Source organism: Chiloscyllium punctatum, chromosome 10 (genome assembly GCF_047496795.1).
Source record: "Chiloscyllium punctatum isolate Juve2018m chromosome 10, sChiPun1.3, whole genome shotgun sequence".
Classification (NCBI taxonomy): domain Eukaryota; kingdom Metazoa; phylum Chordata; class Chondrichthyes; order Orectolobiformes; family Hemiscylliidae; genus Chiloscyllium; species Chiloscyllium punctatum.
In genome coordinates, this window is record NC_092748.1 from 56,671,071 (window position 1) to 57,225,291 (window position 554,221).

Genomic DNA, 554,221 nt, shown 5'->3' on the forward strand with positions numbered 1-554,221 from the left:
GACAAGAATAAAGTCGAATCTGTGTTTGTAAATATGGACATATGTATGGCATGATCCAATGTACAGACCATCAAATCATTTATGAATAAAGTATATTTTTGAAATAAAAAAAAAATCTTTCACAAAGTGAATGGTCGATGTTTTGAATGCACTACCTAGAAATGTGGTTCAATTGAGACCTTCAAGAGGACATTGGATGATTATTTACATATAATAAAGTACAGGTTAAGAGATAAAGGCAGAGTTTGGCACTAAGTCAGAATGAACAGAGAGTTGGTGCAGAGATGATGGGCCAAATTGCCTTCTTCTGCATAGTAATGATTCTGTGGACTAATTCTTACCAGAAATTAGGTAAGTATCATTTTAATTGAGTCATGTAGAGGGTTTCTTTCCATGAGGCCTCATGTTATTGTTCTCAAGCTCATTTCACTAGCTAGGTACCATGCCTCAATGTTGCCTTATTCACTACTGCCAGAACAATCCAGAATTCCTGGTGCCTGTGCCATCTTTAAAAGGCTGTTGCATTCACTCCCATGCTGCCTGTCCAGAGATATTCTACATGCTTTGTACTTTGCCCCAGACATGGAATATATTGGGAAATTGGAATGCCACAGGAATCTGCACTTCCTGGTAGGTAGGCTGGTGAGGAAGAGAGCTGTCCTCTTCCACCAGGACAGGCAGAGGTGGCCATGACACCAGAGCCTGCTAGCCCAGGTCAGTGTGCCACAACTAAATGGAGATATGCACAGAACGCTGCAAGAAGATCAATGGCATTCTCTGCCCTGCCAGGATATGTAATATTGCACACATCTCCCACAAGGGTCATATTCTTCCACTCTCACAGTCACACGTACCATCTTCATCACTGATCTTACTCAGCTGATTCCCCCCAGACTACTAACTCCACATGGCATTTCTCCTCCTACTCACTCACACAACATACCTCACTGCCTTTCTCTATCTTGAGCCAGCACCTATATCTATGCCATCCAATTTAATTTAATCCCTCCCTTTGCCTCCTTTCAGGAGCTAATGGCCTACAGTGGGGGGGCAGAAAGACCAAAGACGTATTCTGTACATGCGACATTGTGATAGGGCAGTGTCATTCAGCACTTGCCAACTGTGACAAATGGTTTTCCTTCCTGTCTGCAGTGAAAAGCAAAGCAAAGAGAAGTACTGTTAGTCTTCAAGATCTGGCTGAATAGCAAGGCACAAAAAGAAAAGGCCGGGATATTTTGATCATCCAGGTAGGCTCAAAGTGAGTGTGTGCTCAGAGAGTGAGTGAGTTGCCGTGAGATGTAGTCTGCTTCTCTCTGTGATCTGGGTGTCTGCCCCTGTGCTTAATCTGTCCTTGCAGCAGCCTTGCAAAGAAAAGTGCCAGTGCACTCCAAACTGCAGTATTAAAGTGCAGAAGCCTAGCAAACTTGGATCAGAGATGTACCATGATAATAGTGAAGGTGGTACCTATTATATTCCAGCATCTGCGGATATGGGAAGCATGAGACTGCTGATCATGGAATGTGCCATAGCAGGTGGTAGTTGTCCAAGTTGGAGCAGCAAATAGGAGTTGCCAGGTATCTACTCAGACTTTCACATTAGGTATTCTGTGTCTCGTTTCTAGTTGGCAATGGACGAATAGGAGCTTGCGTAAGTAACACGGCTGATAATGAGTGATAATCCCCATTAATAGGCCACTTGTCCCTCACTAGTGGGTTTTCCATTTCGATGTTTGGGACTTGGTTGAAAATGTGATATTTTGATCTCAGCACTGAAAAGAGCCTTGTTTGACACATCAGCCAATTTGGGGTGAACTTGTTGAAGATTTAATTGATTCACTTACCAGTTTTTTGATCCTGTATAGAATCACGTTTGGTCAGAGAGTCCACAGCAACCCTCTGAATAGTATTTCACCCCCTACGCTATTCCTGTAACCCTGCATTTACCATGGTCAATCCACCTAATCTGCACATGTTTAGACTGTGAGAGGAAACCACCAAACACAGAGAGAATGTGCAAACTCTAAGCAGAAAGTTACCTGAGTCAGAAATCAAACATGGGTCCCTGGCACTGTGAGGCAGCACTGCTAACCACTGAGCCATCATGCTGCCCTATATGTTATCCTCATGCTCATAGTTAAGAGTTCAGATCTGTAGCTTGAATTTTGTTAACTGGAAATGTAACAAAGATATGATAGCAGACATAGATGAAAAACATAACTTAAACTGTATTGTTCTAGTTTATTGATTAAACAGAGAAAAATACTTAACTATTTAAGAAAAGTGAATGGAAATACAGTATAGGAATTGAGGATTGATCATTTGGTATATCTGATTTTGTCTTTAAAATAATTTAAATGAAATATGATATTTAGTCATAAGTTTATGAAAAGAGGTTTCATGTTTTCTCTAAGTTTAAACAAGTTGAACAACAATACGATACAATGTTATTACAATCTGTTAAAATCTGACTCTTAAAAATGATTTTAAAGGTTTCACAGCAACCTAAAAATATTCACACAAGAATTCATATTTTGAGACTTGATGCCACAGTTTCAGCTTGTGGTTACAGTCCCAATCACCTTCCAACTTTACAATAGGCTGTCTTCATACCACACCAAATGTTTCCTTTAAAAGTCCCCAGTCACTCAATCTCTTGATCCAGCTTCTGATCTTTAAACATTCACAAGTCCCATCTGTTCAAACATTCTTAACAACATTCTGCCTGGTAGTTAACACAAAGAAGTCTTTGCATTTACTTGATTTTGGCTTTTAGTTTTCCTCTCTAACACTCTCTATCCATCTGAGTTTGAGAGGTTGTGTTCAGAAAGAACAATTGCCCTTCTTTGACATCAAATTAAGTTCAATAAGTTTAGACCTCTGACCCATGTCCAACAAATCACATGGGCTTATCACCATCCCTATTCCAGAACATTCTGTTTTACTTTAAATCAGACAGTTTAAAACATAACCACCATATAAAGTCTAACAATGATTAAAAATGACAATAGAAGTCAGATTCTGTATTTATTACATAGAATTTTGTGCACGTTAGTGGTACTTTGAAGATCAAATTCCATATGCTTTGTAATTTTATACACATATAGTGAACAATACCCTTTGTGTGAGATAAATCCCAGTGTACTACAATTCTTATTTTCACAAAATAATGTAAAGTCAGCAGTAAAGATGGTTTTTCACATCAAACTAGCTTCTCGTTCAAATCATGTTTAATCCTCTTCATCAAGGAAAAAATAATTAAAAATCTGGAAAAAGGACTAGCATTTTAGTTACTTGATTCCACACACAAAAGTATAGTACAATAATCATGTAACGGAATTTACAAGATAACAATACAGTAATAACTGTTCAATAGCATTTCCCAAACACCCAAACTCTGCTGCATAAATAGATAAGTACAGCAGAAATGTGGGAGGGCTGTCACTTCCAAGTCACAAACCAGTCTGACTTGGAAAAATAACTTTGTTCCTTCATTATCACCAAATAAATTCAGGAACATCCTATTGAACAACACTGAGACAGAAGTTTCTGCACATGGACTGTAGTGGTTCACAACATCACCTTCTCAAAGACAGTAAGGTATGGGCAGCAAATCTTGGTCTTGTCAATGAATAAATAATATAGTAGATTCACCAGATTAATGCAAGAGCTGTTTGAACACAACCTCTCAAACTCAGACAGATAGAGAGTGCCTGCGTTGTAAACAGTCAGTATTTCAACTACTGTTTGTGTGTAGATGAAACTCAGCAGGCATTGGAATGTTTGGAATACAGGTTGCAGGATAGGCCACTTCAGCTCAGAGAATTGATCCAGCTGTAGTTAGATTCAAAGATATTTAAAGCAAAGGAGGTGTATTTGCCCATCATTTCCATGCCAGTCAACAAAGATTTACTACAATAATCCCATTATCCAGCTCTTGGCCCATAGCCCTGGAGGCTACGGCAGTGCAAGTGAATATCTAAACATTGTCTAAATGTTATAAAGATTTCTGATTTAACTGCCCTTTCAGGCTGAGTTCCAGCTTTCCACTATCCTTTGGTCAAACAAACTTCTTCCCAATTCCTCTCTTATCTTTCTACTTCTTGCCTTAAGTCTAAAGCCACTGGTTATTGACCTCTCTACAAATGGTAAAAAACCCTTCCTATCCAAGCTATACTTGTCTCTCATAATCTTATATAATGAAACAGCCAGAGAGAATTAGGCCCTGTGTATCTGAATCAGCGCTGAGTGCACAGGGAAAACAGCTTCGAAAAAGGTGGGAGATAGTGTAGGCTCGGTAGCTTCTCAAACAGTGAGAGAGAGCAGGGAACAGCAGCCTCAAAAAGAAGATCTGACTTATGTGAGAAGGGTGGTGATAGAGGAAGCCAAAAACCAGCAGCACAGAGCTTCTTTAACCTGTTTCTGCCTGTCAGAGCCAAAATGTAAAATTACACAGAAAAAGGTAGTTGATCGGTTGGTATTCCTTCTGTTTTTGTTTTGATTAACTAAATGTTATTGTAGCTGAAGAATCCAGAAAGTAAGTTCACGTTTAAAATATTTTGGAAGTAAAAATAGTAGGTCAGAGTATTATTCAAATGCTGAAGGATTGCAACATGCTGTTGTGCAGAGAGACTTAGGAGTGCTTGTGCATGAATCAGTAAAAGTTGATTTGCAAGTGCAACAGGTAATCAGTAAGGCAAACAAAATATAGACTTTCATTGCTAGACGGATTGAATTTAAGAGCAGTGAGCTTTTGCTGCGATTGTACAATGTTTTGGTGAGGCACCTGGATAATTGTGTGCAGTTTTGATCTCCTTGTAGAAGGATGTACTGGTTTTTGAGGCAGTACAGAGAAGGTTCACCAGACTGATTCTGGAGGGGATCACCCTATGAGGAGAGTTTGAGCCACCTGGGACTGTACACACTGGAATTTAGAGAATGAGAGGTGATCTTATAGAAACATAAAATTATGAAAAGGATAGATAAGATAGAAGCAGGCAGTTGTTTCTGCTGCTGGGTGAGAGTAGAACTTGGGGACATGGCATCAAGGTTAGGGGGAGTAGATTTAGGACGGAAATGAGGAGGAACTGCTTTTCCCAGAGAGTAGTGAATCTATGGAATTCTTTGCCTAGGAAGCGTTAGAGGCAGCTCTATTAAATATATTCAAGACACAGTTTTTGCATGGTTGGGGAATTAAGGGTTATGGGGATAATGCAGATATAAGGAGCAGAGACAACAGATCAGCCATGATCTTAACGAATGGCGGAGCTGGCTCGATGGGCCAAATAGCCTACTCCTGCTCCTAGTACTTTGAAACTATGAAATGTAGTGGTAACAGAGTCTAACATACTTAAGGTAATAGAAACTGTGCTCTGCAGCATAGACAGAGAGAGCTGAAGATTGGGTTTCCTAAACGTACCAAGGCTAAGGATCTCTCTTTCAGACTAGAGAGAAACTTGAGAGTGGGAAGAGAAGGATCCAGTTGGTATAGTCCATGTAGGTACCAATGACAAAGGTAGGACTAGAAAAGAGGCACTTCTGAGGGACTATGAACAGTTCAGTTGTAAATTAAAAAAACAGACCTACAAAGATAATAATCTCCGATTAGTACCTGAGCCACATGAATATTGACACAGGGCAAATAACATTAAAGAGGTAAACGTGTGGATCAAAGATTACTTTGGGAAAAATGGGTTCCGATTCATGAGGAAGAGAACCAGTTTTTAGGAGAGAGAGCTGTGTCATTGGCACAGGCTCCATTTGAACCATAGTGGAACTGGAGTCCTGGCGAATCTTATAATGAGGATTGTAGGTAGGGCTTTATACCAATAAGTCAGGGGAATGTTCAATTGAAGGAAAGTTTTAACAATCAAAAAGAAATAAGTGCAAAGGATGGTGAAGATGTGAACAATAATCAAAATGTTAAAGGAAGCGGTATAAACATATGCAAAAGAGTGCAGCAGCAATTAGAACCAGTTTAAGTTATGAAGGTAAAAAGTCAAAGCTTAAGACTCTTTGTTTGAATGCACACACCATTTGTAACTTGTTGGATCGATGGTAGAAATAGAAATGGTTGACTATGACTTGAAAGCTATTACAGATAGCTGGGGTCTAATACTGGGAATTCAATATTCAAGGGTATGCAACATCCAGAAGAATAAGCAAAAATGGAAAGGAGTTTAGATCAGAGTGGTGCTGGGAAAGCATAGCAGGTCAGGCAACATCCAAGGAGCAGGAAAATCGACGTTTCGGGCAAAAGCCCTTCCGGATGAAATGTCGATTTTCCTGCTCCTTGGATGTTGCCTGACCTGCTGTGCTTTTCTAGCACCACTCTGATCTAAACTCTGGTTTCCAGCATCTGCAGTCCTCACTTTTGCCAAAAATGAAAAGGAGATAGGGTAACTTTGTTCGTAAAGAAAGTGCATCGGTGATGAGTAATGATAATAGTAGATCCAGATATTGAATTAGTTTGGGTAGAAATAAGTAATAGCAAGGTAAGGAGTGGGTGGGAGTTGTCTATAGGCTCCCAAAGAGTTGCCTCACTCTAGGACAAAGTATAAACTGGGAAATAATGGAGGTACATGAGAAAGCACGATAATTGTCTTGGCTGATTTTAATCGATTTATCAACTGGACAAATCACATAGGCAGGGTAACATGAAAGGTGAATTTCCAGCCTGCATCAAGTATTGTTTCTTAGAACAATACATTGCTATTTTAGTCTTGTAACGGAAATGAGGTCAGATTAATAAGGCATCTTTCAGTTAATGATCCTCTAGATAGTAGCGATCACAACATGGTAGAATTTTAAATTCAGCTTGAGGGACAAGCAACTCAGTCTTAAACCAGTGTTAACTTAAATAAGCACAATTGCAGAGGTATGAAGAAAGAAATTGTCTGAAGCTGGCGGGAAAAATAGGGTAAGTAGAAAGTCAGTGGATGAGCAACGACAGACATTTAAGCAGATACTTCATAACACTCAGCAAAATTAATTCTGGTCAAGAAGAAGGAACTTATTAGAAGGATGAACTACCCATTGTTAACAAAGGCGGTCAAGCAGCAAAGCAGCAAAAACTAATGGTAGACCAAGGGGATTAGGAGGTTTTTAGAAATCAACAGAAGATGAGTAAAAGGCTAATGAAAAGGTTGAAAATTGCTTATTAAATTTCAAGAAATATGAAAACAAAGAGTTTCTAGAAGTTAATAAAAGAGTAGTTAAAGTAAGTATGGACTCCTTGAAGGATGCAATTAGGGAATTAATAATTGGGAACAGGGAAATGGCAGATAATTTAAATTAAAATTTTGCATCAATCTTTAGTGTGAAGGACACCATAAACATCCTAAAGATAACAGATAGGTAAGGTAGTAATAGGAAGAAACATTGCATAACAGATACTATCACGTGGGACAGAATATTTGACAAACTATCGGGACTAAAGTTGTCTGCTGACAATGTCCTGAAACGTGTGAGCCATTGTGTTCTAAATAAAACAATATATGATACTTAATCAGCTCTTCCATATTAACTTGACTCAGTGGTAGTACTAGCTTCTGAGTTAGTACGTTATGTGTTGAAACCCCATTGAGCATACAGTGCAGGCTGACAGGTTTAGAAAGTCAGGCAAGAGAGTGCATTATGACTATACAACCAGTGTTAATGCATCATGTTCTAACTTGCTATAATACAAATACACCTACACAATGGAAATAGCTGTTCATTCTTAGCATGATCATTTGTTAACTAATTTTATTTGCCTGTGTTAGATATTTCTTTTCACAGTCATATCTGTAGACACCAAATTAAGTGAGTAATATTTACTATCATGGTTCGAAAATATATAGGAGTCCCAAGCTGACCTTTTGTATGGAATCCTGTTGCTGCAGGGATACTGAATTGTCAGAATTTCGATTTGTTAAAAGATCCATTCTGCTCTTTTAATTATGAATCTACAAAAAGGAATTCTACCAATCTGATGGTTGAATTTGCAATAGTTATACATCTTAAAGAGTTAATCAATTCTGTGGAATTCATTTTATATGCGAGTGGATTTAAAATAAGAAGCTCCACTTATGTGCACAATTACTTATTTAATGAAATTACCCTCTTTAAAGCTACGATCCTTATTGATCAATGTATAAAGATATTTCCACAAATGCAAAGTATATAGAAATTATACCACTTCTACATTTCTACATGTTGTGCCAAAAGTACTGGTGTTGAGAATTTATTCAAAAACACACACTCAGCAGTACAGGAAATGCCTAGTAATTACTGTAACTGAGACATATCCTATTCTTTGTAGGGAAGCATGGAATAGGCCAGGCCTTAATACACAATTGCCATCAATGCCAATCCATTTGAATAGTACTGGCATGATCCAAGAGATGCAAATTACATAATGTCAGATCTTCCTTTCCCTCACACAGAGATGGAACAACTTAACAAATGCAGCCCAATCAGAATTTTCAAGATTCATCTGACTAATGTTGGTAGAATCAAGTAGTTGGGTGAAAATGCAACATCTATCACTAGGTCACCTACTTACAAGATATATTAAGGAGGAAAGAAGGAAAAAAAAGTGAATTTACATAGTGCCTTCCAAAGTGCTTTGCCATAAGCGAGTTAATTTGGTTGTACAGTTAGTTTTTCTATACTGCAATAGTTGTGTTCTTGTGCAACCCCGCATTATAGAAATATCGCACTTTAGAACCAGCACTTAAAGTGTTGGTAATGCAATCGTATAACAGCCAACACGTTTTAACAGTTTGTGCTTCAGAAACAGCATTGCCAATTCGTCAATTGTGTTACAGTGAATTTGTGTCAACGAAATGTAGCAAAACGACCTGTAATTTAATTGTTACTGGGAAGGTAAATATAATAGCCAAATAAGTGAAGTCACCAGTTGGTCCTTTTAGTGCCATTGATTAAGGAGGAAATTCTGACCAGAGCATTTGAGCCTCCCTGTTCTTCCCTGTATAATGGCTTGTGACCCTATGTCCATCTGAAGAAACAATCTGGATTTCAACTTGCCTTAATAGGAGGAATAAGAGAGCAAAAATCTATAAGGAGATCAGATTGAAAGTCAAAAGTAAGATGCCGAATTTTAAGGAAAAAACAAAAGCAAAAATGTTTACAAAGTTCTTTTGAGGAGCAATTAGATCACGCATCGTTCAATTTTGTAATGCTTAAGCCAGAAGAGTCCCCTTAAAGTTGCAGTAAAAACAAACAGTAGTAGCTTGTAAATTGGCAATCACACTCCTAATACAAATTGTTTCTTGTCTTAGCAATGAGAACATAGGCTAAATGCTCTGTGATAATTTTCAGTTACATCCTTGACCTTAGTGACCTCATCTGTGTGAAGGTTGCAACAGGCCAGGTGCCTGGTTTGGTGCGAAGTACAAATTTATACATCTCAACCTCTTGGATGTCTATTGTGTAATGCACATAATTGTAAAAAAAAGGATTTAGATTCAGTAAGTTAATGCATCAAATAAAGAACCATTATTTTGGCTGAAGTATATTGCCAAAAAGACAAAAAGATCAAGGAATGAGTATGCATTGCATTTAGTATACAGTCTTCTGTTTCCATAAGATGTACCTTAGTAAATCCAGTGACCAAAAATACATTTTCAAACAGATTTACAAAATAAGATCAGAACAAACTCACAAATATATTACAAAAATACATCGAGAAGTAGGCCTTTGAGCATTTTGAGCCTGTTCCATATAGTTGATCTGCAACTTTGCTCTGCATACTTGTGTCCCATTGCACATTTAGTTAACAAAGATCAATCTCAAATTATAATTAACTAGCACCGACTGCTGTTTGCAGAACAGAATTCCAGACTTCTCCAATCCTTTGTATGAAGAAGTGATTTGGACAAGTTGTTGGAGGGAATCCTGAAGGACAGGATGTACATGTATTTGGAAAGGCAAGGACTGATTAGTGGTATTCAATATGGCTTTATGCGTGGGAAATCATGTCTCACAAACTTGATTGAGTTTTTTGAAGAAGTATCAAGGAGGATTGATGAGAGCAGAGTGCTAGATGTGATATATATGGATTTCAGTAAGGTATTCGGCAAGGTTCCCCATGGGAGACTGGTTAGCAAGGTTAGATCTCATGGAATACAGGGAGAACTAGCCACTTGGATACAGAATTGGCTCAAAGGTAGAAGACAGAGGGTGGTGGTGGAGGGTTGTTTTTCAGACTGGAGGCCTGTGACCAGTGGAGTACCACAAGGATTGGTGCTGGTTCCACTTCTTTTCATTATTAATATAAATGATTTGGATGTGAGCATAAGAAGTCTAGATAGTAAGTTTGCAGATGACACCAAAATTGGAAGTGTAGTGGACAGCGAAGAAGGTTACCTCAGATTACAACAGGATCTTGATCAGATGGGCCAATGGGCTGAGAAGTGGCAGACTGAGTTTAATTCAGATAAATGCAAGGTGTTGCATTTTGGGAAAGCAAATCTTAGCAGGACTTATACACCTAATGGTAAGGTCCTAGGGAGTGTTGCTGAACAAAGAGACCTTGGACTTCAGGTTCATAGCTCCTTGAAAGTGGCCTAACCAATGACCTGTACAGCCGCAGGTAGATAGGAGAGTGAAGAAGGTGTTTGGTATTCTTTCCTTTATTGGTCAGAGTATTGAGTACAGGAGTTGGGAGGTCATGTTGCAGCAGTACAGGTCATTGGTTAGGCCACTGTTTGAATATTGCATGCAATTCTGATCTCCTTCCTATTGGAAAGATGTTGTGAAACTTGAAAGGGTTCAGAAAAGACTTACAAGGCTGTTGTCAGGGTTGGATGATTTGAGGTATAGGGAGAGGCTGAACAGGCTGGGGTAGTTTTCCCTGGGGCGTCAGAGGCTGAGGGGTGACCTTATAAAGGTTTACAAAATCATGAGGGGCATGGATAGGATAAATAGACAAAGTCTTTTCCCTGAGGTGGGGAGTCCAGAACTAGAGAGCATAGGTTTAGGGTGAGAGGGGAAAGATATAAAAGAGACCTAAGGGGCAACATTTTCACGCAGAGAATGGTATGTGTATGGAATGAGCTGCCAGAGGAAGTGGTGGAGGCTGGTACAATTGCAACATTTAAGAGGGATTTGGATGGGTATATGAATAGGAAAGGTTTGGAGGGATATGGGCCTGGTGCTGGCAGAGGACTAGATTGGGTTGGAATATCTGTTCAGCATGGATGGGTTTGACCGAAGGGTCTGTTTCCGTGCTGTACATCTCTATGACTCTTACTCTGGTAATAATTTCTAAACTATCCCCCTCTACACCTAGACTCCTTAACCAGTGTAAATAGTATTTCTTTATCTCCCTATATATTCACCTTAATGTCAGAAAACATCAATCAAATTATCCCTTTAAATTCTAAAGTGCAGAAACACGACTGATTTATGTAATCTTTTCTCATAATTTAATTCTTGGGATCCCATTATCAGTCTAGCTGTATGTCTGTGCTGTATGTTCCCTCAATCTAAGATCTGATGTTTGGATCTGTTCACACATTTAGCCTAACTGGGTATTTGCATAGCTACAGTTTACCCTCTACAACTTTGTATTCCAACATTTTGTCAGAATTTTCATTGTTTTCTGTACATATTCATGAATCATGAACACCGATGTCTCTTCTGAGATTTACCCTTTTTGTAGTAAAAAGTACTCTGTTCTATCCTTTTTAGGAATACCTCATATTCATCTGGATTGAAATCTAGTTGTCACAATTTTGCCCACGATATCTAAATTTACTTTTGGATTTACAATGTCACAGGCCTCTGTATCATCAGCAAATTTGGATTTGTGTTTTTCTATTCTACTAGCTTGGTGTTAACAAATGCGGAAAATAATTGCGATTCCAAAACAAAGTTATGTAGGAAACACTGGGCACATATTACCAATTCTTAACAAATTTAAATCATTTGTCCTCAATTCCATGAATTTTATAAAAAAATGCCTTCAATTCTATGTTAGGATGTGTGTCTGGGTTTTTATTCACTACAGATTGCTTTAGTCCAAACTTTCAGTGGGGATGGCAAGAAAAACAGGTGATGTTGGGATATCCATATACTGTCAATGCATAGTGTGTGTTCGTGTTTATGGCAATGCCCCATATTCCTCCCCCTCTCTACACAACATTCAACTCACACACACTCACTATCTCTTACATAGCTCACTCTCTCTCTTTAATACACCAACATTAGTAAATTATCATAGAACTGCAGGTTTTATTAAAACCTGTGCCAGTATAAAGTAATGGGTGGGGATGGTGGGGTGGTATCCTATACATTAACCCTGATTCCATTTACTGAATGCTGAGTTTTGACCGAATAACCACGACAGGCTCAGTGACAGGCTTGAGTTCTTTTGAACATTTCAGATCCTTCTCAAATCTGTAACAATCTCTATTCGCAAATTATATCTATCTGCCTTAAATATTATAGAATACAGAAAGATGTTCAAATAGAAATAACAATTTAAGTTGACACAAACACAAGTCAACTTCTGAGGTTCTCTGTCAGAACAGTCGGCTACGTCCTGCTCCTCGGCCTCTACCTCTGAATACTTTAAAAGAGTCATTTTTATGAGATTTTTTGTGCCGTTCAACTTTAATCCAATCTCCTTCATTGGGTTTGCTTTGCCTCTCTTTACCTGTGTCTTTTGTACTTTTAGTACCAGTGCCTTTCATGCCTGAGACTCCATTAATATCTGTATCTAATTGTTGCTGAAATTGCTTTTGTAGGTTTCTGTCAGGGCCCCATGACCTAGCATGGTGAGAACGGGTGGATTGAGAATACCTCCTTTCTGATGATTGATATCCAGAGTAATGTCTCAGAGGTGTGCTTTTGCTTCTCTCCCTACCATATTCCTTACTTATGTGCCTATTTCCACTACCACGCATGAACACTGGGCTAACTCCTTTTTTACTAATGTGGTTAAATCCTTCAGAAGTGGTTGTTTTATTAAACAGGAAGTCATTGGACTCATTGCTCTGATAGCCACTGCTTTGTCTACTGGTAATATGGTCTCTCTCCAAAATGCTGTTTGAGGTGGTGCTTGACAGGCTGCTTCCTTCAGAGCTGAGGTGTATAGTAGAAAGACGACTGCATAACACTGGCGTTGTAGGTAGTGGGCTGGAGCTTTGTCTGGATTGAGTCAGAGGAGTAGCAATGTGGTATCTGCTGGGGCTCTGCATACGTCTTACAACTGCTGCGTAAGTATCTTGATTAGCAAATAAATTAAACAATTGAGATTGTGTAATGGAAGTGGAAGCATTTTGGTTAGGAGGTAAAATGGCAGAATATTGTGATGAGTCGCCTGTTGATGTTCTGCGCAATTTTAAAGTATCAAACCATTGTTGACGAACATCTGGAATACAAAACATGTACAAAAAGTGTTGAGCACCTGAAATTAATAATTTTGAAGATAGTGTCTTTGCAAATAAAATCATTCATGTTTATTCCTTGTTTATCAAGTCCACAAGTTCATAAAGGTGACTTCGACTTTAAAAAGTCATAGTAAAATGTTCAAGAAACAGCAGTGCATATATTTGGCTATATATTCACTTCTTATAATTCCTATAGTTGTAATTGATATCCAACTGCATTTGATCAAAAACTCCTGATCATAGCAACCTGGAACAAGTGATCAATGGATTGACTGAAGATAGACTTTTAATGTTACCTCATTAAGGTTTTATTGTTGAGGAGAATCTGTTTTGAACAATACATTTGTATAATATAAATTTAGATATTTTAAAATAAAGATTAAACTATGGTTGCTTCTGCAAGTTTCGTTTCTCATTTTTATACAGTTTAATCCACTTATATTCTAGATTTTGAACAACTATACACAGTATAATTAGCATCCTAAAATAATAATGTCCCATTGCTTGATGTAAGAATAAAAAACTGATTTGTACAAAACAGTTGTGCTATCATGAGTGGATTAACAGTCTAGCTTTAGGGAAGTTTGTATAAATTCTGCAGAGGTGACATTACATTAAAGGCATTTGTCACTTTGGTAAAGTTATTTTGATTTCTGCCATAATATGTCAACACCATAACACACTGGCAAATAATTTTCCTAACACCTTACTTAACATGATTATAAACCTGTAATATACACTGAAGATTAATCTCCAGGATTAATTTTTTATAAGAAAAACTGAAAAAAATTTAGTGTATATAAAAACCCATGTAACTTGCCTACTAGTAACTTGTAATATCTAAAATTCTGTACGTCGATTTAAAGGAGAGAAAGCAGCATTTCAATCACACAGTACTTAGGAGTTTTGATAACTCATATCTAATTAAGTCAGATACATAATTTAAAAAAAAAATTTCATTTACCACTACAATTAAGGATGATACAACATATTTAAAATTAAAAACAAAAAATACTGGAAATATTAAACTTTTCAGATGCAAAAGAAGCTTTTCATCTATGTTCCTCATAATGGTAATTTAGTGTATAAGAGGATATTTATGATATGTAGAAATCACGTACATGATTAATTTTTTCCTATTAATCTTTTCAAGCACATTGGCTATTTGCTTGTCTGTATATCCAATAAAATTCACTGCTTTCTGGTGCAGAAACTAAACCACAATTCTTTGTACGTATAATAAGACAGTGGCTCAGGGATTTTCCAATCATCCAACACAACTTTTCCTTATTTAAGGAGGATCTAGTTGCATTGGTTTAGAAAAGGTGCATGAAGATTTTAAAAGTTAATTTTCGGGATGTGAGCGTTGCCTGAAGGACAACATTTATTTCCCATCCCTAACAGCCATTGAGAAGCATGCCAACAGATAATGTGTGGCTTGGAGAGGAACATGCATCTACAATCCTTGACCTTCTAGGCAGAAGAAGCTGTAAGATTGAAAGATACTCTCACAGAAAGTTTGGCCAGATGATGTAGTACCCCTAGTCCTATTTTTTCATGTTGTTACATATTGTCAGCAGATTGGTAAAGATACCATTACAGGCATTGAGACTCATGAAGAAGATGATTCAAGACAGCTCCCAAAGAAATTCCTAGTATGACTTTGCCTCCAACATAGAGCCAAAAGAGGAAATGTTCCCTGATGTTTGCACAATGTTCAGCACTATTTGCAACTCCCTAGACATTAAAGCAGCCGATGTTCATTTGCAGCAAAACCTGGACAATGTTCAAGTTTGGCCTGGTAAGTGGCAAGCTACAATTTCACGACCAGGCAATGGGCATTTCTTAGAAGAGAGGATCCAGCTATCTCACTCACTTTGATATTTAATTGCATGACAATCACTGATTTCCTTACTATCAACACTTTGATGGTTATGATTGGCTAGAAGTGGAACTAAACCAGCTACTTAATGACTGTGGATATTATAGCTGTGGAAATTCTGAGGCAAGGAACTTCTGAAGTGTGTCCACTTCCTACAAGACATAAAGCAATAGTGTAATGGAATATTCCTCACTGGCCTGAATGAGTGAAGGTCCTAGAACACTCATGAAGTTCAACATTATGCAGGACAAATCTGCCTGCTGGATTGGCACCCCATTCACCATTTTAACATTCACTACTTCCACCACTGATGTACAGTGGCAGCAATATCTACTATCTATAACAAGCACTGCAACAATCAACCAAGGCTCCTTCAACAGTAATTCTACATTCAATTCTACATTCTGTGCCACCTAGAAGGATAAAGGCAGCAGATATATGGGATCATCATCACCAAGCCACACACCATCCTGAACTCCCTTCCTAACAGCATTGTGGGTGTACTTGCACCACATGACTGCAGTAGTTCAAGACAACAACTTGCTGTCAATTTCATGGCATTTAAGAATGGGCAATAAATGCTGGTGAGCTTGTGACACTCACAGACTATGAACAAATAAAATAAAAGGAATACTAGCATTAACATTAGAGGTACCACAACCTAATTTAACCCTAATGCATTTGCAGGAAGGCTTTCCAGCCTAGTTTTGATCTGAATAAATGTTAGTTAAAAAAAAAGTCTATAATACTGTTGGATTTTCTGTAGTTCTAGAAAGTAAAGTTTGATGGGTTTAATAGATGACTTACTTAACTGGCACTTGCTCTGAAACTTGTTTTCTGTATTTGTTGGCATGGCTTGGATGACTAGCACCACTTCCTTCATTTCAACGTTGGCAGTACTCAGTGTGATAGTGTGGTTGTGCTTAGTTGTTTTTGGAGTTTTGACATCATTCTGTTGAATAATTTACAATAGAAAATTTTAGAGACATCTTAGAGATTCCAACAATGTCTTTTAAGGTTTACTTTAACATTTTTTCTCTCATATTTAAGCCCAATGATAAACATTTCCCACACTCTGTGAGGTAAAGTCCCACCAGCGCCAGTCATTCTCTAATAACTTATGCAAGAAGATAGTTTTCATACAACAGGTGAAAATCTGGAATAGATATCTAACTTTAGTGAAGCGAGAGGGAGAGGATGCAGGAAAAAGGGAAAATCACAGTCTAGCACGATCCTGTCTTTGTCTAGTATTTGCAGATGTGCATTTGCCAATGCTAGTGTCTTGCTTGTGATGAACTATCAAAACTCAACTTAGGGGTCAAATTTGTTCCTAATTGCTCATATAATAAAGACCTACATGAATAGTGCAATCTCCCACTGTGGCATTAGGGAACATTAATTTCTTCTGCTGAGTAATTATGCATTTACTTTAAATTGAACAGGCTCAAATTCTATTTGCATATCCAGAAGACAAGTGATCTAGGCAAAGGTTATTTAAAGTAAGACGTTTGATGACTGCTGATGAAATCATGATGTAGCCAATGTTAACCCAGGATTCTGAGGCCTTTTGTTGATGTTTACAAATTCATCCGCCTGCAGGACTAGCCAAAAAGACAAAAAAATCCTAAAGATAATTCAAACTAATCCAAAAAAAGGGAAACATGAATTGAAAAAGAAAAATAATTTAGCAAACATTAGTCTAAGTGTATAAAATGCTAGACCAAAAATAACTTATATTTATATAGCGACTTTAGATGGAGTTACATTTTTAAACAGTGACATGTTCGTACAAGTAAGGACTGAACAATCGAAAGCAATGTTAAAATGTCGCACAGGTTTGGTTTTGTTCTTGGGATATGGGCATTGCTGGCTTGGCCAACAGTTAATGAATTCCCATCTGTAATTGTGCAAAGCAAAGTTAGGAATCAATGTCTTTGCTGAGGATCTGAAGTTATATGTAGGTCAGATCAGGTAAGGACAGCAGATTTCCGTCTCTAATTGGTGGAGAGTTGCTTTTTGGACTGGAGGTCTGTGACCAGCAGTGTAATGCAGGGATTGGCGCTTGGTCCACCACTTTTTGTCATTTATGTAAATGATTTGGGTGTGAATATAGGAGGTATGGTTAATAGGATGATACCAAAATTGTGCAATGGACAGCGAAGAAAATTACCTCAGAGTATAATGGGACTTTGACAAGATGGAGGAGAAAGTGAGGACAGGAGATCAGAGCTGAAAATGTGTTGCTGGAAAAGCGCAGAAGGTCAGGCAGCATCCAAGGAACAGGAGAATCGACGTTTCGGGCATAAGCCCTTCTTCAGGAATGAGGAAAGTGTGTCCAGCAGGCTTAGATAAAAGGTAGGGAGGAGGGACTTGGGGGACGGGTGTTGGAAATGCGATAGGTGGAAGGAGGTCAAGGTGAGGGTGATAGGCTGGAGTGGGGTGGGGGCGGAGAGGTCAGGAAGAAGATTGCAGGTTAGGAAGGCGGTGCTGAGTTCGAGGGATTTTCTTAGTATCATTGAAATGTACATCATGGAAACAGACCCTTTGGTCCAATTCATCCATGTTCACCAGATAGCTTAAATTGATCTCATCCCAATAGCCAGCATTTGACCCATATCTGTCTAAACCCTTTCTCTTCATATTCGCATCCAGATGCCTTTTAAATGTTGTAATTATACCAGCATAAACAACTTCCTCTGGCAGTTCATTCCTTACGCACACCTTCCTCTGCTTGAAAAGGTTGCCCCTTAAATCCCTTTTAAATCTTTCCCCTCTCACCTTAAACCTGTGCCGTCTAGCTTTGGACTCTCTCACCACAGGGAAAAGACCTTGTCTATTCACCCTATCCATGTCCCTCATGATTTTATAAATCTCCATAAGATCACCCCTCAGCCTCCGACACTCCAGGGAAAATAGCCCCAGGCTATTCAGCCTCTCCCTATAGCTCAAATCTTCCAACCCTGGCAACGTCCATGTATTTCCTTTCTGAACCCTTTCAGGTTTCACAACATCCTTCCAACAGCAAGGAGACTAGAACTGCATACAGTATTCCAACAGTGGCCTAACCAATGTCCTGTAAACATGCACGATGCACCAACCCATCTGCAACATGACCTCACAACCTCTATACTCAATGCACTGACTAATAAAGGAAAGTGTACCAAACGCTGCCTTCACTACTCTGTCTACCTGCGACTCCACTTTCAAGGAACTATGAACCATAGATTATTTTGTACAGCAACACTCCCCAGGACCTTACCAATAAGTGGATAGGCTCTACCAAAATGTAGCATGTTACATTTATCTAGTATTTGATAAGACTGGCAATTGGGCAAAGGAGTGGCAGATGGAGTTAATCTAGATAAATGTAACATGCTACATTTTGAGTATAGAGGTTGTGAGGTCATGTTGCAGATGGGTTGGTGCATCGTGCATGTTTACAGGACATTGGTTAGGCCACTGTTGGAATACTGTATGTAGTTCTAGTCTCCTTGCTGTTGGAAGGATGTTGTGAAACCTGAAAGGGTTCAGAAAGGAAATACATGGACGTTGCCATGGAAGATTTGAGCTATAGGGAGAGGCTGAATAGCCTGGGGCTATTTTCCTTGGAGTGTCGGAGGCTGAGGGGTGATCTTATGGAGATTTATAAAATCATGAGGGACATGGATAGAGTGAATAGACAAGGTCTTTTCCCTGTGGTGAGAGCGTCCAAAGCTAGACGGCACAGGTTTAAGGTGAGAGGGGAAAGATTTAAAAGGGATTTAAGGGGCAACCTTTTCAAGCAGAGGATGTTGTGCGTAAGGAATGAACTGCCAGAGGAAGTTGTTTATGCTGGTATAATTACAACATTTAAAAGGCATCTGGATGCGAATATGAAGAGAAAGGGTTTAGACAGATATGGGTCAAATGCTGGCTATTGGGATGAGATCAATTTAGGCTATCTGGTGAACATGGATGAATTGGACAAAAGGGTCTGTTTCCATGTTGTACATCTCTATGATACTAAGAATATTAGAGTAATGGGTTTTCCAACAACCTTTATTGGCTACATGGTTACCATTAGGCTAGCTTTTTCTTATTGTTAGTATCTTAGAGGAGAAGAAGGCATTGGAAGTCAGCAAACTCTAGTGTGAACTCAATTGGTGAAATCATGACTATTATGGCTAGTGTATGGGTGTTTGCTGCCTGAGGTGAACCTTCAGCTTGGTTCCTGTGGCTTCAATAGAACACAGGATTTTCAACGCTGAAAGAAAGAAAGAAATATTAAGTCATGACTGCACTCACTCTTAGTGCAGCAGTTGTCAGGATTAACAAAAACTAAATTAGTTCCTTTGAGGTTGGGATTACTTTCACTGGTGATTAGAAGGACAACAGGTGATTTGATTGAAGAATGGTCTTAACAAGGTTGATGTGAAAAAGGATGTTTTCCCTCATGGGTGATTGCAGAACGAGGGGAAATGTTTTCTCTCAGAGTTTTCGAATTTTGGAACACTCTTTCAGAGATGCTGGAGACAGGACCAATTAATATTTTTCAGGAGGTGCTAGACAGATTCTTGTTAGGCAAGGGAATAAAAGGTTATTACTGGAAGATGAGTCCACGAAAATAGGAAAGCAAGCAGATCATCTACTTTCTGATTAAATAACGGGGAGGAGGAAAGGGCCAAATGGCCTATTTCTCCTCCCAATTTGTATGTTTATGGTCATAATTGATCATTTTCCCATCAGATCGCTTGGGGGTTGAATGGCAGCCTGCATGGGGATGTGTCAAGGAACAATGAATCACCGTGTCATAAAAGGGAATGGTCCTCCAGAATGTGGAGCATTTTAGCTTGGGCAAGATATTTTTGATGAAAACATCATATTGCAGATTACAGAATATCTTATATTAAATGTGGAGGTTGATTAGGTACAAGGTGAGTACAATCATAATTGGGAAACTGGGAAGGAATGTGAACATAAGAGCAAGAAACAGGACAGATCTGTTGGAAGGAACTAATAAATATGTTATTCATAGAATCCCTGCAATATGGAAGCAAGCCAATTGGCCCACTGAGTCCACACCAATCCTCCAAAGAGCATCTAACCAGACCAAACCCCCTACCCTATCCCAGTAACCCTGCATTTCCCATAGCTAATCAACTTAGCCTGCACATCATGAGCAATTTATCATGGCCAATCAACCTAAGCTGCATAGCTTTGGACTGTGGGAGGAAATCAGAGCACCCAAAGGAAATCCACATAGACAGGGGGAGAATGTGCAAACTTCACAAATGCAGTCGCCCAATAGTGGAATCAAACCCGGGACACTGGCACTGCGAAGCAGCAATACTAACCCCTGAGCCATGGTGCCACCCCATCATGGATGTTTACCATAATGCAGGGAACCCAGAGATGAGAGGAGGAGGATGTTTTGGAAGCACTGGTGTGGAGGTACAAAGCTCAGAACTGATGTTGCATAAAAACCGAGTATTTTCTGTTTTCATGTGAGTTTGGAATACGTTTCATTGCAGAAATCCTTCATCAATACTGCAGATCGTGTGGCAACTTTTGCTGAAAAGTGGAGATCAGTTAACTCAGTTGTCTAGATGGCTATCATGTGGATCAAATTAATGCCATCAGCAAAGGATTCGATCAGTAGGGACCTTTTTATGGTGCTGTGGTAGTATCCCTACCTGTGGACTGGGAGGTGTGCAAGTCCCATCTGGTCTGGAGGTGTGTAATAACATCTCTGAACAGGTTGATTGGAAAAACAGGATTCAATCACTATTCCATTGAGATAGACTTGGCCTGCACCCTCACCCTGCTCATAGCAAAACAAAATCATGGTACTTTGCTGTAGTTCAGTGAATAATCACAAAAGACCTGTATTTGAGCTCAGAATGCAAGAGGAAGAAGAAAAGATGAAAAGTAATTTAAATTCTATCACTTTTGAATCAGATAGAAAAAGGGAATAAAACACTGTTGAAATTTGACCACACCAAATATCAAATACCTGATCTTGTACAGGATTATTGTGGGATCAGAATAAAACAAAACAGCACATTGCATGCTGTTCAGACAGAGGTAACTTCAATTTTACGATTAAATAAACTGTATATTTTAGGTTCTGTTACACTACTTTTACTCTCACATTATCCTGCTCTGTGGCTCATATTTTGTACCTACTTAATACGAACACAAGGTCTTACCTATGGGAGGGAAAGAAAATTGGAGAGCTCAACTTGAACCGGGTCTATGTCCCTCCCAGCAGTTAGTTTCAGAATTGCATGAGTAACTGTGCGAAATTGGTTTGTCAGCCACTTTGACTGCAGAAAACTAATAACATAAGATTGGTGGGAGGGCTGGAATAGCCTAAGAGTCATTTTAAAAGATGGTGGCAGGGAGAATGAAATTATTTTGAAGACTGCCCCAAGTCACAGCAGAATTAATCTCCTCAGGATTCTCAAACCATTCTCAAAGCAGTATGTCTCAATCTGAAACTTCACATGGAACATATGTGGATCTTATAAGCATTTTATAAGAAAACAAACTGCTTAATTTCAAGACTTACCTCATAATTAACAATACATTCAACAATCTGGTTCTCACTGATTCCCACAATCCACTTCTCCATTAGGTAGGGAGGCTGTGAAAACAGAACATGTTCAGGTCCAAGACTTTAAGAATGTCCATTTAAGAGTTCCATCCAGCTGCCACTGGCACGTAATCAGTGGTGGGAGAGACTGTAGCTAATTGACCAGTCAACAAGTTTTATTATACAGGCTGGGAAGGTTCCTCCTGAACTGAATGCCAGGCACATCTGATATTCCCCATCTTGCCCATCCCAAAACACATCCAATCTATCACAGCTCATCTCCTCATAACCTGACTGCAGTACCAGCAATGGCAACTACACCCACTGGTGCTACCAGTACTTTGGGGATGCTAGCCTTTTATTGACCTACAGTGCTGAGTCAGCTCTTTCTCTCCCTGAGGAGGGAAACTCCTGCCTCTGCCCTATTAATTGCTGTTCAGTGACTGCAGAGCAGCCAATCTTGCCTGCTCATCCCCACTCCATGATGTTTTAGTTTGCAGGGAGGAGAAACAGGTTGCACATGAAGTAACTCCACAGAGGCCACTATCCCATCACAAAGTCACCCTTTATTTACACACGGAGAATCCTTGACACTGATCCAGCTTCCTCAGAGCCATCTCTCAGACTGAACAGAACCTTTGACACTCCTGTTTATATCTGTCATATCCAGATTAACAGCCCCAGTCAGGGAACTCATATTCTATGAGGCCCACCTATGTGACCTCATTATAATCATTACAGAATGACACTCCATATAATCCAGCCCAGGATTTCCAGTTCTGACTACCATTTAGAGTTTACTATCTAAATGTCGGTTAGCTCAGTTGGCTGGACAGCTGGTTTGCGATGCAGAAGGATGCCAACAGTGTGGGTTTCATTCCCATACTGGCTGAAGTTACTATGAAGGTTACAACTTCTCCACATCTCCCCTTGCCTGAGGCGCGGTGACTTTCAGCTTAAAGTACCAGCAGCTGTCTCTCTCTCTCTCTCTCTAATAAGACAGCTGCCCTATGGTCCTATGGGAGTTTATCTTTAATATTTGAAACAAGCATTGTTAAGTAAATGTTTATATGTATTGACTGAGAACAACATACTGTTGACTGTGACATCTCTACCCCCAATGGACAATGGCCACTTTAATAAGTGGGTAGTGATCGGCTGCTAGTGGAGATGTCCATTCATATAGCATGTGCTTGAACATTATGGAGCCTGTTACCTAACTTTCAGCAAAATTAAATATACAAAGAATTAACTCATTCAGCACAAAAGTGATCAAAAACTGATTAGAACTGTTCTTAAAAAAAAACTTTACATCTTGACCTTATATTTAAAATTAATTTAAAAAGAACTTTATCTTGTGTTTCTTCATTTCTAGACTGGATAGAATGATCGAGAAGGAAGTGAGGTCTGCAGATTCTGGAGATCAGAATCAAAACGTGTGGTGCTGAAAAAGCACAGCCAGTTGGCCAGCATCCGAACAGCAGGAGAGTCAACGTTTTGAGCATAAGTTCTTTATTAGGAAGAGCTGATTAACAGCTTATGCTCAAAATGTCGCCTCTCCTGCTCCTCGGATGCTGCCTGACTGGCTGTGCTTTTCCAGCACCACACTTTTTGACTGAGAATGATCTAGAACACAATCATTCCTCTGGTCTTATGTGGATCAGAATATGCATGAAAATCTTGGTAAATTTTATGACAGTTACATCTAGCAAAGAGGGTTGAGTTAACACTCCCATGGGTTTAATGTGAACAGTTATCTACATGGCCTGAAGTAATCATGTGTGATTTTCTATCTTCAAGCTAAAAGAGAGATTCTCCAGTGTTATTGCAAGCTTCCTTTGGAAAGTGGATAGCTGATGATTGTATTTGCTTGATAGTCATCATTTCCATTCTGTTTTCTACCCTTGTTCTGCCTATAAACTGCAACTGTCATACCAGCTAGGTCCTCATTTTCCTTTCTAAGTTCATCATCATTGCAGCTTCCCAAACTTCCTTGCTGAAATTTATGAAATTTCAGTTTTCACAGGAGTGAAACTATCCTGGTTAGTCATAATTGATATCCCCAATGACTGATGCGTGCAATGCATTATTATTCATTGTTCTCTTCAACCTATCTAACAGTGATCAATGTAGCCAACTAGGCTCTGTAATCTTTTCCATATTGTCAGCTCATGGAATGTCCCTAATTTGGTGTTGCTCCCAGCTGTTAGAGAGTTGTCTGCCTCAAAAGGTGTTTAAAGGTACCACACGCTACTTAATGATATAACACATGGTCTTGTATTTTTGAATTGGTATGGATATAGGTTTGGTTAACTAAATGTGTTGTTTTCTTAGATTTTTTTCTTCTCGTTGCCCTTTCCTGCCTTTTTCTGATCCTCATTTCCCATATTACTATTTTCCTTTCTTACCTTGTCCCTAACTGATAGAAAACAGAGGGTTGGGATAAATAGGGTATTTTCAGGATGGCAACCTGTAATTAATGAATTTCCAGAGGGATTAGTGCTGGGGCACAATTATTTACAGCGAGTAAAGTGAATGTCAAGTTGTCAGATGACACAAAAATAGGTGGGAAGGCATATGTGGTGAAGATGACTCAAAGACTGAGTTGTGAAGGGATGTAGACAGATTAAATGAGTTGGGAAAAAATTGGCAGCTGGAATGTAATGAGGGTTTTTTTTATATAGAGGAGTATTGCAGAAAGGACTGTATTGAACAAGAAGTAGTCCATTGCAATGTCAGCAACTAGTTATAGGTTGCATTCATATGACAGACATCATGATAGAAACTATGATGCGTTAAAGAAGGCCACTCACCAACACCTTCTCAAGAGTAGGTAGGAGTGGGCAATAAATGCTAGCCTAATTAGCAATTTTTTAAAAACAGTGAATCGCTAGCATCATGTTTGAGCTTAAATTGTGCATTAAAGAGTTAGAGGGAAGTTTTGAGAAGACTTTTTCAAACAAAGGGGATTCGGACATGGAAATTCTCTACCACCAGGAGTAGTTGAATCGAAGTCCTTTCAAACACAAACACAAGTATAAGAACATGGAGTCAAATCGGAAAGTGGGATTAAAACTATGGTGGTGTACGTGAAGCTGGAGCCTTGGGAGGTCTTGAAAGAATCAAATTTTTCCATCTATAGCATAGGTCTGGATTTTGCACTGAGGAGTTATGTAACAGTTTTTGTCAGTCACCTCATTTATAGTTACCCACAGATTTCTAACAGATAAGTTCATGGAGATGTTCATTCATAAAGTGTGTTTGAAGATATGGAGCTGCTTCCTTACTTTCAGCAAAGGTATACATACAAAGAACAGTTAGCTCAGTTGGCTGGGTCAATGTTGTAATTCTATGAAATTTCCCCCACACCTCTGACTGCTGCTGAGGCACCTAGCCCTGGATTTACCTGTGCTCCTCAGCGTGGTGGAACTTCCTACAACTTTTGCTGATGCTGGTGGTACTATAGAATTGGTGACCAATTGGATTGGCAGGCAGCTCAGAAACACTAGTCTTCCTCACAAGATTGGAGTAGAGGTAATGCCTTAAAACAATTAACACTGTTCCCAATGTTAAATTGCTGAATGGCAGATGTAGGAATCATGGGTGAGACCCTCCCCCAATATCTTTTAGCTAGATATGATGATGGATGGAGGCTAGGCTCAGTGATATCCCATAAAAGTCAGTCCCATGCGGTGTGTTAAAGAAGGATTAGGGAATTGAAGAAAAGTGATGAGGGGATTGGGAAACAAAGGAGCCACATGAAATCAGGACTGCTGCTGTCATGAAGATAGTCATTGACATAAATAGGTTGGGTCAATGTTGTAATTCTATAAAATTTCCACTATGATACACAAGTGTCATTATGCTGTATTACTACTATAAGAAAGCCTTGATTTACATCTTGAGTTACTTCATCGTAAATGAATTATTCTCAGGTTGCTTTTGTTTGTAGGTAAACAAGACAATTAAATTAAATGAATTTTATCTGTTCTTTGTGATACCTTTTGAGAAATACACATCGATTAGGCCATCAGAGGAACTTTCTTGCCATTCGGGTTATCTAAAGGAATTTTTTCAGATGGACAGAGAGGGTCTCAATAATATCTGTTGGCATGGGGCTTGCACTCTCAGTCTTCAGATTCAGAGACTAGATTGCTACTACTGACATAATCAGATACACTAATCTAAAATAAAAAATTACATCTTTATAACTGTGTAGCACAATTCAATAGAGCAATCATTGTTCTGAAATACTAATAGTTGAGATCTGAAATATCAAAAAGGGATAAATACAAACCATTTATTCCTTCATTTTTATCTCCAAAAATAATTTATATTTAAACCATAAAGCTATAAATGTAGCAACATGGAGAATGTATAACCAAAAACATTGCAGGAAATTCTAATTCTTGTAAATTAGACTCCACTGTGCTGATATCATAATACCCATCTTAATTCAGAAAAATGCTTAAATACATTTACTCAAATGCTCAATATGAAATACATTTACAAAAAGGTCTGCACAAACATCTGTACCTTGGTTATTTTAATTATATCTGTGTCTTGCCGATTAGCATTGAAAGTTACATCTTTGATGTAGGTCAACGCAACACTGTCACCATCCACTTCCACATACATTTTCCATTTAGAATCCTGACAAGAACAAAAACAAGTTGTAACAGGTTTACATGAGTATGTCATCCCATCAAAGAGAAGCTTTACATCTATTTTACTGTCAGATTTTGACATATATAAATGCCAACTGTATCTTCTTTCAAAAGCATGATGACAAGCAACATTAGAAGTGAAACCAGGTAACAGATCTTGGTCAGATGGGGTTGGCCTGGCATTAAACTCAAAAACATTTCTTGTCATACTTGAATGCTCAAACACTTCAAAACTGAAACAATTATTTTTATTTACTATTAGACTAACCTTTTGAATATTTCTATATTTCAAAGTTCTTTTTGATTTAACCAAATTTATATTGTTTTATTTTACAAACAGGGATTTATTTTATTGAAGAAATATATTGTTCATGTTTTCTAGTTTATAAACATGAGAAATAATGGTTATACAGAAGAGTGTGCCTTAATTGTTACGAATCTCTTATTCAGGGGCACATTGGATTACAAATATAATTTCACAATACTTTATTTTTCTAATATGGTTAGGAATATATAAGGAATAATACTTGAAATTATTTTATTTATTTTAATTAATTTTGTACGAGTGAAAATCTACAAAACATTATTCACCATGTGAAAGGTGATTCAACAGCACAACCTAGAGGCTGATATAGACATACAATAGTGTTATGTTAAAAATACATACACCAGGGATTAGTTCTTTGCAGAGAGATGTAGAAATTGATTATATAATCAAAACAAAAACATTTACCATTAATAAACATTCCCCAAATTGTGAAAACATTCTTCATGTATTAAATTGTCAAACTTGCACTACAATTTCTTTCAATCTGTTGTGAAACTGATTGAAGGTACTTAAATCCAACAATATTAACAACATATTTATAAATACTAACTGACCAGTACAGCAATACCATAGTCAATCTTGTATTTCCTACTAGACTGAATCTTTTCCCTCAAAAGCAGCAAAAGGAAACAGTTATTCAGAAACATAAGTAAAACCTACTGTAGAAATTGATCTTTTTCTAGACGTTACAAAACAGAAATAAATGAGATTTCAGAGTAATTCAGAAAACATATATCAATATGTGGCTTTGATTAAAGTAGCTCATCTGTTTACACAAAATGTTTCTTTCCTTTGCAGGTTGTGGTGTCCAGTGCTCAGGTTTAGCTCCACTGATGCTATTAATTTCCTACAATCTCATCAAATTACCTCTTTTCACATACAAACCCAGATATTGGGTCTTGCTGGGTTATTTGGCAGTGAGTGTTGCAACCTGGTTTAATCCTGTTGCCAACAGATATAGACGATAGAAATGATCAGGAGTGGAAAGCCTGGTTAATTTTCTTACCTTCAGACATCAGGGCATACTAAGGTCATTTGTGAGACCCTGACATCACTCTGTGATCAGCAATCCACACAGACCAAGAAACCAAACTTGGATTCTCTCTGATTTCTGAGATCGAGTACCATATTAAGTAATTCAGTTACTCACAAAGAGGAGGTAACACTTTTTTGATGCACACTTTATTTTCCTTACAAATAGTTATGTAACTAGCCAGTAACATCTGTTTTTACAAACAGCTGACATAGCATCACTGGCCATGGTGTTTCATTTTGTACTGTTAAGACTGTGTGATTTGCATTTTTCATGATCATTTCTATGACTGGCATAAAACATTACAGAGACTTAATAGGTGCAACGGACTTGCATCTGAGAAATCCTTCTTTATTCCCATAATATTAGCTTAAAAAATAAGTAAATTCTTTTCTATTTTCTTGCACATCAAACATTTCTCATTTTTAATGCAAAATCAAGAATGTTTCTCCTTCCACAAAACTAAAATGACTGTTAGAAACAGAATTGATTTTTATCTGTGATTTGATATATTTGCAACTTGAGCCCACATTGAGATATTTTCCCTGTGCTTGCATGCTTAAGTTAGAAATGGAGTTACAAATGCATTTGTGGACAAAAGGGCACAAATCTTTCCCTTTCAATACTTATTCATGATGTACATAGGAATTGCATTCTCTGTAAGAGAGGCATGACAAGGTGACATGTCCTTTGTTAGCACCAGATGATTTCTGCTTGTTCGCTGTTGGCAGCACTGTGCGGATTGTGTAAGTGGACCTCTTGATTCCCTTCCCCCTCCTTTCCAGAAAAGTTGTGCAAATCTGTCTGATCACTTTCATCCTTAGTGAGAAGAAATATACAGGAGCAGGCTGGAGTACAAATTACATGGGATACATTGAAAAAAACACAAAAACTATATAACTCACAAGAGAATACTTTTGTGTATCATTTTTCTCAGTCAACTGCCAAAAGATCATTACACCAAAATGTGCACACTTCACTAATCTGTAAAATCTGATATATAAATCACATAACTATGTGAGGTGTTTTGTAATATATAATCCATGCATGCAACTTAATAGTGCAAAACAATGATTCCTGGCTAACCACTCTCCAAACCTCCATCAATTTGCTGGATTTTATGCCATGGAAGCAATGACTTATAGGAATCCTGCTTTGCAACTTTTTTTCACTTCCCAGGGCATGATATGATTTTCTGCATTAATTTCAATCAGTCCTACATGTTAAAGATTTACTTCAAGATTTGCTAGATGTCTGCAGCAATAAGATATGGCATCTTGTAGAGGTTTTGTGAAATCATCACTTTGTTGACAATGAAATGTCACCAGGGTGGCAGGGCACAGTGAAGGAGGGTCTGCCTTATGTGCATATGCTGTATTGCATCACACAGTGAATTTCTAGTGCCAACCAAATAAAAGTCATGTATTTACAGAGATTTTTTTCTCTGACCAGACATCTCAAAACAGTTTACAACTAACAATGTACTTTTCAAATGTGGTTATTGTTTTAACGAAGGAAATGCAACAGAAAATTTGTCCACAACTCCCACAACAGTAATAGGATAATAAACAGAAAATATGTTGTTTTTTTAAATAATAATTGAAAGACAAATGTTGGTGAGGACACCAGGTATAATTCCACTTTTTTTCTGTGAAATAATAGAATCTTTTGCACCCACCTGAGTAAGTAGACGGGCTTGGATTTAAAGCCTCATCTGAAAAATGGCACCTTTGATAGTCAGCATTCCCTCAGTACTACACTCAAGGGAGGAACTTGGACACAGAACCTTGTGACTCTGAGACAAAGGTGCTACCAACTGAGCCAGAACTGATGTGAATCACTGCCTCCCCTTATGGAAAAACATAAAAATAGGGACCGTTCAGGATATGATGCATTCCCATTACTGTTCAAAATCCACTATATGCAATTAAATTCTGCTCTCACCTCAGAAAGAATGTTTCAGCCAGCAATGGCTTCTTTCGTCACAATCAAATTCTTCTGTAAAAACATGCAAGTATAAGAATAGCAGCAGGCCATTCAACCCGTGGAGTTTTCCCATCATTAAATTAGGTTATGGTTGATCTATACCTCAGTCCCATTTATCCCTCATCTTTCATCCCCTTTAATAACCTCAGTCTAGAAAACTTTAATTCACCCAGCATACACTGCCTTTTGTGAAGAGTTTCAGTTTTCCAAAACTCCTCCTTCTTAATGGCGTTGCTCTGTAGCTTAAGAACATCCCTTTTGCTCTGGACATTGTCTCAGGAATCAAGTTTCTTTCAAGCCATTTCATCTAATAGCCATATCACTTTAAATACCTTGATTAAAGCACTCTTTAACTTCCTAAGCTCAGTATAATACAACTCAAGTTTATCCAAACATGGAATATAAAGAATTAGAACCTAGCTCCATTCTTGTGACTCTGTGCTGTAGCCCTTCTAAAGCCACAGTCTTTTTCTTGAGATGATCCATAGCCACTTGCATTTGCTTCATGGCAATTGACCATAAGTCAGAAACCTTGGAACAGATATCTATTTCTCACATCTTAATTAGGGAACAATTCATGAGGTAAGTAAGGGAAAGATGCATAAGCTAATCAAAAGGATTTAGCTCTCTCTAAATGATCTGCAAGATATCAACAAACTCATATCACTTTCTACGTCCAAAGGTTAATATGCAATAAAACATTATGTCTTAGAAACACATCATAAGGTAGCAAATATTTGAGCATCCATCTAAATCGAGGCATACTTGAAATGGATCACAATTAATAACCATGATTTGGAGATGCCGGTGTTGGACTGGTGAAGGACCGAACTGGAAGCCAGAGTGCTTCCAGTTAAACCTGTTGGACTATAACCTGGTGTTGTGTGATTTTTAAATTAATAATTAAGCTTTATTATTAAAGATTTTCATTTAGAATCCTAAAGGATTTCTATAAGTTCTGAAATAAAACTTTATAAACTGCTAATATTAACTGACAGTATCTGACAAACATCTAAGCCTACCAACATTTTTACTTTGCATCATTATCTTGGTCTACAGATCAGCAAATGTCATTGTGCTTGGTTTTAAGTGGAAATGAGGCCTGAGATCAGATAAGTATCTGTTAATCTGTGTTACTCCATTCTGTTTACAATGTCATTGCCTACTGTTCCAACATCCCTTGGGACAATTGTAAATATATAAAAAGAATCTACAGGAAGCTGCTCACATAGAACTACACAAGTGGACCTCACTAGCATGTCGGGGTTACTACTAGGTCTTGAACAGAGGATTTTTTTTAATCGCCTCAGGAGAAACAATGTCCCATAATGATGTACAGAACTATTACTGCACTAATGAAGAATCATACATAATTCAGCACCTTTCACTTGGCACCACTGTGATATACTCATTAGCACAGACACACAGTGGAAGTCAGATGGTGTCCATGCAATTGCAGGCATTATTTGCCGTGCAGCTGCTTTCATGACATTGCCAGTATATAAAAACATGACGCCAGTTTGTTTTATTTAGTGCTAAACCTTCTAGTTTGTAAAAACAAGCCTGACACCAACCTGACATGAGCAAGTGAAAATAATTAGCTCTCATTTTCTCAGCCTCCTATTTCCTCCTCCCTGCTGCGTTCTCTTCCCACTAAACCACCACATGTCATTGGAAATAGGAGGCAATTAGTGGGCTCATTTCAGCCCCACAACTGCAGCAAAAAGAAAGTATTTATGATGGCACAATGAACAGCTGAAAGATTAAATAACATTTGCCTTTTGAAAAGAAAATGACTTCTGACTAAATGGGGCATTTTTGATTATATTCAACCAGCCTCAGCGCAGCAGTTTTAAATGGGGCCTGCCTATGTGATATAGGATCCTTAAAGGACACAAAATGAGTCATTTACAGCTAAAAGCATGAAAATAAAATGCAACTTAAGGAAGCAATTTGGTGTTTCACTATATACTGGAGTATACAAATACACAGAAAATTGTGTTTTTAAAATTTAAACTAGCATTTACAAAGCTATTGAAAAAATATTGTAACTGCTAGGATTTCAAATCTAAAGTCAAGATTCCTCACAAGCATAGCAACAAGGACAGCATACCACCATTAACTTTTAATGCTGCTTTCTGCTGTATTAGAAACAACAATGTGAGTTTAACAGAAGGAGGCAGAAAATAGGATTATTTATTGAAAACACACCTCAGTTTTAGAATCAAACAGTGCTTATTATGTCAGAAAATCAAACATGAATAATCAACTCTGTAGAATATAAAGTATTGACCTTAAAAAGTTATGAAAGATCAGCTGTTAAGCAAGTCAACAATCTTCACAATAACTAACTGTCTTAAAATCTGTGATACGTTTTCTTTGACAATGAATGAGGATTTCAAGTTGACGAAACAAGATATATCTCAAAACATTCACAAATTAAACAATATCACTCAAATAAGCCACAAGAACTGAAGGTCTGAAAAAAAACTAAACACATTCTTGATGAATGATATGTTTTGCAGATGGGTTTGGAATACTTTTGTAAAGTGTAGAGATAGCTGTACACTGTGTTAGACTTATAATAGATTTCAATTATTGAGTACAATAATGTGCAAAAAATGTTTAATTGCCCAGTGGTAACTAGCTTCATTTGAATATGCATAATGCATACAATACCAGTAAAAGAATATTTATAAATCATTATTTATAAAATTGAGGATATATTTTAAAGTTTGAGTTATATATTGCAACCACAGCTTCTTTGAATCCTATTAAGTAGAATAAAAGGGACCTAAAGCACAAGGCAACAAATCTCCTGCATTTTATCTTTGTGAAACATGAAACACATCCTACACCATATGTGAAACATCCACCACACCTCTACCAAACCACAGACCATAAACCCTTCACCAGACCACAAAGCGCATGATAGCCTTTTCCAAAACACAAACAATTTCCTCCAAACCACAGAATTAACAATTACTGTTGAACAATAGAATTAACAACCTCCACCAAACCACGGAAATAACAGCATACTTCACCAACCATGTTTACTGAAATAAAGATCATAAATTATCCTAAAAAAAACTGTACAAGTTATCAATACCACACAACTATAGAATTTAGAACTTCTACCATACTGAACACAGAGCATGCTTCATCACACTGTAGACCAACAACTTCAAATACCAACTGTAACATTATTGAGACTGCTCCTTATCCTGACTTTTAAATATGATGTCAAATTTTCTGCTTGGAAGTGGGAATTTGGGAAGGGGCAAGTGCTGATTCAGAATGCTGGGAATACATCAATGATGCACTGCTTGGCTTTTGATAGTGATGGGGAAGCAGGAAGGTTGCATTGTTGACAAGTTGCTAATTAATTTTGTATTTGATTGATAACTTGTGTTTCTGATCTTCTTGGTTTTCATTGGGTACAATTATTTGATTAGAATTTAAATAATTAAAAATGTGCTACATAATCCGATTGGTTTATTCTGTTGTCTACTCTTCATCTGAGCCTTGTCTCACTCATCTTAATTTAAGCCAATTGGTATAAATTTTTAAAATCATTCCTCCCTTTAGCCTCAACCCAACCACATCTTGTGGTAGAGTTCCACATTCTAACATTTCTCTAAGTAAAGTGCCTTTTCCTAAATTTTTTGTGATTCACTTACATTTATGATCCCTAATTTAGATATTACCGAAAGCAAAAATATTTTCTCTGCATCCACTCTATGAATCGTCCTCATGATCTTTAAGATCTTTACCAGCTTACCCCCTTAACCTCTCTTTTCTAGCCATAAAGACTTAAATGCCCAGTTACTCAGCAACAACAGATTAGTCTACTTCCTCTCAGTCCTAGAATCATCCTAGTAACGTTTTTACATCATCTCCAATGTTTCTATATTCCTTCTATAAAGTCGAGGTAAGTAGTGTTTGCAATACTCCACGTCTGGGTTAACCAAAGTTAAATTCAAATTTAATCAAACTTCCTAGAAGTTATACCTTTACACTGTTGGAAATGAACCCTGATCCTTTGCTTCTTTTATAATCTAACTAATCTGCACCACTGCAGTGAATTAGTGAATTGTGCATCTGTACCCTGTTTTCTTTCCCTATTTATACAGTCATGTTAAAATGAATATGTGACCTCTGCATTTGTCTTACTAAAACATACTACCTTCCACTTATACTGTTTTTCATTTGCCAATTATATTTCTGCCTCCAAGCTTATTAACATCTTTCTATATTTTGTTGCACACTTCTGCATTAACACCACCCAATTTGATATCGTCCATATGTTTTGAAATTACACCTCCGATTCTTGAGCCCAAATTGCTCACTTCATTGCATCTTTTAAAGGTCTGAATACCTGTCTTTAATGCCTAAACTATGATTTCTATTTGTAACCAGGTTGCTATTAGATTCATGATTTGCCTCTAGCAGGGTATTTTACCTGATGTGGCAACACCTATAATATCCTTTGTAAATTAAGAAACTGGATGTGGATGTCAAGGTCATACAGTCATAGAGGAATACAGCACAGAAAAGAAGGCCTTTTGGCCCATTGAGTCTCTGCTAGTCAAAAAATAACCACCTAACTATTCCAAACCCATTTTTCAGCATTTGTCCCATAGCCTTGTATGCCTTGGCATCGCAGGTGTACAGCTAAATGCTTCTTAAATGTTATGTCAGTTTCTGCCTCTAACACCCTCACAGTCAGTGAGTTCCAGATTGCCATGTCTAGATGAAAAATGTTTTTACATCCCCTCTAAACCTCTTTAAATCTATGCCCCTGGTAATTGATCCTTCCACAAAGGGGAAAACTTATTTCCCCATCTACCTTATCTATGCCCTTATAATTTTATGCATCTCCATCAGGTCCCTCCTCAGTCTTCTCTGCTCCAAAAAAAACAACCCAAGTTTATCCAATCTCTGCTCATTACTAAAACTCTCCAGGCCAGGTAACATCCTGGTAAATCTTCTTTTTTCCCCGCTTTACTTTAATCACATCCCTCCTATAATGTGGATTCTAGAATTTAAAACAATATTCTAGCTGTGGCCTAACCAACATCAGGGCAGCAAGGTGGCACAGTTGTTAGCACTGCTGCCTCACAGCGCCAGAGACCCGGGTTCAATTCACGCCTCAGGTGACTGACTGTGTGGAGTTTGCACATTCTCCCCGTGTCTGCGTGGGTTTCCTCCGAGTGCTCTGGTTTCCTCCCGCAGGCCAGGTGAATTGGCCATGCTAAATTGCCCGTAGAGTTAGGTGAAGGAGTAAATGTAGGGGTATGGGTGGGTTGCGCATCGGTGTGGACTGGTTGGGCCGAAGGGCCTGTTTCCACACTGTAAGTAATCTAATCTTAAAACATTTGATACAGTTCCAGCATAACCTCCCTGCTCTTCAACTCTCTGCCTCAGCTAATAATCGCAAGTATCCCATACACCTTATTATTGCATGAGGGAGGTATTCAGGAAACCAACAGTCGTTTATTACAACTAGCTATTGTGTACACCAACCCTTTTATTAACTGGCACCAATGGGGCCAGGATTCCAGATAATCAATGGGTACACACAACCATAGTAAACTTTGACCATGCAAAGCTTCAAGATATCGACATTCCTGAAATAATCTCTGTAAAAACATCAATGCACCTCCTAAAATCAATGTAAAACCATATAAGGTTAATTCAGGGAGGTGTACACATCACTGTTATAGTGTATTCAGATATAAATTTTATTGTCACTTCTCCTCAAGAACAGAAGTATAGGACTACAGTGAAAACTTTTCAATGGTGCTATATATGGCACCATATTACGTACAAGTATAATTTACAACATAAGTACATAGATAATGTTGATTTTGCTTTTTGTGCACCTTCTTTACAGATGTAACTTTGTATTCCTCACTCTGTTCTATCACCTGCTGATCTTTGTAAGGGATGATCTACCTGCATTGCATGCACAACTACATTTTTCACTGTACCTACATACATGTGACAATAATAAATCAAATCAAAATATCGATGTAGATCATAGTATTTGAAATGTTTAACTTTTGCAGGTTTATCAAGAGCTCCTGTTAATAAGGTGCCAGTTAAAACAAAGCTTTCTATACATACTTACATTCACAGGCGCTTAAGTCTCAGGTAGGTTTAAGCTATGAGGTTATGGAGAGCAGAATGCTTCAAGTAGCATGTATTACTTCAAGTGATACAACGTAAGATGGAAACCTTTATACCTTCAGGTCACACACAGTGATGATAATACGAGCATCTCTCTTAAACACATTCTGACAGGTTGGGTGCAATACTCCCAAACCCAAGTGATGAGAGCTTTTGCAAGAAATTGGATAAACTTAGAAGAGCTGTCGAGTGAAGCCATTTACAATACTGAGACTAAAATGTTGCTTTTTTTAACCAAGTCCAGGATGTCAAAATGAAATACTTGCTAGTGAGCAGTGTGAGACCTATTAACAGGGATTAATGTGCTTCATCATCCTTACTGCCACCTTCTGTCACCTCTTTGATATGCAGGTTCCTATTCTCTCACCCTCTGGAAAGAAACTAAATGCTGAGAATTCCCAAATTAAAGTCTGAGTGGGTACTTGTTGACCTCAGCTTGCCACTTGCTTCTCCAAACTTTCATCTTGGACACAGGCACCAACATCTCAGGGCACACCCCAGGGCAGCAGATGCGTGCACCTTACATGCTCACTGTATCATCAGGGCCCATTTCCAATCTACTTCAGATGTGCTTTTGCACTTTAATGCAAAAGCAATTTAACTTAGCTTTAACTTAGTTCCACTGTAATGCTGCTGCAAGGACAGTTTGCATGTAGGGACAAGACAGCAGGTCATGCAGCATCTGAGGAACAGGAAAATCGCGTTTCGGGCAGGAGCCCTTCATCAGGAATTGTGAAACGCTCTGGCCTGAAACGTCGATTTTCCTGCTCCTCGGATACTGCCTGACCTGCTGTGCTTTTCCAGCACCAATCTAATCTTGACTCTGATCTCCAGCATCTACAGTCCTCACTTTTGCCTATACAGGGACAAGCACCTAGTTTACGGTGAGCTTCTTAGGATTGCTTGCTTGTTCCTTTAACACCCACTCACTTTGCACCTACCTAGATACTCACAGGATCCTGCCTTCCATTGATGTTTTGCCCTTTGCACACCTCCCCCACCCACCACACAAAAGTTTAAAGGCCCACAGTACTTCTCACTTGCCTTGATGTTCAGTGCAGACAAAATGCCAGGCAGATTGGCATGGATGTCAGCAAAGGGACAGACAGTTTGATGTTACACACTGTCCTAACTCAATGTCATACCTAGAGCATGCATCAGCAGCCTACACAGCAAACACACTGCTTCAACCAAATAGTCATGTCTCAGTGTCAAAGGGGAGTAGCCCTCAATCAAGTCCGGGGGATTACTGTCAGTTAGGATGTCCTGGTACAGTCATTCAAGAGCTTTGTCTAGTATCAGTCCAGGGGTATGGAAACAGTCAGTCAGCCACTCAGGCTGGTCATGATAAGGATCCTCTCCTCAATGAGGCAAAGCAAGGGATTGAGTAAGATGAAAACTGTTGGTACTTGTGCAAATAGTGGCAAGGTGGTGTCCCAAGTGACTGAGTTGGAGGCACAGAGGTCATGAAAGGTTAGTTGTCTGGGATGGGGTTAGATGGCTGAGAGTAAGTGAGGAAAGATGTTGCATGCACCAGCAAGAGTGCGAGAAAATGAGCCTTTATCGGAGGTGGGTGCAGTGACAGTGATACAGTGAGTGTGAGGTGGCTGAGATAAGACAGTGGCACTTACACAGTGGTGTGGAGCTCATTGACATTCCCGCAGCATTCCTCCAGATGGTTATGAACACACTGAAGCAGATTGTAAACCCATACTAAGTTAAGGTCTGGCATCATGGTCTCCTCTGCCAGTCCTGAGATGGTCTTCTTCTGCACTACCCCGTCCACAAGTACGTCTAGCACCCCATTGCAAAGTGGCACATCAAATTCCTTTTATCTGCCATGCCAAATTTCACAAAATGGGGAGGGCATCTCTGGGTTGCTATCACTTGACTGGATGCAAAATGACCTTTTAAAGATGGCATCATGGCCAATAATCTTGCAATGTCCCAACAGTGGCAAATACTTACGCCTACGGTGAAGAGCATCTGACTAGCACTGGATGAGATGGGCATCATTGGGATGTGTTACCTAGTTAATGAAGTGAATTTGGAACAATGGCAGATGGAGTTCAATCTGGACAAGTGTGAGGTGATGCATTTTGGAAGGTCAAGTACAGGTGGAAATTATACAGTGAATGGCAGAACCCTTCAAGTATGATATGCAGAGGGATCTAGGTGTGCAGATCCCCAGATCACAGAAGGTGGCAGCAAAGGTAGATAAGTTAGTAAAAAAGGCTTATGACATGCTTGCCCGCATTGGAAGGGGCATTGAGTATAAGGATAGACAAGTTATGATGCCGATTTATAGAACTTTAGTTAAGCCACACTTGGAATATTGCAAACAGTTCTGATGGATGCTTTGGGAGAGGGTACAGAAACGGTTTACCAGGATATTGCCTGCTATGGGGGATTTTAGCTATGAAGAAAGGTTGGATAGACTGGGTTTATTTTCACTGGAATGCAGGAGGTTGAGGGGCAACCTAATAGAAGTTTATAAGATTGTGAATGGTATGGAGAGGGTTGAAAGTTTGAGGGTTTTTCCAAGGGAAAAGTCAATCTTTTGTGTGTGTGTGTGTGGGTTCAAGGTGTGAGGGGGGAAGTTTAAAAGAGATGTGCAAGGCAAGCTTTTCACACAAAGGGTGGTGAGTGGCTAGAATGCATTGCCAGAGGAGATAGTGGGAGCAGGTACAATGGCAGCATTCAAGAAGCTGGACGAATACATGAATAGGAGGGGAATAGAGGAATACTGATCCTGTATGTGAAAACAGTTTTAGTGTGGGAGAGCAAAATGCAGTGATGCAGGCTTGGAGAGCCAAAAGGCATGTTCCTGTGCTGCATTGTTCTTTGTTCTTAATTTCTCAGGGTGTTACCATTTGTCATCCCCTATTCCTTTGCCTTGTTTGTGCTGCCCAAATGCATCACCTCATATTTATTCAGACTGAATTCCATTTGCTACTGATTAGCCTACCTACATTCTCCTATAATCTAAGGCTATACTCCCTTATTTACCACCCAATTTTTATATCATTGGCAAATTTATCGATCAACCCTCCTACATTCAAGTCTAAATCATTTATATAAATCACAAGCAGCAAGGGCTCCAATACTGATCAAATACAGTGGGACCTCACTGGGCACAGATTTTTAGTCAGTACGACACCACTCAACCATCACCCTCTGAGTTCTGTCACATAATTTTGCATCTATTTTGCCAAGTTTCATTGGATCTGGGCTCTTACCCTTGTTATGAGACTTTCATGTGGAACCTTATCAAAAGCCTTGCTGAAATCCAAAGAGCCTATATCAAAAGCATTGACCTTATCTACTCAGATTTAGCCCTCTGTGCCTCTTAAAAATATGCTGGCTGTAGAATATAACATAACACTGTCCAATTCTGCTACTTGTCCCATGACTCCAAATAATCTGACCTTAATATTAAGTCTACTCTGCTGTACTGTACTCTAATGGGAGTCATTTTGAAATCTAAATTAATTACTTACAGTGTGGAAACAGGCCCTTCGGCCCAACAAGTCCACACCGACCCGCCGAAGCGCAACCCACCCAGACCCATTTCCCTACATTTACCCCTTCACCTAACACTATTTAACTTGGCCAATTCACCTAACCTGCACATCTTTGGACTGTGGGAGGAAACCGGAGCACCCGGAGGAAACCCACGCAGACACGGGGAGAATGTGCAAACTCCACACAGAGAGTCGCCTGAGGGGGGAATTGAACCTGGGTCTCTGCTGCTGTGAGGCAGCAGTGCTAACCACTGTGCCACCGTGCCGCCCACCTAAATGTGTTAGGTCAACTGCATTCACTTAATCTACGATTTTTGTTACCTTTCAGAGAAGGATGAGCAAACTGATCTCCCTTTATTAAAATCCATTCTGACTACTATGATTTTCTTTTTGTTTCTCAATGTTAATCTATTGCATTTCTAAGTAAAAATCCCATTATACTTCCTCCCCACCAATTTTAAACGAATTGGTCTATAGTTCCTTTGTTCTATCCCCTTTTAAAGTACAAAAACGTCAGCAGTCTTCTCCAGTCAGTCTTTTCCATTACTAATTAATTTTTCTATTTATAATGGTTTTTCTGATATCCCTTCCCTGGTTTTAAGATCGACAAGTGCAATCCATCTAGACTGGTAATCTTATCCTTACTCATTTTAACTGATCAATTATTTAGCCTTAACCACTTTGCTATCTTAATATCTTTTTGATTTCTCATTCTAATGTCAGGACTGCCATGTTGGTCTCTGGTAAACACCAGTAACTATTGAATATTTCTGTCATTTCAGAGTAATTATCATGAAATCATCAACTGTAATCCTTTGCACTGTTCTGTCTACTTTGACTTTTCATTTGTTACTTATGTGTCGGCAGAATAGCTTAGTATTTCTTTTTAAGCTCCTTGCTAAGTTAGTTTATAGATTCACTTGGCCTTTCTAACTGAATGTTTGACTTATTTGTAATCATTTTGAAGTCCTTTTTGCAAACCTTTCCTCTATTATGACAAAAGCTGTACTTGTTCGGTGCCTTTTCCGTCATACATTGACAGCATATTATGATTGGTTTGTTTTTGTTTATGAGTGAAATATATTTCTCCTGCATTCTCCTGATTATTTCCAATGTTTCCCATTACTGTTCTATTTCTCTCTTCATCAGAAATCTACCAGTTCATTTTCACTTTTTTTTAAGTTTAATTTTACCTTGTCATTTTACTTCTGATCGCCACCATTCAGGGAGTTTTCATTGTGCTTTACAATAGGCTTTGCTGTTAGAATGGTTATTTCTTTTGAATTTGAACTGATACACAGTCATAAACTCATTACAATACAGAAGGGTATTTGGCCCATTTTGCTTATGCCAGCACTTTGTAGACCAATCCAGTTAATCCCATTCCCCTATTCAATCTCTGTGGCTCAGCAATTTCCCCCAAATATCCATTCAATTTCTTTTTGAAGGCATTTATTGTGTGCACTTCCACCTCTCTCATGGTAGCGAGCTCCAGTTCACTGCCACTTGCTTTGTAAAAAAAATGTTCTTCCTCACATCCCTCTTGCATCTCCAATCACCTGGAGATGGCCATAGAGTGGCAGAACAGTGTACGGGCTCCTGTCTGGAGCTCATCTACTCTGTCCGCTTTTACCTTGTTTCTTTCTTCCTCTGCTTTCTTTTCTTACTTTAACCTTATTTACCTTCTGTAGAAGCTTTGACGGCTCCAAGGTGTCCAGCACATCTGATGGAATGTTCTCCTCACTAGCAGCGGAGAGAAGCGAGTTTGTGCTCCTGGCGGGAGCAGTGGAGGAGGAGGAAGTCGAGAGAGTGTTCCTGGTGGGGGAAGCAGAGGTGCGTTTGGGCCCAGTGCAGGTGCCCCATGGCAACTGCATTGCTGTGATTGGTCCAGTAACAAGCGAAGGGACTCAAGGTTGGCCGACTGCTTCCTGTTGATGTTGGTCTCTGCACAGGGTGGAAGTGCCTGAATCTAGACCAAAGGCTAAGCACTTAAGAAGGACTGTAATGTTGAACTATCACCGTATTTCTTTATTTTTCTACCTTATACCTAAGATTTTGTATCTGGCACCTTCATATCCAAGATGGCTCCAGGAATGATGACATTTTACACTTTTCACTGTACTCCTGTACTTGAGTACACAAAAAATTAAAATCGAATTCACAAAATCTAATTCACAATCCAGTCCAAAACCTTAAATCTGTGTCTCCTATCATCTGCTAATGAGTATAATTTTTTATTGATTATCTTATCTAAACCTGTCATGAATTTTGTACACCTCTATAAAATTCCCTTGATGTCTTATGTTCCAAGCAAAACAAACCAGCTTCTCCAACTTAACTTTGAAGTTACAACCATTCCAAACAGGAACTATTCTGGTAAATTTCCTCTGCACCCTCTTAAGAATAGCCAAAAGTCAAGAAAGAATTTGAGAAGCATATTTAGTTTATGGTCTGCTTGCACTTGAGACTGATTGCGCAAACTGGTTATTACCTGCATAGACAAGTCCAAAGATAGCATCAGTACTACTTGGAAATATGTGCTTTCCCAACCCACATTTAAACAGAACGTATATTTCTCCATGTGTAACTCTGATTTTGAGATGCACCATCTTGTTAGATACACTGAAAGACAGTCTCAAACAGCTGCAAGATGAAGAAGCATGTGCACAATGTCAAATATGTGAACAATCTAGGTATCAGTATATTATTGTACATCACAAATCAAGCTTCTTATATAAATTACTTGAGGTATCCTCGATTTAAAGAAAAATATAAGTTGAGATTGTCACTAAACTAACTTCTGAAGCAGGTAGGACTTGAACCTGGGCCTTCTGATCCAGGCAGAGATACACCACCACTGCACCACAAGAACACAAAACATACTGTACCTGGCAATCTTAGGTGGTCTCCGATCCAAGTATAAAACACGCCTGAGTCTGCTAACTCTATGCATCAGTTATCAGATGCTGTAGTTAGTGTATGGAACAAAAAGCCTGTTTATCATCCTTTGCCAAGAATGGTGTACAGCGCCTGAAGTTTCAAATGGGACAAAATCACGTGTTCCAACCTCACGTGGCTGCAAGTGTACTTGGTTACCAAGGCAGTGATTGGTTGTTGCAAAAATCCAATATTTGCTTTGAGACTTTTCTTCTGCATTAGGTTTCTTTTCACATGATTTATGCCTTATGGTCCTCATCCATGTCATTCTTAACCTAAGCTGCTAAGTATTTACTGTGAATGTTGAAGGAATAAAAGCAGAGATGATATTCATCCCCCCCAAAATAGATACTTCTTTAATTTGGATCTGATGACCAAATTTTCCACTTCTCATATTAGACTGGCTTCCAAGGTCAAAGGTGTAAAACAAACTTATGGGTGGCACGGTGGCACAATGGTTAGCACAGCGCCAGTGACCCGGGTTCAATTCCCCCCTCAGGCAACTGTCTGTGTGGAGTTTGCACATTCTCCCTGTGTCTGCGTGGGTTTTCTCTGGGTCCTCTGGTTTCTTCCCACAGTCCAAAGATGTGCATGTTAGGTGAATTGGCCATGCTAAATTGCCTGTAGTGTTAGGTGAAGGGGTAAATGGAGGGGAATGGGTCTAGGTGGGTTGCTGTTCGGAGGGTCGGTGTTGGGCCGAAGGGCTTGTTTGCACACTGTAAGTAATCTAATCTAATCTATGAATAATTATTCAAATCAACTGATGGTGGGTAAGTGGGGTTTAGTCAATTTGTTGGCTTGCTGGATAGATTTGCTTTAGCAAGCAACAAAAATGCCTCACTAAGGTCAATAGTAAGATCTTTTTATTTGGGGCATCTAGCAACTACTACATCTCTGCTGGGAATAAATTCTCAGCATTTTCTCACACTAATAGTACTTCCTATCTTTCAGGAAATCTGTATTAAGGTTGAAACTCCAGCAAAAGTTCCTAGACCTGACATATTTAAGGGAATGGCCTAGCAATATTATTGGTGGACTGTTAATCAGGAGACCCAGATAATCTGTTGGGGACCTGGGCTCGAATCCTGCCATGGCAGATGGTGGAATTTGAATTCAATGAAAAGAAAAATCTGGAATTAAGAGTCAGTGATGACCATGAATCCATTGTTGGTTGTCAGAAAAAAAAACATCTGGTTCACTAATCCCCTTTAGGGAAGGAAACTGCCATCCTTTCCTGGTCTGGCCTACATTTGACTCCAGATTCGCAGCAATGTGGATGACTCTTAACTTCTCTGTTGGCAATTAGGGATGGGCCACTAATTCTGGCCTGGCCAGTAACGCCCTCATCCCACAAATGAACAAATTATACAGAACGAATAGAGAACAACATAAATTATATTCAGAAGCAATTTACCTGAGATCCTCTGCCTGGTTTTAAATGATAACCGAAAAGCAGATCCAGATTCAGTACTTTTTCTCCAAAATCATCCTCCTCAGAATCCTCATCCTTCAAAGAAATTGTTTAATAATTCATATTTGGCTTTTCAAACAAACTTTTTTAGTTATACAAGAGCAGTAGGTATTTTAGCATTCTAACATACAGCAGCATTAGCAAACAAATCTGCAAAGAATTACAATTATTGTATAAGTTAATGGTTCTGAAAGGGTTAATGCTGAAGACTGAATTAAGCTCCACCCAACCTGATGATGTCAATAAGGATTTGAGTGGGAAAGGCAGAACATTTCTGAATCTTGAAGGGGACAGAATTGCCATCTAAGGTTTCCCAATAGTATTAGTAACCATGTCTATTTCACTAAGGTAGCTTCCACCTGGTTACTATCATGGAATAAATTACACATTTTTTCAAGGAAAGAGCTCCTTTTCAATAGATTACCAAATGGCGTTCCTCTAAAACCTTTAGACCATTAAGTCCTGTAGACTCACTCAAAATATGATGATATGGCAGCTATTTACCTAAGCACATAGTGACAGTGGTTGGTATTGAATGCTCATTTGACACACCTGAAGTATTGAAACTATACAGAAACTGAGGCAGAAATTTTGTTTTTGACTTTAATACTGATGACAATGGTGAGAGATTGGGATATGTTGATGTCCAAAGGGATGTGTGTGTCCTTATGTAGAAGTCACTGAAAGCTAACACACATAGTTGGTATCCTACCTCCTACTGCAAGAAAGCTTTAATACAGTATTAAGGAAGTCATGCTGACTTGTATATACATGCTGACTTGTGATACTGCAGCTGGAATATTGTGTATAGTTGGGGGATGTGTCTTTGCAATTCCCTATCTGAGATGGTTGTGGGCGCTCAGTCATTGAGCATATTCAAGATAGAGATCAAGAGATTGCAAGATGTTAAAAAGTATCAGGGGAAATGAGGATAGTGTAGAAAATGGCATTGACGTAGAAGATCAATCAAGACCTAGAATGACGGAGTGGCGTCAAGGGCCGAATGGTTTATTCCTGCTTCTATTTCCTATGTTCCTCACTTGTGAAATGTGTAACTCAAGATGAAAACCCAATTAAACACCTTACCAGTTAATATTAATTTAAGTAAAGAAGGGTAAAGTTCTTCAAACTAAGGAACTGCACAGTGCCTGGCCTGTTTGAGCCCTGAGATGGTGTGCCTTATGAGTGAATGATCCCCTCTGAGGACCTGTCAAATTCCCTGCACTACCTCTGCTGGAATACTAAGGAAAGAGTATCTCTCCAAAGGATGTCTCCCTCTAAGCCCCTATAGTCCTTAACATCACCTCTAGGGAAGTTTTTAAAACAAAAAACAGCCTTTGAGCATATGGAATCCTTTCTGTCAATTCCTTCTGTATTTCTCCTAACTCCAAGATCCATCAAACTTAATATTTGGAGTAATCCTATAAATACTAGAATTGAGATTCACCTCTCACGGCCAGTCATCATACTAATTGGTCATAAAACCTGGAAATAATATAGCAACGCAGTTGCTGGATTCAAGAGCCACTAGCACAGGGCCAGAGAATGTCTATGAATGTCATTTCAATGAATTTCCAAAAGGCATTTGAGAAGGTTTCTTATAAATGACTGCTCGCTAATGTTGAAGCTTACAGATGTGAAAGAATTGTCTTGGTTAGAAATTGGCTGAGCAAAAGGAGGCAAGAACATAGGAATGATGTGAAGGTACTTTAATTAGGAGTGATATCCTTTAAGTATCTGTGTTTGGCCTTACTATTCACCTTATATATTAATGACACAGAAGATGGGGCAGCAATCCACATGTCCAAATTTGTCAATGCCACAAGGTAGACAGCATTGTAAATAGCACTGATGGAAATGGATTTCAATCTAGTAAAATCTGAGGTACTTCACTAATTTACTTCCTAAGTAGATAAGAGTACTTCCTTGTTGGCGAAGAGGTTGAAGTGCAGGTCCAAATATATCTTGGGATCCAAGAACACATCACTGAAAGGTCATAAACAAATTCAGAAAATAATCAAAAAGGACAATGGAATGCTGGCTTTTACACCTGGGTGGGGGTAGAATTGGAAATGGTTGAATAGATTTTGTTAGTCAAAAGTACTAAGGTATATGGAGCAAAAGTGGGTATATAGAGTGGGTTTCAGATTAACCATTACCTCAAGGCATAAACGGCAGAACAACTGAAAGGACTGAATGACTTACTCCTGTTTCTATGTTGATTTGCAACTCTCAGCTACGATGTTTTAAATTGTATCTAAAGTCTTAATATTATTTTTCTGTTTATTTTTCCATTAAATGATTCACTAATACTAATGTGTTGACTTAATTCTGTGGCACCCAAGTGGCATCCCCAACAAGAGAGAATCCAACAGTTTCCTTTTGTCATTGGCAGCATTACTGTCACTGAAGTCCCAGCATCAATATTCTGGGAGTTATCAACCGAAACTTAAGTGGACATAGAAACCAGAAGGACTCATGGACAAATTCTGAAAGAAGAAGATCAAGTGCACCTATTCACTTCATACAGTATGGACACTCTACATAAGCGTGATAACACTACATAGACAGCAAGGCAATCACTTGATGCTATAAACAGTGCCACTGCTGTCCAAAATTAAGACCTCACATGCACAGACAATGCCCAGAAATCACTCAGAAATGCAATATTTGCAAAACTTTTGGAAAATATGCAGATTAAGTACAGGGAGAACTAGCCATTTGGATACAGAACTGGCTCAAAGGTAGAAGACAGAGGGTGGTTGTGGAGGGTTGTTTTTCAGACTGGAGGTCTGTGACCAAGGATCGGTGCTGGGGCCTCTACTTTTTGTCATTTACATAAATGATTTGGATGTGGGCATAAGAGGTACAGTTAGTAAGTTTGCAGATGACACCAAAATTGGAGGTGTAGTGGACAGCGAAGAGGGTTACCTCAGATTACAACAGAATCTGGACCAGATGGGCCAATGGGCTGAGAAGTGGCAGATGGAGCTTAATTCAGATAAATGCAAGGTGCTGTATTTTGGGAAAGCAAACCTTAGCAGGACTTGTACACTTAATGGTAAGGTCCTAGGGAGCGTTGCTGAACAAAGAGACCTTGGAGTGCAGGTTCGTAGCTCCTTCAGAGTGGAATTGCAGGTAAATAGGATAGTGAAGATGGCGTTTGGTATGCTTTCCTTTATTGGTCAGAGTATTGAGTACAGGAGTTGGGAGGTCATGTTGCGGCTGTACAGGACATTGGTTAGGCCACTGTTGGAATACTGCGCGCAATTTTGGTCTGCTTCCTATCGGAAAGATGTTGTGAAACTTGAAAGGGTTCAGAAAAGATTTACAAGGATGTTGCCAGGATTGGAGGATCTGAGCTATAGGGAGAGGGTGAACAGGCTGGGGCTATTTTCCCTGGAGCATTGGAGGCTGAGAGGTGACCTTACAGAGGTTTACAAGATTATGAGGGGCGTGGATAGGATAAATAGACAAAGTCTTTTCCCTGGCGTCGGGGAGTCCAGAACTAGAGGGCATAGGTTTAGGGTGAGAGGGGAAAGTTATAAAAGAGGGTGGCATGTGTATGGAATGAGCTGCTAGAGGATGTGGTAGAGGCTGGTACAATTCCAACATTTAAGAGGCATTTGGATGGGTGTATGAATAGGAAGGGTTTGGAGGGATATGGACAGGGAGCTGGCAGGTGGGTCTAGATTGGGTTGGGATAACTGGTCGGCATGAACGTGTTGGACCGAATGGTCTGTTTCCATGCTGTACATCTCTATGATTCTATAATGAGACACAATTCAAGAGTGAACTATGCAGAAAATGGAAAAATCCTGGTAAAATTTATGGGTGTTCAGGTCCATTGTTCCCTGAAGGTGGCAATGCAGGTCAGTAGAGTGGCCAAGGCATAAGACATGCCCTCCTTCATCAGATGGGGTATTGAGTACAAGAGTTAGCATGTCATGTTACAGTTGTATAAGACTCTGGTTTGGCCATATTTGGAATACTGCATACAGTTCTGGTCGCCACATTACCAAAAGGATGTGGGTACTTTGCAGAGGGTGCAGAGGAGGTTCACCAAGATGTTGCCTGGTATGGAGGGTGCTAGCTATGAGGAGAGGTTGAGTAGATTAGGATTATTTTCATTGGAAAGGAGGTTGAGGGGGACCTGATTGAGATCTACAAAATCATGAGAGGTGTAGACAGGGTGGATAGCAAGAAACTTTTTTCCAGAGTGGAGGGGAATTACTAGGGGCCATGAGTTAAAAGTGAGAGGGGAAAAGTTTAGGAGAGATATGCATGGAAAGTGCTCCATGCAGATGGTGGTGGGTGCCTGGAACGTGTTGCCAGTGGAGGTGGTAGGGGCAGGAATGATAGCATCATTTAAGATGTATCTAGACAGATACATGAATGGGCAGGGAACAAAGGGATACAAATCCTTAGAAAATAGATGGAAGGTTTAGATAGAGGATCTGGATCAGCACAGGCTTGGAGGGCCAAAGGACCTGTTCCTGTGCTGTAATTTTCTTTGTTCTTCTTCACAATTGTAGAGCAGTCCAAGAGCAAGTGATCACACATGTAACAGGTCTACAGATTAGGACACCCACTGTTAATAGAAAAGATACCTGCATTAAACAAGGTACCTCTGTTGACAAAGGTACCTGAGGCATTCCTAGGGAAATTAGCTAATCTGGAAGAGAAAGAAGAGACAGAACTTGTTCATGTTCATTCTGTTGATTTTGTATGAGATGAAGGGACAAGTGTTTCTGTCCAATCAGTTACCATGGCTGAAGATGTAAAAGTTCAAGTCCATAAAGATATGAGGACATGGTACAGGTGGAATAACTGTCAGAAGCACAGGAATGTTGCAAGTCACATGATAATATAACTCATATTGGATAGTTACAAAAGTGTACATTTTCACTTTGAACCTGCACACATCTTGACCTGAAGTTTCATTAGAAGAGTTCGAGGAGACTGACAACCTTTTAGAGATGCAAACAACTGACCAAACATTAGACCAGGAACAAACTATTATTGACTAAGCAGTAGAAGACTTCAGTAATAAAAGCAGAAAATGCTTAAGTAGTTCATTAGATTTGGCAGCATCTGTGGAGAGGGAAACAGTCAACATTTCAAGTCCCAAATGATTCCTTTTCAGAATCTCAAGTTCTAATGAAGGGTCATATTTGACTCAAAACATTAACTCTGTTTCTCTCTCCACAGATGCTGCTAGACCTGCTGAGTTTCTTCAGAGCATTCTGTTTTTATTTCAGAGCTCCAACCTCTGCAGTATTTTGCTTTTATATCAGTAGAAGACTTTATTGGGCTTTCCAGACTCATGATGCAACCCAAATAGATGATCAAATCTAGTGAGATTACTGATGTTGGCACAAGGGAAATATTTAACATTATCAACACTGAGGAAGTCAAGCTTCACAGGATTGATGAAAATGTTCAATCCTGTTTTCTATCACAGAACATTCAATGCCAGTAAGAGAAACATTGATTTGTGAGCAGCAATCTTTCAGTAACATGACTGAGATTCTGAAAATGTTTACTTCACATACAAGTATAATAGGACACTGAAAAGTTCCAATATGAACAACAACTCGAGGCATGTAGGCCACATTTGACTTCATTGGAAACAGAAAAATGTGTACAGATAGGAGGCATGTCATGGAGAATAAACTGGCTTGACTACTGCAAACAGATAATACCTCTGTCAATTAGAAAGTGATTGCTTGATCCAGAAATCTAGGATACTACAAGGAAGAAAGTACCAGTTTCAAGAGAGCTGATGTCCTCCAGGATGGACACAAACATGATTCAAGTTTCATTAGATAATGATATAGGAAACTAAGTTAGCAGAAAAACGTATAACTAACAGATATAAGACCCTATCGCGGTGAAAGGATTTACAGAACAGAGCTAAGATCAAAAGTCCTGAAATAAAAAAAACCCACTATTTGTTCCAAGACTGAAAATAACTACGAAGACATGAGGGAGGAACTGGCCAGAGTTGATTGGAAGGGGATCCAAGCAGGAAACATGGCTGAGCAGCAATGGCAGGGGTTTCTGGGGGTAATTTGGGAGGCACAGCAGAAATTCATCCCAAGGAAGAAGAAACATACTTATGAGAGGCAATCATGGCTGATAAAGGAAAGTCAGGGACATGATAAAAGCAAAAGATAATGTAGTGAAGATTAGTGGGAAGCCTTTAAAAACTAGCAGAGGACAACTAAAAAAGCAATAAAGGGAGAGAAGATGAAATTGAAGTATAAATTACCTTGTAATAAAACAGAAGATGGCAAAAGTTCTTTAGATACATAGAAGTAAGAGAGACAAGAGTGGACATCGGACCACAAAAAATGCGGCAGGAAAAATTCTAACTGGGAACAAAGAAATTGCAGAGGATCTGACTAAGTACAGTGGAAGAAACCAGTAGCACACTAGAACCTCAAGAGAGTCAGAGAGCAGAGGTGAGTGTAATGGCCTTCACGAAGGACAAAGGTGCTGGAAGGTCTAAAGGCAGATAAATCATTCAGACCAAATGGGCTACACCCCAGTGTTCTGAAGGAGGTAGTGGAGTTTCTAGTGGTGATATTTCAGGAATCACTGGAGTCTGGGAAGATTTGATTAGATTAGATTCCCGACAGTATGGAAATAGGCCCTTTGGCCCAACAAGTTCACACTGACCCTCCGAACAGTAACCCACCCAGATCCATTCCCCTACCCTATATTTACCCCTGACTAATGCACTTAACACTATGGGCAATTTATCATAGCTAATTCACCTGACCTGCACATCTTTGGATCTTGGGAGAAAACTGGAGCACCTGAAGGAAACCCACGCAGACACGGGAAGAATGTGCAAACTTTCAAAGGACTGGAAAATGGCTAATTAAATACCCCTGTCTAAGAAGGGAGGGAAGCAGAAGACAGAAAACTATAGGCAATTTAGCCTGATCTTGGTCGATGGTAAGATTTTAGAGTCCATTATTAAGGATGAGATTGCAGAGTACATGAAAGTGCTTGGTAAGATAGCCTGAGTCAGCACTGCTTGCTCAAGAGGAGGTCACAGCTGACAATTCTGTTAGTATTCTTTGAGGAGGTAATGATGAGTGAGACAAAGGAGAGCCAAGGAACATGATCCATTTGGATTTCTAGAAAGCCTTTGACAAGATGCTGTGTAGGAGGATGCTAAGTAAGATAACAGCCCATGGTGTTAGGGGTAAGGTACAGCAAGGATAGAGGATTGGCTGACTGGCAGAAGGCAGAGAGTGGGGATAAAGAGGTCTTTTTCAGGATGGCAGCTGGTGACTAGTGTTGGCATCTGTGTTAGGATCACAATATCACATTATACATTAACAATCTGGACAAATCGGCTTTAATGCTAAACTTTCAGATTACCCAAAGATAGGTGGAAGGACAGGTAGTGTTGAGGAGATGGGGAGACTGCAGATGGTCTTAGACATGCTAGGATAGTGGGTAAAGAAGAGGGAGATGGAATACAATGTGGGAAAGTGTGAGATTATGCACTTTGGTAGGAGCAATACAGGATTAGATTATTTTCTAAATGGCGAAAAGCTTCAGAAATTTGAAGTCCTTATTCAGGATTCTCTTAAGTCTGACATGCACGTTCAGTTGGCAGTTAGGATATCAAATGCAATGTTAGCATTGATTTTGAAAGGACTAGAACGTAAAAGCAGAGATGTACTGCTGAGGCTATGTAAGACTCTGGTCAGATTGCTTGCAATATTATGAACCAGACTGCATGCATTATTATGAGCAGTTTTGGCTCCGTATCTAAGGAAGGATGTGCTAGCCTCCAAGGGAGTTCAGAGGAAGCTTACAAGATTGATCCTGGGATGAAGAACTTGTCATATGAGGAGCAGTTGAAGATTCTGGGTCTGTACTCAATTGAGTTTAGAATTTTGAGGGGAGATGTCATTGAAACTTGAAGAATTCTGAGAGGCCTGGACAGAGTAGACGTGGAGAAGGTACTGTATTTCCATTTATAAAAGTAAGTATCTTCTTCCAAATCTTCAGTTTCAATTCCATTTACATACAATCAGTTGATTATTGTACATGTTACATATAAAGATTACGTCAGGGCCAGCAGATTTAGTGAATAACTGAAACATGGCAAAAAGACATTGCACAGCTGCCAGTTACAACTTATATCAATTTTATACCACAGAGCATAATAATTAGCTTATTTCATTGCTTGCTAGTTTTGTGGTCAGGTTCACTGGGTGCTACACAAATCTTAAACCATAGACAGTGGTTTTATATTCCCTTATAGCTCTGACCAACATGATCAAGTAATCAACATTATTCTGTACAAAATATGAAAACCTTCACAGTTTGGAACTAATAATTCAAAATATATTTATAGCTTATCAGCAGGTGCTTAATAGATCCATAGCATGCATGTTGTGATAAGGCTTCTGTCAGTCTTTTGCATATGACATTTTTTCATTAATATTTTAAAAATAATACAGAGCTGCATTTTAAGTTAAAGAAAAGCAAAGGAATCACAAATGATCCAGAATGCATCATGACCAATGAAGCTCCATACACAAAATTGGTAAAGCCTGCAAAAAATACAATAGATACACTGTACTTGAAAATAACGCTACTTTTCTTTGCCTACCTTGATTAAGGGAGGAAAGTGAAATAGATTCAAGTAGTCAAGGGTCAGTTTTTCAATTTCAGTCTGAAAGAGAGCACAGATTGGTCTGTTAACAGCAGGAAATCTCTTCCATCTTTTCAACAACTTTCACCTACATGCTAACAGTCAACATGTCAATTTACCAGAAAATATTTTAGATGTAGTTCAAATAGTTTTGACTACTGCAGCTTCTTATCCTTCAGAAATGAATATTTCTTTTTTAAGCTATTTTAATCATTTTATTTTTATATAATGATACATAAGGACAGGATTAGGCTATTCAGCCTATCTTGTTATTCCGACAGAGAATACATAAATACGTGTAGCAAAACATTTTATTCATTCTGCATCTTGCTACAAAATGCATTTCCTCTGAATTCCAAATTGCAATGAATTTTCTCCTAACATATATTTGGAAACCTATTTTCCCTCTGTTGATATCAAAGATGTTTTTTTTGCAGTGAGCAGGGTAAAGCCAGAAACTGAAACACCAACATTCAGTTTTTTCAGAAAACTGTACAACTAAACATTCCACACAGCAATGTTTTTGCAGAATATATTTAGGGAATTAATAAAGAAACTTAAATGGTAAGAGAACGTTTAAAAGACAATATGATAACTGAATGTTTAGAAAAGAATGGCAAAATTAGGCAGAGTCAACATGGATTTATGAAAATGAAACTCTGTTTGACAAAGTTGTTGGAGTTTTTGTGAACATTTTATTAATTTCATAGACAAAAGAAAACCAGTGGATGTAGTGTATTTGGATTTTTGGAAGGAGTTTAAATTTCTAAACAGGATGTTAGTAAACAAATTTGGAATGCATCTGACTAGGGGTAATATGGATTGAGAATTGGTTAATAAATAGAAAGCAGAGAATAGGAATAAATAGATCATTCTCAGAATAGCAAGCTGTTATTTGTGGGGTACTGCAAGCATCGGTGCTTGGTCCATAGATGTCAAATCTATTTAAATTACATGGATGTAGGGACTGTTTATATTTTTTCTAATTTTGTTGATGACCCTAAACTGGTGAAAATCGTAAGTTATGAGGTAGGTGCAAGAAGACATCATGAAGACTTGGACAGGCTAAGTAAATGGGCTTCAACAGGCAGCTGGGATATACTGTAAATAAATGTGAAATAGTTCACTTTGGGACAACAAATTGAAAAGCAGAATATTTCGTAAATTGAGAGAGTTTGGGAACAATGGATGTCCAAAGGATTATCTACAAGTTACATCACTAAATCTAGCATGCAATTGCAGCAAACAATTAGAAAGCTAAATGGTATGCTGGCATTTATTTCAAGGGTATACAAGTACAGAAATTGTCTTGCTACTGTTATATGGAGCCTTGGTGAGATCTCACCTGAAATACTGGGTACACTTTGGTCTTCTTATCTAAGGATGGATGTTCTTGCCACAGAGGGAGTGCAATGGAAGCCCACCAGAGTAATCCCTGTGATGGCAGGGTTGTCTTATTAGGAGGCATTGAGAAAACTGGGCCTATATTCTCCAAAGTTTTGAAGAATGAGAGGAGATCTCATCAAAGTTTACAAAGTTTTTTTTACAGGGCATGTCAGAGTCGAAATAGAAGGGATGTTTTTCCTGACGGTAAGTCACAATCACAGAAGAAGGAGTAATTCAATAAAGACTGAGATGAAGAGAATTTTTTTCACTCAAGATGATGTTGAATCTCTGGAATTCTCTACTCCAGAGGACCTTGAACACTCAATAACCAAGCTAGTTCAAGACAGAAATTGTTATGTTTCTAGAGACTAATGACATTAAGGGATGTGGGGAATGGCGACAGTGAAGGAAAATGGCACTGAGGAGTTGATCACACAAATCCAGAATGGCAGGGCAAGTCGAATAACCTGAAAGGCCTATTCATATAGCTTTGTTCCTGTAATAAAGCATGAATGTTGGAAGTGTGAAATACAAATAGAAAATACTAAAGTACTCGGTTCTGGTATAGACATCAAAGAGAAAAAGACTTCTAATTCTTGGCCTCCATTACCTGGTGATTGGGGATATTTACCAATTTAATATGTCTATAGTTCAAGTTTCTGAAGCATTGCCTAGACAGTTTTTTTGCTTGAAATACTTGTCATTTCACATCTGATCTTTCTTACTTTAATACCTTTAAATGAATGATATGTCCTTTGGATTGTATTCCCATATCTTTCATATCTTGTTCTGCTAGCAAAAGTAGCCTTCTTCCAGTGATGTGATGACTTTTAAACAATTCAGCATAACCTTTCTGGCAACAATCTGTGTCACCTATGATCACAAAATAACAAAACTAAATACCAGCAGCAAAATTAGCCAAAACTCCAATAAGTAATGCAAACAGATAGCAACTTTTATTACCTTTATCTAATAGTTGTTGTATCCAAAAATACTGCACAAAAGAAATAAAATGAATGCAATTAAAATATAGGACAGGAAAAAAAAATAATTTCTAATTTTGTATACCCCTATTCTGCAACTCCAAGTACTGGTGAGCATAGATAAATATCGAATGTTAATACCAACTAAAAAAAATTGCCATAGAAGAAATATTTATTGGAAAGTTAAGAAACAGTTGCCTACCATGTGGAAAGAAGCCATTCAGCCCATTGAATCCGCACTGACCCATTGAAGAGCATCTAACCCAGCCCCAGCCCCATACTGTATCCTGACATTTACAGTGGCTAATCCACCTAGTCCACATATCCCTGGACACAACGGTCAATTTTTGCTTGGTCAATCCACCTAAGCTGCATAACTTTGGACATTACATGTTTAGTTTTACATATCTTCCTTGCTGAAAAAATATTTAAACCTTGTTATGATAAATTATATTCCTAACTAGTCTAGTTATCTGTTAATCTTAATAGTCTTTGTCCTATATTATTGAACTTAATGTTATAATACATCAAAATTTTAAATTGAAAGATTGAACCATATACTTACCACATCCTCTTCTGTCCAAGAATATATATCTAAGGATGGCAGCAACTGTATGACAAAAGCGAAGTATAGACATTACAATATGATCATGTTCAAATAGATAAAATGGTTAGAAATGAGAACTTACATGTGAAACAAAATTGGTGATGTGATTTTTTTAACAGTACTTTATGCAACAAGGCCATTTATTATCTTTATTGAAAGTGCTGAATCCCATGCATATGTATTTCTGATTATCACCTGTCATAATAGCCTTGTTTTGTGAAAAAAATCATGTTGGCAGAGATTTTGTGCCAGGATCTCAAACAGATCAGAGCGGGCTGTCAAACCTTCATGTATCTGCCACCATCATAATCTTGCTCAGCTTTTAAAGTGCAAGTCAGTTCTTGCACTCTAATTGTGAGGAAATTCGAGTTTCCTGCATCTGCTGAGTAAATTCACTGCAGTAGTTTGAAATTCTAATTTAGACATTGGGATGGAATTTCATGGTATTGATGTTCATTTTAATATCACAGTTGGTAACTGTGATAACATTCTAAAGAAGAACACTGTTTTTCATCATCATTGTAGTTCCTCCTTTTTTAGCTCTCTTCATCCCACACCTTCCTCTTATAACTGGGTAGCACTGTTTAAGTTTGAAGTCACACATTTCAACACTATTTTTTCTTCATTAATAAGAGGAATGCATTGTACATTACAAAAATTCCAACATGACTGCTGAAGCGAAATAGATTGATACAGAGAGACAATCCCAAGAACAGACCTGAGGAGTGGGCAACTGCAGATGTTAGGTAGCTAGATGTGAATGTTGGTCAGTATTAGAATTCTAATCTGCGTCCCGGATGTAGAACTTATACTACACTAAAAGAGATGCCGAACCACTTCAGACAATTACATCTTAATATTTTCCAAATAGAAAAGTTGCTCATTCTTATGAACTGGATTTTCATTTTACAGTGCTCTGGTCTCCAAAAGGTTCTGATCACATTACCTAGTAATGATTAGAAATTCAAACATCTATTGCAACTATAATGGGGTTAACCTAAACATGCAAATAGATGTTTTGTGTTGGATAGCTTCAGTAAAGTATCTGGGGGTAATAATCTCTTTCACAATAACATCAGAATTTAAAAGCTACATAATTTTATTTCTATTTAATGGCACTACTTTGTAATCATAATTCATATGCATTATTCGATGATATAGCATTCATGTACAGCATTGTCTTTAAAAATTCACCGATCTTCTTTTATCTTAGTGCCATGGTATTGATTTTCATTTATTGTACATCCAAATTTGTAACTATAATTGTGTTAAAATTAAGTAAGATACAACATTGTTTAAGTTTTAGTAACATTTAAATCCATACACCAACTCCATATGGTGGCTAAATGGATAGCATTGTTGCCTTACAGCACCAGGGACCCGGGTTCAATTTCCACCTCAGGCGACTGTCTGCATGGAGTCTGCACATTCTCCCCGTGTCTGCGTGAGTTTCCTCCGGTTTCCTCCCACAATCCAAAGATGTGTAGGTTAGGTGAATTGGCCATGCTAAATTGCCCATAGCGTTAGATATATTAGTCAGAGGTAAATGTAGGGGAGTGGGTCTGGGTGGTTTGCTCTTTGGAGGGTTGGTGTGGACTTGTCGGGCCGAAGGGCCTGTTTCCATACTGTACGGAATCTAATCTAATCAAAGAAACTTTAGTACAAAACATAATACTATCACTTTAGTTAAGGTAGTAATAAGGTGTCACTTAGTTCAGTTGGTTGGCTGCCTTATTTGTGATGCACAGTGATGCGAGCAGTATGGGTTCAATTCCTGCACTTGTCATCTTAGGTATAGTGACCCTCAGGTTAAACCCCCACCAGTCATCTCTATAGTCTGGTAAGACTATAGCAATTTTACATTTAAATAAGTAATTTAGCAATTTCTAGAACAAAACTTTTCTCAATGACAGAAAAAATACCTCTAATAATCAATCTTGATGGTGGAAACTCATGTGCAGAAAATATTATTTTCAGTGATTTTAATACTGTTAATATTTAGAAACTTGCCTGAACATTTTTCACCAACTATTAATTTGGAATTGTTTAAAAGTGCACACAAATTCAATGCTCAGAACCTTTAGTGAATAATTCCCAAATGCAAAGTCTAAAAAAAAAGTTAACATTATAATCAGTATGGCACTTTGGTAATTTAACTTAATTCTTAATTAATCAACAGTTACATCACTCACAAGAGAGAATTAGGGGAAAAAACCCTCCTTAATACACAATTGCGATTGGCCTTCTAATTCAAATGTCAAAACTGCAAGTGATTTACAAAGGTCGGCCTCAAGTTTGTGCTATTGTTAAAGCCACCCTCTCACCAAGCAGGTTTGTACAATTTAACTTATCCTGTATAAGAGTTTTAGATACAATGGTGAGATTTATTTGAAATTATGGAATATTTTGAAAGTTAAGAAATGCAAGTGTTGGTTTTCAATGTTTGTGGTTAAAATGACAACAGGTAATTATGCAGTCCTGCTGAACCAAATACAGTACTTGCAATAATCTTTTTCTTGTTTTCATTTAGAAAATTGAGTTTTTGTGATGTACATACTTTTAAAATATAAAAATGGACTTGCACACCTTGGCAGAAAAATTGATTTCTTATTCACCCTAGATGGGTTAAAGAAGCAGGGGAAAATAACAAAGGACAGAGAAAATGTATTATTCACATTGCATTCATAGGTGTCATAAAACATAAAAGTCTTGTACTGTTATGATATGGTGCATGTCTTCACTGAAGGACAAAACTCTTTCTGCCGCAATGTTTTGCATTGTAAGTTATGCTGTATTGTGAGATAACGTTAACATTTTATGTTAAATACCTAACTATCATTTATATAAATACAGATAGCATCTTCTCTTCAATCTATCACTTCTTATTTCCTCAATACTTGCCTTTAAATTTGTCTCAAGTATAATAGTAATTTATAATATGGAAATTATTATAATATGGAAACACTGAGGTAAATCAAAATCTACTAAACATGCAAACAGAGACTTGTTTTGTATTCTTTAGAAATTATAATATTGAAAGATTAGAGATACCATACACTAAATAATAAAAATGCAACACATGCCAGTATGTCTTACAATATATCTTCTGAATCCAAATTTTGGTTTTGTCTGAATAAATAAATTAATGGTTGGTGAGCAGATTTTGCAATCATTTCATTTGCTAGCTTCTGTGAAAACTCCAATGGGCAGCAGCCAGGTCATGGTAATAAATATTCTTCCACCTTCCCATAAATAAATTAGAATTGTCTTTCTTTGAAATCCATAGTTGACGTACTATGCTGCTCAAGTTGGAATTTAGTAACCCAAAATAAACTGCAGGAACATATGTGGCAAGCTGACGTTAGCTTTAACTTGCTTTCAACCATGCTCAGCAGTGTAAAAAAAAAGATAGGTTTAGTCAGTAGTGTTGAAAATCTTTGCCTGCTGTCCCTAAAATGCCACTCTGGTGATGGCTATCTAAAAAGAGTGAACGGTATTCAGAAATAAATAGGACGAGTAATAATTAGCTATACTAGGTAAATTGAATTATCAATATTTGCAAACACAGAAGCAAAACTACACAGTATAAAAAATGCACTTTATGTGTTTGATAATATGCAATGATAATTACGCATCCACACTCCAAAAATACTTCATTAACAGTGAATAAACAAGTTTGTGAAGGAAAAAAGATCAATTATTATCAGTTTCTTTTTATCCTTCACATTGTGGCATACATCCATGGGGACTCTAGTCATCCAATTAATTGCATACATATATGCATATATGTGAACTATTATGCGGACCTAGATATTTGGGATTCACCCTTTCTCTAAACCCATCGATCCCCCTCCCAATACCATGACTCCTCCAGCTCTACAACCCTTTGTGATTCTGATATCCACCACTATGGCCTCTCGTCCCAATGATGGTTATGTCATTTCCTGTCTAGGCCTTGACCGTTGGCATCCTCTCCTAAAGTTTTCCACCTCTTCCTTTAAGATGATCCTTAAAACATAGCTTTTGACTAAACTTTTAAGCACCTGTCCTAATATTTCCTTTGGCCTTGTTGTACTTTTTGCCTGGTTGCCCTTTTGTGCAACATTTTGAGATGGTCATAGCAAACAGTTAGAAGGAAACCTGGATAATATCTTCTAAGGCACAGAAAGCACTTGGACTGCTAACTGATAAAAATAAATCACAGCAAAGACCAGGAGGTGAATTGAAGATTCTGTTCTGAACAGGTCAGTGTTACATTAAGTAATGAGGGAGCTAAGCTGAAATTAAACTTAAATATGGAAAAATTGATGTTTTTTTCTCCGTTCACTTGTGATAAACATGTTATTTCCAGTAGGTGGCACTCTCATCTATGAAGTTTTCCACACTGACCACTGATACTTAATGGTCCACCTTTACTTAATTTAATTAGTACTAAGATAACAAAATGAATGCACTATTTTATTTTGTTCTTACAACACTGGGAATTGTAGTAAAAATGTTGCAACTGAAATATTTTGTCAATTTTAAATAGAGGTGCTTTGGATGTTCATTAAAGACACCATATACACAGATGTCATTTGAATCATTTTTGATGTTGCAAAGATTGGTCCAAGTCACCATTATTTCTAATGAAAAAAATGGACTACTAGAAGGGACAACACCAATTACATTCATTGAACCTAAAATATTTACTTTGATTTGAGATAGTTGTTTTGATACTGATTGTGGCTGAAAAAGTGTTGCTGGAAAAGCGCAGCAGGTCAGGCAGCATCCAAGGAGCAGAAGAAGGGCTCATGCCCGAAACGTCGATTCTCCTGCTCCTTGGATGCTGCCTGACCTGCTGCGCTTTTCCAGCAACACTTTTTCAGCTCTGATCTCCAGCATCTGCAGTCCTCACTTTAACCTCCTTGATACTGATTGTACTGATTTGCACACATCTTAAGACAAAGAATATGAGGAGGCACGTTAAAACAATTCTGTTGTTAGCATGGTTAGCTGCTGTAGAGGACAAGTTAACATGAACAATTCTGTGCAAATAATCTATAGCAGAAAAGGTACAAGAAGATTTATTTTTTCATAAGAGAAGTTAATCCCAAAATGGAGCCAGGCGAGGTGTGCAAATCATATTCAATTATCGAGAACCTAAATGATAAAACAATTGCATTAATCATTTAAGAATCTGAGAATACATATCCAAATCCATTTGTTATTGATACTTTCATTTCCATTTTGCTGGATTTAAATTGGGTAACAGCTAAGTATTATCTTTGCATTTGTAACGAAATACAATAGGAGAGATTTTTCTGAGTTTAAACTAGGATGAGGAGATTTTCTGGAATCTATATGTTCAGGCTAAAATGGCATATGGATTAGATTAGATTAGATTACTTAAAGTGTGGAAATGACTGAGTTAGGTAGGATGCAAAATTTTGATTTCAGGATGGCATGTTGAGATACATAGATAAAATTAAGTGGTGTGTTTGTGGCCTTTTAGCATTACACCAGCCTGTGGCAGGGATTCATTTTAAAAAATTTATTTGCATTGTATGAATATTCATTAATGTGAAACAACTTAAAGTCCAATCTTCAGGGCAAAGTCGGCATTGCACTAGATTTTCAAGGTGCTTGGTTCACAGTTTCGTCTGAAGTTTATGCGCATCTGCTGGATTTGTACTATTGTATGTGAACTCAGTAGTTTTCCTGGTTTAGGCACAATGTAGGGGAGCAAGAGAATGGACTGCTGCATGGAGAATCAGGACTGGAAAGGAGGAGTCAATGGTGAAGGGGGTTGTGGAGTGGGATCCAAGGCATGGAAGGTTAGGAACTGGATCTAGAGGAGGACAAAAGGTGGGGGGAAGATTGGGGGTCTGAAGGAGTGGGAAGGTCCTGGTGTCCTGGGTGAGGTGGTATGGTTAGTCAGTCAAAATTAGGATATGAAAGGTAGGGTCAGTATCACAATACACAGAAGGGAGGGCCAGCTAATCTTGCAAGTTCAGACATGTCCCACAAAATGGTGGGTACAGCACTTGGCATTAATATGCATAATCAATAAACAGGGATTGCAAAAGTATCCACGCCACCTTTGTGCTCTGAAATCTTATGTTAATGGAAACAGAATTGAGGAGAAAGTTGCAGCTGTGATACAAAACCACCAGTTTGTTCAGGAGATTCTTCAATAGGCTACATGTAGATGCAATGTCAGTTAGATTCATTGTCACATGTGCTCACATGAGTGCAGTGAAATGTTTACAAAGTCGCTACTTATGGTGCCATCTTAAGTACAAGGTACCGAGGTACAAAATCTCAGGAATAAATTAGAAAAACCAAGAAGTAAAAACAAGTCCAGAATTGCAGTGTTTCCAGCATCCATACCAGACCTCTGAGTGGGGGGGTCCCTTGCCTCCACACTGAATCCCCCACCCCAGAAGTGGGGGGTGAGCCTTGCCTCCACACCATTCCCAGAGGGCTTCGCCTCCACACTGCCCCTAAGGGGGGGGGGGGGGGGCTCACCTCCACACTGCCCCTGACGGGGGTCTCGCCTCCACATTGCCCCTGAGGGGGTGGGTCTCACCTCCATACCAACCCTGAGGGGGGTCTCATCTCCACACCGCCCCTGGGGGGGGGGGGGAATGGGAGTGTCTCACCTCCACACTTCCCCTGAGGGGGGTTCTTGTCTCCACATTGCCCCTGAGGGGGTGGGTCTCACCTCCATACCAACCCTGAGGGGGGTCTCATCTCCACACCGCCCCTGGGGGGGGGGGGAATGGGAGTGTCTCACCTCCACACTTCCCCTGAGGGGGGTTCTTGTCTCCACACTGCCCCGAGGGGTGGTCTCACTTCCACACTGCCCCTCAGGGGGGTCTCGTCTTCACACCGCCCCTGAGGGAGGGGTCTCACCTCCACACTGCCCCTGAGGGTGGTCTTGTCTCCATACTGCCCCTGAGAAGGGTCTCACTTCCACACCGCCCCTGAGGGGGGGTTTCACTTCCACACCGCCCCTGAGGGGGGGTTTCACTTCCACACCGCCCCTGAGGGGGGGGGTCTCACTTCCACACCGCCCCTGAGGGGGGGGGTTTCACTTCCACACCGCCCCTGAGGGGGGGGGGGGTTTCACTTCCACACCGCCCCTGAGGGGGGGTTTCACTTCCACACCGCCCCTGAGGGGGGGGGTCTCACTTCCACACCGCCCCTGAGGGGGGGGGTTTCACTTCCACACCGCCCCTGAGGGGGGGGGGGTTCACTTCCACACCGCCCCTGAGGGGGGGGGTCTCACTTCCACACCGCCCCTGAGGGGGGGGGTTTCACTTCCACACCGCCCCTGAGGGGGGGGGTTTCACTTCCACACCGCCCCTGAGGGGGGGGGGGTTTCACTTCCACACCGCCCCTGAGGGGGGGGTTTCACTTCCACACCACCCCTGCCAGGGGTGTCTCACCTCCACACTACCCCTGATGGGGGTCTCGTCTCCATACTGCCCCAGAGGGGTGGTCTCACCTCCACACCGCCTCTGAGAGGGGGGGTCTCACTTCCACACCACCCCTGAGGGGGGGGACGTCTCACTTCAACACCGCCCCTGACCGGGGGGGGGGGGGGGGGGGGGAGGGGGGGTGTCTCACCTCCACTTTACCCCTTAGGGGTGTCTCATCTCTACACCGCCCTTGAGGGGGGAGGTCTCACTTCCATACCGCCCCTGAGGGGGGGTCTCACCTCCACACTACCCCTGAGGGGGTGTCTCGTCTCCACACCCCCGCCCCGGAGGGAGGGTCTCACCTCCACACCGCCCCTGACGGGGGGTCTCACCTCCACACCACCCCTGAGGAGGTGTCTCGTCTCCATACTGCTCCTGAGGGGGGTCTCACCTCCATACCTCCCCTGAGGGGGACCTCACCTTCAGACTGTGGCAAACTTAATCTACTTCCTGCCTGTTCTCATTGCAGCCACAGATGCCAGGGATCTCACTCTCCACTATGTCGGACTTGCTTGCTCCACGGAAGGTGAGTAGATTCCAGAAAGGATTTTCAAACAGTGAGAGAAGAGCAAACAAATGTAAAAGCGGATGGAGCAGATGAACTCCAGGCAGGAGCCTGCACGCTGTGCTGCTACTCCACCGCCATCTTCAGACCAGGGCAGTCTAATTGCTTATGCGAGATCCCAAGGTCATCCTAGCTTAACATTCTTTTAAACAGTAAACTAGCACACACATGTCTGGTCCATCTACTTTTGTTTTCTCTCTTTCTCTGCTTTAGAAGGACTGTAGTGCTGAACTTTTAACTTTACTTCTGTATTTTTCTAACTTATACTAAAATTTGTATCTAGGCACCTTTTGTACCTAAGATGGCACCAGAAATGATGACTTTGTACACTTTTCACTGTCTAATTCGCATTCTAATGATGTCAGCTTACTCCATATTTCACCAATGAGAAGCTTTCCTGCTGCACAACTAAATATGTTTCACATGCATATTTTGAGCACTTCGAATTTTAATTACAATTGGAAGCCTAAGGGCAAAGAGAGAGAAAGTAGAAAGGTGCACAACTCCAGTTTTGACTTCAGGAATGAGATGCTGTCGACATAGTCTTGACTAGGTTACTGAACTCTTCTGAAGAATGCAAATATCAGAAATTTTGGCAGGTTGTATTAAGAATCTGGAAACTGAAACAACCCCTTTTTAAAGTTAATTTAAGTGGAAGATCTGTTAAGATACTTTAAACATCGGAGATACTAGTAGATTAAATATGGTTTTGATTATACCTTTGATTAACCATATGTAGAGAGCAATGAATGAATCATGAGTGACAAAGAAGCCAGTGTTCATATTACTCCTATTTTATCCCCCCATTAAACTCTGTAATTTCTTATTAAATGGCCAGAGTGCTCTAATTGCTAATGTGAGATTGCAAGGTCATCCTGGCTTAACTTTCTCCTAAAATCACATGCAGTAAACCAACGCGGACTTCCAGCTTCCAGATGAAACCCAGCTCCTGAGAACCCAAGTTGAAGTCCAGTGCAGACTTGTTTGCTCTGTCTGCTTTTATTTTTTCTCTCTCTTTGTCTGCTTTAGAAGGTCTGTCATGCTGAATTTTAAACCTTATTTCTTTACTTTTATAAGTTATACTTAAGATTTTGTACCTAGGCACCTATGTACCTGAGGTGTCACTGAAAATGGTGACTTTAGACATTTGTCACTACTCCTGTACTTGAGTACGTGACAATAAAACCTAACTTTAATTCCAGCAAAGAAAATTTCTTATTATGGTTTCAGAGATACTTTCATTCACTCTTAGTTCAACATCAGCAATTATTTCGAGCTCTAGGCACAAAAATAAGTTACATCAGGGAAACCAAAAGAAGTTTAATACAATGAATGGAATGAAATACTAACTCCACCTTTAAGGTCAGTTATGTTTTAATTAGATACAATTAAAATTAGGTTTGTGGATCAATTTCTCTTTATCTTGTGTCACTGATTGACCATAATCTTCATTTCTTCGTTACTTACTGCAAATATAAGGTCAGCTCTATGTTCCAAAACTAGACTAAGATAAAAACTCTCAACAAGTGTGTGTAAAAATATGATAAATTAGTAGTAATTAGATTAAGTATTTGGTATCCATTTGCCAGGACAATATTTGTAATGGTCAATGTCCCAAACAAATATATTAGCTAAACAATATATTCAACTAGTGTTCAGACATAAAATTAAATGTAAAGGAACCAAATTATCCATGTCAGAACAGCCAAAATGTTCGTTTTACATTGCAGTTCAGGTCTCAAAAATGACTGAAACACAGCCTATTAAAAATTTGGCGTCATAAATACTGGTTTACTGAGCAGCAGTAGAATGCAGGGCTCTGTTCCACTAACTAGGAAGGTGACCAGGTTCTCATGGAGAAGCGTCTAGAATATGTAAAGCAGGATAGATTAAAAAGCATGGATTTAATAGCTGAATACCAAGTAGAAGTGAAAGTAGCATACACAGTATTAGAAAACAGGCATACAAAATATTTTCTTTCAAAATTACTACTCTGAAGGAAAGAGAACCCAGACAATTGTAAATAAGCTACTAAATTAAGTTTATTGAAAAAAGGAATAGAAAATAGTTAACACAAAACACAGAAAAGACGTCCATATTAAAACAGCCTTCAAATTGTAAATAATCTCAAATGTTGTATAAATATTTTCAGGTCTTATAAAAATGAGCTCCGGTAATGAAAAGTTGATATTGAAACACTCTACTTACAATTATCTTTAACTTTTTAAACTTTAGAACATTTTGTTTCATGAATGGCTGCACTACTTTTCAGTGTTTAGATTGATATTCTAATAAAGTAACAATGCTTCCATTTCTGCCATGCATTATGCTTAATAAAGTACTGTAAGCTCACAGCATAAATAAGACACTAAGCTGGATATATTAATATTTGTATTGTTTAGAATTGCTGTGGAAAACAAACATTCACTAGGCTAATACAATTGGTTGCTTTAATAATGTTCAAAAGCTTTACGTGCTCAGTTTTAATTACTATCATATGACCAGTGATCAAAATCCATTGTCATATTGATTTTTTTCCCCTTTCTGACACAAGTTGATTTGGAAGAATTCTGCTTGGCTTGCATATCTATCTGAATCCCAGACTGCATGACAGGTCCTGCTAGGTTCATAGACAGGATATTGCCAAAACCACTCATCATTTTCTGCAGACTTTCGTTCATGCCATCTACCTTCTCGTTATTGGTAGCTGTGATCTGACATGACACCTCTGTACTGTTTGACTCCTCTGTCTTAGACTCATAGAAAGACTCTTCAGAAAACCTTGCAGTAAGAGGTAAGAAAAGCTAAGTAAAAAGAGGAGAGAGAGAGAGAAAGACCATAGATGAACACAACAGCAAACAAAAGATTAAATATCAGCACTGGAGAATATTTAGAAAAAGCACAAAATTGATTTTTTTATTAGCTTGTGACTACTCACCATATATACAGCAATTCTTAACCTTCCAGTAAAGTCCTCCTCCACATTTAATGGGTAATACTATGAGCCAGCCAACTTAATTGGGAAAGTTTTTTGTGACCACTGGCCTTGTAACAGCACATCACTTTCTCTTGCAGGTGTCCTAGACATTTTTTTCACTTATCTTCTAACAGCAGCTAATTTAAAATATTTACTACAACCAATGGAGTCCTCCTCCACTCTGTCGGATTATTTTGATGAACACTATTAATCTTAATTAACTTAACAAAATTCAGATGTAAATTAACAGATGTGGGCCATTTTGTTCCTATCATATGTATATGTGGGTAATATATTTTGTCCCAACATTTTCTGGCATAATAACTTTTAAGAGGGAATTTCATAAGTTTTGATGATTACTAAATAAGAATCCTCACATTAAACTGAATCATTTCTGGATAATGTTGAAAACCCAATAAGTACATTATGATTATTTATGACAGTCTGGGACTTACACAATTTGTGAAACTAAGACGTTGTACAGTGGAGATTTTTCAATTGCCTAAGCTTACGTAAAACTGTAAAATGTTTACTGGAATGCTGTGGCCAGTGGTTGAATAGGGAAAATTATTTTTCCCTTATTTGCCAGAAAATCACATGATGTAGTTAGAAGAAAATGTGAAGAAATTGGAGTGATGTCTCCATAAAGGACAGGGGCTTCCAGAGGGCGTATGTCAATACTTTGCCCCATACTTGCTGGTAAAATAGATTATCCATCATTTATGCAGGAGAACATTTATTACATTTTTTTTTACATGTGTAATAAGTAATTTTTGAAGCAGAGGAAAATGTGAATAGTAGTTGTAGCATTTAAAAAATCACAGTTAATGATATAGCTTTGATTACTTACAGGTGCACTGGACTGCTCCACCAACTTTTGCTCCCACATTTTCAAACGTCTTTCTCGTTCCTTCAACTCCTGTTCTTTTGTGCTCAGATCTCGTTCCAGTTTCTTTAGTCTTTCTAAAGTGGCCTCTATCTCACATCTGTAGGAAACAATTACAGCACTTGTTAACTAGAATAAATTTGTTTTAGATTCCCACTTAAATCCTAATTAAATTTCACTGACTTCCTAGATAATCAGAACAAATACTGGGTTGGTGCCACAATATTTTGAATTAGACATGTGCTAAATATTTATAAATATAAATATATAAAGTATTTGTTTAAAGGCACCTTGTTTTATATTGAAACAGACTAGTAACAGAAACTTTGCATGGAGTTTTCCCAATGTCACTGTAAAATAGTTGCCATAACTGGGACTGGTGGCATATCTTAGCCACAATCCCCCAGTCTTGTTATAGTATTACTGCATTAGCTCCATGCACAACAATCTTTGGCTATTTCTAAACGAATTTTAAAGCAGACAATGGTTAACAAGGCTAAGCAAATCAATACACATCACTTAAGAATACATAGTAATTCATCACTATGCTTATTTCCTTTATACAGAGAAGTATACCGACAAATATGTAAATTTATGGACCAAACAATGTAATAGCTTCTATAAATTTTCTGGGCAATTCCCTACTTTGCACATTACATTTCTTTATTTTGCTACATTATTTTACTCATTACCCTCTTCTTGCAAAAATGTTTTCCAGCAAAAGTTTTTTTTAACATATAGCGTTGAATAACACACCTAAGGACCCCACTCCCCAGTGCTTCCATGGTCCACAATTGCCATTCCAAGATCACATTTCTAGTAAACTCTACCATTTGTATCACTTCTTTTGTAATGTCTACTTCCAACTATTGTTTAGTGGATGAAGACTTTAGAGAGGGTATACTCAGTGCTTGCAGGCTTATTGGTGCTGAATCAAGGCTACACAAAACTGGCAAATTCTCCCAAAGCAGAGGCAGGTGAAGTTGCTGCTGGAGGCCTTTGGATCTATCCTTTTCCTCCTTTTATCTATCATTCTTGTTCTTAATTAGTCTCAAAGGTCCCTGTTGCACTTTTGATGTAGCATCTCCAGGAACCATGATCTATGGCCGATGTTTTCCACTAGCGATGGTCAATGTGTCACACAGAGAGTAACTTCAGCAGTTTCTCAAATTTTTTGCATGGAGCCCCTCTGTTCCAGTTACCAGTGGCCAGCTCTCCACACAACAGTCTTGGTCAGGCAACTGTTGTTCATCCAGACAGATACAAACCCATCACCACCACCTTCCACAGCCCTCATACCCTACCTAACATGGCTGGTCTTCCAGGAGGATAGCCTCAATACTGGTGATTTTGGCCATTTCCAGGACTTCAATGTTAGTGATATGATCCTGCCAGCAGATCATGAGGATGTTGCAGCGGTAGCATTGGTGGAAGTGCTCATAAAGGACCCATGACTTGGCGCCACTGCAGGTCTGACCGCCTGTGAGTCAAGAGAGCACAGTCATCAGCAAAAAGACATTCACATGAGTTCCTCTTGTGTGTTTGTGTGAGCCTGAAGATGTCAGAAGTTGAAAAGAAATCCATTAGTCTCGAGGCGAGACATGAACTATCACAGGAATTATTCTCTTGCCTTCTACAGCAGCATGCTGAAGGTGATGGGGAATAGGGCTCTGGCTGGTACACATCCCTGTTTCACACCATTGAAGATTTAGAAGGGATTTGAGAGGTCACTGCTGTATTTGTCTATCCTGATTTTCATGAAGCTGCTGCTTCATAACCAGGAATCTGTTTTTTAAAGATTTTCCAAAGTTTAGTTCTGCTTACAGTGTTTATTGTGTTGGTGAGATTTACAAAAGTGACATATAGGCCCTTTGTTTTACTCAGATCATACCTCATGTATTTGTCTGAACATAAGTATCTTGTTGGGGTTCCTCTGGTGCTGGTGAACCTGCAATGGCTCTCTGGGAGGTTTCTTTCTGCTGTTCAGAAGTATTCTAGCCAGGATCTTCCCAGCAAATAAAAAAAGAGGATGAATTTCATGGTAGTTACAGCAATCTGCCCTTGCTGTTTTGTGTTTGTACACAATGATAATAATGGCATCATGAAGATTCTGTGCAATGCTGCCCTGCTTCCAGCAGGCCATGAAAACCTCATGGAGTTTGGTATGTAGGGTAGTGCCACCATGCTTTAAGACTTCAGGAGGAATTCTGTTGACTCCTGGGCTTTGTTGCTCTTCATCTGATCGGTACCAGTCACATTTCTCACAGGAATGCCAGCATAATAAGTTTATTGTTAGATGCAGTTGATACTAGTTTTGTGTACTGTGTACTTGGTGCTGAAGAGCATTTCAAAATGCTCTGACAAGCAAACCAGAACTGACTTTTCGTCAATGTGTACTGTCCTGCCATCAGTGCTCCTCAGGGATTTTGGGTTTGATATGCTGGTACATAGATTTCAGTGCTTCATAGAAGCTTCATATGCTACCAGTAACAGCATGCCATTGAGATTTATCCACAAGTATGATCCACCAGTCATTTTGAAAGTTCCTCCATTTACCCTGAAGTGTGCTGTATGCTTGGTGGCTGATTGTCAATTCCTCTCAGTTCCTTTGGTTGAGCCATGTGTGAGCCTTATAAGCTGACCTTTTCATTGTCATTTTCATTAAACTGATCCCTATTCTCCCTGGCGTCGATTCTGATGACTTAATTGGAAGTATCCAATATTACAGCTTTGGTGTGTTCCCAGAGTTAGTCTGAGTGGAAACAACAGTGAGATCAGAGTGTTCCAGTCTGGCCTGTAGGTTGTTTGAGCTTTAGGGAGAGGCTGAACAGACTGGAGCGGTTTTCCCTGGAGTGTCGGAGGCTCAGGGGCGACCTTATAGAGGTTTACAAAATTATGAGGGCATGGATAGGGTAAATAGATAAAGTCTTTTCCCTGGGGTGGGGGAGTCCAGAACTAGAGGGCATAGGTTTAGGGTGTGAGGGGAAAGATATAAAAGAGACCGAAGGGGCAACCTTTTCACGCAGAAGGTGGTACGTGTATGGAATGAGCTGCCAGAGGATGTGGTGGAGGCTAGTACAATTGCAACATTTAAGTGGCATTTGGATGGGTATATGAATAAGAAGGGTTTGGAAGGATATGGGCCTGGTGCTGGCAGGTGGGATTAGATTGGGTTGGGATATCTGGTCGGCATGGACGGGTTGGACCGAAGGGTCTGTTTCCATGCAGTACATCTCTATGACTCTAAGATGACATTTGAACATTGCTGACTCAAAATTTGAGTTGTCACTAGGTCTGTTCTTGGACTTAAACTTGACGTGAAAGTTCAGATTTAAATGAACAAGCCAGTGTCTGTATCCCAATCAGCACAGGATGAGAATGCAGGACATCCTTTAGGTCTCACTGGAGCACCAAGACATAGTCTTTCAAGTGCTAGCGTTTAGTGCGGAGATGTACCCATTTTGTCTTGAAGTGGTCTTTTTATTGAAAGTTGTTGGTTTTGGCCTGTTGATTTTCTGAATAGATTTCCAAGAGTAAATATTCATTTCCACTGCAGTTTTTGATTCCATGGTTTCTGAGTGCTCCCTTCCTTGGCAAGCTGTCACAGTCAATTCTGGCATTGAATTTCCTTGGGAAGGGCATTCTAGATGAACTCACAGAGATCTGTGTTGAACTCATCTTTGCGTAACCTCCACTTCATTTCTCATAACGTCCCAGTGCCCCAGTGTACACTTCTTTCCCATTCTTTTCAGTATTTACAACTTATACTTAAATAGCTGAGTACTTGTATACTATCTGAAAATTAACATTATAAAGACAAGAATAATTAAACAATTTTTGTAATAAATATTTTGAATGTCTGTTTGGCTTTCATAAAATGTTAACACAAGTTTTTTTCCATCATTGCTCACTGCCAGAATGCAGCAGCTGACTTGTGAGACCATCTGAGAGCAGTGTGTGTGACATCCATGTTAAGAAATAGATCGTCATCTCTCATAGCAAGCAAATGTTTCTGATTCATTAGTATTGATGTAAAGATCTAAAAATATTGATGTCTTTTCATCTGCTCCATCATGACTATAATTTGAAACTATTAACAACAGAATCTTGCTAAACCAGTTTTACCTGTGTTTTTTTTAAAGTTTTACAGTTTTCAATGGTGTTTTAAAAAAAATACATCACAACATTGATTTCTAATTGCTGCATTTTCTGTTTCATGACATCTGTATACATTGAGTTTTATGTTGTAACAAACCAGAAATTCAAGTTGGCCCATTTTCAATAAAGACCATATGTACACAGTGCTGAAGCTAACTGTAGCACTTCTGTAACTGTGCCAACCGAGATCAGCTATCTTCATACAAACCAAGAACTGAAGTTAAGGAGTTTCTTGATCTTCATGGCTTAGTACCATACCAGACAGTGTATTATTTACTAAGACATTCAGAGAATAGATTCTTACACCTTTCAAAGCCGAGTGGATTGTATATTCCCCCCAAGAATTTAAAGCTGAATTATTTTTCTATATGCTGTTGGTGCAAAATTTATTACTTAGTATGGTGAAAGTCATCATAAAAAGGAAATTAATTCAAAATATATGCTACTGGCATGCTGGTGATCTCACTGGAATTAAATAATTGGTTTTCTGAACACATGCGTGGTCTGGGGTAACTGCAGTTTGTCACCTAATGGTTATGTCCTGCCGGCTGCTATACTGATAACAAAATATCACAAATTTCTTACAATTTGTTCGGTCTATTCTTTCATATTTAAAAACAGAATTGTGCATCAGATATGTACAGCCTACAATTTTCAAAGTTAAGTATCAAATTTATCTCCTATTAAACATATTTCATACATGGGGTCTACTGTAATGGTTTATCTTGCAGCCAGTACTATTTTGTGCATCTCACTCAACGTGTTAGGAATCTCACTGGAATAAATCTCTCCCAATACACAACTGAAATAGTTAATGTCTTCCCTATTTCAAGTGTCACAGTCTCTACCTCTAAAGCTCACCTATCTCTTTATTAAGCCCAATCTATGACGCCAATTGTATATTCAATCACGTAAGACCATAAGACAGAGGAGCAGCAGAGGGAGGTCATTCAGCACAACGGGTCTGATTCTATTTTCAATGAGATCATGGCTGACCTGATAATCCTCAACTCTGTCTTTCTGCCTTATCCTCAGAAACCTTGACTTCCTTACTGATTATCCCAGCCTTGAACACACTTAATAACATAGCCTCAATAGCCCTCTGTGGTAAACAGAGAACAGTACAGCAGAGTAACAGATGCTTTGGCCCAACATATCTATGCTGATTATGTCGACATTCCAAACCAATCCCATCTGACTGCACATGGTCCATATTGCTCTATTCCCTGCCTGTTCATATGTCTGTTTAATTGCTTCTTAAACTTTATTATCATATCTGCTTCTACCATGTTCCTTGGCAGCGCACTCGAGGCACCCACCACTCTATGCGTAAAAAGAAAACCTGCCTTGCACATCTTCTTTGAACTTTCTCCCTCTCACCTTAAACATTTGTCCATGATTTTGATATTTCCAACCTGGGAAAAAAGACTCTGAATATCCACCCTATCAATGCCCCTCATAATTTTATATAATTCTATCAGGTCATCCCTCAACCTCTGAAGCTCTAATGAAAACAATCCGAATTTGTCCATTCAGGTAGCATCCTGTAAACTTCTTCTGCATTGTCTCCAAAGCCTCCACAACTTTCCACAGTGTGGCAACCAGAATTGTACACAATGTACCAAATGTCGCCTAACTAAAGTTTTATACTCAATGCCCCGATCAATGAAGGCAAGTATGTTTTATGCATTTGTTACCACTTTACCCACTTGTATTGCCACTTTCAGGGAGCTACAGACACAAGATCCCTCTTATATTAATGATCCAAAGGGTCCTGCCATTTATTGTATACTTTCCTCTTGCATTTGACCTCCCAAAATGTATCACCTCACACTTGTCCAGATTGAACATCATCTACCATTTCTTCACACAAATTTGCATCTGATCTACATCCTGCTATATCCTTTGATAACCTCCCTCGCTATCCACAATTCTACCAATTTTTGTGTCACCTGCAAATTTAATAATCAGACCACCAACATTTTCATCCAAACCATTTATCTATATATCACAAACAACAGAGGCCTCAGCACTGATCCTGCAGAACACCATCAGTCACAGACCTCCAGTCAGACAATCACCCTTCCACAACTAGCCTTTGTCTTCTGTGGCCAAGCCAATTTTGCATCCAACTTAGCAACTCACTATGGATTCTAAGTGACTTAATCTTCTGGACCAGCCCATCATGACAGCCTTTGTCAAATGCTTTTTATCATGAAAAGTCCTTGCCCTAACATCATCAATCATCTTTGTCTCTTTCTCAAAAAACTCAATCAAATTTGTGACCATCTGACTATCCTGAATAAGTCCATCCATTCTTTTCCAAATGTGAGTAAATCCTGTCCCTAAGAATCTTCTCCAATAATTTCCTGATCACACAACACCAGGTTATAGTCCAACAGGTTTATTTGGAAGCACTAGCTTTCGGAGTGCTGCTCCTTCATCAGGTGGTTGTGGAGTAAAGATCGTAGGACACAGAATTTATGGCCACTGGTGTAGGGCTCACTGGCCTATAATTTCCTGAATTATTCCTGTTGCCTTTCTTAAACAAAGGAACACAACTGGCTATTCTGTAGTCTTCTGGGATTTGCCTATGGCTAAAGAGGATACAAAAATCTCTGTCAAGGCCTCAGCAATCCTCTTCTTTGCCTCCATCAGTATCCTGGGATAGATCCCATTAGACCCTGGGTACCTATTCACCTGAATGTTTTTCAAGACTCTTCCTCCTTAACATAGAAGATATTTACCCTAGAATATCAACAAACCCCTCCCTAATCTTTTCATCCATGTCCTTCTCCTTGGTGAATACTGATGTGAAGTACTCATTAAGGACTTCACCCACTTCCTCTAGCTTCACACTTAAATTCCCTTCTTTGCCCCTGAGTGGACCTAATCCTTCCCTTGGTACCGTCTTGCTCTTTATACATCTTCTGGGATTTTCCGTTATCCTACTTGTCAAGATCATTTCATGGCCACTTTTAGCACTCCTAATTCCTTAAATTCTTTCCTGCTTCCCTTTACATTCCTCAAGGGCTTTATTTGATTTGTTCCCTAAACTTTACATATGCTTCCTTTCTCTTTTGAACATCTCTTCCAACATCTCTTGTCATCCAGGGTTCCCAAATCTTGCCATCCTTACCTTTCATCCTCACAGGAGCATGCTGGCCTGGAACTCTGAACAACTAACCATTAAACACACCCACTCAGATGTGAATTTACTCTCAACTACTCCCAATCTAATATTTCCAGTTCCTGCCTAATACTGTTGTAATTACCCTTTCTCCACTTTAGCTCTTTCATCTGAGGACCAATTGTATCCTTATCCAATTATTCTTAAAACTTACAGAATTATGACCACAGTTCACAAAATGCTCCCCCACTGAAACTTTGATCATCTGGCCAGTCTCATTACACAAAGCAAGGTCTTTGTGGCCCCTTCCCAAGTTGGAGTGTCTACATACTGTTTCAAGAACCCCCTCTGGATGCACCTAACAAATTCTAGCTTATTCAAGCCCCTGGCACTAAGGGAGTCCCAGTCATATTTTGGGAAATATAAAATCCCTCACTACAATAACGCTGTTGTTTTTAAATCTTTCCATGCTTTTCTTACATAACTGCTCCTCTATCTCCTTCTGGCTATTGGGAGGCCTATAGTATAACCCCATCATAGTGACTGCACCTTTCTTATTCCTGAGTTCTACCCAAATGGCCTCATTGGATGAGCCTTCCAAGACATCCTCTTTGGTGGAGATGTGACATTCCCCTTAATCAGTAATATAACTCCCACACCCCTTATACATCCCTCTCTCTCATGTGTGAAACATCTAAACCATGCAATGTTGAGCTGGCAGTCCTATACTTCTATCAACTAAGTTCCGGAAGTGGCTAGCACACCATGGTACTAATGTCCCATGTATTAATCCAAGGTCTAAGCTCATCTGCCTTACCTGTTATAATCATTGTACTAAAATGAATACATTTGAAGACCGCCAGTCCCTTCGTATCTATTAATCTGGCCATTCCTTTTTCTTTGTAGTAGATTATTTGATTTAACCTCTACATTTTCCTCAATCATGCTCACTCTCTACATGCTGACCTTCTGCTCTGGTTTCCATCCCCTGCCACACTGGTTTAAAACTTCCAAGTAGCACTAGCAAACCTTCCTGCAAAGATATTAGTGACGCTCCAGTTTAGGTTCAATGCACACTTTTTGTACAGGTCTCATCTGCCCTGAAAGAGATCCCAATGATCCAGATATAAAAAACAAAGAACAGTATGGAATAGAAATAGGCCCTTTCGCCCACCAGGACTGCCCAACACATGATGCCTTTTCAAACTAAAAATTTTTTTGTCTCTACTCTGTCCTGCCTTTTATATCTGTCAAGTTGCCTCTTAAACACTATTATATCCACCTCCACCACCTTTTCAGCGCATTCCACGTATTTATCACCGTCTGTGTAAAACACTTGTCTCTCACATTTCCTTTAAACTTTCCCCCCTTTACCTTAAATGCATGTTCTCTAATAATAGGCATTTCTACCCTGGGAAAATGATTCATACTATCCATTTTATCTATGCCTCTCGTAATTTTGTAAACTACTATCAAGTTACCCCTCATTCTTCAACATTCAAGTGAAAACAAACCAAGTTTGTCCAATCTATCATCATAGCTAATGCCCTGGTAAAACAATATCCTGGTAAACAGTTTCTGTATCCTTCCCAAACCCTCCATATCCTTCTGGTAGTGTGGCCCCCAGAACTGTACACAATATTCCAAACGTTATCTAAATAAAGTTCAATATAGCTGCAACATGACTTGCCAATTTTTGTACTCTATGCCCCAACCAAGGAAGGCAAGGATGTCTCCTTGATCATCTTATTGTTGCTACTTTCAGGGAACTGTGGACGTGTACATCCAGATCTCTCTCTGTGTTGATGCTACTAAGGATTCTGCCGTTTACTGTATACTTCCCTCATGTATTAGATCTCCCAAAATGCATCACATCACATTTGTCTGGATTAAACTCCATCTGTTGTTTGTCCATTCAAGTATCCATCTAATCCATATCCTGCTTTATCCCTGGCAATCTTCCTCACTATCCACAGCTCCCTGAATCTTTGTGTTATCTGCAAACTTACTAATTAGGCCACTACATTCTCCTCCAAATCATTTATATATTACAAGCAATAGTAGGCCCAGCATTGATCCCTGCGGAACAACATTGATCTCCGATCTGAAAACCATCCTTCCACTGCTACATACTGTCCATGACTGAGCCAGTTCTGTAACCATCTTAGCAGCTCATCATGGATCCCATATGACTTTACCTTTTGTATCAGCATGCCATGAGGGACACTAGGTAAAAACAATGACTGCAGACGCTGGAAACCAGATTCTGGATTAGTGGTGCTGGAAAAGCACAGCAGTTCAGGCAGCATCCGAGAAGCAGGAAAATCAACGTTTCGGGCAAAAGCCCTTTATCAGGAATAGAGGCAGAGTGCCTGCAAGATGGAGAGATAAATGAGAGGAGGGTAGGGATAGGGAGAAAGTAACATAGAGTCCAATAGGTGAATGGGGGTGGGGATGGAGGTGATAGGTCAGAGAGGAGGGTGGGGGAAGGTAGCAAAGAGTACAATGGGTGAATGAGGGTGGGGATGAAGGTGATAGGTCAGAGAGGAGGGTGGGGGAAGGTAGCAAAGAGTACAATGGGTGAATGAGGGTGGGGATGAAGGTGATAGGTCAGAGAGGAGGGTGGAGTGGATAGGTGGAAAGGAAGATAGGCAGGTAGGACAAGTCATGGGGACAGTGCTGAGCTGGAAGTTTGGAACTGGGGTGGGGTGGGGGAAGGGGAAATGAGGAAACTGGTGAAGTCCACATTGATGCGTTCTTTCTCCAGGCGTCGGGTGGTGAGGGAGTGGCGGTGAAGGAGGCCCAGGACCTCCACGTCCTCGGCTGAGTGGGAGGAGGAGTTGAAATATTGTGCCACAGGGCGGCGTGGTTGATTGGTACGAGATGTTCCCTAAAGTGCTCTACTCGGAGGCGTCCAGTCTCCCCAGTGTAGAGGAAACCATATCGGGAGCAACGGATACAATAAATGATATTGGTGGATGTGCAGGTAAAACTTTGATGAATGTGGAAGGCTCCTTTGGGGCCTTGGATGGAGGTGAGGGAGGAGGTGTGGGCGCAGGTTTTGCAATTCCTGCGGTGGCAGGGGAAGGTGCCAGGATGGGAGGGTAGGTTGTTGGGGGGCGTGGACCTGACCAGGTAGTCACGGAGGGAATGGTCTTTGCGGAAGGCGGAAAGGGGTGGGGAGAGAAATATATTCCTGGTGGTGGGGTCTTTTTGGAGGTGGCGGAAATGTCATCAGATGATTTGGTTTATGCGAAGATTGGTAGGGTGGAAGGTGAGCACCGGGGGGTTCCGTCTTTGTTACGGTTGGAGGGATGGGGTCTGAGGGCAGAGGTGTGGGATGTGGACGAGATGCGTTGGAGGGCATCCTTAACCACGTGGGAAGGGAAATTGCGGTCTCTAAAGAAGAAGGCCATCTGGTGTGTTCTGTGGTGGAACTGGTCCTCCTGGGAGCAGGTACGGCGGAGGCGGAGGAATTGGATATACGGGATGGCATTTTTGCAGGAGGTAGGTTGGGAAGAGGTGTTATCCAGGTAGCTGTGGGACCCTGTCAAAGGCCTTGCTAAAGTCCATATATACAACATCTATCACCCTGCCTTCATCAATTATCTTCACTACTTCCTCAAAAACAACTGTCCCCACACAAAACCATGCTGCCTATCACTAATAAGTCAATATTTATCCAATTGTGAGTAAATCCTATACCTAAGAATCTTCTCCAATAATTTCTCAACCATTACTCAAGGCTCGTGGCTGGTAATTTCCCAGATTATACCTGTTGCTCTTCTGAAACAAAGAAACAAAATTGACTATTCTCCAGTCTTCTGGGATCTCTCCTGTCACTAACGAGGATACAAAGGTGTTGTACAAAAATCCAGCAATTTCCTCACCTGCTTCTCTCAGCATTTTGTGATAAATCCCATCAGGTCCTGGGGACTTAACTACTTTAATGCTTCTGAAAACACCCAGCACCATCTCCTTTTTTTATGGTGATATGCCCTAGAATATCAATGTACCCCTCCCAAGACTCTATTTCCACCATGTCCTTCGCTTTTATGAATACCAATGCAAAATATTCATAAGGCCACATGCACTTCCACCAATTCCAAGCATAAATTCCCACTTTGCTCTTGATTGGATCTATCCTTCCGTTTTGCTTCTTATAACTTAATAAAATGCCTTGGGATTTTCCTTTATCTTGTTTGCTAAAGACATTGCATGGTCCCTTTAAGTCTTCCTAATTCCTTGTTTGAGTTCTTTCCTGGTATCTTCGTGCTCTTCGAGGGTCTGTTTGTCTTCAGTTTCCTAATCTTTGTGTAAGCCTTCTTTTCCTTTTTGAATAAACAGACGTCCTCCCTCCTACACCAACTCTTTAGCCATGCATTCAAATGTCTGACCTTTCTATTTCTGGCTTCACTGTCAAATGGCAGTAGAGATCCTACTTTTCAATTTTCTATATAACTCCCTAAATTCCCTTTGCAGGATCTCATCTCTCAACCTTCCTATGTCGTCAGTACCAATATCAACCGCAATCTCTGGCTGCTTACCCTCCCCTTTCAGAATATCCCATGCCTGGTCACAGACATTCATAAATTCACTACCCACTGAGAGAAGGAATTCCTTCTTAACTCTGCCTTAAATGGTAACCCCTTACTTTGAATTGCTGCCTTCTGATCCTAAGCAGTTTGAATAATCTATTTGCATCTACCCTGTCAAGACCTTTAAAAATCTTGTGTTTTTTAATAGGATTTAGGAAGATATAAATCTTCTAAGCTCCACTGAGTATAAGCCCAACCTACTCAACCTCGCATCTTTAGAAAACCTCTCCATGCCCAAACTCAACCCAGTAAACCTTACCTTCTCTGAAGTGCATCCAATGTTTGTGTTTCTTTCCTTAGATAAGGAGCCTAAATCTGTTCACTGTGTTCTAAGTGTGATCTGACTAGTGCCTAGTATAATTTTAGCAAGACATTCCTTTGAATTTCCTTTTGAAATAAAGGCCAACAGTCCACTTGCCTTCCCGATCATCCACTGAACTTAGCTTTCTGTGATACATATTAATTCACTTCTGTCATGCGAGTCATTAATATATGTTAAATAACTGTGGCATTAGCAATGATCCCATTGGCACACCACTAGTTACAGCTTGCTATCCTGAAAATAACCCCTTTTTTCCCAACTTTTTGTCTATTAGTCAGTTAATCCTTTATCCATGCTAATATGCTTCACAAACACCATGGATGCTTATTGAATAGCCTTATGATTAGCATTTCACAGAATGTCTTTTGGAAATCCATATATTGCATATTACATCTGCTGATTCTCCTTTATCTATCCTGTTTATTATCTCCTCAAAAGAAGTGTGATTAATATGTCAAGCCAAATTTCTATCTTTTTCTTGAATTTTAGATTTCGATTACTTACAGTGTGGAAACAGGCCCTTTGGCCCAACAAGTCCACACCGACCCTCTGAACAGCAACCCAGCCAGACCCATTCCCCTACATTTACCCCTTCACCTAACACTACTGGCAATTTAGCATTGCCAATTCACCTAAACTGCACATCTTTGGACTGTGGGAGGAGACCGGAGCACCTGGAGGAAACCCATGCAGACACGGGGAGAATGTGCAAACTCCACACAGACAGTTGCCCAAGGCAGGAATTGAACCCGGGTCTCTGGCGCTGTGAGGCAACAGTGCTAACCACTGTGTCACCGTGCCACCTATATTTTGCAATATATCCCTTATAACAAACTCTAGAATTTTCCCAATGACAGACGTTAACCTGTAAATACCTATTTTTCTATTGCTCTCCCTCTCTGGAACTTGGTTTTCTCTAAAGAACAATCAAATGAAATACAGGGAGAAGCAGCCATTTGGATACAGAACTGGCTTGACACTAGAAGTCAGTGGGTTGCTTTTCAGACTGGAGGCCTGTGAGAGTGATGCGCCATGAGGACCAGTGCTGGGTCATCTGTATAAATGATTTTGATATGAACACAGGAGGTATAGTTAGTAAGTTTGCAAATGACACCAAAATTGGAAGTGTAGTGGACAGCAAAGAAGGTGACCTCAGAATACAACGGGACCTTGATCAGATGGGCCGATGGGCCTAGGAGTGGCAGATGGAGTTTAATTTAGATAAATGTGAGGTGCTGCATTTTGGAAAGGCAATTCAGCGGAGGACTTTTATACTTAATAGTAAGGTCCTGGGGAGTGTTGCTGAACAAAGAGACCTTGGAGTGCAGGTTTATAGTTTCTTGAACGTGGAGATAGGATAGTGAAGAAAGCGTTTGGTATTGATCAGTGCATTGAGTATAGGAGCTGCAAGGTCATGTTGCGGATGTACAGGACATTGGTTTGGCCACTTTCGGAGTATTATGTGCAATTCTGGTCTTCTTGATACAGGAAGGATGTGAAACTTGAAAGCGTTCAGAAAAGATTTACAAGCATGTTGCCAGGTTTGGAGGATTTGAGCTAGAGGAAGAGACTTAATAGGCTGGGGCTATTTTCCCTGGAACATCGGAGGCTAAGGGGTGACCTTAGGGAGATATATAAAATCATGAGAGGCAATGGATAGGGTGAATAGACAAGATCTTTTCCCTGGAGTAGGAGAGTCCAAAACCAGAGGGCATAGGTTTAAGGTGAGAGGGCAAAGATTTAAAAAGGACCTAAGGGGCAACTTTTTCATACAGAGCGTGGTGTGTGTATGAAGTGAGCTGCCAGAGGAAGTGGTGGAGGCTGGTACAATAACAACATTTAAAAGGTATCTGGAAGGATATACGAATAGGAAGGGTTTAAAGAAATGTGGGCCAAATGCTGGCAAATGGGATTAGAACAATTTAGGATATCTGGTTAGCATGGGTGAGTTGGACCGAAGGGTCTGTTTACATGCTGTATATATCTATGACTCTGTAATTGTCGTTGTAATAGTTTTTTTCATGACATTTCTATCAAAAATATCCTAAGCATCCTGAAATAGTCACCAACTTCAATTTTCAAATTCCTTCCTTTACTGGGATCATGCTGGAATTGATCAATGCTGTTAAGATCACTGCTTCACCCAATGTGACACAACAGTTACTGTGTCTACCTTACCTCTGCACCATTAAACTTAATAAGATGCAAGATATTACCTGTTACAAGTAGTGGTTCCCAATCCCAAACAAATTTTTGAGGAAAGGTCATGAGCAAAAACAAATGTAATCCTTTAACTGTAGGTAGGTCTGACCCATAGCTTCACAACATCTACCACAGGTAAGGAAAGAAGGATTGAACTGAGTGCTTTTGCCATCAAGCTGATCCACACTGGGTTCCAACTACTGAGCCAATCAGCCCTACCAAGACATCCAGGTTGCTACGGCAACATACACTTGTACATGCATGTTGGAGCCTAGAGCTATGAACATTGCTGGAAGAGGCTCTGATTCTCTCCTAGCTAATGTTCCATTCTCACCACCTGCCATTGGCATCTGTTGGGAGGATTTAGAACTTAACTCTCAACCTGGAGTCACCTTCCAGAGCCTGGAGTTCCCAGTTCAGAGGCAAAATGTTACCCCCTATGCTACAAGATTACTCTTTTTTTTATTATTCATACATGGAATGTGAATGTCAATGGCAAAGCCTGCACTTGTTTTCCATCCCTAACGGTCCGCGAAACTGAATGGTTTGCTCGGTCATTTCAGAAGGCAGTTAAGAGACAACCACGTTATTATACCTCTAAAGTCACATATAGGCCAGAATAGGGAAGGAAAACATATTTTCTTCCCTTGAGGACATTAGTGATACATCTGAGATTTTAGAAAAAGCAATGATTATTATGGCCTAGATTTTGAGAATGGTTTTATATTCCAGATATATTAATTTAAATTTCACTGGCTATCATGGTAGCATTTGAACCTATGTTCTCAGCTTTAACCCCTGTTTCTGAATTATTAATGCAGTGACATTACTACTTTGCTCCTCTTTACCTATAAACCTAGCTGTCTTTTGACAATGCTTGACTGTTCTGCACTAAAACGTATCAAGACAGAAAGGCGCCAATTTCTCAACTGGGCATGGAGAGAACAACAAATGAATCTGTTAAGGAATTATTTATGGAATGAACAGATTTAGTCTTAACAACAACATCTGATATTACCTACATAATGTTTCTAGGTTTACTCTGATGGATTAAGTCAAATCCCATTTTTATTACATGCGTTTCTGTGATCTTCATCTTTGTTTTTGGTATCATTTCCTTAATTACAAGCATTTTCTGTGAAACCTATACGCCTGCTTTACTTCCTAATGAGCTATTTACTGAAAACTTTTTTATTCAAACAGGGCAGCATTTAATAGTTATGATACCCAATTCATCCAATATCTTTGGAAATAACATTTTTGTACTTGCTCAAGAACTTTGGTTTCACATTTCAATCTTATGAAGGTATGAAATCTATAAAGCATTTTCTGCATCTCAGCACCAACATAATCTCTAAATTAAAATAACATATAATGTGTTACATCAACCACAACAACATACATTAGAAGGCATGATGCCGCTGTTACAGTATACAGCTGCAATATGCAAACCCTGTAACACTCATTAGTCTCCGCTGAGTCACTGCCTCTATGTTTTTATCTGGGAGACATGCTATTTATATGATATCATGTCACAAATAAAAATAACTCTTCAACACATGCTCAGGCTCACTTTTTCCAATCAGAGAGTAAATGTTTGTCATATTTTATTTTCTTGATGCAACAGTTTGGTTGCAAAACATTAATGGTATGTATTACAAGCCCATTTGTGTTGTTCTCCTTGCTATAAACATTTCCCTCTGCCAAGATTGTCCTTCTAATACAACCACGGTTGTTGTAAGAATATAGTTCTGAATTAATATGAAATGAGCTGCCAGAGGAAGTGGTGGAGGGTGGTACAATTGCAACATTTCAGAGGCATTTGGATGGGTATATGAACAGGAAGGGTTTGGAGGGATATGGGTCGGGTGCTGGCAGGTGGGACCAGATTGGGTTGGGTTGGGATATCTGGTCGGCATGGACAGGTTGGACCGAAGGGTCTGTTTCCATGCTGTACATCTCTATGACTGTATAGTTGCTTAATACAGAACTGAATGGGAACTATTGAACAATAAAATGTATTTATTGCAATTCAAACCAAATGCAGCTAACTTCCTGTTTCTACTTAAAGCTGCAGCTGCCATATCAACTGATCCCAACATTACAATTTTGAAATTTGGGTCAGCTCCTTGTTAATTAGTCATTCCAAATAATTGCCTTAATATCATATACAAATCTTTTAACTTGTTTTATCTTTATTAGTAATTTTCTTCCTCAATATCTTGCTATTATATTTTCTGTAGATAATGACTCTAATCCCATGAGTGATAAGTACCCTGCAATATCTCAACTATGTGACCTGTCATCAGTTGTGAGCCCAAAGTTAGTCAGCTTTCCAATTTATAGGTTATTAAAAATTAATCTTAGTTCTGAACAAAATAGAAATAATGGCAATATGTAATAATCAATTACATCAATTGCTGCCATATTTATATAATTTTTACTATTCTAATGATCAAAAACTTTCCAACAATATGCAATTCCTCAGTAATGCCCTGGTAATAACAATTAATCTCAATACTCAATCCTTTGGATTCTGGCTGAAGTAATAACATTTATAGCTGTACAGGCTAAAAATATCAAAATCCAGAAGTTCTCTCCATCATGGCAATAGTTGTCAGTTCAGGCAATCATCTTCTGTGCTTATTGATAGTCTCAGTAGCCATTAACTTTGTCAAACATGAGAGATGACTAAGAATTGTGCAATATTTAGAGTTAATTTGTGAGACGAATGAATTAAGTTAATTTTGAAGTGATAATCTCCACTTAAGCTGCCAAAAACATTTAAATACAGGATAAAGCTATCAGTACTTAACCTATTTACATACTTTGGATTGTGGAATTGCAGAATACATTTTCTGTATTGACAATGTGCTGTCAACATTAGATGTGCAGCACTCCAGCCGGTGACAGCACAGTATGTATATAACGAAGGCAAATCCAACCATTTTACACTGTATCAGAGACAGCATAAATGCAGACGCCTCAAGTATCATAAAAAGGCAGCCATATTCAAACTTGCAGTTCTGTGTGTATCACTTTTCTAATACTATACCAATGAAATAAAACCAAAACCTAGTTGTAGTATTTCCCATATATTCCAAAGTTAAAAGACTCAACAGATTAAAATGACCATCCAGTACGCTGAAAGAGGATATAAGCTTACCTCCATTGAGCCTTATTATGCAGAAAGGAATTGCACTGATCTGGAAGTTTGCTGTCATGTGACATAATCTCAAGAATCCCCAAGACCTGCTTAAAATTTGGCCTTTTCTGTAGGAACCAATAACAAGCAAACAGAAATGCAGTAATCAAATAGTTATATATACTGTACACAGTGTCTTCTATATATTTAATTTAATTGGAAAATAAAGATTTAACAGCTGGTTGAAATATACACATTGCATGAACACAGACTTGAGGTACAGTACTACAGTGAATAGTAAAAACGTGAGCCTAAAATTACAAAGAGCTATTGAGAGATTCAGTGAGTGGGCAAAAGGCTTGTAGAAGCAGTTTGGTATTGGATCACCTCTGTTAGACAAAAAATTGTTAGATCTGACCATCATTTAATAATAAAAATCCAAAGAGATTTATGGGTCCATAGTTCACTAAAGTAATAGATAAAAATAAATCATAAAGACTACAAAAGGTAAGTCTTCATAATTAGAGGGCAAGAACATAAGGGAAAGAAAGTTTTGCTACAACTATGCAAATCTCTGGCTGGACCATGTCGAGTTGAGCAAATTGCTCTGGTCATGTAGACAGGAAATACTGCTCTTGGAAGTAATACAGTACAGACTCACCTGAACATAATGAGGTTTCCAAGGGTTAGAATATTAAGAGGAACATAAATTAGACTTCATTGATAGTATGAAGCTTTATAACATTATAATGTGCTTTGAATTTAGGACAAAATGAAGTGATTATGTGCTAGTTGATATGTTAGATATTAAGAGAAGCCTGGGGTGTTTTGTTGGAAGAAAGGTGAAAGGTTTACACACACAATTACAATAACATCGTTCGGTTGTTTGACCCAGGAAGGTGTTGAGAATGTCAGGTTGTAAATGATTATGTTTTAATATTCCATTTGATTTCAGGATAGAGTGTAGTTGCAGTCACAAGGATTGTTAATCAGCATTGCTGCTTGGATACAACGTCCATGTAATTCATGTTGCTATGGAGATAGGCTTGAGAGGACAAGAGTTTTAAATTATCTCTGAAAACCCAGAAAAAGGCAGTCTGTTAGGATCTGGGAGAGGTGACAATCTCGGTTTCACCATGAAAAGATACAGCTGGAATTTTGTGCTCAGATTGAAAAGATCAAATTTGTGATAGATGAGTCAAGGCTGAAAGATTTACCAGCTGGAAGTGATTCATTAGAAAAATGCTCACTGTGAATGACTGACTGCTTGATTATTTTGGGGTTAGAAGTTGCCAGGGTGGGAAAAGAAAGGTACAATGTAAACTGGATGGAGACAAGAATCACTTTGGGCTGGGTCTTCGGGAATCGAATGATACATAAGGTATTTGTAAAGTGTAACTGCGAAATGGTTTTCTTATTTAAATTAAGCATTCATGTCACCACAGAACATTCAAGTGTCAATTGCCTACAAGAATAGTATTAATTAATCGTACCTTTAGACTGTACTATAAATGTTGTAAAACATAAAATCTTGTGTTATCCTTTCAGTTGTGAACTGGAACTTCAAATTTTACTTTAAAATTTTCAGTCTCAGTGATCATAACAGGTTGTATTCCATAGAATAAAGAAGATTAAAGGGAGGATTTCATCATTTTTTAGGAATTTGAAGAATGTTACTAGGCTACATAGAAAATTTTATTTGGCAACTTGAAGGGTTCATAACCATAGTAGCATTACTCTGAGCCAGGAGTCCTGGGTTCAAATCCCACCTACTCCAGAGGTATGTAATAACATCTCTGAACAGGTTGATTAGAAAATAAATAGAATCATAGCCAGGCATTTCAGAGGAGAAAGATTATTAAAAGATTGGACACTCTGAAGGCAGGAAGCATGTTTCCGCTGATGGATGAGTCCTGAACCAGAGGACACAGTTTAAAAATAAGGGGTAGGCCATTTAGAACAGAGTTGAGGAGAAACTTCTTCACCCAGAGAGTGGTGGGTGGATGGAATGCTCTGCCCCAGAAGGCTGTGGAGGCCAAGTCTCTGGATACTTTCAAGAAAGAGTTGGATAGAGCTCTTAAGGATAGTGGAATCAAGGGTTATGGGGATAAGGCAGGAACAGGATATTGATTAAGGATGATCAGCCACGATCATAATGAATGGTGGTGCTGGCTCGAAGGGCAGAATGGCCTACTCCTGCACCTATTGTCTATTGTCATAACTTAGGCAATACTTCTTCAAATAAGGGATAGTGGAAGCAAGGAAACCAGTCCCACAAGAAAGCAGTAGATGCCAGCTCAATAGGAAATTTAAATCTGAGACCTATAGGCTTTTGTTTGACAAGGGAGTTTAAAACCAAGGTAGATGGATGGAGTCAAGTTACAAATCAACTACGATTTCACTGAATGGTGTTAGAACTTAATGATCTGTTCTCATGCTCTTAATTAATTAAATGGTTGTTTATTTATGGGTAATCATAGCACTATAGTTGTTTATTTTATTTTCTTAACAATGTTTACACCTTTTAGTACTGAATCAGCATGTCAAAGCTAGTAATTTTCTACAGCTTCAAGAACAGTGACCAATGTTGCAGTGACATTTAATCCACTTCTGTAACAAACAAACTCATAACATGATAACTGTGATTGACAGTACAACTATTCCTTTCCAAAGAGAGGAAAGAGGATATGTAAAGCACTGACCTCTAACAAGAATACAAATTTGAAAAGGAAATGCCCACAAATACATTATTTTAAATAGCCAAATGCTAAATAAAAATGGTCCGACAGCAAAATATCAGAATCTAAAATTATTTTGGTGAAGTCCAGCAGACTCAAAAGTTCTAGAAGTAATTTTATGTTAAAAGTGAGTAGCTGATAGTAAGTGCACAGTACTCCTGTTGGCAGCTGCACTCATAAATATGACCTTCATTATTCTGACAGCAGTAGACCACTGTTGTGTCCATCTTGAAAGCTGCTGCCACATTCACTGACTCCACTTCTGGCCTATTACATGTGAGTCACGACATCAATGTCAGCAGCAAGAATACAGTCCATCCACACTAAGTGGTGAAGATCGTCAGTAATTTTCTGCAAGAATAGTACTTGATTTTTCAGATAATTGATGCTGATTGTATTTGTACAGGAGGGTAGTGTGCAGTTCTATTTAGTAATAGTAGCTTGGAGAAGGATAGTGGCGACTCTGAAATGTGGCACACTGCTGATCATGGCAAGCTGCCCAATTAGAAACTGATAGAAACTAAGAGCTAGAGTGACATCATTTTGCTGCATGCATGGACAGGAAAGCAAGGCAGTATTCTCAAGCTGACCTCCTACGGGATATGGAGAGCCACAATAGGTGAGTAACATAATTGGGAGCTAAGAGCCCTGGAGTTTGGTATAATGTAACACGATTGCAAAATAAAACCACCATAAACGACTGAATCACAGCTGTTTCTTTCTTTACACTTTTAACACAGTAAGTTGCTGTACCTCTCAATCAGTACATTTTAGGAACATTGCATTGGATGTGTGAAGGAACTATATTTATAAATGGTTACATTTGTGGAACCTATCAACATTTTTGGAGGTCTAAAAACAAAAATACAGATGGTTACGATGTGTTCATTGTCATATATCACTGGAACATTAATAAAGGGCACCATTTTATACAGTAGATGATCCCAAGGGAACTCTAAAATAGATCCATCACCACTGAGAAATGGTCTCTTCTGTTTATTTAATTTACAGAAAGTCAAATGGAGATTAATTTGGCCCATGAAAACAAGGGTCATCAAAGACTGCAAATCTTGTATTAAATAATAATGTAAAGTAACAGCAGAACCTCCTCAACTGTCTCTTTTTCCTCCCAAACCAACTGTCATCAACAGCATTCATTCAATATTAAAAAAAATCTTTTAAATCTCACTACGCACTTTGGGATCTGTTTCCCAGCACTGATGCAGGAGTTCCGCAAAACTGGCAGGACAGCCCTTCGGAATGGTCAACCTCTGTAATAAAAATAGCACATGTATTACACAAAGGTAATCCTTCAAAAAAAGCACTAATAATGGAATCAATCAAACTGGGAACCTGTTAATTTCCTTTCAGGATGTGAGCATTGTTGGCAAGGACAACATGTTGGTAGTCCCTAATTGCCCTCAAGAAGTCGATGCTGAACTATTGCAGTTCATGTCATCTAGGAAAGAGTTCCAGAATTGTGAACCAAAAACAGTGAACAAGCAACAATATAGCTCCAAGTTAGGATGCTATATGGTTTGGAGGGAAACTTTCAGGTGGCAGAGGTCATGAGTTTGGAAAGAGCTATCAATGGAGGCTTGATGAAATATTGCCATGTCGTGTGATGCATTGATAGTAATGTCACTGAATGTCAAGAAAAGATGGGTAGATTCTCTCTCTCTCTCGAAATAATGATTACCTGGTACACACGTGAAAGCAATGTTACATTCCATTCATCGGCCAAAGCATGAAGGTTGCTCATATTTCATTGTGTGTTGGCACGGTTGCTTCAGTACCTTAAGTGTCACAAATGGTACTGAATACTGAGAAAGTAGTGAAAATCTCCACTTCTGACATGATGATGGATAATCAAGGTAGTTGAGGCTAGGACAAGAAAAACCCAAGGAACTCCTACAGTGATGTCCTGTAACCCAAATTATTGGCATCGAATAACTATAAGCATCTTCGTTTGGTTGAGGTATGACTCTGACCAGTGAAGAGCTCTCCCCCATCAATTCTGATCAACTCCAGTTTCTCTTGGCCTCCTTGACACCAAACTCAGTCAAATGCTGCCTTGATATCAAGGGCATTCACTCTCACCTCACCTGCAGAATTCAGTTCTTTTGTCTACATTTGTAATAAGTTTGTAATGAGATTTAACTTTAGCAGCAATTTTTAGAGAGGGATGGTGAACTGTTGAAATGAATGAAACATTGCTGATATGTCTGCTCATTTTCTCACTAAATATATACATGGGCAATAAGAAAATAGTGAGCTGGCCAAATTTCCCCATTCTACCCAAGAGACATCCAGAATCTGAAGGCAATGCTGTGACTGGTGCGTCAATACCAATCACTGTATGCAGAACTTTGAAGCGGCTGCACATACACACTTCCTGCGAGGGAATAAAAAGAACTGTGGATACTGTAAACCAGAGACAAAAACAGAAATTGATGGAAGAGCTCAGCAGATCTGGCAGCATCTCTGGAGAGAAATGATAATTAATGTTTCAGGTCAAGTGACCCTTCCTCACTGGACTCGAAACATCAACTTTGATTTCTCTCCAGAGATACTGCCAGACCTGCTGAGCTTTTCCAGCAATTTCTGTTTTTGTCTCCTTGGAGGGAAAGCTGATTATCAGTGGTTGACATCACATGCTCATAGTTACACATCAGCAATCAGGAGAATATTTAACTAGTAGATAAACAACACAATAAGGAATTATTACATGTAAGTCTATTCCATTTGGCAGCCACTGAAATGTCCTATGCACGCTCATCTCACTGCTGATAGTACTGTTTACTGAAACAAAACTGCATATACTTTACATTTTGAAATGATGTACCTATGGTTTTCAGTTAATTAAAAATAAAGAAGCAGCTTCACTCAATCCCTGGGCACAAGATAACATGTAAGATGTTTCTGCATATGTAGTTGATCGTGCATTTATATTAAGGGCAACCTAGATTCAGCCCAGCTATGTGAAAGAGGGAGGAAGATACAGTAGGGTGGGGTTGAGGAACTCAAACATTGATTGCAATACAGTTCCAGTTGACAAAAACACCAAAGTACCACTCCAACATGTGATACACAACTTATATTTCTCAGTACATTACTTAGTATTTTGGGAGTAGTATCTAAATTAGAAAATTGACTTCATTGTAAAATTGCAAGAATATGGTACACATGTATGCAACATTGGGCAAGGAATCAATCACTGGGGGAAAAAATAACTAACCAAAAAAATTGAACACCTCAAATTTAAAAATGCTGGGATCATACAAGTCAATCATTTGAATATAGATTAGTATCTTCAATAGCAATCCTTCCTCAAAAATGAGTTTACAGGGCCTTAACCCAGATTGTATTTCTATTCTTACGCCAGATGATTAGTTTCTCCTTGCATCCACATGTAAATAGCATTAGTGAGGTTCCACTGTACATTTACACTTTTCTAATTGATCTTCTGCAATCCTGTTTAAACAGTGTAGGGGTGAACATTAAGGCAATATGCAGGCTGTGGGTAATGGGGAACCTGCAAGCAACACTGGCCAAGGAACAAATTGTGGCGAAGCTAGGCCCAATGCTGATGATAGAGCCTAACAGTACAAGTGTATATGTAGATGAGCTCTAAATGTGAATCTTCAAATTGGGATATCAATTTAGAAATTACATCTATTAATTCTAGTAATCAGTTTATTATCTTAATAATACTGAAATGCTACTAATAATTAAGACACATTTACATCTCATTTTCCACAATCTCAGGCCACCACAACATACTTTGTAACCAATAAAATATGTTTGAAGTGAAGTCAAGGTTATCGCTGTTTCTGTTTGATAGAAGCTGAGATACTGGAGACTCTTGGGGTTTGATATGTAGAAAATGCAAGGGGCGACTGCAGCTCAGCAGGAAGGGAAAAAATGTAGGGGCTGGAGTTTTGAAGAAAACAAGTAGATTGACCTGCACTCTGCAAGGTAACAGTTGCCAGGCATTAGCTCAGGAGAAAATCAGATTGGGAGGTGGTGCATGACTTATATGAGAAATAATATCATAAAGCGCATAGTTAGCACTCCATTTTACATTTATATAACAATTTGCAAAATCCAATGCATTCGATTGATAACAATTTATTTTGCTGTATTCATAATTTATTATTGCTCTGTAGTACTTTAATTTCTAAGGATTTAAACAAAATAACAGCTGTATCTTTTGAAATTATTTTTCATTTCCTGCACAGGTCCAGTACTTGCGGCAATTATTGGTGTCTATTCTTATGGACCCCAGGCATTTGAAGTGAAGGTAGCAGTCCTCTTCCTATTAATTTCTTGGTATCACGGATTTCAGGTTTTTATTTTCTGCAAAACTGGCCATGGAGACTAGCTACACTGATGAAAATTCAGATGACTTTCAAAATTAATTATCCCTCTAATATGACTGAATGACTGGAAATTAACCACGTTTAATTGTGCCATTAAAATTCCAATGCTGTTTTATCTGTTAGAGCAAGACAGACTATAGCATATTGTCCATTCAGTGGAACAGGAGTCGGCCTGTTCAACCCTGAGAGTGTGTTCCACCATTCAATGGGACCCTGACTGATTTAGATGGCATGGTGGCTGTGGTTAGCACTGCTGCCTCATAGCACTAGGGACCCCAGATTCAATTCCACCCTCAGGCAACTGTCTGTCTGGAGTATGCACGTTTTTGTGTCTGCGTTGTTTCTGCCGGATGCTTCAGTTTAGCATAGATGGACTGGCCATTCTAAATTGCCCATAGCATCCAGCGACGTGTAGACTAAGTGGATTAGCCATGTGGAATGCAGGGTTGTGGGTCAGGGTGGGATGCTTTTGAGAGGGCCAGAGTAGACTCAATGGGCTGAACAGCCAACTTCCATACAATGGGAATTCTATGATTCCAGGAACTGTAATCCCATTGTTCCTTGTCCCTCCATTTATTCAAATTTATAGCATAGAGACATTTACTGAATTATTATCTAAGGCAAAGAAACAAACCTGTTTATCCAATTTTTGCATGATGTTCACCCATTTCAAAAAGCAATCTAGCACTATAAGCTAATTACTTGTAAATAATTCAGCACAGCAGTTTGTACAAGGTAGAGGCTTTGAAATGAGGGTCTTGATTTGAGCTTGGGAGTTGCATAATGAAGCAAACAATACATTCATTAACACAACTGCTTTACATGGCATTATATGCAGTGACTTCTGAACCTCACAGAGCCATATTGTAATCAAAACATTAACCTTCTTTCTCAATTCACAGATACTGCCAGAAATATTGAGTTTCTCCAGCAGTCTCTGTGTTTGTACCATGTACACTCCTGTTCATTTAGCATTTTGCTTACATTTTACAAACACAGTTGAGGTACAGAGGGTTACATTTCATAGAAATACGGGAAATAGGAGCAGGTGTAGGTCATTTGTCCTCAAGCTTAGTCCATCATTCAGTGAGATTGTCAAATAACAAATTCTGGCTGTAACTTCATTTTTCTGCCTGGTCTTCCATAAATACAAACAGATTTTTGATCCACAAGGGAGTCTAACTTTATCTTGTATATATTCTCCAGCTTCCACTGGGCTGAAAATTCTCGTGATTAATATGTCTCACACAAGAAATTTCTAATCTCTATCTTTAATGGAGACCGCATTTATAAATTGTTTGCTTCAGTCCTAGATTTCTCTATGGGGGTGATATGCTTTCTGCACCTACTCTATCAAGTATCTTCAGAGTCTAATATGTCCCCATATGATCATGTTTCATCCTTCTCAATGCCAATGGATACAGGAACAAACTGCTCAACCTTTCCTCACTGGACAACTGCTTCACTGGAATCAACCTAATGAACCTTCCCTGATTGTTTTCAATGCAAGTTTATCCCTTACGAGGTTAGGAGATCAAAATACACATTATTCTTGGTGGAGTCTCAGCAATACCATTTAGAGTTATAGCAAGACTTTCCTACTTTCATAGCCAATCTCTTCACCAATAATTATCCTTCCTAATTACTTGTTGTACCTGCTGCTAACCTTGAAGACACCCAGACACAGTTTGCTTCTGTATTCTACAATTCCTTGATTTAAATAACAGTCTGAATTCCTGTTCTTCTTTCCAAAGTACACATCATCCTATTTCTACATTATGCTCCATTTGCCAAATTTTCCCCACTTGCTTATTCAATCAAAACTTCTTTGCAGAATTGTGACTCCTCCTCACAAGTGTTTTTCCTACCTTTTTATTGTTAGCAAATCTGGCAGCAATACACTTTGTCAAGTCATTAATATAGACAGTAAATAGTGAGGTTTCATCTCTGATCACAGTGGTACCCCTCACTAGTTACAATTTATCAATCCTAAAATGACTCATTTATCCCAATTATTTGCTCTATTTTGACTGGCCACTCCTGTACCGTAGAGGTATTATCCCCAACACCTCTTGCGCAATAACATTTTACGTGAAATCTTAATAATTGCCTTTTGAGAATTCAAATATACCATATCTCCTGGTTTTCCTTTATCCATACTACTTGTAATATTGTCAAAGAATTCTAACAAAATTGTCAAACATGACTTTATTTCAGAAAACCATGTTGAATCTGACTGTATTAGGTTTTTCTAATGTCTACTACTTCCTTAATGGATTCCAGCATTTTCCCATGACAGATGTCAGATTTATTGTTCTAGTTTCCTGCTTTCTCTCTCTATCCTCACTTGAAGCATTATATTGACATTTTCAGAACTGCTAAAATCTTCCCAGAACCTAAAAAAGGAAAGCATTTTCCTGAAGCTGGTAACAAGTTTTACACTAGCCTGCTCATTGCAATGGGTCCTCTAGTGGTCAAGGACCAAAGTAGGACTACGTTGGCTCTTCTGAAATTGATCTTAATAGTATGGCAATCTTAACAGAGTCGATGTTTCAGGCTTAACCCTTCATTAGGACTGGAGCGGGGAAGGGGCTAAGAAATAAGTGGGGGAGTGGGATGGGGCTGGGGGAAAGGTAGTTAGGATGGCAATAGGTGGGCAAAGCTAGGAGGTGATTGTGATAGGTCGGTGGGAAGTGTGGAGCCGGTATGTGGGAAGGAAGACGGATAGGAAGGTCAGGTAAGAGGGTGGAGTCGAGTTGGAGGGTTGGATCTGGGACAGGTGGGTGGAGGGGGTATTTGGAAATTGATGAATTCAATGTTGAGGCTTTGTGGTTGTAGGCTCCCGAGGCAAAAGATGAGGTGTTCCTCTCCCAGTTTGTGGGTGACGTTGTTGAGGTGGAGGAAGAGGCCAAGAATGGACATGTCATGGAGTGAGTGGGAGGGGCAGTTGAAATGGATGGCTACAAAAAGATGGAATCAATTGGTGCATACGGCCCAGAGAGGGTCCCTGGACCATTCTGCAAGTTTGTGCTCGGTCTCTCTGATGTAGAGGAGACCACATTGCGAGCAACAGATCCAACAAATGAAGTTCAAGGATATGCAAGTAAATGGATGTAGGTTTGCTTGCTGAGCTGCAAGGTTCATTTCCAGACATTCCATTACTCTACTAGGTAACATCTTCAGTAGGCCTCAGGCGAAGCAATGCTGAAAATTCCTGCTTTCCATTTATATGTTTGGGTTTCTTTGGGTTGGTGATGTCATTTCCTGTGGTGAGGTGACTTCCTGTTCCTTTTCTCAGGGGGTGGCAGATGGGGTCTAACTCAGTGTTTGTTGATAGAGTTCCAGTTGGAATGCTATGCTTCTAGGAATTCTCGTGCATGTCTTTGTTTGGCTTGTTCTAGGATGGATGTGTTGTCCCAGTTGATGTGGTGTCCTTCCTCATCCGTACGTCCAAAACCTCAACCTGAGCTACAAATCTTCTCAAAACTTGCTATGCAAGTACAGTAGCGCCTCGACTTACGAACTTAATCCGTTCCGGGACATGGTTCGCGAACCGAAAAGTTCGTGAACTGAATCAATTTTTCCCATGTTCACAGCGCACGCTCCAAAGACGAACTGCTCGTACCTTGCATTTTGTACATATGTTGAAGCAAAATTCTATGTACAATGCTGTTTGTAAACTGATTTGTTTATGAACAGGGTCGTTCTTATGTCGAGGCGCTACTGTAAATCTCTGCTAGATTTGGAATGATCCTTTTAGGCCTTGGATGGAAGTGAATCTGAAATTCAGAAGGTTTACGATCAACTCCTTCGATGTTCCCACACTAGTAGCTTTTAGTTGTAGATGGAGTTCACTGGTTGATGGAAGGCAGAGATTTGTTAAGTATTATTAAAGCTCCTGTAGCACATTTTATTAAGAGAACACTACAGGTGTAAATCCTTTCTCAGCACCTGTAGTGGTAAAGTTACCACTGGATCATTTACACACAATGTACTTTTATGCATTTTCTGGCTTAAACTGTGTGAGAGATGATTCTTTAGCTTACTACTGTGAAAATATCTAGATCCCATTTACTAGAGGCGTTTTCAGCAACTATTGCTAAGTTGTTTAATTCTCTCCTTGCCACCATCAAGGCGTTTTCAGCATTAGGAGTTTAAATTCACTTTCTGTTCTAGATCCCCGAATCACTAATCTCTTTACTTCCCCTTAGCAAGATAAAGATGGCAGCCTGACCACAACATTACACTATAGTATCCACAGTTGTTTTCAGCTTTACAAGACTTTTGATTGGTTTGTATCAGGCAGAAGCATAATTCAGTCGTAAGTGGGTTATAGTCCAAAGTGACTGTTGGTTCTTTTTCATGACTTGGGACCATGTGGTATAATATCAAGAACTAGTACATCTTAGAGATGTCTTTTATTAGTTATGCTACAGGCCACTTCCACCTCTGTAAGCTGTAGGGTCCGCCAACAACTTCAAGCTCAAGTCATTACATTGCTTTGAGGTTAGCTTGGATTCTCTGCACTTGCTTACAGTTTCCCATTGTGGGCAAAAGACAGTTTAGCTTCACAATCATTATGCCTTCCATACATGGACAGGGTAAGAGGAGTAGTGATGTGGTGAACATAGAGCCATTTTGTATCATATGAATTTGCTGCCATTCAATATTGTATTAAAATTGGAAATTTTACACTACTCGCCTCCAGATTGAAGAGAAAGCGTTTGTTGATTAGCACAACCACTCTTCTTCTCTAGGCTGAGTGGGAAGCAATCAGCCTTTCTCCAATTTCTCATTGGTATCAAAGTGAACAGCTGCTAGGTTAAGTGCTGACAAGAGTGCCTTCTTGCACAATGCAGTCTGCTCTTTCCAGCATATTGAGATTTCTCCCAGCGTCTAAGGTGGAAGGTATGGGTGTTCTGTTTACTTTTTGTTTTAAGTAATCCTGCAAAATTTTATTTTAGCTCTCTTTTGTGGAGTGAGTGATTTGGCTATCAAATGTAGCTTGAAATTTCTTTTGAGCAAAGAACTGGCTGATTTTGAAGGGGGTTGTTGGAGACTCATTAGCAACTTTTGCCATATATACATCAAATCAGGTATGGAAATATTTAATCTTTTTAATTTGACAAAATTAACTGAGCACAAGTATTTTTCCCAAGGTACTAACAATGCCCTGTGGATATTTTCTACATCACCCAATGTCTTCACATAACTCTACATAACTCCTATTACTGATCAGGTTTTAATCAGTGATTAATGCAGACTGTCTAGAAGCTAGTGAATATGCTGGACAAATTTTTAAAAACCTAATTAATAGCATATAGTCATCGCTGGTAAGGCCATTTATTTATTCCTAATTCCCTTGAGAAGACAGATGGTTAATGCTGACAGCTCTTAGGAGTCATTGGACCTAAAATGTTAATTCAGATTTCTCCCCACAGATACTGCCAGACCTGCTGATATTTTCCAGCAATCTCTGTCTTTGTGTCTCTATCTTTTTAGCCCATTAAAACACCCACTGTATCCCAAAAAAGCAACAGTGTTAAAACGCTGGCCCACCAGACTGGATACCAGGGTTTAGGCATGGATTTGGAGATGGAATAGGTCACTTAGACCTTGCAGCCCTTGATGCGAATGTAGCAATTGTACGAGGGATGTGGAAATCTGGAGAGTGATATCATTTGGGAGGAAGGAGTGTTGGTATGCAATATCCCACAAGAATTGGTGCTGGGTCTACTACTTTTAATCTTTTATATAAATGATTTGGATGTGAACACAGGAAGTATAGTTAGTAAGTTTACAGATGACACCAACATAGGTGGTGTAGTGGACAGCAAAGATGGTTACTTCAGATTACAACAGGATCTTGATCAGATGAGCCAATAGACAGACAGAGTTTAATTTAGATAAATGCGAGGTGCTGCATTTTGGAAAAGCAAATCAGAGCAGGACTTATACACTTAATGGTAAGCTCCTGGTAAGTGTTGCTGAACAGAGACCTTAAAGTGCAGGTTCACAATACCTTGAAAATAGAGTCACAGATTGATAGGATAGTGAAGGTGTTTGGTATGCTTTCCTTTATTGGTCACAGTACTGAGTATAGGAGTTGGGAGGTCATGTTGCGGCTTTACTGGACATTGGTTAGGCCACTTTTGGAATACTGCGTGCAATTCTGGTCTCCTTCCTACTGGAAGAATGTTGTGAATCTTGAAAGGGTTCAGAAATGATGTACAAGGATGTTGCCCGGGTTGGAGAATTAGAGCTGAATAGGCTGGGGATGTTTTCTGTGAAGTGGACCAGGCTGAGGGGTGACTGTATCAAGGTATATAAAATCATGAGGGACATGGATAGGATAAATAGATAAGGTCTTATCCCTGAGGTGGGGAGCCCAGAAATAGAGGGCATAGATTTAGGGTGAGAGGTGAAAGATATAAAAGGGACCTAAGGGGCAACTTTTTCACACAGAGGGTGGTACATGTATGGTATAAGCTACCAGAGGAAGTGGAGGAGGCTGGTACAATTGCAGATTTAAAACGCACCTGGACAGGTATAGGAATAGAAAGGGTTTAGAGGGGCTGCAAGAAAGTTAGGACTGCAGATACTGGAGATCAGAGCTGAAAAATGTGTTGCCGGAAATGCGCTGCCCTTGGATGCTGCCTGACCTGCTGCGCTTTTAGAGGGATTTCGGCCAAGTGTTGACAAACGGGTCTAGAGTAAGTTAGAATATCTGGTCGGCACGGACGATTAGACTGAAGCGTCCGTTTCCGTGCTCTACATCTCTATGACTCCATTACTCTATCAGGAAGGCTGAGGAAAGATGAAAATTGGGAAGATGTGCCAACCTAATAAGAACAAAGGAAGGGTCCACTGGAACTTAGTCACTGTTGGTGACTCATCAGTTGTCAGAAATATTGACAAATAGCTAGGGAGATATATCACCATTTGAGAGTTGGAAGACTCGAAACTTGACCGCAATCTACCTGAGGAGGAGTACTTCACAGTATCTTAACAGTGGGTCTGCTTTGTGACAAGCTTCCCACACCATAATTTTCCAACAACTTTACAAGGATTTCATTATGAGAATAAGATTTGGGTCATGCCTTGATTTATAGGTGTTAAAACCAGGCCCCTTGGATATTTAAGGTCCTGATGGAAATTGATTTATTAGCACGGTATTTCAATTGGTCACACTATCATTGAATTAACTACACTTTTTCTTTGGATAGCTAGAGCCTTCAGGGTGTAAGGAGTGGGGCTCCTGGATGTATGTCAATATCTATGCGAGTACTGAAGATTGCATCAATATTTACAGATGACTTGGCTGAAGATGAGAGTATCCCTGTCCTAAGTAATGACCAAAGGATTCCTCCCTGTTAGATATTTTAAAAAAACATTGCTTATGGAGTTCTGTTTTATAAACTAAAACATTGTTGTTTGTTCTTCAAATTTTATTTGTGCAATCCTAACTCGAATAGATGTGCAACAAATAATCAGTAAGTTCTAATGAGAGAGAGTTGATTCCATTTAAAGAGCCAGTGGATTCCATTTTTAGTAAATGTAGAAGTTATAAAAATTCAAAACCAGCACGCTTCTAATGTGAGTTGGCACATTTTTCTCAGTTTCAAACAGTGGGCAGAAATACAAATTATCGTTCGATATTCCTGCAGAACTGACTCAATTTCCAAGTGCCAATGAAACGCAAATAGACAAATCAGTATTGCATACAGGGTAAGTTTTATAACAGATAACAGGAAGAGGAAAAAAATTGGTACTAAAGCCATAAATATGTAAACAAAAACAAAACACAGCACATAGAAGCCTGAAAAATCATCTGGATACATTTTATATAGTTTCATTTTTAAGCAAGGTTCTCAAAATTCATGCCACGTCAGGGTTAAAATTTGATACATCCTAGTTGTTAAGAGAATAACATCTCACGACAGAGAAACAAAAACCGATATTTTATAACAGATGCAGTATAATTTCTAGGATAAATTGTGAAATGTATCAGAAAGTCCTTCCAAAAATACAGAAAATGGCATATTCAAATCAGGATGTAAGTTTGTTCGCTGAGCTGGAAGGTTCGTTTTCAGATGTCTTGTCACCATACTCGGTAACATCATCAGTGAGCCTCCAGTGAAGCGCTGGTGTTATGGCCCACTTTCTATTTATGTGTTTCCTTGGGTTGGTAATGTTATTTCCGGTGATGTCATTTCTGGTTCTTTTTCTCAGAGGGTGATAGAAAGGATCCAAATTGATCTGTTTGTTGATAAGAGTTCTGGTTGGAATGCTGTGCTTCTAGGAATTCTCGTGTGTGTGTCTATTTGGTTTGTCCTAGGATGGATGTGTTGTCTCAGACAAAGTGGCGCCCTTCATCATCTTTATGTAAGGATACAAGTGATAGTGGATCATGTCTTTTTGTTGCTACTTGATGTTCATATAGCCTGGTGGTTAGTTTTATGCCTGTTTGTCCAGTGTAGTGTTTGTTACAGTTCTTGCAAGGGATTTAGTAAATGACGTTCGTTTTGCTTGTTGTTTGTATAGGGTCTTTCAAGTTCATTGGCTGTTGTTTTAATGTGTTGGTGTGTTTGTGAGCTACCATGATGCCAGGAAATCTGAGTAGCCTGGCAGTCACTTCTGAGCTGTCTCTGATGTAGGGGAGAGTGGCTAGAATTTCTGGACAGGTTTTGTCTGCTTGTTTGGGGTCGTTGCTGAGAAATTGGCGGATTGTGTTCATTGGGTACCCGTTCTTTTTGAATACGCTGTAGAGGTAATATTCCTCTGCGCTGTTGTGTGTGGCGGTTGTTGAAATAATGCTCTAATGCAGCTTTGTTTGTGGGTATTGGGATGATTGCTTCTGTAGTTCAGTATTTCGTCTGTGTGTGTTGTTTTCTTGTAGATGCTGGTTTGAAGCTCCCCATTGACCGTTCGCTCTACTGTGACATCTAGAAGTGGCAGTTTGTTGTTGTTTTGGGACAACATATCCATCCTAGGAGAAGCCAAACAGAGACACACAAAAGAATTCCTGGAAGAATGGCATTCCAACCAGAACTCTATCAACAAACAATTCAATTTGGATCCCTTCTGTCACCCTCTGAGAAAAGAAGCAGAAATGGAATCACCACAGGGAATGCCCTCCCCACCGAAAATGACATCATCACTACAAGGAAACCTAAACACATAAATAGAAAGTGCACCATAAAACCAGTGCTTCACTGGAGGTTCACTGATGTTACCGAGTATGGTGACAGAATGTCTGAAAATGAACCTTCCAGCTCAGCGAACAAACTTACATCAATCTGAGCTACAAATCTTCTCCAAACTTGCTACTATCCAAAACATCTACAATCATTTGATTTATCATTAGCATTCAGTTATTCCTTTGAATCACAAAAGCCCTTTTTATTTCTCAAAACGTGCAGACATCTTGCTAAGCACTTTTAATACCATAATACTACTTTCGAAAGCAGATCCAGCATCTTAAAGGTGCAGTATTCTACATAAAAGTCTTTTTCACATTTTTAATAAAGATACAAAATTCTGGAAATATTCATCAATTTTACGGCATCTGTGAAGGAAACAAGTTATTGGAAATGTTGATGGTAGGATGGTACTGCCACTGAATATCAAGTAGAGACCGCATTTGTTTGACAAAATTGTTACAAGCCGCGAAATCAGCCCAAGTGTGGATATTATCCAGTTGTTGCTTCAAATGGGCGCAGGCTTAATAATCTGAGGAATTGTAAATGAGCTGAACATTACATTGGAGAGGTCATTGATGAAACAACTGAAAATAGTTGAACTGCACTGCCATCACAAGCTCTTGCAAAGATGTCCAGTCACTGAGATGATTGACCTCCAATAAAATTACCATCTTTCTTGTGCCAAGAGAGACTGGAGACTTCATCACTGTTCCCCAGTAGCTTCAGTTTTAATTGTACCCCCTAATGCTAAACACTGTTGAAAGATGCCTTAATGTCAGGGGCAATCATGCTCTGTAACCTCCACATTCAGTTTGTGCACTAATGCCTGATCAGGTCCTGGTTTTGATCCAAAAATGCATCTTGCTGAAATTCTTTAAGTAGGTGCCACTTAACAGCACCATTGCTAACACTTTCCATTACTCCGATGAGAAAAAAAAAAGGCTGATGGGACAGTAATTGTCTGGAATATCTCTGTCCTGCTGTTTGCCCTGTAGCTCTACTGAACAGCTAGACTATGAACGTGGCAACTTCTGAAGCAAAAGGCTTTAATACCACAACCTGCAACTTTCCATGGTCAGCCCACTCAGTCAATTCATGATGTAATGTGGAAGAATAGCCAGAATAGCATTTCTGATGGTACAGACCCAAAAGGATCATCTATTTGTCATTTGTGGAAGCAGATCTTTGAAAATACCTTGCACTCTCATACTGGGCTCTTCCATCTTGTTGGAGGATATAATCATGCAAGTTGCAAGTCTTGTTATTCCTTCATACTTGCCACATGTCTTAACTGATCCAGCTAGGTTGTAGATCTTTGGCCTGATACCTTTGTTCTAGCTCCAGCTAGAACATGCTGCCAGAGGAAGTGATAGAGGTTGTACAATTACAACATTTAAAAGGGGATATGAATAGGAAGGGTTTGGACGAATATGGGTCAAATGCTGGCAAATAGGATTAGATTAATTTAGAATATCTGGTCAGCATGGACAAGTTGGACTAAAGCGTCCGTTTCCATGCTGTACAACTCTCGCACTCTTATGCCATTTTTACCCTTTAGCATACATATAACCTTTCTGATGTAATATGATGATATAGTGGAGCTACTAGCTACTGTTGCTCTTCTGCACTGAATATTAGTCAAAGGTTGGTCATCCAGATTGATGAGATTATGAATACCCTGGGCATGAGATTATAAATTGTGTTAAAATACAAATCTCTTTTTCAATGGCCCTACATTCTTAACATATCCCACTTTAGACAATGAATGTGTTGCATCTTACATTGGAAGGGTGCCATCAGTTTGAAGAGAAGACTTGATCTCGACAGGGATTATTCCATTGTCACTCTTACAGATATTGCCGTACATAGGTGTATCTAGTACAATGAGATTGGCTAGGACAGGTTAAGTTGATTATTCCCTCAAATAGAGTCATAGAGATATACAGCAAGGAAACAGATTTTTCGGTCCAACTCGTCCATGCTGACCAGATATTCTAAATTAATCTAGATATCCCAACCCAATCTAGTCTCACCTGCCAGCACCCGGCCCATATCCCTCCACACCCTTCCTATTCATATACCCATCCAGATGCCTCTTAAATGTTGCAGTTGTACTAGCCTTCACCACTTCCTCTGGCAGCTCATTCCATACATGTACCACCCTCTGTGTGAAAAAGTTGCCACTCAGGTCTCTTTTATATCTTTTCCCTCTCACCCCAAACCTATGTCCTCTACTTCTGGACTCCCCCACCCTGGGGAAAAGACTTTGTCTTCTATAAACCTCTAAGGCCACCCCTCAGCCTCCGATGCTCTAGGGAAGACCGCCCCAGCCTATTCAGCCTCTCCCTATAGCTCAAATCCTCCAACCCTGGCAACATCCTTGTATATATTTTCTGAACCCTTTCAAGTTTCACAACATCCTTCTGATAGGAAGGAGACCAGAGCTGCACACAATATTCCAACAGTGGCCTAACCAATGTCCTGCACAGCTGCAACATGACTTCCCAATTCCTGTACTCAATGCTCTGACCAATAAAAGAAAGCATACCAAACATATTCTTCACTATCCTATCTACCTGCGATTCTACTTTCAAGGGGCTATGAACCTGCACTCCAAGGTCTCTTTGTTCAGCAACACTCCCTATGACCTTGTTCTCATTCTGTTTCCTACAACTACATTCTAGCAACTATTTCTTTCCCGATTCAGCAAACCCAATCTCTGATGGTACTACTGAGTCGCTCTTGGTGATATAGATGGAGAAGGCACTCACCCAGAGAGCATGTAGCTTCATAATAACTACTTATACTTCTGTCAGTTTTGTCCCATTAAAATACTTATTCATGGGGTAAAAGTGAGCAGCATGGAGGATGTGGGGAGATCTGTTGTGGTAATGTCAGTGGACTAGTAGTTACAAGACCAATGTTAGCACTCAGTGCAGATGACATCAATCCCCATCACACCATCAGGTGGAATTTAAATTAATTTTTACAAATCTGGAATTGAAAGGTAGTCTTAGTGATCATTAAATAAACACTGATGATTGGAAAAAATCTATCTGTTACATTGAGGCCCTTAGTGAAGGAAGTCTGCTGTGCTTACACAGTCTGGCCCACTTGTGACTACAGATCCACAGTATTGTGATTGATTCTGAACTGCTACTCAGTTCCAGAGCAATTAGATAGGCAACAAATTGTGGCCTTACCATCAATGCCCACATCTGACAAAAGAACAAAAACGATCTTAATCTGCAAATTACTTCCCTGTTTATACCTGATCTGAAGCTACAAGGTTTCAAGGAATTAAGCCCCTCAATATCAAGCACTCCTAAAGCCATTCCTCCTGCCAAATGACTGCATAGCACGGTGCCACCATCTCAGATGGGTCTGTCTTGTTGGTGGGGAAGAGTTAGTCATGGACAATCTAGGAATTTAGCATGGTTATGATTTGATAAATGTGATTATTATGATGAAAATTATGATATATAGTCATATTGAACTTCTGGTTGTTTTTAAAAGCAGACTCTGCGACCAAAACCAAATGACTGCAAATCTAAATTCTAAGCAACATGATTCAGAGAATGTCCAGAAGATCAGTGTAGATTATCCTCAGTCTCAAGAGAGACCCTGGAATGTCACACCCAATGGATGTCTAGAAAGCTTCATAGAGAAGGATATCAAAGGCAATAGTGCATGTAAACTAAATTGACATCTCCTGTACATTATTGCAGATGGAACACTATTAGAGTAAAAAAGAGCAATCTGCATGAGAGGCATGTTTGCACTTTCCTTTTCAAGAACACAAACAGTCTCTGAAACCCACTTTTAGTCCTGGTTCGTGTGTGCCAAAAGTGTGTGTTGTGAAGGTCACAGTTGCAAAACCCCTCTAAATGCTGCAGATAAAAAAGGAAATAGCCCTCTCTTTTCTGGATGCCAGAAAGCAAAAGGAAATTGCTGAAAGGAAAAAGGACAAAGACTTTTCAGCTGAATTGCAAAGCCAAGCATCTCAAAACCAACTGCTCATCTAGCAACATCAGTGTGACCGGTATCAGCCAACATCATATTACCTACCTTTCATAGAATTCAGAGACTAAGCTGAATAAATTTCTTTTTAAAACTTTTTTTGGATTCACCTTTCGTTTCTAATCTGTGTTGCATTATTGTTTCTTCTTGCACTTCGTAATGAGAAAGTATTCTTCCATAAGCTCAGGAAAGCCTGGTTAAAGTGGTTTCTTTTCAATCATGAATTTATTTGGTCTGGGGGAAAGGCATCCATAATGGAGGAGATAATTTAATTCAAAGTTAATTTAGAAACTAAGTGTAATCAACTGAGGGAAACATGGATATGGAAAGCGAGCGAGTTCATCCCTCCTTACCCAGGATCTGGATGAATTATTTTATCCTGTCCTGTGATAAGTGAGTAGCCTGGCTGGCGACAGGTTGTGATATTACACAAAATTATTGCTTGAACATCTATGGAATACTTTGAACAATACTGGAACCAGTCTCCAGATGTTAATGATGAAAACTTTGGAGGATTTCCTAGGCTGAACATGTGTTTGTTATGTCTCGACTCAATGTCTTGTTTGTAGCTATGTAATTGGTCTGATTCTATTCTTATGTTTTTTTGTAGCTGATTGGTGCAACCAAGTGACTTTCTAACTCAGCTGAAGTGGCATTTAATTGTATTGGTGTGTGGACCTGACGTTACACCTAAGTGACACCTATCTGTCGACCTTGTTCCCTACAAACCATCCAGGAAGCAAGAGTTGTTTGGTGGTAAAGAGCTTGAGCATTGCTGAAAAAATTACTGTCAATTTGTAAAGCTTTCCATTTTGCAAATCAGGGCATTCACAAGAATACCTATGTAAAAAGGAACAAGATTTTATACTGTACAAGAAGAGTGTGCTGACTGGATGACATGGTACAGGCATTGGCATGGAGAAGGAATCAGTTCAGCAATAACTGACAGTTAACTAGCAAGCTTGATGTAAATTCAAACAAGGAACAGATTGACACTGTTTGGTCCACAAATTATCCTGAAGAATGAACCAGAGAATGGCTGTCACTATTCCGTTAATTTGAAACCAGTATCAGCACAACAGTACAGAAATTTATATTCCACATTAATTATTTAAGAGAGGGAGAATAGCTTCATGGCTTGCTAAAATGTGTGACAGAATCCTATGACTGAGTTAGCATTTATGCAAAATTACATTGAACAGATTGGTAATTAGGTTACAAATTTATTCCTTAGCTATACCTGAAATGCATAAACTTTTATTTTTTTTGATTTGACCTGTTTATGCCATTTATATTACCTTAATTAATTATCACATGTTAAACAGTATCCATTGGAAATAGTCCTGCACCGCAAATTCACTGAAACAGAAGTTGTTTGGCTATGTTACTAAACACAATAAATCTTTCTGATCATGTATTCTCTGAAAACAAAGCATCTGTTCCTGCACATAGTTTCAATTTAAATGCTCATAAAGAGGGCCCAAGACATTTGCTCACCATGAGCTTGATACTGAAATTGTATGTAAAGTGATCCTACAAGACACTGGCTACCTGAAGGAGATAATTTCTTGCTGTTTATTATGTAAACTATGAATACCACTTTCATCGTGGAGAGTCATGCAGCATAGAAACAGATCCTTCGGCAAAACATGTCTATGCCAACACAAACTATATTAATCCTATTTATCTGCCCTTGATCCATAGCCTAATATGCCCTGGCATTTTATGTGCTTGTCCAGATGCTTCTTATAGTTACAGAGATGTACAGCACAGAAACAGACCCTTCGGTCCAACTCGTCCATGCTGATCAGACATCCTAACTTAATCTAGTCCAATTTGCCAGCACTTGGCCCATACTCCTCTAAACCCTTCCTACTTATATACCCCTCCAGATGCGTTTTAAATGCTGTAATTGTACCAGCCTCCACCACTTCCTCTGACAGCTCATTCCATACATGTACCACCCTAAAATTGCAAGAGTACCCACATTTACCACCCTCTTAGGCAGATCATTCCACATTTCCACCATCACCTGGGAGGGAAAATGTTTCTTCAGATCCCCTCTAAACCTCTTATACCTCACCTTAAACTTATGCTCTCTGTTATTAAACATGTCTGCTTTGGGGAAGAGATTCTCACAATCTATTCAGTCTTGTAAGTTTGCAAATCTTAGTCAAACTCCCCCTCAGCCTCCTCTGCTTCAAGGAAAACAAACCTAGCCTATCCAGTCCCTCCTCATAACTAATGATTTTTTATTCCTGATGAATCTCCTTTCCAGTGCAAACATGTCCTTCCGAGTGTGCAGTGTTCTGGTTGCCAAACTCAGTATTCCTTGTGTGGCCTAACCAAATGTTTTGTAAAGTTGTAAGATGACATCCTTGTTCCTACATTCTACTCCTCGGCTAATGAAAGCCAGCATTCTGTATGCCTTTTTCACACCCTGTCTATCTGTGCTAACACCTTCAGGAATTTTGGAACGTGTACACCAAGGCCCTTTTGTTCCTCAGTACTCCCTAGAGAGTCCTACCATACATTGTGTAAATCCTTCCCTTATTAGACCTCCCAAAGTGCAACACCTCACACTTATCAGGATTTAATTCCACCGACCAGTGCCCTGCCCAATTTTCCTGCTGATCAATATCAGATCATAGCCTGCAAATAATCTTCCTTACTATCAACAATATCACCAATTTTCCTGTCATTTGCAAGTTTACTAACATTCAACATTCACGTTATAGTTGTTAACATACATAACAAGCAGCAAAGGTACCATCATTGATCCATTGTGGTACACACACGGTCACAGGTTCCCAATCACAAAAACAACCCACCACATCAACTGCACTTCCTTCATCAATATACCTAGTCACTTTTTCAGAAAATATTAGAGAGGTGCTGGAAAAGGACAGCAGTTCAGGCAGCATCCAAGGAGCAGTAAAAACGACGTTTCGGGCAAAAGCCCTTTATCAGGAATTCCTGATGAAGAGCTTTTGCCAGAAACATCGATTTTACTGCTCCTTGGATGCTGCCTGAACCTCTGTGCTTTTCCAGCACCTCTCTAATCTAGACTCTGGTTTCCAGCATCTGCAGTCATTGTTTTTACCCACTTTTTCAAAAAGCTCAATTAAATTAGTCAAAAAGGATCACCCTCCAACAAATCTTTGCCATCTTTGATCAATCCTCCCCTTTCCAAGCTTTGATTAATCTTGTCTCTCCATCCTGAAGTGTGCTCAGTCTACAACCGATCTCAAAAACAAATTGAACATCAGCTATTTCACACTGCTATGATACATCAGCAATACAAATTGGGAGAAAGGACACTGGACTTGAAACACTAACTCTACTTTCTCTCCCAGATGCTGCCAGACCTACTGAGTTCCACCAGTTTCGTTTTTTGGTTGTAACATAAGGATTGTCACCATTAACAGGATTCTGCCATTAAGCCAAGAACACATTCTTCATATCTCACAAATGAAAAATGTAAATGTATTTCAGAGTCAGTGTGATGCCAGATATGTCATTATACATCTTAAAACTGGTGAATTGTATTAAACAACATGGTCGTTTTGAACAACTGAAGTGACACGATACTGATTTTGTCTAAGAGGCTTGTGCCTGCAAAACTCGTAACACGTTGTCAACACTAGATGGGATTCTATGACTGGATATCATTTGCTTAAATAATCCAGAGTGTGCTATGACGTACCCTGCTGACCAATTTAAAGCTGTCATTTGGACAACACCTTTACCAGACTTCAAGTGCCACCAATCATCACTAGTTATTCTCCTTTATATTGGCCTTAGAAATGTCCCAATCGTGACAAAAAGCTCGACCAAACTTGGCTTTTTCTTTCCATTATTTAATATGCTTTTAATATGCTAGTTGGGAGTTTCTAAAATGTTTCATATTCACTTTTATCAATAAAAGCTTTACATTTCAATTTTTTTTTAAAACTGAGTTTAAGATCTGAAATGTTAAATTTGGTGGATTACTATGCCAGAGTCTGGGGTACAAACTCAATCATTAATCACTGCACTACAGGGAAGGGGATGTGAGGATTGGCAGGAAAGAAAGGGTGTGTGTGCATGATGTATTTTCAATAGATTAAGCAGAACTTTATAAACAAGGTTTTACAAACTGTAACAATCGAAAATTGTAAAAGTACCTCATTTTTCTCCACAACTAGCCAGGCCACTTGTAAACCTTCAAGGCCGCTAAATGGGATTTCTCTTGTCAGCATTTCCCAAAGAACCTGGAAAATACAGTATACCTTTTAACATTTAGCTAAACCCACTGGTAAAAAACATAAAATGCAGATCATTTCAACAACTCTTCCAGGTAACTATTAAGGCAATGAATGACATTCAATGATAGTATATCCAAGAAAAATACTTTGGTAATGATGCAGATCTACTAATATGGACTTTGCAGATTATGTTTTCTGATTATGACTGATACAGTCACAACACATTTGAATTAATCAAACAGCCAGAATATCTAAACTCAGCAAATCTGACAGCATCTGTGGGGAGAGAAACAAAATGAACACTATTAATTCTGACTTTTCAGAATGAGGAGTCATATTGGACTTGAAACATCTACCCTGATTGACCTACCAGCCTTGATCCCTTTAACTTATTGTTTTGTGGAACTGTGTGAATAACTCCCCATTGAGGTGCTCTAATTTCCCAGCATGTTGCAACAATACCCATCTTGCTGATGCTCCTCAGCTATGGGGCTTCTGTTTGGATCAGCAGCATCAAAAACTTGCCCACCTTCCCTAATAGGGCAGCAAACCCAGAGACAATCAGTTAAGAGACTGCCCCAAGAAGAATATGCTACTGGATGTGCTGCAGGCAAATGTGGGCTGGGCAACTCCAGCTAATTCCAATATTGGGTCTCAAGAAAATTCCATCCTTTTTCTGTCTCCAATCTTCCAAGAAATAGTAATCTACAACAAGACAATTGTTATGAAAGGATTTGAGATTTTCAGTTTTATCAGTGGAAGAAGAAGTACAAAAATAGTTTATTTATGAAGTGAGTACAAGCTATAATGCTAATGTGCAGCAAGAATGATGGAACAGACCTTCAGGTGAAGCAAAAAATTGTTCCACTGGGCAAGGAAGATCAGACAAAATCAGACTGGCAGCATTACTACTTTGATGGCATTAAGCAGACTTTTGACACATGAAGTGTTGAATGGAACATGCATACAAAGAAATGAAATGTTGAATTGTTCAGCATCCTTGCAAACATATAAACAAGAATGAGAATAGCCCACTCGGTCCTTTTGAGCCTGCCCCACCCATTCACAATAAGATCATAGCTGATTTGATTTTAACCTCTATTCTTCATTCTTGCATGCCCCGATAATCATTCAGCCTCTTAGCAATCAAGAATCTATCCACCTCTGTCTTAAAAATATTTAAAGATTGTAAAAATAGAGTAACCAGAGAGTCTGGATCAAAATATATCAGGCCGCTAAAAAAAAAGTTTCATCTCTGGCATCACCCCTCAAAGCACAGAGGAATAGAAAGCTGGTCAGAGGACCACTAATTTTACCATCATGTCAAAATGGAGCAAGAGGTACACAAAGTAATTATAGACAAGGTGGTCTAATTTGGAAAAGTTTCGGACAGAATAGATCACCATTTGCAAATGGAGGATAGTCAATCTGGATTTTTAAAGGGAAGGTCATGTCTGAATAAATTAACTTTTCAAAGAGGGAACAAGAGGAGTTGATTCTGGTAAAATATTTGATTCGACTAGGTGAACTTTAGCAAGATATTTAACAAGAATTCACATGGCAGAAAGATCAGAAAATTACTAGCTCATGAATTTGCAATTGAGAGTTTGCACTAATAACTTACTTAGATTCCCTACAGTATGGAAACAGACCCTTCAGCCCAACAAGTTCACGCTGACCCTCCGAAGAGTAATCCACCCAGACCCATTTCCCTATATTTACCCCTGACTAATGCACTGAACACCCAGAGGAAACCCACGCAGATACGGGGAGACACAGACAGTCGCCCGAGGCGGGAATTGAACCCGGGTTCCCTGTCGCTGTGAGACAGCAGTGCTAACCACTGAGCCACTGTGCCGTCGAAAGGCCTTCAAGCAAGGTCTTAAAAGTTAAGCTTTTTTTTTTAAGGCAAGAGGACACTGATAGGGGTAGTCTTGAAAACTTCTGAAAATAGGTATCCTTTTAATTTACTGCGAAACTGACTGCCTACACCAACACAAACTTGTAAAGAATCCATCACAAATTTTTTGAAGTTATATTCAGTTATTAAAAATTGACTGGCATTCTAGACACTGGGTTAACAATGCTGATCCTGTGATTAAAAAATTGCATTCTATGATATAGTCAGATCATGCTGGTTCATACCACATTTATATGCAGAAAATTTGTGAACATTGTGTAATTTTGAGTAAAATGTGTGCCTGGATGGGCAATTGTGCCCAAAATGAAAACTCCAGAGTAATCTGCTTAGTGATTCATCTTTTCAATCAATAGCCAAGTTAACTCCTTTCTGAACTACTGAAATGCTATATTTGGCTTTCTTCACAAGTATCAAAACACATTTGAACATATTAAATATACACAGCAAAGCCTAGATATTATCATACCAAAGATCATTATTGTTACAGTCAATAAAAATGGATTTTTAGAAATTATCCATAAATTACACAAGATTGCTTGTGACTTGAGTAAGCATTAACCCCCAACATTTGGTCCAAAATCCTCAATTTCTCATAAATATTGTGCTAATTTGGGAGCAGTGTTGGTGGGGAAAAAAAACTATTTAATTTTTTATTCTCCCCAATTGCTCTTTTCTCACTCAAATGATAAAATCAATAGATAGCTGGGATGAACCAGTCCTTTAGTTCAGAACTGTGGTCAGGAACCAGTGGCATTATCAGCAGTTCCAAGGGCAAAGCATAGAGTTCAAGGCCTCTAACGTGTTACTTGGATAAAAGTTAATACCCTACTTTTTACCGAAAATTTGACTCAAATATTCAGTCTCAAAAATACAGCTTTTACATGAGAATATTGGTAAATACACATTAATTTTTCACTCAATTTTACATGTTTCAAGAAATATCATGAATATGGAATAATGTAACACTTTGAAATTGACACTTACACAATTAATGTTTGTGAGAGACTATTTTTCTATTGCATCATATACTTACCACACCATAGGAGAACGTGTCACATGTTTCAGCCACTGGCAGGCTCTGTATAACTTCTGGTGCCATCCATGGGAAGGTTCCCACCAGGCTCATGTGTGTTGTGTGAGAGTGAAACCGTGAGGCACCAAAATCACAAATCTGGGGTAATGCAAAACGCAATCATGTAAGACATTCTTGTTTTCAAGCACAATACTACATAAAAGCTCAGAACTCTTGGCAGGGAGATTTGCTGGAGCTGCTTGGTAGGATTTAAACTAGGCAGGTCTTTGGTTGGGGGGGGGGGGGGGGGGGGGAGTGGGAAAAGAGGCACACCCGGGGAGATTGCAAGGGAAATGAGATCAATCTGAAACTGGAACAGTTGAGACAGTTGAGAACAGAAGCGAGTCAAACATTCAGAGGAGACAGGGACAAAGCAGAGAACAAGGTAAGACTGATAAATTCAACTGCATTTATTTCAATGCAAGAGGCCTAACAGGGAAGGCAGATGAACTCAGTGCAAGGTTAGGAACATGGGTCTGAGATATCATAGCAATTACAGAAACGTGGCTAAGGGATGGACAGGACTGGCAGCTTAATATTCCATGATATAAATGCTATAGGAAGAACATAAAAGGGAGGCAAGAGAGAAGGGGGAGTGGTGTTTTTGATAAGGGACAGCATTACAGCTGTACTGAGGGAGGATAAATCCGGAAATACATCCAGGGATGTTATTTGGAGGGAACTGAGAAATAGGAAAGGGGTGATCACCTTATTGGGATTGTATTATAGACCCCCTAATAGTCAGAGGGAAATTGAGAAACAAATTTGTAAGGACATCTCAGTTATTTGTAAGAATAATAGGGTAGTTATGATAGGGAATTTTTACTTTCCAATCATAGACTGGGACTGCCATAGCGTTAGGGGTTTAGATGGAGAAGAATTTGTTAAATGTGTACAAGAACATTTTCTGATTTAGTTTGTGGATGTATCTACTAGAGAAGGTGCAAAACTTGACCTACTCTTGGGAAATAAGGCAGGGCAGATGACTGAGGTGTCAGTGGGGGAGCACTTTGGGGCCAGCGACCATAATTCTATTAGTTTTAAAATAATGATAGAAAAGGATAGACTAGATCTAAAAATTGAAGATCTAAATTGGAGGAAGGCTAATTTTGAGGGTATTAGGAAAGAACTTTCAAAAGCTAACTGGGGGCAGATGTTCGCAGGTAAAGGGACGGCTGGAAAATAGGAAGCCTTCAGAAATGAAATAATGAGAGTCCAGAGACAATATACTCCTATTCGGGTGAAAGGAATGACTGGTAGGTGTAGGGAATGCTGGATGACTAAAGAAATTGAGGGTTTGGTTAAGAAAAGAAGGAAGCATATGACAGGTATAAACAGAATAGATTGAGTGAATCCTTAGAAGAGTACAAAGGCAGTGGGAGTATACTTAAGAGGGAAGTCAGGAGGGCAAAAAAGGGACCTGAGATAGCTTGGGCAGATAGAGTTAAGGAGAATCCAAAAGAATTTTACAAATACATTAAGGACAAAACAGTAACTAGGGAGAGAATAGGGCCCCTCAAAGATCAGCAAGGCAGCCTTTAGTGTGGAGCCACAGGAGATGGGGGAGATACTAAACAAGTACTTTGCATCAGTGTTACTGCGGAAAAGTAAATGGAAAATATAGTATGTAGGGAAATAGATGCTGACATCTTGAAAGAGGAGAAAGTGCTGGATGTCTTGAAATGCATAAATGTGGATAAATCCCCAGGACCTGATCAGGTGTTCCCTTGAACTCTGTGGAAAGCTATGGAGGTGATTCCTGGACCCCTTGCTTAAGATATTTGTATCAAAGATAGCCACAGATGAAGTGCTGGAAGACTGGAGGTTGGCTAACATGGTGCCACTATTTAAGAAAGGTGGGAAGGACAAGCCAGTGAACTATAGACCAGTGAGCCTGATATTGGTAGTGGGGCAGGTTGTTGGAGGGAATCCTGACGAACAGGATGTACATGTACTTGAAAAGGCAAGGACTGATTAGGGATGGTCAACAATGGAGTGCCACAAGGATCGGTGCTGAGTACACTACTTTTTGTCATTTATACAAATGATTTGGATGTGAGCATAGTTAGTAAGTTTGCAGATGACACCAAAATTAGAGGTGTAGTAGACAGCAAAGAAGGTTACCTCAGATTACAACAGGATCTTGATCAGATGGGCCAATGGGCTGAAAAGTGGTAGATGGAGTTTAACTTAGACAAACGTGAGGTGCTGCGTTTTGGGAAAGCAAATCTTAGCAGGACTCAGGCACTTGATGATAAGGTCCTGGGGAGTGTTGCTGAACAAAGACACCTTGGAGTGCAGGTTCATAGCTCCTTGAAAGTAGAGTCGCAGGAAGATAGGAAAGTGAAGAAGGCGTTTGGTATGCTTTCCTTTATTGGTCAGAGTATTGAGTACAGGAGTTGGGAGGTCATGTTGCGGCTCTACAGGATATTAGTTAGGCGACTGTTGGAATATTGCGTGCAATTCTGGTCTCCTTCCTATCGAAGCATATTGTGAAACCTTAAAGGGTTCAGAAAAGATTTACAAGGATGTTGCCAGGGGTGGAGGGTTTGAGCTATAGGGGGAGGTTGAATAGGTTGGGGCTGTTTTCCTTAGAGCGTCGGAGGCTGAGGGACGACCTTATAGAGGTTTATAAAATCATAAGGGGCACAGATAGGATAAGTAGACAAGATCTTTTCCCTGGGGTGGAGGGGTCCAGAACTAGAGGGCATAGGTTTAGGGTGAGAGGGGAAAGATATAAGAAAGACCTAAGGGGCAACATATTCACACAGAGGGTACGTGTATGGAATAAGCTGCCAGAGGAAGTGGTGGAGGCTAGTACAATTGCAACATACGATGGGTATATAAATAGGAAGGGTTTGGAGGGATATGGGCAGGGTGCTGGCAAGTGGACTAGATTAGGTTGGGATATCTGGTTGGCATGGATGAGTTGGACCGAAGGGTCTGTTTCCATGCTATGACTCTATACTCACCTTTAGCGCTCTGTCCGCAGCAATCACCACTAGATGTAACATTAGAATGAGAGAGAGAGAGAGGTCAGATGTTATTTCAGCTGAGAAGTTTATATGTAGAAAATAGAATCAAAACAGAAAAAAACAGATTTTAATTAATTAACCTTGTGGTCTTTGAGATAGTTATGCGGGATAAAACACTATTTTATCACCAAAACCACAACTTAAAAATATTCAATTTGTAGAAAATTACTGCTATTAAAGAATTTATTGTAAAACAAAAGGAACGAATTGCAGACGTTTGCTCAGTTTTGTCATCCTAATATTCAATGAACTAAAGCAGAAATATTAACTTCAACTTTTCCTCCTTAATCATACTGACTAAAGAAACTCCTGGAGGGAGCAGGATTTTGTTCTCTGAAATTCCACTGATTTTTCTCAGCTCAATAAAGAAACTGAATCCATTCTGTGCCTTCAACACTGTGGTATCCAAGACAGAAGAATGGAAGTGGAAATGGCTTTCAGTTATTAAATTAGGAGTTTTAGCATTGTCCAAAAGTGAGTAATTGATAGTGATACAGTTATGCTGCTCTCTACCTGAATGTGTTGGCTTGAGTTTACAGAGGAATATAGATTGATAAAATAACTGGGTTAAAATTTGGCAGATCTAGAATAACATGAGAAAATGGAATCTTGCCCACTTTGGCACGATGAATCGAAAACCAGAACATCATTTGAATAGAAAGAGACTGCAGAACTCTGCAGTGCAGAGCGATTGGAGTGTCCTGGAATGTGACTCACAAACAGTTGGTATGCAGGCTCAGCAAATGACTAGGATGACAAATGGAACATTGGTATATACTAGAAGGGGGATTCAGTACAAGAGTAAGGACATGCTTTTACAACTGCACAAGCCTATAATTTTTAGAATATTGTGTACAATATTGAATCCCTAACTCAAGAAAAGGATAAAACTGTATTAGAGGTAGTTCAGAGAAGATTCATATGTCTTATTCCTGGGCTGAAAGAGGTACTTTATAGACAGGTTGGGGCTGCATCCATTAGAATTTTGAAGAATGAGAGGTAATCTCATTGAAACATGTAAAATCCTCAAATGTGGGTACTGAGGATACTTATCAGGAGAGACTAGAAATAGGGGACACAGTTCAAAAATAATTTAAATTTAAAGTGGAGAAGAATTTGAGTTGATACACTCTTTCTTCAGTGGGTTGTTAATTGGAGAAATTATTTTTCCCAGATTGAAGTGGGTCAGGGAAATGAATGTTTTTAAGACTGCATTAGACAGACTATTGATTAAACAGCAAAGTAAAGTTGAGGCCACCAAGATCTTAACAAATAGGTGAGCAGGCCTAAAAAAATCTGAACATCCAATTCAAGCCCTAACTTTTGTGCATCATTGATGATAAACACAGTTTCATGGACTCAGCATACAAAACATGTTTCTGAAATTGAGATCAACCATAAATATACTGCAAACAATTTCATTGTGCGCGCAATAGGAGGGAACTTTGAAACCTCTGGGCTTCTTTCTTGATGATTCATATAATATTTTGAATTTTCTTATAACTGAGTATGTAGTTCTCCTTCAAGAATACTACAGGGCAAGAGTGTCCAATGATGTTATCCTTCAGTGCGAATTCAAAATACATCAAAATTGCTTTAAAAGATTACTTACACGTTTACAGTTTTAAAGTTACAAGTGTGGGTATGGAATTTACAAGATTGGGTGACAGGACAAAATTTTTCCATTTCCTGTACCTTTGCTGAGAAACATTAGAGTCCCAAAGACACTTCTGGATGCATGGTTACCTTAATATTGTTTTGACTGTTTAAAAATATCTCTATTTGCAAAGATTTATCTTCAAAGATATGCCTTAGTTTTTAATTTTAGTACATTAATAGCTTACCATTTCGAGACTTGAGATCCCTGTGAATTACCTTTACTGGAGCATCCATATGTAAGTAATGCATACCTTTAAGGAAAATGAGACAAACAGTCAGAATATGTCACAACAAAATGGATTTAACGAAGTCTGCAAAATCTAAAGTCAAGTTAAAATACAGAAGCACAAGGAAACAGAAACAGCAGTTGTTGAAATTTAACAATGTACCAGTGAGGGAAAGCTGATTGAGGAAGATAGGAGAGGAATAAAGCATCAAGGGATGAAAAGGCAGAAATGCCAAATATCATTCATCGGCTATGAGCCATTCTTTTTGGTTTAAAAATTAGAAATATTCTGCCACAGTCAGTCAATCTTAACAAACACAGCACAAGAACAGCTCCATGTGTTCAAATCACAGTGATTTTAATCACTCTAGTTATCTTCAAGTGACATAATATTTCTAGGTTCGACTTTGAACCCTACTAGTATAATTGGAGATAGCAACTCTTAAGTTCAGAAAATGCTTTCCAGGCATTCAAAGACCTGGCACTGTTTTAATGCAACATGATTCAAAAATGCTTTTACCGGGCAAATAATATCCATATACTTTCTACATTTCAGATTAGCCGATGAGATAAAGATGGGTGAGAGAAGATGTTTTGCTAACAGATCTAAGGAAATGACAGATGAAGTTAGTACATTGGAAATGAAGGGCCCTGATGATGGGCAGGTTGTAGGGTCTGAAGTTCAGTTTAGAGTCAAACAGACCAACTGAAGCCAGAGATCATAATTTATTAGGATCAATAAGACTGAGATGATTGACATGGCGAAAGTTAGAACTGGGAATTTGGTGGTGGGCAGGGTGGGGGTGGGGGGGGAAGGTGGTTTCAAATAGTCCATTTCTGGCTAGAAAAGCAGAGAATCATTAATGAGGGGACAGTGCCATAACAAAAAAAGACTATGGCGAGAAAGTACAATCATCAATCACATAGAAAACTGAAGGGACGACGTGTTGTTGGCATAAATGGTTTGGTAGCACCTGCATATAGTTTTCAACAGAATTTTTGGATAGCAATCAGAAGTGAACCTCCAGCATAATATGCTCTCCCTAGCTCAGGATGAAATCAATAGTGAGTTAATTAATCTCAGTGATTAGCTCAAAACTAAACTGAGCTCAGGGGCAAACCCAAGGTTTTCCTGTGTGATGCTGTATTGCACAATGCATTTATTCAAAGCTTCTAGAACAGCACGTCATGTCTCAGCTAAAGTAGATTGGGAAAGTACATGAAAAGGCAGGAAGCAAACATTTGGAAGCTTTTAAATAATCACTATATTATTTGCAGTTAACCCTTTAAGGCATGAAAATCCACTGGAAAAAGTAACCCAATTGTAATTAATATAGGAGGTCAAGATAGAATTCGATCAAGAAAAGTTTATAATGATACCTAAAATAGTAGTGGTCTGAGAATTGGGAGAATTTTAGAATTCAGCAAAGTGAGAATGGAAGAGAAAAGAAATGAGATTAGCCAAGAAAGTAACACAGGGCTGAAATTTCCCATTTGTTGACAAAGTGCTTTCTCAAGTGAGACTCACACAAACTCACCACACGAACCCTGCCAGTGCATATACACCTCACCAATACTCATATTCCACAACTATTATTATTGTATACATCATGTGCACTCAACAACTCCCACTCACCTATCCTCCCAAACTACTAATTATTCCTTCCATTTGCGCTTCCTACTCACTGACTGGGGACACCTCATCACCTCACATCGCACATCACTGCGAAATGGTATTTTATTCAGAGTCATTATATTCAGTCTCTTTATTGACTCATAGCAGGAATAATCATCTTCGCTCAGACTGATGTCTTCCCAGCATCACAACACACATACCAGTAATTCTGAGGCTTGCTGCATCTGACCAACAGTACTGATGGTAGCTAACCCCGTTTTAGAATTAGACGATCCCATTGAGTGACTACGGCAAATTGTTCCCCTTTTGACTTTCACACATAGCCATTTGATTGAAGCACTTGCAGTGTTTGTGCCATGTAAACTGCTGGCACATGCTGTAGATGTAACATTAACATAACCCTGTGAGGTACAGCAATTTGTCCATCCCTTTGATAGTTTACTGTTCTGTGGCAAGCTGCTGCCTCTCCTTTTTGAAAGTTTGCTTTATGCCACTTCCTTTTATGAATGACCTACACTAGTACCTGTTTTCGCTAACCAAAAGAAAAGGTGAAATTTTTCCCATATAAATTAATGATTCTACGCTTTACGCCATTTCAGCTTACGAAAGGTTTTATAGGAATGCTCTACTTTCCAATATTGGGAGATCCTGTACACTAAAAAGCAATGCAAACCAGAGAGGTTGGTTACCTCCACATAAACATTAAGTGAGTAAGTGTTAAGAAATGAAATTAAAAGCCATGAGATGCATCCTGTATAGATAGGGGAGATGTACATGTGCCCCAGCACTTACAGTGACCTGGCAGAAATGTGCAAGCCATAAGTGGTCACTCAACTGCAAATTGAATTCCCCCTGAAAAGCTGAGCTGGTGTGTGAGGTGGCTTGAAAAAAAAGGAATGATGTTGTGTGAGGCTGGTAGGTTGACGATGTCAACTTGCTTGGATTAATAGAACTGTATCTATGAAGCGTGCAGAAATGTTGTAGCAAAGATAGAGTTTAAAGAAGGCCTGAAGTAGCACATGGTAAGCTGTTGTCACCAGGAAACTGCCTCAGATTATGTCAGGATTCGGGACCATTCTAGGAGAACTGGTAGCTGCATAAAAATGAAGTGTGATTAGCTAAAAAGGAAATACAAGCATGAAAATAAGATACTTGCTACTAATTGGTGAGATTCTGAACAAGGCCATTGAAATCTTAAGAGAAAAATTAAATTATCATTTTTGTTTGTAAAGAATGTGATTTTTCCATTTATGTAGTGTTTCCCCAACTTTTTGCCACTGCCCTCACTACTCAAGGGAATGGAAAATTCTATTCATATAAACAATATTTTATAGATATTTAAATAGGAAGAGAAGAAGAGGGAAACAGAAACAGACAGCCAACCATCAGTGGAAGGCAAAATGCTAGAACCAAGGACTAGAAATGTGGTAATAGGGAACTTAGAAATCATAATATCATGAAGGGAATATGATTCAGGAGAGTCAACACAAAACAATGAAAGTAAAGGTGTGTTTGATAAATCTGTTACACGTCTTTTGAGGGCATAAGTAATAGGACAGATAAAAGGAAAGCAGTGATTGTGGTATATTTGGAGTTTCAGAAGTATCCAAGAATTGAGACTAATATACAGTAGGAGTTTAAAATCGTTAATAGTCAGAAAACAGAGTACGAATAAACAAGACTGGTTTTAGTTGGCACGTTGCAACTAGCAGGGGTACCCAATGACCAGTACTTGAGTCTCAGTTATTTACAATCTACATTAATGTCCTAGATGAAAGGACTGAATGCAACATATCCAAATTTGTCAACAGTACATCAAGGTGGGCAAATAATTGATGAGGATGACACAGATGTTGCAAAGGATATGGACAGGTTGGATGAATAGACAACAAGGGTAGTTGGAATACTACCGACTGAAGTGTGAAGTTAATTTAGTGGGTAACATTTTAAACAAAAACAGAATACTACTGAATGGTGAAAAACTGGGAAATGTTGGCACTCAAAGGAAGGTGTATCCTTCTACAGGAATCACATACAGCAAGGAATTTGGAATGTAAACAATATATTCATGTTTATTCCCTAGGGACTAGAACACAAAAGTGAAGATGTCTTACTACAGTTAGACAGGATAAAAAAAGTAAGGCTGCTTCAGGACTACAGTGTGCAGCTCTGAAGTTTTCTGTTAATAAATAATGGGCCATTCGGTCTGTTATTTCTGAGCCTGATTGCTCAGATCAATCAGCTGTTCTCATGCCCTTGTCCTTTCCCCGTGGTCCTGCAAATTTTCAATCTTCTTATTGAATTCCCTTCGAAATCTTTCAATGCATCTGCCTCCAAATCAAATTCAGACAAGCCATTCCAGATCTGAGCTGCTCGCCTGGGAAATTTATTCGTTATACAACCAGCAAGAATCCCAGAACACAACTGAATATAAATGGATTGTAACTTTTTCGATCATTGTAAATTTCTGTTCTAATTAACACTGCATATGAGATCATGGTCTAAAAATAAGGGGTTAGGCATTTAGGACTTACATGTTCCCTAAGGGTTCTGTTGAATCGCCAAAATTCTTAACACAGCTGTTTTTGAGTTATTGTTACGTGTATTCAATACAGAAGTTGATAGACCTATCAATCACAAGGGAATCCAGGTATATAGGGATAATGCCTTCACTAAAGACTCAGCCGGATAGGATCTCAGTTAATAAGTCAGACCCCAAAATGAAACCTGACTTGAAACATCATAAGTTTCTTTTCACTGTTAGTTACTGTGACTGTTAATTACTGAACATATTCACACGAGGCTGCCATAAACGAAAGAATGCAAGTTTAGTATGCAAAACAAAACAAACACCTACACATGCAAGATAATTTGAAAAGGTCACGACGAACAACAAAAATAATCTAATCTTTTTTCTAACAACACCCTTTTCATTCCTGGTTGCAGAGAAATATTCCACCTTCCCTTTAATTTCTCACTGGACTAAATCTATCCAATTTTCCTTTATAGACGCTGAAACCATTCAACTTTATTTCTAGTTGAGGGAATGGATTCTTTTCGGTTCTGACAACCAACAGACTTCTATAAGTTCTTACATCCAGAAGATGCCACAAACCTAACCAGTCTTATTGCTAGAATGAATCTGCTCTTCTGAACTGAAAAACTTATACATCTGCTGGTGTGAAACCAAAACATGATTGAGTTTGGTTCAGAACAATCTGCCAATGGTTCATTGGTTTTTCTGTACGTTGTAGACTCAGAAGTATAAACACTATCAATTATTACCATTAAATTCCATAATATATACAGACTACAAATAAGATAGCTATGAAATGCTAGAAATATACCAATGATTCTTTTTTTATATAAACCTGATTCTTGTATGTATAAATCATTTTATTCTACATAAATAATACTACAGTGGAGATTTTTCTAGAACTAACACAATGGCAGCACATCATAAAACAGACACAAATGTACAGAGGATCAGTTGGAACGTGAAGTATTTTGGTTCCAGTTTGTACCGACAATGCTTTTTAACATTCCTAATTCCTATCCCTCAGTGACATAGGTCTACAGCAAACAGCTGTACTACAGCTCCAGGAAACTGGAAAATACATGATGTTAAGGAAATGGATTGGCATGGAGCACGACTGCCAGGGACCATTAAGTTTTAGTGCCCCTCCTGTTGCTGTTTTCGAGCAGGACCAGCTGAATTTGTATTGTTCTCAGCTGCTGACAGTGTTACCTGGCAAGTTATGCACAGCTCAGCAAAGGCAAAACAAAAGACTTAAATTCAATAAATGAACTTGAATAAATAGGAATATACAAAAGCAAATGATTAAATGAAAAGACAGAAGACTGTGGAGGCAGATTTAAAAAGTGGGGCAAATCATATTTTAAAAAGTGCAATCTCTTCCACTCCCGAAGTATCTTGTTTCTAGCGGACAAGAATCCTACTATGATTTACGTAATTGGTAATTCTACAATTGTGACCTTAGTAATAATTTATAACTATACTTGGCATATCAGCAGATGCATTGTTATTTAAACTATAAGAGAATTACAATCACTGCTGGATAGGATTTTCAAGGAATCTCAGTGCTCTTTCTCGAAATTAGACAGTTGAGCAACTGCAAAATAAAAGTATTTTTATAACTTCTGGCATACATCGGATTTCATTTTGAGTTAGAAATTAGAATCTCTGCTGATATTGAAGCAGCAATGTCAATAGCAATCCATTGCATTTGCTACTCAATAACTCAGCAATATTAAGAATTCCCCAACAATGAAGCTTCCCCTCTCTCTAAACACCACAATATATACTCAAGAATAGTTGTTATATCTTGGCAACATAGTTATATCTTGTATGGAAATCTGGACAGACTGTCAATGAGGTAGCAATGCTGCTGAATTTGATTCAATCATCGCTTAATTTCTACATGCATGTTAACTTTCAATAGGGCACTGAGCAGTTAGATTAGGACTTTTTTTTGTGGTGATACATTTATATTTGTTCCCTCAGCCAGGGTTGAAGTCAGATATAGTGACTTAAACACTGCCTTAGCTGAGGTCAGATAGGTCACCACAAAGCAGCAACTAAAGCTTTAATTTGGTCACTGGCCCTCAGATTCATCGTTTTCAAATATAAGACTCTTGAAAAACACTTAGGAGTCAGAGTTGTACAACACGAAAACAGACCCCTTTGCTCCAACTCTTCTGTGCTGACCAAATACCCAAAAGAATCTATTCCCATTTGCCAGCATTTGGACTGTATCCCTTCCTATTCATGTACCCATCCAAATGTCTTTTAAATATTGTAGTTGTACCATCCTCCACCACCTCCTCTGGTAGCTCATTTTGTATTCACACCACCCTGTGTGTGAAAAAGTTGCCCTTCAGGTCCCTTTTCAATCTTACCCCTCTCGGCTTAAGCCTATGCACTCGATTAATGTATCTGATAGGTTTTCATGCCTGCCATTGCTGATGCAAGATTCCAGATTTATTTAATTCATTCAACTTAAATTCAGCAACTGCCAGAATAGAAGTTGAACCCATATCTCCAGATTATCAGTTCAACAGCACAGCCGCAATATCACTGTCACCTTAATTGCTGCATGAGCACATTGTGGTCAGCTACAGGGTAATTATATTCTCAATACTTAGTCAACTGCAGATTTGAAAGCCTTTGCTCAGTATGAAGTTCATTTCAAGAGGTAAATTGATTGAATAGTGTTATTCACAAAGTTTGTTTTTTGAACTGCAGTGCAACAATAAACATTAAAACACTTACTAATAAACAAGATTTAGAAAAATGGCCAAAATTATTTAAAGTTAAAATGTATGATTCAAATTCAAGACTTCCTATCATTCAATCATTTTCTGAATTCACACTGGAACACTGTAGTTGAGATGGCATTTACTAGACGTATAGATCCCATACAATTAATTTTCCAACTGAAGCCCATAGACACACAACAGCAATGCATTTATTCTGGTTGCTACAATCTAATGAAACTGGTATAACAAGGCAGTTACTAAAATAATTTCTTGTCCTTCAGTACCAAAGTTGGGGGATGGGGCCAGGCTGAGCCTACTATTTTATGACTTTAGATTTTATTTTTGATGTACAATCTGCTCTTAAATTTAATAGTTTGTGATTTGGAGGCATAGACATACAAATATACACGTATCATTTTAAAACAAAAACTCTCCAATTATGAAGGTACGTTACCTTTAGCAATATCTGTTGCCCAAGTCATAATTTGATCCATGTCCATTTCCTCACTTTTAGCACTTGACAGGTAATCATACAGTGACCCTCCATGAGCATATTCTAATGAAAGAGAAAGGAAAAAACCAGCAAATATTACTTTGAAAAGAATAGATAAAATAATTCAACTGTACTTTTAAATACAATATAGAAACTAGAATAAAAAATCCCTATTGCAGAAAAAAAGTTAACAGTTCACAGACTCTCCTGTTACAGATTATTGGTACAACCAAGGCCCAATTACTCCGATGTTCAGATAATTGTTGGAGCAGCACAAACTGGAGATGCACATTTGGATCACGCTGCACTTGCATGGGACCAGCTTGGGAAATTGAAGATTCTGATAGGTAATTCCACTGCATCTGGAACCCTCTAAATTTATTTTTTTCCAAGTTGGACAATTGGGAGGGCTCTGCTTCGGTTAAGCTAATAGTTATCCAGGGAAAGTCAGAGAGTTAAAATCTTGTATAATGCCTGCGTAGCGAGCAAGTTAACCTTCCAATCTAGCACTCACCATTCCAACTACATCTCTTTCAGACACCAAAACCACACACACAATTAAGCAACTCTTCACAAATAAACTAACTCCACACTCCCTGCTGTGCAGCCCGAATCGCTGGGACCACACTCCTCAGATGCATCATTCCATGTCCCCACCAACTTGTTGCACCCAAAACCGGCTCCCCCCACCCTTCTTCAAACCAGACCTGACAATCCTTCTACAATCATCCCTAATCACTCCATCTCTTATCTGGAACACTAACCCCTTAAACAAATGTACCCTGACCTCTCACTAACCTTACAAACTTACCCTTTCACTGCAGCTATCAAGGGTCTGGCTACGTTTCCTGACATTTAAAACAAGAATGTGGCACAATGACTGCTGCAAAAGAGGGCATGTCTGACTTCCTCTGACTATCCTGTGTTAAGTGTTCAGTTTCCATTGCATCATACTGTAAACATTTGCTATAATTCTGTCTCTTATGATCTTACACTCCACAACCACTTGATGAGGAGCAGCACTCAAAGCTAGTGCTACCAAATAAACCTGTTGGACTATTATCTGGTGTTGTGAGATTTTTAACTTGTACACCCCAGTCCAACACCACCACCTCCAAATCTGTGTTGTGTGGGAATTGTTTGATGCCAGTTTTGCTCCACATTGCTGAAGGAGCCAGGATCAGAATTCCCGACTAGAAATAGAGCTCAGTCCTCTTAGGAAAAGATAGCAGCAGAGTGGTTAAACTGTGATTGTCACTCTCAGAATATCTTTGCTTTTGTTCTACTCATGAATGACATATTTCATAAAAATAAAAAAAAGTAATAAAGTAGGTTAACGGCTGAATACTAGTATCTCAAAGAGGTCATTGTGACTTTGAATCTGAGAAATGCAGGCTATTCACAATATATCTACTGCAACTGTTCTTTTCTTTTACAGTTCAGTGATATAAGATTTCTGGGATAGGCCTTCTGCATGGATTATATAATCCACTCAGCAGCTTCTCTCACTTGCCTCAGTCTACCGGACCAACCTTCCAAGGACCTTCTCCCCTGTACTAACTTAGTCCATATACTGGAGAAAGCTTGGTTCAATCTCCCCCCATGCTATCCCCAGGTTTATCTTGTCCAACTGACCCATCTCCTGCTAACCCAACTTTACGGGCGGCACGGTGGCACAGTGGTTAGCACTGCTGCCTCACAGCGCCAGAGACCTGGGTTCAATTCCCGCCTCAGGCGACTGACTGTGTGGAGTTTGCACATTCTCCCCGTGTCTGCGTGGGTTTCCTCCGGGTGCTCCGGTTTCCTCCCACAGTCCAAAGATGAATTGGTGAATTGGCCATGCTAAATTGCCTGTAGTGTTAGGTAAGGGGTAGATGTAGGGATATGGGTGGGTTGCACTTTGGCAGGGTGGTGTGGACTTGTTGGGCCGAAGGGCCTGTTTCCACACTGTAAGTAATCTAATCTATTTCCACCAAAGCTGCTGACTTCCAAATACCCCTCTTGGTTCCCATAACAGCTGATAATGTTGATGATTTTCTCACCCCAGGTACTATCCTCCTTCAAAGCTGCTGTCATTACCCCTTTCCACAAAAGAAAAAAGTCTTCACAAATTCACCTTGAACCTTCCTTTCATCTTCGAAGCTGTTTCCTCCTACGTCATGCCCATCTTTCCAGAGTTCCATGTTTCAATCAGGATTCCATCCCTATCACTGTACTGAAAAGCATCTTGAATTGATCTTAATTTCTATTCAACTTGGTAAAGGAAAACTAATTCTATGTGTCTTTTCCCACCTACCTGCTGCCTTTGACACAGTTAGGTCACATTATTCTCTTCCGATGCCTCTCCACAGGCCCAATTCCATTATTAACTAACCATAGCTAGGAAATCATCAGCAATGACTTTTCTTCTCACTCCCATAACATTACCATTGATGTCTCTCAAATAATCTACCCTTGCCTTCTCTGTATTTCCTATCTTTGTGCTGCTCAATGAAAATCAGTCAAAAATCATGTTTCCACATATATACAGCTGAATGTTCAGCCCTATCTCATAACCAACTCTCTCATACTCCCTCATCCACCCACTTGGTTTTAAATTGTCAATACACTTGTTTGTGATCCAATATCAAAGGACCAGAAATTTCTTGCAATTAAGTGCTGGGAAGGCCAAGACCTTCAGTTTCTAGCATAAACTCTGTTTAATTCAGCCTCAAAAGAACAAACAGTTCACAACCTTGCCATTTTATTCAAACCAGAGATAAAGTTCTGACCACAATATTACAAAGACAATCTATTCCCAACTCCATAACATCACCTGCCTCAGCTCACCTGTCACTGAAAACCTCACTCATGCCTTCTGTTATTTCCAAACGTTACTGTTTCATGTTTTCCTGGCCTGTTTGCTAACTTCTACCATTAACACACTTGAGCCATCCAAAACTCTGCTGTCCATTCAAACCAATATTATCTCCTTATCCAGTCACTTATTTAAGCAATATTTCAAATTTAAAATTTACATTCTTCTACTGGTATAATCTCAAATGCCAAACTCTTTCAGAAATCAATTCTCCTCTAATTCTGTCATCTTGAACATTCCTGAGTATAACCATTCCATCACTGGTGCTGTGTCTGGTCCTCAAGGCCTTGACTTCCCTCATTAAAATCCTCAGCTTTTCTTTTTGTCTTGAAGACACTCCTTAAAACCTCTCTCTTTGATCAAGCTTTTGTTTGTTAGCGCTAATTTTTCATTGTGATTTACTGTACGGTTTCTGTTTTATAATGCTCCTGGGAACAACTTGGTTCTATTATAGGAAGGCATATTGTCAGTGCCAGTTTGCAAACTACTCCTATTAATAGGTATTTCTTGGAGATCTGAAAAGCTGGAAATGTGGAATTGTTCAAAGTGGGTTTGAGACTGAAAGGCAGGTGCCAGAATGCGGTTTCCCTAATTTTATTTAAAAAGATCTTTACTCAGAGTGTTATCAATGTTTCAGCATCATTTCAGTTATCAAAAGCAAATGAGCCTTTAGGAACCTTCAGCATTCTGATGGTTGAAAACCTGGAGGTCAAGTGTGGCCAGTGCAGGGCTTCAGGAAAGCACAAGGAAATGGCAGAGGCACAGAACGTCAGTGTAACCACATGATCAGTGTCAGGAAAGCAAAACCAAAAAGGTGATTGACAGGGCTGGAAAGGCAACAGCCTAAACCATAACCTCCCTTTCTTCTTTTTCCACAGTACCTAGTACGCACACCAAACTCTCAAAAAACAAAACAGGAAATCTCAGATTGAGCACTTCAAACTGGCTCAACATTATTACCACAATACAATCTGATAGAATCAATGCCTACATAGCTTTTTAATCTAATATCATTTAAATAAGAAACTTGCAAATATGCTATACCAATTTGGTAGCTTTATACGTGCCAGTGTTATACACCACCTTTACATCAGCACTTTTCACAGACTGACCACCACCTTTCATTGCTTGTCCTTTTTTGCAACTGCAAAACAAACTGGCAGGCAACCACAAGCAAAGGAACAGTGTTGGATGGTGGGGAGTTTGATTCTAGTGCCAAGAATCTTGACTGTTCATTAGGAAAAATCTGATGGCCTAACTTGTCACTTTGGCTACAGAGGATAAAACTCTCCATTGGTTGGAGTCATTTGAACACAAAGGAAGATGGCTATAGTTGTTCAAGATCTATCTTCTCAGTTCAGCCAACCTGTTCAGATGTATTGTGACACACCTCTGAAGCAGGTGGTTCTTGAACCCAAGCTTTACTTGACCAGACATACGGACACTACTGGTGCGCCATAGAAAGTTAGTTCTCCTGAGTAGATATTTTCTACTCAAACTGTGCAGAGATGATATTACACATCATTGGAACACAGGAGACTAGAATCCAGATCTCCTGGATAAGAGGTAGTGACACTACCGGTGTGCCACAAGATCCCTTCTGGGGAGATGGAATATTTTAGAATTAACCTGTAGAGATGTTACTACACATCTCTGGAGCAAGTGGGACTTGAACCTGCCTGCATTTCCTGCTTTATTACGCTTTATTGATATTCATGAGTACAAGGACTAGCAAGTTTTGAGAAGATTTGTAGCTCAAATTGAGGTTCTGGATGTAGGTTTGCTCGTTGAGCTGGAGAGAGCTACCCTTAAAAGGTTCTACTTACTTGTTTCTTTTCCAGATCCCCGACTTTGACTCATAGGTGCAGATTCCTCTTTCTAACTACTTAGTTGATGTCAATATGAACAATATACAGCATTTCAATTCACCTCTCCATATGTTAAAGTAACTTCAGTACAGAAGTAGTTTATTGGTTTGTTCCTTTGCTTGTACTTACCTGTCAGTTTACCTTCTCAACTCAGTGCTCTTCAGGAAGTCAATGACCTATTTGACCTTTGCATTAGACCATAAGATGTGGGAACAGAATTAAGTCATTCACCCCATCGAGTCTGCTCTATCATTCAATCCTGAATAAGGTAACACAGCATACTGGATCCACATTTGTGATTGCTGAAATACCTTTCTGCACCCAGCTACAGAATCACATCATTATTACTTTTCCCAATCTCCTTTCTGCACCAACCTCCACCCCCAGCCATGTATACCTGAGCTTATGCTACTGAATTTACTATTTAAATTCATGATCAATAAGCTGCTACTCCTGTGCTGAAGTCACTTTTACATATGAAAAGGCTAATGAAATGTTTTAATTTTCATTAAACTTTCATTATTTAAAATCCTTAGATTACAATTCATTTAAAATACAAACCTATTCAGTTTTATTATCGCTTGGTGTGTAACATCAAACTTTATCATTAAGACATGACAAATTCATTAATCACTGATTTATTTGCGATCAATGATGTAATCGGCATCAGATAATAAGTGATTTGTCATCATAAAAACTAATTTAGTTGATCAATACAATATCATAGAATCCCAATTGTGGAAGCAGGCCACTCAACCCAAAGAATACACACCATCCCTAGGAAGAACATTCCATCCAGAGCACTGCTTGCCCTATCCCTGTAACCCTGCATTTCCCATGGCCAATCCACCATGCCTGCACATCTATGAACACTATGGACAACTTAACATGGCTAATCCACCTAACCTGCAAATCTTTGGATCATGGAGGAAACTGGAGCACCGCAAGGAAACCTACACAGACAAGGGGAGAATATACAAACCGCACACAGAGACTCATGAGGAAGGAATCCAAACCAGGTTCCTAGCCGGTGAGGGAGCAATGCTAACAACTGAGCCCAATATAGTTGATTCATTTAGATTCAATTACGTTTACAAGTATATTCAACCCAGCTGCATTCCATTTCTCCACTCTGACTGTTTGTAGTGATATAACTTTGATATCACTATTTGCCTTTCCCAGTCTCTGGTCTCTTAGGCGCACTGCTCTGCTTCTTTATATCCTGTTTCTACTCTCTTGACTCCCTATGAGTCTCTGCTTTACTCCCACTCATTTATATCCAGCCAAGTAACAGCTTTTAAAGAATGACAATTTGATCAGTTCAGTTGCCATGTAGCCTGTGTAGCCTAGACCACACCTATGTTGCAAAGTGAAAGATTTTCTACGGAAGTTAGGAAGATCGAGAATTAGTCATTTTGACTCAGAGAAAATGACTGTTATCTGACCGAAAATAGAGTGGAAAATCAATCAATATTTGTACTGAAAATGTGTTGCTGGAAAAGCGCAGCAGGTCAGGCAGCAACCAAGGAGCAGGAGAATCGACGTTTCGGGCATGAGCCTTTCTTCAGGAATCCTAAAGAAGGGCTCATGCCCAAAACGTCGATTCTCCTGCTCCTTGGATGCTGCCTGACCTGATGCGCTTTTCCAGCAACACATTTTCAGCTCTGATCTCCAGTCCTCACTTTCTCCTAAATCAATATTTGTAATTGCTTTAAGATGTTTCTCCCAGCAATTTATGTAAAACCCTGTTCTTTGAAATTTGCAGAGGAGTTTGTAGCACCGTGATAATTGTAGCTCCATGATATTGGCACTACACAAAATTATAAAGTAAGCAAAACCTGTGAACTGAAGATTCTTTATGTACCTCCTCAAAAGTCAAATCTCTGCTATTCTCCTCCATCAACATGAAAGTTGGCTACAGTAATACTGTAGTTATCAGTAGTCCAGCTGCTTTTGTAGTAGTGCTCTCTGCATATCTAATAGCAGTATCTCTGTGGATGTAACTTCTTTTTTAAAATCATGTAGAGTCACTGGTTTAGTAAGCACATTACCCAATTTCCTAATTATCCCAAGCCTGCTCTCGTTTCACTCTCCTTTCTTAGCTAGTTTTCTTGCTCACTTGAATGAAACATTAGCATGTTCAATAACACATCCAGTCTTTTTCTCATACCTAATCCCTCTTTCCAACCAAATGTTGGATGCTTTATTGCTGCAAGGCCTAGACATTAAGCAAAAGGTGAAAAAATATATTTGAGTTAATTTAGTAAAGCAGCAGTGAGTATGTGAATTATACAGAAAACAAACTTTACTACAAGGAAAACTAACAAGAATTCAGATGCAGGATCACAGTAGTAATTTAGACATGTCAACATTCAAGTTAAATGACTGAAAAATGCTATGTTGTAACTAGATATCTGCTTGAAAATTCAAGACTGATACAGACTGATGTATATACTGGATTAAAAATGTAAGGCAGGTGCAAACCGTTGTAATTCTGTAAGAGTGAGTGAGTGGGACACAAGTAGAAGATGTACACAGTTGGAGGCAAACTTTTTGTAAAAAGCATGCGAGCAGCCTGACAGCTATTTAGCCAAGTATGATACATACTTCATGTCCTGCCTCTCTTACAAAAGACGATATTATACAAACAGTGCTGCTATTCACTTGTTTATTAGAAGAAACATGCCTTTTACATATTCTGAAATTAAACAGTCGAAAATGGTCTTCCAACAATGATTAGAAATGAACATTTGATTTGCATGCCACTATAACTATTAATTGTTAGAATTCAATTTTGGCAGCCAATCAAAATTGAAATACCATGTATGCATAACTAACACAAACTGTATGTGGCTTAGAGTTGCTATTTGCAAACCATTCATCAGCCTTTATCTGTATTGAATTTTCAAGCAGATTCCGAGCAACACAGCATTTCCCAGTAATTTAACATTGATAGTGCAGGAAATAAGAGCAACTTAAGCTAACAAACTATATCTCCTAGCAGAGAGAATGATTTATTTCAAATATGGTTACAAGCATTCATAACTAAATAGGAAGGAACTTGTTGAACTGAAACCATCTCCTCCTGGATACACATTTTGTTCAGCACTTGAAGCCAGGCTCTCAAGTCACGTGGCTTTATGAAGTCTAATTCACTCTAATGAAGCTGGTAACAAATAACTGGCTACTTACTCTGCTACTGCCAGTAGCACCTCTGTAAAAATAAAAGTCCCAACTGGCATATTGTTAGTTTTTTTTAAATACACAAATCTCTCGATTTCAACAGGAAGAAAATCCAAGTGGATTGCTCAGGAGATTACACTACAATTGAAGCTCCAAACACAAAGACGCACATGTTGGGTGTACATGACAGGAATTCAGGTGGCAATAGTGCACTGTGTCATACCCCTGACAGCCAGCACGTAAGGAAAGAAAAGCCAGTCGTTACTAGATTTAGCAAAAGAGTGAAACCTCACAAATTAACATCATGTAACTCTACACTACCCATATCAATGTCTTTTGGTGCTCAAGTAACCATTCAATCAATGCCCCCAAATCATACACATTTATCAACTGATACAACTAACAACACTCGGGCCTTAGTATAAAAACATTATCTTATATGTAAAGCAGACAGATGTTTGGGATACCAAAGAAGTAAATTTCTTGTAAATACACATGCATGCTAGTTTCGGGAGGAAGTCCCTCTTCGGATATATCTATCACTGTTGAATTGCACCACTGCTGAATGGAATGGATTCAAAACAGTGCGAGCAGCCCAAAACTGGGTACACCCAAATTCCTGTGTGCAGAATTGAATTGCAACACAATCAGTAACCTCAGACTCGACATCTCTTTTCAGCTTACCATGGAGACAGGCACCAACTATGGTTCAATGGGAAGTGTTGAACAGAATGCCAGGAGCAACACCAGAGATTTAAAACACGAGTGCCCAAACTAATAAAGCCATGAACAAGAATACAATTGTATGCCCTATAGGCAGAGCTAAGATAATCTATAAACAACAGGTATGGACAAACCTTTTCAGCCCTATTACGAACCATGAATGGATTTGGGCAATTAAATAACTAATGAGAGGGACTGACTCCTCAATATCCTCATCTGTAATGATATCAAAGCACAGCACACAAAAGCAAAAGACAAGACTAAAGCATTTGTTGCCATATTCAGGCAGATGTGCAAGTTGCTGACCCACCTTGACCTTCTCCTGAGAACTCCAGTACCACAGCTTCAACTTACTCCACATGATATCAACAACCACTGAATGCAATGAAACAGCAAAGACAATGAACATCAACAGCTATGACACTCTAATCTACTTGACAATGTGGCAAATTGACAATGTGGAAAGATACAGCCTGTTCCCAAAAGGTTGGGAGAATGCAGTCATTCAACTAGTGCATCAGGATCAGCAAAATACTGAGTGGTATCATAGACTGTGGTATCAAGCAGCACTTCCTCAATAATGTTCACTCTAAGTTCTGCCTGGAACTCCCTGCTCCATTCCTCAATGCAGCCTTACTCCAAATGGGATGTTGCTGAACAAAGACACCTTGGAGTGCAGGTTCATATCTCCTTGAAAGTGGAGTCACAGGTAGATAGGATAGTGAAGAAAGCATTTGGTATGCTTTCCTTTATGGGTCAGAGTATTGAGTTCAGGAGTTGGGAGGTCATGCTACAGCTGTACAGGACATTGGTTAGGTCACTTTTGGAATATTGTGTGCAATTCTGGTCTCCTTCCAATCGGAAAGATGTTGTGAAACTTGAAAGGGTTCAGAAAAGATTTACAAGGATGTTGCCAGGGTTGAAGGATTTGAGCTATAGGGTCAGGCTGAGGCTGTTTTCTCTGGAGCATCAGAGGCTGAGAGGTGACCTCATAGAGGTTTATAAAATCATGAGGGGCATGGGTAGGATAAATAGACAAAGTCTTTTCCCTGGGGTGGGGGAGACCAGAACTAGAGGGGATAGGTTTCAGGTAAGTAGGGAAAGATATGAACAAGGCCTAAGGGGCAACTTTTTCATGCAGAGGGTGGTACAAGTATGGAATGAGCTGCCAGAGGAAGTGGTGGAGGCTCATACAATTGCAACATTTAAAAGGCACCTGGATGGGTATATTGAATAGGAAGGGTTTGGAGGGATATGGGCCGGGTACTGACAGGTGGAACTAGATTGGGTTGGGATATCTGGTCGGCATGGACAAGTTGGACAAATATAAACAAGAGAGCTGAATTCTAGAGATGAGCTGAGAGTTACTTTCAGATCAAGGAAGCATTTGACTGAGTGTGCCATCAAGGAGCACTAATAAAACTGAAGCAAATGTAAATCATGGAGAAAGTTCTGTAGTGGCTAGAGTCATAAATAGCATAAAGGAAGATGTTATAACTGCTGCAGATCAATAATCTCTGGTCCAGGATCTCACTGTAGATTTCCTTAAGGTAGCGTCCCAAGTAACATTAGTTGCTTCCTTAATTACCTTCCCTCAATCAATAGGATCAGAAATCAAATGCTTTGAGATGAATGATAATATCTCTTTCCATTTTATTCCATGGCTCTCAAAAGGAATTAGATAAACATTTCCAAAAAGAAAAACAGGACTAAAGAAAAAGATCTGGGGAGTAAAACAAGCTGTTTTGCTCTTCAGAGAGAGACATAGGGACTAACAGGCTGTGTGTCGCTTTCTGTGTGGGAACCAATATATTTCCAACAGTAGAGAAACCACTACCCCCTCTTGAGGCTCAATGGTACTACAATTACTGAATCCTCCACATCAAAATCTGGAGGGTTACCATTATTCAGGTTATTCTGTCTGAACACTGTTTGCAAACTTGAGGATAATCTGCTAAGTAACAAGCTGTTCAGCTCAAGTCTCTTGTTTCTGAAGCACCTTCATGAAGAATTCAGCATGAAATCTGAATTTCCTGAGGAAGCAGTGTCTACCAAGATCCCAGTGATGATGTTAGTCACACACATCAATAAATGCCAGAACATTCTCACCTGACCATTCCAAGCCTCATCATTTCAGCCCTCAAGACCTAAGACAGATTGGCCCAAATGTTTTTTCTCTGGAAATTTATCTCCGCAAAAATAAATCTATATTTTTCCTCACCTCTACCTGGTGTGTGCATTTGTGTCATTTACAGGGATAAAAATTCCAATTCCATACTACAATCCAAGTTTGTTAACTAATTTTGCATATTTATTGAACAAGCTTTGTTTTATAATAAAATCAATAATTTGGAGATTAAAGTAAACTTGCTTGATGAATTTTTTTTTAAATTATAAGTTCAACCTCAAAAAAAGCACACAGAAACCAGGCAAAATAGGTTAAATTTATATTGTGACCCTTGTGCTAGTGGGACAAAAGAAAAACAGCGCATTGCTTCCACAACAACAGGAAATGGATTATTGGAATTAGAAGGGAAAATTTGATAAATAGTAGAAGGAAAGAAAGATATGGACTTGTATGGACAGAGCAGGGCTCTTTGGGAACAAAAAAACAAGTAGGACAGGTTGACTGGTGTCTGCCATTCCATAATTTCAATGCTGTCATGTGAAGCAGCACTTGTGTCCAAGTGCACCTGTTAGCAGAATCAAAACAGCATGTATACAAGTTTAAAAACATTCTGCTTGTCAATCACATATAAACTTTAAGAGGCTGCTTCTGTATCAGTACAATATTTTATAAGTTTGAAAAGACACGTATTGGTGTCTCTTTCAATGTGACACATAACTATTTAAATTCTATATTTAAACTTTAAAGTTAAAATTTTTTGGTGACAAACACTACACTGTAATAAACTCAATATTCCTTCAGCCAATGTAAATATGCATCAAGAATATAGAAGGCAATAGAAAGAAAACAAGACTTCACATCTTTTCTCGAAGGCCTATTTGTAAGCATCTATAATGTCAGAATCTCCCATTGCAAAACTTTCCTGGATTGTGAGGTGGAAGCCATAAGTAAATTCACATGGAAAAGGAGCAGTAGCCATTTGGCGCACTGATTGTGCTCCGACATTTAATAAAAGCATGGCTGGTCTGGTGTGCCATTATGCCGCCTCCTATATTCTTGACTCCTTTGCATTAAAAATACATATACGTCAGCGTTGTAAATAGTCAATAACCCAGCCTCAAGGGCTTCTTGGAGAGGAGAATTCCAAAGACTGATGATCCTCCGAGGAGAAATTTTTCATCGTCATCTTAAATGATGGCACCACTCCCACAATTCAATATACCGTCATAAGCCAAAACATGCATTTTCAGATTACAAATGTAAGCAGCTGCACTTGAAGTACATTTAAATAGTGTTTAAACAAGTTTTAAAAACTATTCAGACCATATGAATACTTTGTAAAGCCAGGATGGTATACTTACACTTCATGCAATGCAAAATCTAAACAGTCAGAAAATTCCCCTTGCTCTCAATGGGTAAACAAGTCTAACATGTACTTGTATACGTGCACAATTGCATGGAGAAAATATGAATATATGGAAACACGCTACATATTATGCAGGCAGCCAAGTGGATTTCCAATCAAATCCGATCAATCGCAATCATATTGAATTGTGGAGCAGCCAAATGGCCTTCTTCTGTTTATGATTACTTAATTTCAAAAACAAATTCTATTGAGATTGAGGTAAAGCAGAATAACTAGATAGTCTTATTAAATTGATTCACAAAACTGCGAATGTTGATGCTAATATTGCTGACTGCATCATTCATTCAAACTAAAATGTGCAGCAAATTTTGTACAAATGAAATTTCCTGTTGTATAGATTTAGGCCATGTTTTTAAACATAAAAGCTTGCCAAAAAAAAATCTATTTCATTCTTTATCACATTGTAAAGAGAACAGACAAACTAAAGCAAACATTAATTTACGGATTATGACATGCAAGACGACCAAGAATAGCATTTCACTGCAGCTCAATTATGTGGAAAGTTATTAAAAACTTACCAGTTACTATGCCATAGTTGGGTGACTCAAGAACAGCTCCATAGAACTGAATGATGTTCCTATGGCTGAGAACACTCAGAATTTCAGCCTAAGTTCAAAATCAGAAAATACATTATTCAAATAAAAATTAAGGTATTTAATTAATAAATGGTTATTACAATTCAACTGCAGTAATTATGGGTCTTCAGAAGTTACATATTTTAAAACATAAAATATTGGAGCTAAGTGCAAAATGATTGTTTCAAAAGCTCCATATTAATAGCTGAAATTGAGAAAATAAATTGGAGACTGGGGGGGGGGGGGTAATATGACTGAGATGTATAAAATTATGAGGGGCGTAGACAGGAATGAACTTTTCTCCTTCGTGGAGGGATCAATGACAGATTTCAGGTAAGGGGCAGGACGTTTCAAGGGGATATGAGGAATTACATTTATTCAAGAGGATGCTGGGAATCTGGAACTGACCGCCTGTAAGAGGCAGGATCCCTCATGACATTTAAGTAGTATGTAAATGTGAATTTGTGATGCCAAGGCAAACAAGGATATGGGTCAAGTGCTGGAAAATGGGATTAGAATAGTTAGGTCCTTGTTTTTGACTGGTGCAGACTCAATGTGCTGAAGAGATACACAAAACATAAAAAAGGAACTATTACTCCATAACATAAATACTTAAGAAATCCGAGATGGTCACTTGGACCTTAAATCCAGTCAGTAATACAGTAGAAGCGGGGCTTATTTCCCACCTCAAATCTATCTTGCACACCGTTTCTGTATCTCTACGTTCCCATACTATCTAAAGATCTAGTGACCTCATCTTAAATATACCAAGTGTGTTCTCTGGTGTAGAGTGAAAGTTTCTCCCCAATAAAGTGATAAAGTTTCTCCAAGTGGTTGACCTGCTATTCTGAGAGTGTGACTTTGTGTTCTAGGTTCCCCAGGCAGCTAATATAAACATTTTTTCAGCATCATCGCTATCACATCCCTTAAGAATTTTATGTTTCAAATAGATCAGCCCTCAGTTCTTCTAACGTCCAGGGCATGTAGGCATGATCTTCTCAATCAGCCTTCAGAGATAATTTGTTTATTTCAAGAATTAGCAGAACTCCTGCAAAGGAGAATAAACCTGCCTTAGGCATGGTGACTAAAACCCTACATTGCAGCCCCAGAAAGGATTTCACCAAGGCCCTATACATCTGCACAAAAGCTTGTTTATTCTTATAGTCCAAACTGTTTACAGTATAGGAAAATATACCATTTCTTTCCTAATTGCTTGATATACCTGCATGATAACTTTCTGTGACTTATGTACAAACACACCCAGATACCCCTAAATTTCCTAACAAAGTGGAAAATATTACTTTGTAACATTACATTCCACCTGGCTTGTTCTTGCCCACCCCCTTAACCTGCAGTTTCCTTTGCAACTACTTTGTGCCCTCCTAACAGTTTACTTTGCCCAGTCAACAGAGAAAAGGCTGGGGAAATGGGAGAGTTACACTTCTTTGAAAAGGCAGTTTAGACTAGGAGCTACATGTATTCACATTTAGGGCAGCAATGAACATATACCGTGCATGCAATGTATTTTTTCAACTGAGCAAAAACTTTGGGAACAGTTAGTCCCTGATGCATTCCCCATGGCAATGTTTTGACAGAGTTAACTTGCTTTGCATCCATTTATATAAACCTTTTGTGGCTAACTTTCTATAGTGCATTCTCCATGATAATGCCTCTATCAAGAAGAGTCCACTTGCCAACCAATCAGAACCCTCTTCTAATATTGTATAAAATTTTGGTTCCACTTGAAACTTGGTAGTCTTCTCATTCTATCCTGATGTATGCAAGTCAAAACCCTTTGATACAACGTCTCTTTTATGGTCATACACAAGATCAGGCTATGTGCCCCACCACGGGGTGATATAACTCTACAATCCAAGTGAAGTAATGTAAAGCAGTGTTTCGATGGTCCAGAGTATAACTGAAGCATATAGAAAGTGGACTACTCCAGCACCAAGTGATACCAATTTCATCAATGCTGAATTCTGAACAAGGTCTTGCAATGGATTTCTGTTACGACTGCTTGATTATAGTATCCATCCACAACACAAAGACTGCAGAGTTGTTGCATCATTTTCCAACATCTTTCAGACATGTCCCTTATCTTTGAGCCAGGATGCCTTTGAATAAGGTGGCAACCAGAAAACAAATTCAGAGGACCATAAGACAATGGAGCAGAAATTAGGGTTGTTCAGCACGTGGAGACTGTTCCTCCATTCAGTCATAGCTTATAAGTTTCTCAACCCTACTTTCCTGCTTACTCCCCTAAATCCTTGATCCCCTTGATACTCAAGAACCTATCTATCTCAGTCTTAAATATACTCAATGATCTGTCTTCCATAACTTTCTGTGGCAATGAATTCCATAGATTTACCACTCTCCGGCTGAAGAAATTTCTCCTTATCTCCATTCTAAAAGGTCTTCCCATTACTCTAAGGCTGTGCTCTCAGGTCCTGGTCTCTCCTCCCAATGGAAACATCTTCCCAACATCAACTCTGTCCAGGCCGTTCAGTATTCTGTAAGTTTCAATTAGATCTCCCCCTCATCCTTCTGAACTCCATGGAGTATTGACTCAGAGTTCTCAAACGTTAAGCTTTCCATTACTGGAACCATTCTAGTGAGCTGTCTCTGAACACTCTCCAAGGCCAGTATATCTTCCTGAGATATAGGGCCCAAAACTGCGCACAATACTCCAAATATGGCCTGACCAGAGCCTTATAGAGCCTCAGAAGTACATCCTGCTTTTATATTCAAGTCCTCTCAAAATAAGTACCATCACTGCATTTGCATTCCTAACTATTGACTCAACCTGCAAATTTACCTTGAGAGAATCCTGGACTAGAACTCCCAAATTTCTTAGCACTTCAGACTTCTGAATTTTCTCCCCAGTTAGAAAATAAATTCCTTCTGATTGTTGAGCCCCTAAGATCAGCATCTCTTCAGCGGAGTTAAAAGACAGGTTTCTCCTACATCGCCACTCCAAAACCACCCGATACCTGGAGGAAGAACCCTCGGGACCCTCCAACTCCATGGCATCAGAGTGAATTTCACCAGTTTCCTCATTTCCTCTCCCCCTACCTTATCCCAGTTCCAACCCTCCAACTCGGCACCGCTCTCATGACCTGTCTCACCTGTCCATCTTCTTTCCCACCTATCTGGTCCATGCTCCGATCCACCCTATCACCATTACCCCCACCTTCATCTACCTATTGCACACTCAGCTACCTTCCCCCAGCCCCAACCCCCTCCCACTTATCTCACCACCCCCTCGGCTCACAGCTTCATTCCTGAAGGGCTTTTGCCTGAAACGTCGATCCTCCTGCTCTTCGGATGCTGCCTGACCTGTTGTGTTTTTCCAACACCACATTCTTGACTTTGATCTCCAGCATCTGCAGTCCTGACTTTCTCCTACATCAAGCCATTTCCTGAGCTGCCTGTTCCTACTCAGCATGGCAAATTACCTCATGCTGGGCAGGTGCCTCTAACACATCATTTATCCCAAGTGGAGTTACTTATTTTATGCTGGTTCTAGGAATCCAAATTGCAATTACCATAAGTACTCAACTAACAGTTGATCTCATATAAAAGTTGATGCCCTATTTTTGGCCAAAAAATCTGGAATTTTCCATATATCTCGTGTAAAGGTCAACATTAATTCTTCACAGGTGAGTAAAAGTATTATCCTGTATATAAATGTTACGATGGGGGAATGCATTTCTTTTTCATGCTGTTATGTGATTAGATGTACAATTCACCCCAATTTGGTGCAAAAGAGTCAGGTGACAACCTACCTCGTGGAATACAGTCATATGCCTCATTGAGGTTTTTAAATTTCTTTATTTTGTGCAAAAATGCCCTCCAGAAAATATAAAAAATATACAGGAGCGTTTAAACTGAAAACTATTGAAGTTGCAGAGAAGACAAATAACTGTGTAGCAACAAGAGAATTGTGTGTTTCGGAGAACTTTGTGAGAGACTGGAGAATGACATTGAACCAACTTCAGACGATGCTAAAAAAAAAGAGGTCAACCTAGCAAGTGGCCACAATTGGAGAAAAAAAGTTGCTGAGTGGGTACTTAAATATTGTCACAATGGAAAACATGTTAGCCATGAAGCCAGCCAAATCCATGCACGAAATGAATCAAAGAAGGATGAAACTTTGGATTTTAAGGCAAATGCTGTATGGTGCACAAGGTTCATGAGGTGTGACTTAGTGGTTCAGCAGAGAATTAAGATTGAAAATAAGCTGCCTGCTGAACTAGAAGATATTACAATTTCATTAGTTGGTAATCAGAAATCAGCAGGAAGGTTACAAGTTATCATGCCTATTACTCTTGACATGCTGGAGAATCGGTCCTACGCAGTGTTGCTGAACAAAGAGACCTTGGAGTGCAGGTTCATAGCTCCTTGAAGGTGGCGTCACAGGTAGATAGGATAGTGAAGGCGGCATTTGGTATGCTTTCCTTTATTGGTCAGAATACTGAGTACAGGAGTTGGGAGGTCATGTTGTGGGTGTAGAGGACATTGGTTAGGCCACTGTTGGAATATTGCATATATAGGACATAGAACATTACAGTGTAGTACAGGTCCTTCGGCCCTCGATGTTGCGCTGACCTGTCATACCAATCTGAAGCCCATCTAACCTACACTATTCCATGTACATCCATATGCTTGTCCAATGATGACTTAAGTTGGCGAATCTACTACCGTTGTAGGCAAAGCATTCCATACCCTTACTACTCTGAGTAAAGAAACTACCTCTGACATCTGTCCTATATCTATCACCCCTCAAGTTAAAGCTATGCCCCCTCGTGCTCACCGTCACCATACTTGGAAAAAGGCTCTCCCTGTCCACCCTATCTAACCCTCTGATTATCTTTTATGTCTCTATTAAGTCACATCTCAAACTTCTTCTCTCTAATGAAAACAGCCTCAAGTCCCTCAGCCTTCCCTCGTAAGACCTGCCCTCCATACCAGGCAACACCCTAGTAAATCTCCTCTGCACCCTTTCCAAAGCTTCCACATCCTTCTTATAATGCGGTGACCAGAACTGTACACAATACTTCAAGTGCGGCCGCACCAGAGTTTTGTACAGCTGTAGCATAACCTCATGGTTCCGGAACTCGATCCTTCTATTAATAAAAGCTAAAACACTGTATGCCTTCTTAACAACCCTGTCAACCTGGGTGGCAACTTTCAAGGATCTGTGTGCCTGGACACCGAGATCTCTCTGCTCACCTACACTACCAAGAATCTTACCATTAGCCCAGTACTTTGCATTCCGGTTACTCCGACCAAAGTGAATCACCTCACACTTGTTCGCATTAAACTCCATTTGCCAGCTCTGCAGCTTATCTATGTCTCTCTGTACCTACAACATCCTTTGTCACTATCCACAACTCACCAACCTTAGTGTCGTCTGTAAATTTACTAATCCACCCTTCTACGCCCTCATCCAGGTCGTTTATAAAAATGACGAATAGCAGTGGACCCAACACCGACCCTTGCGGTACACCACTGGTAACTGGACTCCAGGATGAACATTTCCTATCAACTACCCTCTCTGTCTTCTTTCAGAAAGCCAATTACTGATCCAAACTGCTATATCTCCCACAATCTCATTCCTCTGCATTTTATACAATAGCCCAATAGCGGGGAACCTTATCGAACGCCTTGCTGAAATCCATATACACCACATCAACCGGTATAGTCTCATCTATCTGTTTGGTCACCTTCTCAAAGAACTCAATAAGGTTTGTGAGGCACGACCTACCCTTTACAAAACCGCGCTGACTATCCCTAATCAAATTATCCTTTTCTAGATAATTATGAATCCTATCTCTTATAACCTTTTCCAACACTTTACCAACAACTGAAGTAAGGCTCACTGGTCTATAATTACCAGGGTTGTCTCTACTCCCCTTCTTGTAATTCTGGTCTCCTTCCTATCAGAAAGATGTTGTGAAACTTGAAAGAGTTCAGAAAAGATTTACAAGGATGTTGCCAGGGTTGGAGGATTTGAGCTACAGGAAGAGGTTGAACAGGTTGGGGCTGTTTTCCCTGGAGTGTCAGAGGCTGAGGGGTGACCTTATTGAGGTTTACAAAATTATGAGGGGCATGGATTGTGTAAATAGGCAAACTCTTTTCCCTGGGGTCGGGGAGTCCAGAACTAGAGGGCATTGGTTTAGGGTGAGAGGGGAAAGATATAAAAGAGACCTACGGGGCAACTTTTTCACGCAGAGGGTGGTGCTTGTATGGAATGAGCTGCCAGAGGAAGTGGTGGCGGCTGGTACAATTGCAACATTTAAAAGTCATTTGGATGGGTATATGAATAGGAAGGGTTTGGAGGGATATGGGCCAGGTGCTGGCAGGTGGGACTAGATTGGGTTGGGATATCAGGTCGGCATGGACGAGTTGGACCGAAGGGTCTTTTCCATGCTGTACATATCTATGACTCTAGAGTCGAACTGTCAACCAGAAAGGAGGAAAAACAGTATTGGTGAGAACCACTGGCCATGAGAAAAGTAGTTCTTTCTTGAATGGCTGATGACATTAAGTTAAAACCAATGGCTTTCTAAGAGAAACACTTCGCCTAAGGAGAAATTCCCAAAAGAAATTGTCATCCATATAAATCCACAAGGCTAGATAGATGAGGTGGATGTACAAAATGGATAAAGGACATATGGAATTTTGACCTGGTGGACTACACAAGAAAAAGAGTTTACTTGTGTAGGACCAGTTTAGATCATATCAAGTGTGTAGAATGTTATTGATAACATCTGATCACATATCACTGATATAGCTGTAATTTCCAGTGGACTTACAAGCGTGTTGCAACCAATAGACATTGGTATCAATAAGCCATTTAAAGACATGATGAGAATAAAGTGGAATAACTCGATGATTGATAGAGAGAAAAGAATATCCACAAAAGGAGGCAGTTTGCAGGCTCCATCATTGTCACTGATCCGAGAATAAATTATTGATTCATGTAAAGAAATAAAAGCTGACACGATTTTCAAATCATTCAAGAAACGTGGAATTTCAAATGCATTGGATGGTACAGAGAATGATTATCTATGAGATGACACAGAAGAGCAGGATGATTTGGTATTGCTAACTATAGACAATCAAAATGAAGATGATCCAGACAATGATATCATTCATCCTGATGACTATGAAGCTTTATTTGGTGCTGAAGATGCTGAATAGTGGGATCTTGCAGGATTTTGAATGAACTTTTGTATCTGACATGTCTAATTTAAGATGTAACATGTACTGGTAATTGTGATTTAAAAGCCGTATTATATTTCTTCTTCACTTTTTTTTTTACATATAAATAAAGGCTTACTACCAGTAATTCATTTTTGTTTCCATTGTCTTTATCCAGCAATTACTGTAATTTGCTTTTCTTTATTCATTTAAGAGATCAGTTAATGATATAGTATGAATTTTGATGGGCATGAATTTCAGCCCCTCAACAGTAGTATCCAAGTAATAGTCGACCCCATAAATGTAACCTTAGAAAGTAGTCTAAAAATTTTAACTATTACTCAAGTACATATGCTATTAACAAACTGCACTGTACTGTACTTTTCAAATACTGTATAAATACATATGCATTTCAATATCTACAGGTTAAAAGCAAAATACTGCAGAAGCTGGAAATCTGAAACAAACAGAGCACCCTGTGAAAGTCAGCAATCTGGCAGCATCTGTGCACAGAAACGGAGTTAATGTTGAGTCTAGTAGCTCCACAGATGCTGCTAGGCCTGCTGAGTTTCCCAAACACTGTTTATTTAACAATATCCACAGTACATGGGTAATTGAACTGTTGTAATAGCATCCAGCATCTACAGTGTTCCAGAGTAATAGTAGTCAACCAAAAGTTTACTGTCTTACCACCATTAACTCAGCACAATCCTGACCCGATATGAAGTTGAAAAGGTAATGCAACAGCTGAGAACTAACAAGGCTTCCCACACAGATAAATAAAATGCCACCAAAATCAGCATGTTGTAACTAAATTAAACTAACTGATCGGTTTCAACACACCAGATAAGTGACTTAAAATGCAAATGAAAACACAGGTCCCAAAAAAAAAACAGAACTTCTGCAATCGGTTGGGAAGGAGGGTTGGAGAACAACTATGCTTTTAACGTTTTAACGATCAGAATAACGTCCATGGATGGCTTTCACCACACTATATTTTCTATTTTAACGCTTAGCCTGACAAAATGCTAAAGCAAAGAAGGGATGCATTTTTGATATATTGTACACACATGACCTCGTCTTGCTCATCTGGAAGGAGGAGAGCATGCCAGAAGATCTCCAAGATGCCATAACTGTGACTCTCTTAAGGAAAGGAAGCAGAAGTGACTGCAGTAACTACAGGGCAGTCTTCCTGCTGTTCACCACAGGGAAATTACAAGAATCCAACTCAAGTACTTCTTCCAGTGGCTGAGGGACTACTACTGGAGTCACAATGTGGATTCTGTTCATCAAGAGGCACAGTGGACATGAGCCTCACAGAATGAGGAGTTCAGCAGGCAGCTGTAATCTTCATACATGCCCTTTGACCTCACACAGGTCTTTGACTCTATCCCATGGGAGGGGCTATGGAGCATCCTCCTTAATTTGGCTGCCATCACGGTTCTCCACCTCCTGTGCAACATGCAAACCTTGATCCTGACCAACAGACCCACCAGACACCCGGCAGAATTGCAAACTGGGATCAAGCAGGGTTGAATCATTGCACCAATGCTTTTCTTTATCCTCTTTTTCTCAAAACTCTACCCTATCTCCATGAAGTTTCCCCGGAGTGGAGCATCTCTACAGGACATGTGGGAAACAGTTCAATTTGCATCACTTCTAGTCCTGAACCAAGACGACCTGGACCTTTGTCATCAGCTGTAGTAAGCAAAGAATACCTGCATATACACTCTCTTAGAAATAGAATTCCACAACGTGATGGGGGATTCACAAGGGAATGGGAGATTATGCTTTAGGCTAAACATCAGGGAAATCAAAGGTCCTAACCAAGTAGCTCCTACTACAAAACTTCTGCAAATCCATTGGCAGGATTGATGCTTCAATTTCAGTGTTTTCTCTCTCAGGTCAACATACCCAGTAAAGGCACTGGTTACGGTCAGTCACCTGCAGTGCGTGGAAACAAGACTTCAAAATCAGACTCCCTAGTCCCAGGTTTAATCATGGCAAGAGGTTACTGGAGGGCACAGAATACACTTCATGTCCTCAAACATGTTCTCAAAGCATCTATTAGAATAGTGGGCGGCACGGTGGCACAGTGGTTAGCACTGCTGCCTCACAGCGCCAGAGACCCGGGTTCAATTCCCGCCTCAGGCGACTAACTGTGTGGAGTTTGCACGTTCTCCCCGTGTCTGCGTGGGTTTCCTCCGGGTGCTCGGGTTTCCTCCCACAGTCACAAAGATGTGCAGGTCAGGTGAATTGGCCATGCTAAAATTGCCCGTAGTGTTAGGTAAGGGGTAGATGTAGGGGTATGGGTGGGTTGTGCTTCGGCGGGGCGGTGTGGACTTGTTGGGCCGAAGGGCCTGTTTCCACACTGTAAGTAATCTAATCTAATCTAATATACAACACCCCACTAACTTGAGAGAATCTTTTGCTTGAGACCACTCAAATTGTAGAAGCATTATCGTTTACATGCCAACTATTTTGAACATCTCCAATAGATCCAAGCAGAAGCCAAACACCAACAGTATGAAAATCTGCACATCCCACCCACCCAATGTTTCAAAAGCCCACCCCTCAACCTGTGGCAGGGTGTGTTTATCCAGACATTGGACAATTTAATCCCCTCTCAAACCACAACTCCAGAGTGGAAGAAAGTCATCCTTGATCTTGAGGGATAGTTCCGACTCATGTTAAGACTGATTGAAATGCAGTTACCTGCAGGATTCAAGCTAGTACATCCACATCTCTGGATTCGCAACTATGCTGCCTTTCTCTGTTTATTAATACAAGAAGACAAAGACAAAGACAACCAAGACCTTAATCATCATCCCAAAATGCAAACTGCAGATTGCACCACCATTTCAGCATCCAACTACTTAAGTCTCAAGTGCCCTTGCTAGAAGCTACTCACTAGATTAGCTTTTTAAAGGAACACCTCTTAATATCTGTCCTACAGTTGAGCTTTGATTACATTGAACCTAGAGCCATTTAGCATATTGATCCACATGCTGAAATAATTTACATCCTCAATCCCTCTTAGTCAAATCATTCTTTGTAATTCACTACTTTGAAGGAAAGCAGAGAGAAATAATTCCTGTGGGAGTAAAAGAAGTGAAGTCGGTTCCCCTCCTCCATCCTTCAAAACTCTAGAGTACAGACCCAGAATCTTTAACCATTCCTCACATCTCAAGGCCCAGGATCATTCTTGAAAACCTTCTGTGGACCCCCTCCAATACCAACACATTCTTCATTAGATTCAGGATCCAAACCTATTCTCAATATTCAAATGCAGTCTGACCAGAGCCTTATACAGCCTCAGCAGTGTATCTCTGCTTTTGCATTCTAGCTCTCTTGAAATGAATGCTAGCATTGCTTTTGCCTTCCTAATTGCCAACTGAACCTGTATGTAAACCTTAACAGAATCCTGGACTTGGGTGGGATGCTCTTCAGAGGGTCGATGTAGACTCAATCAACCAAATGGGCTGCTTCTACACTGGAAGGATTCTATGGACCCCTGCAGAACTCAACTAGTCACTGGTTGCCATCCTGAAAAAAAACTCTTTTATCTCTACTCTCTGCCAATCAGCCAATCCTCTTTCCATGCTGGCACCTTGCCCCCAACACCAAGGGCTCTTGTTTTATTTCACAGTCTCCTGGGCAGCACCTTGTCAAAGGCCTTCTGGAAATCAGTCTGTTCTTATTCTTGTGTCTGTAATGTCTAATAAAACATGAATATAAGTCATCAGAAGGAGAACTACACAACACATAGCACAAACCTTACCTCTTTTTCTATTTTTAACAACTTTTTCACAGCCACCTCTTTGTCTTGAGATAACCATGTTGCTCTATACACACTACCAAAACTTCCTCCGCCACAGTTTTCATGAAATTGCAAATCATCAAACTTGATTTGCAAAAACGATGGACTGAAGGACAACATCGCATACTGACAATTTCAGAATCTGAAAAATATAAAGACAATGAGTTAAATAAAATGCTACCAAAATCAGCATGCCGTAACTAAATTAAACTAACTGATCGGTTTCAACACACCAGATAAGTGACTTAAAATGCAAAGGAAAAAACAGGTCCCCCCAAAAAAACTTCTGCAATCGGTTGGGAAGGAGGGTTGGAGAACAACTATGCTTTTAACGATCAGAATAACGTCCATGGATGGCTTTCACCATACTATATTTTCCATTTTAACGCTTAGCCTTACTACGTTGCCACAAAAGTAATCCACTGGTTGCAAAACACTTTGGATCGTCCCGAGACCAATGCAGGCGCTCTATCAAGACAAGTTGTTGCTTTTACAAGAGCCCCTGCGCCCGCTGAGCTTCCAGGGACACTTATCGTGACGGGGAAGCGCTATCAACTTGGAGATTGGATCACTGCTCTGGAATGTGATATACGCAAACTCTCCGCTTCAGAGAAAATAGCAGCGAGTAACATCGATTGGGCAGGGTCCCTCTACAACGCTCTTACGTACAAATTAGACACTTTTTTTTAAATGCCACCGATGACTTCCTAAAAAGGAGCAACTTTCGCAAAACTTAATGGCCATTCCCTGAAGTAAAAACACTTCTGGGAAGTGGGAGGAGGTTTTGCCGCAATCTGTCACGTGAGAGCTCTGTGCAATGCTGCGGATCCCAGAGTAAATGTGTTTTAAAAAAACTCCAACCAGCAAAGTTCATAGGACTCCGAGACTTGCCAATGATACAAACCACACGATTACATAAGGCCATGAAAAGTACAACCGGCAGTTACTCCATAATCACAGGAAGCAATCTTCTCCACTCCTGTCTGCAGTTTTAAAAAACACTTGACCATGAACATTACAAACACAGCGTTGACGTTCTGTTCAGGATCATTTCTCACCTCCTAATGCACTTACTCCAGCTTCCAACTGGGAGTATAATAGAAACACAGCGCAGGGCAAGAATCGCTGCAAACAAGGAGACCAATACCGAAACACCGCCCCTTCCTCGTCCCTCCTTCCCACCCTGTCAGAGAGAACCAGCGCCTCCTGCTGGTGAGCGACCCTGTCAGAGAGAACCAGCGCCTCCTGCTGGTGAGCGACCCTGTCAGAGAGAACCAGCGCCTCCTGCTGTGAGCGACCCTGTCAGAGAGAACCAGCGCTTCCTGCTGGTGAGCCGGACTGTCAGAGAGAACCAGCGCCTCCTGCTGGTGAGCCGGACTGTCAGAGAGAACCAGCGCCTCCTGCTGGTGAGCTGCACTGTCAGAGAGAACCAGCGCCTCCTGCTGGTGAGCTGCACTGTCAGAGAGAACCAGCGCCTCCTGCTGGTAAGCCGGACAGTCAGAGAGAACCAGCGCCTCCTGCTGGTGAGCCGCACTGTCAGAGAGAACCAGCGCCTCCTGCTGGTGAGCTGCACTGTCAGAGAGAACCAGCGCCTCCTGCTGGTGAGCCACGCTGTCAGAGAGAACCAGCGCCTCCTGCTGGTGAGCGACCCTGTCAGAGAGAACCAGCGCCTCCTGCTGGTGAGCCGGACTGTCAGAGAGAACCAGCGCCTCCTGCTGGTGAGCCACACTGTCAGAGAGAACCAGCGCCTCCTGCTGGTGAGCTGCACTGTCAGAGAGAACCAGCGCCTCCTGCTGGTGAGCCGCACTGTCAGAGAGAACCAGCGCTTCCTGCTGGTGAGCCAGACTGTCAGAGAGAACCAGCACCTCCTGCTGGTGAGCCGGACTGTCAGAGAGAACCAGCGCCTCCTGCTGGTGAGCAACCCTGTCAGAGAGAACCAGCGCCTCCTGCTGGTGAGCCACACTGTCTGAGAGAACTAGCACCTCCTGCTGGTGAGCCGCACTGTCAGAGAGAACCAGCGCCTCCTGCTGGTGAGCCGGACTGTCAGAGAGAACCAGCGCCTCCTGCTGGTGAGCCGCACTGTCAGAGAGAACCAGCGCCTCCTGCTGGTGAGCCGGACTGTCAGAGAGAACCAGCACCTCCTGCTGGTGAGCCACCTGTCAGAGAGAACCAGCGCCTCCTGCTGGTGAGCCGGACTGTCAGAGAGAACCAGCACCTCCTGCTGGTGAGTGACCCTGTCAGAGAGAACCAGCGCCTCCTGCTGGTGAGCCGGACTGTCAGAGAGAACCAGCGCCTCCTGCTGGTGAGCCGGACTGTCAGAGAGAACCAGCGCCTCCTGCTGGTGAGCCGCACTGTCAGAGAGAACCAGCGCCTCCTGCTGGTGAGCCGCACTGTCAGAGAGAACCAGCGCCTCCTGCTGGTGAGCCACACTGTCTGAGAGAACTAGCACCTCCTGCTGGTGAGCCGCACTGTCAGAGAGAATCAGCACCTCCTGCTGGTGAGCCACCCTGTCAGAGAGAACCAGTGCCTTCTGCTGGTGAGCCACGCTGTCAGAGAGAACCAGCGCCTCCTGCTGGTGAGCCGCACTGAGAGAACCAGCACCTCTTGCTGGTGAGCCGCACTGTCTGAGAGAACCAGCACCTCCTGCTGGTGAGCCGGACTGTCAGAGAGAATCAGCATCTCCTGCTGGTGAGCCACACTGTCTGAGAGAACCAGCACCTCTTGCTGGTGAGCCGCACTGTCTGAGAGAACCAGCACCTCCTGCTGGTGAGCCGGACTGTCAGAGAGAATCAGCACCTCCTGCTGGTGAGCCGGACTGTCAGAGAGAATCAGCATCTCCTGCTGGTGAGCCATACTGTCTGAGAGAACCAGCACCTCCTGCTGGTGAGCCGGACTGTCAGAGAGAATCAGCATCTCCTGCTGGTGAGCCACGCTGTCAGCGAGAACCAACACCTCCTGCTGGTGAGCTGCACCATCAGAGATAACCAGCACCTCCTGCTGGTGAGCTACACTATCAGAGATAACCAGCACCTCCTGCTGGTGAGCTGCACCATCAGAGAGAACCAGCTCCTCCTGTTGGCGAACTGCACCATCAGAGAGAACCAGTATCTCCTGCTAGTGAGCTGCTCTGTCAGAGAAAGCCAGCACCTCCTGCTGGTGAGCCACCCTGTGTGAGAGAACCAGCACCTCCTACTGGTGAGTTGCAACGTTAGAGAGAACCAGTGCCTCCTGCTGGTGAGTTGCAGCATCAGAGAGAACCAGCACCTCTTGCTGATGAGCTGCACTGTCAGAGAGAACCAGCTCCTCCTGCTGGTGAGTTGCAGCATCTGACAGAACCAGTACCTCCTGCTGGTGAGTTGCAACATGAGAGTGCTAGCTTCGCCTGTTGATGAGTTGCACTGTCAGAGCTAACCAACACTATCATCATATTGTATGGCATTGAACATCTCATTAAACCTCACCATGTAACTGACAAAGTTAGAATTTGCTACACTTATATGCAAAAAATCAGGTTCTGTTTACAACAAAAGGCATGTAATTGGATCTTTATCCCTATTATGTGAATATGGAAACATCAAATACAGTAGCTGGTGTTTGTGAGGATATGTAGTGATGGCTTATTTCCAGATCTGTAACAAGGGAAGACATACATAATGAAATGGAAAATACTGTTGATGCTGGAAATCTGAAATAACAAGAGATGCTGGAGAAATACAGCAGGTCTGGCAGCATCAGTGGTGAAAGAAACAGAGGTAATATTTCAAATCCGATATGGCTCTTCTTCAAAACCGTTTGATGTTCAGTTGTGAATTCATGGTCTGGGGAGGTAGGAGGAAGTAAATGAGAGTAGGCGCTCGAACTTCTGCCAGGTAGAGATCACCATGCCTGATAACAACATCATAACCCTCATCAGCAGGATTGAGTTAGACCTGAGAAAACAGAGAGTAGCAAGTTCAAAGGGCGACAATTAGAGTGCATGAGGTGAGCACCAACATCGTGTCAACAGTTCTCAGTGAAGAGAACAAGTGCAGGCAAAAGGTCAGAGGGAGATGTTTAGGTGAAAGGAGAGTACAAGAGCTGGATATAAGGCTCTGTGTGGTGGTGAAATGTTAATTAGGTTTTTCTCTGCACATAATTCTGCCAGACCTGCTGAGTTTCTCGAGTATTTTCTCTTTTTATTTCAAATTTCCAGCAACTGCAGTATTTTATTATTATTTGAGAGAAGGAAATCTGTCAAAGAAGTGGGCACAGAAGTGAAGACAATGGCAAAAGACAATGGGGGTGGCAAGGTGGCGTCACAGCACCAGGGTCCCAGGTTCGATCCCATCTCAGGCAACTGTCTGTGTGGAGTTTGCACATTCTCCCTGTGTCTGTGTGGGTTTCCTCTGGGTGCTCTGGTTTCCTCCCACAATCCAAAGATGTGCAGATCAGGTGAATTGGTCATGCTAAGTTGCCCATTGTGTTAGGCTCATTAGTCAGAGGGAAATGGGTCTGGATGGGTTACACTTCGGATAGACAGTGTGGACTTACTGGGCCAAAGGGCCTACTTCTACACTGTAGGGAATCCAATCTAATCCCATGTTGTGCCTGTAATTCATTGAGGTGGGAGTATAAAAGGATGAAACTAAATGCTTTGCTGAGCACAGATCATACAGTATAAGAAGGCCAGAGTGAATACACGGAAAGCGATGAGATTAAAAGGAGAGATGGGAAGGAGGGGGCAAGAATACAGAGGGGGTGGGGGTGTTTGAATTTTTTCAAGCTTGCAAGCCTTAACACCTTAAAGGAAGAGAAAAGGTTTCTTGTGAAAGCTTCAAATAAGAATAATAATAAAGTGGAACAGGTGGAGGGGAACTGCCTTGAGTTAGTGTGAGGTACTGCTGGTGGAGAGAGAAGTTGAGAGTGTGCATGGCAACCAGCTTGGGTCTTAGGATGTGATGAGAACAGCTATCCAAGGATACCTGTAATTCCAGGTGGATTGAAAACATGAAGGATGGAATTTCAGCTGGAATTTGTATGAGTAAGGTGGAGTTGGAGACAGTCACTGAGGAAGGAGATGTGGCTATAAAAGAGAGTTTTGGTAAACATTTTATCAAAGACCAGGAGGAAAATAGAAATCAAAGAAGGTAAACAAATGAAAATATTAAAATGGAAATACCGTCAGAGATACGAGCAGAACTCCTTCAAAGTAGACACTCCTGGAAGAGAAGTGGCAGTGAATTAAACACTCAAATAATAATAAACTGCAGTTACTGGAAATTTGAAATAAAAAGAGAAAATACTCGAGAAACTCAGCAGGTCTGGCAGAATTATGTGCAGAGAAAAACCTAATTAACATTTCAAGTTCAATATGTCTCGTCTTCAGAATGTTCTGAAGAAGTTGTGTGTAATCAATAACCTTGGATTAAAACCCATGTCATTAAAGGGATAATAGTAATGTAGATATGCAATAATATAAGAGACAGGAAGAGTACTTGTGAGTGATATTCTTCAGACTGAAGGTGAGTATGTAGCGGTCCTGTATATTGCACCAGTGGTCCCTCAGGGGTCAAAGTTGACACCATGATTCTTTTTGATCTACGTTAATGACCTCAACTTGAGCGTGCACAGCATAATTTCAAAGTCTATATGCCAAACGTAACTCAGAAATGTTATAAATGTGAGAAAGATAGTGACAGACTTCAGAAGGATACAGATACACTGGAGATTTGAGTAGATATTTGGCAGATAAAATTTAAGGCACAGAAGTGTTAAGTATTCATTTTCATGGGAGGGATTGTGATAAACTGAGTGGTACCATTTTAAGAGACCGGGGATCTATTTACAATACGTAAATCTTTGAAGGTGAAAGGAAGTTTAGAAAATTGTGAAGAGTTTTTACAGTATCTTTGGCCTTATAAACAGAGACACAGAGTTCTAAAGCAAAGACATAATGGTAAACCTTTACCAAAATACTGGTTAGATCATTGTTGGAGTATTGTGGCCAATTCTGGGCATCACACTAAAAGAATGACATCCAGGCCTTAATAAAATATGAACAAAATTTACCTGAATGTTAACAGAGATGAAAGATTGCAGTTCTGTGACAGATTGAAAAAAATAGGATTGTTGTTCCTAGAGCAGGGAAAATTAAAGGGAGGTTGAACTGAGTGTTCAAAATTGTGATGTATTTTAATAGAGCAAGTAAAGAGAAACTGCTCCCACTTACAGAAAGGTTAGCAACCAGGGGACATGAAGGAAATTGGCATAGGAACCAAAGGGAACATGAGGCGAAAGAAATATGCATTAAGTTGTTATTGAAGACTTTGGAAAACTCTGCCTGAAAGGGCGGTGAAGCAGACTCTATTCTAACTTGTAAAAGAAGATTTTATACGTATTTGAATGTGGGAAATGGAGAAATGGCAGTGGTCTTGGATGAAGTGGCTAGCTGTTTCAAGGAGGCAGAATTGAGGACTGCAGATGCTGGAAACCAGAGTTTAGACTAGAGTGGTGCTGGAAAAGCACAGCAGGTCAGGCAGCATCCAAGGAGCAGGAAAATTGAAGTTTCAGGCAAAAGCCCTTCATCAGGAATGGAGACAGGGAGCCTCTGGGGTCGAAAGATAAGTAGGGGGACTGGAGAGAAGGTAGCAAAAAGTACAATAGGTGAATGGGAGTAGGGATGGAGGTGATAGGTCAGAGAGAAGGGTGGGGGAAGGTAGCAAAGAGAAGGTAGTAAGTGAATGGGGGTGGGGATGAAGGTGATAGGACAGAGAGGAAGGCGGAACGGATAGGTGGGAAAGGAGATTGGCAAGTAGGACAGGTCATGAAGACAGTGCTGAGCTGGAAGGTTGGAACTGGTGTAAGGTGGGGGGAGAGGAAATAAGGAAACTGGTAAAGTCCACATTGATGCCCTGGGGTTGAAGTGTTCCGAGGCAGAAGATGAGGCATTCTTCCTCCAGGCGTCGGGTGGTGAGGGAGCGGCAGTGGAGGAAGCCCAAGACCTGGGCTGAGTGGGAGGGGGAGTTAAAATGTTGGGCCACGGGGCGGTGTGGTTGATTGGTGTGGGTGTCCCGGAGATGTTCCCTAAAGTGCTCTGTGAGGAGGCATCCAGTCTCCCCAATGTAGAGGAGACCGCATTGGGAGCAATGGATACAATAAATGACATTGGTCGATGTGCAGGTGAAACTTTGATGGATGTGGAGGGCATCTTCAACCATGTGGGAAGGGAAATTGCGGTCTCTAAAGAAGGAGACCATACAGAACCTCATCACCTCAGGGGATCTCCCACCCTTCTTCAGAGACCGCAATTACCCTTCCCACGTGGTTAAAGATGCCCTGCAATGCATCTCACCCACATCCTGCACCTCCAACCGTAACAAGGACAGAACCCCCCTTGTTCTCACTTTCCACCCTACCAACCTTCGCATAAACCGCATCATTCTGCCACCTCCAAATGGACCCCACCACCAGAGATATATTTCCCTCCAGACCTCTTTCCGCCTTCCGCAAAGACCGTTCCCTCCATGACTAACTGGTCAGGTCCATGCCCCCCTACAACCCACCCTCCCATCCTCGCACCCTCCCCTGTCACCGCCAGAATTGCAAAACCTGTGCCTACACCTCCTCCTTCACCTCTATCCAAGGCCCCAAAGGAGCCTTCCACATCCGTCAAATGCAGGTCCTGGGCCTCCTCCACCGCCACTCCCTCACTATCCAACGCCTGGAGGAAGAATGCCTCATCTTCCGCCTTGAAACACTTCAACCCCAGGGCATCAATGTGGACTTCACCAGTTTCCTCATTTCCCCTCCCCCCACCTTACCTCAGTTCCAACCTTCCAGCTCAGCATCATCCTCATGACCTGTCCGACCTGCCTATCTTCCTTCCCACCTATCCGCTCCACCCTCCTCTCCAACCTATCACCTCTACCCCCACCCCCATTCACCTATTGTTCTCTTTGGTAGCTTCTCCCCAGCCCCCGCACCCCCCCTCCCCCCACCCCATTAATCTCTCCACCCTGGAGGCTCCCTGCCTCCATTCCTGATAAAGGGATTTTGCCCAAAATGTCGATTTTCCCGCTCCTCGGATGCTGCCTGACCTGCTGTTCGTTTCCAGCACCACTCTCAAATAAACAGCTGTTTCAAGGAGTCAGGACTGACATGACGGGCTGAATGCTTTTCTGTAGTGTATCATTCAATGATTTAGCTCAAGGGCAGTGTACTTAGGAGAAAAAAATCAGTGTTAATAGGATGTGCAATGTTTTAACACAAGTGATGATACACGGGAAAACATTTACATTATTTAAAGCGGAATTAAGAATGGATTTGAAAAGAAAAAAATGTCAAAGGATACAGTAAAAAGATAATTAACTGGGATTAGAGAATAAACCTCCAGTTAAGGATATGAATTAGCACAATGGAAGTTGACTAAAGCTTTTGTTTTGTTTTACAATTTAGGATTGTACACTCCCATATCCTGAGAAATTGCTTAGGCTTTTCATTGGTTGAGTAAAGTACAATTGTTTGCATTTGGCTGATTCAATGGCGTAATCTGTTTTCTTTGAACCAATAGTATGTGTTTTACGCAGCAATTACCAGGAGTAAATCTTGGTAATTCATTTGTGAACCATATTATTAATGCTTTAAAACACTTAATTATTTATATTACTGATACTTTAATTATTTCAGAAAATAGTTTAAAGAAAAAAATGAAAGGTTCAAATACTATTTTTAATGTTCTTTATTCCAGGTTTATTGTTCAAGCATTTTTTTCGAAATAAAAAAATCAACTATTTTCAGTCAGTAAATCATAGAGATGTACAGCCTGGAAACAGACCCTTCGGTCCAACCCGTCCATGCCGACCAGATATCCCAACCCAATCTAGTCCCACCTGCCAGCACCCGGCCCATATCCCTCCAAACCCTTCCTATTCATATACCCATCCAAATGCCTCTTAAATGTTGTAATTGTACCAGCCTCCACCACTTTCTCTGGCAGCTCATTCCATACACGTACCACCCTCTGTGTGAAAAAGTTGTCCCGTAGGTCTCTTTTATATCTTTCCCCTCTCACCCTAAACCTATGCCCTCTAGTTCTGGACTCCCCCAACCCAGGGAAAAGACTTTGTCTATTTATCCTATCCATGCCCCTCATAATTTTGTAAACCTCTATAAGGTCACCCATCAGCCTCCAATGCTCCAGCGAAAACAGCCCCAGCCTGTTCAGCCTCTCCCTATAGCTCAAATCCTCCAACCCTGGCAACATCCTTGTAAATCTTTTCTGAAACTTTTCAAGTTTCACAACATCTTTCTGATAGGAAGGAGACCAAAATCGCACGCAATATTCCAACAGTGCCTAACCAGTGTCCTGTACAGCCACAACATGATTTCCCAACTCCTGTACTCAATACTCTGATCAATAAAGGAAAGCAATAAAGGAAACCTTCTTCACTATCCGTATAAAATAGATTTAATTTTCATTTTAAAAAAACTGAACATTTCCTTTGCATCAAATTTCAGAGAATTGTAATTTGAACATCTCAAAGAGATAATTGAAATTTGACATAGACCAATGAAATTATTCAGAGTAAAACCTGAGGAAATAGTCGGACATATGCTTTCTCTTTACTGGGGAAGGGATAAACTGGAGATCTGCATCTTCATTCTAAACCACCTTTGGTTAGCTTACTGTTTTGAATACATTTCTGCTTGATCCTGTTGGATTTTATGGGGTGCCTCGGTCCCAGTTTCTCTCCACTCCCAGCCAAGAGGTTGGCAGCTGCCTGTCCAAGATCATGATAGCTGTCCTGCAGGAATTTAACTGGGACAGTGGAAGCAGTGTTAATTTCTTTAAGGCAAAGGTTTAGTCCCCATCTCGGAAGGAAGCCCATTTGTCATCAATACCAGGACCACAAGGAATCCAAGCCACCTTGAGGAACCCAGGGCATCAACTAGTTTATGTGCTTCCACTACCTTCAAAACTGCTGGCTGGGAAGTACAAAACCCAGCCTAGGTACACACAAGATGCAATGTAAATTTGATGAGGACCTCGGTGAAACAGGTGGGTCTCAACATTGAGAACAGAGATGAGAGAAAGGTGACCAAAATTATGAAAGTAACAGAACTGCGAATGTTTCTGAACAAATAGACTTCTGCAGATGTTAGCCATTTAAAGAGAATGACATGTAGTCCAGAGGTAGTCAAACTAAACAAATGGATCCAAGAGGAGCAGAATAGGCAAAATAGCTGCTTTCTGCATACTGACATACGCTGATAGATACACAAACCTGGATAGCTGCACATATGTCTTATTGAGTGTATTGGGAAGTTTAACTGTTGTGTAGTTGTGCTTAGTCAGGATGTGACATCAGTTTTGATGAAATTTTTATTCTATGACATGGTGTACTATTGCAAATATTGATTCTTCTGTAAAAATCTCTAACTGTGCAAAATTAAAACAGATTAGCTCTTCAGTTCCTGGGTTAATTGTGTTTGATGTAAGTAGTCAAGGAAATAAATTTTAGTACATTAATATTTATGGAGGACAAAATACAGAATAAAGCATTCCACTTAAAGCTGACCACTTTGTGGAGAAATCTGCCAAGCTAAATAATTAACACAGCCATTGAAAGGTAAATACTTGTGAAAATCAATAGGGCACGATTCTAAGCTTGACCATCCTGTGGTTGAAGAAGAAGAGAACCAAACAGATTTTTTTCTGAAAGATAAGTCAAATTAATGGATGAATCAATAAACCACTCAAATATTTCTTAAGTCAAGAAAAGCATTTGCAGAGACCTGGAAACATCAGAGGTTGCTTTCATCTCACTTTAGAATCAAACATGTGCAACAAAATTTAAGTGGTAAAGATAAAAACACATTTGAAGAAAAAAAAACTTTGAATGATTTTAAATTTGGACAATGTGGAGGGAAAAATTAGGAAATCACCAAACATGAAATTCGGACAGACAAAAATAAAGAGCAATATGCACTTGCAGAGGCCAACCAGTATTCTTATATTATTATTGATAGAATACTTGTGCAAAGAAGCCAACAAATTCCATGGAGTGTGTGCTGACTCATTCAAAAAGCAATAGTTAGTAACACTCCCTGCTCTTTCCCATTTAAACCTGCAGTCTGTTCTCCTAAAGGAGTATTTTCACTGGACTGTCAATCCAGAGACCCAGATAATGTTCGGGGGATCCAGATTTGAATTCTGGATGGTAGAATTGGAATTCAATAAAAATCTGGAATTAAGAGATTAATGGCGACCATGAACCCATTGTTGATTGTTGGAAAAACCCAACCTGGTTCACTAATGTCATTAAGGGACGGGAACAGCCATCCTTACCTAAACTGGTCTACATGTGACTCCAGACCAACAACTATGTGGTTGACCCTTAACTGCGCTTTGGGCAATTAGGCATGAGCAATAAATGCTAGCCTTGCTGACAATGCCCTCATCCCAAGAATGAATGAAGAATTAAATTAAGTTATCCAATTCTTTTTTTGAAAGCTACCAAAGCAGTTGTATCCAACTATCAGTTAATTCAGCATCAATCCCAAACAAACAATTTGGAAAAGATTTTCCTCATGTTACTTCAGATTCTTTAGTCACTCAAAGCTGTACTCCCTTGTTGTCAGTCATAGAGTCATAGAGATGTACAGCATGGAAACAGACCCTTTGGTCCAACTTATCCATGCCGACCAGATATCCCAACACAATCTAGTCTCACCTGACAGAACTCGGTCCATATCTCTCCAAACCCTTCCTATTCATATACCCATCCAAATGCCTTTTAAATGTTGCAATTGTACCAGCCTCCACCACATCCCCTGGCAGCTCATTCCATACATGTACCACCCTCTGTGTGAAAACGTTGCCCCTTAAGTCCCTTTTATATCTTTCCCCTCTCACCCTAAACCTGTGCCCTCTAGTTCTGGACTCCCCAACCCCAGGGAAAAGACATTGCCTATTTACCCTATCCATGCTCCTCATAATTTTGTAAACCTCTATAAGGTCACCCCTCAGCCTCCGACGCTCCAGGGAAAACAGCCCCAGCCTGTTCAGTCTCTCCCTATAGCTCAAATCCTTCAACCCTGGCAACATCTTCATAAATCTTTTCTGAACCCTTTCAAGTTTCACAACATCTTTCCGATAGCAAGGAGACCAGAATTGCACGCAATATTCCAACAGTGGCCTAACCAATGTCCCTGTACAGCCGCAACATGACCTCCCAACTCCTGTACTCAATACTCTGACCAATAAAGGAAAGCATACCAAATGCCTTCTTCACTATCCTATCTACCTGCGACTCCACTTTCAAGGAGCTATGAACCTGCACTCCAAGATCTCTTTGTTCAGCAACACTCCCTACGACCTTACCATTAAGTGTATAAGTCCTGCTAAGATTTGCTTTCCCAAAATGCAGCACCTCGCATTTATCTGAATTAAATTCCATCTGCCACTTCTCAGCCCATTGGCCCATCTGGTCCAGATCCTGTTGTAATCTGAGGTAACCCTCTTCGCTGTCCACTACACCTCCAATTTCGGTGTCACCTGAAAACTAACTGTACCTCTTATGCCCACATCCAAATCATTTATGTAAATGACAAAAAGTAGAGGGCCCAGCACCGATCCTTGTGGCACTCCACTGGTCACAGGCCTCCAGTCTGAAAAACAACCCTCCATCACCACCTTCTGTCTTCTACCTTTGAGCCAGTTCTGTATCCAAATGGCTAGTTTGCCTTGTATTCCATGAGGTCTAACCTTGCTAATCAGTCTCCCATGGGGAACCTTGTTGAATACCTTACTGAAGTCTATATAGATCACATCTACTGCTCTGCCCTTATCAATCCTCTTTGTTACTTCCTCAAAAAACTCAATCAAGTTTGTGAGACATGATTTCCCACACACAATGCCATGTTGACTATCCCTAATCAGTCCTTGCCTTTCCAAAACATGTACATCTGTCCCTCAGGATTCCGTCCAACAACTTGCCCACCACCAACGTCAGGATTCACTCGATCTATTCTGTCTATACCTGTCATATGCTTCCTTCTTTTCTTAACCAAACCCTCAACTTCTTTAGTCATCCAGCATTCCCTACACCTACCAGTCTTTCCTTTCACCCGAATAGGAGTATATTGTCTCTGAACTCTCATTATCTCATTTCTGAAGGCTTCCTATTTTCCAGCCATCCCTTTACCTGCGAACATCTGCCCCCAATCAGCTTTCGAAAGTTCTTGCCTAATACCGTCAAAATTAGCCTTTCTCCAATTTAGAACTTCAACTTTTGGATCTGGTCTATCCTTTTCCATCATTATTTTAAATCTAATAGAATTATGGTCGCTGGCCCCAAGGTGCTCCCCCACTGACACCTCAGTCATCTGCCTGCCTTATTTCCTAAGAGTAGGTCAGGTTTTGCACCTTCTCTAGTAGGTACATCCACAAACTGAATCATAAAATTGTTTTCCTTCATAGATTGGAAACAGTTCCTCTTTCTCTCGTAGCATCCATATCAAGTTTCCACTTAGAATTTTCTGCTCCAAGCAGAACAAACCAAAGTTACTTCAGACTGTCCACGTGACTTACTCCAGGGATGAGGGATTACATTCTATTAAATCCCTTATGTACCTTCTCCCAAGCCTTCCTCTTCCATATACGTGGTCTCTAGCACTGGGGACAGTACTCCAGCTGGGGGCAAACCTCCAACCTTTTATAATCTACACCTTTGTAATAAAGCTCAGGATTTCAAATGCTTTATTAACTGCTTTGCTAACCTCCTCTGCCACCTTCAGACATTTGTGCACAAATACTCAGAGATCTCTCACTTCTTGCATCACCTCTGTAACCGTATGATTTAGCCTGTATCTTTCCTCATTCCTTCTGCCAAAATTCACCACCTTACTTTTCTATATTTAATTTACTCTGCCATAAATCCCTTCACTCCACCAGCATGTCAATGTCCCCATGAAACCTATTACTATCATCTTCATGTTTACTGTATCTCCAACTTTCATGTCATTGGCATGTTTTGAACTTATACCGTATAATCTCAAGTCCTCATCACTCTTCAGTTATCCCCATAAACCTTCTGACAATCTTTTTACTGTTATAATGCATACAGAAGATTTTGACTTCCGTATTGTTTGCCACAATCTATTCTCCTATTGTATCTTTCCCTATTTTAGTTCCTTTTCCACTTGTCCTCTGTGATTTTTATTATCAGCCTGATTCTTCAACCTTGAATGATCACGCTAATGTCTTTATTGTAATTCACTTGTGAAAATTGTACCAAGAATTTAATGCCACTATTCCACAAAAACATCACAAGTGTATAACTACACAATTAAACCACTAAGGTGATCAATTTGCCCAACAGACAGCTATTTGGGACAAAAGTAATTCATATCTGGTTTTATCATTAACATTAACATTAACTCTATTTATTGGAAACAAACTTTTCTCTAACAATTATAAAACAAATGGATTACTGATTTATTACTAAGTTAGCAACTTAAGCTATGTACATTATTTAAAAGCAAAAACACACAGACTTTCTTTCACAAATAAAACAAAAATAATGTTTTGATAGAAATAGGATGGGTGGAAAAATATAGATATGGAAAATATTAATGTCCTATGTATCTAGGTACAGTGAAAAGTTTGTTTGCATGCAATATAGGCAAATCATGCAATATAAATTACATAGGGTAATAACACAGAATGAGGAATACAATGTTACAGCTGCAGAGAAGGTGCACAAAGAGCTCAGTTCTGATCAGAAGGGTGGAATGAGTTAATTCTCACAGTTCTTTAGGTTTTTAACAAAGTTGACAAAGGGTTGACTGTGGAGCAATGTTCAGTCTTTGATTCAGGTGGACCTAGATATTCCTCTGAATTGAAGTCCTTTATTCAGAGCCTCTAGATGTTTTGTTGAATTTTTTTTCCACTCACAGACAGAGATGGTGAAAGATATTTCTTATTTGCAGGCTTCTGGATGTCTCTGGGTGCCTTCAAAGTAAAATTGAAACTTGAAAAGCAAAGCTAAAAATCTGTTGATGGCATTTTTTCCTTAACTTATCCTAGTGCCACATTATCACACAAAGAATCCTGCTTGCTGCTCTGCAAAAAATATGGGGCGGAATCTTAAGGTTTCTTTTGACTAAGTGTGATTTCTACTGAGTTTTTGGAGGGCTTTTCATGGCAAGATCTGGGGATTTCTCTTGTCATACATCAAAAGTCCTACATTAATTACCAACTCCACCTCTTTGGCATCTCTCATGGTCAGTTGCAGCCCCATCTTATCATATGTTTTTCAAGTACCTCTCAATAGGTATTAGCTGAAAAAGTGATATCCATTACACTTGCACCATCAGTGAAAAGCTACTATACACTTACACAAAATTTGACAATCAGCATTGCCCCTCACTGGTAACGCCATAGCACAGCAGTCCCAAATGCTCGCTGTTATGACATTTAACTGACATTCCCATGCATGTACAAACCCATTCTCTCACTCTCGTCACACTTCAACGACCAGACTCGGCACTTTGCCCATCCTTTTATTTAAATTTACTTGTGGAATGTGAGTGTCATTAGCTGGCCAGCATTTATTGCCCATTCCATTTGCCCTTGACTAAGGGGTGGCAAGCTGACTTCCATGTGCTGTAGGGTGAACCAACTGCCCTTTGTCCCATTAACAGTGAAGGAACAGTGACATATTTCCAAGTCGGGATGGTGAATAGCTTGGAGGGCAGTTTGCAGTGTTCACGTGTATTTGCTGATTTTGCATTTTTAGAAGGAAGTGGTTGTGGGTTTGGAAGGTGCTGTTGAGGGATCTTTGGTGAACTTTTGCAGTGCATCTTGTAGACAGTGCACACTGCTGCTACTGAGTGTTGCTGGTGGAGGGAACGAATGTATATGGATGTGGTCCTGAAATGTGTCAAACTTCTTTGTTGTTGGAGCCAAAGCCACATCCTGTCTGGACACCCTCTAAGACAGCACTACCTTACCCCAATGCTTACTGTAGACTCAGAGTTATCATTGTTCAGTGGGGAATAATCACATACAGACAAGCAGTTGGACAAAGGCAAACATGAACTTTTGCTTACAGACAGCAAAAAAAAGCAAATAAAACCAGAGGTTAAAGTTCATCCCCACATTGGAGACAAGAGTTTTGGCATCATGACCAATGAATACTTTACAGTCTATGATGGTCTTCTGCATCTATCTCTCAGACATTGGAATTGGTATTAATGAAGCCCTGTCTGGCTTATAGCACCTGAAGCAATTGACCTTTCTCATGAACAACAACAGCCTCCTCCTTCCCAACATTCTCGTTCTCCTCAGAGGACTACACCCAATCCCCCATTGCCCCCCCCCGCCAATTCTTCAGGATCTAATATGCTGAACAATGTGGTGCTGGAAAAGCACAGCCAGTCAGGCAGAATCCAAGGAGCAGGAGAATTGACATTTCAGGTAATGAAGGGCTTATGCCTGAAACATCGACTCGCCTGCTCCTTGGATGCTGCCTGATCAGCTGTGCTTTTCCAGCACCACACTCTTTGACTCAGATCTCCAGCATCTGCAGTCCTTGCTTTCTCCTAGGATCCAACATGCCGACTTGTTGCCTCCTTCAATTGTACAGAGCAGAGCATGCCAGGATCATGCAGTATACCCTTACCAGATTACACTGGAGGACACACTCCAGGCTTGTACGAGACAGGTATATGCAATAGAATACCATCTTCAATAGCTGCTTTGTCTACTCCAAGTCCCTGTCAATGCATGGGCAGCATTTTGTCTATGCTCCACATCAGTAAAGGGGTTTTGCATTGAATCATGAGCCATGAATGTACAGGTAGCCCTTGACCCCCATAACCTGCCTTGGAAGGTACTTGGACCCTCAGAAGCAACAGGTACTTAGAGTATTCCAGTATGGAGGAATCGTGAAGCAGCTAGGATAACATTCAGGAAGTGATAATGGTGATCACAGATCACCTGAACATTAATGGAATGGAACTCCTTCATGATGATGAATTCTGCAGCATTTTGATATGGCCCTCCAAGTGTTATGCATGTCCAATCCAGCAGTGTGAAAACATTTGATGCAATAAGATTGAATTAGTAAACTCCACCGAAATAGTCTTGCATTTTGAGTTTTAACATCCCCTATAAAAGCTAAGAGATTATAGTTTGTGTATATTAATGTTTATTTGTAGTGGTGACAGGCAGTGACTACAAAATGTTAAAGACCCAATAATAATCACAAAGTCTTCTTTTCCAGTTTAGAGTTCTTCCTCTGATACCAGTTTTATTTCTGGGTAACCCACTGTTCTACGTGATTCCCAAACAAGACTGTACCCACTTCCAAATCAGTAGCATTTTATAATTCACATTTAGAAAGGGTTATAAAGACTTAATTTAAACAAAAACTTTAAAAACTACAGACTCAAATGAAAGAGTTGTTTTAAAGACCGTAGATTTACAAGAATGACTACATGTTTTGAAAATGAAGAATTTGATATTTATTGTAAACTCTTTTTGTTTAGCTGTGGATTCTAAAAATATGCAGACAGAGGCATTGTTTACAAGTGAAGCTGGTTGATAATTGGTCCCAGGTCCACAAACCAATAACAAAGCTTCTCTACCTGTCAACAAGGTGATTTGTTGGCAGGTAGCTGAACAGCTTGGGCTGTGAGCAAGATAGTGAGAGAGACTAGTCAGACCAGAAGATAAATCAGATCAACAGCAGCCAAAAAAAAACACTCAGTTCTCTTCAATATGAAAACCAGCTCATCTTTCCTTCCACAAATACTGCATTCACCCCATCCATGCCTCTCATGATCTTATACATTTCTATAAGGTCCCTCCCTCAGTCTCCTGCAGAAAAGTCGTCCTAGCTTGTTCAATCTCTCCCTATAACTCAGACCATTGAGTCCAGGAAGCACGTTTGTAAATTTCTTCTGTACTCTTTTCACTTGAATAACATTCTTCTTATAACAAGGTGACCAAAATTAAAGACAATACTCTAAGTGTAGCCTCACCAACATACTGTTCAACTGCAACATACATTCCCAATTTCTATACTCTATGCCATGACTGATAAAGGCCAGCGTGCCAAAAGCTTTCTTCACTGCCCGGTCTACCTGTAACTCCACTTTCAAAGAATTGTGAATCTGAACTCCAAGATTCCTCTGTTCCACTTCACTCCTTAAGCCCTACCATTCACCATGAAAACTCCGACCTTGATTTGACGTTCCATAATGTAAGACCTCACACTTCTCTATATAACTTCAATCTACTATTTCTCAGCCCACTTCCCCAGCTAATCAAGGTCCTGCTGCAATTTCTGATAACTTTCCCCATGATCCATGATACCTCCTATTTTAGTGTCATCAAACATACTAATCATGCCTTGTACATTCTCATCCAAATCATGGATATGGATAACAAACAGCAATGGGCCCAGTACCAACCCTCAAAGCACTCCACTAGTCACAGGCTTCCAGTCCAACAAGCATCCTTTCACTATTGCCCTCTACTCCCTACCTTCAAGGCAATTTTGTATCCAATTTGGCAGCTCGCCCTGGATTCCATGTGATCTAACCTTCCACAGCAGCTTACCATGTGGAACCTTATCAAAGGCCTTACTGAAATCCATATAGACTACATCTACCATCCTGGTCAGTTCAAAGAATTCCAACAAATATGTGAGGGATGATCTCCCACTCTCAAAGCTATGCTGACTATTCCTAATCAGACCCTGTCTTTCCAAATGCAGGTATATCTTATCCCTCAGAATCTTCTCAAGTCACTTCCCCACCACAGATGTTAAGCTTACTAGTCAATAGTTCCTATGCTTTTATTTTTAGCCCTTCTTGAATAATGGTACAACATTTGCTAACCTCCAGTTTTCCAGGACCTCATCGGAGGCTAACAATGATACAAAAACGTCAGGGCCCCCGCAATTTCTTCTCTAGCCTCTTGCAGTGTTCTTGGATCTATCTGGTCAGGACTAGGTGATTTATCCACCTTCATACATTCTAATACATCCAACATCACCTCGGTGATATGGACTGTCCCCAAGGTATCACCACTAACTACCCCAAGTACCCAAGTTTTCATGTCTTTCTCTATGGTAAACACAGAGGAGAAATATTCATTGAGGACCTTGCCTATCTCCTGTGGTTCTACACATACATGTCCAGTTTGGTCCTTGAGGCACTGTATTCTGTCTCCAGTTATTCTTTATCTTTCAATATATTTAAAGAGCCTCTTTGGATTCACTGTAATCTTCTCAGCCAAGGCTGTCTCATGCCTCCTTTTCACCTTCCTGATTTCCTTCTTCAGTAAAGTCTCAAATTCCCTGTAAATCTCCAGGGATTTCCTTGATGAATTAAGTATGAATTTGCTTTCATTACTCTATTTACTTCTCTATGCGAAATATACGGCAACCCATCTGGTTTAGGAACGAACACTACTGGTGAACTCTAACTGCTTTGGCTTGGATCAATCAGGTGATTTCTGATCAATCATAACTCCCAGCATGTTGATAGTGGGGGGATTCAGTGATGGTAACACCTTTGCATTTTGAGGTGTGATAGTCAGATTCTCTCTCTTTTTTGGAGATTGCCACTGGCGTAAGTTTGGAGAATCAGGCACAATATTTATTAGTTTTTAAATACAGCCAACCTGAATATGAGGACATGACAGGTGAACAGCAGTTTACTAGGACATGCAGAAAAGTCAAGTTTTGTAAAACATTTCTTGTATTCAGTTAAAAGTTTATTTTTCCATAATTGTAAATCAATACTGTAGCTGACCATTAAAATTGCACAACATGAATGCAATGTGTGTTTTGAAAAACTTTTACAAACATGGAGCTGTTTTCATTCACTAATATAAATCATGTCAAAATGCTTAAGAATTGGTACATTTTATTTTTAAGACTAATGTGCAAAGTTTTGTTTCAGTCGATTTGCATAATTATACTCAAATTCAGGTAGGAACATGGGGCACTTTACAACAGGAATAGGACATTTTTGGTTTATGTACCTTAACGCGACAAGAATAATTAAAAAGGAACTGTCAGAATATGGTGTGGAAAACTAAAGAAGAAATGTTTTGAAATGTTGTACAGTATTTTAGTGCATTGGCACAATTTGCCACAAAAATAAACTGGGATTAAGAAGATACAGACAAAAGGGGGAAAGGAGATTTCATAGGTCGCCTTGAATTTTCAGACAAGTGTTGGTCCAGTCCAGAACCAGACATTGTTTGATGGTGAATAAACTAGTGATATTACAACAAGTTGTTGAGAGAAGCTTTTGCTCTAACGCCATTTGTACAGTCCCCGTTGCATTATTTCTGCATGCCTGGATGGAAACAGAATGGTGAGGCCAGAGCTAATCAGTATTTTAACACTGACAAGGGAAAGAACAGTGAAAACAGCTGAAATAACCTTGTTGGAAATTTGAACTCACTTTTGGTTCCTATTCAAAATCTGGAAAATCAGGATGTCTGTTTACACTGGAATTGTTTGAAAGGCAAATAAATCATTAAATCATAGTGGTGCCATTATTGTATCATAATTAAACTTCTATGTATGTGTGGTATATATGAACTGCTAAAAAAAAAATGTGCAAAAGGGAAAAGACTCCACAAGCCTTTGTTCCATATTCCTTGAGCTGCTGAAATAAAGTGAATTCAAGACAGGCAAATCAGTATATTTTCTGTATTAGATAGGAGAATTTAATTGGCCTAACATTTTAAATCAGTGTTGATAAATGGCAAAGCAACGGTTTATTACCGGTTTACAAGAAAATAAGCTATTTTGTAGAAAGAGCTTAATTTTTATTTGATTCGAGGAAACATACCATTGTCACATTTGTTTTATCCGTGCGAACATTAGAGACATTTGCTGTACACGTAATAACATTATTTATAAACAATGAATACAAGGCAGTGAACATTTGAACTCTGAACAAAAATGTAACTTGATGTAATAGTTAGTTGACAAACGTATAAACATACATAAATTAAACTGAAACAATAAATTAAATATAGCGACACTTTTGGCACAGTATCAATTAAAGGACGGAAACTGATAAATGTATTAAGCTTTTTTTTTAAAAAAAAATTTTTATACTTGCTTAATAGTGCTAAACAAAAATCAGCATTCAGGGATTTCCACAGATTTCTGTAACAGAGTGGCTGTGTGTCACAATAACATGATGTTTGATACTTTTTTTCAAGTGTCTGGGGGCATGCTTCCCTGAGGGTTGAGGGATGGGGATGGACATGGACAGATATGATCAGAATTTTATAAAGTCAATTTGGTGCATTCTGGACACATTTTTCAATTTCTAAATCCAATTTTGTTTAGTTGAAAATAATTTTGATAGCAGAAGTTACAAAACATCCTAAAAAAGAATAAAACTCTGGTGTCGAGGTGTGCTTGCGGTTAACTAGTTGGGTGGTGCTTAATTAAACGAGTGTGTGTTACTAACAAGCACAGCAGGCTTCCACACCATGTTATCGAGAGTTGGTTGGGGCAACTAACACTTTGAGGTAGCACCTTCTAGGCAAACAGGACATGCCTATGTTCACTCAGCTTTAAAGGTTACACTGATTTTATATTAAAAGACTAAAACTTGATTATAATACTAACAAAAAAAGTTACAGGAAATGCTGGATTTGTTCCACAATTTTATCTTGTGCAGTTTGTGCTGTTTTCCAAGGTTTTGACCTAAAGTGGAAAGTTTAGAAATACCTTAAAAAGAAGTAACAATTAGTGAAAATATCAAATATTTTGTGCCATTATTTTGAAAAAAAACAACCTACTTATAGAATCTGAACAAACGTAACTTGTTTTAAAGATTTAAGGATCAACTCTGTGCTTAAATAGGGAAATTCTTGGCACAAATTCTTCTGCATTGTACACATAAGAATCTAGACAAAAGAAAACTGTTCTTTTAATAGAGAAGATATTTTGGTCATTATGAAACACATTATGAATTCCAAATCTTGGAAAAGGCAGGTATAATAACTGTAACATGGAATAAAGCATTCAGAATGGTCTTCCTCTGGAATGAAGGTAGCTAACTTACCATCCAATTTCAATAATTACTTTTATTACAAACCACACAGTGCCCAATTGTGCTGAAATTCAATAAATATTTTCTTTGATGGCAGTGAAAAGCGATTAGGATCGCCGTGGTTCCAACTTGTGAGACAACTGTGATAAAGTTCTCTGATTGTCAATTACATTAAGCTGTCGAACATATACACGGACATCCTGATGATTCTTGTTTGCAAGTGATGAATCTGGATCTGGTAAATAAAAATATTGTTAGCTGAACAAAATGACAAAGGACATTTAGAATCAGGCAGATATTTGTAAGAAATTAAAGAAGCAGCAGGAAAACTAAGTAAAAGGAAGTGATTGAGTGGTATAAGAGAGTACAAGTATGTTTTTTACATCATTGGGACTGGCTTGGATGGAAAATTAGATTTTTCTAATCCTGTATATTATCCTTCCAATTATCCAATATATAATACTTCTTTTATTAGAAGCACAAACAGTATATTTGCTTCTGTCAGAGTGGCTGCTGTGGACCTTCCACGTCATAATGAAGGAGATGATTACACTCTGAATTCCGCTGATTGAATAAAGAATATTTCAGTTGCTTAGCATTTCTTATCACTTTGAAAAGTGGAAGAATTGGCAGAGGATTTCTTTTTAAAATGGTCACTGCCTGCTGAGGTGACTTAGCTCAAACTTTCAAAGACCACAATTAAGTGAACAATCTCACTGAAAAAAGGTGAAAGCCTTACTGAAATATTTCCAAAGCAGTTGGTTCCCAATACAATTGTCTTCTCTACCTGCTTCAGTTGTTAAGTAGTCCTCCCTCATTTAATCCCTTACTTTGACTTGGTTCAGTGGAGTAGAGCTGGATCTCCCTGAACACTTGATCAGTAGTGAACTGCCTAGGAGTGATTGTTGAGCAAGGACAATTTGCTGAAGGGCCTCTAACTAGTACCACTGGATTACCAATGGACAGATTTCTCCTTCCATCACTTGCCTCAAGTAGACACAAAGTGAATATCACCCTTGAGTATAGTGTTATCATTTCTGACACTTAGAACTCCCTTTAGATATAAAATAGTTGAATGAGATTTGTGCCATTCTTTATAACTTCTCTCCTGAAGAAAGGCCAATAGGTAGAAATTCAAGATACTATTTTATAATCTCATTTCTTTCTACATCTTTTTCTAAATTGACAGACTGGCACGAGCTCAGAAAAGAAACAAAGTATCCGAGAAAAATTAATAGTCCATGAAGCCCATTCTCCTCCAGACCACACTTATCCCCAGAAACGCAAAGAGCTACATAAAACGTATATTACAAAAACATTTAAGCAAGCTGAAATTAATAAATTTAACTGGACCAAAGTGCATTCCGGGTACTTATAAAATTGGGAAATGCAGATATCTGAACTTGGTATGAATTACATTAGTCATTAGGCCACAATAAGAATAAAAAGTGAAGGGGATAAAATATTCATTTGCTGAATCATATGAGAAATGACAAAAGATTGTAAAATCATAAGGCACCTTTCATTAAGAAGAAAATGGTTTGCATGGACAAATTGGATTGCCAAATTAATCCCAAGATTAAAGGAGAAAAGATCTAAAAGTTTGTTGAGCTGATTCAGTGGAGTTCATTTGTTCCTGCTTCCTTACTGTGAAATTAACTTGTAAAGTCCTTCAGGAACTGAGAAGCAGCCTATTTTCTTCTCAAAAATATAGGATCCCTTCACACAGCTGGTGGAATAAGTATATTAGTCACCACCAGCTGGAGTACACAGTTTTAACAGCATTTATAAATATCATTTCAATCATGGTTATAGGTTTGGATCTCTTCACGTCTAGCTCCAGGAATCCTCAAGCAGAAAGTTAGAAGAGTAACAAATCAGAGAGCAGGAACAGGAGGCCCCGAATACCTGGCATTCGGCTCATTCAAAAATATTGACTTACTGAAGGGCTGACTTCTGCAGTGTCTGGCTGTCCTTACTGAGTTGCCAATCATATGCTGAAACAAAAATAAAAAGAAAAATTTAAGTCATGCGAACCACTAATATATATAAATCTTATTGAATATTCATTTTGTATGGATGCTCATCTTCGGAAAAAACTGGTTTTGGAATCAGTACTAATTTTAGTGGAACATGAAGCGAGAGCAAAGGAATTTCAATGTCTGATTCACCTGTGCACATTCTTTTTGATGTAGGAAGCATCTAAACTTTGTGCTGCTTGCTAATTTAAATGATAGTAGAATGCAGCAAGGGAGTGGCAGGAGAGGAGGGAAAAATCAGCAGATTTAAATACTAAATATTACTCATTTTGTAAAATACGGACAACTCCTGAAGAGGAATCACGTATTAAATTCCAGATAGGTTTGTTCCCGATTGGCACTGCATGAACATGTAGCCTGAAACTCTGGGAGCTGAATTCTCCCATGTCCCATTACACAAAATGTGATCCAACAACCTATGCGCCTAGACTTTTATGACACACAGGTATTCTGCATTGGCCTCCTCTCATCCCCCTTCATCTTTTCCAATCAGTATATCCAATTTGAAAAGCTAGAAAGGTGTTTGTGAAGTTAGCTGTAGCAGAAGGTACAAAGTAAATTGAAAAATGAATATAGAATCTTCAATATTAGATACTGAATATCCCATCTAAAGAATGAAATGCTATGCTACATCATTTAGTATAAATAATAGCATAGAACACTAAAAACCACATTTTTAAAAAACCCAAACAATTTTAAAGAGTCGAAATAGTTAATTTGCAAGAAAGTGAAAATTCCTTTCTGTGCTTTCCCCCCCAAAATATATCTTGAAGCTTACCATTTTTTCAAAATTGATAAGGCTATCCCTGAGTGTATTGTTGCCTTCATGGGTAAATGTCATGTCTGTGAAGAAAGAAGCAATCAGCAAACAATTTCTTCCAATTGTAAAAGACCTCAAGCTGGCATTACATTCTTCACACATTCCTGAACTGATTAAATTAATTAGGAAACATGACTTAACCAGCTTTAGTTAAGTATTATAATTATTGCTTATTCTTATTTAACTGTTGTGGATGAAATTATTAAAGCAATAAAAACAATCTATGCTTAACAGCTTGATAAATAACATTTGCAATGCAAAAGGAAGGAAGTATGATTGAATTACCTTTTATAAGTAAAGGCATGAAGGGAATGATTGGTGGCTCCAGTTTAGCTACTGTAAGTCTGTATGCCCTATGGTTCCTGGAAGGATCCTACAGAAATGTTTTTTAGTATTTAATAGTCATATTGATTAACTGACTGCAGCAAGTATTCTCAACAGATTTATGTTAAGTGGAATACAATTTTTTACATAAGTATAAAATAAATACCACAGCTTTAAACAAAGATGAATTTTCAAAACAATGATGATTTTCAGGAGGTAGAAAAAAACCCCAAAATATGCTATATTCCTTTTTAAAAGGCCTGTATTTATTGAGAAAATTCAAGATCTACACTGATTTTTGCAGGACAGTTTTTGCTGTGCTTGATCAAAAAAGATTGTTAGAAACAATACTTTGTGCACACTTAAAAGATGAAGAAAATTTCACGTCCCACTTCAGGACGACAGGACATAATCCAGGCTTTCAACTAGTGCAGTGCAGATGGGAAGTTATCAAATATATCATCCCTAATTAAGTTAAAAAATAAGCATCATCAGCTTTCAAATGAATGTGAAAGATCCTAATATGCTATTTCAGAAAGTCTCACCAACATTCAACCAATATCCCAACACAGATTATCTGGCCATCTGACTATTGTTTGTGGTAAATAGTTACATGATGATTTGCAGTTACATATGCCTAAAGAACACCTCAAAAATCATTCATTGATTGTGAAAGATTTTGAGGCATGAGGAGGATGTAAAAAAACAAATGAAATGCAAATAAATAGATTCTTGATTACTAAGGGGATGAAAGATAATGGGGGATAGGCAGAAATGTAGAGTGGAGGTTAAACATTAGGTCTGATCTTATTGAATGGCAGAGCAGGCTTGAAGGGATAAGTGACCTACTCCTGCTCCTTATCTATACACTCATATGTAACGTAACATAATAATCCATAAATATAATGCACACAGATCAGGATCAGATTTGCAGAAAAGTCTGCATCAATTTGGGAGTGTGTGGGCACTAAGTGGCATGGAAGCAGGGTGGATACACATTGTTCCCATTGGGCAGTGGCAAGGGAAAGGCACAATCTCAAAATAATAGCAACTGAGATGAGGGGACTTGAACTAACAGGATGGAATGATCCGAGTAGAGGATTTAAAGAAGCACTATTGCAATAAAGATACAAATTGACGACAAATTTTCGGGACCTCTGTGATACCCGAATATAATAGTCTTGGTTATCTTTATCAATACACTTAAAATAACTATAAAGGTTAAAGCTTACGCACCATTAAGCTTTCAAATTCTGAATAGATTTTCTTGAATTTACTGGGAAGTTTCTGTTAAAAAAAAATAGGAAGGAGAATTTTATTTTGTATTAAAAATTCAGTGCTTAACGAAAGATGCCTTGGGCAGCAATATATTTTTGTAAAATCAATATTACAAACTGCGAAATCTACATTACATTTCCAAATGCTTATTTCAAGAGTCATGTTATTAATTCAATGCATCATAAACTGTTACTGAGAAAACTTTAATTGAAGTATAATTTACTTTGTCTGAGTACATAGATTTCCTAAACTCCCATCCTTTACTATATGCTCACAAATCCCTTCAGGACCAGCCAGATAAGTGACTAGTTTCCTACATGTTTTCTGCACCATGAAGGAACATATAATGAAAGTCATTAGGAGGCTGCTCCACATCCACTGGAGGTAGCTGCTGGTCCTGGGTTTCCAGGTACATGTTTCAGTATAGCTGACACTGACAACAGCTTTTGAGCCTGGATCCATTGAGCTGATGTGGGCAAGATCAGAAATAAAGTAACTCCTCAGTCACATGATCAGTCATGAGCCATAGCACTTACAAACAACATTTAACCAACAACCTCAAATCCTTTTGACATGGAGGCCCAAATAAGTAGGGCAGCAGGATGTCTCTACATGGATCTTGATTCAGGTGAATGGTGCATAATCTGTGTAGCACACAGAGACCAGTGTGGTAGGAAAAGTGAGCCTATCCACGCCGCCCCCCCCCCCCCCAATTATCTTATAAACAAAGCTGGCTTTCTTGGTAATCTGAAAACTTTATCATCCTAGGGGTGAGGAAAGCAGCTCCAGGACCTTACACAGCCTGAGAGATCTCTGAATGTGTTGGTGAATTTTGGAACTGACACTTTACGGCTGACTTCACAGGCATTACAGGATTATTTTGTCAAGATTTCTGGCATGACTAAACGTAGCCTCTGACCAGGATTTTTCTTCTTCAACATAGTTGGTCATTACATGAGGTTCACATGGAGGGTTTTGAGTGTGCAGGTATTTTTATCCTAAACATGACTGCCTTATACATGCCACTGCTCCTTGAAGGACCTCACACCACTGAATGGAGCCTGCTCCCTCAGACAACAAAAATAAGTCTACTCTGGGTGTGTTGTAGCCAGTTTGAGATTATTGGTCAATGACACTGCTGTTGGTCTGACGTCATGTGTAGTTTAGTAGGATAGCAGCTTCCTTTCCTAAAGGACGTTAGTGAACAAAATGGGTTTTTCTGACAATTGATAATACTCAACATTCCAGATTTTTACTGAATTCAAATTCCATCATCTGCCATGGCAGAATTTAAACCGAAGTCCCCAGAACATTACCTAAATCTCTGGATTAACGGCCCAGTGATAATACCATGCGGCCATCACCTCCCCTTGATCTTCCAACTGTACTTAACTTTTCACCTCACTTAAAGACCAGGACCCTCAGCCTACAGCTTAGTTTTCCAAACATCATTATGCACAATTCCCCATTGAAGTGAAGGTGGTGGTAACCAATGTCTCTTAGATAGTATCCCACCCCCTCCCATACTCTTATTGTCTCCCACCTTCATATGTTAAAGTTACTCTCTATCACAATTATCTCCCATGCTACATCACAGCCTGCTGCTTCCAAACCCCAGGAATCACTTCCTCAATATCCTCTCCCCAGCAGTGCTCCACGTAACCAACCTTGAGTGTCAATGAATAGATCCCCAGGACTGACTATGCCCACCCCTGCCTGGATGACCTGAGTAACCAGACCCCTGACTGTGCAGCTCCCTGACTCATTTACCACTAATCCCTGCACTAGACCTGCCTGTGGCTCACTCCTCAGACTGCAATGATACAAATACCTAAGGCCAAACATTCCAAACAACCAAACAACAGTGTCCAGCCACCTGGACTAATGATGCCTTCACCGATTGTGGTGGCACCCTTTTACTGACAATAGTTCGCCAGAACACTCAGACTTTGAGAGATGCCTAATGTGTTGAAACAGGGACAGTGCATTTGCTGCAGTAAGCTGCTGACATATACAAAGGGTGTGACATTGATGTAGTATGACATCACACAGTAACCTTCCAGTAAGATGGTGGTAGAGTAGGGCTTCAGAAACTGGGGCTTATCTGCTCCATCCACTTTTTTTTTTGTTTCTTTTCCACCCTCTTATTTATTTTTCTTTATCATCTTATTTTACCTACCTCTTGAAGAGCGCGATCTTCAGTGACTAGGCCTCAGTGTGGACTCGCAACAGTGCTGGAGAGTGTTTAGGTTCCTGGTGGCTTCTGCATCGACCAGGTGGTCCTGTGCTGACTCATGTCTGTTACATTAGAGGAGACTTTGTATCCCAGCAGTGGAATACAAACTCTCCAGCCCAGGTTTGCGGAGGCAGTAATGGGAGGTGAGTAAGAGGGTCAACAGCATCAGCAAAGTCAGATAGTGGCAAGGGCATCGGTGAAGGCGAGACAGCGCTAGAGCAGTGCTTTTTGTTCTAAGTGGTAGTGATGCAGCAAAGGGAAATTGTACCTGCCCTTCATGGCTCATGGTGGAGCGTTTAACAAGGACTGTAAAGCTGAACACATTTCTTTATTCTTCTGCCTTTATATTCTGTGTTTTAGTTTATTTTTCTGTATTTTAAGTTGGTGCTGGAGCACAATGATACAACACTTTGCACTGTATTTCGGAACAAAATGACTAACAATAAATTAATCAAATAACCTGTCCATCTCCTTAACTGATAATTGCTAAAAAGCATAAGCCGCCTAGCTTTTTGTCTGTACGAAAATGCAAGGCAAGGAAAAGTAGAAATGGTGAGAGCGTCCAAGCAAGCACAAAATGAGCTGAGGGCCGAGAAAGCAAGCCAAGAGCCCGGGGATGCATTCTGTTCAGATGCCTGACATCGGTGTCTGTTCATGCAGGCAAAATGCCCTGGCAGCAGGATTGCAATGAAAGATATTGGTGCGAAACTGAAGTGTGTCCCACATGAGTCAGACATGCCATGATGTTTTTCATGTACACTGATGTCGAAAATACTTACATGCAGAGGTTTGTTGTTGCAAACAGCAAATGTACAGCTTTTGATCAAGGATTGTCAGATATTCAAGTACCACATTCAGCCCAAAGCACAAAGGACACCTCTCCAAACTTCACCTTCATTGCGTACAATTTGGTTTCCCTCAAATAGGAATGTTACCAAAATATTTACTCACCAGTCACATGACTCAGTAGCTCCTAACAAAGGGAATAATTCTCCTGAATGGAGTTCCCATCACCACACTGAACATTTGCCAGTGTCTGCTCATATGAATTTGAAAAACAATTTCCACATTAGTAGTTAACTTCTCTTGCAGCATCTTCTTAATATCAACTGATGTATTGTCAATTCACTGTATAACTGGACTATCAGAGTGTGGAATTTTGTCGATCTCTTCTGTGGCATTATCTCCTAAGGCTCAATTTAGGTTTCAGCATGTGCCTGAAACTTCTATGATTTCGGGACAAGTTCAGCCACCAGGCAACTAGACTCTTGAACTTCATCTGATATGTGCACACACACACACACACACACACCAACAGAGTGTCTCTTCTTGAGGTTTTATTCCCTCAAGCTCTTGAAGTACTGCAAGTCTTTGAGATGGATGTGTCATTTGTAAATGGCATCTTAACTTCATTGGTACCATCAAAATGTTTGCCAACTTCTCCCTGCAGATAAGACATTCAGCTAAGAGGTAAGCAGCATCTCCTGTTCATGTAAATCCAGAGGCCTGTCTCTGAACAGTCCTTACTTTTTTTTGCCTTTAGGTTGAGATAGTTCATCAACTGAATTAGCAAAAGAATCACCCATTTTATCAAGATGCAACTTTGAATTCCTCTTGGAAACGAAGATTTAGATAAGTGTAGAATGAAAAAAACTCCAAAAGTACTCACTCATTTTAAAACTTGTGTTAGCATGGAAATGTGCCCAGGCAGACAGGTCAGTTTGCCAGCTGTTTTAATGGCATACCTCTCTACTGTACACACACAGGACCAAAACTTTGTTATGAGAAGAAACTGTGCATGCACAAGTGACAAATCTCCACGCAGTCGATGTGTCAGATGCCTTGAAACAAAGTGGTCCTGCAAATTCTGCATCACATTACTCACCTTGTCATGGTACACTAGTTGAAAGCTGCTGCCCTTGTACAAGTAGAGTCAGGTGTACAGTACGGAAACAGTCCCTTCAGTCTAACTTGCCCACACTGACCAGATATCCTTACCTAATTAGTCCCATTTGCGAGCACTTGGCCCATAACCTTCTAAACCCTTCGTATTCATATACACATCCAGATGACTTAAATGCTGTAATTGTACCAGCCTCCACCACTTCCGCTGGCAGCTCATTCCATATATGCATCACCTTCTGCATGGAAATGTTGCCCCTTAGATCTCTTTTATATCTTTTCCCTCTCACCCTAAACCTATGCCCTCTAGTTCTGGATTCCTCCACCCCAGGGAAGAGACTTTGCCTATTTATCCTATCCATGCCCCTCGTGATTTTGTAAACCTCCGAGGTCACCCCTCAGCCTCCGACACTCCACGGAAAACAGCCCCAGCCTGTTCAGCCTCTCCCTATAGCTCAGATCCTCCAACCCTGGCAAAATTCTTGTAAATCTTTTCTAAATCCTTTCAAGTTTCACAATATCCTTCCAATAGGAAGGAGACCAGAATTGCACGCAATATTCCAAATGTGGCCTAACCAATGTCCTGTACAGCCGCAACTTGACCTTCGAACTCTTATACTCAATGGTCTGACCAATAAAGGAAAGCATACCAAATGCCTTCTTCAATATCCTATGACTCTACTTTCAAGGAACTATGAACCTGCACACTAAGATCTATTTGTTCAGCATAGCTGTTCAGAGCATATACAGAAAATTGGACTCCCCTGAGAAAATGGTGAGAATGGGAATTAGGCTTTCTATGAAAAGGGAAGAGGAGTCTAGCACCAGAGGTTTAAGGGTGAGAGGGGAAAGAAAGAGGATACCTAAAAGGGCAACTTTTTCATGCAGAGGATAGTATGTGCATGGAGTGAGCTGCCAGAGGAATTGGTGGAGGCTGGTACAATTGCAACATTTAAAAGACACCTGGATGGGTATATGAATAGGAAGGGTTTGGAGGGATATGGGGCAGGTGCTGGCAGATGGGACTAGATTAGGTTGGGATATCTGGTCAGCATGGACTAGTTGGGCCGAAAGGGTCTGTTTCTGTGTTGTACATCTCTATGACTCGAAAAGGCATCTGGAGGGGTACATGAATAGGAAGCGTTTAGACAGATGTGGGCCAAATATTGGCAAATGGGATTAGATTAATTTAGGATCTCTGGTTGGCATGGACAGAAAGGGTCTGTTTCCATGCTGACTCCAACTACCTCACTATTGTCAAAGTCATTCAAAGGCTGAATGTGCCATTCCTAAATCCAATGTAGTAACTGATGAAAGACTGTTCTGTGGGATACACCCTAGGATCCTCTGCAATTGCAGCAGGAACAAAAAGATAGTCTAAGATACATCACTTACTAATAATCAAGGAAAACAAATTCTTAATATGTCCAGAATACTCACAATGTGGGTCTAGTCAGTATTAGAGTCAAATCCATTTGATACCTCATTTTCAAACACTTTAATATCTATTCTACATGCAAAAATAAAGCGAACATTTGTGCCAAATAGTTCTCAACTGAAGATCATTTTGAACTTGTAGTTAATCTAAAAGGAATTTGTGTGATGAGCTTCGAAGAGCTGATAACTCTTGAACCATGGAAAGCTATGGACACTGAACATGAAACAATTCAGAATAGATGGTAATACGATACTTATATCCAGTGATACAATCCCAGAATTTGGAAAGGGGGGTAAGTTTGGAGAGACTGACCAACCAGGGATGTTGAGACTTTGTAAGGGCTACGAGGAGGACAATAGACAATAGGTGCAGGAGTAGGCTATTCTGCCCTTCGAACCTGCACCATTCATTATGATCATGGCTGATCATCCTTAATCAGTATCCTGTTCCTGCCTTCTCTCCATAACTCTTGATTCCACTATCCTTGAGAGCTCTATCCAACTCTTTCTTAAAGGAATCCAGAGACTGGGCCTCCACTGCCTTCTGGGGCAGACCATTCCACACACCCACCACTCTCTGGGTGAAGTTTCTCCTCTCTCTGTCCTAAATGGCCTACCCCTTATTTTTGAGCGGTGTCCTCTGGTTCGGGACTCACCCATCAGCGGTAACATGCTTCCTGCCTCCAGAGTGTCCAATCCTTTAATAATCTTATACGTCTCAGATCCCCTCAGTCTTCTAACCTCAAGGTATACAAGCCCAGTTGCTCCAATCTTTCAACATAAGATAGTCCCACCATTCCAAGAATTGACCTCATGAAATTATGCTGCACTCCCTCAATGGCCAGAAATGTCTTTCCTCAGATTTGGAGACCGGAACTGCACACAATATTCCAGGTGAGGTCTCACCAGGGCCCTGTACAGCTGCAGAAGAACCACTTTGCTTCTATACTCAATCCCTCTTGTTATGAAGGCCAGCATGCTATTAGCTTTCTTCACTACCTGCTGTACCTGCATACTTGGCTTCATTGACTGGTGTACAAGAACACTCAGATCTCTTTGTACTGCCCCTTTACCTAAATTGACTTCATTTTCAGTAATAATCTGCCTTCCTGTTCTTGCCAAAGTGGACAACCATACATTTATCCACATTAAACTACATCTGCCATGCATCTGTCCACTCACCTAACCTGTCCAGGTCACCCTGTAATCTCCTAACATCCTCATCACATTTCACCCTGCCACCAAGCTTAGTATCATCAGCAAATTTGCTAATGTTATTACTAATACCATCTTCTATATCATAACTTATATTGTAAAAAAGCTGTGGTCCCAGCACTGATCCCTGTGGTACCCCACTGGTCACCGCCTGCCATTCTGAAAGGGAGCCGTTTATCACTACTCTTTGTTTCCTGTCAGCCAACCAATTTTCAATCCAAGTTAGTACTTTGCCCCCAATACCATGCGCCCTAATTTTGCTCACTAACCTCCTATGTGGGACTTTATCAAAGGCTTTCTGAAAGTCCAGGTACACTACATCCACTGGATCTCCCTCATCCATCTTCAGAGTTACATCCTCAAAATATTCCAGAAGATTAGTCAAGCATGATTTCCCCTTCGCAAATCCATGCTGACTCTGACCTATCCTGTTACTGCTATCCAGATGTGTCGTAATTTTATCCTTTATAATTGACTCCAGCATCTTTCCCACCACTTAGGTCAGACTAACAGGTCTATAATTTCCTGCTTTCTCTCGCTCCTTTTTTAAAAGGTGGTACAACATTAGTCACCCTCCAATCTGCAGGAACTGATCCTGAATCTATTGAACTCTGGAAAATAATCATTACTGCATTCACGATTTCTAGAGCCACCTCCTTCAGTACCCTGGGATGTAGACCATCAGACCCCAGGGACTTATCAGCCTTCAGACCTAACAGTCTCTCCAATACCAATTCCTGGCAAATGTAAATTCCCTTAAGTTCAGGTCCTTCAGCCACTGTTCCCTCGTAGATTGCTTGTGTCTTCCCCAGTGAACACAGATCTGAAGTACCAATTCAACTCTTCTGCCATTTCTTTGTTCCCTGTAATATATTCCCCTGTTTCTGTCTTCAAGGGCCCAATTTTAGACTTAACAATTTTGTTTTCCCCTTTCACATACCTAAAAAAGCTTTTACTATCCTCCTTTATATTATTGGCCAGTTTACCTTCATACCTCATTTTTTCTGTGTATTTCCTTCTTAGTAATCCTCTTGATCTTTAAAAGCTTCCCAGTCCTCAGTTTTCCCACTCATCTTTGCTGCTATACTTTTTCTCTTTTAACTTTATATGTTTCTTAACTTCCCTCGTCAGCCATGGCCATCCCTGCCTCCTCCTAGGATCTTTCTTCCTTTTTGGAATGAACTGATCCTGCATCTTCTGCATTATACCCAGAAATATCTGCTATTGTTCCTCCACTGTCATCCTGCTAAGGTATTGCACCATTGAACTTTGGCCAGCTCCTCCCTCATAGCTCCATAGTTCCCTTTATTCAACTGAAATATTGTCACTACCGACTGTACCCTCCCCCTTTCAAATTGCAGATTGAAGCTTATTGTATTATGGTCACTACCTCCTAATGGCTCCTTCACTTCGAGGTCCCTGATCAATTCTGGTTCGTTGCACAATACTAGATCCAGAATTGCCTTCTCCTTGGTAGGCTCCAGCACCTACCAGGGAGAATCCATCTCGGAAGCACTCCACAAAGTCTCTTTCTTGAGGTCCAATACCTGATTCTTCCAGTATACCTGCATGTTGAAATCCCCCATAACAACTGTAGTAACATCTTTGTGACAGACCAATTTCAGTTCCTTATTCAACTTTCACCTTACATCCAGACTACTGTTTGGGGGCCTGTAGATAACTCCCAAGAGGGTCTTCCTACCCTTAGAATTTCTCAGCTCTATCCACACTGACTTTACATCCTCTGATTCTAGGTCCCCCTGTGCAAGGGACTGAATATCATCCCTTACCAACATGGCCACCCCACCCCCTCTGCCCATCAGTCTGTCCTTACGATAATTGGCACTGAGGAGAGATATCTTTGAGGTCACCTCATAAGCCAAATGCCTCCAAAGGCAGACTTGAGTCTTCAAAGAACCGATAGGGAAAAGGGAGTGGCAATGTGCTTGCCACCAATGAATAATTTCTTAACAAGCCAGTCAGAATGCACTTTCCAATTTTGTTTCCTCTGGTGAACCTAAACAGTCTGCTGTATGTCAGTTGATACTGTTGGGTTAGCTACAAGGCTCAAATAAAATATCTTAGGTAATAATCTGCAGACCAACTACCACAGCAATGAGGAACATGGAAAAAATTTGTCACATAACACTAGTTTGGCTCATTTTGCCTCCATAGCCTTTCCAGAAACGGTCTTCTCCAGTGGGCAAGACAATAGAAAACCCCAACATGGCTGCTGCCCACCTTTGCTACTGGAGAGGGGAAGGCGATTCCTGCCTCTTGGAGCCGTACATGCCTCTAATCAGGCAACAAATATTCATTTGGCAAATTAGGATATTTACATTCAATTATCAAGTTGCAGGAGAGATGCAATGTGGATGTGGGATTATGACCCAGAATTCACCTCAGTGTTGTATTTCCCTGCCACAGAGGGTTGGTGTATTGAGCTGTCAATTTCTAAAGGCTATAAATTAGGGACATCATTAGTTACATTTGTGATTGGGTAGTATTTAAAACTTCTGGAAATGTTAAATTATCAATCCACATCCCGAGTTGCACTGAGATTGGAATTGACCCCATCTTTATACTATTATTGATTGTCTCAGTGGGAATTCAAAGACTTTAGCCCAGCAATTATTGATTAATTATAGACTATTGAAGTGAAATGTAAAATACTAGACTCAGTAACAATTTCCATTTATATAGGGACTGTTAAATAGTAAATATTTTCAAATAACATCCCAGAGCCAGATTAACCCAGTGACAGATTTTCTTTACAAAATAATAAGTTAGGATAGGTGACAGAAGAGTTGAGTCTTAAAGATAAATTTCAAGAAGAACCTTAAAATGACAAGGCAAATACATTGTCTGTAGATGCGGACATATATTTCCCTTCCCACCCCTTTCAGCATTCCGCAGAGACCATTCCCTCCCCGACTCCCTCGTTAGGTCCACGCTCCCCACCAATCCACCCTCCACTCCGGCACCTTCCCTTGTCACCTCAAGAGGTGTAAAACCTGTGATCACAACCCCCAACTCCATCCAAGGCCCCAAAAGGATCCTTCCACATCCAGCAGAGATTTTCCTGCAAATAAAACACCTCATCTACTGTGTCCTTGCTCTCAAATGTTGTCTCCTCTACATTGGGGAGATGCCAACTTGTGGAATGTTTCAGAGAACATCTCTGGGACACATGCACTAAACAATCCCATCACCCTGTGGCTGACCACTTCAACTCCCCCTCCCATTCTGCCAAGGACATGCAAGTCCTGGCCCTCCTCCACTGCCAAATCCTAGCCACCTGATGACTGGAGGAAGAATGCCTCATCTGCTGGCAAAGCACAACCAGTCAGACAGCATCCAAGCAGCAGGAGAATTGACATTTTGGGCATAAGCCCACCATAAGCCTCACTCCTAATGAAGTGCTTATGCCCGAAACATCAATTCTCCTACTCCTCGGATGCTGCATCACCAGCTGTGCTTTTCCAGTACCACACTCTGGACTATCACCAACACCCCCTACCTTCATCAACCTATTGCATTCCTAGCTACTTTCCCCTCAGCCCAGTCCCCTCCTAACTATCTCTCAGTCCCCTTGGGGTCACTCATGTGCCCCATCCCCCATTCCTGAAGAAGAGTTTCTGCTCAAAACATTGTCTCCCTTGCTTCTTGAATGCTGCCTGACCTGCTGTGTTTTTCCAGCACCACACTTTTGACTCTGATCTCCAGCATCTGCATCCCTTACTTTCTCCTATATTGTGTGGAGGGTTCAATAGACAATTCAGAAATTAAGGGCATAGAAAGTGAATGCTTGCCTCGCAATGAGGAATTGAAAGGGCTGCAATTGGTGGGATTCAGAATTCTTGGCAGGTAGTAGGAGCTATCTAAAATCTTTGATCATGCTTTTGGTCATCTGACAACGAAATAAAAAAGGCAACATTAGACAATGTGTCATTTAGCTCAATTTCAGAAATAAAACCACAGAATTCCATAACTAGAATAGCTATTTAAATTAAATTGTTCACCCTGTCCTAAATTTATTCCATGTATTTACCAAGAGTATCAGTCCTTGTTTTACTGCTCAGTTGATGCACCTATTCCCACCAGTCACAGTCTAGTCTCCTAGGTTTCAGATTTACCTCTTCCACACAATCTTTCTCATAACAGTAATTCAGTTGCTTCTTTCAAAGCCTTGCTGCTACTCATTCCTCTTTCTAGATGCTCCTTATAAACCTATGTCTAGACTAAAATAGGAGAATAACAGTCTCTCCTGTCCTGCCATAGTGTTCAATATTATGTATCTTCTAAGTTTAATTATTGCAATGATCGACATGTTGAGCAACAATTCTTTCAAATTCATGTCTGCAACTGTGAAAGTGTGTCAAATTACCCTTAATCCTCCCATTTCAATTCCCATTTTCTATGATTAACAAAGTATTACAGAGGCTAAAAAAGAAATCAAGAGGGGAGAGGATAACCATACAATATAAAGAAGGGAGCAGTAACATTACAGTGATAGTGACAGTCTATTCTTGTTGACTTTCACAAACAAAAATGTACCTGCACGGGAAGACTGTCACATCCATTCAACTGAATATGAATGCAAAATGCTTTCTCTACTTGTGTTTCAAACTGAATATGATCTATAGCAAAACCAACAATCAAGTGACTACTAGTTAGCTGTACACGAATGTTGGAAGATATATTATTTACACCAATTTCATAGTCTTATCATATGGTATTCAATTTGCTTTGATTTGTTTCACATAAGCTTCACATGCACACTATTTTCTCTTGTGGACACATAAATCTTGTGTTACCTTTAGTGACTTCTGTTCAAAAGATATACTTGATCTCACTTGTTGAACAAAATAAGCATCATTATGTGGATTTAATAAAAGGATTTATTTTTTGATACAACTCCCTCCACAGAAAACAAGCTTTTATTAGGCAGAATGATAATGCCTGGGACCAAACTGACTGAATCTTCCTTAATTCCCATAGTGGCCTCTCTCCTATTAGCCATTAAAAATGTGCATAGTGATCTTGGTATCGTACAGCTTAAAACAGCTATTGAAAAGGCAAAGACCAAATCGATGTATGTCGACTTATTTGAAGGAAGATCAATTTCGGTGGGTTCAAGATTAGCAGGTAAAACTTGATTACGACCATTAAAGAGGAGTTGGTTGGGTAAAGTCAAGATTGTATATTCAGTATGGTTCTCAACTGTCCTATCAAAGTAGAGAGAGTAAGTGAGGAAGGTAATATATGGCAGCTAATGTAAAAGGAATACGTAAAAAAGTCTTCCAAAGCATATAATGATAAAAGGATTTGAGAGACCAAAAAGGCAGGAAACTACACACACAGACAGAGGACTTGAGGGAGAGACTAAATTAATGCTTTGCATTCATCTTTATCAAGGAAGCAGATTCTCTTGGTATAAACTGGAAGTAGAGACAGTTGAGATATTGAAGAACTAAAAATTGATCGAAGTACAGTTAGGAGAAGAGTTGGCAGTTCTTTAGGTTGTAAAATTACCAGGACTAAATGGGTGCATCCAAGATTAAGGAGGGAAATAAAGGTGGAACTTATAACAGCACTAGCCACAAACGTCAAAACCTTCTTGGTGGTGCTTCCTGCAAAAGGACTAGAGAATTGCGAATGGTGCACTCTTCTTTAAATAAAGGTGTAAGGATTAATCCAGTGATTGCAGATCACTTAATTTAACTCTGATAGGGAGGAAGATTTGAAAATGCGATGATACAATACAAAATTGAAAGGAACTTGGATAAGTCAAGAAGTTAAGTAAAGAAAGCCAATACCAATTTGAGGTAAACTATGTTCAATTGACTACATTTTTTCTTGGAGGCAATAGAGGGATTGATGAAGAAAATGGTATTGGGGGGTTCTATACAGACTTCTAAAATGCATTTGAAGAAGTGTGCAAAATAGGCTTGCCACTAAAGTTGAAGCCAAGGAAATTAAATGACAGTGGTAGCATGGTTATAAAAGTTGGTTGAGTGACAGGAAGCAGTAGAGGTAAGTAGAAATAATGTAGGAGAAAGTGAGGACAGCAGATGTTGGTGATCAGGGTCAGAAAGAGTCAGGGTCTGGAAAAGCACAGCCGGTCAGGCAGCATCCAAGAAGCGGGAGAATCGACAGTTCGGCATAAACCCTTCATCAGGAATGAGGCTCCTGAACAGAAAGAAAATGATAGGTTTTGACAACATTGCTTTTCTTATATTTCTTAATGACTTAGATCTAGAAGTACAGGGCACAATTTCAACATTTAGAATTATCACAAAGCTTGGATGCATTGTGAACTGTGAAATAGATGACAAATATCAAGAGAATAAAAGCTAATGAAATAAGTGGCACATAGAATATGAAATGTAATAAAAATATTTATTCTGGTAGAAATGACAAGTAGTGAGAGAAGCTTAGTGTACAATCTAAAGCAGGTGTGGGACAGAGAATCTGGGGATTTGGGATGTAGGTTTGCTCGCTGAGCTGAAAGGTTCATTTCCAGACGTTTCATTACCTTACTAGGTAACATCTTCAGTGGACCTCACGCGAAGCAATGCTGAAAATTCCTGCTTTTTATTTATATGTTTGGACTTCTTTGGGCTGGTGATGTCATTTCCTGTGGTGAAGTTACTTCCTATTCCTTTTCTCAGGGGGTGGTAGATGGGGTCTAACTTGATGTGTTTGTTGATAGAGTTCTGGTTGGAATGCCATGCTTCCAGGAATTCTCGTGCGTGCCTTTGTTTGGCTTGTCCTAGAATGGATATATTGCCCCAGTCGAAGTGGTGCCCTTCCTCATCCATATGTGAGGATACTAGTGAGAGAGGGTCATGTCTTTTTGTGGCTAGTTGGTGTTCATGTATCCTGGTGGCTAGTTTTCTGCCTGTTTGTCCAATGTAATGTTTGTTACAGTCTTTGCACGGTATTTTGTAACTGACGTTAGTTTTGCTCATTGTCTGTATAGGGTCTTTCAAGTTCATTAGCTGCTGTTTTAGTGTGTTGGTGGGTTTGTTAGACAGAGTTAGACCCCATCTACCATCCCCTGAGAAAAGGAACAGGAAGTGACTTCACCACAGGAAATAACATAACCAACCCAAAAAATCCCAAACATAAGTAGAAAGCATGAATTTTCAGCATTGCTTCGTGTGAGGTCCACTGAAGATGTTACCTAATAAGGTAACGAAACGTCTGGAAATGAACCTTGCAGCTCAGCGAGCAAACCTACACCCAAAACCACAACCTGAGCTACTAATCTTCTCAAAACTCACTACTCTGGGGATATTTGTCTTCAGATTATTGAAGGTGGCAGAGCCGATCAAGAAAGAGGGTAAGAGGTATATAGTGCTTTATAAGTGGAGTTTAGGATTATAAAAGAAACAAAAATTACTTTTTGGTTATACAGATCTTTGAGTACCACTGCTGGGGAGGGGGGGGGGGGGGGGGGGGGGGGGGGGGTGGGGGTGGGGGAAGGGGAGGCATTTGTTGACCCTTTTCCTCTTCACTCATCAGGAAGATTAAGAATACCAATGTTAAGGAGAATGACACATTTACACTAAATGCGAAGAGCCCGATGACTGGCTTGATTTGACTTAAAATTTACAGTCATTGAGTCATAGAGACATACAGCACAAAAACAGACCCTTAAGCCCAACTTGTCCATGCTGACCAGATATCCTAGATAATGGGCAGCATGGTGACTCAGTGGTTAACACTGCTGCCTCACAGCGCCAGAGACCTGGGTTACATTCCAGCTTTGGGTGACTGTGTGGAGTTTGCACATTTTCTCAGTGTCTGAATGGGTTTCCTCCAGATGCTCCAGTTTTCTCCCAGTCTAAAGATGTGCAGGTTAGCTGAATTGGCCATGCTAAATTGTCCAGTGCTGCAGGAGGGTTGTCAATGATCTCCTGCACTCCGCCACAGTAAGTGCTACAGATCTTCTCTCTTCTACTACACCCACCTCACACCAGGGCTCATGCTCTGCTATTCTAACTATTTCTAGCAACATCTTCCGTTGCTCGCTCTCGTTAGCAACCCCCCCCCCCCGCCAATCTTCCCACACCATTAATCCTCCACTAGACACCTGCACCACTTACTTAATCAGAAAACTTCGCCAGCTATTTCCCACCTGCACCAACACTAACAACCCTTTTCACCTCATTTAATTCACCCCTCTTTCTCATTCCAGGAGATGATAGCCTACTTTAGGGCTGAGAGAGCCTGGACAGGTGGAGAGGTGCCCGATATTCTATGCACTAGCCCCTACAAGGAGAGAATCTTGGCCCTTGCTTGCTCCTTCAAAGATATGAGCCAGCCATGTCCTGTTAGCTGAGTAACTACCACTCTTCATTCCATTTTAACTCTCACAGTAACTGCACAGACAGTCTCAATCATTGCACAATAGCAGGAGTTTGCATTCATTTCCTTGAGGTTTACCAACGACACTGGGTGAGGAGCTGATCTGTTAGCTCAGTTGGCTGGATGGCCAATTTGCGATGCAGAATGATGTCAACGGTGTGGGTTCAATTCAGCAGGAGTTCTTGTCAACCTCCTTTTGAGGCACAGTGATCTTCAGGTTAAACCACCATCAGTATACTCCCCTAATGAGAGTGCAGCCCTTTGGTCCAGTAGGGATTTGGGCTTTATCATTACTAACTATATTAAACTAAAGTCAAAACATCCCCTGAAGGGGTATCCTCCAAAAGCTTGTGATTTCAAATAAACCAGTTGGACAATAACCTAATGTCATGTGATTTCTGACCTTGTCCACCCCAGTCCAACATTGGTTTAATATGATATGGAGGTGCCAAAGACTGTGGTCATGGCTGGCAGTTCTATTCCTTTATATGATAACTACTCAAACAGATGCAGTATTAGAAAACATTCCAAAATGCATTCTATATACTTGCAATTTCAAAGCCTTATTATTAATCAAAATATGCAGTGTTCCTAATTAAAAACAAGGTCTTAGCTGACATGGTTGACGAAAATGACCTACCTCCCAGGTCTGAGAGAGACGGCTAACAGCTACATTGCTCAGTCCCATTACCAGCGCAAAAAAGGAGTTCAAATTTCTATACTCTTTGCAACTGGAAGGATAAAAGAAGATTCATTAGAATTATTATATAAACCAAGATTTCTCAATCTTTTGTATTTATTTGACACACTTAGACTACAAGTAAATATGTCAAAGAGTTATTAACTAAGTAGCAATTTATCTCAAGCCAGACACATTTTACTGATTCGCAGCATTTCACAACCTAATGCTATGAGAATTACTTCAATAAAAAGGTTAGCACTGGCCATCTCAATGAATGATTACCCAATGAGCATGCTTAGAACATAATTATCGATTGTATTATTTGCTCTTGAATGCTTATTTTTAATGATCTACTGCCCTATTTAAAATAGATAACATGCACAAAGTTAAACTTGGTTCAGAATGCTTTAACAATGATGACCTTGTTGATAGTTATGATCAACAAGAGCTTCCCATTTCCTAAATGCCCAGTAATAAGTATTTAGGATGAGATTACTTCCAAAAATTATGATGACTTTTTAAGTAAAAAAAACTGTAAAATGGATTAGTGTGGCTTAACAACATCTGCAAGTGCAACCAATATATTGGTGGTGTGAACGACATTCACATAAACCCACAACACAAGTGAGATTTTGAAGATGCAACAGAAATACAGGCACACACAAAACTAGGCTGCATGGAGTCAGAACAGTACAGCATGGAAGTGGACCCTTCAGTCCAACTCGCCCATGCTGACAAAGATGTCCTAAATCAATCTAGTCCCATTTGCTAGCATTTGGCCCATATTCCTCAAAACCCTTTCTATTCATGTACCCATCCAGATGACTTAAATGCTGTAATTGTACCAGTCTCCACCACTTCCTCTGGTAGCTCACTCCACAAATAAACCATCCTCTATGTGAAAAAGTTGCCCCATAGGTCCCCATTAAAATCTTTTCTCACTCACCTTAAATCTATACTCTCTAGTTTTGGACTCCCCCACCCCAGGGAAAAGGCCTTGGCTATTCACCCTATCCATGCCCCTCATGATTTTATAAAGTCATCCCTCAGCTTCCAATGCTCCAGAGGAAGTAGCTGCAGTGTATTCAGCCTCTCCCTATAGCTCAAACCCTCCAATCTTGGCAACATCTTTGTAAATCTTTTCTGAACCCTTTCAAGTTTCACAACATCTTTCCAATAGCAGAGATACCAGAACTGCACGCAGTATTCCAAAAGTGGCCGAACCAATGTTCTGTACAGCCACAGCATGACCTCCCAATTCCTATACTCAATGCACTGACCAATAAAGGAAAACATACAAAATGCCTTCTTCACTATCCTATCTACCTGAGACTCCACTTTCAAGGAACAATGAACCTGCATTCAGAGGTCTCTTTGTTCAGCAACACTCCCTTGGACCTAACCACCCATCCCTTGATCATTTTAGCCACAAGGGTTATATCTTTGATGAAAAGACAATGTTTGATCTCAACTACTTTGTGGTCGACAATCCCACAGGCTCACCACTCTGGGTGAAGAAATTTCTCATCTCAGTCCTGAAAAGGCTCACCCTTTATCCTTAAACTGTAATCCCTGGTTCTGTACTCACCCCACCATCAGGAACACCATCCTGGTTCTAACCTGTTTAGCCATGTTAAAATTTTATAGATTTCTATGAGATCCCCCTCATGCCTCTAACTCCAGTGAATACAATCCTAATTGACTCAATGCCTCCTCACATCAGTCCTGCTATCCCAGGAATCAATTTAATATACCTTCATGGTACTCCCTCCAAAGCAAGGACACCTTCATTAGATAAGGAAACTAAACTGCACACTATTCTAGGTGTAGCCTCACCAATTCCTGTACAATTGCAGCAAGACATCCTGGTTCCTGTACTTGAATGCAGGTCAACATATTAGTTTGCCTTCTTTGCTGCCTGCTGCACCTCATGGTTACTTTCAATGAGGCCACCCAGGTCTTATTGAACATCCTCCTCTCTCAATTTACAGCCATTCAAGTAATGACATGCCTTCCTATTTTAGCTAACAGAGTGGATTTGTGAGGATGGAGGTCAAGCTTAATTTTACGTACGTGTTTCGGGCAATTTGAATCGAATGGGGTCAAGGGGAACTGGAGTGAGAGGATAGATGAGCATGCTGGTGGTAAAAAAACAGTCAAGTCCACTGCAACACCGCCCCTAGCTGAATGGTCCACTAAATTCATTTTGAGTAAAATTTAATACAAAAACATGGTATTCAGACAACTCTACTTTTTAAGATAACCAGTTTTAAAGGGAATATGCACAAATTCTAACAGCTATAACATAACTGTGCGAATTACAAGGGCCATGTGTTATGCGTATTGAGGAAGGTTGCGAAATTACCTAAGTCAAATTAACCAGTGACTTGGATGTGCTTGGCCTAGTGGTATTGCCAGAGTCAGGAGATTATACATTCATGTTTCACTCCAGGACATGTGTATAATTTTTGAGAACACTCAAGTGCAGGACTGAGGGACTGTGCACTGTTTGGAAAGTGCTGTTTTTGGCTTTGATGCTGCCTCAAGAGTCAGAATTCCCTGTGAATTATGTACAAAAAGATTCCACGGCAATATTCAATGAAAGGTAACATCATTCTCTTGATTTGGTTGCCAACTCCCACAATTAGCATCACCAAAACAGTTTAATTAGCTATATATTAAGACAGATGTCAGAGGAAGGTTCTTTATTTTACTCAGAGTAGTAAGGGTATGGAATACCCCGCCTGTCAATGTGGCTAACTTAGCCACATTAGGGACATTTAAACAATACCTTGGACAAGCACATGGATGATGATGATGATGGTCATTGAATAAGTTTAAGATGGAGATGGATAGGTTCTTGATTGTCAAGGGGATCAATGATTATGGGGAGAAAGTTGGAGAATGTGGTTGGGAAACTTATCAGCCATGATTGAATGGTGGAGCAGACTCAATGAGCTATAATGGTCTAATTTCTGCTCCTATGTGTCGCTTAATGAGAATACCTGGGCAGCTCTCTCAAGAACTGGTAGAGAAATGATGGATTGAATGGCATCCTTCTGTACTATACTATTTAATGATGAAAAAGTATTGGGAAAAAGCTGGGGCATGGGATTAAGTACCTTCCAGAGAGGTAGCACAGGGAGGAGAGGCCAAATGGCCCTTCTGCACAAGAAGATCAGAGAAAAGCATGGTTTAATGAATAATCACCTTTCACCTGATTCAAAAATATAAAGTGCCACTCAGCCAGTGCCTGGCTCAGATAATTAAAAGGCTGAACGAACATATAAAAAAATGAATCTGCACACAACAAAACTATGATCAATTTAGCTTGAGGGCAATTAGATATGCAAGGATTGCTGGACGAGCCAGTGATGCCCACATTCCATGAAAGAATAAAATACAACAATTGGCATAAAGTACACAAAAAAGTGCTTCAAATTAAAATGCACCGAGATCAGTTATCCCAAATTTCTACTTATTGGACAGCCTTTCTAATTTTTCGATCAGATTCTGAACAGTTAGAAACGTCCTCAGTTTGCAACTCAGTGCATTGTGATCCACAGTTACACTTGAATGCAGATCCCCAGTTATACAATCTCTCACTCTAAAATGCGTAATTAAACTTTGAGAGAGTTCTCTTTAAGAAAGTTTTCTTAAAACAGCTGTACAGTAAAATTTAGTACTTTTTTCAGGCATTTTATGAACCTTTGATTTGTGTTCCTGTTCTTTTCTCCCCACCAATTCAATTGGTCTGACCGTTTTATTCAGAATGTTTTGTGCTGGAATTATTTTATTGATACATTGATGATATTCAGATAGTATATAAAGATAGGTGACAATTGTAACTGAAAACTGAACATTTTGAACCTTTATGTTGGACTAATAAAGCAGTAGCTGATTAAACAATAATTGCATTGCAGATAAATCTTATCCATACTTACTGAGCTGCAATCTTGATAAACTTCTTCAGAAGTTGTACTCTTTTGCTGAGCTGAGAACATAGGCAGATTTCTGTTACAACCCAGAACTGAATTTCATTGAATCTTCGAAGAAATAGATCTAGGTTGGCAGTGGTTTTCTTGAAATGATGTCTTCCAAATGTGTGATAAATCAATTCCAGCTTTTGGGGGAGGGGGAGAAGAAGATAATGATGGAAATGTATTAGCAATGTTCAAAAGTAGATGCTGTTCTTTTAATCTGAAGCATGCTTGCTGTGCCTTAGTGAATATTTTGAACATTCAATGCCACAACAATGTAACAGGGCATCAGCCAAAAGTGTATGGCACACACCAGGGTATTTCCCTTGCAGTGAACAGGCATAAAAATCAAAAGATCAGCTACTTTGCGCTGTTCTTATCAGGTCCTAATCACAGTGTGGGATTTGCAGAGGCCATAAGCCACATGGGTTATTTTGTCTGTCTTCTTAATTCAGAGAACCAAAACTACTTGGGGAAATGCATGTTAAAGCTCAGATTATTTTGGGAGGAAGTTCTCTCAATTGCTTAGCGAATTTATTCAGCAAGCTTTTGGAGGTTTTGGATAACGTTGGTCTGAATGTCTCTATGAAACCAGCAAGGTTGGTAAATTCAATGTCCAGAATGACACTGAATGAAATGGATCACAATTTGGTTTAGAAAGAGAAAGATCAGCTGTGACTGCCTTGAGTTCAAGCTCCTGATCATTATCCTGCTGGAAAAGCATGTGGATATTTGGGGAGGACAGTATTGGAAATTGACCATAGTCAAAATGTTAGATCACTAAAGTCTCATGCATTAATAATGTAATAGACACCTATAGACAGTAGTGGAGGTATACATTAGCGGAATAGAAAACTGGCGATTCAGATGCAGATGTGACAAATAGACAGTAATATAATTTGAGTCTCGAGAACATTCTTCACACCTTCAAGTACCTATGAAAAATGGTCAGTCAGTTCAAGTTTATCAAACTGCATTCTACTAAATAGAGACGCATCACTAGATACTCAAGTAGAAAAACCTCAAATTAAATACCATCCAACAGGATTGCTTTGTTCAGAAAATAATATTACAGGGAGGTAAAATTTTCCCTCTGCTCATATGTTTCCAAACAGTTAATTTAAATCAGCAAGTGAGGCACCTTGGTCAGAAAATATCTCCTGAGTAGAAATTCCTGTGCAAATCGAACCCCTTGTGCAGTGTGAAAAATATATACATTAAATGTGTAGTAGTCATGTCCACTGGAACAAACTGATATACCTTGAGTAGATTCACTGCTACGAACACTTCTTATTGTTATGCGTCATATAACAAATGGGGAAAGGTGCCCACAAAGTCATCAACAGAAACGGTTCAATCTTGTTATGCAGAATAAATTACATAGTACCCATGTTCACCGAGTTGGGAGTTTGTCTTGCAAGACAAATTCCCAGCTCGGCGAACAGAACCACAACAATGAGCACCCGAGCTACAAATCTTCTCCCAAACATTTAACACAGTACCCAACTAAATATAATTGTGTGGGTTGCTTGATAATCTCTTGAGATCTCAGGTTGGACTAAATAGAGGAATTACACATTACTATTTAGCTACAGGGGATTTAGCAGTAGAACAGCAACTGGTTCACTCCTCCGAGAAACTGCCCTTTATATCCTGACGGGCAGAACTTCTCTTGTGATTTCGTGTAATTCTTCCAGGTACTAACTGACATATATAAAGTGTATCAATATTCTTTTTCATGGTTAATAGCACAGTTTTCTTAAAGAAAGGCCCCATAATATTAGCTTTTATAAAGGCAGATTAAGAGCTGTATGCTCAAATCCATAAGAGATCAGAGATATATCTCATTCAACTTCAGTGTGGGACAAGTTATGTGGAGCTTTGTGATTCATTATAAATCCTTCATGTGGAAGGGTCACAGCAGAGGGAGAAATTAAACTTTGTAAGAAATATTGAGAATGCAAGCAAAAGAAAAAGCACTGAGGGAAGGTAATGGGGGTAAAAGCTGGTAATCCTTAAACTCAATGGGATAAATCTTAGAACACTAAATGAAATAGCTACAGAGATTGATATACTGGAAGTAATCTTTCAAGAATCCTTAGATTCAAAACTACCAATGTAACACTTATTTTAAAATGGAAGGAGACAGAAAAAGGTAACTATAGGCTGGTTATGTTAACATCTGTTATTGGGTAAACATTAGAGTCTAATATGAAGGATGTAACCACAGTATTTAGAAACAAATAATAACAAACAAAACAGAATCATCATGACTTCATGAAGGGAACATTGTGCCTGACAAATTTATTAGAATTCTTTGAAGCAGTAACAAGAAGGAGAGATGAAGCAGTGAATGTACAATATTGAGATTTTTGGAAGGCATTTAGAGTCAGATGTACAGCATGGAAACAGACCCTTCGGTCCAAACTGTCCATGCCGACCAGATATCCCAACCCAATCTAGTCCCACCGTCCCATATCCCTCCAAACCCTTCCTATTCACATACCCATCCAATTGCCTCTTAAATGTTGCAATTGTACCAGCTTCCACCACTTCCCCTGGCAGCTCATTCCATACACCTACCACCCTCTGCGTGAAAAAGTTGCCCCTTAGGTCTCTTTTATATCTTTCCCCTCTCACCCTAAACCTATGCCCTCTAGTTCTGGACTCCCTGACCCCAGGGAAAAGACTTTGTCTATTTATCCTATTCATGCTCCTCAATTTTGTAAACCTCTATAAGCTCAGCCTCCGACGCTCCAGGGAAAACAGCCCCGGCCTGTTCAGCCTCTCCCTTTAGCTCAGATCCTCCAATCCTGGCAACATCCTTGTGAATCTTTTCTGAACCCTTTCAAGTTTCACAACATCTTTCCGATAGGAAGGTGACCAGAATTGCACGCAATATTCCAACAGTGGCCTAACCAATGTCCTGTACAGCCGAAACATGACCTCCCCACTCCTGTACTCCATACTCTGACCAATAAAGGAAAGCATACCAAACGCCTTCTTCACTATCCTATCTACATGTGACTCCACTTTCAAGGAGCTATGAACCTGCACTCCAAGGTCTCTTTGTTCAGCAACACTCCCTAAGACCTTACCATTAAGTGTATAAGTCCTGCTAAGATTTGCTTTCCCAAAATGCAGCACCTCGCATTTATCTGAATTAAACTCAATCTGCCACTTCTCAGCCCACATGTTTGGCTACTTAATAAGAGCTCATGGTGTTGAAGGTTATTAGCATGAATAGAAGATTGGCTAACTAATAGAAGACCAAGAGTTGGGATAAGGATAACAGCCTGAACATAGGACTCAGCAGTGAAGTCACAATTATTTACAGTATCGTTTAATGGTTCTGATGAGGAAAGTGAATGTACCATTTCGAAGTTTGTGGATGACTCAAAAAAAAATGGGTGGAAGGCAAGTGGAGGATGACCCAACGAGTCTGCAGAGGAATATAATAGGCTAGGTGAGTGGTTAGAAACTTGGTGGATGGAATACAACATTGGAAAATATGAGAGAATTTGCACTTCGGTAGGAACAATAGAGGAGAGGAATATTATTCAAATTCAGAAACTGCAGTCCTTGTGTACAAATCACAAAGCTAGTATACGAAGTTCACTAGGTCGCATGGAAAGTAAATGGAACTTGGTCCTTATTTCAAAGGGAATGGAGTAGAAAAATAAGGAAGTCTTGCAAAAACTATACAAGGCACTATTTCACACCTGAAATACTGAAAGCAATTTTGGTTCTCTTATCTAAGAACTGGCATTTGAGGCAGGCCATAGAGGTTCATTTCGTTGGTCCCAGCAATAGAGGGATTTTCTTCTGAGTAGAAGTTGAGTAGGTTGGGCCTATACTCACTAGAGTTTTTAGAAGAATGAGAAGTGACCTTTTTGAAATACATAAGATTCTATGGGGCTTGACAAGGTAGATATGGAGAGACTGTTTCCTCTGAAAGGAGTGTTTAGGGCCAGAAGACATATGGGGTTATTCATTTGAGAGAGAGGAGGAGGAATTTCTTCTAAAAAGGATAATAAATCTGTAGAATTCTTTACCACAGAGTTCTAGAGACTGGGTTAAATATATTCAAGGCTGAGAGACAGATTTTTAATCAATATGGGAATCAAGGCATATGGGGAGAAGGCAGAAAATTAGAATTGGACATTATTTGATCAGCAATGATTGTACTGAATGGCAGGACAGACTCAAAATGTGCCAAATGGCCTTTTTTTAGATTAGATTAGATTAGATTACTTACAGTGTGGAAACAGGCCCTTCGGCCCAACAAGTCCACACCGCCCCGTCGAAGCGTAACCCACCCATACCCCTACATCTACATTTACCCCTTACCTAACACTATGGGCAATTTAGCATGGCCAATTCACCTGGCCTGCACATCTTTGGACTGTGGGAGGAAACCGGAGCACCCGGAGGAAACCCACGCAGACACGGGGAGAATGTGCAAACTCCACACAGTCAGTCGTCTGAGGCGGGAATTGAACCCAGGTCTCAGGCGCTGTGAGGCAGCAGTGCTAACCACTGTGCCACCGTGCCGCCCACTACTCTTCTCCTGCTCTTACAGCTTAGAGGTGTATAGCATGAAAACAGTCCAATCAGTTCAAGCCAATCATGTTCCCAGACTAAACTAGTCCCATTTGCCTGTGGTTGGCCCATTTCCCTCCAAAACTTTGCTAATCATGCACTTGTCCAAATGTCTTTTTAAGTGTTATAACTGCACCTGCATCCAACACTCCCTCTGGCAGTTCATTCCACATGCAAACCACACTCTTAAAAAGTTGCCCTCGTCTACCTTTTAAAAACCTTTGTCCTTTCACCTTAAAAATATGCCTCCTTGATTTGAACTCCCCCACCCTAGGGAAAAGATCCTTGCTATTCATCTTATCTCCCTCATGACTGTATAAACCTCTGGAAGTCACCCCTCAACTTCCTACGCTCCAGTGAAAACAGTCCCAGCCTATCCAGCCATTGCAATTGCAAACCCTCCATTCCTGGCAACATCTTGCTAAGTCTTTTCTGAACTCTCTCCAAGTTAATAATATCCTTCCCAAAGCAGGGTAACCAGAACTGCACACAGTACTCCAGAAGAGGCCTCACCAATAAGCAACTCCAACATGATGTCCCAACTCTTATACTCAATGGAGTATGTTTTAGAGTTAGAAAAGTCTTGTTCACTTTAATGCATCCGAAAAGGAAGTAAGAGTGTAATAAAAAAAAAGGAGTGTGTCTTTTTACACTCCCTTTCTGTTATCTATAATAAACCTAATTCAGTCTTTTATGGTCTAATCTATAACCTGGTAAAATGTTACTCTGTTATCTGAAACTTAGCAGATGAAACAGATTGCATCATAAACAGCAAGCCAGAAGATGAAGTAAAGATACCTTTGTACATTAACTAGAAAATTATTAAGACAATTCGAGTAAAACTAAAAAATCGTGACCCTGCCACTTGACCGTGTTAAATACATGACTAGGTGCACTTTAAAAGGAAGAATTCTCCATTTTAATAGGAAAGAGCGTCCAAAAATAGAAACGGAAAGCAGTTGCATTTATGTTCCTGGCAACACATCAAGAACTTCAGCTTGAAACACACACCCATTTTGACATGCAACACAACTCCTTTGTATTATATAACATTTCTTAGCTTTTTAAGGTCATGTGTTTTGCTCTGTGGCTGATTTCCTTAGCTTTGTAATGGTTTAGTTGCTCTCTGAAATATAGCCTGAATAAAGTGGCTGCATTTATTATTTCATTGCAAGTTCCAAAGAACGTTCAGTAAGTCCAGAAGGATATCATCTTACATGTGGGCCCTCATCTACAGCAGTAAATTCGAGACAAGAATAAAACATTACCAACGGCCACACTAGACAGATTCCATGTTACAGAAGCATTAGAACAGTGGCAATTCTAGCTTAATGTGTAAAGTAGTAAATCAAAATACAATTGAAGTATTAATTCAGCATCCATTCACACTGAAATCTTTGCTGGTTTCTATGCTGGGGGCAACTTACATTGACATTTCCTAAGAATCGTATTAGAACATGTAAAGCTGGCATAGAACAAGACAATTTATGTGGTATGTATGTTAAGATCTCATTTAGATGTATTTAATAAAATTCTCTGTAGGAGGTTCATTAATGCTAGTAACATACACTATGGAATAATGGCAACATGGATATGAACTAAGGGAAAGACCAAATTATGACAACTGCATATTTTATGATTCGAAAGGATGTAAACAGTTATATCAGAAATTTCATGCATCTTTCGAGATGAAGAAAGGAAAAGAAAATACATAAAGGATGGTGAAACATTGAAAGGAGCTAATGAACAAAACAACTGAAATCCAATTGCAAATCTTTCAAAGTGGCTAGTTTATGTTATTAAAACCCAGGTTTGCTGACACCAACACTGTTGATTAAAGCTGAATGTACATGCATTTAAAAAAAAAATAAGTTCTATTTTGTTTAACACTTTATTTCTCACCTAATATTTAAAGTTGTATTAATTGGTGATTGTCAATAGGTCATATATATCTGAGAGACACATGCTCCTTTGTATCAGCAAGTGTAGTCAATTAAAACTACAGAAGCAGAACATGGATCTGGCTTTTAATAATGTAGCTCAAGTACAGAAATGTCATTAGGTATAATTCTTGTCTCAGGCAGGGGATTGGGGGTCCAAGTCATGCTCCAAGGACTTGAGCTTGTAGTCTGTGTGGACACGAGTACAGTACCAGGCAAGTGCTGCACTTTCATCGGTGTCTCTTATGGATGAAGCATTAATCGGAAACCCTGCCTGCCCTTAAAAGGTGATGTAAAAGTTATATTACTTCAATAGGAGATCTTGGACAGGGGTTTTCTACCTTGCTGATCAATATATATCCTTCAAAACGACAAAAATAGATTTCACTTGTCATTATCACATTGACCTGCAACCTTGCTGTGCACCAATTGGATACATATTTCCTACATGACAACAGCAACTAAATTTCAAAAAGGACCTCACTGTTCATAAAGCTAATGAGAAGGTTCAGAGGTCACGAAAGGAAGCATACAAATGTTAGTTCCTTTGTTTAAAAGGCGACAAAATAATGTTACATCTATGCAAATAGCTACTTTGGCCTATTAGAATACTTGGGTCCAGTGGGTCTTCTACTTCCAGAAGGGGACATCAAGGTTACATAGAGAATAAATTTTATAACTTAATAATTCATTTTTAAAAAATTCGTATGAATGGTGATATTAAAGCTCTTACTGTACCTCATATACACAGTTGAACAACTCCCAGTCATAAATCGTAATCTGATAGGCTAGATCTTTAGAACTCATTAACTCAAAAGTTGCCATAGTTCCAGAGGATGGGCCCTCCTGTTCTGGCAGTGGTGTCTGGAAAAGATCATATAACAAAAGTCAAATAAAAGATCTTTTTAAGTGCAAAGGGGAACTTATTTTGGAGCCAAATCTTCCGGTTAGCTGTGGAACAATTTAAAACCACACCCTTGCCTTTTTACCCAAGAGCCTTTGGACATTCTTGTCCCACCTCCAGCTTTGATCCAGTAAAGGAGTGATTTGGCAAGTCAAGTGGCAAAGCACAATTCTGTAGAAGCACACATCCTATCTCAACACGAGCTGAAGTCATGGTCATGAGGAGCCCCAGCTTCATTGGACTCCACGGTTTTGAAATGAAGCATTTTTTTTTAAGATTTCTCCATCCTGCCCCCACTACACTGCTAATCCCTTCCTGCACTTCCCTATAATGCTCATGCCCTCAATAATAATCATTACACCCCAACAATGATCTTTGCAACACTTTCTAACAATGCTAGGTAAATGCTTCCAATTCCTGATCTTTCAACACTGCAACCACACCCCACCCTGGTCACAAAATGATAAAATCAACATTGGCTGAACTGAGGAGCCTGGGATTGTAGATTGTGGATGGTGAGGTGGAGGATCTGGTGGAAAAGGGTTGAGCATCATTTTTGGTCTTGAATGCATTGACGAGGGAGGGACTTTCTAAGTAATGCTAAAGTGTTCTGCCATTCCATCTGATTTACTTAGAGCTGAACTTCTCAGCAAGCTTTTCACCAGCTAAGAACAGTTCTAAATATATCAGTTTTTAAAAAGAAGTGTTAGTATGAGCCAAGTTATGAATTGACAGGTTCAAATGGAACCAGTGAAGACTCCCATAGGGCCCATTCTGAGTTGGACATAAATTAGCTTCCCAGAACTTCTGATGCCATTGAGAGGTATTTGCCATCATGGGGATTGGAAGAGCTAGACTGTCGCTTGATTTTTTTTCATGAGAAAGAAATATGATATATCAAAAAGCACACTTCAAAAATCAATAAACCCCATGCAGTGTAAAAGATACAAATGGAGCTTAAGTGTTATGGTCTAAAATTATGGTCAGAGAAAGAAAATACCATTGATCTAAAAAAACGTTTTCATACTATTACATAGCTTACACAAGAACACACACATTGGTAGCAGATGTAAGCCATTTGGCCCCTCGAACCTGTTTCATCACTGAATAAAGTCATGTCCACTAAGCCCTGACAACTTCTCACCCCCTTGCTTAACAAGAATTTATATTCGCTTTAAAAACACTCAAGGATTATGTTTCCACTAGCTTTTCAGGATGTGATTTCCAAAATTGTTGACCTTTGAGAAAAAAATATTGCCTCATCTGTTTTAAACAGGTGACCCCTGTAACACAGTGACCCCAAATTCTAGATTCACACACAAGAGGAGAATATCATCTACATCTAACCTGTCAAGACCTCGCAGGATCCTGCATTTCAACATTAGTTTCTTACGGTTATAAACCGCATTACACACAAGCCAACCTTTCATCACAGGATGACATGCCCATTCCAGGTAATAAACTATTCCAGGAAACCTTCTCTGAAGTGTCTCCAGCACATTTACATCACTCCTTAGAGAAGGTGATCAATACTGTACACAGTACTCCAGATGCAGTCACACCAGTGTCCTGTATAACTGAAGCATGATAATCCCATAGTGTATTCAATTCACCTCACGTTAAGTGATAATGTTGCATTAGTTTTCCTAACTATTTGCTGTACCTGCATACTAACCAGATATCATCTATACACTTGGGCTCAACCGTACAGATTTCTGGCTAAGTGTCAATTTCAAGGAGTTTAATGCAGAGGTTCCCTCCACGAGGCCTAACAAGGTCTTTTCACTGCACCTTACCAAACCCATGTCGTTTAATGTCCACTCTGCCCACATGGCACCTTCCCCCCTCCCCAATGCTAGCACCATTCGGTCACTCACCATACCTGGAGCAATTCAGTTCTACTCTTAACAGCACAGAATCGACACCATCATTGACATCAGTACTAAAGCTTCAAATATTGTGCTCCCAGACATGCAGGGAATTCTGGAGCTGCCCTGCATAGTTCCTGACATTTGCCCTAAACATTGCAGGTAAGGGTAAATTGGTGATCTGCTTTACATGAAAGTGACTCAGATTCTACTGGACCAATGGCACAGAGGTGTTACATTCTCTTCCTCCTGGACAGGTAGTGGTTGGACCAGGGTTGCTACCCAGGTTAATGCCATCTCAGCCATCTGGAGGAATGTACAACACTACGGTTCAATGTGCCAGGGAACGTGCTACTTTAGTCTCTCTAATACCTCACTTTTTCTCTGCTACTGCACCTTTACTTCCCACCAAGGCTCATGCTGCACCACGCTGACTGTTGCTTACATCTTCCTCGACTCACTGTCACCCACCCCAAGCCCTCCGTGCTGCCTACGCACTCACTCAGAATACCACCTCACCTGCAACAACAGCTGTGCCATACATTTTCACTTCCTATAATACCTGCCTTGCTTTCATTCCAACAGGAGATCAGCCCATAAAAGGGCAGAAAGAATTCAGAAGGATGGATGGCTGTCCAACATTCAGCTCCTTATCCCTAGTGAAGAAGCAATGCAGACTCTGACTGTCCCAAGCAGCTGATTGGTTCATGTCCAAGTCCCTGAACTGGGATTGAAGATTCGTTTTTGACAAACAATGATCGGACCCTCCAATTGATGTCGATCTCTCTTGACTTCACGGAGGACTGTTGACAACTTCCTTAAGCCTCTGGGCTGTGTGTGCACACTAAACAGCAAGCTAATACTAGCAGTGCTGCGAACCTGGTATCTCTGGCAGCAAAAAGGCAGGCAGGGATGCTCTGAGCGTCCAGGTAGGTTCAGAGTGAGTCCGGGCAAAGGAACAACCTGGAGATGCAGCGTGGTCCAAACCATGAGTTGGGTGTGTCTCTCTGAACACAAGTCTCCTTGTTGCAGCATTATAGTGGTGGTTACTTTTGTGCATTGTGAAGCAGTGAAACCCAGGAAAGGCCTATAAGTGGATTGGAGACATGCCATGAGCATTCTTAGAGGCTGGCACGTGCTGGATGCAATACTGGTGAATGTAGCATTCATGTGTCCAGTGCTCAAGGAGTATGCCCCAAGATGTTAACTGTAAAGACCTGTTTTGGGGCCACTGCTGTTCGTCATTTTTATAAATGACCTGGATGAGGGCGTAGAAGGATAGGTTAGTAAATTTGCAGATGGTACTAAGGGTGATGGAGTTATGGACAATGCAGAAGGACATTGCAGGTTACAGAGGAACATAGATATGCTGCAGAGCTGGGCTGAGAGGTGGCAAATGGAGTTTAATGTGGACAAGTGTGAGGTGATTCACTTTGGACAGAGTAGAAGGAATACAGAGTAGTGAGCTAATGCTAAGATTCTGGATAGTGTGGATGAGCAGAGAGATCTCAGTGTCCACGTGCATAAATCCCTGAAAGTTGCCACCCAGGTTGATAGGGTTAAGGCAGCGTATGGTGTCTTAGCTTTTATTAGTAGAGGGATCGAGTTTCAAAGCCATGAGGTCACATTGCACCTTTACAAAACTCTGGTGCGGCCGAACTTGGAGTATTGCGTGCAGTTCTGGTCGCCGCATAATAGGAAGGATGCGGAAGCATTGGAAAGCTGCAAAGGAGATTTACTTGAATGTTGCCTGGTATGGAGGGAAGGTCTTATGATGAAAGGCTGAGGGACTTGAGGCTGTTTTCGTTAGACAGAAGGTCGAGAGGTGACAATAGAGACATACAAGATGATCAGAGGATTCGATAGGGTGGACAGAGAGAGCCTTTTCTCGGATGGACATAACTAACATGAGGGAACATAGTTTTAAATTGAGGGGTGATAGATATGGGACAGATGTCAGACGTAGTTTCTTTACTCAGTAGTAGGGGCGTGGAATGCCCTGCCTGCAACAGTAGTAGACTCGCCAACGTTAAGGGCATTTAAATGGTCGTAGGATAAACATATGAATGATAATGGAATATAGTCTCTGTTACATTGGTTTCACAGATCAGTGCAACATCAAGGGCCAAAGGGCCTGTACTGCGCTGTAATATTTTTTGTTCTATGGTATCTAACATGGAGTTTTTTCAGGGCAAGCAGGGAACTGAAGTCACTAGGTACCTGCTCTGACTTCATTTTGAGAATTCCTCGCATCTAGTTTGCTTGTGGCTAGGTAGTAGGCATGTAAAGCTGCACATTGAGGGAAGGTCTGTATTTAATAAGGTTATTAAGTAGTAATAGTCCCTTTTAAAAGGGAACTTGCCCCTGCCGAGTGAGAATCTGTCTTGACACCAGAACCCAGTCTGAAAATACAGGCCATTCCCACATGATGATGGTCTTACAGGACTTTTTGTTTGATTTTGCCATTTCTTTCACCATTGCCCACATCACTCAGGGCCATAACAGATTCTGCCAGAAAGATCCCATTGTATCTGCAATCTCTCACTATTTAACTAAAGTGCTTCCATTTTATTCTTCAAGGCAAATGGTCAATTTCACAAAATAGGTCAGGCAGCATCTGAGGAGGAGAATTGACATTTGGGGCAAAAGCCCTTCATCAGGAATGAGGCTGGGAGCCTAGGGGTAGAGAGATAAATGGGGAGGGAAGTCGGTGGTGGGCAGGGGGGGGGGGGGGGGGGGGGGGGGGGCGGGGGGTGATGGTGGGAAAGGTAGCTAAGAATGCAATAGGTGGATGGAGGTGGGGGGTAATGGTGAGAGATCAGAGGGGAGGGTGAAGTCGATGGTTGGGAAGGAAGATGGACAGGTCATGAGGGCAGTGCTGAGTCGGGAGATTGGATCTGGGATAGGTGGTTGGGGGGGAAAATGAGGAAACCATTGAAATCCACGTTGATGCCATGGGATTGGGTGGTCCAGAGGCGGAATTGGAGGTGTTCTTCCTCTAGGCATTGGGTGGTTAGGGAGTGGTGACCTCTACACTGCTGAAACCAGGTGCCAAGTTGAAGACAACTCCTCCTACTGCCCCCTTGATCATGACCTCATCTCCCATCACCAAACCATCATCTCCCAGACGTTACACAACCTCATCACCTCATGGGATCTTTCATCCATAGCTTCCAACCTCAGTTCAGGAACACCATACTGCCTAGTTTAACCTCCTACCTCTTATCAAAGATTCACAGGCCTGACTACCCCAGCTGACTCATGTAAAATCACCCACGTTATTGCTGGGACAAACTTAATTGTTTTTTTCCTTAATGCTACACCCGACTATCTTAAGGGTCCTTTGTACATGCGACTTTTTGTCTTCCTAATTCATACCCAAATGGTTTTCACATGTTGGTTTCCTGAAATTAGTTCATCTCTCTGCATTGTGCTAATACCATCATTAATCAACAGAGCCACCACTCCACCTTTTCCTTCCTCTCATTCCTAAATGCCCTGTACCCTTCAAAATTCAGGTCCAAGTGCATGTCATCCTGCATCCTCCTCTCAATTTGAGGCTGAAATGTTTGAAAAGAAAAAATAAGCCATACACCTCTTTTCCTTCCTCTGCTTAAACCCCTTTAGTCATTTAGCTCCAATATTCTATTGTAAGAGGAGATGTATGGAATTCACTGCCACAGAAAGCTGTGGAGGTCAGGTCATCGAGTATATATAAGATGGAGATGGATAGGTTCTTGATTGCCAAGGGGATCAAGGGTTACGGGGAGAAAGTGGGAGAATCGAGTTGAGTAATTTATCAGATTGAATGGCAGAACAGACTCTATGGGCTGAATGGTCTAATTCCTGCTCCTATATCTTATGGTCTTTTGGCCTATTGATGTCATTGCTATACTGTTAATCCAGAGACCGAAGTAATGTTCTGGGGACCCAAGTGTGAACCTCACCATGAAAGATGGTGGAATTTGAATTCAATAAAAATTTGAAATTAAGAGTCTAACATTGACCATGTATCCATTATCAGATTTTCAGTTAAAACCTTCGGTTCACTAATATCTTTTCGGAAAGGAAACAGCCATCCATACCTGGTTTGGCCAACATGTGACCCATAACAATGTGGTTGACACTTAAATACCCTCTGGGCAATTAGGGAGGGACAATAAATGCCTGCCTAGCCAGTGATGTCCTCATCTCATTAATGCATTTTTTTTTAAAAAGATGCAGCAATCCATCATTAAACCTTCATTTTAAACCATTCATTTCCCAATTCAATCTCAGTTTCACAATACAGAAAAAAATTTTTAAAAAAGTTTCCACATGGTGAAATTTAACCAAAGATAAATGCTTCATTGTTATCCATTTCCAATTTTACTTGTTATCTTTTTACATAAATCAAAGACTTACTGAGCAATGACAGTCTTGTTATTCAGGCCATTTGGGGCTGATATGACACATTTCCTGCTATTGCACATAGACTATTCTTTTTAAAATAAATGTTCCATCACCCCAAGTTTAAACCATATTCTTCACCGTTAAGGTTATTGGTCTTACCAAGGGATTCTAAGTAACAGTTTAGCAAACGGAATCCACAAATGAGGTGTAGCCATATCCAATTCAGAACAATTAAATGATTCAGTGCTGAAATACTCATGGCCCAATCTAAGATTTCAGCAATCAACACAATGTTTTCATGCTATTTATTCTCATCATACAAACTGTTCATTTCACAAGTTACTGAAAACTCCTCGTTTTCAGGCAATTCCTTGCATAATGAGATCTTGACTCAGTAAGAACACCTATTAAACATTTCCAATGCATTTCTAGGGTTCATTCGCTTTTAGATGTCATTCTAGCTACATTTGTCTTGGTTCACAAGCCTATTCAAAGCACGACACACCTTAAGGTCTTTCTGTAACCCGCTCTTTTTCCAACAGCATTCAGTTAAGTTTCTAACAATTTTGAAAGATAGCACCATGGATCCCCTTCCTTTCATGGTGTTTCAGTTTAGAACATAAAAACAGCTAGAAACAATTGTTTTCACAAAAGATGTCTGCAGGCAGCAGTCATTTGTTCCAAAAGAGAACGTGTTCTATATAATCAAACCCTGTCAAAACCAAAAGACCATCCATATCGGAAATTTGCATACAATCTAAGAATTTTAATACAAACGTAGACTCCGGAATTTCTAGATGAAAAACAATCACTTTAATTTTTAGTATGAACTACCAAAATCCAGGATAGACTGACTATACATCTTCTTAAAATTATCAAAGGTCAACATTCTTCACAGGCTTCTAACAATAGTCTTTTTGTAAATCTTGTCCACAAAATAGTAATAGAATTGGCAATCCTTTTAACTGTCTACGTCACTTGCACCCAATTCTGAAAATATTTTCCATCTGATCTTATTATATTCTGGCAAAGACAAAGCCAAGGCCATACTTCATTTCTTCTTGGATCTATTGTTAATTCTATTATTTAGATGGTGTAAGTTCTGGAAACAAAACTGATAGGTAAGCATATAGAGTCAGAGTCATATAGATGACTATCATGGAATCAGACCTTTTGATCCAACTTGTCCATGCCGACCAGATATCCTCACCTGATCTAGTCCCATTTGACAGCACTTGGCCCATATTCCTCCAGACCCTTCCTATTCATATATTCATCCAGATGCCTTTCAAATGTTGCAATTGTACCAGCCTCCAGCATTTCCTCTGGCAGCTCATTCCATACACACACCACCCTCTGCGTGAGAAAGTTGCCCCTTTGATTTCTTTTATATCATCTTTCCCCTCTCACCCTAAACCTATTCCCTTTAGTTCTGGACTTCCCACATCAGGGAAAAGACTTGGTCTATTTGTCCTATCCATGCCCCTCATGATTTCATAAACCTTTATAAGGCTACCCCTCAGTCTCTGACACGCCAGGGAAAACAGCCCCAATCTATTCAGCCTCTCCTCATAGTTCAAACCCTCCAACCCTGGCAACATCCTTGTAAACCTTTTCTGAACCCTTTCAAAGTTCACAATGTCCTTCCTATAGCAGGGAGACCAGCATTGTACACAATATTCCAACAGTGGCCTAACCAATGCCCTGTACAGCTGCAACATGACCTCCCAACACCTGTACTAAATGCTCTGACCAATAAAGGAAAGCAGGCCAAATGAATTATGAACCTGTACCCAAGCAGGTAAGTGGAGAATATTCTACTTTACTCCTAATTTCTGGAGATCGGTGACTTGCTACAGAATTCCAAGCCTCTGGTGTGTTGGTTTAAGTGTGGCCCGCCTGAGGCAGCAGCCAGAGAGCAAGATGGAATCAAGCACACAGAAGTCAGGTAGGTGTTGTAGATGAAATTCATTCTTCTTAATGGTTAAGTGGACAAAAATGTAACTTCTAAGCTAATTATTTATATCAAGTGGGAAGAGAGCTGTAGTAGTGACATTTGTTGTGGATTCCCCTGATTTTCCTTGCCACTGAAAATGGGTAGCTGATCCAACTACTGCTCTAAAGCACTAAAATAGAAATTGCTGGAAAAGCTCAGAGGGTCTGGTAGAATCTGTGGAGAGCAATCAATCACATTTAACATTTCAGGTGGAGTGATCCTTCCTCAGAACTGCTTTCAAGGCACCTTGACCAGGACAGCAGTTAAAATCAACTTCTAAAGTGTTGGTCTGATAAACTAGCAGAACAGAGGTATTGGAGAGTTAACACCATGTCTGTACAGGTGGAGCTTGTACTGTGGACCACCTCATGTAGATAAGGAAAAAAGGGAAGGAAGGTGAATGATACATCCTTGTATGGAGTGAAAAGACGCTATTGCTGCAGATGCTCTGCCCATAATTTGATAGCGAGTTACACACTTAAGAAAAATGCTTTTTGGCTTATCAGTCGTCAACAGAAGAAAAGCATTAAACAAATGGGAGTGTGGTCAATGGACCAAAAATTGTGAAGAAGCCACAGAGAACAACAGGGATAATGCTCCACAGCCAAAGTCTCTCTCTAAAGTTACAATGTACATGATAACTTATAATACATACTCTGATGATCACAATACAAAAAGCATTGTAAAGATTCTGTCTCTTGCTTTAATATGCAAGCTATCTGCTAAAGAAACTTTATATGCCCCAGAGATTTGCTAATTGATGCAATACCACTAAGCAAGGAAAATTTTAGTATTCAAAGTATATTTAATTGCTTCGATAGGAAGGCAAACACAAAAACAGTCAACTATTGAAGTATGCAGGTAGAGATAGCTTTTGCCGATTTGAATTGTAGTTGCCATTTCCTACATATATCATATTATGTTTATGCTTCTGTTCAATGCAGTGTATAATTTTGGCTATAGTGGATTATCAGATGAATGAAATTCACTCATACATCGTCAGATAAACATGAATGGTTGACCTGTTAAATTATATACATTGAAGTCATATATTGTTCCCCCAAAACTTAGAGATTCTGTAAATCCTGCAGCTTCACCTCTTACAAACAGAATTCAATTTCCTGGTTTCTTGTTTGCAATGTTTTTGCTTCAAGTGTTCAGAAGGCAGAAGATGCTCCAAGAAATATCCCTTTAACAGGCCTCCAAACCCTCATTAAATTGCTTACAACCAACTTGATGGTGGCAACAAAAAGAAATTCTGGCTTATATCGTAGTTGGCTCTGTAGAACATTATTGACCTAAAATCCATAATAAAATGATAATAAAATGAAGATTTCCCATTAAGGGAAACCATAGAATACAGAAAGCCCATTTTAAATGTAGAATCACAGGCAAGACAATACTTAAAACAAAAGTATTGCATTTTATTTTCTCTGACTTTCAGTCTATTGCAGGAATACAAAAAAAGCCAATTCAGGGCTGCACCTCTATTTCAGCCGATCCACATCTTTTATCATGGAAAAAATCCAATATACAAATATCAAAATTTCAGATGAGGTTGCCTCTGATTGTTTTTTAAAAAATCTGATGCAAAAGTTTATGTCGTCTCACACAACATAAATGTGTTGTCGCACTGTGCTGTATATCAGGAAAGTGTCCTGGCAGCAGCACGGCAATGGAAGGTGCCACTGCTCTCTAAAGCATAATGCTGTAATAACAGAATAGAGATGTGCCATGATGAAGCATGAAGACTGGTACATGTTATGCATCAAGGCCCGTGGATGGGGTTATGGGGAGATGCATGCGACAGCTGCCTTTTGAGTTGCTAGTGCCCAATGACCAAGATGGAGTCCAAAGAGCAAGAAGAGAGGTAGAATTATCAGGTAGCAGCTCTAACTTTTCTGCCACTACCCATGTTAGTTAGGGGGTGGGAAAATTCCACTTAGAGGCAAAGTAGAATAGAAATGGAGTGATGAAAAACTACACAGAAGTAATTTCCAAAACAGGAGCACGGAAATAATCAGCGTTTCTGGAAATTGCTAACACCCACAAGAAGCCACGAAAAAGGAACAAATATAGCTGAAGTCACTAGGTAAGATAATAGTTGCAAGTTTTCCTCTCCCAGCAGTGATTAATATGAAAGGCAATACAATGCTGGCTGTTATCCTACTCATAATGGAAAAATAACATGACTGTTCAAAGTTTGAGAGAAGATTTGTAGCTCGGGTGCTCATTGTTGTGGTTCTGTTCGCTGAGCTGGGAATTTGTGTTGCAGATGTTTCGTCCCCTGTCTAGGTGACATCCTCAGTGCTTGGGAGCCTCCTGTGAAGCGCTTCTGTGATCTTTCACAGAACCACTACAAATGCTGGAGGAAAGATCACAGAAGCGCTTCACAGGAGGCTCCCAAGCACTGAGGATGTCACCTAGACAGGGGACAAAACACCTGCAACACAAATTCCCAGCTCGGCGAACAGAACCACAACAATGTGACTGACAGAATTAACAAACCAGGCAGCATCACTTTTATCACTGTCAGGGAGAGGTTATTTCAACATGCATTCTACCCTAAAATTTCTTTGAAGAACAGAAGTGACAGTCGCAGAAATTTCGAAAGTCTTGAAAGCAGGCTTTGAGCTTAAAGTGAACATAATTTATGAACAGCATATGTTCAACATTAGGGTCCAAGGTGTAAAAATATCTGTTGATCAATATGTGACTGCATTCACATAGCCTACAGAATCCTGTCGATTTGTGCAATTTAAAGATGGTCATATTAAAAACAGGATTGTATTAGCATAAGAAATTTCATAATGACAATGCATTCACAAACAGGAGAAACACTCTCAAGAAAGCAAATTGGCATGTGCGATAGAACTGATAAGTTTCAGCAACTAGATCATGTTCATGGCAGAACAGACTAAAAACTTTGCATTGTACTGACAGATATTTCAGGTTATGAGGGCAGAAAGATCATGGACAATGGGCAGAGTGTATATGCTGTGGCGGTCATCCCAGAAAACAAGGCAGGTCCGGTTTAGGAAAGTGTTATTGCTGCAAGAGCCAAATCATTTTGCAAATGTTTGGTCAGAAGGAAGCACAAAATGCGGGCATGAATGGCCGCTAGTAGATATTAGGCAAAGATACTAATGAATCAGTCTATGCCATACAATAGATTGGCTGATTCAGGTTGATAAGTGATACATAGGTTTGTCACTATTGGAATGACAGCTATAGAAAGAGAACATCAAGTCAACATAAAAAGTGTCAAATAGACATCAGCACATCATGCAATATCATGATCTTCATTGACCTTCCTCAACATCGAGGTTGGCCAATAAATGGAGCCCTTAAAAGGAAGGTTGAAGCTACAGATCAACCTATTACTTAAAAAAGAATGATAAATTACTGTGAAAGCCCAATGCACAAGATCAAAATCTGAAGTTTCAGATCATAGATAGCAATCAAAGAACACTTATCTCAGCCAGAAGTTTTTACTAATGTCTTTCAACATGCCAAAAGAGATTTGCAATCTGTTCCTGCATATTAAACCATTGATAGGAGAACAGATTCTAGAGGAATAAATAGTGTGTTTAGGATGTCTTTCTGGAGAATATCATCTTAAAAGTAGATGACTGTGACCCCAATCCAATATTGACCAAGGAAGGTGCCAGCGATCCTTGAAGCCAGCCTGAAAGACGAGGAAGTTATTAAAATGTGACAATCCTACAGAATGTATTAGTGGGATGGCAGCAGGGAAACAACTGAAATAAATGACAGCATGTGTTGTTGAATAATCTAAACGGAATATTATGAAGATGTTTTAGCATTGAAAGAAATTTTCCACAACTTGCAAGCTCTGGATGCAACAATGGTTACTGGCAAGTAAAGCTGGCTGAAAGTGGCAGCTTTCTAACAACATTATGGATGCTGTTCAGGAGATATACAGTTTGATATATATGCCATTTGGCATTTCCTTTGCTCCAGAGGAATATCAACGCAGGCTGCATGATATTGTTAGTAACCTTATCTCAGTGGAACCTATAATTGATGATATGCCAGTTAAAGGATTTAGAAATACATTGAAAGAAACTACTGCTAATGATGATCAAAACAAACTGTGATGTCTAGATAGGGCTCACTGGATGAGCAAGAAAAAAAAAAATTGGAATTAAAAATGCCCAAAATCAAGTACATTAGCAATGTATATATATAAAATGGTTTTCACTTCAATCACAATAAAAATGTTAACAACAAACACTAAAATTTTAAACAGAACTATGCTAGGATAACACCTGAAAAATACAAACTATTATTGATATAGCAGAGATACATACCAGACAATCAAATTTTTCCCTCGGACAGACAAACAAACGCCCATTCACATTTGGCATTGTAAAAACCGAAACTTCATTTGGCTTCAGCACCACTTTTTCTGGGGGAGGAATAGAAGTGAAATTCATTGAATTGATCCTGACCATAAAATGCAGTCTTGCTTTGATCAATACAAAACTAAGAGCCATGGAAATTGTTGGTCAAACTTTAGGGTGTGGAATAAGGATTGATTAGGCAAAAAAACAAGGATTGCAGATGTTGGAAACCAGAGTCTAGATTAGAGTGGTGCTGGAAAAGCACAGCAGGTCAGGCAGCATCCGAGGAGCAGGAAAATTGACATTTCGGGCAAAAGCCCTTCATCAGGAATAGAGGCAGGGTGCCTGCAGAGTGGAGAGATAAAGGAGAAGGGGTGGGGGTGGGGGGGGGGGGGGGGGGGGGGGGGGAGAAGGTAGCAATGAGTACAATGGCTGAATGGGAGTGGGGATGAAGGTGATAGGTCAGAGAGGAGGGTGGCGTGGATAGGTGGAAAGGAAGATAGGCAGGTAGGACAGGTCACGAGGGTGGTGCTGAGCTGGAAGGTTGGAGCTGGGGTGAGGTGGGGGTAAGGGAAAATGAGGAAACTGGTGAAATCCACATTGATGTCATGGGTTGAAGTGTTCAGAGGCGGAAGTGAGGGAGTGGCAGTGGAGGAGGCCCAGGATCTGCAAGTCCTCGGCAGAGTGAGAGGGGGAGTTGAAATGTTGAGCCACAGGGTGGTGGATTTGATTGGTGTGGACGTCCCAGAGATGTTCCCTAAAGCGCTCCGCTAGGAAGCGTCCAGTCTCCCCATTATAGAGGAGACCACATCGGGAGCAACGGATACAATAAATGATATTGGTGGATGTGCAGGTAAAACTTTGATGGATGTAGAAGGCTCCTTTGGGGCCTTGGATAGAGGTGAGGGGGGAGGTGTGGGCGCAGGTTTTGCAATTCCTGCGGTGGCAGGGGAGGGTGCCAGGATGAGAGGGTGGGTTGTAGGGGGGCGTGGACCTGACCAGCTAGTCATGGAGGGAATGGTCTTTGTGGAAAGCAGAAATGGGTGGGGAGGGAAATATATCTCTGGTGGTGGGGTCCGTTTGCAGATGGCAGGAATGTCTTCAGATGATTTGGTTTATGCGAAGGTTGGTAGAGTGGAAAGTGAGCACCGGAGGCGGGGGGGGGGGGGGAGGGGGGGGGGGGGGGGGGGTCTTTCCTTGTTACGTTTGGAGGGGTGGGATTTGAGGGTGGAGGGGCAGGATGTGGACAAGATGCGTTGGAGGATATCTTTAACATGTGGGAAGGGAAATTGCGGTCTCTAAAGGAGGCGGCCACCTGGTGTGTTCTGTGGTGGAACTGGTCCTCCTGGGAGCAGATACGGCAGAGGCGGAGGAATTGGGAATACAGGATGGCATTCTTGCAGGAGGTAGGGAGGGGAGAGGTGTAATCCAGGTAGCTGTGGGAGTTGGTGGGTTTGTAAAAAATGTCAGTGTCAAGTCGGTTGTCATTAATGGAGATGGAGGGGTCTAGGAAGGGGAGGGAGGTATCAGAGATGGTCCAGGTGAATTTAAGGTCGGGGTGGAATGTGTTGGTGAAGTTGATGAATTGCTCAACCTCCTTGCGGGAGCACGAGGTGGCACCAATGCTGTCATCAATATAGCGAAGGAAGAGGTCGGGTGTGGTGCCGGTTTAACTACAGAAGATGGACTGTTCATGTCACCAACAAAGACAGGCATAGCTGGGATCCATACGGGTGCCCACGGCTACCTCTTTGGTCTGGAGGAAATGGGAGGATTCGAAGGAGAAATTGTTAAGGGTGAGGACCAGTTCAGCCAAACGAATGAGTGTGTTGGTGGAAGGGGACTGTTGGGTATGTCGGGAGAGGAAGAAATGGAGGGCTTGGAGGCCCTGGTCATGGTGGATGGAGTTGTAGAGGATTGGATATCCATGGTGAAGCTGAGGCGTTGGGGGCCAGGGAAACGGAAGTCTTGGAGGTGGTGGAGGTTGTGGGTGGTTTCTCGAACGTGTGTGGGGATTTCCTGGAATAGTGGAGATAGGACAGTGTCGAGGTAGGTGGAGATGAGTTTGGTTGGGCAGGAGCATGCTGAAACAGTGGGTTGGCTGGGTGGTCAGGCTTGTGGATCTTGGGAAGGAGGTAGAACCGGGCGGTGCAGAGTTCCCTGACTACGAGGTTGGAAGCTGTGGTGGGAGATCTCCTGAGGTGATGACGTTCTGTATGGTCTGGGAGATGATGGTTTGGTGATGGGGGGTTGGGGGTCATGGTCGAGGGGGCAGTAGGAGGTGGTGTCCGAGTTGGCGTCTGTCTTCAGCAGTGTAGAGGTCAGTGTGCCAAACTACCATTGCACCCCCTTTATCCGCTGGCTTAATTGTGAGGTCGGGATTAGAGCAGAGGGATTGGAGGGCTGTGCATTGTGAGGGTGAGAGGTTGGAGTGGGGGAGGGGGGTAGACAGGTTGAGGCGGTTAATGTCTCGGCGGCAGTTGGAAATGAAGAGGTAGAGGGTAGGCAATAGGCCAGCACGGGGTGTTCAGGTAGATGGAGTGTGTTGGAGGCAGGCAAAGGGGTCCTCGGAAGGTGGGCAGGAATCCTGATTGTAAAAGTAATTTCGGAAGCTGAGGTGGCGGAAGAAACTTTCGATGTCACTGCGTGGATTAAATTAAATTGATGAGTGGACGGAGGGGGATAAAGGTGAGGCCTTTGCTGAGGACTGATCGTTCATCCTCAATGAGTGCTGAGGACTGATCATTCGGCTTCAGTGAGTCGTTCGTAACCAGTGACAGTAGGTTCTTGAACTTTGTTGATCTACAGAAGTAACAAGTAGTGGGTAGAGAAAACAACTCCTCCAAATAGGGATAATACAAAATTTATGCACTTTCTTGCAGGTGGCTTGACAGCAGAAATGACAGAGCCTTGGCAATAAGCTGTCCTCTCGGCCTATTAATGTAGCATACCCAGACATAGGCATAACCAGGAGACAAAAATGTATTTTTAAGAATAGCACCATCCGTAAATATTGAAAGATGATGATTTCAATAAAGATATTTATGGATGATACTTGAAGAGTCACAAGGAAGTGGCAGCAAATATAAACAGTGTAGCAGAAATTAGAACCAGAGCAAGTAATAATGGTTAAAACGTCTAGTCTCGATCATTAGCAAAGTAATGAAAAGGGTTGTCAACAGCATTATCAAGTGGCGTTTGCAAAGGAATAACTTAAATGACAGATGCTCCGTTTGGGTTCTGATAGGGCCAACCGGCTCCTGACCTCATCATACCTTTGGTGCTAAAATGGAGCAAAGAGCTGATCAAGAGCTGCCCCTGACATCAAGACCATATTTGACCAAGTGTGGCATCAAGGAGCTCCTGCAGAATTGGAGACAAGGGGAATTGGAAGCAAATGCTCCACCCAGCACAAAAGGAAGCTGGTTGTGATTGTTGGAGGTGAATCATCATAATCCTAGGACATCACTGTAGGAATTCCTCAGCGTAGTGTCCTAGGCCCAATAACATTCAGTTGCTTCATGAATGACTGTTTCTCCATCATAATGTCAGAAGTGGGGATGTTTGCTGATAAACTGCACAACATTCAAACCATACATGACTCCCCAGACATTGAAGTGCTCTGTGTCCAATGTCGCAAGACCTGGACTTGGTCTGATGCTGCCTGACCTGCTGTGCTTCTCCAGCACCACACACTTTGACTCTGATCCCCAGCATCTGCAGTCCTCACTTTCTTCTTTGTCTGATAAGTGTCAAACAACATGCATGACAGTGACCATCTCTCTCAAAAACTAAATTTTCACTGCAAACTAAATGTTACATTATTTGCTTTATAAAATGATCAGCATTTCTCATATTTGTTTCCATAGGTATAAAAATACTATGCAAATATTTGGTTTTACATTGCAGAGCGCGATAAGTACCTCCAGCTGAGCTCATTTGCACAAGAATTAGGTCTTCTGTTGATCCGAGCTTGTCTTTTACAGCACTGATGACTTCTGTTACGGAGGCTGCCACGAGCACACGGATTGTGGTGTACGTATGATCAATGCAGTAAATCTTAAAGAGAACTAGAGAAAAAAAGTCACAACAACTTTGAGATTGCAAAGAACATGACAAATTGACAGCTTAAAACAGAACTTTGTTTTGTCAAGAAAGGTTTTTGATGTTGACCACTCAAAAGATCAACATGACAATCATGCTAGTTTATTAAATTTGAAAAATGATAGATCACCATTTTCTTTAACCCTTTGTTTCCTTCCATTTTTGCAGATCGGCTCAGCCTGGGGCACATTTCTGCGTCACTGCTAACAGGGAGTACCAATAGGCTATTTCATTGTCCTCTATGTTATCACTAAACGTGCTCAATTTTCACATATGGAATTCTGAATTTTGATTTGGATCGGAAGATTTAGCAATATAACAGGGGAAATTGAAGATGCCATTCTAAATGCTGAGCTAGCAGAGAAATAATCAAGAAAAGACAAAGAACGAATTCAGAGACCAGCCTATCATTTAAGAATTGTGGTGTTTTTAAATATTGAGCCATTGAGAAGGATTTTAATAAATATTCATTAAAAAAAGTCTTCAAGACCATTGGAACTGGATCACATACAGACTTCTTGCTATATGATTTTAATGTCATGTAGAGATTAAATTAGCTGCTAAGGTGATCAAAGAACCATGAAGTGTGTTCTGGACCACAGCACAATAAGCAAGCAGCACGTGTTGTATTCTAATCCAAAGCGGTCCATAGAGTGTGTTCTGTAATAAATTGTTATACAAAAAGAGACTGTCAAAATTTATCTTCCTTACCAGTAGGGTGAATGTTTATCATTAATTTAATACAGATTGATTCCTTTAACTTTCACAACATGAAGATGGCCCTTTTGACATTTTTACTGCAATAATCTATAACTTAGTTTCTAAGGAACACAAACCTCTATTTCAATAAAATCTGCCTTCCTCCATTCAAAACCTTGTTGCAGACCATCTTTTTCCTTTCCAAAAGGAACATAAAATGTACGGTGTTATCAGGACCAGCCAATCTTATTCAAGTGCACAAAAAGCAGCTACCTTGAAGATGCAGCACAACAGCTGTTTTTCTATCACTAGTTCTGATAGTACTGCAGTACAGCTGTGTGAACAGCTGTAAAGTGCGCTGGTGCACAAGATGCTGTGGACCACCCACTGTACTGATCATAACTTGTGTCATCTTGACTCATCAGGCCACCAGGAACATACATGAAAAACAGAGTATGCTGGCCAAGTAAAACCCATCAATACTTAATCAGCTCCCACAGGAGGGTTTCTCGTGTACACTCTTGCAAACTCTTTCAGTAGTAGTGCCCATAGCTCTGGGCCATATCATGCAAGTTCAAGTACATAATCTGTCCGGATTGATCAAACATAATGTGCACATTCGTTACATCTGGAAATGTACTAGCTTAGCTTTATGCAAGCAATACTGTATACTGTGGGTAAATTAAAAAGAAAATGGACACTTTACTTAAGGTTTTGAAATCTACATGCCTCTACTTGATAATGACAAAGATTCAGACCCCAGTGCAGAACTGCAATGCTATATTGACATTCCCATTTTAAGTGTAACCATCCTAACAGAGAGCGCTAGTGGTCAGAGATGTCAGGAGGCCATACATTTTTCTGAATGGGCAGTCAGAGTGAAAGGCAGGTGTCCGTTATGCTCTCCAGCCTGCCTTTGCAAAACGATTGGATACGCTCCCCAGGGGCATAAATGATCACCTCATCACCTCACGTAGCCGTCATGCCTAACCTATGTCAACAAATATGCGACAAACATCAATATATACAATCCAACAGCTAGTCTTGAGGATGTCAAGGACAAACTATGAGGACGTAGACACAGCTATTGCAAACACTCCACTGGAGATCATCATTCTGACAGGTAATTTCAATAATAGGTAATGATCAGGTTTGGGATGATCTGATGGAAAATCAAGAGGCAGAATCCAGTGAAGCTCCTGTCAGCAGGATATTAGGTGAGCACAGACACAGAATTGCAAGGAAACAAACGTTCAACCTCCCAGCTATGATTGAGGAGGATTGTGGCTCATTCAAATGTAAAACACAGGAGCAGAAGTATACCATTCATCTCCTTGAACCTACTCACCCTACAGTAAGATGATGGCTGATCAGTGTGTTTCAAATTCTACATTTCCATCTAAACCCAGTAAGATTTGAATCCCCTGCCGAACATGAAGTGATGGTGTTCTGAAGGGTCGCTAGACTCAAAACATTATCTGTGTTTGCTCCACAGATGCTGCCAGACCTGTTGAGTTTATTTTTTCATTCACATTTCTAGCATTCACAATCCTTGGTCTTATTAAAGAAGCTAACTACCTAGTCATAGAGTCAGAGATGTACAGCATGGAAACAGACCCTTTGGTTCAACCAGTCTATGCCGACCAGATATCCCAACCCAATCTAGTCCCACCTGCCAGCACCCGGCCCATATCCCTCCAAACCCTTCCTATTCATATACCCATCCAAATGCCTTTTAAATGTTGCAATTGTACCAGCTTCCACCACATCCTCTGGCAGCTCATTCCATACACGTACCACCCTCTGCATGAAACATTTGCCCCTTAGTTCTCTTTCCCCTCTTAATATACGATGGCCCCACCTCCAGAATGTTCTAAAGTCACACAGCGCAGAGAAAACATTCCTCATCTGTCCTGAAAAGGTGATAGCTAATTTTAAAACACAGTTCTACACTCACTCTCAGATGGAAATATCTATGTTCAACTTGTCAAAAACATTAAAGATCTTGATTTGGAGATGCCGTTGTTGGATTGGGGTGTACAAAGTTATAAATCATAACACCAGGTTATAGTCCAACAGGTTTAACTGGAAGCACACTAGCTTTCGGAGCGACACTCCATCAGGTGATCACTATCACCTGATGAAGGAGCATCGCTCTGAAAGCTAGTGTGCTTCCAATTAAACCTGTTGGACTATAACCTGGTGTTGTGCGATTTTTAACATTAAAGGTCTTGCACACTTCACTCAACTCATCCTCACTACTTTATTTGTAACCTGTTTATTAAACTATTTGAGATATTATTACACACTGCTGGAACAGGTGGGAGTTCAACCCAAGCCTCCCAGTGTAGGGGTAGGGACACTGCCACTACCCAAGAGGGCCTCCTCCCCTCCCTCACTTTTGTAAATTTAACCTTTTTTCCTAAATAACCTGCTCAAACGTTTTTTTAAAAAAACACAGGACCCAGTTTAAGTCCGACCTGCTCCGATGGTGTATAATAACATTGCTGAACTGGTTGCTTAGAAAAATAGATTAAATAAAAGAAAAGGACACCCAGGAATGGGGCTCTTGTGCTGCAGTGTTAATGTCCCTACTTTTGAGCCAGGAGGCCCAGGTTTAAGTCCCATCTGCTCCAGGGGGGTGTAATGACATCTCTGAACAGGTTGATTAGGAAAAACAACATCTCTGGCTCTTTGGACATTTCAAACCTCTCTAAGAAATACCAGTTTTCTTTCTCTCAAAAAAATGTATAGCCTTGCACTCACTCACATTTATATTCCATCTGTCATGTTCTTGCCCATTCTGTTAGACTGAATAAATTCCCTTGAAGCCTTCTTGCATGATCCTCAACTCATTTCCATCTAGTTTTGTGTCCACGACAAATTTTGGAAGTATTACATTTGATACCCACATCAAAATCATTTTAATAGACTTTGAACATATGTAGACTAAGCATGGATTTATTTTTGCATTACCCCACTTCTACCAGCTTGTCATCTTGACAATGACCCATCTGCTCCTACTCTCTTAACCAAATCTGTAGCAGTATATTCCTCCACTTCACCTGTTCCAATTTTGGTCCCTGGTGTGGGACTTTTGAAGAAGGCTTTATAAAAATCTGAATACACCTCATCTGCTAATTTTCCTCTTATCTATCCAACAAGAAACATCCTCAATAAATTCCAACAGGTTTGTCCACCATGATTTCCCTTTCAGAAGAGATGGCATGGTGGCTCAGTGGTTAGCAATGCTGCTTCAAAAGTGACAGGGACCCGGGTTCAATTCCAGTCTCTGTGCAAGCTCCACACATTCCCAGTCTCCCCATATTGGTGTAGGTTTCTTCCGGGTACTCCGGTTTCCCCTAACACACCAAAGATGTGCAGGTTAGGTGAATTGGCCATGCTAAACTGCCTACAGTTTTAGGTGCATTAGTCAGGGGTAAATATAGGATGATAGGGTAGGGCAATGGGTCTGGGTGGATTACTCTTTGGAGGGTTGGTGTGCACTAGTTGGGCCGAAGGGCCTGTTTCCATACTGTAGAGATTCTACCTCTGGAACAAGTGGGATTTGAAACTGGGTTTCCCCGGACAGGAGTAGGGACACTACCACTGTGCCCTTATCAAAGGCCTTCTGGAAATCCAAGTATTGCAGGTCTACAGGTTCCCCTTCTTCCACAATGCATTACTCCTTCAAAGAACTCCAGTAAATTGGTTAAACATAACATCCCTTTGCTGAAACCATGCCGACTGCTTCGGATTACCTTGAAGTTTTTAAGTTTGCAGCTATAATCTTTTATGTGACCAATTCAAACATTTTGCCCATGGCAGATGTCAAGCCAACTGGTATACAGTTTCTTCTTTTCTCCCTCTCTCCCTTCTTGAACAGTTATATTTGTTACTTTCCAGTCTGTTGGAACCTTTCCTGAATCTTGGGAATTTTGGCAAATTAACACCAACTCACCAACTACTTCATTAGCTACCTCTTTTAAGATCTCAAAGAACTCCAGTTGGACCTAGAGACATGTTAGCTTGCACTCCACGAATTTACTTTTTAACCACATTCCTTGTGATTGTGATTTCACCAAGTTCCTTTCTCTCGCTTCCACCTCCTGATACAAAACTATTATTGGAGTGTTTTTTGTATCCTCTAGAGATCACAGAAGTGAAATAATTGTTCATTACATTCACTATTTCCTTATTATCTACTATTAATCTCCTCTTCTCACTCTCTAGAGGACCAACACCACCTTTACTTACTTTTTCATTTTTTAAATACACAAACTCTTGCCATCTGTGTTTACATCCCTAACTGGCATCTCCTTATACTCATTCAGACCATTCTTCATATTCTGAGTGGCTCAGTGGTTAGTACTACTGCCTCACAGCACCATGGACCGGATTTTAATTCCGGTCTTGGGAGAATGTGCAAACTCCACACAGACATTCTCAGTGTCTGCATAGGTTTCCTTCAGGTGCTCCAGCTTTCTCACAATCCAAAGATGTGCAGATTAGAGGAATTGGCCATACTAAATTGCCCAGTGTTTAGGGATGTGTAGGTTAGGTGCATTAGTCAGGGGTAAATATAGTGTAGGGGAATGGACCTGGGTGGGTTACTCTTCGGAGGGTCAGTGTGGATTGAAGGGCCTGTTTCCACACTGCAGGGATTCTCATTCTAATTCTGACCAGTCACTCATCTTTGCACACAGTTACAGTACTTTCCTTCAGTTTGAAGCTTTCCTTAACTTTAGTTGACCATGGATGGTAGGTCCCTTCTTTTTTCCTTTATGTTAATATAAATGGGAATATATTTATTGAGTAACCTGAAATAACCTCAATAATAAAGGTGGTATGCCAGTTCACTTTAATTAAGTGCCCATGCCCACTGGTCATTATTGAAAATATTAGTCTTCAACCTAATCATCTTCTTTTCAATCTGGACAGAAAATTCAATCATAAAATGGTTTCTGCTACCTTTAGTCTAAGATCATTAATTAATCTTGTCTCATTACATAGTATAAAGTCTAATAATGACCTATTCCCTAGTCAGTTCCAAAACTTGCTGTTGTAAGAAGCTCCCAAAAAACATTTGATGCACTCCTCATACAGGCTACTTCTGCTAATCTGATATTTACTTCTGCTCCTACATCTTATGGTCGTTGGTCAACCGGGTGTTTCTACATTTGATACTTTGCCTCCAACAGTTAGTGGAAAACTCTCTACTTCCCTAGTTAGGCAGTTCACAACAGTGGCTGCAGCATGATTCAGCTCTGATACAGATCCCACGTTCCCTAGTTCTGGTGCCAGAAATGCACAAACTAGAACCCACTTCTCCTACAGCAGTATGAGCGCCATGGATTAGTCACTAACTTTATGTACCATATGCCTATTTGAAAGCAGTGAGCTAATATATCAGAGATTATATCCTTTGAGGTTCTACTTTCTTAATTTAGTACCTAGATCATCTGTACGCAGAACTTTTTCCCAGTCTTACCAAGTCTTTAGTACCAATTGATCAAGAGCACTAGATCCTCCCCACTGACCCTCACCCTTTGAGAGAGACTGTGGAAGGTACAAGTTAGCAAACTTTCAAAAACATTTGCTGTGTATGACACTGTGGCATTATCAACCGCTATGTAGTGAGATCCTATAGTCAGGATAGACATGGCCTGCATACTGTCAACATATCAAGCTGTAGGATCAGTTCCACATGAGGTGCAAAATGTCATGGACATCAAATAGTTAAGGTGCCCAACATTGAGCTACTTCAAAGAGCAGCAATGTCTGGAATTAAAACATTCAGAATAAAAGCAAACCACAACAGATGCTGGAGTCTGAAACAAACAATGCTGGGAGAAACTGAGCAGGTCTGGGAGAAACAGCTAATATAGAATCTGGTGCGACACTACATTTGAACTGTTTGAATTTCACTTTGAATTTGAAATTAAAGGAATGCGGCATGTCCACTATAGACTGGTAGATAGATACACAGCAAGGAGCTACATATGGAGCAATATCAAATAATCTCAAGTGACATAGAATGCAGGCAACTAAGAACAAAAGGTAAGTGAGATTGGAGAAGATTTGCAGCTCAGGTTGAGGTTCAGGTTGCAAGTTTGCTTGCTGAGTTGGAAGGTTCATTTTCAGACATTTCATCGTCTTACTAGGTAAGATCAGTGAGCCTCTGGTGAAGCGCTGGTGTTATGTCCTGCTTTCTATTTGTGAGTTTAAGTTTCCTTGGGTTGGTGATGTCATTTCCTGTGTTGGTGATGTATTTTCCAGTTCTTTTTCTCAGAGGGTGGTAGACGGTGTCCAAATCGATGTGCTTGTTGATAGAGTGCCGGTTGGAATGCCATACTTCTAGGAATTCCCATGTATCTCTCGGTTTGGCTTGTCCTAGGATGGATGTATTGTCCCAGTCAAAGTGGTGTCCTTCCTCATCTATATGTAAGGATACTAGTGAGAGTGTGTCATGTCTTTTTGTGGCTAGTTGATGTGCATGTATCCTGTATTTCTGCCTGTTTGTCCAATGTAGTGTTTGTTACAGTTCTTGCAAGGTATTTTGTAGATGACATTAGTTTTGCTTGTTGTCTGCATAGGGTCTTTCAAGTTCATTAGCTGCTGTTTTAGTGTGTTGGTGGATTTGTGGGTTACCATGATGCTAAGAAGTCTGAGTATTCTGGCAGTCAGTTCCAGGATGTCTCGGACGTAGGGAGTGTGGCTAGGGTTTCTGGATGTGTTTTGACTGCTCGTTTGGGTTTGTTGCCAAGAAAGCAGCAGACTGTTCATTGAAGAGCAGAGAAAAATCACCAATACAGCATATTCAAAAAGAACAGGTAGCCATAGTTCCTATGTGCTGCAGTGTGTTTTGGCTTGTTGAAATAATGTTCTAATGCAGCACAGTTTGTGGGTATTGGGATGATTGCTTCTGTAGTTCAGTATCTGGTCCATGTGTGTTGCTTTCCTGTCAACACTGGCTTGAAGTTCCCCATTGGCTGTTCGCTCTACTGCGAATTCTAAGAATGGTAGTTTGTTGTTGTTTTCCTCCTCTTGTAAATTTTATGCTATTAAGTGTATTATTGATAGTCTTGAAGGTTTCCTCTAATTTGTTTTGTTTAGTGATAACAAAGGTTACATCCACATAGCAGACCCTAAGTTTGGGCTGGATGGTTGGCAGAGCTGTTTGTTAGAGTCTCTGCATTACTGCCTCTGCTCAGAACCCTGATATCAGAGATCCCATGGGTGTTCCATTGGTTTATCTCTAGGTTTTGTTATTAAAAGTGAAGTGGGTGGTAAGGCGTAGGTCCATCAGCTTGACTATGTTGTCCTTGCTGATAAAGTTGGTGGTGTTTGGTGTGCGTCTTTGGTTCTTCGAATAGTGTAGTCAGTGTTTCCTTGGCCAGGTTGATCTTGATGAATGTGAACAGAGCTGTTAAGTCAAAAAAGAGAACATTATTTCATCCTCTTCTATCTTGGTGTCTTTAATGGTGTTTAGGAATTCTTGGGTGAAGCGGATGGAATGGTGGGAGTCTTCTACCAAGTGTTTTTGAATTTGGTGTAGCTCCTTGGCTAATCTGTATGTTGGTGTTCCAGGTAGCAAGACTATGGGTCGGAGAGGGGCTCCTGGTTTGTGAATTTTGGGTAATCCATGGAAGCGTGGTGTCTTGAATCCATCTGGTTTCATTTTTTGAGCGTCTATCTTGTTTACTTCTCCAGGTTTCAGAAGTTGTTTTGTGTAGGGCTGTGATTCGGTTCTCTAGTTATGGGGTCAGGTCTATTGTCACCTGTTGGTAAGTGTCAGTATCTGCAAGCTGTGCGTTTGCTTTCTCAATGTAGTCTGGTTGGTTTAAAATGACTGTCAAGTGTTCTTTGTCTGCAGGTAGGATAATGATGTTTTTATCTTTTGGGTCCTTCTAGTGCTTTCCCTGTGTGTTTCCTTCCTTTTTCCTACTTAATGTTGGGGTGACTGTCTGATGGCTTGCTGGGTTTCTTCTGAGAGTTTGTCGCCTTTCAGTGTTGCTTCCAATGCTGCTAAGAAATCTTTGCCCGCATTCTTGAAGTTGTAATTTAATTCTCTTACTAAGATGGCTTTTTCAGTGTCTGTTGAGAGTCGGTCAGATAAGTTTTTCATTCATGCTCCTCTGCGAGTGTGTCTAGCTTTTTCTGCAGGTCTAGTTTTTTCGTTTTCTGTGTTTATCGCTGTCTAATGTCTGTGGCTCACTGTACGGTGTCTGTCCATTCAGTCTGTCACATTAGCGAGTAAAGATTCTTGCTGCAAAATTTCCCCATTGTATTTACGGACTGTCATAGGCATCGTTAATCATTTCTCTAAGCATTCTGTGGCCGTTTTGCTCTGCTTTTCTTTTGGCTAGTGGGGTTTTAAGGGGAGATTTGTATTGAAGACATTTAGGTAGTACCTGTTTCCTTAGGCATTCGTGCAGGTAGTGTTGGTTTCCTAGCTTTGGGCCCGTTTTAGTGTATTGCATCTATAGGTGTTAGCGAGTTTTGAGAAGATTTGTTGCTCAGATTGAGGTTCTGAATGTAAGTTTGCTCGCTAAGCTATAAGGTTTGTTTTCAGATGTTTCATCACTATAAGGCAGGACAGAACCCCAATGCTTCACTGGAGGCTCACTGATGATGGTGACAAAACGTCTGAAAACGAACCTTGCAGATCAGGGAGCAAAATTGCATCTAGAACAAAAGGTAAGCTTGAAAGACTGGACAGTGCAAGATCAGACAATTCATTCTTGCCCAGTGTAAAAATCCATGAACATATGCAATTGGATTCTACAACCACTTAGAATGCACAAAAATAGCTCTATATTCGCCAGAAATGGAGACCTTTAGAAACAAAAGGAGACCACTGCCAACAAAGAGAATGTCCACTGACACCCCCCAAAGTATGTGCAAAATGGGCACATGCAGTAATACTGCCAGTTACATCATTCAGTTGTACTAGTCATCTTTAGTGTGTTTATTTGGACACTTTGTTTTACTGGCAAAGTGTGCACGTGCAAAAGTTTCCATTTGCACAATGTGAATCATTTGGTGGTGTCAGGAGACAAAGTCAATGACACATGCTTTGAAAAGTAGAAATAAATATCCTTCTCTTAAGACTGAAGGACACAGTATATATGCACTCATTTTAACCACCCACAACCCATGTCTGAAGATGGTGTGTGTGTGCACCCAAGTGTGATTCCATACCTTCAGCAGTGCTTTAAAAACAGCAGCACTTTGAACTTACTTTCATCTGTACTTCGTATTGGTTGTCTCTTTTGGAGTCTATCCTCACCCATGCTGAACTGACGCAAAATAACTTTGTGCTGCAGATTAAAAGGAAAAATTGGCTTTATTTTTATTGGGTTTAAAATGTTCAAATATCTACCAATCCAATAATACATAACATTATAGAGTGATATTCCATTAATTTAGTCATAGCTGAAAATGTAAATCACATGCTAAAATGTTGATATATAAATTCAGTTATGTTTTATGACTATAGTTAAACGTTCAACAACTACTTTAATGTTCACGAATAAGCTATAATAGACCTTCAGAACATGGTAAAGTTTTTGATTAAATCCTTTTTACAAAGTAAAATAATAGTTTCAAATTTTAGACTTCATTGTTGGTACCTTTTTTTGTGATGCCTTGCCATTTCCTTCTTCGGAACTAAAATAATGAAAGCATAATGTTATTGATATCACAATGTAGACAAAGATGGGAGGTTGTTAATAATGAGTAAGAAAATGTGTCTCAAATTAGATAATGATGCCATTAAAAAGTGTGCTGATCAACAATGCTTCATGCCTCAAAAGGAGCCAGGAGTCAAAGTTAGCTCCAACATACCACCTGTTGGCTGGTTTCAACTAGAATTGTTCTAATATTTGGAACCACATCAATTAACCTCAAACACTCCAAAAAACTAAAAAAAAATATAAAATCAAGGCTGACACTCCAGTACATTGCTGAGGGACTGCTGCACTTTTGGAAATATTGTTTTTAAACTCAGGTAGATGTAAAAAGATTCGAAGCTAATACACTGTTCTCCTATAATGCAGGAGTTCCATTCTCATGCAATCCTGTGTTCTAAGAAAAATCGCATAATACTTAAACAATGGGGCTGGAATCGTGATATAACCATATATTTGATTTAAACGTTTGCGCTTTAGGAAAAAAAGTGTCCTCAATTCGTCAATCATGTTATAGTGGATTAGCATTTATGAAACACTCGCTTTAGCAGAACGGCTTATAGTTTGACCAAGAGAGGAGTTATCCTTTAAGACCTAGCCAAGTTTTTCCTTCAATCATAATAAAAACCGGTATCTGGTTATTTTTAAAATTGTCATTTGTAAGAATGTATGAAATAGGCACAGAAGTTGACCCCTTAAACTTTCATAACCATACAATAAGATCATGGCTGTTCTGTGTTTTTGAATTCCACATTCCCATCTACTCTCAATAATCCTTGATTCCTTTGCCTAAATAGAATCTATACAACTCCAACTTAAAAATATTCTATGATGCCACCACCTTCTAAGGCAGAGTTTCAAAGTTCACAATCCTTGGAGATAAAAGCATTGTCATCTCGGTCTTAAAATTAGATGTCAGCCTTTTAAAGCAGTGACCCCTAGTTCTGGACTCATCTATGGGTGGAAACATTCTCTCCATATCTACATCATGGAGAACATTCCGGATCTTCTCTATTCTAATCAAGTCACTACTCACTCTTCTATCCTTCAGTGTGAACAAGCTCAGCCTCCCAACCTCTCCTCATAACATCTGTGGGAGTTTACTACAGTCAAAGTGGTTGCTGCATATAATTTTTTTATATGTGATTCTTGAAAGTACTTTGTTGAATGGCATTCATATATAGTGCTTAAAAAAAAGATTTGCATTTATAATTTCTATTGAGTGCACTCATTAGACAGCACCTTCCAAACTTGTGACCTCTACCATGCAGAAGAAAAAAAAAGCAGCAGATACATGGGACCACCACCTGCCAGTTTGCCTCTATCATATACCATTCTGACTTGGAACTGTATCATGAATTGGATGAAGACTGGCTCACCACCTTCTCAAGAGCATTTAGGGATGAGCAACAAATTCTGGCCAAGCAAGACCTACATCCTGTGACCAAATGAATAAAGGAAAAGATGTAGTCTAGATTTTTCAGAGGGTGAGCAGGCAACCTGTAGAGACAGCCACATGACAAGAGGCCAGAGTTAGTAATGCCTCATTTAATTCCCCACCCTCTCCAAACCCTGAATTCATCGTCAATGGTGTTCTCTCGTTCTCCCATCTACATTGCAGTGCCAAGCACCTGTTGGAGGCAGCCTCCTCAAAAACCTCTATGATCCACCAATGACATTTTTCCAGACAAAGAACATTTCAAAAATCAGTCAAAAATAGATTTTGAAAAAGGTTATGTTAACCAAATTTATTGAGTGTTTGAGCTAATAAGAGCAATGTTGTGGGTTGGTATGTATGGTCTTTCAGAAGGTATTTGAGTAGGTACCATGTTAAAGAAAGTCTGTGTGTCTGGGTAACAAAGAATGAAAAGATGGACAAAAACAGAAAACAAAGAATAAATGTGTTGGGAATTTCCTTAAACCCACAGAAAGTGGCCACTGCAGGATTCAGTGGCTGTGGTTTACTGTACACTTCACCTAAAAGATTTGCATGTAGGATTGCAGGGATGCTGCTGAGAGTTCAAGCTGATCCAAACTACTAATAACATGTGATTGCTACAAAATTGTGTCAAGACATGAACACGTTTAAGAGGATAAAAGACAAGATGAAATTCCTTCTGGCACAAAAAGGTACAAAAAAAAAATCACTTGTTCCTTAGAAGGCTAGAAACTGGAGGGAAATGTGGATCTATACAGCTCCTGGATTGGCATGACAGAAGCCCAGGACCACCCTGGAGGTGCATACTGCAATGCACACCATGTTTTAAAGGGGCACTTCCTTTCAAAAACAACTTCTCCTCTAAATGCTAGAAACAGACAAATTGATGCCATCATTACTCAGACGTTACAGCCAACTTCCAAGTTCAGACCTGCTTGTTGATTAATTCACTTGTCACTCAATGTACATCAAGCTGCAGGAAAAGTCCAATTGGAATTAAGTCTTCCTGATAGAAGAGAACTGGCTTAAGACATGATTAAACTGGTTGTTTAATTTTGGAATCAATACTTTTGCTCAGTTTACAATTTCTCAAAGTGGCCATTTGAGCAAGGAGGATCAAACACTAAAATTAGGCATCACACGGCCAAAGCTGAAATGAAAGAACTATACACAGTCAAGGCTAGGCAAATGCTTTATACTTAGTTGGAAGCACCAAGTACAGGATTGGATGGAGTAGAAAGAATGGGTACAATTCAGAAAAATCGAGATCTGTACCAATTGTGGCGGTTTAAACAGTAACCAAGTCCATTTAGTTTTGTACAGATTACAAACAAAATGTAATCAAAAGTGAATTTTCCTAAACAAACAGGAGACGTGGGTGTCACTGTCTAGGCCAGCATTTATTGTCCATCAGTAATTACTGTGGAGAAGGTGGTGGTGAATTGTCGTCTTGAATTGCTGCAGTCCTTTGTGTGTAAGTGCACGCACATTGCTATTGTAGGAAGGAGGCAGCAGTTCCAGGATTTTGACAATGAAGAAAAGGTGATGTGGTTCTAATCAGGATAGTGTGGGGCTTGGAGAGGAACTTGTAACAGGTAGAGTTTCTTGGTATTCGCTGCCTTGTGTCTTTCTGGGTGGTTGAGGCAGCAAGATAGGCAGGTGCTTTTCGATTTGGAAAAGTGAAGAAAATACTGATGCACGATGGTGTTTTGATCCACTGTGATCCCAAGGAAAAAAAAAAAACTTGGTTTTAGCTTGAGATGCCTCAAGGATTAGGTATGGTGCTATTTCACATAATGGAAATAAGTGTAAGGAAGCCTGTAGCATAACATGCTTCACATTTGTTAAGTCCAAACAAAATTACTCACGAGATATTAGTGATCAGTGTTACAAAGGTTCACAAAAACCTATACTGTAAGAAATTTAATCTGTTAACTGACCACAAAGCTCTTGCGATTAAATTTGGTTCAAAGAAAGGGGCATCATCCCTAATGGTAGCATGGCTTTAAAGACTGGGAGTTAATTTTCATGACTCATCATTACAATATTAAAATATCAGAAGTCAGTGGAGGTAAGTTTGCTCGCTGAGCTGGAAGACATTTTCAGATGTTTTATCACCATACTAGGTAACACCATCAGTGAACCTCCAGTGAAACACTGGTGATGTGGCCTGCATTTTACTTATATGTTTAGGTTTCCTTGAGTTGGTGATGTTATTTCCTGTTCTTTCTCAGGGGATTGTAAATGGGATCCAAGTCAATGTGTTTGTTGATAGAAGACAACCAAGTAATTTTTGTGTGCGCTTGTAATAATATATTTAATACTTATTTGTTATTGATAATACTTAAATTTAAGACAAAATATAGATTAAGTTTCAGCCCAAAATGTCAATTCACCTGCTCCTCAGATGCTGCTTGACCTGCTGTGGTTTCCCAGAACTTTGCTTTTCCTAACCTACAAAAGTTTCAAACCTCTTTTGTTGCATTAACAAAATTAAAAAGAGTCAAATATGAAAAAAATCTTCCATAACAACTTTTTTTTTCATGAAATGGTTATGGATCTCAACCACATTGTTTCTTAACTGTGTGGATTCGTGTAAAACGTAAAAAAGTGTAAACCTGGCACACAAATGATAAACTTAATTGTTTTTGGTTTATTATCAAACAGATGCAAAGTCAGTATGAGTGAAACATTACTGCAAACATTTTCAAACATTTGCACTGCTTCTTCAGAAAAGTAGTAATAAATTAGCAGCAGAAAGGATGTTTTGTTCTGACACCCATTCAGGCTCCCAGTAGAAATAAATTCAGAGAAAGGACAGCCATCTGTTCGCCCAACTGTGAAGATCTAATGGCTAGAAGTCAGTATGTTAAGGAACAGTGCCATCTGGTGATCAAAATATGTATTGTTTAAGAAACCATTCAGTTCAGTTCAGAGCTGAAATCCACAAAGTATTCTTTTTCACCGGTGTTTTTGGCATTTTTAAACAGTTTTTTTTTCACGTGATGTGCAATTGGTGAACTTTGTGGGTTTTCACAAGAATTAATTGGTTCATGGTCACCATTACTAAGATTAGTTTTATATTCCAGACTTTACTCAAGTCAATTATCAAATGAATATAGTGATGGAAGGTGTCATCAACAGTGGTATCAACCCACACCTTCTCAGGAATAACCCATTCAGTGACACCCAGTTTGGGTTCCACCAGGGCCACTCTGCTCCAGATCTCATTTATAGCCTTGGTCCAAACATGGACAAAAGAACTGAATTCCAGAGGTGAGATGAGAGTGACAGCCTTGACATCAAGGCTGCATTCGACAAAGTGTGGCATCAACAAGCCCTAGCAAAATTGGAATCAATGGGAATCCAGGGGCAAACTCTCCTCTGGTTGGAGTCATACCGGACACGTAGGAATTTGTGGTTGGTGGAAGTCAGTCATCTCAGCTCAAAGAAATCTCTGCAGTGTCCTAGTCCAACCATCTTCAGCTGCTTCATCAATCACCTTCCCTCCATAAGGTTAGAAGTGGAAATGTTCACTGATAATTGAACAATTATCAGCACCATTCATGACTCCTCAGATACTGCAGCAGTCCACATTCAAATGCAACAAGATCTAGACATCTAGGCTTGGGCTGACAAGTAGCAAGTAACATTTATGCCACACAAATACCAGGCTATGACTATCACCAATAAGAGACAATCTCACCACCAACCCTTGACATTTAATGGTGCTACTGAATCACTGAATTCCCAACTATCAACATCCTGGAGGTGATCAAAAACCAGAAATTCAACCCAACTTACCCCACATAAACAAAGAGGCTACAAGGGCAGATCAGAAGCTAGGAATACTGAGGCAAGTAACTCACCTCCTGACTCTCCAAATCCTGTCCATCATCTACAAGTCACATGTCATATGTCATGAGTGTGAAGGAATACTCCCCATTCCAACAATACTCAAGCAGCTTGACACCATCCAGGACAAAGCAGCTCACTTGCTTGGTACCTTACCTATAGTCATTCACTCATTCCACCATTGATGTTCAGTAACAGCACAATGTACTGTTGACAAGATGCACAGTAGAAATTCATCAAACATCCTCAGTTAGCACCTTCCAAATCCATGACTTTTCCATCTAGAAGGACAAGGGCAGTTGATACCTAGGACCATGACCACCTGTAAGTTCCCTCCCACTCACCATGTTGACTTGGAAATATAATTACCATTCCTTTACTGTGGCTGGGTCAAATTCCTGGAATTCCCTCCCTAATGGCGTTGTGGATCAATCCACAGCAGGTGGACTGCAGTGGTTCAGGAAGGCAGCTCACCATCACCCTCTCAAGGGCAACTAGGGACAGGCAATAAATGCTGCCCATCCAGTGATGCCCACATTCCAGGAATGAACTTAAAAAAATTTGAACTTATATTCCACCAGCGGCTATACTGGGATTTGATCCCACGCCCCAATGTTAGGCTGCGCCTCTGAATTACTTGTCCAGTAACATTACCACGACAACACCACCTCCTCTCATTGTTGAAATACAAAATTAAAATCTCCCATTTTCCTAGTAACATTCATAAAGATGTCTGCTGCTCATGACAAGAGTTGGATGATTAGAATTAGTTTTGAGCATTCCATTTCTGTGGGACTATTTGATGCATGTGTGTTCTAGCCTCTGCTGCTAAAGGCAAAGTAGGAAAAAGGGCCCAGTGGTGGCAGAAATAACATTTATTTGAGCTTCTGCAGCATAAAACAGATACTTAGAATCACAGGTATCCTGCAGTGTGGATGCAGGTCATTTAGCCCAACGGGCCCACACCTGACCCTCCAAAGAGTATCCACCCAAACCCACCCTACCCTATCCCAGTAACCCTGCACTGGCCACGGCTAACCCATCTCACCTGCATATCCCTGAACACAATGGACAATTTAGCATGGCCAATCCACCCAACCTGCACATCTTAGTTGCTGAAAAGTGACTACAAGTCTTACAAAAATGTTGGTAATTTCTCACTCTAGCTTTTACAAGTTACAGTTCTCAACCCAAACTTTTCTGAAATCTAGGTGCAAACTAAGAGAATAGGAACTTTCAGCATAGAGTTTTGAGAGAGCCTGCACAATGCAACTGATCAAAACAAGAGAAGTTAAAAAAGGTACAAAAGTTGACTAGTAGTTGTGCATATGTACTCGACAGGGCCAAAGATTGACTGCTTTCCCCTATCTTGATACAAGAGCATAACATATATTTTAGCCTCATTTCTCTCATCAGGCCTGCACACTCTCCACCACAGAACTGTACTTTAAAAGTCATTAACAGTCTGCATGAGCTGGTTGCAAAATACCAAAACTTGATTTTAATGAATCTCATTACCATAAAATTGTATTATACTAGGAAAATCCATGAGGCTAGAAATATAGTCTCACTGTTTAGACAAAATATACTTCAATCATTTCACACAAATTGATTAACCTTTATGTTTCTGATTGACAATTTACAAGAACTACTTCAGAAAGCAGTTTTGCTTCATTTACATTAGATGATGGCGTCTAGGTCCATATTTTGCATAATTGAAGTACACAGTTTTGTATAAATGCATTTGTTACTAAGTCACTCTTAACTGGGGCTCTAAGTTCACCAGTGGCCAAGGACAATTAGGATTGAAACAATGATGCTCCCCCACAAAAGGAGAGAGAGTGTGAACACCTGAACTCTTTAAACCACTAGAGCATCGAGTGTGGCTGGCAAAGTAAGGGTTGCCAACAAGAAATATGGGTCAGTGTAGTTTCTTTTGATAGAATGCACTGTTACTGATGACAAAGTATATATGCATAAAAGTAGGCAACTTAATTTTCAGTATAACTTGTATTGCACATTAGCCCACACATTGCCAATATTAGATCAGAATTTATACATCAGATCTAAATCTGGTAACTTGACAGATAAAAGCTAGTTTTACAAAAGCCTTATTGTGACATGAGATTTAAACACGGAGAGCCCAATGAACATTAGCAGGGATTTTTATTCTATTGGCATCAGGTCATGACAAACATGAAGGGAAATTAAGATTAAACAAGGGAAACACAGTATTTACATTGAATTAAATCTGTGGTTTACATCTGGTTGAGAAAGACCTTTGTCTTATCTTTATCCTCATGAATTGTCCTTCCCCAAAGACCCACTTTTCTCCAAACAGTTGGCTGCTCCGACCGTCCTGCCCAGTGTCCTCCCTCACCAACACCACCTGCTGCTCATCACAACTTCTTGAGCTGGCACCCTCACCACATCGCATTACATATTTATATCAAACAAAAGAACGACAGATATTGGAGATCTGAAACCACAACAGAAATTGCTGGAGAAACTCAGCAGTCTGACAGCATCCATGGAGAGAAAACGGAGTTAATGTTTCAAATCTTCAGAACGTTAGCAGAACAAAAAAGTGGTACTTATGCTTAAGACAAGTTGGAGAGGGAGTGGATAGTTTGGGGGGGGGGGGGGGGGGGGGGGGGCAGTGGAAGTGGATTACTAGAGACACATAACAAGGACACTGTGGATAGCGAGCCAGGACAGAAGACATTTGTGTTTACAAAAACAAGCCCGAGTTTCCAATTGCCTGTCACTTCAACACACCTTCTTGTTGTTTGGTCAACATCTGTTTTGCAGGCTCCAGTGAAGCTTAGCACAAGCTCAAAGAACAGCATCTCATTTTCCACGTAAGAACCCTGCAGCCTCGAGGAATCGACATCAAGTTCAATAACTTTAAAGCCGGATTGCATCCTTCCATGTTTTCTTTACCCATCCATACCCAGCCTTGTTATGACATGGGTTGACTTTAGCACAGTCACCCATTCTCACCTATTCCCAGATTTATCACCACATTAAGTGGCTTGCTTTCAGTATAACACGCCTAATCTCGCCAAATGTTTGTTCTTTTCACTTATTCAGCTAGTGTCTTGGCCTGCTTTCATTACCTCCTTGTTTACCTACCCCTTTCAGCTGAGTCTCTGGGCTCCACCTATTTGCTCCCCTCCCCCATCCCTGTCTGCAGCATAAATACCACCTTTTCCTAGCAGCTAACAGTTCTGGGGACGAGTCACTGGGGAAGAAATGTTAACTGTTTTCTTCCCACAAATGCTGACAGACCTGCTGAATTTCATCAGCCATTTCTGTTTTCCTTTAGTTAAAAATGTCTCAGGCAGGGACATGCTATATGCAGCACACTGTGACTGTGTACGAAGCAGCTGCAAATGATTCACAGGTTCAATGGTGTAATATGGAGTCCTCACATACTGGGGTTGAACTAACCATGAATTATCGCACTTTGGACACCTTTTCTCAACTTGTTTAACAGCTGGTGAGAAATGAAAACCAGTTCACTGATGGGGTCTCTGTCTTATGGCAGTAATGGCTGTGGTTGGTTTGAAGAACTTCACACTTGCATCCCATCTGCCATGTTTGAGCCCATTCATGTATTTGTCCAAGTCCTGTTGAACATTCTCATTTGCTCCTCAAACTTCTATCCCCTTCGAGTTTGGAATACACAAGGAATATGGAAACCGTATAAGTTGCATTGACTAAAGGTGGGATATAGATTAGATTGGATTCCCTACAGTGTGGAAACAGGCCCTTCGGAACAACCAGTCCATACCCACCCTCCAAAGAGTAACCCACCCAGACCCATTTCCCTCTGACTAATGCACCTAACTCTACGGGCAATTTAGCATAGCCAATTCACTTGGCCTGAACATCTTTGGACTGTGGGAGGAAACTGAAGTACCTGGAGGAACCCCACGCAGACACGGGGAGAAAGTGCAAACTCCACACACAGTCACCAGAGGCTGGAATCAAACCTGGGTCCTGGTGCTGTGATGGTTGAATGGCCTACTCCTGTTACAATGCTAACGTGATCATGGGTTACTGAAGATCTTACTGATCTTCAGTATTGTGATGCTCACTCAGCAGTTTATGGCTTATGCTAATTGGTTTCATTATGACTGATGCAGTTGAGCCAGTGCCTTTAAAGTTGTTATCTTAAATAATAAACATCTCCACACATCACAAAAATTAAATTGCTTTTGCCTGACTAATGGTGTTCATTGTATTTTCATGCAAAATGAACAGTAATTTCCAGCAACAGCACATGCACAGTTCAGTGCTGAAATGCAACTTTCTCCCTTGAAATTCCTGCTTAAAAGTACAGAGTTCCTCTGCATACCCCAAATACAGACAACACCTTCCAAAATGTGCTGGCAGCAGAATCTATGAATATTTTTAAGGCAGTTTGGATAGATCCTGAGTAAACAAGGTGGTGAAAGGTTATTGGAGGTAGACAGTAATGTGGATTGCAGTTTATTTCCAGTTCAGCAAGAATAGTATTATATGCCAGGGAAGGCTCAAGGGACAGAATAGCCTACTCCTGCTACTGTTCATACAAGATATTAAAGCACCTCCTCAGGTGAATATACAAGATTCCCTGGCAAGAGCAAACTAGTTATCCCGGGTGTTCTGCTCAATATTTATTCTTCTATCAACGTCACAAAAGTCAGATTATGAGATCATTATCACATTACTGTTTGAGAGTGTTGCAGTGCCCAAATTGGCTGCTGAGTGTCCTAGACTACAATTTTTTTTAGATTTTTTAGATTTTTTTTTAGATTACTTACAGTGTGGAAACAGGCCCTTCGGCCCAACAAGTCCACACCGCCCCGCCGAAGCGTAACCCACCCATACCCCTACATCTACATTTACATTTACCCCTTACCTAACACTATGGGCAATTTAGCATGGCCAATTCACCTGACCTGCACATCTTTGGACTGTGGGAGGAAACCGGAGCACCCGGAGGAAACCCACGCAGACACGGGGAGAACGTGCAAACTCCACACAGTCAGTCGCCTGAGGCGGGAATTGAACCCGGGTCTCAGGCGCTGTGAGGCAGCAGTGCTAACCACTGTGCCACCGTGCCGCCCACACTTACAAATAAAAAAATACTACATTGGCTATGAAGTGCTTTGGAATATCTGGTGGCTATTACAGGCTCAAGTTAAATGCCAGCTGCTCTCTTTTAATCTTTAAACCCAGAAGAATAGAATACAAGTGACAGAAGCCCATGGTTCCATTATATCATATAGAACCCTGGTTAACCCACACTTGTAGAGTACGGAGAGCAGTCTAGGCACCACACCTTGGGAAGGATAAATTGGCCTTGGAGTGAATGCAACATACAGTTATTAGACTGGGATCTGAATTCCTAGAGTTAACCTTTGGAGAAGAGATAACAAACTGTTTACAAGAATTTAAAGTATTACATGGTGCTTCCAAGATATTGAGGGAGAAATGTTAGAGTTGATTCGGAGAAACTATTTCCACTTGTTGGAGAGTTGAGGACTATAGATTTAAAGATTTCGGGAGTGAAACTCAGAAACACTTCTTCATGCAAAGGATGATAGAACTTTGGAACTTATTTCCACAGTGATAATCGATGCTAGATCAAGTTCTGCGATTAACTAACTTTTCCTAGAATTGGGTCGCAAATGAGCCATAACCTAACTGAATGGCAGCACAGATTCAAGAAAAAGAGTAGATTGTTTATTCCTGTTCCTAAATTGTTTCCTATTCCTGATTTAACATTGGCCTTACTGATACTTTCTGGCTCAGGTAATGATGATAATGATCATTTAATCCAATTCTTGGATATGTTCATAAATATTCTATAGTGCAACAAGCTCAATCTGGCTGACAAGTGCTTGATTTCAGAAACCTATAGAAAATCTATGATATTGGATTGCTCTAAGTGATCACCTCAAAAATCCCACATAAATGTTGAGGAAAGAAAATGGCTCAGATGGTAGGGACAGAAAAACTATAGGAAAGGAAGCAAGGGTTTAGTAATTGTAGTTTTGAAATGAATCAGTGTTTCTCACAAATGTTTGTTAGCCTTTATCTGTCAAAATTAAAATATATATTCAAAGTTTGTGAGAAGATTTGTAGCTCAGGTGCTCGTTGTTGTGGTTCTGTTCACCAAGCTGGGAATTTGTGTTGCAGACATTTTGTCCCCTGCCTAGGTGACATCCTCAGTGCTTGGGAGTCTCCTGTGAAGCGCTTCTGTGATGTTTCCTCCGGCAATTATAGTGATTTGTATCTGCCGCTTCCGGTTGTCAGTCCCAGCTGTCCGCTGCAGTGGTCGGTATATTGGGCCCAGGTCGATGTGCTTATTGATTTGAATCTGTGGATGAGTGCCATGCCTCTGGGAATTCCCTGGCTGTTCTGTTTGGCTTGCCCTATAATAGTAGTGTTGTCCCAGTCAAACTCATGTTGCTTCTCATCTGCGTGTGTGGCTACTAAGGATAGCTGGTTGTGTCGTTTCGAAATGACATGACCAGCTATCCTTAGTAACCACACACGCAGATGAGAAGCAACATGAGTTTGACTGGGACAACACTACTATTATAGGGCAAGCCAAACAGAACAGCCAGGGAATTCCTAGAGGCATGGCACTCATCCACAGATTCAAATCAATAAGCACATCGACCTGAACCCAATATACCGACCACTGCAGCGGACAGCTGGAACTGACAACCGGAAGCGGCAGATACAAATCACTATAATTGCCGGAGGAAACATCACAGAAGCGCTTCACAGGAGGGTCCCAAGCACTGAGGACGTCACCTAGACAGGGGACAAAACGCCTGCAACACAAATTCCCAGCTTAAAATATATATGTTAAATAGTTGTATTTTTGAACAAATTTAAAGTACTGTACTAGTGTTCAAATTACTTCTCGCATACAAACCACAAACTTCATTAATAATAAATAATCAGAAAAAAATCCTTACTTCTGTTTTACCAGTTTCTCTAATTCTGGGAGCTGTTCCTTCAAAGCAGGAATCATCCGTGAGTCATCTGACACTGACACATAAAATTCCTATAAAATCAGACAATTAATGTTAAGATTATAGAGCAAATGGTGGTGTTTTTTAAAATGTTCAGTAATCATCACTGGGTAGTGAAGAGATATCTTATTCCATTCTGTGGACAGCAGATACCATTTGAATTATTGCAATGTTATTGTCCAAAATCTGGTGGCAGTGAGATGTATTAAAATGAAATAGCCAGTAACCATCATGCCCATTAACATTAATCAATCCCACCTTCCAGCATACTGAATTATACTCAAGATTATTTCGATATAATGTAGTGACTTTTACATAATTAATGGAAGGTGGTTGCATTTCTGCTAGTGTAAATTCAGTTCTCAATAATGTTAATTTTAATAATATAACAATTAACACAGGGTCAACATTAGAGCGGTGCCGGAAAAGCACACCAATCAGGCAGCAGAGGAGCAGGAAAATTGGCATTTCTGGCAAAAGCCATTTATCAGGAAGGCTTTTGCCCGAAATGTCGATTTTCCTGCTCCTTGGATGCTACCTGACCTGCTGCGTTTTTCCAGTACCACTCTAATCTTGATTCTGATCTCCAGCATCTGCAGTCCTTACTTTCACCTAATTAACAGGGCCCTGAGTAGTATTGTACAACAGAAAGACCTTGGGGTTCAGGTACATAATTCTGAGATTTGTGCCACAGATAGAAGGGGTGGTTAAGGCAGTTTTTAGTACGCTTGCCATCATTGCTCAAATCTTTGAGTACAAGAGTTAGAACGTCATGTTGAGGTTGCTTCCAGAATGCTGTGAGCAGTTCTGTTTGCACTGTTATTGGAAGATAGAAAAGGTGAATGACAAGGGTTAGGAGGGTGCAGGAGCTCAAAACTTGGGAGCATATTTTTGAGGTGAGAGAAGAAAGATTTAAAGTGAATGCAGGTACAGTTACAATGTTTAAAAGCCATTTGGATAAGTTAATGAATAAGCAAGGTTTGGAGGGATAAGGGCCAAGAGCAGGCAGGTGGGACTCTTAGTTTGGGAACATGGAATGGTTGGACTGAAGGGTCTATTTCCACGCTCTGTGACTCTGACTATGACTCTAATGTAAAAGATGTTCATTTATTTCTAATTCTTTTCCCCTTTCAAAGTAAAACATGAAAAGATTTGCTCAATCAATCAATAAGCATTGTACTCCTGTAAAGTGAGAATTAGCTATAATGCTTAAATTTTGACAAGATGGAAATATGTAAAATAATGTACCTTCAATTTTATTTATATTCAAGTTATTATATACACAGTATTACAGGAGTAAAGTAAGCCACACTTCAAATCACAAGACAGCATAAGCCCTCTTCAAATCATGTGCTTGACAAATGATAAAACCTGATCACAGAGAACATTGGGGTGTGCTCTAAAGAGACATTATTGGCTTGATTTATGCTGTAGACTTTATATTTTTCATAACAGATAATTTTTGTCTGCACACTTGCTTTAAAATAAAATGTACATGACAGCTTGGTGATGGAATAAGATTTGTTCCATATTTGACACATGTGCACCATCTAGTGTTTAACTGGTTAGTTTTTCCTTAAAATTTTAATTTCTTCAGAATATTGTCAAAATGAAATGGCTAATCAGATTCATAGCCCAATTCACTATCTTTTTAGCTCCCCTTTCACTAAAACAGTTGCACACATGATTAACATGTAAAACAAATGCAAATCAAACAAATAAGACCATAAGACCATAAGACATAGGAGTGGAAGTAAGGCCATTCGGCCCATCGAGTCCACTCCGCCATTCAATCATGGCTGATGCGCATTTCAGCTCCACTTGCCAGCGTTCTCCCCGTAGCAGATTCAACATATTTCAAGTTACTATTAGTTTATCTTGTATGTATTCTAAGGATAATCCATAAGATTGTTGGTTTCACAAGAATTCCCAATTTATATTTTAAAGATAAGGAAGAAGGGAGAAAAGATTTTGTCAACTGTTAGGAAGCATTCAAGTTTTTGATAAAGGCAAATAGTAAAAAGATTATTTTAAAATAAGTGTCTACTTTGAAGTTCTCTGGGTTTTTCTTTAACAAACAACTTTAACTGCATTCTTTCATGAATATCTCAAAGGCAATTCAAAACAAGTCTTTACTCATTTAAAACCGAGTCAAACAATATAGGCCTCCATAAAACACCAGCTGAACTAATTATTGTAGTAAAGTACAAAATGAAGACAGAGAAACTATAAACCATAGGGACTGAAGTAGAAGCATCTACCATTACCTTCTTGCTGTCATTAGTGCTTGCTAAACATATATAATAGCTTGGCAACTACTATGAATAGCTCTTCAGGCTTTGGCAGCAGGCATGAGCTATTCAAAATAAATGCTGCATTTATTATCCAACATGGGGCTGGATTTTCAGACCCGGTTGGTGCAGTGAATGGAAAGCAGCAGGGACATGACAACAAGAACCATGGGTGCCCCAGTTCCATTCTGATCCTGAGACACATCGGTGCAGGCGGCATAGAGGGGGAGTGGCACGGCTACCCGGCTAGTCACTCAGGTTGCTATGAAGAATCATTAAGAGCCTATTGAGAACTAATTATAGGTAGCTGCTAGTGCTTGTGGTGGAAACCAGTTAGGTTTCAAGGAAGTAGCCTCTCTGCACCAAAAAGACAATCCCACCCATACCCTGCTGAATCCAACATAATTACAGAACGAGGCCATTCAGTCTATTATGTGGGCACAGGCTCTCAGAGTATTCTAACTTAGTGTGAAAACTCTCCCCTTTTCCTGCACATTGAATGACTGTTTCACCAGAAACAATGCCCTCTTGAATGCCTCAAGTAAACCTACCTCCACTACAATTCAAGGCAATGCATTCCAGACCCCAATCATTCGCTGTGTGGAAAAGATTTCTCACCTTGCATTTCCTTCTTTTGTGAACCTCTGCCCTTTGGTTCTCAACCCAATTGCTCCCAATTCATCACTCACACAGCAATACCCTAGCTATAATGGTCCTATTATTTTCTTTCTGCCCAATAGAGCAGTCTGTCACTCCTTTCAAGCTGGAAGCTCTCCAATTGCCTCTCCAGCTCGAACAGCCCAGCCACCAGGCTTAACTGGACAGCGAGGCCAGTTGTTGAAGTGCTTAGAAGGCTGGGGTTGATAACAATTCTCACAAAGATAGATATGTTCTTGATTATTAGGGGGATCAAAAGGGACAAGGCTGGAGAATGGGGTTCAGAAACAGGTTAGCCATGAGCGAATCGTGTGGGGCAAACTCCATCGGCTGAATGGTCCAATTCTGCTCCTACAGTCTTATGTTATCATCCACCCTCCTCCCACCTCCCACACTCTCAACTTAGCTACCAGGAGGACGACAACAATCACCAGAGTTACTGGTCCTTTGGATTCTTCTTGCTTGTGTGCACGGAAACACCCAATTCCTCTCCTTCATACACATTTGTCTAATGATGTCATATAGCAAGACACTGGAGAAAACCATTGACATTGTAAACATGAACTCAACTCTTCTTTTGGAAAAAAATTCACATTATAAAAAAACCTTAACTTTGCTTCCTTCTTTCCCCAAGAGCTACATAATACTCATGCAGACTACTGATGTGTACTGTAAGTATAATAATTACAAATATAAAAGTTGGAATGTGGCATCGTTCAAATGGTGGGGGAAGGAATAAAAGGAAAAAAATTGCAGCTTACTCAATTTCTTAATAGCGCTAACCATTAAACAATTACAAGTTATTTGTTCATAGCTTATAATGAGGAAGATTACAGTAATGGTAACGACAATTGGGTAGTCTCTATAATAGATGCCCAGTTCACTACTCTGGTTTTACACTGTGGCACTCAGTGGAAATTTACTCAATTATATGTTCAGTCATTGCAGGACTCTTGATCAGAAATGGAGATCAGCAACATATTTACATATAGTTTGATATAGTTTCTACAACCAACAAAATACTAGAAATATTTTTATTGAAATTGTTAAATATTGTACAATTCCTTAAGTAAATTTTACATTTATTCACTTGAATCTGATTTGGTTAGATGACCATTGTGGGGGATAGTACCATCTTGGATTGCAATACTCACTTCAAGAAATGCAACAGCACTGTCTTCTTCCTGTAAGAGATCTGCATATACCTTTGCCCAGTGTAGGACAAGGCGGATGACCCGTCTCTTGTTACTGAGGGCATAGTCCAGTTTCTCTTGTTCTGTACCTTGCAATGCTTCTGCATGGTAAGTGCACATATGTCAAGGAAATTCACATCATTTTGAAGCAATGTTTGTAAACTGTCAATTTGGTCCCAGTCAAATGCTGTTTCATTTAAGATTACACGTGAATAATCACTGCCAACTTTGAATTTTTTTTATATGAGAAAAAAAAGGGACAACATAACTTTTGAATACTGAAAACACTTTACTATATAAATGCATTTTATTCATTTGACTTTCTTCCCAGGAGGCAGAGCTAAAAAAGACATTAGCTTTGTAGCAAGGAAACAAGAGCAGATGGAGAATGGATAATAACCATGTTGGCCTAGGACCATGGAATCTTAGAATCTCTACAATGCAGGAGGCAGCCATTCAGCCCATCAAGTCTGCATCAATCCTCAGAAGACCATCCCACCCAGACCCAGCCTCCCCAGCATATCTCATAACCCCAGTTACTATTGCTAATCCATCTAGCCTACACATCCATGACAACCCACATAATCTGGAGAACCCACATAACCTGCACATCTTTGGATTTAAGAAAGCAGAGCACCCGCAGGAAACTAAAGCAGATACAGGGAGAAATGAAAACACCACACAGCAATGCTGGAATCAAACCCGGGTCCCCAGCACTGTAAAGCAGCAGTGTTAACCACTGAACCACTATGCCGCCCACAATAGTTGAATTTATATGTTTTTGACTGCAGGATAAAATGTTGAACTGCAGGTGTCAAGTGACATTTACATTCTCCTGTGATGTTTCTCCAGGTTTAACCAGGTCATTCGTCAGCAGGATAAAAACATGCTGACTTCAATACAGAAAACAGATCTAGAAACCCTAGCTGCTAAATACTACTAGTATGGAATGGGTTAACACCCGCACTGAAATCTATTTTTGGAGCTGCAATTATGTTGAGAGCTTGCACATAATTGTCAGAATCAAAGGCTCATACAGATATTTTGCGCACAGCACTCACCTGTAATTCTTATTCTTTTCTGAAAATTTAATATCTCAATCAAGCATTTGAGTAATAACTATGACTGACATCGCCATTTTAAAAAATAACCTTGCAAAGTACTCCATTTTGAACAATTAGTGTTATAATCCATGGGAAGAATACCTGAAAAATTAGAATGCATTTTAAGGAACACTAGAAAAAGGATATTGAGCCATTAGGGCTGGGTAAAGCTGGCTGTGTGGCATAAAAATGCAGTGCAACAGAACAAAGTCATCAAGGCATGGATCTGTCAAAAAAGCTGAAAAAAAAAGACAAAATAAAAAAAATCAGCATCCTTTTGAGAATACAAGAAATTATGGAAACTTAATAAAAAAAACTCCACTCTTCCAGAAAATGTAATTCATTACAACAATTCAATGGCTGGTGATTTTGCAATATGTTGTGAAACCTTTTGAAATAATTTCTCATACTGTGACTTGTGAAAATTGTCCATTTTGTAGTTGTTGCACTCAGTCAAATTGATTAGTGCAGAACTGTACAATAGAACTGATTAAATTTAATTAATGCCTTAGAAGTGTGCATCAAGCTTTTGTATTTTCACAAAAATTCAACTTTGTACAGATCTCAACAGATTGGATTCAAGCCTCCTAATCTGAAGGAGCTTGGATCAAAATGGAGTTGATTCGTACAAACAATCTCATCATTTCTCAAAACAAGTTGTTGAGCAGAAAATGTCTGCCAGTGCTGGAAGGCTGTGATAAAGTACCTTGGAAAGGAACTTTGTTGGAAAATGCAACCTGAGGAACATTAACTCTCTAATTAGCAGAAAAAGAGCAGAACACTTAAAATAGAGCAACACCATTTTCTAACGGATCCCAGATTCCCCATTTCATAGCACTTGGTTCAGTGGAATACTTTTATGGGAACATGAATAGACACCCCAAATTGAACTATGACCTATATGGGAACCTTAACTTGCATTTGCAGAGCACCTTTAATATAGCTAACAATTGGATCAGGTTGTGTGGCAGCAAGCTATCTACCGGCAGTTGTAAATGTTTCATTAGCTCTTCCACATTTAACATTAATTTGTCTGGGTAGCATATTTTTATTTTCGATGGTGAGGGAGATTGGGTGCTGGGACCTGAATAAGTAGGAGAAGGAACTCTGCAAAACTAAATGTAAGGACTGAGGAGACCACGCAAATTAGAATAGCTGATTTCATTACAAATAATAGATACAGAAGTAGATATACAAAAAAGTATAAAAATATTAGATTGAAAGAAAAAAAAAATACAGAAAGGATTTCATTAGAAGAAAAAAAAATAAGGTAGGCATTAGTTAAATTTCTAACAGCAATTATAACCTGAAGTAATGAGACTTCACATTTGTAATAGTCAACTTTCAATGCCAGAGAAGGTGTTCCATAATAACAATTAGCAGATTGTAGCCCAATTGTCAACAGGCTCTGTTCACCCATTATTACTGTGACTGTAGCCTTCCAGTTCAGTAAAGTGTTGTTTCTCAAAATTTCCCATTCTCGTTTCCAGATCCAGGCAAGATATTACCCCTCCATAACTCAATAACCTCCTTCTGATCTCTAACACCAAGAGACTCCTTAACCCTACCAACTTCAGGAAGCTTTAAGAAATAGAGTTATAGAAATGTACAACACTGAAACGGACCCTTCAGTCCAACTCGTCCATGCCAACCAGATACCCTAAACAAAACTAGTCCCATTTACCAGCATTTGGCCATATCCCTCTATACCCTTCCCATTCATACAACATTCAAAAGGCATCTGGATGGGTAATTGTACCAGCTTCCACCACTTCCCCTGGCAGCTCATTCCATACACACACCACCCAGTGTGTAAAGGTTGCCCTTTAGGTCTCTTAAATCGTTCCCCTCTCACCTTAAACATATGCCTTGCAGGGAAAAAGACCTTGTCTATCTACCCTATCCGTACCCCTCATGATTTTATAAACTTCTATAACGTCACCCCTCAGCCTCCAGGGGATTTGGACTGTTATCAACGCAATGGCCACAAAGAGATAGACAAGCCAATGTTCATGCAGCCCCTGATGTCCAAGTAGATCAAGAAACAGAAGGCAGTGAAGAAATATGTAGAGCAGCTCATTTCCAAGGGCATGGTAAGTCAAGAATGTGAGGTTTGGAGCTCTTTTCAGTTTCATCACAAATGCTGATTCCCACAGGAACACAGTCACATGACATCCTGGACACCTCATCCAGCTCCCAACCCCCTGCCTGTTTATTTCCCTCCATTCCATTTTTGTTGAAGGGATTGGCTTCTCTGATATCACGGTGATATCAAGAAATGGTTGGAGACACTGGATACTGCAAAGGCTACGGGCCTTGATAACACCATCACAATGGTGCTGAAGACTTGTGCTCCAAAACTTGCCACTCCCCTAGCCAAACTATTCCAGTACAATTACTACACCAGCACCTACCTGACAATGTGGAAAATTGTCCAAGTATGTCCTACACACAAAAAGCAGGATAAATCCAAACCAGCCAATGACTGCCCCATTAGTTTATTCTCAGATCAACAGTAAAGTGATGGAAGATATAATCAACAGCACTATCAAGCAGCACCTGTTCAGTGACACCCAGTTTGGGTTCCCCAGGGTCACTCAGCTCCTGACCTCATTACAGCCTTGGTTCAAACATGGACAAAAGGAGCTAAATTTCAGAGGCGAGGTGAGAATGACAGCCTTTAATGTCAAGCTGCATTCTACTGGGTGTGGCACCAAGGAACCTGACCAAAACTGGAATCAATAGCAATTGGGGCAAACACTCCACTGGTTGGAGTCATACCCGGCAAAGATGATGATAGTTGTGGTAGTTGGACGTCAGTCATCTCAGTTCCAGGACATCCCTGTAGGAATTCCTCGGGGCAGTGTCATAGCCCAACCATCTTCATCTGTTTCATCAATGACCTTCCCTCCATTATAAAAGGTCAGAAATGGGGATGTTTGCCTATGATTGCACAGTGTTCAGCACCATTTGCAACTCCTCAGATACTGAAGCAGCCAATGTTCAAATGTAACAAGATCAAGACAACATCCAGATTTGGGATGACAAGTGGCAAGGAACATTTACGCAACATACATGCCAGGCTATAACCATCACTAATAAGAGACAATTTAATGACCGCCCCTTGATATTCAGTGGTGTTACCATCACTGAACCCCCCCACTATCAACATCTTAGCAGTTACCATTAACCAGAAACTGAACTTGACTCAGCACATAAATGCAGTGGCTACAAAGAACAGGTCAAAGACTAGAAATATGGTGGTGACTAACTCACCTTCTGACTCCCCAAAGCCTGTCTACTATCTACAAAGGCACAAGTTAGAAGTGTGATGGCAGCCTAAACAACAGGATTGACATCATCCAGGACAAAGCAGTCCACTGGCATCCACAAGCATCCACCCCTCAACCAGCAACACTCAATGGACACAGCTGCTAATCTGCAAGATGCAATGCAGAAATTCACCAAAGATCCTGAGACAGCACTTTCCAAACCAATAACCATTTCCACCTAAAAGGTCAAGGGCAGCAGAAACATTGAACACCACCACCCTCAAGGCCCCCTCCAAGCCACTCACCATCCTGACTTAGAAACATATTGCCATTCCTTCCTAGTTATTGGGCCAAAATCCTGGAATTCCCTCCCTAATGGCATTTGTGGTCAACCCACTGTAGGTGGACTGCAGTGGTTCAAGAAGGCAGCTCACTATCACCCTCTCAAGGGCAACTAGGGCTGGGTGATAAATGCTGACCAGGCAGCAATGCCAACATCCTATTAATGAATAAACAACAAAAACAACTCTCAATCTTGTATTGTGACTCAGGTTCAATTTCACCCTCAAGCGACTGTCTGTGTGGAGTTTGCTTGTTCTCCTAGTGTCCGCATAGATTTCCTTCAGCTGTTCCGGTATTCTCCCACAGTTCAAAGATGTGCAGGTTAGGTGGATTGGACATGCTAAATTCCCCCATTGTGTCCAGGGATGTGCAGGTTACATGCATTAGTCATGGGAAATGCAGAGTTACAAGACCAGGATAGGGGGATGGATCTGGGCGTGGGTGGGTGTGGAATTGATGGGCTGAATGGTCTGCTTCCACATTGTGGAGATTCTATGAAAACAGCCTGAACCTATTCAGCATGTCCCCATAGCACAAACCCTCCAACCCTGGCAACACCCTTGTAAATTTTTTCTGAACCCTTTCAAATATCACAACATCGTTTCAATAGCAGGGAGACCAGAGTTGCACACAATATTCTAAAAGCTAAAATGATCCAATGGCTCAGTTTTTTTCTGTCAAAGTTCGCTGCTAGAAAATGTCTGGGATGACACAGAGAGGGCAGAGTAAGTGTCAGTTTGATGGTGAAAGCACGGGATCAATGTTTGTTGGATGCTGGGACATTAAAGGCCCAAACGAATCAGCAATTTGTAAAGCAATGAAGGGGAGAGAATGGGGGGTGTGAGAGAGGGCATGTCAGCCATCTTATTCAGTAGTAATGTAGCTTTGTGGCTGCTGTGCCATGTTGCCACTAGGGAGGGACAATTATGGACTGCCAATGCTGTGACTGAGCTGGTATAAAATAAATAAATTATTAAAATAATAAAATAGAAATTTTTTTTACAAAAGTAAACGTAAATTGGTTTAAGGACAACAATAATGCTTTAATATGCTAGGAAGTGATGTGAAAGGATGCAGACTTACTCACAATCCTCTGTCAGAACTGCCGGCAATAGCTATGAAATTAGGAAACAGGTTTCACAGGACTGGAACTCCATATTAGAACACCAGAACACAAATGTGTCCTGCTGAGCTGCTCATGTCCCTACCAGTGGCTAGAACACTTGTGCAGTGGTAGAAAGTGGGAACAGATTTGTACTTACCCTCACCTTTCCTCTCAGTCAGGGACCATGGTGGAGGGACACCTGAAGAGAAAAAATATATAAGTACATCAAAATGTGGCAGAAAATTACAGTACATTTTTAATTTCATGTCTCAATAATAATTATATTTTGAAGTCTGTGGAACATTTTCATGTTAAAAACATAAGCTTGAAGTCAGTGTACAATTGTATTTATATCTGATTTTTAATTTTCTTGAGTTACTTCAATTTGTTAGATTAATACTGAGGTACAGTTCCCTGAACCACTCAACATGCTCCAAGATAGTTATTCTCTGATTCCAATCAAGTGTTCTTGCTTCATGTAATTCCAGACAGAAGGGATTAGAAATTAACATTCAGCACTCTTTTGCATAAACAAAAATTAGCCCTGAAGATTAAAAATGGTATGTAGGGTGTGTTTGCGCACGGCTGCTGGGAAAATATCACTTGCTGAACTGGTTAGGACACTTTAGGATCATACACTCAAAATCAGCAATAAGCTATTTCCAATGCAAATTGAATTAAACAAAATTAATACATTAGTTTTAAAAACTGAAAATAGTATAGTTTCATATAAAAAGATGCTATCCAATATTTGTAATGGACATACAATAGAAGTACACGTTTCACAATACATTAATGGAAAACAAATTTCCACTTTGCATCAATTCAAGAACAGTATGTAGCATTAGTCTTAGGAGTAGACATTATCCAGGGTCTATTTCCAGCTTGAACTTACTTTTATCAAGCCTTTCTGCCATTCAGTTATATCATTGCTAACCTGTATCTCAACTCTATTTCCTCACCTAAAGTGAGATTTAAAGCCATAACATCTTAACTCTGATAGAAAAACTAAGTGAGCCTAGGTCAACTTATGTCCAGATGAAGTCACTGAAAACTGCTATGCCAGCAACCTCCTTCACAGAGTGAGGAAAGGGATATTCATTATCAATAAAGCCAAAAACAGTGCTCTCAGTAGAGAGCCAAAATATGATAAACACATGATTTAACACCAAAGATGAATTTGTATTTAAATAGCCCCATATCATTATCTCAATGCTTCATGTGCACTGAAATCCTATAGTTAGGCCTTTCGGGAATCTGAATAAAGCATTCTGTTCACCATTTCACCCACTGTGGATCCAATGTTCACTTACCTATGATTTACAGAAAAAAGAACCATTTGCTAGCAATGTCAATAAATGAAATTATGCCCACGTCAAACTAAGAAACAAAAGCAATGATAAACAGGAAACCATATTTCCAATATTGGAAAGTAGGACTGCACGTGCAACATCTTGCACATGAGCTCACATTGTTGTAATAACTTAGAGCAGTTTGACAAATCTTATGTATATTTTTATTTTATCACAATTTCTTTCATAGAACATCTTCATATTAAAAACATTTTATTAACTGAATTTTATCTTCTACTGCGCTTAAAAGTTTAGATGGTCTAAATGCATCCAATTGACTAGCATTACAAAACATATTCATTTGTGAATTTGTCATTTGCAAGATCTTCCAGGAACATAACCCTGGGAAATGGTTTGACTACACTGTATATGAAATTACTTCCAAATGTAGTGACACTTCTAAGTAAATGCAACAGTTATTTTGTACACACTGTTCATAAGAACATCAATAAGCTAAACAGTTAACGGTCTTTGGTGTTCTTATTTTAGAAAAGGTATCCTGGTCCTGTTCTCATTCTTTAATATTCTACACATTGCACAACAGTTAAATTGGACATTGATCTAATACAGGTTGGAGTATTGTGAAATGCTGTGCAAATCTACTTTAACAATTCCTCAAGTGGCGTTTGAATTCTGAATCCTCTGTCTCAGAAGCAAGCAAGCGTGTTACTAACTAAGCCAAGCTCATTCAGATACATAGACCGTACACTTACTTAATTTAATTACATGGAACATATTAATTCAGATAAAATAATCCATTATCTAGATGGCATAACTATTATATTAAATGAAAATAATTTGAGAATTCAGATTAGAGAGAAAAAAAAATCATAAGACCATAATTTTAATGGGTTTTTTTCAAAACCCAAAACACAATTTTGATACAATTAGCTTTATTTAATCTTAAAAATGTACTCCAGAAATAATACAGTACTTAGAAATTCAAAGATCCTAACCATTTTCCCATATTAAGACGATATTGAAACGCAGTAAGTTGCAACCTATTAAATTAATGCCTTTGGTCTTTTAAAAAATCAAACCTGTCATTCCATTAGCAGGCAAATCAGGGCGTATAGTTTCCAGAAAGTGCTCTAATATTTTTTCAGGAGTTCCTGCCATCACTGTGTATCTGGAGGGATGAAAGAATGACTTGATTAATCACAGAAAATGCAGTTTAAATTGCTATGGACTTCCTAATTAACCTGCTGTTAAAAAGGACTAAACAGATTATCAAGATAATTAAAGAAAGGAATCATTAAAATCAAGATGTTGCCTTAGACAGTAATTAGCTGAATTTAATTTGTTCATACAGTATAAAACATGTTACTGCTATAAATGACTTCAAAAAGTAGGAGCTAATTTAAAATAATGATTAGAAAATTCTGGACTAGGGAAAAAGAGCAAGATGTCAAACTCTATGCAACTGTTCATATTTTAATCACTTCTGGTGGATTGAAATCCTCCAATTACATTTACTGACTAGCCCCTCCACAGGCAATTATTCTTGTTATTTTAAGTTGTGCAGTACTTTCTTTGGAGTGTCATATTAATAATCCATTTTTATTCTCCCTGTACTTCCCCCTCTTATTTCACGATGATGAAACCGAAACAGTTATGAAATGAAGTGATCACTCAGACCTCTACAGCCACACACTTAAGCAACATTCCCTATGTTAGATCCCAAGTGGCATAAAGTGCAATGCTATAGAATACCTACTTGTATTGTGTCTGTGTGCTTCCCTGATTGGAAGGTCTGCTTCCCATTGGTATTTTCTCCAAAACCAAAACGTCTCGTCCATGTTCTTTGAGTCTCACTGTATTGGCCTCAACATCCTGAAGTGCATTGTTAGGGGGATTGGAGTTGACAGCAGAAAGAAGTAAAAGTCAAAATGAATGCGGTTTTGTTCAACGGAGAAAGTATCTACTTACTTATTGATAGATTTAAAATGGAAATTTTGAGCCTTTTATTATTGATCAGTTATGAATAGGTTGTTACTCTATTACAAGGCATGTCAAACGGAGGCAAAATTCTGTATAATCTTGTAATTCAATAGCTTGAAGTTTTTTAACTGATGAGTTCAACACAATGCATTTGATTTGTGTTTAAATTTAATGAAAGATGTAATACTGTACTACAGGTAATACTACAAATTATCTGTGAAATATGTTCTAAACTGATGTAATTTTCCACTGGTTAGACGCTTTTGAGGGTTTTTTAATTTAGTTCACTCCATCCTTCTAAAGAGATTACTTTGGATTTGTAACAAATGAAGAAAATTTATGGAGCAGGCAATAATCGTGCTGCAGATAATGAACAACATGAATCACTCTTCAGAGGGCTGTGGGCTTGTCATTTACTTAATGTCAAATTAGTATGTTTAAAGCATCTCAAACTGCAACATAATATGACTAATCCATTAAATTTATTCCATGGTAGTCAGTCATCGATTATAAACACTGGTAGGAAAGACTCCTAAATCCCTCACCAGGCCTTGACACTGAAAAGTCTCAACAACTCAACTATATAGCACCCATTCTTGTCTGAGCATATTGTTCAGTTTTTTTTTAAAAAGTTCTTAAAATACAAAAAAATTAAACTCTCCTCAAATGTTGTTGGGACTCGAACAACTGCACATTGCACCTACAATCCTATTTTAAAATGGAGATAAGGCCGCAGGACAAGGGAGCAGAAAGAGACCATTTAGCCCACTGAATGAAATGATGGCTGATCTGCTAATCTTGAACCTACCTGCCTGCTTTTCCCCTATAATTCCTTTACTAATTAGAAATTCAGTCTATCTCAGCCTTGAATATAATTAATGAGCCAACCCTGACAGCCCCTTTTGGCAAAGAATTCCACAGATTTGCGGAATACAGGGGTAATGGTAGGGTTCTTAGTCAGGTGGAGGAACAGAGGGATTTTGGGGTCTATGTACATAGATCTTTGAAGGTTGCCACTCAGGTGGATAGAGTTTGTCAGAAGGCCTATGGAGTATTATCGTTCATTAGCAGAGGGATTGAATTCAAGAGTCGTGAAGTGATGTTGCAGCTGTACAGGACTTTGGTTAGGCCACAGTTGGAGTACTGTGTGCAGTTCTGGTCGCCTCACTTTAGGAAAGATGTGGAAGCTTTGGAGAGGGTGCAGAGAAGATTCACCAGGATGTTGCCTGGAATAGAGAGTAGGTCGTACGAGGATAGGTTGAGAGTTCTCGGCCTTTTCTCGTTGGAACGGCGAAGGATGAGGGGTGACTTGATAGAGGTTTATAAGATGATCAGAGGAATAGATAGAGTAGACAGTCAGAAACTTTTTCCCCGGGTACAACAGAGTGTTACAAGGGGACATAAATTTAAGGTGAAGAGTGGAAGGTATAGGAGAGATGTCAGGGGTGGGTTCTTTACCCAGAGAGTGGTGGGGGCATGGAATGCACTGCCCGTGGGAGTGGTAGAGTCAGAATCATTGGCGACCTTTAAGCGGCATTTGGATAGGTACATGGATGGGTGCTTAATCTAGGTTAGAAGTTCGGCACAACATCGTGGGCCGAAGGGCCTGTTCTGTGCTGTATTGTTCTATGTTCTATGTTCTATGTTCTAGATTACTTCCTTCAAAACAAGGTCCTCATCACTTCTGTCCTAAACAGAATACCCATTGCTCGGAGATGTACCCTCTGGTCCTACTGAACCACAAGGGGATGGAGCACTCACTATTTATGCTGCCAAAAAGTTACTGCTTATTCTTCTAAACTCCAATTAGTACTTGCCCAATCTACTCTACCCCTTCTCATAAGGCAATACCCAGGATCAACCTAATGAAACTTCTCTAGACTGTCCAATGTCAATGTATCTATCCTTGGATTGGGAGACCAAAACTATTCACATTATTCTGGGTGTGGCCTTGTATAATTTTAGCACGACTTCCCTAGTTTTATATTCCATTCCGTTGAGGCCAATATTCCATTTGCTTTCCCTATTACAAACTGAACTTGCATGTTAATCTTAGACAATAGACAATAGGTGCAGGAGTAGGCCATTCTGCCCTTCGAGCCTGCACCACCATTCAATATGATCATGGCTGATCATCCTTAAATCAGTATCCTGTTCCTGCCTTATCTCCATAACCCTTGATTCCACTATCCTTGAGAGCTCTATCCAACTCTTTCTTAAATGAAGCCAGAGACTGGGCCTCCACTGCCCTCTGGGGAAGAGCATTCCACACAGCCACCACTCTCAGGGTGAAGAAGTTTCTCCTCATCTCTGCCCTAATGGTCTACCCAATATTTTTAAGCTGTGTCCTCTGGTTCGGCACCTACCCAACAGCGGAAACGTGTTTCCTACCTGCAGAGTGTAATATATAGTAATATTAAATGTCTCAATCAGATCCCCTCTCAGTCTTCTAAACTCAATGGTATACCAGTCCAGGTCGCTCCAGTCTTTCAGCGTAAGGTAATCCTGCCATTCCAGGAATTGACCTTGTGAACCTACACTGCAATCCCTCAATAGCCAGAATGTCTTTCCTCAAATTTGGAGACCAGAACTGCACACAGTACTCCAGGTGTGGTCGCACTAGGGCCCTGTACAACTGCAGAAGAACCTCTTTGCTTCTATACTCAATCCCTCTTGTTATGAAGGCCAGCATGCTATTAGCCTTCTTCACTACCTGCTGTACCTGCATGCTTACCTTCATTGACTGGTGTACAAGAACACCCAGATCTCTCCGTACTGCCTCTTTAGCTAAATTGATTCCATTTAGGTAGTAATCTGCCTTCGTCTTCTTGCCACCAGAGTGGATAACCATACATTTATCCACATTAAACTGCATCTGCCATGCACCTGACCACTCACCTCACCTGTCCAGGTCACCCTGTAATCTCCTAACAGCCTTCTCACGTTTCACCCTGCCACTCAGCTTGGTATCATCAGCAAATTAAAAGCTGCAGTCCCAGTACTCATCCCAATAGTACCCCACTGGTCATTGCCTGCCATTCCGAAATGGAGCCATTTATCACTACTCTGTTTCCTATCAGCCAACCAACTTAGTACTTTGCCCCCAATACCATGCGCCCTAATTTTGCTCACTAACCTCCTATGTGGGACTTTATCAAAAGCTTTCTGAAAGTCCAGGTACACCACATCTACTGGATCTCCCTCATCCATCTTCAGAGTTACATCCTCAAAATATTCCAGAAGATTAGGCAAGCATGATTTCCCCTTCATAAATCCATGCTGCCTCTGACCTATCCTGTTACTGCTATCCAATTGTGTCGTAATTTCTTCCTTTATAATAGACTCCAGCATCTTTCCCACCACTTTGTCAGACTAACTGGTCTAGAATTTCCTGCTTTCTCTCCCCCACTTTTCTTAAAAAGTGGTACAACATTAGCCACCCTCCAGTCTGTAGGAACTGATCCTGAATCTATTGAACTCTGGAAAATAATCACCAATGCATCCACCATTTTAGTACCCTCGGATGTAGACCATCAGGCCTCTCCAATACCAATTCCTGGCAAATATAAATTCCCTTAAGTTCAGGTCCTTCAGCCACTGTTACCTCAGGGAGATTGCTTGTGTCTTCCCCAGTGAACACAGATCTGAAGTACTAATTCAATTCTGCCATTTCTTTGTTCCCCATAATATATTCCCCTGTTTCTGTCTTCAAGGGCCCAATTTTAGTCTTCACCATTTTTTTTGCCTTTCACATATCTAAAAAAGCTTTTACTATCCTCCTTTATATTTTTGGCCAGTTTACCTTTGTACCTCATTTTTTTCTCTGCGTATTTCCTTCTTAGTAACCCTCTGTTGTTCTCTAAAAGCTTCCCAGTCCTCCGTTTTCCCACTTATCTTTGCTATGTTATACTGTTTCTCTTTTGACTTTTATATTTCTTAACTTCCCTCATCAGCCACAGCCACCCATGGGCGATGGGTGCTCCCAAATCCCTCTGTGCTGCAGCTTTCTCCATTTGATTAATATTCAGTTCTTGTATTCTTCTTGCCAAAAGTATTTTTTGCACAAAACATGAATTCTGCAAACACTAAGAACTAGCATCACAATTAGAAACTCCATGCCAAAATTAAAACACATGGCCCCTTGAAACTATGAAGTACAATACCCGAAAACATTTTTGATGAAAGTAGTAAGGTATTTGATTCACAATGGTTTCACCCTTAAAAGTTATGTAACATGAGGTTAATAATTATCTGAACCTTTCAGAACAGGTGAATGCCTTTATCAAATGCTATGAGACACTTGAAAAAAATCTTTACAAGACATTCTTACTAAGATTCTGAATGCAAGTTATTATGAGAGAGTGAGTGTCTTACGCAAAGGATTCTGTTGAAATCTTCTTTATCTACACGTAGAAACTGGCAATTATCCTCACGAAGTACTATGGAGGCTGCTCTTGGAGCATCATTCACCAAAGCCAACTTTCCAAAATCATCTCCTTCCTGTAATGTACAGACTACTCCCTGCAATATTAGATCAAAGTCATTTATGATTATGACCTTACAAACCTTTACCACTTTGCAGTCAATGAGAAACGCATACAACTTTCCTGGATTTCTTGTAAACTTAATGAAAAGCTGTTTTTCATCCAGTAAAATATGATGCGCAAATACTAGGTTCATTTAAATTTTAACTGATGAGAATTAAAGTGATTATAAATTTGCTATGGTTAATTACGTACAAGGCGGCATGAACAAGATTGTACGCATCTCAGTTTTAATAGATAACAATATTTAAAAGATACCATCTACAAAACAATTTGCAAGACCTTCACTAGTGTTAGTACTGCTAAATTTCCTTTCAAATATTCCTAAAATCATAATTGTGTAATCCCAAGACTCCTCACACATGCTATAAAAGTTGAAAAATTGGAAGCTGTACCTTGCCATAGATAACAACATTCACTGTGCCCTTGAGGATAATATACCATGAAGTGCCCTCTTCTCCTTGATTAAACACTGTATAAATATTAAAGCAACAATCATCCTATTTCAGCTGCACAAAACTGTCAAAGCATTTAACTTTTAAGTTATTACAAAGTAAATGCAAAACATTGTGCACGAGAAGCTCTGAAGATTTGCTTTGCCGATATGTTTTGCAGAAACTCAGTATATTTGATAATAAAACAGAATTTCTCATTTTATATTTACATCATTAAAATTCTTGAAGGCAAGAAAACATAGCTTATAACAGAACAATGCTGGCCCACTATATATGAAGTGAAAATCTTCAATGCGGTTGTAATTAATAGTAAGATAGCAGGAAAATATACAATACTTAATCTTAATGCTAATTAACATCTTATGTCAATGCTTAATCATTTGTGCATTTATCACCTCTACGCAAGGAGTTAGTGTTCACTGCAGATGCTGGAAAGTCAGAGTCAGAGAGTCAAAGTGTGGAGCTGGAAAAAGCACAGCAGGTCAAGCAGCACGAGAGGAGCAGGAGAATCGACATTTCAGGCAGGAAGTTTCATCAGGATCCCAACCCGAAACATTGACTTCCTGCTCCTTGACCTGCTGTGCTTTGGCCAGCTCCACACTGCCTCAGAGCGGACTGCTGATGCTGGAAAGTCAGTCAAAAGTATGAAGTTGGTAAAAGCACAACAGGTCAAGCAGCAGAGGAGCGGGGAGCCGATGTTTCTGGTTGGGATCCTGATGAAACTTCCTGCCTGAAATGTCAACTCTCCTGTGCTTTTTCCAGCTCCAAACAAATTAAGTTAAAAATTGGATTGATGTCAATTTTTTTTCTACTATTTACAAAGGATGAAATGAAAAAAGGCTGTTGGTCTGAAACATTTACTTTTTTCCCTCACTGCATACCCTGCTGAGCACTTCCAGCACTACTTGTTTTTATTTGGGATTAGCGAACCATACATTTACATCATTTTGCAGAAGTGAGCTCCTATAAGTACTTGGCAGTCATAGGGCCACAAGACCAGGAGTCAGCCATTGAGCCCCTTCAGCCTGCTCTGCTATTCTTGATCATGGCTCATCATCTACCAAACACCATTTTCCTGTGCTATCCAAATATCTCAATGTTTTTAGCACCTAGAAATTTATTGGTCTCTATCTAGAATATGCTCAATCTACGCTGAAAATGTGTTGCTGGAAAAGCGCAGGACAGGCAGCATCCAAGGAGCAAGAGAATCGACGTGAGCCCTTCTTCAGGAATGAGGAAAGTGTGTCCAGCAGGCTAAGATAAAAGGTAGGGAGGAGGGACTTGGGGGAGGGGCGTTGGGAATGCAATAGGTGGAAGGAGGTCAAGGTGAGGGTGATAGGCCGGAGAGGTCAGGAAGAAGATTGCAGGTCAAGAAGGCGATGCTGAGTCAGAGGGTTGGGACTGAGACAAGGTGGGGGGAGGGGAAATGACGAAACTGGAGAAATCTGAGTTTATCCCTTGTGATAAGAAGGTTCCTAGGCGGAAGATGAAGTGTTCTTCCTCCAGCCGTTGTTGCTACGGTCTGGTGATGGAGTCGTCCAAGGACTTGCACGTCCTTGGTGGAGTGGGAGGGGGAGTTGAAGTGTTGAGCCAGGGGGTGGTTGGGTTGGTTGGTCTGGGTGTCCCAAAGGTGTTCGGAAACGTTCTGCAAGTAGGCGGCCTGTCTTCCCAATATAGAGGCGGCCACATCGGGTGCAGTAAATGATGTGTGTGGAGGTGCAGGTGAATTTGTGGCAGATATGGAAGGATCCCTTGGGGCCTTGGAGGAAAGTAAGGGGGGGGAGGTGTGGGCGCAAGTTTTGCATTTCTTGCGGTTGCAGGGGAAGGTGCCGGGAGTGGAGGTTGGGTTGGTGGGGGGTGTGGACCTGACGAGGGAGTCACGGAGGGAGTGGTCTTTTCAGAACACTGATAGGGGAGGGGAGGGAAATAGATCCCTGGTGGTGGGGTCCGTTTGGAGGTGGTGGAAATGACGACAGATGATATGATGTATTTGGAGGTTGGTGGGGTGGTAGGTGAGGACCAGTGGGTTTCTGTCCTGGTGGTGATTGGAGGGGTGGGGTTCAAGGGCAGAGGAGCGGGAAGTGGAGGAGATGCGGTGGAGAGCATCGTTGATCACGTCTGGGGGGGAAATTGCGGTCTTTGAAGGAGGAGGCGGCGGCCATCTGGGTTGTACGGTATTGGAACTAGTCCTCCTGGGAGCAGATGCGGCGGAGACGAAGGAATTGGAAATATGGGATGGCGTTTTTACAGGGGGCAGAGTAGGAGGTGGTGTAGTCTAGGTAGCTGTGGGAGTCGGTCGGTTTATAGTAAATGTCCGTGTTGATTCAGCCGCCCGAGATAGAAATGCTCAATCTACCCCAACCCAATGAGGTAAAAGAATTCCAAAAATTCACTATCCTCAGTGAAGAAATTCTTCTTACCTAAGTGCCTTGGTCCTTATTCTTGGTTAAAGACATTTAATTGTCAATGAGATCATCCTCATTCTTTTAAACTCTAGGGAATACAGTTCTTCAGGCTAGTTTCTAGACCCAACTATCTTCGCTGCTTTTATGTCCTTCCTTTCATAAGATCAGAAGTGGGAATGTTTGGTGACGATTGCACAATGTTCAGTGTAATCTGCAACTTCTGACAGTGAAGCAGTATGTGCCCATATGCAGCGGGACTTGGGAAACAATCAGGCTTGGGCTGATAAGTGGCAAATAATATTTGTGTTACACAAGGGCAAGGGAATGACTAACAAGAGAGAATCTAATCATTTCCCTTTGAAATTCAATATTGTTACCAATTCTGAACCCTCACGACATTGGTAAATGGGGATTGTCATTGATCAGAAACTCAACTAGACCAGCCAAATCAATATGGTGGCTACAAGTATAGCTAAAAGATTCTGGAGCAAGCAACTCATTCCATCTCCCCAAAGTGTGTCCATCATCTTCAAAGCACAAGTCAGGTTGTCAGATGGAATGCACTCAGTTCCAACCACAGAAGATTAATTCCTCATCTACAACCTTCAACATTCATTCCCTTCACTACTGATGCACCGTGGCAGCAGTATGTATCATCAATAAGATGCACTGCAGTAACACACCAAGGCTCCTTTGACAGCCCCTTCCAAACCTACCACCTCTACCTCCTGGAAGGGCAAGGCAGCAGATGATGGGAAAGGCCTATGTTCCTCTCACTGTCTGTTATCCATCATCCTGACTTAGAAATATAGACTACTGCTGGATCAAAATCCTGGAATTCCTTTCCTAATAGCTGTGGGTATTTCTACACTCCAAGAATTGCAAATGCTCAAAAAGATAGCTCATCATCATCTTTCTTCAGGGTGGTGAAGGATGAGCAATGAATACTGGCTTAGCCAGTAATGCCACCATCCCATGAACAAATAAGAGAGTCTCCTTAACCTCTCCTCCTAGGTCAGCCCTGCCATCCCAGGGATCAGTTTGGTGAACATCTGCTCCACTCCCTCTCTGTCAATCCTTCCTTAAGTAAGGAGACCAAGATTGTACATAATACTCCAGGTATAGTCTCATCCAGGCTTGACACAAGTGAAGCAAGACATGTTTTCTCATGTACTTAGCACCTCTTGCAGTAAAGGCTAACATACCATTTACTTTCCTAACTGCTGCACCTGCATGTTTATTTTCAATGACTTATGAACAAGTACACCATGGTGCTTTTGGACACCAACACTTTCCAACCTCTTCCCATTTAAAAAGAGTATTCTGCACATCTATTTCTCCTACCAAGGGGATAACTTCATACTTGTCCAATATGTTCCTTGCACATGTCCACTCACTCGACTCATCCAAAAATCCACTTTGCATTAATCTAACGACACTCATTCCCACCTAGCTTTGGGTCATCTGCAAATTGGGAATTATTACATTTAGTTCCCACACGCAAATCAGTCCTATAGATTGTAAACAGTTGGGGCTCCAAGTACTAGTCACAGCCTGCCAACCTGAGAAATAACCAGTTATTCCTACTGTTTTCTTCCTGTTAAAAAACAGCACAGTTTGAGGATTGATTAAGGCCTTTTCACGTCCTCTTTTTGTGTACTAACCTTCCATGTCAGACCTTACCGACAGCATTCTGAAAATCAAAACGCACTACATTCACTGGTTCCATCTTATCTACCCTGCTAGTAACATTCTTAAAAAGCCCTCAAATTCATCAAACGTGATTTTTCCTTTTTAATAGCTCCTTGGAAATGGAGTCGCAGGTAGATAAGATAGTGAAGGCGGCGTTTGGTATGCTTTCTTTTATCGGTCAGAGTATTAAGTACAGGAGTTGGGAGGACATGTTGCGGCTGTACAGGACATTGGTTAGGCCACTGTTGGAATATTGCGTGCAATTCTGGTCTCCTCCTTATCGGAAAGATGTTGTGAAACTTGAAAGGGTTCAGCAAAGATTTACAAGGATGTTGCCAGAGTTGGAGGATTTGAGCTATAGGGAGAGGCTGAACAGGCTGGGGCTGTTTTCCCTGGAGCATCGGAGGCTGAGGGGTGACCTTATAGAGGTTTACAAAATCCTTAGGGCATGGATAGGGTAAATAGACAAAGTCTTTTCCCTGGGGTCGGGGAGTCGAGAACTAGAGGGCATAGGTTTAGGGTGAGAGGGGAAAGATATAAAAGGGACTTAAGGGGCAACTTTTTCACGCAGAGGGTGGTACTTGTATGGAATGAGCTGCCAGAGGAAGTGGTGGAGGCTGGTGCAATTGCAACATTTAAGAGGCATTTGGATGGGTATATGAATAGGAAGGGTTTGGAGGGATATGGGCTGGGTGCTGTCAGGTGGGACTAGATTGGGTTGGGATATCTGATCGGCATGGGTGGGTTGGACCGAAGGGTGTGTTTCCATGCTGTACATCTCTATGACTAAGTCCATGTTGACTCAGCCCAATAAGATCATTATTATTGAAGATCCTGATCTTTTGATCTGTGTGGTAGGTGGGGGGAGGATGATTTCAGGGACGATTATAGACAAGAGACTGGAGACTAGAGTTGAAAGCTACAAGGGGCCTAAATAGCCTGATCTGCAAACATCATGGGATCAAGGGAGTTGAAGGCAAGAGCATGGAGTTCACCTTTATTGGACATCCACATTCCCCTGTATTTGATCCAACGGCTCCTCCCAGCCAACCTGGCAAACAGGACCCCTTGCTGGGAAGGTGGGTAATTGGGAATTGGGGAGTTGAGTCCTTAAGTGTTTGTTAATTCACCACTTAATTGGTGGCATTGAAGAAAGGTTACCCATGGATCTTCTTGCTTAACACATTGTTGCTGATAAAGCAAGAAAGGCAGTATCACTCCAGACCAATTTGCTCATTTAGTTGTCCCTTCTTACCACCTTCCTAACCTGGGAAGGGAAAATTAAGCTTCAAGTGATCAGTTCTCACATCTTTTATTGCAGATTCAAAATCATTTCTACTGCAAATGTCAAACTAACAGGTTTGCGAATCCCATGTTCTCACTCACTTTAAAAGAAAAGGTGGGGTTACATTTACAACGTTCAAAATGAATAATTTGGAAAGATGCATCCATTACCTCCAAAACCACCTCCTTTGACACTCTGGAAAGATCATTGGATCCTGAGCTTTGTCAACTTCGAATCCCATTAATTTTACCAATACTGCTTTCAACTAATACTCATTTCTTTTCAGATTTCCATTCTGTCTATTCCCTCCCTATTATTTCTAGTTTTTAAAAAAAATTTACTCATGAGAGTATCACTGGCTGGGCCAGCATTTATTGCCCATCCCAAGTTGCCCTTAAGAAGGTGATGGTGAACTGCCTTTTTCACCACAACAGTCTATGTGCTGTAGGTAGACTCATTATAGCATCAGGGAGGGAATTTCAGAATTTTGACCAAAGGAGCATCAATACATTTCCAAGGCAGGAAGATGAATGGCTTTGAGGGATACTTGCAGATGGCTGGTGCTCCCATGAATCTGCCACTTTTGCCCTTCTAGATGGAAGTAGTCATGGGTTTGGTTGTGGTGTTTAAGGAGCTTTGGTAAACTTCCTCATTGCGTCTTACAGCTGTATACACTGCTGATACTGAGCCATGTTGGAAGGAATGAATGTTTGTAGATGTCTGTACTAATCAAGCAGGCTGTTTAGCCTTTCAAGGTTCTTGTATTTTAATCCCTGATAGCAGAGACTTGCTTCGCTCCACTCTGAAGGATCACTGAACCTGAAATGTCGATTTCCCTGCTCCTTGGACGCTGCCTGACCTGCTGGGTTTTTCCAGAACCACTGTAATCTAGGACCTGAAACAGTGACTGTTCTCTCTTCACAGCTGACAAACCTGCTGAATTTCTCCAGAAATTGGTTTTTGTTTCAGATTTCCAGCATCCGCAATTCTTAGTTTTAATTTAAAAATTTCATTTTTCCGTATTTCCTATTATGAAATATTCTGTCTGTAATGGAATCTCGTTTATTAATGTCAATATTTTCCTTTTAACATACCTAGAGAAGTTTTCACACAGTCTGTTTTTATGTATCTTCCTACTCTTCATGCTGTTCCTTTATCAGTCTTGTGTTGAATTCTAAATTGCCCCCAAAATTCAAGTTTGCCAAAAAAATGTAGTAATGTTATTTTTAATTAATTCACAGGATGTGGGCATCGCTGGCAAGGCCAGTATTCATTGTCCATCCCTAATTGCCCAGAGGGCAGTTGAGAGTCACCACATTGCTGTGGGTGTGGAGTCACAGGCAGGCCTGACCCATTGAGGACGGCAGATTGCTGAAGGACATTAGGTGAACCAAATGGACTATTCCCAACAATAGTTTCATGGTCAGCAGTAGATTCTTAACTCCAGATTTTTTTATTCATTAATTTCCCCTTTTATTTTTCATTTTATTCTACCATCTGCTGCCATGGGATTTAAACTGGATCCCCAGAACAGTAGCTGAGTTTCTTCATTAATAGTATGGTAGTAGCGTCAATAGGCCATTGTCTCCCCTTTAAGCCTTATATGTCTTTCCCTTTGATCTAATGCTATATTTAACTCCCTTTGTTTGCTACAGTTTATTTATCTTTTCTGTTGGGCTTTTGTGCCTTAAAAGGAATGATTGCTTGTTGTAAACTATATTAATTCTTTATTTTAATCAAATGCCAGTCTACAGTCATGCCTTTTAATGTATTTTTCTAGTTTATCACAGCCAATGTATCCTTCAGCCTTTCCATTGCTTAACAATTAAGATTCCAGTTTTGGATTAAAATGCATTTTTAAATGGTGGGAACTTTTAATGAATATTTATTCTTTCCTAAAAGGTCCTTTTATAACACAATTATGAATTAGACTCATAATTAAATTGGTTGTTTTGCCTGGAAAACTTAGCCAAAGACTTTAAACTGATCAGATTTAATACTTATTTTGTTAAAGCTCCAATCCATTTGGATTGGTTCTATTACTTACACACTGTCCCTGCTTTGGCATGAGATTCAAATATCAAAACACCAGCAAGCTCTCGCTTTACCTAGAACAAATAACGCAACAAAAAAAAATTTTAAAAAGGTTCAAAATGCAAACAAACACTAGTACAGGTAGACAACCTTTATCCGAAATCCTCCAAAATCCAAAAAGGTTTTTTGTGTGATGTTTTTATCTCATTAACAAGGTTATTTGGCGTGCAAACAGTTAATCCAACTCCACATCCACTTGATGCAGGTCACTGGGGTGCTTGGGGGGAGGGGTTGGGGGGTAGACAGCAATTCTGTCTCAGGACCAGTTACTCAGTGAGTCTGCTCTTCAGGAAGATTTTTTTTTAATTTCACCGTTGAACTGTCATTTACTCTGAAATTCAAAAATTCTGAATTCCAAAAACCAGGCTGGTCCCAAACGTTTCGAATAAAGGATTACATACCTGTACTTGCAAGTAAACCTGTTGGACTATAACCTGGTGTTGCGATTTTTAACAACTTAACTAGCAAGAGTGCATTGATAATTGTTCCTCACTCTTCCACAAGCCATCATAAAACCTAAAAATGTATAAAACCCAATGAGACCATCAAAAAGAGCAACCTGCCTGAATGACTGCTGTTAAGGACAAATGCAATTCACACCAAGTTTTGTCAATATATAAATTCTATTTATAGTAACACAGTTATATTTAACACCAGAGAAAAAGGATTTGTAATCTGCACCACATAACTTCAACTAACCTCTTTAAAACCTCCTTTGGTGATTAAGCCAAGCAGAAGACAGTATTTAAGACATACACTATGGAGGCACAATAATAATTGAGATAGAGTAAACAACATTCAGAAATTCAAAAAAGTTGGAGACAGAGGCACAGACAGAAGCAGTGACAGCCCCGGATCTGAAGCTTTTTAAATACTCTGTAGCTCAAACAACTAGTGCTGTTCTCAGGCCTTCAACTCAAAATTAAAAAATGTTGATTTCATGATTGAATTATTCACCAAATGCAGCCCAAAATGTGCTAAGAATTTCACAAGCTGTAGGATAGAGATTATTTATCAACAATTCATTATTTCACATAATAAAACTCCAAGTCAGCGAGTGAAATACTGATATATTCTGATGAATTGTGGTCAAAAGGACATTAGCATTATTCTACCTACCTGTGGAGAAAGTGAGAACTGCAGACGCCAGAGATCAGAGTCAAAAAAATGGGGTGCTGGAAAAGCACAGCCGGTCAAGCAGCATCAGAACAGCAGGAGAGTCAATGTTTCAAACACAAGCTCTTCATCAGGAATGCTGAAGGGCTTATGCTCGAACTGTCGAATCTCCAGCTCCTCTGATGGTGCCGAACTGGCTGCGCTTTTCCAGCATCGCACGTTTTGACCCCCTATGTATCTGTATCTGCCTGTTGGGTGAGATTGACCATACACCTTTATGGCCCCAGGCTAACAGTACTGGATGAAACCTACACTTATGGCCTACGGTGAAGACACTATTTTTGAAACCTAAAACATCTCCTGCCTTATCTTTAAAAACTTCAAGAACATAAAGAATATACAATCACTGCCTTTTAAAGCATTAAGTGATATAGGCATTACTTTTGGAATTAAGTTCTGTAGGTGTTTTGAGTTGTAGTTTTTTGTGACTTTGTTCTAAAGTACGTCTTGCAATGGCACCTTGTTACTTTATATTATTTGCCTTTAATAAACTAGAGGGTTTCTATGAGCTTTGTTTCATGATAATTTTTATGACCAAATGAGGTCATCAGTTGTGTACCTGTCTCTCTTTCGCTCTGGTGAGCGAAAGGAGGATGGTACTGTCATTTCAACATGACTGACATCTTAGAGACTCAGCCAGAAGACAACAGGAAGTGACATCAGTAAGATGACCATCACTCATAGGAAACCAATCAGAATTTTGGCATACACCACCCATCTGAAGTTGAAACCTTTCACAATTTGTGTATTGTTACCACTAGTTCAGAGTTTCCATTGACCACGCGCAGAGGTGATAGCTAGCGAAGTCAATAAACAGTCATTGTTAGCAGCCGAGCACAGAGTTAGCAGAGGAGACTTAAGGATGTCAGTTTTAAAAAAAAACAAAACATGAGATAAGGCCCAGTCAGCCAGAGCTGATGTGCTGGTGTTCCAGAGCAAACTAATAGATCCACTAAATACTATTCTTCTGAATTTTGTGTAGTAAACTTAGTTGTGTGAAACTTGCAAAATTATACATGCACCCAGGGTGGATTTGTAACTAGGAGAAAGTGAGGATTGCAAATCATGCGAGATCGGAGTCAAAAAGTGTCGCGCTGGTAAAGTACAGCCAGACGGGCAGCATCTGAGGAGCAGGAGAGTCGACGTTCTGAACTCTTCATCAGGAAAGTTGGAGGGAAGAGAGGCAAGGTGTCCGAGAGATAAATGGGAGGGGGTGGGGCTGGGGGGGGGGGGGGGGGCGGTGGCGGGGAAAGCAGCTGGGAATGTGATAGGTAGAAGAAGGTGGGGGGTGATGGTGATAGGTCAAAAAGTGGAGAGTGGAATGGATTGGAGGGAAGGAAGATGGACTGGTGGAACAGTTCGAGAGGGCGGTGCTGAGTTGGAGGCTTGGATTTGGGATAAAGGTGGGGGGAGGGGAGTTGGGGAAACTGGTGAAAATCGACAGTGTGGTTGGAGGGTCCCAAGGTGGAAGATGAGGCGTTCTTCCTCCAGGCATTGTGTGGCTAGGATATGGTTCACCCCATGACTGAACACTTCAACTCTGCCTCCCACTTGGCCAAGGACATACAAGTCCTGGGCCATCTCCACCACAAAATCAGAGACACCTGACAACTGGAGGAAGAACACCTCATCTTCTGCCTTGGGACCCTCCAACCAAAAGATTTCATTTTTACTTCAGTCTCAGAAGATCATTCCCTAATCCAGAAAAGGAATGCCCTGTACTATAGATTCCCTAGATCAGGGAAACAACTTCACTGTCTACCTTCTGAAGCCGGAGTCCTGTCTATTTCAAATAGATCATCTCTCATTCTGTTAAACTTCAGAGAACATAAATCCAATTTAATTGAAGCACAATCTTGTGAGCCTTCATTGAATTAGCAACACAAAAGAACATCCTTCCTAAAATATGGAATTCAAAACTAACAATATTCCAATATCAAATTCATTAAAGCCCTGCACAATTTTTGTAAGGACTATGTTCTTGATCTTCAATCCTTGCAGTAAAGGGCAATATCCCACTTTATTTTTTTCTTGTTTATTCTATGTGCTAACATTTGGTATTCTTACACCAAATACACCAAAATCCCTCTGAATATTAACATTTGGAAGTTTGTCTTTTTAAAAAAATTCTGCTTTTCTACACCTACACCAAGGTGAATAAAATTATACACTTCCCCATATGATATTCCACCTGATATTATTGTTGCCTATTCACTTAATCTATAGATTTTACTTTTTAGCCTCATTGCATGCTTCTCAGAATATGCATTCTCACTACCTTTATATCATTGCAAACCTAGACATTAATCTTCATTTCTGTCCACATTGTAAATCGCAGATGTTCCCGCACTGATCCTTTGGGCACTCCACTATTCATCGTCTTCCAACTTGAAAATAACCCATTTATCTCTATTTGTTTCTTGTCCATCAGCCAACCTGTTAACTAAACTAATATACAATTGTAAACTCAGTGCACCCCTGTATTATTTATTAATCTTTGGTGTGGCATATTTTTAAATGCCTTTTGGAAATCCAAGAATACTGTATAGAGTCACAGAGGTACAGTAAAGAAACAGACCTTTTGGTCCAACTCATCCATGCCAACCAGATATCCAAACCTAATATAGTCCCACTTGCCAACACTCAGCCCATATCCCTCCAAACTCTTCCTATTCATATTCCCATCTAGATGCCTCTTAAAAGTTGCAATTGTACCAGCCTGCACCACATCTTCTGGCAGCCCAGTCCACACATGCACCACCCTCGGCATGAAAAGGGTGTCCCGTAGGTCCCTTTTATATCGTTCTCATCTAGTTGTGGACACCCCCCACCCCAGGGAAATGTCCTTGTCTATTTACCTTATCCATGCCCTTCATAACTTTGTAAAGCTCTGTAAGGTCACCCCCTCAGCCTCCAATGCTCCAGGGAAAACAGTCCCATCCTATTCAACCTCTCCCTATTGCTCAAATCCTCCAACCCTGACAACATCTTGTAAATCTTTTCTGAACCCTTTCAAGTTTCACAACATCCTTCCGATAGGAAGGGGACCAGAACTGCACACAATATTCTAACAGTGGCCTAACCAATGTCCTGTACAGCCGCAACATGACCTCCCAACTCCTGTACTCAATACAGTGTCCAATAAAAAGAAAACATACCAAACGCCTTCTTCATTGTCCTATCTACCTGTGACTCTACTTTCAAGGAGATATGAACCTGCACTGTTACAACACCGGGTAAACCAGTTGCTTAGTTTAAACCAGGAACACAAAAGATTTATCCCGTGCAGTAATCTGTGAAAATGCAAGAAGCCAAGATCTAATTTAAAGTAAAACTTATTAACTTTATTCTTTGTTATGTTTAAGAAATAATTAACTAAATTCTTTACAACTCCTTATTCTAACCTATCTTTTACCTTCCCCTTCTACAACACTAGTCTGATAAAACCCTCCAATAAGAATTACCATAAATTCAAGTTTTCAAAACCAGCCAGATGTCAAATCTTCTCTTCCTTGGTCTTCTTTTCTTCTTGGGGGATTTCTGTTTCACAGGTCACAGACAGCTATTCTCTAGGCAGTCTGCAAATACTGGTGGCATGGCAGTTCTCCTCCTAACTGTTCAATTTTCCCCAGTCTTATACCCCCAAAGCATAAGATTGTGTCATTGGCTTTTAACATTGTCAATATACTCAATTCAAACTTGTTTGGAATTTTTTTGGGGGGTATAATTTAAACTGATTGGCCTAATTTGAATTTGTTCTGTCGTCTCCACGCAACCAGCTAATCGAGTTGCTTGACCAAATGTTACATTATATCTTTTTCAGAACATTTAGTGCCGTGTCAGGTAGTTATGCTAACTTTTAACACTCAAAAGGTACAGTACACCCATATCTTCATAACAACTCCAAGGTCGCTTTGTTCGGCAACATTCCCTAGGACCTTACCATTAAGTGTATAAGTCCTGCTAAAATTTGCTTTCCCAAAATGCAGCACCTCACATTTATCTGAATTAAACTCCATCTGCCACTTCTCAGCCCATTGGCCCATCTAGTCAAGATCCTGTTGTAATCGGAGGTAATCCTCTTCACTGTCCACTACACCTCCAATTTTGGTATCAGCTGCAAACTTACTAACTATACCTCCTATGTTCAAATCCAAATCATTTATAGAATGACAAAAAGTATTGGTTCCAGCACTGATCCTTGTGGCACTCCACTGATCACAGGCCAGTCTGAAAAACAACCCTCCACCACCACCCTCTTGTCTTCTACCTTAGAGCCAGTTCTGTGTCCAAATGGCTAGTTCTCCCTGTATTCCATGAGATCTGACCTTGCTAACCAGTCTCCCATGGGGATCCTTGAATGCCTTACTGAAGTCCATATAGATCACATCAACCACTCTGCCCTCATTAAGCCTCTTCGTTACTTCTGCAAAAAACCTCAATCTAGTTCAGGAGACATGATTTCCCATGTACAAAGCCACGTTGACAATCCCTAATCAGTCCATGCCTTTCCAAATACGTGTAAATTCTGACCCTCAGGATTCCCTCCACAACTTGCCCACCACTGATGTCAAGCTCGCCGGTCTATAGTTCCCTGCATTGCCCTTACTACCTTTCTTAAATAGTGGTACCACATTAGCCAATTTCCAGTCTTCCGGCATCTCATCTGAGACTATCAATAATACAAATATCACTTCCCTTGCTTCCCAGAGTTCTAAGGTATACCTGATCACATCCAGATGCATTTTAAGACATCCAGCATCGCCTCCTCTATAATATGGACATTTTTCAAGATGCGAAAAATGTGTTGCTGGAAAAGTGCAGCAGGTCAGGCAGAATCCAAGGAGCAGGAGAATCTACGTTTCAGGCATAAGCCCTTCTTCAGGAATGAGAGAGGTGTGCCATGCAGGCTAAGATAAAAGGTAGGGAGGAGGGACTTGGGGGAGGGACGTTGGGAATGCGATAGGTGGAAGGAGGTCAAGGTGAGGGTGATAGGCCGGAGAGGGGGTGGGGGCGGAGAGGTCGGGAAGATGATTGCAGGTCAAGAAGGAGGTGCTGGGTCTGAGGGGTGGGACTGAGATAAGGTGGGGGGGGAGGGAGGGGAAATGAGGAAGCTGGAGAAATCTGCATTCATCCCTTGTGGTTGGTGGGTTTCTAGGAGGAAGATGAGGCGCTCTTCCTCCAGGTGTCGTGTTGCCATGATCTGGCGATGGAGGAGGCCAATGACCTGCGTGTCCTTGGCGGAGTGGGAGGGGGGAGTTAGTGTTCAGCCACAGGGTGGTTGGGTTGGTTGGTCCGGGTGTCCCAGAGGTGTTCTCTGAAATGTTCCGCAAGTAGGCGGCCTGTCTCCCCAACATAGAGGCGGCCACATCTGGTGCAGTGGATGCAGTAAATGATGTGTGTGGAGGTGCAGGTGAATTTGTGGCAGATATGGAAGGATCCCTTGGGGCCTTGGAGGGAAGTGACGGGGGAAGCGTGGGTGCAAGTTTTGCATTTCTTGCGGTTGCTTGGGAAGGTGCCAGGAATGGAGGTTGGGTTGGTGGGGGGTGTGGACCTGATGAGGGAGTCACGGAGGGAGTGGTCTTTCCGGAACTCTGATAGGGGAGGGGAGGGAAATATATCCTTGGTGGTGGGGTCTGTTTGGATGTCACCATCTATTTCCTACATTCCATATCTACCATGTCCTTCTTCACAGTAAATACTGATGCAAAATAGTTGTTAAGTGTCTCCCCCATCTCCTGCAGCTCCACACAAAGGCCGCCTTGCTGATCTTTGAGGGGCCTTATTCTTTCCTTACTTACCCTTTTGTCCTTAATGTATTCGTAAAAGCCGTTTGGATTCTCCTTAACTGTATTTTCCAAAGCTCTCTCATGTCCTTCTGATTTCCTTCTGAAGCATACGCCTTTATACTGTCTTTACACACTAAGCGTTCGCTTGATCTATCCTGCCTATACCTGACACATGCTTCCTTCTTTTTCTTAAACAAACGCAAAATTTCTCTAGTCATTCAGATTTCTCTACACCTATCAGCCTTTCTTTCACCCTAACAGGAATATACTGTCGCTGGACTCTCATTATGTCATTTTCGAATGCTTTCCATTTTCCAGCCGTCCCTTTACCTGTGAACATCTGCCCCCAATCAACTTCTGAAAGTTCTTGCTTAATATCGTTAAAATTAGGCTTCCTCCAATTTGGAACTTCAACTTTTAGATCTGGTTGATCCTTTTCCATCACTATTTTAAAACTAATGAATTATGGTTGCTGGCCCCTCTAGAACAATAGAAATTATTGTCAGTGCTGGAGATCTTATACTAGAAGTGTGCATGGGAAATGCCAGCAGATCTAGCAGCATCTGTATAGAGAAAAACAGAGTTTTGAATCCAATATGGCTGATTTTTTGAACTGCAAAGTCATATAAGTTATAGGTTTTCTGTGGTTGCAAGAGGTAGGAAGGAGCAACCAGGACTGAAGCGAAGGCTAGGGGTAGGTTGGAGGTCAAGAAAGATTAGAGATCAAAAGTGTTACAGACAAAAGGTGGGGGTAGCAGTAATGGTTGCAGAGAAGTGGCAAAACTTGGATCATAAGGTGGTGTTAAAAGCAAAATATAAAATCAGCTCCCTTGGAAGCAAAACCGTGGAAATAAAATACTGCAGGTGAAGGGAGGGAAATGGGAAAATATCAAAATCAAGGACAGAGTTCAATGTCTAAAGTTGCTGAAATCATTAAGAGCCAAAAGATTATAAATTGCCTTCAAATGGAAATGAACGTGCAATTCCTCCAGCTTGCTTTGAGCTTCATTGACACACTGCACCAGCTAGTTTGTTCCAGAGTCTTATCTTTGGAAATGAAAGATTCATATTTCTGTCACGCTGAACAGTGTCAATTTTGTCTCTCTCTCCCCATGGATACAGAGAGGCCTGCTGAGTTTCTCTAGTACTTTGTTTTCCCTCAATGCCTTTGTACGTTTGCCTCCTTGATTGGAGGAAAAGGAAATAGCTGTAAGTTTGAACTGGAACCTCCAGTAGTCTGATTCTCTTTGCAATAATTAAGGAAGAATTTTGTTGACAGTGGGGAGCTCCTTCTTACTCCCTGGTAGTTTAGACGGAACATGCTCCACTTGTACTATTTTTCTGTTCCCAATACACTGAGAATTTCTGAGGTGTTCCTACTTTTGCAATTGGTTTCCCATTTAACTTTCAGAAATTAACTGGATTATGTCCTGTCTTTTTACAATAGAAAGATATTTTTTAAATATTTTAGGTTCCAGTTCTGCTCATTTATTATTTCTGGCCTCTTTAGTTTGTTACCGAGAACAAATATCTTTTCCATCTCCAGATTTTTGATTCCTCCAATTTCCTGGTTGATTCCCACGAGACCATTCCCCCTCTTGTAACTTGGAGATATATCATATCATGGGGTTTGCTGCTTCCGAGTGCTCACTTAAACGAGTTTTCAGAGCTAACTGATTACAATTTCAAGAATTATTCCAAGTCATGATTTCACTCGTTCTGAAATCTTTTCTTTCATCAGTGAGCAAACCCACTGATCCCATAGTATCTCTTTCTCTTGCTAATTCTACAAATGTCTAATTAAGTTTGTCCTTATAGTTCAAAGTTTCAATTATTAAGCTTCAAGGGGACACTGATAAGCATCAAGTTGCTTATGTGTTAGAAGCTTCATAGTCTGCAAATTGCTTTGGTGTCCACAAACATAGGTGGCTCTGTAACATTTAAAAAAGGTCCAAAACTCTTTTGGTCACTTCACCTTTCCAACTGCCCTACAAATTACAGGAAATAGCTTTCAACTTCACCCTCTAAACTTAGGGACTATGTGCAGATTTCTCATTAAATTAGATGGGTCTTTGGAATCAGAATCATTCTCTTTCGTCCTTTGCTTCAAGCTGACTTCTCATTACCCGACTTCTCACTTTGGAAATCAAGTTTTTTTTTAAAAAGTTCCTTCTTCCTTTCCATTGCTTTTTTCTTGCTGTCTCATCTTTATGCATAAAGGTGGATAAATCCCCAGGGTCAAAAAGTGTGGTGCTGGAAAAGCACAGCTGGTCAGGCAGCATCCAAGGAGCAGGACAGTCTACGTTTCGAGCATAAACTCTTCATCAGGAATGTGGGGAGGCCCAAGGGGCCTGAGAGATAAATGGGAGGAGGGGTGTGGCTGGGGTTGCGGGGAAGGCGCTGATACAGTCATCGATGGGGCAGAGGAAAAGGTGGGGAATGAGATAGATGGAAGGTGGTGGTGATGATAGGTCAGAGTGGACGATGGAGCAAATAGGTGGGAAAAAAAAAAGATGGACAGGTACAACAGATAAAGAGGGCTGTGCCAAGTTGGAGGGTTTGATCTGGGATAAGGTGGGGGCAGGGGAGATGTGGAAATTGGTGAAATCAAGATTGATCCCATGTGGTTAGAGAGTCCCAAGGCAGAAGAGGAGATGTTCTTCCTCCAGGTGTCGGGTGGCTAGAATCTGGCAGTGAAGAGATCCAGGACTTTCCTATCCTTGGCAGAGTGGAAGGGGGAGTTGACGTGTTCGGCCACAGGGCACTGGATTTGTTCAGATGTTCTCTGAAATGTTCCAAGGACAAGTTGGTGTCCTGTCTCCCCAATGTAGAGAGACTACATCAAGAGCAACGGACACAGTAGATGATATATGTTGAGGTGCAGGAAAACCTCTACTAGATCCTTTGGGACCTGAATGGAGGTGAGGGGGAGGTGTGGGCTCAGGTTTTACACCTCTTGTGGTGGCAAGGGAAGGTGCCAGGAGTAGAGGGTAGGTTGGTGGGGTGCGTGGACCTAACAAAGGAGTCACAGAGGAAATGGTTTCTGCAGAACGCAGTTCGGGGTGGGCAGGGAAATCTCTCTGGTGGTGAAGTCTGTTTGTAGGTGGCTGAAATGGTGGAGGTAGATACTTTGTATCTGCAGGTTGGTGGAGTAGATGGTGAGTGCCAACGGGGTACTGTCCTCATTGCTGTTGGAGGGGTGGGGTTCAAGGGTAGAGGAGGTGCAGGAAGAGGTGGTGATGCATTGGAGGGCATCATTGACCACGTGAGAGAGGAAATTGCATTCCTTGAAGGAGGCCACCTGGGATGTTCTCAAGTGGAATTGGTCCTGAGAGCAGATGCGACAGAGGCAAAGGAATTGGGAATAAGGGATTGTGTTTTTACAGGAGGTAGGGTGGGCAGTGGTATGTTCCAGGTAGCTCTGGGTGTTGGTGGGTTTGAAGTAGATGTCAGTGTTGAGTCGGTCACTGGAAATGGGGAGGTAGAGGTTCATGAAGGGGAGGGAGGTGTCCGAGATGGTCCAGGTGAACTTGAGGTCAAGGAGGAAGGTGTTAGTGAAGCTGATGACCAATTCAACCTCCTCATGGGAGCACGAGATAGTGCCAATACAGTCAGTCATTGATGGGGCAGAGGAAAAGGTGGGGAAATGTAGCTGCAGAAGTTAGACTGTTCCATGTACTAAACGAAAAGGCAGGCACAGCTGGGGACCATGTGGGTGCTCATGGCTACTCCTTTGGTAGGGAGGAACTGGGAGGATTCAAAAGGAAAAATTGTTGAAGGTGAGGTCCAATTTAGCCAATCCAATGAATGTGGTCAGTGGAATAGTACTGGTTGGGTTGATGGGAGAAGATGAAATGGAGGACTTGGAGGCCTTCGTCATGGCAGGTGAATATGTGGATGTACATGGTGAAGATGAGGATTGGGGGCTGGAGAATCTAAAGTCATGGAGGAGGTGGAGAGCGTGAGTAGTGTATTGAATGTATGTGCCGAGATCCTGGACCAAGGGGAAACAGGATGGTGTCAAGGTATGCGGAGATACGTTTGGTGGGTCAGGAGCAGGCTGAGACAATGGGGTGACTGGGGCAGTCACAGTTATGGATAATAGGGAGGAAGTAGAACCAGGCAGTGCGGGGTTTGTGAATTGCCCAGACCCTAGAACTCAGTGGAAAGCTAGAGAAGTAATTGCTGGGTCCCCTGCTGAGATATTTGGATCAATACTCACTGGGGAGGTGCTGAAAGACTGGAGGTTGACTACCACTATTTAAGAAAAAATGTGGTAAGGAAAGGCTAGGGAACTATAGACCAGTGAGCTTGATGTCAGTGGCAGGCAAGTCATTGGAGGGAATTCTGAGGGACAAGATTTACATGTATTTGGAAAGGCAAGGACTGATTAGGGGTAGTCAGCATGGCTGTGTGTGTGGGAAATCATGTCTCACAAACTTGATTGAGTTTTTGAAGTAGTAAAGAAGAGGACTGATGAGGGCAGAGCAGTGGACGTGATCTACGTTGACTTCAGTAAGTTGTTCAACAAGGTTCCTCATGGTTAGCAAGATTAGATCTTATGGAATACAGGGAGAACTCTCCATTTGGATACAGAACTGGCTCAAAAGTAGAAGACAGGGGGTGGTGATGGAGGGTTGCTTTTCAGACTGGAGGCCTCTGACCAGTGGTGTGCCACAAGGATCAGTGCTGGGTCCACTACTTTTTGGCAGTTATCATAATTGATTTCCACGTGAACATAGGAAATATGGTTACTAAGTTTGCAGATTATACCAAAATTGGAGGTGTAGTGGACAGCAAAGGAGGTTACCTCAGATTACAATGGTATCTTGATCAGATGGGCCAATAGGCCAAGGTGTGGCAGTTGGGGTTTAACTTCAAATGTGAGGTGTTGCATTTTAGAAAAGCAAATCAGAGCAGGACTTATATACTTAATGGTAAGGTCCTGGGGAGTGTTGCTGAACAAAGAAACCTTGGAGTACAGGTTCACAGTTCCTTGAAAGTAAAGTCGCAGGAAGATAGGAAAGTGAAGGCGGCGTTTGGTATGCTTTCCTTTATTGGTCAGAGTATTGAGTACAGGAGTTGGGAGATCATGTTGCGGCTGTACAGGACATTGGTGAGGCCACTGGTTACAATTCTGGTCTCCTTCCTATTGAAAAGATGTTGTGAAGTTTGAAAGTGATCAGAAAAGATTTACAAAGATGTCGCCAGGGTTGGAGGGTTTGAGCTATAGGGAGAGGCTGAATTGGCTGGGGCTGTTTTCCTTGGAACATCAGAGGCTAAGGAGTGAGCTTATAGAAGTTTATAAAATCATGAGGAACATGGATGGGATAAAACAGAATGTCTTTTCCCTGGTTTGGGAGAGTCCAGAACCAGAGGGCATAGGTTTAAGGTAAGGGAAGAAAGATTGAGAAAAGGAACCTAAGGGGCAACTTTTTCCACACATAAGGTGATGCATGGGTGGAATGAGCTGCCAGTGGAAGTGGAAGAGTCTGGCACAGTAACATTTTAAAAGGCATCTGGGCGGGTATAAGAATGGGAAGGGTTTGGGCAAATGGGACCAGATTAGTTTTGCTTGGCATGGGCGAGTTGGACCGAAGGTTCAGTTTTCCCTCGGACTCTATTAGCCAGAAATGATGATGACTCTGAAGTCAAAATTTCTCCACAAAATTTTCTTTAACTTTGTCCCATGTATTAGTGTCAACAGATTTAATTTAATCTGGAATGGAAGCATTTCCATCTTTAAATCCACATTTTTAGATTCATGGAATTACCTTCTTAAAGTCACATGTCAATGGAAGGTTTACAATCAGACTTGGAGGCATGTACCTGTACTTTTATTGATTTATTGCAAATCAACGTCAGCCTTGCCTGCTCACCATCAATCCACTTGCATCTTTTTGCACAATTACTCATTTGACAAGCTATTTCAACTTATTGGTGCAAATTTACCACAATTTTCTTATTTTCTTCCCTGTCTGATTCCTCAACTAAAATCATCTAAAATTCTACAACTTTCTGGTCAAGTTCACAAAGGTATAATTATGTTCTTAATGGGTAAACTGCTGATCTACAGTTTTGGGAATATAATTGCCTTATGTTCAAAAGTTTCATTTATGCTTTTCTCATAGAAGGTTCACTTTACTATAGATATCTCACTATAGAAATTACATCAAGATAACAATAAACTATTCACTCTTGCCATATTTCATGGGATTACAAAATAACATGCGTGCATGCAACTTAAGCTTGGGGCCAAACTCCTACACCACTATTTGATCAGCTTGGGCTGATCTGGCAGAGGCCTCAAATCCACTTTCCTGTTTGTCTCAAGAACCTTTGAGTTCCTTACTAAGTGAAGAATTTATCTACCTCTGTCTTAAAAGTATTCAGTGGCCCCGTCCATACTGCACTCTGGGGAAGAGAATCCTACAGACTCATGACTCCTGAGAGAAAAAAATCATCTCCATCAAAATGGGAAACTTATTATTTTCTAACTGTCCCCTAGTTCTAATTTCTACTACAAGGTGGAACATCCACACAGCGGAACATCCACACAGCATCTACCCCATTGAGCCCCACAGGATATTAATTTTTCAATAAAGATCACTTCCAATACTTCTAAAATGACCAATGGAACCACGTTCAATCTATCCAAACTTTGTTCTTAGGACAGCCCCTTCATCCCAGGGATTCGTAAAGTGAACTTTTTTGCACTGTTTCTAATGCATTGGTATTCTTTCTCAAATAAGGTGATGGAAATGTGTACAGTATTCCAGATGGAGTCTCAATGCCTCGTACCACTGTAGCAAAAATCTCCTTTTATGTTCTGTTCCTTGCGCAATAAACAATAACATTCTATTTGGCTTCCTAATCACTTTCTGGAACTAGAAACAAACTTCATGTGATTCACATTCAAACTTCATGTGATTCATGAGAGCCCATGCTTTATCCGTACCATGGAGTTCTGTAACTGCCATTTAAATTAATTCATACTTTTCTGTCAAAGTATGTATGTACAGATTTAGGAATCCCCATCTTTTATTATGTCAGTCTGTCAGTCAGTCATCTAAACAATCTGTTCAAGTCCATGAAATATTGCATCCACTGATTGATAGATTCCAAAAAAGTCATAGTCTGGCTATGCATCATGGACAGTTAACAGACCATATTTACCAGGGATTGCATCCAAGAACACAATGTCATCACTGTATAACTGACAAGCACCCAGCTCAAAGTGTTTGTGATTTTGAATCTAGTATATTTGAACATGACAACACCATGCTCATACCTTGTTTCCTCTTTGGTCAGACTGTAATAATGGTTATTTTATTCTTCCATTGGTCATATGGTGAAGACTCCAAGAATATCAGGGATTAATCACATCCAAACAAACAATTTGCATTTGTGTTTTGCCATTTTTCACAATAGCTTCTAGAATAGTTATTTCTTTGATTATCTTAAGCTTACATCCTTCAAATGCAGACAATTATGCTCTAATTCTTTACTCCACTCTATTTCAGAAAGCCAACTGGTTGAATAACAGAACTGCAATCCGTCTTTACACTTCTTAACATTTGCAGTTACACATTACAACCATACACCTCATAACCTAATTATTCCTATTTTAATCAGTGTCTATTTATGGAGCTCAGTGAATCCATAGTTCATGCTATCCATATAAAATTCAACAGTAAATATACACAATAGTGAAAAAGAAAGAAACCTAGAATGAGAAGAAACATTAAAGTAGGACAGAGCATTGAAAGAAAGGTAAACACACACACACACAAACACATGGCTCCAAGTTGTAGCACACCAGTCCATCTAAAAATCAGTGAACCATAATAAATTTTATATTAAAGCTTAACCCATTACAAAGTCAAAATGGAATCAAAAGGCTTACTGTGGTAGAGAGTCGAGACAAGGCTTTAATGTGTAACAATTCTTCATATATGATTTCTAAATCATCAACTGTTCTCTGGCCTGGCCTACAAATTAAAAAAAGAATAATAGGAAGAGTGAATTTATTTAAGACTATATTAGTTGATAACGACACATAGACCAAGTGACAATGGAATACATGCCTCTTGTTCTGGTCTCAAGCTAAAATGAAAAGCTATTTGAAGCACAAAGCAACTTTCACAATCTGGTCGCTTAATATGGTTTACTATGTTAGCATGCATAAATTAGTTTTTAAACCACAAACACAGAGCAATATGTATTTCAGCATGTTGTTTAGTACTATTTAAAGTTGAATATGTTGTCCTTTCCAAATCATTAAAAAAATTGTGTGAATTTATGGATCCATAGGGCTAGATTGGAAAAAATCAAGACATTTAAGATGGAAAGCTGAAGAGGCAATATGTATTTATTTATTTGATATACTGTGAACCTGGTAAAAGGAACAGGCTTTGTTCCCCCTGTTTATAGGGTTCTAACAGATGATTTTGTAAAGACAACAACTCCTGCAAACTTCCAAAACAAACATATTTGATCTGCACATGATGATTAACTACTTCTGTATCAAATGCAAGAGATCTCTTATGGAGATAAATTACTAAAGAGTGAAATAGGAAATAAGAATCATAACAGTTTTCTTGATATCGATTTATCATTTACAAAATAACACTAGCGGTAGTTTTCCATTTAAAATTCTAACTTACCAGTTGAGTGTTAGCCTAATTCATTTTACTTACTGTTTGCGTAAAATCATTCTCATGTGCGCATCTGGCCCAATCTGAGAAAGGAGAAGCATGGTTTCTTGTAGCTCCTCCTCACATTCTCTTTTCTCCTCATCTGTGGGTGGAGGGACATCCTCCTGTTCATCATCCAGGAACCGATAAAACAGGTACTTGTCCTGGAAACTGTGCTCTTGGTCCACTAGAACAGAAGTGGTTTAAATAGTTAGAATTAAAATCCAGCTTTTAGTCAATTTTCTTTTTTTAAAAAAAAAATAAGATCTTAACTTTATTCAAGAATAAACATTTGTTTTAAAAACAGAGTCAGGGTTTTCCATAGCATCAGCATGATGAATAGAGAGAAGTAACAAAAATGGAAATTGCTAGAAAAACTCAGTAGTTCTAACAGCATCTGTGGAGAGAACAAGGGTTCTGAAAAAGGGTCACAGGATCCAAAACATTGACTGTTTTCTCTCCACCGATGCTGCCAGACCTGCTGAGTTTTTCCCCAATGATGTGTGTTCGCCTTTCTGATTTCCAACATCCATAGTATTTTGTCCTTTTTTTTGTTCACATGTGAGTAACATTTGTCTTCATATCCAATTCAGAGAGTCAGAGTTATACAGCACGGAAACAGACCTTTGGTCCAACTTGTCCATGCCAATCACATTTCCCAAGAATGGCATTTGCCTGCATTTGGCCCATATCCCTCTAAACCTTTGTATTTGTTGCATTCGCCACTTTCTCAGGCAGTTCATTCCACTTATACACCACCCGCTGATAAAGTTACCCCTCTGTTCTCTTTCAAATCTTGTCCCCTCACCTTAAACCTATGCCCCATAGTTTTGAATCCCCCATCCTAGGGAAAAGACCTTTGCTATTCACCTTACCTTGCATATGCTCATGATTTTATAGACCTCCATAAAGGTCACTTCTCAATCTCCTATGCTCCAGTGAAAAAAAAATCCCAACCTATCCAACCTCTCCTTATAACTCAAATCCTCCAGTCCTGGTAACATCTTTTCTGAACCCTCTCCAATTTAATATTATCCTTCCTTTAGCAGGGCTATATGAATAGTAAACCCATCATAGCACATCATGGCCAGTAACTTATACTCTCTTGAAAGATTAGAGATTATCCTGAATTGTTCCAGTTATTAAGCACTCTTCATAGCCAAGTGAATAGGCTTGCTCCCAGTTTGTACTGAATGCCTTTTGATCTGCATTCATCATTTAACCTGTATTCAACCAAAGCAAAGCAATGCTCTACTTTCACACTCTGTATTCAATTAAGTATTGTATGTTTTCTACCCTTGCTGCATAGCTCGGTTTTTTGACAACTAAGAATGTGGACTGTAAGTGAATTACACATTTGTTAACTGTATATCAATAACGCAGCATTTATTACAACAGATAAGTGTTACCGTGGTTCATGACTCCTTCCTCAAGCAGCACCTGCCACATGCCTACAGCTTGTGGGCGAGAATGAACACAAGGTGTCTGCTGAATCATCCAGTCCACTAATTCGGTGCCAACACAGCACTGCCTAAATAAAAGGAGAATCTCTAAGAAATTATCAAGATAAACTATTAATTCAAATAATAAAATATAATTTTTAAAGAGCCTTTGACATTAAAAATTCCACATCTGATAGATTTACCTGTACTTTCACACGTCATTGACTGTGTCTGTTGCTCTCAACATGGTTTCCTCAACATTGAGGAGGCAGGATGCCAACTTGCAGAACATTTCAGAGAACATCTTTGGGCCACACGCACCAATCAACTTCACCACCCTGTGGCCAAACACTGACTCCCCCTCCCACTCCACCAAGAACATGCAAGTCCTTGGCTTCCTCCACTAGCAAACTCCAACCACTCGATGCCGAGAGGAAGAACTCCTCATCTTCCACCTTGGGACCCTCCAACCACACAGGATCAGTGTTGATTTCATCAGTTTCCTCATTTGCCCTGCCACCACCTTACTTGGCACCACCCTCTTGAACTGTCCATCTCCTTTCCACTTATCTGCTCCACCCTCCTTTCTGACCTATCACCAGCCGCCATCTTCACCTACCTAACACATTCCCAGCTACCTTCCCCCTAACCCCATCCCCTATTTAATCGCTCAGCCGCCTTGACCAATCCTCCCCATTCCTGAAGAAGAGCTTATGCTAGATACGTCAACTCTCCTGCTCCTTGGATGCTGCCTGAACAGCTGTGCTTTTCCAGCGCCAGACTTTGACTCTGAAATTAAGCTGCAGACTACATCAATAATATTCCAGTGAAAAGAAAAACAATAAGCATTAACTTTATGTCCACAATTATCCCAGTGAGAACTTTCAAATTAGCAATATCAAGTTGGTTACACAGGAGGTTAGATGGTCATTAAGTCCAGCTTCAGGGTTTGCAGAATGTGGTGATTTTAATGGGCTGGATTTTCTGAAGAGTGGAAATCATAGTCAGGTTGTCACTCTGCTCCTACATGTCCCCTATTAAGAACGAGCTCTGTATTTCTGGCAGTACATTCTGATTGTAACTCCTGCAGAAATACTAAAGGTACCTTAAATATAGCAGGTCCCTCAGTGTAGGATAGTTGTGGGGAGGAAAACCACCCTTTTTTCATTGGAGTAGTTGTTGCATTCCATGATTTAAATATCCTGTAGCAGAAAGAATCACTTTGACAGCTCTTGTGGAAGGATACCTATCTATGCTAAGTGCGAGAATGGATGCTAGGATAGTCAAGGCTCAAGATGGGAATGGTGCCAGGTATGAGAGGAATGTTTAGCCTAAATCAGAGGTTGACAGAAGCAGTGGGATGAGATGGGGGCTCTGAAAGGGGAAGGCAATGTCATGTCAGTCTGGGGAAGGTGTAGTTCCAGACATACTTACTAAGTTGGGAGGATGGGGGCCAGTTTAATAGTTCCCAGAAGCTGTACTAGGTTTTTAAATCAGCTAACCCTTTCCTGGGCAAATATTAATTTTACTGAAGTGGAATCCTTTGAATTCTGTGATTTTAAATGGATACTTTCAAGAGGGTCCCCGGTGAGAGATTAGGACAAATCGCAAAAGCATTAAGAATAATCAAGATTCTTTGAAGAAATATCATCTGTGGATTGAACCCCCAGAGGTGGTGGTGGATGCAGGTACACCTTTAACTGATCAGAACCTTTAGATTTACGGGCAAGTCCCTTGGAGTCTGCAACTCTATTCAGCAGGGCCCTGACACGCAACAGTGCATGTTGTAGAAATGACTATCCAGAGATCAGAAAATCTGGGCCATATAGTCTTCATAAACAAAAGTATTTTTAAGGTGAAGACAAGAAGAGGCAACACCATGCTTCCTCCTGATGGTACCAGCCCAAATGAAGTCAGCCTGCTTGCAGGGCTATTGTGAGGGCTTTTAAAAATTATAATGTTTCAAACATTTTTAGTTGCTATTATTATATGGTTGGTTTTGCAGGGGAAGTGTCTAGTTAAATATTGACGGTAGGTTTGTTTGGAGAATGATGAGAAATAGGGATGGGAAACACTTAAAATGCAGTGTGAGTTCTATCAGACATTTTATTACTTTTTTGTGATCTAAATCAGATACAGTTCCCATTGTTAATCATTGTTAACCTAGATCCTAATGAACATGAGTAACAATAAGATGTGGCGAGATGCTCCTTTGAAAGGGATTTGATTGTTCTACTTCTCCTGGTGTAGTAAAACTGGTGCGACGGTGTCTGCTCCACGGGAAACAAAGCAAAGCAAAATGCCTTTGGATTTATTTTATTAGCATGAGTGAGTGGAGTCAGGCTAACACAGACCTAGGGTTTTAGGTTTTACTTTCACTTGAAGCTGTGGTTTTTGGAGTTAGGGTTGCTAGATACAACTCTTTGCAGATGCAAAATACTCTAGTTTGGTCTCTGCTGCTAGACTCATTTGTTCAGTTTTTCCTTACTTCTGGACTGCAGATAGCATGTGAGCAAATCTGTTCTGCCAAATTTACCCTTGCCAAGGACGTGTTCATGGGATGCTGTTATATTGGAATTATTGGTGAGTTGTTGTTAAAATATATTATTTTGTTAAGTATTTCAACAGAGTTAAAGTTATGCCAATTCTTTTCTCAATTGTATTTTAATCATGATAAGAATAAAAGTGTTTTTTTTAAAAGCCTGGTAGTTCAATCAATCCAATCACTTCTGGAACACAGCACCTTACATTGGACTTTAAGATAAAGGTTAGGATCTAGGCTATCTATCTCCTTGATGTGTTTTGAAGGGGTTTGATCTGGTCCACAACAAAGACAATTTCAGGGGCTCAGGTATAAAGCATCAAACCAGTGTTACCCAAAAGTAGGGAAAGGTTCAAGAGAGATCATGTGCAAGAAAACCATGGATTGGCTTTCAAAAGCCTGGAAGAGAGAGCAATAGAAAATTAATTTTAGAAAGAGAGACAGAAACAACTTTGCAATTAGGTACACAAACCATTGTGGTGGTGAGGGGTGGGTGGGGGGGGTGGGGGGGGAACATTGGAATTGGTTATTTCAGAATAACATCAGCAGCATGGATATAAATCCCATTTGAGCCAGATAGACTAGGGACCTTTTTAAAATTTCAAAAATGATCAACACCATACTCACTTGTAGGTCTTCAGGTGGTATTTCCGGTCTCTAATCATGTGAGGTGCTTGGGATAGTATCACATTTCGTAAAACCTTTGCAGCTCTAAGGATTTTTTCAGATGGAACCTAACGTGGCGGGGGAGAAAAGATACGATCCAGTCTCAAGGAATTCAGTCACTTAATATATTTGACTATACCACATTTAAAAGTATGTCATGGGACATGAACATCATTAGTAAGGCCAACATACACTGCCCATCCCTAATGGCCCTCGAAAAGACGGTGATGAGCAAGCTTCGTGAACTGTAGCTCATGTGGTGTACACAATACTTCTAGAGAAAAAGTTCCAAGATTTTGATCCATCAACAGTGAAGGAACAGTGATATATTTCAAAAATCAAAGTGGTGTTACGCAAAAGGGATAATTGCAAGTGGTAGTGCTCCCATTCGTCTGTTACTGTTATTCTTCTAGATGATAGAGGTCACAGGTTTGGAAGATGTTGTCAAAGGAACCATGGTTGCAGTTGTCATTTGACCACGGTCATATAATTGGGGTGGTGGTCAAGTGGGCTGCTCTGGATGGTGTTGAAGTTCTTGAGTGCTAATCGAGCTGAACTCATCTGTCACTTGTGGCTTGCAGACAAGCTTTAAGATATCAGGATTAGTAACTCACTGAATTCCCAGTCTCTCTATTTATATAATTGGAGCAAATGAGCTTTCTGGTCTGCGGTGACCCAGGATGTTGACAGAGAGGGATTCAGTGATGGTAATGCTAAATCAATGTCAGGAGAAGATCGGTAAATTCACTCTTTTTAAAAATGCTCAATGCCTGGCACTTGTGTGCTATGTTACAGGCTAACATTAGCCCAAGCCTGGACATTAGTTCTTGCTGAACTGCTTTATTATCTGAGGTGTCACAAATGGAATTGAACTCTAATCATCACTGAACATCTCCACTTCTGATTTGTGCTGGGTTTGACTCCAACCCACAGAATCTGCTTGTTGATTGAGCAAAATTGAACTAATTGGCAGAGTACAGGTCATAACGTTACACCTGATAAAATGCAGTCTTGATGTCAAATCTGACTATGGCACGACTATTAGCAAGGAGCACTTCCATTATCTTAAACATTTTTGTTTCTTAAGAGGTCATCTTAAAAAAAAAAACTTCATATATGGTTTCAGAAACATCTCAAGCAAGGATTATTTTCCAGCCATATAAGATGCTATCAGAAAGTAGTACATTTGCAAATAAAGTGTAAAAACCACAAGGTTATTCTGGTACATAAGGCACAGTGGCTCAGTGGTTAGCACTGCTGTCTCAGCACCACAGACCCGGGTTAGATTTAAACCTCGGGCAACTGTGTGTGGAGTTTGCACATTCTGGGTTTGCTCTGGTTTCCTCCCACAATCCAAAGATGTACAGGTTAGGTGAATTGGCCATGCTAATTACCTATAGTGTGAGGTGCATTAGTCAGGGGTAAATATGGGGAATGGGTCTGGGTGGGTCGGTGTGGACTTGCTGGGCTAAAGGGCCTGCTTCCATATTGTCGGGAATCTAATCTATAAAATAAAAAAGGATAAAATGATGCTGTATTCTTTCTTTCAATTAGATCGAAGGGCCTAATTCATCAACAGTGGTAGAGAATCATCCTGTAAAGTCTTAACAGGATGTAGTTTAATGATTGATGGCAATTAGACAATTTATATTAGTTTTTGAGGCCTCTTGTGGTACAGTGGTAAAGTCCCTATCTCTTAGCCAGATGTGGGTTCAAACCCCACTTGCTCCAGAGATGTGCATTGCCACCTGAAGAGGTTGGTCAGAATATTTCTGCATTGTAACTCATCATTGTTGGGAAATAGTGAGCTCAATTGGCTAGACAGCTGGAATACAATGCTGAACAACACCAATGGTGTAGGTTCAATCCATGCACTGGTGGAGGTCACCAGGAGGTCCTGCCTTCTGAACCTTGCATCTCAGAGGTTTGTAACCCTCAGTTCAAACTCCCCACCAGTTGTCTCTCTCTGTAATGAAAGGCCTGAACACTGGCACTGTGGCAAGTTTTATGCAGCATTCACACCTCATTTGGACACAACTGTTGTTCTTCACCATACATGATTTCATTGGAATCTCATGACCCTACCACTCAGCCAGAAGCTTCATGTTCCAGCCTCACCTGTCTTGGAGGAATATCCAAACAATCAATTATAAATATATACTCAGTTCATTAAACAATGAGGAGATCTGTGAACTTATAAGTAGCTCCACAGGGATTCAAGCCAAGACTCAAGGTGTGTAGTAGGGAAACAACCTCTGCGCTATCATTGGGTCTAAACATCTGACATCAAGTCCTGCCTGGTCCAGAAGTGTATGATATATCAGAACAGGTTGATTATCAAATGTAAAGTCTTTTGACTCCGTGAGATTCTAAGATATTCAGCCTTATCACCACCCAAACCAAAATGATAGAATCAGAATCATTGGAATTTAGCGCCGAATTCAACATTAACCCTTTCAGAACCAATACTTTATAAAATAACTTCATATTTGAACCTTCTAAAAAGAGAGTTATAAATTTTGGCATCAGTAGGACTTCTCCACAATTTATTCTGAACTAGGATCCCAATTTAAATTATGCTAAGCATTTGACTACTCTTAGTGACTGTTGGGATTCTGTGTTACTTTAAGAGTATGTTGTGCTTTGACATTGTAGGACCTTCAGAAAAAAAAGTGTATATTAATTTAAACAATCTTCACCACAAAGTAGTTGAAAACTCCCATTACCTGAGTAATGGTTTTAACTGGATGTAGAGGGACACGATTTTCAATAACTGCTGTCTGAAAGATAAACATGGGAAAACTAAAACAAAATGAAAATGTCAATACAATTGTGCATTAAAAAAACATTAACAGGTCTAAAATGGTAATGCAGAAAAGTAAGTATGGTATGTAATATCTCTAGAAACAGTGTTTGTTTTGTAAAATTCCGAGGAATAGGAGTTTCTTTCTTGGGGGTGAGGGGGGCAGAGCTAGAGGAGACATCTGATCATATAAAACTTAAAACCTCCTGCAAACAGCAGAAATATTCTAAACATTTGAAAGAATGCTTAGGTATCTAGAAATATTGGTGAAAGTTAAAACTCTATGAGCAAACAATTCAATGCAAGAATCTCAAAAACTAACATCTCTTCACCAAAACTAAATCGCTGGAATTAAGAACCAAACAAAGTAATTTTCAGTTGGGCTTTAGATATTTAAAAGCATTGGTATAGTCTTCTAATACAGATTTTAAGCTTTTGGACAACTTGACTTTCGGAACAGTACATTAGTACATCCACTTGAAACTAAGGGGTGATGGTTTGCAGCTTGGTAGGTCATACACTTGCATGAGCCAGAAGAAATTCAACTCCCACTTCAGACAGAAGGAGCACTCATAACATTTCAGTAGGCTGGAATGTATTAGCCTGCTAATCCCTCTAACACTTCCCACCAAGTCTGCAAAAAAAAAAGTGGGGTGTTCATCAATAACTACCTATTTAAAACATGATGTTATACTGAGCAGATTATTACAGATGACATTTTAAGAAGCCAAAAGATCAGACCTCCTACGATCACAGATTCCAATGTTGAAATTTCTTTCACATTTTCTTGCCCAAATGAATCCAGAGTGTTGCAAATACCTTAAAACTTCAAACAATTCTATCTGCTGGCTAGTCATGCATTTTTCTTTGACTAAACCTGGATTTTTGCTAGTTACAAGGCCAAGGTTAAAATAACCTTGGTTCCTGAAGAAGGGCTCATGCCAGAAACGTCGATTCTCCTGCGCTTTGGATGCTGCCTGACCTGATGCGCTTTTCCAGCAACACATTTTCAGCAAGGTTAAAATAAACCTGAACAAATTAACACATTGCACAATGCTGAATTTTCTCTCTGGACCAAAACATTCAGGGCTGAAAGCCACAGAATTTTCTCCACTGTAATATCTGTCTGAGGAACCAAGTTTAAAATCGCATCAGATACAACAAATAAACAGATATAATTCAAGACGACCCATCTCAACAATCATTTGAATAAATCTTCTCAAGTGGAAAGATAATGAAGAGGATTCTCTTCCATAGCTCTGAATTAGCATGTAATATTTTCATAAGTGACTAGAGAGTGAAATTTCAACTCAAGCTTTTACAGAATCTTACAACTCAGCTGGCAATTAGAGTAGCAACATTGTTAAATATTCTTGAGTGTTTAAAACTAAAAAAATCCTGAAAGAGATATCTCAAGAGGATGGTTTTTAAAAAAGAGCAGATGGAATTTTAATGAAAAGTTGACCACAGGTCTTATAAAGTTTACAAGATATTGTTAAGTAGTGAATAGTGGGTTCCTTGAGTAGTGCTGTTTAGAATTGGAAAAAAATTGCATACTATTTCTAAATGAATTTGTTTAGCTGGAAATTCCATTAAAGGAAAATATTCTGTCATGGATCATATTTTTAATAAAATTTAACCTATTTTTCTAAACAACCTGTTCAGAGATGTTATTATACATTTCTGGAACTGGTGGAACTGAAACCTGGACCTCCCCATTGTGGGATAGAGACATGATGCCAGCACCAGAAGAGCCACATACTTTAGTTAATGAGAAAATTCACTGCACATAAAAAAAAACTTAAAAATGGACCTGTTCCTTAGCAGTAAAACAACGTAAATAAACAGTGTGACTGATAAACATTCAGTAATTTAAAATAAGTTAGAATAGTCCTTGCATCTGTTATGGACCAGGCCAAACCCCCTCAAAATATTTTAAGAAGGTAGCCTTGACCCTAACTTTTTCTTATTTTTAAGGCTGATGAGGTGGATGTTCCAGGTGTGACGCAACTGGTCAAACCACTTAGCCTTAAGCAAAACAGAATTTAGTTTAAATACTTGAGTTAAAATATGAACTAAAGGAAGCAGAATTTAGAATACAACTGACCTGATACAGCAACTTAACTAAGTAATTGCTCCAAAATAGTAACATCCCATAAACACACCCTTTGACAAAAAGGTAAATTCAATTAGATTCTTACAGGCATGAGGGAACAACATCCAAAAAAGAGATTTCAGAAAAAGTCAGGAATTCTATATTGAAGCTTTCAACACTTCTGATACTCAAAACATCTTGTGACTGCTGCAGCTCAAAAAAAACCTAGAGTAAATCAGAACTGGGAGAACTGGCCACTCCCCTTTCATTGTTAAACTGTTACCCCCAGACACACTCATCTCGGTCTTAACAACCTCTATTCAAAAACAAAAAATGATAAAATAACATCGTCACACCTTATATAAAAGGCATAAATAGTAGGCTTGCAAATGGAAAACTCTTGAATCTTTAAATTCTGCATTAAAATATTAATTAGCTACACGCGATGATCAATGTACAGTAGTTCTGCAGTCACTTAGGCAAGTACATATTGCAGAGAAAATTAACTTCAGTATTGTAAGGATAGCAGTAGTTGTGATTTAAAACAATATCTTTAGAAGTTACATAACAATGTTTCCTACTACAGTATTACAACATTGCTTAGAATGTGCTCTCAAAAATGAATCCCAACAGTGTGGAAACAGGCCATTTAGCATGGCAAGTTCACACCGACCCTCCAAAGAGTAACCCACCTAGACCCATTCCCCTACATTTACCCCTGACTAATGCACCTAACCTACACATCCCTGAACACTATGGGCAATTTAGCATGGCCAATTCACCTGACCTGCACACCTTTGGATTGTGGGGGGAAAACTGGAGCACCCGGAGGAAACCCATGCAGACACGGGGAGAATGTGCAAACTCCACACAGACACAGTTGCCAGAGGCTGGAATTGAACTAGAGTCGCTGGTGCTGTGAGGCAGCAATGCTAACCACTGAGCCATCGTGTCACCCAAAATAACAAAATGGTTACAGCACAGGAGATGACAATTTGGCCTATGTCTGTGCTAGCTACCTGAAGGAACAATTTACCTAGTATGACTCAGTCTTTTCTCTGTAGCTCTGTACAGGGCTCCTTTTCAAATTATTATCAAAATAACATTTGAATGCTTTGACTGAATTTGTCTGTACCACACACGCAGATCTTAACTTACTTGGTGCATGAAAACATTTTTCCTTATATCACCATTGTTTATTTTATGAACTACCTCAAGTCTGTGGCCTTTGGTCTCTCTCCTTCCACAAACAAGGACAAGGACATGTTCTCCCATCTACTCTATCCAGACTGCTCAAGATTTTGAATACCATTATCAGATCTCCTTTTAAACTTAATTTCTTCAGAAGGAAATCTCTACCTTATCCACATAACTGACGTATTCATTTCGCTGTCTACTTAGATTATGAATTTAATTAGAAAAACTGTGTTTAAAAATGACTGGCTGTAACAGTAACTAAGAAATGTCAGGGTCAAAATCTAAAGCCTACAGCGCAGATCAGGTCTGCACCTGTCAAAAACCAGAATCAGAGTATTTTAATCTAATTTTCCAGCCCATAGCATTGTATGCCTTGGCATCAGAAGTCTTCATTTATATACTTCTTAAATGTTAAGAGGGTTTCTGCCTCTACTACCCTTACAGCCAGTGAGTTCCAGTTTCCCACCATCCTGAGTGAAATAGTTTTCCTCTCAACTCCTCTAAACCTTCTTCCCCATCCCTTTGATGTATGTCCCCAGACATGGATCCCTCTATCAAGGGGAAAGTCTCTTATTCTCTACCCGAATATGTCCCTCAATATTTATACATCTCAAAACGTGCCACTTCCCTCCCTCACCTCTCCTCTGCTCCACTCCAAGGAAAACAACCCAAGTCTAATTCATTACAGGCAACACAAATTACATAAATCAATTTAAAGACCCCAGTGTAAGACCGTGGAATTTGACCTCTCTAAGGAAATCATTTACAGTGATCAAAGTACTTAGTAGTTTTCCAATGCTGCCCCCAAGACAAGGAAAACCTAATGTTGCACATTTCCTAATTGTTTGACCATCTCCAACAAGTGGTGACAGAACACTTTTGGTGGCTAATATCACTGGCTTTCTCTCTGACAGAGGCAGTAAAGTGGGGAGGGGAATGGATCTTGAGAAATGTTTTTGCGGTACAGACTTACCAGATTGACAAAAACAATTCAGTCATGTTCAGTGTGCTTTCTTAATTTGGATTTTCATGGTACCTGTACTCATGCAGAAATTCTCTATTAGAAGATTTTTTTGTGACATGTTTTTAATGTGCAAAACATTATAATATTTCAATTGTGTATTACAATGTTGCATAGGCAAACAGTATCCAATTGTGAACACAGGGACAAGGTAATGGAGATGCTTCAAAGACTCACTAAATAAGATTGCACAGATAGAAAAACAGCTTGAGGCCAATGCGATAGTCATTTAATGTAGGCCACCCAAAGTGAATTTCCTACACTGCATGTGGCCTAGAAACATGCAAAAAAAATTTTTTTAAATGGCATTGGGTCCTGTTTTGATTCACAAATTATATATTCTGTCAGTTTAGATATTTTTAGTTAACCTGTTCAGATATATTATTACACACCTCTGAAGCAAGTGGGACTTGAACCCCAGGTCTTCTGGATTAGAGGCAGGGATGCTATGCTACAAGAATCTTTGTTCCGTCAGAGCTTTTGTTAATGTTTCTAACACTTACCCTGGAGTGTGAATCATGTGTTACATAGAGGGTAACTTCCACCATTCTATTTGGAGGGACTGAGATTAGAAATTGAAGTTGCAGCACTGTAATCCTGTACCTGACCCATAACCTTTATCAGCTCCCTTCTGGTATTGTGAAAGCACCTGCTTATATTTCATTAATTACCTGACAAAGCAAACAGTTCAAAAATAGAAATAAATAATCTATAATATGGATTGGTAAAGTCGCTACAATTCTATGACTCGAGAATTAGAGTTTCAATGTTTCCTTTAATTATGGGGATAGCTGAATTATTCACTAATAATACCTCTTCCAGAGAGTGACACACAGCAATGTTACAAGCTAAAATTAATGCCATTTCTGTGGTGTTATAGGATTAATTTAGATATAAAAGTGAATCATAAAACATACACCTTTCCATGGGAATGGAATGTCATTTTACACCCCACAAATGATCAGTTTTTCTGCATTTCATAATGAATGAAATCTCCATGCAGTCTGACATTTCAGAAATTGGTGCTTACTGTCCTCAGGTGGTCAGTAACCGCTCCCTACAGGGACAGCGCAATATTTGCATTTCAACTTTGTAATCATCCATACTGGAACATGAATACAGGGACTAGCTACTTAATAACAATCAAAGCCAGGCACCAAGAATAATGCAAAATTTGTTCTGGCTGCTTACTATAATTCTAGTATGGGTTCTGCTGACTGCATGCTTTTCGCTGGCTGTACGCTTAGCGTGCAAAAGGTGGGGAGAGGCATAGGCTCTAGCTGCAAACAGAAACTTTCCTGACTGAAGGGAACGAGTGGAAAAAAGATGAGAGGATACCCAGGGTTTCTGATATTACACTAATTGGATCTGGTCCGTGAGACAGGAGGTTGCACTTGGGAGAGAGAGAAAGTCATTTCGCTGCTATGAAATGACCATCTCTGCAAGGCTATATCCGTCAAAATGAGCCAACTACCCAGTTTTAGCAAAGGGGCAGCAGTACTCAGTGAAATGTAGAGGCTTCTTGAGATATACCTATTAAGGTCTGCAGCTCATCCTTTAATTCGCTTGTGTGATGTAGGCATAACTGGTTGGCCAGCATTTATTGCCGGTTCCTAGTTACCCTTGAGAAGGTGGTGGTGAGCTGCCTTCTTGAACTGCTGCAGTCCACCTGCTGAGGGTTGACTCTCAATGCCATTAGGAAGGAAATTCCTGGATTTTTGAGCCAGCGACATAGTTCCAAGTCAGGATAGAGAGTGGAGGGGAACTTGCAGGTTATGATGTTCCATGTTTTTGCTGCCCTTGAGCTTCAAGATGGGTTTAGAAGGTACTATCAAAGGATCTTTGGTAAATTTCTGCAGTTCATCTTGTAGATAGTACACTGCTGCTACTGATCATCGATGGTGGAGGGAGTGGATGATTGTGGACGTGGTGCCTATCAAGCTGGATGCTTTGTCCTGGATGGTGTCAAGATTCAGGAGTGTTGGTGGAGCTGCAGCCATCCGGGAGTATTCCATTACACTCTGAACTTGTGCCTTGTAGATAGCGAGTAAGCTTTGGGGAGTCAAGAGGTGAGTTACTTGCTGCAGTTTTCCTGGTCTCTGACCTGCTCTTGTAGCCACTGCTTAGATGGTGATTCCAGTTGAGTTTCTGATCAATGGTGACCCCCACGATGTTGACAGTGGGGGATTCAGTAATGTTAATGTCATTGATACCAAGGGGCAGTGGCTACATTGTCTCATTGGAGATAGCCAGGCATTTATGTGGTGCAAATGTTACTAGTAAGCCAAAGTTTAGATACAGATCTGGTTACATTTGAACACCGACTGTTTCAATAACGGAGTTGTCAGGAACGGTTCTGAACACTAATCAGTGAACATTTCAACTCCTGACCTTATGGAGGGAAGGTCATTGGTGAAGCAACTGAAGATGGTTGAGCCTATGACATGAGCCTGAGGAACTCATGCAGAGAATTCTTGGACCCAAGATGACTGAACTCCAACATCCATGACCATCTTCCTATATGCTAGGTATGACTCCAATCAGAAGAGAGTTTGCCCTCAAATTCCCATTGATTCCAGTTTTGGTCAGGCTCCTTGATTCCATGCTGCCTGAACTGCTGTGCTCTTCCAGCACCACTAATCCAGAATCTGGTTTCCAGCATCTGCAGTCATTGTTTTTACCTCCTTGATTCCACACTCTATTGAATGCAGCCTTGATGTCAAGGCTGTCAATCTCACCTTAGCTCTGAAATTCAGCTCTTTTGAGTGTGTTTGGATGAAGGCTATAAATTAGGTCAGGAGCTAAGTGGATTTGGTGGAACCCAAACTGAGCATCACTGAAAAAGGTTATTGCTGAGCAGGTGCTGCTTGATAGCACTGTGGAAGACATCTTCCATCACTTTACTGATGGTCGAGAGTAGGAGTAATGGGGCAGACATTGGCTGGGTTGGATTTGTCTTGTTTTTTTTAGAAAAAAAAGAGGACATACTTGTCAATTTTCTACATTGTTGGATAGATACCAGTGTTGCAACTGTACTGGAACCACTTGGCTAGGGGAATGGCAAGGTCTGGAGCACAAGTCTTCAGTACTATTGCTAGAATGTTGTCAGGGCCCATAGCCATTGCAATAACCAGCATCTCCAACCATTCCTTGATATTACATGGAGTGAATTGAATTGGCTGAAGACTGAAATCTGTAATGCTGGGGACCACTGGCAGAAGCCAAGATGGCTTATCCACTTGCCACTTCTGGATGAAGATTGCTGCGAAAACTTCAGCCTTATCCCTACACGGATATGCTGGGCTTTTCCATCATTGAGAATGGGAAGATTTGTTGAACCTTCACCTGCTCTATTGAGTTGTTTAATTGCCCACCACCATCATGATTGGGTGTGGCAGGACTGTAGAGCTTCGATCTGATCGGTTGGTTGAGAGATATTAGTTGGTGCTTATGCTGTTTGGCATGCAGGTAGTTCGGAGTCAAAAGTGTGATGCTAGAAAAGCAGGTCAGGTAGCATCCAAGAAGCAGGAAAGTCAACATTTCAAGCATAAGCTCTTCACCAATAAGTACTCCTGTTTGGTAGCTTCACCAGATTGGCCGATATCCTCAGGTCTGCCCAGTACTGCTCCTGGCCTGCCCTCCTGCACTCTCCATTGAATCAGGATTGATCCCTGGTAATGGGTGAGTGGGGAATATGCTGGGTCATGAGGTTACGGATTGTGCTGGTGCACAATTCTGCGGTTGATGGCCCATTGCACTTCATGGATACCCAGTCTAGAGTTGCTATATCTGCTCAAAATCTGTCCCATTTAGCATGGTGATAGTGCCACATAACATGTATTCGAATAAGACGACTAAAAACTTAAAGTCCACAAGTGGTCATGCTTACTGACACTGTCATGGACAGGTGTCTGTAGCAGGCAGATTGAAGTTGAGGTCAAAAAAGGAACATTGACATATTTACATGTTAGGATTGCATGACATTTTGACACAACAACTTATAAGTAGTGGCATTCCTACACATCTGCTGCCATTGTCCTTCTGGGTGACAGGTGGTGTCGAAGGAGTCTCGGTGAGGTTACTGTAGTAAATCACCCACTGCCAGTGTAAGCAGTGCTGAAGGAAATGAATGTTGACAGTGGTAGATGGAATGCCAATCAGGTGGACTGCTTTGTCCTGCATGTTTCTTCAAGAGAATGATGTTAGTGCTGCATTTATCCAGACATGTGGATCACACATTGCTCAGTGAACATCTCTAACTCTGATTGTATGGTGGAGGGAAGGTAATTGATGCATCTGTTGAGGATAGTTGGCCCTAGGACACCACCTTGAGGAGCTCCTGCAGAGATGGTATGTGGTTAAGATAACCAGCCTCCAACAAACACCATCTTCCTTTCTGAGAGGGATGTCTTCAAACAGCAGAAATCATTCCCAATTCCCAACGATTCCAGTTTTGCTTGGATCCCTTGATATGATACTCAATCAAATGCTGTCTTGGTGTCATCCAGGACCATTATCCTCACTTTCTCTTGAGTTCGGGACTCGTGCCTAGTTATGGAACAAAACTGTAATAAGATGATCAGAGATGAGTGGGCCTGACTGAGGGAGTTGTTGTTAAGAAAATGATTCCTGAAAATATTTTCAGTGACATTAAGTTGCTGATAACAGAGAAGACAAAGATCGATAATCGACTATTGGGCTGTCACATTTCGTGGATGGGACATACCTGGGCAATTTCCCACATGGCTGGATTAATGCCTGTGTTATAATAAGGCAATGAGCATGGCTAGATCTGGAGCTCAAGTCTTCAGCTATTGCCAGTACATCATCAGGGCCCATAACCTTTTCATTATCCAGTTCCTTCAGCCATTTCTTGGCATCATATAGAATGAATCAAATTCATTGAAAGCTTACATCTGTGATGCTGGCAATCTCAGGAGGAGACTGGGCTGAATCCTTTTGAATGAAGGAGCTATCAACTGCATCAGCCCAACTGTTTTACACTGATCTGCCAGCCTCTCCTATCATTTGCAAAATGGAGACACTTACCAAATATCATCCCATATTGTTCCATTCAGTGTCTTACAAGGCTGAGGTGATGCAATGAAGCAGCTACCTTTTACCCACCTCTGATCAGGTGGTCTGTTTCTGAAGGCATCAGTAACCTGTATACCACTTCAAAAAACAAAGTCAAGTTTCAGCCTTGAAAGTCCTTAGAGTTTTTAAATGGTTTAAACCAGTCTCAATTGAGGGGAGAGCAGGATTTCTGTCCATAATAGACAACAAAGAACTGCTGACACGGGAAATCAAATGAAAAAGAAAGAGTAAAAAGCTGGAGCAGCTCAGCAGGACTGACAACATCTGTTAAGACAGGAAAAACGTTAACATTTCCAGTCAGGTGACCCTTCATCAGGGCCCTTCCTGTCCACTTTCCCTCCACAAGTGAATATTGCAGGCACCAGAAACAGCATTTTGTAATAGACATTATTGTGGCCCCTAATTCCATTCTTGACTTTGGGGGATGCTGCAGTTTCAGTTCAATGACTATGTCGGTTCCAGTATTGTTCGGTGCACAAATACTGGTCTCCACCCAAATCTACTGCAAATGAGAACTCATCCCATGGTACTGTGTTTGCATTGACTGGCAATGGCAATTTGACCAGTGTAAATTGAAAATGGCATTGTGAAAATGGGCAGGGCAGAGAAGTAAGGAGTCTGAACAGTAAATTCAGAGTACAGCACGGACATGTAACAGTTGGCAGTAGAGTGGAAAAATGTCTTCCTGATCACATTTAAGAACAATTCTGCTGTCTGTATTGCTTTGAGCTGGTGGGATCCAGTCAGTAGGCAGCAGTTTAGTGAATAGATTCTAAGTACTACACCACCTCTTTGTTACTCTTTTCAAAACTCGACCTCAATCATATCCAGCACAGCAGAGAACAACAGTATTTTTTAATCAAATAGTATTCCCTATCCAAACTCATTTTTGCCCATCTTTACAGTTAGTAGATGGGCAGAAAGGCTTTGATGTTCTTAGTTGAACCTGGATTTTAATTTCCATCTGAATTGAAAGGTCATTGTATAACTGTTCAGCCCTTTAGTTTTTGCTTTAAACTGTTATGTAAATTTCATGGATTTGCATTGGCTATCTTTAACCCAGACTTTGACCCAGCATAACACAATTTCAAGGGATTTATATCCTGTTCAACATGGCCAGTTAAAGATAAATTTACCATCATATCTGAAAAGCAATTTGTTAATTGTGAAATTGTGATGTAAAAGTTGAGATGTAAATTGCAGAGATAAAATTTATGGAAAATAATTGCGAGCAAGTCTTAATTTCCCCATGCTGCTTCTGGGTGGCTGGCAAGATTTCCTTCTCAATACATAATACAGATAGATTAACTTAGCTTCTCCCAATAGTCTTAATTACCACAAAAAATTGGCATTAAGGAATTTCATCATCATCATCTCATATAGAGGACTTCATAATATTAAAATGGTCCCTCAAAGTTGAATATCCACAGCAATAGTTTAATTTATGTTTGGTTTAAATTAAAAATTATTCTATAGAACTTTGTAGATACACACAAACCACAACAAATTAGTCTTAAAACAAAACAAGACATTTGAAAAGTAAGAGCTCCAACCAGTACATCTCTGAATCAGCTGCAAATGTTATTGGGAACACCAAACATATTTTTGAAAATCATTTCTAAAAAGGAAACAATTAAGTTCAAACCTAACTTACAGATACCATGTTTAACTTTCAAGCAATCGATGTGATGACTTAAAAAAAAGAGCAGCTGTCATTGTACACAGAAAATGACACCAGTGTTAAATTATCATCACTGCACCACAGCCCTGTTCTCAGATGAAAGAGCTGGAAATCACTTTATTGATTAGTTAATTGAACTGTGGTATTTGATCCAAGATATCAAGTTGCATTTAGTGCACAGCAATCACTGAAGATAAAGATACAAACGATTCTCAGAAACATGTAGCAATTATGAACTCAGACATGCTGAAAATAATACTCAAGCCTAGAGCTCAATATTCGCAGAAACCAGCATTATCATCCAGCTCAAACGACAAAGCAAAATATTGCAGATGCTAGTAATCCTAAATGTTTTTGCAGGTACATTAAGGATAAAAGGATAATGAGGGAAAGGATAGGGTCCATTAAGGACCACAGGGGTAATTTGTGCGTGGAGCCAGAGTAAGTAGGGTTCTAAATAAATACTTTGGTTGTGTGTTCAGTGAGAGGGAAAAAAAAGACTTTTTTTTCATTCATTCATGGGATGAGGGCATCACTGGCTAGGCCAGCATTTATTGCTCATTCCTAATTACTCAAAGTGCAGTTGAGAATCAACCACTTTGAGGTGGGTCTGGAGTCACATATAGGCCAGATCAGGTAGGAAATGCACTTTCTTTCCGTAAAAGGACATGAACGAACCAGATAGGTTTTTTTCAACATTCAACAATGGTTTCATGGTCATCACAAGACTCTTAATTCCAGACTTTTTTTTAATTGAATTAAAATTTCACCAATTAATTAAAGAAATTAGCATAGACAACTCTGCACCTCCTCTCTATCTAACAGGCTTAAAAGCTAGGTACATTTCCATGGCCAGATGAAAAGTATCCCAGGTTGTTGAGTAAGGCAAGGGAAGAAATAGTAGGGGCATTTGCAAAACTTTTGAATTCCTCTATGACAACAGATGTGTCAGAGGACTGGAAGACAGCTAACATGGTATCATTAATCAAGGCCAGTCTAACCTCAGTGGTGGGAACCCTATTGGAAGTGATTCTGAGGGACAGAATTAATCTGTTTTTGGAGAGGCAGTCAGGGTGGTTTGGTTAAAGGGAGGCCATGTCTAATTAATGCGATTGAATTTTTCAAAGAGGTGACCAGGTGTATAGAAGAGAGCAATGCTTTTGATGTAATCTAATTGGATTTCAGCAAGGTGTTTGATAAGGTTGTAGCATTGAGCTTAAAAAATGACAAGATTAGATTCCCTACAGTATGGAAACAGGCCCTTCAGCCCAACAAGTCCACACCAACTCTCTGAAAAGTAACCCGCCTAGATCCATTCCCCTACATTTACCCCTGATTAATGCACCTAACACTATGGTCAATTTATCATGGTCAATTCACCTGACCTGCACATCTTTGGATGGTGGGAGGAAACTGGAGCACCTGAAGGAAACCCACGCAGAGACGGGGAGAATGTGCAAACTCTACACAGACAGTTGCCCGACGCAGGAATTGAACCAGAGTCCCTGGCACTGTTCGGCATTAGAGCTAACCACTGAGCCACTGTGCTGACCCCTGTACTATCTTCAAACTAGACCATTAATGGTTAATCAGTAAGGGTCAATTGGACATGACAACAACCCGACTGAAGGAAATGGAAAACGTACATGAAAAACGTGTATAATGCAAAAACAGGCCGATTTGATTGGGGCCTGACTTTACAGTCGCTGGTCGTCACGTTGAGTAAAAAAATTGGAAAGTTATATTGCAGCTGTGTTAGGTCACATCTGAGGTACTGCGTGCAGTTCTGGTCACCATGCTATCGGAAGCATGTGGAGATTTTGGTAAGGATGCAGAAGAGGTTTATCAGAATGCTGCCTGGATGTGAGTGTATTTGCTAGAAGAACAAGCTTGGATTGTTTTTGAGAGCAGAGGCTGAGGGAATGACTTGATAGAAGTATATAAAAATGGGACAGACTTGGACAGGGTCGATAGTTGGAGGCTTTTTTCCCCCAGGGTGAAAATGTCAAATACTAGGGGGCATAGGTTTAAAGCCAGAGAGGTAAAGTTTAAAAGGAGATGTGCGAGGTAAGTTTGGTTTTTATACACAGAGGATGGTAGGTGCCTGGAACACACTGCCAAGGGAGGAGCAAATGTTGCTATCCTATTTGAGAGGCATTAACACAAACATGTGAACTGGCAGAGAAGAGAGGATATGGACCATGTGCAGGCTGATGAGAATAATTTAGAATATCATGGTCAGCACAGAAATGGAGGACCGGAACGTCCTGTACTGTTCTATGTTCTAGGTTTGTCCTTCTAGAAGGAAGTGGTTGTGGGTTTGGAAGGTACTGACTAAGGAGCCTTGGTGGTGAACTCATGCAGTGCATTTTATAGATAGGACAACACTGCAGCTACTGAGCATCAGTGGTAAATTGAGTGGATGTTAGATGATGTGGTGCTTCATCAACAAGCAAGCCGCTTTAGCCTTCCTTGAAGAGAAGACATTAAACATGTCCCCTCCATAGTATAGGTCACATGACCAAAGCAGACTAGAAGGTGCATGATCATATTTCAGTTACAGCCTCAGATCTGGCTTGGACTTTACCATCTCAGTGCTGGCTCCTGGGACTGACAGCCCAGTAATGTCAATCATAGATTATAGAATCTCTACAGTGTGGAAACAGACTCTTCAGCCCAAGTCCACACTGACCAGTCAAACAGTAACCCACCCAGACCCATTCCCCTACCCTATTACTCTACATTTATCCCAGACTAATGCCCCTAACCCATACATCCCTGACCACTATGGGCAATTAAGCACAGCCAATTCACCCAACCTGCACAATTTTGGATTGTGGGAGGAAACCAGAGCACCCGGAGGAAACCAATGCAGCCATGGGGAGAATGTCCACACAGACAGACAGTCAGCAGAGGCTGGAATCGAAACTAGGCCCCTGGTGCTGTGAGGCAGCAGCGCTAACCATTGTGTCACCGTGCCACCTAGTGACTCAGCCCATTATTACCAAAGCCTTTCCATTATGCACATGAAAGTTTACTCTTGACCTTGTATCTCCTGAAAGGCAGTTGCTTTTACACAAGCTTGATTTTATTTATATACACTTGTTCAATTATGCCAAAATTTCTAAAACATATTTAAATCAAGAATGTAAAAATAATATTGGCTTGAAGAGGCCAGTAAAGATTCAATTCCGCCAGTAAACAAGTGATCATATACCTTGTTTTTTGACACAGAACACAGTGCATTGCTGCTCACATTCTCCTTTTCAGGGATTCCTGGAAAAACACAAGCAGTATATTTTTAATATGAAGCATTTCACTTCAATGTTATCAAAGACCTATTACCACAGTACAGTTCCTTTTATTTCATAGGTAAATATCTACATCTTCTGTTTTAGATCTTTATTTTTTATCTCCAAATGTTTTAATGCACTATTAATGCAATTGCATTGTGGATATGTGTTAAATGCAGGGAAAATTGCCAGTGAAGCATGTTGCAAGGGATTTGACAAGTAGATGCAAATTTATCAAACTTTTGTGAAGTACAATGGCCATTCTCTATCAAGCAAGAGGGCAAGTGTGAGGTCTAGTACATGTGGAGAATGAAAGGGTGAATAACGAAGGGCTAAAAAGCTAGAGATGGAAAAGCCTTGTACTCAAGAAGTACAAGTGAGAAAGTAAAAATAGGGCCTGTTTCAGCTCTGTCATAAAGGAGACTAGTTTCTTGGCATTGCAGCTAAAGACAAAATTACAGCTGTTGACAAAGTGACTTTCTGCCAGATCTAGAAAATATCACAGATATAAAAGTCTTATGCAATGATCCTACCATCTAGTATTTCAAATATTGGAAGATTGAAGGTAAAAAGACAAGGTACCATGGTAAGGGGAATAGATGTGGGCTAGATGGATATATTAAAAAAATTGATTCTGAAAAATAAAAGATGACAGGTTAATGCTGGTGTTGTGCTGGAAGTAATGGGAATGGTGAAGGGCATTGGGGCGGAAGGGGAGGACAAAAGGGACACTATTTCCTATGCTATGTCAGCATGTTTAACATTTGATTTATTTTATAAATTATTAATCTTCTATACATTTGATATTTTAAGGGTTATTGATGGGTTGGGTCAGAAAATAATATTACTATTTGTCAATCATCTGATGGTTACACATACCAAGTAGCTTATTTCTATAGCTAGAGTTAACATGTTATACTTTAAAAGCCCCTGAAGAACATAGCAAAATGAAACAAGTTCTATGCTTCCAGCCTGCGAACTTCTCATTCATTAATATGAATAGATGGGAAATTTTGGGTTGAAGTACTCAGCAGTGAAGATTATTGGCCAAGGTCATTGATGAAACAAACAAGCAATCTAGCAGTTGACCTTAGTTTGAAAAGAGTACAATTAGTATTCAAACACTTAGGAAATGAGTTTTTATAAACTATGAGTGAACATGGTGAATATACCGGCCATAATTCAACTTGAGAGAGAGTGTGAGCGCACTAATTGCTCACCTGTAGTAGAAACTGCCAAGGCTTTATTCTGTTCATGTCAAGGAAAGAAGGTAATGAGGGTTTAATGTTCCACACAATCTTAATTACCTCCTCAAAAAAGCAGCCAGCAGCCAGTGAAGGCTCCTTGTCCCACCAAATCAAACACCAGAAATAGATAAGCCAAGAGTAAAAGAGAACCCAGAGCATGATGGTGAGAAGTCCAAGTAGAGAAACACAAATGTAGCAGTCAGCAGAAGTGGGCACGTTCTTTGACCGGAGGTACACAACTGTGGGAGTGCAAAAATTATGTAAAATAAAAATTCACAGTTCTGCCTGTACATCCCCTGTTCAAATTTTACAGTATCAGAATCTTGCTGTAAATTGTTCAGTCCACAATTCCATTTCGATTTTCTGAAGGCAGAAGAATCAAGTCAATAGACAATAGGTGCAGGAGTAGGCCATTCTGCCCTTCGAGCCTGCACCATTCAATATGATCATCCTTAAATCAGTATCCTGTTCCTGCCGTATCTCCATAACCCTTGATTCCACTATCCTTGACAGCTCTATCCAACTCTTTCTTAAATGAAGCCAGAGACTGGGCCTCCACTGCCCTCTGGGGCAGAGCATTCAACAGCCACCACACTCAGGATGAAGATGTTTCTCCTCATCTCTGTCCTAAATGGTCTACCCAGTATTTTTAAGCTGTGTCCTCTGGTTCGGCACTCACCCATCAGCGGAAACATGTTTCCTGCCTCCAGGGTGTCCAATCCTTAAATAATCTTACATGTCTCAATCAGATCCCCTCTCAGTCTTCTAAACTCAAGGGTATACAAGCCCAGTCGCTCCAGTCTTCTAGTGTAAGGTAATCCTGCCATTCCAGGAATTGACCTCGTGAACCTATGCTGCACTCCCTCAATAGCCAGAATGTCTTTCCTCAAATTTGGAGACCAGACCTGCACACAGTACTCCAGATGTGGTCGCACTAGGGCCCTGTACAACTGCAGAAGAACCTCTTTGCTTCTATACTCAATCCCTCTTGTTATGAAGGCCAGCATGCTATTAGCCTTCTTCACTACTTGCTGAACCTGCATGCTTACCTTCATTGACTGGTGTACAAGAACACCCAGATCTCTCCGTACTGCCCCTTTGCCCAAATTGATTCCATTTAGGTAGTAATCTGCCTTCCGGTTCTTGCCACCGGAGTGGATAACCATACATTTATCCACATTAAACTGCATCTGCCATGTATCTGACCACTCACCTAACTTGTCCAGGTCACCCTATAATCTCCTAACATTCTCATCACATTTCACCCTGCCACCCAGCTTAGTATCATCAGCAAATTTGCTAATGTTATTGCTAATACCATCTTCTATATCATTAACATATATTGTAAAAAGCTGCAGTCCCAGCACTGATCCCTGCAGTACCCCACTGGTCACTGCCTGCCATTCCGAAATGGAGCAGTTTATCACTACTTTGTTTCCTGTCAGCCAACCAACTTTCAATCCAAGTTAGTACTTTGGCCCCAGTACCACGTGCCCCAATTTTGCTCACTAACCTATGTGGGACTTTATCAAAAACTTTCTGAAAGTCCAGGTACATACATCTACTGGATCTCCCTTGTCCATCTTCAGAGTTACATCCTCAAATAATTTCCAGAAGATTAGTCAAGCATGATTTCCCCTTCATAAATCCATGCTGCCTCTAACCTATCCTGTTACTACTATCCAGATGTGTTGTAATTTCATCCTTTATAATAGATTCCAGCATCTTGACCACCACTGAGGTCACACTAACTGGTCTATAATTTCCTGCTTTCTCTCTCCCACCTTTCTTAAAAAAAGTGGTCCAACATTAGCCACCCTCCAATCCGCAGGAACTGATCCTGAATCTATCGAACTCTGGAAAATAATCACCAACGCATTCACAATTTCTCGAGCCACCTCCTTCAGTACCCTGGGATGTAGACCATCAGGCCCCGGGGACTTATCAACCTTCAGACCTAACAGTCTCTCCAACACCAATTCCTGGCAAATATAAATTCCCTTAAGTTCAGGTCCTTCAGCCACTGTTACCTTAGGGAGATTGCTTGTGTGAACACAAATCTGAAGTACCAATTCAATTCTTCTGCCATTTCTTTGTTCCCCGTAATATATTCCTCTGTTTCTGTCTTCAAGGACCCAATTTTAGTCTTCATCATTTTTTTGCCTTTCACATACCTAAAAAAAACTTTTACTATCCCTTTTATATTTTTGGCCAGTTTACCTTCGTACCTTATTTTTTTCTGCATATTTCCTTCTTAGTAATCATCTGTTCTTTAAAAGCTTCCCAGTCCTCCGTTTTCCCACTCATCTTTGCTATGTTATACTTTTTCTCTTTTGACTTTATATGTTTCTTAACTTCCCTCGTCAGCCACGGCCACCCATGCCTCCTCCTAGGATCTATCTTCCTTTCTGGAATGAACTGATCCTGCAACTTCTGCATTATACACAGAAATATCCGCCATTGTTCCTCCACTGTCATCCCTGCTAAGGTATTGCACCATTGAACTCTGGCCAGTTCCTCCCTCATAGCTCCAGAGTTCCCTTTATTCAACAGAAATATTGTCACTTCTGATTGTACCCTCTCCCTCTCAAATTGCAGATTGAAGCTTATTATATTATGGTCACTACTACCCACTGGCACCTTCACTTAGGAGGTCCCTGACCAATTCTGGTTCATTGCACAATACCAGATCCAGAATTGCCTTCTCCCTGGTCGGCTCCAGAACCAGCTGTTCTAAGAAGCCATCTGAGGCACTCCACAAAGTCTCTTTCTTGAGGTCCAATACCATCCTGATTCTCCCAGTCTACCTGCATGTTATAATCCCCCATAACAACTGTAGTAACATCTTTGCGACAGGCCAATTTCAGCTCCTGATTCAACTTACATCCGACATCCAGACTACTGTTTGGGGGCCTGTAGATGACTCCCATGAGGGTCTTTTTACCCTTAGAATTTCTCAGCTCTATCCACACTGACTCTACATCCCCGGATTCTAGGTTCCCCCGCGCAAGGGACCGAATATCATCCCTTACCAACATGGCCACCCCATCCCCTCTGCCCGTCAGTCTGTCCTTACGATAGCACGTGTAGCCTTGAATATTCATTTCCCAGGCCCTGTCCACTTGAAGCCACGTCTCGGTTATCCCCACAATATCGTATCTGCCAATTTCCAAAAGAGCCTCAAGCTCATCCATCTTATTTCTAATGCTTCATGCATTCATATATGGTATTTTTAATTTATTACTGCCCTCACCCTTCCCATCAACTCCTATTTCACTCAATCTTACAGCATGATCCCTTTCTGATTTTACTGCCTCCTTGATACAGTTGTCTTTCTTGACTTCCCTTGTCCTAACTTTCCCTTCAATTTCCTTCTTAAACATCCAGTTTGTCTCCCCCCCACCCGCCCCCCCACTTAATTTAAATGTAGCTGCGTTGCAGAAGCAAACCTGCCTGCCAGAATGCTGGTCCCTAACCTATTAAGGTGCAAACCATCTCTCTTGTAGAATTTATGCTTACCACAAAACATACCCCAGTGATCCAAGAATTTAAATCCTTGCTTCCTGCACCAGTTCCCCAGCCACACATTCAAGTCCATTATCTCCCTGTTCCTGGCCTCTCCAGTCTGAGGAACTGGAAGCAAACCAGAGATAACCACCTTGGACGTCCTGCTTTTCAGCCTTCTTCCTAGTTTTCCGAAGTCCCGCTGTGGTATGTTCTTCCTCTTCTTCCCGACATCATTTGTGCCTACATGTACCACCACCTCTGGCTCTTCACCTTCATCCTTGGGGATTTCTTGCACTCTGTCTATGATGTCTTTAACCCTGACACCAGGAAGGCAACACACATCCTTAAGTCCTGCCTGCTGCCACAAAAACCCCGGTCAGTTCCACTCACTATGGAATCCCCGAATACCAGTCAATGTGCAATTACAGTAAATGTCACAGTTTTCATCGCAGATCATTGAAATCACTTCGGAAGAAGATTTCAGCTGTTATCATTTACTCAATAACTATTTATGTAGATTGTCCTTTAAAGCAGCAGAAGGAGAATATTCTTATCTTTCACCTCACCTCATAATGAGTTAAGTCAAAATGGGAGAGTATTTAATAGTGGCATAATTCCTGGTTTAGCATTTATTTGAATTGTTCAATGGGAAAATTTTAGTCTCATGTGTCCTGTCTATTTTAAATAGTCTGACTTCCATTGCCTTTATAGAGATTGTGCCTAAAGTGCTTTGACTCCATTAGAGTTGGTTGCATCAAGATGGATAGCTTGTTTGCTAAGAGAGTACAGAGCTGAGACCAACTGCCTGATCGATAGGAGACCACAAAAATAATGAATAGTATATGAAGAAAACAAAAAAAAAGCAGAAATAAATGAATGAAATGTGAAAATGACAAACCGAGCTTTGGAAATGGTGGGCTTCAAATGAATAATAAAAACACAACTTGCAAAATTAGGCTTTTCACAACTGTATAAAAGTGAACGAGGAAATTTGGAGACAGAGTATTGTGACAAACAGTGTTCTGTACTAAATAGAACCTCACACCACAGGAGGGCACTAGAATCACTTAATTACATCAACTGTTCGCAAAATTGGAGCGAACATTCAGATACAAAACATACAATCTATTTATTCTGTCTTGCATCAGGTAGTATGTTAAGTTTTCACATTTAATAACTCCATTCAGAATATAAATCGCTCTCGAATTATGCACACTTTAGTTACACAAGTTCAGCTGTCTGCTGTGTCGCATGAGCTTTTAGCCATAGTCATAGAGATGTACAGCATGGAAACAGACCCCTCGGTCCAACCCATCCATGCAGACCAGATATTCCAACCCAATCGAGTCCACCTGCCAGCACCTGGCCCATATCCCTCCAAACCCTTCCTATTCATATACCCATCCAAATGCCTCTTAAATGTTGTAATTGTACCAGCCTCCACCACTTCCTCTGGCAGCTCATTCCATACACGCACCACCCTCTGCGTGAAAATGTTGCTCTTTTATATCTTTCCCCTCTCACCCTAAACCTATGCCCTCTAGTTCTGGACTCCCTGGCCCCAAGGAAAAGAGTTTGTCTATTTACCCTATCCATACCCCTCAATTTTGTAAAGTCACCCCTTGGCCTCCGACACTCCAGGGAAAACAGCCCCAAGCCTGTTCAGCCTCTCCCCATACCTCATATCCTCCAACCCTAGCAACATCCTTGTAAATCTTTTCTGAACCCTTGCAAGTTTCCCAACATCTTTCCAATAGGAAGGAGACTAGAATTGCATGCAATATCCCAACAGTGGTCTAACCAATGCGGTCTAACCATGTTGCGGTACAGCCGCAACATGTCCTCCCAACTCCTGTACTCAATACTCTGACCAATAAAGGAAAGCATACCAAATGCCTTCTTCACTATCCTAATTCCTGCAATTTCACTTTCAAGGAGCTATGAACCTGCACTACAAGGTCTCTTTGTTTAGCAACGCTCCAGAGGACCTTACCATTAAGAGTATAAGTCCGGCTAAGATGTGCTTTCCCAAAATGCAGCACCTCGCATTTATTTGAAATCAACTCCATCTGCCACTTCTCAGCCCATTGGCCCATCTGGTCAAGATCCTACTGTAATCTGAGGTAGCCCTCTTCACTGTCCACAACACCTCCAATTTTGGTGTCATCTGCAAACTTACTAACAGTACATCTTATACTCACATCCAAGTCATTTATGAGGAGAAAGTGAGGACTGCAGAAGCTGGAGATCAGAGCTGAAAATATGTGTTGCTGGAAAAGCGCAGCAGGTCAGGCAGCATCCAAGAAGCAGGAGAATCGACGTTTCGGGCATAAGGCCTTCTTCATAAGCCCTGCTCCTTGGATGCTGCCTGACCTGCTGCGCTTTTCCAGCAACACAATTTTCAGCACCAAATCATTTAAGGAAATGACAAAAGGTAGAGGACCCAGCACCGATCCTTGTGGCACTCCACTGGTCACAGGCCTGCAGTCTGAAAAACAACCCTCCACCACCACCACCCTCTGTCTTCTACCTTTGAGCCAGTTCTGTATCCAAATGGCTAGTTCTCCCTGTATTCAGTGAGATCTAACCTTGTTAATCAGTGTCCCATGGGGAACCTTGTCGAACACCTTACTGAAGTCCATATAGATCACATCTACTGCTCTGCCCTCCTCAATTCTCTTTGTTACTTCCTCAAAAAAAAACTTATTCAAGTTTGAGAGACATGCACAAAACCATGTTGACAGTCCCTAATCAGTCCTTGCCTTTCCAAATACATGTACATCCTGTCCCTCAGGATTTCCCCCCAACAACTTGCCCACTGCCGACGTCAGGCTCACTGGTCTATAGTTTCCTGGCTTGTCCTTACCACCCTTCTTAAATGGTGGCACCACATTAGCCAACCTCCACTCTTCCAGCCCCTCACCTGGGACTATCGATGATACAAATATCTCTGCAAGTGGCCCAGCAATCACTTCCCTAGCTTCCCACAGAGTTCTAGGGTACACCTGATCAGGTCCTGGGGATTTATCCACTTTTATGCATTTCAAGACATCCAGCACTTCCTCCCCTGTAATATGGACATTTTGCAAGATGTCACCATCTATTTCCTACAGTTTATACCTTCCATATCCTTTTCTACAGTAAATAATGATGCAAAATACTCATTTAGTATCCCCCCCATTTTCTGCAGCTCCACACAAAGGCTGCCTTGCTGATCTTTGAGGGGCCCTATTGTCTCCCTAATTACCCTTTTGTCCTTAATGTATTTGTAAAGACCCTTTGGATTCTCCTTAGCCCTATTTGTCATAGCTATCTCATGTCCCCTTTTTGTCCTCCTGACTTCCCTCTTAAGCATACTCCTACTTTCTTTATACTCTAAGGATTTACTCGATCTATCCTGTCTATACCTTACATACGCTTCCTTCTTTTTCTTAACCAAACCCTCAATTTCTTTAGTCATCCAGCATTCTCTATACCTACCAGCCTTCTCTTTCACCCTGACAGGAATATACTTTCTCTGGATTCTTATCTCATTTCTGAAGGCTTCCCATTTTCCCGCCATCCCTTTACCTGCGAACATCTGCCTCCAATCAGCTTTTGAAAGTTCTTGCCTAATACCCTCAAAATTGGCCTTTCTCCAGTTTAGAACTTCAACTTATAGATCTGGTCTATCCTTTTCCATCATTATTTTAAATCTAATAGAATTATGGTCGCTGGCCCCAAAGTGCTCCCCCACTGACACCTCAGTCATCTGCCTGCCTTATTTCCCAAGAGTAGGTCAAGTTTTGCACCTTCTCTTGTAGGTACACCCACATACTGAATCAGAAAATTGTCTTGTACACACTTAAATTCCTCTCCATCTAAACGCTTCACACTATGGCAGTCTCAGTCGATGTTTGGAAAGTTAACATTCCCTACTATAACCACCCTATTATTCTTACAGAGAGCTGAGATCTCCTTACAAGGTTGTTTCTCAATTTCCCTCTGACTATTAGGAGGTCTACAATACAATCCCAATAAAAGGTGAACATCCCTTTCTTATTTCTCAGTTCCACCCAAATAACTTCCCTGGATGTATTTCTGGGAATATTCTCCCTTAGCACAGCTGTAATGCGATCCCTTATCAAAAAGGCCACTCCCCCTTCTGTCTTGCTTCCCTTTCTATCCTTCCTGTAGCATTTGTATCCTGGAACATTAAGCTGCCAGTTCTGTCCATCCCTGAGCCATGTTTCTGTAATTGCTATGATATCCCAGTCCCATGCTCCTAACCATGCCCTGAGTTCATCTGCCTTCCCCATTAGACCCCTTGCATCAAAATAAATGCAGTTTAATTTATTAGTCCTACCTTGCCCCTACCTGCCCTGACTGTTTGACTCGTTTCTGTTCTCAACTGAACCAGACTCAGATTGATCTCTTTCCTCATTATCTCCCTAGTCACACCGCTCCCTCCCCGCACCCCCCCCCCAACCTTACTAGTTTAAATCCTCCCAAGCAGCTCTAACAAATTTCCCACCCCGAAGATTAGTCCCCTTCCAATTTAGTGCATCCATCCTTCTTGTACAGGTCACTTCTACCCCAAAAGAGATCTCAGTGATCCAAAAATTTGAGTTCTTCCCCCATACACCAGCTACTCAGCCATGCATTCATCTGCTCTATCCTCCTATTCCTACCCTCACTGGCTCATAGCACCGGGAGTAATCCAGATATTACTACTCTCCAGGACCTCCTTTTTAAATTTCTGCCTAACTCTCCTTTTCATCGAATTTGTCAAATCGATGAATCCAGAAAGTGTCATAGACCTTACTTTTCAACTCCATCAGATTTCCATCATTACAGTGAGAAATCAAGAAATCTAGATTGAGTTTGTTCCAGATTTCGGATATGGAATCATGACTCCTATTGCCATAGCATGTTTGAATACAATTCAATTACATTTAATTCCCATCTGAGTTTTGCATTTCATAACAATTTTCTGAGATCATTAAATTCAGTCAAAACCCTAAATGTTCCATTTGCAAGAGATGTTTATGTCTAAGCCAGCAAAGTTTGAAGGTACACACACTCACAAATGGGTTAACTAAATCTATTTCTCGTCACCATGCCTATTATCCCAGTCAAATATTTTGCACTAAAGCCCATGGCAATTCTTGAAATGATCATTCACAGAAAAGGGACAATTACTTAAAAACTGCAAAGTACTTAGTAGGAGAATGCAATAAAGTGATAGACTTAATTTGTCATGGGGTACTGATAAACATAACTGATAAACATTGCTGGGGAAGCAAACCAAGTTCCAGATACAGAACAAACAGCTCCCAAATTAACTGATATCTAAAATGCTTGTTTAGGTTTCTGAAGAGTTCAAGCTGATACTTGTGTGCAGTTCATCCCTTCCTCATAGAAGCTAGTTAGTTATTTATGGACACAATTAAAGTAGGTAAATCAGTGGAATGGGTGATTTTTTTAAATTCCTAGACTCAAGAGTTACTGATGTTTAGTAATTTTTAATCTACTGAAAAAGGCTTGTACTCACGGTCATTACTAGATGTAGTTTCCATAACACCATAGGGAGGGACCAAATGCCCTGCCATGTACTGTCGATATTTCTGAAATAAAGTAACATGTGCATTAGTGCATTCACACTCCATGAACAGACAGCTTTATTCAAGCAGATTTGCAGCAGTTTGTACAGAAGGCTTATTTTTAAAAAAACAGCCTATTTTACCATAAATGATTTGCAGCACAGTATAAAATATCCCAATGAATTAAAAGAGAATTGGCTTGTGTACTAAATGAATGGATCACAAAAATTAAAGTCTAGGAAATTCTTACAATGTCACTGACATCTGTAAAGTTGAGAATGTCACAATTGCAAAAACAACTATTTATTTAATGAATACTGTTGAGCAGTGTCATACAGAAGGCAGATTTGGTTTGTGCCCAGTTTTTTTTGCATGTACTATTACAGTTACAAATCTCTGCTGCGGAACTCTACTCTATATAATTACGCAGCTGATTCTCACAGCTGTTTCTGCTTTATCACTGCATCATTTCATGACAGTAAAAGGACTAAACTACACTATTGGTAAATTGACAGAAAAACAATTTAGGATATTCTTTAAAATATTAAAACAGCATTAAAATTAAATGTGCAATATTTTAAATCTTTCTTTTCACATTCCATGATTGAACTATTTTCTAACATAGCACAGCTTTGTGTTGGTCATCATATCCCATGATCACTATGACCACAATCTCTTGCTGACTCCATTCGGAAAGTCTAGAATACCAATAACGCTGTCCCTGATCATTTCCTGGGTCACCTTTACCCACACCACTCACCTGCCCTAATCTCACTATCCTTGCCCTACCCAAGTATTCATGACTTTATTTCAAAGACTACTGATTTGTGCAACTGTCTCTGCATCTATGTTCTACACCTCTCCCCCTAAGGTTCTCCTGCAGTCCCTCCATCCACCCTCACCCTAATACTGCAATATTCTGCAGCAACTACCCATCTCTACCAGTGTCTTCTGTTCAGCCACATGCTTTCCAAGATCTGTTGCCATAATCCCTTTCCCTCAACTCATTACCAGTTTATTAATGTCACCATCTCATTCCGGTCCAACTCCCTAGTCAATTCTCTCACATCTCATCGCTTTCTCACTCAAAAACCCATCTCACTATCCTTCTCCAATTAATGTTCCATTTCTAATATCCTTTTGCTCTTTAAAGGTTTTCAAAATGCTCACAATGCCTATTGCTGTGTCCATTTCACTCAGAAGCTCAGCGCATTCAGCTGTAGTCTATTGCACAAGGCAACAAAATTCTGAAGACTGCACTAATAATGCTTGTAAAAACTTTAACTTTGATTATTTGGTTTAATCTGGAAGAATAAAAAACAGTTCCTTCCAGAGGAATGCTGATTTTGTTTTACAGTTTCTTTAAACCAGAATAAGTTGTGGCTTCACACAGCAAATCTTTGTGCTTGCACAACATTACTACAAACTTGGGAATTGGTTTAGCTCAGTTGGCTGGATTGTTGGTTTACAGAGCAGTGTGATGCCTACTTCCAGGTTCAGTAAACAATAGACAAAAAAAATTACGATATTTTTCAAAATGCAGCAAGTTCTGTGATCTGGAAGGATTTGTCTCAAACGAATGGTGGCCCTCAGGTTCAGTCACCACCAGTCACATCTCTCTCCTCCTCGCAGACCATAGGGGCTGTTCTATGACCACAGTGATACAATAAATCCTGCCTCACCAAAATTACTACAAACTGGGGTTGCCTTTCCAAAGCTTTCACTCAGTGCTGTGGGGCAATAAAAAAAAACATTTTTTAAAAAAAGACAGCTTAAATATTGGGAACAGTGTTCAATTTAACACTGGGAACAAATTTCAGATGAACCCAATCACTCACTTTCTTCTCACATTAGGTACTTTTACCTCTGTGTTAAAACAATGCTCTCCTAAACTGATTACTCAGGTTGGGGGGTGTTAAATTTAACAGCAGTGAAACAAAATTGAGGTATATGCTTTGGTAATAGACTGTTTTGCAATAACAGCATTATTGCCCCATTCATCAGGATTTCATTAAAATGTTTCTAAATCTACAGTTTCCAAAAACAGCATGAGGCAGTGGATTAACAAAGATTACAAATCGTTATCTTGATTTGCACATTACAAATCTGAAGGATTTATACTATTGATGGCAGAGGATTATTTAGTTTAAAATTGTTACAGATCTAGATTGAGCTCCCCAAATTATTTGACATTTCAAAAACAGAGATTCTATTTAGGAATGCATGAATCGACATGAGGTTTTATGGAAAACAGATCTGCTACCATTGAAAAGTCACAATTATTTGGCACATGAAAAATGGCTTTATCACTGTGGAATGTTTCCATGCACATTACTGGCATTTTCATGACATTAACTTGAGACTGCACATATTCAATGCCTTGGAACACAGAGTTACATATCTTCCAGGCAGGCTCTAATTAAATGTGAAACTTTGGTCACTGCCCTCTAATTGTACTGCATTGAAAAGAAATAACCTCCGATCTATCATCGGATGCCAAATCCCGCCAGATCACCAGAACAGAATAAAAATATATCTGTCACAGTTTCTAATATAACAACCAACCCACACAGTGTTCAAGTTAACTTTCAGAAACGAAAGAAACATACCTACAAATATTCAATAGTAAATGCAATGAACAGTGCAAAGCCAGTGACAAAAAAAGTTCTGGGATTAGTCTCTGGTCTCTTAAATGACCCCTGACAATTTACTAGTGAAACGTTAGTGTCCATTACCATCAGTTTCCACTTCTTTTGTAGTGGCACTACTGGAAAACATCAGACTTGTGTGGAGGTATCCCACACAGTCATACTTTCCTTCTTTTTCTTTAATAGTCAGATATTCTAATGACATGTTCTTCTAGATATATGGATGAGAAATATGATCTTTGCTTATGTAGCAAAATGGAGAAACTGGAATAGCTTTCCTCAGAGAAGATAAAGACATTTAAGAAAGGGTGTGAAAATCATGTATTGTTCATAAGGATAACCCACTTCCAGGTTCAGTAAAACAATAGACAGCAAGTTGTGGTGATCTGGAAGGATTTGTCTCAAAGAATGGTGGAAGCAAACTCAACCAATTTCCAAACAGAAATTGGGCAAGTACTTGAAGGTGGAGAAAATGGCAGGGCTCCAGTAATGGAGCCAAGGGCTTGGGTGATTTGATAGCTGTTTCAAAGAAACAGCGGGGGCGAGGGAGGCCTGTCCAATAGTTAAATGGACTCTTCCAGTGTTGTAACATTCTATAACTCTAAATACCTTGATTAGATTATATTCCCTACAGGGAAACAGGCCCCTCGGCCCATCAAGTCCACACCGACCCTCCGAAGAGTAACCCACCCAGGCCCATTCCCTGACCCTACATTTATCCCTGACTAATGCACCTAACACTATTGGCAATTTAGCATGGCCAATTCACCTAACCTGTGAGATGAGGATTTAATCATTAGCACAGGTAAGTTTTTTCTTTTAAATTTATCTATGCAACCAATAGTCATATATAAAAGAAATACTTTATTCCATGCAGCAAAAGGAACTGCCTGGCAAATGGGTGACCTGGTGATTAGAAATTCTCTTTTGAATGTTTAGAACAATACAAAGTTAAAAATCACAACACCAGGTTATAGTCCAACAGGTTTAATTGGAAGCATACTAGCTTTTGGAGCGACGCTCCTATAGCCTGGTGTTGTGTGATTTTTAACTTTGTACACCCCAGTCCAACACTGGCATCTCCAAATTAGAGCAATACAATACTTTATTTGGAACTGCTCTCTTCCTATGCCATTATTTGCTCATGAACAAAACTCTTTCCCTAATTTTATCTTCACTCTTTTCACAGCCCAGACAGCACAGCTCAGACTGCACACATCACAGACAGACAGGCAAAACTAACAGCTTTGTGGCATGGCATTACAGCACCAAAAGCCACTTGTACTTTGAATTAAACAGTTAAGCATTAAAATATTATGGCTTCAATCAAAAATAAATTTTAAAGAGTTTAGTTTTAAATACTCAAGGAAACTTTAATTCTCCTAGTATTATAATGAGAGCAGAGGATGGCAGGATTACATCATCTCTATACAAATACTTTAATCTACGTACAAGCTATATTATTTCAAAGACCTGAATCAATGGTGAATATAAGTACAAACATTGCACTAGAAGCACAAAACAGGATTTAAATCTGTCAAAAATCACCTCTTGGGCAAGCCTGTGAAGGGAGGTCTGGAGAGAGGAGTAGGGCAAGGTGTGAAAACTGGACAAACTCTCCTTAGTCCAGTTGGCTCCAGCATACACATTCCTGCCTCCATGGGATTCTCCACAAGGGTAATTTAGTTTAAGAAAAAGTGCCTCAAGTATTCCTGACAGTAACTGCTTTAGATGCAATGCCTGCATTTACAGTGCAAAAATTACTTCCCATATTTTTATAGACAAAGACAAAACCTTCCCAGTTCACAAACTACTTGCAGAAAATGACCCACAAAATATATCAGAATTACTTCTCAACATTTATTGATATGATCAGCAAAGAAAATGAAATTTAACAAAAAACATAAAAGCCTAATGTCTACTGTCAGCATTGGAGTCATTACAAGATAAAGTAGCCCCATTCAGTTGTGGAAGCAATTCTGCTGTTGACAGAGCTGTGAAAGGCCTTTGACAAGGCCCTGAGCAGTTTTATACAGCACTTGGAAGGTGATTAGATTATAGTGATGACATATGATTGCATAGTATTGTTGTGTCCCTTTAGGGAATCATCTGACAGACACTTGTTCTGATATCTTTCAGGACATGTTACAAGATACTTGAAATTGTTCATTGAGAACTATTTAATCTGACAATGTGTGAGCTGTGAGAGCCCATTAGAAACAGTGGAATGAAAGCTGGGAATCAAAATAAAATACATGCAAATTATAGATTTCTATTTCCACAAGGAAGAGCTGTTAGCAGCAGCGGCAATGTGCCAGAAGAGAAGTTTTTGATTAAACAGTGACAACCACAAAACCATGAGAGAAGCTAATGCTATGTTGGCCATTATCTTAAGGGCTGAAATACAAACAGAGGGGAAATAATGTTGCACAGAGACTGGATGAGATCTTATCAAGAGTACTGAACACAGTTTTAGCACCAATCCAAACCAACAATGCAATAGTGTTGGAGGGTGACACACGATATTCCTTGAGATACCTATGTACCGCTCTATGAAATTCCAAGACAGAGCCATGGAGAGACTAAAAATATAATTTATGCCCAAGTACAACCAAGCAGACTATCAAGTAGTCCAACAGGTTCCTGTACATGTAATTCCCATGCTTGGCAATAGCCTCCAGTACACTCCTGCAAGGTCTTGTGATTTTTTTATAACATCAAAAGATCCTCAAAAGAACGTGAACTTTGAAACCAGTGATGCACTAGGTCAACAGATGGAGGAGAAACAGGAGGTGGAAGCACAGGAGAACAAAGATGATGCAGAGCAGAAAGGTCTCCTAGCTACATAGGAGAGTGACCAATACCTAACAGGGTCTCACAAATATCAAATATCACTCAATTCAGGCACACTATAGCTGAGCCCTTCTAACCTGGGGAGCTGTCCTGGTTTGGAACACTAAGCTGCCTTTGAGAACGCTACCTGGAATACATCAACTCTTACTCAGAAGGATACACATCTGTCCAAAAGTTCCACGTGTCTTCACTATGTCCTTGCTCCCCTTCATCACTTCGATCTTTTCTTCTTCTACCTGTCACGTTAAGTTGTGCTGTCCATATTTAGATTATGTTGAAAAACAGCAAGTACACTCAGTCACAAGTGAAACAAACGCAGTGACCCACTCCGTGCTCTGCCCACATGGTAGTCTTTCTTCTCAGCCACAGAGGACGTGGAGACAACCTGCTTGCTATACTGCATGCTCCTCAGCTGCAAGCCATCCAGGCAATCTCATCATGGAAATACCAGTGGGAGAAACTTCTAAAGATTTCTGCACCATAACCTATCATGGAATCCTGACTTACAGGTGTTCCCTTTGTCAGAGGATACTCCAGCTTCATGGCTCTCCTGCACCAGTGAAGCAGAAATTTGTTTCATGAAAAAGCAGCCACAGGAATGACTGGGATGGTTATCTAAAAGTTAGGCCTGATCTACTGTCAGTCCTCCATTGCTATCCTTCCACTATTATGCAGTCACCCCACCTGCCTTCAGTCATGCCTATCAAAAATATCACCACTCAGACAATGTCTTACAAACTGGAATTAATGCCTACAGCCAGCCAATACTGGAGAAACTCATTGGGTCTGCCAGCACCTGTGGAGAAAGAGTTAATGCTTCAAATGTGATAAGATTCTTCTTTGGAAGATAATGCATACATCTGGTGTCACATTCTTCTTTCTGTTTCATGAAGATAACCTCCAAAATAAAAAGCGAGGATCTTCTCATATTCCTCATGCAGATCCTATCCACTGGTTGGTAACCATATGGAAACCCATATTATTTTGCTGATATTGATTGTTAGAGCCCTCAGTGAATTTTCATTATTTTTTATTATTCTAATATTAATTTTGGTTTGGAGCTGTGAAATGGAAACGGAGGGGTGAAGATTACTTTTGGACTGTGGGTAACAGCTTGTGTTAAAAGGAAAGCAGACCAAACAAGCTTTTGTTTACTTGTGAAGTCAGGTCTGGAAGTTAATTGCAGGTTGGCTCCTGATCAAAAAGTTGCGCAGGCATAGAAAATTCACTTCACAAAGCTGGGATGGACTGTATGGTCTATGATGGTCTGAGGTCGGTCCTCTACGAGATTATGGTCTGGGAAATAAAATTGATCAGGTTTTCCATTCCTAACTGCCTATGACCAGAAACCTCATTTCACTCAAAATTAAGAAAACCAATTGACATACTCTCAGTTCTTGTAGATTAGAGAAGATTGGAGTACAAGCTTTGATTTTCTTCTGTTCTTTTCACTTAATTCAACCAGGCACTTCCAAATGTTGTACTCCAAATAGGGAGATAAAACGTAGTTTTGCCACACTGAATAACACACCTCCACAATTTCATTCCTTTCTCACATTTAAGTATTATTCTTAGAAAATCCATTTTCACAGAAATCAATTTTCACAAGTTTGGTTTTTGGGCCATGAACAAAATAGAGCAGGTGTCTGTCATCAGTGTTAAAGCTTTGGCTTGAACAGTGTTGGAAACAGTGGGATTCCAGGAAAACACTGAGTAAGACTTATTCCTATTCTGTAGAAGGCAGGAGAATACGGTCAGGTAGTATTTATTGTGAGCCAGCCAAAGGGAATACTCAAGTGTTTATGAGATAGTAGTCATGATTTGGAGATGCCGGTGTTGGACTGGGGTGTACAAAGTTAAAAATCACACAACACCAGGTTATAGTCCAACAGGTTTAATTGGAAGCACACTAGCTTTCGGAGCGTCATCACCTGATGAAGGAGCGTCACTCCAAAAGCTCGTGCTTCCAATTAAACCTTGGACTATAACCTGGTGTTGTGTGATCTTTAACTTTGTGTTTATGAGAGGTACTGAACAATGACTGTTAGTCACAAAGGTGTATCCAGCCAGAAATAAGACTTCTGGAAAAGTAAAAGGAGCAGGAGAGAGCAAATTAACATTTGGATCTCCAGAAGTGAAGCATCAGCAGAAATTGTAAAGGAGGAGGCGGTGTCATCAAAATCAAGACACAAGAAAGGGAAATGGCCTATTTGTTTTTAAAAAAGGGTTGGGCAGGTGTTAAATTTGCCATGGAAAAGACAGATTTGTAAAATGCAAGGTCAGAAAACTTTTAGTGCAATTATTGAGGCAATTCTTCAAACTATGTACTGAAATCCTGCCAGGGACCCAAGGGAATAGAAACTCAGAAACTGATACTCCTTTGGATGTTGAGTTAAAGAAGAATGTTTCTTTTTAAAATCAGTTCTTACTTACAAATGACTATACATCAGGAAACAAGACATATCAGATTTCAGCAGCTATAATTTCAGCTGCAGCATACAGGTCCATTAGAAAACCTTTTCTTTTTAAAAAAAGGTCTATTGGTCTCATCTCATTCATAATGCTTTATCACAACTTCATACTTTACAATGCTGTCAGCCTCATGCCCATCTCTCAAAACTTTCACATGTAGTCAGCTAGAACACCCAAATATATTACATGACCTATTTCCTCCTCTCCTGCAGGATGAGGTTTGTACAACAGGAGGAAGTAGCAACCAGAGGGGGCTCACCTACCAGGCAGATCATAATCCACATGGAGATGATTCCAGCCATAATTAATCATGTAACATAGCATTGATTCCAGACTAGATAGCCCAGTACCTTCAAGACACTTACATGACATCACATGTGTCACTGATAACTGCCTCATCTTCAGTTACTCTGAATGACTGTTTATACATTGGCTACATTGCAATGTACAGATCAGTAAGCACAGAACCAAGATTCTGAATATTGTATCCATTTGCATAGCTAGTTTGTAAATAAAATTAAAAATATCTGACTTGACAAACCTACTCTTCATGGTATACGTTAAAAATGGAGAGAAAACCAATAAATGCATCAAATCAGAACAATGGTGAGGTTGATGGTAACTTGCACCTCATTCTTCTGATATCTATATCTGACCAACTGTACATATTTCTGGCTTACAAATTGCAGCTAAGCATCCTCAATGGCCTTATATTTCAGTTAGCTGACCCAAACTGGTGTTGTCATGTTGACACATTGCAGTTTGAAGCCAAGCCATTTAGGCCCAAAGCTGCTCAAGGTCACACTCCATAAATGTGAAGTCTCTTCCAGTAAAGTCAGTAACCTTTCATCTGTGAAGGCTGGGTAATACTGCACAGGGGCACCAGAGCAGCCAAAGGCACATGGGTGACTGGCTGCAAAGAAAAGAACAAAAAATGATTTATTTACATTGTATGTAACACCATACGATTTAATTTAAAATGTTCTAAAACACATTTATTTTGTCATACTTTGACTTGTGCCATTGTGGTCAAGTGAATGCTGCGATATTCAGTAATTGAGGAAAAGCAATAGGAGAGTATTGGTGAATGTGCAGTTGGGATCGTGGTAACTGATATTGTACTGTGAATTGTCCAGAATGACTGCCTTCTTACTCCAAGAGTGGTCTTTTCACAATGGTGAGGTGGTGCTGCATGCAGCTGAGAACTGCACAAACCTTGATATGAGCTCTCTAGTACAAGAGGGCTCCTCCAGTTGACCCATCATCATGGTGGCTTTCGTCATGTGCATGCAGCAACCTTGTCCTGCTCTGCATCATACTCCCAATCCTGCTGTCTTTAAAAGGGAAACGGCTGAACTGAACCCATCTCCAGAACAAACTGGTTTTGTGCAAAATCCTTGGAAATGCAAACAATACTTACAATATCTGCAAAGCTACTCCCTGTAGTCCTGAAGTCTCAACCAGCGATGAAAAGCATTAAACATCTGCAGAATGAAATTAACATCCAGGAGAAAATGAACCAATAACTTATGATAATGTCTGCTAGCTCTCTAAATACTGATGTTGGGTATGGGCAGGGAATGTCACATCTTCCCTGATGTTGAGCAGATAATATTCAGTTGTGGGAGGTAGAGAGAACAAATGAGCAAGAATGAGACTGCTTTAGCTGGAATGATAATCTACAGAGTGACATCACTAGTATCAAATCAACATTGTTCACTCAATAGCATAGTGTTATGCCTGCTCTGCGTACCTCCTCCTCCCCAGATGGTGCCTGACTGGCCGTGTTTTTCCAGTACCACACATTTTGACTCTGATTTCCAGTCCTCACTTTCTCCTATATCTCCAATGACCATTCACTGCAGACATATCAAAAGGTTCAACAAAATAAAGAAGAGCGCTCATCTGGCATGATTAAGCCCAAAAGATAATGTAGATGCTGTAAATGCCAATTTAGAGTTCTAACAGCATTCACAACAATCCCAAAAAGGCAAACAAATATTGCCAAGTTATCATCCATTGTGTATTGCCAATTTCTGTTTAAACTTTGTCATAGATTTCATCTCAGCAGTAGTTGTTCTTAAATATGAGAGAAAACTCAACCTTTGCATAAATTAATAATGCCTCTTTGCAGCAAACATTGAAGTTTATTGTTGTTCAATTGGAGTACTTCATTTCAAAATCCCAAAAATTACAACAACTAACATGTGCTTTAAAATCCCACAGTACAAAATCAGTTAAACCACAAATACATTTTTTCCCTGCCTTTAAAAATATAGCTGCCCCCATTGTTAACAAGAAAGTCAAAGCAGTCAGTTGCAGGTTCATGGTTTGGGTATTGTGCAAGATATTCAGTACAGATGGTCAGCAGGGACCTGCACAAGTAAATTGCATGTACCATACAATCCAAAGCACATCTTCAACTGCATAATACCTTGGCAAATACAGGATGACCATGAATTGGAAGAGAAAAACATCATAACCTGAAGTACAATTGTAACATATCATATACTACCACATTAGTCATGTAATCGCCAATAGACAATCTCAGACTAAAACCAGCAGTCAAATTAAATGAAATAAAGCAGACTAAGAAACAATATTTCGCATAAAACAAGTTGCAAGATACAAGTTTAATACTTCTACAGGAGACAGTGGAAATTAGAGGCTCACCTCTGAAATAGTAAAACACCATTAGGATTTCAAACCCTGTGATGACCATAGGCTTTTATTAGGGTTTAAATTATTGCATCACGTACCCTTTAAATCTTTTTAAGATGCAACAGAAGCCCATTCACAAAAGGAAGATAGGTTCCATAACTAAATTAGATGTTCCATCATTTGTCTATTATCTCGCAACTTGAAATAAAAAAAGTTACGAATGGAACTAAACATTTCATGCAGTCAAAAAAGCCAGAGTCTAAACTTTGTTCTTGACTACAAAGTGATGGAGTGCACAGATCTGAAAGAAAGCTGCTAAAGATCTAGCAATCTTTGTGGTTTACCCCTTTCCTGTGTCCATTTGCATCTGACATCAAGTCACAGGGGTCCCAGGGTGCCTAACAGCAATATTATCAATCAGCAAAAACGAGCCAATCATACTCAAGTACTCGCAAACAGCAAATAGTAGGTAAAATGCACAGAAGCTTTCACTTTCACTCAACAATTTACCGAAATTAAAGTAAATGATTGAGGCATATAGGCAAAATTATAAAACAGCAGAACCAAAAATATCAAATTTCAAATTCCATTTCAAATTTGAATTTCACAAATGTTCAGCAATAACTATGGACTTAATATGCTGTTAAGATCTAGTTAATGCTATAAAACAAACAAATTCTTGTCAGCGCAGTAATTTCCAAATGTTTGCAATGGGAGGGAAGCATTGTCTCACTGACAGCAATTTTTGGATTTCTACATTTAACTACCTGTGTGAACTCAAGGTTTCCATTTCAGAGAAAGAGTGATTATATGTAATGTTATTAGTTTCATACTCATTACTACTAAAACATCTCTGCTAGGACACTTCAATCTCTGCAATGGATTATTAATACCTCAAGACATTTTTTCAATAGAAAGCAACCAGATTAATACACAAATGTTGCACGTTATGACTTACACACAGACAATAACTGGTCACGTACATCAAGGATCCCAGAATTACACAGACTTCTACTTTGCTACAAATGTGTCCAGACCTTCAGGTACTGTTTACTAATAAAAGGAATTCAAATGGAGTATTCCACTGCAGTGAAAAGAACAGGCGGCATAATTTTCAAGGCATTAATATTAATTCGGTTATAAAAAGGCAGATGAGAAAAGTACTATTAAATTTGTTAATATAATAATTTGATTAAAAGATGTAAAATTCCTTTCTTCAATTACATTTTATTACCTCCTAGTACTAAACAAGCTCTGTCCAAAAATTAACAATTTAATTGAATGATAGGTTTTGGCGTTTAATATTTTTGCAAGGGTAAAACAGAAATAAAGCCTTTCATTAAGCCAACCAGATCCCATAAAATCCTGAATTCAAATTGATCAGTACATGCACAAGAAAGTCCCTTCAGCTATATACTGGATGCATGTAAAACATTAGACAAAATCAGATTTTGCAAACCCCTCACATCCCCCATCACCCAACTGAACTTACATTTCTCAGAGTACCAGACTACAATACAAACACAGGCAACCTGTCAATTCACTTGGTTCCACCTTCCAACATTATGATAGAAAAATGTGGAAAGCAATCCTCTGCAGCTTGTCCTTTGCTCAATCATAGGGAATTTGACTGGGATGAAAGTTCTACTGATTTTCATGGAGAAAAATAGAGGCGCCACAAGGTAACCACAATACACATTTCTTTTTCTATTGACCCTGCCTCTTAACAACCACAAGATAAACATTGACATAGACTGATTAAAAACAATGATCTGAAAGTCTCTCAATGAGTTCAGGTGTTTATACTATTATATTACAACATGAAACAGTCACAAGAAATATCCAATGAATAAAGTGACAAGATTTGTTGCTGCTCCTTAATTACCCAAGGACATGAACTGAAATACAAATTATGATTTAGAAGCTCAAGGCCATTCAGCCCCATGCAGCTGCTCCCCATTTGATAAATCAGGAGTGATTTCATTGGATACAATTCCATTTTTCTTTCTACCCTTCAGTCAAGAAGCTATCTAACTCAGGATTATAAATATTCAACGATCTTACCTTTACTGTGGTTTCAGGTAGATAATTCTATGGGATCATGACCAGAGGGGGGAAAAACCCTGTCTAAAATGAGAGACCTTCGTTTTAAACTATGCCCCTTTGTTGAAGTCTCTCCCACAACAGAAAACATCCTCAGCATCCATCCTGTTACATCCCTTCAGGAACTTACATATTTGTACAAGATCACCTCTCAACACTTCTAAATGCCAATGGAATACGGACTCCACTTTCCTTCTAGGATAACCTCTCATCCCAGGAATCATTCTCTTGAACCTTCTTTGTCTTGCTTGTATTAAAATTGTATCCTTTGAGGAGATTATATCCTATAAAAGGATATCAAAACTGTACAGAGTACGCCAGCTTTGGACTCATCAATACCCTGTATAAATAAAGTGAAACTTTCCTATTTTTGTACTAAATTCCACGTGTAAATTTCAAACTTCCACTTGCCTTCCTAATCACTTGCTGTGCCTGCACACTAACTATTTGATTCACATCACAGAACAACTCAGATCCCTCTGTACGAGAGCTTATCTTTCTCCATTTAAATAATATACAACTTTTCTATCATAAATTTCCACATTATATTCTACCTGCCAAAGGTTTTTCCCACTCAACTTATATTCCTTTGCAGACTTCTTACATCTACTTCACAAAATATTCTCTGACCTAAGTGCGTCAAATGTAATTATCATACATCTGTCCTATTGACAATTATTGGTGTAGATAAATAGCGAATGCCCCATCCCTGTGGCACAGCACTTGCTAACCAATCGTTTGGACATGCCAATATGTAACCTCCTACACTATTAGCTCTTTTTTAATAATCTTTTATATAGTACCTTTTTAAATACTCTTTGGAAAACCAAGTATATCACATCAGTAGGTGATCCTTTATCCAAATTGCTTATTACCTCCTTGGTACACTAAAGTTCAAACACTATTTTTCTTCTGCAAAACCATGTTATCTCTGCCTGATTACATTAACACCTTTAGTGTCTTTCAGTGCCTCCCAAATAATGGATTCCAGCATTTTTCCTATGATAGATGTTAGGCTAACTGGCCTGTAATTCCCTGTACCCTTCTCTTCTTGGATAGAGGAGCTCATCTTGCTAGTTTTCAATCTGATGCACAATACCTGACAGTACAAATTATTTATGCACTCAAGTCAAAAACCCAACAAAATTCATTCAAGGATAGTATCTCATTAATCCTCACGTCTTAAATTTAATCACTTTTCTTCACCATGTTATCACAATCTTTCAACTTGCTACATTCAACATTCATTACATACAAATGTTTGTTTAATATGGAACTGACTACATTTAGGATAAGTTCCCTTTTTCTGAGGCGACCAGAGACCAAGTTAATGTTGGAATTTTGAGGCATTCCTTCAGATTTATATGCTGCACACTCATTTTGTAACATAACAGTAACTGTACTTGAAATAACTTGCTACATGAGAAGCATTGAAAGTGAGCAACAGAAGTCTTTCCATAAAAGAAAGTTATGTTCATTTACAGCTGGCGTACTCTGTACAGTCTTGATATCCTTTTATAGGATATAATCTCCTCAAAAGGATACAATTTTATTACAAGCAGGACAAAGAAGGTTCAAGAGAATGATTCCTGGGATGAGAGGTTATCCTAGAAGGAAAGTGGAGTCCGTATTCCATTGGCATTTAGAAGTGTTGAGAGGTGATCTTTTCACACAATTTCTAAAGGAACCGTTATGCAATACAATGGTCAGACCTCATGAAACTAGACTCTTATGAGAAAGCCCAGCATCTTCCAGCATCCAGGAAGGCTCACTGCTGTGACAAGTGGGGAAAGCTGGTGATGCAGCCTGGCCCAGTCCATGAACTTGGTGTGTCCCCGCTCCCACACTGCAATGCTTACATTCTGGCTACACCAGCAGAGCTGAAGTGCAGAAACAGCCACTAAGGAGATTGGAACAGAGACACAGAGACACAGAGACACAGAGACACAGAGACACAGAGACACAGAGACACAGAGACACAGAGACACAGAGACACAGAGACACAGAGACACAGAGACACAGAGACACAGAGACACAGAGACACAGAGACACAGAGACACAGAGACACAGAGACACAGAGACACAGAGACACAGAGACACAGAGACACAGAGACACAGAGACACAGAGACACAGAGACACAGAGACACAGAGACACAGAGACACAACGTCAAATGCCAATATTTGTGGATATGGGTGTACATGGACATAGCCTATGAAGCGTGCCCAGAGATGCTGTTGCAGGATTTCCAATATGGAGATCATTTGGAGCAAGTGGTGAGTTAAAAAGGTGCTCGCTCTGGTTTCCTTGTCAAGATTTCCCATCGTTGAGCTTGGTTTGGCATGTTGGGAAATGTGGGAGTCTGAATATTAATGAGACAAGTTGCAACATTTACAACACTTAATAAGCAACAGACCATCAACTGACATCTCACCACTGCCTAGCCAGAATCTCACTGTGTCACTTGTGAAAACTTTGAAAGATGAACAGAGAGGATTATGATGATGAGATGGGCCTCACTACATTTGTTGCCAATTTTGCCATCAACCACATTAATCAGCTTGATAAGATTCAGCTCACTGCAAAAAAAAGCCTTGCCATTTGATTCCTTTCGACTAGCAATCAATACTTACGCAATTTAAACTGACTGACTGTCAGTGTAAGACTACAGTGGTTGTTGCAAAAAAAAGTGTACTGACAGCACTATAGTTCCATGTTAAAAGTTTTTAAAAATGCCATCAATTTAATCTGCTTGCCTTGTATTCACAAGATTTTGTTAATTCAAAATGTTAAGATTAAAATGATCCCAAAAATATTGTGCTTTTATTACTAGAGATTTTGAAAGTCTTTTGATGGCAAGTATTTCTATCTATAACATAGCAGCAAGAATCTTGCACAAAATAAGAGGAAATATTCAAGTTACGACGCTCAAAAATTGCAACTCAGTTGTAGCAAATCTATTTAGATATGAAATCAAAAACAAAGTACAGCTATAATTACAATTTTGTTTTGTTTTGAAATCCATGCAAATATTAATTGTATCAACTCAGCTGGATTTTAAACATAGACACACATTGGGACACTGAATTATATTACATTCTTCTTTGAACATACAAGGTAGCTTCGGAAAATAAATAAACTGTTCTTACGTAAGTAGAATAAAATCAGCCCAATTCAGTAAATAATTCCAGGTCACAAGAACCTTTAAAATCATACTCTGTTCCGTGGAATACCTTCCAGGCATGTGGTTGCTGTCTCACTGGAGTGGTGTAATGAATAATTCCTGCTTCTCTCTGGCTGAGCAAGACTCATTCTGATTAAATCAGACTATCCACAGAGGATTAGTACATACAACCTCTCTTCCTGCAGGTTTCTCTCTCCTGACCTAGTCAACAGCAAGTATAACACATTTTACAGCAATAGTCAGCTGAAAGAGTCACTGAGGGCTTACTTTAGCCATAAGCAATATAGTCATCTCTCACAGATCATTTCACATCCCTTCTACACATTAGATGGGAGGTTTGCACTAGAGGCTGTTCCCAATAGATGCGGCTACACAAAAGATTCATTTATACTTCATTCTAAAAAAGTAGTACTGCTTGCTGTACATTTTTAACTAGAAAGGTCTAAAGTGGAAGCACATAATTTAATTCGAATTACTTTTTTTTAAAAATGCGATTTTAAGACTCTGATTATAGCAAAAAATACAAATTACTAGAAATTTGCCATCTCATGAATATAGTCTTTATCATGCTTTTGCTGAATTACTGATTCAACTAATTTTTTTTTTTATTTATTTGGATGGGTCCACTCCTAGATCAAGGCAACATCTAAAAATTTACATTTTTTCCTGGTATTTTGAAAACATATGCCCCTTTAATGACAGTAGCTCAGTCCCACAAGTGTCTGCAGCTCTCTGGAATCTACTGAATGACATGTGTACTATGTTTAAACTTAAGCAAGCTATTCAACTGCAAGGAATATCACAGATGAGGCAAATTTAATCTATAGCTGGTTTGTAACAACTTCCCAGGAGGAAGCAATCAACAGTAGCGTTCCAGCTAACAGTGCTCTCAACCTAGAGTTGGGACAGGGTGGCTAACTCATTCAGATTTTATTTTCCAAAAAACAAACTTTAGAACACAGAATGAAGAGTCAACATCTTCAGTAAGGCAAGAGCTATTATCTGTGACAAATAAGCCAAACACTGGGCTATTACCATATTTAAATAAATATCTTCACTTTTTGGTTATTATTCTTTAATACATTTTATCTGATGTATCCAAGATTTCATGGAGGAAGGTGTGGACCTGACAAGAAAGTCACAGAGGGAATGGTCTTTACGGAAAGCAGATAGGGGTGGGGAGGGAAATATACCTCTGGTTGTGGGGTCTGTTTGTAGTTGGCAGAAGTGGCAGAGAATGATGCAATGTATGTGGAGGTTGGTGGGTTGGAAGAGGATGACCAGGGAGAATCTGTTCTTGCTGAGGTTGGAGGGGTGGGGTTCAAGTGTGGAGGTGCAGAAGTGGATGAGATGTGCTAGAGGGCATCATCGACCACATGAGGGGAGAAATTGCGGCCTTTGGAGGAGGAAGCTATCTGGTGTGCTCTGTGATGGAACTGGTCCTCCTGGGGAGGTGATGGCAGAATTGGAAATAAGAGATAGGTGTTCTTACAGGAGTTAAAACATGTCTGCAAGACAAGGGGATGGAGACACAAGCAGCTATGGCCATCGAGGTAAAAACAATGACTGCAGATGGTGGAATCAAAGCTACTTGGATGCTGCCTGTACTGCTGTGCTCTTCCAGCACCACTAATCCAGCTATGGCCTTCATCAAGACAAAACGTTATAAAACAGTGATATCTGGAATTGTCCACCAGAAAAGAGAAAGAAAACTCTGAAATTGTTTAGCAGCTGCTTGCTATGCTATTTATGCTGTAGGTTTCTAAACAAAAACAAAATGCAGCTTGGCAGAATTACCTCCATTGTATGTATTCACCTTTGTGAAAATGTGAAATCAGCATACTTTTGAATACTCAATCATGAAACAAAATAAACAAAAACAATTTTAGTTATTACAAAGAAATTGCTAGATTTTTCATATGTCAACATGTGAATACATAAACATTGTAATCATTGAACTTGGTTATCAGTGTAGAACTGGGTAAAGAAACAGTTCAAAGACTAAAAAGGTTGATACAATTAAAATTAGCTTTAGAAAGAAATATAGACAGCAATACATTATTAATTCATATTACAGCAGTATTTGTACGCTTCAATTTTATATAGAATATATGAATCATTTAAAAAGTTCAGATCATGTCAAATGCAGAAATGACCTCCCACATAAGAGCCCCCGAGGGATGTTTGCAGCATCAAGCCTGCAAAATAGATGGCACCACAGAGTTGGTGTTCACTTGAATGGAGACAGATCTCTTCCTGGATTTTCTCTAACATGGAGCCCATAACCCCATTACTCTCCCAAAATACATGGCCATGTCTATATCCTTGGAATCCATTCTGTGTGCTGTATTTTGCAAATTTCTTTGAATTAGACGGAAATGAAAAAATGATGCGTCAGGATCTGAATGCTAGCCATTTCCAAACAATCAACCATTATCCTTCTCTGATCGAACAAATGTGCCTAAGTAGGATGTTAACAGCAAACCTATTCAGTAAATGCACATTCAAAAATGAGAACAGGAATACTATTAAATATATTTTGGGTGAGCACACTAGTATGCTAGTTGGATGTTTTGGAAATTTTTGGAAGAGTGAAGTTTTAGTACTCTGGGTTGAGTTCATTTATTCCTTGCTTTATGTATTGTGTCACTGGCACAGTGTGAACAATCTATTCCATGACCTTTCAAATCTGAATCAGTTTGGAAAGAATCAAGATCTTATCTAAACAGAGGTGACCTGATCCAAATGCACTGCATCTGATACTGGAATGCAATGTCTGAGAGGGTAGAAATCAGAGGACTAAACACATTATACTATTTAAATAGGGTAAAAACGCTTGAGACATTGTGTGAATGAAAACTAACTGAACATATTCAGAGTTGGAGTTTTCATTGAAATGTAAAAAGTAAAATAAAAACGCCTCTACAAACTTTTACATCGGATTTTCCCCCAGTGCTTTCCTTCAGAATCCAAATTAATTGCAGTCTTCCTCTTTCTAAATCAATTTTTGTTGATCCCAGTGTATTTTTGGAGTAACTTTCTCAAGCCTTACTACTGGACATAATTAAGATCAATTGCAGAATTATGGGTTATTTTCAACGTGTTAAAGACAAATAACTGCATAAGCAACAAACTTAAAGCTAAAGTAAAATAAAGTTGAAAGTAGGATTTTATTACGACTAAAAATACAAATCCAGTCAGTGAGCAGCTCAATTGGTCTCAGAATATTTTCTTAAATTCACGAACCTGTACTTTAGAAGTTATGGATTTCACGATTATGTTACGGAAAATAAACCTCAAAAATAATTTCAGAAAAATATTGGTGCTTTTCTCCAATATCATAACAGGAGAGGCAGGGTGACAATTTGCAAATGTGTCGGCAATGATTGAGCTGATAGCAGTCTCATCCTAGTCAGAAAGTTGTGGGTTTAAGTCCCAAACCAGCACTAGAGCACAAAAATCTTGACAGACACTGCAGAGAAAATACTGCACTGTCAAATGTGCAATATTAATAACCTCACTCTTCACAGGTAGATAGTAAAAGATTCCCATAGTACAATTTCAAAAGGGAAACCACAAAGGAGCCCTGGGAATTACAAACCAGTCATCATTTAAAGAAGTGATCTGGTAATGACCATATTACTACTTTTGAGAGCTGAGTGTGCAACTTGGTGGCCAGATTTTGAACATTATAACAGTAACTCTGCTTCAAAAAGCACCTCATTAGCCATGGTTATGAGAAAGGTGCCAAATCAATGCTTCAGCTTCCACCCCTCACCCCCACTAATCTCCACTGTCTTGACTATGTTGTGAACTATAACAATTTAAAGTAAAAGCTACCACCAACTTCCTAACTACTGGTTTGGAGCAGCTTTGACAGATGGCATTGCTACAGATTTGGAAATTGTCAAATACAAATCACAGGTAGCTAAACTGGATAGTGTCCAAAAACATGCACATATTCAATGTCTGATTAACACTCCGCCTGTTAATCGCAACAGCAACTTTGTGCAGCCTGCTTATCCGAATGTTCTCTGCATTCTCTGTTAACCACATGATTAACTGGTGGAGGTCAATAGCATGAGTAGCTAACATACATAAAGCTAACCTACATCTTTTAAAAGATGCGTATCATAGTTGAAGCAGCTGGTAGGTGAATAGGCTGAAAAGGAGGAATGAGACGATAAACAGTGGATTCCAAAGGCTTTTGGTACTGTACTGGGTGGTTTTAGTAATAAAGCAAGTAAAATATCATGTATCAATGAGGGAGAGCATAAGGAGACCCTGTAGACATGATAAAAATGATAGTAGTAGGAGTAGGTAATGTCTTAGTGAATCATAACTCAAGCTGTCTAGATAGCACTTTTTCAATTTAAAGCTACATTTGGAGGGGGTGGGAGAGAGAGAGAGAGAGAGAGAGAGAGAGAGAGAGAGAGAGAGAGAGAGAGAGAGAGAGAGAGAGGAGGATTCACATCTGGAAGAACACAAGAATAGTCAGAGTAATCATATGATAACTAGAGATTGTGACAGAAGGAGAGAAAATACAGCATAACAGAACATCAGCAAATTGCACCAGACAAACTAAATGCTGTTTTTCTGAATGCATACAATATTCATAAGCAATTGGGTATACTGTTAACCAATACAAACTGTAGTTTCCAGGTGACCAAGACTGGGAATTTAACATTCAATGTAAGTGAAATTTTGGAAAGTGATGATACTGCCCCTTTAACAAGGTTATAGAGTCACAGAGTCAGTATATTAGTATATTTAGTATTGAAGAAATAATTGGACTGAACATTGACAAATCCCCAGGACAATAAGATTTTCACCTTAGAGTATTGAAAGAGATGGTAACAGAGATAATGGCAGCTTTGGTGATCATCTTTCAAAATCCTATTAATTCTATAACAATGCCTGCAGGTTGCAAGTGTAACTCAGCCACTTAAAGACAGAAAGAGAAAATAGGAAACTCTACACCTATAACACTGATATCAGTGGTAGAGGAATGTAATTACTCAATGCTTATAAAATACTTCTGACTGGGCAGTGTCAACATGGATTTATGAAGGAAATATCATCCTCGACAATGAAGAGGTTACTAGTAAAGTCAAAGGGGAAAACCAGCGGGTGTAGTCCATTGGGCGTTTCTAATGGTTTTTCATAAAGTACATGCAGGTTAGCAAATAAAGTTAAAGCAAACGTGATTGGGGTTAATATACTAGTACAGATTAAGGATTGGTTAATATGTGGGAAAAAAGGAATAGGAATAAATAGGTTACTTTCAGGTTGGTAGACTGTGAAACAATGGAATACCACATGGATTAGTGCTTGTACCCTAGGTCTTCTTAATCCATGATTAAAAGTCTGCAGGGATGAGATATACAAGAAAAATGCAAACAAATGCTTCAAAGGGATTTTTACAGACAGAAGTTCAGAGGAAGCTTACTATATTGATCCCAGGTATAGAGGGATTTTCATATGAGGAGTAAGTTAAAAATCACATGACACCAGGTTATAGTCCAACAGGTTTATTTGGAAGCACTAGCTTTCAGTGCACAGCTCCTTCACCAGGTGGATGTGGAGAATAAGACCATATTATTCTCCACAACCACCTGAAGGAGCAGCGCTTTGAAAGCTAGTGCTTCTAAATAAATCTGTTGGACAATATAAAAGCTGGTGGTGAGATTTTTAACTTTGTCCACCCCAGTGCAACACTGGCACCTCCACATCATGGCCACCTCAGAGAAGAGGTTGGGTAGTTTGGACCTGTACTTAGTGTAGATTAGAAGAGTGAGATGTGGCCTTATTGAAATGTGCAAAATTCTGAGGTGTTTGATGGGGTAAATGTGAAGTTGCTTCCCCTTGTGGGAATGTCTAGGACTAGAGAGTCTGTCTCAAAGTGAGAAGTTGCCCATTAACAAAGATGAGGAGGACCTTTCTCTCGATATGAGAGAGAAGCTCTGAAATTCTTTACCACATTGGACTGTAGTTGGCCAGGTTAAGTATATTCAAGGTTGATATGGACAGATTTGTAATCAATAAAAGGGAATTGAGGGCTATCGGGAAAGGCAGGAAAGTGGAACGAGGATTATCAGATCAGATATGATCTTCTTAAATGACAGAGCAGACTCAAATGGGCTGAATGAAACATACAAAATGCTGCCAATGAGATCACCCTACCCCTCCACCCAACCACTGCTAGTTCCTTCCCTTGCTACACAGTTACTACTTTGCTCAGGGACTGGGTCAAAGAGACAGTGGGTGAGGCACCAGGGGCTCTTTCAGCTAATACCTCTGACTCAACTATTTGCTATTTGTGCTTTTGCAGTTCATTCCTACAACTTAAAACCAATTCTGCAATAATGTAACATCCATTGATTTCAGTGTGCCAATATGTTTGTGCATTGCAGGCAAATTAATGGCTTTCTTTATAGATATTCCTGAAAATCGATCTTTTGAAACTTGTTGACACACCTCTGGAGCAGGTAGGACTTGAACCTGCACCTTCCAGCTTAAAACATTAGGGTCACTACTACTGTGACTTAAGAGTTTCCAGTCTCATTTATACATCAAAAGTTATCCATCTGTCTTTTCACCACCTTGTCAACCTCTTCAACCACCTTTGAGTAGGTATACACCAAGCTCCTTATTGCTTATCTACATTTCTTAAAATTGTACCATGTGTAGTATACCTGCTTGGCAACAGCCCAATTCACCATTCTGATGTCAACAATCCACACTACCATTTACAACATTGCTAAGTTTCACATGATCCACAAACTTTATTCTGTCCCAGCCACTCAGTGTAGGTTACTTCAGAAGCCTGGAGGAAAGATAATGGACCAACACCAAGGCAAATGGTTTCCTAGTCCATAAACTATCCAACTACCGTCATCATCTGGTTTCAAAATCAACCACTGAACAAATTCTGCAGTGATACCAATATCTTTCCCGTAATTCCACTGTTTACACCTTCTGTCTCTCTTGGATTAACCCATTACTGTTACAAAGGCACTTTGCCCATGACATTCTCACTTCTGATGTCAGATTGACTGACCTGTAGTTTCCTGGTTGGCTCCCTCCACTTTCTTCAATAATGCCTTAAAATGTTAGGGTGCAATTCAGTTGTAGAGAACTATTCTTTGCAGCCAATGAGGATTATCATACTGCAACTAATGCCGGTTTTGTTTTGCTTTCAATTCTTTCAACAAATCTGTAATACATTCCATCTAGACTCCAATGTATCAATCTTCAATAAGTATTGTCTTGCACTTAGCAGGACATGATATTAAACACTAATGGGACATTATACTACATGAGTCTAGAATACTAACGTGTCAAGTGTACTTGTACGTGAAAAACCATAGTAAAATGTTTAATAAGTTGTCCCACTAGTGTCTACAATGACCGAGGTCATGTATAATAAAAGTAAAATGAAGACAAGTTCACCACAGTTCAGTTAATAGTTCCTAGACTTGGGGAAAGCTGATTGGAGAATGATGGAATACCCTGAAGACAGTGTGGATGAGAGCACCACGCCAGGTCGCTGGACACTAGGCTGTTACCATCTAGAGCAGACAACCACCATGCCGGGCCACTGAACACTAGCACTGGGACAAGACTGCCTCACTGGGCTGAGATGGTCTTTCCCCTCCTCCAAGTGCCCCTGCCTAGCTGCAGACCTGGAATCTCTGTCTAGCCTGCAAATCAGGGCTAGGAGAGACACCTGCTCCTTGTTTGCCAGGAAACACCGGGCTGGGTTGGAGCCATATCTGGCACTGCCACCAGAGACCTGCTCCTTCACTCACTGGGCTGTAGAGCTAAGAATCATAAGAGCAACATCTTGACCAACACCCTTCTCTTAGCCACCCATTCAAACCATTTACTGTACACACGTTTTTGACATTTCCCAACATTACAACAGTTACCAAATTACAAATATTACAAAGCCAGCAGTGAACACATATCCACTTTGAATTTATTTAATACTAGTATTAGTCAACTAATTTCATAGTTGCACCATAGATCATGAGAATGCTGTCAAAATCGACAAAACAGTAAGACCTCAAAGTAGAAATGTGGCAACGAACTCACAAAACTAAACAGCATCAAAAAATAATCTCTAGATTATTACCTGGCACAGGGTCAACAAGATTGAAGAGGTAAATGCATGGCCCAAAGATTGATGTGAAAGAAAAAGGTTTGAATTGATGTGATATTGGCACCAGTACTGGAGAAGAGAACTATTCCAATGGGACAAGCTCCACCTAAACCATGCTGGGACCAGAGTCCTGGTGAATTCCATAAGCTAGGCTGTGGACAGGACTTTAAACTGCAGGAAAATTATGCAAAAAATGTTAATAGGGGATGTATCAGGAAAGGTTATTAAAATTTCCAGAACGAATAATAGAATAGAATGTGGAAAGGCTCAGGAATCTAACTTCTGGTATAGTAGATAAGGGGACAACCATGACAAGAAGAATGGTTAACATAGAAGTGAGGGTGTTGTACTGAAATGAACAGAGAAGATGAAACAAGTTAGAAGGAGCTTGTACCATAGACTGAATTTGGCAGGTACAACGTGGGTGTAAAAGAGACCTAGGGATCTGGACTGGGAACTAAATATCCAAGGACACATGTCCTATCCAAAGGATTGGCAGGCGGACAGTTGGGGAGGGACTGTCTTGTTGTAAGAAATAAGCTCAAATCAAAATCAAGTAGTGAGAGAGAGTCAGAAGGTGTAGAATCTGTGGGGATAGAGCTGAGGAACCACAGATAAAAGGTAAACCCTGATGGGAGTTGTGTACTGGCCTCCTAGCAGTAGTCAGGAGGTGGGGCAGAAAAGGAGTGCAAGAAACAATAATTGTGGAGGACTTCAACATGGAGGTGGACTGGGAAAACCAGGTTCATAGTGGATCTCCAGGAAAGGAATTTGTGGAGTGTCTACATGATTTTCTTTTGTAGCAGCTTGTGGTGGAGCCCACTAAGGAACAGGCAGTTGGCATTTGGTGATGTGTAATGAGGCAGACTTGATTAGGGAGCAGGTGAAGAAACCTCTAGGGGCAATGACCTTTATAATGATAGAATTAATCTTGCAGTTTGAGGGAGAAAGGCTGGAAATAGATCAAACAGTATTATAATTGATTAAAGGTAACTACAAAGATAAGATGGAGAAGCTGGCCAGAGCTGATTTGAAGGGGAGCATGCTCCTACTCCACTGAACTCATCTCATCCTTCAACTCCAACCTCTTCCCCCTTGGTTTAGGGGATTCCCACCTACATCCATGACACCAACCACGCCCTCTATCTTTTCAATAACCCAGTTCCCTGGCCCCCAGTGCTTTATCTTCACTATGAATGTGCAGTCCTTATACACGTCCATACCTTCAGGCCCTCAGCTTCCTCATCGCCAACAGACCCATCCAGCCCCCCTCAACCAATACCTCCTCTGCCTTGTCGAACTCACTCTCAACAACATTTCCTTTAACTCCTCCCATTTCCTCCAAATCCAGGGGGTGGCCACGGGCACCCAGATAGGCCCCAACTACGCTTGCCTCTTTGATAGCTATGTCCATCTCTTCAGTACTTACAGACATCGCATCCCAACTCTTTCACCATTACATCAACGACTGTATTAGTGCAGCATCCCGCACCCAGGCTGAACTGGAGCAGTTTTAAATCGACTTCTCCCACAATTTCCACCCCGCCCTCAAACTCACTTGGTCCATCTCAGACACGTCCCTCCCCTTTCTTGACCTCTCCATTTCCACCTCCAGTGACACTCTCCAGATGGAGATTTACTTAAAACCCAGACTCCCATAACTGTCTGGACTACACCTCCTCCCACCCAGTACCCTGTAGGAACTCCATCCCTTTCTCCCAATTCCTCTTCCTCCACTGCATCTGATCAGATGAGGAGACATTCCATTCCCAAGCATCCCAGATGTCCACCTGTTTTGATCTACATCTTTTCCTCCCTCTGTCATCCTGTTAGCCCTCCATTGCACCACCTCCATTCCCTATTCCACTGCTCTAAACCCCCCTTCCAAACGCAATAAAAACAGAATCCCCCTTATCACCTATCCGCCCCACACCAGTCTCCACATCCAACGCATCACTAAACACTTCCACCAACTCCAACGAGACCTCACCACCAAAGACATCTTCCCACCCCTCTCTGGCTTCCACAAGGACCATTCCTTTTGACAGTCCTTGTTTGTACCACTTTCCGCACCCCCCCCCCCGAATCCCTACACCTTCCCCTGCAATCAGAAAAAAAATGCAAAGTCTGCTGGTACACCACACTCCTCACCTCCATGCAGGGCCCCAAACAGTCCTTCCAGGAGAGATCGAGGCTCACCTGCCTCTCTTTCAATCTAATTTACTGCGTCAGGCACTCCAGATATGGTCTTCTCTATATTGGGGAGAGCAAACATAAACTTAAGGAACAGGTCACCAAGCATTTCAGCTGGACCCCCAAGGGCCAACCGGACCTCCCAGTCATCACCCATTTTAATTCCCCTTCCTACTCCCTTTCCGACATGACCATCCTTGGCCTCCTCCATTGCCACAATGAACCAAACCACAAATTGGAGGAACACCTCAATCTTCCACCTGAGCAGCCTAGAGCCCAGAGGACTTAACACTGAGTTCTCCTCCTCCCTTCCCAGCCCCACCACCTCCCTTCCACTTCTCCCTGCTACCAACTGGATTCATTCCTTCCATTGACCAACCAGGTCATACCCTCTACCTGTCTTCATCTATGCCCACTTCACCACCCTACCTCTACCATCACCTTTATCTGCAGCTCCCCTTACACCCACACCCAGTCGTGAAGAAGGGTTACACCTGAAACTTCAACTTATCTACTTCCTGATGCTGCCTAGCTTGCTGTGTTCTTCCAGCCTCCTGACTGTCTATTTTCGAAGGGGAGCCGAGCAGGGAAAACAGTGGAACAGCAAAGGTAGGAGTTTCTGGAGGGTAATTCAGGAAACAGCAGAAATTCATCTTAACAAAGAAGAAACATATTAGTGGAGGGTGAGGTAACCACAATAGGCAAGGGAAGTCAGGTACAGCATAAAAATCAAAAGAGAAAGCATGCAATATGGTGAAGATTCATTGCAAGACAAAATCAGAGGTGTAGTGGACAGTGACGGTTACCTCAGGTTACAATGGGATCTTGATCAGATGGACCAATGAGATAAGGAGTGGCAGATGGAGTTTAATTCCGATAAATACGAGGTGCTGTATTTTGCAATGGAAAATCATGGCAGGACTAATACACTTAATGGTAAAGTCCTAGAGAGTGCTGCTGAACAAAGACCTTGGAGTGCAGGCTCATAGCTCCTTGAAAGTGGAGTCACAGGTAGGTAGGGTAGTGAAGGCAGCATTTCCTTTCCTTTATTCAGAGTATTGAGTACAGGAGTGGGGAGGTTATGTTGTGGCTGTACAGGACATTGGTTAGGCCACTGTTGGAATATTGCGTGCAATTCTGGTTTCCTTCCTATCAGAAAGATGTTGTGAAACTTGAAAGGATTCAGAAAAGATTTACAAGGATGTTGCCAGGGTTAGAGGATTTGAGCTACAGGGAGAGGCTGAACAGGCTGGGGCTGTTTTCCCTGGAGCAGAGGCCGAGGGGTGACCTTGTAGAGGTTTACAAAATTATGAGGGGCATGGATAGGATAAGACAAACTCTTTTCCTTGGGCTTTGATTTTTATGTTACTGTTTTTGTTATTTATCAAGTATTTACAATAATTTCCCCATTGTATAGCCTCAAAAAAAAAACTCACCTAAAAAGAGGTCCAGCTACTAGCATCCTTTCATACTGTCAGTAAAATAAAAACAACCAAGACGTTCTTTAAAATAAACTAACTTCACTTCCACCAATATTATGATGCACTGTAAGAAACCTCCGAATATCCTGGAGAATATAAATTTTTTTTCTCCCTTAATTTACAACTGGGAGCCTGACGGAACTTCAAAAGGTTTCAGCCTACACTTTAAAATAAAATGCACTTGGAAGAGGAGAGGATGGACAGAGGATGAACCATATTTAACTAGTTGGCAGGGTAGTAATGGGGTATCAGTCTGCTTGGTCAAATCCAGAAGGGACCCTTCCTTTAGGATCATTACAGGCCATCCAATAGGAAAAGAAAAGCACAGCCTCTTGTATTACAAATCCCTTGAAACAACTGTCTTTCTTCAATATCTCAGCTGAACCAAATCATACTGTTTGATAATTCCCCACCTTAAACAAACCCACACAAATTAAGAATTACCTTATCAAACCAGCATGTTAAAACTTCAGTAAAAGAACAGCTCCAGACGGGACACAGCACAGGATAGCTCAATTCTTGGTGACACTGAAACCCAGAAACAGAAAATACGAGCAAGAGAAGGCTATTTGGTCTTTCGAGCCTGCTCCACCATTCGTTATGATCATTAATGATCATCCAACTCATAACAGTCCGTTCCTGTTTCTCCCCATATCATCTGATCCCTGTAGCCCAGTGCTATATCCTTCTTGAAATCAATGTTTTGGCCTCGATAGTTTTCTGAGAGAGTATATTCCACAACTCCCCACTCTCTGGGTGAATTTATCCTCATCTCAGTCCTAAATAGTCTGCTTCATTTCCTTAGACTGTGACCTCTGGTTCTGGACTGCCTTCTCTTGCCCCTTCCTGCATCTACCCAGTCTGATCCTGTTAGAATTTTTTATGTTTCTATTGCACAGTCTAAGATTAATTACCAGTTAAAAAGGTGCAACATTGCTCATAATAATAATTGCCTCACCAAGGGATTGATTTTGCATGCAGAAACCAAATGCACAAGAGGGGTTAAATTCCAGGAAAAATAAGTCCAATTTTCTCAGTCTGTTAGCATAGGACAGCCTCATTCCAAGGATCAATTTATTGAACATTTGCTATCTATCTTTCAAAGCAGGTATATCCTACCCTAGATATGGAGGCCAAAACCATGCTTAGTATTCCAAGTGTGGTGCCTGAACAATTATTCAAAAGTTTCTTTATTCTCATACTCCAACCACCTTGCAGTAAAGGGTAACATGCTACTTGCCTTCCTAACTCTTGCTGTGTCTAAGTTCTCTTTCAGAGTTCCTTAGATGAGCACAGCCAAATCTCTCAGAACATAAATGTTTATAAGTTTCACACCTTTTCAAAGGCCTTCTACTTTTCTATTCTTACATCCTCACACTTCCCTGCATTCTTCTCCATCTGCCATCTTATTGCCCACGCACTTCACCTGTCACATCTCATTGCAACACTAGAAAGAATTAATTAGTGCGGTACCAAGGCAGGTTCAGAATAAGAGGGAATGAATGCAAAAAAGACCTAAATTAGGTTTATAGAACATGTTAATAAACAAAGCGTATGAAGTAAGGTTGGTGAGCTGCAGGTACAGATAACTAGATGGAAATGTGGCCCAAGTCTTCCAAATAGCATCAGGCAGAACTATTCTGGTGCTAACCACAGAAAACACACTTTCTTGCCAGAATTTTCAGGCTAGATGTCTAATAGTGTCTATCCCCACGGCCTCCACTGTAAATAAATTGGTGGGACTTGATGCAGCACGTAAGAGGGGAAGCCTCAACCATTTTTACAGCACCAGCTACCACCTTCTGATAAATAAAGTTTGAAATGTTTTGGGACATTTATTGCGGAAGTGTGTATGAGTGAATGGATAAATGCATACTTGTGTAAATTTGTAAGGTGGGTGAGGCAAGGGGAGGGTGGCAGCTGGCTTGGGTGGTGAGGTCAGGTTGAGAGAAAATAAAGGGGTGGGGTGGGGGCAAGAGAAATAGAGATACTGACAAAGATAGTCAGTTGTATAATTAGGGTAGTTCAGTGGTTAGCACTGCTGCCTCAGTGCCAGGGATCCGGGTTGAATTCCAGCCTCAGGTGACTATCTGTGTGGAGTTTACACATTCTCCCCGTATATCTGTATGGGGTTTCCTCTGGGTGTTCCAGTTTCCTCCCACAATCCAAAAGATGTGCAGGTCAGGCGAATGGACCGTGCTAAATTGCCCGTAGCGTTAGGTGCATTGGTCAGGGGTCAATATCGGTTAGGGGAATGAGTCTAGGTGGGTTACTCTTTGGAAGGCCAGTGTGGACTTATTGAGCCAAATGGCCTGTTTCCATACTATAGGGAATCTACCCAGTTGTTAGAACTGGTTTTAATCAGTCCAACATTTCCTAGGTTATGGTAGGTAAGTAAGTCAGAACACAAGTCCCTGACTAACTCCAAGCTAGACACTTTCTCCCCCAAGAGGGTTCCAGAAGCAAATTCACTGCCTGTCAGAAGCTTAAAGTCCATGAGGGTGAAAGGAGGGCAAACAAAACCAAAGTTTGTGTATACTGCAAATGGGAGAAACAGGACTGAGCTGCAAAAAACTGTGGATATGGCAACATCCAGGTTGATAATAATGATAACTGGGCTGAACATAAGTTCAAATGTGGAGTAAAAAAGGAAGTAAGAAGGGTGAAGAAAGCGGATGATAAAAGACTTGCAGTGAACATGAAATGTAGTTCAAAGTCTCCTATTGCAGGAGAAATGGTGAAAAGCTGGTAATATGCATCAGGTGATTGAGGACCAAAAAAGGAGAACTACTCCAGGAAACAGTGTGGCTGGGATGCTAAAAGAGTGCTTTGCATTTGTCTTTTCCAAAAACAATGCCACTAAAGTCAGCGTGAAAGAAAGAAAGAGGTAGCCGAGATATTGGAAGTGCAAAATAAAAATTATAATGTGGAGGAGATTTTAAGAATGGCTGTCTGTACTTAAAGTTGATAAGTCACCAGGAGTAGATGTGAAGCATCCAAGGATACGGAGGGAGATATGGAAGGAAATTGTGAAGGTACTGGTCATAATCTTTAAATATATCTTAAATATAAGGGTGGTGTCAAAAGGACCCGAGAACTGCAACTGTTACAGCCTTGTACAAAGGGAAGACGTTAAAGTCAACAATTGCTCCTCAGTTTGATTTGGTGGTTGGAAAGCTTTCAGAAATGATAATTCATTTTAAAAAACTCAAAATATTATCTGGATGTGTAGATTAATTAAAGGAAAGCCAGTCTTGTCAAAAGGTCTATTCAACTAACTGGAGTTATTAATGAAGTAACAGGAAAGTTGATGGTAGTGTGGTTGATATGGACTTCTGCAAAAGGACAGTACAGCTCAAACCCATCAGATTAAAAGAGACAGTGGCTGTGTGGACATGAAGTTAGCTGAATGGTGGGAAATACTTTAGCTGTTAGATATCAAAAGGCAGGAATGGTTGCTGCATGTTCCAGGGTTTAGATGTTTCAAAAGGAATTGTGTGGTGGGGTAATAAAGATGGAGGACTGGCATTGCTAATCAGGAATAGCAGAAAGGGAGATAGTCGAGGAGAGCTTGTCTACTGAGTCAGTATGGGTGGAAGTCAGAAACAGGAAAGGAGCAGTCACTTATTGGGAGTTTTTTTTTTTTTTTTAACAGGTCCCCCAATAGCAACAGGCACAGAACAGCAGATTGGGAGACCAGTTTTGAAAAGATGCAGAAGTAATAGGGTTGCTGTCATGGGTGACTTTAAATTTCCTAATATTGATTGGAACCTCCTTAGTTCAAATAGTTTGGATAGAGCTGTTCTTGTCAGGTGTCCAGGAAGGTTTCCTCATGCAATATTTAGATAGGCCGACTAGAGGGGAGGCCATATTGGATTTGGTGCTTGGCAACGAACCATGCCAGGTGTTTCTCAGAGAATTTTAGCGACAGTGATCACAACTCTCTGACCTTTACTTAAACTGAGGGAGAGGAGCAGATGGTATGGGAAAGTATTTAATTGGGGGAGGGGGAATTACAATGTTATTAGGCAGGAACTGGGGCACCTAAGTTGGGAACAGATGTTCTCAAGAAAATGCAAGACAGAAATGTGGAGTTTGTTTCAGAAGAAATTGCTGGTAATGCTGGACAGGTCCACTGAAGCAAGGAAGGATGGTAGGGTGAAAGAACTTTGGATGACAAGGGATGTGGAACATCTAGTCAAGAGGAAGAAGGAAGCTTACTTAAGGTTGAGGAGGCAAGGATCAGACACTGGTCTAGAGGGTTACAAGGTAGCCAGAAAGGAACTGAAGAGTAGACTTTGGAGAGCTAGAAGGGGATGTGAAAAAGCTTTAGTGGGTAGGATTAAGGAAAACCCTATGGCTTTCTACTCTTATGCGATGAACAAGAAGATGACCAAAGAGTAGGGCAGATCAGGGATAGTGGAGGGAACTTATGCCTGGAGTCAGAGGAAGTAGGGGAGGCCCTTAATGAATACTTGGCTTCTGTATTCACTACTAAGAGAGACCTTGATGTTTGAGGACAGTATGAAACAGACTGATATGCTCGAAAAGGTTGATGTTAAGGAGGATGTGCTGAAAAGTTTGTAAAACATAAGGATAGATAAATCCCCTGAGCCAAACGGAATAGACCTAGGTTACTAAAGTAAGGGAAGAGACTGCTGTGCCTTTGGCGATGAGCCTTGCACCTTCACAGTCCGTTGTAGTGCCTGAAGATTGGAGGATGGCAAATGTTGTTCTCTTCAAGAAAGGGAATAGAGATAATCCTGGGAATTACAGACTAATTAAAATCAGTCATACATCAATGGTGGGCAATGTATTGGAGAAGATTCTGAGAGACAGGATTTGTGATTACTTGGAAAACCATAACTTAATTAGCGATAATCAGCATGGCTTCAAGGGGCATGTCATGCCTCACAAACCTTATTGAGCGTTTTGAGGATGTTACATAACACATTGCTGAAGGCAGGGCAGTGGACGGGGTGTAGTTGGCAGAGTTGTGGATAGTGTGGAGGGCTGTTGTCGGTTGCAACAGGACATTGACAAGATGCAGAGCTGGGCTAATAAAAGTGACAGATGAAGCTCAACCTGGAAAAAAAGTGTGAAGTCATTTGCCTTGGAAGGTCAAGTTTGAATGCAAAATATAGGATTAAAGGCAAGCTTCTTTGAGGAACAGGGGGATCTTGGGGTCCAAGCCCATAGATCCCTCAAAATTGCCACCCAGGTTGATAGGGTTGTTAAGGCGGTGTATGGAGTGTCAGCTTTCATAGCAGGAGAACTGAAATTAAGGGCCATGAGGTTATGCTACAGCTCGATAAAACTCTGGTTAGACCACACTTGGGATATTGTGTTCAGTTCTGGCCACCTCATTATAAGAAAGATGTGGAAGGTTTAGAAGGGAGTGCAGAGATTTACCAGGATGCTGCCTGAACTGGAGGGCATATCTTAAGTAAGGTTGAGGGAGCTAGGGCTTTTCTCATTAAAGGAGGATGAGAGGTGACTTGACAGAGGTGTACAAGATGTTAAGAAGCACAGAGTGGATAGCCAGAGACATTTGTCCATAGCAGAAATGTCTATCACGAGGGGCAATATTAAGGTAATTTGAAAAACATTTAGAGGAGATGTCAGAGGTAGGTTCTTTACACAGAGTGGTGGGTGCATGAAATGCACTACCAGCAGTGGTAGTAGAGTCAGAGACATTAGGCACATGGAAGATAGTACAATGACGGGAATGCAGGTTAGTGTGATCTTAGGAGTAGGTTAAGCAGCCAGCATATCAAAGGCCGAAGGGCATGTTCTATGTTCACAAGTTATTTATTGTCACATGTCTCGAAAGAGTGGAAAAAAAAGTGTTTTGTTGCCACACTCCATTACCATTGAGTGTTACAAAAAGATATCACACAAATACAGTTCTTCTGTAAAGGATTCCCTGCTCCACACACAGCAAGGGTAGCCCTGCCAAGACTCCACTTTTCCAGCATACCACAATCAGGATTCCTTGCTCCAGGCACACAGTCAGTGCCGCAGTCAAAGACCCACCGAGTCATCAAGACCATGCTCCTTGCCTATCACAGTGATGAGTCCTCACTCTGGGCAGTGGCACCACCAACGAACCTGACCAGTTGAAACCACTTTGGCATCTCCCCAGTGTCAGAAGATGGAGAAGGAAAAGAAAGACAAAAAAGGGGAGAGCGAGAGCGAGTAGTGACAGACTTTAAGAGAAGTAGGAGAGACAATGTAAAATCAAAAAGGCACAAATCGAAAGGGATTGCATGAACAGGCAACTGAGATGTAATGTTCACAAAAGCAATGAAGGCAACACGGCATCACAATGATGCCCAAGACCGACTGACTGGAATTTGTTTCCACTTTTTCAATGTGACTTTCAATAATGTGACATACTGATAATCTGAAGAAAAGCAACATTTTTGCAAGGCTGAAGAGTGGAGGGGGAGTGGTCGAGGTGAGATGCCAGCTTGGACACAACTGGCAAAATGGCCATTTTTTGCACTGGAACCCATTTTAATAGTGTCTCAAGCAGCAGGTACCACCAGTCAACTAGGACACAAGCAGGGGAGGTTGACCAGTTGAGCAGACCCTGTCTTTGTCATTAAGAAGCTAAGAGAGACACAGAATTTGCTCAACCAGTTGTGAACAGTAGACTTAATTCCATATAAATTCTATTTTCTCAAACTGCCAAAGTTACCCATACCATAAATTAAGTCATCACAGAGCATTCTCTAGCACATCTTATGTATTATAATAGAATCAATATTTCAATATCTCAGGGTTAAGAACATAAACATTTACTGTTGAGAGCGACATTGAAATATCTGAAATGAGACAGTGTAATTCACACGTGAGTGTGTTTCTGGAATCACATTGTGCAAAAGGTGTAGGATAAGGGATCAATTCTGACTGAAATACCAAATTAAACAGTATACATCACCCAAAGTGCTTCAATGTCACATGATTCGTGCGCACTCTTGCAGCCTTGTGGCATGATGAAACAACAGTAAGAGATTTCTTTAAGGTAGTTAATAATTTTCTTACCTTAACAGATGAAATATTCTTTAGTAGCAAAACAATTTTACGCATAGGGTGATAAATACCTGGAATGCCTTACCAAGGGAGGTGGTAGAAGCAGATAGTATAGCAATGTTCCAGAGGCATTTAGACAGTCACATGAACAGGTAGAGAATAGAAGGAGCAGATGGAGTTAGTTTAGAACAACATTGTTGGCACAGGCATGGTGGGCCAAAGTATACAGTGCTGTACTGTTGCATGTAAGACTAAAAAATTATACAAAAAAGGATATTTTCCCATCTATGTCCACTCAGTACCATTCCTCTTCCCTGCTCATATTTACTAACCATTCAAATCAGGTAGGAATTAATTGCCAATTATCTTAAATCCACCCCCCATTACCCATACATGTGCATGGTGGTGCTCCTGTTAATGCCAGTGAATTTTTTTTTAAGGTCACTGGCTAGTGTTCTTATGTGTAAGAACATTAAAAATGTGAAAAATCAATTTAAAAAAATAAAAAGGTGTTGACCTGGTAGTAGAGAGATATTGACCCAATATTATGCTTGCATACTGCATTGAATAAAAAAGGTGACAGAGATTAAGTCCAACAACAGTATCCACCAGAAACAAGAGAAGGTATGGTAACTCGAAATGGAGAGAGGTTGGGGGGTGGGTGGCAGAAGCAAGCTTTAAATAGGAAACTATTAACAAACAAGACAGAAAAAAAATCAATCTTCTGATTCAGAGAGTTGCATCCGTGAACTTTTTTTCGACGTATTCAAGTACTTTTAGAGAAAACTAAGGGACGCTCCTGCTGGAACTTCTGTTCCACCAGTTCTTTTTCCTCCTACTTTCCTTTTTCCCCCCAGCAGCAAGCCCCTGGAGCAGCACGTAGGGAAGTGAGCCCCAGAACAGTGCACAGGAAAGCAGGTCCTGGTCATTTGGAGCAGCTGAGTGCCACTACAGAGTGGACTGGGGCTCAGAGTGGAGTGGTGTCTGGTGTGGGCAGTCAGACCACGTGCAGAGGGTCTGTGCGGAGCTGTTACACTAATGTCTATTTGAAAATTTCCTACTTTACTATAACGTCAACCCTTTAGTGATGTCCTACTTTTAAATCAGTTTTTCAACTCTAAAGTAATGCAACTACATTTATTCCATTACTGTATCCAAGAATTTTACCTAAGTACTTGTACCCAAGATGTTGCCAGTAGACAGATATTGTAAAGATTTTTCCCTGCACTCCTACATTGGAGTACACGTGACAAATAAAAACACATTCAATATTCCATTCCACATTCAATATTCTAGGTTTTAATGGCTTGTTTGGGATCATGTGTGGATTTGATGACAATGTTAAAATTGGTGGATTTGCAAGAAATGTCTTCAATAGCAGCTTTAATGAGCCTGACATAAAAGGAATTAAACTCTGCTGACAAATCTTAGCAATGAAGCAAAAGGTACCTGACCCAGCATGCACTCTATCTTCTTTCAGAAACCCCTGCAGATCTAAGATAACAACAAAAACACCAGTCATTACTCTTCATAAATTCAGGAAAAACTCTCTGGTTTGATCCCCCAGCAGTAGGATTGCAACATCCTGTGGCATTGGACATCCTGTTGTTGCTTGACTTCTTGTCAGCAAATTGGTTGAAAAAATGAAATCCAGCATAAACTGAGACTGTGCTTAAGTCAATATAGCGAAAAGAGTAAAATCTGAGGCAAACTTTCTGTTGTATATGGGTGTAAAGATCTGAAAGGGTTAATATTGAGGACTACCTTAACCATTGCCCACTAATGATATTACCCAATGTCTATCATACTAAATGTAACCTATAACTAGCCGCTAACGTGGAATAACTCTTTGCTCAATACAGAAATATGTTCTCATTAATCCAGTAAGTGGTTTCCCTCAAATCACACAAAACCAAACAGATCCTATATTTAAAGGAATGGCGGTTATAAATCCATACACATGGTGAGGTGCAGACCATGTACATGGTGAAGAGCCACACTGATTGAAACAAAGTACAATTCTTTACTTTAAATATGCAATTCTGAATATGAACTGTGATCCAATTAACTTGCAAGTGAATATCCTTTGAAATATCACTTCCATACACCCCTGGACACTGATCTTGATAGGTTTTATTTGGTGGATTCACTTCTAAGCAAGACTTTATTCTTACAGCTTAAAATCAGAGTTCCAACTGCCAGACTTGCACATATTCACAAACATTACAAAGCTCTGGCAGGTGCCTAAAGGAACTGCTCAGCAGGATGATATCTGTTGTGAAGTCTCCTGATGCTAGTTTAATTGTTTTCACCCATTTCCTTTGCATGGGGCGGGGGGAGGAATATAAAAATCAGCCCTTGAGCCTTGGAATATTGTAGGGAGAAAGGCACAAGGTAGCAATGCACCAAAGAGGAAAAAAAAAGCAAAGAGCAAATGATTATAATAGCTCAGATGTCTAAAACAAGATGCATTATGAAGGGTAAAGAACTGCACAGCAACTAGGTGTGCTGACGGAGACAGGCAAACCTGAATTTTAAAAGCTCAAGAGATTCAAATTAATCTGACCAGTTTATACCATTAGGAAAAACAAGTCAATTTTAATCTTTGCACGTGTGCAGGCTGAGCATAGAGTACTACATAGAAAAATGAGGCAAACTAATATCTTAGTAAAAAAAATTCTATTGCAACTGTCAAATAACTGAACGGAGTATACTGCAATTAATTCACTCACACAGGAACTTCAAAGGTAACAAATTACTCAAATTTGATTCTTCTTTGTGACTCCATCCAAATGCCAATAAGATTACTAACTCAATTTACTTAAAGACACCAAATCTTCTATTTGGGATACATTCATCAGACAACTTTAATTTTTAGATAGTAATAAAAGGCAGTCACATTTGCCTGGCAGAAAACAAGATATTTATCAGATAGAATAAAACATGAAAGTCAGTGCTTGACTAAAATGATTTATAAATACTGCCAGTTTAGTTTTTTTTTGCAACTTAACACATCTTCAAAACAATATTTGAACATGAACCAGAGGAAATCAGTGAAAAACACATAGTAGATGAAGACATACCTACATTCATTTATAGGTTCGTATTTGATCAGTGGGGCAAGGAATAGCCCTAGCAAACAAGAAAGGATCTCTTGCAGCAATGTGAATGAAAAAATAAGATATTCAGAGAAAAAACACACTGGTGTTATTTGCAAACCAGCATGTTGCTTTGTTTTTCAGTTCATAGCTCAAATGCAATTCACTGCATGCTACTTAGAGCTTGGAATTTTTCACCCCCAATTATAGTACAATCACTATGAAATATAGGAGCATTTTCAATTCAACTAATTTTCTGTATTGACATCTTCATGCTGGGTAAATGCAGTTAATTCTTGAGATGATGAGATTACCTAGCAAGAAATTGGAGGTTCATTCTTCTATCTGGATTATACTGCCGCAGACAAGACAGATATATGCTTAATTCATCAGAAATGTAATTCACTTTTAGAATCTGTATCATTTCTTTTACTTCGAGGTTTGAGAAGTGTTTTACAGAGGCAATGGAATAAATATTTGGGGTACCAGGAACTCTTGTAATTTTATTTCCAAGAGCCAACAGTATCTTCAATCCCACTTTGTGAGGAGAGTCTCTGTACAGGGCAGTACAAAAAAAAACCTTAAATGAAATGACACTACAGAACAGAGACTTTCACATCCTTTGTCATCCACTTGTTCTTAAAATGTGCCTGCTTTATATCCCACATCCAAAGAGGGAATGTCCTGTGAATTTCCTGCTTCTTGTAAGGCCATTTCCTGCTTGCCATTCCATTGTAATTGCAATGCTGTCATACCACAATCAGAAACTGGATAATTGTACATTCACTGAAATGTCTAATGGCACAAAACTGTAATTATTCCCATTAAGTAACTTCAATTTTATTTGCAGAATCCTAAGAGCTCTACATTCCATCATAGCCATTAAATGCAAATAAAGTGAAATATTGTACAGTTGGAACAGTCATCATTTACAAATTAGAGGACAGAATCTATAGGAACTTGAACAGTGTCAGCTAGTGGGGAGAAAAGTGTGGGTGAATCATATGAGAAGTCCTATTTCTAAGACTGCATCTTTCATTTAAATTTTTGGGCACTGAGATCAGATTCTTGTGAAGCATCAGGGAGTTACCTATGAAGAAAGATTCTTGCTTGTTAACAACCTCATTAACTGCAGATCTTTTCTCATTAATATAATTTGGAGGAGCCAGTGTTGGACAATGTTAAAAAATCACAACACTAGGTTATAGTCCAATAGGTTTATTTGGAGGCAGGAAAGCTAGTGCTTCCAAATAAACCTGTTGGACTATAAACCTGGTGGTGTGTGATTTGTAATCTCATTAATATACATCTTTCTAATATACAACCTGCTGCCAGCAGAGTGAACATTACACCTTCTCAATGTGAAACTCAGTCAGAATTCCAGGCACCACTCGCTCTAAATGACAGCCACATTGGACTAACAAGATTAGTGTGGTGCTGGAAAGGTACAGCACATCAGGCAGCATCCGAGGAACAGGAAAATCAACGTTTCAGGCAAAAGCCTTCCTGATGAAAGGCTTTTGCCAGACACATCGATTTTCCTGGTCCTCGGATGCTGCCTGACCTGCTGTACTTTTCCAGCACCACTCTAATCTAAACTCTAATCTCCAGCATCTGTAATATCCACCTCCGCCACGTTGGACGAACATCTCAAGGCATGCTCCATGAGTGCCAGCCATAAGCACTACACAGACGTAGGCTGGAACAGGCTTTAAATACCAAAAGAATCCACATGGCCCATCTCAGATTGGTACTTACAGGCTGCTTCATGGTTCAATGCAGCACCTCAGGGCACAATCCTTGTAATACTGCAGCAAGGACACTGCTCAGGGTCACCCACCCACTCCTGGATTGATCTAGACTGCATTAGCAGCCTGTTGACTTGCTTTCATAAAGTTAACTCAGAGTTTACCCAGATGCTCCCAGCATCCCTGCCTTGCCCCCTCAGCCAGAGATACCAGGTTCACAGAACAGATTCACAGCTTTCTTACTGTACTGGTTATCGGAGACACAAAGCCTAGGAAGCTGGTCATGGTTGTCAGCATCCTGAGTCAAGTCAAAAAAGATAGTCTTTACTGGCCTCTCACAACCAGTGCAATAGTAGGAGATGGCTACAGTAGCAAAGCTAGTGAGTGCGAGATATTGGAGAGAAGATGGTGGTCCCATTTACTCTGGTGGAGTGGAGAAGGACAGTGACCTCCTTCCATCAGTGTTGGGCTTTCCTCCCGACAGTGGAGTACACACTGACCCTGATAGCAACCAGGTTGGCATGGTGAGCCATTGCTGGCAGAAGAGGACATCTCGCTCCTGCACCACCACATCCACCAGAACCACCAGGTCTTGGCTCACAACACAAAGTATAGGGGTAGGCCCCTTCTTGGTCATATGCAGGAAATCAGTGCAGGGCAGCTCTGGATTAAATGGTGCTTGGTCAGGTGCACATTTAAGGTGACACTATTGGCAAGGATAGAAGTCCAATCTGGGTTATCCTGGCAGTGGGGTGTCATTACAGTGAGTGGTGGAATGCAGACAGAATCAGATGAGAGAGGGTGCTATAGGGCTGTGGGAGATGGTTAATGAGAAGTGCTTGTCATGGTGCGAAGAGAAGAATTGCTAGGCCTCACAAAAGGTGACCTCTGTGAAACTCAAAAACCGACTTGGGAGGAAAACAAAAACAAAAACAAACACACAGTACAAGGTTCAGCACAGAATCTTTGTTGCATTTGAACACTTTGGTCTAGCTGGCTATCCTTTAAAATGGTTAATATACTATTTGCAAAACTCAGAAAAGGTTAGCTATATATTTGCTCAAACTAATTGCTTCTTTCACCACCACCTTCCTCCATGAGCCGGTTCCACCATTCAATAAGATCAGGGCCGATCGGTTTTCAAATTTCACATTCTCATTAATTCCCAATATCATTTGACTATTTGACTCAAGTGTTGAAATAAATGTTCAATTAAAAAAAAAGTGGTTAGTTTAAAATAAAATCTTGTTAACCACATTACATTTATTCTGTTGCAAAAACCCTACCCTAACATTGCTATGTGTATGTGTATGTAATGAGCTGCCAGAGGAAGTGGTGGAGGCTGGTACAATTACATTTAAAAGGCATCTGAATGGGTACAAGAATAGGAAGAGTTCAGAGGGAGATGGGCCAAGTGTTGGCAAATAGGTCTAGATTAATTTAGGATATCTGGTCGTCATGGACAAGCTGGACAGAGAGTCTGTTTCTGTGCTGTACATCTCTAATGACTCTACAATTCAAAGATATTCCTCCTAATCTCAGTCCTACATGGTTTGTCTTTTACATGCAGACAGTGTCACTGGTTCTAGACCTAATGGGAAAATGTTCAGGTGAAACATCCATTCTGCTAATATTCTGCTGAAATAACTCCACGAAAGCTGGCATCCCATCACCAAGTCACCCTTTATTTACCTGTGCATGGTACAAGACCAATCCAGCTAACAGAACTGGCTCCTAGAGGGAGCAGAAGCTTTGACACTCCTGGTTTTTTTTTGTTTTGAACAGACATGTATAATGCTCCTGTTTTTTTTAAAATACCCCTGCACTACCATCTAACACACTCCTATTTATTTTTTAAAATTTTATTAAACAATTCCCAGTTTTCAAAACAAATAGCATTTACAGCTGTATACAGAGAAACAGCAATTTTACAAGGGAGAGGAATGTCAAAGCCAAGTCCCAAACCCGGACATTCAACCAGTTTTCAGGGAAATGAGGACAAACCTTAAATCTCCACACTCCTGTTCATATCTGTCAGCCAGGACTCCCTGATTGGGGCTATTACTCTGGGCCAAATCAGGGAACTCATACTATAAATTCCACCTGGCTGACCTCATTATAATCATTAAAAATCATTGCAGGGCTTGGCAGGTGTAAAGTTTCAATGATTCCTGATGAAGGGCTTTTGCCCAAAACGTTGATTTCGAAGCTACTTGGATGCTACCTGAACTGCTGTGCTCTTCAAGCACGACTAATCCAGAATAAAGTTTCAATGGGGTCACCTCTCCTTCTAGTGAAGGAGATACTGGAGGAGGCTTCTCGAGGATGAGGTATTGATAGTTCATTTTTCTTACTCACTACTGGGTCAGGCATTCTTAATGCTTATTTATACATGGGTCACGTTGCTCCAAATATTTAAACCCTTGCTTAGCAATTTACAACAGGACGAAACTAAGAACTGCATATGCTGGAGATTAGAGTTGAGTGTGTGGTGCTGGAAAAGCACAGAAGATCAGTCAGCATCTGAGAAGCAGGAGAGTCGATGTTTCAGGCAAAAGCCTTTCATCAGAATTTACAACAGGAGACAACAGCTTGAGGGGTGCTGGTCACATGTTCTAAAAATCTGCACTTCCACCAGGCACAGCAGGGCCCCCAATATATCTAGTCAAAATTTTGAAAAAAAACAAATATGATTAATAGAAACAGTACAGAAAGTGATATAAAGGATCCTAATGCATCATGCTGAAACTATTACTCAACAAATCGCACTTAGATAATGTAGTAAAATGTTTCAAGGCACTTTACAGGACCATAACGAAACAAAAATTCATCATGAGCAAAACAGCCAAGGATAAAGGTAAAATGAAACTTGGTCAAATAGGTCATTTTTATGCAGCAATGGAAAGAAAGGATGGAGGAGAAAACTTTGGAGTTTAGGATCCCAAATAGCTGAAAAGCTGGCTCTCAACAGTCAAACAAATAAAATACAAAGTGCCTAAGAATAGGAGGGATGCAGTAGCCCTAGAGGATTGGAGAAGGCTAGAGATAGAGAGAGGAAGGATTTGGGTAATGGAGGAATTAGAAAAGGATATAGAACTTAAGCACTCTGTGCCAGTGTAAATCAACAAAGTGGGGTGATGAAAGGAGGAAACCTGGTGCAAGTTAGGATATGGACCGAACTTTGACGCTCACCTTCCACCCTTCATAAGCTCAATCTCATCCAGAGAGTTTGCAATGTAAAAGTCCAAAGGTAACAACGAAGGTTGAAGTAGGTGGTCTGGGTGGTGGCATACTCAGGAGGTTTAGTTCAGGGTCAAAAACACGACCAAGGTTGCAAACAGTCCGATCAGACTCTGTCAGTTGCCAGGAAGGCCCACAATGTCAAAAGCTAGACAACTAAACTTGTGACATAGATTGAAGGCTATTTGTCTCTCCACAGATGCTGTCAGGCCTGCTGTGTTTTTTCAGCATTTTCTATGTTTGAGTCAAGACAGGTGATAGTGGGATCAAGCTATATCAGCATACAGGAAAAATATGATGGGTTTTAGGTGACATCACACAGGGGCTATGTAGATGAGAAATAGATAGATTCTTGGAGGCCGCTAAAGGTGGAGAGAGTGGCACTGTGGGATAAAATATCCCACCACATTCGAACAGATTTATGGGCGATGAAGTGGTTGTTCTTTCTATCTTTTATATAAGCAGTTACATAAACAGATTACATTTGCTTGGACATAAGACCTTAAGACAGAGGAGCAGAAATTAGGCCATTCAGCCCATTGTGTCTGCTCTCCCATTCAATCATAGCTGCTAAGCTTCCCATATCCAATCTCCCACTTTCTCCCCATGACCCATGACACCCTTGTTAATCGAGAACCTAACTTGGTCTTGACCTGGCCTCCACAGCCTTCTGTAGCAATGAATTCCATAGATTCACCACTCACTGGCTAAAGAGGTTTCTCCCCATCTCTGCTCTAAAAAGGTATTTCCTTTACTCTAAGGCTGTGCCTTCAGGTCCTATTCTCTACCAATAGGAACACCTTCCCAGCATCCACTCCATTCAGAAAATTTAGTACTGCATAAGTTTTATTGGAGCCACCCTCATCCTTGTAAACTCCATCGATAGAGCCAGAGTCCTCAAACATTCCTCATATGCTAAACTTTTCATTCCTAGGACCATTCTCGTGAACTTCCTTCAACCATGTTCCAGGGCCAGTATATCCTTCCAGAGATATGGGGTCAGAAACTGTGCACAATATTCAAAATGTGGCCTGACCAGAGCCTTACAGAGCCTCAGAAGTACATCCCTGCTTTGATATTCAAGTCCTCAAAATAAATGCATTTACTTTCCTAACTACAGACTCAGCTGCAAGTTGACCTCGAGAAAATCCTGGACTAGAACTCACAAATCTCTGCACTTCAGACTCCTGAATTTTCTCCACATTTAGAAAATAGTCCAAACCTCTATTCTTCCTACCAAAGTGCACACTTACCCCACACTACTTCATCTGCCTTTTTTTTTGCCCACTCTCCTAACCTGTCCAAATCCTCCTGCAGCATAGGAGCCTGCTGAGTAAGGTAAGAGCCCATGGTGTTAAAGACAAGGTGCTAGCATGGATAGAAGCTTGGCTGTCTGGTGGAAAGCAGAGAGTGGGGATAAAAAGGCCCTTCTCAGGATGGCAGCCTTGGTGTTCTACAAGGCTTAGTGTTGGGACCAAAACTTTTCACTTTTTATAAATTAACAATCTAGATAAAGGAACTGAGGGCATTCTGGCTAAATTTGCAGATGATCCACTCGTTCTCCTTGGTCTAACCTGTTAATTACTTCCTCAAAGAATTCTAGTAGATTTGTCAGGCATGACCTCGACTTGATGAAGCCAGGCTGACTTTGCCCTAGTTTACCATGCACTTGCAAGTAATCAGAAATCTCATCCTTAAAATGGATTTCAGGATCTTATCCATGACTGAGGTTAGGCTAATCAGTCTGTAATTCCCACCTTTTGCTTCACTCTCTTATTAAGCTGGGATGTCACATTAGAGATTTTCCAGTCCTTAGTGTCAATCTTTTAAGAATTGCTGGAGTCTAACGCCTCCACCATCTCTTCAGTTATGTCCCTTAGAACTCTGGGGTATAGTCCATCTGGGCCAGGTGATTTATCCACCTTCAGGCCATTCAGGTTTTCGAACACCTTCTCCTTGGTGATGGCTACCATACTCAGCGGTGTCCCATTTTGAGATATTACTAGTATCTTCCATCTTGAAGACAGATGTGAAGTGATCATTCAGTTCCTCAGACATTTCCTTGTTCCACAGGACTCTCTCTCCAGTGTCATTTTCCATTGGCCCAATGTCCACTTTTGTCTCTTTTGCCCTTCATATATCTAAAGAAACTCTGAGCCTTCCTTTATATTACTGGCTAGCTTACCCTCATATTTAATCTCCCTCTTTTTTGTTGCTTTCTGTTGGTCTTTGTAAGCTTCCCAAATCCTCTGGTTTCCCACTGTACTTCACCACATTCAATGCTTTCTTTTGCTTTTATGCTATCCCTGACTTCCCTAGACAGCCATATTTCATCCTCCTCCCTACACCAAGCTTCTTTTTCCTAGGGATGAATCTCTGCTGTCTCCTGAATTACACCCAGAAACTCCTGTAACTTCTGTTACTGTTCAGCTCCTCTCTTGGATTCACTTGCAGTTAAAACTAGCACAGAGAGTTTGGGGTGATATCTAGATACATCATTTGTCAAGCATGCTACAATGCAAAAAGTGACTATGCTTCTGGTCATGTTATGGCATCCAGGTACATTGCTCCCCTGCATGCTAGGCTTCTCAAAGAGGACTCACTGAAAACGATAGCAGGCTGTCAGCTTATGAAAAAGCACAGATGCGGCTTGAACACTGACTTCAGCAATCCTCACCCACTCATTTTCTGCAGGACGTGGGAAGAGAATCTATTGCAGGTGATTCTCTGACCAGGATTGATCATTAAGACTGAAACCAGGTAAGTCAGCCTGCAGGGTGCGAGCACAGTGGCATCAGAGGACGTTGATAAGGTTGACCACACTCTGGGTTGCAGACAGGTCAAGGAGGGACCATTCACTGCATTCACAGTCACACAGGGAGCTGTGATATTGATAAATGCCATTGCAGTCTTGTGCTAAGGGGCAGAAATCAGATTTGTGGAATTCAAACACTGGTTAGAAGACCATAAGATACAACAGCAGAATTAGACCAGCCTATCAATTCAACTCTGCCATTCCATCATGGCTGATGTTTCTCGACTCCATTCTCCTGTCTTTTCCCTGTATCCTTGATCTTCTTCCCAAATCAAGTACCTATCCATCTGTGTCTTCAATACAGAGAATGACTTGGCCTTCACAAACATCTGTGGCAATGACTTCCACAGATTCATCACACTCTGGCTGAAGTTTCTCCTCACCTCAGCTATAAAAAGGGTTGTCTCTTCAGAGGCTGTGCCCTTGGATCCTAAACTTTCCTAGGAGTGGAAAGATCTTCTCCACATCCACTCTATTCAGCCCTCTCAATTCTGTAGGTTTCAATCAGATCTCCCCCTCATCCTTCTACACTCCGTGAAATACAGACCCAGAGTCCTCAACTGCTCCTCATACGACAAGTCCTTCAGCCCTAGGGATTAGTCTTGTAAACCTCCTTAGGCTACAATGCCAACACCAGCACATCCTCCCTTATACAAAGAGCGCAAACTGCCCACAGTATTCCAAGTGTTGCCTGGCCAGAGCCTTTTATAGCCTCAGCACTAAATCCCTTCTCTTATTCTAGTTCCCTTGAAATGAATGCTAACATTGCATTTGCCTTCCTGTCAACTTGAAGAGAATCCTAATAGAGGCCTCCCAAGTCCCTATTTGCTTCAGATTTCCAAAGCCTTTCCAGGTTTAGAAAATATTCTACTCCTGTTCTTCCTACCAACGTGCATAACCTCACATGTTCCCATTTCTTTGACCACTTGCATTGTCTGTCCAAGTCCTTCAGCAACCTCCTCACTTCCTCAACACTACTCGCCCCTCCAATTATTTGTCACCTGCAAACCAAGCACCAGTGCTTTCAGTTCCTTCATATAGATCGTTAATGTACAACGAGAATAGTTGTGGTCCCAACACAGACCCAAGGAACTCCACTAATCACCAGTTGCCATCCTGAACAAGACCCTTATATCCCCACTGTGCCTTTTGCCAGTCAGCCAATCCTCTAGCCATGCCAGTACCTTGCCCCTACCACCATGTACTCCTTATCTTATCTTATTTAGCACTTGCAGAGGTGGCATCTTGTGAAGTGCCTTGGAAATCCAAATTGATCATCTCCACTAGCTGTCCTTTGTCTAACTTGCTCATTACCTCCTCAAAGGAATTTCAAAAGATTTATCAGGCAATAACGTCCTCCGAATGAAACCATGCTAACTCTGCCCTATTTTACAATATACATCCACGTATTTATCCTTTTATAATGGACCCTTAAAAATCTTAACAACCAAGGTCAGGCTAACTGGCCTACAGCCTCCCTCCCTTCTTAAACAGGGATGTTATGTTATATTACCCATTTTCCAGTCCTCTGAACCATTTCCTGACTCCAATAGTTTCTGAAAGGTCACCATCTATGCCTCTACAATCTCTTCAGAACTTTGTGGCAGTCCATCTGGTCGAGGTGATTTATCCACCTGAGACCTTTCAGCTTCCCCAACATCTTCTACTTAGTGATAGCTCTACACACTGCTCCCTGACTCTAAGCTCTGGCATGCTGCTAGTGTCTTCCACTCTGAAAACTGATGCGTATTCAAGTCCTCCATAATTATTGTAATAATGCTTCTCTTAAATACTTTTTCTAAGTCATGATTTATTTTCTGTCCCACCTCCTGAATACTGCTCGGAGGCCTGTACACAACTGGAGTTTTGGGAAAGATCAGCATGTATTTGTGAGGTACCACCATATTTTAAGGATTGTGGAGAAGGAACACTTTTAAAATTCTTGATGAATTTTAAAAATGCTCCAGGCTCTTGTGTACTTTAAACTATTGTTGAACTTTGAACAGAAATAAAGTTCAACACTATTAGCCAAATAATACACTGAATAAGGTCAGGACATGCAATATTTCAAATAAGTTAGTTCAAAGCAATGTTGACAGAAACAGTGAATACACTGTCTACACACAGCATTAAACTAGAAGACTGGATATCCTGAATCTGAAGTTTTTACAGAGTACTATGTTTAAGAAGCCACAAATAGATTGTTGGTTTCCTGTTTTACTTGCTACTAAAATAATTGTAGCTTTAAGGATGCAGTAGGAATTTCCCTTCCAAGAAATTTCAATAGGGCTTTACATGACTGTACTTTACATCAGACTGATTTGAGGTCTGATAGTTTCTGCAAAGTGAATGTTGAAGGTTACACCACATACAGTCCTGTAGTGTACAATCAAGGAATCACCAGGATCAAAATGCAATATTAAAATAGTCAGTTTGGTCCTTCAAGCTTGTTCAATACGATCATGGCATATCCTCTATCTCATACCACTTTTGCCCACCTTTTAAAAACACACAGGAGCTTCTAGAACAAGTGTATCAGGCGGAAGATCACAACATCTCTCCCAGATATGGCCTCAAGATTCGGGAAAAAAACAAAACAGTGCAGCAATATACAAAACAATTTAAATGACATATCACCCATTTGTTTTAGTTTTCCTTTAGCGTCATACAGTATAGAAACAGACCCTTCAGTCCAACTAATTCATGCAGACCACGTTCCCAAATTTAAGTAATCCCACCGTGGCGGCTGTACAGGACATTGATGAGTCCACTATTGAAATAGTGCATGCAGTTCTAGTCTCCCTGCTATAGGAAGGACGTTGTGAAGCTTGAACGGGTTCAGAAAAGATGGAGAAGGATGTTGCCAGGGTTGGAGGGTTTGGGCTATAGGGACAAGCTGAGTAGGCTGGGGTTGTTTTCCCTGGAGCTTCAGAGGCTGATGGATAACCTTATAGTGATTTATAAAATCATGAGGGTCATGGACATGATAAATAGACAAGGTCTTTTCCCAGAGGTGTTGGGAGTCCATAACTAGAGGGTATTGATTTGAGGAGAGGGAGGGAAAAAAAAAACATTTAAAAGAGGCTGGTGTATATGGAATGAGCTGCAAGGGGAAGTAGAGGAGGCTGGTACAATTACCACATTTAAAAGGCATCTGGATGGGTATATGAATAGGAGGATTTGAGGAATATGGGCCAAATGCTGGCAAACCAGATTAGATTTATTTAGGATATCTGGTTGGCATGGACGAGTTGGACTAAAGGGTCTGTTTCTGTACTATAGATCTATCACTATGACTTGCCTGCATTTGACCCATATCCCTGAGAGCCCTTTCCTATTCATGTTCTAGATGTCAAGAATACAATTCTACTGAAACTAAGAAAACTAAATATTCACATATTTGTTAATGTCTCAATACAGCAAAGTTTCCATTTTGTGTTTTTGCAACCTGCTTCTCTGCTAGTCTTTGTATCCTCTTCCTCCATTCCCTGCATGCCAATTGTCTTCCAACTGAGTGGGGAATGCAATTTCTTTTTTCCCTTTGTCTTTTCTCTGCAAGTCTTGTGAGAAGTCTCTATCAGCAAGTTCACTCTCCTTCCTTAAGAGTGAAATAACTAAAAAGAACCATGTTGGTTCATCTGTCAACTATAGTGTTACATGTGACTGAAGTAATCCAACCTTAAGAATCAGAAACAAAAAAAGTTTGCATGTTGTTTCAAGCAGGTTACTTAACTCAGCAAGTTTACTATAAAATTAAAATTTGCCACTTAATCCTTGTTACAACCCTCTTGCTGTTTTTATCCTACAAGGACAATTGAAGGAGCTATTAAACATTTTGTAAGATTGGAATCCTTTTATTTCAAGTTCATTTAATAAAATGGCAGGTATACCTTGCAACAAAGCAGATTACAAAGAATCAGATAAGAATTAAAAGACATGAAAGAAAAACTAGGTTCAGTTTTTAATACATAGCCAGCAATGCAGAGTGGGAAATGTTAACACATACCTTTGCAAAAATTTTACCATTCCAAAGTTTCAACATGATCTTTTAAGACTTAGATGATGAAAGAGTTAGCAGAAGGTCATTGAGGAGTTAATTCAGAATTGTGGCATCCAGGCCACTAAAGCAAAAAAGGTTGCTACGATTTTTCTTTCATATGATGCAGACATATTGGCTGAGCTATCTTTCATTGTCCATTCCGAATTGTCCTGCAGATGGTGGTAGCGAGCTGAAGTTCTTGGGTGCAGAAACACCCACAGTGCTCTTATGAAGTTCCAAGACTTCCAAGACAGTGAAGGAACATTGATCAAGCCATTGAAGAAATGCGTTTTCATCATGTCCTTAATGTCAGTGACAATGATGCATTATGTGAAGAAAATGACAATTCACAAAAACACCAGAGATGATGACTGGAAATGTTCCTTTATAGGATATGGGTGTCACTGGCTAGGCCAGCCTTGGTTGCCCATCCTGACTTTGAGAAAGCAGCAGTGATCCAACTCACTGAACCACTGCAATTCATGCAGTGAATGTACAGACAGAACTATTAGGAATGGAGTTCCAGGACTTTGACACAGCAAGTGAAGGAATGGCAATATCATGCCAAGGCAGGATGGTGACAGCTTGAAGGGGAACTTGTAAATAGTGGCGTTCCCATGCATTGTTGCCTTTGTCTATGTAGCTGGTAGAATTTGTAGGTTTGTCAGAGGAGCCTTGGTGAGTTACTGCACAGCATCTTGCTGTCACCGTATGTCAGTGGTGAGCAGGGAAGCTTTTCTATATCGATTTTAAAAAATGGGCTCCTGCAATACATCAGTGATGTTAGATTCCTATTACAGAGTAATGATTTGCTACATGTAAAGGTGGAGAACAACAACAATTAACACTGGTCATTTTCTTCAGTTTTCCTACCTTCAATCTCAGATTCCCATCACAAATATACTCTGCACTTCAATTGTCACGTGAAGCACTTATCTCCAGTACAGCCAAATCACAATCAAACTAAACTATCCACATTTAAAATTGATCAAAATTAGCTTGGTGAGGATAACTGATCAGAGCTTAAGTAATCAGATGATCAGTTCAGAAGGTTAGACTGAATACAGTGCTCCTAGTTCACAAATACCCACAGGATCACAAAATACTAATTATTAAAATGAAGTATACAAAGAGCCCTTGAGCTGGAACACTGACCAAATATTCAAAAGGCAATTGTAACTGTTGATAACAGCAGGTACTCAGTAGGCCATAAGGGCACAGGGTTATGAACTCTTAATACTTAACACCAGCCATATTAAACATCTTGCAGATACCATTTGAATTTAAGAACATACAAATATCAGGATAGTGAGCGGCTTGGAGGGGAACTTGGAGGTTGTAGTATTCTCTTGTACCTGCTGTCTTTGTCTTTCTAACTGGAAATAGAGGGAGGGTTGGAAGGTTGTGTACAAGGATCTTTGTTGAATTTCAATTGTGCATTGTACTGTGTGGTGTCTAGCTTCTTGGACATGGAAAAAAGGCATAATATTGGAGTTGAGGATTATCAGATCAGCTACAATCACATTGAATGGTATAGACTCAAATGGGCCAAATGACCTAGCTGTGTGTGACATGCAGTAGCATTAATCATGATCCTATTTAATATTAAAATCAGTTCAAATCTTGAACACTTAATTCCTTTCAGCCTTTATCTAACGGTCAAAATATTAACAATTAGCAGAATGTATTTTAAAAATCTAGTTTGCTACAACTTGCAAATATATAATGGCTTTGAGAGAGTTGTATTTTGTTCTTTTTTTGGAAGGGAGGTCAATACAGAGGTGATCAGTTGTCTATTTGAATTTCAATAATGTAAACAGCTTGAGGCACCTTGGGTTTTCTTTTTAAGGTTGGAACAATAGAAGCAGCCTGAACGGGTCAAGTTGAACTCCCACAAAGCCAAGATTTTGAGTTTTAATTTTTCAGTAGCAGTTGCTGGGGTCTTGAGGTTGACTTTGGAAGTTGCAATACATCTCTACCTGCTATTTTCATTCTCTCCTTCCTCTCTCTATTAATAGTCAATATATCAGTTTATTAAGCATTTTGCTAGAGTTACAATTAAACTGATTTTTATTTTGTCTGTATTTCAATGGCACTGTAAAAATAGAGTGTGTTTTGCTTAACGTCAAGTAGTTTGTATGATCTATCCCGGTCCATCACCACCCCAAGCTGCTCCACAAAAGTATAAGTGTAAATCAAAGAAAAAAAATTGGTTGTGAAGCCACAAGTGGTCAAGATTCCAAATTGCAAAAAGATAGATTTTAGGGGGAAAATCTTCAAAAAAGGAGGAGATGGAGGTGAACATGGAAAGCTTTAGTAAGGGAATTTCTAACATAGGACCTAAATGACTGAAGACACAGATTTCATTCTCAGAGGATTGTTTTGTAACTTTTTTGGTCTTATTTTACAGCAGACATTTAATGCACCCTTCAAAAGACTTAGTTCTTGAACAAGAAAACCTAAGCATTGCCATATAATCTGTTTATTCTTAATTTAGAAACAAATAGAGGCATCAAAAGTGGAAAAAAAGAATTGCTAGAGCAATAATTCCACCATTAATTTAAATTAACAGGAACAGAGAAATATGCACCAAAACAAAAATATGATTGCAAAAAAAAAAAAAAAAGGTGGGAAAGTACCTCCTAGGGGGATGATAAACTAAAAAAAAAAGAGTTAAAAGTTTTTTGCTTGCTCAGATTAGACTTGTATCCATTTTTACCTTTAAGATTTGTTCAAGATGAGGACAACTTTTCAACAGACCTTGAAACAGACTCAATTCGCAAATACACTCAATAAAACCGTTTAATGACATGTCACTTTTATATCTATTTTATAAAAAGTCAAAAGGAGATTGACGTTCAAATTTAGCCAAGTTGTTAGTACACTATGTAATAACCTTTCCCCTGAGCTACAAAAGCAAACTGCTGCTGGTTACAATTCAAAATAAAATCAACTGCTCAGGACAGACAGACAGTCTAGTTGAAAGCAAGACTACGGAGCAGATTTTAAAATCACATTTACATCAAAGGGTGACAAGTGAGATTCAGATATATAGTACTTAGGATGTTTGCTTCAACAACTTAGCATAACAAAAAGATCACATTTATAAATTACATGCTTTATACAAGTAGAAATACAAATGCTTTGCAAATTTAAAACAAAAGCAAATACCACGTGCTTATAGTGACTATAGCTGGTCACAAATACTACTTTTGATAACAGAAAACAGTAAAAACAACTTGAATGGGTTTCTTCTGTTATTTGACTAATTCAACAATGAAATAAACCTAACCTGAGAAGAAGTGTGCGTCTTTACGCAATAGATCAGCAGTAACCCATGATCGCAGAGCTTCTTTATTCCATTGTAACAGCAAACATCAGATTTCTTCTTCCTCCCACTGAGACACCCTCTGAACCTACTTTAAAAATGTCTCCATATAGGAAGTTTATTTTGGCAACTTTTTTCAGGAAACTAGTGGCTTTTTGTAGCATGTGGATTGCTAAGACAGAGTACCCTCCTAGTAGTTTCACTACCTTCCTGCCTGGGTTTGAACAGTTTGTCATTACAATAGCATTCAAGCCTACAGCAGCACCAATTGTGTTTTCAGAAGTCGTGACCGGTGAGTCAGACTGGTCAAAATCATGACTAGATATCCAGAAGAAACTCATTAAAGTTGGCTTAGTAAGACAGAATGTTGCAATAGAGTTAAAGATAATATTCTAATTTTAAAATTTATTTATGTTTGATTGCAGTTGATCAGTGAATATATTTTCCCACCTGAAACTCTATCTCCACTGGCTTCCTTGCTAACCTCCCAGCCTCCACCCTAGATAACATACCTTAAAGTGGTTTGCACAAATCCTATCCTTACAAAGTAGGATCCTTACCAAACCTCTTGAAAGTGGCATTTGACACACTTGCCTTCACTGATCACAGCATTGAGTACAGGAGTTGGGACGTCATGTTACAGCTGTATAAGACATTGTTAAAACCATGTTTTGAGTACTGCACATAATTCTGGTCGCCCTGCTACAGGAAGGATGTTACGAAATTGGAAAAGGTTCAAACAGTTTACAAAAAGGTCGTTACCCTGACTGGAGGGTTTGTCTCATAAGGAGAGGCTGGATAAGCTGGACTTTCTGACCCTGTAGCATAGGAAGCTGAGGGGTGATCCTCCAGATGTTTCTAAAATCTGGAGGTGCACAGATATGGCAAGTAGTCATGGTCTTTTACCCAAGGTAGGGGAGTCCAAAACTAGACAGCAAAGGTTTAAAAGGTGAGAGAAGATTTTTTAAAAAAGGAACCTGAAGGGCAACTTTTTCCTGACAGAGGGTGGTGCATATTATGGAACGAGCTGCCAGAGGAATGGTAGATGCAGGTTTTATAATTACAATTACAACATTAAAAAGCAATTAGACAGACACGGAGAAGATTTAGAGAAATACAGGCCAAATGCAGGCAAATGGGACTAGTTCAGTTTAGGTAACCTGTTGGGCATGGATGAGTTGGGCAAAGCTATTACTGTGCTGTATGATTCTATGATTCAGTCCTATCTTCAAATTAAATAATCATTTTTGGCTGGATTCCTCTATCACCTCACCCCACCCCAAATGTAAACATTGTTTCTCTCCACAAAATCTGTTTGAGCTAACATGATTTGCCTATGGCAGGGTATGATGCAACAATGCATAGGTTATCCTTCATAACCTAAGAAACTTGGTATTGATATTGTGGTATTGAAGAATCAAAACAGACATTTATTACAGCTAACTCTGACACCCAAGTATCGGATCATTATGCCAACAGCTTACAACAGTAGCATATCATGCTTCAAGTTATCGAAGGTAATAGGAGTGCAAAACCTTTATACCCCCTTGGGCAAAAGCTGACTGAGTGATGATATCATAAGCATGCCTCTTAAACACACAAAGACAAAGGTCTTTTTCAAAATATATAAAAATAAAAGCTTCTCAAACAGATATATTGGTTATACATGGGTATGCATTGTCAATTCAATCATTCAAGCCAACCAGAAACTTTCAAGGCTAACATTTCAAATTTCAATGTAACACTCGACAACATGTCCTGATCTAGCAATCTCTGACTGTCTGGATGGGTACAGGTCATTCTGTTACACTTGTTTGACAGCTTGGTTATCTGCTATAGTTGGTTGTCTGTTATCTGGTTGCTTTTACTCAACATCACCATCCAAAATCCTGGTTGTTGGAATGTTGTTCCTCACTTTGTACATAATTGAAGTACCTTACATCAGTCCCAATTCTTCACAATGTCACACCAGATGATCATAAAGATATTGGAGCAGAATTAGGCCATTCAGCCCATCGGGTCTGCTCCGCCATTCAATCATGGCCAAAAATATTCCTCAACCCATTCTCCGGTCTTCTCCCTGTAACCTTTGATCCCCATACTAATCAAGAGTGTCACTCTCTCGGTCTCAATTATATTTTGCTTCCATAGCCTTCCGTGACAATGAGTTCCACCGAGCCACCATCCTTTGGCTAAAGAAATTCCTCTTCACATCAGTTCTAAAGGATCATCTCTTCATCCTGAGGCTGTGCCTTCAGGTCTTCTCTCCTATAAGTGGAAACATCTCCACATCCACTCTATCCAGGCCTCAGTGTTCTGTAGGTTTCAATCACATCCCACCTAATCGTTCTAAACTCCATCGAGTACAGACTTAAAGTGCTCAAACACAAATGATAAACCCTTCAACCCTGGATTCATGATCAGTAATGACTATTATACTAATCTAGGCAGACTGCAGAGTTTGTACACTGTGGCTTGTACCCAAATATTTGTATTTTAATTTCTAATTCAGTCTCTCCTGTGCAGGGTTTTGATAGTCCTTTATCCTTTCATTCAGTTAGTGTTTCTCTCATTTCCTGTCTTTGACTAGCACCATCTTGTGTCTCAATAGTTAGACATTTGGTTGCTGGCCCAGATTATGGATACTTGCCTTCTGAACAACTTATGTTGGGGATGGTCATCTCTTCTCTGATGTTGCACAAAAAATGCAGCAGTGCACTGAAAATCTTTGCGGCTTGAGATCGCAGAATTGTTGATTATAGCACATACCAAACATTCTACTGAAACAACTGATGAGGGTAATCCCACAGTAAAGTGATATGGATTCTCCTCACTTAGTATGTGTACACAAGTGGTTGGTCACTATATTGTTGTCCATCAGATACCATCGCAGAATTGCAGAAGTGTTACAGTGCAGGAGGTGGCAATTCACCCCTCAGGTCTGCACGAGCTCTCTAAATGAGCATTAACTCATGCCACTCTCCTGCCTTTTAAATCACACCCATGCAAATTAAATAGAAACCATTATCTAATGCTCCAATTGAATCTTCCTGCACCACACTTCCTGACACTGAATTCCACATTCTAGCACTGAAATGTGATGCAAGAAGAAAAGATTTTCAGTCGTCCACACATTACTTTAAACTGTGTCACTTATTCTCTATCCTTTTACACATGGCAACAGTTTCTTCCTATTTCCTTAATCCAGCTCTCTCAATTTTGAGAATTTCTATCAGATCCTCCATTGGCCTCTGCTCTCTAAAAAGGAGAGAGCAATCCTAACCTCTCCATATAATGTACCAGTCTCATTCCTGGACTGATTCTTATAAATCTCTTCATACATCCTTTAATGCATGATAGTGAGGTGATCAGAACTACATACAATATTTCAGTTGTGATCTAACAAGTGTCTGAGTTCAGCATCACCTTTGTGCTGTTCTTCTCCTTGCCCCTGTTAATGATGCCCAGGCTTTATACTTTATAACTGCTTTATGTTTTCCCTTCCTGCCAATGATCTGTGCACATATACTTCCTGATCTCATTTCTCCTGCAACCCCTTAAGAATTATACCCTTTATTTTGGATTGTTTGCCCATGTTATTCCACCTATACTTTTCCGCACTGAAATTGGTCTGTCATCTAACCATCCAATTCACCAACTTAGTCAATATTCTTTGGAGTTCTAAACTATCCATCTCAGAGTTTACAATACTTCCAAGATTTGTATCATCTAGAGACTTGGAAACTCTTCCCTGCTTAAGATTAGATTGCGAATATATAAAAATCAGGAAAATCAAGCATCCTACTACTGACACCTGGTAAACTACATTACAAATCTTCCTCCAGCTTGCAAAATATCCATTGACCATTATTGCCTTTTTAAAAAAAACTCAGCCAACGTGTAACCCACGTTGCTGCTGTCCCTTTTATTTTTTATTCATTCATGGGATGAGAGAGCAGTTAGCCAGGCAAGCAGTTAATGCCCCTCCCTAATTGCCCAAAGGGCAGTTAAGAGTCAACCACATTGTTGTTGGTCTGGACTTGCATATAGGCCAGACCAGGTATGGGGATGGCAGTTCCCTTCCCTGAAGAACATTAGTGAACCAGGTGGGTTTGTCTAACATTCTGGATTAGTGGTGCTGGAAGAGCACAGCAGTTCAGGCAGCATCCAAGTAACTTCAAAATCGACGTTTCAGGCAAAAGCCCTTGTCTAACAATCAGCAATGGGATTCATGGGTCATCATTAGACTCTAATTCCAGATTTGTTGAATTCAAATTCCACCATCTGCCATAGCAGGATTCAAACTCAAGTCCCCAGAACATGACCAGGTCTCTGGATTAACAGTCTAGCGATAATACCACTAGGCCATCACCTCTACCATCCCTTGTGAGAAAGCACGTAGCCTTGATGTGACATTTGCTACAGGATGCGGGAAAGAGCTTGTTCAGAAGAATTGGGGCCATCTGTTCTGAGTGTCAATGGAGCAGTGTTAGTAAGGTGTTAACCATTTATTCACTTGTGGAATGTGTGGCAGTACTTCCTTCTCACGCCAGAGGCTGGAAGCGCACATATTTCACAATAGGATGTCGGATAACTAAATTGCTGGTTTAATTTCTAAGACACTTAACAAAACCCATACTCAATAAGAAAAGAACCTGTAATTTAATAAGTGGAGTGGAATATGCACATAATAGAACAACCCGATACCTTTTTATGTATATCACACTGAGCAGACTTGAATTTATGAAGCTCTGTTCCCTCATCTTGACTGTCCGGATATGTGAATGCCTGATGACTCTTACAGGCTAGGAAAACACAAAGGCTGAAAGTTGAATAATAAGTCGTGCGAATGATCGAGAGAAAACTTTCTTCTGTAAGTTACATTCACCACCTGAAGGGTTGGACGAGGAGATGAAAAAGAAACTTAGATACCTACAAGCCAGGCTTGAGCTACATTATAATCTAATATTTATGCCATTAGTAAATAAAAAGGTAAAGTTGTCTGTTAGATCTTTATATTCCAGACTACCACACAGTACAGAGTACAATCTCTGGGACGAACCAAGAGAGGCTACAGGTCCAGTCCATCAGGGATTCCCTAAATGGTTTCAAATGGGTATTTTAACACTTGCATCCCATCTCAAATCTGTTGTATGGAACTACATTGAACATCATTGGGAGTCTTTGTTCATCACAATCAAACAGGATGGCACCAATCAACTCTTCCAAAAGAAAAATTTAAATTTCAGTTAGTTAAACACATTTTCTTATTTAGGAAAGGTCAGCATGGATTTCTAATCAACCAATCTTTTTCCACATGATTAAATGTATACAGAATGGTTATTTCTCGAAGCTTGCTGACCATTGACATTAAACTGACTAGTCTGTAATCACTGGGCTTTTCTTCACAACCTTTATGAATAAAGGTGTGTGCTGTTTGTGATTCTTCAAACACCCAAGTCTCGGTGGCACCATTTGAGTTTAGGCGAGACTGAAAGGTTATGGTCATTGCACTTGTAATCGTTGTAATTCTCACTTCCTTCTGATACATCACATTGGTTCTGGTGTCTTCCAAGTACTGACAATCTAACACTTCCTCCTTACCACTTCAAAATCCTCCTCGTGATAGAGTTTCTTCCTCTGTCGCAGAGCATGGGCAGCAACACTTTGGTAAAAACAAATGCAAACAAACAATGTAATACATCAACGCTACTCCCAGCCTCCATGTGAGAGTTTCCACTTTAGCCCCTCAGTACCCTACTCCTTTTCACAATGTAACTGTTTATATACCTGGAGAATACACTGGGACATCCATTTAAATGGCTGCCAGGCTTTTTTTCCCTCAATTTCACTTTGCTTCTCTAAATGTGTACAATGCTTCTGGTATTTGAGCTTGATACATGATAGACATCTCGACGCCCAAAATGAGAGACTCTTCCGAGGTACTGTATCATGTGTGGTCGGTTTCCCTGCCATGAGAATGTGCTTGGAATGTCTCAAATTGTGACTAAACAGAGACTTGTGCATGCTGGAATTCCTGCCACTACTGGACCACTGACAACAGCAAGGCGGAAGACTTCGGAAAGCTAAAAAGGTGAATGTGAATGAACACTGCAGTGAGATTCTGCCTGTACACAGAATCATTGATACACCGAGTTGGCCTCTTGGAGGCTTAACTTAAGTGCCATTTATTAAAGTACACTGTTCAGGATGCAAAGAAGTGAATACTAGCACTAGTACAAATGTGGTTTTGGATTGGAGTGTATGCCATCCTGCTTTCAGGATAGGACAGATTGATGCTTGTGTAAGCTTTTGATTGCTGTATGCAGTCTGAATGGTGTGCAAAATATAGAAAGCACTGCCATCTACTGAAAATTTGCCTTTTGCTTGGCTGACTCTGAACTTCATTGATGTGTTTGCATATTTTCTTAACACTTACTTTGCTGTCATTGTTGTTCTGGTGTTATACTGTTTTGTTAGTCACAAACTTTTCACCTTTTCCTAGCTACTATTAGTTCTGAAGAAGGGTCACTGACTCAAAACATTAACTCTGCTTTCTCTCCACAAATGCCACTAAACCTGCTACATTTCTCCATCAATTGCTGTTTTTGTTTCAGATTTCCAGCATCTACAGTTTTGTTTTGTTATCTCATTTTGCTCTGGGGTCTGGCTTGGCCTTTGGAACTAGCTTTCCTGCACGTGCACATCCAGTGTCCCTTAATGACACAGCTTCCCGACACAGGCATGTCAAATGTTGCAGTGCCAGATGCTTTAAAAGATCAAGAAAAACTGGACAGCTTTTGGGTAGGTGTGACAAATGTCACCTGTACAGATCTTGTCAGTTTGCTGTGCCACGTTGATCAGAGCACAGTGTTGGCTGTTCCTGAAACACGTAACTTCTAGTGGCCAGCCACTTCACACTTGTGTCCAACATTAATGGAATGGCCCTTCCCCACCCAAAAAAGTTCCTTTCGATGAACTCAACGAGCACCTGACAGTTCCTGTTCAGAAAAGTCGCACTGAGTATTTTTTGGTTTTTGTTTAAGTTTCATCCTATTTGGCAAGCTTCATATAGCAGTTAAAAATCACAACATCAGGTTATAGTCCAACAGGTTTAATTGAAAGTACACTAGCCTTTGGAGCACCGCTCCATCAGGTGATGAAGGAGCAACGCTGTGAAAGCTAGTGCTTCCAATTAAACCTGTTGGACTATAACCTGGTGTTGTGCAATTTTTAAACTTTGTACACCCCGATCCAACACCAGCGTCTCCAATTCATATAGCAGATAAGGCATTGAAGCTCTGGAGTGCAACTGTTCGAATGTCATGTTTACTCAAGGAAGGTGGCCAGTCTTTCCACAAAGACAATCTCAAACTATGATTATATGCCACTCATGGTAGGACTGGACTCCTCCAGTAGCTCTGCAAACTTGTTATTTGTCAATGGCCTCAGTGACCTCATCTCTGATGAACAGATTAGAGCTTAGAGCAGCTAAGTGCCCCTGACAGGGCTGCTCCTCTGCTGTCTGTGTCTTATTCACTTGTGATGGGACCTGAAGTCATCAATTAGAAACCAGATCAAGTTCCATGCACTCTGAACCGACCTTGCCAGCAGGTGGCAGTGAAAAAAGCAAATCTGAGTTTTGAGCCTGATATATTTTGATGAAATAAGATTCCTTGGTATCTTAAATCACCATGAGATGATGGGAAATCATAAGTGGAACTGACAATGGAACCAATGTTCAATTGACTTCGGATAAGCAAAACAAAAAAAACTTAGAATATTAAATTTGCTCAGCAAAAACACTTTCCTGAAACAGTCTTAATAAAACTTAATCCAGTGACTCCACCACAGGAGTTGCAGAGTTAGGTTCACACATACCATCCTCTGCAGAGGTTTTTTTTCTAATCTCAGCTGATTGTTTCCCACCTTCCCATGAAGGAAGAGCGGGTGGGGAGAAAAGGAAACAATGTCAAGCAAATGTGACGCATGTTTGGAAAACAAAAAAGCAGAAGAATAAAAGTGAGTCAGACTTAGCTATGGACACTTTCCAGCAGCCTAACAAAAGCAATAATGACGAAGGCCTGAGAGTTAAACAGCAGCTCTGGCCCCTCCTGTCAAGTGAGACGAGGCTTCATGGAGGCACATTGAAAGGAGATGAACAATAACAGAAGTCCCTTTCAAACTTGAAACTTCTGCCAAAAAGTGTGCATCCTGTTTTAGTGATGAGTAACAAAGGTGGCACAGCACATCCAAACCTCTGTGTATTTTGTCTTACCCATCGGGATGTGTCCAGCATTTTATGATAAATATTTTCTAGCTATGTTCTACATAGGGAACTTTGGGATAAAGTGTGTCAGAATTCCAATCACCAGGGAACACAAAATAACAATGCTCTACAGAAGCACATGAAATGCCAAATCAGCTTCTAAAGTTTCAGTAATAACAAAAACAGAAGTTGCTGGAAAAGCTCAGCATCTATGAAGAAAAACCAGAGTTAACGTTTCAGCTCCAGTGACCCTTCCTCAGTTCTGATTTCTCTGCACAGATGCTGCCAGACCTACTGAGGTTTTCCAGCAACTTCTGTTTTTGTTTCAGATTTATAGCTTCCGCAGTTCTTTGGGTTTCCAAAGTGTTTCATCCCTGGCACACAAAGCAAGTCAAGTCAACACAGTCCAAGAGGTGACCATAATATCCAGTCTACAGATCCCAGTCAGACTGAACCAACTTGACACACCACATGGACACCAGAAAACCTGAAACCTCTACCTCCGTCTAAGTGAGGTGTCCCAAAAAAAAAGCCTAATATGTCAAAAGTTGGCATTAGTGTCAATATCGTTTCACAACTAGTACATGGTATACCTGGGGAAACTGTAATTATGTGCTTTCAACTGGCCTGAAAAGACCATATGCACCCTTTAGGTGGGCACCAGAAACCTTTCACACCATTGAATGAGATGGATAACCTATTATTCATCTTCCAGTATGCTTTGATCTATTTCAATGAGATAACAAGTCAGTCAGTTATAATACCATAGATTTGAGACTGCAACATCAATTTCACACATTCTGGTCACAGGCAAGCAGATTCAGCAAACTATGTCAGATAACAGCCAATTGCATGAACAAGTTAAAATCTCAGCAGCAACTGAGTATTAATGTGGAGGTCACGATGGGAAAAGGTTTGCAAAATACAGTACTTCATTAGTGCAATGGCTGTTGACACATTGGCCATTGTATTCAATATGTTCAACGTACCTCAACAATTTGGATCAGAGTCCTGTCCACAGTATACTATGTTGGTTCCAAGACACACAGGAAATGGTGTGTTCAACATATTACCCTTCTTCTCACTCCTCAGTCTAAGTCTCTCAGAACACACTATCCATATATAAAATCCATGGTCTTTAAGTGTTATGTGACTATTAAAATTTTCAAAGTGTTGTTAAACTTTTATCCTTCTCCTCTAGGCAGTGGTTCACCCTCACCAGCAACTCTCATGCTTTTTAAAGGCCGATCTGCACAATTCTTCCCTCCCTCACACTCACTGCCCAACCATGCACATGTGGCACACTCCTGGAAAGGAGGGACAAAGTGGTACAGGAGCACAATCAATGAGGAGTATACACATGGATTTGTGGGAAGATACTACATTGTTGCATTTGCTGGGGTGATACATTTTTTGGATTAGTGGTGTTAGAAGGGCACAGCAGTTCAGGCAGCATCCGATGAGCAGCATTGTTGTAATAAGCAATGTCCAAGTTCTTTGAAGAAATAGATAACATATTCACATCAAGAACAGCAGTCACATTGAAAGAAAATTCAGAGTCTAGAGACATCATGCCAGACAACTATCAAGCATCTATGAAAACTAATGCACATCCACCTGTGGCAACAGATAATACACTGCACAGTGAAACCACACCACTAAGTAGTAATAGCCACACAAGGACTAGATTGAGTTGTATGTCCACAATGTCTCTATACATTCAAATAACAATATCTCTATGTATCATTGTACATATATACTGGAAAAAGGGTTCCAATTTTCCAAAGGAAAAAGGGGCATTTTGTACCTTTTACACAGCTGTGAGATATCATGACGTGCGACACTAACAGAAAAAAAACTCTTGCCTCACTTTCAGCTGTACTCTGCTTTATATTGCGTGCGGTCTGTCAGTTACGCACATGCAGTGTACAGTAACATTAATAAATGAAGAACCCAGACCACTTATGCAAGTCTGTAGAAGTATAAGTAGTTGGGGCTTTCAGTAAACTTCAAGATCTAGCTCAAACACAACCCAGTTTTTGTGGTATATGTTACACACCTTAACATACAGTAAACCGTAAATTACATCAATAAGAATAATCTTTTGGTATGTTGTGCAAATAAATAAATGTTGTTTATTCTCAGAAAATTGCCCATAATAATTTCAAAGCAACTGGTCTCAGTTTTTAAGAAAAAAAAGAGAAAAATCCATCATAATCATCTCAACAGAAAGAAAACTAAATAATGCACTGACATAAATTCACAATTAAATAAATACTGGTTAAATCCAGAGCTCTGTTCACTGACAGAATGTTAAAAAATACACACGACACCAGGTGTAGGTGGCAGCAGAGACCAAGGTTTCAGAGTGTCAGAGCAATAATTACTTTTAAAAGCAGATATCACATGCAAATTTTCATTTACCAACAAAATACAAATGTGTTCCATTTATTATACCTCCCACCACTACATGTCAGGTTTTGCTCCATGCAGTTCAGAGCTGACTTCATTTAACTGCTTTTTGCACAATATTTCAGTGGCTGTATTTTTATAGTTTTCACACTTCAAAACATTGTTTTGGCATTTATAATACCAACTTTTAAAACAAGCGCATTACAATTCATCCAAATAATCATTCTAAGATGGTCTCAAATTTACCAGCTATGGGAATTTTTCAACAAACAACTTCACATGACCTAGTTTTACCTCCTAGATATCAGAACCACCATCACTTCAGTGTGTTTTTGCCCCAGTACATCTTGCAATCTCAACTCTTATTTCTCCCTTTCCCCAATCTTTCTAAGCTAAATTCATCATTCTTCCATAACCTGTGCCACTTTAACTGTTTTCTGAGCCACCTGTGAAAGGCTGCTATAAATGCAATTGTTTACAAGAACAATTTTCATTTATTAAAATTATATGAAATCGGGTGCCAATATTAGCTGGCCCATAACAGGGAGGAGTTAACTGAATGCCAGTCACTTCCCCCATAACAGGGTCAGAGAGCCTGATCTGAATAAAACAGCATATGATTACAACAGAATGGCACACGACAAGAATTTTGCTAATAGCATTTAAAATTTTCTGATGCATTCTGGTAGTTAGGTCTATAAACATTCAATTCAAGTTGAGAAAGCCACGCATATACAAAAAGGACGACATCGGAAATCGAAGACTATGATTTTGTGGTGGTGCTTGTGAACAGACAAATTAGGCATTTGGAATCAGACCAAAACAAATGAGCAGAAAACATTCTTGCTAGGTCTCCATCTCTTGCAAATGATATTTAGAAACAGGAAACTCCTGCCATTATAATATTCAAATAATATTGGAGGAATATAGGAAAGCTTCTCTTGTATTTCTCTGCTTCTTACATCATTGCAACACAGCTTGTAAAACAATGAATGTCATATATATTGCATGTAAAGTGTTGCTCAGTACTGAGCTGTGTATGAAAACTAGTTTAAAAGTACCCAGTAAGACAGCCTATTCATACTACAAAATATTTTAAGGCTCTTTTGGCAGAGACTTTTTTCCTCTGTAGTTTTCTTTTCTACAGGAACTTGTGTTCTCGTGAACTCGGGGATTAGTTCTCTACTGCTGGTCCCAACAGATGCAAAAGATAAAGTCTGAATTCATCCACGAGCATTCACTGATAAATAACTAGACCTCATTGCTTTTGGAAGATTCAATATCAGTTTCTAAAAGCTTTCAGGATTTCTGTCACCTCATTATGACATTTCCCTTTAAATTTTCCATATTTTTAAAAAATGGTGCTTGTACAGGATTTAATTATTGTATAACCAGTGTAAAATTTGTGCCTCAGTGAATAATTAAGGCAACTAGCATGTAACAAGTACATTATCAGACAAGATTTAGAGTCTCTTGACTGTTCAGAACTGACTTGGACCATTAGCATTTTGTTAACAGTGCAACTCCCTACAAATAAGTGAGTATTACTTTCAAGATTAGAGACTGATACAAAACTTTAATATTTCTGCCTTCCCTGGGATTCCATTCACATCTGTTCTTGAAAATCTCAGTAACACTGCATCAGAAAGACAACTTTTACTGTGGCTTTTTAAAAGCTACCATCATTGCTGCCACAATTACAGCACATTTAAGTATGTTTCAGATATAATCATCTGACTCAAGTACAGCTAGTATACCACATTATTTTGATCATAAGTGCAATTATACACTGAAAAATGGAGAAGCTGAGAAAAGATACATGTCTGCAGATAATTAGGATTACACTAAAGTTAAGTATTTTTTATATAAGTTATAAACAAAGGCCAGCTATCAGAAGGAAAACCAATATGACTCAGCTGATGCTGGACAAAAACTTGCCTTTTTTGTATTAGGCATGCCAGTGGATTCTAAACAAATGGTTCCAGTTTTATCCATTTAGGATAGGTAGACTACCCCAATGTTAAATTACAATTAAAATACCAATTAGTAGTACTTGGTGTCAACCATCAAAATCAGGTTCATCATGATTAGATCAAATCTCCTTTTACTGCAAGCACATGCTAAACTTTTAGTTATTCATGACATAAATATACATTCTAAGTTTACAGCAGAAATAAATTTTAACTCACAAACATGTCTGGTTGAATCATTTCACCAACATATTCCATTTCAATAGAACAGACACAGCAACACTGTGCAATGACCTCGATACATTTTTAACTTTTGCTGATTTGTTATGAACCCCAGGACATTAGGAAAAATAGATTAGACTTCAAAACATTGCTGAAGGTGACATCATAGAAGGAAAGAACTGATCTATTAAACAGACTGCTTGTTTAATTAACACTTTTTCATTTAAGGAGTTATTATATTATAATATTATCCAATTACACTATTTTTAACCAATAGATGTCATGTTACTAATTACGTTCATACCCTCTTAAAGGATCGCATCTGAAAATATTGGAGACAATCTTCTCACAAAACTAAAATTCACAACAATTAGATTGTGATCTATAGCTCTTGAAAATATCAATGAATGTCAATAATTTTTTGAAACAAAAATAGAAGCATTCATTTACTTCTTACATATGATATCAAGTCCACACCACTGTCAGAATCTGCTATATAGAGCCTCTGTTTTTTCTGCTTTGATCTGATATGTTAAGCCCTTGAGGGTGTGTCATTGTAACTGATAGTTTACTTTCATCTACTAGGTGACAGGTGGAGCTCATTCACTTTACCATTTAGATGGTGGCCTTTGCTTGAACAGATTTTGCATGCACAGTTTTAAATTAGGATTTAGAATGCTGCTATGTGCAAACTATTTGTCTTGGTTATATTTTGATTTGCGGAATTTGATGATGGGGGGGGGGTTGGAGTGGATATTAAGATAACTTTCCAATTAAGTTTCCATTCCTTACAGTGAAATTAATTACAGCTAAGTTCACAAAAAAATTCTGAGCTCAACTAATGATTGGGATTATTAAATTGCCAGCCCTCAGGGCAGGTAAACCAGGAACTAAGGGACATATCTGTGTAGCTATCAGTTATTGCTGTCTGCCTATTGGGTGAGGATATGCAGCACTTACAGATTTTGTATTTGTCCATCAAACACTGCTCTGTACAATATAATACATTAATGCAGACTTCCCCCTTAAGAATTATTAAAACTCACAACAGAATTCATTTCAGTGGGAAGCAGAATGAAACTATAGATGCCATTAGTAAGACCACAGCTAGAATACTGTGAATAGGTTTGGGCCCCATATGTAAGGGAAAATATACTGGTATTGGAGGCCGGCCAGAGAAGGTTCACTAGGTTGAAACCAGGTATGGGGAGTTGGGGGGTGCATTATCTTGCAAGGATAGGTTGAGTAGTTTGGACCTGTTATTGTAATATTGAAGAATGAGAGGTAACCTGAATGAAACAACTTGGAGATAGTGAGGACTGCAGATGCTGGAAAGTCGGAGTCGATAAAACGTGGAGCTGGACAAAGCACAGCAGGTCAAACAGCATCAGAGGAGCAGGAAAGTTAACATTTCGGGCAGGACAGTCCTGATGAAGAGTCAAACCTGAAATGTCAACTCTCCTGCTTCTCTGATGTTGCTTGACCTGCTGTGCCTTTTCCAACTCAACATTTTATCAACCTGATTGAAACACACAAAACACTTAAAAGACTTTAACAGGGTAGATGTGGAGAGGTAGTTTCCCTTGTGTGAGAGTCTAGGATGAGAAAGCACAATCTCAGGCTAAAGGGTCGCACATTTAAGATAGAAATGAGGTGGAAATTCTTCTCTCAGAGGATTGTGAATTTGTGAATTCTTTACTCTAGAGACTGGGTCATCAAGTATTTTCAAGGCTGAGATGGGCATATTTTTAACCAGTCAGGGAATCAATTAACATAGTGAAAAGACAGGCAAGTGGATTTGAGGATTATCAGATTAGCCACAGAATGGTGGAGCAGAATGGATGAGCTGAATGGTCTACTTCTGTTCCTATGTCTTGTGGTCTAACTTTGTGAAATCCAGTTGTAAGGGTGACCAATAGCTTCAGATAGCATCACAGTTCCCAAACCTTCCTTTGCCATGAGAATTTGGCAGAGTGGGATGGGCAAGTGGCTAACTGGGGGTTGAGATCCTTAGGGAGATGCTTTGATGTAGACCTGCTTTTTTTTTCCTCTTAGGCTCTTGCAACCTACTCTATTTACCTGCTTCTATTTCTATCTCCACCACCACCCACTGCAGTAGCTATTTATATTTTCTCTGTGTCTCATAAATTACTTTAATTTCACTCATTACGCCTACTTTCAGATCATGTTAATAGCACTGCAGCTATTTTACAATTTCCTATTTTCCATTTAAACATTTTACAGGTCACTCAGCGGTTACCTAATTCTGTCTCTACATATTTTTCTCCTGTTTCTCTTTGTTCTGTTCCTTTTTAATACATTTTAAAAGCATATTTTAATCCCTTGTGAACTAATTGTATATTTATTGTTTTAGGTTAATCATTTTCAGTCATTTAACATGCTGGAATCACCACAGCAAATGCACTACAGTAGAGAATGAACAAAACTTCAGGCAAAGAAGCCTACTATCACCTCACTGCCTAACTTGTACGTTCACCTTCTCATTCTTGTTCAGAAAGACACTGACTCTTCCTTCCCTGCCGTCTGCAGACAGTGGAGATGACCCCGGTTCCTTCATAAGCTCATTGACATTTTTAGCAGAGAAAGAGGCTACACGGCCCATTGTGTCCATGCCAGTTAACAAAGATTGGACTACACAACCTCATTTTCTAGCTCTAGGCCCATAACCCAGGACGTTATGGCAACGCAAGTGAATAAATAAATACCACTTACATATCACAAGAGTTCCTGATTCAACTACTTTTCTCAGGCATTGAGGTCCAGGCTCCCAGCTCTCCCTGCATGAGAAAACTCTCCTCAGCGAACTTCTTAATCATAACCCCTTACATTGAAGTCCAAATTATCAATATACCCCTCAAATAGCAAGGTCCCAGCAATGACCCCACAGAACCCTACTGGGAACAGAAGTTTAGCCACAGAAACAACCCTTGACTATCATCTTCTGCTTCCTGCCTCTCAGCCAATTTTTCATCCAAAGCATAACTTTGCCTTAGATCCCTGAACTCTTACTTTTTTATCCAGTCTGTTATGTGAGACCTTATCAAAAGCTTTGTTAAAGTCCATGTTACAAGTACATTATCCTTGCCAGCACTCTTGGTTAACTTATCAACAAATTTTATCAAATTTGTCAAATATGAAGTTGCCTTAACAAATCTAAGCTACTTATCCCTGTTTAATCCTTGTCTCTCCATGTGCAGATATATTTTGACCCTCAGAATTCTTTCTAATAACTTTCTTACTGCCAAGGTGAGACTGACTAGTCTGCAATTTCCTTGTCTATCATTTCCTCCTGTTTTTAAGTACTGGGGCAATGTTAGCAGTCCCCCAGTGGTCCAGTGAATCCCCCAGTCTCATCTGCGGCTAAAGAGGATTTGAAAATTCCTGCTAGGGCCCTTGATATATCCTTCCTTCACTCCCTCACAGCAGGGAATATATCTCATCCGGGCCTTTAAGTTATCCATTTGTAAGGCTGCAAAACTCTCTGATAACTCCTCTATCTTCATGTAATTTCTTTTAATATTTCACAGTCCTTTACCCTGATGTCTGTAGCATCCTTTTCCATTTTGAAGACTGGTGGAAGTATTAATTGAGGATTTGCCCATGTCTTCTGGCTCCACACATACACTGCTGTTGCTGCAGACGGCACGGTGACTCAGTGGTTAGCACTGCTGCCTCACAGCATGAGGGTCCCAGTTCAATTCCAGCCTCAGGCAACTATCTGTGTGGAGTTTGCACATTCTCCCTGTGTCTGCGTGGGTTTCCTCTGGGTGCTCCAGTCTCCTCCCCCAGTCCAAAGATGTGCAGGTCAGGTGAATTGGTCATGTTAAATTGCCCATAGTGCTAGGTGCATTAGTCAGAGGGGGGGTGGGTTGCTCTTTGGAGGGTTGGTGTGGACATTTTGGGCTGAAGGGCCTGTTACCACACTGTAGGGAATCTAATCTAATCCCTTGAGCATCCTACTCTTTTAGTGGTTTTCTTGCTCTTTATATATTTTTTTAAAATCCTTTTGTGTGTTTCTTTATTCTACCTGCCAAAGTTTTCTCATGCATTCTTTTCACTTTCTTTTTAAAGTTCCCCTTGTACATATTTATTCTCCTATCGTGACTCTGCCATATTGAGCCAACGGTATGTTCCTTAAGTTTTTTTTTGTTTTTCTTCATCCTAACTTTCAGATTCCCTGATATCAGGATTCTCCAGTCTTGGTTCCACCCTTTGTTTTCACAGGAATATAACAGCCCTTCACACTCGTTATTTCCTACTTAAATGCCTCACATTGCACTGACACAGTTTTGTCTGTAAGTAGCTGTTCCCAGTCCTCTTGTGCCAAATCATACCTCTCTCAGCAAAATTAGTCTTCTCCTGGTTTAGAATTTTTATTTCTGGCCCATCCTTATTCTGTTCCATAACTAACCTAAATCTAATGTTCTCCAAAATGTTCCCCTTTTGATATATCTTCCACCTTCTGGGCTCATTTCTGAACACCAGGTCCAGAACTCCCCTGGACCTTTGTTGGGCATTCCATGTACTGGCGAAAAGAAAATCTCTGGATGCAATTTAAGAATATTGCCTACTAAATACTCCATGCATTAAAACATATTTCATTTACCCTTGATAAGCACACTTCTTTCTTATCTGACCAATATTTCCTCTGTTTTCCAGACTCATTTACTCATTTGTCAAATTCCAATTCCATCTCAGCTTCTCTCTCTTCTGAACTGCTTGCCAGTAGCCCAACCTCTGCCAATCTAGTTCAACTGCATTAGCAAATCTCTCCACAAAGATGTTGCTCCTGATTTTATCCAAAGTAACCTAATTGATTACAAGTGGCATTAAGTGGACACTAAATTTACCATTCACAACTATTTTCAAAAGAATCAAGAAGTACATGCTGTTTTCAGATTTACCTCCCAAAGTGCTTTGAAGTCTTTCTGTTCAATACGGAGAAGCTCGCTGTACTCCCTGGTAACAATTGTTGCATGGCGAGGAGTATTGTCCAGAATTGATTCTCCAAATGCTGTTCCAATTCCGAGAGTGCACAGTACAACAGCATCCTTTCAAAAGAATATATACCAAAAATTCAAACACTATACAATTTTAAATGGAATAATTCCTTTGGACCATTGCTGTAATATGTTTGCACTTTATAATCATTTAGTTTCTTAAACATTTTTCCTGTTACTTAGAATTTAACATCTATCGTAGTCTAATGAGGTGGTAATGCCTTGGATTTTGAGCAACATGGCAAGTACATGTGGATATTTTCATAGTTATGTGGTGAGGCCTGAGTCCTCATTACAATGAAGCCCACAGCCAGTCAGCGAAGAGTAAGTGAAGATCATGCCACGGCTAGCGAGACATACAGCGTCGGTAAGGAGGATGAGGGCAGGGATGAAGAGATGCAAGACCAAAGAGGGCAATCAGAGACTGGGAATGGGAATAAATAAGTATAGAGAGAAGGATCAGCAACATGCATGACCTAAAGGGCACTAAGAAGGAGAACTCTTGCCCCTCCTGGCTGCCAGTTCATATAAGTAATTTTGAAAACTCTCCATATTGGGAGTAGGCACCGACACATGTGAAACCCAGGCAAACCAATCTTGCAGCAAGGTACACTGAAGCCAACAGACCTTATATTTGCATATGCAAAGGAATCTAAAGCCTGTTTCAGGCTAAGGTACTGCAAGTTAAATTTTCTCCTTTCCCATGGCGATGTGGTGCACACCTGGCCAGAAACGTGGGACATTACCTTAGGGTCTGAATGAAGCATCATCTCCACCTTGAGCAGTTAGAAACAGTTAGCAGTGCCAGGATCATTCAACAGGAAGCATATGCCAAGAACTGATCTTAGAGCCTAAGGTTTGAATCAAGCCAACCCAGAGCTTCATTATAAAGTTCATCTTGTCTACCAAGGCAATGAGTAAGCATTGATCAGAAGCTGGATTGTAAGTCTTGAATTAGTGACTGAAATGAGACCATGCACATTCGACAGATAAGCTGAAATGTTTAAATGAGGCATGAACTGTTGCTCTAATGTGTTAAGCACATCTTTAGAAGGAAACAATAAAAACAAATTTGTATTGCATTTTTAACACGTTTTGTCAACCTAAGCAAAAGTAAAGCACTGAATCCAATAAAAAATTCATCCTAAAGCTTCTCATTGCAACTGTTGGCTTATTTATCAATCGCAGTAATTACTTGTATCAAAATGCAAATTGTTTCATTAAAAATCTGCAGTGATCTCATTAGTCTTTTTGTACACACTAGTTCTTGGATGATGGAACTGGGGCATAGAAACACCTTTGTACTGAGCATCTAAAACTACAGTGCACACCTTCCGATCTCAGGATAGTTGGAAATCGGCCATACCCTGAAAGGTGCTTGACAGAACTGTGTAACTGTTCCAATCTATTGCGAAACTTACCCAGGGAAGTGACGTTTCCAATGGACAAAGCCCCAGCGTTTGCAATGCTCTGAAAAACTCCCTAGCTCTCTAAGTTTGAGTTGGAGACTTTGAAGGGTTCCAACTTACTTACCTAAATGGTCACCCAGACAACATTAAAGGAGTTAAAACCTGCTGTGACTCTCGGTTAATTATGAAACTAAATCCCCTTGCCCCAAGCTTGCTTACACTGAACTCCTCCACCCAAGGCACTGGAACCCTGTCCCTCAATCTCCCAGCCCCAAACCCCTCGAGACCTAGCTCTTGACCAGACCCAACCCGGACCCTGATCTGTCACTGTGCAAACTTCAGGTGTTCTTCCCCAGATAAAGTAAAAAAAACTGCTCTTGGAAGAAACAATACTCAACTTCGCTTTTCTCCCCAGATCCTTAAGTTAAATGATACCAGAGAGCCAAGTTGCCAACAGCAGGATCAACTAGAATGTCCTTCAATATGAAGTGGGCAGAAAAGGGAGGGCACGGGCATTTTACAGCATGTTGTGTTTTCCAATCGTACTGTCAATCTGCTACTGAGGACAGAACCTGACTGGGGACATTGCACCCAAAGCAATCATTTAATTTGCTATAAGTTGAATTACCAAACCATCTACCTTATACATTATTATTCCCAAGGGTAAATTGAAAACAATTAGAGCGAGCATTAATGTTTGCTGCATTTCCTTCCCATCACTATATCTGTCAAAAAACAGAAATTGTTGGAGAAACTCAGCAGGTCTGCCAGCATTTCTGGAAAGAAATAAGAGTTAACAATTTGAGTCGAATGACCTTCAGAATTCAAGAAGAATCTCAAAGAGGTGTTCTGAAGAGGGGTCATTAGCCTCAAAACGTTAACTCTGATTACTCTCCACAGATGCTGCCAGACTTGCTCAGTTTCTCCAATAATTTCCATTTTTGTTTCAGATTTCTAACAAACGCATGTCTTTGTTGTACCATATCTATCACCTTCGGTGGCATTTTTTAAATTAAAAATGTAATATTCCGATCAGCGGTGCTGCTAATCTCACAAATTGGCCACAACTCCCTTGATATTAATTTTACCTTTACACCAATGGAGATTCCTGACATTCAGCAACAGTGATGTTATTGGTAAAACAGCTAACTGAAGGAAGCTTACAGACAGCAAACCTGGAAGCTCAAAATCTTTAACAATTTAATCAATTTATAGAGAATAAAAGAAAGATTAGATTATATACACAAGCTTAAGGTGGAAGCTGAAATATCAAAATGGCTCCCATCATGCTGAACAGCTGGGTGCAACAAAGTCAATTACTGTGGTTAGTGCATTTGAACAAAATATCCCATTTACCTGGTGGTTGGCTGTTTCTGACACCTTAACATCCAGGGATCCAGCGAGTACTGCATACCAACTTGTCCCAAGGTCTCCTTGTCGAAATACTTCAAAACAAAATACAAACAAAAACTCTAAAACATGGAATGGAATTATTCTCACTAATGCCTACAAATCAATTGGCATTTGAGAAAAATTTGTTTAATCTCTTCAAGGACCAATATCTTACTCCACAGTTCTGGTTGGCTATTCCCTGATCACATAATAGCTAATCTACCAGGTGACAATCACCTGATGAAGGAGCAGTGCTCCAAAAGCTAGTGCTTCCAAATAAACCTGTTGGACTATAACCTGGTGTTGTGTGATGTTTAACTTTGTGCACCCCAGTCCATCATTGGCACCTCTAAGTCATAGCTAATCTTTTGAAGAATAGTAATATCCAGCCTTTTCTAGGAGGAGGCTGGTCTCCGCCATCGTCGCTTGGCTACTCATTGTTAGTGCAGTCTAAAAATGATCCCACAGCTCTGCCCAATCCTACTCCCTGTATATTCCTTTCTTTCAAATATCTATTGGCCTTCCCACTTTCTTTCAAACATGTAAAACAAAAACATTTCTTACTTTGTAGTATTCCTTGCAAAATGTTCAAGAGCATTAAACAAATGAAACTTACATACATCCCACCACCAGGAGGAACCTAAAAGAAACATTTATGTCAAAAAAACAAATCAGGTACTGCACCTCTTGACTGACATGCAATCTGCTTTGAAGACTCATCTGTAGGATAGAAAAAAAGGACCATCTGTTCTTCCGTTTCAATTTGTCTCTTCATTGCTTATATTTCCAAGTGTTTGACTTGAGAGTTCAGGCCATTGTGAACATTTTTATGCATTTCACAAGCTCCAGAATCATCTCAGCAGGGAGCTGTGTTCACATTTTTGGGGGTTGATTAGCAATTGTCAGCAGTTGTTTAAGGATTATCTGCCTTTGATGTGATAAGTGAACAAACATTTGTTTGTTTTTACAACAGATAGACGACTTAAGAGGTTTTACGTTTCTCTGAATTTTTTTAAGAGTGTTTGAAAGTAGCTCTATTGAATTGTTAGGAATTTATTTCTTTTAATTTTCATTGCAAAGGTATAGCTCCCAAGGTCTATCCATAGTGTTTATTAAATGCATAGCTGTGCACGATACATGGAGCATGGAGACATTAGGAGGATGGAGGATTCATGAAGAGGGAATGGAGCATGAGAGTACACAAAAGGAAGTATGGGAAGGCATGTAGATGGTATGGGGATATAGAAAGCAATAGAGTGGACATGGAGGTATAAGGGACATGGGAACATAAGGTAGCATACTGGAGATCTGAAGATATAGGTGGACATGGACATTTTGGGTGGGAGTGGTGAGGTTTAATCAGCATTAGAAAGATATTGGGAATTGAGCTGCAGTCCATGAGAACCAAGACAGACTTTCTGTTCAGCCCACCTCCCCATGCAGATTCCTTTCACACTCCTTCCACACTTAAGGTGAAGAATATGATGGGGATATGGTTCAGAGTAAGGCTCAGGTATCAGAGGATGAGGCCTAACTCATGCTTCCCAAAGCTGAACTGACATTCTGGGCCTGCAACAATAAGCATGTGATACGATACCAAAAGAAGATACACATGCTCTACACTTTAGACTCTTAATGGTACAAAGCTGAGGCTACAATTCAAGAGAGATTGGAGGGAGATTCTTCAAACATTGGACAGAAATTTCCACTCCCTTGAGCAGCATGTGCAATGGTAAGAATGTTCAAAAATATGGAGAAAATGAAAAAAAAATCAGAATCCCAACAATAAGAAAAAGTTTTTAATGTTTCCCTTAACCTTCAAACAGTATGTTCCAAATCTCAATAATGAACAGTGACCAATTTAGTTCCAATGTATTTGCATCTGATTATTAGCCCAATTTACCAAACTTCTATGCAGCTCGCAATTCTTCTCTTCTCTGAGAAACTAGACAGACCCAATTCCCAAAATGAAGTCAGAGAGGTTTCCCGGCAGCAGCAACTCTCTGTTTGCTTCTCCAGGCCTTCAGGTAACTCAGCCTTCCTCACAATATCTCTTCATGTTATGTGGACATTGTCCTCATCCACTACAAGTGGGCATTAGCAAATCACCAGGGAGAAGGTGAGGACTACAGATGCTGGAGATCAGAGTTGAGAGTGTAGTGCTGGGAAAACACAGCAGGCCAGGCAGCATTCGAGGAGCAGAAGAATCTACGTTGAAGGGCTCTTGCCTGAAATGTTGATTCTCCTGTTCCTTGGTTGCTGCCTAACCTGCTGCGCTTTCCTAGCATCACACTCTTGACCCATTACCAAATCATCAGCCTCATCACGATATCATTCCTGCTCTCGGACTAACTCTCACATCACTTCTGCACATCAGAAACTGTTTTTGGACCCCAGAGATTCTAATGATTTGTACACTTCTACCTGATCGCTTTGAGCACTGGGACACACACACATCTCATACAGGATGCATCTTCTGGCTCTGAGCGAACTTAACACTTAGTCACCTTATCCTTACTTGGACACTGCTAGGTTGCAGGCTGTCAGACTTTTAAAACAGAGTTGTTATACCTTTCAATAGTGAGAGTTGTCATCCATGTGCCCACGCGAGACGTGAATGTCATTGCAGACTCAGTGATTGGTGGCCTTGTGAGTTTGATGCAGCAGAGGGAAGCATATACTCATACAGAGTGCAGGAGATCACTAACATTCTTCTTGACTGCTGTGCATTTTTTTTAACCTGGGTCACTGCACTGGCGCAGGGTGCTACCTCAGTCCAGGCGTGCAAGGTTGGCTGATGTGGCCTCCGTTGCTGGTCAGCAGGTAAGGGGATGGCTATCCTCTCCACTAACCCAACAATCAGAACCTCCAGGTCGCTGTCAGTGAAGCAGGGACCCAACTTGCCATTTTAGACAATATTCCTAGCGATGGCAGTTGAGCACCACAGTGTGAAGGGCAACTCGTGTTGTGTAATAGCTAACATTCTACAGAGCTGGAGTTTCAATATGACACCAACAGCATGAATGTCCCAGTGTCCCAGCTGGGAGCACTTCCACTATTCCTGCCCAATGATATGTGCTGATGAGGTGAGTTACAGAATTAAAGAATTCGAGAGAAGTGGATTTCATGAGAAAAGCCAACATGGACCATGGAGTACCAACTGCTATGATTCTCACTTGAAAAAACACTTTATCCAAAACCGCAAAAATTCAGTCCGAGGAATCAATCAACTAAAAGTGAGATCCTAGTTAATTTTTCAGCACCGTCATGGTTCAGAATTGGGAGATTTTTAACCTTAAAGAGACAGTACTTTAGATTCTGTGCATTTAAAATCAACTGAAACACTTACAAAGTATGCATTTTATAGTTTTTTTGAACAATATAGTTGAATTGAAATGTATTAATTTTTGCAGTGTTCAATGGCTGAATCTGTTTTGTCAAAGTTTTAAAAAATGTTTCAGTTCAGATTTTCAGCATCCACAGCATTTTGCTTTTACGAAAAAAATGCTTCTATTTGTGTCAGTGAGTACTTATCAAGTGGTCAGCATGGATGAGTTGGACTGAAGGGTCTGTTTCCATGTTGTCCATCTCTATGACTATGACTAAGTGAAGCAAAGCATTAGCAATATTCATATGAAACATACTTATTGTGATCTTTAAAATCTCATTTTTTTTTGACCACTTGTAGCCAATCCACCATCAAGTATCAGTCTTCAGGGTAGGATTGCATGGGACACAGTCTCACACAATCAAGTTGAACAAAGAACACTTCATCAGTAAACACACTTTTGTTCCAGAAGTTGTATGAAATTTCTTGTTTGGAATAAAACTAAAATGCCTTTCAGCACTGTATGTCTACCAGTTCAAGTTTTAATCCTACTGTGCAAGAAAACCTTATGATCTTGTCTTATGATCTGAAGCTTACCAATTCACCAAAGCACACAGGTCACGAGCGTGTTTCTGAGTTATGCTAAATTATTATTTTGTCGCAGTTTTATTGTAAAATCCAGGCAAACCTAATGGATACAAAACTAAAAGGGTTTTCTTGTACAGTAGAATTAAAACTTGAACTGGTAAAAACAGAGTGGCTGTGAAAGGCATTCTAGACCTACTCCAAGCAAGAAAATTATATGGGAATGGGAGAAATAAAAAAATGAGTAAAAGTACTTTTTGTTGGCAAAACTGCAAAATAGCAACAGCTGGAAGCACAGCTGAATTAGATAGTAGACCAGTGGAAGAGCAGAATTACTATTAAAGTGATGATTATGAGAGGCAAGAAGAGGAAGAGAGACAACATCTCATTTCTACTCATTAATGAAAGGACACAGGCTAAGCAAAGCAGATGGTACTCAGAATTATGGGTAGTGCATTGAGATGGATAGAAACCTGATGGCAGACAGGAAACAATGAATAGGAATAAATGGGTCTTTTTCTGAAAGGCAGGCAGTGAGTAGTGGGGTATCACAGGGATCAATGCTAGGACCCCATCGATTCACAATATATATAAATGAACTAGATAAGAGAACTAAGTACAATATCTCCAAATTTGCGTTTGACACAAAGGCTGAATGGGATGGTGAGCTATGAGGAGGATGCAGAGATGCCTCAGTATGATTTGGACAAGGAGAGTGAGTGGGAAAATGTGTCTGAGATGCAGTATAATGTGGCTAAATGTGAGGTTATCCATTTTGGGGGCAAAAATAGGAAGGAGATCTGAATGGCTATAAATTGAAAGGGGAATGCACAGCGAGATCCAAGTCCACTAGTCACTGAAGGTAATTATGCAGGTGCAGTCAACAAGGCAAATAGTTTATTGGTCTTCACAGCGAGAGGATTTCAGTACATGTACAGAGATGTCTTGCTGCAATTATACTGGGCCTTGGTGAGAACACACCTGGAATAATGTATGCAGTTTTGGTTTCCTTATCAGAGGTAGTTTTTTTTTGTATTGAGGGAGTTTTCCAGATTGATTCCTGGGATGGCAGGACTGACTCTTGAGGAGAGGTTGAATCAGTCATATTTGCTGGAGTTTAGAAGATTGAGTGTGCAATCTCATTGAAATCTATACAATTCTAATAGGACTGGACAGGGTAGATGCAGAAAGCCCAGAACCAAGGGCCACAGAATAAGGATATGGGGGAAAACATTTAGGACTGAGAGGAGGGGAAGTTTCTTCACCAGAGAATGGTGAGCCTGTGGAATTCACTACCACAGAAAACAGTCAAGGCCAAAACATTGTATTATTTCAAGGAGATGTTGGATCTCACATTTCGGACTGAGGGGATCAAAGGATAGGCTACTGAGTTGAATGGTCAGCCATGATCATAATAAATGATGCAGCATGCATGGCGGATTCATGCTCCTATTTTCTATATTTCTACATAGAAGAAAAAAACCTCAGCAGGGATGGCAGCGTCCCTATAGAGAGAGAAACAGCGAACATTTCAAGTCCAACATCATTTCTTCATAGAACAGAAGATGTTGTCTGATAGCAATGCAAACATATTTGATTTTAATAGGTTTGTTATGAATACAAGGGGAGAAGCATGTTTTCAGATTCAGACAGAATGACAATGTGGATACAATTCACCTCAATTTTGATGTTTTATAAAACAAGACTGCAGTCATTAAATTGCTAAACCAATACCAAGAGAAACTTATGAGTACAATAAGACTCATTACTCTGTGGTATTATTGTATCCTGAAAATTACAAAGAAAACATCATCATTACTGATTTTTAACAGTAAAACTGTGCCGTAGGATGCAATTCAACATGGAATGTTTGTACATGTTTATCCTAGCGATCGAGAAATGAAGAAGGGATGAAATTATGCCTGGAGGCTATAGTCTGAGTAGCCAAGGGTCTTCCTATCAAAATCCATCCAACTAGCCTATTACTAGTTTTGGGTACATATAACTGACATTTCAAATAGGAGCGCTGCAAAATTAAAAACCAGCCAGATGTGACTTTTCTAAAATTCATTACTCAACTCTTGTTATCACTAGCTGGGCCAGCATTTGTTGTCTATCTTTAGCTCTGGAGAATGAGATAGTGAGCCGCCTTCTCAAACTACTACAGTTCAAGTGGTCTAGGAATGACCATGGTGCTGTTAGGAAGGCAGCAGGTTAGATTCTGGGCAGTCTTACCAGCTAAATAAATCTTCCAGACATTTGAGTAAACAATCCACTTAAAGTATTCATTTGCAAAAAGTGAACATAACGGATGAAAGCTCCATGTCACAAGTTAACACCATTTTTGAATGAGGCAGTATAACATTTGGATATAGGTGGCACTGGCTACACCAGCCTTGGTTGCCTATCCCTACTACCCTTGAGAAGGCAGTAGTGAGCCACCATATTGAACCATTGCAGTCCATGTGGTGCATGCATAGACAGAGAATTGGAATGGAGTTCCAGGATTTTGATTTAGTTATGCTGAAGGAATGGCAGTGTAATTCCATGGGAACTTGTAAGTAGTAGTGTTCCAATATGTCTGCTGCCCTTGTCTTTCTAAATGTTATTGGTCACAGGTTTGGATGCTGCTCTCTAAGAAGCATTGGTGAGTTACTACAGTTCACGTTATAGATGGTATACATTGCAGCTACTGAGCATTGGTGGTGGAGAGAGTGAATGTTTGTGCATGTGGTGCCAATCAAGCAGGCTGCTTTGTCCTGGATAGTGTCAAGCTTCTTGAGCGTTGGTGGAACAGCACCTAGCCAATAAAGTAGGGAATATTCCATCACACATCTGACTTGTGCCTTGTAAATAGTGGACAGGCTTTGGGAATTCAGGAGGTGAGTTATTCTCCATAGTATTCCTAGACTCTGACCTGATCTTGTAGCCATAGTATTTACATGGCTAGTCCAGTTCAACTTTTAGTCAATGGTAACTCCCAGGATCTTGATAGCTACTTGTGCACAATCTATTTTTTGCCTAAGTGACACATTCCCACAGGCACACCTTACGCTGGCAACATTGGTAACAGGTAACATTGTTCCCAACTATCTAGTACCTGATTCAAAGGCTTAGAAGTTTAATGTCCCTGTGCCCTACTTACAGACACTAAACAGGGACCTAAGTCACCACGTGATGGACAAAAATTTAAAACATTATTGAAATTGTCAAAAACTAGGTATGGAAGCTCCACACTTAAGACAGGCTGTAAGCCCCTATTAGATAAAAATAAGGGCATAATGTCACTTTTGAGAACCCTGTACAATATTAGGATAGTCAACACAGGTAAACCATTTCTGCAGGCCATCACTAAAAGGGAAAATATTTTAAAGTATTTAGCTGAACATGGATTGAAGAGGTACAGGATGTGCATCTTGTCTGCACACTGAAATCACTGTCCACTGCAGTGCCACTCTGAAACCTTTCCTCCCACTTCTCAATCCCCTGTTACACTGGTCACTGATGCCACGAAAGCTCCACAATGCCTTGCAATCAAAGTTACTGTCACTTGACTTAACCCTGGCCACTGCCAACCTTGCACTTGTTCGCACCCCTTGCAAGGACCTATTTGACAACTAATGGAAGCAACAGCAACATAGTCTTAGAGGTTAGCAGGTGGGTGGTGAAGTGACTTGAAACCCAATATTAGTGATAGAATCATAGAATCCCAACCATGCGGAAAGAGGCTATTTGATCTGTCGAGTCAATACCAACCCTCTAAAGAGCATTCCACACAGACCCAACATCCACCACTGGCCCCGTAACCCCACATTTATCATGGTTAACCCACCTATCCTACACAATCCTGGGCACTAAGGACAATGTAGAATGCCAATCCATTTAACCTGGGAGGACACCCATGCAGACACGGGGAGAATGTGCAAACTCCACACAAGGCTGGATTCAAACCCTGGCACTGTGCCAACCACTGAGCAACTGTGCCACCTGAGGCATAGTCATAGACTTATGCCTTGTCTATTCATTCAGGCACGGAGACTGTTCCCTCTGTCCCCTGCTTTAGCAGCAAATGAAATATTAAGTCCAAATTTGTTTGATTTCTGAAAGTAAAATTAAATATTTTTCTGCCATCACATCCTGCGAACTGGACGAAATTCTTGTTCCATTCAATCCCATTCAAAGGAGATGCCACATTCATCTGTCTGATAGACGTTCATTGCTTTGAATGTGCTTCAAGCTGTGAAACTGCTGGGAATATCTTCATTCTCACAGGGCTCCTGCTTATTTTTAGTTGATTGTTACAAGTCAAAGTAATTAAACAACAGGATAAATATATAATTCATGAATTCTATTCAGAGGTGTCAAATGGAGTACAGCTTTAGACATTTCAGATAAAAACATTGGTGCATGACAAAATGAGTATTTTTTTTATGGTCGTTTCAATCAGTCTATAGAGTGGTGATCATTCATTTTAGTAAATTTAACAAAATCTCAAAATTACTTTGTGGGTATATAATATGTAACATTCACATGAAATACCTTCAGAATCATTTTAAAATGAATTTCACATCAAATGTTGAAACTATTCAAAATTATGATAAATATGAAAATGAAAGTAGAATTGCATTTCTGTTGCATTGTTTATGGGCCTGATGTCAGGTCTGTTTCTGGTTATCACTTTCTTCTTAAAAATCATTATTTTACATAACAATCACAGAATGGTCTGCTATTAATGCATATGTCTTGGGGACAAGTGTTCCTAGACAATTATGCTAAGATATCTGTCAATATTTCATGACAGAGACATAAAGAATTCATAAACTGAACCCATAGACAAAGCTCTTTTTGTGGCATAAATCAATAACAAGCACATTAAAACATTTTGCAGTGTTGTTAAAATATTATGAATATGTTAGCATTAACATATTAGCACCTGTATTGCACATCTGTGGCATAAACCACTACTCCAATGTAGATATTGTAGGAAGGATTAGTACACAAATTACCAGCAATATAATGCCAAGGTTAATGTGCATACTATTCATGAATTAGTTTGTATAAGATTCATCAATTTGTGATGAGAAAGAAACATCCCAAGAATTGTGAATTGTCACAAATTACTACATGATAAGGACTGTTCTGCAATTAGATTTGCAAAAAACTGCAACTCTCTGAACCTCTCAGGGTGAGTGGGAAACTATCGGACTGGAGGTAACTGGTGGTGTGGGACTGGGAGCTGTCAGTGTGGGAGGGCAGGCTGTCAGTGTGGGAGGGGGAGCTGTCAGTGTGGGAGGGCAGGCTGTCAGTGTGGGAGGGAGTTGTCAGTGTGGGAGGGGGAGCTGTCAATTTGGGACTGGGAGCTGTCAGTGTGGGAGAGCAGGCTGTCAGTGTGGGGGGGGGAGTTGTCAGTGTGGGAGAGGGAGCTGTCAGTGTGGGAGGGCAGGCTGTCAATGTGGGATTGGGAGCTGTCAGTGTGGGAGGGCAGGCTGTCAATGTGGGATTGGGAGCTGTGAGTGTGGGGGGGGAGTTGTCAGTGTGGGAGGAGTTGTCAGTGTGGGAGGGGGAGCTGTCGGTGTGGGACTGGGAGCTGTCAGTGTGGGGGGAGTTGTCAGTGTGGGAGGGGGAGTTATCAGTATGGGAGGGGCAAGCTTTCTGGGAGGGGGAATTGTCAGTGTGGGAGGGAAAGCTGTCAGTGTGGGAATGGGAGCTATCAGTGTGGGAAGGGGAGGGGTCTGTGAGTGTTGGGGGGGGCTGTCAGTGTGGTTGGGGCCTGCCAGTGTGTGTGGGGGAGGAGGTTGTCAGTGTGGCGGGAGCTGTCAGTGTGTGAGGGGGAGAGGGTTGTCAGTGTGGGGGGAGCTGTCAGTGTGAGGTTGGGAGGGGTCTGTCAGTGTGTGAGGGGGAGGGGGCTGTCAGTGTGGGTGGGGACTATCAGTGTGGGAGAGGACAGGAGAGGAATTTGAGGCAGAGAAAATGGAGTCAGAGCAGGTGATTAAAGTGGAGGAGGACAGGATAGTTGAGGCAGGAGGAGAGAAGGAGGTGGTTGCGTAACAGCAGGAGGCAGCCAAAGCAGTGAGGCAGCCGACATGGAGGGGGAGGTTGAGAAGCATCTGAGGCAGCACGAGGAGATAATAAAATACCAGCAGCAGTGATAAAACGAGGCTCACAATAATATAGAGACTGAGTGGTGAACTCATCTCAGTGATGTTTTGTGTGATTTTGAATCAGCATCGCACCTGTCAGATCGGCTCAGCATTTGCTGGATCACAGCTCTAGCCCAGTCTCACCCAGCGCCTTTCTCAATGACAGCTGGTCATATATAAGAGCTACTGGCTAAGACCAGGAGTTTAGCAGCACAGAAGGGCAGTACTCTAGGAAAAGGTGGATGGATTTTCAGAGACAATGGCTGCTGCCTCCAAGAAGACATTCTTGCAGCTTTCAAACAGGGTCACAATATTCTGCAATTTCAAGTTACCTGCCGCATCTTTCAATGCTCACTACAGAGCGATCCTCTGGTCAGAAAAAGGTGATAACGTTATTGGAGTTATGCAGAAGTTATTCCACGCTTTCACAAACTCTAGTGTAAAATAATGAATTTTTTTTTATCAGTTTCAGCAAAAGGACTGCACCAGCCTCTCAGTGGAACATTGCAGCTCAGGACTGTTTCTCAGTGTGACAACAACATCCTGGAATATGCAGGTTGTAGCTGGCACAATGACTGTCATTGTTGGGGAGGCAAGTCTGTATGTGGAGTAACTGTGCAATTGGAAAGGTATTCCACAACTACATTTGCATGGCATTTACTAAAACATCTGTTCTGAGTGTTTGCCTGGGCAACCTCAAAATCTACTGAACTGCACAGACACACATACACACATATTCCAGCATCACTTAGACTATAGGCAATTCCTGCTGGGTTACCAGCAATATTGCATTATTAACAGTATTATTGGCATCAGCAGTTGTGTTACAGGCACAAATTACAGTTTTATCGGCTTTTAGAATCCCTACTGTGCAGATCGAGGCCAATCAGCCCATCAGGCCTGGACCAACCCACTGAAGTGAGGTTCAATGTGTAGAAGGAAGGAAGTTGCAAGCTGATATATTTGATTGGGAGTTATTATTGGTCCCTGGGGAGTGAAGATTGATGAAATCGGAAGGCCAGTATGTGAAATGTACAAACAAAGATGATAGGCTAAACTGTTGTCAGATAAATCTATGCAATCTGCTTTTCATGATGTCAAAACATCCTTACATCCTGAAGATTACTGCCTTTTCAACATTAAGAAGAATGTGAATGGCAAGACTGGCACTAAATACTGACAGAACACATCATATAAAACTATAAACAATTATCGAGCTGATGGAGTGAGATTCCACAGTTTATTTCCTGAGTTGTCTGGGCCTCCAGGCTGTGTTTCACGTAAGGACCATTAATCACATTGTTTACAGCTTCTTACAAGTTGATTTACCAGCTATAAGTTGCAATGGTCAGAACAATTCACATACGATGCAAATCACCTAATTTATGACAAGTAACTTCCTTCAACAGAGTGGCTCATGCCAAGGTGGCAACAGGTTAATGTTTGGGGAGGCGAACAGCCAGGCAGTGCATATCACCTCGAAATTTATGGACCAGTGAAATTCTTTTTCATCACCAACTGCTTAATATTTTTTTGTAAACTAATATAGTAGAGTTCTGTGGAAATAACTTTAGGTTTCCACAAATTTCTTGACCACAAATTTTCTCCATCACCTTTTCAAAACAAATAACTTCAGTATACAGTGCAAATTAAACCTGATATTTTAAAATATCTTTCCATCTGGCCACTAGGAAAGAGCAGTCAGACTCTTTGTCTTTTTTAAGGTTAAAAACTGCATTTATGTTCTAACTATGGAAAGCAACTGGCAAAACAGGGCAGAAATGTTGCTGGACAGCAAATAAAAAGCTCCCTTCACATCCATAAAGTGCTGCAGGGAGGTTAAGTGAGTTCGTTTTGGGAATTGTGCGCATTACTGGGAGAGGGTTTAGCTGGTTCAACCATCCTGGCATTGCGAGGGCTCTGTCATGGTAACACCAGGATTTCAGATAGACCCATTCAAAAGGACCCATGGATTCCAGACCAGGGTAAGTCAGGAGGCTTTGGGGAGGGTATTCAGGGATAAGGCAGGTAAGGTGGATGGGTTTTAATGCACATTCAAATTGGAAGAAAAGAGAATGTTATCTTCCTGTGTGGGTCCCACAATCAGTAAGGAGACACCTTTCAATGATGGCACGTCTTCCTTTCTACCTGCCATTTTAAGCACTGCTGAAAAAAGATAACGAATTCCACTTCTGCCTGACAACCCATACTCATTTATGGGCTGAACAGTGTAATTTAACAAGGTCATCTGACCCTTTATTATTTATTTGTTTATGGTGGCTGGGATGCCATCTTTGACACCCAACCAGCCACTGTATTCTAACAGCAAGCTCAGGGGTGGATGGGAACTTGATGGGATGCCCCACCACTCAAAACACAACCAGTGGGGGCATGTGCCAGGGGTAGACCTGGCTCAAACTCCTTATCTGCCTGGTGCATACGAATGGAAACTGCACACAGAGAACATGGTCAATGAAGTCCCTTTGCAAGCATGCACAATTGTAAAACCTACTCTTTGGAGCAAATTAAAATGCAAAAGGTGAAGAATACAAATGTTCTGAATGAAAAATCAGAATGAAATAAGTAAAACAAATCTATACAGACATTAACTGGCATCAATTGTCTTTTCACTTTCTATTGATCCTTGAAGGTGGTTCAATGTGCATCTTAAATGAGAATAAGAACACATTTTACCTATAAATATGTTTTTGGAAATTCAAGAAATGACTTCAAAATCAATTTTAAACAAGATAGATACATAATAAAATCCAAAAGAACTGCAGATGCTGGAAATCAAAAACAAAAGCAGAAATTGCCGGAAAAGCTCATCCAGTCTAACAGTATATGCGGAGAGAAAGCAGAGTTAACATTTCAGGTCCAGTGACCTCCAGTTCTGAGAAAGCGTCACTGCACCCAAAATGTTAAATTTGACTTCTCTCCACAGATGCTACCATACCGGATCATCTTTTCCAGCAATTTCTGTTTTTATTTTAAATACATAATAATATCAGTAAACTTACACGTGACACCTTTCTCCAGATTTTCATAGTACCCATACAAGCAGATCTGGTACAAGAGGGTGGGATGGAATTTCTCAAATGCCTTCAGTCCTTTGAGCCAGCTGAATATAATGTCAACGTCTTCACTAGAACGCTCCGCAGGTCTGGGAAGAAGAAATCATTTGTATTATTGATAACCTTTAGCTGTTGGCTGATCAGTGAATCATGCAGAAATATAAAAGGAGTTTAATCAATAATTAGTTTTCAAAAAACCTGATTAAGATTGCAATATTTTATGGCTTGTAATCAGCAGTGGATGCTGTTCCATTCAGCTGTATAAATCATACATCACTTTTGGTGTATTAGATATTTAAAAAGCAGCAGAATTAATATTCAACCCAATTAACAATAATAACTAATTTTATTTGTTATCTTGAATCTTACTAATAAACCAGACCTTTTCAGGGCATGGATAACAAATATTGAACAGTATAACTTCTTACCATTGCCTCTGCAGACATCCTTTTGTTTATCAAACAGAACTATGTTGGAAAATTAAAAAGGTTAATTCTCAGCAATTCAGGGGCCTCCGATAACATATATTTTCCGTACAGCCTGATCTCTCAAACTAGCAAAGGTTGATACAATCTGACAATAATGACAATTAAAAGAAACACTAAATGTAAACCCATAATTTAGCAAAATAAGTAATTAAGCTATGAGTGCTATGGGATACAACTTTGTAAGTGTCCCATTACTCATTGTTTACAAATATGGAATTTGTAGTTTTGAGGGGATTTTTTCTACCAGACATAATGTGGTGGACAATTAATATTCAGTGGAAGATGTTCCTTAAATATCTCTATCCTCATGGTTAGGGCATAGAGGAGGGCAAAGGACAAGGCTGAAGTATTTGGAGCCATCACTTTCAGCAGAAGTGTTCAATGGATGATCCATCTCAATTTTGCTTTTTGATCCCCAGCATCATAGAATCCTGGCAGAGCAGATAGAAACCATTCAGCCATTGAGTGTGCACTGAACCTCTGAAGAGTATCCCATCCTATCCCCATAACCTTACATTTACCATTGTTAACCCATCTAGTATGCACACTATGGGGTAATGTAGCATGGCCAAACTACCTAACCTGCACTTCTCTGCGCTGTGGGAGAAACCAAAGCACCCGAAGGAAACACCTACAGACATTGGGGGAATGTGCAAATTGCATACAGACAGTCACCCAAAGCTGGAAACCAACGCGGGTCCCTTGGTGCTGTGAGGCAGTAACCTGACAAAATCCCAGAATTAGGACTGATGACTGACCCTTAGCCAAGCTATTCCAGTACAGCAAAAATGATGATATCTATCTAACAAAGTAGAAAATTGGCTACATCGAGCCTGTGTATGAAAAGCAGCACAAATCTGGCCATTACTTCTCCACCAATATGTTTTTGATCATCAGCAAAGTGATGGAAGGACTTGTTGATTGTGCTATCAAACTGAATAACACAGCGATAAGCTGCTCGTTATACTTAGTTTGAGTTCCCCAGGGTTACAGCTTCTGATCTCATTATAGCCTTGGTCCAAGCGTGGACAAAAGTGCTGAATTCCAGAGATGAAGTGAAAGTAACTATCATCAACATCAAGTCAGCATTTACCTGTGACATCAGTGATGCCTTGCAGTGAAACTCAGGCAGAAAACTCTCCATTTCTGCTGTCATACTTAGGGCAAAGGAAGATGATTGTGGTTGTTGGAAGTCAATAATGTCAGCCCCAGAACATCACTTTCGGTGTTCCTCAGGGTAATTTCCAAGGCCAACCATTTTCAGTTGCTTCACCAATGACTTTCCGTCCATTGTAATGTTAGAAGTAGGGATGTTCACTGATGATCACACGGTAATCAGTATCACTTGTGACTTCTCTGATACTGAAATAGTTTGTGTTCATACGCAGCAAAACATGGATAAAATTCTGCTTGAGCTGGAAATGTGTTGCTGGAAAAGTGCAGCAGGTCAGGCAGCATCCAAGGAACAGGAGAATCGATGTGTCAGCCCTTCTTCAGGAGGGAAGAGGGGCTGATGCCCGAAACGTCGATTCTCCTGTTCCTTGGATGCTGCCTGACCTGCTGCGCTTTTCCAGCAACACATTTTCAGCTCTGATCTCCAGCATCTGCAGTCCTCACTTTCTCCTCTAAAATTCTGCTTGGGCTGATAAGTAGGTGCCAGACAGTGATCATCTCCAAAAAGAAAGAATATAACCATTTCGCCTTGACATTCAGCACCATTACTTTAATTGAATTCTGATCTAAAGCTAGGAACTCAATGGCAAATAACTTACTTTCTGATTCCTTAAAGCCTGTCCATGATGTGCAAGGTATAAGTCAGCAGTGTGTGATGGACATCTTTCCATTTGGCAGAATAAGCACAGTTCCAATCAAACTCAAGAATCTTGACACCCCTCAGATAAAGCAACATATTTAACTGACAACTCATCCACCATTCTTGACTCCTTCCAAACCTGGTGTGCAGTTGGAGTAGTGCATTAAACATACATTGCATTCTTTATCAGCAATTTCTCAACCAATAAACAAAGAAAGACAAAGACAACAGAAGCATGGGAACCCCACCATCTGCAAATTCCTCTCCTAACCACACATCATCATGTCTTGGAATTATTTCAACTTTTCTACACAGTTACTGTGTCAAAATCCTGGAACTCAACCCCAACAAAATTGTGGGTCCACCAAAGGTCAAAAACATTGAAAACAAGTTCTGCAAGAAGCACAGGGGCTTAATTTACTTCATTTGTTGTTCAGTTAAAATATTCCCAAATCCACTTCTTTCAACAGGTTAAATATACTCTGAAATGTACACATGATCCTATCTCCCATATTGATGTCTGGTTTACAACCATAACATTTACATCTTATGGTTGAATTTCTAGACCAATATTCCTTCACTTGAATCAGGAGAAAAACCTGAGCAGATGAAACCCTGAACAGAAAAACAGGTGTCAAAGGGGCGAGACTTCTTTTCGAAATGGTGTCTGCCAAGTCCAAAGATCCGGGTTCAATTCCCGCCTCAGGCGACTAACTGTGTGGAGTTTGCACGTTCTCCCCGTGTCTGCGTGGGTTTCCACCGGGTGGTCCGGTTTCCTCCCACAGTCCAAAGATGTGCAGGTCAGGTGAATTGGCCAAGCTAAATTGCCCGTAGTGTTAGGTAAGGGGTAAATGTAGGGGTATGGGTGGGTTGCGCTTCGGCGGGGCGGTGTGGACTTGTTGGGCCGAAGGGCCTGTTTCCACACTGTAAGTAATCTAATCTAATCAAAGCTGTAGTCAGACACTTCAGTGCATTTCAAGTATTTTGGAATCAACATGAATATGGTTTTTTTTTGTTTTGTGTTCTTGCTACTTTTGCATAATTTTATTTAAAAGATTCTATTGACCATATTCTTCCAGTTCATGCTGGCACATTTCTTACTCTCAGTTCAGTTGGCTTCTCACATGTTCATGGGGACACACTTTTTCCAGCTATAGTTCATGTTGTACTTTCTTTCCTTCCATCCTGTCACCCCAGGTGACTTAATTATGACATGTTCCATCTCACAATTAGCACTAGGGAATTCCTTCCTATGGCATCATTTCTAGTTTCTGTCTCCAAAAGTGCTCTTCACAAGCTCTCCTCTTTCTTTCCTAACAAGATGTTACTATTAGGTTTTAAAATATGCATTCATATACATGAAGAGTATATAGGCCATATATTTCCCATCCCCTCTCTCTGCTCCACAGGGCTGCTCATTCCTTGCCTTTGAGAGCTCCTATCTTTTATCAACTTGCTCTAGATAATTGATACTGTCCTACAGCAACAGAGAATTTTCACTCTCACTTGAAATGTCACTCGTGGTGCAGCAGCATCAGAAATGTGAAAATATGTTCAGAAGAGCCCTTTGATTTGACTTTAGCCTGTGTTTGTGGACAATACCTCAAAACATTAATTGCAGTGCAATTAGTTTAAAATGTCCATTGCTCTCACTATAAAAACTAATCCCCAGTTACCCATGTACATAAATCCTTAGAAAACCTGCAACCTGTGCACACAGTACATTTCCTTCTATGCTGGTTCGTCTTTCAACTCTGCTTCATGTGCATCTTCTTTCCTGTCCACAGTTTCTCCAAAGGAGGCACAACCTTCAGCATTCCTAGGCCTACTGCCTAGAATTCAGTCCCTTTTCATGTTTCCTTTTGATCTGTAATTTTGACCCTACTTTCAGTCACCTGTCCTGAATCCTGAAATCTTCAATTCCAGCCTGTTGATCATGGACATTGCAGAAGTAGGAAAGGTTGTGGCCACAAAGGGACTTGTAAATGAGAATGAGCATTTTTAATTTGAATTGACAGGTGACAGGGATCCATTATTGTTTCTATAAATACATTGTAATGGGCAACTTGAGACAGAGAACAATGCTGGAGTTTTAAACTAATTGCACCTTACATCATTGCAGTCAGCGATGAGGTGCTACAAATTCAGCCAACAATCAACAGAAATGCCTTCTCTAAGCATGTTTGTTTAAACAACATTTTGAAAAGCTGCAAATACTTTGTGGAAATCATGTCTGTTCACTGAGTTCCAATTTTGAATAACTTACTGCAGGGTCTTTTCTTAAATATGTATCAGGTCAGAAGTGTCCAGGAGTTGGAACACATGGTGTATATTCATTAAGCTTGGAGATAAGGTAAGATCTAGAAAATCATTTGAGCTATTGAGATGTGCACAGACTGATTAACAGTTGATTCAAGTCTTGCAGAATCATAAAAGACTGAGTTTATTGCGAGCTAATGAATAGAATAATGTTGAATGACATCCAATAAATTCAAAAATCCTCTTTTTTGATCAATTACACCATAGTATGCTCATATAACTAATTATACTAGTCTTTTAAATTCATAAGATAAAGTGTTCTAATGCGTTTGTGGTTCACAGAAAACATTTATTTAAGGAGAACATTTGAACTTTCCAATAAAGTGCATTAATGATGAATACAAATTAATTTTAATGATGTCTGTGATCTCTAGGGCAGTATAATGTTAAAACTGATCCAGAAAATATAAAATGCATAACTTATGTACATAGAAACATAGAAATTATAAGCAGGAATAAGCTATTCGGCACCTCTAACCTGCTCTACCATTCAATAAAATGATAGCTGATCTGACCTTGGCCTCGAGAACCTGCTACTGTCCTACAAGTATTCGATGTTCTGCCTCCCCCACTCTGAGGAGGCAAGAGTGTGTAGAGCCCCAAAGACTCATGACTTTCTGAGAGAAAATAACCTTCGTTTCCAACCTATTGGGCCTTTAATTAATCCTAGCCTTATTTAAAATACATTCCCTACTTCTAATCTTTCCCACAAGGTGATATAGGCTTTCAGCATTCAATCTGTCAAGTCTCCACAAGATCTTCTGTGTTTCAACAAGATGACCTCTCATTCTTCGAAACTCCAGAGGCTACAGGCACAGCCTGTCCATACTTTCCTCCTGACATGACCAAGTCTGTCCCTCGTCATTCATAATATCAGTTGAGTGAACCTCTTCCGTTTTGAAAATATTTACATTCTTTCTTAAATGAGGAAACCAGAAGTGTGCATGGTAGGCCAGATTTGACTTCACTAATGCTCTACATAATTGAAGCAAAACCTCCTGACTTATTTATTTCATGCTTCCAGCAGTAAATGACAACTTTCCATTTGTCTTCCTAATCACCTGTACACCAACTTTTTGTGATTCATGTTGCAGGGCAGTAAGATCCCTCTACACTTGAGTTCAGCAATCTCTCTCCATTTAAATAATATGTTGTTTTTTTCTATTCTTCCTGCCACAGTGGACAATTTCACATTTTCCCATATTATATCTCACCTGTCAATTTTTGACAACTCATTCAACCTATCTCTATCCTTCCTCTTCACAACTTACTTCCCTACCTTTGTGTCATCAATAAGTTTAGCAACTGTGCATTAACTCTCTGCATCCGACTCATTTCCAGGGACTGTAAATAATTGAGGTTCCCAGACTGACAATATTACATACATTATTGATACAACCTGCTAACCCAAAAATGACGCATCTTTACCCAACCTCTTTTCCTCTTAGTCATTAAGTAGATCTCCGTCCATCATAATATGTTACCCCCTACTCGGTGAGCTCTTACTTCAATCTTTGAAGTGGCACTTAATCAAATGCCTTCTGGAAATGTAAGTATGGTGCATCCATCTAAAACAAAGAAATGTAGGAACAAGAATGCACCATTCAGTGCATCGGATTGCTTGGCCATTCAACCGGTAAAGGCAAAGTCGCCATAGTCCCACCAGGCCACAGGACTGCTCTCTCATTAGAGAGAGATGACAGGTGGTGGTTTAAGCTGAGGGTCACCACACCTTTGGTGAGGGAAGAGGTTGAGTAGGAGAATCTTTCATGGTAACCTCAGTTGGCACAGGAAATAAACCCATGCCATTGGCATCATTCTGCATCACAGACTTACTGTCCAGCTGATTACCCATCATCTCTTTTACTCAGCGCCCACTGATGCTTGTGCTAGCTCGTAGTGAGCACTCGATAGCCAACTTTGGTCTAATGTTCCTCTGAAGTACCTTGGATGTTTCAAAATGTACAGGGTTCTATATAAATGCAGGTGTTGTTATCATCAAGGGAATAAAGTGGATGCCACATAAAACTGAAAACAACTATATCCCAAAGAAAACCTTCTACATAAAGAGAACATCACATAACTCCTTTGTGTGATGCCAGATGTGTACAGTTAGCCTAACATAGGTACATTTGACCTTTGTCTTGTTGCTAATTCTGGTCATTAGCTTGGTGTTCAGTGTTCTGGATTGCCCCAATGACGTAAAAATGTAAATTACCTCCAACAACACTACTATTATGTAGCAACTCATATTTCAATCACGAAGGTAAGCATGAACAGAATAGCCAAAAGATCCATAATTTGAATATATTGCCTGCAATTTTCTATGTACATCTATTAAAGACATTGATTTCAAGATATTAGCAGGGATATTAAGGGTTGAGAGGGATGGGAGGTCAAGTTCGAAACTCAGCAGGCAAAGGTAAAATCAATATTTTGATTTTTATTGGCATGCACATGGTCAGGTTAATGGCATTCCAACTGATAAAAACATGAAAGGATTACATAAATCAATTGTCCGTCCTTCGAGGAGAAGATGATAATGTTCATCACTTTGGGGTTTTGATAGAGTGGGTAAGGTGATTGTTAAAGCTGATCAGTGCACAACAGGTTCTGTTGTAAATAGGACAGAATACTGCAGATGATTTGGATGAGTTGCTGGCTTGGGAGTTCCTCTCCATGTGCTTTCTCTCTGCCTCTGATACGTGCTTGCTTTTGCAGAGACCACACTGCTTTCTATTAGTATGGGCCAGGTGTAGTGATCCAGAAGCTGCTTCCAGAATATGAACGCAATATCAAAACTGCAGAGTGAAGCCTTCAACTGTTCTTCTAACACTTTCCTTGATTGTCATGTGTGGGTGATGGGCATTCGATCTCGAGTGAGCACCTCAAAGATTGGCATCTGATTTTCAGAATTTTCCAAAGGCAGTTCAAGTGAAAGTGGATAAGATTTTCAGTATGGCTACATGGATAGCATGTTCAGAGAAGTACAGGCTGGGAGGATGGAGGCAGAAAGAGAATGGGTGACTACCAGACAGCGCAGTAAAAAACAGGCAGGTCATTGCAAGGAATCCCTGAGGTTCAGCTCGCCAGTTGGCCTTCCATTTTGGATACTACTTCATCAGAGCACCACAGCTGGCGGTAAGTTCTAGGCACCACAGCTGGCTCAGGTAAACCCTCTGGTAAGGAGAAAAGGCAAAGAGCCATAGTGATGGAGGATTTTTGCTGGATTGGGGAACAGACAGACATTTCTTTGGCTCCAGACATGACTCTATGATGGTGTTGCTTTCCTGGTGCCAGGGTACTGGATGTCACAAAGTGGCTGCAGGGCATTTTTCATGGGAGGATGAACAGCCACGGGTTATAGTCCTTGTTAGCACCAATGAATCATAGAATAGAATGCCTACAGTGTTGAAGCAGGCCATTCAGCTCATCGAGTCCACACCAACCCTCTGGAGAGCATCCATCCCAGCTCCATCCTCCACCCTAACCTTGTAACTCTGCATTTCCCATGGTTAACCCACCCAGCCTGCACACTGTGGGCAATTTAGCATGGCCAAGCCACCTAACCTGCACAGCTTTTGCACTGTGGGGGAAAACTGGAGCACCCAGAGGAAGCCCACACAGACACGAGTAGAATGTGCAAACTTCACACAGACAGTTGCCCGACGGTGGAATCAAATCCAGGTCCCTGGCACTGTGAGGCAGCAGTGCTAACCATGGTGCCACCATGCCACCCAAACACAGTGACAATGTGCTAGCAGTTGTTGTTTGATATAGAAGATAACTGTATCATTTTGACATTGTTTACTTTTTAAAATGATTAGAGTAACTTAATAATGCAACAGTTCTTCACTATTTCTACTGCACTGAATTCAAGAGTTACATGCTGGAAAGGTTTACGGAAGAAAATGCCTCAACTGTGATTTTTATTTTGAATTAATTACGGGAGATGTAAATAAAAAATAGACTGTGTTTACCTTAAACTGCTGACAACTGATTGGCATGTGAATTTCAGTTTCTGAAAACATCTGGAGACCATTGATCTATGAATATTAAGCATTTGGTTTCTAATGACCCATAAACAGCTCCTACTTCTACGTTTCTGCATTCATAAAAGGACTGCTATTGGACTTGGAAATAGACAGTGAGCTGGCGAATCAACTGGTTTCACCAGTTTGATAGGATTAAGGTTTATGATCATGATCAGCTACATTGGTGAGTTCCTTGCCAGAGGTAAAAGAAAAACAAGGCTCTAAATCTCCTTTCAGGGTAAGAGGGAAGCTGCAAAACACTCTGAGTGATGAGGTGGGACAGCAGGGTGATGCCCTGAAAGCAAATTTCAGGAGGCTAAGGAGAAGTTTAAAAAGCAGGGCCTCCAAGGCAGTAATCTCAGGAATAACGTCCAAAACAATATGCTAATGAAAACAGAAATAGAGGAGTTGAGTGATTTCAATGCACGGCAGAGATCTGGAGGAGTAGCATAGACATCAGCAGAATTAAAGGCACTTTAACTGTATGTATGTAGCATTTGCAAAATGGTTGATGATTAGGTTACATACAGTGTGGAAACAGGCCATTTGGCCCACCAATCCACACCGACCCTCTAAAAGGTAACCCACTCCCTACATTTACCCTGACTATGGGCAATTTAGCATGGCCAATTCACCCTGACCTGCACCCTTTGGATTGTGGGAGGAAACTGGAGCAAACCCATGCAGACATGGGGGGAATGTGCAGACTCTGCACAGACAGTCACCCAAGGCAGGAATCAAACCCAGGTGCCCAGCACTCTGAGGCAGCACTGCTAACCACTGAGCCATCATGCCGTCCAAAATACAATTTGTTGAAAATGGCTGTGATTTAACTGTCATTAAAGAGAAACAACTACAAGGTGACCAAGATTAGTAATGAAATATCAAGCATCTACAGGATAGACTTCTAGAGCAGTACATTGAGGAGAAAACTAAATATCAGGCTGTTGTGGATTCAGTGTAGTGAATGCAAAAGGGATAATTAATATCCTTGCTGTACAGAACGTCTATGAAGTACTGACCATAATTTGACAGAATTACACACTACATTTTAATGCAATACAGTTCACTCTGAAACCAGAGTCTTAAAGCTGAAGAAAGGAAATTATGAAGGCATGAGGGGAAAGGATCTATAGAGGATTGGGAAACTACACTAAGGGATTTGATGGCAGACAGGTAGTGGCCAGTATTTGAAGAAATACTACAAGTCTACAGAATGATGGATAATTGAGGGTGCAGTTAAAGTGCTTTGCTGACCTTTTTAGAATTTGCCCTTTCTCTGTGAGCAGTGCTGACCTATCAGTACTGAGGATGGGTGATGAATCAATAGACTGAGGCCTGTAGACTCAGAGAATCGAAGAACCTCTTCTTGTCCTTGTAGTCTGCTATGACTGAGCTTCATGTGCTTTCTGATTCACATGAGTGTCTTGTACCTCTCTGAACTTGCATCAGATAGTCCTGTGGATGATTCAAATGGCATTGTGCTTTGATATTGATGATTTATTATTAAGGTGAACAATGTACTGGAAACATTTCTCATTCAGTAGTTTCTACATGAGGTTATTATTCTCATCACAATGCTCTTGATGTTAAGATTTTGTCAAGAGAGTTAAATTAGTCAGACATGAAGAAGCTCAAATTTCCTATTTTGACTTACACCTGTGTGATGAGTTTCACATATTGGAGATAAAAAAATTGACTGCATTTGTTGAACTTGAAAACAAAAAATTCAGATACTGAAATACATAAACCAGCTCTATTCAGGGAGCTGCTTAGCACAGCAGATGGATCAAATTATGACTGGAACATGAGAAAGTTCTCTGGCTCTCTCTTTCTTTCTCTTTGCTTTCTAGAGAGATAAATCCCAATAACCAGAAACATCTGAACACTGAGAACTCAAAGATATCTTCAATATTAACATATACACTAGCTAAATTGAAGGAGCAGGATCCGTTTTTTTTTCCTATAACAGTTGAGACTTCATGGAAAGCTTTCAGTAGAACTGACTGTGACAGTTACTCCTGCACCTATGAATTGCCAGCCAGATTATGATAGTGCTTCATTTATTTTTCTATTCCATTGGCAATGAAATGAATTGTACAGATTTACTGAAAACATACAATAAAGAGCCGACTGATAAATGTGATAAGGGTCATTTGATATTGCTGGGAAGGATCTGGAGTATTGACTGACAACATTCCTAATTGACTGTGGCCTCAAGTAAAATCCCAATACTTAAAGAACGCTCTAAGGACTTTAAATTGCATTACCCTTTGTCTTCCTTATTGTACTAGGCACTCTTTCCCATTTTAGCAGAATTTAAAGTTTTGACATAAATGGGAAATTTGATGGGTTGGGGTATAAGTTGAAAATTATGTTTACCATTTGTTTTCAGATTTTTCTAAACTGTCTTCCATGTCTAGATAGCTTGTTTCTTGTTTTCATCTTCAGTACAATTAATCAATGCTTTCTTGTCAAAGAAACTTTATGCACTCATAATGAAAGTTGATGACTTTGTTTTTGCATGGGATCGACACTCCCTTCCACTTTACTGAGCTCTGCTTGAAGCACTGTTTAGCAATCAGTTCATGGATTTTTCCAATGGGAATATTTTTATAGTGATGCTGTAAAAAAGAAGTTGTTAACAAGCAAAATGGCCTTTCTGTTCATGTGAGCATGCAGTTATCAGGAGACCTTACTTGGTCCTCACTGACCAGTTGTGTCTCAGAAAGTTGCACTTCCTTTTGTAAGTCTTTGGAGAATTAGGACAACCCTGAAGAACAGAAACTTTTGCAAGTGTCTAGATTACCGCAGCCTTAAACTTTACACTCCAGATCCTCCCAGCAATATCAAACGACTCTTTCCACATTTATCAGTCAGCTCTTTATTATATGATTTCAGGATATCTGTACAGTTCATTTCATTGCCAATGGAATAGAAAAATAAATAATCTTGCATTCTATCACATACCTTCTATTTGTTCTTGTCCACCTGTCCCTTACACAAAAACCTATTACATATCTAAGTTTTCCTAGTTTTGATGCAAGGTCACAGATTTCAAATGTTAACTGTTTCTCACTCTACCATATGCTGCCAAGCCTACAGCGTTTCTTCCAGCATTTTCTGTTTTTGGTATAGGTATCCATCAAGTGCATTAGTCTGCCTTTTGATTATGGTACAATTACTTGCAAAACAACCTGTTCTGCCGGCTATTAAATAGAAATGAAGCAGAACCAGACAATAGGAGACTGAAAAATAATAATTTTTAAAAGTTATTCCATCAAAAAGAGTTGATGCTGCCAGCATACTTTGCCAACATAAATGAAAATAAATACCTGCAGGTACAACTCATCTGTAAAAGCTAAAAGCTCAAAGATTCATTACAATGTTCAGCTGAACAGCACTGAATAGTATCAAATGAACTTGTAGAGAAAATGGCAGGCCCAAGGGTAATGCAATTCAAACAATAAATAATGGAAAAACTCTACAGTATATTTTGTTTATCTCCATCTGCACTGCCATTTTGCTTCCAGCAGATTTCTTTTAAATGACAAACCATTGATGTGAACTTCCAAAACTGTCAAGGCTGATGTTCACATAGTCGCTCAATTGCAGAAAATCCATATACCATAAAGTGAACTGTACTAATATCTAACATATTGGGCGCATAGCATTTAGTATTTCAAAGTAGGCTTCAATCACCCGCTCAATTTGTAACCTGGGCAACTCTACACAGATCCCCCTTGGTTCCCGAGACTTAATCTGTGGTGCAGAAACTGAATGCATAACAGTCAAGTACTGCAGCTCACATCTTTGCCATTGCCAAATTCACTTATGCATACAAACTATACTGGACACCACTTTGCCCATTATAGCTCCAAAATTAATTTATCCCTGGTTTACAGAGGAAAAAGAAAAAAAAACTTACAGGCAATGTCAAAGAAATAAAAAAGTACTCAAAAAATGTTGAAAGCTTAGAAATACTGAAACGGTGTTTCCTGGATTGGAAAATGCATACGCATTGTCTGCTATGTTACTTACAGACTATTGGTTTTCTGACACTTCTGCTCATGCATCAAAGCATTTCTATGTCCTAACTCACCAGCTTTTTCCTGTACAGCACTCCACCTAACCCCCTCAGGTGCACAACTGTGTGACCTCATCCTTTGGCAGGCGAGCACTTGTGCTACTCTATCCTCTGCTCTGGCTCCAATCGCTTGTATCTACTGACAGGCAGATTCTCTTCCTCTTCAAATTCTGTTCCTGCACCATTACTATGTGGCAGTTTTTGAAAATCTGATAGAAGAAAGGAAAAAAGATGTGCAAATGATGGAGAGGAAAAGCAAAAGTGGATGCCCAATGACACTCAAACTGCTGCTTAATTTGAGTTCTGCCTAGGCTTACTAAGCTTCTGATCTATTATATCTTTAGTCCAAACATGGAAAATAAGCTGTCAGCAGGGGTGAGGTGGGGATGACTAGCCTTGACAGCAAGACAGCATTTGATGAAGTGTGTGTTCAAGGACCTCCAGCAAAAATGGAGTCAGTGGGAAACACGGGGAAAATCTCCACAGGCTAGAGGCAGACCAGGCATATAGGAAGAAGGCTATGGTTGTCGGAGATCAATCAGCTCAGCTCCCGGACATCTCTGCAGGAGTTCCTCAGGGTAGTGTCCTTGGCACAACTATCTTCAGTTACTTCATCAATGACCTTCCCTCCATCATAAGGTCATAAGTGGGAATGTTCCCTGATGATTATGCAATGTTCCATACTATTTTCAACTACGCGAATCCTGAAGCATTTCAATGCTTAAATACAACAAGATCTGGATAATGTCCAGGTTTAGACTGAAAAGTGGCAAGTAACCTTTGTGGTACACAAATGCCAGCAATGAACACCTCCAACAATAGAGAATCTAAACGTTAATGTTATTGTTTGGTGGTAACGCATCCGGTGACTGCAAGCTTAAGCCTATGCTTGTGTATTGCTCCCTAAATCCAAGGGCACTTAGCCAAATCATCAAGGCATTTCTTCCTGATATTTGGAAGGCAAACACAAAGGCTTGGGTAACCAAAACTGGCTTTGAAGATTGGTTCCTGAACTATTTTGTTCCTGCTGCTGAATGATATTGCTTGGCCGAGCAGGTTCCTTTCAAAATTCTCCTTGTGCTTGACAAAACCCCCAGCCATCCAAGCACTTCAGATAATCTTCACCACAATGTAAAGGTCATCCTTTTACCACCCCTCACCACATCACTGCTTCAGCCAATGGGTCAGGGAATCATAGCCTCCTTCAAGGCTTACTAATTACACCGGACCTTCTCACAAGCGGTCAGGGCTACCCAAGATGACATAATGATCTTAAATGAGTTCTGAAGGAATTACAACATCTACAATGGCATCAAAAACATTGCAGACTCTTGGGAGGAAGCAAAACATACCAACATGAAAGAAATCTGGAACAAATTGTGCCCCCAATTTGCAGATGGCTTTAAAGAGTATACAGCTGAGGACATTGCCGAAGCCAGACAAGCTGTGTTTGACATTGGTCATAATCAACTGCAGTTAGATATCAATGAAGAGGATGTCTTGGACTTGCTTGAATGCCATGCTGAAGAACTGACCAATGAGGACCTTATGGAACTGGAGCAGCAGATGATAACATTTGAGGAAGAAGACAGAGATATAGAAACCCCAGAACCCAAGAAGTTTTGATAAAGGAGTTAGCTGAAGACTTTCATCTCATTGAAACAGGAATGGCATAGTTAGAGAAGCAAGATCCAAATGCAGAGAGATTCACCAAAGTTTACTGGGTAGTTACCGATGGACTCAGCTGCCACAAGGCCTTTCGTAATGAGAAAAAGAAAAGCTCTGTTCAAGCCACCCTTGATGTTCACTTTAAGAAATCGACTTCAGAAGTACACCCCCACTCTCCAGTAGCAGTATCAACCCTTTCCTCTCCAACACCAGGCCCATCCTCTCAAACACCAGGCCCATCCTCTCCAGCACCAGGCCCATCCTCTCCAGCACAAGGCCCATCCTCTCCAGCACCAGGTCCACCCTCTCCAACACCAGGCACATCCTCTCCAACACCAGGTCCACCCTCTCCAGCACCAGGTCCACCCTCTCCAGCACCAGGCCCATCCTCTCCAGCACCAGGCACATCCTCTCCAACACCAGGTCCACCCTCTCCAGCACCAGGTCCACCCTCTCCAGCACCAAGCCAATCCTCTCCAGCGTAAGACCCATCATCCAATTAATAAAGTCATCTTAATGATTAATTAAGTTCCCTTCTGGTATGCAAGACATCTATTGGAACAACAGTAAGTCATAACCATTAATCATTATCCTTTCTTTTCTATCTCAACAGTTTAAGGAATCATTCTTTAATGTTTTTTTATACCTACAAAGTATAGACATACACACACATTCTCCCTCTTTCAATTATGAATACTGTACTGTAGTTATATTTATTATTCTTATTATTATTACTGTATTATTATATTTAAGATGTTTTAGTTAAAATTTACACTGTATACTGAGACAAACATTTGACTAATTAATGCTAGATGTGAACCATACATAACTGTTCTGACTTACGTACAAATTCAACTTATGAACAGCCTTAAAAATGGAACTCATTCATCGGTTGAGGACCTCCTGTAGTGTTGGCAGTGCAGACACAATGGGCCGAATGGCCTCTTCTGTACAATATGATCCTATGGTTCTAAGAACAGGTTAGAGGCCAGGAAAGATGCACAGAGTAGCTCACCTTTTGTCTCCCCAATGCCTGTCCACCATCTACGTTAGGCATCTCAGGAGTGGAATGGAGTACTCTCCATTTCCTGGTAGTGTGCAGTTTTAACAACATTCCAAAAGGTCGACAAGGCAGCCCACTTGATTATTGCCTCATCCTCCACTTTGAGCAGTCACTCCTTTGCCCTCCAATGCATCGCTGTATCAATGTATACTACCCATAAATGCATCAACTCATCAAGGTACTTCCGACAGCACCTTCCAAATTGGTGACTTCCACCATTTATACGGACAAGAACAGCAGATACATGGGAACACTCCCATCTGCAAGTTCCCCTCTAAGTCACACACCATCCTGACATGGAACTACATTGCTGTTCCTTCACTCTCATTTGATCAAACTCCTGGAAATCCATAGCACTGTGGATACCCCACCACACCAAGCAGGACAATGGTCCAAGAGAGCAGCTCACCACTACCTGTTCAGGGCAAGCAGAATTGATCAATAAACACTGGCTCAGGCAGCGATGCCCACAATCCATGTCAGAATTCTAAAAGAAAGGGATTATCCAATGATGGGGGTGGTGGGGAGGGGGGGTGGCAGTGGTGGTTGAGGGTTGACTGTGAGGATGATGCAGAGGTGCTTCAGTATGATTTGGACAAGCTGAATGAGTGGACAAATACATGGCAGAGGATGTATAATGTGGATAAATTGTGAGCTTATACACTTTGACAGTAAAAACAGGAAGACAGATTATTGTTTGAATGGTGATAGATTGGGAGAGGGAAAGGTTAATGAAACCTGGTGCCCTTAGACACCAGTCACTGAAAGTAAGCATGCAGATTCAGCAGGTGGGGAAGAAGGCAAACAGTAGGCCTTCATAGCGAGAGGATTCAAGTACAGGAAGAGGGATGTCTTGATGCACCAGGACCTTGGTGAAACCACTCCTGGAATAACGTGTTCAGTTTTGGTTTCCCTATCTAAGGAAGCATGTTCTAACTATGGAGGGAGTGCAATGAAGATTTCCCAGACCGATTCCTGGGATGACAAGAATGGCTTATCAAGAGAGACTGGATCAATTCACATTGTATACACTGGGGTTTAAAAAAATGAGGGGCTTTATCAAGGGCCTTAGATCATCTAATAATATTAGAAGGGTTTTAAATGTGATTCAAGTCTGTCATGAGGAAAGAATACCGGGAATAGTAGTTTCCTCAGATGCGGAGAAGGCATTCGATTGGGTTGAATGGTCATATGGTCGAATGGTTGAAAATTTCAGTGTCGGAGAGGTATTCGCTAAATGGGTCTCAATATTGTACAATGACCCCAAAGCAGCCATGCTCACTAATGGTTGAGGCTTGGATAGCTTCAGTGTGAGTAGGGACTGTCATCAGGGATGCCATCTCTCACCGTTATTATTCACTCTCATCATTGAACCACTAGCGGAAGCTATATGGGGCCGATTCTAATATAATGGCTCCAAGGGTTGGTTTGGGTAAACATAAAATTACCCTTTATGCAGACGATGTTCTCATTTTTCTCAGTAATCCTTTGATATCCGTGTCCCACTTGATCCAAGTAATCAATTTATTTAGTGCATTCTCAGGTTAAAAAATCAATTTCACAAAATTGGAGGCCATGCCGATGGGTGGTCTCGCTAGTATGTCCACTTTATTGGACGGGTCTTGCTTTCCCTTTCAGTGGTCTCTGGAGGGTTTTTTATATTTAGGTATTATTATCACCCCAGTATTTGGTCAGCTGTATAAAGCCAATTTTGTGCACCTATTAGAGAGGATAAGGCAGGATCTTCAATGCTGGGGGGACCTCCCGATATCTTGGTTAGGCAGAATAGCAATAATTAAAATGAATATTTTGCCTCGTCTCTTATATCCTACGAGAATGCTCCCTGTGATGCTGCCAAGGCCGGCATTGCGTAAACTACATGGTTGGCTTGGTTCTTTCATTTGGATTCATAGACGGTCCCTTATTAAATTAAAGAAGCTGCAGCTTCCATAAACAAGGAGAGGACTGGATTTTCCAGACTTAAGGAAGTATCAGCTGAGTTCTCTATTAAGCGACATAGCCAACTGGGTCTGGTGTGACCCACAATCAATCTGGCTGGACATTGAGACTTCTCAAGCAAAGTGTCCCCTCATTAATCTCTTATTTTTAGATAAGATGAAAGTTATTATGGACCATTGTAAAAACCCTATTGTATTAAATACAATTAAAGCTTAGAAGATAATGCAGCAAGTCTAGGGTAATTCACAAAAAACCTCCCCTTATACTCCGATAGTGGGAGTATCGGATTTTCAACTGGGGCACACAGACGCTACATTTAAAACCTGGAGGTCCAGGGGTAGTTCTTGCTTAGGGGATCTGTTCGATGGGGAGGTTATGATGTCTTTTGAACAGCTACACCAGAAATTTGGACTGCCTAATGGAGACCTTTCTCGATATTTCCAAATTCAAGATTATAAACAGAAGAAGACCACATTATTAGATAGCTCTTATAAATCGGATAGGGAAAGAACAGTGTTATGGCCATTGGGTCCAATCTCGGTCAGCACTCTTTATTACTCATTACAGAACGAAGTATCAAAAGATATGGAACAATTGTTTAAAACATGGAATCAGGAATTGGGGTTGGAAATCCCTTCAGAAACGTGGGACGACATCTGGGAAAATGCCAGAAAGATCTCCATTTGTAATAGAACACAAGCAATTCAATTAAAGGTACTCCACAGGACTCATATAGCACAGGAACGACTGGCAAAACTTAGGGCAGGAACATCCCCAATGTGTCCTAAATGTAAAATAGAAGTGGGCACTCACACACTGCTTATGGACATGTCATAAGATCCATAAATACTGGATCAGAGTAGCAAATATTTGACAGAAATCTTGGGAGCGGAAATTGGAGTAGATCCAGTGTCTCTTCTCCTGGGCTTTTTGAACCTGCCTTCCCTGGATGTGCACGGGAGGAAATTATTTTCCATTCTCTCCTTTTGTGCAAGGAAAAATATCTTAGTAAATTGGGTAGCTGAGGGCCCTCCAGGACTTTCGAATTGGCACAGGTTAATCATGGAATGTATCCCCCTTGACTTCTTTACAAATATGGTGCACCAAAAACGGAATTATTCTATAAAATATGGCAGCCCTTCCTGAATTATATAGATACAGATATTTTGGCCATATTGTCAAGGGCTTTTATCTAGTTGTGGTAGCGGTTCTGGCTGGTCCGGGGAGGAATCCCGTACGAATACGGGTTTTATTATAACTTGATGTTAATTCATTCTGAGCATGTACTTCATTATTTAATTACTTTTTTTTTGACTAATGTAGGATATTTTATTATATGCTTTGGTTATTTGTAGGTTAGATTAGTACTTAGTTGAGTCTTGTTTTTCCCTTTTTTTTGGTTTGTTGCGTTTTGGTTATTATTTCTTTAATATTTAATTGTATATTAGTGTTTATATTGTGTTATTTTGTAAGTTTGTAAAAAAATGTTAAAAAAATTTCCTTTTTCTTCAATAAAAATATCTATAAAACAAAAAAGAATGAGGGGCATCTTGTGGAAACCTATAAAATCCTCACAGGATTGTACAGGGCAACCGCAGGTTTGAATGTAATGGGCTGAAAAATCTGGATAAATGCGAGGTCGTGCATTTTGATACAACAAATGGATAGGAGTTATACAGTTAATGGTAGGCATTTGGGTAGTGTTCTAGATCAGAGGGACCAAGAGGTTCAGGTACATAATTCTTTGAAGTTTGTGTCACATATAGACAGGGTGGTTAAAAAGATATTTAGCATGCTTGACTTCATTTTTTTTGCCCGAAACGTTAACTTTCCTGCTCCTCGGATGCTGCCTGACTTGCTGTGCTTTTCCAGCACCACTCTAATCTAGGCTCTGATCTCCAGCATCTGTAGTCCTCACTTTTGGCTAGTTGATTTTAACCTTATTGCGAATCTTCTTGCAAGGATGCCTACCTTGAAGAAATTCTCCTCTGCTCTCTATGAGGATTTCAGTGAGTCTCTCTCTCACTGCAACCGCCAGGTCATCTCCTCTGTTCTGAAGCTCTTACCTATCACCTTCATCCCCACCTCCAACCATCTATTGTACTTTTGGCTACCTTCTCCCCAGCCCCAACCCCCTCCTATTTATCTCTCCACCCCGGAGCCTCCCTGCCTCATTCCTAATGAAGGGCTTTTGCCCGAAACATCGATTTTCCTGCTCCTTGGATGCTTCCTGACCTGCTGTGCTTTTCCAGCACCACTCTAACCTAGGCTCTGATCTCCAGCATCTGTAGTCCTCACTTTTGCCTTCACTGCTCAGATCTTTGAGTATAGGAGTTGGGAAATCATGTTGAGGATGTACAGGCCATTGGTGAGGCTTCTTCTGGAATACTGTGTCCAGTTCTGGTCACACAGTTACAGGAAGGATATTATTATGCTGGAGAGGGTTCAGAAAATATTTACCAGGATGTTGCTGGAAATGGAAGATCTGATTTATAAAGAAAGTCTGGATAGAGTCAAAAGGTCAGAGAGGTGTACAGCATGGTAACAGACCCTTTGGTCCAACTCATCCATGCTGATCAGATATCCGAAATTAATCTAGTCCCATTTGCCAGCACATAGCCCACATCCCTGCAAACCCTTCCTATTTATGTACCTATTCAGATGCCTTTTAAATGTTGTAATTGTACCAGTGTCCATCACTTCCTCTGGCAGTGCATTCCATTGACGTACTACCCTCTGAGTGAAAAAGATGCCCCTTAGGTTTCTTTTATATCTTTCCCCTCTCACCCTAAACCTCTTCCCTCTCATTCTGGACTCCCCCACCCGAGGGAAAAGACATTGTCTGTTTACCCTATCCATGCCCCTCATGATTTTATAAACCTCTATAAGGTCACCCCTCAGCCTCCAATACTCCAGGGAAAACGGCCCCAGCCTATTCAGCCTCCCCCTATTGCTCAAACCCTCTAACACTGGCAAATTCCTTGTAAATCTTTTCTGAACATTTTCAAGCTTCACAACATCCTTCTGATAGGAGGGAGACTAGAATTGCACACAATATTCCAAAAATGGCCTGACAAAAGTCCTGTAGAGTTGAAACATGGTCTCCCAACCCCTATACTCAATGCACTGACAATAAAGGCAAGCATACCAAACACCTTCTTCATGACCCTGCCTATCTGCAACTCCACTTTCAACAAACTATAAACCTGCACTCCAACATTTCTTTGTTCAGCAACACTCCCTAGGACCTTACCATTAAATGTATAAGTCCTGCTAAGATTTGCCTTTCCAAAATACAGCACTTCACATTTATCTAAATTAAATTTCATATGCCACTCCTTGCCCCACTGACCCATCTGATCAAGATCCCACTGCACTCTGAGGTAACCTTCTTCGCTGTCTGCTACACCTCCAATTTTGGTATTAGCTGCAAGCTTACTAACTATACCTCCTATGTTCATATCCAAATCATTTATATAAATGACAAAAAAAAGTGGACCCAGCACTGATCTTTGTGGCACACCACTGGTCACAGGCCTCCAGTCAGAAAAACAACCCTCCACCACCACCCTCTGTCTTCTACTTTCGAGCCAATTCTATATCCAAATGGTTAGCTCTCCCTGTATTCTATGTGATCTAACCTCGCTTACCAGGCCACCATGAGCAACCTTGTCAAACACCTTACTGAAGGCCAATGCACTGCCCTCACCAATCCTCTTGGTTACTTCTTCAAAAAACTCAACCAGGTTTATGAGACATGATTTCTCATTCATAGGGCCATGTTGACTATCCCTAATCAGTCCTTGCCTTTTCAAATACATGTACATCCTATCCTTCAGGATTCCTTCCAACAACTTGCCCACCACTGAGGTCAGGCTCACCAGCCTGTAGTTCCCTGGATTTTTCTTGCCACTTTTCTTAAACAGTGGCACCACGTTAGCCAACCTCCAGCTTTCCAGCATCTCCCCTGTGGCTATCAATGATACAAATATCTCAGCAGGGGCTGGGACACTTTTCACTGGAGCATAGGAGATTGAGATGTGACATTAGAGAAGTATATAAAATCATGAGGGGTATGGATAGGGTTAATGGTAGGTATCTTTCCCCTAAGATGGGGGATTTCAAGACTGGGGGGGCACATTTTTAAGGTGAGAGGAAAGAGTTTTTAAAAAGACATGAGGGTCAAATGTTTTACAGAGGGTGGTTCATGTGTAGAATGAACTTCCTGAGGAAACGGTGGATGTGTATACAATTGCAATGTTTAAAAGGCATTTGGATAAGTACATGAATAGGAAGAGTTTGGAGGGATATGGACCAGGAGCAGGCAAGTTGGATGAATTTAGTTTGGGATTCAGCATGTTCAGCATGGATTGGTTAAAGTGAAGGGTCTGTTTCTGTGTTGTATGACTCTATGAGTCTATGTTCCTGATGACCAGGGAATCCAAAACCAAGGTCACATTCTAAGGATATGGGTAGACCATTTAGAGCTGAGAAGAGGAGAAATCACTGCTCCCAGACAGTGATGACCCTGTGGAATTCTCCGCCACAGAATGGCACAATAGAGCAAAGCATGGTTAGTGGGAGGGCATGTAAGGGGCATTCAAGGCTTCAAGGAGATGGGGAGGGGGGTCAGAAACCATTTAAGGTATGTACATCTCATTTGTTGGCATCTGTAAGGGAAATCTAGGCACATGATGGGGAAATGGAGACAGCTGGGGGTGCATTGGGAAGTCTGAGTCCAAAAGGTCTGACAGGATGTGCTGCCAGGAAGGGGCTGTGGATATCTGGAGTCTCAACCACACGGGCAGGCTAAGGCTGGGAGCCATGGCACCTTGCACTGTTCAGGAAACTCAAAATGTGCAATGGGAGGAAATGGCTGTGTATGTACTCGAAGTGGAAGGAGTAAATGACTCCAACTGTGAGGGAGGGTATTGCATTATTGACCATACATCAGACTTATACAGGGCAACAAAACAGCTTACATGTCTACGTAAGGTGCAGGGAGGCTTCTTACTCCCTGACTTTCTACAGCATTGAGGCTTTCTGGACATGGCATCTCCCAGGCACAGCCACTGCTGGGCAAATCTCTCACAGTTGCACCATCGTGCACAGAGAGAGCCCAAAGTTAGGGACATCGAACCAGGAGGGCAAAAGGTCTCTGTAGCAGCCAATGCTATGTGATTACATGCTTCCCCAAGTTGAGGAAGGGCCCAGAGTCAAAAGGTGAGGCGCTGGAAAAGCACAGCCGGTCAGGCAGCATCTGAGGAGCAGGAGAGTTGACATTTTGAGCATAAGCTCTTCATCAGGAATGTAGGGAGTAGTTGAGAAATAAATGGGAGGGGTGGTGGGAATGGGGTGAAGGTAACTAGGAATGTGATAGGTAGATGCAGTGGGGGCTGATGATGATAGGTCGGAGTGGAGGGTGGAGTGGAGAGGTGGGAAGGAGGATGGACAGTTAGGACAGTTCAAGAGGCTAAATTTGAGGGTTGGATCTGGGATAAGGTGAGAGGAGGGGAGATGAGGAAACCGATTAAATCAACATTAATTTTATGTGGGTGGAGGGTCCCAAGGTGGAAGATGAGGTGTTATTCCTTAGTCATTGGGTGGCTTGGATTTGGCAGTGGAGGAAGTCCAGGACTTGTATGTCCTTGGCAAAGTGGGAGGGGGAGTTGACGTGTTCAGCCATAGGGCGGTGGGGTTGTTTAGTGTATCTGACCCAACTTCCTCATCTCCCTTCCCCACACCTTATCCCAGATTCAATCCTCTAATTTGGCACCACCCTCTCAAAATGTCCTACCTGTCCATCTCCCTTCCTATCCGCTTCATCCTCTACTCTGACCTATCATAATCAGCCCCCACCATCATATTCGTAGCTACCTTCCCCTCAAACTCACCCCCCCCCCCTCCCATTTATCTCTCAGCCCTCTTGGAGACCCCCACATTCCTGATGAAGAGTTTATGCTCAAAATATTGGCTGTCCTGCTCCTCAGACTGCCTGACTGGCTGTGTTTTTCTAGCACCACACTTTTTGACTCTGATCTCCAGCATCTGCAGTCCTCACTTTCTTCTCGTTGATGGAGGGTCCAGCCAACTCTGCAGTGTCCTGCACGGAAACCGCCCAAGCGCTTGTGTGTGCTTCTACCTCCACTGGGTGCCTGCTACTGCCCTGTCTCCTTGGGAGGATGGGGCACCTGCAATGGAGTCACAGTTCTCTGTTCCCCTATTGCCATGCCTTCACTCCTGGGGATCAATGGCTACAGCGATGGAATAAAGGTCCGTGTGCCTTTCCAGCTGCCCCTGATGATCCCGGACCTGGGTCTCCATAGTAACTCTCCCTCTTGCACATGGGCTCTGTCTTTCTCCAATTACAGGCTGTCTTCTCCTAGAATGTGAAAGAGGGGAGGAGATGAGTGAGCAGCACAGCTCTTAGTGCTGGTGCAAATCTGGGATGGAAGTGGAGGTCTAACAATGAACTGAGAAGAAATTATAGAGGATCCCCCCACGCACCACCCCCCCCCCCCAACCTTCACAGGTCAGGTCATTTATCCCACTCCCTATGAATGCAGAACATCCCTTTACACCCTGCAGACCCAGATGGTTCCCTCAGACCAGGAAGGCCAGGTTTGGTGGTGCAGCCTCCTCTGACAGTCCTCCAGGAAGAGGACTCCTCTCCTTCCTACCACCAGGACCTCCAGGTTCCTGTTGGACCAACACATGCTATCTTGCCCTTCTCTGCCATATTCCAGATCTCTCCGCCAACAAGCAGAGAAATTACAGAATTCCAGTGCTCATCCAGGTGCATGGGTGCAAGGAATGCTGATCATTAAGTGGATATCTGCTGAAAAGCAGTTTGTGGGAATGGCACATGGTAAAATGGAGTGGAAATTGGAGATGAGAGGTGCTATGGGGAAGGGTAGGTCATTAGTAAGAAGAGTTTGGTAATGTAGGACAAAAAAATTCACTCCAAAAATCCTCCCAAAAATTCAACGCAACTCAGACTTAGCCCAAAGCCTGAGAAGACAATGGGTGCCGATAGCCGTGCAAGGGAATACAAGTACCAGGAATGTAACCACATGCCCTGGATGAAATGCTGCAAGAAATTCAATGCCTTCAATTAAATAGTAAAGGTTAATGAATATATCTTCAAACTCCATATCTTACCAACTGCACGGCCAGTCAGGAACTGCTTAATTCAACACAACCCCATTACTCACTACCAACTGTCTGTACTCTTGCCAAGTGACTCATCACCTAATGTTCTTTATAACAAGTCTCATGGCTAACATTCATATTTTATACTAGCTCCTGGTGAAGTTTGCATGTTGCCTGCATTGGAAGTAGAGACCATGGATTAATGGTGTTTTGCAATCCCAGCAACTATTTTTCGACTTTATTCACTAGCTCCCCTACTAAGTGTAACTCTGAATCTGCATTATTTCTGAATCCACAAAGCTGAGAACATCTTGACAAAGCATGTGGTTTACTGAATGGATCATTTCCAATTTTGTATTTAACACTCGGTATGTAACCCAGTCAGTCTCTGGGAATATAAAGTCTGACACCATGGAAATATTTATCTTTCTGCATCTAATGATGCTCAGCAAACAAAATGACAAACACAAACTGAATCTGTAATGAAATAAAGATCAATGTCCAAATATCTACAGTTATCCAGCTGATTTATTTTTATATAAAAGCACATTAACTTCCTCAAGAAAATAAAATCTTCAAGATTATCAACCTTTTATAATCTGAGGTAGGTTTTTGACTCCTATCTGACTGCTTTAAGACAACCTAATCACAGATAGCCAGTATTTATTGATCCTCAGCCTTAGTAGCTAAGCAACAAGTCAAATGCTGCTTTTAAAACCAAAACTAATATCCTGCATCTTTTCATGGTAACACATTTACCAGCAACAGCTCTCGTTTGGCTGTAGCCAGCCCTCCCACCTCCTCCCTGGCTGGTTATTATTTTCCATTTCACTGAATGATTCCATTATTTGCCTCTATTCTCCTATATTCCCAGTGGATGGTTGCTTACTGTCAAAATCACAAATATTTGTCACAACATTCAGAAATCAACACATAATGGAAGATGATCCATGGAAATAATCATCAAGCATTTCACTGCTCTTCAGGACTGTCTGTATTCCCTACTACCCAAGACTGGTCCTGGTTTCCATTACCTTTCCAGTACATAAGGCTAGGCCTCCATTGCCCACAGCCAACTCCCTTTATTGGCCTGTAGACTAATTCTGTTCCTGAGGCAGTATATAGCCTGGCTTTTCTCCTATCTCTATTTTCAGGTGCTACACCAACTGTCTAGCTGGTTCCACCTTGGTGGGTATATGAATAGGAAGGGTTTAGAGGGATATGGGTCCAGAGCTGGCAAATGAGACTGGATTTATTTAGGATATCTGATCAGCATGGAGAAGTTGGTTCCATGCTGTATATCTCTAAAAAAAAAATTTAACTCATTGAAAACCTTTTAACAAGGTGCTATAACAAAAGAAACTAGCAAGGAAACTCATTGAATTAAATTATAGATTTCAAGCTAATAATGCACTCCAGCCTCTGATCACAAAAGACTTCAAGAGTCCTGCTGGATACTGCATGTTCCCTCTCCAGGTATACCTGGAGCGTAGCAGTGGATATCTTGTATTCACTGCTCTCTGGGTGTACTGATTCTTCCTTATCTCAGTCTGAAATGGCTGACCTTGTATCCCTCGGCTGTGACCCTGGTTCTGGATTCCCTGGTCATCGGGAACATCCTTCCTGCATTTACCACGTCTAGTCCTGTAAGAATTTTCTATGAAATCCCCTCTCATTCCTCTAAATTTTAATGAGTACAGTTCTAACCAATCCAGTTTTTCTTCATTCATCAGCCTTGCCATCCCAGAAATCAGTCTGGCATATCTTTGTTGTAATCCCTCCAGAGTCGTAACATCCTTCCACAGATGAGGAGACCAAAATGATACACATTATTCCAGGTGTGATATCATCAAGGCCCTGTACAATCACAGCTAGGCATCCCTGTTCCTGTACTCAAACCTTCCCACCATGAAGGCCAATATACTATCTGCCTTCTTCACTACCTGCTGCACATGCATGCTTACTTTCAGTGACTGGTGTACAAGGACAGCCAGGTGTCATTGCACCTCTCCTTCTCCTAATCTATTACTATTCAGACAATAATCTGTCTTCCTGTTTTTACTGCCAAAGTGGATAGGTTCACATTTATCCACATTGTACATCATCTGCCATGTATTTGACAATTCATTCAACTTGTCCAAATCACAATGAAGATCTGCATCATCCTCACAGTTCACCCTCCCACCCAACTTTGTGCCATTTGCAAACTTGGAGAGATTTAATTCAGTTCTCTATTTTAAATCATGAATTTACATTTTGAATAGCTGGGGTCCAAGCACTGATCCCTGCAATATCTCACTGGTCACTGACTGCGACTCAGAAAATGGGCTATTTATTCCTACTCTGTTTCCAATCTATCACTCAGTTCCCTATCCCTGTCGTTGCACTACCTCCAACCCCATGCACATTTATTTTATATGCTAACCTCTTATGTGGGACATTATCAAAAGTCTTCTGAAAGTCCATTAAATTGGCTTCCCCTTATCAACTCTATCCATTATATCCTCAAAACATTTGAGAAGGTTTGTCAATCCGATTTCCATTTCATAAACCCACGCTAACCCTGTCCAATTCTGTCGCTGCTAATTGGACTACAATTCAAACAAAAACAGAAACTCAACCAGTCTGGTAGGAGCTATGAAGATAAACAGAGTTAACATTTCGAGTTCAGTGACCCTTCTTAGAACTAGAAGCAGCTAGAAAAATGTACTGGTTATGCTGAAAGGGGTGGGAGGAAGAGGCAGAAAGGAATGAGAATACAGGTGGAGACAGAGCCAGAGAGAGAAATAAGAGGTGGCAGAGCATTGGAGTGTGGATAGTTTGATCTATAACTCCCTGTTTTCTCTCTACTGCCTTTTTTTCAAATACTTGGGTTACATTAGCAACCATCCAATCCACAGAAATTGTTCCAGAGTCTATAGATTTTTGACAGATGACCACCAATGCATCTATTATTTCTCAGGCCACTGCCTTAAGTATTCCAGGTTATAAACTATCAAGCCCTGGAGATTTATCAACCTTTAATCCCATCAATTAACCCAACACTACTTCCCTACTAACACTGATTTCCTTCACTTCCTCCATCTCACTAGATCCTATGTTCGCCAACATTTTGGGACATAATTTGTGCCCTCGCTTGTGCAACCAGAATCAAAATTTGTATTTAATTTGTGCGTCAAAGCTTTGTTCCCTGTTATAACTTTGCCTGACTGTCATCACAAATCTTTTTTTCTTTTCACTCTATATCTTTACAAATCCTTGAAAGTTTATTACCTTTGGAGTGCAGCGCATATTTTATTGAAAATAATAAAACAACAATTAAGAGAACACTGTTCTCTTTTGTTTTAGTAACAAAACCTAAGCATACTGGTGGTCTCTGTCAGGGTGTTTTTGATGGAAGATGACAACTTACAAATATACTAAAGAGGTGCTAATCATGGCAATATGGCACTTTAAATGTGAGCTTGGTCTCAGTGCCAACCACAGCAATATGTCACTTAATTTGTGTGCTCAGTCACAATGATTCAGAGGGCTCGGCTGGAGGTCTTGAAAATGTTGCCTGACTTGAAGAGGGCAAAGGCAGTGTAAAAATATAATTGTACAAAAACAGCAGAAAACGTAACACACCAGTTGTTAAAAATTCTTCAGAAAAACTTGACACAGAAATATTAATTCTGGATTAGTGGTGCTGGAAGAGAACAGCAGTTCAGGGAGCATCCAAGGAGCTTTGAAATCGATGTTTCAGGCAAAAGCCCTTCATCAGGAATAAAAACAGAAATATTAACAAGGATACTGCACACCAAATAGTCAGCAATTTGTGGTTGTATTATACAAATTTCTGGTATGTTTAGATAGTCATGCAAGAAATGTATGGAAGAGCACTTCAGTCTGATTGAATGCATTTGATGCACCACGTGGGAACTTTAGGTCACTTCTTGCATCCTGGGCAACCATACCTGCAAGTGGTGTCATCAGCTAAAGGAGTTCAAGATCTTGTTTTGGAGCTTGCGTGGCAGCTGACATCACTGAAATATGTCACAATGAGCATGTGCAGGCAGACAGGGAACACAAGACTGCCAGACATTCATGGGAGACCCAGCCATGGGAGACACCTGAATGCACCTTTCTTTCCAATTTGTATTTAATTCCAAATACTAATGACGGTGATTTGTCCTAGACTGTGCAGCCAGGGCAGGTAAACAGCACCATGGATAGCTCATGGGTCACTGTTCGAAAACCAGGAGTCTCTTATTTTAAATGGTGATTAGGTGATGTTTCTCTCTTACAGGGTTATGAGTCTTTGGAACTCTGTCCCTGAAAAGGCAGTAGAAACATAGATCTTGAATATTTTTAAGGCAGAAGTAGATGGATTCTCATTGAGCAAGGGGTTAAAAATGTATCAAGGTAGATGGGAATGTGAGTTTGAGGTTACAGTCAGATCAGACATGATCCTATGCAATGATGAAGCGAGTTTGATGGGCTGAATGGCCTATTTGTGGTCTTGATTCATGTGTTTGTACATAGCTGGACAGCAGGCAGCTGGAGGGTTAGAAAAATAAGAGTGCTGGGGATCTAATTATCAGGCCAGCTTCTCTGCAGCCCCACAGTTGAATCCAGGATGGTATGTTTTTGCCTTAATGCCAGGGTCATGGATGTCACTGAGCAGCCGCAGGACATTTTGAGGAGGGGAAGATGAACAGACAGAAACTGCGGCATATTGGCACCAGTGACAAAGATAGAATGAGGGACAAAATCCTGGAGCTAGCAAGAGGGTAAAATCTTGCAGCCAGAGTTTAGGGAGCTAGAAATGAAGGACCTCTAAGGTTGATTACTGTCAATGTCATATTCTGGTTAGTACAGGTTTGGAGTGGTAATGCAAATGAATGTGTGGCTATAGGCACACGATGAGGGAAGGTTTTATATTCCTGGAGGCATTGTAAATGGTGTGGCAGTGGGTGAGATAAAAACAATGACTGCAAATGCTGAAAACCAGATACTGGATTAGTGGTGCTGGAAGAGCACAGCAGTTCAGGCAGCATCCAACGAGCAGTGAAACGTCGATTTCACTGGCAGTGGGTGAGGCCTGTTCAAACCAGATACTTTGTAAAACAGTGAGGGTGGGACTATTGTCATTATGAATAGGTTTGCTATTATTGTGGCAGAGTTTAAATAAACATGGCAGAAAATGGAAATCTGAGCAAAGAATCAAAAGGGAGAAAAGCACATCTGGAAATGGAAGGTGGAAACTTAATGAACAAGAAGTGAAACGATGCAAAAAAAACTAGGAATTAGGCAACAAAAGGGGTTGGCAGTACTGAACAGTATATGTTTCAATGCAAGTAGTCTGCTATATACAGCAGATGAACTGATGCATTGGTCAACAATTATAAATACCATAGAGAATATTAGAGAGACCAGAGTTGAGAAGAAAGAGTTAGAAGATCAGAACAACGTGGCTATGAGGAAAGACTGGATAGAATTGTCTCTTTTGCAGCAGAGGGGGCAAAGAGATTTAATTGAAATTGATATCAATATGTAGTGTCTAGACAAAGGTGATAGGAGGGACACTGCAGCAGTGTCTATTGAAGAAGTAGACCATTCTTGCCTACCTTAAATCAAATCATGGTTGATCTGGATGTGGTATCAATGTCAATGTCAAATCCAAAACCCTTAATGCCCTGGTCTGTCAAAAATCCATCTAACTCGGATGCTAAAAATCCTGAGAAAAAGAATTCTCCTAAATTACATCTTAAAAGGGAGATATTTATTCCCAAAATTATCTCAGACTTATTCCTTGAATGGCAGAACTGATGAAAGAAGAGAGATTGGATGGGTTAGGGCTATGTTAGGGTGGCACAGTGGTTAGCACTGCTGCCTCACAGCGCCAGAGACCCGGGTTCAATTCCCACCTCAGGCGAATCTCTGTGTGGAATTTGCACATTGTCTGCGTGGGTTTCCTCTGGATGCTCAAGTTTCCTCCCACAATCCAAAAATGTGCAAGTTAGGTGAATTGGCCATGCTAAATTGCCTGTAGTGTTAGGTGTAGGGGAATGGGTCTGGGTGGGTTGAGCTTCGGAGGGTCGGTGTGGACTCGTTGGGCCAAAGGGCCTGTTTCCACACTGTAAGTAATCTAAAAAAAAATCTATATTCACTGGAGTTTAAATGAATGACAGGGTGAATCTTATTGAAATCTATAAAATTCTAACAGGAGGAGACAGGGTAAGTGCAGCAAGGATGTTCCCAAAGACTGTGGAATCCAGAACCGGGGTCACAGTTGAAGGATACAGGGTAACCCATTTAGGAGTGAGCTGAGAACTTTTTCACCCAGGGAGTGATGAACCGGTGGAATGCCACAGAAAGCAGATAAGGCCAAGATAGTGAATGTTTTCAAGGAGGAGTTATTTATTGTTTTTAGGACTACAGAGATCAAAAGGTATGGGGAGGAAGCAGGATCACAGTCCTGAGTTGGATGACCAGCCATGATCATATTGAACGATGGAGCAGGTTTGAATAGCCAAACGGCTTACTCCTGCTCCTATTACCCATGTTCCTATATACCCCAGCCTCCTAAACAAGTATCTATCCTCAATACCTAATCCTTTAGGATCTTATATGGTTCACCTCTCATTCTCCTAAACTCCCACGGATATTGCTACAACCTTTGTTCAGATTTAAAACATTAGTCTTAGACCCACACTTTACCCATTCAAGTCAGATGTGAAGTCAATCGTTTTATAATTACTGTCACGCTGAGGCTCCTTTACCATGAGGTTATTGATTAATCCAGTCTCATTGCTCACTACCACATCTAGAGTAGAAATGGAGAAATAACAGTACTCTACTTCAACAGAATCACTTACATTTGTATAGCACTTGGTTGTTTCAATATGACGATGTCCCAGTCATAGAATTCTAGAATTATATAACATGGGAAGAGATCATTTGGTTCATTTTGTCTGTCAGACCTAAATCCCATTTTCCAAGTCTTGTGGTTGGCTACAGAACATACTGTTCTAAGGAATTATCATAAATACACTCAATGAACTAATTTTCCAGGCTACCTTTACCAGTCTGATTCACCCAATATATATGTAAAATCATCCATAATTATTGAGGTACATTTCCTGTACACCTCATTTATCTCTTCCTGTTTATGTAGTTCTACTGTTAAGGAGCCTATAAACAACTCCCAAAACTGACCTCATACTTTTCCTACTTCTTATCCCTAACAAAACTGATTCCACATCTCACTTTTTGAGCTAAGATCATCTTTAACTACTGTACTAATGACACCTTTAATTAAAAGAGCTAATGTCCACCTTTCCCTATCTTCCACATTTAATTAAAAGAGCTAATGTCCACCTTTCCCTATCTTTCTAATCTCCGTTTACACTTCTTTGAAAGGTCAATGTTCAGAGCCATAGATTTAAGGTAATTGGCAGACAACTGGAGAAAAATTGAGAAGAATGCATTTTCACTCAGGGTTGGTGGTAGTCTGGAATTCACTGTCTGGAAGGGTGAAAGGCGAAATGCTCATTGCACTTAAAGAACATTTGCAGGTTCGCTCAATGTGCGACAATTTAGATGAGCTGAAAAATGGGATTTAGGCCTCACAAACAAAATGAACCAAATGATCTCTTCCCATGCTATATATTTCTAGAATTCTATGATTGGGATATCCTAATTTTGAAACAGCCAAGTGCTATATAAATGTAAGTAATTCTGTAAAAGTAAATTACTGTTAATTCTCCATTTCTGACCTTTCCCATCTATAAATAGTGTCTCCCAAGGTGCTTTTCATGAACTTCAGTCTACTCTAAACTGACATTATTGCTGGAAACCTTCATTAACACAAGTTCACAATGTACCACCACACATCAAAGAGGAAAGGATGTAAAGTTTCCAGGTTAATCTTTAAAAATCTTTTGATGCTTGGCTATCAAAATGGGATGCAATCTGATGTGATTTAAACCACTTTGATGCCGCAGGAGATCAAATAAGTCTTTTAACTTGAAATGACTGTTTAGTAATACCAGTGCAATAATAAGCTATAAGCAATAATCAAAAGCTGCAATATGGAGAAAAGGGAAGTGATGGAAATATGACAAAAGAACATCTGTCACCTATGAGTCACAACTTACTCCTACTTAACATTCTAATAGATCCAGATTGAAACAACAAACCCCAAACCCAAGTTATTTATTTCCACCTTTATAACAGCACTATGTTCTGCTTCTACCTCAGTTCCTGCTCCTGCTCCATCATTCCTGATGAAGGGTTTATGCTCGAAACGTCAATTCTCCTGCTCCTCGGATGCTGCCTGACCTGCTGTGTTTTTCCAGCACCACATTCTCTACTCTGAAATGCAGTCCACACTTTCTCCTGCTCCTGTTAACCATGCTTTCATTACCTCGAAATGTGATTTGTGAAACATCCACCACTCTGACCTCCTAGCAAGAAACTTGTTCAAAATGCAGCTTTCCCAAAAATATGTTTTGTTTGTTCATCATGCTGGCCTACACTGGCAACCTATACCCTAAATTACCGGATTAGAAGAACCTTCAATGTTATCGTCAAGTTCCTGAATCATTATGTCCTAGCAAGTCTCTGGAACACCGTCCAGCTTTATATCTTCTTAATTCCGGTTTTTGTGTATCCCCTCTTAATCCCATCTTCAGACCCCTTGGGCCTTCTGTATGGAACTCCTTTCCTAATCCCCGTGCCAAAACAATTTTATATCTTCTTTTAAATATCTTAAAATCGTAAATTCAAATAAACTTTTGGTCACTGCCTTAATTGCTTTTTCCAAGTCTTGAAATGTGTTCCTTTGACTTTTTCCTTTCATACAGTCCCTTGTGTTGATTAATGGCACATCAGAAGAGTGAATAAAATGCTGTTGTTGTTGCTGTTAAAAATAATTGAATACTTTCTATTGAAAGAAGTAAACAGAATCGTTACAACAATCATTGTTCATTAGTTACTTCAGGGAAGGAAACCTACAGTACCTAGCTGGTCAGGTCTACATGTGACTCCAGACCTTCAGCAATGTGGGTGACTCTTCATTGCTCTCTAAGCAATTAGCGTGGGCAATAAATATTTGCCAAGCCAGTGATGCCCACGTCCTGTGATCAAATGAAAATAAAACTATGTACATCAGGAACCAGGTTTTATTATTTACGTATCATTTAACATGTCAGACCTTTATCAATAAATGCATTAAAGCCTGTTATAAAAACACATGGTTGTGATTCATGAGCGAGTTACTATCAATGGACTAACAACCCTTTGTGCAAGGGTAAACATGGGGAAATCTGCTACCAAACACTAAGTCACCTATTATTTACCTTGAGTTTTTCCAAAGAACTCTTTCTAATGAAACTGTGATTTTCTGGAGGAGGGAAGGGAGAAAACTGAAAGACTGGTAAAATGCTTTGGAAGCATCTGTAACATTCAAGTCATCAGCTTCAAAGTGTTAAACTTTTTTTTCTGAGCTGTACATTTAGAAACACTTAGCAACTTATCATACTAGGAAGCAAGTAATTTAGGACTGCCTCTCTGTAAGGTGTATCTCAGCAATGACCTGGAGAGGATAGGTCAAGGCAACACTTAAATATTAAAGACATGCTCCAGTCCACAGAGAACATGTGAGAAACATTAAGGATCACAGCACTGACCACCTGCACAAGCAAGCATTACTTACTGTAGTAAACAGTACACAGCCCATGGGGAATCACTAACTAATCTCCTGATGGAGCTCACAACTCTTGGGAACAGGCAATGGCCTGCTAAGCTAGAACTCATCACCTGAGCCCTTTATAAAGTAGACCCTCGGGCCCTCTTGTGGCACAGCAGTAGTATCCCTATTCCTGGACTGCAAGGCCTGGGTTCAAGACCCACCTGTTACAGACGTGTGTAATAACAGCTGTAAACAGGTTAATAGGAAAATATAATAAAGCAGACTCAGGGATAGGTCTGCAGAACTGTCTGTCCTGGGCTGGGACCATCCTATGTTTGGCAAGAGTAATAGCTTTATTTTTGTGTTTAAGAGTAAATCTTGTTCTTTTCCAATCAGGCTTCATTACACCTACTAAAGAATGCCAAGAACAAGATGAAACAAGGCAGCACAGTGGACCAGTGGTTAGCACTGCTGCCTCATAGGGCCAGAGACCCAGGTTTGATTCCACTCTCAGCTGACAGTCTGTGTGGAGTTTGCACATTCTTCCTTGTGTCTGCATGCGTTTCCTCCGGGTGCTCTGGCTTCCTTCCACTGTCCAAAGATGTGCAAGTTAGTGAATTGGCCATGCTAAGTTGCCCATAGTGCCCAGGGATGTGCAGGCATGCCCAGGGATACACCATGAAATGTAGGGGTTATAGGGATATGGCAGGGGTCTGGGTCTGGGTGGGATGGTCTTCAGAGGGTCAGTATGAACTCGATGGGCCGAATGGCCTGCTTTCACACTATCGGGATTCTATGATTAAACTCAATGTTAACCACTACAGGTTCACTTGTCAACACTACTCTGAGAAATTTGTCTTAAATTAACAAAACTAAATGAGGTGCAACCGTTTCTCTTCAGTCTAGTTTTCATATTTGCATATTTTTGCATTACATTGATGACTAGAAAGTTCTCTTATTATTTTTGATATCACCTACTCAGTTATTAGACGGATGTGTGCTATGTATTAGTAATTGAAGTCAATGCAGTAATGGCAAAGACTTCCTTTCTGCTGCTGCTGGCCTGCAAATATACTGTCACGGTACATTCTCTTGTGTAAAGTAGCAGAAGTTAGTACAAACTCCAATAACTCACAAGCCAAATGCAGAAGTCATAGTTACCAACAATATGAGCACAGAATCAGTGTAGTTTTGAAAAGAAGTCACAAAGATCATTCATTGATGTTTAATTAACCTAAATCTCAAAAGCCAAAATCATGTAGGAAAGTAAATAAAACATACAGATCGTTCTGCGAAAACACATGTTTCGTCAGCGCAAATTGGCGAAAACGCAATTGACGAATTGTGGATGTTGTTTGGGTAACTCAAACTTTCTACTGAATGAACACAGCAATTTTCTATTAGCCATCTTCTACAGTAGGATTTTCTATAGCAGTTTTCCAAAGCACAAGTTTCTGTAGTGCCAGGCTGCAAAGGAACACAACTGTCGTGCTATAGTGGAATGACCTGTATGAATCTTGTGCATCTCCTAGCATCTCCTAGTCACTCTGTACAGCCAGCATCAAACAACCATTAGGGCATATGCAGTATACTTTGACTCAGAAAGTATATGCTTTCATTCCACTCTTAAAATGATTATGATTTGAGTTGAAAAATTTCCTTTCCTTTCCTTTGCGGGAGGGGGAGCAGCCCCAAGTTGTGGTCCACATAGGCACTAATGACAAAGGTAGGAAAAGGGAGGGGGATTTAAGGCAGAAATTCAGGGAGCTAGGGTGGAAGCTTAGAACTAGAACAGACAGAGTTGTTATCTCTGGTTTGTAACACGTGCCACATGCTAGCGAGGCAAGGAATGGGGAGAGAGAGTAACTGCTACAGGGATGGTGCAGGAGGGAGGGTTTCAGATACTTAGATAATTGGACTCATTCTGGAGTAGGTGAGACCTCAACAAACAGGATGGTCTACACCTGAACCAGAGGGGTACTAATATCCTGGAGGGAAATTTACTAATGCTCTTCAGGAAGGTTTAAACTAACTCAGCAGGGGGATGGGAACCTAAAGTGTAGTTCCATTGTCCAGGAAGTTGAGAGTAGTGAGGTCAGAAATATGCTTCAAGGTTGCAAGAGTGCACCATCAAGCAGGAAGGTGGTTAGAAGTGTGTCTACTTCAACGCCAGGAGCATCCGGAATAAGGTAGGTGAATTTGTAGCATGAATTGATACCTGGGACTTTGATGTTGTGGCCATTTTGGAGATATGGGTGGAGCAGGGACAGGAATGGTTGTTGCAGGTTCAGGGATTTAAATGTTTCAGTAAGAACAGAAAAGTTGGTAAAAGAGGAGGAGGTATGGCATTGTTAATCAAGGATAGTATTATGGTGGCAGAAAGGACATTTGAGGACTCTTACTGAGATAATATGGGCTGAGGTTAGAAACAGGAAAGGAGAGGTCAGCTGCTCTGAGTTTTCTATAGGCCTCCAAATAGTTCTCGAGATGTAGAGGAAAGGAGGGCAAAGATGATTCTGCATAGTAGTGAGAGTAACAGGGTAGTTGTTATGGGGGACTTTAACTATCCAAATATTGACTGGAAATACTATAGTTTGAGTACTTTAGATGAGTCAGTTTTTGTCCAATGTGTGCAGGAGGATTTCCTGACACAGTACGTAGAAAGGCCAACAAGGGGCGAGGTCATATTAGATTTGGTACTGGGTAATAAACCTGGCCAGGTGTTAGATTTGGAGGTAGATGAGCACGTTGGTAATAGTGACCACAATTCAGTTATGTTTACTTTAGCGATGGAAAGGGATAGGTGTACAATAGGGCATGAGTTATAGCTGGGGGAATAGCAATTATGGTGGATTAGACACGATATAGGATGCATAGGATGGGGAAGGAAACTGCAGGGAATGGGCACAATAGAAATGTGGACCTTATTCAAGGAACAGCTACTGATTGTCCTTGATCAGTATCTGGAAAGTGTGAAAATAGATAATTTCCCTGGACCAGATGGGATTTATGCTAGGATTCTCTGGGCAACCAGGGAGGAGACTATAGAGCCTTTAGCTTTGATCTTTGTGCCGTCATTGTCGACAGAAATAATGCCAGAGGACTGGAGGGCAGCAAATGTTGTTCGCTTGTTCAAGAAGGCGAGTAGAGACATTGCTGGTAATTATAGACCAGTGAGCCTCACTTCAGTTGTGGGTAAAGTGTTGGAAAAGATTATAAGAGATAGGATTTGTTATCATCTAGAAAGGAAAAAGTGGATTAGAGATAGTCAACATAATTTTGTGAAGGACAGGTCATGCCTCACAAACCTTACTGAGTTCTTTGAGATGGTGACCAAACAGGTGAATAAGGGTAAAGCAGGTGTATCTGGATTTCAGTAAACCATTTAGTAAGGTTCCCTACGGTAGTCTATTGTACAAAGTACAGAGGCATGGGATTGAGGGTGATTTAGCGGTTTGGATCAGACATTGACTAGTTGAAAGAAGACAGAGGGTGGTAGTTGATGGGAAATGTTCATCCTGGAGTTCAGTTCTAGTGGTGTACCATAAGCATCTGTTTTAGGGTCACTGCTGTTCATCAATTTTTATAAATGACCTGGATAAGGGTGTAGAAGGATGGGTTGGCAAATTTACAGATGTAACTAAGATTGGTGGAGCTGTGGAAAGTGCCAAAGAATGTTGCAGGTTACAGAGGGACATAGATAAGTTGCAGAGCTGGGCTGAGAGGTGGCAAATGAAGTTTAATGTGGAAAAGTTTGAGGTGATTCACTTTGGAAGGAGCAACAGAAATAAATAATAATGGGCTAGTAGTAAGATTCTTGATAGTTTAGATGAGCAGAGAGATCTTAGTGTCCATGTACATAGATCCCTGAATGTTGTCGCCCAGTTCAATAGGGTTGTTAAGAAGGCATACATTGTGTTAGTTTTTATTGGTAGAGGGATTGAGTTTCGGAGCCATGAGGTCATGTTGCAGTTGTACAAAGCACTGATGCGACCGCACTTGGGGTATTGCGTAGAGTTCTAGTCACGGCATTATAGGCATGATGTGGAAGCTTTGGAAAGGTTCAGGGGAAATTTACTAAGACGTTGCCTGTATGGAGGGAACAGAAGAGTTTATGCCCGAAATGTCAATTCTTCTTCTCCTCGGATGCTGCCTGACCTGCTGGGCTTTTCCAGCGAGACACTATCGACTCTGATCTCCAGCATCTGCAGTCCTCACTTTCTACTAGTATGGAGGGAAGGTCTTATGAGGAAAGGCTGAGGGACTTGAAGCTGTTTTTGTTCGAGAGAAGAAGAAGAGAGGGCAGAGCAGTAGATATGATCTATATGGACTTCAGTAAGGTGTTTGGCAAGGTTCCCCATGGGAGACTGATTAGCCAGATTAGATCTCATGGAATACAGGGAAAACTAGCCATTTGGATACAGAACTGGCTCAAAGGTAGAAGATTAGATTAGCTTACTTACAGTGTGGAAACAGGCCCTTCGGCCCAACAAGTCCACACCGCCCTGCCAAAGTGCAACCCACCCATACCCCTACATTTACCCCTTACCTAACACTACGGGCAATTTTAGCATGGCCAATTCACCTGACCTGCACATCTTTGGACTGTGGGAGGAAGCCAGAGCACCCGAAGAAAACCCACGCAGACACGGGGAGGAACATGCAAACTCCACACAGTTAGTTGCTTGAGGCGGGAATTGAACCTGGGTCTCTGGCACTGTGAGGCAGCAGTGCTAACCACTGTGCCACCGTGCCGCCCAAGATAGAGGGTGGTGGTGGAGGGTTGTTTTTCAGACTGGAGGCCTGTGACCAGTAGAGTGCCACAAGGATCGGTGCTGGGCCCTCTACTTTTGGTCATTTACATAAATGATTTGGATGAGAACATAAGAGGTACAGTTAGTAAGTTTGCAGATGACACCAAAATTGGAGGTGTAGTGGACAGCGAAGATGGTTACCTCAGATTACAACAGGATCAGGACCAGATGGGCCAATGGGCTGAGAAGTGACAGATGGAGTTTAATTCAGATAAATGCAAGGTGCTGCATTTTGAGAAAGCAAATCTTAGCAGGACTCATACTCTTAATGGTAAGGTCCTAGGGAGTGTTGCTGAACAGAGAGACTTTGGTAGATAGGATAGTGAAGAAGGCGTTTGGTATGCTTTCCTTTATTAGTCAGAGTATTGAGAACAGGAGTTGGGAGGTCATGTTGCGGCTGTACAGGACATTGGTTAGGCCCCTGTTGGAATATTGCGTGCAATTCTGGTCTTCTTCCTATCGGAAAGATGTTGTGAAACTTGAAAGGGTTCAGAAAAGATTTACAAGGATGTTGCCAGGGTTGGAGGATTTGAGCTACAGGGAGAGGCTGAACAGGCTGGGGCTGTTTTCCCTGGAGCGTCGGAGGCTGAGGGGTGACCTTACAGAGGTTTACAAAATCATGAGGGGCATGGATACGATAAATAGACAAAGTCTTTTCCCTGGGGTGGGAGAGTCCAGAACTAGAGGGCATAGGTTTAGGGTGAGAGGGGAAAGATATAAAAGAGACCTAAGGGTCAACGTTTTCACGCAGAGGGTGGTACGTGAATGGAATGAGCTGCCAGAGGAAGTGGTGGAGGCTGGTATAATTGCAACATTTAAGAGGCATTTGGATGGGTATATGAATAGGAAGGGTTTGGAGGGATATGGGCCAGGTGCTGGCAGGTGGGATTAGATTGGGTTGGGATATCTGGTCAGCATGGACGGGTTGGACCGAAGGGTCTGTTTCCATGCTGTACATCTCTATGACTCTAAGGTTGAGAGGTGACTTAATTGAGACATATAAGATGATCAGAGGTTAGACAGGGGGGATAGTGAGAGCCTTTGTCCTCAGATGGTGATGGCGAGCATGAGGGGACATAGCTTTAAACTGAGGGGTGATAGATACAGGACAGATGTCAGAGGTAGTTTATTTACTCGGAGAGTAGTAGGGGCATGCAACGCCCTGTCTGCAACAGCAGTAGACTCGCCAACTTCAGGGGCATTTAAATGGTCATTGGATAAGCATGGATGAAAATGAAATAGTGTAGGATAGGTAGGCTTCAGATTGATTCAACAAGTCGGCACAACATTGAGGGCCGAAGGACCTGTACTGCGTTGTTATGTTCTACATTCAAGGGACGTATGTGATAGCCAAAATGTGATAGAATAGGATTTTATCCCAGTAATCTGCAAAATGTCACTAAGTATTGTATGCAAATCAAATTAATCCCTTTTTGGGAGTACATCAGAGAACATTCATTCTTTGGGGAAGGGCACATGTTCTGTAGCCTTCATTTTCCAAACGTTTCCTATGCTCACAATGATGAAAGCTCCTAGAGTTTGTTAAAAATCAATGGATTTACTAAGGAACCGGCTACCCTTCCCTACTTGGTTGACTTTTATTTCTGCCAAGACAATGAAGAATTACCATTATCTCTCAAATTGTATTAACAAAAATTGTATATATCTATACACAAACTCAAGTTGAATGCCATTGGCTTTTGCACTTAGAATTGCAGTACAATGCTCACAAAAATCAATCTACATTGTTATACATGAATTTGGATTCTGCTTCTTATAAAAATCACATGCAGCTTCAAGTTTAAGAAGACCTACAACTATGAATAGCTCAGGTTAATCAGCTTGAGTCACGCTGCTGGTTCACTTATTTTGATATTTTATAGAACAATATTTTGTACAAGTTCTGTAGCGATTGAAACAAGGATAGCCAGGTGGATCTCACAGAATATGAGTTAGTTGCCGAGAGCTGTTAATCTGGTCCAATCAGACAGATAAAAAGAGGATTGTCAGACATTTTGACACTCCGAGAGCTGGCATGTGAGGGAGCTGGACCAGTGTCAAGGACTTTCCATAAGTAAATAAAGAGCAACTTGGTGATGGGATACCAGCCTCTCTCAAGTTATTTCAGTGGTGATGAGAGTAAAGCACATTCTTTAAGAAACTTGCTCGCAACAGTTGTCTTTGAGTTGGGGCAAGCATTTCTGGCATCATGCCATTATTTGGGAAACTTAACTCATTCAACCCAGCCATTGAAGAGCCAAGACCACCTTACATGTTGACCAGGAAGCAATTTCACAATTCTGTGAGGCTACCCAGTGTCATGTGCAGAAAGCTGGAAAGTGAAGGAATTATCAAACCAATACAGCATGTGGAATGGGCAGCACCAGTGGTACCGATTATGAAGCCCAAAGGTCCATTCGCCTTTGTGGGCATTCTGAACAAACTTTTTGCAACTGGATAAATACCTAATTCCTTGCAGAGAGGACTTTTACACAAAGCTAGCAGGTGTGCTGTCCTTCTCCAAGCTGGACGTGAGGCATTTGTACTTGCAAATTGCAGTTAGATGAGGATTCTCAAAAGTATGTTACAATTAATAACGGTTTGTACCAATACATGAGATTGCCATTTGGGGTATCGTCAACCTCTGCAATATTTCAGCAGATGAAGGAGAACATTTTGCAAGATCTACCAGGACTCCATTTATGTAAATGGTGTGCTAATGAAAGGGAAGATCAATGCGGAGGACTTAGAGAATCTGGAAACAGTCCTTAGATGGTTCTGTTAGGAAGGCGTATGCCTAGGAAGGGAAAAATGTGTTCCCAGCACCACAAGTGACTGACTTGAGCTACAGAATCGACTAGACCAGCTTACGTCCAATGGAAGATAAAGTGATGGTGATCAAAGGTTCCCACGTCTGTGCTAGAGCTTATGTCTGCCCTTGGGCTGGTGAATTATTACAGAAAATTCATATATAACCTGGCCTCCATCCTGGTACTTTTGCATCAACTCCTAAAAAAGGGTCAGCCTTGGAAATGGTTGAGTGGCCAAACCATAGCTTTCAGGAAAGTGAACAAACAGCTCTTATCCTTTAAGGTGTTGGCACACTATGATCGTAAGGGAGATCTGGTGTTGACACGTGATGTCTCCCTATATTGCACCTGGGTAGTATTAGAACATACGTGGTCCAATGGAGAGGAAAGCCCAATAGTATATGCAGAGGGAACTTTGGCTAATGCATAACATAGATACACCCAGAGATTAGATTAGATTAGATTACTTACAGTGTGGAAACAGGCCCTTCGGCCCAACAAGTCCACACCGACCCGCCGAAGCGCAACTAACCCATACCCCTACATTTACCCCTTTACCTAACACTACAGGCAATTCAGCATGGCCAATTCACCTGACCTGCACATCTTTGGACTGTGGGAGGAAACCGGAGCACCCGGAGGAAACCCACGCAGACATAGGGAGAATGTGCAAACTCCACACAGTCAGTCGCCTGAGTCGGTAATTGAACCCGGGTCTCTGGTGCTGTGAGGCAGCAGTGCTAACCGCTGTGCCACCGTACAGAGAGAGAGAGAAGGTGTGTCGGTCATGTTTGGAGTCAGGAAGTTCCACCAATACCTTCATGAATGTCAATAGATGTGAAGATGGAAAAGCACAACAGGTTAGATAGCATCCAAGGAGCAGGAGAGTCAACGTTTCAGGATGAAACCCTTCGTCATTCTTCTCAAATGAAGATACCCAGTACTGACAACGGGTTTCGGCCTGAAACATTGATGTTTCTGCTCCTCCAGATGCTATCTGACCTGCTGTGCTTCTCTGGCTTCACATCTATTGACTCTATCCTCCAGTATCTGCAATCCTTACTGTCTCCACCTTCATGGATGTAGAGTTGTAATAACAATGGATCACGAACCTCTATTAGGTCTGCTTAAAGAGGTCAAGGCAGTGCTGCCCAGAGCTTCAGGCCAAATTCAACACATATAATTACAGATTGGAACACCCTCCTGGAGGCCAAGTAGCAAATGCAGACACTTTGAGCCACCTCCCACTGGCGGATATACCACCACTGGAAGTGTACGTAATAGTTTTAAATGTTCTAGTCATAGCTGACAATATCAGAATTTGGACACAGAACAATCCTGTCCTGGCAAAACTGGAACAGCTGCTAGCGATGGGGGAAACCACAGGACCATCACAACCACAACTGAAACCACTTTGGACCCAGAGAGACCATATCTCCGTAGATCATATTGTAATGGAGAGCAAGAGTGATTGGTCCAAGCAAAGTGTGCTGCCAAAAACTGGCTGAACTCCACCAGGGTCATCCAGAGGTTTCCAAAATGAAAACGTTGTTGAGAAGTTATGTCTGATGGCCAAGACTGGATGCGCACATAGCCGTGTTGGTGGGGCAGTGCCCAGAGTATCAAAAGTTCCCATCATCAGCTCCCCCACATTCATGGGAATGAATGGGTGTACCCTGAATTTACTTACAAGTTGCTTATTGAGCTCCTTTCAAGAAATCAATGTTCTTTGTAATTGTAGACAACCACTCAAAGTAGTTGGATATGAATAATTCATTAGTCAAATACTGGAACAATGACAGAAAAATGGCACGCATCTTTTGCAATACACAAACTTATGGACTCATAGAGTCATGGATTTACAGCATGGAAACAGACCTTTTGATCTAACTCTCCATGTTGATGAAATATCCTAAATTAATCTCATCTCATTTGCCAGCATTGGACCTAAGGTAAAAACAATGACTGCAGATGCTGGAAACCAGATTCTGGATTAGTGGTGCTGGAAGAGCACAGCAGTTCAGGCAGCATCCAACGAGCAGCGAAATCGACGTTTCGGGCAAAAGCCCTTCATCAGGAATAAAGGCAGAGAGCCTGAAGCGTGGAGAGATAAGCTAAAGGAGGGTGGGGGTGGGGAGAAAGTAGCATAGAGTACAATAGGTGAGTGGGGGAGGGGATGAAGGTGATAGGTTAGGGAGGAGAGGGTGGAATGGATAGGTGGAAAAGGAGATAGGCAGGTAGGACAAGTCCAGACAAGTCATGGGGACAGTGCTGAGCTGATAGTTTGGAACTAGGGTGAGGTGGGGGAAGGGGAAATGAGGAAACTGTTGAAATCCACATTGATGCCCTGGGGTTGAAGTGTTCCGAAGCAGAAGATGAGGCATTCTTCCTCCAGGCATCTGGTGGTGAGGGAGCAGTGGTGAAGGAGGCCCAGGACCTCCATGTCCTCGGCAGAGTGGGAGGGGGAGTTGAAATGTGGTTGATTGGTGCGGGTGTCCCAGAGATGTTCCCTAAAGCGCTCTGCTAGGAGGCGCCCAGTCTCCCCAATGTAGAGGAGACGGCAACGGGAGCAATGGATACAATAAATGATATTAGTGGATGTGCAGGTAAAACTTTGATGGATGTGGAAAGCCCCTTTAGGGCCTTGGATAGAGGTGAGGGAGGAAGTGTGGGCGCAGGTTTTACAGTTCCTGCGGTGCAGGGGAAGGTGCCAGGATGGGGGGGTGGGTTGTAGGGGGGCATGGACCTGACCACTATATCTCTCTAAACCTTGCCTATTCATATACTCATCCAGATGGCTTTTAAATGTTGCAATTGTATCAGCCTCCACCAACTCCCCAAAATGTCGGTCACAGATAATAAGCTATTATTTACCAGCAGAGAATCTGAGCATTTCCTAAAGTCAAATAGGATTCAACATATAAAGACAGCTCCATACCAGCTGTCATCCAACGGTCTGACAGAAACAGCAGCTCAAACTTTGAAGACAAGTTTGAAGAAACAGCCTACAGTTTCGCTAGATACCAAACTGTCCCGGTTCCTATTTGATTGTCGTACCACCCCTCATGCAACTACAGGATAGCTCCAACAAGATGCCACACCAGGTTAAATCTGATCTTCCCAGACCGAGAGGAGAGGGTGAAACAGCATCAAGAGGACCAGTACCAGATGCCAGACTCCGCTGAGCAAGAGACAGTTTACTACAGAGGACAAAGGTTGGTGTAGAAACTACTGAAATGGCCCTACATGGGAAAGAGGTTTGGTCAATGAACAAAGGATATATAAAGTTCAGGTAGGGAGTGATAGTTTTGAACAATATGAAAGCCATATTGTTGGACCATATGAAAGCCACGAACTCGCAAACAGTGTGACAGCAAAACATGTCCTGCTCTTCGGAACAGTCAGAAAGGCTGTCAGAACTCCTGGGGTCTCCTTCTCCATCAAGCATTGAAGAGACCTCAGATTCTGAGATGGACACAGTGGATGCTGCCACATTGATGTCTTTGCCACTGGAAGAAGGGAATGAATTTCCCCCAAGACCCCAGGCACAAGAGGTGAATTTCTGAACATTACACGCTGTGTGCATCCAATGTAGAGTCAGAGGAACCTGACCTGGTACTAAAACGCCCAGGAGGAGCTACAAAATAAAAACAGCTTATGTCCTCTGACTCAGAGGGGAAGGAATAAAGTGATTGTAATGTGATCAGCCAGGTGGACCTCATAGGATATGGGTTCCCTGATTCAGGCTCTTAATCTGATCCAATCAGGGAGCTCTCGCTGACAGATATAAACTGGAGTGTGCTGTTCAGGGAGAGGTGGACACCGCCGGGAGTGGATTATTTCCCCCTCCAACTCTATTTTGATTTAATCCCTGCCCTCCCCTTCACTGTTCGATCACACAGCATTGCCCTTTGATGTGAAGGGCAGTGCGTGTCACTGGCCACTCGGGTGTTTTTCTATCTTCCTGGTGGTGGAAATTGAATAAAGGTTCGTGCACTTTGTGTCCTTCACTGTGTCTCACACCTGCACACACACAACATGGGTGCTGGGGGAAAAATAAGCACTACTGCAGTTAGGCGGTAGTGTGGGGGTTAATAAAAAAAGAAAAAAAAGAGGAGTGTCCCTTTGATGTGAAGGGCAGTGCTTGTCACTGGCCACTCGGGTGTTTAAAAAAAAAAAAACTGGAGTGTGCTGTTCAGGGAGAGGTGGACACCGCCGGGAGTGGAGTGTATTATTTCCCCCTCCAACTCTATTTTGATTTAATCCCTGTCCTCCCCTTCACTGTTTGATCACACAGCATCGCCCTTTGATGTGAAGGGCACTGCTTGTCACTGGCCACTCGGGTGTTTCCTATCTACCTGGTGGTGGAAATTGAATAAAGATTCGTACACCTTGTGTCTCTCACTGTGTCTCACACCTGCACACACACAACATGGGTGCTGGGGAAAAAATAAGCACTACCGCAGTTAGGGGGTAGTGTGGGGAAAGAAAACAAAGTAAAAAAAACAGGAGTGTCAGACATCTTATTAAAAAAATAAACAGGAGTGTCAGAGGTTCTGTTCACTCTGAGATCTGGCTCTGAGGGAGCTGGAGCAGTGTGTGACTTGGGTGTTTCCTTTCTTCCTGGTGGTGGAAACTGAATAAAGGTTTGTGCACCTTGTGTCTCTCACTGTGTCTCACACCTGCACACACACACCATGGGTGCAGGGGACAAAACAAGCACTACCGCAGTTAGGCAATAGTGTGGAGAAAAACTTTTTTTAAATAAACTGGAGTGTCACCTTCTTCACTCGAGAAAAAAAAGAAAAAAGGAAGATAAAAAAAGAAGAAAAAACTGGAGTGTCAGACACCCTGTTCTCTCTGAATGCTGGCTCTGAGGGAGTTGGATCAGTGTCAAGGTCATCCACTATGTAAATAAAGAGTGACTTCATGACAGAATACCAGCCTCTGTAGAGTTAATTCAAGGTCTTCCATGACTGCAACAGATTGTTAAGTTTTTTTAATGTGAATGGAGCTGCATTTAAGACTTGCATCTGAACAACCTTTCCATAAATCATTAAAAGTTATTGATTTGTAAAATGTGCTAACATCTAAATTTAATATCTGGCTCTTAGCTTCTGGAGAGATAACCAAGGCTTATATCAATGCTTGATATAATATTGCAGTATGTTGTAACTGAAGGAAAAATAAATAACTTGCATTTACATAAGATCTTTTAAGACCTTAAGATGTCCCACCAAGCTTTATAAGCAATTAAACAATTTGGAAATGTAGCCATAGCTGTGAATATCTTATGACACAGTGAGTATCATCCATAGATCCTCCCAGCACATGACAAAGGCAGCCATTTAGGGAGGGACAGTTGCCTTTTCAGCCATGACATAGAAAGAAATTGCAGACATCATTGTTCATAACTCCAGGATGCAACAAACAGGGCAAAGTGTATGTTATAGCTCTTTAAAGAATTGATTGGAACAGATGACTGGATAGCTGGTGTGGAGCAGATTATTGCCAACTTCACATTCCAGCTGAGCCTCCTTGCCCTGTCCACGCTACAGTTCACGGTACTGTGGGATAGAATCGCCTTTGGGCAGAGAACTGAAGCTCCTGTTGAAATGTAAGAAATACAGCAACATTTCCAAATAGGAATGTAATGACAAGCAAATCATCCTTTATGGTGATCTTGGTTCAGGGATAAATATTATTTGGACATGGGAGAATTCCTCTGTTCCTCTTTGAAATCTTGCTGTGGAATCGTTCACATCCACTTCAGAATGTCTTATCCAAGAAATGATACCTCGGACCATGGAACATCCCCTCAGTACTGCAATGCTGTGTTAGCCTAAATCATGTCCTGATGCCCACTGAAGGGGACTTGGAGCCACACACAGCAGTGAGAGCATTACCACTGTGCTACATAGTACTCCATGGTCAGCAATGGAAACAGGCATTACTAAAGCACAATATGGTATTTCATAGTTAATTGTAACTAAACCTATTGGGCATTCTCTCTCTATCTCACACATGCACAGCTTTTCTTTTGTTTAAATACCTTGTAGAAGTACAAATAAAGTTAACCAAACATGTTGTCGTGAACCATTAGAAAAGATCCAGTAAGTAGAATTTAAACATATCTTACATTATGCTGTTTCTAATCAAAAAGCTACAAATGCAATTGATGTGCATAGTTTCTTATCAAGTCCTCAGAATATTGCAAAGTGCTTCATGATAAACAATTTACTTTTTCAATCCTTTTTAATGAAGTTGGTCAGAGAGAAAATTTCACCACGACATCATGAGAATTCCCTGCTCTTCTTTGCTTAGGGCCACGGAATATGCTATATCATCAAAACTGGTTTTGCATCTGATCTAAAAGGAAATATTCCCCAATATGGCAGCATTCCCTCAGCACTACATTCAAGTATCCATCTAGCTCCTCCACTCCTACGGTGGGATTTGAAACAACTAGCTCCAAACCTGGAGATAAAGGCCAAAGCTACCCCACCCCCGCTCAGGAAAACCCGGTGTGCACACTTTTACAGATCACGAGCTACACACCTGTCCAGTTGTGAACTCATAAGCCTTTTATGGCTTTTCACACAGCCCCCAGGTTTACAATGCAGTTTGCAAGCCAAGTTCAAGTGTATGAGGAGTGAGTGTGAAAAGTCAAAACAATGGGAATCTGACCTCAGTAGGGACAGGTGTGTGTTTTGCACACTCAGCCCAACACTCAAAGAGGCCTGAGGGAAATGACACCAGGTCAGAAATGTTGGAGGAAATCAGATTTCCTCCAAAAAACTGACAGTGTGGCCACACGCACACTGAAGCATCTACACAAAAATCCAATCCAAAGATATGGCTCAACTGAGGGAAATTGACACATGAAAGGCTTAAAACGTTTATAATATCTACAAAAAGTAAATTATGAGAGCAAATAAGATCAATCACTGGGAGCTGATAGAGTCATAGTGACGTACAGCACAAAAACAGACACTTTGGTCTAACTTGTTCATGCCGACTGGATATCCCAACTAAATCCAGTCCCATTTGCCAGCATTTGGCCCATGTCCTTCCTATTGATGTCTTTTAAATGATATAATTGTACCAGCCTCCACCACTTCCTCTGGCAGCTTATTCCATACACACACCACTCTCCGGATGGAAAAGTTGCCCGAGGTCCCCTTTAAATCTTTCCCCTCTTCCCTTAAACCTATGCCCTCTAATTCTTAAATCTTCCACCCTAGGGAAAAGATCTTTCAATTTTCCCTATCCATGCCCCTCATGATTTTATAAATCTCTATAAGGTCACCCTTCAGCCTCCAATGCTCCAGAGAAAATAGGCCCCAGCCTATCATACAACTCATCATCCTCTGCCATTTCTGCCAAACGGAATCCACCAACAGAGATATAGTTCCCTTCCCACCCCTATCTGCATTCCGTAAAGACCATTCCCTCTGTGATCCTCTTGTCAGGTCCACGCCTCTCACCAACCCACCCTCTCCTCCCAGCATCTTCCCCTGCCACCGCAGGAATTGCAAAACCTGTGCCCACACCTCCCCCCTCACTCCATCCATGGCACTAAAGGAGCCTTCCGCATCCATCAGAGTTTTACCTGCGCTTCCACATGTCATTTACTGTATCCATTGCTCCCGTTGCAGTCTTCTCTACACTGGGGAGACAGTACTCCTACTTGTAGAAAGCTTCAGCAAACAACTCAGGAACACACGCACAAAGCAACCCCACTGCCCTGTGGCCAAACACTTTAACTCCCCCTCCCATTCTCACCCCATCAAGTTCATGCATGTATTGGGCCTCCTCTAACCCCAAACCCCAACTACCCGACACCTGGAGGAGGAACGCCTCATTTTCCGCCTTGGGGCCCTCCAAACACACGAGATTAATGTGGATTCACCAGTTTCTTTATTGTCTCTCTCCCCATCTTATCCCAGATCCAACCTTCTAACTTGGCACCGCCCTCATGACCTGTCCTACCTGTCCATCTTCCTTCCCACCCATCCACTCTACCCTCCTCGCCAACCTATCACCATTACACCCACCTTCATCTACCTATCACACTCTCAGTTAGCTGCCCTCCAGCCCCACCACCCTCTCATTTATCTCTCTACCCCCTTGGCTAATGAGTCTCATTCCTGATGAATGGCTTATGCCCGAAACATTGATTCTTCTACTCCTCGGATGCTGCCTGACCTGCTGTGCTTTTTCAGCACCAGACACTCGACTCTGATCTCCAGCATCTGCAGTCCTCACTTTCTCTTAGTTCACAATAAATGGCAAGACACTCAGAAGCTCAGGGGAACAGAGTGCATGTGGTGCCTATCCACAGATCTCTGAAAGTGGGAGGACAGGTTAATAGGATAGTAAGGGTGAACTACAGAGGACATAATGCAGTGGTGAGAAATGGCTGAGGAGGACTCTGGGAGATATGACTGCAGTAGATAAAGAAGGAGGCAAGCTCTTGCTGGATCGGCCATTTTGGAGTGGGGTTGTGGGGTCAAAGTGCAGGCTTTAGTAAGCATTAGGTTTCACTGTGGGATCGATTGGAGCAGCCGGTGGACTCACTGAGGAGCATACAGAAGGCGAAAGTTTTATAGATAGGAGTTTCAAGGAGGTGGTCACACATGGCACAGTGGTTAGCACTGCTGCCTCACAGTGCCAGAGACCCAGGTTCAATTCCCGCCTCGGGCAACTGTCTGTGCGGAGTTTGCACATTCTCCCCGTGTCTGCGTGGGTTTCCTCTGGGTGCTCCGGTTTCCTCCCACAGTCCAAAGACGTGCAGGTTAGGTGAATTGGCCATGCTAAATTGCCTGTAGTGTTAGGTGAAGGGGTAAATGTAGGGGTATGGGTCTAAGTGTGTTGCTCTTCGGAGGGTCGGTGTGAACTTGTTGGGACAAAGGGCCTGTTTGCACACTGTAAGTAATCTAATCTTATCACTAAAGTTTCAGCCAAGTAGATGGGTGGTCACCAGGAGGGGCAGGCAGATGGTGCAGGAGTCCCCTATGGCTATTCCCTTCTCAACCAAGTAAACCATTTTAGATACTGTTGGGGAAGCTGGCCTCTCAGTGGAAAACAACAGTAGCAGCCAGATCAATGGCACCATGACTGGGACAATTTTACAGCAGGGAGGGTAAAGCGTAAGTGAGCAGTAATGATAGGGGACTGTATAGTCAGGGCCACAAATAGGCATTTGTGTGATCAAGATTAAAACTTCAAAATATTTGTTGCCTCCCTAGTGCCAAGATCAAGGATGGCTCTGAGCAGTCACAAGACATTCTGAAAGGAGAGGGTGAGCAGCCAGAGGTCATGGTCCATATTGGCACTAACAGCACAGGTAGAAAGAGAAGTGAGGTCCTGAAAGGGAAGTTAGGGTGTTAGGTAGAAAGTGGAAAAGCGGGATTCCGAGCACCAGTTGCAATCTTGGGATTATTGCATGTGCTAGAAATAGCAAGGTAATATGTGGCTGAAGAGCTGGTGTAGGAGGGAACACTTCAGATATCTAGATTATTCCAGGGACCTGTACAAGAAGGACAGATGCACCTAAACTGGACAGCTTTGCTAGTGCCACTTTGGAGCATTTAAATTAGTGCTGGAGGGGAGGGGAACCAGCGCAGTAGATCAGCATGTGCATTCGTTAAGGAGAAGGTTGAGTCAAGTAAGTCTAATAGGAATAAAAAGCAGGGCCAGATTAATGAACACAGCAGGATTGACGATCTAAAGTATCTTTATTTTAGTACAAGGAGTATAACAGGTAAGACAGATAAACTTAGGGCCTGGATTAATACATGGGACTATGATATTGTAGCCTTTATCGAAAGGTGGTTGAGAGAAGGGCAGGATGAGGCAGGAACTGGAAATATTAGATTGGGGTCAGCTGTTTCAGAGTAAATTTACATCTCACATGTGGGAGTGTTTTAAAGGTTAGATTATTAAAGTTCAGGGCCAGCATGTTCCTGTGAGGATGAAAGATAAGAATGGCAAGATTTAGAGACGAGAGAAATTGTATCAATAATAATAAGGAAACATATGTAAGGTTTAGGAAACTGAAATCAAGCAAGTTCTTGAGGAATATAAAGGAAACAGGAAAGAACTTTAACAAGGGATTAGGAGGGCTATAGGAGGCCATGGAATGTTCTTGGCAAGTAGGACTATGGAGCATCCCAAGGTATTTTATTCATATATTAGGAGAAAGAGGGCAACTAGGTAAAGGATAGCTCCACTCAAGGACAAAGGAGGTAATTTACTTGTGGAGCCAGAGGAAGTGGGTACAGTACAGAGTATCAGTATTCACCAAGAAGAAGAACATGGATGATGGTAGGATTAGAGAGAACTATCTTGATGCTCTAGAGCATGGGGTGGCATGGTGGCTCAGTGGTTAGCATTGCTGCTTCACAGTGCCAGGGACCTGGGTTTGAATCCACCCTTGGGCAACTGGCTGTGTAGAGTTTTCACATTCACTCCATATCTGAATGAGTTTCCTGCAGGTGCACCAGTTTCCTCCCAAAGTCCAAAGACGTGCAGGTTAGGTGATTTGGCCATGCTAAATTGCCCATAGTGTCTAGGGATGTGTAGAATAGGTGGATTAACCATGGGAAATGCAGGGTAACAGAGATGGGATGGGTTTCAGTGGAATGCTCTTCAGTGGGTTGCTGTTGTCTCAATGGCCAGAATGGATTGCTTTATTCACTTAGGGATTCTATAATCCTACATCAGTGTTGAGAAGGAGGGGATGTTGGATGTCTTGACAAACATTAGGGTAGATAAGTCCCCAGTGCCTGACTTGATTGATCCTACAATATTAAGAGAGGAGATTGCTGAAGCCTTGTCAGAAATCTATGTATCCTCTTTGGCCAATGTTCCATTGTTAAAGAAGAGCAACAGGGCAATCCAGGAAATGATTGGCTGGTGAGCTTTACATCAGTGGTCGGGAAATTATTGGAGAAAATATTTAGGGATGGGATTTATGTGCAATAGGAAAACAATGTACTTCTCAGGGATAGTCAGCATGACACTGTGTGGGTGAGATCATGTCTCAATAACTTGATTGAGTTTTTTGAGGAAGTAACAAAGATGATTAAGGAAGGGCAGTGGATCTTGTCTACATAGGCTTTACTAAAGCATTTAAGAAAGTCCCTCATGGTAGGCTGGTTCAAAAGATTAAGGTACATGAGATCCATAGTGAGTTGGTAAACTTGGTACAAAATTGGCTTTGCTATAGAAAACAGAGGGTAGTTGGAGGGGTATTTTTCTGACTGGAGGTCTGTAACCAATGGTGTCCATAAAGATCAGTGCTGGGAGCTCTGTTGTTTGTAATATATATAAATTGTTTGGACGAAAGTGTTGGTGGCCTGATTAGTAAGTTTGCATATGACACAAAAATTGGTGGAGTTGTGGATAATGAGGAAGGCTGTCAAAGGATATAGAAGGATATGGATCAGTTGGAAAGCTGGGCAAAGGAATGGCAGAAGACAAGTGTGAGGTGACACATTTTGGGAGATCAAATGCAAGTGGAAAATATATAGTTAATGGCAGGACCCTTAACAGCATTGCTATACAGAGGGATCTTGGGTGCAAGTCCATAGCTTCTTGAAAATGGCAACACATGTGGATAAGGTGGTAAAGAAGGTGGACAGTATGCTTGCCTTCATCAGTCTGGACTATTGAGTATAAAAGTTGACAAATCATGTTGCAGCCATATATAACTTTAGTAGGGCCACATTTGGAGTATTGTGCACAGTTCTGATCGCCACAATATAGGAAGGATATGGAAACTTTGGAGAAGATGCAGAAGTGGTTTACCCAGAATGTTGTTGAATTGGAGTGTATCAGCTATAAAGAGAGTTTGGACAAACTTGGATTGTTTTTGCTAGAGCAACAAAGGCTGAGAGATGGCCTGATAGAAGAACATAAAATTGAGGGGCACGGATAGAGTGGATAGTCAGTCTTATTCCCATGGTGGAAGTATCAAATACTGGGGGTATAGGTTTAAGGTGAGAGGGGGACAGTTGAAAGGAGCTGTACAAAGTATTTTTTTTACACAGAGTGTGATATGAGCATGGAGCATGCTGCCAGGTGAACTGATAGAACCAGATTATGATAGCAATGTTTTAAATGGTATTTAGACAGACACATGAACAGGCAGGGAATAGAGAGATATAGACTATGTGCAGACAGATAGGATTCATTTAGAATGGCATACAGGATTGGCACAGACATGGTGGGCCAAAGGGCCTGTTCCTGTGTTGAACTGTTCTATGTTCTATATTAAGGCAGCATATGAGATGCTTGCCTTTATCAGTCATGGCATAGACTATAAGAGCAGGGATATTACATTGGAGCTGTGCAAAACTTTGATGAGGTCACAGCTGGGATACTCTATGAAGTTGTGGTCACCACACTATAGGAAGGATGTAATTGTACTGGAAGGGGTACAAAGGTGATTCATCAGGATTTTTCCTTGGGATCGAGCACTTGAGCTGTGAAGTGAAGCTGGATAAGTTTTGGCTGGTTTCTATGAAGCAGAGAAGGTTGAGGGGGGAACCTGATAGAAGTCTATACAATTATGATAGGCATGGACAAAAGTGAATTGAAAGCAACTGACCCTCTTAGTCAAAGTGTCAGAAACAAGGGGTATCGTTTTAAAGGGAAAGGTAGGAGGTTTAGAAGGGAAAAACATTTTTACCCAGAGAGTGGTTGGAAATTGAACTGCACTGCCTGGGAGAGTAGTTGTGATAGGAAACCTCATAAACTCTAAAAAGTACTTGGATGAGCACTTTAAGTATCATAACATTGGTATGGGACTTGTACAGGAAAGTGTGACTAGGATGGGTTGTGCAGTAGCATATTTTTAGCGTTACAGACTTAATGGACTGAAAGCCCTCTCCTCCTGTATAATTCTGATTCTATAAGCCTGAAGTGAATTTTAATGTTTCTTGTAATCATTCATGAATTTTTACATAATTTGCTTTCATTGCCATTACCTTCTTGTCAGATACATTTTTTTAGATCATCTGTATCATATAATCCCTCCTGTACAACACTCACAGGGTAAACTATCATCTAATTTTTGAGTTTATATTACTGCCTTGGAATTAGTTGTTCAAACTCTATTTTAATTTAACGTGAAATTTAACATTCAATTTTAGTCAATCCCCAGTATACCACTGAATGGCGTACACACTGTCAAAGTGTAAGTTTCCCGTGTTTGATTATTGGGGTCTACTGCCCTATGGATATCAACATAAATATTGAAAAATGTTTGTGTACATTTTAAAATCAAAACTATTTTAAAAGGAACCAATTAACAAACATCACAATTTCTGCACGTGCATCAGGAGCCCGCTTCAGCCATCAACTATTTCATTTTACTGGAGCTAGTTTTAAAGGGTCCTGTGTAACCTTAAGAATAAAACATTGATTTAGATTTCAAGAATGTATTCCAAAGCTTTACTGCCAGCAGAAATGGTTAGTTGCCCAAGTATAAATCACATAACGTTATTCATTCATAATCTATAAACTAATCACATCGCTTTGATGTATAAGGGAGGCCTACATTCCCACGTTATCTTGCCTTTTCATCACCATTCTTCCAACTGAGACTGGTAGAAATGGACACCAAACTTACATCACCTTATCCCCACTGAAACACGAGGTTCAGGAATGTACATCTTTCACATAAAATATTAAAAATCAAAGTTTGTCATAATTGTCTGCAAAAAATACCGGTGTCGCGTCTTAAGGTGGATATTTACATGGATATTCAATACTTGTGGGATTTAAATATACAAAATAACACCATTCTCCTATCGCGGTGCTTACTTGTGCATTCAAATAAGCAGCTAACCAGGTCTGATGTAGGAATAAGGAAAATTGCCTGTACTGCATGATATATATAATACATATGTAATCGATATTATTCAGAGGTCGAAAGAAAACATCTTAACCGCGTAACCATCTTCCAACCTGCCTGCCTGCTATTGTGGACTGTTCTAAAATCATTAAACGTCTTTGTTTATCATCACATCCCCTTGATTTCATTTTCTGCAGAACCGAAAGAAACCCGAGTCGAGCTATTGCTAAGAAATCTTGATCGCATTATTTCCACTTCCTGTCCTATGTTGAAGGTTCCCAGATGACATTCGCTACCTTTTATCCAGGCAAGAGATCCATTCTGATGATGCTGAGGATTGGGACGAGCTATGAGCAGCGACCATGGCCAGGGAGATCATGGGCTCAGCAGCTGTACAGACTTCTTGCAAACAAGAGGACGATCGAGTCAGGAGGAGCTGGCTGCTGGGAAAATCATCTCCTCACATTTAAAGCCCCACAGCTGGGAGCAAAAACAACTCCTTTTGACGTCAGAGTGCAGAAGCTAGAGAGAAGCGCTTTGTGCCTCAGCAAAGGGAAAGTGCCGCGTGTAAGTCGAGTGGCCACAGCAGCTGTCTGCACCCATGAGAGCGGACACAAGCAACTGCGGAGAGCTGACAGCAGGGGGGGTAAGAGATACCACTGCACTGCTGACTGAACACCAGCTTCTCTGTGCAACAAGTGCAAACATTCAACATCTATCAGTGAACCTGCGGCAGCAGCCAGGGTTAGCTACTCCACATGTAACATCCCGCACTTTACCGTCTGTTGGGAAAATGTTTGTCTGAATTGCCGGTAGGACTCGGTAAACACATGCAACATTGTGCTGGTGGTAAAATTGAGAATGATTATACTCAATTTACAAAGCACCAGCACTGCAAATATCCGGATTACAATGCTGATTGTATTTTAACTTGATCCTTTATATAACTATAACGCTTTCCATTTGAGGTGAGTTAGATACTTTGCGGTAGAGACCGAAGCCTTCACAATTCACAGCAAACTGAACATTTCAAAATGTTGATGATGAAGGGCTTTTACCCGAAACGTCGATTTTCCTGCTCCTCGGATGCTATTGTCCTGTGCTTTTCCATCACCACTCTAATCTTGATTCTGATCTGCAGTACTCACTTTCTCGTTAATGAACATTTCAAAAGCCAATGCATCATTTTCTTTGATTGGGGACTTACTGTATGTATCATTAATTTGCCACGATAGTTTAGATTACTTGGACAAATCTTTTGCCTGAGAGCTTTCTTGTTTTGGCTGAATTGATTGAGTCAGGGTGAAGGTTATTAATGAAAGGGACCTGAATTGAACACTTTACTATTCATTACACTCTCTGTCCTAACAATGTGTTTTACCCAACTTGAGAAGAGCAATAAAACAAGTGTCTTTGCCTCAAAGGTCAATTCACTTGCCTGACTTGTTCAGTGTTTGTAGAATTCACCATATTCTATTTCAGTGTTTTTGTGTGTTACATTTTGTAGAACAGCACTGCATCAGTGTAAAATGTGACTTTACCACACCACAACGCTTCATCAATCTTACAGGAGTTTATTTTGATCTGGACACATAAACAAACAGTGCTGACTCTATGGGTAAAAACAATGACTGTAGATGCTGGAAACCAGATTTTGGATTAGTGGTGCTGGAAGAGCACAGCAGTTCAGGCAGCATCCGAGGAGTAGCAAAATCGACGTTTCGGGCAAAAGCCCTTCATCAGAAATAAAGGCTATCCAAGTGCTGATTCTATACAGTGTGCAAAAGGACAATGGACAACGGAATTAGCACTGAAATGATTACTTCAATATTTCTATTCATAAAGGTTGACAATGTACATACCAACTTAAGATTGCACATGCTCTTCAGTTCAAAATGGAAAACACAAAATTAATAAGGCCCAGAGCACCGTTACAATTCTCCAGAGTACCTGCTCATTTAGCCCCATTTGAATGTCCTTAACCACATTATATTTTCCCAAATATTTATACATTTACCTGATAAAAGCCTCAATAACTATTAACTGTTGCTATGACTTGGAGGTGCCAGAGTTGGACTGTGGGTACAAAGTTAAAAATCACACAATTGTTGTCCCAGCTGATGAAGGAGCAGCACTCTGAAAGCTAGTGCTTCCAATTAAACCTGTTGGACTATAACCTGGTGGTGGGAGATTTTTAGCTCTATAGCTGCAAATTGGTGTCGCACTATTTCTGATAAGTCTATTTTTTGCTCGGATCCATTCTGTTAAAATGCAGTCACATTTTGGGGACTTTAGACTTATTCCACATAAAATATTTTTTCAAAAGTTATTAGACTTCTAAATGTATCAAAACAGAGGGTGAGAGGCGAGGCTGCCAGTGATGGAGGCAAAATAAATCAGCAAAGTACAAGGAGACCGATTTGGTCAAATGCAGAAATCCCCAGGGGATGCAGAGCCGGAGGGACCATGAAGAGATGTGAACACAATGATGAGAACATTAAATTGAGTTCTTGTTGGACTGGTAGCCACTGTAAGTCGGTGAGTCTGGGGATGATAAAACAGCATCCTCTCCTAAAATAACAGCAAAACACTGATCACTCAAAACCAGTTCTGTTGAACATACATGTAAGACTAACACCAAATTCCTGAAGCAACTTTTAAAGTAGTTAAGAAAGAAAATAGAATTCTGGCCTTTCTTATAAGGGAGTTTGAATTCAAAAACAGGGAAATCTTGTTACAACAGGGTATGTTGTGAGGCTGCACCTGGAGTACTGTGCACAGCTTTGGTCCCTGTATTTAAGAAACAATATACTGACATTGAAGGTAATTTAAAATGAATTCATTGGGCTGTTCCCTGGGAAGAAGGGCTGAACAAGTTAGGCTTTTAGTCATCAGAGTTTGGAAGAATGAGAGGTGATCTCATTGAGACGTAAGATTTTGAGGGGGCTCGACAGGGTACTTGTTGAAGAGGTGTTTCCATTAGTGCGGATTTCAAACTAGGGGCCATGATTACACAATAAGGGGAGATTCGTTTAAAACTGAGGTGCAAAGGAATGTTTTCTTTCAGAGTCAGAGAGTCATAGAGATGTACAACACAGTAGTAGACTGTTTGGACCAACTCATTTATGCAAACCAGATATTCTAAATTAATCTAGTCCCATTTGCCAGCACTTGGCCCATATCCATCTAATCCCTTCCTATTCATTTACCCATCCAGATGTCTCTTAAATGCCGTAATTGTATCAGCCACCATCACTTCCTCTGGAAGCTCATTCCATACACACACCACCCTCTGCATGAAAAATTGCCCCTTAGGTCCCTTTTAAATCTTTCCCCTCTCGCCCTAAACCTTTGCCCTCTAGTTTTGGACTCATCCACCCCAGGGAAAATACCTTGTCCATTTACCCTATCCATGCCTCTCATGATTTTATAAACCTCTATAAGTCACCCCTTAGCCTCCATCATTCCAGGGAAAATAGCCTTAGCCTATTCAACCTCCAACCCTGGCAATATCCTTCTAAATCTTTGTTATACCCTTTCAAGTTTCACAACGTCCTTCCCATAGGAGGGAGACCAAAACTGCACACAATATTCCAAAAGTCACCTAACCAATGTACTGTACAGCACAACATGACCTCCTAATTCATATACTCAATAAAGGAAAGCATACCAAACACCTTCTTTCAGCATCCTATCTAACCTGCGACTCTACTTTCAAGGAGGTATGAACCAAGGTCTGTTTGTTAGCAACACTCCCCAGGACCTTACCATTAAATGTATAAGTCCTGCCCTGATTTGCCTTTCCAAAATGCAGCACCCCACATTTATCTAATTTAAACTCCATCTGTCACTCCTCAGCCCTTTGGCCCATCTGGTCAAGATCCCGTTGTACTGTGAGGTAACCTTCTTCGCTGTTGACTTCACTTCCAATTTTGGTGTCAGCTGCAGACTCACTAACTGTACCTCCTATGTTCACATCCAAATCATTTCTATAAATGACAAAAAACAGTGGATCCAGGCACCGATCCTTGTGGCGCACCACCAGTCACAGTCTGAGAAAACAACCCTCCACCAACACACACTGTCTTCTATCTTTGAGTCAATTCTGTATCCAAATGGCTTGTTCTCCCTGTATTCCATGTGATCTAACCTTGCTAACCAGTCTATTGAGAGTAACCAGATCACATCCAATGCTCTGCCCTCATCAATCCTCTTTGTTACTTCTTCAAAAAACTTAATCAAGTTAGTGAGACATGATTTCCCATATCAAGAGTGTAGTGCTAGAAAAGCACAGATGATCAGGTAGCATCCGAGGAGCAGGAGAATCGATGTTTCAGGCATAATCCCTTCATCAGGAATGAGGCTTATGGGCCAAGGGGGCTGAGAGATAAACAGGAGGGGGTGGGGCTGGGGACAAAGGTAACTGAGAGTGTGATAGGTAGATGAAGGTGGGGGTAATGGTGATAGGTTGGTGAGGAGGGTGGAGCAGATAGGTGGGAAGGAAGATGGACAGGTAGGACAGGTCATGAGGGCAGTGCCGAGTTAGAAGGTTAGAACTGGGATAAGGTGGGAGAGGGAGAAATGAGGAAACTGGTGAAGTCCACATTGATCCCATGTGGTTCGAGGGTCTCAAGACGGAAGAAGAGACATTCTTCCTCCAGGCAGCAGGTGGAGAAGGCCCAGCACCTGCATGTCCTTGGTGGAATGAGAGGGGAAGTTAAATTGTTCAGCCACAGTGTGGTGAGGTTGCTTTGCATGTGTGTCCTGGAGATGTTCTCCATGTACAGAGCCATGTTGACTATCCCTAATCAGTCCTTGCCTTTCCAAATATATGTAAATCCTGTCCCTCAGGATTTCCTCCAACAACTTGCCCACCACTGAGGTCAGGCTCACTGGTCTATAGTTCTCTGACTTGTCCTTACCACCCTTCTTAAACAGTGGCACCACGTTTGCCAACCTCCAGTCTTCCGGCACCTCACCTGTGACTATCGGTGATACAAATATCTCAGCAAGAGGCCCAGCAATCACTATTTTCCAGGCTTGTGAATGTCTAGAATTCACTACCTCAGAAATCTGTGGAGACTAGACCCCTGAAAGTATTTAAAGAAGAGGCCAATAGATTTTGGTATTATTGAGGAATTGAATGCTATGAAGTAAGACTTAAGGACCGGGACAGATTAGCCATCATCTTATCAAATAGTGAGGTAAGTGTGAAGGACTGCATGGTGTACTCCCATTCCTATGGCTCATGTAACTGGATGGAGGCAAAAGTCTGCTGGGAGAACAATCGAAACACATTACAGATGTGTTCAAGGCACTCCTACAGAGATCAAATATCTCCCCCGACTCATGAGAGTCCTGCCTTGTGACTGATCTAGGAGATTCATTCTGGAAGGCACCAAACACATCAAAAGACTTCATCGGAAACACATAGAGGCAAAGTTGAGGCATCAGAGAGAACTCAAATTTCCAACAGCTCATCAACCCGCCCCTCCAAGCATGAGACCGAGTAGGTAGGCAACCCTTTGGATTTATCAATCCTGAGTGACAGACTAAGAAGAGTAGAGCAGTGGAAATATGAAAACTTTCATCTGGAGCTCAGAGGAACTCAGAAAAGCAAAGATTTGTATTCAGCAAAAAAAAATGGGTTGAAGCAGGGTGGAGATGGGCAGTTATTAAAAAATAGCTTTCAGATAATAGGTTTGTAAGATACTGATGAACTGCTTTTGAAGTTGCTTCTTTACAGACTGAATAACAAGCAATTTCTTTGGTGCAGGAAAACCAACTTTGTAGGAAACAGTGTATTCATTATTTCATATTATTATGTGATCACAAACTGTATTGATTGAACTAAATTGATCTGATGATAACTTTGCTTGTTTTGTCTTTTTGAAAAAAGGCAATCTTTTGCTTTGTATTTGCACTTAGAGTCATAGAGTCATAGAGATGTACAGCATGGAAACAGACCCTTTGGTCCAACCCATCCATGCCGACCAGATATCCCAACCCAATCAAGTCCCACCTGCCCACACCTGGCCCATATCCCTCCAAACCCTTTTTATTCATATACCCATCCAAATGCCTCTTAAATGTTGCAATTTTACCAGCCTCCACCACTTCCTCTGGCAGCTCATTCCATACACATACCACCCTCTATGTGAAAATGTTGCCCCTTAGGTCTCTTTTATATCTTTCCCCTCTCACGCTAAACCTATGCCCTCTAGTTCTGGATTCCCCGACCCCAGGGAAAAGACTTTGCCGATTTACCCTATCCATGCCCCTCATAATTTTGTAAACCTTTATAAGGTCACCCCTCAGCCTCCCATGCTCCAGGGAAAATAGCTCCAATCTGTTCAGCCTCTCCCTATACCTCAAACCCTCCAACCCTGACAACATCCTTGTAAATCTTTTCTGAACCCTTTCAAGTTTCACAACATCTTTCCGATAGGAAGGAGACCAGAAATGCATGCAATATTCCAACAGTGGCCTAACCAATGTTCTGTACAGCTGCAACATGACCTCCCAACTCCTGTACTCAATACTCTGACCAATAAAGGAAAGCATACAAATGCTGCCTTCACTGTCCTATCTACCTGCAACTCCACTTTCAAGGAGCTTTGAACCTAAACCCCAAAGTCTCTTTGTTCAGCAACACTCCCTAGGACCTTACCATTAAGTGTATAAGTCCTGCTAAGATTTGTTTCCCAAAATGCAGCACCTCGCATTTATCTGAATTAAACTCCATCTGCCACTTTTCAGCCCATTGGCCCATCTGGTCAAGATCCTGTTGTAATCTGAGGTAACCCTCTTCACTGTCTACTACACCTCCAATCTTGGTGTCATCTGCAAACTTACTAACTGTACCTCTTATGCTCGCATCCAAATCATTTATGTAAATGACAAAAGGTAGAGGGCCCAGCACTGATCTTTGTGGCACTTCACTGGTCACAGGCCTCCAGTCTGAAAAACAACCCTCCACCATCACCCTCTGTCTTCTACCTTTGAGCCAGTTCTGTATCCAAATGGCTAGTTTTCCCTGTATTCCATGAGATCTCACCTTGCTAATCAGTCTCCCATGGGGAACCTTGTTGAACGCCTTACTGAAGTCCACATAGATCACATCTACTGCTCTGCCCTCCTCAATCTTCTTTGTTACTTCTTCAAAAAACTCAATCAAGTTTGTGAGACATGATTTCCCACGCACAAAGCTATGTTGACTATCCCTAATCAGTCCTTGCCTTTCCAAATCAATGCACATCCTGTCCCTCAGGATTCCTTCCAACAACTTGCCCACCACCGAGGTCAGGCTCACTGGTCTATAGTTCCCTGGCTTGTCTTTACCACCCTTCTTAAACAGTGGCACCACGTTTGCCAATCACCAGTCTTCCGGCACCTCACCTGTGACTATCAATGATACAAATAATGGTTTGCTTCTCCTCCTATTTAGTACGTTAGCACATACTTTGCTACTGTTGATAGCCCACAGTCTTGAGTTGCTACATCTGTTCAAAGTCTATCCCATTCGGCATGTTGATAGTGTAATGGAGGATATTCTCAATGTGAAGAAGTGGCTTTTTCTCCACAAAGGCTGTATAGTGATATGTCCTACCAATGCTGCCATGGACAAATGTATCAGCAATAGGAGATTGGTGTGGATGATGTCAAATAGGTTTTCCCTCTCGTTGGTTCACTCACCACCAGCTGTGGATTTAATCTAGCAGTTATTCTGTACAGGATTGGACCAGGTCAGTCAGTGGTGGAATAAAAAAACCAGAATGCTGGAAAAATTCAGCAGGTATAGCAGCATCTGTGGAGAGAGAAACAGATTGAACATTTCAACTCCAATATGTCTCTTCTTTGGAATGGACAGATTGTTGCTTGCATTGCCTGATGGATCATTTATTTCTGCACCATTTATAATGTTCCTCTTTCTTTAATTTCTTAAAACAATTTATGATTAAAAGCTTTAACTGTGACATTTCTAGATGGTCAATGTTGTTTGCTTCCATTCTCTTGTAATTTTATCTCTTTTATTCTCTTGTTGCTTCCTCATAGTTTCATTTGCAGCTTTTCTTAAAATTGGCAAATATTCTACCCAAATACAATAAGTAGGTCCCAGATTTCAAGATTTCTAGATCAACAATTTAAATGGCGAACCCTTCTACTGTGCATTCGTTTACTGTACTTTACCACTGAGTATGTACGCTTATTTACTAATGAAGTCAAAAGTTTTATTTTATATAAATTTAATTTACTTTGCAGTTGGCATTAAACTGAAATCTATAGTTCAAGTTCTGTAGCTGTCAGAATTAAATGGGATTTCACACCGTGTCCAGTGAAAAAACAACTTAATTAAGAATCAGCTACAACTGGATCTCATTAAGTAAGTCAGATAGGCCTTTTGACTCAGGAACACATAAAACTAGCCAACTTTGTGTGTCTTAACACTTGAATGCTACTTACAATAGAGATAGGGAACTACATATAAAGTGCAGGGAAGTTAATGGGAGGAAGGGAAGGAAATTTCTGTTGCTTTCTCTTTTCCTAAACTTATTCAGCTTCATAAATTGATTCTCACTCTAGAAGAAGAATCTAGTTATTTAGTGAGTTTCTGGTAAGTGACTAGTGTTTATTCTATTTCTCAGGATAAAAAAAAAAGCAACCGGTGGTAAGGGTAACAAAATACATAACATCATGAAGGCTCTCAGGACAGATGCTATTTCATAGTTGCATTTTGGAGTTCTTGGATGCCATTGTGGATCAGAGCAAAGACATCTGTGGCAAGTGATTGAAGTTTCAATGGTTTGGGCTCACAGTTTATGGGCTAGAGTCTGAACTACAGATACTATGACACATGAGGGAGGGGATGTTACTTGGGTTCTTTGGTCCAGGTGGCAACTACACCTCTTAGAGGTAGGTCATTTAATTTGGTCAGTTCATGGACATAAAAGTGGAGCTGTGTGTGAGGCAGATGGGGGGAGTCAGAGAGCAGGAATGGTGGAACTTTCAGCTATTGCAATTGTACAACAGCTTTGAGGTTCTTAGAGCTTGTCTGGATTAGAATGATTGCTACAAGATGGATGTGTGGCCTACAGAAGTGAGCTTTGCACCTGAATTCCCGGTGCTAGTGTTGTTGCTGACTTTATAATTAAGAAAGTACAGAGGATTTCAAACTATATATTGGGGGCAAGGAACCAAGTTTGCAAATATGTAGTAAATTGGGATGATGGATCGAATTCCTTTCATAATTCCATTATTGCACTATGACAATTCTGTAATTCTGTGAAGATTGAATGGAATATAAGGAACAGTGAAGAAAGACCAAAATATCTATAAAGTGGAGAAAAGTATAAATGTAATTTATATATAAATAGGTATAGAAAATATAAGAAACATAAATAGCTAGAAATATAAAAACAGAAATTAAGAGTTTCTATGAATATTTAAAGAAGGAGAATGAGCATTGGTCCTATTAGAAGTAAGACTAGAGAATGATTAATAAGAAAAATAGATGAATTGGACAAGTCTTTTGCATCGGTCTTCACTGTAGTTGATACAAGTAACCTCCCAGAAGCAGCGATAAATCATGAAATAGAAGGGAGAGAGGAACTCGGGGAAAAATACCAATCATTGATGAAGTGATACTGAGTAAATTGTTGTAGTTGGGAGCTGACAACTGGCAGGTTCTTGATGGATTTCATCCTACATTCTTAGAAAAAGCAGTTAGTGAGATAGTTGATGCATTGGCTTTAATATTCCTAAACTCTCCTGATTCAGGGTGATCCCATTAGGTTAGAAGATAGTGAATGGAACTTCTTTTTCAAAAAAGAACAGAAACAGAAAACAGTGAACTACAGGCCAGTTAACTAATGTCTGTCATAAAACAAAATGTAAGAAGCAATTATTAAATAAATTATAGCAGGAAACTTGGATAAGTTTTCTAAAAAACACAATCATGTTTAACCAATCTATTAGGATTCTTTGAGGAGCTAATGCATGCTATAGATAAAGGGACACTGGTAAGATTTCCAAAAAGCATTTGATAACATACCACATCAAAGATTATTGTGGAAAACGAAAGGTCCTCATGTAGGTGGTAGCATTTTGGCATGGTTAGACAGAGGTTTTAAGCTAACAGCAAGTAGACAGTAGGCATGGATTGGTCTTTTTCAGGTTGGCAAGATGTAACAGGTGGTGTGCAATATGAATCAGTGCTGTGACCTCAACAATCCTCATTAGTATGTCTTTATGTTTTGATGATCATTCTGCTTGGTCTACCTTTGGGTCTGCAACATGAGGAGGGGCAGCAACAACAAGGAAGGCACTAGAGATCTGTCCATGTTTTTTTAGAAGTGGGTGAAGGAAGCAGCCTTGCATTGAGCTGAATTTTATGTGCCCCGACTGGTCAGCGAGCCCACCACTTCTACTAAGCTCACCACCAAATTGTCTGGGTGGGTGCCAAAATTGACAGCCCACCTGACACATAAAATAACATTCAAGGTGAATTAGACTTGAAACCAATCCACAAAGTGGAAGTCCCACTCTCAACCACTTTAGCCTAATCCGTCCAACATTTCGTGGCTGTTGGGTGAGCTACCTCTGTCTATATCAGGGTTTGTCTGACGCCTCTTCTAGTGGAGGTGGAGACCAGTGGTATGTAAAACACATGCCCATGATGATGTTCATGTATCAATTTCCCACCTCAAGTTTACACAGCAGTGCATTTGGCTCTCCAAGGAGCTTATGAAGGAGTTCCCATGAATCTTCCTTTTCTTCCCCATTTCACTAAAAATCCCTATCCATCTCATCCAGTCTTCAGAACTGCCACATGAATGATCCAATACAGTCTAACTTTATGGGTTTTGCCTTTACATGACAAAGTATATATAAAGACCAACAGTAATGCAAAACAAACAGCAAGATATTTCATTGCTCTTTGTGTGATTGTTATTTATAGCAAGTACTGAGAATGAAAATATATCCTTATGTGAAGTGTTATATGCTAAACTCATTAAACACATTCATTGCTTGAGCTGTACATATGTTCAGCAGCATGGAGAATCCGCCCCCATGCACCAGCACTGTTAAAAAGGATCGTCAACTACTTACAGGTTGATCTCTTTTGTTTACTCGCTCATGGAGTGTGGGCATCGCTAACTGGCCAATATTTCTTGCTCATCCCTAGTTGCTCTCCTTCGAGCTTTGCCTCAATTTGACAGGAGTTCAGAACTGTTATATTTCCTTTAAGTTGCCAAAGTCTAAAGGGAATGGTGAGGCAGGTAATGGGGAGGATTTTCTGATCTATAAACTTCTGCAGAAAGAAGCTGCTCTTCAGGCATGGATGCACATGTAAATATTCCCCTTTGAATCAAGAATAACTTGAAGAATGAACAAAGGCTACACAGTGCAGGAACACCTGCTGGAAAAGGAGGGGGAGGAGGAGGATTGGGTCTCTGGCAGTCAAAAAGTAGTCTGTGTTTCAATAAAAGGATGACCTCATGGAACTCTGCGACAAGTACAATTGGAAGAGCAGAGGCAGAGCACATTTCCAGAGGCCAGAGGGTGACTGCACTGATGCTTTCAGTCTGGGGCTGAAGTGCCAGCTGAATTTGAGCAATCATGGCAAAGCAAAAGATGGTGACTGAATGAAAAGCTGACCAAGTGGCTGATGGTCATGATTTGGAGACGCCGATGTTGGACTGGGGTGTACAAAGTTAAAAATCACACAACACCAGGTTATAGTCCAACAGGTTTATTTGGAAGCACTAGCTTTTGGAGCATTGCTCCTTCATCAGGAGGTTGTGGAGAATAAGATTGCAAGATGCAGAATTTATCACAAAAGTTTGCAGTGTGATGTAACTGAAATTATATATTGAAAAAGACCTGGATTGTTTGTGAAGTCTCTCATCTTTTAGAATGACCATGTTGGCTTCAGTTCTTTCATATGTAAATCGCAAAACTTCTTTTAAAAGTTACATTCTCAAGTGAACTTTAACAATTGGTGACATGTCGGCCTAGGTAAGGTATTGAAGGTGTGAGCTTCCCTGTGTGAGGCTGTCTGTGCCACAATGGTCAGACTAATTCTAATTTTAAAAAATGGATTTACAGAATCTTACATGGATTCATGCAGTTTTTAAGCAAAGTAAAATGTAATTCTGCAAGTACAAATTCACCCCACAAACTTATATGTGTATGTGTGTGTGGGTGTGTGCGTGTGTGGGGGGTGGGGGTTATGAGTGTTTGTGAGACCGTGTGCATATGTGTGTGAGCATGAGTGTAAAGGGGTTTAAGACTGTGAGAGGGTGTATGTGGGAGTGTGGGAGTGTATGAGAGAGGGTCTGCATGAGTGTGTGTGTCTATAGGAGTGTGTGTGTGTAGGAGTGTATGTGTCTGTGTGTCTGTCTGTCTGTGTTCATCTGTCTGTGTGTGTGTAGTGCAATAGGGTCACCTGTAGTGTGACATGAACCCAAGGTCCCAGTTGAGGCCATCCCCATGGGTACCAACCTTGGCTATCAGCCTTTGCTCAGCCACTTTTTGTTGTTGACTGTCCCGAAGTCCGCCTTGGAGGATGGTTACCCGAAGGTCCGAGGTTGAATGTCCTGGACTGCTGAAGTGTTCTCCGACTGGGAGGGAACACTCCTGTCTGTTGATTGTTGTGCTGTGTCCATTCTTCCGTTGCTGTAGCCTTTGCTCAGGGCATCCTTGCCTGCAGCCTATGAGATAGACAATGTTGTGCAATGTTGAGATAGACAGGTATAGACACTGGTGTGCAACCCAAAGACTCCCATTTGTAGCATGCATTCAATTAAAGCCACCCTGCCACGTGAAATATGGGTAGAGCAGACCACTGGCCAAAACAAATCCTGGACAGAGCTGGAAGAATTTGAAATACTCAGCAAAGCACACTTTCAAGGTTCATCCTGGTCTGTGACAGACTGCAATCCTCCCTCTTATGAGCGGACAGCCCGTGTCACTACATACATGATCAGCAACTCTCATGTAGAAACATGAGGAGGGGGTGGAGATGGGGACAGAGGAAAAGAAGAAGCAACCTAAGCTGCCCTGAGTTGTCTTTGAAGCACTCTTCAGAGTTTGATGTCAGTAATTCAATCATAATTCCCAATTCTTCCATCACTTCTACATTTTAAATAAAGATAGAAAATACCATTTCATCAAATGTTGGCCATCAATCTGAAATGTTAACCCCATTTCCCTCTCCACAGATTCTCATTCAGGCTGAGTATTTTCTGTTTGTATTTCAGACGTCCAGCAGCTGCAGTATTTTGGTTTTTGTACATAAAGCTTTATCCTTACCATACATTAATTACTGATCATCACACTGTTTATTTGGTTAGAATGCAAAATTAAAACCAGTACATTAAAAAAAATTGTAAACTCCCAAAATTATCAACTAATAATTCCATACTGCACACAAAAAGTCAACTAATTACCCTTATGCATTCCCTTGGTGACCATGTTATGTGAATCTTTGTTCAATTACTCCTAAATATTGCTAACTAGTAGGTAGCAGATAACTCTTGCTGATAGTCTTTGCGGGTGGCCTAATGCAGCTTTAGGCCAAGAGGGCCTAGCACAGACTGGATCCCAACAGCCTAAGTGGCAACAGTCCGGATTACCTGACTGACAGGCCACTCATGCCCAGTGTCTGACTGGTGCAAATCTCGGCTCTCTGTTATGCTCTAAATCATGGATTCTCAACCAGGAATCCATACCTCTGCACACCCTTCTAGGGATTCACAAGAGGGTTTCAAGACGGTCCTTCAAAAATTAGTTCACAGAAATTAAAGCTGGCTTAATATCAGCAATTGGACCCAGAGTGGTGTTTCCACACAGTGGCTCTGCTGTGAACTCCAGCTGTAAAGAAGCTGAGTTGAAGCATGTAGTTTCCTGACTCTGGTTTATTCACTTTAAATATTTGTAAATGTTTCTTTCTGATCAACACAGGTATAGAAACCAACCTATGAACAATTCCCCTTCATTTGGTGCCGTATATGATAGGGTTTGGTAAACAGGGGGAAACAAATTAAATGGTCAGCTTTGGTTGTGGATCAGTTGCTACATAGTTGCATTTGAATTAGAAGGCTGTGGGTTCAAATCCCAACTATCTAAGCTAATGCTCCATTGTACTATTAATGAGTGCTATAGTGTTGGTGTACTGTTCTGTGAGTAGATGTAAAGTTGAAGCTCTCTCAGGTGGGTGTAAAATCTCCTGGTGTACTACTTTAAAGAAGAACAGAGAAAGTATCTGTGGTGTTTGGCCAATATTTATCCTCAATCAACAAAACTGTTACTGTTTGTAGGACCTTGCTGGATACAAATTGGCTGCATTAAACAAACACTTCAAAAGTACTTCATTGACTATAAAATGCTTTGAGATATTCTATGGTCATAAGACGTATTATATAAATGTAATTCTTAATCCAGTTGTGTATGTAGCAGCTCAATGTGATGCATCTAGCATGTATTTTCAGCCCACACCACTGACGAGCAATAATATAAAGAAAATAATTACATGTGCCAGTTTCTTCTTGTCGGTGCAAAAGCTCTTCATTGACTGTTCCTCAACTGTGCCTCCTCATAATGATACATGGATCCCTTATGGCCCCAGGCTAAAGCTTCACAGGAGGATTCCCCCTCATCACCTCCACCAGACAGCATGCCCACTGACCATATGGGCTATCTCCACAGGTCGGAGGAACCATTGCTTCACATTTATCAGCCATGGCTGACTCAAATCACGTAACCCTCAAATAATAAAATGTTGAGTGGCCGTAGTCCATATGTCTCAATGGTGCTTGGAGCCTGGAGCTCAACAAATGGACAGGATCCAATGCACCTGAACAAAGCGATTAAAATGAACAAAGAAGCTCAGTCTTCAATCAGTCAACTACTTTACGGCTATCACTCCAATGGAGAAGAAGCTGAGTCAAGAATGCCTAGGCTACAGGGACACGTGCAAGCAATAAAGATGGCAGATAAAGTCACTGACCACTGGGAGACTGTCACTGACAGCCATATCAGACCATATCCGACCCCTCAAAATATTTGAAGAAAGTAGCCTAGACCTAACTTTTACTTATTTTAAAGGCAAATGTGAAGTGCCTGTTCCAGATACAATGCGACTGGTCAAACTACTCATCCTTAGGTAAAACACAATTTATTTAAACCCTGCCGTTAAAATACAACCAAAAGAAAGAGAAATTTAGAATAACTTCATTCTGTTAGAAAATTTAACAAAATAACAGAGACAGTTACTGTTACTAATTAACTGTTCCAATATAGTAACATCCCATAAACATACCCCTTGGCAAAAAGGGAAATTCAGACACAGATTCTCACATGCAGTTCTCCCATCTAAAAGAAAATTCTAAGAGAGCAGGAGCCAGGAGACATTCACTGAAGGTTCCAACTCATTGAGATCCCAATAGCTTCTGCTTAAAGTTAAAGCCAAAACCCAGAAATCCTGATCTGTGAGAGCCAGCCACACCCATTCAGGCTGATTTACAAAAACCCAAAGCTCCCAAGTTGTTTACTCTGGTGGTCCTGGTAGACTGCTCTGAACCTCTGTCTTACAATCTCTCTTCACAAAAAGGACAAAATAATTCTTAAAGTCACAGCGTCATCACATGACCACTGGAGGCTGACTGTTTGGAAAAACATCTGAAGAAACAAACAGAAATGAAAGCTTAGCTGGCTGAGAACAAAGCCAAAGAAAGCAGAACCCAGCAAATGGCGTGCCTTGTCAGCCCACTGACATCCTGAGCAGTTAATGCAACTGAGACTATCATTACCCAAAGGGGCTCCTGTGACAAATAACACAGGCTGACCACCGTGATGGGAAACATTGTCTCACAAGAGAGAGGCTTGCCACAAACGCAAACTTTTCGTTATCCAACTATACTGTATTTCTTGATAGCACAACTGATACTTTCTGCTCCGACTACAAAATATTCACAGCAAAGGATTGTGATTTACAATCATAGGGTAATGATCTCTTTCACAGAATTGTACAAATGTCTAAATGTAAACAAAAGCAGAACAAAAGCTTCCAATCAAATGGCTTCTTAACAATTTCATACAAAGAAAAGGAAAATGTTGAAGGAAAGTAAAGTATCCTTATAGGAATTGTGATAATTAAAGACAGCATCAGTAATATTTAAGGCCCAGGAAAAATTGGGGTAGACCAACTGGAACAAGTGGCTTCTGGAGATAATTGTCATGAACAAATAAATGGCCAACATGCAGAATAGCCAGCGTGCTTGCACAGGCATGGCCATTGATATCTGCTGGCCACAACCAGCCAGGCAGCAGCATGTGTCTACATGTGTCGATGAAAATAGCCCCAGGCAGACAAGGCAGAGACTAGGCCCCAGCTCAGGTGGGAGGGATAAGGCCTGCTTAGTGGGCACTGCGGGCAGAGGCCTCTACTGTGAGGGGACCCTGGGTCCTTTTAACATAGAGTGAGGGGGAAGGCTTGGGGAAGATTGAGTGACCACAAGGGGAGTGGGAGAGAGGGAGGCTGGAAAGAAGTGTGATCAACTTCAATATAAAATATACTTTTTACATTTTCTCATGCAGGGTACCTCATCTTACATCCTGCGGTACTATTTTCACACAGGAAGCTGCATCCCATTGCTTGAGAATGACATTGGCTTTCTTTCTGCTCTTTGACCTACGTACAGGTGATGATCATCACTCTGCAAACAAATAAAATGTATACCTATAGACTCCAAACTGTAGCCCTGAAACAAACACAGAAGCACAATACTGTGGTTGGTGGAAATACAAACAGAAAATGCCAGAACTATTTAGCAGGTCTGGAAACAGTTGTGCAAAGGCAAACAGAGTTAATGTTTCAGGTTTGTGATTTTTTTTGTCAGTTTTAACCCCAACAGTCGAACACTATTGATCTGAATGCAGAGAGTGTCAGAAAGTGTACTGTGTCTCAATTGCTTTTCTTCTTTAGGTTCCATCATTAAGCACTTAATGTTTGCATTCTGCACCAGAGATAACATGCAAGGACACCCTTTGTGGCATGTTTCCTGCACTATCTGATTCATCAGGCCTTGCTCATGTTGCTTATGCCCAGTGCATCTCCTGATGCAAACCTGTTTAAAATAGCCTCCAATGTATTTGGGCTGCCAGACTCTTAACTGTTATTTAATGTGTTCTCCGGGGACTATCTGAAAGGGAAGAGAGAGAAATGTTCACAGTCAAAAGGCATCGGTAAGCAAAGACAATTGCAGCTAACCTTTGCCCTATTTATGTGAAAGTGAGATTCAGAGAAGGAAATAGACAAAGGTCTACCGAAGGATATCCCCCCAAGTTACTAGAAGCTATCCTTATAAAATGTGCCCTTCTCCACCATGTCTGTGGTGTTGCCATTGAGGGAAGAGAGGGCCTATGTGAATGCTGGAGATCTGTCTGATGTTTACTCATTAATATGTACCAGTAAGAATGAAGAGCTTGTGTTTGGATTAAGCTGATGAACTGTTTTGTAAATGTCTGTTGGGGTAGAATTGTGCTTCTGAGGCTTGAGTGATGGTACAGGTATCAGGAGGTGAAGGAAATGACAATGAGGTCATAACAGGTGCAAGGACAACTTGCAGGTATGTAGCCCCTTTTGTAAAATGTCCCAAGGCATTTCACAGGAACATTAGCAAACTGAATTTGGCATCAAACCTAGATAAGAAAGCAAGTCCAAAAGCTGGGTCAAGGCTTTACAGAATTACAGAATTGTTACAGTGCAGGAGGCCATTCAGTCCGACATGCCTGCACAGGTTCTGTTACTTCATGTCAATCAACAGCCTTTTCCCAATATCCCTGCACACCATTCTATCCAAATAATCATCCAATGCCCCATTCAATGTTTCAATTCAACCTGCGTTCACCACATTTCCAGATAATGCATTCCATTCCCTATCTCTGTGAAAAAGTTTGTTCTCACATCACCCACTGCTTTTTGCACAAGGACCGTAGAATAAAAATTAGCAAGTCATTATGTGATCTCAGGGTATGTGGGAATGCAATAACTGTGTTTACAGTGTATATATGAAAATGCACAGAGTATGGTAAATAAGGTTGCTTAGCTGCAGATACAAATAGCTACATGCAACAATTGGAGTCCAATCCCAAGAACGGGAAAGGTACAACAAACAAAGCCATGGAAGAAATGGGCAGTGAGGTTAGGCAGAAAAAATCTGTCAATCTGTGCATTACAGATGTTAAGTTGTTTACATAAGTAAGAATCAGGATGAAAACAGAAAGTTCAGAGAAGTTAAAAAGGAAATAAGACAAGCAAAAGGACAGAGCTTTTTTATTCATTCATGAGATGAGGGCATCGCTGGCTGGCCAGCATTTATTGCCCGTCCCTAGCTGCCCTTAAGAGGGTGGTGGTGAGCTGCCTTTTTGAATCACTGCAATCTATTTGCTGTAGGCTGATCCACAATGCCCTTGGGGAGGAAATTCCAGGATTTAGACCCAGCGACAGCAAAGGAACAGCGATATATTTCCGAGTCAGGATGGTGACTGGCTTGGAGGGGATCTTGAAGGTGGTAGTGTTATCATGTATCTGCTACCCTTGTCCTTCTGGATGGAAATGGCTGTGGGTTTGGAAGGTGCTGTCTGGGGATCTTTGGTGAATTTCTGCATTTTACAGACAGTACAACTGCTACTACTGAGCGTCAATGGAGGAGGGAATGGATGTTTCTGGATGTGGTACCAACCAAGCAAGTTGCTTTGTCTGGGAAGGTGTCAAGGCTCTTGGGTGTTGTTGGGGCTGCACCTATCCAGGCAAATGGGGGGTATTCCATCACTCTCCTGACTTGTGCCTTACAGGTGACAGGCTTTAGGGAGACAGGAGGTAAGTTACTCATTTCAGTATTCCTAGTGTATAACCTGCTCTTGTGGCCATTGTATTTATGTGGTGAGTCCAGTTGAGATCCTGTTCAATAATAACCCCAAGGACATTCATCATGGGGGATTTCATGATAGTAACAGCATTGAATGTCAGGGGGCGGGGGTTAAATTGTTCCTTATTGTTGCTTGGTGTTTGGGTGATGTGGATGTTACTTGCTACTTGTCAGCCCAAGCCTGGTTATTATCCAAATCCTGTTGCATTTGAACATGGATTGCTTCAGTATCTGAGGAGTTGTAAATGATGCAATCATTAGTGAACATCCCCACTTCTGACCTTATGATAGAGGGAAGGTTATTGATGAAGCAACTGAAGATGATTGGGCCCAGGACACTACCCTGAGGAATGCCTGCAGAGATGACCTGGAGCTGAGATGGCTGCCTTCCAACAGTCACAAACATCTTCCTATGTACCAGGTATGACTCCAACCAGCAAAGAGTTGCCCTCTAATACACATTGATTCCAGGTCTGTTAGGGCCTCTCTGGAATTAAGCTCTTTTGTCCATGTTTGAACCAAGGCTGTAGTGAGGTCAGGAGCTGAGTGGAAGTAGCAATTCAGATGAAACAGAATTCAAGTCTTCTATTAGGAAGAAGGCACAGGGCACAGCTGAGATACTAAATGAATACTTTTCATTTGCCTTTATGAAGGAAGAAAATGCTGTCAAAGTTATAATTATAGAGAAGTAATTTGGGAAAATAGATGGGCTAAAGATTGATAAAGAATTGATATTAGAAAAGTTGGTTGCACCTAACATTGAAATGCTATTAGAACCAAAATTGGGTATATCTGACAATGCCGAGAGATGTAAGAATGGTAATAGTGGAGGTATTAACATGATTGTTTCATCCTCCTGGCACCAGAGGACTAGACAATTGTAACAAACTGCATAAGTTATCCACCCAGGAACTAAAGGCCTGTCAGTTTAATCCCTTTTAGAAGCCTTCTGAAAAGAAACAGCAGGAAGGGATGTGGTGATTGATATGGTGCTCATGAACTTCCAAGAGGCATTGATAAAGAGAAAGATAATTGGTATTGCAGTAAAGTTGACATCCATGACATGGGACAATGGCAGCATTAACATGAAGTTAGCTGACTGATAGGAAACAGAAAACAGAGGTGAAAGCAACCAGAACTTTGGTGAAAGCTTATTTTCTCAGACAGGAAGAAGGTATAGGACAGAATTCCCCAGTGGTCAATTCCTGAACGCTAGTTTCTTGATCCATATTAATGACATCAAGACAACATTACAAGACATGAGTGCAGATCAGACTTCAAAGCCTGACTGTTGGTGAGGTACAACATCAACACAGTCACTCAAAGTGAAAACAGGCTGGCTGAGGAAGCTCAATTTGAGGAGGTTGGTGCAGGCTACACATTCTACAGGATTGGCAAGTTCACATCCCTGCCTCGACAGTGAGACATCAATCCAAACTGGCACATAAGTTTGACTCAGTCCCTACAGGAATCAGCGGTTGACTCATACTTCCCTCTTTTGCCAGTAACCAGCACGCAACGCTTATTGGCACCTATGTTCCAACGATGACACATGCAGAATATGTCTAAGAAGCATTTTAGATATTTTTAAATCAACCTGTTGAGAGATGTTATGACATATATCTGGAATAATGGGATTTGAACCCAGGCCTCCTGGCTCAGAGGTAGAGACACTACCAGTGCACCACAAGAGCCTCCAAAGAAGTATTTTATAGCAACCTGAATGAAATAATTAGAGATTACCCTGCCAGGACAAACTCATGATTCAAGGGGACTTCGATGCATGAGTGTCACAGACAGGAAAAGCTGGATGAGTTTTAGGATGCGATGGTATTGGCATAACAACTGCGATGGCAAACTCCTTCTCTCTAACTGCAAGGAGTTTGACCAACACAAACAATCTGTCAGCATGCAGACAACCCAAAAACAACATTCAAACAATGGCACATATTGGACTGCGTTATTGTACTACACAGAGATCTCAAGGGTATGCACTTTACCCAATCTCTTCGAGGTGGAAAGTCTTGGTCTGACAAAGATAAAATCTAAGGCACTTTGGCACAGAGATGGTAGCTTGATGGAACTATTTTTAAAGGCATGGCCAAGAGACAAGAGCTGGAACACAAATTAGCCTTAGAAATTACAGCCATCCAAGAAGACAAAATAGCATTGGAAAGTAGCATTTTTGGAAAATGTTAAAATCTATTACTTACAACATGACATCTGAGCTCCCAGAATTTATTGAACAGAAGCACTAAGACTGGTTTTAACAATAATAACTAAGATATGAGCAAGCTTCTAGAACATGTATAATGCTCCCAGATCTCCATGAGCAAGGAATGCCAGATACTGATGGAATTAATTCTTGCCTCCATGATGTAACTACTGGCTGCCAGTATGATGTGCTTCATGGTGTTCTGTGTTACCCCATGGATTGTTACCTGTGTCATGTGATAATGAGGCAAGGAACAGGGAGAGATATCAGCTGAACACATGGCTGCAGGGATGGTGCAAGAGGGAGAGTTTCAGGTACATGGATAATTGGGGCTTATTCTGGGGAAGGTGGGACCTCTACAAACAGGATGGTCTTCACTTGAACCAGAGGGGTACTAATATGCTGGGTGGGAAATTTGCTAGTGCTATTCGGATGGGTTTAAACTAGCTCAGCAGGGGGATGGGAACCTGAGGTGTAGTTCCAGTTCACAGGAGGATGTGAGTAGGGAGGGCATGGACAGGAATTCATGGTCACAGGAATGTGCTGGCAGACAGCGAGCTGGTTTGAAGTGTGTCTACTTCAACGCCAGGAATATCTGGAATAAGGTAGGTGAGCTTACAGCATGAATAGGTACCAAGGACTTCGATGTTGTGTCCATTTCGGAGACATGGATAGAGCAGGGTGAGGAATGGATGTAGCAGGTTCCAGGGTTTAGATCTTTCATTAAGAACAGGGAAGGCGGGAAAAGACGGGGAGGTGTGTCTTCGTTAGTCAAGGACTGCATACCGGTGGCTGAAAAACTTTAGACAAGGACTCATCTACTGAAGTGGTATGGGCTGAGGCAAGAAACAGGAGAGGAGACGTCACACTGCTGGGAGTTTTTTATCGGCCTCCGCAAAGTTCCAGCGATGAGGAGGACAGGATTGGCAAAACGATCCTGTGTAAGAGCGAAAGGAACAGGATGGTCATTATGGGGTCTTTAACTTACCCAACATTGACTGGAAATGCTATAACTCTAATATGGCGGATGGATCCGTTTTTGTCCAATGTGTGACGGAAGGTTTCCTGACACAGTATGTCAAAGGCTGACAAGAGGGGAGGCCACACTGGATCTGGTGCTTGGTAACGAACCAGGCCAGGTTTTTGATAAGCGCAGCAGGTCAGGCAACATTCAAGGGGCAGGAGAATCGACGTTTCAGGCATGAGCCCTTCTTCAGGCTCCTGAAGAAGGGCTCATGCCCGAAACGTCGATTCTCCTGCTCCTTGGCTGCTGCCTGACCTGCTGCGCTTTTCCAGCAATACATTTTCAGGTCTGATCTCCAGCATCTACAGTCCTCACTTTCTCCCAGGTGTTTGATAAGGTGACTTTCTCACAGTTCCTTTAGTTTCTTGTCAATGACTTCATTTTGTTTTACAGAATGATGGGAAATCTTCATATAAGATTTTACATTCAGTTGAGAAACAGTTAGGAGTCCTGATATTTGAAACTTTATTAGATTTTTTTTCCAAACTACCTTACTAAACAAGCCACTGAAAGCGCTGCATACAGTTCCTACCCCAACTCTTACAGATTGAAAGAGACAGGACGGCATCCTTGCAAACTTCTCCAGCAACCACCCTCAGGTTGCAGGTATACATTGAGAAAACACCCAATACTTCAGTCCAGAAAGTGTTGTTTGTCAACAAAAGCAACTATCTTTCAATGTAGGAGTAGTTCACCTCAGCTGTCGTAAGAATTTCAGAACAAAACATAACAGGCTTGTCATCCTGCAACAGACATACTCCCAGACCTTTCTGCGATGATCTCCTTCTGACAGTGGTTAGCTTGGAGCAAACATTATATTGAAAAATGTATTTGCTGTAAGATAAAGCACGTGAGGGATTGAAAAAAAATGTTGGTGGTCTTCCTGCCACTTTGTTGGTGTATTTTTGTGAAGCAAATGCCAAAGTTGGACACTTTTCTCACAAAATCAAAATATATGGGGACAAAATGTTGAAGAAAACAACACACTTTTATAAGTCACCTTTATTTTGTGGTGTGGACATTTTTTGTGCATCTTTTATTTTGGTAGGATCAGGTCTAAAATCATTGAAGAGTAGATTGATTTGATGCAGTTGTTTTCATAAATTCATAAGATGTAGGAGCAGTATTAAACCATTCGGCCCATCACATCTGCTCCACCATTCGATCATGACTATTCTGCTCCTCATCCCTATTTTCCTGCCTTCTCTCCATATCACTTCAACATGTTACCAATTAAAAATTGAAGAGAATAATCATCCCAGAACATCAATTCCCAGAATGGAATATTCATCACAATCACAATGAATGATTAACAGATGATTAAGGTAGCTTGAAAATATGGCTGAGGACAGTTTGGAGTTTCCAACCAGGAGAATTACATTTTAAAAAGTCTTCTCATCTCAGACATCAGAAATAGCATACCTTGTCAACAATGTTTTATTGAAGGTAAGATCACAAAACTGTGATATTTGTCATGATTCCTATGATTTAACGAACAGCTGGATGTCCATCTAAACAAGCCTTTTTTAGACTCAGGTGGATTTAATAATTCTTGCTGCTGAACACTATGGCTTTTTTTCTCACTGTTTCCATAAACTGAACAAATTTTGACTCATGCTTGTGTATTTTTCCTGAGATCTGAAATGACATTTTCAATAGAGAGACAACCTGGTGAATTCTCTATGGTATGAGTCATATGTGGTTGGAATATACCCTGCCAGATGGCTAATCCAAATAGTAATTTGAGAAAATTGCATCTTCAGAAGAGAGTTCTACAAGTTGTCTCTGTTTGTAACTTCGGGAAAATGTATGGCATCCTATGTAGACATCTTGTTAGTGCGCTGTGCAATCACTTAGCATCTAAACAGACAGGTTGAGCTCATCAAAACACAGATAACAGAACCTCACTAATTATAGAGATGCCCAACTTTGTGAATCATATTGGTTTGTACCATGAATCCAAATTCAGTTTTGGCTTATCCTGAATGTTTATGCTACACTTATAAGGAGGGTCAATATTGCATTGGGCATCATCCTTCAGATGCAACACTGCATCACCATTAAAGTTACCAACAGAATCTATCCAGTCTGAGTAAAGGTTTATCGTTTTCAAAGATTAATGTTTACTAAGCAGTGGCTTTTACATCATTCCTTTATGGATGCGAGACATGGATAACATATTGGCATTACATAAAGCAACAAGGAGCATTCTATTGTTATGAAGATGTGGCTGAACTGTACCTTTAAGAGAAGTACCTGACACAGCACCAGGTGTTCTGAATAAGGTAACAATGCAAAACTTGGTTGAAAATTAGATTAGCTGGTTGCCTGGCAACGACAAAACAGATTTGAATCAGGCCAATCATTTTAAATTATATCCTGAAAAATACTAAACTCCAATCAAGTTTGAATTTAGTATATTGACAATCTTAAAAGTCAATGATACAATCCAATGCTTTAGAGGTACAAGACTGAGAAAAATTGAACAGATGGGAGGAGAACTGCCAAGCCAACAACATCTGCAGACTGCCTGGAGAATAGCTCTCTTAAAGGTACCTTTATCGATCTGTGACTTGTGAAGCATAATCCCTAAGAAAGTAAAAAGAAGACACAGGAAGATCCAAGTAGAAGATTCAACAGCTGGCTGGTTTTGAAAACTGGAATTTTTGGTGAATCTTAATCGAGTGGTTTTATTGGACTAGTATTGTAGAAGGGAAGGTAAAAGATAGGTTAGAGAAAGTACTTGCAAATAGTTGTTAATTAATTATTCTCTGCTATACTTTAAGAAATAAAGTTGCTAATTTTTACTTTAAAAAGTTCTTGGTCTCTTGAATTTTCACAAATTGCTGCACAGGATAACATGAGCAGAACGAAGTATCTTCAGAACAAGTGAATGCAACATAAAGCAGATGTTTCCATCTATCCCTCTGACACTGACGTCAAGTGCAATACTTGCAATTGGTTATACAAACTGAGATTTGGTCTAATGTCACACATCAGACATCAACCTAAAATATAATGGTAATTTATTTCTTTTTCACAGAACACGTGTCCATTCAAGCAATGAGAGAATCCATCATTAATGGCTTAGACATGGCTATACAGAGCACAACTTCAAAATTTGTAAATGATGTAAAACTTGAAAGTCATAGAGTCATTACAGTCATACAGCACAGAAACAGACCAGTTGGTCGAACTCATTGATAGTGAACAAATGTCCCACAAGGTGACAAACTGCAAGCTGGATAGGCACAGGAGAATCGACGTTTCAAGCAAAAGCCCTTCATCAGGAAAGAGGCTGGGAGCCGTGGGGGTGGAGAGATAATTGGGAGGGGTTGGAGCTGGGTTGGGGGGGGTAGGTAGCTGAGAGCGAGAGGTAGATGGAGGTTGGGGCAATGGTGATATGTCAGATAGGAGGTGGAGCGGATAGGTAGGAAGGAAGATGGCCAGGTAGGACAGGTCATGAGGGTGCCAAGTTGGAAGGTTGGAACTAGGATAAGGTGGGGGGAGGGGAAATGAGGAAACTGCTGAAATCCACATTGATGCTACAGGGTTGGAGGGTCCCGAGGTGGAAGATGAGGCATTCTTTCTCCAGGCATTGGGTGGTTAGGGAGTTGCAATGGAGGAGGCCCAGGACCTGCATGTCCTTGGCGGAGTGGAAGGGGGAGTTGAAGTGTTAAGTCATGGTGGGATTGGTTGGTGCAGGTGTCCTGGAGATGTTCTCTGAAGCATTCTGCAAGTAGGCGCCCTGTCTCCCCAATGTAGAGGAGACTGCATCGGGAGCAACGGATACAGTTAATGTCAGATGTGGAAGTGCAGGTAAACTCTGATGGATGTGGAAGGCTCCTTTGGGACCTTGGATGGAGGTGAGGGAGGAGGTGTGGGCGCAGGTTTTGCAATTCCTGCAATGGCAGGGGAAGGTGCCGGGGAGGTAGGGTGAAATGGTGGGGGTAGGTAATGGACCTGACAAGAGAGTCACAGAGGGAATGATCTTTATGGAAAGCGGATAGGGGTGGGGAGGGAAATATATCTCTGGTGGTGGGGTCTACTTGTAGGTGACAAAAATGGCAGAGGATGATGCGATGTACTCGGAGGTTAGTAGGGTGGAAGGTGAGGACCAGGGGCAGGGAATTCTGTCCTTGTTGCAGTTGGAAGGGTGGGGTTCAAGGGCAGAAGTGCAAGATGAGATGCAGTGGAGGGCGACATCAACTACGTGGGAGGGGAAATTGCAGTCTTTAAAGAAGGAGGTCATCTGGCGTGTTCTGTGTTGGAACTGGTCCCTCTGGGAGCAGATGCAGCGGAGGCGGAGGAATTGGGAATAAGGGATAGTGAAGGGTGATGTCATCCAGGTAGCTGTGGGAGTCGGTGGGTTTGTAGAAGATGCCAGTGTTGAGTCGGTCACTGTTGGTGGAGATGGAGAGGTCCAGGAAGGGGAGAGAAGTGTTTGAGATGGTCCAGGTGAACTTAAGGTCAGGGTGGAACGTGCTGGTGAAATTGATGAACTGTTTAACCTCCTTGTGGGAGCATGAGATGGCGCTGATAGAGTCATAAATGTAGCGGAGGATAAGTGTGGAGAAGTGTGGATAAGTATTTGAAGAAGGAAAATCAGGCAAAGAGCTACACAAGAAATGGTAGAGTCATACAGCCTGGAAACATTTGGTCCAACCAGTCCATGCTGAACGTAATCCCAAACTAAACTATCCCATCTGAGTATTGCTGGCCCATATCCCTTCAAACCTTTCCAATTCATGTACTTATTCAAATGTCTTTTAAAGGTTGTAATTGAGCATAACGAGAAATGTAAAGGAACAGACGTCGTGGAAATGCATAATTCTTGAAGGTAACAGACAAACAGATAAGATGTTCAAGAAGGCATACAGGATGTTTTATTCACTAAGACATTGAATATTACAGTAGGAAAATAATCGTTGAACTGCTTAAAACTCCAGTGGTTCAAAATGATTCCAAACCCCCAACTGCCCACTGTGTCACCAGCTTGTACAGTTACCTGTATACTGTCATGCAATCCGACCTGCCAACCCTGAAATCTTACTCACCTGCCAGCCTAGATGTCCCACCCGCTCACTAGCCCTGATACCTAACTTACTTAGAGACAAAAAAAAACTGCTGGAATCCAAAGTAGACAAACAGGAGGTTGGAAGAACACAGCAAGCCAGGCAGCATCAGGAGGCGAAGAAGTCAACATTTCAATTCTGAAGGATTACATCAGAAATGTTGACTTCACCTCCTGATGCTGCCTGGCTTACTCTGTTCTTCCAGCCTCCTGTTTGTCTACTTCTGATACCTAACTTGCCCACTGGTCCCTTTATCCTCAGCTTGCCCCATCACTTTCACCCAAGTGCGTACCACTGGTCCTAATGTCACCCAAACCTACTGCGACCTACATGCCACATTCCAAGTCACCAGTGGCATGAGCACACACACCCTAATCCTGGCCTACCCTAGGCACACCATCACTTACCTTGCTCCCTAACCCCTTCACCAAGGGCCACCCTAACTCGACAATGACCTTATAAACTTACCCTTTCATAGTAGCTGTCAAAGGCTGTGCTGCTGGCCATTTAAATCACAGAACTTGGCAGATTGTCTGCTGTGAAAGGGGACGTGGCTTGATTTGCCCCAAATATCCTGCACCATGATATCAGACATGCTCTGCTTTCTGAAGGCACCTGGATCAGAATTCCTGACTAGTAATGTGGAGTTCAGTACCAATGGAAAAGAATAGGAGTGGAATGCCAATCTGGCTGTCATTGCTGCCTCTGGGAATATCCAGGCCAATGTGTTTGCTCTGAATTCATGCAATAATTTATAGAGTCTTCACAGCCCATGATTATCATTTGGCATTGCAAATATTTAAATATTCAATAACTTAAGAACACTGAACATCTTGCTAGCAACGAGTTTATTTGGTAAGCTTGGAAACTACAGACAGAATTACAATCAACACAAATAGTTTCATAATCAACCATCATCAGATTAACATAGTTTCACAGCTTTGGAACATTGTAAAGCACTTCAAACTAATTATGAACATGAAATATAATCACTATTGTAACTTGAAAGTTGAAAAGAATCAAAATCATCATAAGCATAAAAATAAATTTGATTTTAATGACTGCATCATTACAATATTAGTTGAGTTTAAACCTATAATGTATAACAGGTTTATAATATACAATATATTATATATAATTTCCAAAGTTAGAAAATATACCTGATTGAAATACAGTAATACTAAAATACTTCTTACTGAACTTTGATTTTTAATCATATAAGTTAAGATCACCTGGAGTTTTTAATAGTTCAACTCTTTCACTGGCTTAGTAATTACCTCAGCATCAAGTGCTCTGGTCAGAATTTTATCAGTACGTTGTAGATCCCGAGCCTGAGCAGGCAAGAATTGGAACCACAGAGGAGATTTTACTGGTGATGGCCACTGAGATTAGCATCCATTTTAGAGTAGCAGCCTGCCCACCTGTGCTACCAATAAAGACAAACGTTGATGATGCAGTGATGTTGAATCCACCAGAATGGCCATTGGAGAGACCCATCCTCCCATCCACCAACACCTCCATATCCCCTCTAACCCCACCCTTACTTAGCCAACTCAATGTACCTTTTGGTCCCCTCATGAAGCATGCTCAGGGACCAAACAAAAAATTATTTTGAAGAAACCTGTTTGGCTATGCTATGACTCACCTCCGGAGAAGGTGAGTCTTGAACCCACACCAGTTGGCCCAGAGGTAGGGGCATTACTATTGCACCACAAAAGCATAAGAGGCCCAGGTCCAGTGCTGGTGAAATATTCAACAAGGTTTAAAACAGCCAACAATTACCTCAATTGGTTGCTCACCTCAGGTCAGTGCCTGGCTGGACCACTATTTATATGGTGGGAAGTTGTTGGGTGTCTTTCAATACCCTCCAAACATTTTACCAGCTCCCCCCATCTCCATAGGGCTGCTAAAATCTTTGCAGTTAATCTAGTCATCTTTCAGTGACTACCAATTTCTTTATTGTTCATTATGCTACTTCAAAAACCCTCAAACATCTTCTAATTTTGGTAAACAAAGTTTAACCATAAGTGCTTTCAGCTGTGACATTGAACATTAACATAGATAAACTCAACAATCATAAGTTGAAAGTTTTCACAAATCACTTTTAAAAAATCAGTGGTTGCTGGGGGAAAATAAGCACTTATCGCTATTAGGCAGTAGTGTGGGGGAGAATTTAAAAAAATTCAGTGGTAAAAAAATCCCATAAAATGTAATGCGAAAGTGTGAAAACGTCATTACTGCAGCTTCATACTGGAATATTAGAATGGCTCAAGCCATTTTACTTGCAGAATGCCACCATTAAGATTTATTTCAGGTCCCTGTAATTTATTGAACAACTATATTAGAAGTTGTTTCTTAGTATGATGTCAAATCTGAGCATTTGTGAAAAAGAATGTATGAAATAGGTAATGTAAAATTAATTCACAAAGTGATAAGTAAGAAGTACCAAATGATAATTATGTCAACTGATTATAAAAGGTATTAAAAATATCAATGTAATTTCAGTGTGTGAGCCATATTCCAACGCAGAAACCTTTCTTTTTGTCTTTCAGCTGTGGCAAAGTTCTGGTACAGTATTTCAGGAGCAAAGCTCTGACAAATCTGACATTCACCTTAGGTTTCTTCTAGATCATTTAGGTGCTCTGGTGAGATAGCTGGCCATAGACTGTTCTTTGTCAATTTCCAATTCAGGAAAAGCGTATTTGCCTGATGCAATTTTCCCAGGTTCATCAATGGCATGATTATAGTACAGAAAGATAAATATTTAGAGGCTAAATTTGGAAATATATGCAAACATAAAGTGGTGTTGAAACTGTGTTTTTATCTTACACAACAAAGAAAATTCCAGGTTGGGCAGAGAGTGGAGTGAAAGGCAGAGTTCATAAAGTGTCTTAAAAAATCAAGGTGAAAAGGAATTAGAAATCATATCATGGGGGATTTAAGTAGAACTTCTATTCTCCAACTATTTTTTATTTGCGGGATGAAGGCATTCTAGCTAGGCCAGCATTGATTGCATGTCCCTAAATGTCCAGACGGCAGTTGGGAGTCAGCCACATTTGCAGTGGGTCTGGAGTCACATTTAAGCCAGACCAGGTAAGGATGGTAGATTTCTTTCCCTAAAGGATATTAGTGAATCAGATGGGTTTTTCTGACAATCGGTAATGGATTTATGGTCATTTATATACTCTTAATTTCAGATTTTTTCTTAAATTCAAATTCCACCATCTGCCATGGTGGGTTTCAAACCAGGTCCCCAAAACATTACCTGGGTCTCTAGAATAACAGCCCAGGACATTTACCTTCTTCCTCCAGTGTCAGAGAGTCCTCCAGACAGCTGAGACTACTTTATAAAGGTGGCATCCTCAGACCAGATTGGTACGTCTGGTATTGTGGCCTCCAATGCCAGTTAAGCGGGAACAGGAAGCATCATCTTGTGCAGGAAGGCCTTGAGGTCATTGTCTCCACGGCTAGGTGCTAATTTCTCCCTACCTGCCTCGTCATGAACAACCATCAGCAAACATGCAGGGAGCTCACGGCTGACGGTGTTTGTCCAGGTAAACAATTGGCTTTTAAAGATGGCACAAGGGGAAAGGATGCCTGTAAAATTCAGGATATCCACTGAGCAGCAAGTTGTTACAGAAACACGGTGTGGGAAGATGAGGTGAAAATCAGATGCAAGAGATGCCATGGCACATGGAAGGTAATTAATGTTGCGTGTTTAGTAGACTATGAGTAGAAAACTCGCTAGCTATCACAGCGTGAAACCCTAACACAACTCCAACTTAGCCAAAATATATAAGATTCTGCCCAGAATCTCCCTTTTCGGTAAAAATGTGCAGAAAATCAAATGTGCGTGTACACACACACAAACTTTCACCTGATTTATTAGTTAAACTGTATCGGCAATTTTTAAGACAAAATAAGTTTTAAAAAACTCAGTCAAGTTATACTTGAAACAATATTATTTTTAAATACTTTAGTTCTGTTACTGATTGTGTATTGCAGTCTCTGTCCTCAAGCCGAAATGAATTCTCATTAGTCTCTATGTTCTGGATTTTCATTGTAATACACCTTATAGAAACTGTTTTGTGATATTAACTTCTGTCAAATCCTCTAAACTAACACAAAAATCTACAACAGCCCGTCAAAGGATAGATTCTGCTACAATCTTTGTATCTTTGCCATTCTCAGAGTGTTTTTCCTTCATACAAACACATTTGAATAAATCCTTTCCCAAAGTCTTTCTTGCAAAGCAAAAGAAAAGCAACCCACCCACTGAAACAAAGATCACAGACAGGATAACAAGAATACCAAAATGTTCGGGTGCCGGGATGATGATAACCATGACAAAGTGGAGAAGGTCCATAATACCATTCATGGAGCCCTGAACGCCATTTACAATTCCTCTTTTTGATTCGTAAACCATTTCTTGGATAAGCTGTGTTACTGTCAGGTCGAAGCTCCACAAACCTAGAAAAACATTTTTAAGTCAATACCTGAATTAGGCTGAAGATGCCACATTGCCATTTGAGGACATCATGGGGCATTTTCTCCTGAAAAATCATCAAGTTATAAAGATGAAGGCAGGCAGTTGAATATTTAACAATACCTTCTGAAAGCTTAAGTAAAAGATATCATAATACAATTCTGATATAATGCGATAGTTCTGTTCTGGTGCGAGCTCGTGTTATAAGAAAATCGCACAATAGCCACCCCATTTAAACTAATGGGGTCAGAATCGCATTATAGCCAATACAGGTAAGGAAAATTTGTGATCTACAAGTAAAGGTCTAAATTCTTTAATCATGTTAAAGCCAATTCGCGTTGAGGAAATACACAGTATAGCAGGACCGACTGCTGAAAAAGCTCAGTAGGCCTGGCAGTGTCTGTGTGTATCTGCAGTTTTGAGGAAGGGTCACTTGATCCGTTACAATAACTCTGAATTCTCTCCACAAATGTTGCCAGACCTGCTGAGCTTTTAAAACAATTTCTATTTTTGTCTCTGATTTACAGCGTCCGCTGCTCTTTCAGTTTTTATATACTATGACCCTGTTAAAGTGAGGAAAAAATTTTGTGTGGCTAAGTAACTGCACTGAGTTGATAATAGTTAGCCATAAGATTCTGAATGAGTGCATGCTTAAGCAGAGTGCATTGTTACAGGCTCATTCTAATGCAGTTTGTTTTTGAAAATGAAGATTATACTGATGGGGAAAGGGGGAAAAAAAGACATACATGCATAACCTTAGAACATAGATAGAATACAGAACTGTACTATACAGGAATGGCCCCTCCGGTCCACGACGTTGTGCTGAACATGATGAACTGGGGTGGGTTTGAACATCTGGATTTCCAGTCCAGTGATACTACCATTGCAGCATCACCTCTTTTGGTTCCTAATTTTGTTTCTAGACTATTAGACCTTCATTTAACAGTAAATTCTTTGAACCTATGAGGTCTATTGACATTTATATTCCTGTTGCAATTTCAACTGTAAAGTCCCCTCTTTCTCTAACTGGATGCTCTTCACTGAATAAAGTGTATCATCTTATTGTTCTAGTTTGCCCCAAGAAAAACTTAAGCACGTGTAAAAACAGGTTTGTACTACTTTTATAAACATTTTGTTGGTGATTACAGTCTAACTTGAAAGTGTACTTTGCTGTTGCAAATGCTTTTTTTTTACACGGAGTTGTTAAGATCTGGAATTTAAAGTCTGAGCATGTGGTGAAGGTGGACTGAATCCTTGCTTTCAAAAGGGAATTGGATAATTACCTGAAGAAAAAACAAAATGTAGGACTACATAGAGAAAATGTGAGTGAGTGGAACTTGCTGAGTTGCTCTTCTAGGGAGTTAGCACAGGCACGTCAAGCCAAATGGTACCCTTCTGTGTTAGAAAGATTCTATGATTTCCAAATAAAAACTGTTGGGAGTCAAAATCTCTTGGGAATTAATTTTAAGAGTGAAATATAACAATGATTTAGAAATGTTGTCTGCACAAGTTCTACATGAATACTGTTACTTACTGCTGAGAAAGATGTGACTTGAGTTTCATACATTTCTTAACATTTGCAATAAAACACCAGTTTTATTAGAGAGCCAGTAAAATGTCATAAAAGTAAAATCTGTGGAGATAGTTTTATGTAACTGTGGCATTTATTTACCCACCTGAATAGGAATAGCTATATATTTCCAGTAACGTAGAAAAAACATGTACTTTACCATTGCAAGGGATTGAAATGTGTGTCAAAAGTTTTCCAATGGAAAAGTTATAAGAGAAAAGACATGAGCCTCTTTCCACTAGATTTCCCGGTGGTTCTCTTCTACCTTACTAGACCAAGGAAGTTCAATGAATCCCCAACAGCAAATCCACCTAAACGCATTCTTCGCCTGTCGTTCGGAATCAGCATACAAGAAATAACTTGACAGTGTTTAAGAAAGTCTGATGATGTTACAGAAAGACACGGACAATTATTGTTGAGCTTTGTTTGCCTCTCCAAATCACATTTCTTGATAATCTTCCTCTCTTAAATTTCTTATTCCCAAGTGCTATTTTCTCTTTGGGCACTGAGAAATTTAAATTCAAATCACTGAACTAAATCCACAGATAAAACATCAACAAAATTAGCATCAATAATTGTAATCATCAAACTATCAAATTACCATAAAATGTCAACTGGTTGACTATATTCTTTAGGAACTTAAATTTGCTGTCTTTATCCAGTGTGATCTATATGTAATTCCCAGCACGCTGTAGGGGCAGCATGGTCGCTCAGTGGTGTGCACTGCTGCCTCACAGCACCAGGGTCCTAGGTTCGATTCCAGCCTTGGGTGACTGTCTGTGTGGAGTTTGCACATTCTCCCCGTGTCTGCATGGGTTTTCTCCAGGTGCTCCGGTTTCCTCCCACAGTCCTAAGATGTGAAGGTTAGGTGAATTGGCCATGCTAAATTGCCCACAGTGTTAGGTGCATTAGTCAGAGAGGAAGTGGGTCTGTGTGGGTTACTCTTTGGAGGGTCGGTGTGGACTGGTTGGGCCGAAGGGCCTGTTTCCACACTGTAGGGAATCTAATCTAATCTAATACATTGCTGACTCTTACCTGTGCACTGAAACAGCTTAGCAAACCATCAGAAGGCAGATCAGCACCAGATTCTCAAGACCAGTGGGATGGGTAATAATTGCTGGTCTAATCAGCAACATGCACACATCATATGAATGAATAAAAGAATCCTCTGACTTCATTTTGCCTTGCTTCTATTACCAATATCTTTTTTATTTACCCCTATTTCCAAAGTTATAACTCTATCCTGACATTTTAATCCTCTCTTTTTGCTTTTCACGAGATGACCTTTCTGTGAATTCCAGCCAACAAATAAGAGTGGCAGAAGCTAGTGAATGAGATCCAACCAATGTCTTAATCATCACACCAATGTCCGTATTATCCCAGAACAGATCAACCACAATCTAACTCAATGAGGGAACAGGCTTGAAGACCTCTGTGCCCTGTTCCGAGATCCTATTACAGGGCAGTTAGAATACTTGTAGGAGTTGGCAGTAAGAATATTTTTAAATGTTTGGTACAGCCAAAAGCATTAGGCAGATGAACAAGCCAAATAAAAGCTCATTTGGTAGAGGCAAACAAACAGCTGCAATAGAAAGAGTAGAGGTGCAAAAGAATGTGAAATACCAAACAAAAAGGTGAGATGTTGTACTGCTAATAAGGATAGCATTTATTGTCCATCTCCAATTGTCTTTGAAACGTTAGTAGTGAGTGACCACCTTGAACCATTACAGTGTAAGTCATAGACATATCCACAATGCTATGTTACTACTACACACATTTTCTGGAATGCTTCCTTATTATGTTAACATGGGTTTGTAACACTGTTACTTCTCATAAATCATCCCTATATTGTACATTCCTGATGTCCTTAAATGCGCATAACATTTATACTGTGATATACATAGAAGGTGTTATCAAGCTCCTTTCTTAATATTACCTACCAACTCTTGCTGAAACAGCACCAGCAAAATATAGTGCTATGGAAAGATATTCCTTTGTTTCTGTGAAATTCGTCAGGTTGGTTGGTAGTTGCGAAGGTACATCATATCGAACATCTTTGTAAATGAAGGACTGTTTAGTGACAGATGTATTCAAAACATCAGTGGGAAAGATGGTAATTGTATAGTTTTCCAGCTGATCCGATGCACTTGAATACAGAGGTGCACTCAAAACAAGTGGGCTTCCAGGAGCAAACACAGATGCAACGCAGAGTGTAAGGCAAGTGATCTGTGCAATACTTGAGAAACATCCAGTGTGAATAAGGCCGCAATATTTTCTCAATATGGTGAAAAACATAGTTCCTATTAGTCCTGTGACAGCAGACAGTGCCACCATGATGCTAATTACAGAACTGCTTATTCCTTGTGCATAAGCATACCCTATAGTAATTCCATCAAATCCTAGTACTGTCATGTAAAGAAATGAAAGACCCAATGCAGCAAGAAACATTGGTTGCTTATAATAGATAATCCAACCGTCTCGGAATGTCCTGATTCCAGAAACCAGAATGCCTTTGATACAGCCTGTTTCCTTGTCATTTTGATTTGTACAGTTGTTATTAACCAGCTCATCCTCAACTGAAACTGCAGCGGAGGTCATTCTTCCATCTTTAAAAGCAGTCTGATTTCTTTCTGAAATAGCAAAAACAATGCAAAGCAAAGGAATGTTCTAGAAAATTGAGGAAGTGCAAAAGCAATGTGCACATTTGCACACTATAACTTGAAAAATGTTAAGTTTAAAAACTAAAGTCGAAGTTTAAGACTAAAGTCATCATTATGCAGTGATGTTTAAATCATTTTGTCTTGAACAGTCAACCATGCAAATCACACCCACAATTTTTCAATGGAGTTTCTCATTCTTGGCATTATACTTCAGGCAGGTATCAGTGAAATCTGTGTTTCCCCTCATGGAGGAGCTCAAGAAAAAATTACAGCCACACCATTCAGGACTGAAACCAGGAAGCACTACTTCACTAAATAAAAAGCAGAAATCTGGAACTCTCTCAAAAAGTTATAGATGCTGTAAGCTTACAAGGCAGATAGTTTTTTTTTGTTATACAAGGATACCAACAGATATGGGTCAAAGGTGGATCAAAGGGTTGAGGTACAGATCAGCCATGATCTAACTCCGGCTTGTCTAACAGGCTCATTCCTGATGAAGGACTCCAGCCCGAAACATCGATTTCCCTGCTCCTCGGATGCTGTCTGACTTGCTGTGCTTTTCCAGCACCACTCTAATCTTGACTCTGATCTGCAGTCCTCCCTTTTGCCTTGTCCAACAGGCAGCCCAACAAATGGTCCTATCTGTTTTGCCAATTGGGTTCTGAATGCAGGAAGTACAGCTGGAAGATTCTGCAAGATGTTCCTCCAATCAAATGTCACTTCTCTCCTGGGTTTTTTTTGTTGCTAATAGGCTCATTATGTAAACCTATCAGCAGCAAAAGTAGGAGACTAACTGATTCTGATTGGAGGAGGAGACAGGGGTCACTGAATCGAAGAGTGTGATAGCATCTGAGGAGTAGGAGAGAGGACATTTCGAGCATAAGCTCTTCACCAGGGTCACGGAGTTCAGGCTGAGGTCTTCAGAGCACAAGGGGCAACAGAGGATGGGGAAGAATGTGAGAGAGGAAAGCAGAGGGATGGCAAGAATTTCTGTAAGGGAGGCAGAGTGTGAGACTGAAGCAGCAGAAGAAGAGAGTGAGTGAGTGAGTGAGTGAGTGTGTGTGTGAGAGGGAGGCTGGGAGGGATAGTGGATGAGTATAGGAATGTGAGAGTATGTGTGTTTTTTTCTGAAACTCTTGTTTGCTGTTCAGCCAAGTCACATATCATTTTGATTTGATCACCAGCTCTAATCTCTGCCCACTCCCACACGTGAAAAAATTGGATAATTCTGATCTAATAAACAAGCCCTTTGCAAGAGAATGCTCTGAGAAGGTAGTACTGCTGCAAATTGCAGAGGGTGGGCAGTCATGGAGGAAAGGATTTTGGGTAATCCAAGATGGAGAACAGGAAAGATTTCTGGCTGTAATAGGCTCCTCCTTCTTTTGAGGTATTTTAGATATGGGAGGTAATTTCCTCGAATTCCAGGAGCAGCAATTACTGTTTTCTACGCTGTTGCATTGTTTTGGAACTTTGGAGAAAAAAAAGTCAAAACAATGACACTTTTAAAAGGGAGAGGAACAGACAAAGGTAGCACATGGTGAGGTCAGTGTAGGAGAGAGAGAAGAAACCCACATTGTTAACTGACACAGCAGTGAACCTGTGCAGTTACTGCCTTTGCTGTTTAATTCATGTATCGCTGGACATCGGAGTGCATCTGGGAAAATGAACAAACAGTGAAATTCACAACTAATCTTGGAGGAACCTATTTGGGAGATGTCATAGTACAGAGGCAGATAATAGTTTTAAGTATGGCCTTGGAGCGTCTGCAGTAGTGAATAGAGTGGGTTCTTTCTTGATTATATATTTATTGAGATATGTCTCTTGATTAAACTTAAAAATATAAGCCATAAGTATTAGGTTAGCCTGGAGCAGTGTTTTGTTGAGGAATAAGACGGGGCTATTTTCTGGGTCTGTAGACTGTGAAGAAGCAAAAATGGCCTTTAGTAAAAGTGATAGGCTCTTCTTGTGGGATGTGGGAGTTTAGGGAGAGTTTACGTGTTACAGAGAACTATATCTGCAATAAATGCCATTGGTTGCCAATGCTATCAGATCGAATGGATCAGTTGGAGCGACAGTTAGAAGCAATGAGGAATTTACAAGAGCAAGGGCATGTGGTGGATGGCAGTTGTAGGAATGGAGAAAAGTCGCAGATACAGTCACATCGATGCGTTAACTCTAGGAAAGGGAAGAGAGGTAAGCAGGTAATGCAGGAGTCTTCCATGGCAATCCCCATTTCAAACAAGTATGTTGTTTTGGAAAACGTAGGGGGTGATGGATTCACAGGGGAATGTAGCACAAACAGGAAAGTTTCTGATATTGAAACTGGTGCTAATGCAATGAGGGATACATTGGGTCCCAAGGGATTGATTACGTTAGGGGACTCTCTAGTCCAAGGCACAGACAGACGTTTCTGTGGGCAGCAGCGAAAGATCAGAATGGTGTTGCTTCCCTGGTGCCAGGATCAAGGTTTCGTCAGAGAGGGTTCAGAATGTTCTCAAAGGGGAAGAGGGCCCAGCAGGAGGTCACTGTACACTTTGGAACCAACGACATAGGAAGGGAAAAGGATGAGATTCTGAAGGGAGAATACAGAGAGTTAGGCAAGAATTTAAAAAGAAAGTCCTCGAGAGTAGTAATATCTGGATTACTCCTGGTGCTACGAGCTAGTGAGGGTAGGAATAGGAGAACAGAGCCGATGAATGCATGGCTGAGCAGCTAATATACGGGTGAAGGATTCACATTTTTGGATCATTAGAATCTCTTCCAGGGTAGAAGTGACCTGTACAAGAAGGATGGATTACACCTAAATTGGAAGGGGACTAATATACTGCAGGGAGATTTGCTAAAGCTACTTGGAAGGATTTAAACTAGTAGGGTGAGGGTGAGGGTGAGGGTGAGGGTGAGGGTGAGGGTGAGGGTGGGGGTGAGGGTGAGGGTGGGGGTGAGGGTGAGGGTGAGGGTGGGGGTGGGGGTGAGGGTGAGGGTGGGGGTGGGGGTGAGGGTGGGGGTGGGGGTGGGGGTGAGGGTGAGGGTGAGGGTGGAGGTGAGGGTGGGGTGGAGGTGAGGGTGGGGTGGAGGTGAGGGTGGAGGTGAGGGTGAGGGTGGGGGTGGGGGTGGGGGAGAGGGTGGGGGTAGGGGTGGAGGTGAGGGTGGGGTGTGGGGGTGGGGTGTGGGGGGTGGGGGTAGGGGTGGAGGTGAGGGTGGGGGTGGGGGTGAGGGTGGGGGTGGGGGTGGGGGTGGGGGGGAGGTGAGGGTGAGGGTAGGGGTGGGGGGGAGGTAAGGGTGGGGGTGGAGGGGAGGTGAGGGTGGGGGTGAGGGTGGGGGTGGGGGTGAGGGTGGGGGTAGGGGTGGAGGTGAGGGTGGGGGTGGGGGTGGGGGGGAGGTGAGGGTGGAGGGTGAGGGGGCGTGAGGGGGAGGTGAGGCGGGAGGTGAGGGTGGAGGTAAGGGGGGGAGGTGAGGGGGGGAGGTGAGGGTGGGGGAGGTGAGGGTGGGGGGGCTGAGGGGGGAGGTGAGGGTGGGGAGGGTGAGGGGGAGGTGAGGGTTCGGGGGTGAGGGTGGGGGGGTGAGGGGGGAGGTGGGGGTGAGGGGGGAGGTGGGGGTGGGGGAGGTGATGGTGGGGGTGGGGGAGGTGGGGGTGGGGGAGGTGAGGGTGGGGGGGGTGAGGGGGGAGGTGAGGGTGGGGGGGGTGAGGGGGGAGGTGAGGGTGGAGGGGTGAGGGGGGAGGTGAGGGTGGGGGTGAGGGTGGGGGTGAGGGTGGGGGTGAGGGTGGGGGTGAGGGTGGGGGTGAGGGTGGGGGGGAGGTGAGGGTGGGGGTGAGGGTGGGGTGGGGTGGGGTGAGGGTGGGGGGGGCGGAGGTGAGGGGGGATGGGGGTGAGGGTGAGGATGGGGGGGTGAGGGTGAGGGGAGGGTGAGGGGGAGGGGAGGTGAGGGGGGTGAGGGTGAGGGGGAGGTGAGGGTGGAGGGTGAGAGGGGGTGTGGGGGAGGTGAGGGTGGGGGTGTGGGGGAGGTGAGGGTGGGGGGGTGGTTTGGGGGAGGGTGGGGGAGGTGAGGGTGGGGAGGTGGGGGAGGGTGGGGGATGTGGTGGTGGGGGTGGGGGTTGGGGAAGGGGGTGTGGGGTGGGTGAGGGTGGGGGTGTGGGGTGGGTGAGGGTGGGGGTGTGGGGTGGGGGAGGGTGGGGGGAGGGATGGGACCCAGAGAGGTAGTGAGGAAAGAGATGAGTCTGAGACTGGTACAGTTGAGAAAAAAAGCAAGTCGATCAGTCAGGGCAGGCTGGGACAAAGCAGATAACATGGTAGGACTGATAAATTAAACTGCGTTTATTTCAATGCAAGGGGCCTAACTTAGGGTACGGTTAGGAACATGGGACTGGGATATCAATTACAGAAACATGGCTCGGGGATGGACAGAACTGGCAGATTAATGTTCCGGGATACAAATGCTACAGGAAGAGAAGACGGGGAGTGGCATTTTTGATAAGGGATAGTATTACAGCTGTACTGAGGGAGGATATTCCCGGAAATACATCCAGGGAAGTTACTTGGGTGGAACTGAGAAAGGGATGATCACCTTATTGGGATTGTATTATTGACCCCCTAATAGTCAGAGGGAAATCGAGAAACAAATTTGTAAGGACATCTCAGTTATTTGTAAGAATAATGGGATGGTTATGGTAGGGGATTTTAACTTTCCAAACATAGACTGGTACTGCCATAGTGTTAAGGTTTTAGATGGAGAGGAATTTGTTAAGTGTGTACAAGAAAGTTTTCAGATTCAGTGTGTGGATATACCTACTAGAAAAGATGCAAAACTTGACCTACTCATGGGAAATAAGGCAGGATAGGTGACTTGAGTGGGGGAGTGGGGGAGCACTTTGGGGCCAGTGACCATAATTCTACTAGTTTTAAAATGGTGGTGGAAGAAGATAGACCAGATACAAAAGTTGAAGTTCCACATTGGAGAAAGGCTAATTTTGACAGTATTAGGCAAGAACTTTCAAAAGCTGATTAGGGGCAGGTGTTTGCAGGTAAAGGGACGTCTGGAAAATGGGAAGCCTTCAGAAATGAGATAATAAGAGTGCAGAGGCAGTATATTCCAGTCAGGGTGAAAGGAAAGGCTGGGAGGTATAGGGAATGCTGGATGACGAAAGAAAGTGAGGGTTTGGTTAAGAAAAAGAAGGAAACATATGTTAGGTATAGACAGGATAGATCGAATGAATCCTCAGAAGAGTATAAAGGCAGGAGGAGTATACTTAAGAGGGAAATCAGGAGGAGAAAAAGGGGACATGAGATAGCTTTGGCAAATAGAATTAAGGAGAATCCAAAGGGTTTTTACAAATACATTAAGGACATAAGGGTAACTAGGGAGACAATAGGGCCCCTCAAAGATCAGTAAGACAGCCTTTATGTGGAGCCGCAGGAGATGGGGGAGATACTAAATAAGTACGTTGCATCAGTGTTTAATATGGAAAAGGTTATGGAAGGTATAGAATGTAGGGAAATAAATGGTGACATGTTGAAAAATGCCCATATTACAGAGGAGGAAGTGCTGGATGTCTTGAAACAAATAAAAGTGGATAAATCCCCAGGACCTGATCAGGTGTAGTCTAGAACGCTGTGGGAAGCTCGGGAAGTGATTACTGGGCCCTTCCTGGGATTATTGATAGTTACAGGTGAGGTGCCAGAAGACTGGATGTTGGTTAATGTGGTGCCACTATTTAAGAAAGCTGCTAAGGACAAGCCAAGGAACCATAGACCAGTGAGCCTGACGTCTTTGGTGGGCAAGTTGTTAGAGGGAACCCTGAGGGATAGGATGTACATGTATTTGGAAAGGCAAGGACTGATTAGGGATAGTCAACATTGCTTTGTGCGTGGGAAATCATGTCTCACAAATTTGATTGAGTTTTTTGAAGAAGTAACAAGGAGGATTGATGAGTGCTGAGCAGTGATCTATCTGGACTTCAGTAAGATGTTCGACTAGGTTCCCTGTGGGACACTGGTTAGCAAGGTTAGATCTCATGGAATACAGGGAGAACTAGCCATTTGGATACAGAACTGGCTCAAAGGTAGAAGATAAAGGGTGGTGGTAGAGGGTCATTTTTCAGATTGGAGGCCTGTGACCAGTGGAGTGCCACAAGGTTCGGTGCTGGGTCCACTGCTTTTGTAATTTATATAAATGATTTGGATGTGAGCATAACAAATATAGTTAGTAAGTTTGCAGAGGACACCAAAATTGCAGGCGTACTGGGCAGTGAAGGTGGTTACCTTGGGTTACAACAGGATCTTGATCAGATGAGCCAATGGGCTAAGGAGTGACAGATGGAGTTTAATTTAGATAAATGCAAGGTGCTGCATTTTGAGGAAGCAAATCTTAGCAGAACTTATACACATAATGGTAAGGTCCTGGGGACTGTTGCTGAACAAAAGACCTTGGAGTGCAGGTTCATAGCTCCTTGAAAGTGGAGTCGCAGGTAGATAGGATAGTGAACAAGTCATTTAGTATGCTTTCCTTTATTGGTCAGAGTATTGAGTACAGGAGTTGAGAGGTCATGTTGCGGCTGTACAGGACATTGGTTAGAACACTTTTGGAATATTGCATGCAATTCTGGTCTCCTTCCTATCAGAATGATGTTGTGAAGCTTGAAAGGATTCAGAAAAAAATTACAAGGATGTTGCCAGGGTTGAAGGATTTGAGCTATAAGGAGAAGTTGAATAGGCTAGGGCTGTTTTTCCTGGAGCATCAGAGGCTGAGGGGTGACCTTATAGAGGTTTATAAAATCATGAGGGGCATGGATAGGGTAAATAGACAAGGTCTTTCCACTGGTGTAGTGGAGTCCAGAACCAGAAGGCATAGGTTTAAGGTGAGAGGGGAAAGATATAAGGACCCAAGGGGCAACCTTTTCACGCAGAGGTTGGTGCATATGTGGAATAGACTGCCAGAGGAAGTGGAGGCTGGTACAATTGCAACATTTAAAAGGCATCTGGATGGGTACATGAATAGGAAGGGTTTGGAGGGATATGGGCTGGGTGCTAGCAGGTGGGACTAGATTGGGTTGGGATATCTGGTTGGCATGGACACGTTGGACCAAAGGGTCTGTTTCTGTGCTGTACATCTCTATGACTCTAATTTACAAATAAAGATTTTAAAGCTGACATTCAGGATTAATTAGCAAATTGCCTGCTGCTTCTCCTGTCACAATTACAACAAATGCAGGAGCAGGTGAGTAGGCCCGGGAGATGTGCTCATTTTCCACACTCATCATCCCTGCTACTGCAAAGCAATTCAGAGGAGGACAAAATTCTGCCCTTTCTGTTGAACAGAGTATCCAACAGCACAAAGGCATTGAAAAGAAGTAAGGAGGCAAGTGGCACATACAACAGCTAACCCAAATATGGAAGACAGCACTAAGTGACAGTGTACTGGTTACACAGAAAGAAACAGCAAACAATTCTGAAAGATACATTGACTCGGTTATGTTTGCAAAGTGTGGAACTGCACAATAGTTACCCCATGGAGTACAAGCACTGAATAATAATGGCATGGTAAACCAAACTGAACAATAGCAGAGAGGTCAAAAGGAAGAGTGAAACAGTCAATTATAGATGTTGTCACTTGAGACTGCTTCAATGCTGGAAGAAGAAATGTCAGACTGAAATGTTCAAACTGTGATTTTGAGAGCAATAGACACAGAACTAGGAGTTAATAACATGGAAGATCTCAGAGAGGTTACGGAGAGATATATCAAGGCAAGATTGTTTTGACATCGGTATTAAAAATGGTTTTGAAAGGCATAAGATGATTTCTCAAGAAGTGCCTGGCAGTGAATGGATTCAGGAAACAGAACTGGGGGCTCATGGAGGACAACATCTTCAAAATGCCAGAGAGATTCAGTGGATGACATTCTTTCTTCTTCCGGCATAAAACTAGCTTCTCTGTAAATGCATTATCGTCACTTCAAGTAATTCCACAATCCGACTCTCATTTCTCCTGAATTCTTGATTAGGTTTATTAATTGCTACATTATACGGCTCTCAGTTTCAAACTCCCTCCAAAATTGAAAGATTTTCTCTGTATGTATCTTACTAAAGCTCTTCATAATATTAATCTATCAGCTCCTCTCTTAGCCTCTTCTTTTCTGGAAAAGGAAACATTTTCACGTTTTGTTGCTGGTTGTTCTGTCTTAATTTTGATATCATCCTTATAATTTTCTTTGGACTTTCTTAAAAATATCTGTATGCTTTTTATGGCATGGAGGCCCATGGAAATGGGAGGAGTTCAAAGATGCAATTTGTCATGGACAAAATGAACCTGAAATATCCTTGCCCTCCAAAGATTACTCGAGTCAGAGTCATACAGCACGGAAATAGACTGTTTGGTTCAACTCATCTGCACCAACCAGATATCCCAATTTGTCCCATTTGCTAGAATTTGGCGCATATCCCTCTAAATCCTTCCTATTCATATATCCATCTAGATGCCCTTCAAATGTTGTAATTGTACCCACCTCCACCAGTTCCACTGGCAGCTCGTTCTATCCATGCACCACCCTCTGCATGATAAAACTACCTCTCAGATCCTTTGTAAAATCCTTAAACACAGGTGAGGTGCCGGATGACTGGAGGGTTGCTCATGTTGTACCCCTGTACAAGAAGGGTAGTGGGATATTCCAGGTAACTACAGACCAGAGAGCCTGATGTCAGTGTTGGGAAAGTTGTTGGAGAAGATACTAAGAGATAAAATCTATTTATATTTGGAAAAGAATGGGCTTATCAGTGTTAGGCAACGTGATTTTGTGTGGGGTAGATCGTGCCTTACCAACTTAATAGAGTTCTTTGAGGAAGTGACCAAGTTGATAGATGAAGGAAGGGCTGTAGATGTCATATACATGAACTTTAATCAGGCATTTAATAAGGTTCCCCATGATAAACTAATGGAGAAAGTGAAGTCACATGGTGCACAGAGTGTTCTAGCAGTGGATAAAGAACTGGTTGAGCAACAGGAGACAGAGAGTAATAGTTGAAGGGAGTTTCTCGAAATGGGGAAAGGTGACCAGTGGTGTTCCACAGGGATTAGTGCTGGGGCTGCTGTTGTTTGTAATATACGTAAATAATCTGGAAGATGGCATTGTTGGTCTGATCAGTAAGTTTGCAGATGCCACGAAGATTGGTGGAGCAGCAGAAAGCATAGGAGACTGTCAAAGAATACAGGAGAATATAGATAGATTGGAGAGTTGGGGGGAGTATTGGCATATGGAGTTCAATCCAGGCAAATGTGAGGTGATGCAGTTTGGGAAGTCTAATTCTCAAGTGAACTACACCGTAAACGGAAGAGCCTTGGGAAAAGTTGATAAGAAGAGAGATCTGGGACTTCAGGTCCATTATACCCTGAAGGTGGCAGCACAGATGGATAGAGTGGTCACGAAGGTATATGGTATGCTTGCCTTCATCAGACAGGGTATTGAGTATAAGAGCTGGAAGGTCATGTTAAAATTGTACAAGATTTTTGATTTGTCCGCATTTGGAATACTTTATACAGTTCTGGTCACCAATTGCCAAAAGGACGTGGACGCTTTGGGGAGGGTGCAGAGAATGTTTACGAGGATGTTGCCTGGTATGGAAGGTACTAGCTATGAAGAGAGGTTGAATAGGTTAGGATTGTTTTTATTAGAAAAAAGGACATTGAGGGGGGGGACCTGATTGAGGTCTACAAAATCATGAAGGGTATATACAGGGTAAATAGAAATAAGATTTTTCCCAGGGTGAGGGATTCAATAACGAGAGGTCACGCATTCAAGGTAAGAGGTGAAAAGTTTAAGGGGGATATACACAGCAAGTACTTTACACAGAGGGTGGTAGGTGCCTGGAACATGTTGCCAGCAAAGGTAGTAGAGGCAGATTCATTTAAAGTGCGTCTGGATAGATGCATGAGTAGGTGGGGAGCAGAGGGATATAGATCTTAGGAATTGGGTGACAGGTTTAGACAGTACATTTGGATCTGCTCAGGCTTGGAGGGCCAAAGAGCCTGGCCCTGGGCTGTAAATTTTCTTTGTTCTTCTATCCTTTCTAAATTTTTCCCCTCTTGTTTTAAACCCATGCCCTCTAATTTTGGACTTCTCCACCTGAGGAAAAAGACCATGGCTATTCATCCTATCCAAGTCCCTCATGATTTTATAAACCTCTAGTCTGGAGTAATTGCTGATTTTGGGTAAGGGAGTGATGGTATAGATGATAAATATGTAATTTCTGCATGTAGAAGGCAACAACATCAGTGAAAAAACACCAGAAACTAAAGAAACATGCATAAAATTTCTGGGAGGCTTTTCTGAAATAGAAATTAGCATAACTCCCAGAGGAATACCTAAAAAGTGATTTCTGACCATCATCTACCAAAGTTATAACAAGAAATCGAGAAATCCCATAGATATTCACTTCCATAACAGGGAACTAATTCCTATTGCTCTTTGGGATTGAGAATCATTTTGGTTAAGACTTCTGAGTAGAATTACTTGAAATATATTACAAAGGTTCAATTGCAATACTAGCTTACTATCTGTGCCATAATGACAAAAATAGGCATTCTTGTTTTTACAACAGGCATTCTTGCTTTTTCAATCAGAGGTCGTCTGTCATCAGTCTGCAATCAGTGCCAGAGAACATAAGGTTTCCATAAACTATTATTATTTAAACAATTCAGTACTTGATTTTAAATAACTTCATTTTCTGATTAAATGTTTTAATGAGTTTATTCAAGAAAAAAAATTGTGCAAATACAACTGATTATAGAATTATTTTAGTTACAGTGTCTTTTTCAAATGATTTCTCATACCTGAAACTTCTTCCTCCTTCTTCTGGTTATCACCTTTTTTTGCAAGTCCTGGAGTCATTTTATATATTTTTTGCAGCAACAAATATTCAAAACACATGGAGAACAAATTCCAACCAGCTATAAAACCACATCCAGCTACAGAAAATGTGTTAGCCATAATGTGGCCCACGGCCATCGGTGAAAGCAGTTTGCTGAGAAGATCAATTTGCCTCAATGTAGCATTCATGTCTACAAAAGCAAACACAGGTCTTGGTTCGATAATCTTTGGGTATGTATAATATTCTATATTGTGTTCACACTAATAACTAATAAAATTCAGATTTCAAACTTCTGAGAAAAGTTGAATGATCAGGATCATACTCTTACACTGAACTTGTTTTCACATAAAAGCAGAATTTTCCTTATCTATGACAGCTGTTGGCTACTAAAAAGACTTGAAATTTTTGTATAAAATCCCTTAACCGGTAAAATTTGTTTAAACATTTTGTTGAATGGTCCACACCTGAAATGCCAATAACATCATTTTACAGATGTTGACTGATCAGCTGGAAATTTACATTTTCAGCTTTTATTTTAGATTTCTGGTATTTGCAGTTTTCCTTTTCTTATTTTATTCAATGTTAAGCATTGGATTTTGAAAGATTTTTAACTTAAAATATTTCAAAAAAGGTGATAAATAAATATATTGGATGTGCTAATTTAGGATCAATCTTAAAGCAAACAAAAATGTGTTTGCAAACAATATTAAGACTGTAAAAATATTCAGACACCAGATCTCAATTTATTTAAAATTTGTTTAATGTTGACCAGAAAAGAATTCCAAAAATAATCTAAATTATTGGAATGAAAACATGGGTAGTGTCCAGTACTAATGTCTTTGAATGGAAAGCAATACTCATCTTTATCAACAGAATATACCCTGATTTTGGAGGAAAAAATATGGAAGTGACATTCCTTTATGAAATTTGGAACTGATAAGGTCTCAGGCACAGCAGGGATTGTCAATATTTTTCTCAAGCCCATAATATAAATTCTTTTACCAAAAGAGGCAAAATAGTACACATTGAAACAGTTTTATAAATCTGTAAAATATTGAGCTGTGACACTTCAACTGAATAGTGTCACAAATATCTCATTCATGGTTCATGTGGTTTACACTCACCCTCTCCTTCCATCACAAGCTGGGTCTCTTCTACATTTTATGCTGATAGGTTCAAAGTGAGCATATCAGCACCATGCACAAGAGGGAACCAGCTTGCAACTGGAAGAGCAAGTCCTCACTATGTCCCTCCCTTTTATTTATGGAGGCAACATTTCCCAGATTTGTTGCCCCACATGAGCGCATTTTCCAAAGTGGTTGGGGACTTCCAAAGGCAGATCTGTCTGGCACCCCTATATATTTTGAGAACCGCATTCAGAAAGAAGTTTTGTTTGGAATTTGAGCCAAATTAATTTTTAAAAAACATTCAGTGAACCTCAAAAAATTGTAAACCCCATTTATGAAATCAGATTAAATGAGAAAGTGTAAATAAGAACAAAGAACAAAGAAAATTTACAGCCCAGGAACAGGCCCTTTTGCCCTCCAAGCCTGAGCAGATCCAAATTCACTGTCTAAACCTATTATCCAATTTCTAAGGATCTATATCCCTCTGCTCCCCACCTACCCATGCATATGTCCAGATGCACCTAAAATGAATCTAGCATGCCTGCCTCTACTACCTGGTAAAAACAATGACTGCAGATGCTGAAAATCAAATACTGGATTAGTGGTGCTGGAAGAGCACAGCAGTTCAGGCAGCATCCAACGAGCAGCGAAATCAACGTTTCGGGCAAAAATTCCTGATGAAGGGCTTTTGCCCGAAACGTTGATTTCGCTGCTCGTTGGATGCTGCCTGAACTGCTGTGCTCTTCCAGCACCACTAATCCAGTATGCCTCTACTACCTGTGCTGGCAAGGCGTTCCAGGCACCTACCACCCTCTGTGTAAAGTACTTTCTGCATATATCCCCCTTAAACTTTTCACCTCTCACCTTGAACGCGTCACCTCTCGTTATTGAATCCCTCACCCTAGGAAAAAGCTTATTTCTATTCACCCTGCCTATACCCTTCATGATATTGAGGATCTCAATCAGGTCCCCCCTCAATCTCCTTTTTTCTAACGAAAACAATCCTAACCCAACCTCTCTTCATAGCTAGCGCGTTCCATACTAGGCAATGTCATCATAAACCTTCTCTGCACCCTCTCCAAAGCATCCACATCCTTTTGGTAATGTGGTGACCCAAACTGTACACAGTGTTCTAAATGCGGCCGAACCAAAGTCTTGTACGACTTTAACATGACCTGCCATCTCTTATACTCAATACCGCGTCCGATGAAGGCAAGCATACCATATGCGTTCTTGACCACTCTATCCACCTTCAGGGTACAATGTACTTGAACTCCCAGATCTCTCTGCTCATCAACTTTTCCTAAGGTTCTTCGTGAATAAAAATTGATCTCTGAGAAAGCATGGCGCTGAAAAATTCTCAGGAGAATGGAGCATATGTTTGATTGGTTCCTCACATTTGTAGTAGTAAATGATTTTAAGACTGATTTATCTTATAAGTGAATTCATGGGGGAAATAAGAGGTTAACCTGTGTCCAAAACGTAAGTAATTATAAGTCTTTGTGTTGGATCACTTATACTTACTTTGTTTAATTGATCCATTTAAATTTGTATTTTGTTTAAAAAGTGAAATTGTCAGATATATTTCTATTAGTCGAAACAGGTTATTTGGATTTCTTTTGTAATGTGAATGGTCTGTAACAAGATCATAACAAAACCCATTTACAGACAGTTAAGAAAAGCTTACTAATAAAGTTTTATTCTACAAATATTTCAAATTAAGATCAATGTCTATAGTTGCCTAGTATTGTCACAGATGAGAAAAATCTTGCCTCATTCTGCTTTCATATGAAAAGAAGTTAATGAAGAAAATATAGTCCTAAATGCATGTCATTTAGTAACCTTACATAACACGCTTGTAACTACCTAGCATGGCAGATGGAGAAGTGCATTATGATGTCATGAATTATCCTGACTGGTTGTTGTTAAGTTTTATCTACCTCAGGCAAACAGCAAGAGAAAGGACACTATAGATGGCAAGGGTAAGCAGGTGAGTCATGGGACAGGGAACAAAATTGCAATAGCCAGTGAGAACATGCACAGAGGAAATGACAGCATGCATCTCAAAGTAGTAGTGGAGAGGTGAAGCACATGGGAGACAAGTCACAGGGAAGACATGCTTTAAGGGTTCACAGTCAGGAGGAGTAGACATGTTGAACCTGAGAAAACAAACAAATAAAAAAAGATGAGAATGCATTGATGAAGATGTGAGGCAGAGAGGGAATGTAAAACATAGGGTTGAGTTACTGTCGGGTCAGTAAGCACAGATGGAGGAAAGAAATGAAGTTAAAGAATGCATGCAAGAATTTTTAATCACAAAACTAAAAAACAATACTGCCAAAATCAACATTGAAAGCAAGGCCATTTTTTGGAAATGCTAAATTATAAGTAACTTTACGGCCATTTCTACAATTACTACCTTTGATTCCAAGGTGAAAAATGAAAATGTATATCTGTTCAGCAACTAAGAAATTGTATTTTTCCAAAAGAACTATGATAGTTACTTGATAGTTTGTCACTGTCTCCAGCAACCACTATAATCCAGTCCCGTTGGATTGCAATTGACATTGCTGTGCTAGCCAGGTCTGCAATCACACCAATGACAATCACCAATGTGTAACAAACAATCTGTTAAACAAGAAGCAAATTGATTAACATTAAGCAAGAAAGTAAACTATATAGTGTCTACAATAGAGTTTCATGCTCATGTAAAGTGAAACAATATTCTGAAAGTAGGGAATTCATGCAAGGCCAACTGTTAAATAAAATCACTGCCACTTGTGGAATAGTAGTTTGTTCTTTGTGTTGAAGACAGCCTGTTAGGACATGTGAACCTCTTGATACACTCGTTTATTTTAATAAAGTCTGCAACTCTCAGCACAAGCACATTCTTGAGAATGCTAGTAGCATAGCCACATGTTAAGAAATACAAGTTGACCAAACTATTTAGTCCTTTCCCTAACAGAACCATGAGCCCAGAAAGCAAACCTGACTATCAGGTATGATAGGGATTATATATACTGTCAAATAGTCTGATGCATTTGAAGTAACTAGATTTGCCTATATCTTAATACAACATTTAAAATTCTTAAGGGGCTTGATAGGGTAGCTACTGGGGGAATGTTTCTCTTTACTGAGGAATCTTGAACCAGGATTTCCAATGTCAGAAAAAAGAATCAGCCAAGAGATGGAGAAGAGGGGAGATTTCTTCCTCAGATTTCTGGATCAATGCAATTTACTACCGAGACAGCTGTGGATGTTCAATTGCTGAACTGAATTACATCTATTAAATTTTTGCCCATTTACCTATCCTATCTAAATCCCCTTAATTGTGCCTTTGCATCCTCCTCATAAAGCTCGGTAAAAGTGTCAGTTATGTCAACTATAATCCTAGAAATATCACATTTAATCCCTATTCGAAATAATTGATGTAGGTTGTGATTAGTTGTACACAAGCACGAATTTTTCTGTTACCCCACTTGTCAAAGGTGCCAAATTGAGAATTAGCTGTTTATTCTACTCTTTGTTTTCTGTCAGTTAGCCAGTTCACAATCCATGCCAGAACATTCTGCGGACCCCATGTGCTCTTGCTTCACTTAATTACTTCATATGCAGAACCTTGTCAAAAGCTTTCTGAAAATCAAAAATATCACATCCACCAGTTTTCCATTTCTAATTTTCTAGTTGCATTATCAAACATTGCCAGCAGATTTGTTAAACGTTTCACAGATTCTGGTACGAAAACAGAAATTGCTAGAAAACCTGATCAAGTCTGGGAGCATCTGCAGAGAGAAATCAGAGTTAACGTTTCAGGTCAAGTGACCCTTCCTTGGAACTGATGTTGTTCTAGTTTTAGCGTCAGCATTTCTCCTTCTTACAATCTTCTGTTAATCTCTCATCATCCCTGCAAGTCTCCTATTCCCCTGTCTACTGCCCAGTCTTTCTGCTATTCTCTCCTGATTTATCCCTTGTTCCTGTCCCCAGTCTGTTGATTGCTCCAACCAGCAGAAAAATGAAAAGAAGCTAGAAAACCTCAATGAGATGAGGCTTTAGGATAATAATGCTGGTCACTGAGGGCTAACACAGGCATCTGAGAGGATTGGTGGGAGCAAGGCAACAGAGAGAAAGGAGCCAACAGAAAAGAGAAGGAAGAGAGAAATAAGCAGTGACTAGGAACAGGGGACAGAATGTGCCCAGACAAAAGTCAGACATATGAGTCGGACAAAATAGGCCTTACAGACATGGATACACTATATGTGATGAGTGTGTTACTGAAAGAACAGTACACACAGCAAAGTGTAAAAGAGAATATAGAATGTGGAGTAAACAACTTCAGCCAATTTGGTTCAATTCTCACAGTATCAAGATATGGCTGAAGGAGCTGGATACTGCAAAAGCTATGGGTCCTGACAAAATTCCAGTAATAATACTGAAGACATGCTCCAGAATTTTCTGTGCCCTTAGCCAAGCTGCTCCAGTACAGTCACAATACTGGCAGCCACTTGAAAATGTTGAAAATTGCCCACATAAAGCAGAACAAATCCATTCTAGCCAATTACTGCACATCAGTCTACACTCAATCATCAGCGAAGTGATGGAAGATGTGATGGAAGGTGATGGAACAGTGCTATCACAAAGGACTCAGTCAGCAATAACCTGCTCTCTGACAGTCAATTTGGGTTCGACCAAAGCCACTTAACTCCTGAATTAATTGCAGCTGTGGTCAAAACATGAACAAGACAACTGAACTTCAGAGGGAAAATGAGTTTGATTGTCCTTCACTTCAAGTTGACATTTGACCAACTGTGGCAGTAAGTAGCCTTAGAGAAACTGGAATCAATAGGAAATAAGGTGGAAACTCTCTACTGGTTGGAATCATAGCTGGCAGAAAGGAAGATGGCTGTGGTTATTGGAGATCTGTTATCTCACCTCCTGTGCACTGCGTCCACTACTTTTCATCATTTACATAAATGATTTGGATGTGAGCATAAGAGATATAGTTAATACGTTTGCAGATGACGCCAAAACTGCAGGTGTACCGGACAGCGAAGAAGGTTACCTCAGATTACAATGGGATCTTGATCAGATGAGCCAATGGGTTGAGGAATGGCAGATAGAGTTTAATTTCGATAAATGTGAAGTGCTGCATTTTCGGAAAGCACATCTTAACAGGACTAGTGCACGTAATGGTAAGGTCCTAGGGAGTATTGCTGAACAAACAGACCTTAGAGTACAGATTCATAGCTCCTTGAAAGTAGATTCACAGGTAGATAGGATAGTGAAGAAGGCATTTAGTATGCTTTCCTTTATTGGTCAGAGTATTGAATACAGGAGTTGGGAAGTCATGTTGCGCCTGTACAGGACATTGGTTGGGCCACTGTTGGAACATTGCGCGCAATTCTGTTCTCCTTCCTATCGGAAGGATGTTGTGAAACTTGAAACGGTTCAGAAAAGATTTACGAAGATGTTGCCAGGGTTGGAGGATTTGACCTATAGGGAGAGGTTGAATAGACTGGGGCTGTTTTCCTTGGAGTGTCAGAGGCTGAGGGATGACCTTACAGAGGTTTATAAAATCATGAGAGGCATGGATAAGGTAAGTAGACAAGGTCTTTTCCCTGGTGTGGGGGAGTCCAGAACTAGAGGGCATAGGTTTAGGGTAAGAGGGGAAAGATATAAAAGAGACCTAAGGGGCAACTTTTTCACGCGGAGGGTGGTGCGTGTGTGGAATGGGCTGCTAAAGGAAGTGGTGGAGGCTGGTTCAATTGCAACATTTAAAAGGCATCTGAATGGGAAGGGTTTGGAGGGATATGGGCTGGGTGTTGGCAGGTGGGACGAGATTGGGTTGGGATATCTGGTTGGCATGGATGAGTTGGACCGAAGGGTCTGTTTCCGTGCTGTGCATCCCTATGACTCTATGACTATGACATCTCGGCTGGAGTTCCTTAAGGTAGTGTCCTAGACACAACCATCTTCAGCTTCTTCATTAATGACATTCCCTCCATTGTAAGATCAGAAGTGAAGATATTCGCTAATGATTGCACAAAGCCTTACTACAGGATAGAGGTTATGTGTTTAGGAGGTGCTGTCTAAGGAACCCTGGTGAGTTGTTTTATAAGTGATATCACTGCACCTACTGTCTGTCATAGGTGGAGAGTGTGAATGTTGCAAGTATTGGATAAGGTGACTCCTCAGATATTGAAGCAGATTTAGCAGGACCTGGACAGCATCCATATTTGGGCTGATAAGTTGCATGTAACATTCACAACACAAAAATGGCAGGAAATGACCATCTACAACAAGACCAAATCCAAGCATTGCTCTTGATATTTGCATTACTGTTAATGAATTCTGCACCATCAGCATCCTGGGAGACATCTCAAATCCCATCCACCATCTACAAGGTACAAGTGAGGTGCAGGTCGTTCTTCTATAACACAATGGTTGCGTTCTTGTGCAACTCTGCATTATAGAAAAATCACGCTTTATAAACAGTGCTTAAAATATTGCCCGTGTAATCGTATTACAGTCAACACACATTTTAAAAGTTTGTGCTTTAGAAACACCAATTCATCAATCTTGTTCTCGCGAATTCGCATTAACGAAATGCACGTTATAGCAGAACTACCGATGCATGATGGAATATTATAGATGCTTGAATATGATCAGCTCCAACAATACACACAAATCTCAACACCATTCAAACTAAAGCAGGCTACTTGACTGGCACCACATCCAATACTTACATTATTACTCTCCACCTACAACACATAGTAGCTGCAGTGCAAATCACTTAGAAATGCAGTGTACGCCACTTATAAAACAACTTATCAAGTTCCTTAGACAGCACCCCCAAAACACATAATCTCTATTCTGTAGTAAGACAGAGCTGATGATGCATAGGAATACCACAACTGCAAATTTCCTCCAAGCTACACACCATCTTGATGTGTAATTATATCATATGCCTTCACTGTTGCTAAATAAAAATGTTTGAACTCCCAGCCTAACAGCAGCATGAATGTACTCATCTACCATTGGCTGTCACAGTTCAAGAAAGATACACATCACCATTGAATTAAAGATAATTCAGGTTAGGCAAGAAATGCTGACCTAGCCAGAAAGGCCCACCTCCTGTGAACAAATTTTTAAGTGTTATGTCGCTTTGAGTCAGAAGGTTCTTGGCTGAACTCCCACCTCAGAAACTTGAACACAAAATCTAGGTGATAGTTCCATTCAATACTTTATGCAGTCAGAGGCTCCATCTTTTAAATGTGACATTAAACTGAGGTACTGCCTATCCTCTCCAATTAGAATTAGTCACTGCTGTGATGCAGGAAATGCTGCAGCCAATTTGTGCACAACAAACTACAATCAACAATGTGATAATGGTCATACATTGGTCAATGTGTTTGTTTAGTGAGTGATGACTGGGGCACCAAAATAATCCATTACACTATTTTGACAGCTACAGCAGTCCTACTTGACGTTCCAGCCAATTATTATGTCCCAGTCATCACTCACTAAACAAATTGGCTGCAGCATTAGTGCACAGCAGTGCACGACACTTACAATACTTAATTAACTGTATACCCCTTTGGGTTATTCTGAAATGACAGTCAATGCTGCACAGAAGTTTGGGCCTAGGAGTTCAGAAGTGCCCAGTAAGCATCCTGATCCGATAAAAACAGTAGAGTTGGCGATTCCTGTACACTTAACAATGGACATATGTTTGATGTAACTTCCTATAAGTCTTTTCAGCTCCACTTTCAAGGCATGTAGTACTGTGTTTCAGAACTACAAAAAGCAACTTTAACACTTTATTGTTTTCCATACTTTATCTCCTGTTGTCAAAGTGTTATTTTTTTTAATTACATCATCCAAATGACCTATTTATAACTTTATTCAATCTATATCCATTGATAGCCTTTTCCTCCCACCTTCGCAGTTCTTTTATTTTGACAGCGTTCCCCACAGACAGTCCTTTCCTGCCTTCACCACAGCTCATATTCCTAGATAACAGGCTAAAAAGTAACATTTCCTGCCACAAGTAAAATCAGATTAAGATTCAATGCTTTTTGCGGTCATGACTGTTATTACACTTTACATAGATGGATGGTTCCTTATTTTGGTGCTGAGAAAGCCTTTTTTTACATGAGGAAGGAAAAGTAATGAGAGGTTACAGATTTCCTTCTTCACCACCACAATCCCCTCCACCAACCCATGTTTGCTCTTCCTCTTTCTGTTCGCTCTTGCTACTCCCACATTGCACCCAAATACCTATGCCTCCTCCCTCAAGGATTGAAACCGTATTGTGAACTCTAACTAAGGTCTACATTTTTAATGCACTGAGTATACTTAGTAAAAAGCTTATTCAATGCTTTCAAAATATCTTATAGCCACTTCCTAGGCTATCTATAAATAATGAATGTGACACATATAAAATGAAAGCATTTTTCTCAATTGTAATCCACAAACCTTACTGTTGCCATAAGATGTCCATTATGGGATTATGTCCATAATGTGAAATGTAAGCTAGTAGTTTTTGTTCTTTTATATAAATATGTAATTTTATGAATTCACAAATATGAATTTTAGCTTTTTAAAAATGCTTTAAGGACATAAAGCAAGATGGTGCAGGTATATAGGTAGATTGAAAACCTGGAAACGTATTCTGAAGAAGGGCAGAGTAGTATGTTTTTAACAATGCTTGGTGGATTCTCTACAACAATATGAAGTGGGAAGTGCTGAATGGTGGTATAGTGTTGGGCCGTTGATTAGAGATGTGTTTGATTGTTAGTGTAGTATAAGCAGGGATACTGAGTCTAGGAAATCTAAGTATATTCTAGTAATCTCACATCCAGTCAGCAGTTATCCCAAGACCAGCCTCTCCTCTTTTCAACTCTCAAATAATACTGTCAGTTTTCTCTTTGACCCAAGATCCCTCCCACTAATAACCAAGGACTTCCCCTACCCATAATCCAACACCAGGCTAACCACTTGGCAGTTTCCATTTATTGCTCCACAGAATCCACTTAGCATTACTAAAAACAAAGAGAAAAAAATGCTTTCGTAAACAAATTTGTAATTCATCTAAAGTTGATCATTATTTTAATCACTCATGCGGTTTGGGTAAACTTTGAGAAAATGACATTAAGAATAATTACAAGCATGAAGAAATTAATATAGTCTTATAACAAAAAAGGCCTTGTTTGACAAGCAAAATTCACACTATTAAGTCATACTTACCTTCATCCAACCATTCCATAGGATAGTGATCTCAGCATTATAAACAAATAGCAACATAAGCACCACAGCACATAAGATCACAGAGAGATTCTGGATAAGAAGAGCAACTTGCACAACTAAAATTCAAAAAAGGAAAATATTGGTTAATGGCTAATATATCAATACATTGGACCATTGTTAATTTACTATGTTAATGCTCATCATGAGTTATTTTTTCTGTGTAATAAAACCATCAAACCTTTCATTCTGGTGTTTCTGTCAACCCAGTTTCCAACTAAGGCACCAAATAAAATAAGTGATGAAGAAACAGCCAAACCAAAAACAGCTGGAAGCAGCAAACTATTGTTATTGAGTTCCACCAGGAAAAGTGAGACGGCAAAGTGCCACATGCGATCGCCCTGAAGAACAAAATGCAAATGTATTATAACACTTTCAGATTGTTATAATATATATATCCTTGGCGGTTGGGAGGGCAGAAGGAAAAATACTCTCACCTGCCTTTTGTTGGGTTCCCTGCACCAAAAGAAAAAAACAACCTGTTCTCATCCTTCCGCCAACACAATTCAATCTCAAAGTGGGTAAGGGTAAGTTAAGCCACGAAGCTAACACACTTCAAACAAATAATCTAATATAAGGGAGATTGTGGACATGAATAGCTATCTCATTATTCTGCAGCAAAAAATATTTCGACTGAGAATTATAATGCTGTAAAATATATAATAGAAAAGCATTCTATGATGAGTAACTTTCATATTACTGCATTTTAAGATCTCCCGAAACCTATTTTCAGGGTATGCAGAGACAGAAATTGTATTGAAGTCATAACATTCAAAAACATTTGATAAGGTTTCCTTATCAGCTCAGATGTATTGTTCCTTTCAAACTGCATTTTACTGAATGGCAATATCAACTTTTCCAGCTGCTGTCTTAAGATAAAAGGTTTCCCTGTAATTCATTGTTAATTGTAAAAATAAACGGATATTTTACACTGTATCTATAAAAATAGTTGTGTAGTTTTTTTGAACTTTAGTAGCATATTTACAAATTGTGCAGGTTAAATAATAATAACTTGTGTGACATTTTAGTTCAAAACAGTTGATTCTGAGATAATTTAAAATCTGTTTACTACATTTCATACAATAGAATAATTACATAGATAAGGTTCCCTTATTTAAAGCCATAAGAAAGGATCAATAAAAGGCTTGGCCAAGAAAAATAAATAACTTTTTATATTTTTAATTAATATTTGAAAATTATAATTTAATAATCAATTGTGGTAAATATAATTTTAAAATCTATACAAAGTTTCAAATGTACAATGGTGTTAAATAAAGTCACTCACCCATGTAGATGTTAAATGAGTCAGGTAGACAAAAAAGTGGGCTGAATGGAAGAATCTCCAAGTAGAATCTATATTTTTAAAATAAAATGTTATAATTTAGTTTTTTTTTAAATCACCTTGTATTGTGAAGAAATAATTAAATGTTTTACCTAGTCTCTTTAAACATCCTCCCTTTTTATTTCTTGTACAATGTGTGTTCGTGCTAACAGAGGGCTCTTCTTCTATTTGAAAATCCATGGATAGTTAAAAAGCACCTTAAAAACAGAAAGATCAAAACAAAAATCAATTGTACAATATGCATTTATATTGTAGAACTACTTATTTTTCTCAAAATAAACCGGTCTCAAAAGTAAATAAAATAAAATGTCCAAATTTATTTGGACATGAATCCTGGAACTCCAGCTTGAACTACCCCATATGGGTATGGAATGCAAACTTTGAAGAAAAAACTCACTATCACTTTCTCAGCAACAGTTAGAGATGGACAATAAATATTGGCCCTGCCAGTGGTGTTCGTATTGCATGAACAAATCCAAAAAAGAAAATTGGGAGCAATTAATTCACAATTTACAGACAGTCAATTTTCTATTATTTGTTGCCGCAAAACTCAATTATACTTATCTATTAATAAGTCATATAATTATTGTCTGGCAGTACTTAAATTGTATTTTACTGAATATTTGGCATAATTTTTGTTTGGTTTTGTTAGTCCTGGGATAAATTAAAATTCATCACTGATAAGTGACCCAATAAGTTACTAAGTGCTAGTTTCCTTCCGGTAATAATAAGTAATCAAAAAGGCCAATGAAATCTTGGCCTTTATCTGATTTTGTAAGTTGACATTAAATAAGTTTTAATGGAATTGTGTAACTAGGAGTATGGAAATAAAGATGCTTAAATGGAGTTTAGCTATACATCAAGCATAAGATCAGAAGACATAGGAACAGAAATTAGGCCATTCGGCCCATCAAGTCTGCACTGTCATTCATACATGGCAGTTTGATTTTTCAAGCCCATTTTCCCACTTTCTCCACACAACCTTTGATTCCTGTGGCAATAAAGAACTTATCTATCTGTTTTTAAAATATTCTTAATGACCTCGCCTTCATAGTCTTCGGTGGCAATGAATTCCACAGATTCACCACTCTCTGGCTAAAGAAGTTTCTCCTTATCTCCGTTCCAAAAGGTCTTCCCTTTACTCTAAGGCTGTGCCCTCAGGTCCTCATCTTTCCTACCAATGGAACATTTTCCATTCTGTCTCGGCCATTCATTATGCTGAAAGTTTCAATCAGATTCCCCCCTCATCCTTCTTAACTCCATCGGGTATAGTCCCAGAGTCCTCAAACGTTCCTCACATGTTAAGCCTTTCATTCCTGGACTCATTCCTAAGGCCAATATATCTTTCCTGAGGAAATGGGCCCAAAATTGCTCACAATACTCTAAATGTGATCTGACCAGACCCTTATAAAGCCTCAGAAGTATTTCCCTGCTTTTATATTCTAGTCCTCTCAAGATGAATGACAACGTTGCATTTGCCTTCCTAACTACTGACTCAACCTGCAAGTTTACCTGAAGAGAAACCAGGACTAGGACTCCAAAGTCCCTTTGCACTTTCGATTTCTGAATTTTATCCCCATTTACAAAATAGTCCATTACTCTATTCTTCCTACCAAACTGCATGTCCTCACACTTTCCCACATTGTATTTCATCTGCCACTTCTTTGCCCACTCTCCTAACCTGTCTACATCTTTCTACAACCTCCCCACCTCCTCAATTTTATCTGCCCCTCCACCTATCTTTGTATCATCTGCAAGCTTAGCCAGAACGCCCTCAGTGCCTTTATCCAGATCATTGATGCATAAAGTGATAAGTTGTGGTTCCAACACTGACCCTTGTGGAATACCACTAATCACCCACTTCCATCCTGAGAAGGACTCTTATATATCCCCACTCTCTGCCTTCTGCCAGACAGCCAATCTTTTATCCGTGCTCATACCTCGCCTCTAACACATGGGCCCTTAACTTATTCTGCAGCCTCCTGAGCGGCACCTTATCAAAGGCCTTCTATAAGTCAATAGATAACATCCATTGGCTCTCCTTGGTCTAACCTGCTCGCTACCTTCTCAAAGAATTCTAACAGAATTGTCAGGCATAACCTCCCTTTGATGATATCATGCTGACTTTGCCCTATTTTACCATGATCTAACTGAATGGTGAAACTGATTTAAGGGGTTGAATTGTCCACTCATGTCCTATTACTATGTGTAATTATATATTTAATTTTTAAAAATTGGTGTTGCAACTTTGGGCGGCACGGTGGCACAGTGGTTAGCACTGCTGCCTCACAGCGCCAGAGACCCGGGTTCAATTCCTGCCTCAGGTGACTGACTGTGTGGAGTTTGCACGTTCTCCCCGTGTCTGCGTGGGTTTCCACTGGGTGCTCTGGTTTCCTCCCACAGTCCAAAGATGTGCAGATCAGGTGGATTGGCCATGCTAAATTGTCTGTAGTGTTAGGTAAGGGGTAGATGTAGGGGTATGGGTGGGTTGCGCTTCGGCGGGGCGGTGTGGACTTGTTGGGCCGAAGGGCCTGTTTCTACACTGTAAGTAATCTAATCTAATCTAATCTAAAATTTATAAACCTCAAAATGTCATCAGGTTTTATGGACTTATCTCCATGTATTTCAATAAATTATATATTAGTGAGATTAAATGCTCGAAATATTTTGATCTGCATTTGCTAAGTAGGCAATGTCATTTGTCTGAAAGACTTACTGTACATGACTGTTTTAAGTTGAGTGCAGGACTAACAATTGTGGTAGGCTGGAATTGATGTTTGGAAGAGAAACAGGAAGCTGTTAATTGAAGCATTCTTTAGTGAGCTGACATAGACAATTTTGGGGGGCATTTCTCTTTGTCAAAGACACAAAAAGGATATACCATAAGGAGAGAAATAAAAGATTTCAAATAGGCAGAGATATGTGGCAAATGCAAATTAATATAGCATAGTGTAAGAAATGCAAGTTGTGAGGAATCCCAAGAGCAAGGACTACATGCTTAACGAAATAAGTTTAAGGTTGTAGATGCACAGTGATCTGAACCCAAATACACAACTTAGTAGATTAATAGACATTTGAAATAAGGAAAAATTTTGATAGGAGAAAAGCTAGCTGGGAACTCAATGACAAGTTGTCATTAATCTAAAATCATCACAGAGAGCAAAATGAAAACATACACAACAGAAGCAGAAGTAGGTCATTGGGCCCTTGAATGTGCTCTGCCATTCAATGGGATCATGACTAATATTTTTGTGATCCAAATGCCACATTTCCATCTGTACCCTTTTCTTCTATTGCTTAACAAGAATCTATCTAGATGTAGATTTGCTTACTGAGCTGCAAGGTTCATTTCCAGACGTTTCATCACCCTGCTAGGTAACATCTTCAGTGGGCCTCAGGCAAAGCAATGCTGATAAGTCCTGCTTTCTATTTATATGCATGGGTTTCTTTGGGTTGGTGATGCCATTTCCTGTGGTGATCTCATTTCCTGTAGTGAAGTCACGTCTTGTTCTTTTTCTCAGGGGGTGATAGATGTGTTTGTTGATAAGAGTTTCAGTTGAAATGCCACGTTTCTAGGATAAAAATCACACAACACAAGGTTATAGTCCAACAGGTTTAGTTGGAAGCAATAGCTTTCGGAGCGCTGCTCAACCAGCTGATGAAGGAGCGGCGCTCCGAAAGCAAGTGCTTCCAATGAAACCTGCTGGACTATAACCTGGTGTTGTGTGATTTTTAACTTTGTACACCCCAGTCCAACACCGGCATCTCCAAATCATGCTTCTAGGAATTCTCATGCGTGTCTTTGTTTGGTTTGTCCTAAGATGGATTTGTTGTCCCAGTCAAAGTGGTGTCCTTCCTCATCTGTATGTAAGGATACTAGTGAGAGAGGGTCATGTCTTTTTGTGGCTATTTGGTGTTCACCAATCCAAAGAAACCCAAACATATAAATAGAAAGCAGGACTTATCAGCAGTGCTTCGCCTGAGGTCTACTGAAGATGTTATCTAGTAGGGTGACGAAATGTCTGGAAATGAACCTTCCATCTCAGCGAGCAAATCTACATCCAGAATCTCAACCAGAGCTACAAATTTTCTCAAAACTCACTAAGAATCTATCCACCTCTGTCTTAAAAAATACTTAATGACCCCACTTCCATCGCTCTCTAAGGCAGAAAGTTCCAAAGTTGCATATCCATCTGACAGAAAAGATTTCTCATTTCAGTTATACAACGGTAAACCCTACTTCTGGAACATTCTTTCCAGATGTGAGCAGGACATCCATCTTGTTAAGGCAATTCAGGATCTTTAATATTTCAATCTAGTCACCCCTCAGCTTCTAAACTCCAATGGAAATAAGCTAGCCTATCCAATCTATTCTCACAAGAAAATGCACTCATTACAAGTATCAATCTAATAAATCTCCTGTTAATCCTCCTCCAACGCAGTTACATCCTCTCTCAATTGAGGAGATCAAAACTGGATGCAATATTCGAGATAAGGTCTCACTAATGTCATGCAGAACGAAATCACAGCAGTTTTGCTTTTACGTTACATTCCACTCATGATAAAGTTGTAAAGTATTCCATGAGCCTCTTGATTGTTTGTTCTTCCTGCATCCTGCACTAACTTTTTGTAACTCTGCACTAGATCCCCTAGATCCTTTTGCATCTCAGCATTCATTCTCCATTTAAGTAATACTCTCCTTTTATTTTATTCTTCCTGCCGAATTGAATAACTTCGCGTTTTCCTGCAATATGCTCCATCAGCCAGCTCTTGGTCCACTAACTTAACCCATCTATAACTGCCTACAAACTTCTTATGCCTTTGTCACAATTTAATTTCCTACTTATATGCTTGAAAATTTAACCATCATGGCTTTGTTCCACTCATCTAAGTCATTGATATAAATTGGAAGAAGTTGAGGCCAACACAGACACTGGTGAGACAAATTTGATGTGTCACCTTATCAAATGCCTTCTGGAAATCCAACGACAGTATTTCTACAGGCTGCCCTTTAAACACAGCACATGCAACTCCTTCAAAGTATTCGAATAAATTGATGAAACTTGTTATCTCATTCACAGAACCTTTTTGGCTCTGCCTGATTATCACAAACCAAAGTCCCCTGTTGTAATGTCTTTAACCAAAGTTTCTGACATCTTTCGTAATACAAATGTCAAGATAACTGGCTCATATTTTCCAGTTTTCTGCCTCCTTCACTTCTTGAATAAAGAGTTTCTATTTGCTACTTTTCAGTCTGACTGAAAATTTCTAAATTTAACGATTAAACTAACGATTATGATCTCACTAGCCATTTCTTTTAAGAAATTTCTTCAGCTAGTGGATGATGATTCTGTGAAACTCATTGCCACAGAAGGTTATGGAGACCAAGTCATTGAATGTATTTAAAACAGAGATAGAAAGGATCTTGATTGGCAAGAGGATCAAAAGTTATGGGAAGAAGGCAGGAGAGTGGAGTTGAGAAGCATATCAGCCACGGTCAAATAGATGAACAGATTCAATGGGCCGAATGGTCTAATTCTGCTCCAATATCTTATGTTGCTAAGATCCTAGAATAACATCCAACAGAATGAAGGACTTGTCAGCCCTTAGCTCCAATAACTTGCTCAGAACCACTTTCCTGCAGAATGTAATTTTTTTAAGTTCTTGAAGAAATATTAATTGACTCAAAATGTTAACAATGGTTCTGTCTTCGCAGTAATTGCCAGATCTGCTGAGTTTCTCCAAAACTTTATACTTTTGTTTCAGATTTCCAGCATCTACCATATATTACTTTTGTTCTACACTGAAACTGATTGCCTCTTCAAAAGGAACTGAGCATGTACTTGAGCCCTAAATTACACAATTAATTATTTTTATTAGAGTGAAACCAGACAACTCAATTTACTTTGTTAATTAGGTATTTGTGAAATGTATTGTTCCACTTTTGTGGTTAAATTTTGTGGTTAAGTTTATTTCTTGCAATAAATCCTTTTCTTTTTAAGTCAAGCTATTACGTAGCTGAGCAAATCACGTGACTAAAATCTGATTCTGGACCAAATATTCTGCCTGGAGATTAGTGTCACTTGATTCCATCCAAACCCTGAAACTTGATTTACTTTAAAATTAGATTTACACTGATCTTCCCTACCGCCTTCCTGTCAAATGCTTGCTTCAGTGTAACGGATGCCAGTGGCTTCTGAAAGTAAGAGTACAGACTAAAACATTTATTTAAAATGTTAAGGATGAAATTTGACAAGTGAAGGATAATTTTCATCTACTGACATTCAGTATATTATTGACAATGTCAACAAAATCAGCTGCAAATTATAGTTTTGGACTGTTGGCGGCAGCACATGTTCATTAAAATCAGTAGCAAGAAGAAATGGAAAGCTAAATCCAGCTGGAGGCGCTTTTTTAGATTTTTACAAGTTGAACAACAAAAATTCTCGCAGCCACATCGTTGAGGACGAGCCAACCAGATCCTTCCTTGTTGTGGCTGGCCTGTCAGAATTTTCCCTTCCAAATACTTTGCCCTCTGATGTTATGTAAATCTCATTCATTGTAAACATTGCTCGACCTAACCGACGGTTCAGGCAACAGCGAAAGTACACGTAACACAAAGAATTTAAGTGATACCAGAAGCTCGATTTTTCTGTCAATAATTACCAGTCGGGACAGCTTCCCTACTCACCCAGCACACAGAGTCACAATAGGTTACGGGCTCCGGGGGGCGGCGGTGCTTGCAGAGACACACTGTTATCGCAATCTAAAAAAACCATCGAGGGGTTTGCATACTTTTCTTTCGAAAGAGCTTTGGCATTTGATTTTTCTGTCAATATTTTGTGGACCGAAGTTTGAAGCATCGACACCTCAAATCCCAATTATGCTCCTCCAACAATTCTTCCGGTAAAAGAGACCCATGCATGACCTTTTACTGTCAGCGTCAAACAATCAGGGCAAACCGAGTTACCAGAGTTTAAATACTGCGCATAAGCGCCAAGTTACTTAATTTTGATGAGACTATGGCCTCAGAACCATGAAAACTACTCACGCATATCGCCAGAAGTTAGTTTCAGGTCATTTGGACTGAGACTGGGTTCAAAAAGAATGTGCATATCATAGGCCAAGTCTAGGCTTTAGAAAGAGTACGGAAGAAATTTATCTGGATATTACCACAGATGAAAGACTTCGGTTATGAGATGTTGGAATGGTGAACTAAGTTCTGATCAGAACAGATGAGCTTTAGAGGTACCAGTGTGCTTTTGAAGAGTTTTGGTGAGTTTTAAAAGTTAGTAAAGTCTGTTCCTTCTGGTGGAATGGGTCAATACCAGGGGTTGTAGATTTAAAATACTTGAAAAGGTTTAGAGAGAAAACTGGAATATTTTAATTGAGACTTGTTGGGATTTGGAGTATTATGTTGAAGAGATGACGGCAATTGATTACATAAATTATTTTAAAAAGTTGAATCTTGAGGATTGGAAGGCTGCAGTCAGAAAACCAGTATGTCTAAACACAACTACTTATTCAAACAGCCACAAAAGCTGGATGGCCTCTTAGTGTACTGTGAGTTTCTATGAAATATCTAATAACTAATTTTTATTCTTTAGAAAAGTTCTGAAGGATTTTGGGAGGGTTAATGTAGAGAATGTGATTTTGTAAATGTAGTGTAAAACTAGGGTCATAGATACAACACTTATAAATAAATTCAACTGGATTGTAGAAAAAACTTCTCTACTTAAAAGAATGGCAAAAAGTGGAACAAGAAGTAGTTAAGTCAAATAGCATAGATATAATTACGGTGGAGTTAGATTGGCATGAGACCATATGCAATAGAAGGATATAATGACTGGAATACAGTAGCTAACAAGGCTGGTGGAGATTGCTGTCAGCTGACTGGACTGAACAACTACTTTTTGTGCTGAGCACTCAATTTAACTAGAGCTGAAATAAAGCTACTCAGCTTTAGTCATAAGCACCTGTTACTTTAACAAAGGTATTGGCATGTTATTCAGTTTATTGAAAGGCTTTACTAAACAAGAGAACAGAGGATTACTTTTTTGCACTGAAGATTGTGTTCAGGATCCACTAGCTCTTGAGCACAAAAGCTAGTCTAACACTCCAGTGCAGTATTGAGGAAATGCTGTACTATTGGGTGGGGGGGCAACATCTTTTAAATCACCTGCTAAACCCATTTATCCTTAGGGGTACATAAAAGATCACATTTTCACCAGAGGCTTCTATTTTGAACAAAAGCAGGTGAGCTCTCCTCAGTGTTCTTGTCAATACTTATTCCTTAATCAATATCCCAAAAGAAACAAATGATTTGATCATTATCACATTACAGCTTGAGACCATACTGGCAACAAATTCTCTGCCATGTTATAGTACAACAGTGACTACTCTTCAAAAACTGTTTTATTAATTGTAAAATATTTAGAAATCATTAAGTCATAAATGCAAGCTATTTCCTTCCTCCTCAAATATCATTACTTTGATCTTCTAAATTAATTAAATGTTGGATGTCAAAAATTACCCAAGCAACTTCAGAAGAAATGTTTGAGATTTGGATATTTTGGTGTGAAGCAGTTATTGGTTTTTGAGTATAAGTTGCTGATTATAGTAAGATTTAAATTTTGATTCGATTTCAAAAAATTCCTTTCTTATGATTATATGTAGTTGACATTTTGTTGTACACAAAATACTGTCAGTGCATTCCTACAAGGACAATTTAAATTTACAGATGCAACATTTCCCAGAGTATAACTGGTACAATGGGGCTTTTATCCTATTTTGTTCTGCCTGCTTTGATGCTGGCTGCTTCATTTCTGCATTCAGGAATGTTTCTGCATGTTGCAGTCTCTCAATGGATACAGCCTAATTGGGTGATTAAAGGTAAAAATCACAACACCAGGTTATGGTCCAACAGGTTTAATTGGAAGCACTAGCTTTCGGAGTGCTATTCCTTCTTCAGGTTGATGTGGAGTACACTATTGTAAGACACAGAATTTATAGCAAAAATTTACAGTGTGATGTAACTGAAATTATACATTGAAAAATATCTTGATTGTTTGTTAGATTAGATTAGATTACTTACAGTGTGGAAACAGGCCCTTCGGCCCAACAAGTCCACACCGCCCCGCCGAAGCGCAACCCACCCATACCCCTACATCTACCCCTTACCTAACACTACGGGCAATTTAGCATGGCCAATTCACCTGACCTGCACATCTTTGGACTGTGGGAGGAAACCAGAGCACCCGGAGGAAACCCACGCAGACACGGGGAGAATGTGCAAACTCCACACAGTCAGTCGCCTGAGGCGGGAATTGAACCCGGGTCTCTGGCGCTGTGAGGCAGCAGTGCTAACCACTGTGCCCTTGTTAAGTCTCTCTCATCTGTTAGAATGACCATGTTAGAATGACCAAGAAGTGAAACTAACACGGTCATTCTAACAGATGAGAGATTTAACAAACAATCAAAATATTTTTCAATGTATAATTTCAGTTACATCACACTGCAAACTCTTGCAATAAATTCTGTCTTACAATTGTGTACTCCACAACTAGCTGATAAAGGAGCAGCACTCCGAAAGCTAGTGCTTCCAATTAAACCTGTTGGACTATAACCTCCAACACCAGCATCTCCAAATCATAACTGGCTGATGTAATGCCAGGATTCCTGATTTGGGGAACGCAAGTACAGGTAACATATTCCTCCATTTCAGTGCAAACAAGAAGTACAAAATGTTTGCTGAAAAATGAGACTTGCTATGAAAATTTTTTTTCTTACACTCATCATGACAGATGCAGGAATGCCCAATTTCAAAAGAAGCAACAAGTTGTATTGAAAGAGTGGCATGGTGGCTCAGTGATTAGCACTGCAGCCACACAGCACCAGGGACCCAGGTTCGATTCCAGCCTCTGGCAACTGTCTGTGCGGAGTTTGCACATTCTCCCTGTGTCTGCATAGGTTTTCTCCGGTTTCCTCCCACAATCCAAAAATGTGCAGGTTAGATGGATTTGCCATGCTAAATTGCCCATAATGTTAGGTGCATTAGTTAAGGGAAACATAAAGAAATAAGAGAATGAGTCAGGGTGGATTACTCTTCAGAGGGTCAGTGTGGACTGGCTAGGCCGAAGGGCCTGTTTCCACACTGTAGAGATTCTAAGTTCTAAGAAGAGAATGGTGATTGGTTGAGGTGTTGCCATGAAGAATACACTGGCTTTTGTTGCTTCCTTTGAAATTTCATTTTTTTTTGTGTAAGTGCAAGACAAAGAGTTTTGACAGCTTTTTTTTATCAGCAATACCCATGTTTTGTCATACTAAGTGACTATAAGCATGAAGTGGCAAAATGGGCCCTTACAGTGGTATTATTTAAAAAGACCAGGAAACTAAATTCAAGGTAAGGTTTCTTTTAGAATTGTTTATATTGTAATGTATCTGGAAGTACTTAAGCGTTTCTGGAAGTGTATTCGTGGAGTTGTTAGTGTTGCCACATCCTCAGGGAGCCAGCAGAATAAATCATCTATCCACCCAAGGCTGCGACAGATATGGGGTCAGCAATTGAAGTGCCATCAGGTGTGCTGCATGACAGGAGCTGGAACATATATTAAAAAAAAGGGCAAGCTCTGAGTTCTACCCTTTGCTAGGTTAGAGCCACACTCCTCCATGCTCCTTGGCAATGACATAAGACTGTTTGCCAGGCCACCAAAGCACCCAGAAACTTGGTGTGAATGCCCATCAGCTTTCTCCTTTATTTTGCAAGAAGGCGAGTTCTGTTCAGCAGTCCTGATCTTTCACCTCACCTTCTGATGAACTGACAACTAAATTATCCTTCGCCACTGTCCTGTTTGCAGGCTATTCAAACCTAGATTTCTCACCATTTGCTGATTCCAACTTTGTACTAGCCTTGAAGATATTGAAGTATCAGAATCTGAGTTGGTGACTGATGATTATGTCAAATTATAGGCCTCTTTCTCAATACTGAGCTTTTCTTTTTGAACATAGGAACGTAACCAAACAGAAGCAGGAATTAATTTAGCCCTTTGAGCCAGCTTTGCCATTCTACAAGATCTTTTGTGTTTCTAATTTCACATTTCCAACTACCCAATAATCTTTAGTTCCTCTGCCTAATAAGAATCTATCCATCTCTTATCCACAAGGTAAAACATCCTTTCCACATCCACCTTGCCATTTTATACATTCCAATCAAGTTACCCCTCACTCTTCTAAATTCCAGTAGAAACAAGCCCAGCCTGTCGAACCTATCCTCTTGAGATAACCAGGTGTCAATCTAATCAGCATCCTCTGAACTGCCTCCGACTCATTTACATGCTGCCTTAAATAAGGCAACTAAAACCACATGGTATACAAGATGGAACCCTGTACAGCTGAAACACAACAGCCTTACCTTTATGTTCCATTCCTCTCATACTAAAGGCAAGGATTCCATTACCTGTCTTAATCACTTGTTGTATCTGCATACTAACTGTTTGTAACTCATTCACTAGAACACTAAAATTCTTCTGCAGCTTGGAATTCTGTTCTCATTCTCCATTTAAGTATTTCCTACATTTTTATTCTTCCTGCCAAACAAGACAGATTTTTGATATTTGATCACTTGCTCAATCTATATACTTCTGAAAACTCCTTAAGCTGAATATTACCACCAATCAGTTAAGTTTGAGTGTCCTGGTAAAGTTTCTCATGCTATGCTCTGCAACTCACCATGCCTCTATGATATCCCACTCACCTTATCTTCTCTCTTGCTAGAGTGAGAGGTATTTGACATTGCTGGGACCTCCCAGCACTGGCACCATTTTAAATCTCAGCTACGTATCATATATTTGTGCTGCCAGCCAGGAGTTACCTTTCACCATACATGCATGGGAGGAGAACCAAAAAGAATCACTTCCAGGACACAAACTGCATCAGTAACAGACTTGTTACGTTTGTGAGTCCAGCAATATAAGACCCCCACACAGGGTCTCATTTGGCATGGCTGACATTTCATTGCAAATTGCACATTTATAAACACATTACTATTGAAGAACCATACTATACAGGTTACTTGATGTGTAATCACATCTTAGAATGCTGTCTGAGAGCACTACTCTTTCCAAAATGAGCAGTGTAGACTAATATATTCCCTTGTTCAATAAAGGCAAACATATATTGGAAAACCTTCAATTGGTTGAAAATGTTCCATTTTAATTAGCAGCAGCAAAAGCAAAGATGGACAAATAAACAAATGCTGTAATTGACTCTGGGAACAGACAGGGACCACTTGCCTTTCAACCAGCAACAGATTTACAGTCAGTGAATGATCACTGCACCCAGTTCATGTTCATTGGAGCTGGGTGTCAATTAGTCCTGTTTGGGTTGTATGTTCTCTCATACTGATTGTAATGTTCCTCCTGCTCAATGTCCTCATAGAGACCTACAACATGGAAACAGACCCTTTGGTCCAACCTGTCGTTGCAGACTAGATATCCTAAATTAATCTAGTCCCATTTGCCAGCATTTGGCCCACATCTTTTTAAACCTGTCCTATTCATATAACCATCCAGATGCTTTTTAAATGTTAAAATTGTACCAGCCTCCAGATCTTCCTCTAGTAGTTCATTCCATACATGCACCACCTTCAACGTGAAAAAAATGCTAAGATCTCTTTTAAATCTTCCTCCCCTCACCTTAAACCTACGCCCTCTAGTTTTGCACTTCCCCAGCAAGAAAAGATCTTGTATTCCTATCCACGTCCCTCGTGATTTTATGAATCTCTATGAGGTCACCCCTTAGCCTCCGTTGCTCCAGGGAAAACAGCCTCAGCCTATTTCAGCTCCTGTCTATAGCTCAAACCCTCCAATGCTGGCAACATCCTTGTAAATTTTTTCTGAACTCTTTCAAGTTTCACAACATCCTTCCTATAGCAGGGAGACCAGAATTGCATGCAATATTCCAAAAGTGGCCTAACCAATATCCTGTACAGCTGCAACATGACCTCCCAGCTCCTATATACAATGCACAGACCAACAGAAACATGCATACCAAACATCATCTTCACTATTGTGTAGACCTGTTATTCCACTTTTAAGGAACTGTGAACCTGCACTCCAAGGTCTCTTTTTTTTTCAGCAATACTCCCAGGATCTTACCATTAAGTGTCTAAGTGCCCTGATTTGCCTTTCAAAATGGACTACCTCACGCATCTTTCTTCATTGAAGACAGCTGGTGTTCTCCTAGCTCCTCAAAGTCCATTACAACTCCTTTTTTCCCTGCTCCAGTTGTGCAAAGCACAAGATTCTAGAATTATGTGGCGTACTCTGTCAGTGGTGTATTACTCCCTCCCAGAATAAACCAAGTATTGGAACCTGATCTTCAGCAGGCCTATCATCTATTCCACAATGGCTGTTATCAAGGAATGGGCGGCACTGTTACAATGTTTGAACTCAGTCAGTGGTTTGCATAATGCCATGGTTGCCATCCTTGTCTCCTTGTAACCATTGTTGTAAGGCATCCATCTCTTAAGCGAAGCAGGAACATGAGAATTCTCAAGGATATTGTGCCTTGTGGTAGTGATGATCACAGATCAGTTGGAATTCTTTCCTTTTCGCAAATGAGATGTGTTGATATGGTGGTGCCATTGTAATGAGATCTGTCATGTCTTGTACCCCGTTACATTGGCATAGCTTACTGCCTGGGCTATAGCACTGACAATATCATGAACAAATGAGATGAAGCAGTGTCATCTGGCACAAATTGGAAGGGTAACTTGATAGATTTGTGGGTCAAACATTGAGATCCAATACAAGTCCACAGTGCATTCTTGGAAGCAGCTACCTGAATAAAGGTTTAGCACAATGTTACCTTACCAGTCAACAGGATAAGATGGTCACCTTCAGGTCACAGTTACAGCTCCAGCAGTTGGCATAGCTTTTGGCATCTCCTCTGTGGCCAGAACAGAATTAAAAATTTGGGTCAGAGCTCCTGTGATTTCCTACTTTGTCTTCCACAGCAGCCTGGGATACAACTCATCCAGACCTAATGAGATCAACTCATTCTTCTAAATTCCAATGAGTACAGTTCCAACCTATTTAATCTAAGCGGATAAGACAATCCCTCCAGAGGGAGATTATCCTAATGAACCTTCTCTTAACTACCTCCAATGAACGAATATATTTTCTTAAACAAGAGGACTAAAACTGCTCAAAGTACTCCAGATGCAATTTCATCTGCACCTTGTACAGTTGCAGTAAGACTTCCCTACTGTTATACGCCAACACCCTTGAAATAAGATCCAACATTCTATTAGCCTTCCTGATTACCTGCTGCACCTATATGCTAGTTTTGTGCACAAGTACCCCAAGTCCCTTTGTATGGGAGCTTTCTGCAGTTTTTCTTTTTGCCTTGCTTTTATCAGTATTGGCATAGATTATCAGAGCAGGGAGGTTATGTTGAAGCTGTACAGGACTTTGGTTAAGCCACAGCTGGAATACTCTGTGTACTTCTGGTCACCTGCTTTGGGAGGATATGCTTGCACTGAATAGGGCGCACAGGAGATCTGCCAAAATGTCTGCAATGAAGCATTTGAGCTAGGAAGAGATGCAGGATAGGTTTGGGCTGTTTTCATTGAAGCAGCGAAGTTGAGGGGGTCCTGTCAGAGGTGTATAAAATTATGAGTGGCGTGGATGGGGTGACAGAAAGCGGCAGTCGAAGGACCAGGAAGGTGGAAGGCAGGAGGTTTAGAAAGAATTTGAGGGAAATTCTCGAGTGTGTCTCTGTTTGGCGTGTCCTAGGATGGATGTATTGTCCCAGTCTCTCCTACATCAAAGACATCTCAGAAATGACTGCCAGGCTACTCAGACCCTTTGGCATCATGATAGCCCACAAACCCACCAATACACTAAAAGAGGAGCTAATGAACTTGAAAGACCCTTTACAGACTACAAGCAAAACTAATGTCATTTACAAAATACTTTGCAAGAACTGTAACAAACGCTACATTGGACAAACAGGCAGAAAACTAGCCAGCAGGATACATGAACATCAACTAGCCACAAAACGACATGACCCACTCTCATTAGTATCCTTACATAAGGATGAGGAAGGACACCACTTCGACTGGGACAACGCATCCATCCTAGGACAAGCCAAACAGAGATACGTGCAAGAATTCCTAGAAGCTGGCACTCCAACCGGAACTCTATCAACAAACACATTGACTTGGATCCCATTTACCATCTGCTGAGGAAAAGAACAGGAAATGACATCACCATAGGAAATGATGTCACCACAGAAAATAGCATCACCAATCCAAGGAAACTCAAACATAAATAGAAAGCGGGCCACACCACCAATGCTTCATTCGGAGGCTCACTGAAGATGTTACCTAGTATGGTGATGAAATGTCTGAAAAAAAAACCTTCCAGCTCAGCGAGCAAACCTACATCCAGATTCTAACTGACTGTTTGGCCATGTCCAAACCTCTGGACTGTTATCAGACTTACTCTGTTGAGACATCCTGACTGAGTACTGTCTTCCTTGGCTTGACTGAAAACCAAGACTTGGAACCAAGGATTCCAAGACTACAATCCTTGGAATTTGAAATGTAGCCATTTGCTTGATGCACAATGGTGCTGGCATTTAGTGCAGATGTGAGACTGATGTAACATGGTGCCTTAAAGTAAACAACAAGTCCATCCCTTTGACTGATCACTACTGACAACCACGACAAGTTGCCTGGCTTTGTGTCTTGCTAAACAGCATGCAAGGCAGAAGTACTGTAAGTCTTTAAGCTCTGGCTAACGGGACAAAATGCAAAAGGCTGTGAACATCCAAGTAAATGCAGAGTGAGTTATTGCTGAGAGGGCAAGCAAGAAGCCCTGAGGTGCACCCTGATTGAAGCCATGAGATGGGTGCCTGTCTCTGCATTCAAAAGGTCTTGGCAGCAGCATTACAATGAAAGGTGCTGGTACACTGGAAATATAATACTGAAGTGCAAACTGCATCGAATGTAAGTCGGCGATGAAGATGAGGTAAGGCTCCTATATGTCCCATGCCAACTTTAATGGTTGAGGGATGTGGATGGTTGCAAACTGTGGAATGTAGCTGAGATGTTGGTGACTGCAGTCCAAATACTGCAGACCCGTGGACACAGCCTTAGAATTAGAGGGGGTCATTTCAGAACGGAAATGCGGAGACATTTCTTCAGCCAGAGAGTGGTGGGCCTGTGGAATTCATTGCCACGGAGTGCAGTGGAAGCCGGGACGCTAAATGTCTTCAAGGCCGAGATTGATAGGTTCTTGTTGTCTAGAGGAATTAAGGGCTACGGGGAGAACGCTGGCAAGTGGAGCTGAAATGCGCATCAGCCATGATTGAATGGCGGAGTGGACTCGATGGGCCGAATGGCCTTACTTCCACTCCTATGTCTTATGGTCTTATGGTCTTAAATAGAGGTCTGGGGAGTGAGTAGTGACTGGTGTTGCCAGGTACCTGCTGTGACTTGTATATTGGGAACTGGCATCATCTAATTGCCATCCAGCATGTGGAAGAACAGGAAATGCATATTAATGTGGTGAGATTAGGTAATAAAGGCATGCTAATCTATGTAAATAGATACAAATAAGCCTTTTGACATTCAAACCTTGCTCGAGAATCAAACATTTTTCTCCCCCAAGAATCTCATTTCTGGCAACATCAACCAATTTTTCCAAATGACTTGCCAACATCCATTTTCTTCCGGGGCTGGGAAGAACTCATCATCACAACACACCTTCTTATATCTGTGCTGTCTGTGAATTTAGCTATCATGCCTTCACACACCTAAAACTCATTGATGTAAATTATAATGCATTAAGCCCCAGCACCTCGTGTGGCACTCTACTTGTCATATCCTGCCAATCTGAAAAAGACCAATGCCTAAGTCTATGGGTCTACACCCATTCCAGCCTTCCTTCTTTTACAGATCTGCTTCTAAAATTTTTATTTAATGTTTCTTGTTAATTTAATTTTATAGCCTATTTGTCTTCCTAATTTTTTTACACTTTTCTTCTAATTTTTTCACAGTCATTCTTATCATGCAGCTCCTCTGCTGTATTTGTGCACAACGTAAGCTTCTTTCAACTGATTCACTTGAAACAAACAATGGGGTTAACGTTAGAGACTAAAACGCTGTTTAGTTCACTTAGGTTGCTTTATTTTGTCTATGTGACCTCAGATGTAATTCCAAGAGAAAAATGGAAAGATCAACTTTAGCACTGAAAGCTTCATCTGCTGTCTTAGTTGGAGAAACACTGTCACTTGTCATACATAAGAATATGGGAACATGTGTTTTACTAAGTTAGATCTCAGACAATTCCTCCTTCTGACCGATTGAGATGAAAATATTCTTAAAATAGATTGTATCTGTATCTATTTTGCTGATCTTAATGAAGATAACTTAAAAATAATTCTGATTTTAATGAGACCGGCAGGAACTGTAAAATGATAGTGGCAAAAATAATTCAGTACATGACCAATTTACCTTATCAAAACTCTTAAATTTCAATTGATCAAACAAAATGATTTGAATCATGTGCTGCTACACCTATGGAAGAATTAATCTCGTAACAGTGAAGTAGTTACCCATGGAATATATAATTATGCCTCCCTGATGCAATACATTCTGGGAAGGAACTCATTACTGCAGCTATTTATTATAATATTTGAGCACCACAGAACATTTCATAGATTCAAGAAAGAAGAAATGTTTATTAAACTATCACATTTTGACAGTTTTACTTAAAACTCAAAAGTACATGTTGAAAATTAGATAATCAAGAATACACACAATAAAATCTATTGCAGCCGCTAAAAATAAATTCTTCCCAACTGAGTATTTTCACAATGATCTAATGCTGAAATTTCCTTCTCAAATAGTTTGCCATCTATAAAATTCCATTGGAGGTCTCATCGATAATACTGTTACTGTTGGGCTTTGTTGAACAGCTCTCACCAGAAAGTCAAGCTTAAAGTGGTTCTTCCATATAAAGGAAAAAGTCCTATGAAAATAGCATAGTCAACTTTTAGGTAACAGAATTCTACACGAACAAATTCTGTAATATTAAATAGTAAAAGTACATTCCATTCATGTTTTAAAGAATAAAGTACTTGAACTACTTGAATGGCCAAGTGAGTTAACACAACTAAGTCTGCTTTCAGACAATTAATATTTTTTCTTGAGATTTTTTCTTCAATCACAGAACATGTGAAGCTAGCTTTTATTACACATTCCTAACTGCTCTTGAGAAATTGGCAGTGAGCCACCTGACTCTCTGCACTCCAAGTTGTGTGGATACAGCCTGACTGAAAGAGTTCCAGGATTCTGACCCTGCAATGATGAAGATCCAACAATATATGGCCATGTCAGAAGTATGACTTGCAAAGCAACTTTCAGGTGGGTTCTTTATTTAAACTCCTCCACTCCACCCCATATGTGCGCGTACACACACACCCTACTGTTCTTTCCTTTCAAGTAATGGTCACAGGTTTGGGGGTTGCTGTCAAAAGAAGCCTTGATGAGCTACATAAACATAATCAGATGGTATTCATTACAACTAGTGTATGCCATGACTGGGAGAATTAAGGTTTAAGGAGGTGGCTGGGGTGCTTAGCAAGCAGAATGTCTTAGCTCTATCTTAAATTATGGTAAGTTTCTTCAGTGTTAGTGAATGTGCACTCATCCACATAAATGGAGAATATTCCATCACACTCCTGACTTAATCCTTATAGATGGTAAGCTTTGGGGAGTCAGATAGTGAGCCATTGCTTCAGAATTCCCAGTCTCTGGCTTGCTCTTGTATCCTCTGTACTTGTATGGCTGGATCAGTTTCTAGTCAATGGTGATACCCAGAATGTTTATGGTGGGCAGCTCAATGGTGATAATTTCCCTAGTTTCCTAACCATCAGTGGTAGAGCAGAACGTTGCAACAGTGGGGACAGTAAAAACAGTGTTGTACTGCATTCAAGAGCATGTAACACAAACAGCAATCAGTAGGAAATTGCAGAGCTCATCTGCATTGTTTGCTTATTCCATTTTATGCAAGCTGGAAAAACTTCAAAGAGAAAGATAAATTGAGCCAAAAGTATTGAGATCACAGATAATTTTCAAACTCTTAAACAAAACTTAAACAAGGAATTAGTAAGGCTAAAAGGGGTCATGTAATGTCCTTGACATGTAAGATTAAGGAGGCATTTTATATACCTACTAGGAACAAGAAGGAAAGGAGAGACCCACTCAAGGATAAAGGAGGGAACTTATGCATGGAGAAAGTGGGTGAGGTCCTTAAAGAGTACTTCACATCAGTATTCACAAGGAGAAGGACATGGATAAGGTTACAGAGGAGTATGTTGAAAATCTAGGGCATGTCAATATTAAGGGGGAGGTTGTGTTAGGTGTCTTCAAAAACATTAAGGTAAGTAAGTCCCAGGACCTGATGTAATCTATCCCAGGATAGCACTTTTGATTCGTCCTTGGTGTTAATGCCACCAGTTCTGAATGTGTCTATCACATGTTGAATCAGCTAATGGGATGATGCAATTTCAGAAGAGCATTCTACAACAATCCTCGGATTTTAAAGGTACATTTTAAATGATTCAGTTGCATATCCTAAACTCATTGTGTGCAGCCCAGTCTAGTATGGTGACAAGCTTATTTCTGACACAGAAGGAACCTATAGATGATATGTGCCACACTGCACACATTTCTAGACTTCTGTTTGCATAAGTAGGACATTGTAATCCAATGCAGCTAAGCATTGTAATTTCTGGACGATACAAATGGCCATCCCTAATGTATTTACAAAATCAACTTGTTTTTTTAAAAGAAAGGGGATATCATAGAAAACCGACTGTGTGGAAGTAGGACACTCAGCCCGAGTCCACCGACCCTCTGAACAGCATCCTACCTAGAGGCACCCTAAACCTGTCACCCTGCATTTCCCATGCCTAACCCACCTTGCAAAGAGACAATTCAGCATGGCCAATCCATCTAACCTGCACATCTTTGGATTGTGGGAGGAAACTTGAGCACCCAGAGGAAACCTACACAGACACAGGAAGAATGTGCAAACCCCACACAGACAGTCGCCCGAGGGTGAAATTAAACCAGGATCCCTGGCACTGTAAGGCAGCAGTGCTAATCACAAAACCACCATGCCTCCCGGCATTGTATCTCACATCAATGTGGACAAAGTTGCTCCTTTAACAAGGTTATGTTGTCCTTGGTTTTTTTTCGGAGAGGTCATGGAAGACACACTCTGAAAAGTCTAAGTTGATGGGTTTTAGGGACAGTTTGATTATAGCTAACAGATACTGCCTCGCGCAACAGGTTTTCAAGTCTTTGAAATAGAAAACTTCTCCGTAGCAGGGGAGTGGCCAGTTCTCCCAGCTCAGCTTTTCTCTGGTTTTGTTTTGTTTGGTTTTTAGCAGTAGAATTTTGAAAAAAAAAGCTGCTGGACCCAAAGAAGCAGGTCCAGGCTGGTGTTCTCTGATTTATCTCCTGGAAGACCCTGTGTTTGATTTTACCTTTTGTGCCAAGGGGTGTTTGTGGGGATTGTTGCAAGTATTTGGAATAGCATCATTAAGTTGGGACAATCTGTTCGGTTTTTGGATAGTTTGAAGTTATTTTGTATTCTGTTCTCCTTTGTTTGTGTTTCATTCGGTAATCTTATAAATAAATCCTGTTTTGTTTAAAACTCAGTGGTTTGACCAGCTGCATACATCCTGGAATGTCCACTTTACATGTGCTTAAAACAAGTAGCAAAGTTAGGGTCTGGGCCACTTGCTTGAAATGTTTTGAGGGGGTCTGGCCTGGTCCATAACAAATTTCAGCTGTTCAAGATGTTACAGATGGTCATCTGAGCTTTCTCCACAGATGCCATTAATGTTCTGTGTCTCTCAGCATTCTGTAGAACTGGCAGCTTTGCTGTATGATACTGACAACTGATAATGGATACATACTTATAGAAGTTTATAAAATCATGAGGGGCAAGGATAGGTCTTTTCCACTAGGTAGGGGAGTCCAAAACTGGAGGGCATAGGATTAAGGTGGGCGGGGAAAGATTTAAAAGGGACCTAAGGGCCAACTGTTTCACGCAGAGGGTGATACATGGATGGAACAAACTGCCAAAGGAAGTGGTAGAGACTGGTACAGTTACAACATTTAAAAGATAGCTGGATGGGTTTATGAATAGGAAGGGTTTAGAGAGATATGGGCCAAATACTGGCAAATGGGACAAGATTAATTTAGGATATCTGGTGGACATGGACGATTTGGACAGATGGGACTGTTTCCATGCTGTAAACCTCTATTATAACCAGACCAGCTTGATTCATCTTATGCAAACAGGCAGTGGATTACTCATCATTTTAACAAGTGAAGGCTCCTCCATTTCATCTGCGGATACATACAATAAAAATCAGCAAAGTTCATAACATACTGTACCAGCCTGCCTTCAAGCAGCAGATGTCATATTATCCTTGTTCAGTAACTCACTGTGTTAAATCATTAGATTCAGTAATGCTCTCCTAGCCGGGATCAGCTTTAAGTAATGTGAAGTGACATCTCTGACTACTGAGTTCTTCGTCTAAGCTTGTGATCTTTCTGGAGAAAATAAATACACGGTAAATATTTGGCCACTTATGCAGAATACCAATTTAAGACATATAACTACAATTTGAGAATATGAATTCAGTTTTAAAAATCTGGAAACAGAATAATTCCTTTCAATAGAAATGACATCATAACTGCAGAGTTGTTGTCAAAGTCCAACAATTCCTTCTAGGAATGGGCAATAATTACTGGCCTTATTGGGAACAGCCACATTCTGAGAAATATTTTCTAAGTAAAAGTATTTGTTCTGAAAAGAAAGGAAATGAAAATAATTGCCACAGTAAATTTATGTGATCAACATGTTATAAAGCGGGTGTATTATTATTTTCGCAAACTTCCATACGTCATATGGTTTATGTCACTTATCAGGCAATGATGCCCACATTGGTCTGCTTTTTGAAGACAAGGAATTTAGATATTGACAATCCCAAGACAATGGTGTCTTTTAAAGGATACTTTGTGTAAAGAATAGCACTCCTTATTTGAAATACAATTTCGCAGAGGAAACACGAGTTACAGAACACATTTATAATTGTGGATCTAGAAGAATGAGACGCAAGATGTCATGCAGGTTGAAGATGGAGAAGGAGTAAACACCATATGTACTCAAATCTAATTATGTAGAGAAAGAATTAGCTGTTCATAAACATAATATTTTCTTTGTAACAATTATGAAAAATATTAACATATTCCACTTGTAGAAAGTTACGGGGTAAATTCAACTAAATGCAAAGCTATGTTGAGTAATATAGCTAATTGCTCCAAGTTCTTTGTATCGATATTTCTACCAATGTTAGATAATTGGCACTCAGAAAAAATACAGCAATGTAAAATAATTGGCATGCATACCATTATATGGCAATGCAAGAGACATAAATCAACCTCATTGTCTATTTGTATACTTTTCTATAAATTAGATATACTTCTCCACATATCTTTCCAAATACTTGGGATTGTTGAGACAGTGGCCTGAGAATTATACTTTCACAACTGTTGAGCAAAGTGAGTTTCTGCTGATCCACAAAGGGAAGCTGGCTGTCAAGAATCATCTTTTGAGCCTCATCAATTAAGTTACTTTTCCATTTATTGTTCCCTCCATTAACATTCTCTCATTTGTGCTCTTCAGCTAAATTTGTAAACGTTTTAAGTTATTCATTGAACCTACCTCATTATTAAGGAGTAGTTTTCATTTGATTCACACCCATCTTTTATGACTATTCAATTATCCATTAGCTGTAACACAGAATGTGCAGGATGTGTACTGTGGTTGCTTGAGATACAACAACAAAAAATTAATATACAAAGGTGGAGCACAGAGACACTTGATAAGTGTTGGGTTATTTTGCAAACAGCACTTTTTTTAAAATGTTGTTTACATTTGGTATAGCAAATCTGCCTTAGCATGATCTCCAACATCCTGCAAGTTATTTAAGCACTTACATGGACTATGCACATATGAGGATGTTTATTCAATCACAAAATTACAAAAGCCTGTATGTGATTGTTGAATTTACAGAAGCGGCTCATTGGAGATGACTGCAAAGTAAACTTTGACACAAAAAAAGCACCACTGTTAAGGGCAGATTATTGTCAGAAATAACATAACTAACCTGTGACAATATAGAGCCAATAACATGGTATTATACTGTATCCATCCATTCCAGGCACTGCAGGTGGCTCTGTGGAAATACCGGATAAAACAACATTAGCTTTCAAGCCTTCATTTTTAACACTCTAGGCATTATTACCCAAAGGAGAAATAGTGTTCACTCATTACTGAAACAGGGAAGACCATCAAATCTCAAAGAAATCGTCTTTTAACTGTTAGCACATTGCCTTATTGGATAGACTAACTAAACAGATGATATGAAGAGATCTGAGGTTTAATTAATAATCCCAGAAAGGTTCACCTTCAGTCTAAATACCCACAACACTATGCAGATTTTGCAGGGGAATTAATTAAAAACTGTCGATGTCTGCCATCCTTACCCTTCTGAAACTAGGCACAAGTTTAAGAAAGTGGGCAGTCAGAGAAGTTACAATCTGTTACTTAAGGCTCCGATATTGCCTGTGTTCTGGTGTGCACCCCAACCCAGACTTGTCAATCCTTAAGTCAGCAAGAACTTCAACTTCCCAGCTCCCACACTGCCATGGGAAACTCCTTAAAAATTCACACCTGAAGAGTGATGTGATTAATGATAAAAAAAACTTGTCCCTGAAAAACTAATTTTATTAAGTAATCAGTGTTTTTAATCAAACACCTTTTTAGTGACTTTTTAAAAAAACATTTTCACAATATTCTGGCTTTCATCCTCACCTCAATTTTTCACTTGCTCCATTTTAAAAGTGGTTTTATTTTACTGTTGCTTGTTTACCTGTGAAAATCCCTTTGTGATTACTTGATTGGACAGTCTAGTGTTATCACGCCTGGTACATGCTGTAAGTTTCCTGTTAAAAAGAACTAATCAATTGCAATACCAATACAAGATGACAGAGCTGAAATTTTCACTAGAAAGCTTGTGGAATTCTCACTATAGAGAGGGTTTTATCTCTCAGTGAAGCTTACTTCGAGGTCAGCAAACTGCTAACTCAGGGCCATGAAATAATGGCTTTGGGTCCTTCCAAATACCCATGCATTGCAATCAAGTACAATAAGCACCCAGGTGTCCACAGATTGCATTTTTACCAATGTCAAACATAGAATTTGAATGAGGAAGGCACTTGTATGGGATCATCATATTTTACTTAAATATGACTAATATGACTTTAGAATATTTAATAACAGTTTGTATGTGTACTATTGCAGTCCTGTTACATGGATTTAGTTGTAAAGATGGGGCGGTGGCCCATTGGCTCAGTGGTTAGCACTGCTGCCTTGCAGCACCAGAGACTCTGGTTCAATTCCAGCCTCAGGCAACTGTCTGTGTGGAGTTTGCACATCTTCCCTCAGGGTGGGTTTCCTCTGGGAGCTCCAGCCTCCTGCCGCAGTCCAAAACTGTACAGATTAAGTGGACTGGCTGTGCTAAATTGCCCAGAATATCCAGAAATATGCAAACTAAGTGGATTAGCTATGGAAAATGCAGGGTGACAAGGAGATGGTGGGATGCTTTTCAGAGGGTTGGTGTTGACTTGATAGGTCAAATGGCTTGCTTCCACAGTGTAGGGGTTCTGTCATATAAAGTATTGCACATTCAGCCTAAAATAGCATAACTGTGTCAGTGATTTTGCTAGTATATTAATTGAACCTTTACCCTTTGCAGAAGGTAGGGTGGTTGATTATAATTGAGGAGTGTTTGGATATTTTACAAACACAAGCATTTTTGAAATGCTCTTTGTACTTGTTCCAAAAAATCTGCTGTTCCAATGACCTCCAACAACCCAGCCTAAGACACATTCCAGATTTTTCTGCAAGTCATTTAAGCATAAATGTGAACAATGCACATGTGAAGACTTTCGATCATTCACAAAATTACAAAAGCCTGTATATGATGGTTGAGTGCGCAGGAGCACCTTATCAGTAATGACAGCAAAGTGAACTGTGGCAAGAACAAAAAGATGTGTCCCTACTGTCAGCAATTTACTTTCTCTGATGAACAATTAATTCAACTTTTAATAAGTTTTGCTCTTAAAATTAAAGTTACTTGATTGAAAGATCGTCGCTGAAACCAAGATAGTAATGAATCAAGTTTGTTTTGTAATATCAGAGCATTGGTTAAAAAAAATCTTATTCCAGATCATCCCTTGATACTCAGCCCTCAACATTCTTGTGATGTGGTTTTATCACTGAAAATGAAATCATTAGACAGCTGCCTCTAGTTCTTTATCATGCCTGTGGAAAAATCAATCCAATTATTTCCACTTCACTGATGTTTCCCAATAGATCTGTTATTTTATTACCTTCAAATAATTATCCAATGCCCTTTCTAAACTACGAACTTGCTTCCACTGCCCATTTAGGCAATACATTTGAGATCATAACGTAATGTGTGAAACAAATTTCTTCATGTTGCCTGTAGTTCTTTTGTCTAACACCCTAAAGTAATGTCCTCCGGTTTCCAAACAATCTAGCACTGCAAATAGAATAAATAGGGAGAAGCTATCAAAACTATTCATAATTTTTCAGCTTACTCCCTTCCCATTTTTGAAGAATACAATTTATAATCCTTCTACCCTCTGACACTACCAATTGGAAGACTGTTGCTAGAGCTTCCATAATTTCCACCTTGCTTCCATAAGTAGGATGCTTACCAATTCAACAGGTGCCTTTTTGATTCTGGTTAACCCAAGTTATTTTCATCCTGTTCAAAATCTCTGCCAAGTCCTCCTTTACTGTTGAGTAGGCAGCATCCTTTACTGAATGAAAACAATTGCAAAACATGCTTTTAGTCCAACTCCAAGCCATGGCCTCCACAACGAGATTTCTTTTTTGATCCCTAATTGGCACTGCTCCCTTTTACTATATATATGTTTATAAAAGATTATTGGTTTCCCTTCTATATAACCTCTAATACTGTCTAATAACTTCTTACAAATCTTTTTTTAAGAACATCTTTGTATTTGCTGTATTTAGCAATTTTTCATCTGCTTGTATTGGTCCAATACATGAGATCTCTTTTTTTGGTCTTCCAGAAAAGTCTAGCTTTGAATGTACTTCCCTTCTTGTTTGCAGAATATATCTACTCTGTACCCAAGCCTTCTCTTCTTTAATTATTCTGTCATGTTTTATCTACCAATATTTGATTCAAATTTACCCATACCAGATCATATTTGAATTGAGCACTCTTCAAATTAAGTATTTAATTATACAGTATTGGTCTTTGTCCTTTTGCTAAACAATTCTAAAACTTGTGAAAGTATGATCATTATTTCCTAAAGGTTTCTCCCACTGAAACATGCTGAACTTTACTCCCCAGAACCAGATCCAGTATTTTGCCTTCAGCTTTTGAGTTTATTTTTAAAGACAATTCAGGAATTCCTCCCCTTTTCTCTTTGTACCAATCTATTGCAGTTTCTTTGATAATTAATGCTGGCACATTCTTCTTTCTCTTTTCCTGTTTTTCCTGACCGACGTGTAGCCAGGAACATTTAAGATCCCAAATTCTCCTCTTCTTTAAGGCATGTCTGTTATTGCCGCAATAATATAATCCCAGGTTATCTGTGGTTGACAAATTCTTATCTTCATAGCCCATTCACTTACGTGTTGGCACTCATCATTGTCTGCCTTGCTTTGACTTCACTTAATCTCATCTATTTCTGAACTATTCTTAAATGTTATTCATGTCTCCCAGCCATTTGTGAATCTTATTTTTCTTCTGAAAATGTTCCACGCTGTGCTCCTCTTTCTGCTAAATTGGTCTTAAACGTTAACCATTAGCAAGAACCATTATTCTAATTCTTTCAAGGTGTAAAATGTTCATACTGAACAGATTTCTGTTAACCCAAAAATTTGTACGAATGCCCTATGAATTTGAACTTCAAAGAGTGTTTCCAGTAATTGGTTGATCTGTTTTTATCCTACTGAACCTTTACACTTTGTCCTGTTTGACACTGCAAGTAATCCAAAGATTGCTACCTTGGAGATGCTATCTTATAACTTTCTCCTGAGCTTATGAAATTCTGACCATAGCACCTGAATTCTTTTCCTTCCTATGCCATTGGTTTCCACATAGATAATGATTTCTGGCTACTCATTTTTCCCACTCAAAATTTCCTGCATCTTCTCAATGATTTACTTTACACTGGCAAGAGAGATGTCACACTTTTATGGACTCATGTTGACAGATATAAAAAGGACCTGTAATTATCTCGTGTTTTACAAACATACACGGCATTCCAAAACACTTCAGAGTCAACAAATTACTTTTGAAGATTAGTCAATAATGCAGTGGATGAAACACAGCCGTCAGTTTATGCACAAGCTCCCACAGACAGCAATGTGATAATGGGCAGATAATGGGCACAGTGACTCAATGGTGAGCATTGCTGCCTCACAGCATTAGGAACCCGAGTTCAATTCCAACCTTATACTCACAGTATGTGTGTGGAATTTACATGTTCTCCTTGTGTCTACATGGGTTTCTGCTGGGTGCTCCAGTTTCCTCCCACAGTCCAAAGATGCACAGACTTCTGCCTCAGGCCTATGGCAGTGCTCCAGTGAGGCGCGATACAATCTACACGAAAACATCTCATTTTCTACCTTGGCACCTTAACAGCCTCAGGACTCAACACTGACTTTAACAATTTCAGAACATGAACCCCTCTTCCTTGTTCATTCCCTGCACTATAGGTCCTGTCCTGTATTCTTTTTTTGGACAATGTAACACTTACTGAGTCACTTCCCCCCTGTTCAAGGCCCCAAACATAACCTCCAGGTGCAGTCTGAGGTAATAATTTATGTTGTTTAATATTTGTCATACATTAACACCAGTCCACAGCATTTCAGTGCACTGAATTATGCAGTATCTTCTCAGTCACTGCTACTAGTTTAATGCATTATCAAGTATTGCACCTTGACTTGATCACAATTAATAAGTAACTAATTATATTCTCTTATACCAACATGAAGTTCAAGCTTTAACGATGAAATGAAATTTTCAGCAGGAAATTGAAACAATTTCACAGTCTGAAGTTTGACCATTTATCTATGAGACACTGGATGTTAGGAACCCAAACGTATGATTCCATTAAATGACTTTAGTAATGCCCATCATCTGGTTCACCATCATCTGGGTAGTCAAGTCGAACTTCTAATAATTTCATGTATTGTAGTCAAATTGGATTGGCATATAAACCCTGTTAACATTTGAATGAAACAGTTCCTCAGAAAATAATTTTTTTTAGATATTAAAGGCATCAAGGATATTGATAGAAAGCAGGAATATGGCGCTGAGCTACAGAAACATTCATGATCATAATGAATGGCAGAGCAGGCTCAAAAGGCTGAAAAGCCACGACCTATGAAAGGAAATCTCGACAAATGGCATAATTTCTAATACTCTCTGTAAAAACTGCAAATGTGACTTTTATATGTATTCTTTCACTAATGCATATAATTTATATTAATCGCAATTTTCTTTAAAAAGTTCAGATATTAAAGACACTAAGACATGCCAATGTAAGGTAGGTATTTAAACGGTTGAATTTCCATAAGGGCTCTTCTGATCTCCAGGTTCAACTTCAGTGGAAACTTTGGAGAAATTGTATTTCTCACCATTTATGTGATTTCTGCACAGTTTCTACAGATCTGTCACTAAACTCCACTAATAGTTTTCAAAATTATTTAGCAGTTCTTGGCATGGAGATGAGGTATAATTGCAGTTCAAATTATTGTGGAAGATCATGAGTTTTGTTATCACTTCAAGTAATGTTTTTGGGGTGTGGTATAAATGGCACCCATGCTATGGTATAGTATGCAGACAATGGGGGTCTCCTGCTGGCTGAACAGCCAGTGAAAGCCCAGTAATGCATCTTTTGTTTTATTCATGATGCAAATTAGTGTGTTGATAGCTAGGTCAGCATTTATTGCCCATTCCTAATTGCCCTTGAGTTAGTGGTAGTAAGCTGCTTTCTTGAACCGCTGCAGTCCTTGATTGTTATGCTGTTAGTACATACAAATGAATTAGGAGAAGAAATAGGCAATTCAACACTTCAAACCTGCTCTGCCATTCAGTAATGTCATGACTGATTTGTTTGTGTTCCAAATTCCACATTTCCATCCGTTCCCGATAATATTTGATTCCCTTGTCAAACAAGAGTTTTATGTACCTCAGCCCTAAAGATGTTCAAAGACCCTGCCTCCACCATGTTCTGAAGCATAAAGTTCCAAAGTCACACAACTCAGATAAAAAAAAAATTCACTTCATTTCTGTTCTAAATCCTCAATTTTAAAATACATCTCCTGGTCCTGGACTCACCCACTAAAATAGTAATAATTTCCATATCCAACTTTTCTAGACCATTCAGTCTTATAAACTCCAATCAAATAGCCCCTCACTCTTCTAAATTCCAATTGGGCCAAGTTAGTCCAGTATTTCCTGAGAAAACTATCCACTCATTCCAGATATCAATTTGGTAAACATACTCTGAAATGTCTTCAATTCATTTACAGCCTTAAGTAAGGAAACCAAAACTGTACACATATTCAATATTTGCTCTTGCCAATGTCCTATATAACTGAAATATTAATATGCATTTCCTCTAATATTAAAGGATAGCATTCCATTAGCTGTCTTAATCTCTTGCTGTACCTGCAAATAATGCTTCATGACTCATGCACTAGAACACCAACATTCTTCTGCAATTCAGTACTGTGCTGTAGTTCTCCATTTAAATAATATGTTTTTAAATTCTTCTTGCCAAAATGAACAACTTCATATTTTCCCACATTATACTTCATCTGCCAGATTTTTGCTGACTCATTCAAACTGTCTATATCCATCTGAATACTTCAAATATCGTCTTCACAACATACCTTCCTACTCAAGTTTGTGTCACCTGCAAATGTAGCCATCATGACTTCGGTCCCCTCATCCTAATCTCCATGGATATAAACTGTAGAAAGTGGAGAGCCCAGCACACGCCCTAGCAAAACCCCACTCATATCAAGTGCAGCTCCAACAGCTTGCACAATAATAATTTTATCAGGTTCTGGTCTTCCTTCAACCTTCTGATTCACAAATATTACTGGATTTTTTTTTGTATCCTCTATAACAATGAGAAAAGCAAAATATATACTCATTACACCTGCCATTTCTTTACTATGGATTAGAAGCTCCCCATTCTGACCCTCCAACACTCGCTTTACTTAAAATTTTCCTTTTTAGATATTTATAGAAACACTTGACATTTTAAAAATATTTCTAGTTAGTTTTCTCTTATGCTGTAACTTATTTAATTGAATTGAATTGAATCTATTGCCACGTGTACCTAGGCACAGTGAAAAGCTTTGTCTCGTGAGCAATACAGGCAGATTACAGTTAGGGAGCATAGATAAGTAAATAATGGGTAAACATCAGCAAAAACAAAAGCACAGGTACTAGTGAGTGTTAAGAGTTTGAGAGTCCATTCAGTATTCTAAGAACAGTAGGGTAGAAACTTGAAAGGGTTCAGAAAAGATTTACAAGGATTTTGCCAGGATTGGAGGATTCGAGCTATAGGGAGAGGCTGAATAGGCTAGGGCTGTTTCCCCTGGAGCATCAGAGGCTGAGGGGTGATCTTAGAGGTTTATAAAATAATGAGGGACATGAATAGGATAAATAGACAAGGTCTTTTCTCTGGGGTGAGGGAGTTCAGAACTAGAGGATCCAGGTTTAGGGTGAGAGGGGAAAGTTTTAAAAGGGACTTAAGGGACAACTTTTTCACGCAGAGGGTGGTGTGTGTGGAATGAGCTGCCAGAGGAAATGGTGGAGGCTGGTACAATTGCAACATTTAAAAGGCATCTGGAGGGTATATCATTAGGAAGTGTTTAAAGAAAAATGGGCCAAGTGCTGGCAAATGGGACTAGATTAGGTTAGAATATCTGGTTGGCATGGACGAATTGGACCAAAGTGTCTGTTTCCATGCTGTACATCTCTATGACTGTATTACTTGGAAAACCATAGTTTCATTAGAGATAGTCAGCATGCTTTGAGAGGGGCAGCTCATGCCTCACAAACCTTTGTGGATGTAACGAAATACGCTGATGAAGATAGAGCAATGGATGTAGTGTACATGGAATTTAGCAAGTCATTTGATAAGGTTCCCCATGGTAGGGTCAATCAGAAAGTAAGGAGACATGGGATACAGGGAAATCTGGCTGTCAGGATACAGAATTGGCTGGCTCATAGAAGACAGAGGATGGTAGTAGATGGAAAGTATTCAGCCTGGAGCTTGGTGACCAGTGGTGTTCCACAGGGATCGGTTCTGGTACCTCCTCTTTGTGATTTTTATAAATGACTTAGATGAGGAAGTGGAAGGGTAGGTTCATAAATTTGTTGACTGGTGGGGTGGTGGATATTATGGAGGGCTGGTGTAGGTTGCAGTGGGACATCAACAGGATGCAGAGCTAGACTGATAAGTGGCAGATGGAGTTCAACCTAGAAAAGTGTGAAATGATTCATTTTGGATGGTCAAACATGAATGCAGAATACAGGGATAAAGGGAGGATTCTTGGCAGTGTGGAGGAACAGAGAGATCTAGGGGTCCATGTCCATAGATCCTTCAAGGCTGCCACCCAAGTTGATAGAATTGTTAAACAGACATATCATGTGTTGACTTTCATTAGCATGGGGTTTGAGTTTAAGAGCCATGAGGTTGTGCTGCAGCTCCAAAGAGCCCTGGTTACACGACAATTGGAATATAGCGTTCAGTTCTAGAAATCATACAATCCCTATGGTGTGGAAATAGGCTATCTGGCCCAACAAGTGCACATAGACCCTCTGAAGAGTTACCCAACCAGACACATTCCCTTACTACTCCACATTTACCCCTGACTAATGCCCCTAACCTACACATCCCTGAACACTATAGGCAATTTAGCATGGCCAATTCACTAATCTGCACATTTCTGGACTGTGGGAAGAAACCTGAGCACCCAGAGGAAATCCACACAGACACAGGGAGAATGTACAAACTCCACACTGTGCCACCATGTTGCCCTGTCTGGTCGCCTCTTTATAGGAAAGATGTGAAAGAGAGGGTACAAAGCAGATTTACCAGGATGCTGCCTGAGCTGGAGGGCATATCTTCTGAAATAAGGCTGAGGGAGCTAGGAATTTTCTCATTGGAGTGAAGAAGGATAAGAGGTGACTTGATAGAGGTGTACAAGATGATGAGAGGTATAGATAGAGTGGAAAGCCAGAGACTTCTTCATAGGGTAGAAATGCCTTTCGTTGTCCACAAACAACACTGTCAAAATAATTACTTAATAGATCTAGCTTCCTTTTACCTGCCAGAGATGTCAGGCAATGAGTTAGTAACAGAGTCCTTCTTATCTTGGGAGATATGCAGCCTCCTCAAATAATGTTATTGACTGACTCACTTCTTCTGAGTGGATTGGTTGGTCATCTCCCTTAAAAATAAAAGTGGGAACATTTAAAATAGTTTTTGTTTGGGTTTCAAATGTTTTAAGTTTTCAGTTTCCATCTTTCTAAACCCAATGTGTTAGGATCTAAAACTATCCTTGCGTTTCTTTATCCATTGTTGCTCTGTTGAACTTTTCTTTTGAGCAAGCCAATCATGTGGTATCAGGACAGAACTGAAACCTTTGGGAAAGGCTAACTGTTTCAGCAAGCAGTATCAAAAGCTTGTCTGATATTTTCTTTAAAATTGCAAGAAAGAAGCCAAAGTGAGATGACAATGGGACGTGGTTTAAATTTATTTTATCAAAGTAGCTCATAGCAGAAAATTCTGTCAACATTATTTTTAAAACCCCAAGGAGTATTTTAACTGACAAACTTTCATATGACTACAGTAGAAAAAAGGCCAGAAATAGAAGCTTTGTCCAATATAAAATGTAATGGCTAAAGGCTGACAATCAGGATTGAAAGGTGGAAGCATACTGAAGTGATTAGGAGAAGCAAGATGGGTACAAGTAGGAAAGACAACAGCAAGATGTCACAGCTCAGTTCAAAGGACATGCAGAACTGTTTGCGAGAGACTAGAACTTTATCTGTGGCAGCCATGAGCAAAGGAATCAGAAGACAGAGCTACAGGTGAAAGCACATAAAGTGATGGGTGGATCATTACAAAAGAACAGTAAGGGAGAACTGGGATTGGTAATGTGGGGGTAAGTTCTTGTAGGACCAGCAAGCATGGACTAAGGGGGTGCGATGAATAAAGAAGGTATCTTGAGAGAATGGAGCACCCCTGATTGCAGAGAATGCTACAACAGCCCAGTTATGGAGTATACGAGTGCAAGCCGGAGGTACCAGTTAACGGAACATAAAGGAGCTGGTTACCTTGAGGAAGCAAAAAAGTTTAAAAATTAAAGTAAAAACATTTAAATAAAAAGTTACATCACGTAACTGAAACACAAAAAAACAAAATTAAAGAACACATCTGAAAATCATAAGTGATGTCAATTGTAAATTATTACCTTAGGCAGTTGCAATATTAAATATTAACAATTATTAAACAAGAAATTGTGACAGTCGAAGATGATTTAATTGGATAAAACATCCAAGTTTTCAGTAAGAGATGTGTAAAATAAGTAACATATAAAAAACACGGTTTATGATTGCTTAAATTGTTTCTTAGCTGATGAAAGATACTGATTAAGCAATCTTTAAATAATAACATGTTTAGACCTGGTGAGGGCTGCACCCATAAATTCCTTCGAATGTCATGTAAATTCATTAATTTCTGGTCTGTACTTGCAGAATTGTATTAAGCATAATGTACTAGCTTTCTGATCTAGTAAGCAAGTTTATGTGGGTGTCCAGTTATATTACCCTTTTTATTTAAATGCAGATCAACCTGAAACTACCAGTCTAATCAAGTGTGCATTTGTCTTCATCGATCAGCGCATTCAGTATAAGAGTTGGGACATCATGTTGCAGCCGTACAGGACATTGGTGAGGCCATTTATGGAGAACTACATACAGTTCTGATTGTTCTACCTTAGTATGGATATTATTAAATTGGTAAAGGTTCAGAAAAGGTTTACAAGGATGTCACCGGGACTGGAGGGTTAAAAGGAGAGGCTAGATTGGCTGGGGCTTTTTACCCTCATGCATAAGAAGGTTTATAAAATCATGAGGGGCATAAATAAGGTGAATAGCAAAGTCCTTTTCCCTAAGGTAGGAAAATTCAAACTAGAGATTATAGGTTTAAGGCAAGAGGGTAAAGATTTAAAAGGGACCCGAGGGGCAACTTTTTAACACAGACGGTAGTGCATGTATGGAATGAACTGCCAGACAGAGTAGTAGAGGTGAGTACAATTACAACATTCAAAATACATTTGAAAAGGTACATGAATAGGAAAGGTTTAAAGGGAAATGGGCCAAATGCAGGCAAATGGAACTAGTTTGGTTTGGGAAACCTGGTCAGCATGGACATGTGGGAATGAAGAGTGTTTCCAGTGAATGACTCTGAGACAGCACAAAATCCAAACTGCTTGCAGTTATTTTTTTTAATCCTTTCCTTAGATGTGGATGTCACTAGCAGGGCCAGCATTTGTTTCCCATCCCCAATTACTGAAGGTGGTGGTGGGTGATCAGCTGCTTTCTTGAACTGTTGCAGTTTATTTGATATGGTACACCAAGACTGCTGTTAGAGTTCCAAGTCAGGATAGTAAGTTTGGAATGGGACATACAGGAAGTGGTGTTCCCAAGCATCTGCTCCTAGTCTTTCCAAATGGTTACGGGGGTGGGTTTCCAAAGTGCTGTTGAAGGAGACTTGGCAAGTTGCTGCTGTGCATCATGCATATCGTACTCTTTGCTGCAACTGTGTGACAGTGATGGAGTGAGTGAACGTGGGTGCCAAAAATGAAGGAATTGCTCTGTAATTGCATTCTGCTAGCAAGATGCCTTTAAACATCGCCTATTGCCTCCCCTCCTACTGCACCACTGACAGCGCATTCCAGGCATTTACCTTTCTGTATAAAAAACCTGGCTCTCTCATCTTCTTTAAGCGTTTCTCCTTTTAACTTAAACCTATGTGCCCAAGTAATTGACATTTCAACCCTCGTATAAAGACTTGACTATCCACTCTCTCTATGCCTCTCATAACTTTTTAAACTTCTATCAGGGTCATGCCTCATCCTTTAATGTTCAAGTGAAAACAAACTAACTTTATCCTGCCTCTCCTCACAGCTGATAGCCTCTAACTAGGCAACATCCTGGTAAATCTTTTCTCTACCCTGTCCAAAGCTTACACAATCGTATAGTAGTGCGGCAAACAGAACTGTTTGCAATATTCCAAGTGTGGCCTTCCCACGACCTACCAATATTTATACTCGATGCCCCAACCAATGAAATCTGCCATTTACAGTATTAATTCCCTCCTGCATCAACACACATGTTACTGGATTAAACTCGCCACCCATTTGCCAGTTCTCCACCCATGTCTCTAGCCTATACCCTGGGAGTGAGTGGGGGAGAGAGAGAGGTGGGGGGGGGAAGGGAGAGAGGTGGGGGGGGGGAAGGGAGAGAGGTGGGGGGGGGGGGGGGAAGGGAGTGGGGTGTGGGGAAGGGAGTGGGGGAGTGGGGTGTGGGGGGAGAGGGGGGGGAGACAGAGAGGGGGGGAGAGGGAGAGGGGGGGGAGAGGGAGGGGGGGGGAGAGGGGGGGGGGGGGAGAGGGAGAGGGGGGGGGAGGGAGAGAGGGGGGGGAGGGAGAGGGGGGGGGAGGGAGAGAGGGGGGGGAGGGAGAGAGGGGGAGGAGGGGGGAGGGAAGAGAAGGGGGGGAGAGGGGAGAGAGGGGGGGGAGGGAGAGGGGGGGAGGGAGGGGGGGAGGGAGAGGGGGGGGAGGGGGGGGGGGAGGGAGGGGGGGGAGGGAGAGGGGGGGGGAGGGGGGGGGGGAGGGAGGGGGGGAGGGAGAGAGAGGGGGGGACTGGGGGGGGAGGGGAGAGAGAGGGGGGGAGTGAGGGGGGAGTGGGGGGGGGAGGAGAGCGGGGGGGGAGGGGGGAGGAGAGTGGGGGGGAGGGGGAGGAGAGAGGAGAGCGGGGGGGGAGGGGGGAGGAGAGTGGGGGGGAGGGGGGAGGAGAGAGGGGGGGAGGAGAGAGGAGAGCGGGGGGAGGAGAGAGGAGAGCGGGGGGGAGGAGAGCGGGGGGGAGGAGGGGGGAGGAGGGCGGGGGGAGGAGAGCGGGGGAGAGGGGAGGAGAGGAGAGCGGGGGGGGGGGGAAGAGGAGAGGAGAGCGGGGGGGGGGGGGAAGAGGAGAGGAGAGCGGGGGGGGAGAGAGGAGACCGGGGGGGGGGAGAGGGAGAGCGGGGGGGGAGAGGGAGAGCGGGGGGGGGGGAGAGGGAGAGCGGGGGGGAGAGGGAGAGCGGGGGGGAGAGGGGAGAGGGAGAGCGGGGGGGGAGAGGGGGAGAGGGAGAGCGGGGGGGGGGAGAGGGGAGAGGGGAGAGGGAGAGCGGGGGGGGGGGGGAGAGGGAGAGCAGGGGGGGAGAGAGGAGAGCGGGGGGGGAGAGGGAGAGCGGGGAGAGGGAGAGCGGGGAGAGGGAGAGCGGGGAGAGGGAGAGCGGGGAGAGGGAGAGCGGGAGCGGGGAGAGGAGAGCGGAGCGGGGAGAGGGAGAGCGGGGAGAGGGAGAGCGGGAGCGGGAGAGGGAGAGCGGGGGGGAGGGGAGAGCGGGGGGGGAGGGGAGAGCGGGAGAGGGAGAGCGGGGAGAGGGAGAGCGGGGAGAGGGAGAGCGGGGAGAGGGAGAGGGAGAGTAGGAGCGGGGGGGGAGGGGGGAGCGGGGGGGGAGGGAGGAGCGGGGGGGGAGGGGAGAGCGGGGGGGGGAGGGGGGAGCGGGGGGGGGGAGGGAGGAGCGGGGGGGGGGGAGGGGAGAGCGGGGGGGGGAGGGGAGAGCGGGGGGGGGGGGAGGGGAGAGCGGGGGGGGGAGAGGAGAGCGGGTGGGGGAGGGGAGAGCGGGGGGGGGGAGGGGAGAGCGGCAGGGGGAGAGGAGAGCGGGGAGGGGGAGAGGAGAGCGGGGGGGGGGGGGGGGAGAGGAGAGCGGGGGGGGGGGGGAGAGGAGAGCGGGGGGGGGAGAGCAGGGGGGGGGGGAGAGGAGAGCAGGGGGGGGGGGAGAGGAGAGCAGGGG

The 554,221-nt window shown here is 40.6% G+C and overlaps 3 protein-coding genes across 31 annotated transcripts in view; all 3 read right to left on the reverse strand.

The window, feature by feature from the left end:
- Nucleotides 1-9,544: 9,544 nt before the first annotated feature.
- LOC140482180 (mitogen-activated protein kinase kinase kinase 20-like) lies at nucleotides 9,545-149,974 on the reverse strand. 7 transcript variants are annotated; one of them, XM_072579203.1, is made up of 20 exons: nucleotides 149,861-149,974; nucleotides 148,764-148,944; nucleotides 137,717-137,804; nucleotides 124,975-125,076; nucleotides 117,564-117,629; nucleotides 115,657-115,685; nucleotides 112,646-112,783; nucleotides 109,611-109,697; nucleotides 89,036-89,110; nucleotides 85,123-85,229; nucleotides 67,511-67,646; nucleotides 55,611-55,655; nucleotides 55,026-55,056; nucleotides 54,796-54,935; nucleotides 52,635-52,697; nucleotides 43,934-44,026; nucleotides 26,389-26,505; nucleotides 21,829-21,903; nucleotides 16,086-16,230; nucleotides 9,545-13,377 (listed from the first exon to the last, which is right to left on the reverse strand). In XM_072579203.1, the coding sequence occupies exons 2-20, from the start codon at nucleotides 148,920-148,922 to the stop codon at nucleotides 12,527-12,529; spliced, it is 2,547 nt and encodes an 848-aa protein (XP_072435304.1). In that variant the 5' UTR covers nucleotides 148,923-148,944; nucleotides 149,861-149,974; the 3' UTR covers nucleotides 9,545-12,526. The 7 variants fall into 7 exon arrangements, with proteins under 7 accessions (XP_072435304.1, XP_072435309.1, XP_072435308.1 ...); XM_072579208.1 differs by lacking the exon at nucleotides 149,861-149,974 and adding an exon at nucleotides 149,740-149,848; XM_072579207.1 differs by lacking the exon at nucleotides 149,861-149,974 and adding an exon at nucleotides 149,694-149,843.
- A 19,415-nt stretch (nucleotides 149,975-169,389) lies between these two features.
- On the reverse strand, nucleotides 169,390-458,852 carry rapgef4a (Rap guanine nucleotide exchange factor 4a). Of its 5 annotated transcripts, XM_072579211.1 has the most exons (32): nucleotides 458,563-458,852; nucleotides 402,466-402,608; nucleotides 389,357-389,445; nucleotides 386,496-386,642; nucleotides 315,585-315,657; nucleotides 305,222-305,280; nucleotides 290,837-290,890; nucleotides 288,072-288,178; nucleotides 284,870-284,991; nucleotides 283,464-283,647; nucleotides 282,671-282,755; nucleotides 267,753-267,813; nucleotides 260,264-260,340; nucleotides 259,699-259,845; nucleotides 255,101-255,216; nucleotides 254,424-254,512; nucleotides 252,189-252,230; nucleotides 247,460-247,550; nucleotides 246,171-246,321; nucleotides 242,012-242,100; nucleotides 229,679-229,715; nucleotides 229,288-229,366; nucleotides 219,164-219,310; nucleotides 215,208-215,305; nucleotides 202,452-202,577; nucleotides 195,136-195,314; nucleotides 191,150-191,240; nucleotides 175,302-175,352; nucleotides 174,027-174,114; nucleotides 173,700-173,764; nucleotides 172,825-172,879; nucleotides 169,391-171,117 (listed from the first exon to the last, which is right to left on the reverse strand). In XM_072579211.1, exons 1-32 carry the CDS (start codon nucleotides 458,643-458,645, stop codon nucleotides 170,990-170,992), a joined length of 3,153 nt encoding a protein of 1,050 aa, XP_072435312.1. In that variant the 5' UTR covers nucleotides 458,646-458,852; the 3' UTR covers nucleotides 169,391-170,989. The 5 variants fall into 5 exon arrangements, with proteins under 5 accessions (XP_072435314.1, XP_072435312.1, XP_072435313.1 ...); XM_072579213.1 differs by lacking the exon at nucleotides 247,460-247,550 and having other exon boundaries at nucleotides 169,390-171,117; nucleotides 246,171-246,310; nucleotides 252,195-252,230; XM_072579212.1 differs by lacking the exon at nucleotides 290,837-290,890 and having other exon boundaries at nucleotides 169,392-171,117; nucleotides 458,563-458,849.
- Nucleotides 458,853-486,354: 27,502 nt separating this feature from the next.
- LOC140482183 (ferroportin-like) overlaps nucleotides 486,355-554,221 on the reverse strand; it is a 72,395-nt gene continuing 4,528 nt past the window's right edge. The window contains exons 2-16 of one of the 19 annotated variants that reach the window (XM_072579218.1): nucleotides 549,430-549,552; nucleotides 542,754-542,858; nucleotides 540,881-540,953; nucleotides 540,116-540,184; nucleotides 539,671-539,738; nucleotides 538,389-538,496; nucleotides 530,728-530,803; nucleotides 516,949-517,053; nucleotides 516,800-516,867; nucleotides 515,696-515,855; nucleotides 515,458-515,573; nucleotides 508,716-508,839; nucleotides 505,047-505,274; nucleotides 493,509-494,198; nucleotides 486,355-489,982 (exon numbers count right to left, since the gene is read on the reverse strand). In XM_072579218.1, the coding sequence (XP_072435319.1) occupies nucleotides 489,657-489,982; nucleotides 493,509-494,198; nucleotides 505,047-505,274; nucleotides 508,716-508,839; nucleotides 515,458-515,573; nucleotides 515,696-515,855; nucleotides 516,800-516,867; nucleotides 516,949-517,036 (1,800 nt within the window). In that variant the 5' untranslated portion in view covers nucleotides 517,037-517,053; nucleotides 530,728-530,803; nucleotides 538,389-538,496; ... (3 more) ...; nucleotides 542,754-542,858; nucleotides 549,430-549,552 and the 3' untranslated portion in view covers nucleotides 486,355-489,656. Of the gene's footprint in view, nucleotides 489,983-493,508; nucleotides 494,199-505,046; nucleotides 505,275-508,715; nucleotides 508,840-515,457; nucleotides 515,574-515,695; nucleotides 515,856-516,799; nucleotides 516,868-516,948; nucleotides 517,054-523,547; nucleotides 523,893-530,727; nucleotides 530,804-538,337; nucleotides 538,497-539,670; nucleotides 539,776-540,115; nucleotides 540,185-540,880; nucleotides 540,954-542,753; nucleotides 542,859-544,536; nucleotides 545,030-549,429; nucleotides 549,553-554,221 lie in introns of those variants that run through there. The other 18 variants (XM_072579216.1, XM_072579233.1, XM_072579219.1 and 15 more) reach the window with 18 other exon arrangements.

Excerpts from the sequence above, each read along its gene's own strand:
- LOC140482180 (XM_072579203.1), bottom strand. The coding sequence starts at position 148,922 with ATGTTGTCCTTCAGTCCATCGTTTTTGCAAATCAAGTTTGATGATTTG. Across the intron at positions 67,647-85,122 it reads CATAATAAGGCTCAATGGAG|ATGTGAGATAGAGGCCACTT; the intron begins GTAAGCTTATAT and ends TGTTTCCTACAG. Across the intron at positions 55,057-55,610 it reads CTTGGACAGAAGAGGATGTG|TATTTTTGGATACAACAACT; the intron begins GTAAGTATATGG and ends TCTTTTGTGCAG.
- rapgef4a (XM_072579211.1), bottom strand. The coding sequence starts at position 458,645 with ATGATCTCCCTGGCCATGGTCGCTGCTCATAGCTCGTCCCAATCCTCA. Across the intron at positions 290,891-305,221 it reads GTTCTGTGTCAAAAAACAAG|ACAGCAGTTATTGAAAATCG; the intron begins GTATATGATCAC and ends TTTATCTTTCAG. Across the intron at positions 259,846-260,263 it reads ATGTTGTTATCTATGGCAAG|GGAGTAGTCTGTACATTACA; the intron begins GTACAGCTTCCA and ends CTAATATTGCAG.